The sequence below is a fragment of the Cetorhinus maximus genome, chromosome 4 (assembly GCF_964194155.1).
Source record: "Cetorhinus maximus chromosome 4, sCetMax3.hap1.1, whole genome shotgun sequence".
NCBI lineage: Eukaryota > Metazoa > Chordata > Chondrichthyes > Lamniformes > Cetorhinidae > Cetorhinus > Cetorhinus maximus.
The window spans coordinates 93,533,746-93,987,508 of record NC_135882.1 but is presented as its reverse complement, the minus strand read 5'-3'; the positions used below and the strand labels follow the sequence as shown (position 1 = coordinate 93,987,508).

At 44.4% G+C, this 453,763-nt stretch overlaps 1 protein-coding gene across 8 annotated transcripts; it reads left to right on the top strand.

The window, feature by feature from the left end:
* The first annotated feature begins 141,568 nt into the window (after nt 1-141,568).
* Nucleotides 141,569-445,927, top strand: rgs20 (regulator of G protein signaling 20). Of its 8 annotated transcripts, none has more exons than XM_078539700.1 (5): nt 141,569-141,806; nt 360,963-361,111; nt 392,760-392,834; nt 430,991-431,225; nt 443,419-444,775. In XM_078539700.1, the coding sequence occupies exons 1-5, from the start codon at nt 141,690-141,692 to the stop codon at nt 443,605-443,607; spliced, it is 765 nt and encodes a 254-aa protein (XP_078395826.1). In that variant the 5' UTR covers nt 141,569-141,689; the 3' UTR covers nt 443,608-444,775. The 8 variants fall into 8 exon arrangements, with proteins under 8 accessions (XP_078395826.1, XP_078395825.1, XP_078395827.1 ...); XM_078539699.1 differs by having other exon boundaries at nt 392,748-392,834; XM_078539706.1 differs by lacking the exon at nt 141,569-141,806 and adding an exon at nt 268,370-268,645.
* Nucleotides 445,928-453,763: the final 7,836 nt, after the last annotated feature.

Below are 453,763 nucleotides of genomic sequence, written 5' to 3'. Positions count from 1 at the left end.
AGTGCCGTGAGGGAGGGAGTCCCAAGGTTTTGATCCAGTGATAGTGAAGGAACGGCGATATATTTCCAAGTCAGGATGGTATGTAGCTTGGAGGGGAACTTCCAGGTGGTGGTGTTCCCATGTGTCTGTTGCCCTTACCCTTCTAGATGGTAGTGGTCGTGGGTTTGGAAGGTGCTGTCAAAGCAGCCTTGGTGAGTTCCTGCAGTGCATCTTGTAGATGGTACATGCTGCTGCCACAATGTGTCGATGGTGGAAGGAGTGAATGTTTGTAGAACTGGTGCTAATCAAGTGGACTGCTTTGTCCTGGATAGTGTCAAGCTTCTTGAATGTTGTTGGAGCTACACTCATCCAGGCAAGTGGAGAGTATTCTATCAGACTCCTGACTTGTGCCTTGTAGATGATGGACATGCTCTGGGGAGTCAGTAGATGAGTTACTCGTGCAGGATTCCGAGCCTCTGACGTGCTCTTGTAGGTGCAGTATTTATATGGCTAGTCCAGGTCAGTTTCTGGTCAATGGTAACCCCCAGTATGTTGATAGTGGAGGATTCGGCGATGGTAATGCCATTAAATGTCAAGGGGCAATGGTTAGATTCTCTTGTTAGAGATGGTCATTGCCTGGCACGAATGTTACTTGCCATTTGAAAACCCAAACCTAGATATTGTCCAGGTCTTGCTGCATTTGGACATGGACTGCTTCAGTATCTGAGGAGTCACAAATGTGGCTGAACATTGTGCAATCATCAGCGAACATCCCCATTTCTGACCTTATGATGTATGGAAGATCATTGATGAAGCAGCTGAAGATGGTTGGGTCAAGGACACTACCCTGAGGAGCTCCTGCAGTGATGTCCTGGACCTGAGATGATTAACTTCCAACAACCACATCCTCTGTGCTAGTTATGACTCCAACCATTGGAGAGTTTTCCCCCTGATTCCCATTGACTCCAGTTTTGCTAAGGCTCTTTGATGCCACACTCAGTCAAATGCTGCCTTGATGTCAAGGGCAGCCACTCTCACCTCACCTCTGGAGTTCAGCTCTTTTGTTCATTTTTTAACCAAGGCTGTAATGAGGCCAGGAGTTGAGTGGCCCTGGGGGTACCGAAACTGAGCATCAGTGAGCAGGTTATTGCTAAGCAAGCGCCGCTTGATAGCACTGTTGATGACCCCTTCCCTCATTATACTTATGATTGACAGTAGACTGATGGGGTGATAATTGACCTCGTTGGATTTGCCCTGCTTTTTGTGTATAAGACAATTTTCCACATAGCCAGGTAGATGCCAGTGTTGTAGTGTACTGGAACAGCTTGGCTAGGGGTGCAGAAAGTTCTGGATGTCTGGAAGTTCTGATGTCTTAAAGATTTCTACCTATGTATATCCACTCACAGAATCACAGTGCAAAAGAGGCCCTTCGGCCCAATGAGTCTGCACCGACACGTGAGAAACACCTGACCTACCAACTTAATCCCATTTACCAGCACTTGGCCCATAGCCTTGAATGTTATGACATACCAAGTGCTCATCCAGGTACTTTTTAAAGGATGTGAGGCAACCCGCCTCCACCACCCTCCCAGGCAGTGCATTCCAAACCATCACCACCCTCTGGGTAAAAAAGTGTTGCAGCACATCCCCCCTAAACCTCCTGCCCCTCACCTTGGACTTATGCCCCCTTGTGACTGACCCTTCAACTAAGGGGAACAGCTGCTCCCTATCCACCCTGCCCATGCCCCTCATAATCTTGTTCACCTCAATCAGGTCGCCCCTCAGTCTTCTCTGCTCCAATGAAAACAACCCAAGTCTATCCAATCTCTCTTCATAACTTAAATGTTTCATCCCAGGCAACATCCTGTTGAATCTCCTCTGCACCCCCTCCAGTGCAATCATATCCTTCCTGTAATGTGGCGACCAGAACTGCACACAGTACTCCAGCTGTGGCCTCACTAAGGTTCTATACAACTCCAACATGACCTGCCCACTTTTGTAATCTATGCCTCAATTGATAAAGTCAAGTGTCCCATGTGCCTTTTTCACCACCCCACTAACATGCCCCTCTGCCTTCAGAGATCTATGGACACATACACCAAGGTCTCTTTGTTCCTCAGAACTTCCTAGTGTCATGTCGTTCATTGAATACTTCCTTGTCAAATTACTCCTTCCAAAGTGTATCACCTCACACTTTTCAGGGTTAAATTCCACATGCCACTTATCTGCCCATTTGACCATCCCGTCTATATCTTCCTGTAACCCAAGACACTCAACCTCACTGTTAACCACCCGGCCAATCTTTGTGTCATCCGCAAACTTACTAATCCTACCCCCCACATAGTCATCTATGTCGTTTATATAAACGGCAAATAATAGGGGACTGAGCACAGATCCCTGTAGTACGCCACTGGACATGGGCTTCTAGTCACTAAAGCATCATTCTGTCATCACCCTCTGCCTCCTACGACTAAGCCAATTTTGAATCCACCTTATCAAATTACCCTGTATCCCATGTGCATTTGCCTTCTTTATAAGTCTCCCATGTGGGACCTTGTCAAAGGCTTTGCTGAAATCCATATAAACTACATCAACTGCACTACCCTCATCTACACACCTGGTCACCTCCTCAAAAAATTCAATCAGATTTGCTAGGCATGACCTCCCTCTGACAAAGCCATGCTGACTATCCCTGATCAAACTTTGCCTCTCCAAGTGGAGATAGATACACTCCTTCAGAACTTTCTCCAATAGTTTCCCTACCACTGACGTGAGACTCACTGGCCTGTAGTCCCTGGCTTAGCTCTACATCCCTTCTTAAATAGCAGAACCACATTAGCTGTTCCCCAGTCCTCTGGCACCTCCCCCGTGGCCAGAGAGGAATTAAAAATTTGGGTCAGAGCCCCTGCGATCTCCTCCCTTGCCTCCCTCAGCAGTCTGGGACACAACCCATCTGGACCTGGAGATTTCTCCACTTTTAAGCCTGCCAATACCTCCAATACCTTGTCACTCCCTATATCAATTTTCTTAAGAACCTCCCCGTCTCTCTCCCCGAGTTTGATACCTTCTTCGTCATTCTCTTGGGTGAAGACGGATGTGAAGTATTCATTCAACACTCTAGCGATGTCCTCTGGCTTCACCCATAGATTGCCTCTTTGGTCCCTTATGGCCCCACTCTTTCCCTGGTTATCCTCTTCCCATTGATATACTTATAGAATATCTGGGACTTTCCCTACTTTTACCAGCCAGAGCTTGCTCATATCCCCTCTTTGCTCTCCTAATTGCTTTCTTAAGCTCCACCCTGCACTTTCTGTACTCCACTAATGCCTCTGCTGATTTGCTTCCCTTGTACCTGCTAAAAGCCTCTCTTTTCCTTCTCATCGTAACCTGAATATCTTTGGTCATCCATGGTTCCCTGGGCTTGTTACTCCTTCCTATCACCCTAGAGGGAACATGTTGAACCTGTACCCTCCCCATTTCCTTTTTGAACACCCCCCACTGTTCCTCTGTAGATTTCCCCACAAGTAGCTGTTCCCAGTCCACCTTGGCCAGATCCTGCCTTATTTTACTAAAATCCACTCTCCCACAATCCAAAACATTTTTTTTGCAACTTGTCTATTTCTTTGTCCATAACAAGCTTAAACTATACCATGTTGTGGTCGCTATCACTAAAATGCTCGCCCACCACCACCTCAGCCACCTGTCCAGCTTCATTCCCCAGAATTAGGTCCAGCACTCTCATGTGCCTAAATAAATGAACACACAATGCGTTTCCCCAAACCTGTATGAGTGATTGTTGCCTTTACATAATTACAACAACATAACATGGTGCTCAGCGGTGGTCAAACAGACTGTCTGGAAGATTAAGTACAGGTACGACATGGTAAACAGCCTTAGGTCGTGCTACATGTCATGAGCCAACCCTCAACATTTTGGTCAGACTGCAATGAAGTTGCAGCATCGGAGAGTGATGGACACACAGCGTGGTGACTGCAAAGAAAACCTTTGAAGACACAATGTTCAAGTAAAGATTGGTAAGCAGACAGACCCCTATAGGTGTGATTGCAGTTCAGTGTGTGGGACAGCACGTAGAGAGGACCAGCACCAGATTAGCTCAGTCAGGACAGGCAAGTGACCAGAGTGAGGGTTGAATCAAAAGTAATAAAAATCAGGCCAGAGAAGGTTGCAATTATAATGGGCAGAGCTTCAGAAAAGTGTGCGAAAACGTCTATAGCAACACTGATCTCAGGTACAATAGGAGAAGGGAAGTCAAAGGGAAACTGTTAAAATGCCCACAAAATTCTCCAGTTTGAATTGAGATGCAGCTGACCCACCACCAAAATTCAAAATGTTTAAACAGCATACAGAGCTATGATTTCTTGATTCAGCTGTGTCTGAACCAGTGAAGCAAATCATAAAAAATTGCCTAGCAATTGGGAATGAAGGTTGAATAGGCTGAACAAATCAGGGTTAACAGTAGAAGAGCTAAAGGACCCCCAAAAGAAATGGACTACATTCAACCTCATTCTGAGTCAGGTTAAATTTCCGTATTCATCAACTACGGTTCATATCATTTCGACAACAGCCTACAGAATCCATAGACCACTTCGTCAGCAGATGCAGAGAAAAAGATACATACTGTGATTTTTCAGATGCCAGAACTAGCAGACAAAATTGTTGAGCTTGTAATTGCATCCACTCCCATGGAAGAATTCTAGCAAGATCCGCTAGACAAGCCCAAAATGTAAAGTATCGAGGAGCTACTCAAGGATGGATGGAAGTACGAAGCAATCCTCGCAGGTTGACGATGCGTACAGGTCAGTTGTACCACCCGAATTGTTAATGCACTCACTAAAACACCTAAACCTAGCAAGACATGTGGAAAATCCTTATCCAGGCCCCCAAATTGTGAGTAAGATCTGATTAGGGACCAATAACTTTTTGTTTAAAGTAGACAAAGTTTGAGATTTAAGACACTTCTTCACTGAAGAAAGCCACAATATTCCACTTTAAAAATAAACTTTAGTATGCAAGGTCAGAAAGATAAAATAATTTACAATATCTATCTTATACTATAACATTCAGGGTTAATATGAGGTACATGTGAATTAACAAGCAAACTGTGGTTGAACACACCACACTGCACAATAAGTGACAGATGCGACCAAAACAGATTCAATTTATTTCTCAACAACCTACCCAGATGTCAATAACACTGTGAGTCAACCTCACTGAAACTTTAGTTTTCTCATGAGGGTTTCCAATCTTGGCCTCTGAAGATCTCGCCTTGGAATTCCCTCCAAAAGTCACTCCAATGACAGCCTACCTTGCAGGGGTTTCAATCTCAGCTTCCAACATTCTATTCCCCTGGATTCCCAAGTACACTCAAACATCAAGTTGCAAGCACAATTTCAGCTCTTTGGCTGCTCCAAAAGAACACTAATGCTCCAAAGGGGTACCTTTGCATCAGTGGACTGCAGCACGGACTCATCAACCTTCTTGGATCTTCAGGACTTCCCTTGAGCCCTCTTCAGTTACCAGACTTGGACAGCATCAGCAATGGCCCACATCCAGGATTTCAATCTCATCTCCTGAGATGCCATTCACCTGGATTCCTGAGTATACACCCAAGCGCCAAATTACAGGTACAACTTCAGATCTTCGGCCATACCAAGCAGAACGCGGCTGCTCCAAAGGGGTACCTTTGCCCCAATGGCCCTCATCTGTTTTGCTCGGTGCTCCCCCCTGCCCTTTAACTAACTTGGAGCCAGTTTCCCTGCCCCTCTCTGGACTTAACTGGGACCTGTTTCTGTCCTCTGTCTTTATCCTTTATCTAGGACTTCCTTTTGGGACCTCTCCCTGTCCCGAGCTGGCACACTTGCTGGCCATGACACTCCGCACCTGGTCACCTAACCCAGGTTTCTCACACCCTTCTTTTCTTTCTGTATGTGCAGGCGCGTGGGGACATGTCCTGGGCCCAAGGAACATAAGGATGCAGAACTGCTCATGTGAAACCCCGCTCCCAGCCTGCACATCTGCAGGAAGCCTGAAGACTGTCGGGACTTGGAGTTCCTGACATCGGTGCTCAAGATTAAGGTAAGTTGAGATTCATAACAGTGCAACAAGGAAATGCCCAGCTTTCCAGAAATTCTATTTTTTATTATTTGTTCATGGGAAGTGGGTGTCACTAGCTAGGCCAGCATTTATTGCCTATCCTTAATTGCCCTTGAGAACTGTGTGGCTTGCTAGGCCATTTAAAGAATAAACCACAATGGTCTGGAGTCACATGTAGGCCAGACCAGATAAGGATGGCAGATTTCCTTCCGTAAAGGACATTAGTGAAACAGATGGGTTTTTATGACAATTGACAATGGACCCATGGTCATCATTAGACTTTTAATTCCAGATTTTTTGTTGAATTTGAATTCCATCATCTGCCATGTTGGGATTTGAAGCCAGGTCCCCAGAGCATTACACTGGGTCTTTGAATTACAAGTTCAGTGACAATACCACTAAGCCACCACCTCCCCAAGCCATGTGGCAGAAAGGGCCATTGGCAGCAGCAGTGCACTAGAGCAAATGCTGATGCAGCTCAAAGAGCTGTGCATTGATCCAACACAACCCTACACAATGGGCATGTTCAAGCAATAAGAATGACCATCTGTTATCCCATCAGAAACATATGCATGAGGCAATTGACAAATCAAAAAATGACGATGATTGCATGAGACAAAGAATGGTGAAATATGGTTCACACCACTAATCTCATGGAAAACGTACCTGCTGTCACACCATCCAAAGTGTTTGCCAAGATTCAAATTATCTGTCCTAAAAAAGTGGGCAACTATTTGTTATTGGCCAAGGTTGACAAAGGGGAAAATGCCAACATACTACCTCTGCGGGTTCTAAAGGACATGTATCCACAGACATGGAAGGCCATGGCGAAACCTACTATCATGCAACTTTTGGAGTACAATGATTCACCAATTCCATGCGTAGGATCCATAGTCCTGGAGTGCAAGTACAATCAATCCTCCTGGGTGTCACAGATGTACTACATCATGAAGACTAAAGGTCCAGTGATTGTAGGTCTGTCAGCATGCTGTGACCTCATACTAGTAACAACCCATGGAAACAGTCAGACCTCACACAGCAAATTAACCTAAGAAACTACTCCTATCGTTTCAGTTCACAACATAACATCAAAATATCCAGAATGTTTCGACAAAATTGGCAGCTTCAAGGGAGTGACAACATTATGCTTGCAAAAAAATGTAAATCCATCAATTGATCTGATACTTTTTGAGCAACACTAATGGCAACCACTACAAGAATAAACGGTGAAAGATTCCACACTACAGAAACTGTGAAACACCATCATTGAAGGATGGTCTGATTCAATTCAGCATGCCCACAAACACGTGAGACCATTTTGGCCTTACCAGGACAAGCTAGGCATCTCCTGGGGAGTAATTCATAAAGGCAAGCAGGTCATCATACCTGAATCTTTGCCACCTGGTATTCTTCAACAACTTCACCCCTCACACATGGGCATAGATCGGACGAGAAGACTCAGAAGAGAGGCAGTCCATTGACCAGGTATGAACAATGACATTGAAGTCATCGTCAAGAAGTATGAGGCATGTCAACAGCATATGTCAAGTCAGCACAAAGTGCTATTGATTCCACATGAAGTTCCTTCCCATCCTTGTTCCAAAATCACATCCGACCTCTTTCGTGTCCATGGCACTGACTTTATTATCATCATCGATTACTTTACAAAGTACCCCATTATGCGGCAATTGAATGATACATCAAGCACAACTGTCACTCACACTCTAAATATCGGTGAAGATTCTTCAAAGAACTGCTCCGCCAATCACAGGCTGTTTCTCTCCTGCGTGTGCATTGCTAAGGATCACTAATGAGCCAATCGGCATCAATTGTGGGAGAGAACCAGTCTCTGATTGGAGGAGCAGCTTTCTTCAGCCTCAGGCCTGAAAATATGGTGTGACTGCAGTGTTGAGTCTGCTAGGGAGGGAGGGAGGTTTACAGGGAGGGGGCATGAGTCAAAGCAGCTGCCGAGCAGGTGGAAAGTGGCTGCTGAGTGGGGACAGAGTGGTTGCCAAGCAGCGGGAAAAGTGGCTGCTGAGCAGGAACGGAGTGGCTTCTGGGCGGGGGGAGAGAACAACTACCGGGCAGGGGGAACAGACTGGCTGCTGGGGGAGGACGGGGTGGCAGAGACAAGACTGGCTTCTGGCACCGGGGGGAGTCGAGAGTGGCTGCTGGTGGGGCAAGAGAAACAGGCTGCTTGTGGGGGTAGAAGAGACTGGCTTCTGGTGCTGGGGGGAGAAAAGACTGGCTGCTGTTGTGGGGGAGAAGAGGCTGGCTGCTGGTGCAGGGTGAAGAGACTGGCTGCTGGTTTGGGGGCGAAGAGTCTAGCTGCTGTTGCGGGGGGAGAAGAGACTGGCTGCTGGTGCAGGGTGAAGAGACTGGCTGCTGGTTTGGGGGCGAAGAGTCTAGCTGCTGTTGCGGGGGGAGAAGAGACTAGCTGCTGGTGATGGGGCAGAAGAGACTTGCTGCTGATGGGAGGGAGAAGAGACTGGCTGCTGGTGGGAGGGAGAAGAGGCTGGCTGCTGGTGCAGGGGAGAAGAGTCTGGCTGCTGGTATGGGGGGAGAAGAGACTGGCTGCTGGTGGTGGTGCAGAGGAGACTTGCTGCTGGTATGGGGGGAGAAGAGACTGGCTGCTAGTGCGGGGGAGAAGAGACTGGCTTCTGGGGAGGAAAGAGAGAGAGAAAATGTCCGTGTGTGTGCACCATTGTGTGTGTCTGTGTGTGTGCACGTGAGAGTGTGTGTGAGCAAGAGTGTTTGTGAGATTGGGAAAGGTTTGTGTGTATATGAGCAAGAAAGTGTGCGGGTGTGTGTGTATGTGTGTGAGAGAGTGAATGAGGGTCTGGCTCACTCCCAGTGTCAGAGTTCACACACACCCTCACCCCCCACACACCAACACACTCACACCAACTCACGCAGTGGGTGAGGGTAAGTGAATAAGTACCCTGAGACCGAGTGTGAGCCAGAAAAACACATTTTGACCCTTTCACACTCTAATAGTCATCTTTATTAATGGCTCATCATCTTAAATTATCAATTTATTGCTTTGACATTGCTTTATTTTTGCTCAGCAAGTTGTTTCTTCATACGTCAACATTCTATTGAAATTCATGTTTAATGTTGCGTCAAACCTCAACTTTTCAATATTTGCCAATTGGCCCTTTGAGTGAGGAAAAATTTGAAATCTGGCCCCTTGCTCAAAAAGATTGGACAAACCTGCTCTAAGTGCTATTTTCAGTTTATTTGTTGTGCCTAGAGAGATCATTGTGGATAACGGTCTGTAATTTATTGGTAAGCCATTTCAGGATATGTGTGAGAATTGGAATATCGATCATACTACTTCTTCCCCTCATTACCTAGATGTAATAGCCTAGCTGACTGAATGATTCACACAGTGAAATTCCTAATTCTCAAATGCAAGCAAGCAAGATCTCCGCATTGCAATGTTACAAACGAGAGTTACACCTTTAAGTGCAACTATTTCATTATTGGGAGAGCTCATGTTTTGATTATTAATTGTTCCCACCTTCCTTGTGATTATCTTTTTACTATTTGTACATTTATAAAAAAGTTTTGGGATTATTTTGTTACCCACTAATCTATTCTCATACTTTCTCTTTATCCCTCTTATACCCTTTTTTCACATCTCTTCTGTACTTTCTGTATTAAGTTAGGTTCTCTATTGAAATATGAGCCTTACAATTATCATAAGCCTTCTTCTGTTGCACTTTATCTCCATATCTTTAGTCACCTAGGGAGCTGTAGCCTTCCTTTCCACTTCACAGAACTGTATCTCCTCGATAACCAAATTATCTTTGTGAAGGCCATCCAGGGGAGAATTTTGCCCTCGTCGGGCACATGAATGAGGTTTCACAAAAAATCCAAAGGCCGCTTGGCCTTTTCGCCTGCCCGCCAACTGTAAGGTTGGACGGGCGGTGAGAAATTTCATTTAATTAGATCTTTAATGGCCTTAATAGGCCTGTTAATTGTTGGCGGGTGCGCTGCTGACTCGCCCGCGCCAACCAACCGAAATATCGTGCGAATGCGTTATGACATTGGGAAGCTCGCCCGACGTCATCGCCCGTCATTTTACGCTTGTTCGGGTCGGACGTGCACCCGCTCGACGAGCACAACATTCTGTCCCCATTGTTTAATTATTATTTTGCCCACCAATTTTTGATTCCAATCCACCTGAGCCAGATCCCATTTTAACTCACTGAAGTTAGCCCTCCTCCAGTTAAGTATTTTTAACAACATAAGAAGTAGGAGCAAGAGTAGACAATACGGACCCTCAAGCCTGCACTGCCATTCAATATGATCTTGGCTGATCATCAGTCTAAAACGCACTATCCCATCTGCAGCCCATACCCTTTGATTCGCAGAGAGGCCAACAATCTGTCTATCTTAGCCTTAAACATATTCAATGATCCACAACCCTCTGAGGTAGAGAATTCCAAAGATGCATAACCCTTTGAATAAGGAAATTTCTCCTCATCTCAGTCCCAAATGATCAGCCCCTTACCTGAGACTGTGCTCTGTGTTCCAGATTCCCCAATCAGGGCAAACAACCTCTCAGTGTTTACTCTGTCAGGCCACTTCAGAATCTTGTATGTTTCAATTAGATCATCGATGAGACGAAGAATAAAATGAAACTGGGGACAAGGACAGCTTTGAGATAGGATGAGTCAGTGCTGCTGGAAAGAAAGGTTGAGTGTGTTCATATGGCAGCACATGGCACCGAGTGTGGATCTTAGGATGCGGCGAGAACAGCAGCCCGAGGAACGCTGTCTGTCCCAGAGTAATCCTGGGTGGATTCGAAACATCAGGGATGGAACTTCAGTTGGAGTCCATGTGGGGTAAGTCGGAGATGGAGACAATTGCTGAGGAAGGAAATATGGCTGTGAAAGTGAGTTTTGGTAAACACCTTGTCAAACACAGGAGGGAAATGGAAAGCAATGACAGTGAACAGGGCAAAAGAGACAAATGGAAATCCTGTTAGAGAGAAGAACAGTACTTCTTCAAGATAGGCATTCCTGGAAGAGAAGCAGCAGTGACTTGTCCCCAGCTTTGTCTCATCCAACGCCTTAACAATAAACTTTTCCTCTTCCTTTCAGATGCTAAGGAACACAAGCTCCAACAACTCATTGATACCATCTTCCCACTCAGTATACCAACGCCCATCCAGGACCCTCCACTGCTTCCCGTCCCTCTGAATCCATCCCATCTTCCAATCCCAGCCCTTGCTGCGTATTCACCATACCCTCTCACCTTCCCCTCTCTGATGCTGAACGTTCAGTACTCAGCTAAGGACTCAGTTTCATACCCTTATGCCCTCATCTTAATTTCGGGCTTGGCGAGATGCTGAACTCTTCTTCCGCCGCCTTCGTCTTCGTGCTCACTTCTGTGGGCAGGAGTCCTCCCCCCATTCCACGGATCCATTCACCCACCTCCAGTATTCTCCCTCCACATGGACCCCTCCCTCTGGCCTCTTTCCTGCTCTTGATCTTTTCATTGAGAACTGTCGGCACAACATTGGCCGTCTCAATTTCTCTGTTCCTCTCACCCACTCTAACCTGTCTCCTTCTGAACTTGCCGCACTCCGTTCCCTTAGGTCCAACCCTGACTTTGTTATCAAACCTGCCAACAAGGGTGGTGCTGTTGTTGTCTGGCGTACTGACCTCTACCTCGCAGAGGCTGAGCACCAACTGTCAGACACTTCATCCTGCCTCCTCCTGGATCATGACCCCACCACCAAACATCAAGCAATTATTTTCAGGACTGTCACTGACCTCATCTCCTCTCTCACTCCACAGCTTCCAACCTCATAGTCTCTCAACCCCGGACAGCCCGCTTCTATCTCCTTCCCAAAATCCACAAACAGAACTGTCCATTCCTTGACCTCTCTGTCTCCATTTCTGGTGATAGACTGTCCACCAATATTCATTACAAGCCCACCGACTCCCACAGCTACCTTGACTACAGCTCCTCACACCCCGCTTCCTGTAAGGACTCCATCCCATTCTCTCAGTTCCTTCGCCTCCGTCACATCTGTTCTGATGTTGCCACTTTCCAAAACAGTGCTTCTGACATGTCTTCCTTCTTCCTTAACCGAGGTTTCCCACCCACGGTGATTGACAACTGTGTCCGACCCATCTCCCGCGCCTCTGCCCGCACACCTTCCTCTCCCTCCCAGAAGCATGATAGGGTCCCCCTTGTCCTCACTTTTCACCCCACCAGCCTCCGCATTCAAAGAATCATCCTCCGCCATTTCCACCAACTCCAGCATGATGCCACCACCAAACACATCTTCCCATCACCCCCCCTGTCAGCATTCCATAGGGACCATTCCCTACGGGACACCGTGGTCCACTCCTCCATCACCCCCAACATCTCATCTCTCTCCCACGGCACCTTGCCATGCAATTGCAGAAGGTGCAACACCTGCCCCTTTACCTCCCCCTTCCTCACCGTCCAAGGGCCCAAACACTCCTTTCAAGTGAAGCAGCATTTCACTTGCACCTCCTTCAATTTGTTCTACTGCATCCACTGCTCCCAATGTGGTCTCCTCTGCATCGGGGAGACCAAACGCAGACTGGGTGACCGCTTTGCGGAACACCTCCAGTCTGTTCACAAGCATGACCCAGACCGTCCGGTCGCTTACCATTTCAACACACCATCCTGCTCTCATGCCCACATGTCCATCCTTGGCCTGCTGCAATGTTCCAGTGAAGCCCAACACAAACTGGAGGAACTGCATCTCATCTTCCGATTAGGCTCCTTACAGCCTTCTGGACTTAACATTAAGTTCAACAACTTCAGACCATGAACTCTCTCCTCCATCCTCAGCCCCTTATTAATCACCTTTTTTCTACATTCATTTTTATTTTTTATCCACTTATTTTTATTCATTTATCTGTGGTTTTATCCCCTTTTTATCCCATTTTCTATCCTTTTTTTCCCCCACCACCACCCCCTCCCCCACCCCATTCTCCACAGGGCCATCTGTTACTTGTTCCATGTTGTTCTTTCACACAATGCTAGCCTTGTTCTGCTATAATCACATTCTGCTTTCTTACCGTTATGTCACTATTAGCACTAACCACTACCATCAACAGTCCCTTTGTCCTTCAGTTCATGACATCTTTGTCAATCCCTCCTTTGTCCCCAACTATCGCTGTCCTTCTATCCAGCTCTACCCACTTACCCCACCTTAAACAGTATAAATTTCATCACATTTCCACTTCTCTTCATCTCTGAAGAAGGGTCATACAGGCTTGAAACATTAACTCTGTTTCTCTCTCCACAGATGCTGCTAGACCTGCTGAGTGTTTCCTGCGTTTTCTGTTTTTGTTTCAGATTTCCAGCATCTGCAGTATTTTGCTTTTATTGTAGCATTAGGATGTTTGGCACTGTAAGGGTTAATGTGGGACTGGGGAAACAGTACTGCCCATATTATAATAAAAGCAAAATACTGCGGATGCTGGAAATCTGAAAAAAAAACCAATATTGCTGGAAAAACTCAGCAGGTCTGACAGCATCTGTGGAGAGAAAGAGTTAACATTTCGAGTCCAGGTGACTTCTTCAGAACTAAAGGGAAGTAGAAATGTGGTGAAATATATACTGTATAAGGGGTGGGACAGATGAAGCTGGATAGAAGGCCACTAATAGGTGGAGGCAAAGGAGAGATTGCAAAAGGTGTCATAAACAAAAGGTCGAGGAGGTGTTGATGGTGGTGATAAAAGCAAAATTAAAAGCAAAAAACTGCGGATGCTGGAAATCCAAAACAAAAATAAAAATACCTGGGAAAACTCAGCAGGTCTGACAGCATCTGCGGAGAGGAACACAGTTAACGTTTTGAGTCCGTATGACTCTTCAGCAAAACAGTTCTGTTGAAGAGTCATACGGACTCGAAACGTTAACTGTGTTCCTCTCCGCAGATGCTGTCAGACCTGCTGAGTTTTTCCAGGTATTTTTATTTGTGTTTTTGTGTTGATGGTAGTGATACTGGCTAAAGGAGGTGCTAATGGTGACATTAAGAGTAGAAAGCAGGATGAGCCAGTGACAGATGGCACTGGAGGGGATATGGTGGGGGGAGGGGACGGTGTGAGAGCAAGGATCAAAATAGGCTAAAAGGTGGGGATAAAATAATGAATGGAAATAAATTTTTAAAATAATAATAGAAATAGGTGGGAAAAAAATGTATATATAAAAATTAAAAAATAAATATTTGAAAAAAGGGGATCATAAACCGGTGAGGATGGAGGAGAGAGTTCATGGTCTGAAGTTTTTGAACTCAATGTTAAGTCCAGAAGGCTGCAAAGTGCATAATCGGAAGATGAGGTGCTGTACCTCCAGTTTGCGTTGCCCATATTATGATGTAGAGTCACATATGAGTAGTAGAGTATAGGAGTGACTCTGATAGAAGTTGGCATGAAGAATGCACCTAGTCAGGACTATATCCTCTATATATGTATTTAGTTATGTGTTGTAATTAAGTTATTGTTCAACCATACAAGCGTCTAGACCTCTTCATGAGACAGCACACAACCTTCCAACATGGTGGCAACAGTAAAGGACCCCAAAATCCCAAAGAATTAAGAAGTAAAGAAACTGCAGTCTGACCAGAGAGAAGTGCACCTAACATGAAGACCTCAAATACACAGGTGGAGATTGCCTAAGAAGCTCTATTACAGATGTGGAGGCTGAAAGGCAGAAGAAAGATCCACTGTGCAGCATAAAAGGACTCCAGCAGAGCACATGGATGTCCGTTGCAAGACTCGATCAAAAGCAGAGTCAAAGGACCTAACCAGATCGCAAAAGGGTGAGCAAGCTCCAAAAAAATAAGGCTGAAATAAGCTTTAAATTCGATGCAATAATCAGGTAGCACTGGCAGACTGATTGTTTTAATGAGCACGGCTTGAAGAACACTGCAGCCGGATCCAGAGTCAGCAGCATAACACATGGTGACCGTAAACAAACGGAAAAAAACTTTAGAGTAAAGTGAGAGCAAAAATTTGGCTTCAGTTTGATTCTCCAAACTTAGGAAAGCAACTAGCTGGCCAAAAAAATCACTCAGAAAAATTTATGCAGAATTGCTTGGAAAATTGAATCGAAGCCAAATTTTTGCTCTAATCGCTCAAGAAATGGCTGAAGATACTGGATACTGCAATGTCTATGGGCCCTGACAACATTCCAGCAATAGTACTGAAGACTTCTGCTCCAGAACTTGCCCCACCCCTAGCCAAGCTGTTCCAGTACAGCTACAACAATGGCACTACCCACCAATGTGGAAAATTACCCAGGTATGTCCTGTCCACAAAAAGCAAGTCAAATCCAACCCGGTCAATTATTGCCCTATTAGTATACGCTCGATCTTCAGAAAAGTGATGGAAGGATCGTCAACAGTGCTACCAAGTGGCACTTACTGAGCAACAACCTCATTGACTCTCAGCATGGGTTCCACCAGGGCCACTCAGCTCCTGACCTCATTACAGCCTTGGTTCAAACATGGACAAAAGAGCTGGACTCAAGAGGTGAGGTGAGAGTGACTGCCTTTGACATCAAGGCAGCATTTGACCGACTGTGGCATCAAGGAGCCCTAAGCAAAACTGGAGTCAATGGGAATCAGAGGGAAAGCTCTCCACTGGTTGGAGTCATACTTAGCACAAAGGAAGATGGTTGTGGTTGTTGGAGGTCAATCATCTTAGTCCCAGAACATCACTGCAGGTGTTCCTCAGGATAGTGTCCTAGGTCCAGCCATCTTCAGCTGCTTCATCAAGGACCTTCTCTCCATCATAAGATCAGAAATGGAAAAGTTTGTTGATGATTGCACAATGTTCTGCACCATTCACAATGCCTCGGATACTGAAGCAGTCTGCATCCATATGCAGCAAGATCTGGACAACATTCAGGCTTGGGCTGATAAGTGGCAAGTAACATTCACGCCACATAAGTGCCAGGCAACGACCATCTCCAACATGAGAGAATCTAACTATGTCCCCTTAACAATCAATGGCATCACTATCGCTGAATCCCCCACTATCAACATCCTGGTGGTTACCCTTGACCAGAACTTGAACTGCACCTGCCATATAAATAATGTGGCTACAACAGCAGGTCAGAGGCTGGGAATTCTGCAGCAAGTAACCCACCCCCTGACTCCCTGAAGCCTGTCCACCATCTACAAGGCACAAGTTAGCAGTGTGATGGAATACTCTCCACTTGCCTGGATGAGTGTGGCTCCCACAATACTCAAGAAGCTTGACACCATTCAGGACAAAGCAGCCTGCTTGTTTGGCACCCCATCCACCACCTTCAAAATTCACTCCTTCCATCACTAATGCACAGTGACAGCAGTGTGTATCATCTACAAGATACACTACTGCAACTCACCAAGGCTCCTTCAACAGCACCTTCCTAACCCACCACCACTATCACCTAGAGGGACAGGAGCAGTAAATGCATGGGAACACCATCATTGCAGGTTTCCCTCCAAGCCACACAAATCCGGACTTGGAACTGTATTGCCATTCCTTCATGTCACTGGGTCAATATCCTGGAACTCCCTTCCTAATAGAACAGTGGATGTACCTACAGCACATGGACTTCAGTTCACCAGGCAGCTCACCAAAACCTTCTCAAGGGCAATTACGATGGGCAATAAATGCTGGCCTCATCAGAGATGTCCACCTCCCATTAAAGAATTTGAAAAAATTAGAGCCTCAGCCATCACCCCTCAGCCTAATTGGCTCCACCAGAGGTGGTAGCACAGTCGTATACAGTCAGGAGGGAGTTGCCCCGGGAGTGCTCCACATTGACTCTGGACCTCTTGAATTCTCATGGCATCAGGTCATACATCAACAGGGAAACCTCCTAATGATTAGCTACTGCTTTATATTTATGTAATCTGAAAGTCTATTCTCATCTCTTTTCCCCTCTAATTTTCTTTCTCAGTTCTCCCCTGTACTTGTGTGCAACATGGCTCTCGACTGAATTATTAACTGAACATTTAAAAGAAGAGTCTTTTTACTGTTTCATTTTAACCTCTATATCTTTAGTCAACCAGGAAGCTCTGACTTTGGATGTCCTTCCTTTCCCACTTGTGGAGATGTATCTAGAACTACCTCCTCTTTGAATGTCCGTTTGCTTATTTACTGTTTTATCTGCCAATCTTTGATTCCAAACAACCTGGGCCAGGTCCCTTTTCAACTTACTGAATTTAGCCCTGCTCCAATTGAATATTTTCCACGTTTGATACTTTTTCTTTTTCTTTTTCTTTTCCATAATTAGTCTGAATCTAATGATATTGTCATCACCGTTTCCCAAATGCTCTCCCATTAAAACATTTTCCGTTTGCCCCATTTCATCCCCCAGAACTATCTTCCTAGTTGGGCTGGAAAAACACAGATCAATAAAGTTCTCTTGTGCACATTTCTGGAATTCTTCCTCCTTTTTTTGCTATTTCCACTTCTTTCACTGTCTATATTAGGATAATTGTAGTCCCATCTTTCTGTAATTTGCTTGCAAATTTGCTGTTCCATTTCCTTACTATTATTTGGTGGTCTATTGTATACATCTCAGCAATGTAACAGATCCTGTATTATTGTATTATTTCTTAATTATAACCAAATAGATTCTGGCCTGGATTTTCCAGGCTAAGCAAGAAAGTTGGTTTACCCACCACATTTTCATGATTGTGGAGTGGAAAGATGCAGTGCCCAGGCAGCCCTGGTGTCCATTTCTGTGCAGGCATTCTACACACACTCCTGGGAGCTGAGTAGCATTTGGTCCCTATAAAAGGAAACTTGCAGCAATGCACTGCAGGATCGTTGTTTCTGGTCATTCACAGAGAAGCCATGTCACACCAAGAGAAGAAGAAGGCTTCTAGATTTAGTGCCACCACAGTTAACATTTAACACCCTCTGCCAGGAGTTTAAAGCCAAAAAGGAAGCCTATTTCTGGCGGAAGGGGTAATAAGGCGGCCAGTGTGACACTGCGGGGGAGTGGGAACATGTGGCGAGGGTAGTCAATACCCAGAATGTGGCATGAACCTGGCAGCAGTGTCAAAAAATTACTTCGCTTGGATAGTAAAGGTGAATGAATGCATCTCATCACCTGCTGTCCTTTGATTCAAGGATGATGCCTACTTAGGGTTGCAAGTTTCTGCCATGAGCCTTCATGTGACTGAACAGGCTGACTCAGGATCCACAGACCTTTGGGCACATGGGGCAGGATGTCCCGCAAGGTAATGGGATCCGGAGTGCAGGATTTGCTTCCTTTTCTTTCCTTCTTTGCCACTGCCCTGGCTCATCATTCAGATGTTGTTAAGCAAAGTGTGATGCAGCTTGATGGACAAGTTGTCACCATTTTGAAAGATTGGTAGCAAAATCCTCCCAGTAATTAATGTCAATGCTGCCATGCTTCAAGGAGAGCTTTGGAGTGTCTTTGGCCTGCCCTAGAACACTGGCCATTTGATCGTTGAGAAAGCAGCACCTAGTGGGGGAGATGCTTTTTGGCTATCCAGACACAGTGCCCAGTCCATCGAAGTTGATTTTGCAGGAGTTTTGCCTGAATGCTTGTGGAGCTGACTACAAGAAGGACACTAGTTTTTTTTGACAGTCCTCCCATTGAATCTGAAGGATGCAGCAGAGACATTACTGATGGAATTTGTCTAGCGCTCTTATGTATTGCTGATACACAGCCCAGGTACAGGATCGTGCTGACAACAACTGTTCTGTAGAATAGGACTTTTGTTGACTTCCAGAGGTCTTTGTTGTCAAACACTCACTGCTGCAGTGTGTAGAAGGCTGAGCTGGCACAGCTGGATCTCTTCGTTAATGGTAGCCTTTTGAGAGTGGTGACTGCCAAGGTATGGGAGGTACTCAACATTCTTCAGAATCTTGCCTTCAACATAAAAGGGAGGTGGAATATTTGGCTGACCAGATGCGAATTGATATATGAGTTTTGTTTTGAAAACACTCATGGACAGGCCAAGTTTCTTGTATTCAGAATTGAAGAGATTGAGAGTGGCTTCCAATCTAGTGCAGAGTGGACAATGACACTGCAGTCATCCACAAACTGTAGATCATGTGTGTCTATGGTCAGTTTAGTTTGGTATGGAGGTGACTGAGATTAAAGAGTTTTCCACCTAGGCGGTATTTAATGCTGACACCAGAGAGCAGTTGATCTTTGATGAGGTGAATAGCCACTGTCAGATAGATTGTAAATAGTATGGGGGCTATCACAAAACCTTATTTGGCCAAGGTCTGGATTTTGAAGGTGCCTGTTTCAGATCTCCCGCTCAAAATAGTTGCAGTCATATCATCATGAGGCTGTTTCAGGATTATGACGAAGTTTCTTGGACATCTGTGGAGTATAATACACAGAGCCTCATGATTTACTGAGTCAAATGCTTTGGTCAGGTTGATGAATGCAATGAGGAGTGCCTGGTGTTGTTCTCAGCATTTTTCTTAGATTTGTCTGGTAACAAAAGTCATGAGAAGGTTCATTTGGAAGGTCTAAAGCCACACTTTGAGAGGATTTCCTCAGCCTCAGGAAGTGGGAATTCTGGAGAATGTGTGCCAGGATTTTCCCTGCTATGGACAAGTGGGAAATACATCGATAGTTTCCACAGCATGATTTATCTTTCTTCTTGAAGATAGTTATAATTGTTGCATTCCTGAAACCGGGGATGGGGAAAGGTTCTTTTTCCTTCCAAATCCGTAGTATGACTGCATGGATTCTTGATGTGAGCAAAGCGTAAGAACTAGGAGCAGGAGTAGGCAATTCAGCCCCTCGAGCCTGCCCTGCCGTTCATTACGATCATGGTTGATCTCATTTTGGCCTCAACTCCAATTTCCCGCCCTCTCCCCATAACCTTTCAACCCATTACTAATTAAAAATCTGTCTACCTCCTCCTTAAATTTATTCAGCGTCCCGGCATCCACTGCACTCTGAGGTAGTGAATTCCACAGATTCACAACCCTTTGAGAAAAGTAATTCCTCCTCATCTCTGATTTAAATCTACCACCCTTTAGCCTAAAACTATGGCCTCTCGTTCTAGAATTTCCCAGAAGGGGAAACATCCGCTCCACATCTACTTTGTCTATCCCCTTTAGCATCTTCTATACCTCAATTAGATCTCCTCTCATCCTTCTAAACTCTAGCAAGTATAGGCCTAAACTGCTCAATCTCTCCTCATAAAACAAGCCCCGCACCTCTGGAATCAATCCAGTGAACATCCTTTGAACCACCTCCAGTGCAGCTACATCCTTCCTCAAGTAAGGGGACCAAAACTGTGCACAGTACAGTTCCTCACAAGCCCACCAGCTTTGAATATCTCAGCTGGAATACCATTAGGACTGCAGGCTTTGCTGTTTTTCATGCATTTGATTGCTTATTGCAGCTCTTCCATCGATGGTTAAATTTAAGTTAAGTTAATTTAATTTAGGAATTTAAGCTGAATTTCTGCCTGCAATTCATTAAATTTGTTCCAAATAAGGCCAATAATAATGTATACTATATATTTTAAATATTAAAATCAGTACAGTTGTTATGAGCAATGTTAATTTCTGAGTACAAATGGTTTACAAGCAGAATTTAAAGATTACTACAACTTTCACAAACACAGATTGAAAAGGTGATCAGCATAAACTAGACTGAGCAGGGGAGGAGAATGCCATTTTGAAATGAGGGAGGAGATGATGAAGATGAATTGGGGATGGGAGGACTTGGAGAAGGTTTGTGCCAATGTGATCTAAATGGGCGGATGTGGGGAAAAAGAATGTTTTTTTGAAGGGGAGCATATGTAGTACATTTTGAAAACCTCAATTCATTCATTATATCTAATTGTAAAAACCGTCCCTGAGTGTGGCAGGTTGTCAAGTCCATTTTTCCAACATAAGGGAATGGCAACATAAAGTATAACATTTTTTTTGTGGTAGTTCTTGGAATGTGTAGGTAATAGTGCTAGTTCTCTATTTTCCTGTCTCAAGCTTCCTGGCCATCATCCAGTTCCTCTTTATTTCTTGGCTCTGGCTGTTTCTGTTGGGTTGGAAACTGTTGCCTTGATTCAGTTACAGGTGTGGGGATTGTGTACTGTGATTATTCATTTTTACAAAATTCTGTGATCATCAGTAACAGTTTTAGACATGGTACATCCCTTGGAGAAATTGAGCAGTTGTGTCTTAGAGCCCCGAAGATAGGATAAATTATGCACAGCCTATGGCTGTGGCTGGAGTCAGTTAATGTGGTGGAGTGCCTTTTCCCCATGCTGTATGACACAAGGTTTGCAGAAACAACAAAGGTATATGCGGTTGGAACACTGGGGAAATGATGTACAAAGAAAATTAGAAACGTATTCAGTTGTTGAAGAAATAACATTTAGGAAGGAAAATGGATTTAAAGAAGAACTAGAAATCTTGGAGGACTGAAGGTAAGCATCTCCTCACCCTGAATTTGAAAGCTTATCATCCAGCTCAAAGTCATGAGTTCAAAAAGGTTTGGTCTGGAAACAGTGAGGACTTAAAAATAAGTAACCATAGGAAAACAAACTAGTACAAAGGTCAGAAACTAGGAGAAGAACACTGAGGAAAAACAACTGCAATGTACTACAAATCTTTAATCCAGTTTGTAATTTTAACCTAAAGTTTACAAAGAATCTTTCTGCAGGACACCTAAAAATGATGCTGGTATCTAATTTTCACTTCTAACTTCATAGCTGAAAATAGAGGAATGTATGTCTTATTCACCTTTGTTTACAATAAAGTACATTAAAGACATCATCTAGAACTGCCACAGCACAGTGCATGGGTGTGTCATACTATAGAATGGTATGGCATGGATTTATTACCGTAATTCTTTGTCTTATGCATTTCAGATAAGGACCATATTGTTGGGAGAGGTATGCAATGGACAGCAGGCACCTCACTAAAGGGAATTGAGTGAAAACTGGTAGACAAGTCATTCCTGTATTCTTGAACACATTTCTGCCTAAAACTTCCACTTGAGCAATAGCCTGGGAGGACATGAAGAAGCAGACAATTTGTGCCTACCCTATGTAAAGTGGCATGAACCTAGGCATGAAGAGGATAGAGAGCCACAAATTTGTCAGCTGCAACCATAGGAGTGTTACTGGGGGAGCATTGAGATAGGAGGGCAGCTGTATTTGGCACAGAATACCAAAGTGAGCAGTCTGCATTATAGGGGTAGAATCTACAACCTTCTAACTCTGAGGCAAAAGTTCTGTCATCTGTGCCACATATCTACAACCTAAAGATACTCATTCATGCAGTGCACTGCTCATGCCCTCCATAATAGTTCCAGATTACAAAAGAAAATTTAGTCTCATATGGTAGAGGTTAGATACACTGCAATAAATACACAGTAGAGTTATCTCAAGATAACTTGAGGAGGCGGTATTGTCACTGGACTGGTAATCCAGAGACACAGGATAACGCTCTGTGGACCTGGGTTCGAATCCCACCATGGCAGATGGTAGAATTTGAATTCAATAAAAATCTGGAATTAGAAGTCTAATGATGACCATGAAAACATTGTCGCTTGTCGTAAAAACCTATCTGGTTCACTAATGGTCTTTAGAGAAGGAAATCTGCTGTCCTTACCTGGTCTGGCCTATATGTGACGCCAGACCCACAGCAATGTAGTTGACTCTTAAATGCTCTCTGAACAAGGGCAATTAGGGCTGGGCAATAAATGCTGGCCTAGCCAGTGATGCTAAATTTTTTTTACAAAAAGGAAATATAAAACAGTAAGAGCTTCTATAAATTTATATAAAGTTACAGTTATAAAAAAAAAGATAAAACAGCAAGTAGAATCACTCAGGGCTGAAGGAGAGTGTCTAACTGTTGAAGACGATGGTATGGATGAGATATTAAATGAACATTTTGCATTGGTATTTACAAATGATGATGGAAGTAAGAATATTGGTGCACTAGAAAAGGATGGACAACAACTGCTGGATACAAGTAACTGAATAAGAAACTGAATTGCTTCAAAAAAGCTGAGAAAAACTCAAAAGTGGATTGTTCTCTGGCATGGACCCTACGCTCTTAAAAAGAAGCTAGAAAGGAGATAGCAGAAACTCTAGCTGTAAGTTTTTGATCCTCCTTGATTTTGCTAATAGTGCTGTGGGACTGGAAAATAACCAACTTAACACAAAATAACCAATGTAACACCTTTGTTCATGAAGGGAAAGAAGGATGAATTTTATAATAATAGGCCACTTAGTCCAACATCTCACTTTTGGCACTAAGATAAAAGCAAAATACTGTGGATGCTTGAAATCTGATATAAAGAAAGAAAATGCTGGGAAAACTCAGCAGATCTGACGGCATCTGTGGAGAGAGAAAAACAGCACTAACGTTTTGAGTCTGTATGACCCTTCTTCAGAGCCAAATGGACTTGAAACATTAACTCTGTTTCTCTCTCCACAGATGCTGCCAGATCTACTGAGATTTTCCAGCATTTTCTGTTTTTATATCACACTTTTGTCAATGTTTTAGAATCTATGGATGGAATTTTCAACTCCAGTCAGCAGCGGGAATTGTGGCAGTGAATTTGGCATGAATGAAAAAGTCAGTTTCCCGCTGGCAGAAAATTAATTTGGAATTTTGTTCTCCCGACTTTGATGGCAGGTTGAGTATCCTGCTGATCCATGTTGGGAATGATATTTGCAATAATTTGCGCCTGATGAATGCTAATTAAAAGGCCAAATCACCAGGATTACGTTCCCCCTCCAAATTAAATGCCCTGCCAAAGGATAATTAGAATGGTCTGATTTACGACTGTACGTAAGTGGTGCGCACCTGGTGAGCTTCACTTCATCCACAACTTGGAGGTCAATAGATGCTGATTTTACCTTCCTTTAACACCATAACTGCTAAATATTGGGTGCGTATAGTGCAAGCTACACCAAGGCACAACCAGCGGGGAGGGGTGAGACAGACGCGGGGCTATGGGGCGAACACAAGAAGAGAAGGTGAGGCGGAGGCAGGAATATATGGGGAAACACGAGAAGAGAAGGTGCCACGGTGACAGGTCTGGCGGGGAGGGGTGAAGACCAGAGGGGAAGGTGAGACAGAGTCAGGACTGAGTGGTTGGGGGGAACACAAGAGCAGACGGGTGAGATGGAGATAAGAATGGGGGGGTAAATATGAGAGGGGAACGTAAGATGGAGACAGGACTTGGGAGGGGGGTGGGGGGAGGTCATGGAGCAGAGTGGAAGAGTGAAAGACTGTCCAGGGGCAAGAGTTAAAAGACTGTTTGGGGAAGGATGAAAGGCTGTCTGGAGGCAAAAGTGAAAAGACTGGAAGGCTCAGAGACTGCCTGGGGCTGAGGCCATGCTGTCGGGGGTATATATCAGAGATTGTCTTCAGGCTGTATGGGCCATGTTAGAGGGCTTTACCTGACACGCATGTCATGGGCCCGGTCTTGGGTGGGGGATGGCCTCCCTGGGCAGTGATGATTGTGCACAGAATGGTGTGCAGGGCCTGGTCAGTTAACTTGTAGTAGCCATCTTTTTGGTTCAGCAGAAAGTCCATTTTAAAAATAATAAAAAAGAATAAAGTTTTAATACATACAGTTTTGATTTCTTTTCATGTCTTATTGATATAACAGCCCTTTCATCCTCTGGGAAAAAAATGAATTCTGTTTCATTTTTTTTTCATTTGGTCTTCCAAGGAAAACAAAGAAGAAAAGAGGCATACATTCACTCTCTCATTTGCACTGGTAAGTCAAACACACAGCTAGCAGGTGCAATGTCAGTTCCCTGCTGCATTTCTGAGGTTTAAACTCAGGAGAGGATGTTAGCAATGCCATTGTTCTTTCCTGCGATGTGGGTAAGGTTTAGGTGACCTGGTTACCTATCTTTATTGGGGAAAGACTCTTCAGGTATTAGAGTTCTAGATTTTGTTTTACTTTTGGTGTCAAGCTTAACTCTTCCCTGTTCACCTTTGTAACCTGTGAATTTATCTGCTCAAACCCAGGAACTTTCACCAATTTGATTGCCAAGAGATTGATGAGTTGTAATTTGATTTTTACTTCCTGTAGGGATTCCAGTTTAGCGTCTGGCTTGGGCATGAGCACAACTGTGGGGCTCCAGTTACTGATGCAAGGCTTTATTAGTTGGTACTGCAACATGTAGTTAATCTCCTCCCAAACCTGGGCCAGCTTCTCTGGACCCAGATGATAGGGATGTTGCCTTATGGGAGAGTCTCTCCCACATCAACTTTATGTAGAGTTACAGTGGTGGAGCCTGCAGTGTTGCTGCAGGTGTTTTTAAATACAGTGGACAGCCCTTTCAGGTCTCCTCGCTGTTCTGCATTTAGGTGGGTGAAAATGGCATTCACTTTCACTAGAATTTCTGTGTTTGTTAGCCAGATAGTAGGGTGTTCAACATGAGTCTCACCCACATCTCCCCATGCTTTTGGAGGAGAACTGACAATAGCCTTACGGGGGGTGTAGCATATGGGTCAATCGAGCCTAATGAAGATGCTCATGGTGAATCCACAGTCACATCTGAGGGGGATGCTGATCAACCTGTCGACCTCCAGGATGTTATCATCCAGCAAGGGGTGGCCTGAGAATGCCACTGAGGGCAGGTCAAGGGCTAGGGATTGGATTCATGTCTTGGATATGGAGAGAGACCATTCAAGCAGAACTACTATTGATTGCTCAATTGTATCTGTTCACAGCTACAAGGAGGGGTGGAAAATGCAGGCTTCAGGCAACACTGCCTTGTTGATTGTTATGATTAGAATGAGGAGAAGAAGGGCCCATCGCCGATGGACACAGCTCTGGGAAGACCATCGCCCTGAGAAACAAGAGGCAGAGGGGCTCCAGGAAGTCACAGATGTTCCCAAAGAGGGACAAAATCCACAAAGACATTTGGCGTGGCCAAGGGCCTACAGAAGATAGAGCTTATACACGGAGATGAATGAAAGACAGTGCTTGTCTAGGGATGTGATTGCTCACATTTGCCACCTTCTCCATGAGGAACACATGCCTCAAGGACTCAGAGGGCATCACATGCCAGTTGCTTTGAAGGTAACTGCCGCACTAAACCTTCTCGTCAGTGGATCCTTCCAGGTCTCCACTGAAAACCTTTGTAGAATCTCACAATCAGTGACACACAAGTTCATAATGGAGGTGACAGATGCCCTTTTCAGTAAAGTTCATCATTACATGCAGGTAATTACATGATACTCGGTATCAGCAGGGGCCCTAGTCTCCTGAAGTCTTCCAAGTGTCAGAGACCTCAGCTGTCACTGTTGCTGCCTCCGCCTGCTGTGGATCCAGGTAATCACCAGTCTGTGAACCAGAACCTACTCCAGAAGTAGGACCCATCGTGGTGTGTGTATCTGCGCTGATGGAGGGTGCAGGTGAACGAGGTGACAGTCCTTTATCAGAGGGTCGGTCAACTTCCTCCTCAGAGGATGCCTGGGGGCTGGGGCTGAGTTGTCTGGAGGAGGACATCCTCCCCCTTTTCTTGCTGGTACCTGGAATAGAAAGAAGAGAGAATTAGTGATTGACTAGGCAGGCTCATTTTATAAATCACTCACAGTCCATGTTGTCGATGAATACTGGATGAACCCTCACTCGCTTCTTGGGGAATGCAGATCTCACCTCCCAAGCAGGAACGATCTCTATCTTCACCAGCCAGCTCTGCAGCCTGTTCCTCAAACGATGACCATGTCCTCAACTCTGGTGTTCCCCATCTGTCTTGGACCTCCCTCTCTCTCTCTCTTTTGTTAAGGAAGATCTTGACCTGCATAAAGACAAATTGATTGACTGTGAGCACTATGGATGAAAGAACAGTTCAGATATATGTATGCCTGTTGTGTCTGCTCTCCAATCTCTCCCCAGTAAAGGATTAAGACACCATTTATGCAAGATCTTAGATGAGGTGATGAGCTTAAAGTGGCTGCCAGATAATCAGTGCTGATGTCCCATCTGCTTGTCATGTGTGATATTCCTGTGAGCTTTAGCCCTTAGACAGCCTGATGCCCTTATGAGAGTGTGAGTTTGCAGTGTGTAGAAGTTTCACTTACCATAGTGGAAAGGAGCAGATCATTCATCATTTTGCAGCCCTGCAGAGCGTTCCTTTTTTGTTTGCTACGGGGGCTAACCTCCTTGGTGTTCTCCTCCCAGGTAGACATGGTCAATGGAAGAGGACCTCCCATCTGGAGAAGAGTCCTCAGAGAGGCTTCCCTGAAATGTGATGCTAACGGTTTAGTTCTCCTTGGTGCCATGAATTCTATGTGCTACAGAACACCTGGCCTGCAGTGAGTGAATGCCTGTCCAAGGGCCCTTTAAATATGGTGCTAGGACCTTCAACCCCATGAGGTAATGGTGCGGGTGGGTGAACCCCTGCCTGCCCTACCGCACCATTCACTGAGATCCTCGTTGATGCATAATAATAAATGAGCTGAAAAGCAGAAGATCGCACATGTTGAGCTGTCCCGCCACCCAACAGGAATCACCCCAACTTCCTTGCCCACCACTGCACTTGGTCTACAGAATGGAAAATTCCACCCTATAAGTTGATATAAAATTAGTGAGCATTTAGGACAGCCAACACAGATTCGTTACAGACAGGTAAGGGCCACTTAAGGGGCTCATCACTCATAATGCCGTCATTGGAATTAACACAGTGTCAGGCAAGGGGATTGCCATGGGTGGAGCATGACAAGAAAACCCTGACATCTTTGCTTGCAGGCTCCCGAGAGGGGCATGGTGGGGGAGGCAGGGTTCCTCATTCAAAGACATTGATCAAGGGACCCGGCATAGGGAACTGGGATCTTCGGCCATGGTTGGGTGTCATACCGACAGCAGCCATTAAGCCTCCGGTAGTGCTGCTATAGAGTTGCCGGCCTCTGTTAGGCCGGCAGCTCTCAGCAGACAGAACTTCTGCCCCGGAGCCCTTGATCCCAGGGGAAGGCCCGCCGCTGGTCTGTTAAGTGCCTAAGTGGCACAAAATGCAGCAGGCTTTCCCGAACAGAGGTGATGTGATGCAGGGCTCTTGCCGGCTCCCTAGTCAGCGATTGAGACCCCAGCTGCCTTCACAAGATTCCACCAATGGTGGGAAATGGGGAACCCCACAAAATTCTAGGGCCATAATATATATGGATTTTCTGAAGAAGTTTTATAAAGTGTCTAATAAGAGGCACATTGCGTAAGAGGAAATACAACAGTATGGTTGATGGCTAGGCTGTACAATTAGTGTGAATGTGTGTACTTTGGATTGGAGAAGGGCTGGATGTGATGTACACCTGCACTCATGCTGGCCTTACTTTTGTTCTCAGTATACAGATGATTTGGACTTTGATTTTTTTTAATTCTTTTATGGGCTATGGGCATCACTGGCTGGGCCAGCATTTATTGCCCATCCCTAGTTGCCCTTGAGAAGGTGGTGGTGAGCTGCCTTCTTGAACCATTGCAGTCCATGTGGTGTAGGTACACCCAGAGTGCTGTTAGGAAGGGAGTTCCAGGATTTTGACCCAAATATTAAATATAAAACACTATCTTGAGATTTGCAGATGATGCAAAAATAGTGGGTTTTGCAATCTTTTGGTGGCATGTCAAAGCCTTCAGGAAAATATTGACAGGTTAGACAAAAGGACAGACAAGTGGCAGATGCAATTAAATGTGAGTAAACGTAAAGTAATAAATTTTAGGTAGAAAAAGCAAGGAATTGGTGTATATACTAAGTGGAAATATGTTAAACCATATGAATGAAAAAAAGACATATAGGTTCAAATATATAATCCGCTGAAAGTGAAATTGCATGTAGATAAAGCCATAGAAGATGACCAACAGTATTTTGGTTCTGCAAATAGTAGCCTAAAATACAAGATTGAAGAAAAAATGATAAATTTGTATAAAACATTGTTTAGGCCACAGTTGGACTATCGTTTGCAGCTTTGAGTGCCCCATTATAGAAGGGATATTTAAGCCATAGCCAGTGTGTACAGTGTAAATTCACCAGCATATCAAATATTGGAAACTACAGTCAACAAGTGACTTGTGATATTGAAGCTACTTTCACTGGAAAAGATTAGGCTAAAAAGACATTTAATAGAGATTTTAAAAATTCTTGATAGAGAGTGATTAAAGAAATATTATTTTCTCTAGTTGGAGAATTAGCAAAGAGTCATCAATATAATATTGTGATCAAAAGAGTAAGACTAGAGATTGAGAATTTTTTGCGTAGGGTGTTGTTGCAACGTGAATTCTGTTGCCAATGTGAATGATGAGACAGAAACCATAGGCTGAATTTTAAACTGATCGGGCGTGTACCCAACCTGATCGGGCGTGAAATCACATGAGATGACATCGGGCGAGCGTTCCAAAGTCATCCTGTGATATTTCGGTTGGCGGGCTTGCGCAAAAGTCGGAAGTGCACCCGCTGACAATTAAGAGGGCAATTAAGTCCATTAACAATCCAATTGTCTTTCATTTTACGTAGCCCTTCCAACCTTACAGTTGGCGGATGGGCGAGTTGGCCAAGCAGCCTTTACATTTTTCATCAAACCTCATCCAAGGGTGGGATGAGGTTTCCAGTATTAAATGAAATAAAAATAGAAATCTGTGGACAGCATTTTTATAATCTATTTGTTCAGGTGCCTGATTGTGATGCTTGGACATTTTTTTCCTGATTTTAGAAACTTTATTTCCTAGGTTCCGGGTCTTCAGCTCCCTGAGGCTGCTCTCTGTCTTCAGGGACTTTCTGTCAGCCCTCACCTGCGCCCGCGTTGATGTCATTGCCCGCTCTCCTCTCGTCCCCACCCTGGCAGTCCTGAGCTTTTCAACGCATGCTTCATGCTGGCTGGCCGTTAATTGGCCAGCCGGCATGAAGTCGTGGTCGGGGGCAGTTGGCAGTCTGTTTCCCGACTGCTCCCGGGCCCGCCAATTGCGCCTGCCCGCCAAGCTGAAAATTCAGGCCCATATCTTATAAGAGAAAATTGGATAAATATTTGAAGCAGAAGAAAGTATATGGCAATGACGAGACAGCAGGGTAGTGGGATTCATTTTAGATTACTCTAGCAAAGAAGCATCAACAATAACATCAGCAACTTGCAGTTATATAGCACCGCTAATGTTATAAAACATTCCTAGATGCTTCACAGATGCATTATCAAACAAATTTCGGGAGGTGACCAAAAGCTTGGTCGAAGGGGTAGGTTTTAAGGAGCATCTTAAAGGAAGAGAGGGAGGTGAAGAGGCTTATGGAGGGAATTCCAGTGCCCGGGCTCAGGCAGCTTAAGGCATGGGCATTAATCGAGGAGCATTAAAAATTGGTGATGCATGAGAGGTAAGAATTGGAGGATTGCAGGGATTTCAGAGGGTTGTAGGGTTGAAGAAGTTACAGAGCAAAGGAGGGGTGAGGCCATGAAGAAATATGGAAACAGGGATGAAAATTTTTAAATCAGAACGTTGTAGGGCCAGGTGTCAATGTAGCTCAGTAAACCTGGAGCTTATCGGTGAGAGGGATCTGGTATGAGTTAGAATATAGACAGCAGAGTATGTATGAGTTCAAGTTTCCAAAGGACACAAAATGGGAGGCTGGCCAGGAGAGCATTGGAATAATCGAGTCTAGAGGTAACAAAAGCATGGATAAGGGTTTCATCAGGAAATGAACTGTGTCAGGGTTGAGACAGACAAAGTTATGGAGACATTTCGTAGACATGATGGGATGAATGGCCTCCAACTGCACTGTAATCCTCAATGGATCAATGGAATGCAAACTACAATTAAAAAGATACATATGACAAAACCTAAAAACAATGAAATTTTCTTAAATTCATTTGAGTGAACAGGATATTATGAAACATTTTGAATTTCACCCAAAATAGGCATCAGGTCAGGAGAGCAGCAGCCATTGGACTGTTGGAGCCAGCATGAGGCCTGTGCTATTTTGCGGTCCAGAATTCATTAACGTGCCACCAGTGAGCTGCAGTGGCAGGCAGGCACCCTGCTGCAGCCTCCCAGTTGTGCAAGGGCAGGAAATTGGTAAGCATTGGCTATAACACCCTGGACCCCTGCTCTCCCCAGCCCAATCAAAAAAATTAGAAGTTTCCTGGCAATTTTGAGTGCATCCTCCAGCAGTCACTTAAAGAACAAATAGTTAAAGAATGCACAGTGGACTCTCCAGATATTTGTAATTGGGTTGGGATTCTGATTTACATGTTTAAGTAGCCATGCGACTGTTTGAGGTAAGCAGAATGCTTCCTCATTGATATGCAATTTGCAGGTTGGCCCCATAATTGCCTTGGGTACCATTGAGGCACAATGGTGCTCTCTCCTCCCTGATTTTCAATTGCTGGTTGTCTACTTTTCAGGGGACAAATGGGCGGTTGGCAGTTGAACACTACAAGCAATAGTATTGATTCCATTTCCAGAATCTTGATAAGTGAATTAACCTGTCTAACTGAATTTCTCCCCCCAGTGCAGAAATAGTGGGCAGAATCCAAATGATACAAAGGGAGAACAGAAATTTTCTATTACTTAGTGATGTCAGTTTCTAAATTAAATGTCACTTAATGTTTTCAAGTTTCCCTGCCTGCCTTCCCCACCCCACCACACCCCCACTTCCTGGACCACCAGTAAATTCTGCCCAGGGTATTCATTAAGAGTCATGCCCACATCAACCGCCTCCAGAGATTTTTTTGGTATCTTATTGGCCCTAATCCTTCCTTGGTTATCCTCTTACCCTTTATATATTTCTAAAACATATTTAGGTTTCCTTTGATTTTATTTACTAAATTTTTTTTCATACCCTCTCTTTGCTTTCATAATTTCCTTTTCAATTTTACCCGTGCATTTTCTATACTTCTTTAGGCTTTCTGTAGTATTGAGCTTTCAGAATCTGAAAAAAGCTTCTGTTTCATTCTTCTTTTCATATACAAGAATTGGTGAAACAAGAATGTGGGTTCTTTATCTGAAGATAAGACCATATACAGATAATATTCACTGGGAGGCTAAGTACGCCTGATCTCTACCCTGCTGCTTGCCAGTTGACTACAAGTCATGGGACTAACACATCACATCCTGTCGAGGTATGTAATGATTAGCTGTAGTTTAAGAAATGCCTTCTTAAAGATGCACTGTAATTAAAGGTCTACTTTTAAAGAATAAAACATGACAGCAAAACAAAATAACATTGGGCAGAATTTTCTGCCTGTCGGGCGGGCGGGCCTGACCCAATCTCCTGCGGGCGGGGAGCCGATCCCCGCCAGAGAAGCGGGCCCCACCGCCATTTTACGTGGGTGAGCCAATTAAGGCCCACCCAGCGTGACGTCTGGCGGGAAACACTATGCGCTCCCTGTGCGGGTGGGGGGGGATTCCCCAAAAGCAAGAGTGCGCTCTTTCGCGCATGCAGACATCTCCCTGAGGCTAAGTGTTGCCTCAGGAAGATCGCTGACACTTTTAAAAATATTAAAAATAGAAAAAAAAAAATTCCTTAACATGTCCCTCTCATGTGACCAACCAAAGGTTACACCGTGGAAGCACTACTACAAAGCAGATGCACTGCTACAAAGCAAAACAGAATCTACAGGCTTTGCATAATTTGCCCACCACTGACATGGTAACCAGTACACAGAAGCCTAGTAAGTAGTGTGGGCAGTGCAGCCTTATACCTGCACCCAGAAAATGCAAGGCATGTGACACCAGAGGACATTGCCAACATCAAGGCAGAAAGCAAATGCTAAAACAAGTGGTTCAACGTCATGAGAAGCCACAAAGAGAGGGCAGAAAGGTACAGCATTCTAACCAACCAAGAGCGTGTACCAAACTGCATAAAAGTAAGATCCACAAAATGTCTAGCCAAGCTGTACAATCAGACGATGAGGATGAGGATGACCAGACCATCAACACACAAGTGAACTGACATTCAGCATCAAAGAATGTGTTGGCACAGTGGTGTATATGCCCATAGTTGCAAGGTCAGCTTAACCTATGTGTAAACATCCTTCCACTTTGCACACTGAAATGTATGTACTCACAGATGTGGCAAGCGATGATTCAACCAATCACTGCCAAACTCACCATGTCCAATGACTCAGAGATTCCATCCCTGGGATCCATTACACTCAAGTGTGCTACAAAAACTCAACCTGGTCACTCCAGATATTTTATATTGTGGACACCACAGGTGCAGTGATCACTGGCCTACCATGAAAAGACCTGTCCTTGGTCACCATCACGGTACCGTGCAAACAATGGTAAAGAGCAGAAACCACAAAGAAGCACCATGGGAAACCCTATGCTTACACTGGAAGAAGATCACCCAACTTTGCAACACATCATCAGCCAACAAGATATATGACAGTTTGAAATGAAAATGTATACCCATTCCAAACTTGGAAATATCACACTGCAGATCCAATGCAGAATTACTATTCGGCAGACAAGTGTGGACAAACATCCACAGTCATCACTCGTCGAGACTCCCGGGAGTATGTGATGCATTATTACTTGAAAGACAGGGGAAGATGAAATGTGTCCATGTCCAGCAAGCGGGTAATGAATTACCCAACATGAACGTCAGACAGAAAGTTTGAGTACAACACCCAACTGACAGCATATTGAATCCAGCAGAATTCGTCAGCATATGCCCAGAACTAAGATAAGTACAGACAGAAAAGGGCATGACAGTGTGATGATACAGATGCCAAATCAGGACAAAACTGCAACCAGAAACACTGAGCAGTCCTATTGCGACTAGGACATTGTCTAAAATGCAACATTTAAAAACACCCTTAACCAGCATTCTGAAAGCATGCACAGCCTCCAGCAAAGATCACCATAACTAAAGCTGGACGATAAGCAAATAACCAATATGTTTCAGAGACTTGTAAATTTATTCCTCTATGTTAAAGTACATTCAGACACAATGGGCAGAATTTTGCCGTCGGCGAGCATGGAGCGGGGCTCGCTCGCCGACGCATAAAATGAGGCGGGATGATGTCAGGGGGAACTCCCAACATCATCCCGGCCCACTTAAATTTTCAGGAAATCAGCTGTGGGCCCGCTGACCTGTCAATGGCCACTTGAGGCCACTGACAGGATCAATTATACAATTAAAGGACCTGCCCATCCAACCTTAAGGTTGGCGGGTTGGCCAGGAGCCCCGGCGGGCAATAGAAAATCCATCGGCGGGATGAGGTTTCATGTAGGGTTTAAAAAAGTTTAATAAACTTATTATGTAAATTATGAACATGTCCCATCTCATGTGACATTGTTGCATTGTCCTTTTTGGAACATTTCCATTGGAGTCGATGCTATCATGAGCTCAATTATTTTGTTGGTTATCTTAGCTGCCATGAAGTAGCAATCACGCCCCTTGTCCCTGCATCTACTTATGAATTGATCAATAGTCTCTGTTGGTTGTTGCCTAAAAGACATGGGGCAGGATTTTTCAGTTGGCATGCGGAAGTGGGCCTGACACGCCGACGCATAAAATGACATGCGATGACATTGGGCTTGCGTCCCGACATCATCATGCAGTCCCTCAACATTTCGTTCAGCCGGCTGCACACCTGCCGATATGTAAAAGACCTATTAAGGCCATTAAGGGAGTCATTGATTGTTAATGCTGCCCATTCAACCTTAAGGTTCACGGGCAGGCGAAAAGGCCAAGTGACCTTTGCGTTTTTTAGGAAACCTCATCCACGAGCAGGATGAGGCTTCCTAAAGCTTTTACTAAATAAATAAATATTTTTTCCGCAAAATCAAAACATGTCCCATCTCATGTGACACAGTCACATGTGAGGGGACATGAGGGCAGCTCCGTGCCTCAGGGAGATTGAAACACTCTTTCATGCGCATGCGCGAAAGTGCGCTGGCCCCAACTCTCCCTCCTCCCCCGACCAGCACAGGTAGCGCTGAGCGCTATGGCTTACCTCTTACGCTGGGTGGGCCTTAATTGGCCAGCCCGCGTAAAGTGGCGGTACAGAGCTGATGCCAGGTGGCGATCGGCTCCGCGACCACCCCTGCCCCCTCCCGCCGAGCCTGCCTGTTGCCTGAAAAATTCAGGCAATGAATTCTAGATGGTTTACTCTGAAGCTGAGCTTCACATGTAATTGATCTTCGAATGTTGGCCATATTTTATTTGGTTTTTCAAATGGTCGGCGGATAGATCTGATGTATTCAGTCTGTGGAGGACTTCATTGCCTATAGCAATTTTAATTTTAATGGCTTGTTTATCTGGTTTGGAAATATTAAGGCCCAGAAAACACAGCTCAATGTGTTGTTGGGAGAAAGTAAACTCAGATCAGAGATCCATTGTCTTCCAATTGAGTGTTGGAAATGTTGTGGCCATCTTTTGGGTTTTTAATGCTATCTGGAACTTATAACAGTTAGGCAAGTTTTTCCCAGCTCTTTTAGAGTTAATTTAGATCTGAGCTGCAGTGCCTTTGAGTGGCCACTGCCTTAGCTAGCCAAAGGTTACCACTTGACTACAATGCTGGCATTTTTGAGCTCTTTCTGATTTTCCCCAGTTTTAGCTCTAAGCTCTGCCCATGAAGCAGGGATTTGTGCAGGAAAATTTCTGCAGACTTCAAAATTGAAAGCAAACAGTGAAAAAATCTTTCAACAAGTTTCTTCTAGCTGTTAGGAGCTGTGACTGGATAAATTCTTCTTTGCAGCCCAGACAAGAATGCAAGAATGCATTCTCCTATCTCTGGAATTCTAATTAAAGTGAGACCACTTGCAGTCTGCTGATTAATTTCTGATCCTGCTTAAATTTTACAGCAGTTAGACTTTTACTAATAAGCTCTCCCAGATTTGGATAATCTTATCGGGACCCAATACCTGCTGACTGGAGTGAGGTGCGATCCCAGAACAGAGGTACGGTGTTTCGAATCTCTAAAAAGCTGCAGAATCACACACGGTGAGTCTTGAAAATTGTTCACTTTCAAACCAACTCCTTTCTTCTGTTAGATGGGAAGGTGTTGAGGCAAGTATCCTGCTCAGTCGACCCTTCAGAAAGTCATGCTGCCACGCTGCCATCATGTTACATCCTTCTTTTCTTCGGCATAAATGTATCAATTGTACACAAGGATTGGTGAAACAATAATGTGGGTTCTTCATTTGAGGATAAGACTATTTACAGGTAATGTTTATTTATTCTTTCATGGGATTTGGGTATTGCTGGCAAGGCCAGGATTTGTTGCCCATTCCTAATTGCCCTTGAACTAAGTGGCTTGCCACACAATTTCAGAAGGCAGTTAAGAGTCAACCACATTGCTACGGGTGTGGAGTCACATGTAGGCCAGATCAGGTAAGGATGATCGATTTCCTTCCCTAAAGGACATTAGAGAATCAGATGGGTGTTTATGTCAATCAACAATAGTTTCATGGTCACCATTACTAAGACTAGCTTTTCAATTCCAAATTATTAATTGAATTTAAACTCCACCAGCTGCTGTAGTGGGATTTGAACCCTTGTCCCCGGATAAATTAGCCTGGGCCTCTGGATTACTCGCCCAGTTACATTACCACCACCCACCATCTCCATTAGTTTGCTGAGAGGCTAACTTTGGCACATCTGATTGCTACACTGCTGCTTGCCAACTGACTACAAGTCATGAGACTTTTACATCACATCCTGTCGAGGTATGTAATGAGACAGTAGTTTAAGGTATGCCACCTTAAAGGTGCATGTCATCATATCACAATGGCTTCTCTTTTTGCCTTTTCATAACCTGTATGCTCTTTTATATCCAGGACTTTCTAGATTTGGGGCCCCCAACGTTTTCTTTGTTGGAAATATTTGTTCTGAACCTCCTTGAATGTCTCCTGGGTGTCTGACAAAAGACAAGATTGGAGTATTTGCCACCAGCTTCAACCAAAAGTGCCAAGTGAATGATTCATCTCAGCCTCCTTCTGTGGCTCAGCCATCACAGCAACCAATCTTCAGCTAATTCACTTCACTCTATGTGACACCAAGAAGCAGCTGAGCTTACTGGATATAATAAAGGCTATGAGCTTTAATAATATCCCAACTATGTGATAAAGACTTGTGGTCCAAAACTAGCCTTGTCTCCAGCCAAACTGTTCCGGTACGGCTATAATACAGGCATCTACCTGACAAAGTGGAAATTTGCTGACGTAGGTTCTGCCCACAATAGGCAGCACAAATTAAATTGGGCCAAGTACTGCCCCATCAGTCTACTCTCAATCATCAACAAAGTGATGCACAATTTCATCAACAGTGCTATGAAACCAAACTGATTCACCAATAACCTGTTCACCAATTCTCAGTTTGTGTTCCATCAGATCTCATTACAGCTTTGGTCCAAACATGGATAAAAGAGCTGAATTCAAGGGGTGAGTTGAGAGTGACTGCACTTGACATCAAGGCAGCATTTGGCCAACTGAGGCATCAAGCAGCCCTAGCAAAATTGAAGCCAATGGAAGTCAGAGGGAAGCTCTCCACTGGTTGGAGTCATACTCCTGACTCCCCAAAATATTTCCACCATCCCCGAGGCACAAGTTAGTCGAGTAATGGAATATTCTCCACTTGACTGGATGAGTGCAGCTCCAACAGCAATCAAGAAGCTTGACTCCATCCAAGTTAAAGAAACCTGCTCAATTGGCATCCCATCCACCACTTCAAACATTCATTCACTCCACCATTGGCTGACCGTAACAACTGTATTTACCACTTACAAACTGTACCTCATAAGCCTGCCACATCTTTGACAACAACTTCCAAACCCACAACCAGTATTGCCTGCACATTCAAGTGCAGCAGGTGCATTGGGATCACTGTTACCTGTAAGCTTCCCTCCAAGACGCACACCATCCTGACTTGCCAATAGGAACATAGGAACAAACATAGTTTGTTGGCCATTTAGTCCCAGAAGCCTGTTCACCAGTCAATGAGATCATAGTTGATTGGTGGCTTAAATTCATATACCCCACTTGGCCCCATATCTCTTAATATATTTGGTTATCAAAAACCAATCTATCTCAGATTTAAAATTAACAGTTGCTCTCGCATCAATTACCTTTTGCAGAAGTAGAGATCCAAACCCCTATTGTGTGCAGAAGTGTTTCCTACTTTCACTCCTGAATGGTCTGGCTCTATTTTTTAGACTATACCCCCTAGTCCTAGACTCCCTAGCAAGCAGAAATAGCTTTTCTTGATCTACTCTATCTATTAGCCTTAAAATGTGAAAATCTTTGATCAAATCACCCCTTAGCCTTCTAAACTCCAGGGAATACAGCGCTGGCTTATGTAATTCCTCTTCATAATTTTATCCTTGGAGTCCAGGGCCAGAATCTTTGGGTTGGTGAGTGGGGGCGGAGGCCCGCTCATTGACATGTAAAATGACGTACAGTAATGACCTGGGCGTGCAACCCGACATCACCGCGCATCATTCAGATCTTGAGTTCGGCAGGCGCGCACAGGAGTCAGCTTTGCGCCCACTGAACTGTCAAAGGCCTATTAAGGCCATTTAAACAGCAATTAAAATAATTTACTGAGCTGCCTGTCCAACCTTAAGGTTGGCGGGCAGGCAAAGAGCCCAGATGGCCTTCGCATTTTTCATGAAACCTCATCCATGGGCGGGATGAGGTTTCATGAAGGTTTTTAAACTTTAATAAAAATTTTCAAAGAAATTCATAGACATGTCCCAGCTCATGTCACACTGTCACATGAGGGGACATGTCTTAAAAATTTTTTTTTCCCCTTTATTTACATTTTTAGATATCAAACTGATCTCCCTGATGCAGCTCTGTACCTCAGGGAGATTTCTGTGCTCCTTTGCGCGCATGCGCGAAAGAGCGCAGGCCCCGACTGAGCCTACTCCTTCCCCCATCACCCGCATAGGTAGCGCTGAGCACTTCCGGATGCGCGTCACGCTGGATATTTTTTAGCTTGAAAGTGGATGATTTCATAGTTGCCTACAAAGAAATCCATTTTTCAATGTTTGCCTATTCATTTATCTATCAATATCAGTTGGTTATTTTGCACTTCCGTTTACCCTGCTTACATTGCCGCCTCTATTTGTATCATTGGCAAATATGGATATGTGATTTTCTACCACAAGTTGTAATTAAATATGGTGAATACTTGAGGCCGTAACAGAGATGTTTTCAGGAGACCACGAGTCACATTCTTCCAATTGGAGTACATTATCCCTACATTCTATCCCCTGCTCCCAGACAATTCCCTGACCACATAGATAAAAGCAAAATACTGCAGATGCTGGAAATCTGAAACAAAAACAAAAATTGCTGGAAAAACTCAACAGGTCTGACAGCATCTGTGGAGAGAAAGACAGAGTTAACATTTTGAGTCCGTATGACTCTTCTTCAGAACTAAAGAGAAGTAAAAATGTGGTGAAATACATACTGTTTAGGGGGGGGGGGGGGGGGGGACAGATGAAGCTGGATAGAAGGCCAGTGATAGGTGGAGGCAAAGAAGAGACTGCAAAAGATGTCATAAACAAAAGGTCGAAGGGGTGTTGATGGTGGTGATACTGACTAAAGGAGGTGCTAATGGTGACATTATGAGTAGAAAGCAGGATGAAAAGTGACAGGTGGCCCTAGTGGGGGTGGGGTGGGGGGAGGGAAAAGTGTGGGAGAAAAGATCGAAATAGGCTAAAAGGTGGGGATAATACAATGAATGGAAATACATTTTTAAAATAATAATAATAGAAATAGGTGGAAAAAATATATATATGTAAAAATTTAAAAATAAATATTTGAAAAAAGGGGATGCTGTCAGACTTGCTGAATTTTTCCAGCAATTTTTGTTTTTGTTTCAATATTATTTCACATGGGATTTCCGGCATGCTGACTTCTTCCTCTATTATAAACACTGATGCAAAGCAATTATTTAAAATGTCCACCATTTCCTGATTTTCATTGACAACATCAGTGTTGTTAGCTTTCAAGGATTCTCTTTGTTCCTGATCACCCTCTTTTTCCTAATATAATTGTGGAAACTTTTAGCGTTGATTTTGATATCCTTTGAAAGGTTTTCATATTGTCTTTTTATAGCTCTTACTATCTGTTTAGCCACCCTTCACTGTTTTTGTATTGTTGGGTTGGGTTGGGTTGGGCTGGGTTGGGTTGGGTTGGGCTTTGCTGGGCTAGATGGTGGCACAGTGGTAATGTCTGTGACATTACCACAGAACCAATAATCTAGAGGCCCAGGCTAATCCTCTGGGGACATGGGTGCAAATCCCAGCACAACAGCTGGTGGAATTTAAATTCAATTAATAAATCTGGAATGTAAAGCTAGTCTCAGTAATGGTGACCACGAAGCCATTGTTGATTGATGTAAAAAACCCATCTGATTCACTAATGCCTTTTGGGGAAGGAAATCTGCCATCCTTACCTGGTCTGGCCTACATGTGACTCCAGACCCACAGCAATGCAGTTGACTTTAAAATGGCCTAGCAAGCCATTCAGTTCAAGGGCAATTAGGGATGGGCAACAAATGCTGACCTTGCCAGCAACATCTATATCCCATGAAAAGGAATTTTAAAAATGTATCACATTCTTTTTTGAACAATTCCCACTGCTGTTCCGTTGTTTGACCCATTAACAAATTTGCCCAGTTTACTATTGACAGTCTCTGTCTCATCCATTGAAGTCAGCCTTACTGGATCTAGATAGAACCTTAGTAGCTGTTTCATGTTTCTCCCTTTCAAACATTACATTGAACTCGATAATATAATAGCTTTTACATTAATGTTCATGCACCATTAGGCTATTCACAAAATTTGGCTCATTTCTCATTATTAACTCTAATATGGAAAGCTTTTTTGTTGGTTCTAGGATATATTGTTGCAGAAAACTATCCTAAGAACACTCAAGAAATTCACTACCTTTCTATCATGTGGTAGTCTGTTTATCTCAATCCAACATCCCTCCAGCACCAATAAACCTGCTCTATTGTTGCTACATTCTTGTCTAATCTCTGTATTTATGCAATCTACATATTTCTTACTACTGTTTTAAATCCATAATATTTCTTAATTCTACCCATAAAGTCTCCACTGTCTGCTTACCTCTTATCATATCACTTTTTATCATTGAAATGATTCCATCTTCAATCACTAAGGCTACACTACTCCCCTTTATCATTTTCTTTTTCTTTCCTGTAGACCTTAATGTGGTGGTGTGTCATAGTTCATTCAGGGAATTTGAGTTGCTGTGGCAACATCCACTTTTACAAAGACGTTATATACTGGAGCTATGGATAGTGATAGCAGACGCTCCAATGTTCTTTCGATCTCATGGCTCTAATGTTTTGCTTATATACTTCTTATTTCTCTCACTTGGTTTAATTACTTTACATAAGTTAGTTTTCCCTTTAGTTGTAATGCCTAAAGCACTAATTATGGCTGTTACTCAACTTTCCTCCCTTTCATTTGTTTTCAAACTATTACTTATATCATCATTTCCATGTGAGCCCTCTCCCCTAACCCACTGCCATTAACTGGTTTAAAATCCTTGGCTGGGATTTTCCGGTCCTGCCCATGACAGAGATCATTGCGGGCGGGTCAAAAAATTTGATGGACTAGCCAAAGGTCTGTTGACTACAGGCGGGAATTTCCAGTCCCACAGCAGGGGGGACCAGAAAATCCTAGCCATTGTGATGGCTCTATTTATCCTTTCCGCTGGTCCCAGCACAGTTCAGGTGGAGACCGTCCCAATGATTCGGTTCCTTTCTATTCTCCTACTGTGCCTGGTATCCCATGAAATAGAACCCCTTTCCTACACCACTCCTTCAACCATGTGTTCACCTCCCTAAAATAAAAGCAAAACACTGCAGATGTTGCAGACCTGAAATAAAAACAGAAAGTGCTAGAAAAACTCAGCAGATCTGGCAGCATCTATGGAGAGGGAAACAGGGTTAATGTTTTGAGTCCAATATGACTCTTCATCAGAGTGTCTCATTATGCTCTCTTGGCTGAGAGCCAGACATCCATTAGAGTACTGAAACATCTGAAACCCAACGAAAACATTGTTTGATTGACAGCTTTGGCTCCATGATCGATGTTGTCAATTGCACAATGTTTACACAAGATAAAGAGGTTTCAAGTGCTTGTAGCTTCTGCTATTGACACTTCTGTGATGCTGTGAACCACATCTCTTTGAAAAGCTGGCCCAAATCCACGAACATTTTGGATGACTAGCACATGCCTGTCCTCACAATGGAGTTGGCCAGGTCTGGAATCTGGGGTGAGGGTTCATGACCCAAACCAGCCGGCTCCCTTAAAAGGCCCTGCTGCAAATCAGAAATAGGATCGGGAATCCCAGAATTGGGTCCATTTTCAACCCTCCACTGAGTCTCCCCATCTCCATGAAAATGCAGCCCATAATCCTTATGGTCTTATGATCTTATCATTACAGCTACCAAGTGCATCACACCTGTTCAATAGAATTAGTTTAAGGATCCTCAGTCCCTATCTCACTTGGGTTTTCCTTAACCTGTACACTCTTGATCACATCAACCCCATTCTGAACCTACACCTTTCTGTGAGGTGTGACTGAAGTCTGGAGCCAACTGTCCAGATGCTTCTCCTTATGTCATAGGAGTGTCTCCAATTCACACTCCAGCTCAATGACTCTGAGATTTGAGACAGAGACATGACTACAGATGGGACAATCTCACTGTCCACAAATTCTGGAATACTGCAATCCAGTCACACAACCTGCTCTATCATCTCTTACTATAGATTACCTATATTATTTACATCTACTTGTAGTTCGCAAGATTTTTTTTTCTTTTCTTACGCACTAATTTGCATTGAGTTCTAAAACACAACAAAAATTTCACCAATTATTGCCTCAAGATTTCTTGAACTACTACAAGCATTGAAGGCAAAAAGCAGCAACTCCTCCCCCTTTGCATCAAATTCCCACTCTCACCAAATTTCCAATTTTTGCACTTTAATCATAATGCACTGCTTTAATGACCACTCTGCGGGCCAAATCATTCGGTCCCCAAATTGCCCCCAAATGTGGGAATTTCCCAGGAAGTTTAAGGTCCCAATTGGCAATTCCCCTGCTCCCCGGGACCCTGTGAGAATGTCTCCGACACTGACCTAGAGTTGGGGGCTTGTGACAGTTCCACAGTGCTTACCTGGTAGTTACCAAAGAAATATTAGACAGATCAAAACCTAGTCTAACACCTGGGTAACTACACAACCCACTCCCTGATCACTACCACCCCCCTGTCCTGACCACCATCCCTGATTACTGCCCCGACATCCCGACTACTCCTGATCATCTGACCAACCGACTACCCCCAAACCACCCAACTACCCCCTAGATCTGACTACCCCTAACCTGACTACCCCCATGACCCACCCAACTTGACCCCCCTGACCTGACTACCCCCCAAACCACCTGACTAGCACCCCCAGCCACCCGATAACCCTCCCAACGCGACTCAGCTCAGCTGCACCCCTGAGCACTGGACTACCCTGCCAACCTGACTTGACTCATCCCCCAACTACCCGGCTACTCCTGATCAGACCAGACTAGCCCCCTGACCTGACTGCCCCTCGACTAACCACCCAACTAACCTAAAGATCTGACTACTTCCCCAACTCAAGTACCCTCCCAACCACTCGACTACATGCCCCCCCACGACCACCCTACAACCCGCCCAACGTAACCTGTGCTAACCACCACCACCCCCCCGACCACCTGACTACCCTCCCAACCCAACCTGACCTGCCCCCACTGTCCACCTGGATACCCCCAAACAGACCTGACTACCCCTCCCCGACCTGACTAACCCCAACCCAACTATACCCTCACCCTCAACCCGATCTGACTATCCCCCAACTTACCTACACCTACCAACCAAACCTGAATACTCCTGACCCAACTACCCGCTGACCCACCACACAAACTATCTTCTCACCTGCCTACCCACCCTACCCACTCTACCCACCTTATCCACTTATCCAACCAATCACCTTACCCGCCCTACAAACTTACCCACCCTACCTATCTACCCACTCACCCACCTTCCCATCTACCCATTCAGTCAAACACCCATTCACCTATTCATCCACTCACCCATTAACTAACATTCAAAGACTGGATTTTAAACTTATCATACAACAGCTCGTGTCATAAAAAGGAGGCTTGTCCTGTCTCCTGCCAACTCTACTCTGCTCCAACCGGGTTCCCCAAGGGATGCTGTGTGTTGTATTTCTGGGAAATCCAGGATTGGAAGGCCCCAGAAGAAATGTGCAGCAGTGTCGAGTTGGAGGAATCTTCAAGTGTAACGGCAATCGGATAATTATGGTCGCTGCTCAGAAGATCTGGGCCTGTGTGTCAGTAGATACTGTTTATTTTAAATATCTTTTTAAAAGATACCCAAGTTATGAGTGCTCACGCAGATTCATGCACAGTAATTAATACCGAGTTAGGCAATCACTTACAGATGACTGAGAGGCAGGGTGGAATCTCCTGGTCCCGACATCAGTGAGAATTATGGCGGACTTAATTTGGAGGAGACAAAATATCTGTTTCCCGACGGCAGGATAAACTGTTTGAATTTTGCTCTCCCAACTTTCAAGGTGAGTTAAAAGCAGGTCAAGCACCCTGACATTGTTGCATGCATTAGTATCTCATGCATGCTCGTTAAAAGGCTTCCTCACCGGAATTAAGTTCTCCCTCCGAATTAAAATCCCCACCAGCGAGAATTTAGAATGTTCATTTTTACGACTGTATATAAGTGGCATGCACCTGGTGAGCTTCATTTCTACAACTTTGAGGTCAGTAGATGCTGCTTTCGCCTCCTTGGGGACCGTGCATAACTTCACTCAAATTGAGTAGCGAAAGCTGCGCCAAGGCTGGACATGGGAGGGAGATGGAGAAAGGGTTGGGGGGAGAGTGTCAGGAGAGGAAGGGGGAGAGAATGTCTTAGAGGGTAGGGTTGGTGGTGTTGATGGTAGGATCCTGGGAGGTGAACTCAGGGTACTGGTGATAGGAGGGAACAGTCACAGTCAGAATGGGGGGAATATGCAGTAGGGTGACAGGTCCAGGGTGAGAGTCTGGTAGGTGAAGGTCTCATGGGGGGGGAGGTCACGGAGCAGGACTAGACATGTGGGACAGATAACGGGAGGGGGCAGGGTCAGGGTGGGAATAGGTAACAGGTTTCGGCTCTGAGGGGAGGGAAGTTAGATGGAGGTGGATCGAAATAGGGTCCAGGATAATGGGAGGAGGTTCAAGGGTGACAGAGGGGAGAGGATGAGTCAAGGGTGATCAAGGGAAGTTGGGGAGTGACGAGGGTGGGTAGAAGGTGGTGTACGAAGTCTGGAAAATGACGTGCATCATTTTACAAATCTGACCTTGACCATGCAGTTAGTCAGTCAGTGAAATCCCTTGAGGTCAGAGGGGGTCTTTTCAGGTGGGTGGAGTTCAAGGTCAGCACAAGCGGCCACCTAAAGGGACACCCTAATAAGTATGAGGCAACTGAATGTCAACATGCTTAGTTGTGTTCTCCTGTCTATGGTGAAAGCCACACGGACTCATGGGTCTCATAAAATTGAGATCCCAGCAAGGCCTGGAGCTGCAGTTCATTATTTGCTGCAGTCAGAGGGAGGAATGAAGGGAGGAAGGGAGGGAAGTAGATATCTTCAAGAGCACAGCAGGTGGACGACAGCCAACTCACGATTCCAAACCCCCATCCTCCCAGGTGAATGGTCATGATTGACAAGGACTCATGTGATTAGTCTTTCTATGCTGCCACGGCAATGGTCTGTCTATGGAGTCTCGAGGGTCATGGAAGCACGCAGAATAGTGTCAGAGGGAGGCTTCCTGCACATGGCTCTCATCACCCCGGTCAAAGAGCAATGTCTCCATGCATAGTCATGTATGGACAGGAAGAAAACCCATTTCTGGTCCTCCAGGATCTCCTTCACCTGAAAGCAGTGGGGTTGGGATGCCATGTCTAGACGGAGGCCAGGTGAAGGGCTTAGCACTGGCCTACTGGCTTTTAGATGGAGGAAAAACTTTAAAGGATATGATCACTAAATTTATCACTTCAATTCGTTCACAGGTCCACTGAGGCATTGGTGATGCAGGTTATTGGCAACCCTGCCTCGGTGGTTGCTCTCATCAAGATGAGAAGGAGGAAGCATCGCAGGTTGGCACAGGGCTAGGAGGAGCAAGGATCTGAGCAGCAAGAGGTAGCAGGACCTCAAGAAGGTGTCACGAGGCTGTGCCCCTTTGAAAATATGATTTTTCAACTTTCAAATGGCTGGAAATTTTGCAATTTGAAATGAGACAGGACAAACTACTTAAAACTGTAAGGCCACCTTCCAAGGTGAAGATGAAAATCAAACAAATCACTCTCAGGAGAGTGTGAAGAGGGAGGCATTTCCTATAATTCGGAGACCCATTGAAAGTTGTCAGTATCTAATGAAGAGATATTAAATGTAAAGCGTTGGATATTGAAACAATGGCTGCCACAGACAGACTCACCCAAATCCCTGTGGAAATACACAATGGGTGAAGTATTTCAAGCCAGGTTGCAGCCACTGCAGAAGAAAGCTTTCTGCGGAGTAAACAAGCTGAGAGCTGCTGCTCTCTCCCTGTCTCTCTTTTTGAACAAGTGTATTACCTGGTTTGGAAGCCAGCTTCACTAGAAATCTACCAGCGAACGGAGATCCTATAATAATTGCGACATCTTCTACTTCCGACTTCATCTACAAAACTAATTAATCGAAATCGGTTGCAACAATTAAAAATCTACGCCTCAAGTGCAATCAAAAGACACCTAACCATAAATTCTTTTAATTGTGTCTATTGAACTCTAACTTTCTTTATTTCTGATACATGTATGTGCGATGTCGGGTTATTTAATTTTTTCCCTTGGATTTAGTGATTAATAAATTTGCTCTTTCTTTGACTCAAGGAACCCTTGTTTGATTTTCGCCTTGTTACTCACTGCTTAAATAATTAAATACATTTGGATTCGGAAAAGGCATTCTCTCGTAAAAAAGAAACTAAAACCTTCTTGAGACCAACCAAGGAGGCTGGACAGAGGGGTGTCAGTTCATCCTTTCTCACCTGGTCACAACAAAGGTTAAGATGCTGATGAACAGGGTCTACTGCAATGGCGAGGATTGGCCCGACCATGGGTGTATCACAGGTAGTGTTCTTACCTAGAACTGAGCAAAAGGCAATGCCGGAGGTGTCTTCATATGTCCCGGGATGAATTTGCTCACATCTGCCAGTTTCTCCAGTATGAGCTGCAGCCGCAAGGACTTTGGAGGAGTAATGCGGAGCTCCTGGGTTGCATTGATGAATAGCTGTCCAGGTGCCATTTAAGTTTGGCGTCAGGACCTTCGACCCCGTGAGGTAACGGTGGAACGGGCAACTTCCTGCTGCGAGATTTGCCATACTCCTCATATATGCATAACTAATGAGCTGAACAGTGGAAGATCGTGCATGTCCAATTGTCTCACCGCCCAGCAGGATTCACACTGACTTTCCAGCCTGGCACTGGACTTAGACTGCAGAGCAGAAGATTCCACATGCAGTTTTTGTTAAATAGCTTGCAGTTTCTTTGACAGTTTTTTAAAGTAATAAATTAAATTCAAATGTTAAACCAAATTTCAGTTTGAGGTAAACTCAACAATGCTTACCAGAGAATTCCAACTCTCACCAAATTCCCAATTTTTGAACTCTATTTATGATGCTTTCCTTTTTTGACCACTCTGTGCAACCATCTCTCACTCTGTTCCTTCATCATTGCTGGGTCAAAATTGTAGAATTCCCTCTGTAATACTACTGTGGGAGTGGCTACACTGCACGAGCTGCATTAGTTCAACTTCTCAAGGCCATTAAAAATCAATAATAAATGCTGGCTAACTTATATTTATATGGTCCTAAGGCACTTCACAGGAGCATTATGAAACAAAATTTGACAACAAGCCAATAAAGAGATATTAGGGCAGATGATCAAAAGCTTTAGTCAAAGAAGTAGGGTTTAAAGAGAACTTAAAGGAAGGTATAGAGGAAGAGAGGTGGATTGGTTTAGGGAGGGAGTTCCAGAGGTTAGGGCCTAGGCAGCTAAAGGTACAGCCACCATTTTTAAATTAAGGTTGTTCCAGCGGCCTGAATTAGAGGAGTGCAGAAAATTTGGAGGATTGGGGGATTCGAGGAGATAGGGAAGCTCAAGGCCTTGATGGAATTGCAAAACAGAGATGAAGATTTTAAAATCAAGGTGTTACTTAACCAGGAGCCATTGCGGATCAACAAGCACAGGGTTGATGATTGAACAGGACTTGGTGCAAGTTAAGGCATAGACATCAGAGTTTTGGATGACCTCAAGTTATTTAACGAAAGGAGGCAAAACAGAAAATTCTGCAAACACAAAACAGATTTCTGGCAGGGCAGGTTTTATGTTCCACCCTTTGAAAACAGCTCAATCCTAACCCATTTTCCAGGGTCAGATATTATTATAATGCATTGCAGGCTCCAGGTGGGATTCACACTTCCAAAATGGAAATGCCACAGCCTGATCTCAAAATCCCAGCAGTGCTGCAATGCAACCAATTCCGCAGTATTAGAAGAGCCAACTTTGTAGTCAAGAGACAGAAATACCCTCAAGATTAGCATAGCATTTGATTTGTAGTACTTGGGAGATTTGTCTATCTCGTGTCCCATTATTTTCTCCATTAGCATTTCAAAATTTAATTTAAATCTACTAAGCTACTCCTCGTGACTTATTTTTAAGTTCCCTTGTACCGCTAATATCTTGTCCTCTTCCTACACTATGAAAATGATAGGGACTACTCAATTAACCTGACTGCCAGTTCCTTATCAGCCATTATGGTCTTTCAGTGCTATCAATATTAGGTTCATATTTCCCTTTATCACTCTCATTAAATTTATTAATATAGACTTTGCTCCTCGATTTGAAATCAAGTAATGAGTAATGAACCAAAATTGTCAACAGTCTAATGGTGAGAGATTATCTTGTGAACCATGACCGTAATATGATTGAATTTAATATTATATTTGAGAGTGAGGAGGGAGAATCACAGACCAAGGTCTCAAATTTATTAAGGCAAACTTTTAAGGGATGATGAATAGCTCTCCCACACACAGCAATCCCACCCTTGTCAGCTCCTTTGCAGTGGTGGTCAGTTTAAATCACTCCAACTAGAATTTTTGTGGAGTTTGGTTACTTCTGTAAGAATACATGATTCACGGCACCTCAGAGGAGTCATGAACCATGGGGGGATCACCATTTCCAAGTAGGAACCAAAAATAATCAGTCACCCGCTCATTGAATTCTTTCATTGACAGGCTTGAAACTATAAAGAAAAATCTGTTCTTTCAGGGTCAATGGTTAGATGCTGTATTGTAAGGTAGATATGTTTCTACTGATTCATTATAGGGCTCTGTCCAACAAAGATAAGTTGATCATTACATTCACCAGCATCGTTTAAGTGTTGAGATGCATTACAGTACTTTTCCATCTAGAAAAAGTGCTATTATGTATTCAAAACTGAGGAAAACAGTGCTGGGGAACTCCAAGTATCATGATCTGAAGTGATTTAAATCCACAGCCCTTAAAAATTGTGAAAAAAAACAGTCTGCAGCTTTCACTTAAAGTAAAAAAAAGACACCTGCTGCTGGAATGTATTGATTGACAGGCCATCTGGTGTGACGTAGAAAAAAAAAACATAGCAATGATTTTGCAATTTCAATAGGCTGCATTGTTTGTAAGCTGCAATGGTTTGTTATTACAATTAAGCAATTTATATATGCTCGACTGAATTTCAAAATCTCCAGAACCATTTGTCTCTGCAAGAGGCTGTGTTCAAATTTTGATTGAGAGCATTAAGAGGTTATTGAAGGATTATCTGTCTTTGATATTCTAAGTGTAATAACTGTTTTTACAAAACATTGACTACTTGAGGGGATTTTCTTTTGAATGGGATTTATGAATGGGAGTTTTTTTTAAGAATGAAATGTGTTTTGAGGGAGAGCCATATTAGGTTGTTAGAAGTTTAATTGTTTTTCATCTCTACTTCAAACACATGGCTTCCCAACTTGACTTTCCTGCCTCCTCCACAAAAATCCAGCTATTTGTATCCTTTTGTTGCTTTTGTAGCTCTCCTAATATGCTGGAATTCAATTTTTCATTGTTTTTGCACATCTTTTCTTTTAGGTTGGTACTCCTGCTTAATTCATTTGTTGATCACAGGCACTTTATCACATGAGTGGAATCTTTGCACTTTAAGGTTATGTACCAATTTTATATCTTACAAAATATTTCTTTAAAAAATTCCCATGGTTTATCCTAGGTTTACTCATTTATAGTTCAGCCTAGTTTACTGTGGTCAATTCATCTCTCATCCCTTAAAAGTTTGTCTTAATAAATTTGAGACCCTGGTTTTTGATTTTCCCTTCTCGCTCTCAAATATAATATTAAATTCAATCAAACTACAGTCACGGTTCACAAAATAATCCCTTACCATCAGACTGTTGACAATTTTGGTTCATTACTCATTACTAACACTGGTATGGCCTATTTTCTTGTTGTTCTAAGACATTTTGTTCCAGAGAACTGTCCAGAATACATTTTAAATATCTATTGCCTTTACTACTTGAGCTGTTCTGCTTCTCCCAAGTCATGTGAAAATTGAAATCTCCCATTGCAACTGCATTTTATTTCTGCTTCCGAGATCTTCATGATTATATATCCCCCCATTACACCATTCCTGTCAGGATGTCTGTAATCCTGTCTTACATCCTTTGCTGTTCCTTAACTCTACCACACAGTTTCCATTGCCAAATCATGCTTACATCAACAAAACCCCTTACTGAAATCTAACCTTCTTACTGCGTAAATTGTGTAATTTATCAATATTGCTACTCCTCCTCCTTTTCCCATTTCCTTTCTAAAGATCTTATAGCCTGGAAATTTCACTTTCAGTCATGCCAGCCTGTTGCTAAGTCCCTGCAATTGACCTCTCAGTCATTTGCCTAGTAACACTGTTGAATTGTATACATTGAGATGCCTTGGCAAAAAGGGTATTGGTGACTTCCCTTATAGAAAAGTGCACAGCAAATTGGCTGAACTGGCAAAAATCCTCTGTGGATTACTGAAGTGAGCCTTTGGCATAAAAGTTGAGATCTATGTTCTCTCTCCCTTCCATGGGCAGAGTTGTAAGCACTGTGGCCCTGGGTTATAGATCTGGTTGCAACAATGAGTAGAGCTCATCCTGAGACAGGGCTCTTGGGAAAAATCCCAGAAAGTGAGCTTGGGTCTATACATCCTACTAGTGGGTAATACCAAGAAGTTTTGACTCTCCCCTGGTGGTGCCCGATTAATCTGACTTACCTGCTGCTCCTCTTACTTGAGCATTTATATATATCATATAACCTAGAATTCCTACCAGGAAGCCCATTATATATCCCTCAGATATTTATTCAGTAATTGACTTGAAATAGAATGCAATGCAAAATGAAGAATGTATAGGAAAGTTTCCTGAGCATGAGTGATTTTTTTTTTGTAATACCTGTATTGAGTACTAACATTTGGCCAGAAATCTCCACAAGCATTCTCAGTCAGCTGAGTTGCATTAATTAAGTACTTCCATCTTGATGAATCTCTCCTGACAAATTGCCTTCTAAATAAATGTGCACATTCTCAAGCTCAAATTAGAAGGTAGAAATAATTGTATTTACAAAGGTGGGGTCAACCTATCTTAACTCAATAATTTTCACGTGACTGTGATGGTGTGTTTCTTTACTGCAGCCTGAAATTCAATAGGATTTATACTGAGGTGTTTAGCAGCAGAATTCTGGCATCCATTGGCCCTGCCAGAAATTCCTGGCCCTTAGTCAAATTATTCCCTCACCGAATCCAGGAGACTTGGGGCCAATGTTTTGGACAAATGGAAAATGGAGCATTTAAATATGATCGAAACAAAGGGGGAGGAAGGAAAATACAGAAAAAAATCAATTTCTAATGAGGGGCTACACCATTTAAAACATTAAATTGTCCCTTCTCTCCATAGACACTGAATGAACTGCTTTGTACTCTAGCATTTTACTTCTGTTAAGATAGTTTTATTTTGCATTGTGCTTAAGAAGAGGGCCAGGATTTTATGCCCCCTCCTGTTCGGCGGGATATTATGGTCCCACCAAACTGAATGGAGGTTTAAATGGCTCGCCGCATCTGCCGTGGGCAGACACGCCATGGCAGGGCCGTAAAATCCTGGCCGAGGATTTGCTTTAGATTACAACTTGTTCAATCTATATTATGCAGCAAAATCAGGAAGAAACCACTTCCTCTGAAAACACCCCCTATTCTTTTCTTAATTACTTTTGCAATAGTTATTTTGAAATACACAGAGGTTGCACGATTCATGTTGTGCAATGATTTAGTGTTGAAGACAGACAGTCCTGTTTTTATGCACCATTTACAGAAACTAATTTTGCTTTATTATCTTCTATTGAAATGATATGAATTGATAACTTGATTAAAGGTAAAGAACTGCAAAAACTGACCAATCTATCAAGTAATGATGTGTATAACCTCCAACAACCTTTCAATGTCTGCCTTCAAGATCATGATGTACCAGCAAGAACATAGGAAATTACCTCTTAAAATGCAAGCGGAGACATTGAATCCTTTTTTCTAACTCCTGGAAAGGAAGTGAAAGATTCCAAATGACAAACTTGCTCATTATGAAAATCCAACAACTCTTTGCTGAAAGTTACAATGTAAAGAGACTGAAAATGTAACACAACGCATCTCAGGCAACAAAAATAACTTGTATTTATAAAGTGCCTTTAACATAATAAAATGCCCCAAGTCACTTCACAGGAGCAGTACAAAACAAACTATGAACCAGGGCAACATAAGTGATATTAAGTCAGATGAACGAAAGCTTAGTCAAAGAGGTAGGTTTCAAGGAGTGCCTTAAAGGAGGAAAGAGGGGTAGAGAAGCAGAGAGGTGTAGAGAGGGTATAACTAGCCTTTGATTTTTCATTCATTATATAATCAATGCAGCTGTAGATTTAATTAATCACTGCCCTTTCTTTGTCCTTGTCCCCAGCAAAAACGTAACCATCGCCCTATCCAGTCATTTCTCTGGCATGGTTGGCGTCTTCACCTCCTTAATTCTAAACAGCACAAAACTTAAGCAGACATGGTGCATAACTGGTTCAGGCATCTATTACCTGATCTAACTGGAGCACATCAAGCTCTAGCTGGCTAAGCTTTCCTCTGCCAAAACAACCCACTAAATGAGAAACATTCCAATAAGGGTAAACGCAGACTCCTCGTCTCTACTACCAGCCTCTTCTCAAAGCTCCTCTGCCTGTCCGCCTAACAATAATTGCAAAGAGATTATGGATTTTTCAACTCCAAGGTCGAAACATCCATTCAGCTGTCTGCTATTTTCATTTGCCAACTAAGCTGAATTTGTTCCCAATTCTGTTCCCAGATATGATTATTCATGTTCCCTAATGTCTCACCATTGTCCCAACCACTCAGGCATCTCAGGCAAGAGAAATGCTACTTTCACCTGTGAACCCATTCCCACTAAATTCCTGACCACATGACTTCCCTCCCAAGCCCCGGTTCAGTCAATATTATAAAAGGTTTTGTCTCTTGGCAAGCGAACTCCTAGGGCAGGGTCTTACATTCATCGGGCAGACGCACGCCCGACCCGATCGGGCGTAAAATCATGTACGATGATGATGGCAGTGCACCAGCCAACAATTAAGAGACCTTTTAAGGCCCTTAATTGGTTGGTGGGCGGGCGAATTGCCAGGCGGCCTTTTCATTTTTTATGAAGAATCATCCACAGGCAGGATGAGGTGTCCAATGATAAGTACAAAAACGTAAAAAATTTTCCACTTCATTTTAAACATGTCCCTCTTCATGTGATGAGTCAAATGTAGGGACATGTTTATATAATTTATTGAATTTTTACTTTCCTTTGTCCAAATCTTCAGCTCCCTGAGGCAGCTCTGTGCCCTCAGGGAGATGTCAGCGTGTGTTCCCTGTGCATGCGCTCACCCTCCTCCCGCCCCCACCCCAGCAACACTGAGCCTATCAGTGCACCTTTCGCGCTGGCTATTAAGTAATTGGCCAGCCAGTGTGAAATCGCGGTCGGGGCCCGGTCGCAGTTGACGGTCCATTTTGTGGCCACTCCCAGGCCTGCCCGCCGTGCCTGCCCAAAGAAGGGAAAATCCTGACCCTAATTTTCAAAAGTGCACTCAACTTTCCCCTCTTTTCGCTTACTAGGACTCTGCCTACCTCTTCCACAAACTTCTGTTTAAACCCTCCAATCAGGTTTGTACCCCACAACACCAAATTGGCCTAGGCAACTTAAGGCGAGGTCAGTAATGGTGGAGGCATAAAATTCAGGGATGTTCAAGAGGCCAGAATTAGAGGAGCGCAAATATGTTGGAGGGCTGTGGGGATGGAGGAGATTACAAAAATAGGAAAGGGATTGGCCATGGAAGGATTTGAGAACCAGGATGAGAATTTTAAAAGCAAGATTTTGCTTGACCAGGTGTAAATATAGTTTAGTGAGCACAGGAGTAATGGGAACGGGGTTTGGTGCAAGTTAAGTTGGATATTAAGACAGGAAACAATGATGAGTTGAATCATTACATGATAATTTTGTAGTACATTGCCACCGTGTTACTATGAACACATCGGAGGTGAAAATCAACTTAGACAGTAGCACGAAACAAGCAATAGATTATTGTCAGTCCATTTTACTCCTTGCCCAATATTGTGAAGCAAAATTGGGTGTAATGTAAAACCAACTGCCAATTTTATAGCCAACCCCTGGCTTCTGGTTGTTTTGCCAAGAGACAATATGTAGATAAGAAAGGAAAGGGAACCAAAGATTCCGGGTCTTTGGGGATGATGGCGCATAATTGGAAAGATCAGCCAAAGTTGGAGATGCTTTAGTCATGATTGGATAAGTAAGAAAACCAAGCAATGATAGTTCAATAGGGCTAGATAATGGAGAAAAGGCATCGGAGGAGGGTCGTTGATCAACCATGTTGCGTTCCGGATTATAATTGCTCCACCATTGGCGGTCGTGTCTTCAGTTACCTAAAGTCAAGTTCTGGAATTCCTCTCTAGCTTGCTCTCCTTCTTTAAGACACTCCTTAAAATCTATGGACGGAATTTTCCCAAATTTACACTGAGTGCGGTAGCGTCCTGCCCACCGATGGCAATGGCGGGTTTTCACGCCATACCCTCCCAAACCCACCACATTATTTATTCCCAGGAAACACGCAATTTCCATGACAGACGGGCTCTCATTCGTCCTCCCACTATCACCTTGCCGTTGCATCACGTCGGCCGCCATGTTTAAAAGGCAGCTGTCAACACACTGCTCATCACTACCAGCTCACCACTGCTGCCCGGGAGACATGGCCAGCAAAGGGAAAAAGGCCACAGGCCCTCGGTTTAATGACGGGTCCCTCGAGTGACTGCTGGATGTCATGGAGGCCTGCCGGGATGTCCTGTACCCCCACTTTGGTCGCAGGATGGGCAGCGACGTGACCAATCAGGCTTAGGAGGCAGTGGCAGCGGTGGTCAGCACCAACACCCTTCAGAAGAGGACAGCCACCCAGTGCCGCAAGAGGATGAATGATCTCCTCCGTTACACCAGGATAAGTCACTCTTCCTATCACTCTGAACTCACACATTCACAAACCCATCACACATCCACAGGGCCCTCACTTACTGCCAGTTCAAGGGACATCACCATTCACTCTTTCACACACACATTCATTGTCCTCATCCTGTCCTTGGGACCACTCACCACCCACAAAGGCCAGGCACATTTATCATCTGGCCTGGCAGGCGTCCTGATACACTCTCCCCATCTCTATCCGTGCAGGACAAGCTGGCACACAACAAGAGGGAGAGGTCGCAGACCGGTGGCAGAATGCCCAAAATCAAAGTCCTCACGGACTTCAAAAACAGAGCCATCTAACTGGCAATGATCTGGACCATTCCTGTGCTGATGGTGAGGTCGACGGTGCTTTACCAAGTGAGGATCCAGCAATGCAACATTCATCAGACAACCATGCTGTGAGTGATGTGTCCTGTTTCACGGGCCACTCTCTCCTTGCTTCCGCAGGCACATCTGCCAAACGGCCAACAGAGTCCATGACTCAGGACCTCCAATCAAGCCCCAAAGAAGGGGAATCTGAAGGCACCCTCCTCGAAGTTCCATCACAGCGCTCACCCACACCCTCCACCAGCGCAGAGACACACACCTCGGTGGGACCTAGCTTTAGAGTAGCCTTGGGATCACAATTTAGTGAGCACATCACACTGTCTGATCCACAGCAGGTGGAGGCAGGGGCTTCCCAGGTCTGTGGCACTCGGAGGACTGCTGGAGGCCAGAACTTTGCTGAGTCTGAGTCAGATGACGAGCCTCTGGACTCCGTACTGTCACAGTTGCTGGTGCTCCAAAGGCAAGCTCGGAAACATCAGGAAGGGATGTATGCTGCACGGTTGAGGAGTCCATCCGCCTTCAGGTAGAGGTGATTGCGCCGGCATGTCAATGCACTGAGGTCAACACTGATAGGATGGCAGCTGCCATGGAGACCTTGTTCGAGGACATCGCTCCTGCATTGCTGCGTGGGCTGAACTCCATCACTGATGCCATAGTTGGCCTACAACAGCGCGTATGCGAGAGGGGTGCAGGGCAGCTCGGTCTCACCCCAACTACCCCATCCCCTCATGAAGTCAGCCAAGGGCCCACCAGAAGAGGAAGAGCAGGTGACTCTGGGAGTGACCAGCCCATCCGAATCTTATCTTCCTGTGACCTCAGCAGCTCCAGCTCCACAGGCCGAGGAGGGTTCCACAGCCACACAGCAGGACCCTGAAAGCTGTCCGGGGCCCTCCAAGTCTCAGGTCTCCAGAGGACACCCACCAAAGTCATCACAGACAGGGTGTCACAGTCAGCAGACTGCCTTCACCTCTGCTGTGGACGTCCGGAGAGCACCAAGACGTAGTGGCAGGTTTAGGAAAGTTACGGAGAATTAGTTGCACAGCCTGTGCATGGGTGTTAATCACTTGTACATACTGTTCACTATTGCTAATAAACTCTCAATAATGTCCCCCTGCCTATGGCTCCTTATTCTGATGAGCAGTGTTCTTGTCTCTCAGGTGTGAAATCTTTCTGCACAAGATAAAGACAGGTGTCTCAGTCCAGGGCCCCTTCCCTGTGCTCTGTGCAGCCTTCAGACCAAAGTGATTGTCCGGCCTCACACTCCCTGGAAACATTACTGATGCCTGCACCTCGGTGGTGCTGGTAATTGCTGCCAGAATGTAGTGGGCAGGCGCCACAGAGTTCTCACATTCTCTTGATGTGCTCTCAGCACCTTTAAGGAGGGGCTGGTCCCCATCTCTTCAGCATCTGTGACCACTGATACCGTGCTCCAGCTCCTGAAGGGCTCAGGTGCTGAAAGCGGACAAAGCATCAGATGCATCTAAAGTTTCTTGCCTGCGTCTCTATGATATGACCCTGATCACAGAGCACAAGCAAGATGCCCTCGGCCAGGCAGGAGTCAGACATTCTCAGAGGCTGTGTGAAGATCTATGGAGTGTCCTCACTGCATGTCATCATCATCCTCCTGCAATCGAGCGACTGTTAGGGCCTCCACTGCATCTCCATGACAGGAGCCTCATCACAGAGGGTATTCACGCTGCCATAAGCCAGACTAGAATCAAATGTTCACAAATGTGCTGTGTGGATCTATGGGGCCTCCTCACTGCATGTAGTCATCATCTTCCACAAATCTAGCAGCTATGAGGGCCTCCCGAGCGTGCATGCCTCATCTAGACAGTGCGAGGGCCTCATCCCTGACCACTGTCACCTCAGGGGACCTCCTCACCCTCATCCCAGTCAGAATCCTCCTCATTGGAGGAGACATGCAGCTCCTCCATCTCCTCCTCAGCCAGCTCATCTTCCCATTGGAGCGCCTGGTTGTAAAGGGCTCAGCAGACGATAACGATGCGTGACACTCTCTGCCAACTGTATTGCAAGGCTCCACCAGACCGGCCTAGGCACCTGAACCACATCTTCAGCATCCCGATGGTCTGCTCCATCAAGTTGCGAGCTGCAACATGAGCCTCATTATACTGTCACTCTGCGGCAGTCTGAGGCCGCTGCACGGGTGTCATCAGCCATGGCCTCTTCAGGTAGCCCTTGTCCCCAAGGAGCCAACCCTGCAGCTTCTGTGGACCCTAAATGATTCCAGGGATGTGTGTCCAAATGAGGATCTATGCATCATGCACACTCCCTGGAAACTGTGCGCATACCTGTGGGATGTGTTTCTGGTGGTCGCACACCAGCTGTACGTTCAGTGAATGGAATCCCTCGTGGTTGATGAAGTCCACTGTGTGCAGCGAAGGAGACCTGAGCATCACATGGATGCAGTAAATTGCACCCTGCACCTGTGGGAATCCTGCGATCAGGGCGAATCTAATGGCCCTTGAATTCTGGCTGTCCCGGTCCCGGGCGAAATGCACCAAATTGTGTGCCATGGAAAAGATGGCATCCATGAACTCATGGATGCATTTGTGGGAGGCAGATTGTGAAATCCCACAGGGGTCACCTGTGGAGCCCTGAAAGGAGCCACAGGCATTGAAATTGAGCGCCACAGTCACTTTCACAGCCACTGGCACTGGGTGCCCTCCATGTCCCCTTGGTGCCAAGTCCTGAAGTAAGTGGCAGATGTGAGTGACCAGGTCCCTAGACATGCACAGTCATTGGCGACATTGGTTCTGGTCATCTGCAGGAATGGCAGGCAGCGTCTATAGACCCTGGGTGTCGCTAGGCGCCAACCAGCCACGGCTTGCTGTCGCTTATTGGTAGCATGTGCGGGAGACCCTGCTGCCCCCTCTTCCTGAGGTGTCTGCTCCTGCGTTTGCACACCAGGTGCCTCAGTCGCTCTCTCCTCCATCTTCTACGGCCTCTGTAGGCCATCAGGCATACAGCTAGATCACCAGGCTCCCTGCTCCTGATGTGGTCCTCCTGTGGCATGAAAAAGAGAGAGAGAGAGACACGGTTATCATGAGTGTACTTAGCAACTTTCCTGTCCCTGTGTGATGGCCCCTTAATGCTTCCTGGAGAGTGTGGTTACCCCTCAGATGGCCACAGAAGAGTGTGCTGTCAGCCTATGACATGGGAGAGACAGCTCGCAACCGGGATGCTGATATTGCAAGGGGCTGTGAGCGCCTCCAGCAGTGACTGCTACATGGCCAGCGTTGTTGAGGAGATTGTACAACGTGTGCAGTCCAACTGCTCTGAGGTTCAGTAAAGTGGTCGTGGTCTTGCAGTCTGTGCTGGGGTTGCGGGGGGTGGGTGGTGGCATAGGCGGCTAAGGTCTGGAGTGTTTGGTGCCTCCGCATTGCTTGCGTGGGTGGGCAGGCTAGGAGCCTGACCCCAATCATATCACTGTGGCTGTACCTGAATGGTCTCAGTGACAGAGGAATGGTCAGTTTATACTGCGTGGCCACTTCCCTCACCTACCCTGGCCCCCACCTTGATTACTTGTGTGTGGGATCCAATGCCAGAGCAGCAGCTGCACCCCCCTGCAACGCACCCCCCCCCCCCAGGACCATTGGCGGGAAACGTGGCCTGCTGTTGGCGGGCTGAGCGGGGGATCACGACCTGCCTTCCTGCCGTCATGAAACAGGTTGCGCCATATTGTCCACGCATGCCACCTATCATGTCTGCTGCCAGTGGGCATCAAAAATTGCACCCTGTGTCTTTGATATAATGCTTCTGTTAAATGCTTTGGGATGTTTCATTAAGTTAAAAGCACTATAAATATATAAGTCATTGTTGTTCAGATTGCAAATAGGTTGAGGAGGTCACAGTCAGAGAAAATGTTGTTTCTGGTTATGGCCAGTTTTGCATTGTGGGGTACAAACCTGATTGGCGGATTTAAACAGAAGGTTGTGGAAGGGGTAGGCAGAGACCTAGTCGGTGAAAAGAGGAGAATGATGAAAATTAGGAGTTCGATTGCCAGGAGACAAAACTTTTATAATATTGCCTAAAACTGAGGTGAAGAAGGGAAGCCGGGTGGTTAGGAGGTTAGTGGGAATGGGTTCACAGGTGAAAGTCTTTTGCTTGAGCTGCACCTGGGGAGAATGGGCCCATAGGGAGACACTAGAAAACATCAATAATCAGATCCAGGGTACGAAAGGAATTGGAAACAAATTTAGCTTAGTTGGCAAGGAAAAGCAGCACATACAATTGAATGGAAGAACAAGGGTCCCAACTCTAACTCCTGGGGAACTCCACTACAAACCTTTCTCCAGTCTAACAAACATCCATTAACCACTACTCTTGGTTTCCTGTCACTCAGCCAATTTTGTATCCATATTGCTACTGCACTTTTTTTCCATGAGCTCTAAATTTGCTCACAAGTCTGTTGTGTGGCACTGTGTCAAATTTTTATTCATTTACAGGATGTGGGCCTTGCTGGCTGAGCCAGCATTTAATTCCCATCCCCAATTGCCCTTGAGAAGGTGGTAGTGAGCTGCCTTCTTGAACCACTACAGTCCATGTGATGTAGGTACACCTACAGTTCTGTTAGGAAGGGAGTTCCAGGATTTTGACCCAGTGACAGTGAAGGAATGGTGATAAATTTCTAAGTCAGGATAGTGAGTGACTTGGAGGGGAACTTCCAGGTGGTGATGTTCCCATCTATCTGCTGCCCTTGGCCTTCTAGGTGGTAGTGGTTGTGGGTTTGGGAGGTGCTTCTAAGGAGCCTTGGTAAATTCCTGCAGTGCATCTTGTAGATGGTACACACTGCTGCGACTGTGCGTTGGTGGTGGAGGGAGTGAATATTTGCGGATGTGGTGCCAATCAAGTGGGTTGCTTTGCCTGGACGGTGTTAAGCTTCTTGAATGTTGTGGGAGCTGCACTCATCCAGGCAAGTGGAGAGTATTCTATCACACTCCTGACTTGTGCCTTGTAAATGGTGGACAGACTTTGGGGAGTCAGGAGGTGAGTTACTTGTCGCAGGATTCCTAGCCTCTGACCTGCTTTTGCAGCCACAGTATTTATATGGCTAATCCAGTTCAGTTTCTGGTTAATGGTAACACCCAGGATGTCAGTGATGGTAATGCCATTGAACGTCAAGGGGCGATGGTTAGATTCTCTCTTGTTGGAGATGGTTATTACCTGGCACTTATGTGGCGCGATTGTTACTTGCCATTTGTCAGCCCAAGCCTGGATATTGTCCAGGTCTTTCTGCATTTGGACATGGGCTGCTTCAGTACCTGAGGAGTTGTGAATGGTGCTGAACATTGTGCAATCATCAGCAAACATCCCCACTTCTGACCTTATGATGAAAGGAAGGTCATTGATGAAGCAGCTGATGATGGTTGGGCTGAGGACACTACCCTGAGGAACTCCTGCAATGATGTCCTGGAGCTGAGATGACTGACCTTCAACAACCACAACCATCTTCCTTTGTGCTAGGTATGACTCCAACAAGCAGAGAGTTTTCCCCCTGATTCTCATTGACACCAGTTTTGCTAGGGCTCCTTGATGCCACATTTGGTCAATTGCAACCTTGATGTCAAGGGCAGTCACTCACACCTCATCTCAGGAGTTCAGCTGTTTTGTCCATGTCTGAACCAGCAGTGAAGGAATGGTGATACATTTGGACTGTTGAAAACTGGTTGAACCCGGTTAGCGGGCAGGTGACCTCCGCCTGGATGAAAAGCAGTTGACGCTGGTTGCAGGCTCATTGGCTGCTACCAGTTGGAGGCAGTAACCCCAGGTTGGTTCCCCGTTGAGCCTTACAACCTGTAATATTAATGATAGCGAATTTTTTTTACTTTGCCACATCATTGATGTATGTATTGTATGAACATACGAATTTAGGAGCAGGGGTGGGTCACTCGGCCCCTCGAGCCTGCTCCGCCATGCAATAAGATCTGAATATAACCTCAACCCCATATTCCTGCCAACCCCCAATTATTGTGAAGATCCAGTGAAGACACTGACTGAGCTCGGCTTCAAGCTTATTGGAGAAACATTGAATTAGTTCAACATAAGTGTGTATGAACTGTGCTGGATGAGAAGTGCTGCATGGATTCCTAATCTCCCAGGAGACACACCCTGAATGAAGTAGGATTTAAGCACGCAGATGTGCTGAAATGTAACTGAATTGTTGACCAAGAAACTGAAATAGAGTGTAGCTGACTTCAAATTTTTATTGTAAAAACAGAAACTAAACAATGCAAAACTTAACTGAAAAAAAACAATGTATTTACAAAATAAAACAACTAGAAGAAACACTTTATCTACAAAATGAAAATATATTAAATACACATGGAGCGCGGCTTCTTGTCCAGATCCTGAATTTTCTCTGAAATATAATTATTCACCTTCCTCATTGCTTTTGCTACATCCTCCACACTTAGGCCCTGGGTACGGAGGTGACTTATGAAGCATGCTGGTGGGCAGAGAAGACAATGATTATAACCAAGGAAAGCCTTTATCACAGCACAAGGTACATTTAGGCAAGTGAGAGAAACAGTAGATCAGGGACATGAAATAAAGAAGATGACAACAATGAACAGTCAGATATATACTTGAGTGGTTACCTGTACTGCATTCAGCTTTATCAGTGAAAGTGCTGGCTTTGCAGTACCCCCACTGCCCATGAACTGCAGGCATACTCTGCTGCAGACTAATTGTTGTAGGATGGCCGTGTTAGTTATTGGGTTAAATGGCAGACAGTTCTTGGGTGGAAACATTAAGTTTATTTACAATATACTCAGCAGCAACTATATGTGTGCTTTGATCTCCAACTCTATCTCTACACTGACTGTGGAGGTAGCCCACTGTAGTAATCTAATGTGTAATATACCTTTAAGACAAGTGTTATAATTTAAGATCACATGATCTTAATACCCAATAGCAGAGTAGTGTGGGCTATCTCTGTGAGAGAGTCTTGAGTTAGACACAGAAGAGTGAGGACAGAGTTTTGAGTTGTGAGCACACAAGTATAGCTACTGAGTTTAGTTTGTAAATAAACATCATGTGTTTATTCTAACAATGATCTATTGATGTTCTCTGTCTCTGTACCAACTCGGCCACCCCGAGACAAGTGTGCAACCCGGATCCTTTAGCCCTCAACAAACCAGGGCACCGGATCCAACAAACTGGTGATGAGAATAAAAGCACAAAAAACCATGGAAAAAATTAGGTAAAAAGCGAGGAAGAACGAAGGAAATCAGAAGAACTGATATCGAGCTGTACCTCGAATGGTAGTTGTAAATAAAAGAAGATTTCCTTCTTGATCGTCGAAGTAATCCCCTTAGAGCATGCCATAATTTGGAAGAGTGGTGCCTTTCGATCTAACCTCGGATGACTGGTCTCATTATGTTGAATACCTCGCATTTTTCTTCCAGGCAAATGACATTGCAGGATAAGAGAAAAGGTGCGCAAACCTTCCGTCCTCATGTGGGAATAAGACATACTGACTAATTTGAAATCTGTTGGTGCCCAGTGGCCCAGACTCGAAAAGTTTTGATGACATAGTGACCCTCGTAAAGAATCATTACCAGCCCAAGCCGTTGGTGACGATACAATGGTTTAAATTTAACTCAAGAAATAGAGCTGCAGGAGAGACAGTTGCTTATTATGTGGCAAGTCTGAAGAAATTAACTGAATATTGTGAGTTTGGTACATCTATCAATGATATGCTTAGAGATCGTTTGTTGTTCGGCATAAACAAAAATACGATTCAGGAGAGATTACTGGCTGAAACGAATTTAGGTTTTCAGAAGGCATTGGAAATCGATCTGGTAACGGAAGGTACAGCGCGAGACTCAGAAGCCACATGAGGAGCGCAAAATGGTGCCATTCTCCATGTTGGACTGGGAGCCTCAACCAAAAAGAGTGCGAAAGTGCAGAGCTTTACTCAGAAGTGGGAAGCAGCCATGGCTATCAGACAAAATCAAAAGGGATAACCTAGCAGCAAAAACATGTCATAATAGTAACAGAGGTGGAAGCAGACAACCCTGTAATGAATTACAGTTTAAAAAGATCAAATGTTTCTTCTGCCATCAAAATGGACGCCTCGTGCGACATTGTAAAGATAGAATCAGGTAGACCTTCAGACAAAAGCAAAAACCCAATGAGATAAACAGCATTGAAAAGCCTGAAGTAATAGATTCTGATATCTATTTGGTATATAATTTAAAGGTAGGAAGAACAGAGCCCATCTATGTAACCATGAGAGTGAATGAGAAGCCTATCAGAATGGAGGTGGATACTGGTGCAGTCACAGCAGTGATTGGTGAGCATATATAACAATACCTGAATCATGCAGAATGTAAGCTGAATTTAGAAGAAACTGATGACAAATTAAAAACTTACACGGTAGAAGACATAAAAGTCAAGGTGTATGTGAAGTCACAGTACATTACGGAGCTCAAACAGTGAGATTACCCTTGATGGCGGTAGCAGGCAGAGGACCAAGCATACTAGGATGAAACTGGCTGAGAGAAATCAACCTTGATTTGTCACAGAGATTCCAAAAGAAAAGTGAAAACCTCTGAAAGACCTTCACACACTACTAGTTTCCCTCCTGTCTAAGTATGTACCTCTGGAAAAGTATGAAGAGAAACAGGAAGAGTTCTGCACTTCTCTAAGTAAAATGAAGGATGAGTTGGCAGAGAAGACATGATGATGCTTGATTTTCCAGGAGGCGGTAAACCAATGCAAAAAAGAGATGGACGAGCTGAAAAATCAGCTACATGCGGCCAAAGAGGCTTTGGAGGCAAAAGTCTCAGAGTTTTCTAAGAAGCAGACAGATGATGAAATTCTGGAAAACTCAACCACTGAGTTCACTCAAGTCGAGCTTACATCTGAGAGTAGTATGGCCAATATGGAAGTCGAAAGGAAGACTGAGAATAAAGTCAGTGTCAGAAAGAAGAATGCACATCAAGAGGAGACACAGAAGCACAAATAACACCATTGGCAGCGTATGAGTACACCTTCATTCATAGACCCAGAAGTCAAATTGCAAACGCAGATGCGCTCAGTCATTTACCCTCGCAAGTAAAAGATGAGGATATTCCAATTCCTCAGGAATTCATTTTGTTATTGAATTTCTTGGATTCATCACCAATATGTGCAAAACAAATTAAAGATTGGACAAATTGAGACCCAGTCTTATTCAAAGTGAGAAATCAAGTTCTTCATGGTTGGTCACAAAAACAAGAATCTGATTAAATGAAACCATATTTCCTGAGAAGATACAAGATAACCAGCCAAGAAGGTATTTATTGTGGGGAGCTTCAGTGATTGTTCTTCCAAAAGGATGAAAGCCATTGGTATCTGAACTTCACAGCGCACATCCCGGAATTTCCAAAATGAAGGCAATAGAACACAGCTATATGTGGTGGCCGGGATTGAATGGAGAAATAGAAAGCTTAGTGAGATGTTGTATGCAGCGTCAACAAGTACAAAAATTACCTGCAACAGCCCAGTTATACCCCTGCAAGTGGCCAGAAAGACCATGGGTAAGAGTACACATCGATGATGTGGGACCTCTTAATCATGTTTCTATTTATCGTAGATGCTCATTCAAAACGGATGGACATATATGAAGTGAGGTCACCCACATCTTCAGCAACAATAGACAAGCTATGACAAAGTTTCACAATTAATGGATGACCTGAAGTGCTAGTATCAGATAATGGAACAGTATTCACAAATGCTGAATTTAACCGATTTACAATTCTCAGTGGTATTGTTCATGTGAAATCATCTCCATGCCACCCTTCTTTAAATAGACTCACTGAGGGAACAGTTCAGATGTTCAAATCTGGTATGAAGAAATTGTCTGGAGATTCAATAGCGACTAAATTAGCACGTTTTCTTTTCCATTATAGAATCATCCCTTATACGGCTACAGGTGTCACACGTGCGGAATTGTTGATGAAGCGCCGTCTCCGGTCGATTATCAAATTATGCCAAACTTGGGGGAAGTTAGAAAGAAGGCAGGAAAGTCAGAAAATGGGACATGATTGTCACAGTTGGAACAGAACATTTAATGTAAAGTATTTGTGAAAAATTTTAGAGAAGGACCAGAATGGTTGCTCAGTAAAATGAGTGCAGTAACCGGACCTCTTTCCTACCACATGAAAGTCGAAGATTGAGTAATAAGGAGACATGTGGATCACATAAGAAGAGGAGAAACCAATTACCCATTAATTATTCCACCAGTTTGAAACTGAATCGACATCTCCTGTTGAAAGAACTCAACCAAGTACAAATGTGTTTGAAGGGCCACTGTACATGAAAGAGTCGAAGAAACATATTTATAGGTACCTACTGAAGAACCAGATGCTCAGACGACTCCAGTAAAGGAGGTTCCAAATCAAACATCAGAATCTGTAGAGCTGAGACGTTCTACACACATAAGGAAACCCCCAGGGGGACTGACATTGTAAATAATTGACCTGTGTAAATAACTTGATATATTGAAAAAAATTGTAAAATGTGTTTTTCAGTAAAGGGGGAGAGATGTAGTAATCTGATGTGTAATATAATTTTAAGACCAGTGTTGTACTGTAAGATCACATGATCTTAATACGCAATAGCAGAGTAGTGCAGGCTACCTCTGTGAGAGAGTTTTGAGTTAGACACAGAAGATTGAAGACAGAATTTTGAGCTGTGAGCACACAAGTATAGCTGCTGAGTTTAGTTTGTAAATAAACAGCATGTGTTTATTCTAACAACAATCAATTGAGGTTCTCTGTCTCTGTACCAACTCGGTTATCCCGAAACAAGCGTGCAACCTGGATCCTTTAGCCCCCAACAAAGCAAGGGCACTGGATCCAACACCCACACTACTCTCCTGTTGGTTACTACAGATCATGTGATCTTCCCTAATACACTAAATAAAACCATAATTATTACATTCCTCCCCCTTTAACTCGGCTATACATATATTTACAAGTACATATTTTTCAAGACAACATAATATTTACACTGGGTAAGGAATTTACAAGTTCAGTCTTTCAGGTGATTTCCTGGTACGTATGGAATGTCGCAGCTCCACAACTTCGGATTCTTTGTCAGGAACCTCCTATTCCGGAGTTGCTTAAACATCAGGTGCTTCGGTGGGCACTTGCAGTTCTGTATCCTCAACTCTTACAGGAACATCAGACATGTCTGTCCTGGGTTGAGCATCTTCAACAGGAAATGCAGACCCAGTCATGGTCACTGGTGGAACTAAGTCTTGATGATTTGTCTCTCTCTTCCTTAAATGGTCCATATGTTTACGGATGATCTGGCCTACCACTGCCACATGGTAAGATAGAGGTCCAGTCACTGCATTTATTTCACCCGGTAACCACTTTGGTCCTTCCTTGAAGTTTTTCACGTAAACCGCCTCTCCCACACTAAATTTCCTCTCACGACAATGCCAGTCACCTCTAGTTTTCTGGCTTCCCTGTCTCCTTTCCACCTTCCCCTCTAAATTTGGCATTATTAAGCTCAATCTCATCCTGAGATGGCGTTTCAACAATAACTCTGCAGGTGTGACACCTGTTGTTGTGTGAGGGGTAGTCCTGTAACGAAAAAGAAAGCATACTAGCTTGGTTGCCAAGAAATCACCAGTTAACTTTTTCATGCCTGCCTTGAACGTTTGAACCGCCCTTTCGGTCAGTCCATTGAGGGAGGGTGGTACGGTGCAGTCTTCACATGAATGATACCGTTGAGGCTGATAAACCGTTGAAACTCAGCACTTGTAAATGCCGTGCCATTATCAGAAATGACTACTTCTGGTAGTCCATGAATGACAAGACTCTGACATAGTTTCTCAATTGTAGTGCTCAATGTTGGTGACTTCACCTCATATACGTCCAACCACTTTGAAAGGGCATCGACAATGAGCAGAAACATTGTTCCCAGGAAAGGTCCAACATAGTCAACATGTAATCACATCTAGGGCCTACCTGGCCACTCCCATGGGTATAAAGGAGCTGCACTGGCAACTTTTGCAGCTGCTGACATTGCACACAGTGTTTTACCAAACTCTCTATTTCATATTCCACCCCAGGCCATCATAGATATGTGCCAAGGTCTTCATTTGCGAAATTCCTGGATGGGCACTGTGTAGCTCAACTAAATTGGCTCTCTTCCCGTTGGAGGAACTATCACTTGTGCGCCCCACAATAGGATGCCACCTTGACTGGTTATTTCATGTCTTCTGTTGAAGTATGGTTTCATTTCATCAGATACAGGCTCTTGGGACCAACCATGTATCACTTGTTCTCATACTTAAGATAGGACTGGGTCCCCACTTGTCTAGTCTCTGAGCTGTCGAGCACATGCTGGCATGGAATCTAAGAAATTTAACAGTAAGACAAGCTCCTGTGGAACTGGGAGGTGCTCATTGTTTTTTTGTAAAGGCAAATGACCAAGGGCAGCGGCATTTGCGACTTGATTGCCAGGCCTATGTACGAAAGTGTATTCGTATGCTGTCAGAATTAAGGCCCATCGTTGTATTCTTGCTGAGGCTATGGGTGGTATAGCCTTTCCCTCACTAAACAAACCTAACAGTGGTTTGTGGTCCAAAACAATTGTGAAATGGTGGCCCTGTATGCACTGGTGAAATTTCTTGACACCAAAGATGATGAACAGTCCTTCTTTTTCTAACTGCGAATATCCCTTTCCACTGTGGTAAGCATTCTTGATACATAACCTATTAGCCGTTCCATGCCGTTGTCCATCTGATGAGATAGCACTGCTCCCAGTCCATAGGGCAATGTGTCACATGTCAGTACCAATTCTTTCATTTGGTCATAATGTACTTATAGATTGGATGAGTGCAACAATTGCTTCACATTTAAGAAAGCTTCTTTCTGGAGCGGCTCTTTTTGAGTAGAGAATGCAGGGGGGCCAGCTCTGAAGACAAATTGGGTAAGAACCGCCCATAATAGTTGATCATTCCTCGAATGATTTGAGCTCTGAGACGTTATTTGGTGCAAGTGCCTCTCTTATGGCTCTCACTTTCTCCTCAACTGGGTGGAGGCCCTGCGAATCTACTCGGTGACCCAAATAGATTACCTCCCTCGCTTGGAATGCGTACTTTCCTTTTCTGAAACACACTCCAGCTTGCAAGAAACATTTTAAGACTTCTAAGTTTGCCAAATGCTCTTCCTCAATGAATCCTGTCACCAATACATCATCTAAATAGACTACAACCTGAGGCAATCCCTGCAGTAAGCTTTCCATTGTTCTCTGAAAGATGACACGTGTTGAGGAGACACTGAAAGGCAATCATGTATATTGGTACCACCTTTTGTGGGTATTAATTGTGACAAATTCCCAGGAGGCATTATCCAATTCTAGTTGTTGATAAGCGTGAATCAGGTCAAACTTTGTGTACATTGTTCCTCCTGCCAGCTCGGCATACAGGTCTTCAATTTTTGAAATGGGGTACCTGTCCAGTTTGGCTACTTTGTTAACCATTAGTCTGTCGTCCCCACAAATTCGGATGCTTTGGTTGGGTTTAAGGACAGGGATTATGGGTGCTGCCAATTCTGAGAACCAAACAGGTTGTATAATATTCAGTTTCTCTAGCCAAATCTCTAAAAGACTGATTGTTTCTACCTCTATTAAAATTATCTTCAATTTCACTGCTGTTATTTTTCTTTATTCTCTGGCTAGTGAGGGCTGTTTCCTGCTTCTCGGCAGAGTCTCGCTTTACGCATCACTTTCAGCTGAGATTTTCCACCCTATGTGGAGCATGGCACCATTTTGCGCACCCTGTATTGCTTGTGAATCTCTTACAGTGTTTTCCATGGCCAATGCTATCTCTAGCGCCTTCTTGAAATCCAGATTCACTTCGGACAATAATCTTTTCTGAATAATGTCCTCTTTTACACCATACACTAAACAATCTCTGAGCATGTCATTCAGAGTCGTACTGAACTCACAATGCTCTGTTAGCTGCTTCAAATTTGCCACATAGCATGTAATTGTCTCACCCAGGGCTCTATTTCATGAATTAAACCTAAACCTCTGCATTGTGATTGAGGGCTTGGGTTCAAAATGCTCCTTCAGGAGGTCCACCAGTTCATTGAAATTCTTCAAATCTGGGGCACTGGGTGCCATCAAACTTCAAATCAAACTGTAGGCTTCACTCCCACAAGTACGCAAGAGGATCGCTCGCCTCTTCTCTCCCCCCATAATCTCATTCACTTGAAAAAAGAATGTGAGGCATTCTATGCATTGAGACCAATCATCTGTGGCTGGTTCAAAAGGATCAATTCTCCCAAATTGTGGCATTTTGAGAGAGGATAACTTCTTCAATTCTAACGGAGCTTGCTACTTACAATCACTGGGTGAGATACGTGCCAGTATTTTTCTAGCTTGATTTCTTTTGTTCAATCCTGTTCTATCCTTCTTGCCAGTTTGTTGTAGGGTGGCCGAGTTGTGCCATTAGTTATAGGGTTGAACTGCAGACGCTTCTTGGGTGGAAGCATTAAGTTTATTTACAATATACTCAGCAGCAACTAAAAGTGTGCTTTCAACTCCAACTCTATCTCTACACTGACTGCAGAGGTAGCTCGCGCTACTCTCCTATTGGTTACTATAGATCATGTGATCTTCCCTAAAAAGTATTATTCTTAAAGGCACATTACACACCAAATAAAACCATAATCACTACATCGATTTCTCCGAGAGGTCTCAATGCCACAGAGGCCAGAGAACTTCACAAATATGTCTGCTGGCCACAGACTGAGTCTCACAGCTGTTCCAGGATCCCAACCCCACCCAGGGCAGAGAATTATTACACATCTAAAGAAACCTAGGGGAAAATCACATATTCTATTAAGGTCACATTTTAAAAAATTCATTCAAGGGATGGGGGCATCGCTATCTAGGCCAGCATTTATTACCTAGCCCTAATTGCCCTTGAGAAGGTGGTGGTGAGCTGTTCTTTTCAACCGGTGCAGTCCAGTAGCTACACCCACAGTGCTGTCAGTGCTATCTTTTCATACACACAGTTAAGCCCCAGATGGTGAGAATCAGTTAAGATTAATTACCTTGCCATCAGCTGGGTTATAGTGGTCCATGGCTGTGTCTCCTGGTTCCAGAAGCATTTGGGGGCGACTTGATCTTGCGGGTGCCACACCTCTGGGTGCTGCCGCTCAAACTGCAATGCTGGAAAATCATTCATGCCATTCTCCCATCTGATGCTGCTTTGAGAGAAATGGAAGGGATATACAGATAGACAGATTACTTGACTCGGACAGCGTATTTTGGGGAGTCAATGGCGTAGTGGCATTGCTGCTGAACTAATAATCCAGAGAACCAGGGGAATGCTCTGGGGACCCGGGTTCAAATGGTGGAATGGTGGAATTTGAATTCAATAAAACAATTGGAATTAAAAGTCCATTTATGACCATGAAACCATTGTCGATTGTTGTAAAAACCCATCTGGTTCACTAATGTCCTTTAGGGAAGGAAATTTGTCGTCCTTACCTGGTCTGGCCCACATGTGACTCCAGACCCACGGTAATGTGGTTGACTCTTAATTGCCCTTTGAAATGGCCTAGCAAGCCATTCAGTTGTAACAAACTACTACAAAGACACAAAGAAGGAATGAAACTGGACGGACCACCCTGCATCGACCTAAGCACCGGAAACAACAATAGCAATCACAGCCCTCTCGACCCTGCCAAGTCCTCCTTGTTAACATCTGGGGCTAGTGCCAAAATTGGGAGAGCTGTCTCACAGATTAGTCAAGCAATAGCCTGACATAGCCATCCTCACGGAATCATACCTTACAGATAATGTCCCAGAAACCACCATCACCATCCCTGATATGTCCTGTCCCAACGGCAGGACAGACCCAGCAGAGGTGGCGGCACAGTGGTATACAGTCAGGAGGGAGTTGCCTAGGGAGTCCTCAATATCAACTCTGGACCCCAAGAAGTCTCATGGCATCAGGTCAAACATGGGCAAGGAAACCTCCTGCTGATTACCTCCTACCGCTCTCCCTCAACTGATGAATCAGTGCTCCTCCATGTTGAACATCGCTTGGAGGAAGCACTGAGGGTGGCAAGGGCACAAAATGTGCTCTGGATGGAAGAACTTCAATGTCCATCACCAAGAGTGGCTCGGTAGCACCACTACTGACTGAGTTGGCCGAGTCCTAAATGACATAACTGCTAGACTGGGTCTGCGGCAGGCGTTGAGGGAACCAACAAGAGGGAAAAACATATTTGACCTCATCCTCATCAACCTGCCTGCTGCAGATGCATCTGTCCATGACAGTATCGGTAGGAGTGACCACTGCACAGTCATTGTGGAGACGAAGTCTCGCCTTCATGTTGAGGATATGTTAAATGGGACATATTTTGAACAGATCTAGCAATTCAAGACTGGGCATCCATGAGGTGCTGAGGGCCATCAGCAGCAGCAGAATTGTACTCAAACACAATCTGTAACCTCATGGCCCAGCATATCCCCCACTCTACCATTAGCATCAAGCCAGGGGATCAATCCTGGTTCAATGAAGAGTGCAGGAGGGCATGCCAGGAGCAACACCAGGCACACCTAAAAATGAGGTATCAACCTGGTGAAGCTATAAAACAGGACTACTTGCATGCCAAACAGCATAAGCAGCAAGTGATAGACAGAGCTAAGCGATCCCACAACCAACGGATCAGATCTAAACTCTGCAGTCCAGCCACTTCCAGTCGTAAATGGTGGTTGGCAATTAAACAACTCATGGGAGGAGGAGGCCCCACAAATATCCCCATTTCAATGATGGATGAGCCCAGCACATCAGTACAAAAGATAAGGCTGAAGCATTCGCAAAAATCTTCAGCCAAAAGTGCCGAGTGGATGATCCATCTCGGCCTCCTCCAGAGGTCCCCAGTATGACAGATGCCAGTCTTCAGCCAATTCGATTCACTCCACATGATAATCAAGAAACAGCTAAAGGCACTGGATACTGCAAAGGCTATGGGCCCTGACAATATTCTGGCAATAGTACTGAAGACTTGTGCCTTGTGCTCCAGAGCTTGCCGCACCCCTGGCCAAGCTGTTCCAGTACAGCTACAACACTGGCATCTACCCGGCTATGTGGAAAATTGCCCAGATATGTCCTGTACACAAAAAGCAGGGCAAATCCAACCTGGCCAATTACCGCCCCATCAGTCTACTCTTGATCATCAGTAAAGTAATGGAAGGGGTCATCAACAGTGCCATCAAGTGGCACTTGCTCAGCAAAAACCTGCTCACTGATGCCCAGTTGGGGTTCTGCCAGGGCCACTCAGCTCCTGACCTCATTACAGCCTTGGTTCAAACACGGGCAAAAGAGCTGAACTCCCGAGGTGAGGTGAGAGTGACTGCCCTTGACATCAAGGCAGTACTTGACCGAGTGAGGCATCAAGGAGCCCTAGCAAAACTGGAGTCAATGGGAAACAGGGGGAAAATTCTCCATTGGTTAGAGTCATACCTAACACAAAGGAAGATGGTTGTGGTTGTTGGAGGTCAGTCATCTCAGCTCCAGGACATCACTGCAGGAATTCCTCAGGATGGTGTACTAGGCCCAACCATCTTCAGCTGCTTCATCAATGACATTCCTTCCATCATAAGGTCAGAAGTGGGGATGTTCGCTGATGATTGCACAATGTTCAGCAGCATTCACGACTCCTCAGATACTGAAGCAGTCCTGGTCCAAATGCAGCAAGACCTGGACAATATCCAGGCTTGGGCTGACAAGTGGCAAGGAACATTCGTGCCACACAAGTGTCAGACGATGACCATCTCCAACAAGAGAACCTAACCATCGCCCCTTGATGTTCAATGGCATTACCATCACTGAATCCCCCAATATCAACATCCTGGGGGTTACCGTTGACCAGAAACTGAACTGGACTAGCCATATAAATACTATGGCTGCAGAGGCTAGGAATCGAATAATTCACTTCCTGACTCCTTAAAGCCTGTCCACCATCTACAAGGCACATGTTAGGAATATAATGGAATACTCCCCACTTGCCTGGTTGAGTGCATCTCCTACAACACAGAAGAAGCTTGACACCATCCAGGACAAAGCAATCCGCTTGATTGGCACCACACCCACAAACATTCACTTCCTACACCACTGACGCACAGTAGAAACAGTGTGTACCATCTACAAGATCCACTGCAGGAATTCACCAAGGCTCCTTAGACAGCACTTTTCAATATGACCAATACCACCTAGAAGGACAAGGGCAGCAGATAGATGGGAACACCACCGCCTGGAAGTTCCCCTCCAAGACACACACCATCCTGACTTGGAAATATATCACCATTCCTTCACTGTCACTGGTTCAAAATCCTGGAACTCCCTTCCTAACAGCACTGTGGTTGTACCTACACCACATCGACTGCAGTGGTTCAAGAAGGCAGCTTACCACCACCTTCTCAAGGGCAACTAGGGATGGGCAATAAATGTTGGCCCAGCCAACGAAGTCCACATCCCATGAATGAATTTTAAAAAAAATTCCAGCTTTATGCTTTGCATCTCGAGTGCCTCCACCCTGTGCTGCAGGGCTGTCCCCTCCTCCTCCAACCTCTGCTGCAGGGCTGCCCTCTCTTTCCTCAGCCATGCCACTTTCTGCTTCCACCTGTGGCAGAGTGTAATCTTCCCTTGTGTGTTTTCACAGCACAAGTGACATCATTTAGGTAGGTGAGAGCAACAATAGATCAAAGACATGAACAAGGAAGATGACAGCAATTACCATTAAGATGATCATTTGCGTGGTAACCTTTCACTGCGTTCAGCTTTATTGGTGAAAGCACCGGCTTTGCAGTACTCCACTGTTCATAGAACCGTGCGCATACTGTGCCACAGATCGATCTCTCCTGGAGCATCTCAGAGCCCCAGGTGCCTAACAGCCATGCTGGACTTCACAAATAATAAATCTGGCCAGACTGAGTCCCACTGCGACATTACAGGTGTTCTAAGAGCAGAGAAAAACAATTCCAGCAATTAAGCTAAAAAGACTTTCTATAGCACACTTAAGCAGCCTGTCTAAGAATTGCAAAACTCTCAATATAGCTCCTCTCTATACTTCTCTACAAATTTATGCAAGATAAATGAGAATGTGTTTCTTAACTGTCCAGCAACACATATCTTCAAAACTTTTGGGATTATTGGTTGCTGAATTCTCTCTCTCTCATCTTGATCCCTCTCCCAGAGCAGACACACTCCATGAGGATGGCTTCTTACAGGTTGGAGATTCAAACTGCCCGCCCCTGCTGAGTTTCATTCACAATAGCCAATCATATTTCAGCTTCGCTGAAGTCTGGCCAATCAGCACAAAGCAGGGGCAGGACCTCCAATCTCAAGATTCGGTGGCAGGGTCAGGAACGAGCGCCAAAATCTCAGTGAGCCAATGACGTCCCTCCGATCAGAAACAACTTCTGGTATGGTTTCTGCGTGCAAGGAGGAGGCCTCTGCGCTCAGTGCCAAATGGCTTCAAGGGGGCACAATTACCAAATTGAATAAAAACAAATGTTGAACTTCTAGTTGGGCACCAGTTATGGTGGATCCAGGCGGACGTGGTCTTAGCCACATCCCTCCCTATTTCTTGTGTCTTTGTGTATGCTGCAACATGTGGAAATTCTCCATATATTGTCATGTTTCCTGTGTAATTTCAATGTGCGCAAAAAGTCAGAAATGGAACAATGCACATGCTATAATGGATTTTCATTTTAGAAATGTGTATTTTCCAGCCCGTGAACTATTGCAGATTAAACACCAGTCCTATTCCCATTGACGTGAGGCTGACAATTGTTCATTGCTCAAAAGTCACATTTAAATCAGAGGTAGGGACACATCAGAATCCCAGTGTGGCCCTAATGAATCGGGGCAAGGAGTACATTCCACTTCAGCCAGTCCCCAGTTCAAATTACCTGCTCCCAGTAAATCACAACCAGACACAACCTAAAGTTGGCTGACAAAATCAGGGGTGAAATGATTTCTGGTTGGTTTTTTGGTTGGTTCCAGTTGATCCCAAATGTATACCAGTTATTCCGCTTAGAATTGTGAACTGGTTTCAACTTATTTTTCCTTCTGAAAGTCCATGTACATAAAATCAACAGTATTACCCTCATTAACCCAGGGGGATCTCCTGACGTCACTGCACCCCATTTAAATTTTCAGGAAGGCAGGGGCACAGCAAAATCAGCTGCGCGCCCGCTGATCCGTCAATGGCCAATTGAGGCCATTGGCAGGGTCAATTAAGTAATTAAAGGACCTTCCTGTCCAACCTTAAGGTTGGCGGGCAGGCCAGGAGCCCCGGCGGCAACTAGAAAAAACATGAAACCTGATCCATGGGCGGGATGAGGTTTCATGTAGGCTTTAAAAAATTTAAATAAAGGTTTTGTGAAAATTATGGACATGTTCCAACTCATGTGACATGAGGGGACATGTAAGGGAAATTTTATTTTTCTATTTTTGTCTTTTTCACATTTAGAGCTGATCTCCCTGAGGCTGCACTTAGCCTCAGGGAGATGAGTGTGCTCTTTCGTGTGCATGCGTGAAAGAGCACACTCTTGATTTTGGGATTCACCACCCCTCCCCCCGCCCCCCCCCCCCCCCCACCCACCCACCCGCACAGGGAGCACATAGCGCTTCTGTTAATTGGCCCGCCCACATAAAATGGCGGTGCGCCTCTGATCAGGGGCACCGATCGGAAGTGCGCCCGCCCATCAACCTCCCAATGACGGGGGGGGGGAATTCAGCCCCAGGAAACTACAGGCCAGATAGCTTAACATGTGTCATGGGGAAGTTGGTAGAATCTATTATTAAGGAGGTTATAGTGCAGCACTTAGAAAATCTCAATGCAGTCAGGCAGAGTCAATATGGTTTTGTGAAAGGGAAATAATGTTTGACTAATTTATTGGAGTTCTTTGAGAAAGTAACAAGCAACATGGAAAAAGGGAACCTGTGAATGTGCTGCACGTAGATTTCCAGAAGACATTGGACAAGTTGTTACATCAACGGTTACCGTACAAAATAAGATCTCATGATGCTGGGGTTAACTTATTAGTATGGATAGAGGATTAGTTAGCTAACATGAAACAGAGGGTAAGGATAAATGGGCTATTTCCCGGATTGGCAAGCTGTGACAAGTGAAGTGACACGAGGATCAGTGATGGGGCCTCAACCTTTTATAATTTAATCAATGACTTGGGTGAAGGGACCTAATGTATGGTTTCTAAATTTACTGATGATACAAAGATAAGTAGCAAAGTAAGTTGTGAAGAGATAGTTTAAATGAGTGGACAAAAATTTGGCGGATGGACCACACACACTGGCCATTCCTTCACTGTTACTGGGTCAAAATCCTGGAACTCCCTTCTTAATAGCACTCTAGGTGCCCTTACACAACATGGGCTGCGTCAATTCAGGAAGGCAGCTCATCACCACCTTCTCAAGGGCAATTAGGGATGGGCAATAAATGCTGGCCTAGCCAGTGAGGCCCACATACTATGAAATAATTAAAAATATATATCTTTGGAACTCTCTTCCCCAGAGGGTGGTGGAGGCAGAGTCATTGAATATTTTTAAGGCAGTGGGAAATAGATTTTTGACTAACAAGGGGGTCAAAGGTTATTGGGGGTAAGCAGAGTGTGGAGTTGAGGCCACAATCACAGAGAATCACAGAATCACACAGAGCAGAAGAGGCCCTTCGGTCCATCGAGTCTGCACCGACACGTGAGAAACACCTGACCTATGTAGCTAATCCCATTTACCAGCACTTGGCCCATAACCTTGAATGTTATGATGTGCCAAGTGCTCATCCAGGTACTTTTTAAAGGATGTGAGGCAACCCGCCTCCACCACCCTCCCAGGCAGTGCATTCCAGACTGTCACCACCCTCTGGGTAAAAAAGTTTTTCCTTAAACCTACTGCCCCTCACTTTGAACTTATGCCCCCTTGTGACTGACCCTTCAACGAAGGGGAACAGCTGCTCCCTATCCACCTTGCCCATGCCCCTCATAATCTTGTTCACCTCAATCAGGTCGCCCCTCAGTCTTCTCTGCTCCAATGAAAACAACCCAAGTCTATCCAACCTCTCTTCATAACTTAAATGTTTCATCCCAGGCAACATCCTGGTGAATCTCCTCTGCACCCCCTCCAGTGCAATCACATCCTTCCTATAATGTGGCGACCAGAACTGCACACAGTGCTCCAGCTGTGGCCTCACCAACGTTCTATATAACTCCAACATGACCTCCCTACTTTTGTAATCTATGCCTCGATTGATAAAGGCAAGTGTCCCATATGCCTTTTTCACCACCCCACTAACATGCCCCTCTGCCTTCAGAGATCTATGGACACACATGCCAAGGTCCCTTTGTTCCTCAGAACTTCCTAGTGTCATGCTGTTCATTGAATACTTCCTTGTCAAATTACTCCTTCCAAAGTATATCACCTCACACTTTTCAGGGTTAAATTCCATCTGCCACTTATCTGCCCATTTGACCATCCCGTCTATATCTTCCTGTAGCCCAAGACACTCAACCTCACTGTTAACCACCCGGCCAATCTTTGTGTCATCCGCAAACTTACTAATCCTACCCCCCATATAGTCATCTATGTCATTTATATAAATGACAAATAATAGGGGACCCAGCACAGATCCCTGTGGTACGTCACTGGACACTGGCTTCCAGTCACTAAAGCATCCCTCTGTCATCACCCTCTGTCTCCTATAACTAAGCCAATTTTGAATCCACCTTATCAAATTACCCTGTATCTTGTGTGCATTTGCCTTCTTTATAAGTCTCCAATGTGGGACCTTGTCAAAGGCTTTGCTGAAATCCATATAAACTACATCAACTGCACTGCCCTCATCTACACACCTGGTCACCTCCTCAAAAAATTCAATCAAATTTATTAGGCATGACCTCCCTCTGACAAAGCCATGCTGACTATCCCTGATCAAACCTTGCCTCTCCAAGTGGAGATAGATACTCTCCTTCAGAACTTTCTCCAATAGTTTCCCTACCACTGACGTGAGACTCACTGGCCTGTAGTTCCCTGGCTTCTCTCTACACCCCTTCTTCAATAGCGGAGCCACATTAGCTGTTCTCCAGTCCTCTGGCACCTCCCCTGTGGCCAGAGAGGAATTAAAAATTTGGGTCAGAGCCCCTGCGATCTCCTCCCTTGCCTCCCTCAGCAGTCTGGGACACATATCATCCGGACCTGGAGATCTGTCCACTTTTAAGCCTGCCAACACCTCCAATACCTTGTCGCTCCCTATATCAATTTGCTTAAGAACCTTAAGAATCAAATCAGTCAAGAATTTTTTGAACAGTGGAGCAGGCTCGAAGAGCCAGATGGCCTACTTCTGCTCCTAATTTGCATGTTTGTATTTTCATATGCCTAGTGGTCAGCCATTCCCTCTCTCCCTGCATATCCTTAAGCTGCAGGGTGACCAAATCTATAAATGTGCTATTCACCAAGTTCCCAACCTCACAGATGCATAACAGTGACTCCAGCTGCTGCTCAAGCAGTTAATAAAACAGACAGTATTCTAGGCTTTTTTAATAGGAACATAGAGTACAACAGCAGGAGGTTCTGTTAAACTGGTGCCTTGAGCCAGGCCAGGTACCACATTTTAGGAAAGATGTGAAGGCACTGGATGGAGTGCAGAAAAGATTCACCAGAATGGTTCCAGGGATGAGGAACTTCTGTCATGAGGATAGCTTGGAGAAGCTTTCCTTAGAGAAGAGATGGCTGAGAGGAGAAATGATTAAGGTATTCAAAATAATGAGGGGTTTGGACAGAGTAGATAGGGAGAAACTATTCCCACTGGTGGAAGGGCACAGATTCAAGGTTATTCGTAAAAGGAGCAATGGAGACATGAGGAGAAACTTTTTCATGCTATGATCTGGAATCTGCTGCCCGAGAGGGTAATGGAGGCAATTTCAATTGAGGCATTCGAGAGGAAGAATGTGCAGGCTTACAGGGAGAAGGTGGGGGAATGGCACTAGGTGAATTCTTCATTCAGAGAGCTCTCGCAGCCATGGTGGGCCAAATGGTCTCATTCTGTGCTGTAACAATTCTGTGATTTAGAGATTCTGAGAATGGATGGTTTCTACCTTGGAGATAAAAAATCCATAATCCATTTCAATTGTTGTTAGTGAGACAGGCAGGGGGGGCTTCGAGAAGAGGCTGGTAGTCAAGATGAGAAATCTGCATATACCTTTACACTAGAATGATTTTCAATTAGTGAGCTGTTTTGGTAGTGGAGAGTTACTTTAGGTAGAGCTTTCTGTGGTCCAATCGGACCTGGGCCAAGATTTTCTGTGCCCGCCGACATCGGGCATGTTTGGTGGTATGAGCAGATAATATGGCACGATTGGTTTCACGACAGCGGGAAACCAGTTTGCGATCATCCGCTCAGCCTGCTAATGGCGGGCTGTGTTACCCACCATCAGACATCGGGAACCTCATTGTAACACATCAGCATATCATTATTAGGCCAGCCCGCCGAACTCATCCGCCTGCCACTTGATCGTTTGCCTATGTCGGCAGGAAAACACACCAACGTGTTTCACAATAGCACAAACGTGACGTGCGCCTGACAGGCTGCACTTCACTCATGACTTCAAGGTTTGTTTGCCTACCTTGCTTCGGTCAGCACTCACAGTCATCAGTGCCAGGCTTCACAGACAGCACCAAATCACTTTTAGGGGGCTCAGGGGTAGGTCTCTACACACCAGATCAACCATATGTGGGTGGCTTTTCAATGACTGCAGATGTTATGACATGGCAGATGATGTGTGCCAGGCAGACCAAATCCATGAGGGAAACCTGGTCATGCTATCACAACGGTTTTGCAATTTGTATTTATTATGAGATGCGTGTACTGAATTCAGAAATAATAAGTCCACCAAGACCTTTATAGATTTTTAAAAATTAAATTAACATATTTATTAACAAAATAAAAGATATCAAGCACATAAAATTACAATTACTACCATAATAACTCCTAAAATACCTAATTAACTTGACTCCCAGTTATGCTCCCTTTAAGACAACTATCCAAAATAGATTTTAGATTTAAGACAGATCCAGTAAGTTAACACAATACCCTGGACAGTAGAATTCCAAATGGCTTTTCTCCAGCTTCAGTTTCAGTAGACAGCAGACTTATGCACAAATGCTATAGGTTTCATTAAGGCTTTTCACATACTCCTGTTAAATCTTACATGGCATTCTTCCATAGCCATTTAATCTCCCTTATATATGTTTCTCTCTTTTTAATATGTAAATTCTATTGACACATATGTCTTTGAAAATGTATCTTCCTCACAATATAAAAACTTTCTTGGTGCCAATTTTGCCAGTAACATTTGGGAAAAATAAACACATTCCTTAACCTTGCTTATCTGGCATTAGTAAACAGACTGGGATCCCTTTGAAATCCAAATATCCCTTCATTTATTTAAAAGTGAAAATTTCCTTCACACCTTACATGCTGAGCCAGCATCCATGTTTACTCAAGCACCTAGCTTCTTTTGATGATTTAAACTTGCAGTCTAATTGACATTAAATCATACATAAACAGACCCAATTTTACTTACCCCCTAAACCTGCTTAGCAATAAACCAGAAAAAAATATGAAAATTATTATACTTTCATGATACCTCCATCCTTCTGAGAAAATGAGCCATCATAATTTTAAAAGACACTTCATCTTTGTAACCCATCTTACACTACCAATTATACTTATCTATATACCCACACCATTACATTACCAGATGCATGCATTAACATAACAATTTATATACAAATCCTTGGTATCAACAGAGGTCATTTCAGTCCAGTGTCCAGGCTTTAGTTGTTAAATTTCCTTTGAGCTTCAAGCTCTCAACAATGCATCTGCAATTAGATTTTCTCTTCTAGCCACATGCATAATCTGTAAATTAAATGGTTGCAGTAGTAAACTCCATTTGAACAGCCTTGCACTTTGGTCTCAAAATCTGTCCAGAAATTTTAAAGGATTGTGGTATGTATAAACTGTTGTTTCTGACAAATTGTTTGCAACATAAACCTCGAAATGCTGCAACGCTAACACCAGACCTAGAGTTTCCTTTTCGATCGTTGAATATTTTTTCTGTTGTAAATTCATCCCCAACACCTATATCACTTGTGTCAAAAGCCAAATTAAATTTCTTGGCATAATTAGGTACTGCAAAATCTGTGTTGTATTCAATACAGTTTTTAAACCGTCAGATGCCTTCTGACACTTCTGTCTCCATTAAAACTTCTCGTTCTTTTTTAATAGCTCAGTCAATGGAGCAACCACGCTGCTAAAATTTGGTACAAATTTCCGGTAAAACCCACTCATGCCCACAGATCTCAAAACTTCTCATTTTGTTGTGGGCACAAGGAGATTCATGACAACTTTGACTTTCACATCTTTCGGAGCCACTTTACCATGTCCAATGGTATAGCCTAGATATGTAACTTGTGCTTTTGCAAATTCACTTTTAGCCAAGTTCATCACCAAATTAGCTTCTTGCAGTTAATTAAATAATTCTTCCAGGTGTTGTAAATGCTCCTCCCATATTTAATTGAAAACTATCAAGTCATCAATATAAACAGTACAATTGCTCAGTCCTGCAATCGTTTTGTTTGTCAGTCTTTGAAATGTTGCTGGTGCATTTTTCTTACCAAATGGCATTACTTTAAACCTCCATAGTCCATCTGGCATCACAGAAGCTGATATCTCCTTTGTTCTCACCAGTAAAAGCACTTGCCACTATCCTCTTAGCAAGTCAATCTTTGTGATAAACTTTGATTGTCCCACTTTGCCTCGCTTTCTCAATGCAATCTTCCAACCATGGTTTAGGATAGGAATCTGCTTCTGTCACTGCATTCACCTTTCAATAGTCCACACAAAGTCTTTCTGTTCTACCCAGTACCATCACAATAGGCAAACTGAGTTACTGCAACTAGACTCAATTATGTCATTTTGAAGCATGAATTCAATTTCTTTCTGTAGTTGTGATAACTTTGCTGGACTTAATCTATAAGGATGTTGCCTTAATGAAGATGAATCTCCTACACCCACATCATGTGTAGCTAAATTTTTCCTCCCCAACTTATTCCCACAAATAGCTTTGTGTGACTGCAATAGCTTCTCCAAATCACTGACACTTGCTTGGAAGGTAACTTAATATTTACTTTAAATTTTTAAATACTCACTCATTATCCAAATTGATTAGAGGAAATTCAATTTTATTTCAACCTCTTTTTCCTTATCTGCCACCACTAATACTTCCTTTTGGTCCTTTTCCCTGTCAAAGTACTTTTTAAGCATATTTACATGACCCACCCCCTGCTTCTTTTATCTATCTGTTGACACACCCTCTGCTTCTTTCTTCTATCTGAAGTATTCATTAAATAATTTACTTCACTCAGTTTCTTTTCAATCCTGTAAGGCCCACTAAACCTGGCCTTTTATGAGTCACCCAGTACTGGTAACAAAACTAACACCTTTTCCCCAGCAACAAAACTGCGAGCTGTGACTCTCCTATCTGCCTTCACTTTCATCACTTGCTGTGATATCTTTAAATGTTCCCTGGCTAATTTACATGCTCTGTTCAATCTTTCTCTGAAGTTTGATACATAATCCAGGAGAGTCACTTCTGAATTTTGACCCACCAATTTCTCATGAATCAATTTTATTGGTCCCCTTACCTCATGACCATAGGCTAAATCAAAAGGGCTAAATCCAGTCGATGCATTAGAAGCATCCCTAATAGCAAATAATAAGCATGGAATTCCCCATCCCAATCCTGTGGATAATCCTGATTATAAGCCCTCATCATGGTTTTTAACATTTGGTGCCATCTTTCCAAAGCCCTCTGTGATTCAGGATGGTAAGCTGTTGACTTAAACTGTTTTATCCCCAAACTGCTCATTACTTCCTTAAACAGCTGTGACATGAAATTCGAACCCTAATCTGATTGTATTTCTTATAGAAAGCCATATCTTGTAAAACATTTAGTCAACTCTTCCACAATTCTCTTTGCTGTAACATTTCCCAAAGATATCGCTTCCAGAAACTTTGTACACACACCTATTATTGTCAACAAGTACTGATTTCCACTTTTAGTCTGGGTGGGGGGGGGGGGGGGTCTACAAAATCAATCAGGACCCTAGTGAAAGGTTCCTCAAATACTTGAACTGGAATTAAAGGTGCCGACTTAATCAATGCTTGTGATTTCCCTATCACCTGACATGTATGACATGTTCTACAGAATTTGACTACATCTCTGTGCAATCCAGGGCCAATAAATATGTTTTTTGTATTTTTGCCAGTGTCCTTCTAATTCCTAAATGCCCCCTATTGGAATTTCATGAGCTATTCTCAGTATCTCATTTCTATATCCAGATGGTACAACGATCTGATGCACATCACTCATTTTTCATCTGCTGAAACTTGATACAGTCATCACTTCCTCATTAACACATTACCCTTCAAGTAATAGCAAAATACTATGGATGCTGAAAATCAGAAATAAAAACAGAAAATTCCAGAAATACTCAGCAGGTCTGACAGCATCTGTGGAGAGAGAAACTGAGTTAATGTTCCGATTCTGTATGATCCTTCTTCAGCTCTAAAGAAAAGTAGAAATGTGATGAAATTTATACTGTTTATTGCGCGGGGGGGGGCGGGGGGGGTATGAAGCAGGCGAAGCTGGATGGAAGGCCAGTGATAGGTGGGGGCTAAGCAGATTGACAAAGATGTCATGGACAAAAGGGCAAATAAAGTGTTAATGGTAGTGCTAAGGGCTAAAGGAGGTGCTGATAGTGACACAAAAGGTAAGAAAGCAGAATGTGTTAATAGCAGAACAAGAGGTAGCACTCTGTGAAAGAATAACATGGAACAAGTAACAAATGGTCCTTTTGGGAGTGGGGTGGGGGGAGGGGGTGGTGGTTGGGGAAAAAGGATGGAAAAGGTGATAAAAAGGGGATAAAACAATGAATAAATGAATAAAAATAAAAATAAATGCATAAACATTTTTTAAAACTTAAAAATAAAAATGTTATAAAAGGGGGATTAAAAACATGTGAAGATAGAGGAGAGAGTTCATGGTCTGAAATTGTTGAACTTAATGTTAAGTCCAGAAGGCTGTAAAGTGCCTAACTATAAGATGAGATGATGTCCCTCCAGTTTGCATTGGGCTTCACTGGAACAATACAGCAAGCCAAGGATGGACATGTGGGCATGAGAGCAGGATGGTGTATTGACATGGCAAGTGACAGGAAGACCTGGACCATGCTTGCGGACAGACCAAAGGTGTTCCACAAAATGGTCACCCAGTCTGCATTTGGTCTCCCCAATGTAAAGGAGACCGCATTGGGAGCAGCAAATGCAATAGACCAAATTGAAGTAGGTGCAAGTGAAATGCTGCTTCACCTGAAAGGAGTCTTTGGGCCTTGGACGGTGAAGAGGGAGGAGGTAAAGAGGCAGGTGTTGCACCTTCTACGATTGCATGGGAAGGTGCTGTGCAAAGAGGGTGAGGCGTTGGGAGTGATGGAGGATGTCCCGGAGGGAATGGACCCTATGGAATTCTTACAGAGGGGCAAGGGGAAGATGTGTTTGGTGGTGTCATCATGCTGGAGTTGGCGGAAATGGTGGAGGGTGATCCTTTGAATATGGAGGCTAGTGGAGTGAAAAGTGAAGGCAAGGGGGGCCCTATCATGGTTCTTGGAGGGAGGTGAAGGTGTGAGGGCAGAGGCATCAGAGATGGGTTGGACACAGTTGTGGGCCCGTCAGTCACTGTGGGTGGGAGACCTTGGTTAAGGAAGAAGGAAGATATGTCAAGGAAGACATGTTCACCCTTAAGGAACCTTCCGGAAAACATTCTGCCTCTGTTTCTGAGTAAGCTGACTGATATAACTGTGTTATTCATGGATCCTTTTGTTGTAGCTCTATCAACTGCCTTGATCTAAACACTTCAGCTGCATTCTCTTCCATTCTCTCTTCCTGAACAATCTTATCAAATATGGTATCAACTAATTGATCTTCAACACCTTTTCCCTGTCTTTTAACTTCCTCATCTTCCTGTTTCAACCTGTGAGCTTGTGATCTTGTTACTATGCTATCTGGAAACAATCCAAGATGTTCTTTATGCAAAATTTCTGTTGAAAACACTTTTACAGACTGATCAACTACCATAGGCATCACCCACATCTGTGACCCAGCTATATCATTACCTTAAATAAATGGAACCCCTGTAATGGGTAATTTTTCCACTACTCCAAAAATCACGTCACCTGTTTTCCACTTACACTTTAAATTTACCATCCACAATGGAATAGGCTCAGCAGCTCAATGAACCCCACTTATTATTATCTGTTCCTGAAGTACTCCCTCTGAGCAACAAATGTCACTATCCCATAACATTCAGGATTGACCAGCCCCTGTGTCTCTTAAAATTTTAATATCATTACCTGTGCTATCCTGTACACATGGATTTCCCCTTCACATACAAAATCTTTAAATATTTCTGCAACTTGCTCCTCAGAGCTCCCTTGTGAACACACTCACACTTCTTTACCTCTCACTGATTCTTCCTGCTTTACCTGTACACAAACCATTGGTTTTTCCTGTGCCTGGACCTCAGAGCCCACAATACTTTTACTTCAGAACTTTTCTGCATTCCAATTATTGCAACAGACTTTCCCTGTAACTTCCAACACATTGACTTTGTGTGCTCAATATGAGACTTGAGGTTGGAAGCTGTGGAAGGAAGATCTCCAGAGCTTTCAACCTCATACTGACCCAACCTCGGTCGGCCCGCTTCTACCTCTTACCCAAAATCCACAAACAGGACTGTCCCGGCAGACCAATCATGTCAGCCTGTTCCTGCCCCACGGAACTCATTTCTTGCTATCTTGACTCCATTCTCTCTCCCCTTGTCCAGTCCCTTCCCACCTACATCCGCGATTCCTCTGACACCCTACATCATATCAACAATTTCCAGTTCCCTGGCCCCAACCGCCTCATCTTCGCCGTGGACGTCCAATCCCTCTACACTTCCATCCCCCACCGGGATGGTCTGAGGGCTCTCCGCTTCTTCCTCGAACAGAGGCCCGAACAATCCCCACCCACCACTACTCTCCTCTGTCTGGCTGAACTTGTTCTCTCACTGAACAATTTCTCCTTAAACTCCTCTCACTTCCTCTAAATAAAAGGTGTGGCTATGGGTACCCACATGGGCCCCAGTTATGCCTGTCTCTTTATGGGGTATGTGGAACATTCCTTATTCCAGTCCTACTCCGGCCCCCTCCCACAACTCTTTCTCCGGTACATCGATGACTGGTTTGGTGCTGCTTCATGCTCTCGTCTGGACCTGGAAAAATTTATTAATTTTGCTTCCAATTTCCACCCCTCCATCATTTTCACATGGTCCATCTCTGACACTTCCCTTCCCTTCCTTGTCCTCTCTGTCTCAATTTCTGGTGATAGACTGTCCACCAATATTCATTACAAGCCTACCGACTCCCACAGCTATCTTGACTACAGCTCTTCATGCCCCGCTTCCTGTAAGGAGTCCATCCCATTTTCTCAGTTCCTTCACCTCCATCGCATCTGTTCTGATGATGCCACTTTCAAAAACAGTTCCTCTGACATGTCTTCCTTCTTCCTTAACCGAGGTTTTCCATCCACGGTGATTGACAGGGCCCTCAACCGTGTCCGGCACATCTCCCGCGCATCCACCCTCACACCTTCCTCTCCCTTCCAAAACCATGATAGGGTCCCCCTTGTCCTCACTTATCACCCCACCAGCCTCCGCATTCAAAGGATAATCCTCCGCCATTTCCACCAACTCCAGCATGATGCCACCACCAAACACATCTTCCCTTCACCCCCCCCGGCAGCATTCCACAGGGATCATTCCCTCCGGGACACCCTGGTCCACTCCTCCATCACCCCCTACACCTCAACCCCCTCCCACGGCACCTTCCCATGCAACTGCAGAAGGTGCAACACCTGCCCCTTTACTTCCCCTCTCCTCACCGTCCAAGGGCCCAAACACTCCTTTCAAGTGAAGCAGCATTTCACTTGCACTTCCCTCAATTGAGTCTACTGCATTCGCTGCTCCCAATGTGGTTTCCTCTACATCGGAGAGACAAAACACAGACTGGGTGACCGCTTTGCGGAACACCTTCGGTCTGTCTGCAAGCATGACTCAGACCTCCCTGTCGCTTGCCATTTCAACACTCCACCCTGCTCTCATGCCCACTTGTCCATCCTTGGCCTGCTGCAATGTTCCAGTGAAGCTCAACGCAAACTGGAGGAACAGCACCTCATCTTCCGACTAGGCACTTTACAGCCTTCCGGACTGAATATTGAGTTCAACAACTTTAGATCATGAACTCTCTCCTCCATCCCCACCCCGTATCTGATCCCCCCTTTTTCCAATAATTGATATAGATTTTTCTTTTCCCACCTATTTCCATTATTTTTAAATGTATTTCCATCCATTGTTTTATCTCTATCTTTTAGCCTATTTCGATCCCTTCCCCCCACCCCACCCCCACTAGGGCTATCTGTACCTTGCTCATCCTGCTTTCTACCCTTAATGTCACCTATTACATTTCTTAGCTAATATCACCACCGTCAACACCTCTTTGTCCTTTTGTCTATGACATCTTTTGGCAATCTCCACCTATCACTGGCCCTCTATCCAGCTCTACTTGTCCTACCCCCCCTTAAACCAGCTTATGTTTCACCTATTTTTCCTTAGTTCTGTTGAAGAGTCATACGGACTCGAAACGTTAACTGTATTCCTCTCCACAGATGCTGCCTCAGGGAGATCGGCTCAAAATGTGAAAAAGACAAAAAATAGAAAAATAAAATTTCCCTTGCATGTCCCCTTATGTCATATGAGTTGGGACATATCCATAATTTTCACAAGACCTTTATTTCAATTTTTTAAAGCCTACATGAAACTTCATCCCGCCCATGGATGAGGTTTCATGTTTTTCCTAGTTCCTGCTGGGGCTCCTGGCCTGCCTGCCAACCTTAACGTTGGACGGGCAGGGCCTTTAATTACTTAATTGATCCTGTCAATGGCCTCAATTGGCCATTGACAGATTGGCAGGCGCACAGCTGATTTTGCTGCACTCCTGCCTTCCTGAAAATTTAAATGGGGCGCGGTGACGTCGGGAATTCCCCCCGACGTCACCATGTGTCATTTTACGTGTTGGCGAGCAGGCCCCACCCCCGCTCGCCAACTTGTAAAATTCTGCCCCAAGTGTCATTAAATACTGAGGTTCTAACTGTCTCCAGTGTTGCAAAGGATGGATTATGGACAGTAGGAGCTTTTTTAAATATATAAAAAGGAAGAGAGAGGCCAAAGTGAACATAGGCCCCTTAGAGACTGAGGCTGGGGAAATAATTATGGGGAGCCAGGGAATGGCAGAGGAGTTGAATAAATACTTTGCATCAGTCTTCACGGTAGAAGACACTAATAGCATACCAAAAATACTAAATATTCAAGAAGCAAAAGCGGGGGAGGAGATAAATACAATAACTATCAAGAGAAAAAGTACTAGGGAAGCTAGTGGGGCTAAAGGCCGATAAGTCCTCTGGCCTTATGTGTTGCATCCTAGGATATTAAAGGATGTTTTTACAGAGGTAGTGGATGCACTGGTAGTAATCTTGCAAGAATCCTTAAATTCTGGATAAGTCCCAGAGGATTGGAAAACTGCCAATGTAACACACTTATTCAAAAAGGGAGGGAGACAAAAAAAACAGGTAACTATAGGCCAGTTAGCTTAACATCTATCACTGGGAAAATGTTAGTCTATTGTAAACGATATAATAGCAGAGCATTTAGAAATACATGATATAATCAAGCAGGGTCAGCATGGCTTCATGAAGCAGAAATCATGTTTGACAAATTTATTAGAATTCTTTGAGGAGGTAACAAGTAGGATAGGTAAAGGACAATCAGTAGATGTAATATATTTGGATTTCCAAAAGTCATTCGATAAGGTACGGCACATAAGGCTACTTAATCAGATAAGAGCCAATGGTGTTAGGGATAGAATACTTGCATTGATTGAGGATTGGCTAACTAATAGAAGACAGAGAGTTAGGATAAGGGGGAGATTTTCAGAATGGCAACCAGTAACTAATGGAGTGCCACAGGGATCAGTGCTGGGGCCATAATTATTTACAATATATATTAATGACTTGGATGAGGGGAGTGATTGTACTTTCACCAAGTTTGCGGATGACACAAAAATAGGTGGGAAGGCAAGTGGTGAGGATGACACAAAGAGTCTACAGAGGGATATACACAGGTTAAGTGAGTGGGCAAAAACTTGGCAGGTGGAATATAATTTAGGAAAATGTGAGGTTTTCCTTTGGCACTTTGGCAGGAAGAGTAGAGCAGCTGAATATTATTTCATAGGAGAAAGACTGCAGAAAGCTGCAGCACAGAGGTATTTGGGGGTCCTCGTGCATGACTCGCAAGGGGTTACCATGCAAGTTCAGCGGGTAATAGGGAAGGCAAGTGGAATGTTGACCTTTATTTCAAAGGAATGGAGTATAAAAATAAGGAAGTCTTGCTAAAACTATATAAGGCACTAGTTAGACCACACCTAGAATACTGTGAACAGTTTTGGTCCCCTTCTCTAAGGAAAGATGTCTTGGCATTGGAGGCAGTCCAGAGAAGGTTCACCATGTTGATCCCAGGTATGGAGGGATTTTTGTATGAGGAGAGATTGAGTAGGTTAGGCCTGTACTCATTGGAGTTTAGAAGAATAAGAGGCGATCATATTGAAACATATAAGCTTCTTAAAGGGCTTGACAGGGTAGATGCTGAGAGGTTGCTTCCCCTTGTTGGAGAGTCCAGGACCGGAGGACATAATCTCAGAGTAAGGGGTTACCCATTTAAGACAGAGATGAAGAGGAATTTCTTCTCCCAGAGGGTAGTGAATCTGTGGAATTCTTTACTGCATAGGGCTGAGGAGGCTGGGTCGTTAAGTATATTCAAGGCTGAGATAGACAGATTTTTAATCAGTAAGGGAATTAAGGGTTATGGGGAAAAGGCAGGAAAGTGGAGTTGAGGATCATCAGATGAGCCATGATCTCATTGCATGGCGGAGAGGACTCGATGGGCCAAATGGCCTACTTCTGCTCCTACTTCTTATGGTCTCATGGATCTGGCCACATTGTTGTAGAACACTCCAAACAATTGGACCATGCCCTTACACCTGTCTTTTGTGGAAATTTTTTTGCAGAAATACATCTTTGATCACAAGCCCATCAGGCAGTGGTTTGCATGTAATGTTCTAGGGGCCCTGTGGGAAAAATAGATGGTACATTCTGTTGGATGGCTCCTTGAGCAGACTGTCAAAGTCATTTGGCAGAATGCCTCATTGCCAGAACTGCTAAAAAAGCAGCAAGATGTAACATGTCTGGTGGCGAGAAAGGCCCTCCCGGTTAGGTCCTTCCTACATGCCTGGAGTCTCACCCCCTCCACATGTTGCCTCAAGGTGGCTGTTGTGCAGAAGGGACCATTGTTCACCTCCTTCTGGAATGTGCCTTTCCAAAGCTGGCTACAAAGCAGGAAAAAGATGCAGCGGTTTTTGTCGAGGTTCAGCCCTCATCCCGAGCAGCTCTGTGACACAGCACTTCTGTGCTCTTTTCCCAGGGTCATCCACCAAGATAAATATCAACTGTAGCTGGAAGATCATCAACTCAGTGAAAGATGCTTTTTGGTCTGCCCGAAACTTGTTGGTCTTCAAGTACAAAGAGTTGTCCTTGACCGAATATTGCAGACTGGCACATTCCAAGGTCCAGGACTAGGTGCTGAGGGAGGCACTAAAGCTTGGGGCAGCCAAGGCAGCAGCAAAATAGGGAAGGGTTGTTGCCTAAGGCCTTTCAGTCTTTCAGCCATAGTACACAGAAGGGCTGGAAAATTTATAAAGCCCCCTCAGGTTGTATACCTAACATTGAATACGAATACAAAAGTGTTGAAACTGTGTTGAGGCACCTCAGAGAGGGACATGGGGCAGAATTTTACATCCAGCAGGTGGGCGTACGCCCAACCCAATTGGGTGTAAAATCGCGCAAGAAGATGCTGGGCGAGCATCCCGACGTCTTTCTGCACTCGCGCGATATTTTGCTTGTGCAAAAGTCGGAAGCACGCCTGCTAACAATTAAGAGGGCAATTAAGCTCAGCAACGGCGCAATTGTCTCTGATTTTTCATGGCTTGTCCAACCTTACATTTGGTGGACAGGCCAGGCGGCCTTTACGTTTTTCATCACACCTCATCCAAAGGCGGGACGAAATTTCCGTTATGAAATAAAATAAAAATAAAAATATGTGGACAGCTCTTTTATCGGCTATATTTTCAGGTGCTTTATTGTGATACATGGACATTTTTTGCAGCTTTTTAAACCTTTATTTGATCATTTTCAGGTCTGCAGCTCCCTGAGGCAGATGACTGCCTTCAGGGAGTTTTCTCGCAGTACTCACCTGTGCCTGCAGAAAGGTCACCGCTTGCCCTCTTCCCACCCTCACACCAGCAGCGCTGAGCTTCTCAGCGCGCATTTCATGCTGGCTGGCATGTAATTGGTCAGCCAGCGTGAAATTGCGGTCAGGGGCTGATTACAGATGGGGGCTTTTTTCCCAACCACTCCCGAGCCCGCCGTTCACACATGCCCGCCAAAGGTAACATTCAGGCCATGATGTATGAAGGAAAGTTGAATTCTATTGCATAATTTGTAACTTTTCAATTTGAATGCTTTGGCCCCAGGCTGTGCGCCTGACTTGGGATGTATATTGAAAATATCAAAAGAAATACAATTGTATGGAGGCACCTATGAGTGGAACACACTGTATGGAGCCAGGTCAAGCTTTACGCCACTTTCTGTAATTTTCATGTTGAAGCGTTTTGTAAAGTGCTTCCACAAATTTTATGAATAAAGTAATTTTTTGGAAAAAAAATGAAGGTGGCGGCCATGCCAGAAGGATGGCTGGATAGGGAGATGATTAAGGTTTTGTTGGGCGTAAGAACAAAGAAAGGACAGTGTTTAATTAAATCAACGCCTGCAGTGGTAGTATGATGAATGAAAAATCAATGGCTTGTTATTATGGAGTTTGAGTATGCAGTTATAAGTAACTTGGGGAGAGTTTGTTTCCTTCTGCATCTTCTTCTGAGGCAATGTTGAAAGAGGGTAAGGGGAAAGGGCACTGAGATACACAAGCAAGTTGTCATAAATAGTGTTGTCAGTGACTGAGAGTGGAGAGGTCACAGGAGATGGTAAGAAGGGATATCTGTGAAAATGGATATGAGAGATATATGGAGGGAGAAGTTTAGAGAAGACAGGAGGGCAGTGAACCCAAAGGAGGGTGGAAATTGAAATCACCAAGGATGAGGAGTCACTTGATACAGAGACTGAGGGAAGGAAGAACCACAGAACCTTAGAGAAGTTATGGAACAGAAAAAGGCCATTCAGCCCATCGTGTCTCCGTCGGCCAAAAAATGAAAAATAAAATACTAGCTGCCTATTCTAATCCCACCTTCCAGCACCTGCACTTTACAGCACTTCAGGTGCTGATCCACGTATCTTTGAAATGAGTTGAGGGTTTCTGTCTCCAGCATCAAACCAGGCAGTGAATTCCAGACACCCGCCACCCTCTGGGTGAAGTAGTTTTTCCTCTTGTCCCCTCTAATCCTTCTACAATCACCTTTGATCTGTGCGCCCTGATGACCTCTCCGCTATGGGAAACAGGTCTTTCCTGTTTACCCTATCTAGGCCCCTCAATCTTGTACACCTCAATTGGATCACCCCTTAGCCTCCTCTGTTCCAAGGAAAACAATCCCCGCCTATCCAATCTATCCTCATAGCTGCAATTCTCAAGCCCTGGCAACATTCTTGTAAATGTCCTCTGCACTCTCTCCAGAGCAATTATGCCCTTCCTGTAATGTGGTAATCAGAACTGTACGTAAAACTCCGGCTATGGCCTAACCAGCGTTTTATACAGTTCATCATTACATCCCTGCTTTTGTATTCTATGCATCATCCAATAAAGGAAAGCATTCCATATGCTTTCTTTACCACCTTATAAGAAGGGAGGGTATCTCAGGGAGAATCTCATGGGCCAGAATCTTCAGGTCGGAGAGCGGGTGCGGAGCCTGCTCACCGACATGTAAAATGACGCGCGGTGATGCTGGGCGTGCATCCCGACATCACCGCGTTTCATTCAGATCTTGAGTTTGGTGGGCACGCACCGGAGTCGGCTGCGCACCCGCCAAACTGTCAAAGGCCTATTAAAGCCATTTAAACACCAAAGAAACTAATTAACTGAGCTGCCCATCCAACCTTAAGGTTGGCGGGCAGGCGAAGAGCCCAGGTGGCCTTCGCATTTATCATGAAACCTCATCCACGGGCGGGATAAGATTTCATGAAGGTTTATAAAGTTTAATAAAAATTTTTAATAAATTTCATTGACATGTCCCAGCTCATGTGACACTGACACATGAGGGGACATGTCTTAAAATTTTTTTTTTTCTTTATTAAAATTTTCAAAAATCAAACTAATTGCCTCAGGAAGATTTCTGCGCTCTTTTGCATGCATGCACAAAAGAGTGCAGGCCCCGACTCAGCCTACTCCCCCCACCCGCACAGGGAGCACACAGCGCTTCCGGGTGTGCGTCACATTGAGCGGGCCTTAATTGGCGATAGGCTGCACACCCATCTGCGCCCTCTCCAGCCCAGCCTGCCTGATGGGGAGAAAATTCTCCCCACTGGTTATGGTTAATCAGCTACGTTGGGCAGGCCATATGGCCCAAATGCCTTATACAAGATCCCCAAAATAAACTTTTTACTCCGAGCTTCATCATGGAAAGTGGCTACCAAGAGGGCAGAGGGAGCGTTCCTGGGATGTCCTCAAAGCCTCCCTGAAAAATGCAACATCTCCACCGATTTGTGGGAATCACTTGCTTGAGACTGCCCAAACTGGAGAAGAAGCATCTGCGAAGGTGCTGACTATTTTGAACATCTCCAACAAGGCCAGGTATAGGCCAAGTGCAAACAGAAGGAGAGCACCAAATCCAAGCATTCCACCCACTCGCCTCATCAAACAGGGACTGCGCAGTGTGCTCAGAAAAACATGAAGTGCACATTTTTTAAAAGGTTTTTTTAGAGCCAGGAAGAGACCACCTGTGGCAGAGTGTGCAGGTCTAGCATTGGACTTTTTAGTCACCTCAGGACCCACAACCCTGGAGTGGAAGAAAGTCATCCTCAGTCTTGAGTGACTGCCTAAGATAAAAAGGAAGAAGAAATCAACCATGAAGGAAAATTACATACAAAATCTTAGTGCTCTCTATAACACTAAAATTATTAGCTCACAGATTAAAAGCTGAATTGACACATTTATAGACTGTAATCATTATGGAGCTGATTGTAACTTTAGGTGTACATTAGATGAAAGCCAGGAGATGCAACTGTACTGTACACATCCTTACTGAGAAGCCTTAGCTTTTAACATGTTTGGGCCTTGTTTTATATGCACAATGAGCTGCGAGCACTAAATCAAAGCTCACAGCCAGCTCACTATTCAGCAGGAAGGCAGAAAGTTTGGGCCTATTACCTGGAAAATACAGGAGGGAATTGAAATTGTCAATGCAGAGTTACAAGAAAAGATTAACAGGCAACATCAAATTGAACTCTAAAACATTTTACAAACATGTGAAGTGGCAAAATTGGACACCTGTAGCATTCATAGTCTCCATGCCAAGAGTGCCATTTTACTTTCAAAATGACATCCATGTCCTGTGCATACACTTCTGGTGTGCCCGGTGCCAAGCATTATTTTGGTGAGGGTAGTAGAGTGGGTGTCATAAATATAACACTGACTTGATGCCAATGCTGTCATTTTTGACCTTGCCATTCCAGCTAATGCCCTTCCTAAAATACACAGCTGAAAATTCATTCAGCAGCTGGAAGGACCCCTCCACCAGTGCTATTTTAAGAAGTGTTATGATCCTGGACCCAACCCCCAAGCTTTTTGTAAGATTCAGTTAGGGACCAATAATTTTTTGTTTCAATTAGACAAAGTTTGAGATTCAAGACCCTTGCTAAGAGAATAAAGCCCCAAGATTCCACGGGTTTTGAATGAATAAAAATAAACTTTACTTACAAGGTCAGAAAGGTAAAACAATTTACAATATCTATCCTATACTCTAGGGTTACTATGAGGTACATATGAACTAACAGGCAAACTTTGGCCACGTTGCACAATAAATGCCAAATGCGACCAAAGCAGATTCCATGGATTTCTCAGCAACCTACCCAAATGTTAGTAATGGTCTGAATTAACCAATCTCACTGAAATTCCATCTCCCTCATGAGGGTTTCCAATCTTCACCGTTGAAGATCCCACCTTGGAATTCTCTCCAAAAGTTGCTCTAACTCGGACGGCTTCAATGACAGCCCGCCCCGCAGGGTTTCAATCTCGCCTTCCAAGACTCCATTCCTTGGATTCCCAAGTACTCTCTAGCACCAACTCACAAGCACAATTTCAGCTCTTCAGCCATGATGAGCAGAACACAACTGCTCCAAAGGCTGATCGTCACGTCAACAGTCCATAGCACGGAGTTACAAACCTTCCGCTGCCTCCTTTGATTGCCAGGGCTTCTCCTGAGCCCTCTCCACTTAAGGCCTGCCAACTGCAGCCCTTTTTTCTGCTTGATGCCTCTTTGCCTGCTCCTCCGCCTTCTTAATTTAAACCTCTCCCTGTCCCCTGCCTGGGACTCTTCTCTAATATGACATTCCACTCATGGTCACATGACTGGGGTTTTGTGCTGTTTTCCTTTTGCACAGGCACATTGGGTCTGTGTCCTTACCCTGAAGGGCTTCAAATGCTGTACTGTGCATGTGCAGCCCGCTCTCGGTCCATACATGTATGGAAACTCCCGAGGCATGCTGGGAATTGTAATTCTCAGCCTCTCGGTGACAAGGTAAGTCTGGATCTCCTAACAAAAGGATAACCAACCATTTTCAGGCTAGTTGCTGATTAATTTCTATTGGCTGTGTTTGAATGTGTAGATGTGCTTGGTGGTTTTCAGAATTGCTCGACATTAGTGAGGTCAACAGGAAATGGTGCTGTAAGTGAAAAGGCCTTGGTTCTCACTTCAAGGGTCCTGATCAGATCACTTGCTCCTGGTTGCTGTAGTTGCCACTCCCTTGGCCTGAGACTTGGGATGGAGAAGAACAGGGACAGCACAGCAGGGGACAAGCTGCTCACAGGGGAAGAGGAAGGAGGAAGAGGAGAGAAGCTCTCAATGGGAAAGTCTTCTCCCATTGGCCACTGTCCATTTATGTCTTCTCATTCGTCATCTAACAGCTGAAAAGACCACTTGCCTCGCAGCAACCAAGCATTGGCAAGACAGGAAAGTGGAGCAAATGAATAATATTGATGTGCTTCAAATACACAACAGAAACTTAGTAATATAATGATGACATATCCCTGTGCAACTAAAATATTTAATCTTTCTTTTCCTGCCACCGCTCAGCAGTGCAACCCCTGTGGCATCAGTAGAGGTGGAGGCAGTCTGCTCAGGCCCCTGCTCGGACTATTGAGATGTCCAAAGTCCTTTGGGTCTTGGAGTCCATAAGAGTCTTGTCAAAGACTGCTCCATGTGCAGGGGCAGATTGGAACACAAAGCAGTGTGTGGAGTTCTGATTGGGAGGGCAACAGACTAGCACTTTGCAGGACAACACTTTGCTGCAGATCATGGGTGCTGAACGGCCAAGGTTAAATTATCATTCAACCTATTTAATGTCAAGGTCTGAAACTATTTAAGGTGACATCCAGAGTTTACAAGCTACTACTGATAGTCTGCAAGCACTTGTTTGATTACTTGCTGGTTGCTATGTGTTATATTGCTGCAGCAATTTTGCAGAACCATAGTGATGAACAAGTTGTGCTGTGTGCACTTGCCACAGAATTGTGGCGAACATCAAGTCCTAAACAGATGACAGGCAAAACTTCAGAAGATTTGCTAGCAAATAACAAAAAAGCGAGTTTTCAAACTCAAGTAATGGTCACCACAATTTTCCCAAGTCAATTTCAGCACAACGACAAAAATTAAAAATTAATTCTCAATGCAAAACGTAAGAACAGAGCAGAGTATGGTAATTGATGCAATCTTGTGAACATATCATTCAGCATTGCGCAAAAAAGCTGGCATACCTAGGTATCACTGCCGTGTTTGTAATATTGCTTCCCCGGTCTGCATTTTTTTTTATTTATGATGCATTATTAGATAAATCAAAGTCCTCAACCACAGTTTCACTGTATGTTTTGTACAGTTGTTTAATACTGCATTGCCTGCGTTATTAGCTTTTGAAGTTCTTCTGAATATGAGTTCACTGTTGTCATTTTGCATTGTTTAATTTTGATTTTATGGCTTTTTTCTTGTATCTGGTTAATGTGAACCAGGTTAATTTCTTTGATCTCTGTGCCAAGTCATTTACCGGTTGAACTTTTTCATTTAATTCTTCTTGCCAGAAGCTTTTATCCATATTTACAAGTACATTATTTTCCATTTTTGATATAGAATTTTAATTAGCTATTTCTTTTTTTGAGGGAGAAGACCTTCATTTTGATAAAATCTCCTGATTCAATTGCCAATTAGTTGTACTGTTTCAATTGGCTCTGTAGTTGTCATGGCTATGATTCCAGAGATTGATTGGTTACATTAAAGTGTGTGGCAGATTGGTGGCAACATGGTTGCTAAGGAAACATTTATTATTTAGAACAACATTTCACCAGTAATCAGAGTTTAATCTATGAGCATGATCTGTCACAAATGGAATAAATAACTTGTGTGTGTGTTTGGTGTAATAAAATTATAAAGTTAATGAAGAACAGGTTTACAATGTTGTTATATATATTACACAGAGGGAATCTTTTCCCATAGAGAATAAAAGGATTCCAGTGAAAATTAGTCATGATGGGTATCATTTCATGGACCTGAATAGTGTAATCCACAAATTAAATCATGTAGATTTATATATCGTTATAGCATATTTATTTATTGTTCTATATATTTCTCCAGGCAACATAAGATGGAGATATTTGAGAAAGTAAGTAACTGTGTAGCCTTTATTTAAATGGTTGCAAAATCTAGCCCTGAACTTCACCCTCAATTGGTTTCTAATAATTACTGCTAATACAAATTAAGGGCACCTTAAAGTGACTTGTCCACTGTAACATCTCCAGGGATCCTTTTGCATGTGCTTCAGGAACAAAATCATGACACTAAAGCTTAATGCTTAATGAATATTTATAATTTCTATCTGCTTTCCATCTGCTAGAATCTGTTCTTTATATTCTCTTTTTAATGTACTAATTGCATTATTGTTTCCCAGCTTGTTCAAATTCTGTGTGCAATAATATCAACCCATCCATAAACAATCAGTTGCGAACAAAGACAAATTAACAAGAATCCCAAACTCATTGCCATTTTAGGAGAAACAGAGAAATGCCTTAAAGTTTGCATGCTTAAGTATGCTTAAAAGGAGGCTTCTCAAGTTGACCTTGATTAAAAAGTAACCATTTGGGATCTTTGAGAATATCATCTCAATGATGCACAAGTTTGACAGCTTCAGATTGAAGATGAAATACACCTACTATGAACTACTATGAAACATAGTCTGCTGCCTGGTATGACAGAAGATACAGAAATTTATCATTCAGCACCAAAATCCTCTATTATTCCATGTAATAAAGACTGTTTTATCTACAAACTAATTCTGGTGAATGGTAACCTCCTCATTTCAGGATTGCTGACCATTTTCTTCACCCTGAACAGAGTTTTGGGCTTGAATTATATTTGAGTTGTGTTTTAAAACAAAATAAAAAGACTTGCATTTATGTAGCACCTTTCACAACCTCCTGGCCTCCCAAAGCACTTCACAGCTAATTAAGTATTTTTTTTAATGAGCAGCATTTAATCATGTTTCAGAAATGCCTCAATGCGCTTCACTGGGGAAGTTTTATTCAGAAGGTTATTCACCTCACATCCAAGGAATGAAATGAGTAGGAAACAAGGGAGCGTGGTGTGGGTGGCAGTTAGTAAGCATATGAAATGGAACAAAAGTGACATTGATTTTAGGTATAGAGGGAGCTTAGGTATAGAGAGAGGTCAGAGAATAGAATCAAAGCAAAAATGCACTTTGCACCAGATAGAAGAAGTGGACCAGGCTTGCTGAAAGATCAAAATATGAGGCTTGCTTAGAACTCTGCAAAATTTTGAAGGTGAACTAAGAACAAGGGCAATTGCAAAATTGTGAACAACATTCAAAACCATGAGAATAACCGGTACAAGCCTGTGTATCAGATTGATTCCTGAGATTAGAAAGTCATCCTATGAGGAGCGATCAAGTAGAATGACCTAAACTCTATGGTGTTTAAAAGAATGAGAAGTGATCTAATTGAAACATACAAGATTCTGAGAGGGCTTGACACTGTAGATGCTGAGAGAATTATTCCTCTTGTGGGGAAGTCTAGAACAAGGGATCCAGTGCCAGGGTAAGGGGTAGGCCATTTAGGACTGGGATGGGGGGTGGTGGTGGGGGGGGGGGGGGGTGGAAGTGGGGTGGGGGGTGGGGTGGGTGGGGTAGGTGGGGTGGTTGGGAGAGAGTGGGGGGGTTGGATTGGGCAGGTATGGGGGGACGGTGGAGAGGGTGGGGTGGGGGACCGAGTTTTGGAAGCTTGGTGGGGAGGAATAAAGAGGGGGACATCTTTGAAGCTGTACCGCCAATGTGCACAGGGCATCCCCAAATTGATGAGCACCCATTTCTTCCTGCTTTTCAAAGAAGCCTTTCAAAAATGGCCTTTGCACTCTTGCCCACCTGCCACTGCCCAGCGATTTATGCCAGTAGAAGTGGATTAAGGCTCCTAATTGGCCTGTTAAGGGCCTCAATTGGCCTACGGCAGATGGCCTAGTGAACACCTTACCCACTCCCCATATTATGGGGAACTGGTCAGGCATGGGCAGGAAGGAAGTGGGCTGGGCAGCTGACATATTTTACATGCAGTGCCTCCTGAAAACATGCCCAGCAGGGGCCATAAAATCCAGCCCCATATTTCAAAGCAATGTTCAGAAGCAGCATAACTACTGCTGAAATCTGGACAGCAGAACCAGCTCTCAAGAAAAGGAACAGGATTGAAATGTCAAATATGGACCAGAAGTTCTTGAACCAACAAATCTAATAATTGAGAGCAAAATTCTGAAGCCTTTAACAGTTGGCACTAGAAACAGTGAACTGCATGAGAAACGTTTTTTCCTCACAGGGATACATTATTTTATAAGGTTAGGAGTATTATACCATACAATAGCCTAACCAGTTCCCCAAGATCTTCAACTGCTTTATGATTACTGAGTGTCCCACCATCAGCATACTGGGGGTCACTGTTCACCAGAAACTCAACTGACCAGGCACATTAACATTGGGCTGAATTTTATGTTCCTAAATCGGGCAGGCATCCCCCCACCGCTCTGACGAAAAGTTTGTCGTGATGACATCGGGTTGGCTACCCAATATCATCATGCTAGTCTCCACTAATTTTGAAGGTGCATGGGCACTAAAATTGGCAGCCCAGCTGTCATTTTGAAATTGTTAACTAACAGGCTATTAAGCTCGTTAACAACCCAAACATCTGCATTTTTCGTTGCCTGCTACATTTTTTGGGAATCGGACATGTAAATGTTTGGCAGTCTTTTACACCAGCTAAAATGAGATGGTACAAGCGCGGTAGCAAAGGCCTGCCATCTGGACCATGGTTGAATGTACCAGCAGATTCTGCTGGAGAAAATGGCAGTGTCTGTATTTTAATGACACTTTAAAAAAATGTTTTAGCACTTTCAATGAATAATAAAGACTGATTCTGAAAGTGGGAGGCCTTTACAATTCTGGCCGTGACCATGGCATTAACCCTCTGCTGACGTTCTGGCCTACACAGCTGATTCTCAGAACACACAAGGTAGGTATTCACACCAAGATGTGATTCATATTCCACTGTGAATGTAGCCTCAACAAAAAAAATCATCACTATATTATTTTCTATATTAACTCAAAATCACAAGTGCTGACTATATTGTGACATCTAAAAACAGGCATGAGAAACTGAAACAAAAACAGAATTACCTGGAAAAACTCAGCAGGTCTGGCAGCATCGGTGGAGAAGAAATCAGTCAACTGACCCTGGTTATAACTGCAAGGTTGAAAGGGAACAAGGGGATGGGTTTAGTGGTCAGGAAGCAAACTTCCTATGCACCTATAATTAGCCTCCTTCCTGTCAGGTAACCTCTTATTGGCCACAACACACTTTATTCTGCATGATGCAATAAGGTTATGGCGGGGGGAGGGAGTGAGTGAGTGAGTGGTCCATGCACTTCCAAGTCCCTCTCCCTCACCATGCTGTGTATTGTAAAATCTAGCCCATTGTGTCTAAAAGAGTGGAGCAGAGCACTGTGTAATAAATGCTGACCCCTCAAAGCCAATCCATCATCTATGAAAACAACTTGAGTTTTTATAGCATTTTAAAGTAGTGAAACATCCCACGAGTCTTCACAGGAACATTATCAATCAAAATTTGACTCCACTCAGCATAATGGAATACACATCACTTACATTAATGGGTGTAACCACATTAACATTCAAGGGTATTACACCATCCAGCAGAGAGCAGTCCACCTGGCCTTGACATTTGATTCAATATTCACTTCCTTCACTGTGGCTGCAATTTGTACTATTACATGTACTGCAGTACTCCCCAGCCCTGTGACCTCTACCGCTAAGAAGGACAAGAGCAAGTTTCCCTCCAAATCATTCACAATCCTGATTTGGATTTATAGCCTTTGCTTCATAATTGCTAAGTTAATACTGTATCCTGGATTTCATTGTGAGGGCACCATTAGCACAGAGACTGCAGCAGTTCAAGGAGAAGGCTATCCCCTCCTTTTCAGGGCAGTCAAGGATAGACAATAAACACAGCCTTGCCAACACTCCAAAAACAAATTTTAAAAAGTAGTTATTATTGGTTGCTCTACCCTAATGTTGCTCACAGACAAAATAAGGCTCCCTTAACTGTCTTTCTGGTCTTTACCACTCTAATTCCTTTCATATGACTTTTGCTTTCTTGGTCGGGCTAATGAAAAGAAACTGAAAAGCAGCTCATAATGGGCCACAGACAAGAACATGGGGATTGGGTCAATAAAACTTCAACAGAAGCTGTGGAAACAAAATGAAGGAGGGATGTGCTTATTTTGATATGGACTGCTGGCAGTTATTTGAAATAAATATCGACAGAAAACATTAAGAAAACGTCACTCAAAAGTTCCAGAAAAGTGCTCCATAGGTTCCAACACAACAGTAGGCTGTTAAATCATAATCACTGGTATTGATGCGGAATAACTAACTGCCTTTATTCCCAGACTCTCTGGAACATTCCCATCAAAAAACAACAAAGGAATACAAAAACGTAATTGCTGCAATATGCGTCTTCCCATCATAGGACCATCTAGTGTTCAGTTAGCAATATGCACATGCCATAATTACCAAAGGCCTAGGGAGGACTTTCTGGTCATTTGCAATACTGTGTAGGCAACCTTTTGCTTATATGTATTTTATACTGAATTGTTTAACATTTTAAGATTACTTACATATATGAGTACATTTACAACTTACTGAAAAATCAGTATCTTGTCTCAAGCAAAGTTTACAAAAATTCCTTTTGAGCAATCTGACTATGCAGGTTTTTATTGCTTATTCAGTCTTCATTGTACTTACTGACTGAATCAAAATGCTTAGGGCCAATTTGGTTTCAAAGGCAGTCAGCAGAGCAACCCCTGCACCCAATGACATTGCCAGGAGATCTGATTAATGATGATCAGGCTTCACCTACTTGTAAATGACAAGCAAATGCACCAATTGCACTTTGGTAGGATAGGAAATTTACTGGGATGTTGTTTATTGTGAGTCTGCAGCAGGAGGCATCAAAAGAAAAATGGAGCAGCAGCACACACCAGCATGGAAATTAAATTGTGTCGTCTTTAAGGCTGAAACGCTTCAGAGAATGAAGTAATAATGGATACCTTATCTGCTTCCAGCTTTCCTCAAAGGCAAGGAAGGACCCTTTTGAATACAACAACAACTTGTATTTATATAGCACCTTTAACCTGGTTGGAGTCATACTTATCAAAAACGAAGATGGCCGTGGTTGTGGAACGTCAATCAACTGAATCCATTTTCAGTTGCTTCATTAATGACCTTCCCTCCATCATCAAGTCAGAAGTGGGGATGTTCGTTGATGATTGAACAACATTCAATACTATTCACAACTCCTGAGATATTGAAACAGCCCATGTCCATAACAAGCAAGACTTGGACAACATTCAGGCTTGGGCTGAAAAGTGACAAGTAGCATTTGTGCCACACAAGTGCCAGGGAATGACCATCTCCAACAAGAGAGAGTCTAACCACCTCCCCTATACATTCAACAGCATTAGCATCAATGAATCCCCCACTATCAACCTGGGGGTTATCATTGACCAGAAACTGAACTGGACTAGCCATATGAATACTGTGGCTACAAGAGCAGGTCAGAGGCTAGGAATCCTGTGGCAAGTAACTCACCTCCTGACTCCTCAAAGCCTGCCTACCATATACAAGTTACAAATCAGGAGTGTGATTGAATACTCTTCACTTGTCAACAACATTCAAGAAGCTCATCACCATCCAGGACAAAACAGCCCGCTTGAGTTGCACACCATCCACCACCTTAAACTCCCTCCACCACTGGCACACAGTGGCAGCGTGTGTACTATATACAAAATGCTCGCAGCAAATTGCCAAACCTCTTTCAACAGCACATTCCAAACCTGCAAACTCTCTCACCAAGAAGAACAATGATATCAGATGGATGGGAACAACACCGCCCGCAAGCTCCCCTCCAAGCCATACTGACTTGGAATAAGATTGTCACCCCTTCGTTGTCACTGGGTTGAAATCCTGGAACTCCCTTCATAACAGCACTGTGGGTATGCCTACACTAGATGGACTGCAGCGGTTCAAGAAGGCAACTCACCACCACCTTTTCAAGGGCAATTAGGGATGAGCAAGAGATGTTGGCCTTGCCAGTGACACTCACTTCACATTAAAGAATTAAAAAAACACAGGGCGGAATTTTCCATTCTGTAGACTGTGCAGTGGTGGGCGGGAAAGTCAGCATGACTCCTGCAGTGCCATTGGTCGGATAACCACATGTGACTTTCTGCCTTTTGGCTCATTAATTATTAATCAGTGAGGAGCTCGGTGATTCTTGTGGCGGGGCGGGGTGGGCAGGGATTCATCCGCCCCGCCATTACCTCATGGGGTCGAAGGTCCTAGCACCACATTTAAATGGCATTGGACACACATTAACTCACTCAAGCTCAGGTGTTCTGTGGCACATGGAATCCATAGCGCTGAGAGGACCTGAGCCATCAGCACCATGTTTCAGCGAAACCCCCCTGGGGATTTTCATCCAGGTCTTCCAGGGAAGGCAGGAGGTCCTCTTTCCTCAGGATGAGAGCAGGCCGGCCTGGGAGGAGATTGCCAGGGAGGTCAGCACCCATGGTAAACAAAAATGGGCCACCCTGCAGTGCCGCAAAAGGATTAATGATCTGCTCCACCTCAACCAGGGTAAGTGAAACTTCTACTAACTCCAAACTCACTGTCATAAGGGCATCAGGCAGTCTGATGGTCAAACCTCACAGGGATGTCATACATCACCAGCAGATGGGATGTCAGCACTACATGTCTGCCTGCCACTTCAAGCTCATCGCCTCATGTAGATCTTACACAGCTGTTGTCTTAATCCTTTACTGGGGGAGGGCTCAGCACAGACAACAGGAATGCATGCTACTGATCTTCTCTTTCACCCATAGTGCTCACAGTCAACCCATCTGTCTTTATGCAGCATGAGATTTCCCATAACAAAAGGGAGAGAGCCAAGACTGGAGGGGGACCCCGGAGTTGAGGACACGCACAGTGCTGTTAGGAAGGGAGTTTCAGGATTTTGACCCAGCGACAGTGGAGGAACAGCGATATATTTCCAAGTCAGGATGGGGAGTGACTTGGCGGAGAACTTGCAGGTGGTGGTGTTCCCATGTATCTGCTGCCCTTGTCCTTCTAGACGGTAGAGGTTGTGGGTTTGGAAGGTGCTGTCTAAGGAGCCTTGGTGGATTCCTGCAATGTATCTTGTAGATGGTACACACTGCTGCTACTGTGCATCAGTTGTTAAGGGAGTGAATGTTTGTGGATGTCAGGCCAATCAAGCAGGCTACTTTGTCCTGGATGGTGTCAAGCTTCTTAAGTGTGGTTGGCGATGCACTTATCCAGGCAAGTGGAGAATATTCGATCACACTTCTGACTTGTGCCTTGTAGATGGTGGACAGGCTTTGGGGAGTCAGTAGGTGAGTTACTCGCTGCAGGATTCCAAGCCTCTGATCTGCTCTTGTAGCCATAGTATTTATATGGCTAGTCCAGTTCAGTTTGTGGTCAATGGTAACCCCCAGGATGTTGATAGTGGGGGATTCAGTGATGGTAATGCCATTGAATGTCAAGGTGCGAAGGTTAGATTCTTTCTTTTTGGAGATGGTCATTATCTGGCACTTGCAAATGTTACTTTCCACTTTTCAGCCCAAGCTGGATATTGTCCAGATCTTGCTGCATTTGGACATGGACTGCTGCAGTATCTGTGGAGTCATGAATGGTGCTGGGCATTGTGCAATCATCATTGAACATGGCCACTTCTGACCTTCTGATGGAAGGAAGGTCATTGATGAACCTTGCCTTCAACAGTTCACCTGACACTGGCAACAATATTAACACTTTCCCCGGCTACAAAACAACAAGCCTTTGCCCTTTTGCCTGCCTTTGCCTTCATCACTTGTTGAGATATCTTTGAATGTTTTCTAGCTAGATCACACACCTTAATTAACCTATCTCTGAATTTTGTCACATAATCCAGGAGAGTTGTTTCATCTTCTGACTAGGCACTTTACAGCCTTCTGGACTTAATATTGAGTTCAACAATTTCAGATCATGAACTGTCTCCTCCATCCCCACGCACTTTCCAATCCCCCTTTTTCCAATAATTTATAATTTTTAAGAAAATATATTTTTCTTCTCCCACCCATTTTTAAATTTATTTCGATCTATTGTTTTATCTCCACCTTTCAGCCCATTTCGATCCCTTCCCCCCACCCCACCCCCACTAGGGTCATCTGCCACTAGCTTGTCCTGCTTGCTACCCTTAATGTTCCCATTAGCACATTTCTTAGATAATACCACCACCGTCAACACCCCTTTGTCCTTTTGTCTGTGACATCTTTGGCAATCTCTTCTTTGCCTCTACCTATCACTGGCCCTCTATCCAGCTCTACCTGTCCCACCCCCCTCTACCAGCTTATATTTCACCTCATTCCTCTATTTCCTTAGTTCTGATGAAGAGTCATACGGACTTGAAATGTCAACTGTATTCCTCTTCGCAGATGCTGTCAGACCTGCTTAGTTTCTCCAGGTATTTTTGTTTTTGTTTCAGAACTTTGACTCACTAATTTCTCCTGAATCAGTTTGAGCGGTTCCCTTACTTCATGACCATAAATTAACTTGAAAGGACTGAACCCTGTTGCTCATTAGGGGCGTCCCTAATAGCAAGCAACAAGAATGGAATCCCTCGATCTCAATCATGTGAATAGTCTTGACTATGTGCTCTAATTATAGTCTTTAAAGTCTGATGCCACCTTTGTAAGGCACCTTGTGATTCAGGGTGATAGACTGAGGACCTAAATTGCTTTATTCCTAGGCTGTTCATTACTTCTTTAAACAGCTGTGACATAAAATTCGATCCACGATCTGACTGTATTTGTTTTGGTAATCCAGAATTTGTAAAGGATTTGATTAACTCCTCTACAACCACCTTTGCTGTAATTTTCCTTAAAAGTATTGCTTCTGGAACCTTGTGGATACATCCATGATTGTCAGTAAGTACTGATTTCCACTTTTAGGGTGGAATCATTCATGTCCGCTATCATCAGGTGTGTTCAGTGGTGTTAATGGACAATATGGTGAGAAGGCTAAAAATCGGTTTCACGACTTCATGGGCCAGGATTTCCCGGTCGGTGAGCAGGGGGTCAGGGCCCGCTTGCCGACGTGTAAAATGACGTGGGATGACGTCAGGTGGAACTCCCGATGTCACCCCGCCCTATTTAAATTTTCAGGTCGGTGGGGGCTCAGCAGAATCAGCTGTGCACCGGCCGACCTGTCAATGGCCAATTGAGGCCATTGACAGAGTCATTAAACTAATTAATAGGCCTTCCTGTCCAACCTTAGGGTTGGCGGGCAGGCCGGGGGCCCTGGCGGGCTTCAGAAAAAGCATAAAACCTCATCCACGGGTGGGATGAGGTTTCATGTAGGTTTTAAAAAATGTAATTAAAGTGTATGTAAAAGTTATGGACATGTCCCAAGTTATGGACAGTGTCACATGAGGGGACATGTCAAGGAAAATTTTTTTTTCTATTTCTCAGCTTTTTTATTGCAGAGCCGATCTCCCTGAGGCAGCACTTTGTCTCAGGGGGATGAATGTGCTCTTTCATGCGCATGCACAAAAGAGCGCACTCTCGGCTGAGGGAATCCCGCTCCCCTCTGCCTGCACAGGGAGTGCATAGTGCTTCCTGGCGGACGTCACGCTGGGTGGGCCTTAATTGGCCCGCCCACGTAAAATGGCAGCACAACCCCGATTGGGGGTGCCGATCGGAGGCACGCCCCCCACGTGCCTGCTCTTAAACTTCCCTCCCGGCAGGGGAAAAATTCTGCCCATGAAACCAGTTTGCAATCATCCACTCAGCCCGTTGATGGCAGGCCATGTTCCTCGCCATTGGACAAACATACAAATGAGGAGCAGGAGTAGGCCACTTAGCCTCTCAAGCCTGCTCTGCCATTCAATAAGATCATGGCTGATCTGAATGTAACCTCAACTCCACATCCTGCCTACCCCCAATAACCTTTCACCCCCTTGTTAATCAAGAATCTATCTAGTTCTGCCTTAAAAATATTCAAAAACTCTGCTTCCACCACCTTTTGAGGAAGAGAGTTCCAAAGACTCAATGCTCAGAAAAAAATTCTCCTCATCTCTGTCTTAAATGAGCGACCCCTTATTTTTAAACTGCAACCCCTAGTTCTAGATCTTCCCACAAGAGGAAATATCCTCTCCACATCCACTCTGTCAAGGCCCCTTAGGATCTTAAATGTTTCAATTAAGCCGACTTTTTACTCTTCTAAATTCCAGTGGATACAAGCCTAACCTGTCCAGCCCATTCCTGGTATTAGTCTAGTAAACCTCCCCTGGACTGCTTCTAATGCATTTACATCTTTCTTTAAATAAGGAGACCAGGACTGTACACAATACTCCAGAGGTGGTTTTATCAATGCCCTGTACTACTTAAGTATAACCTTCCTACTTTTGTAGTCAATTCCTCTCACAATAAATGATAACATTCTATTAGCTTTCCTAATTACCTGCTGTACCTAAAGACTCTATCCTAAGTGTTGTGACTGCCTCCTGGTATAAAGCATCCAGGTGACTTTCCCCCTCCCTGATGTGTCGCAGAGTCTGCGGCTCAGCTTCCAGCTCAATGACTCCGAGCCAAAGTTCCTTAAGTTGCAAACACTTACTGCAGAGGTGTTTGCCCTGGATCACAATGTTACCCAGGAGCTCCCACATGCTGCAGCCTTGATGCATCATCTGTCCTGCCATCCTTAATGTGTTTTGATTAATAACTTAATTATATTAATCACTTAAGTTGCTTTCTTATATATTTTATTAACTTTACCACTAATTTGTGTACTATTTCAAACCTTAGGGATAGAATTGAACTTACTCACTTACCAGATACTCACCAATAGCAAGCTCCTTTCCCTGCAGTAGAATACCCACCTGAGGATCCTGCACCACACCATTCCTTTCTCAACGCAACTGTGAGTTCTCTTTCTCCTGCTTTGACTTGGCTGCTATGCACTAATTATCCCTACTTCAGTTCATGGGGAGCTCTGCCAAGTGACCAACACCCTCACCCAACCAATCCCTCAGCTCCATCCATGGGGTGAGAAAGAGGAAATGAACAACTCCATATCCCCCAACTGCCCCTCTCACCAAACTCCAATACTTCACTCAGTTAGTGAGCTGCATTCCGTTTGCCAAGGCTGCACTAAAAAAAACCTTGAATTTATAGTAAACTGAACTGGGGCTACAGTAACCAGATTCAACTAGTTAGCTAATTACCTACTCAGCTCCTACAGCTGAGAGTGAGTTTACCCTGTCTAAACTGCAAGAAAAAAGGAACTTAGCCTGCTTATACAGTACTTTCCAGTTACTGCTAATTATTGACTAGATTCGATTTTAAGAGGAAAATTTAAGAACAAAATTAACACTTTAAACTCCCCTCTCACCAAACTCCAAGTCTTCACTTAGTTAGTCGGCTGCACTCCATTTGCCCGTCGGGAACCTCATTGTATTACATCAGCATATCATTATTATAAGGCCAGCTGCTGGACTCATCACCCCCCTCTGCTGGATCATCTGCCCACGTCGGCAGGAAAACACACCAGTGCAGAACAAGTCTTGACAACTGTGATGTGCAGAAGTTGGGACTTACCGCCAGGGCCTTGCTCACATCTCAGAAAAGCAAGAGGCAGGAGATGCTGGAGCCCGACAGCAATGGCACACTAGAGGAATGTCCATGACATGGGGGGGTGGATTCTCATGGACATGGCTCTGCTGTGAAGCAGCTCACGGAAGTTAGAAAGTCACCATTGTTGCTCAGCAGATGATGATAGAGGGGGTGGGAGAGGAAGTTCGAGGATCAACTGTGAGAGGAAGAGGTGTCGGGGGGGGGAATTGAGGTGGAGAGAATGGAGGTTTTGGGGGGTGAGGTTGGGGGTGGTGAGGAAGTACAGGTAGAGGAAAGGGTAACGGGGGAGAAGATGGCAACTGGGGAGGAAGGTGTAAGGGGGTGGAAGGTGTAAGGGAAGGAGTTTGGAGGGGGGAAGGAGTGCGGACAGGGGAGGGAGTCCAGAAGGAGGAAGAAGTGTGGAAAGGGGAGGGAGTAAGTGTGGAGGAAGTAGTAAGGGTGGAGGAAGGACATGGGGAGGGGAAAGCTGGAGGAAGAAGTGAGAGTGTCTGAGGGAGTCAGGAAAGGACTAAGAGTGGAGGATGGGGGGAGTCCGGAGGGGTGGGAGGACTAAGGGGTTCCAAGGCGGAGGGGGCTCGGGTTGGAAGGGGTCCAGAGGGAGGGAGGAGGTTCGGTGGGGAAAGAGTCCGGAGGCAGGAAGAGGTTTCCGGGTCCGGTGGTGGTGGTGGTGGGGGGGCAGGGGTGAGGAGTTGATGAGATTCTGGGGAGAAAGGGGTCCAAATGGGGGGGGGGATATCCAGGTGAACATGCAAGGGAGGGGACCAATGGGTCCATGACTTTCTCCTAGGGAGCGAACTGAGGGTGGGCATGGTTTGAGGGAATGATGAGAATGACTGAGTGCAGGGTGAGGCAGTAGGGTGGTAGGGTGAGTATTCAACAGTAGCGGTAGAAGGGTTGGCGAGGGTGGTTTGTGGGAACTCAGTCGCAGACACGGACCATATGGGTGGGAAGGGGGCGGCCGGGGAGGTGAATGTGGATGGGGGGGTGGTGAGATTTTCAGGAAGGAAGAGAATGTGCACGTTCACCTGGACATCCCCAAAAAGAAAAGGGTTGTGGTTGCTAGGTCATGGGGGGAGGTGGAAGGTGATGTCAGGGGGGTTCAAAGGTGGTGGGGCAAAGGAAATGGGCGACTGGGGGAGGGGAATAGACAAGTGAGCTTACGAAAAGCGAACTCAGATCATGCTGTCTAAATCGAAAGTGAAACGAGAGTCGTGGTGGGTGAGATCAGGTGCTGCATGGGAGTGTGGGCGGAGATGCAGGTCAGCTCAGATGGACAACTGAAAACAAACCCCAGCAGGGAGCATTGAAAATACTCAGGAGATGGAGGTGAGTGTGATGCGTGAAGGATCCACGTGTGTGGGAGAGTGTTTGCAAAGGCTCCAAAAGGCCCTGCGCACACACGCGTCTCCCTCCAGAATCACTCATTGGCCAGCTGCTCTGTCTGCAGTGACAGAGGACGAAGTTGAGGGACTCACAGGCAAATGGGACTCGGAGGGGGAGGACAGCATCGAGGTTACTGAGTGGATGACCCTGGGGTGTCTAGCTGCTGTTCCTCCTCCTCTCAGTTGCCCGGGAACCCCTGACTGAACCCTTGAGGGGAAGGAGCACCTGGAGGGACATCAAGGTGCCCTATTTCCCTCTTGTGTTGCCACTGCAGGAGCTCACCCTTGGCTCCTGTGACGGAGTGCAGGTCTGCACACACCTCCGCCTTCTGCTGGACCAGGATCTACATGGTATCTGCCATCCACCCCAAGGAGACCTCCATACACGCACATGTGGGCACCACTTCAGAAAGCAGGCGGACACACTCTTCTGTCTCACGTGCCACTTTGTTGAGGGCTTCCAACAGCTCTGTGTGATGTTCCCCGGCCTTCTGCTGACTCTCCAGGCTGAGTTGGAAGGCCAAATCCAAAGGCCCATCATCTGATTCGGGGGCCTCACAGATGCCTCTTCCCCATTAGTCCTCGGAGTATCAGGGAGCTCGGCTGAATCTGCCTCTTGCTGCTGTTGGAAGACAGACTGTGAACCTGAGCTTGCTCTAGATCTAGGTCCCACCGAGGTGTGTGTCTCTGCGCTGGTGGAGAATGCAGGTAAGTGCTGTGATGAGTCTTTGAGGCTTCTTATTTCCAGCTCTTCACTGGAGGAGGCAGTGTCCTCTTGGCTGGAGGTGAGGACCTGGATGGAGCTGAGGAATGGCTGGCTGAGGACGTCCATCACTTGGCAGAGCTCCCTGTGAACCAAAGTAGAAATAATTAGTACATGGCAACCAAGTCAAAACTAGGAGAGAGAGCATTCACAGTTGTGTTGCAGGAGGGATGATGTGGTGAAAGGTCCTCAAGTGAGTGTTTGCCTCCGACCTCACTGTCACCCAGGCAAGTTCATGTCCTCACCAGTCTGCACTTTGGCACGCTCCTCAAAGTGAGTGAGGGGTCTAATGTGGGCCATTCTACCCTCAGTCTGGGACCTCTTCCTGCTAATATGAGCCAGCTTCTCCTGCATGAGAACAGAGGAGAGTGTGAACAGGATGCATGGCATTGCGCGGAACGTGTGGTGAGCAGAGCTATGGACAGGATGAGGACGTGTGCTCAAGGGGATAGGGGCTTGATGGAGATGTGAGGGAGTGTTCGAGAGTTAGTGGTGTTGTCCCTTGAGGTGTGAGATCCCCCTAGATGTGTGATGGGTTTGTGAGCGTGAATTGAAAGTGATGAGAAGAGTGAGTTACCTTGGCAGAACGCATGAGACCATTCATCCTGTAGTGGCACTGGGTGGCTGTCCGCTTTTGCAGGGCATTGGTGCTGACCACCACTGCCACTACCTCCTATGCTGGATTGGTGATGCCACTGGCCCTCCTGCCACCAGAGAGGAGGTAGCAGACATCACGGCAGGACTCCACAGCATCCAAAAGGCGCTCGAAGCTCGCGGCACTAAACCTGAGGACTGCAGTCTTTTTGCCTTTCGGGGCCATCCTGCCTTCCATGCAGCAGTCGTGGGCTGGAAGCATTGAGAGGTGTGCATGCGGCTGGGCTTTATATATACTGCCCAGTGTGATGAAGTGGCAAGGTGATGGTGTGGCGGGCGAATGAGAGCCCGCCTGCCATGGAAACGTCGTTTCACCTGCCAGCTACCGTGCTTAGTGCAAATCTGGGGCGATTCCGCCCTTAGTCTTAGTGAGGAGCCCTACACAATCAATTAGGACCCTGTGAAAACGTTCCTCAAATGCTGGAATTGGAATTAAGGACGCAGGCTTAATTACCGCTTGAATTTTTCCTGTTACCTGACACGTATGACATGTTTAACAGAATTTTACTACACCTTTATGTAGTCCAGTCCAATAGAAATGTTTTTGTATTTTAGCTTGAGTTTCCTAATTCCCAAATGTCCAGCCATTGGAATTTCATGAGCCACTCTCAAAATTTCATTCCAGCTCCCAGATTGCATCACTACTTGGTGTACTGTCGCCCACTTTTCATCTGCTAGAACATGAGGTGGTCTCCATTTCCTCATTAACACATTGTTCTGAATGTAACAACACTCTGGGATCTATTCAGCTTCTGTTTCAGAATAAGCTATCTGATACAACTGCTTCAAACCTGAATCCTTCTGCTGCCACTGCTCCCATTAATTTCATTGAACTTCACCTCATCCCCTTTAATCTTCTCCCCCTGAGTAATCTTCTCAAAGATTGATCCAGCCAACTGAATTTTAGCATCCTCCCTCTGTCTTTTAGGTTCTTCCTCTTCCTGTTTAAACTTGTGCGTCTATGACCTTGTCACCACACAATCTGGAAACAATCCCGGATGCTCTTTCTGTAACACCTCTGTTGATTGTGCCTCAACAGGTTGCTCTACTACAGTAGGCACAGTCAATATTTGTGATCCAGCTATATAATTTGCTAGAATAAATTGAACCCCTGCAATGGGCAATTTCTCTACTACCCCAACAATAACCTCTCCTATTTTCATGTCACTTTTTAAATGTACATTACACATTGAAATATGTTTGACTTGGCTATGAATCCCTTTAATTAATATTTTGTCCTGCAATAACCCTTCTGGACAACAGATAGTACTATCCCATAACATTAAGGGAGGCAATGGTGTGGTGGTATTGTCGCTCGGCTAGTAATCCAGAGTAATGCTCTGAGGACTCAGGTTTGAATCCTGCCACGGCAGATGGTGGAATTTGAATTCAATAAAAAAAAAACCTGGAATTTAAAAAGTCTAATGATGATGATCATGAAATCATTGTTGATTGTTATAAAAACCCATCTGGTTCACTAATGTCCTTTAGGGAAGGAAATCTGCTGTCCTTAACTGGTTTGGCCTACATGTGACTCCAAACCCACAGCAATGTGGTTGACTCTTAAATGCCCTCTGAGTAAGGGCAATTTGGGAAGGGTAATAAATGCTGGCCTAGCCAGTGGTGCCCACATCCCACGAATGAATGGAAAAAAAAAGGACTGGCTAGCCAGTAAAATTAAAACTTTAACATCCTTTCCTGCTCTTCCCTGGCAACATGGATATATTTTCCCTTTGCATTTAAAACCTTTAAACATCTCTGCAACCTGCCCTTCAGAGCTCCCTTGGGCAAGCTGTGAACACATCCCCACCTTTCTAACTACCACTGATTCTTCCTGCTCCATCTGCACACAAACCACTGGTTTTTCTTGCCTCTGGATCTCGGAGTCTTACTTACAGAACTTTTCTGAGTTCCAATTACCATAACTGGTTTCTTGTTTAACCTCCAACAACTTGATCTTGTGTGTCTAGCCTAATTACAATGGTAACATGTCAGTTTCCTCCCTTTAACTCTACTTTCCACTTTTCTATCTTTAATAGACTGGCGTCCTTCAGCTTGACCCTTATTACTAACATTTTTACCATTGCCAGGATTTCTAAATCTCCAGCTTCCCTGCTAATTTCCAAATGACCCTTTTCCTACACAACTTTGTGTGAAATATCATACATATCGGCTAAAACCACAGCTTCCCTGATATTTTTGCTTTGTCTTTCATCTAAATATCTTAATGTTTGCTGGAAAGCTATTTCTAAATTCCTCCATAATCATAACCTCTTTTACATTTTCAAAAGTTTTATCTAACTTTAATGCCTTGAACCATTGATCCCAGGTTATTTCTTTTTCTCTTGCATACTCCACAAATGTCTGATTGAGTATTTTCCTGAAAGTTCTAAACTTCCACTGATAAGCTTCAGGAACAAGCTAATAAGCATTTAATATTGCCTTCTTTACTGTTTCATTATCTGCAGACTGCTCCTCTGATAAGCTTGCATACATATCCATTGTTGTACCTGAAAAAACACTCTGTACCATGATAACCTAAGCATGTCTTGGCCAATTCAATTTCATAGCTATCTTTTCAAATGAGGTAAAATATCTTTTAATTCCATCCTCTGTAAATTTAGGCACTAACCACAGATTTTTAGTTAAATCAAAGTCCTCAAAGGAATCAATGTCACCATCTGAATCACTATCTCTCCTTTCTGCCTTCATTCTAAGTTTCACTTTAGACAATTCATACTGTCTGGCTTCTTTCTCCCTCTGAAACTCTATACCTCTTTCCCTCTCTCTTTCCTCAATTGCTAACTTTTCTCTCTGAAGTTCAAGTTCAGACTTTTGCGTTTCTAGCTCTTGTAATCTTTTCTTTTCCTGCTCCTCTCTTTTGCATTGGAGCTTTTTCATTTATATTTCTTTCAATCTGTCTTTTCTTTTTCAAGTTTTATCATCTCTCTTTCCTTCTAACAAGATTTTTCATTTCTCTTTCTTCCAATTCAAGCTCTTGTCTTTCTCTATCTCTTTCTATATCAAGCTGCTTCATTTGCAACTGAAATCTTACTACCTCCAGCTGTGACATTAGTTTTGGGTACCCCTTCCTTAGACTTGAAATGCTAGGTAAGCACTTTAACCATATCAGCCTTACAAAATTCTGCTTTTAGCTCTATCTGCACTTTATCTGATAATTCTGTCAACTAAGTTTTAGTCAAAGGTTTAAAATACTCCACAGTTACATTTTCCACTCCCAGGAAAGTCGTAGCAATTGGCAAAATCATTTTGCAGTCTAACCACTTTAAAACCACTCAACACAAAATTCCTGAGTTCAGCATTCTTCTCATACTTGTATCCCTTGGATTCACAAACTCCAACCCAATCAAGGAATTTTAATAATATCGAACGAGCCCCCAAATTTTTTTTATGACCACAGCCGGTGTTAATTGCTGAACAAACCAAATCTTAGAGGGAAACCTGGCCTTTGGGCTACACCCCTTCTTATTTGTATTCTGAAAATAAAAGGAAAACATACAGATCTTAGCTGCAAGAGGTCCAGTAACACTTCTGGGATTTTAAAAATTAAAAGTTTTATTAACAAGAAATAAAGAAAACTTAACTGTGTAACTGTAATCTTGTGTGCTTAAGGTTAGTCTTACAAAACATTCCCCCTAAAACTGTCTACTTCATCAAACCCACAAGTAAACACCTCCAGGCAACCTTGCCTTATAATAGATGTTAACTAAAGAAAAATCCATTAATATTACAAACTGTTATCGCTTCAATAAAGGCATACCACATGACCTCTACCCTCATCCACTCTGTGTGGAATCCACTTCAGAATAAAACAGTTTGTTGCAGCCCAAGATTTTTCTGGCTTGACTGGGTGGCTGATTCAAACGGCAACCTCTCCCAGCCCAGGTCACCAGTTTTGGCTGAACAGCTCAAACAGCTCCAGCTATCTCTATAGCTCCAGCTCAGCAGCTCTTTGAAACTCAAATCCTTCCAAATATAAAATCTTTTACATATCCCTATCTTATCTTTGCTTTCATGTCAATAAAATATAACATCCCTACTACTATTTACCTATGGAACTCCTGCAAACATGTTTCTTGTTGTATCAGAATCCCCTTTGATATTCAAACAAACTCTTAACTTAGCAAAAAATGCAAATGGTAGATTGTGATGCTTGTGTTTAACATTTATGCTTTTTTGTAAAAGGGCCTTTTAGATAAAAAGAAGCTCAACATATAAAAAAGAACCTGCCAGTAGGGTGTGCCAAATCCTGGGTTTATTGCCCTCTGGTATGGAAAAAGAATAAAGGAGCTTCCCTGTTTTACACAGGAAATGGGGGTTCAGAAGCAGATAGGTGTGTGCGTGCTTTTATCTTAAATTATTAAGAAGTGACAAAACACTTCAAAAGATGATGAGAATGGGATCATCATTATTAGGGGCTTGAGAGGCTTTTGATCCAGCTACTATGGACTTTGTAGTTTATGTCGAGCAAATGGAAGTTTTTCATTGTGAATGAGAATGAAGAGGAAAAGCAGACCTCAGTGTTTCTTACAGTCATCAGAATGAAAAATTTCACTTTACTGAGAAATCTCATTGCTCCTGACAAGCCAGCAGATAAAAGCTTTAAAGAGCTTGTGGATGTTTTAAAAAAGCACTTCGATCCCAGACCAGCAATTATTGCCGAGAGATTCAAGTTTCACCGAAGAGAACAGCATGGGAGTGAGTCAGTTTCCCAGTTCCTGGCTGAGTTGAGAAAATTAACAGAACATTGTGCCTTTAAGGTTACCTGGAAGAAGCTTTGTATGATCACTTAGTTTGTGGACTAAGAAATGAAAGAATTCAGCATAGATTGTGAGCAGAGCTAGAGTTTGCACTGAAGAAAGCGTTCGAGATTGTGCAAAGCAGCGAAACAAGCTGGAGATTTGAAAGTGCATTCGAACAATGTTGAAGTTAAAATAGTAAAGTCAGGGAATACTGGCTTCCAAACATATTACCACTGTAATGGAACAGGGCATATTGCAAAAGTCTGTAAGTGTAAAACTGCTGATTGTCGCTACTGTGGGGAAAAAAGGACACATACAGCGTGCATATATATCAAAGGCTGATCACAGTAAAGCAGTACAGCCAAGGGAGGGCATCATGAGGAGCACACAGACAAGTTGCGCTGGAAAATGAACAGGCAGTTTAAAAAGACCCATTACTTAGAAACAAAATACAAAAGTAATGCGAGTCCAGACAAGACAGAAAATGAAACTAACAGTGACAATGCAGAAGAGCAATTGTATTGCATTCAGACTGATCTGAAACTAGATGAAGAGCTCAAAGTTGGCATTGCCTTAAATGGTAAAATGGTTGAAATGGAAGTTAACACTGGAGCATCTGTTTCTATTGCTTCAGAGAAGACATGGGAGAAAATGTTCAAGAAATGCCCATTGGAGAAAACCCTCCTCCAGCTTAGCACCCACACTGGTGAGTCTGTGAATGTACTTGGAAAAATGTCTGTTAAGCTAAATATGGAGATCAAATAGCAAGGTGCCACTGATCATTTTGAAAGGGGATTGTCCATCGCTTATGGGCAGGAACTGGCTTAAAAGGAATTTGGCTGGACTGGAATAAAATAAATAAAGTGCATTGCAACTCCATGGGCTGAATTTTTCCCCCGTCGGGGGGAGGGGATGTTGATGGGCGGGTATATCCGATTGGAGGCGCGGCACCATTTTACATGGGCGGGCCAATTAAGGCCCGCCCAGCGTGATGTCCGCAGGGAAGCGTTATTTACTTCCTGTGCGGGCGGAGGGTGGGGTGGGGGGGAGGAAATGCCTAAAATTGAGAGTGTGCTCTTTCACCCATTCGCACGAAAGAACGCACTCATCTCCCTGAGGCTAAGTGCTGCCTCAGGGAGATCGCCTCTACTTTCAAAAATATTAAAAATAGAGAAAAAAAAAATTCCCTTACATGTCCCTCATGTGACACTGTCACATGAGTTGGGACATGTTCATAATTTCCAAAAAAACTTTATTAAAATTTTTAAAACCCTACATGAAACCTCATCCCGTCCGTGGATGAGGTTTCATGTTTTTTCCACTTCCCGCCGGGGCTCCTGGCCTGCCCGCCAACCTTAAGGTTGGACAGACAAGTCCACTAATTACTTTAATTGATCTGTCAATGGCCACAATTGGCCATTAACAGATCGGCGGGCGTGCAGCTGATTTTGCTGCGCCCCTGCCTTCCTGAAAATTCAAATGGAGTGCGGTGACATCGGGAGTTCCGCCCGAAGTCACCGCCCGTCACTTTACACGTCAGCGAGCGGGTCCCCGCCCCTGCTTGCCGATGGTAAAATACAGCCCCATGTTGCAATCCTTGTTAGACAAATATACTGATCTCTTCAAAGAAGGCCTTGGAGTTATTGAAGACCTTGAAGCCAAACTTGTTGTGAGGCTGAAGCTTCTCCAAGGTTCTTCAAACCATGTTCAGTTCCTTACTCAATGCGACAGAAAATCGAGCAGGAGCTAGAATGACTTGAAAACTTTCAGAAAATTGAGGAAATTGATTATGCAGAGTGGGCAGCTCCCATAGTCCCAGTAGTGAAGGGTCTATCAGAATTTGTGGTGACTATAAAATCATCATTGACCCTTTCCTGCAAGTGCATCAGTACCCACTACCGAAAATTGAGGGCCTGTTCGCTGCTCTGAGTGGAGGTGAATCATTCACAAAGCTTGACCTATCACAGACATTTTTGCAAATGCAGCTAAGCGAAGATTCCAGGAAGTATACAACCGTCAGCGCACACAGAGGTCTATATCAATACAAACGACTACCATTTAGAATCGTGTCATCACCAGCCTTATTGCAGCAGACCATGGATAAAGTATTGCAGGGCCTCCCTGGTGTAATCTGCTTCCAAGACGATATGCTCATCACCAGGAAAAATCTCCTAACTCATTTAGAGAACCTAGGCAGCGTCCTGCATAGACTGGAAAAATATGGCATCCGCTGTAAGAAATCCAAATGCTCATTCCTGAAGCCCTCAGTGGAGTACCTGGCACATCTGTTTGACGAAACTGGCCTCTCAACCTCACCCAGAAAGGTGGAGGCAGTGGTGAATGCACCACAGCCCGAAAATGTAAAGGAGCTCCATTCATTTTTGGGACTTGTGAATTACTAAGGCAAGTTAATTTCCAGTTTGGCTACCAAGGCAGCACCACTGAATAATCTGAAGAATGCAAAATGGGATTAGCCACAAAGTCAGGAAAGTTTCAAGGAACTGAAGCAAGATCTCACTTCTGCTAAAGTTCTGGCACATTTCAATGAAAAGTTACCTGTCAGCCTGGCTTGTGGTGCATCTGGATATGTTGTTGGAGCTGTCATCTCCCACACATTATCTGATGGCAGTGAAAGACCCGTTGCTTACTCCTCATGTACATTGTCCAAGGCAGAACAAAATTATGCCCAAATTGAGAAGGAAGCTCTTGGACTAATCAATGGAGTCAAGAAGTTCCACCAATATTTGTATGGGCGTAAATTCACATTAATTACAGACCACAAGCCTTTGACCTAGTTGTTTAGCCCGAAGTCTCAAACCTCAATACTTGTCGCTGCACGCCTACAAAGGTGGGCACTGATCTTATCTGCTTACCAGTATAAAATTACATTTCACCCTACCGAGAATCATAGAAATGCAGACACACTTTCCAGACTTCCATTACATCACAGCCCTACAACCTGAAGTGAAATCACTGCTTTCAATGTGAACCAGATAGACATGTTACCTGTTAAGGCGGATCAAATTTGACTTGAAACACAGAGGGATGCTGTGCTCTCCAAAGTTTACCTGTACACACAGAAAAGTTGGTGTGCACCCCAAGAAGTGAATACTGAGCTTAGGCCTTACTACATGCGTAGATTTGAGCTGACTCTGCAAGACAGTTGTTTGACGGGAATCAGAGTTGTTATTCCTCCAAAATTCCAAACATGAATATTAGAAGAACCCCACCTCAGTGACATGGGAATCATCAAAATGAAAACATTAGCTCGTCTACATGCATGGTGGCCACGCCTGGGTAAAGATATCGAAGGCATAGTCAGTGATTGCCTTCCATGCCAAGAAATAAAGTCCTCTCCTGCACCTGCCCCATTATATCCATGGGCTTGGCCTGACCACCCATGGCAGAGCCTTCATGTGGACTTTGCCGGACCACTTCTCAGACATACGTTCCTGATTGTGGTGGATGCCCACACAAAGTGGCCTCATGTTATTCCTATGAAGTCGACCACTTCAACCAAGACCACTGACCTGTGATATTGAATCTTCCTGTGGAATCTGGAAGAGACATACTGACCAGATTAGAGAAGCCAAATCCAAGGAACCAAATTTCCAGGGATCTCCAGTCACAGAGGAAGATTTCTCAGAAGCATCTGCTCCAGTTGGTGAAAGCCGACTTGATTTAACTGACAAACATGTTGCACCTGTAGCTGCAACTGTTGAACCTGAAAAGAAACAAGTGGGACAGCAGAACCTTCCACTTCTAAGCAAACAAACTGAGATATCTAAGCCAACACTCCTCTCTAGACCAAAGTGAATCTGCAAACTGTCTGACCAATTTGCTTCTGGCTAAAGGGAGAGGAGATGTGATGTTTGTGTTTAACATTTATGCTTTTTTGTAATAGGTCTTTTTAGTTAAAAAGAAGTGTTATATATTAAAAAAAACACAGCCAGTAAGGTGTGCCAAGTCCCGGAGTATTGTCCTCTGGTGTAGAAAAAAAATAAAGGAACCTTCCTGTTTTACACAGGAAGCGGGCGTTTAGAAGCAGATAGTCGTGTGTGTGTGTGTGTATGTGTGTGTTTTTATTCAAAATTGTTAACAAGTAACAAAACACTTCATAGATCTAACCTATTTATTGTACCTCAAACTTAACACATCAACCCTTTTCATGTTTTAAACCCCCCCTCAGACAACCTGACTCCTGTCAATCTCCTGCCCAGTTTAATTAAATCACATACACGTGCACGCACACATGCACACACTGAGCCCTCTTTACAGAATAACACAATATCCTAAAATATTTTTTTAAAATCCATTCTCAATATATATATTTCTGTGTTGAGAAGGGTAAAAATGTTTTCAGTTTCAGTTAAGCTTTGTTTATGAACCTTGGTGCCTGGGAGTCTGGATAGACTTGTAGCTAAAAGGTTTGAGGTCTTTTGGGTCTATCTGTATATATACATTTTAATAAGACTTTACATCCCCTGAAGTTAAAGGGATGCATGAAAAGGGGTTAAAAGTTCAGTAATTCTAGAAGAAAAACAAAGTAGAAAAGCTTTACTGTTGCCTAGCAACAGTGATCCAGCGACACGGACACAGAAAAAGACAAGAGTTGAGACAGGGAGTGTTCAGTGTATGTCAGAGGGAAAAGAAAGGGATTTTGAACTCTTGGGGAGAAAAACCACAAGGCTATTGGGGCAGCAGTTAACTGAATAATCAGTTATAGGACTCAGTAAAGTGGACAGTTTTGCAGAGTTGCTACCGGAGTTTAAAGGAACTCATTTGTTTGCTCCACAGTTGAAGAAGCAGTAAGCTTAGAGTGTGGTTTTTGGGTGTCTCAGGGAGAGATACAAGTTGGGTGAGAAGCATCAAGTGAATGCTGAGAATTTCACTGGAAGAAAATCATTTGCAACTGTACCAGTCCTAAGTGAGAAGCCTTTGTGTCAAGCTAGTGATAACTGTTTATTGGTTTGTGCATCTGTAAAGATATTGCAGGCATAAAAGGAATTTGAAGCCTCTTATGTTTGTATTAAGATCTTTCCAATCCTTTTGTCTGATATAATATAGCTCATGTTTCTTGTTTTAATAAATATTTTATTATTTGTATTCATCAGCAGACTCCTGTGAGTTTGTTCAGTAACTTTTCTCCATGGTCTAGGAAAACAAAGTTAGGATCTATCAAGCCAGGTTTCACTCTGGGATCTAACTTATCCAGTATTAACATCAACTGGGATCATAATGGATGGCACAAGTATTTGTTGTGATGAACATTATAATCATTTCTCCGAAGTGTACTTTGCAATGGTGTTTATTTTATTAGTGTGTGTTTTTGGAAAAAGTAGTATCAAACATCGAGCACCACAGGCTTTCGTGCCTCCATGCAGCTCGTTATCATCTCTGCATTTAAGGCTGAACATTTTTCCAAACTTAGTTTGCATTCTCTCCATTCATGACGCTGAACTAGTGAAGTAAGGATCAAACAGGAACATTACAAATGCCTGCAAGAGGAGTATGAGTGTGTGATGTCAGAGATGTGTGCTCATCTTGATGAAGCCATCTAGCTACCTGTAAAGATCTTACTTTGCTCCTGAATGAAAGCTGAGCAGTGCTTTACATGAACCTTATGTAAAGGCACAGCACACAACTCGATATGAAATTCATTGCATGATCATGCACTCATTGACTTAGGATTGGCCTTTGTGAGTTGAACAATGTCGAGGACTGTCATGCACTGAAAGTGACGCTTTTCCACGTCTCCCAAGTCCTCAACAGGGTCTGTGAAAGGAAGAAGTTGTCATGGACTGCTGTGTCAATACTGACTGGGCCATATTTCTTCCTAATGTGAAATTCATCCAGGACAGAAGCTTGGCAGATTTTTGACGAATGCAGGGTCCTGAGTGTTTGTAACTAATCAAACCATGATCCTGGTGAGGCACTGTGTGGGGACAATGCAAGCAAACTTCATAGTTTTGGGAGCATGATGTCCTGATGTCCGAAGGCCTTTTGGGGCTCAGGTGAATAATGCAGAGGCATCATCTTGCTACTATGATGGCTGACAATCGGAGAGATGGTGTTCTCTGGATGATGGTCATGAGCAAACCATTGACAAATGTTTTTTGTGTGTTTATGCTGCCTTAATAAGCTGGTGTCATACTGACATGAATGCATCCATGTGTGCACTGGCATTTCAGCCACTTGAAATCTGCCATGCCCACTGACTTGGTGATCCCATGGTTGAAAAGACTATACTATGTGGAGTTGCTTAAGGGAAGTGTGCTAATGAAGTACTAATCATATTCCACAGTGGCCACATGTTGCCAAGGCTACAATGCCTTCCAAAGATGACCTATCTTTAGAGCATAAGGTGACTTATGCTGCTTCTGTGATCATTGTGAGATTTCTGACCTGTCCTGAGATGTTCACGCTGAGAATGAAGGTTTCATTGTGACCCCTGCATCGAAGACTGGAGAGAACTTTGATTGTGAAAATTTGTCTTCCCCACATCGTGTAGTCTGGAATCTAGTAGCTATGAGGTTGTCATGGGCATGTCATCCTCATGTGCCTCATCTGAATCCTTGTCCTCTTCAGATTCATCTCCTTCCACATCCTCCTCATCCGAGGAGATGTCCAGCTCCTCAATGTCACCCTCTGGCAACACATCACCCCCTTTGCAGCGCAAAGTTGTGCAGGGTGCAGCAAACAATGATGATGCAGGGCATTCTCTGTAGTGAGCATTGGAGAGTCCCACCTGACCAGTCAAAACATCAGAAACACATCTTTAGAAGTCAATAGTTTGCTCTATTAAGGACCTTTTGGCAGAACATGCAGCATTGTATCTCTCCTCAGATGTACTCTGTGGACAACGAATGGGTGTCATTATCTTCTGGGGGTACACCTTGTCACCGAGAAGCCAGCACTTGAGATCCCTCAAAGATCGGTGGCACCTGTGAGTGACTCAAAATGTAAGAGTTGAGAGCTCCCTGGGTACCTAGCATAAACGAGCTAGATCTGCTCGCTGTGGTCACAAATTAGCTGAACATTCAGAGGGTAAAATCCTTTTCTATTAATGAATTGCACAAGCTGCTGCCAGGGAGCTCTCAAGGCCACATGTGTGTAGTAGATGGTGCCCTGCACTTGTGGGAAACCTGAGATTGCAATGAATCCAACAGCTCTGGCTTGCAACATCCATGCGGAACTGCAAGTAGTGGTGAGCTTTACCAAAAAGGGAAGATGTCACCTCCATTATGTGTCTCTCTGTCACTGATTGTGAGATTCCGCAAAGGTTCCCAGTGGAGCCCTGGTAGGATCTGCTGACAAAAAAGTTTAATGTGATGGTTACCATCAAATCAATTGATGTGGGATGCCCTCCAAGTCCTTGCGGTATGAGTTCCCCATGGAGAAGGTGGAAAGTGTGAGCTATCACATCCCTAGACAAGTGAAGGCTCCTGCAGCACTGTCTTCCATTCATCTCCATGCATAAGCTGTGTCTTCTGTAGGCTTGGACAATATCCAGGCTTGGGGTGACAGGTGGCAAGTAACATTCGTGCGACACAAGTGCCAGGCAATGACCATCTCCAACAAGAGAGAATCTAACCATTTCCCCTTGATATTCAATGGCATTGTCATCACTGAATCCCCCACTATCAACATCCTGGGTGTTACCATTCAACAGAAACTGAACTGGACTAGCCATATTAATACTGTGGCTAAAAGAGAAGATCAGTGGCTAGGAGAATGCAGGCTGCAGGCAATGCAGCCTTATTGACGGTTATGATTTGAATGAGGAAAAGCAGCCCACCACCTTCTCAAGGGCAATTAGTGATGGGCAATAAATGCTGGCCTAGCCAGCAACGCCAACATCCCGTGAATGAATTTTTAAAAATCTCCATGTATGAGCCGCATCTTCTGTAGAATCTTGGTTGTGCCAAACATCTTTGTGGATTTTGCCTCTCCTCGGGAGGATCTGGGACTTCCTGGGGCCCTGCTGGCTCTTGCTCTTCAGGGCAATAGTCTTCCCAGAGCTCTGTCAATCAACGATGGGCCTTTTTTCTCATTCTAATCATAACTATCAACAAGACAGTGTTGTCTGCAGCCTGCGTTCTCCACTCCTCCTTGTATCTGTGAACAATACAATTGAGCAATCAATAGTAGTTCCCCTTGATTGGTTTCCCTCCATATCCAAGGCAGGAATCCAGTCTCTGGACCTTGATCTTCCCGTGGTCTATACATGACATTTCCAGGCTCCCCCTTGCAGGATGATAACATCCTGCAGAATAACAGGTGGCTAAGCATTCCCTCAGATGTGATTGTGCATTCACAATGAAGGTCTTAACCCTGCGTCAGGCTGTTTTCAGTTCACCTCCAGTAGTCCAGATAATAGCTATCAATACACAATGCTTGCACCTATATCATGACTGTAAACTTGGTGCCTTGAATGCCATGACCACTACACTGGCAACATTAAGGCTTGTAGGGTCTGTTTTGCTGCTGTGCAGCAGCCATGGCCCCCAAGTGCTTGACCCTCCTTCCCTTTTCACATGGCTAAGCAAGGAGCAGATGCCAATTAAGACCAAGTGCGCGCAGCACCAAAACTCAATGGATTCTCACCTGAAAGTGCACCATTATGAAAGGAGCAAAGCTCACTCATTATGCATTAGACCCTCCATTCCAGAACTCAGCTGAGCTCTGTTTAAGCAGGAAATTTATAGGATGCCCCTTCAATTGGCCTAGAATTGTTGTGCTCAATTCCTTCCACATGCCCCGAGATCCCTTTCATTGATTGATTTTTTCAAGCTTGTTTTTCCAACTGTGCCATTAATCTGTGATTGCAAAAATGGTGCTCTTAACTTTTGTAAGTGAAACCAGCTTCCAACCTCTACCTGTCATTCACCAAGTTCCTCCCATCCTCCTCCATAGTTACCGCCTCCTAGTTCCCATTCCTACTGTCACTATCCAGCCTTCCCCTGTTACCTTTGACCCCATCATTGTTCCTGTGGATATTCCTGTTCTCCCCTATGAACCCTTCACTGTTGATGTCCCCATGCCATTTGTCGACCTGACCCTTCCACTTCAAAGCCACATGGCACTTTTTGGGACCCACCTCTACCATGATGCCATCCAATGTGCCCTCATGACTTTTCAGCTTCAGACACACAGGATCCAGGCGCCTCCCCTGAACATTACTGTGCTCTCTGTCTCACAATACCATGACTCAAACCCCCAAAATCAAATGCCTTGGGTGACTGACCATGCCCTACACACCGTAATATGCACAACTGTCACTGGCCAGAGTAACCTTCCCCAGCTCAAGACCGGGACCATGACATGCGTACCATGCAGAGCCCTCTAACATCGCCCGTACAGCCCCAGGAATGTCTTTTCAATATGCCCCCAACGGTGTGGCCTCAGCCCCAGCACAGTCAATCTGATTCTTCCATAGACAGTCTTTTAAATCTTGTACCCAGACAATCTTTCACTCTTCCACTCTTTTCCTTGACCAACCCCTAGTTCACCACTCCCCTTTCGTGTTCTCCCCCACAGTCCTGCTTCCATTTCAACCCTCCTCCCTCATGTTCCCCCCCACCTGCTTAATCCTGCCTCCATCTCAACCCTCCCTCTCATGGTCCCTCCCCCATTCCTGTTTCCATCTCATCCCCCCCCTCTCATGTTCCCTCCTCCATTCCTGTTTCCATCTCACCCCTCCCCTCTCATGTTCCCTCCAGTTCTCCCTCCGTCTCACCCCTCCTCTATTCTGCTCCCCCCGCCTTTAGTCCTGCCTCCATCTCACCTTCGCCTCTCGTGTTCCACCCCTCCCCCAGCCCTACCTCTGTCTAACCCTCCCCACTGGTCTTGCCTCCCCTACCCAGCCTTGGCATAGCTTGTGCTACAGATACCCAATATTTAGCAATTACAGTCTTAAAGGAAGGTGAAAGCAGCATATACTGACCTCAAAGTCATGGATGAAGTGAAACTCACCAGGCGAGCACCATTTATATAGAGTCTGGAAAGAGACTATTCTAATTATCCGCTGGTGGGGCACTTAATTTGGAAGAGGAATGTAAGTCCAGTGAGTTGGCTTTTTAATCAGCATTCATGAGATGCAAATGAATGCAAATGTGGTGTCCAACATAGCTCAGCAGGAAACTAAACCCACCTTTAACTTGCCATCAAAGTCACGAGAACAAAATTCCAAACTAGTTTTCTGCCGGCAGAAAACTGACTTTTTTATTCATGCCAAATTTAGTGCCCGCCACGATTCCTGCCCGCTGGCCAGAGTGGAAAGTTCCCAAGGTCCTTCAAAGGTGCATTTTAAAGTGAAATTTGACAGTGAGCCACATAAAAAGATATTAGGGCTAGTGGTGGTATGTTCTTGTGGCACCGTGAAGGAAGAAAAAGAGAGGTAGACAGGTTTAGGGAGGAAATTCAGAATTGAAGCCTTGTAACAGAAGGGACAACCACCAATGGAATAATCAAGAGGCCAGAATTAGAGAAGCACAGATATCTTGGAGGCTGGAGGAGATTGCAGAGATAGGGAGGGAAACGGCCATGGGAGAGATTTGAAAACGAGGATGAAAATTTTAAAATAAAGGGGTTGCTTAATCAGAAGCCAATGTAGGTCAGTGTGCACAGGGGTGATGGGTGAATGGAAATTGATGCTTGTAAGGACAAGGACAGTGGAGTTTTGAATGACCTCATGGATACAGAGTAGAACGTGGGAAGTCTGTCAGGCCTGGGTTGAAATAGTTAAGTCTAGAGGTAACAAGAGGTTTTCAGCAGCAGACGAACTGATTGAGGCAAAGGCAGAGTCATGTGATATTACAGAGGTCCTAGTGATGGCATGGATATGTGCTTGGAAGTTCACCTTGGAGATCAAGTGTTACTCAAATGTTGCAAACAGTCTGGTTTGCCACAGACAGTTGCCAAAGAGAGACATGGAGTTGATATCTAGGAAACAGAGTAGTTGGGTTGGGAGTCGGGGTTTGCCGGGAGACTGAAAAGAATGGCTATGATCTTCTCAATATCTAATTGGTGGAAATTTCTGCTCATCCAGTACGAGGTGTTGGATAAGCAGTCTGACAATTTAGAAACAGTGAAAGGGTACTGTTTTGTTGAAGGGTCATGAGGACTCGAAACTTCAGCTCTTTTCTTCTCCGCCGATGCTGCCAGACCTGCTGAGTTTTTCCAGGTAATTCTGTTTTTGTAAGGGGTCATGAGAGTTGGTGGTGAGGTAGTACTGGGTATCAGTGTACCTGTGGAAACTGTTCTTCATTGGTATGGCCAGCTCTTATGACATTTCTCACAGAAATTATTTGTGGGTACATTGAGGAAGTCATGATGCCACCATTTAATGGGCCAAAGATATCTTTGGGTACCCTGACAACAGAAAATGTTGGTGCAAATCTGTTGCCATTGAATCACAGAATTGTTATAGCTCAGAAGGTGACCATTTGGACTGTTGAGTTTGCATGGTCTCTCTGAATGAGCAATTCACCTAATGCCATTTCAGCACCTTCCTCCCATAGCCCTGCACATTCTTCCTTTTCAAATTATAATCCAATTCCTTTTGAATGCTTCGATTGAACCTGCCTCCACTGCGCTCTCAGGCAGTGCATTCCAGGTCCTAAACACTCGCTGCATGAAGAGGTTTCTCCTCATGTCTCCATTTCTTTTTTTGCCAATTACCTTAAATCTATACTCTCCTGTTCTCAATCCTTCCACTAATGGGAACAGTTTTTCCCTATTTACTCTGTCCAGACCCATCATGATAGTTCTTCAAACTATCTTCATCCCTGCAACCATTCTCATGAATCCTTTCTGCATTCTCTCTACTGACTTCACATCTTTCCTAAAGTGTGGCACCCAGAACTGGACACAACACTCAGTTGAGGCCGAAACAGTGTTTTATACAAGTTTAACATAATCTCCTGGCTTTTGTACTCTATGCCCCTATTAATAAAGCCTAGGATGCTGAATGTTTGATTAAATGTTTTCTCAACCTGTCCTGCCACCTTCAGTGAATTCCCTCTGCCCCTGCACCCACTTCAGAATTGTGCCCTTTATTTTATATTGTGTGAAATTGTCCCAGATTTGCACTAAGTGCAGTAGCGGGCAGGAGAAATTACATTTAACCCATTGGCCGTAATGGTGGCTTTTCACGCCGTATTGTCCCAAACCTGCTGCACTTGGTAAGTTCTAATAGTTGTTTAGAAACAAGACTGAAACCAAGACAGACTCCTTCAGACAGATAAAGGCAAAATACTGGAAATCTGAAACAAAAACAAAAAATGCTAGAAAACTCAGCGGGTCTGACAGCATCTGTGGAGAAACAAAGAGAGGTAATGTTTCGAGTCCGTATGTTAACTCTCTTTCTCTCCACAGATGCTGTCAGACCTGCTGAGTTTTTCCAGCATTTTTTGTTTCCTTCAGACAGGGTTTTATTGCTTGTCATAAAACTCTCCACAGGCCCCACTAGTCTCAGCTGTTATCCCTTTTATACAACCAGATAGGTACTTAGTTAAACAACCTAATAATTAACTATTGAACTTCTGTAACTATTTCCTTCCCTTACAGATTCCCCACTTCTTAAAAAGAAAGTAACGCTTAAGTTCATATAATCACAAAAAAGGTAATAACAAACATCAATATATATTTTTTCATTCAATAAATTGACCTTGTTCCTCTCCTTAAAAAAAAACATATATAGGTATGTCCACACAAAAGTAGTATTTTTTCTTAAAGATAAAGAGATCCCTCTTTGAGGATCTCTTGTAACTTCTTGTAGCTCACTCCTCTTTTGGTGAAGCAGTCAGATAATTAGTAGCTGCTATCAATCCATTTGATCTTGGCAATCTCCTTATTCTCGAGCATCTGTTTTAAGCTTGCAATGTCAATTCGCAATCTCTTCTCGTTAACACACTTCATAGAGTGAGCATTTTCCCAAAGTGACTTGTTATCTATAAGATATTCAATAGGTACCGTTCCTGAATACCCTTTTCCACTTAAGACTTCTGCCAGTATCTTTGCTATAAAAAATGCCATATCTACTGCCATAAGAAGGGCGAGAGTCTCCGCTGCTAATGTATGTTTTACAACTCTTCATATGTTTTTAGATTCCCATGCCAAAGGGCAGCATTTGCCTCCCCCTCCCCATGCCATGAGAAATATTATAAATCCTCCCACACTCGAAAATCCATAACATAGATTTGCACAAGACGCAATCACTGAACATAGTTTCATTTTTCTAACATCACCCAAAAATGGGAATTTCAAAACACAATGCTCCATTTTTAATTTTGTCAATGTTTTGTTTGCTCAAATAATTTCTTCAATCTTGGGATCATTCATTTTAGTGCTCAATTCCAAAACGTTAAAACTGACATCTGGCCTTGTTTGTTTGCCTAGCCAACTGAGTTGCCCGATTAGACTTCTGAGTTCCTCTTTCTGTTTCAGAGGCTGTTGTATCTTTCTGGGAGGCCCTACCATGACTAATTGCAATGGGATTGATGTTCTCTAAACAGGATTGCTGATGTAAAAGGACGTGTGATCCATTCCCAATCCAATGTACTTAAATGCACCAGAAGCCCAACTTCTAATTTTAAATTTTGTTCTGAGCCCATTAATGACAACTGTTTCAAATTTGCTACTACCACCCCACAAAAAAAATCATCTACATGCATCATAAAGATGTCTACAAATTTCCCTCCATGGTGCCAATAAACATTGCCAGGTCTGCTTCCAACTGAAGACAGCCCAACTTTAACAAAACTGACCTCACAGAAATACCAAACTCTGGAGGCATCATTTAAACTGTATATTCATTTATTTAGCTTCCAGGGAGTCCCTTCTACGTTTGACGCCACTTTTGGTGGACAGGGAAAAATTTCCCTTTGAAGTTGGTGTCTCTGCAAAAAAGCAGCTTTAATATCAATGGACTTACATTCCCAAGCATTTTTAGCTAATAGAACTAAAAAGATCTTCAACATAACTTTCCCTGCCGTAGGTGAATTTACTCTTATATCCCAGTCACCCAATTTTTCTTCAAACCCTTGTGCCATTAGCCTGGCTTTAGCTTTATATATCCCATCAGGAAGCACCTTTTCTGTGAATATCCATCTATGAGATAGAACTTGTTGTCCCCTATCTGGTGCCTCTGTGTATACCCCAGATTCTTGCTGTTTGGCATCCTTTATTAACTTATCGTCTAATTTGTTTGAAGCTACTAAGACTTCTCGATCACATGAGCTTCTGCTCCATGTAACATTACCAGTCTGTGCCATATTCCTTAACCTTGTTAAGCTATGCCCTCTATCCTGCGTTCTATCATACTCCAGACTGGTACTGTTTGATCTCCCTCTCCCATTTATAGATGTTCTTTCAACAGTTTGTGATCTCTTCCTAGAGGCAAGTTCACTCCCAGACCCAGTGTCTGAACTGATACTGCGTTTCTGTGACTTCCATTTTTATACTTCATGTTTCCAATCCATAGGCCTAACCTCCTGTCCATTATCTTGTACATTTAACCAGTTTTTATATTTACTAGTGGCCTCCCGTGTTCTACCTACAATCGTCAGATCCTGCCATTGACCGGCCCCTTCTGGCAAGTATGCAACTTTAGTGCCAGCTTTCGGCAGTTGTTCTTTGGGATAAATTTCCTCACCTTCTTTGTCTGAATTACTGTCTCCATCTTCAGACTACCTGGTCCTCACAATCATGCAACATATGGATATGAGAAGCACATGGTTCCTCATCGCTTCCTACAACATTTTCCAAACCTGCAAATTTGTAGTCCGCAACAACTCATCTTGACAAGTGTACCCGAATTGTCTGGTTCCTATGTTGTAAAATGACTGTTTTACCATCTTTACCAAGAATCTTTCCTAGGCCTTTCCATTCACCAAGTCCTTCTCTTTTATAGTATACTATGTCTCCCTGATTGAAAATAGTTTCCGATGGACGTACATTATATTTTAGAGCTCGCTGAATTCTTTCTGAAACTTTGGCTTTAAGGAATGCTCTTCTACCCGCGCGTAGCACATTTAAATGTTCAGAAAAGGTAGAGTTAATCGTAGTTCCCTGGGGGGGTGATCATTCAGGACAGAAGGAATTTTTGGGTTTCTACCAAAAAATAACTGATGTGGACTATAACCCCCAACCATCTGCAGTAAATTCTTGGCATGGACAGCCCATGCTAGAGCTGATGTTAATTACAGCTTGGTCTATCCGCCAATATTTTATGAAGCATCTCATCCATAACTCCGTTATTCCTTTCACACACTCCAGTACTGAAGGGGTTTTCAGCTGCGGTATTCATTACTATTATATTCATATTTTTGCACATATCCTGGAACTTGTCATTAGCAAATTCCCCCCCATTATCAGGGAGGAATTTCACTAGTGGTCCCAATCCGGTCCCTATCCACTTCTCCATTACCTGATCCACAATTATTTTCTTTTCTTTACTGTACATGATTGTCGACTGGCTAAACCTTGTTGCCAAATCTACGAAATGTAAAATAAAAATGTTCTTTTCTCTATCCCACACCTTAAATCCATCGCCACAACTTCATTGAAATCTCTCGCTAAAGGTAGATTCACTATCAACCGTGACTGTGTCCTGCATTTCTTACAAATATCTATCGCTTATCTTCTCTATAAGTTTAGCGTACTCTCCATCCCGTATTCCTGTATCCCTTAGCAAAATTTTTAATCTTTGCAAAGAAGGGTGGGCAAATTGTCGATGCAATTTTAACACAATTTGTTTTTTGTCTTCCAAATTCCTATTCCCTGATGCTTATAACACTTCTTTAATCTCCTTAGTAGAAAAGTTAAGTTTCATTAAAGGAATATAGTAGTGTCCAGAATGTGTAAATTGTAAATCCACAGGTTTTCCAAATACAATGAAGTTCCCATTGTCCAATAACGGGAAACGAGGCCTGCCATTGGCGGGCTGAGTGGACGATCGCAAACCGGTTTCATGCTGTCGTGAAACCGATCATGCCATATTGTCCTCTCACACCACCGAACAGGCCCAAAGCCAGTGGGCACAGAAAATCCCGGCCATTGTCTCTGTGTTCTTCCTACCAATGCTTCCATGTTCACAATGCTTCCAAGTTTCGTATCATCCACATGTTTTGAAACATTGCCCTGTGCACCAAGCTCTAGGTCATTAATACATATTGGGAGTGCAGGCTTCTTAAAACAAGATCCACAAGACAAAGGAAATGGCCAGGCTTCCACCAATAAGGAAGAGAGTTTAGTTTGGGCACCAAAGCTGAGCACTGGGCAAGCACACCAATAAACAGTCCAAATAGCAATGTGTTTAATTAAGCATGCCATAAAATGATTCTGCTGAGGAATAATTCTAACTGTATTTACATCCTGTAACTTTCTGAGCTTCTATGCATACTCACTAGCCATAGCCACAGAGGATACCCCTGGTCTTCCAACCACCATCTTCCCAATCTATCTAAGCAAGTCATTATGGGGACATGATGAATACTTCCCAGAATGGGGGGAATTGATTTGCATTATGACATTTCTGTGGGGATAATTTTAACCCACAAAATTGGGTGAGTTTGGGCCGAGTGAAAAGTTAAAATATTAAACATTTGAAACCAAAACCCAACCCAGCTCAAACTAGTTTTGATGGAAGCAGGGCAGTTCTCTTGTTAATGTTTTACTATGTTGAGTATGCTATATAAATGTAAGTTGTTTTTTAAACCCTGGCTGACTGGGTTTGCTGGGCTTCAAGACTAAAGATGCCCTAACTAAATAGAGGTGGATACTGCATCATAGACGAAGTAACTGCCTTTATAGCACAGCTTATGGACCAAGAGAAGGAGTGCTAACTCTCAACACACAAAGCTTAGCTTCTTCTCTACCCACTATTAGGCCCACCCTAACCCCACCCTGCAATCACCACACAACCCCTGTGCAATCAGAATGGCCTTCCAGGAGTGCTAACTCTTATCTGTGATTGGACCCACTTCCAGGATTGGATTCTTCACCCCAACTCCAGGATTGGCAATCACACTCTCCCTCCAATGCTATCGCTAATCCACCCAACAAAGAGTCAAGTCTGTCAATTGGGCTGGCTTCTGGGTGGGGAGTGTGCTGGAAAAAAGATGCACACTGTGGGCAGAGCATTGCTCGTCCAACCCGAACGAGCGTAAAATGACACACGATGACGTTGAGCAAGCGTCCTGACATCATCGCTCACTCACGTGATATATCTTGGTTGGTGGGCGCACATGGGACTCCTGACTGGGCAGCGTGCCCGCCAATAATTAACAGGCCTACAAAGGCCATTAAAGTTTTAATTGAATGAAGCCAAGGCCAAGCAGCCTGTGAATTTTTTGAGAAACCTCATCCACAAGGATGCTGCCTTCCTTTAAATCGCCTTTTACCCTGCTATGAGTTCTGGCACGCAGTCAAAACTCCAAAATGAGTTCACACATAGATCCGGCGTTTCTGGCAGAGTCTCACAATTACAAGACTAATAGGGCTAATTTTACAAATTTGATGGAAAGTAGTGAAGAAGCATCCCCATGATTTCACAATAAATGCTTCTGGCAGTCAGAGCTCCATTCTGGCAATTTGCATTTGTAAAATTGGACCTGTATATAATTTATAAATGTGAGATCCACTATTTTATGAATAGTGATGTTTACTCTATGATACATGGAGCTGCAGCTGAAAAATTTAATTTGATAACTAGTTTGAGGTGAGTTATTTTCTTGGCTCACTGAGTTGAAAAATATATGTACTCTCCAGCTTGCCAGTAGCAAGAATTAGATTAACCATGTTTCCAATATTTCATTGATTCTCTGCTTTCTTGTTACATTTGTGGGCTATTGCATTTCTTCTGTAATCTCATCAATGGTACAAAAAATAGATTTAATGTTCTCTGTTTAAATTTCAACAGTGAAAGTTAGTTTTGTTACGGTCAGATGGGGGAAACAGGGAAATCCTGGAGCAGAATCTTATAGAGACAACGGGGGTCTTGCCTGTTGGCTGGAGAGCCGGCGAGAGACCTACGTTTCCTCCTTTGGGGTAGGCCCACCGAACCACAAGCTAATCAGGCTTGTGGTTCGGCCCATGACCCCGGGGGCAGAGGTGCTGCCTGCAAAGAGCTGCTGGCCAATCAGAGGCCGATAGCTCTTTTGCTCGGCAGTGCCACAAGGGAGGCAATAACTGCTGCAGGAAAGACACCCACTTGAGGCCCAGGATCACAGCCACAGGTGAGTAATATGGAGGAGGGGTTTCATGGGATGGGGGTTGCAGGGTAGGGAGGATGCAGAGCTGTGTAGGAGGGGTGGGCATCAAGGACAGGAAGTGGCTCTCTGCAGAACTGGGCCCCTGCCACAGCCATTGAATTCAGTGCGAGGTACTGTTCCTCAAGGTTGTGCTGAGCTTCATTGGAATACTGCCGCAGGCCAAGGACAGAAATGTCAGAATGGGAGCAAGGTGGAGTATTAAAATGACTGGCAACTAGAAATTCAGGGTCATGCAATTGAACTTAATGGAAATGTCCTGCAAAGCAGTCACCCAGTCTGCTTTTGGTCACTCCAATATAGAAGAGACCACATTGTGAGCAGCGAATACAGTATATTAAATTGAACGAAGTACAAATAAATCACTGTTTCACCTGGAATGAATATTTTGGGGCTTTGGACAGTATGAAGGGAGGAAATAAAGAGCAGGAACAAAAAAAAAAATGCTGGAAAAACTCAGCAGGCCTGACAGCATCTGTGGAGAGAAAGACAGAGTTAATGTTTCAACTCTGAAGAAGAGTCATATGGACTTGAAATGTTAACTGTTTTTTTCTCTCCACAGATGCTGTCAGGCCTGCTGAGTTTTTCCAGCATTTTTGTTTTTGTTTCAGATTTCCAGCATCCGCAGTATTTTGCCTTTAAATAAAGAACAGTTATTGCATCTCCTGTGCTTGCATGGAAAGATGCCTTTGGAAAGGGAGGGGGTGTTAATGATGACTGAGGAGTGGACCAAGGAATCACTGAGAGAAGGTCAGAATAGTAAAAGGGTGTGGGAATTTTGTATGGTGGTGGCATTACATTGGAGGTGGTGGAAATGGTGGAGGATGATTTGGTGAATACAGAGACTGGTGGGGTGGAAGGTGAAGACAGGGAAACCACCTTGTGGATCATGGAAGGAAGGGAAGCAGAAGTGCACAAAATAGAATGGACACAATGGAAAGCTCTGTCAACCACTCTGTGGTGGTGGGAGGGGAGGGGGTGGGGGGCAGTCCTTGGTTAAAGAAGTAAAAAGGCACATCGGAAGCATGAATTTGAAAGGCTGCATCATCCAAACAGATGTAATGGAGACAGAGACACTGAGAAAATGGAATGGAGTCCATACAGGAAGCTGGCTGTGAGGAAATGTAGTCAAAGTAGCTTTGGGAGCCCTTGGGCTATTGTAAATATTTGTTGATATCTGTAGTGATTGAAGTTATAGCTTATCCTACTGCCTTTAGGAGTCACATTGTTCTTGATGAATGAACCCTAAGCATGGGTAATACGGGCGGTGGAGCTTTCCAGTTCAAGCATGTAGCTTCTATAAGAGCTCTGTAATAAAGTTATCTGTTTCAAGTAGAAACCTGCCGGGTACGTCAAGTCATTACATTTGGCGATGAGGGAAAAATAGCTCGGACGCTGCACCTCACCTTGTGACTGTGGGTACATCAGTTCTTAAGAAGAAAAGAAAAGTATACTCACCAGTCCTGCCACTCTTCGGCAGAATCGACCCTTATGATGCGTCCGTGGAAGACTGGAGCCAGTACATAGAGCGCCTGGGTTTTTATTTTGTGGCAACTGAAATAACCATGGAGCAGAAGCAGAAAGCAATTCTTTTGAATGTCTGTTGTATCAAGACACATAACCTCATCCCCAGTCTGACAGCCCCGAATGCACCCAATAACGAATTGGTAGACCTTGTGAAGTCGCATTTCAGCTGAAGCCATCAGTAATAATGCAGAGATTTAAGTTGAACTCCAGAGTATGGACCCCGGGAGAGTCCACCGCAACTTATGCCGCGAAGGTGAAGCAGTTGACTGAGCACTGTGACTTCGGAGGTACACTCAATGATTTGTTGTGGGACCGGTTAGTTAGTGGCATTCATGACGACACCATTCAGTGCTGTTTACTCGCAGAAGTTAACATTGATTTGAAGCGCGCCATGGAGATAGCACTAGCAATGGAGAGTGCTGAGAGGAACTCACAGGCTTTACAGAGGGTGCAACATGGCGCTGTTCTTCAGTTGGGGTGGAACCTACCACCGGACATGGCTCGAAAACCAGAGAGGCAGCAGTGAAGCGGGAGACAGTCCCTGCTGCTCATAAAATGAAAAGGCTTGGCGGAAACATTTCAGCAGTGACGCCAAGGTTAATCTGTTTTAGACGTGGGCATGACCACATACCGGACACCTGCAAATTTAAGAGGGCAGAATGTCATTACTGCCATAAGAAAGGGCACGTAATGAAGCAATGCAGGGTGCAATCAAGACAGCCAATCAGACAGCAGACCAAGGTGATCAAAGTGAATAATATAACAGAACCAGAAGCTGCCGATACTGATATCTATTTCGTATACAATGTCAAAGCAATAAAAATGGAATCAATAACTGTCACCCTTCAAGTGAATGGGAAGCTTCTAGTCATGGTGGTAGATACGAGACCCTCAGCCATAGTGGTGGGAGAGCACACATTTGAATGCCTAAATGAAGGTTCCCAGACACTGAATCTGGAGCAAACCACGGCTCAACTGAAGACATACACTGGAGAGTCCATACAGGTAAAGGGCATTGCCACAGTAACTGTGTTCTATAGGCGACAGATAGCCAAACTTCCAGTGATCATAGTGACACGTGAAGGACTTAGTCTTCTGGGCCGAGATTGGTTACAAAAAATTAAGCTCAACTGGTCTGAAATATTTCAAGTGAGAACAGAAGGGGTTCCTGAGCTGTTGAGGAAGTACGACAGTGTATTTCCCCAACCCATCAGGTTTTGTGCAATCTAAATTTCTATTAATAACCCCACAGCAAACTCGAGATAGAATGAACTCAAAGAGTTAGTTTATTTGCACACACTCAAAATGCAGGAGGAGGGTTCACAACATCACCTCCACACTCAGACAGTAAAGAGAGGGATAGAGAAAAGAAGGATTTACAGTACAGAGACCACATAGAAAATAAATATTGGTTCATGTGGTTCGAGAGTCCAGAAATAAAGCCCGAGGAGATATTCCTTCATGGAGGTTGGCAGGCTGAAAACCGACGCTGTATAGTTAACTTAGCTAGTAGCGTTGACTTCATAAAGTGAGATAGGCATGCAGAAACTAATCAGTCTTGTAGACAACGGTACAGAACTTCCAACAGAAGCAGTGTGGATAAGGCCAGGTGTTCAACCTGGGCAGAGCTCATTTCTGCGTTGCTGCTAGTCAGATGTTAAAGAGCAGACTGAGCTCTTCAGCTCAGAAAGGCAATATTACTTGTTCAACAAGCCAGAGGCCTATGTCAAATGAGCCCCAACTCTCCACCCGGTCTTCAACAAAGGACGTGGGTCTCAAAGACTGCTAAATGTCCAGCTATTATGAGTTGAAAGGAGAGTTGGAAGGGCAGACCCTTAGTCTCCTGCTGGTAAGTCTAATTTATCAAATGCAAATGGTCTGTCTATAGCTCTCTTTGAAGTTGGGCTGTGCAGTCCCCTGGTGATTGTTTGTGGCTTCTCAGAGATAATGAGGTGCGAGTTTTCCCAAAACTGCAGAGTCTTCTTTTGGGGTCACAGACATAGATTCAGCCATTTTGAGGATCTTGTTCAGCCAAAGTCCAGTTTTAATTTTGGAGATAGCAATGAGTATATATATAAAGGTCTTAGTCCAACACAGTATGGTCCCTTCAACTCTTCACAGCCAGCCCCCAGCAACACCTCAGAGGAGGTATCAGCGAGCCAGAGTTCAGCCTTAGAACATGTTGACTCCACTCTTTAGCTTGCTCTTTTGTTCTTTCTAACTCCAGTGCCTCCAAATTGCATCTTTGGATTGTCCCTTTAAATACTGAGGTTGAGATTGCGTCATGTGGGTCCTCATCACGCTGTGGATTGGATGACAAACCTGTAAGTAAAATGTTAATGAGTAGCTTAGTAATGAAGCTACTAACTGATGCATTAAACATATCCCTATGTTCCCCATGCGATATCGAACCCAACCACCAACCCCCCTCCCCCCCGCAACTCCCCACAACACCCCTAGCTCCCAGTGCATCTACCCTGTTAATATTGGGGCTATTAATGCAGTAATTCCATCCTACTAAGTATACGCTACACATTCCAACCCTAATTAAATAGATGCACATTATAACATTAAGAGGTCATAGATTTCAATGCATTCGGTGGAAGCTTTGATCTATGAATATATTTTAGAAATGTGTACCTTTCTAAAATCAAGAGAAGTACCGTTCTTCTTTACCTGTCTGAAAAAGATTATTGTCTCATTGTTATCGCAAACTGAATATTAATAGAAGGTAATTTTAGCTGGCATGTTAAATTTAGAAGAAATATACCATGTGCAGACACATCTCACACTATTTTAGTTAAGCTGCATATCTTCAATACTACTCAAAGGATTATCACTTAGACAAGACCATCTGCTCTTTGGAATGTAATAACTCTTAATACTAACACAAGGCATTACAGTGCAGAAGTGGAGTACAGCTATTGATAAGGAGATTAGAGCTTCATCATTTACTGTTTAAACAGTGTTAGACATGACTAGGTATGAAGATAGCCTACAAAAACTCAAGTATATAGATTCAGATGGAGGAATATGGTTTATTCTTTTATTTGTTGTGACATTAGCCAGCTGTACAAAATTGTGGATAATCTGTAAGCCTGAATGCTGTTCTAATGCGCATTGGATAAGGCACATTTTCATTGACAGTAGATAATCCTGTTTTGCCACTTCAACTGTAAACAGGTTATGTAGGCTCAGCTTTAACATTTATGAACTTTTCCTGAGAATAGAGAAAATAGAAATGGCTATCTACAAATGAAAATTAAGCCTAAGTGTAGCATAAATAAGTGTCCTCTTGTCATTCAAAAGAAGATTATCTGGTGTCCAGGAATACGTCCAACTTTCCTCAATGTGGAGAAGATTGTTCACTCAGGTCAGAGCTCGGCATTATGCTGAAGGTTGCCAAGCAACGGAAATCATCCAAATTGAAAATGAGCAAAAAAATGAAGGGCTACAGCTACTTAAGGTAAATGTTGTGTAAGACCACCTTAATAATTCAGCAATGAGGTGCTATCTGTCAGTAACATCTAAATGGTTAGTATATTATGAAGTATTATTTTTGACATGGTTGTGTATTTTATTTGAAGCCAATAAAATTGAAAATTTGCACAATATTTTACAATTAGATTCTCAGACCTCTTTGTGATGAATGAATTGAAATGTGTCTGTACATGTACCAGGAAAAGTAGGCCATACAAACTGGACTTTAATAAACTGTGGCTTAGCAGGGGAGATTATATTGGTCTGATTGCTACTTAATGTCATATTTTTCTCTCTTCAATAATGTTATCAATAATCCAACTAAGAATTAATGTACTGCTGATAGAAAGTGCAACGTGAATGTTTGTCTGGGTTTAGTGCTGCTCTCAGGATTCCCCCTGATCCTGAGCGACTTCATGAATTTTAGCAAACAAAATTTTTCTCTTATTCATGACTTGTTATGCCTGATCATGAAACCCTTGTGCAGTCGTGGAAGGTAACCTCTTTAACCTCAGTTCAGACTTGACATTAATGAACTTAATGGTCTGAGTTTTCAGCTTGGAGGGCCTGGGATCGGCTGAGAAACAGGCCGCCAACCACAATCAGCCCCAACCGGGATTTCACCCTGGCTGGCCAATTAACAGCCAGCTGGCCAATTAACAGCCAGCTAGCACGAAACACACGCTGAAAAGCTCAGCGCTGCCAGGGTGGGGGTAGGAAAAGAGCGGGCAACGACGTCAATGCGGGTGCAGGCCAGCGCTGACAGAAAGCTCCCTGAAGGCAGAGAGCTGCCTCATGGAGCTGAAGACCTGAAACAGCAAAAATAAAGTATTCAGAAGCTGAAAAAAGTGCCTATGCATCATAATCAGTCACCTGAAAATTTAGTAATGAAAATTCTGCCCACAGAAATGTATTTATATTTCATTTCTTCACGGAAATCTCATCCCACTCGTGGATGGGGTTTGATGAAAAATGCAAAGGCCACCTGGCCGATTCACCCATCCGCCAATCATAAGTTTGGATGGGCAACGTAAAATGACAGACAATTGCACTGTTAATGAAAGTGAAGATTGTGAACTGTCACCAGAACAGTGAAAGAGTTGCAACGTATAGATGAGGCCTTTTTGCTCCACACCAAGAGGGCAGTTATTATATTGCAGGAACAGAACTCTGCTTGCTCTGTAGAGCCAACTGAGGAAATATTATGGAGCTGATAATGTACTCCCAGCAGTGCAAATTGTCTACTGGCAATGTCTGCATCCAAATCAGTTGACTCTGCATGATAGTGCAGATAGTGCAATATGTTATTGATAATGCAATGGAAATTGAGGGTCAGAGAAGGGCTGCCAATGGCCTTTACAGCTCCAATATTTTTGTTATGTTGAAGGCTGTAGAGCAGAGGTGGGGAACCTATGGCTGTGGGCCAGATCTGTTCATTGCTCAATTTCACCTGGCCCGCAGCAAGATTTCTAAAAATTAAAATTAGCTCTGATGTTTTGTGCTGAGTCTGAATACAGTACTAGATCTTTCTATTGCTTAAATGAATGACTTAGTTTTTTTTGTTGTCTCAGATGCTATTTTTAGTGAGATCTGTATAAATTCATCATGACTGCACGGCTGTTTGTTTGTCTCTGTAACTAACCACGATGGTGCATGAAAACAGTTAATTTCCGGATGAACTTTAGGACAGCATCAGACTTTTGGGTTGGGAAACCTGCTATCTAATTTAAACAAAGGAATGGCACCAGGAATGCTGAGAAAAATTGGGCAGAATCTTCCATGCCTGCTGGTGTCAAGCGTGCTCACTAACGTGAGCGGACAATATGGCGAGAAGGCCAAAAATCGGTTTCACAACGTCATGAAACCAGTTTGCGATCATCCGCTCATCCTGTCGATTGCGGGCCGCGTTTCCCACCATCGGACATCAGGAACCTCATTGTAATACATCTGTGTATCATTATAAGGCTAACCTGCCAGACTCATCCCCCCACTCTCGATCACCTGGCCACATCGGCGTGATTGCTTGCCGAAATGTTTCACAACTGCACATAAGTGACATGCACCTGGTGGGCTGCACTTTGCTCGGGACTTCGAGGTTTGTTTGGCTACCTTGCTTTGGACAGCACACTCAGTCATCAGTGCCAGGCTTCGCAGACAGCACCACATAACTTTTGGGGGGTGCTCACAGGCAGGCCTCTACCTACCAGACCAGCCATAAGGTGTGGATGGCTTTGTACGGCTGCAGGGCTAGGACTTGCTTGGGGGAGGTGGAGAAGTGGCCTCAGGCAAGGGAAGGGGATGCAGGGTCAGGGCTGTACTGAGGAAGGGGGGTATCCCAGGTTTCATGTGCGGGCACAAGTTGATCTGTGCAAGTGGCCTCAAGGTGGTGAAGGCTGAGGAGGCAGTCTCCAGAGCAGATGAGGCCAGATGAGGCCAGATGGAGATGTGAGGGTGTGTATGAAAGAGTGAGTGGTGATGTCCCTCGAGCTGGCAGTGAGTGAGATGCCAGTGAATGTGTGATGGGCTTGTGAGTGTGAGTTTAGAGTGATGAGATGGTTGCCTTACCCTGTCGGCACAGATGAGATCATTCATCCTCTATCTGCGTTAGGTGGCCAGCCTCTTCTGTGCAGCACTGGCACTGATCACCACTGCCATCACCTACCTAGCCAGAGTGATAATGTTGCTGCCCCTCCTGTAACCAGAGCAGGGATAGGGGCATCACAGTGGGTCTCCACAGTGCCCAGAAGATGCTCGAGGGACACATCATTAAACCTGAGGCCTGCAGCCTTCTTGCCTTTCGGGGCATGTCTTCTTTACAGCAGCCCTGGGCTGGAAGCACTGAGAGGTGTGCGCGTACCTATACTTCAAAGGTGGCACCCAGAGTGATGAAGCGGTGAGGTGACAGTGTGGTGGGCAAATCGGAGCCCGTCCGCCGTGGAAGTGACATGTTTCCCGGGAATGCATAATTAATGCGGTGGCTTTGTGACAATACAGCGTGAGAAGCCGCCATTGCGGCCAGCAGGTAAAACGTCATTTTATCCACCCGCTACAGAACTTAGTGCAAATCTGGGATGATCCCGCCCATTATCTTTGACTATGGTTGCTGTTCTGTTGGAAGAGCTCAAATCAGCAGTTTACAAGCTGACGGTGCAGTTTTGTATACTAAAGCTCCACCCGCGCTGTTGATTTTTATGGGGAGGATTTTCCCTCATCAGGTGGGCTAAGCAGGGACAGGCAGGAGTGGCCAGGAAGCTGACCGCTGTCCGCAATCGGGGCCGGAATGCAATTTCATGCTGGCAAGCCAATTAAGGCCTGCCCAGCGCACCCGCCCGCTCAGCAAAAAATCCTGCCCTAAGTGTTTGTGGCCCGCAACTGTTTTTGATAATGTATGAATGACCCGTGATAAGAAAAAGGCTCACTAGGCCTGCTGTAGACTCTAAAGTTTCTTTTCAGGATTTGGCAACTGAAGGCCCCAAAAAATTGTGCAGTAAGGCAAGATGGTCTTGCAAGGAATTGAGGGAGGTCTATTAAATCCTTTGCTTTCTATCCATCATTCAATTTCTGCATCTCTCCATTTGTGAACTGAACAGCACATAATTTATGTTGCCATTTACTGGGTTCACCAGGAATTCATCAGCAATTTCAGTGCGTCCCTGAGCGCAGGCCAATACTTACTATTGGCCCATATGGTAAATTGAGCTTATAAATTTTTCAGAGCGTCCTGCTAAATACATTTATTTTTATTGCTTACATGCAGTAAAAGTTTTCTGCTGATAGGATTTACTTTTAGTTTTGTGTTGTGTTGTGCAAACATGTACTAGTTTTGTTTTCAGTCTATGAACATTGTGGGTTAAGACAAGATGATTTGGCCCATGGGAATTCCTTCCTCCAGTACATTCTCTTTGCTACTGTTTTATTGCACCGTCTGCTGTATTTGTGATTACTATCTTAATTGCTACATTATTAATAACATTCCTCTAAAAATATTCTTGCATATATATTTAATGTTAGCTTTCCTTCATGTGTCATGTGACAATACTATACAGTAAATAATGCTGTCTTACCTTTCTGCTCTTTTTTAAATCATAAAACTACAATTCTTGTTATCTCTAAATTATATTTGAGGGCTGTCCTCGTGCAATTTACCTCACTGGGGTAAATTTTGTTAGGAAATAGAGACAGTTTAAGTAAGTTATATTTGTAATTGTGGGTGTTAGAAATTAGTTTTAGCCTTAAAGTTTAAGTTTGATTTGTATTTGTGTGTTAAGAAAAGGTCGAGTTGAGTTTTAGTTTCACTTTAAAAGGTGAAACCTGGGATCTAGTTTCATTTTTGAGGGAGACAGCAGGTCTAAAGTTGTTTGTATACCTGCATTTCTAATAAGTTTTACGATTCTTGGGGAGAAGTTAAAGCAAACGCAACAGTAGAAAAAATTGTGCTGTTGCCTAGCAACAGGTGCCCAGAGAGGGAGGCCCAGACACACAAACAGAAAAACTAAAGAGAAAGTAGTTTGAGTTCTCTTGAAAGTAGCTGCCAGAGCAAAGGGACAGATAGCAAGTGCCAAGCTAAAAAAGGAAGTCCCCGAATCCAGGTGAGTGGAACATGAAAGATCCCAAGAAGGTCTTCTAGTCAAAGGAAGGACAGGAACCTGGAAAAGGTCCTGTTAAGTGAAGCTAGGAGTGAGGAGCAGAGAAAGGCTCCAAGCTTTAAGCTTAAAGAAAGAAAAGATGCAGGAAGTAGATTTAAAGCGAGAGACCAGAAAGTCCAAAGAGGCAGCCGATGATCTGTAACCCTTTGCTATGGGCATGTGAAGCAGTGGTGTCCTATTGACAGCTGAGTGGGTGAGAGAGAGTGCGTGAAAGAAAGCTTGAATGCATGTGGTGACCCAGGGGAGAGGAACAACGGAAGGAGAGTTCGAAACCCTGGAGTTGAACCCTTGTGGAAGGCATCTGAGAGAAAGCGTTGGTTTGGGAGAAAATTCCAAAGCAAGTTCTTGGAGAGTGGATATTGGAAACCCTCATGTGAAATACGGAGCTCAGTGAGACTGGTTGGCTCACAGTGTGACAAGTGTCTGGAGGGAGGTGAGGAGAGATCCATAGCATTGGTTTGGGGTGGCATCTGTCACTTGGTTTCAGAGTGTGGTGTGTCTGACTACAGGTCACCTATTGGTTTGCAAGGACTGTGTACTGTGAACATTAGGGTATAGGATAGTTTTTGTAACTTGTGTTATTCTTACAAATCTGTATATATCTGGAAAGGTAGTTGTGGATGAATGAATATTGTAATATAGTTCATCCTTTCTTGTTTAATAGATGTTTTATTCTTCAGTTCATCAGCTGACTTCTGTGACTGTTCAGTAGCTACTCTCCACGTATCTAAACAAAAAATAAAAGCTAGGATCTATCAAGTCGGGTTCCACCCTGGGATCAGGCCTGCCAGTAGTAGCATCAGCTTGGACCGTAACAATTTTCGTCTTCACCTTCGCAGCACTCTAGTGGGGATGGGAATGCGGGGAGTGGGTGTGGGGGGGGACGGCGGTGGCGGGGGGGGGGGGGAGGGGGACGGGGGACGGGGTGGGGGGTGCCAAGCACCTGTCTATTTTGTGTCCTACCTGACTTTCATTCGTTTATTTCAATTTTTCTACTTTGAATCCATTCCACCAGATTACTGCTCAGTGAATAAAATTTAGCCCAATTGTATTTCTCTATCACTCAAGCACTTGATGAACTAGGTCCCTAAAATTGACTTTTGGATGTGGATGTTCAGCCATTCTTGAAATAATTGCATCATTCCACAGCTGCATTAGTAAGCTTTTCAAAATTAATGCTGGTTAAGTGACACCTTAGGTGATCGAAATCATTAAGCAATCAATCTTGCAGCAGTCATTATTCTCTGCCAGTATCTACTAGCACCAACAAAATTCTAAACTCAAAAATTGATCTGTTCATTATGTGAACTATGATGAATAATATGCACTTAGCCAATTTTACCTCAAGAGAAAAAGCCATGGCCCAAAATATCTCAGGAAAATTGATAATATTTACAAACTGTTTGCTCATCTCCAGTCAAAAGATCAACAGGTTACGTTGAGTACATTTTAGAATCCAGCATAGAAATGGATTCCTAATAATTCCTAATAGGTATTTTGCTAAAAATAGAGACATGTTGTTAAAGCTTTTCATCTTGTGCTCATCAGGACAAACGCAAGAATGCAAAATTTCAAATGGTCACAATAATTTATACTACAGATGAAAAGGGTCCTAATTGCTTGACAAGTTGAATCTGATTGGCCAAGGTGTTGCCACGGAGAAAACAATGGGGAACTCCCCAAGCTCCCAAGTAATTCAAAAAAGGCACAAGGCTTGAACATATTCCTCCTGTTGCAGAGAAAGGGTCCCTGTGTATGAATGTATGTCACTTCTAGCAAGCACAAATGAGCCATGTTATGAGCTCGACTTATTATTTTAAATAGGTTGTTAATGTAGCTATTAGCACACTCAGGATTGTTTAGAAAGTGCTGCCCAATCACAGAACCACATCTAACAGTAGATGCTTTGTTTTGGGTTTTACAAGCATGGGCTAGTTGAATATGGTCTGGACTCTGCCTATTATGAACAACCAAAGGAACATGCTGTTTGATTTGATCAGCCAATTGTTCGGATGTGCAGCCTAGGTACCTGGCATTGCACTGGCACTGAAATTTATGCACAGCATTGCTCAATTGTGTGGTAGGCAGAACTTCTTTTTGGACTGACGGCAGCATCCTGAAAGTGGAAAATAACATTCATGTAGCCGCTTCATAGCAAATGGCTTGCTTAATCTGTACATAGGCCATACGCCCCAAAGTTTGGAACATAGGGGAACACAAGGACATAGGAGGAGGAGTAGCCCGTCGAGCCTGCCCCGCCATTCAAACAGATCATACTGATCATCTATCTCAAGATCGTTTTTCCCCACCATATCCCTTGATCTCATTAGTACCCAGAAATCTATTGATTTCTGTCTTGAACATGCTCAGTAACTGAGCTTCCCAGCTCTCTGTGGTAGAGAATTTCAAAGATTCACCACCCTCTGAGTGAAGAAATTTCCCCTCATCTCAGTCTTAAATGGCCTGCCCCTTGTTCTGACACTGTGACCCCTTGTTCTAGGCTCACCAGCCAGGGGGAAAATCCTATCTATGTCTACCTGTCACGCCCTGTAACGATTTTGTAAGTTTCAATGAGATCACCTCTCATTCTTCAAAATGCTAGAGAATACAGGCTCTGTTTCCTCAATATCTCCTCATAAGACAATCACGCCATCCCAGAAATTACTCTGGTGAACCTCCGTTCTACTCCCTATATGGCGTGTATATCCTTCCTTAGATAAGGAGACCAAAGCTTTACTCCAGGTGCAGACTCACCGAGGCTTTCTATAATTGCAGCAAGACATCTTTACTCTTGTACTCAAATCTTTGTGCAGTGAAGGCCAACATACTATTTGCCTTCCTAATTGCTTGCTGCACCTGCAGGCTAGCTTTTAGTGACTCATGAATAAGGACTTGCAGGTCACTTCCCAACCTCTCACCATTTAATAAATACTCTGCCTTTCTGTTTTTTCTATCAAAGTGGATAACTTCATACTTATTCACATTATATTTCATCTGCCATGTTCTTGTCCACTCACCTAGCCTGCCCAAAATCCCTTTTAATCCTCCTCACAACTTTCATCCCCACCTAGTTTTGTATCATCAGCAAATTTGACAATATTACAATTGGTCCCCACATCCAAATCATTGATATAGATTGTGAATAGCTTTGGCCCCAGCACGGATCCTTGCAGAACTCCACTAGTACAGCCTTCCATCCCGAGAATGATCCTCTCTTTTCTGTCTCTTATCCAGTTCTCAATCCAAACCATATATTTTCATGTTTGGCTGATCAAATCAAACAGCATGTTCCTGTGGTTGTTCATAATAGGCAGAGTATAGACTGTACTCAACCAGCCCATGCTTGCAAAACCCAAAACAAAATGTCTACTGTTAGATATGATTCCACAATTGGGAAGCACATGCTGAACAATCCTGATTGCACTAATAGATATACTAATAACCCAAATTAAGACAATTAGTCAAGCTCGCAATGTGACTCATTGATGTTTGCTAGAAGCAACATACTTTCATATGCAGGGATCCATTCTCTGCAAACAAAATGAATATGTTCAAGTCTTGCAGCTTTTTTGAATCACCTGGGAGCTGAGGGAGCCTACAGCTTTCCATCGCCTTTACACCTCAGCCAATCAGAGTTGATACCAACCAATCAGCACCCTTTTCTCTTGCAGTATAAATTGTTGGGATCATTTGAAATTTGGCATTCTTGTGTTTGTCCTGATGAGTGCTAGCCGAAAAGCTTCAGCAACATGTCTCTCTTTACAGCAATATTCAAGTTCTGTACTGCCAAGCGACTAATAGGTATCCTACATTACTGTGCTCACAGAGGGGGTTAAGCGTGATTTCTGGCTATGCATCTGGTCACAGTTAAATCTGGTCTGTGATTGAATGCTGGAACTGTAAGTGGACACACAAGCCCCAAACTAATGATAATATTGATACAAATCAGAAATTAATCTAATAATCATTGTTGATTACCTTGAAGAACAAGCAGTGCAGCATCATGCTGGATGAACTATGTTGGTGAGAAGGTAATTGGTCATGGGGAGATATTTTAAATTACAACATCACACCCGGCATTTGAAAAATAAATTCACAGAAGAGAATTTGCATGTTGTAACAAAAAGAAGTTGTAATTTTCAGAGACACTGGGGGAGGAACTCCTGGCTATCCATTATGCACCTAAAAACTGCCAGAAGTTGAGAATGCAGAAGGGGCCACTGCCCCATTGCCACTCAAGGTCCCCCCGATGCTGAATTTAGGCGTGCCATAAATGGACGAGTTGTAGGGTCCAGTGCAAATTTTGGTTACAAATGGGCAGTACTTGAACTACACAAAGGGAAAAATTTTCCTCCGGTCGGGGGAGAAGTTCAGGAGCAGGCACATGCAGGCGTGCCTTCAATCAGCGCCCCCGATTGGGGGCATGCTGCCATTTTACGTGGGCAGGCCAATTAAGGCCCGCCCATCATGACGTCCTGACGTCCGCCAGGAAGTGCTATGTGCTCCCTGTGCAGGCAAGGGGTGGGGGGGTATTCCCTAAGCTGAGAAGGCGCTCCTTTGTGCATGCGCGCAAAAGAACACACTCATCTCCCTGAGGCTAAGTGCTGCCTCAGGGAAATCGGTGCCAAATTCAAAAATGTGAAATATAAAAAAATAAAATCTCCCTGACATATCCCCTCATGTGACACTGTCACATGAGTTGGGACATGTCCATCACTTTTAATTAAACTTTTATTAAATTTTTAAAAACCTACATGAAACCTCATCCCACCCGTGGATGAGGTTACATGCTTTTTCTGAAGCCCGCCAGGGCTCCCGGCCTGTCCGCCAACCTTAAGGGTGGACAGGCAGGTCCTTTAACTGCTTCAATTAGTTTTTAAATGGCCTCAATTTGCCATTGATAGGTCAGCGGGTGCACAGCTGATTCGGCTACCCCCCCGCCAACCTGAAAATTTAAATGGGGCGGGGCGACATCGGGAGTTCCACCCGACGTCATCCCACCTCATTTTACGCGTCAGTGAGCGCCCCCCCCCCCCACCCTCCCCCCCCCCACCCCCCCCACCCGTTCGCTGAACTCAATATCCTGCCCACACTCTGCTTAGTTGTGCCAGGTCTTCAATGGCTTAACCAGCAGTCCTTAAAGCTGTTCAAAAGTAGCAGCAATACTTTTTCAAAATTATATTCCTGTGGCAGCACAAGGAGCACGATTCCACTTCCTGTCTCCAGAAATCCCAGGCTGTTGCCGGCCTGGGATTGACCTGCACCACCGCTCCCCACCTCACCTTGGCATTGCCTTGTTCCCCCAACCTCAGAAACTAGCTGTGGGCCACACCAGCTTCAATTCATTAGGTCTCGTGGTCTAACCAGCAGTCCTTTCTTACATGAGTTCATCTGCTTTTCCCAATCCATATGGAAGTTAAAACCCCATGTAGAAAAGGACTCTGCCTTTACTACATAGTTGCCTAATCTCTGCATTTATGCACTCTTCCCACTATTACGAGACCTATGCACAATGTTCCCTACAGTCCTAAATCCTTTTCCATTTTTTAATTCCATCTATCAAGTCTGTATTGCCTGCTTACCTCTTGTTATATCCTCTCTAACTACTGAAATAATTTCATCCTTACTTAATTATTAAGGCCATTCTTCACCTTCCATCAGTTTTCCTATCCTTCCTGTAGATGCTATAACCCGGTGTATACAGTATCCAGTCTTAATCGTCTTGTAACCATGTCTCATAATTGCTACAATGTTGTGCCCTCTAAGTTGAATTTTCACCTGTAATTCATTCAATCTATTCCTTATACTCCAAATGTTTGTAAAAGGTACTCTTATTTGGCCCACACACCCTAACCTGTCCTCCTGCTCTGATAGCTTACTCACACATTCCTTATTTCTCATCTTTCATTTAATTACTTCACATCTTTTAGTTTTCCCTTTACCTTCAGAGCCTAGCACACACTCTCTTGCTTTTTGTTTGTTTTAGAATTATTATTCATGCTAACATTTCTGCCTGAGCATCTCGCGCACTATTTATTAGTTTAGAGTGCTGCCTTTTTCCTTCTAGCTCTGCATTTTTTTTTCCTTTTCAAGTACACCTCCAATGCCAATTTGAAAGTTACTATTGAATCGGCAGTGCACTCAGCCAAAGTCGACAGAAAAATATAGACCTGTTCTTACCATTCTACAAGTTACATTTCATCACCGTGCATTTCTAACTATAGGTATTTTGCTGGCTCAGGAGATTGCATGTAAGGAAATGCTGCCCTATAATCTCACCAGCTGGAGTTCTAAGATAATTGTTCAAAGTGCTGTATCTCTTGAAGGTTTTTGCAATCTAACTCTTTAGCCAAGTTTGGTTTTTCTTCAGTGGTATATCATACTGACAGTATACATTTTCTCTACAAGCACTATTATCAACTTTATTCTTACAAGTTATTTCAGGCAAGTAAATAGTTTCTGACAATCTCAGGCAGTTCATCAAAGTTGAACATTTACTTATCTTATAGCTATCACTGTTCATGTATTTCCATGCCTCCTGATTTCAGATAAATGCGGCTCTGCATCATCAGAATGAAAAGATGAGGCTGGTAAAGAGGGACATTGTGTCTTTTACTGGACTCAATTGTACTGCAGTAGCACCAGCACAGTTCATATGTATTTCTTACTAAACACTGTAATATGTAACTGTGGCAGTAGATGTGGTTTACAGCAGCGAGATTTTGTTTGGGAATCTTAACTTATTTACTGCCAGCTGATTTCCATTAAATGCTGCTTTTCTATTTGAAGATAACAATAGCCTGTTATTGGCCACACTATTTTCAATTGCATTTTTATTCTATAGGTGAGGGTCCCAAACCATATGCAGATCAATGTAAAGAGCTCTATTGTTGACTGATTACATTTTAATGTTAAGCAAAAGCAGATGACAATGTACACTTTTGCCTGAGATTTTAAAAGATTTAAGTAATATAGTTACTCTGTAGTAGGAACAGAAAGTACTGGAAAAACTCAGCAGGTCTGGTAGCATCTGCAGAAAAAGAAAAAAGTTAACATTTCAAGTCCAATATAAGACTTCTTCAGAACTGAAGTGAGCTAGGGAAGTGATGGGTTTTCTGCTGTTGAAAGGTGGGGAGGAGCAGTGGAGCAAAAGAGAAGGGTCTGAATTTTCCGTGCCTGCTGGCGTCGGGTGTGCTTGGCAGTGTGAGCAGACAATATGGCGAGAAGGCCAGGAATGGGTTGCAATCGTGCACTCAGCCCATCAATGGCAGGCCGCATTCCCCGCCTTAGGACATCAGGAGCTTCATTGTAATACATCTGCACATCATTAGAAGGCCAGTCTGCCACAATCATCTGTACCCCCGTTGGATCATCCATCCATGTTGGCATGATTGCACGCCAATGTGTTTCACAATAGCATACATAAGGCATGTATTTGGCAGGCTGCACTTTGAGGGGAATTTGGAGGTGAGTGCACAGCAACATTGCACAGCGCTCACCTGGATCACCTGTTGGACTTCAAGGTTGAGGCACGTTTTGGGGTGGGAGGCAAGGACTGCACTGCGGTTGAAGGTAGTGCACACACACGTGTGTGATGAGGGGGAGAGAAATGAAGCAAGGGAAACCTTGTATTAAGTGACCGTTCCTCTGGAGCTGAGACAGTTCAGGCGTAGCCAAATTGACATGCGTAGAGTTGGGCCTCTAGCTTATCTGCTCACTCAAGCAACACAGAGGCATTAAATTGCCACCAGGTGCTTCAGAGCTTTTCACCTCTCGGGCACAGACTGCAAACTAAGGAGTGATTAGTGGACTGCAGAACAGTTGGATGACTGGGCACAATGTACAAACTCCTTGCTAAAGCTGGCCATTGAGCAGTCACTGGCGGAGGCGCTCACAGCCCCTTGCAATGTCATCATCTCAGTTTGGACCAGTCTCCTCCATCGTTCAAGCTAACAGTGCAGCCTTGCAGTGCAGGTTAGGAGAATGCCTGTGCCTGAGCTGAGATCACAGCATGCCGTCTAATGGGTAAGGCTGCCACCAATCGGTTGGGTGGAGTGGGGCGGAGATTGGTAGGGTTTCAGGCAGCCATGTAGTACACTAAACTCCGGCCATCCAAGTGGTGGCCAGCACTCTCCCAGGATGCGTTAAGGAGCCTTCAGACTTAACCAAGAGAGGTACTTAGCACACCCAAGCTAACCCACACATCTATCTCTTTCATCCTGCAGGAGGAGTACATCAGGAGCATGGAGCCTGGTGAACTAGCTGTATGTCTTGTGACGTACAGAGGGTGGAGATGACAGAGAAGAAGTGACGAGGTGCCTGGCTGGGCAGAGGGAGGAGCATTACCCTTAGGAAGAAGGGGCGACTGGGGCTCTTGCGCGCACTGCTGAAGAGCCACATAAAGGCATCGTTGGTTGGTGCCTAGCTAGACCCAGTCTATAGATGCCGCCTTTCATTCCTGCAGACGACCGAGAACCAGTGAAGACTACGCATGCCTAGGGAACTGGTCGGTCACATCTGCCACCTGCTGCAGGATTTGATGCCATGGGGACATGGAGGGCACCCACTGCCAGGGGCTGTAAAAGTGACCACTGCACTCAATTTTTATTCCAGTAGCTTCTTTCAGGGCTCCACAGGTGACCCCTATAGGATATCACAAGCCTCCACCCACAAATACATCCATGAGGTCATGGATGTCATCTTCGCGAGGGCACACAGCTTTGTGCATTTCGCCTGGGACCAAGAGAGCCAGGATGCCAGAGGAATTGGATTTGCCCGGATCTCTGGTTTCCCACAGGCGCAGGGTGTGATTGACTGTACTCACACTGCTCAGATCACCATTGCAAAAAGGGGTCACCAATGTCAAGGGCTTCCATTCGCTGAATGTGCAGCTGGTGTGCGACCACCACAAACGCATCTTGCAGATCTGTGCACGGTTTCCAGGGAATGTCTACGACTCCTACATTCTCAGTCAGTCACAGATCCCTTCCAGGGTCCACAGAGGCTGCAGGGATGGCTCCTTGGGGACAAGGGCTAACCGCAGAGGACATGGTTGATGACACCCATGTGGTGGCCTCAGACTGCAGCAGGGAAACAATATAACGAGGCTCATACAGCAGCTCGCAACTTGGAGCAGACCATCAGGATGCTGAAAATGAGGTTCCGGTGTCTGGACCAGTCCGGTGGAGCCCTGCAATACAGCCCGCAAAGGGTGTTGGGCATTGTTGTCACCTGCTGCGCCCTTTACAACCTGGCACTACAATGGGGAGAAGAGCTGGCTGAGGAGAAAATGCAGGAGCTGGCGCCAGGAACATCGACGGTGATGAGGGTAAGAAGGGCCTCGAAGGCAATGATGACAGTAATGTGGCCCTCGCACTGACCAGACAAGGCAAGCGCGCTTGGGAGGCTCCCATAGCTGCTAGATTTGTGGAGGATGATGACGACATGCAGTGAGGAGATTCTATGGATCCTCATATTGCATCTATGAATGTTTGACTCCAGCCTGGCTTATGGCAGCGCACATACCCTCTGTGATAATGCTCCTGTCATTGAGACACAGTGGAGGCCCTAATAGTCACTCACTTGCAGGAGGGTGATGACGACATGCAGAGGGGACACTTCCTAGATCTTCACTTTGCCTCTGAGAATGTCTGACTCCTGTCTGGCTGAGGGCAGCTCACTTGCATCCTGTGATCAGGGTCATATCATGAAGACGCAGCCCTGAAACATTAAAATACCTGATCCTTTGTCCGCATTCAGAACCCAACCCCTTCAGGAGCACAGCGTCACTGGTCACAGATGCTGAAGAGACGGGGCCAGCCCCACCTTAAAGGTGCTGAGAGCACACAGAGAGAATGAAGGAACTCTGTGATACCTGCCCACAACATTCTGGCGGCAATGACAAGCACCATCAAGGTGCAGGCATCAGTAATATGGCCAGGGATTGTGAGGCCCAACCATCACTTTGGTCTGAAGGCTGCACAAAGCACAGGGAAGAGGCCCTGGGCTGGGACACCTGCCTTTATCTTGTGCAGAAAGATTTCACATCTGAGTGACATGAACACTGAAGGGACAGAAAATCTCATCCAGGGTGTTTGAACGTGTTTTTTGGGGCTGAACCTGGCTACACCAGCTCTTTGTTCTATTTGAGCTACAATGGAGGTTCCTCAGCTACAGAAGGTGAACATCAGGAAAAGAGGCAGGACTGGAAGGATGATGTCACCCATTGGAATTCTCACAAATCCTGCCTCTGTTTCTCCCAACATTGTATGTGTGTACATGAAGCAGGTGTACATTACTTTCCAGGACCACACCCCACTGGATGTAGTTTTTTAAATGTTGAAAAGCTCGTTTACTTTTGACAGCCTGTCAAAAATCAATTGGTAGCCATAAGAATTCCTATTCTTGCTGAAAAGAGCCTGTTTGCTTCATCTGCCTATATTAGCTCTGCCCTACCATAGCTGGCATCCACAATGAATCTCTCCTCTAGTAAGGCAGGAGACATAAGTTCCACTCTGCCATGATTATGACAGCAGAGTAGTTGGTGTATAGCTCCTGAAATTCCCCATTTTGGGACAAAAATAGTTTAGTTCCAGCACGGAGCTGGAATTTGAGGTGTAAGCACCTAAAACATATGTTCTATTACAGCTTGCTCCGTTTTCATCTCCTCCCCATGCTTACCTGAGACTTTGCAAGTTGGATTTATACAGCACGAGTTCCTTTGTATATTTTTATATGCTGAACCCACAATTTATTGCAGGGCCAATATAATTGAACAAACATGACTTTGAGTAATTATCAGATTTTGCTTTCTGCAAAAAACAGTCCAATAGATTTATTGCTTCCATTTGGTGAGAGTTTCTGATGCAAAATTTTAGTTTTCCATGGTTCCAATGGCTCCAGACTAAAGTGAGAGAACTTGACACAAAATAGTGTACAGCAGCATCCAAATGCTGCCAGAAATATTATTAACAAGGCTGGCTACAATTTAATGGCCACATTTTACCTTATATAACCAGCTTTAATTTCTTTCAGAAGATAATTATGCCTAATTTGAATTTGTACTACAACATTTATTGTGCTTTCTGTGAAATTTCCTGTAGTTGGCATTTACAAATAAATTGTTTAAGGTAGTCTCAATTAATGACATTTTAAACATTTTAATGAACTGCTGGCAGTTAAAAGGATAATTAAAATTGGGATAAGTTTTATATCAAAACATAGGCCAGAATTTTCCAGTTGTTGGGCGGGCTCGGTGGGGGTGAGCGGGAGCAGCCATGAAACAGACTGCCGCTCATGATCGGGCCCCGGCCGCAATTTCACGCTGGCTGGCCAATTAACGGGCAGCCAGCGTGAATCGCGCGCTGCAGTGCTCAGTGCTGCCAGGGTGGGGGTGGGAGGAGGGTGAGCATGGAAGTTTGCACATGCACATGGGTGCATGCAGTAAAAGCTCCCCGAGGCACAGAGCTGGTCGAAATCTCTAAACACTGGTCGAAACCTCATCCTGCCCGTGGATGAGGTTTCGCCAAAAATGCAAAGGCCGCTTTGACTTTTCGCCCACCCGCCAACTGAACAGTTGGACGGGCAGTGAAAAATTTCAATCAATTGGTTCATTAAGGGCCTTAATAGGCCACTTAATTGTCGGCAGGAGCGCTGCCGACTCCCGTGCACACCAGCCAACCAAAATATTGCGCGAGTGCGCAATGACTTCGGGACGCTCGCCCAACATCATCACGCATCATTTTATGCTCATTTGGGTCAGGCGCACACCCACCCAATGAGCCAAAAATTCTGTCCATAAGGGTATTTTAACAAACGTGCTGGAACTGTCAAGGCTCAATCTTTTGTCAGAAATAGCTTTGCAATCTGGAATAGCTTTGGAAATTAGTCTGTTTGTGATGCTATGTTATGTATCTTTACTTGGTAATTGCCAGCAGCTGCTGAGAATATTATGCTACAGTAAGAATTGACCTGAGCAATAATTTCTTTGTGACTCTATTTTTTGTCCTGAACCATTTATTGAATTAAAAGAAAGATGCTAGAAGTTACACTTTGGCCTGAATGTTCATGTACACAGAAAGGCTCTCCATTTACCTGAAAATGCCAGCAGAGGCCCAAATCCTGAAGTCCTGCTCCCGAACCCAGCCTCTGCCATTCTTGCAGGGTAGGGGCAGGTTGTAAATCACATATCTGTGGTTCATGGAGGCAGCTGCCCATATAAATCAGCAGCTGCCTCTATTGTGATTTTGGTGAGGTAGGTGTCTGAAATCCAAAGTGTGCAGATTAGACCTGATAGGAGCAGGTCTGAAATGTATGGATTCATTTGGATATCCAGGATTCCCTTTTGGAGAGGTAAGTTACCCCTTTGGACATGGTCCCAGGACACCTTTGGGGGAGGTAAGACACCCTTTGGAAGAGGAAAGGCACCCTCACAGGTAGATTATTGCTCTTTGTTAAAAGTAGAGATGTCTGTATGTAAGAAGTAAATAAACTCATTGGAATTGTCAAGCTGTTAAAGAACTGTCAGGCTGCCAAAGAACTGTCAAAGCTGTCAAAGGCTGGCAAAACACATTGGAACTATCAAATCTTATTGGAACTGTCAAAGCTGTCAAGGGATTTAACTCTGCTGGGCTGCAAGGTTAATAATATGAGTAGAGCTTAAAAAAATTCAATGCCTGCTATTTCACTCTGTCGGTTGACATACCCTGAGGGCTATCATTATAGGATATGTGCTGCATGATTGATTTTACAACCTAACGTTATCACACTGGGGTGCAGTTTCATTGACAGCTCCAAGTGGTTATAGAATATAAATGTTTGTTCTTGTAAAAGATTAAGTACTTAAGTGAGATATTTGTTTTCATAAGAGATTAGTTGAAGGATTTCAATGCATTGAATAGTTTCTTATCAATGAGAGTTTTTTTAAATAGTGGTCATCAACAGACATAAAACTTTATTTTATGGCAGCATGGTTCCTGAGGTTTGCCCATGGTGGATACTATGTGAGTTTGCATGGACGGGATAAGGCAAATGGTGGTGGATGTAGGGGCATGGGTTTGCATGAGTTGGCACTAAGTTGGCATAGGGGCTATAAAGGACCATGGGGATGAGTGGAGGCATGGTTGGCATAGCAGTTATGAGTGGCCATGGGGGTGGGTGGAGGAAAATGGGGTGGCATAGGGGCATAAGGGCTATGGGGGTGGTAGAGGGGCATGAGTTGACACTGGGGTTATGAGGGCTATGGGGTGGTTAGAAGGGCACAGGCTGGCATTGGGGATATTAGGGGGCCATGAAGGGTAGGTAGAGAGGTATGGAGGGGCATGGAGGGTATGAGTGGCCATGGGGGTCAGTGGGGAGCATGGGGTGGTATAGGTTGGCATGGATGGGACATGGGGAGAGTGTGGGGAGTCAGGGGGTGAGGACTGGAGGGATTTTCCTTTCCTTTAATCCTTTTTTTTAACACCTTCAACAAAGTGCCGGAGCACAGAGGCAAGCCTTCCATCCAGTTCCCCTCTGTACCTGGCAGCCTCCGCATTCGTTTCACTTTGCACTCGGTGGACCTGACTTCTAATCCAGCCTTCCACCCTGGAAAGAATCTGACCTTTTGGGCTTCTTTTTCCTGGGCCAGGTTGGCGAAGCCAGGAAATGTCTCATTTCTGCAGTCCCATCTGGGGAGTGAAAATCCGGGCCTTTGTCTAAATGCACGCGGATCAGTTGTCATTCGAATGTTAAATTAACCTGCTACTTACAAAATCATTAAAATTACTGTAACTTCAGGGAATCTTAGCAACTGAAAATATTACTACTGCTATATTGTATGATAAATCTATACTTTCAGTCGTAAAAGGCAGTGGGTGGCAAACAAGTCACACTCTGTCCTGTCACCTCTGAGACTCTCTGAGTCCAGATTAAGGAGATGAAGGTTTTGTCTAGTTAGTTATATGGATGCTAAGTAAAATCATTAACTAAGCCTGAATTCTGAGAGCGCATCCCTGACACAGATATACTCATATAATAAAGGCAAAATAGTGCGGATGTTGGAAATTTGAAACGAAAACAAAAAATGCCGGAAAAATTCAGCAGGCCTGACAGCATCTGTGGAGAGAAAGACAGAGGTAACATTTCAAGTCTGTATGAATCTTCTACAGATCTGTAGAAGAGTCATACGGACTTGAAATGTTATCTCTGTCTCTCTCTCCACAGATATACTCATAATTTGACATTAAATTTGCAATCTCATTCAAAATTGATCCCAAGATGGTAGACATGGCCAATGGAGACACTGACACAACTGCAGAACAACCAGGGGGAAAATGCAGGTCGGGGGACCATAAATTTAAATTTCCCAGCCAATTACCGCCGGCTGTCATTTTGACTGTCATGGCAAACGTGACAGGTCACAATCCAATGCGCACTCAAAATGATGTCGGGCTCAGCCTTTTAAATGCTGCCTCAATTTTGAATTTCCCTGAGTTTGAGGTTTTCAATGAGGCAGGTGGGACCCTAAAGCCTGTGGGAAACATGTCCGGTCAGTCATTTTGCAAACCTTGGAGGAAGCCTGTTGTACAGTCGGGAACCTTTTGCCAGGTAATTTTAAAAGGTGGGCCTAACAGTCATGAATAGAACTGAGCCGTTGTCCCAGTGAAGGGGGCCTTCTACCCTGCCAGCCTCGGAATTTGCCCGATTCTGTTCCCAACTCAGCCTGCTTCCAGTAACGGTGCCCCCGGCTCCAGCCTGACCCTGGCTCCCTGGGGGAGGGCAGGGTAGGGGGGAGGTAGGGGTCCGGCGGGGGAGTAACAAGTGTACGTGGGTTCATTCAGAACTCAGGAACGAGATGCCAGGAAGTGGCCTGACTCATGATTCTGAAGTCTACCATGAAAATCAGACTATTCTCTCTGTATCCACTCTATCTAAACCTACAGAATTTTAAAGACTTCTATTAGGTCACCCCTTAGCCTTTATTCTTCAAGAGAGAAGAGACCCATCCTGTCAATCCTTTCCTGATACATCTCTCCCCATGCATTTCTGGTATCATCCTTATAAATCTCCAGTGACTCTATATCCTTTTCATAAAATGGTGACCAGACCTGCGCCCAGTACTCTAAGTATAGTTTAACCAAGATTCGATACAGTTTTAGCATAACTTCCCTGCTTTTCAATTCTAATCCTCTTGAAATAAAACTGGTGCTTGATTTGTTTTTCTTTATGGCCTTACTAACCTGTGGTGTAGCTTTTGTAATTGATGTATTTATACTCTGAAATCTCTTTGTTCCTAGAACTACCTAGACTTGCACCTTGAAAATAATAAATGATCTCCCTATTCTTCCTGCCAAAACATACTACCTCACATTAATCTGTGTTGAACTTCATTTGCAAATTATTTGCCCTTTCTGCAAGCTGATTAATGTCATCCTGGAATTTGTTGCTGCCCTCCTCCATATTGGCTATCCCCCCAATTTGTCATCCACAAATTTAGAAACTGTGGAGGGGATCTTATGGAGCCTGCAAGAGTGGGAAATGTGGCATGCAGAGTGACCTGATCTCCTGATGGAAGATTGTAATTCAGAGATAAAGTCAGTGGCTGTTTGCAGCATGTTGAGCATTAAGCTAACCTGTGGTGGGTTCATACTTGCAATATATCTGCATGCTGTGAATACTCATTATCATGAAAAAGCTTTTAACATAGTCCTACCCTCGGATTAAAGTCAGTGGTACATGAGAATCTTGTAATACCCAGTTCATGATCATTTAAAGGTGGCTTACACCAGTTAGCTTTGTGCAGTTGTGTGTGCGATTTTCCTTGTTTAATTATACGGCACAGAAGAATGGTGGGGAGGCTCAGGACCAGCAAGGATGAGTCAGTGGTGAAAGGGGAGTTGGAGTGGCATTGGGGCATGGAGGAATGGAAGAGGGATCCAACCGAGGTTAGAGGGTTGAGTCAGGGGCATGGAGAAGTAAAGTTGAAAGGGCCTGACATACTGGGTGTGGTGGGAACAGTCAGTCAAGGTAAGAAAGTAAGGGACATGAAGGGCGGGGTCAGCACTGTCCACATGTGGGTCCATCTCAGGGTGTTGCCTGGCAATGGGAACGTTCACAGTTAGTTGGGGCAGATCAATTTGGTAGGGAGGCCAGTCTAGTCTGAGGTTAGGATAACCAACGGTCTCGTAGGACGGGTCACAGGATCCAACAAAAACTGCGAGGATGATGCGAGGAGGGTCTAAGGTCAAAGGGGGAATGTCAACGGGGATGGGTGTAGGCTCAGGAAGAGAGATGGCATGTACAATTGGAGGGTGACAGGGTCCAGGGTAATGGGGGGAGGTTGAAGAGTTATAGAGGAAAGGTACAAAGTGATGTTGGGAGGGTCAAGGGTGATGGGGAAATGTTTAAAGATGACAGGGGGAGAGTGGAGTATGACAGCTTCGAGCACAACCTTACAATGACCATGTTTGCAATGTCTCTAGAAGCACGTGCAGTGTCAGGATTGGAGATCGAAGTGGGAGGAGCCCAGTGTGTGGTGGGTGAAGTTTTGGTTGTAGACAATGAAAGGATTGAAATTTTCACTGCTCATCAGTTCTACGGGTGAAATTCATGGACACGCTTGTTCTCATATCACTGTCTGCCTTCTTCAGCAGTTCAATTGCTGGAGTACCAATGGGTCTCATATAACTAATATTCCGGTAAAGGAAAGGAGATGATGTGACAAAGGAAGGCTCTTGTCGGTGAACAACAGCAGCTGCAACACCAGCAACAGGCAGCACCGGGTGGGGTGGGGGGGTGGGGCGGGTGGCGAGGGCAGCTGGCCAGGATGCATCTGTCCTGGGAAGACGGGCCTGGCATTTGGCAAAAAAGTTGTGGCCATGATGCAGAGCCTCCCCCTTTATCCAGGAGGCTCTTTTCTAGCCTACAAGCAACTGTCGCATCGATAGCTGATGACAGGTTTCACCAGTGAAAAGGTTCCCTGCCACTGACTCACATGTGTTTGGCCTGTTTGCATGTATGCTTTGAATTTTAATTATAATTGCATGGGACATGGCAGAGAGCGAGAAAGCAGAAGTGGTGCACAGTTCAAGTTACAACATCAGGATGGTACACTGTTGGCAAAATCAGAGCCTGTGTTTTTGATTCCAAAGTCCAAATCATTAATGTGTATTGTAAACAGCAGCAATCCCAAAACTCATCCTTGTGGAACATTACTTTCCATCTTCTGCCATTCTGAATACCTTTATTCCCGCTCTCTGTTTTCTGTCCTGAAGCCAGTTGGCAATCCATTCTACCACTTGTCCCCTGACTCCACATTCTCTGATCTTATTCATTAATCTATTGTGGGACACCTTATTGAAAGCTGTTTGAAAATCCAGATAAATTACATCTATTACATTACCATTGGCTATTATCTCTGTTACTTCCTCAAAAGTCCAACAAGGTTGGTTAAGCAAAGTTTTCCTATTTGAAATCCATGCTGACTATTTATTATTATATTTCTCATATCTAGATTTCTTCTATTCTCTCCTTTGGTAAGGATTCCATTATTTTTCTTTCCACTGATGTTAATCTGGCTGGTCTATAATTCCCTGGACATCTCACCTTTCTTAAATATAGGAATTCCATCAGCTATCTGTCAGTCCTCTGGCACTACACTTCTTTCTAATGAATCATTAACATGAGTAGTAATATCTCTGCTATCTCTTCCCTAGATTGTTTGAAAATCCATGGATGCAACCATCTGGACCAGGGGTTTTATCCTCTTGGAATTTGTTTATTTTACTAAATAAATCCCTTTTTTATTTTAAATACACTTACCAATGTCATGTCTAACCGTTCTACCATGTAAACTGAAGTGAAATAATTATTTAATATTTCTGCCATCTCTCTATCCTTACCTGTGGTATTATCTCTTAATGGTCCTTTTCCATCACAGATCAGAGTCTTCCTTTTTTATTGATGCGCCTGGAAAATATTGTTCTATTCTGTTTTACATTCTTGATCATTTCCTTTCATAGTTCTTCTTTGCCTTCCCAATTTATTTGACATCTCTCCGAATCTTTTCGTATTCTCTTTAATTATGCATTCCTCTCTGCCTATAAACTTAATGTATGTCTTTATTCATCAATGGAGTCTCACAAGCACTTAGTTTGTTCTTTCCTTTTGGCAGAATATATTTTTACTGCACTCTGTTGAACGCCTTTTTAAATGTTACCCATTGTTTTTCTACTTTGTTGTTTCCCAATATTGTTGCTCATTTTATTTTTCTAAGTTATATTCTCAGCCCCTCAAAATCAGCTTTTCTCTAATCCCTTAACTTGGTTTTTGCCATAGATATGTTCTTCTCTATCATCATCTCAAAGCGTAATATATTATGGTCACTAATGCTTACACGTTCCCCTGCTTTCACTTTTCTTAGCTGCTCTGATCCATTCTCCATTATTAGATCCAATAGTGAATCTTTTCTTTCTGGGCTTTGTACATATTGGTTTATAAAGGAGTCCTAGACACATTGTAGGAACTTCATTCCGTTATCCCCTTTGCCTACCTTTTCTGTTCAATTACTATCAGGGTAGTTGAAACGCCCATGATGATTATTCTATGTATTTTACTCAATTCCCTAATTTGTCTGCATATTTCTTCCTCCACCTCCCTTCCATTATTAGGTGGTCTGTAGAACTACATCTATTAGTGTGATTGATCCTTCATTCTCTTTATTTCTATCAAAATTTTTCTATTTTTGTTTTGCTGATAGTTGCATCCTTTTTCTACTGTAACTATGTTATCCCAAATAATTACAGCTATTCCATTTCCCCCTCTTCCCTCTCTATCTTTTCTAAATATGTTATATCCTGCAATGTTTAATTCCCAATCCTGATTTTCCTGTATGCCTCAGTAATCCCTACTATGTCTCTGGTTCTTCCCTAAACATGATTGCCTCCAACTCCCAGTTTTATTATGGACAATGTGTGCATTGTACAGAATTTCAACTAATTTTAAAGAGGATTTCTTCTTACTTTATTTTAATTATTTTTTTAGGCTCCTGTTCCATAGATCTATTTATCCCCTTGTCATCAATGTCCCCCTTTACTTTATTCTTTCCTATTCTTTCCCTTCCTGATCTATTTACATTTAGGCTGCTTATGTTTCTTGTTGATTCTCCCCCCCACCCCCCATCTTATCAGCTTAAAGTCACTTGCCACCTCCCTATTTACCCTTCCTGGCTATGACATGGAGCCTATCCCATTGGTACAGCTCCATCCTGTCTCAGACCTGATGCTGGCGTCCCATGTGTCATGGCCACAGATTACTGGCCTGAGTTACTTACAGACATATTGAACTTTTAAGTAAGACATGTATATTTTAAAAATAAGGACCTACAAGCAAAAGCTGGCTGGGACTGTAAAGTAACCATTTGCTGAAAAATTCCTATGTGGGTTACACTTGACCAAATAGCCCAGAAATAACAGAATGTTGCACCTAAAATGGTGTCAAGACTGACTTCAGACAAAGACACTTCAAAATGCAAAAACTGATCTGTAATCTCCTGTGGTTGTGGAGGTAATGGAGGCTGATTACCATCTCAGCAGAAACCATCTCCTGTTGAGTTATATCCCAGACTATGGACATGATCCAAGTTGAAAGAAAGCAGTTTCTAGGCAAAAGACATATTTGTTTTCTTTCCCTTCCAGGAATACAGAAGAAAAAGGGTTAAAAAGCCAAATGCAACCCTAGTCTCTGTGTGCTAGTCTGGTGTTCTGTTCTGGTGCTAGTGTTTGCTGTGAAGATCACAGTTGAAGAACGTCAACTATGTATCCCTGCACTTGCAGGTAAAAAAGTATCTTTCTCTGATTGCTGCAAACAAGTCACAAGTCAGCAAACTCACAGTCAAAAAGAAAAAAGGACAACTCCTTTCAGCTAAACTGCAGAACCAAGAATCTCCAAACCAACTGCTCAACTGCCAGCTCTACCAAAATCATCCAACTTAACAGCTGTAATGTTTCACCATCTGCTCCTCACAGACAAGCCAAAGACTGATTTGTATATCTTTTTAACTTTTTGTTTTTGGACTCACTCCTCATTTCTAATCTGTGTGTATGTGTGTTGCATTTTTATTATTTTTTCTCACGTTTTAGTAGCTAATAAACTAACTCTTTCTCTGACTCAAGAAAGCCTAGTTAAATTGGCTCCTTTTAATAAGTACAGTTGGACTGGGAAAAGATATCCATGAGGGGTGGGATCATTTTTAAATTAATGCTGTTTCGATCAACCAAGGGGGTTGAATAAAGAAGGGGAGCCAGTTCATCCCTCCTCACCTGGGAGCATAACAGTTTGGGGGAATCTCACCCAGGGATCGGTCATGTCAAATGAAAAGGAATCCCTCTTTTCCAAGCAGCTCTTTAGTCACTTGTTAATTCTCCCGATCTGTATACTCCTATACCAATTTGCACATGGTACGAGCAATAATCCAGAGACTATTACCCTTTTATTAACTCCTGATACTCTTTCAGCAGGACCACCTCCCTATTCCAACTTATTTAGGTAGTTGCTGTAAATGTTCACACGCATCCGATAAGATTGCTGGGAGGTGGGAATATGATGGGGCTCTAACCCAATGCCTTTAATTTCAATCTTGCTCCTGACCCTGGCTTCAAACCTATCTCAGTGGGACCAGATAGATTCCACCCAATAAATGAGCCATACTGACCACCTTGTAACCTTACTCCTTTGTCTTTTTATTGACCCATGTTTTTCCACAAAGACAAAGCAAAACAAAAAAACAGAGATTGTGTGGAACTTAATGGTTGCAGCAGCGGTGGGACGGTGTGGTGGGAGTGGTCCACCAGCTGGGAAACTGGTAACAATCCTACCATGCCCATTTTCATCGGGCTTCCTGGCTCAAGTGAAGGAAAATTCCCCCCTGAAATCCTATGTATATCCTGCCCCTGAGAGCTGCCAGTCAGTCAGAGACTGATAGCTCTCCACTACCGGCAGCACCAATGGGAGTGATGGCCACTGCCGGTACTGCAGTGCAGCCTAGGTAGAGGATTGATGATGGAGTCCGAGGAATAAGATGAATGAGGTGGGTTTTCCAGAGCTAGAAAGGGAGGCCCTGGAGAGGGGAGGAAGGGGGGGTCAATTTGAAAGTCACTCCATTCCCATTAGTGGGTTCCTCCATTGGGCACAGAGTGCCTTACAAGGAGGAACACCTCTGCCAGTCCCTAGGTTACCTGCTGGGGCATTCCTGGCTGTAGGCCTGCATGGCATGGCCCCCACCGGAAGATGATTAAATAATAGCACAGGCGGCATGAATCCCTTAAGAGGCCCTTACGTATCCTCAATTGCCTCTGGATGAGAAAGCTGTCCTCAAGCCTTCCCATCCTGGACTAACTCGGAGGGAGGTGGGAAGGCACCGAGATCTCCACCCCGCATCCTCCCACCCAATCACACAGACCCCGCACCTCTGAACCACCTCGGGGGTGGGGGAAGGTGGGGGGGCATTAAATTCTGCCCATTGTTTTCACCTTCAGTGATACCACTATTTGTTTATATAATTTAAGCCATAATTATAACCTGAGTTTTGCAGCATGCCCCAATTTTGTAGTCAATTCTAATGTTTACATTGTCTACTTCCCCTTGTGGGCTGAGAATACCGATGCTGATTTTCACTGTTTTCCACGGCAACAAATGAATCAGCAGCCACACTGGAAGAATAACGTGTTGGGGATGGGGATGGATGTGGCAACAGAATAACAGCATTTTACTTGCAAACTGAGGCAAATCAGTCAGGAAGTAATGTTACTCTATGGTTTTGACAGTTGCTTGATTAATACCACTTATTTATGTTGTTCAAAAATACTGCGTCTCAGTGCTGTAAATTTTTTTTTGATCTAGTCTAAGCTTACATTTGTAAGTTTGAGTGACTGAAATATCCCGTGGAACTGAAGTGTTTAGTTAGAAATGGGATTGGGATCGAACTGGACACAATCCTTGATGCATCAATGTGCATAAGCCTAATGAGGCTGGTGGCAGAGCCAATGCACCTCAGTCATTCCACAGGTGCTGCCAGGTCGGCTGCACATTTTCTGTTTTTAATCCAATGCAACTGAGGACTAGTGAAGGAAATTCTCATGATTATCATGTGAAGATGGATGTTATTTCTTTTTATATTTTGGGGAATATGATGGTATTCTGTAAAGAAGGCTCTGAGATTGAGAGAGAGATAGAGTGTGTGTGTGTCTGTGTGTGTGTCTGTGTAATTAAACTAAGCGAAGGTTAGCAAAGACAGTTTGCCTGTGGGAACAGGGAGATGGAAGGTAAAGGAGTTAAATGCATGCATTTGTAATGAGGGACTATGGTGAGGTTCATATATGAATAAATATGTTGGGCTTTAAAATTTGCATTAGGTGCAAGGTGTAAGGACTTGACTTTTCAGTTGTTAAATTTCAAAGAGAGTTTAGAAATGACAAGGGACTTTTACAACTTACAAAGGTTTCAAAAGTAAACAAGGGAAGGTTATTAAATTTTATTTTACCTGAAATTGGGGGCAATAGGAAAACATGAAAGATTTTTATATTTTGGGAAAATTGAGTTTGAAGAGGTGCTTAGAACAATGGAGTCAATGGATCAAAGGGGAAAATAATATTTAAGGAAAGATGTTTAGTTGAGTTGTGTTGGCTGTGTGGGGGAGATATCCTGAGACCAATTCTGTGCTGAGAAAAGTTGTTAATTTGGAGCAGCCACCCAGTTTCAAGCCAGAAAAGGGTTTGTTTTCAGAAAGAAGTCTGTTTCTGAACATCCTTCAGTTCCAAAGCAGAGTGGAAGGGAACGTTGTGTGGTATACTTTATCAAAGTAGCAGCAGTTTTTGCCTTGGGTAATATTCCTGGATTTTTATGGTTAAAAATCTGTAAGGGAGCTGTTGGCAAGGAGTTTACTTGTGTGTTTTGATCAAATCGGTTTTTTGGGGGAATGTTTTGTAAGACTGTTTAACTTTGTAATTTTAATCTTATGTACTTAAGTATTTTTTTCTTCTTGTTAATAAATCTTCTAATTTTAAAATCCTATGAGTATTACTGGAATTCTATACTTCTGGAATTAATAATTTTCCCCTCATTTTCAAAATACAAAAAAAGAGTTGTGATCAGTAAGACAAGTTTCCCTCAGGGATTTGGCTTGCTCAGCGAATAACATCAGCTGCAGTCGTAACAATAGTCAGATGTTTATTCACTTATCCCTACATTTCCTTTGCAGCTTTCAAAAGTATAAATCAGAAGCATTTAACAAAGTGCCTTGTTGTGAATTGGAAATTATGAAGTATCATAAAATAGAATAGTATAGAATCTTTCAATAAATAATTTCTTCAAAAATTCTATTCCCCTTCACTTTATTGTAAAGAATATTAATGTCATCTACTTATAAAGATTCAATGAATAGACCAACAAGATAAGGAAACATATTTAGTTTTCTCTTTAATAATTTTTATAGGTCACTGAACCTTCAAAGGACACATTTTATAGCTGTTAAAACAATTTCTTTAGAGTATATAATAATGCCTAAAATGCCAGCTTCACACTGTCGTCAAAATATTTTGGCATTCCAGCTTTGACTGCCAGTCATGCCAGTAAAGTTGGAAGTCAGTTTAAGTGTCATTGACTGACAGTTCCAATTTGACTTGATCTACTCTTGTTAACTTTTCAAGAATGTAATGTAAAACATCAAGAGACAAAAAGACTGTGGACTGTGCAGTCTTGATTCAGCAAAAAATAAGGTTATTTTTCTTTAATGCTGCAGAGACCAAAAGGAAAACAATCTGTTCAGTTTACCACACACAGCTGCAAACCTCCCATTATTTTTTGAAGCATCAGGGTAGAAACGATTGTTGGCAATGTTATTGCACAAACAATTGATGCATATAAATTCCTATCTTGGCTATTTTCAATAGAGGCATTACTTTATTTTAAATGGATTAAAGGATCCCTTAAAATATCTGAGATGAACTTGATATGAGTATGATAAGTATGAATAATACTGACAACAGAAATTTGTAGTCTTTATGGATTGAGTTTCATCGATCTCTCTAAAAGTTACCCCATTGGAACAAACATCACTTACAATATGACTGCTGCATGAATCATGTCATTTTTGTCACATTTTTAAATTTTTAACTCATCAATGCATATTCAAATGAAGGTATAACATTGTGAAAGCTGCAAGAAGGCAGCTGGAGCTACACTTTTTGGACAAGAGTGGCTATCAAATCTTCAAGTCACATCTTGCTTATTGAAATGAGAAACGTGGATGATGTGGGGAACCAAAATAGAAGGGTAAAGCAAATAAAAATGCAAGGGAAACAAATCTTTTAAATCAACATAAGCAGTTGGCTGTATTTTGATTTTCTCTATGGGAAATGTGGCACTATTCCTGGATAGGACATTCAGATATGAATAAATGCTGCAAAGAAGTAGATATTGGGAATATTGACTTGAGTAAATTCAGAGCTTACCTACATTTTCCATTTTCTTCACAGCAGTGGGCACTTGTGGTGCAAGGAGAGACTTTTCAACAGTTTCCATGTCAGTTATCCAGTAGTTTTCTTGCTGTGGTTGCTGCATCTGTTGATTTCCTCCTCTCCCCTTACCTCGCTATTTTTCCCTATTTTTGTCCTTCCTTACTAAAATGTCCATAGACAGCATTTTCCGGTTGGCGAACGGGGCGGGGCCCGCTTGCCGACACGTAAAATGACGCGGGGTGATGTCGGGCGTGCGTCCTGACGTCACCCCGTGTCATTTAGATTTTCAGTTCGGTGGACGTGCAGTGGACTCGGCTGCGCACCTGCCGGCCTGTCAACGCGCACTTAAGGCCATTAGTGAGGCACTTAAAACACATAATAGACCTGCTCTTCCAACCTTTAGGTTAGCGGGCAGGCAAAGAGCCCAGGTGGCCTTCAGAAAAACATGAAACCTCATCCACGGGTGAGATGAGGTTTCATGAGGGTTTTAAAATCTTAACATACTCTTCAGCTAAAAGTTATGGACATGTGCCAGCTCATGTGACAGTGTCACATGAGGGGACATGTCAGTAAAAATGTTTCTATTCTTTAATCTGTTATTAACATTTGAACCAATCTCCCTGAGGCAGCTCTTTGCCTCAGAGAGATCTGTGCGCTCTTTCGCGCGCATGCATGAAAGAGTGCACCCCTGGCTCAGGGAAACCCCCCCACCCCACCCACACAGGGAGCGCACAGCGCTTCTGGGCAGACATCACGCTGGGCGGGCCTTAATTGGTTCACCCACATAAAATGACGCCGATCGGGAACCCGCCCGCTCGCGCCCGCTCCCGCACAACCCCCAGACAGGGGGAAAATGCTGCACCATCTATCTTTCAGTATTAGGTTCTGATGAAGATATGTCCTAACTTTTCCTTTCCCCTTACAGAAATTGGTTGTCTTCTTGTATATTTCCTGTGTTTCTATTTATTTTTAAGATTTTGAGCATTTGCAGTTTTTTCAGTTTTAATTCTCCAGATAATGGCAACTGCTTTTCTGTTTATATCCTTTACAACTGTATTGAATTCTTCCCAGGAAAACCTTTCTAATGTTACTCATTTTGCTTTCCCCTCACAATATTTCACCACAAAATGCTTCCTGCCATCTTTACAAGCAGATTTTTGCAGTATGAATTCAAGTTCTTTTTTTAATCTGTATTTTTTTCTCTAAAAGTTGGCCTTAGATGACAAGTTTTCAGTTAAATTTTGTCCATTTAATTAGAAATGTAGAAGGACACAGATATAGAATGGTAGGGATTAACCATACTGTTTCCACCATTGAACCATATGTACCATATCCTGGCCTAAGTATTTCCCTGGGCAGAGAGGGTCTCTGGCTTAGCCAAAATGGTGTCAGAGCCTCGGTTCCAGAGGACCCTCCCCCAAACCTGACACAAAACATTTTTGAGGGCGGTGGGGGGGGGGAGCGGGGGGGGGTGGGGGGGAGGTGCGGTGGGAGAACAGAGGCAGGTTCTTTGCACATCCGGGGTTCATGGAGGCAGCTGCACATGTAAAACTGCAGCTGTCTTCAGTCAAATGTAATTTTCATCATCCAGATTTCTAAAATCTGACTCATGGTCTTTGCACTTTTGAGGAAAGGGTCTAAACTTACCAGAATCCTTTGGAAAGGCCGGGTACCCTTTTGGAGAGGTAAGGTACCCTTTTAGATAGGTCCAGGGACTCCATTGGGAGAAGCTAGGTGCCCTTTGGGAGAGGTCAAGTGCCTTTTGTGAAAGATCAAGTGCCCTTTGGAATTCTTAGAAGTAGACATGAATGTGCATAAAAAGTGTATAACCTCATTAGAACCGTCAAGCTGTAAAGCATTTAAATCCCATTGGAATTGCCAAGCTATCAAGGCATTTAAACATCATGTCCATTAATGTTTTAAACAAACAACCTGCAGTTAAAATAAATCAGTGCTTGCCATTTAATTCTGTTTGTTGACATAAGCCTTAGGACTATCATTATAGGATTTATGCTGCATGACTGTTTTATCTATCATTATCACAGTAGGGTGCCTGTCAATTACAGTTTTATTGACAGCTCCAAATGGTTACAAAGTTTTTGATGTGGGGTTATGAATACAAACGCTTGTTTTTTAAGGGATTAAGTAGTTGATGGAATTTAAGTGTAGTGAATGGGATTTTTATCAATGAGGGTTTTTTTTAAATAGTGAAGTCATCAGTAGGCACTTAGAACTTTATTTTATTTCATCTCAATGTGGCTCCTGAGGTCTGTCCATGCTGGATACTGAGTGAGTCAGCATGGAGGTGGTGTGTGTGGGGCATGGGTCAGCACTAAGTTGGCATAGGGGCTATAAAGGGCCATGCAGGTGAGTGGAAGGACAAGGTAGGAGCCATGGGGATTGGTGCAGGGCCATAGTTGGCATAGGGGGCATGAGGGGCCATTGAGGGTGGGTGGGAGCATGAGGAAATATGGATGGAGCATGGGGAGTGTATGGGGGGGTGGTGAGGGGTGTGAAGGGTGAGGGCTAGGTGGCTGTTTTTTGTTTTATTCTTTTTCTTACAAGTCCCAGAGCAAGTGTTCCGCCCTGCATCATCTGGCATTCCAGTTGATGTGAAATTAACAGCCAGCATAACCTTAGTGGCCACAACTGCCAAAACATAGTCTACAATGTCTGCTGTCCTGATTCACCTATCACCAAAAACCATGGAAAAGTGTATTTCCAAATATCTGTTCCCTACATCTGCTGCAAAAACAACACAACTACCACCGAACAGAGGCTGTCACCTCCAATGGTGGCAATGGGAAGCTGTGGCTTGAAATCTGAAACCCTGACCTAATGCTGTGGAAGGGTACCACCATCCCTGCAAACACCTCAGGAGCACTGACTCAACTGCAGCAGACATCAAATTGGTTGCTAGGTTTGGTTGCTGCAACACTTGCCCACAGACTCAGGCCTGCAACCAGAGTTTCCTCACCCTTTACTTTTGTCTGCCTCTATTTAGTTCCCAGCCCTTCAATCTTAAAAAAGGCTGACAATGGGGTCAGATGCCTTCTGAGATTCTACAAAATCTTTCCAAATTTCTGCCTTCTACTGTGACATGTCCCTTTAATTGTCCTCATTCCTTTACATTTCACTCAATTTTCTTCTGCCACCTCCATTTTACTCAATACATTTGTTTTAATTTAGACCTAAAGTTAAGGTAATGAGCTAACTTTGGAAATATGGACATAATAGCATGGAAGAAATTTTGCCTTACACCCCTCCCCCAAGGCAGGAGAGGGGTAGGGGGATGCTAAATTCTTAAAAAGCAGGAACACAACACCATCCCACTCTTAATGTGCCTACTCCCATTTAACCAGGTCTGATAATTGATAAGTGACCTGCTCTCAAGAGGTGGGACAGTAACTGTAATATTTAAATGACATTGCATACCTCAGAGCAGCTATGTTGATTTACTGACTGCGGGCCAGGTTTTGCAGGACTTGGGAAGCCACAGAACCAAAGGGAAGCAAAAACTATCGGATCAATGAAGACTGCAGGAGGGCATGCCTGGAACAGCACCATTCAGATCTAAAAATGAGGTGTCAACCTGGTGAAGCTAAAACACAGGACTACTCGTACTCCAAACAGCAGAAGCAACATGCGGTAGACAGAGCTAAGCGATCCTACAGCCAACAGATCAGATCTAAGTCCTGTAGTCCTGCCACATCCTCATGAATGGTGGTGGACAATTAAACAACAAGCTGGAGGAGGAGACTCCACAAATATCCCCATCCTCAATGATGGAGAGCCCAGCACATCAGTGCAAAAGAAAAGGCTGAAGCATTTGCAAGCATCTGCAGCCAGAAGTGATGAGCGGATGATCCATTTCAATTTCCTTCTGAGGTCCCCAGCATCACAGATGCCAGTCTTCAGCAAATTTGAATCACTCTGCGTGATATCAAGAAATAGCTGAAGGCACTGGATACTGCAAAGGCTATGGGCCTAGACAACATTCCGGCAAAAGTGCTGAAGACTTGTGTTCCAGAACTTGCCGCACCCCTAGCCAAGCTGTTCCAGTACAGCTACAACACTGGCGTCTACTCGGCAATGCCAGGCAGTTCCCCAATTGTGTCCTGTCCACAAAAAGCAGAACAAATCCAACACGGCCAATTACCGGCCCATCAGCCAACTCTCGATCATCAGCAAAGTGATGGAAGGTGTCGTTGACAGTGCTATCAAATGGCACTTACTCAGCAATAACCTGCTCACTGACACTCAGTTTGGGTTCCGCCAGGGCCACTCAGCTCCTGGCCTCATTACAGCCTTGGTCCAAAAGAGCTGAATTCAAGGAGTGAGGTGAGAGTGACTGCCCTTGACATCAAGGCAGCATTTAATCGATTCTGGCATCAAGGAGCCCTGGCAAAACTGAAGTCAATGTGAATCAGGTGGAAAACTCTCCACTGGTTGGACTCATACCTATCACAAAGGAAGATGGTTGTAGCTGTTGGAGGTCAATTATTCTAGTCCCAAGGCACTGCAGGAGTTTCTCAGAGTAGTGACCTAGGCCCAACCATCTTCAGCTGCTTCATCAATGACCTTCCTACCATCATAAGGTCAGAAGTGGGAACGTTCACTGACAATTGCACAATGTTCAGCATCATTCATGATTCCTCAGATATTGAAGCAGATTGTGCTCAAATGCAACAAGATTGGGACAATATTCAGGCCGGGGCTGATAAGGGGCAAGTATTATTTGTACCACAAATTTGCCAGGTAATGACCATTTGCGACAATTTAAACATCTCCCCTTGACATTCAATGGCATTACCATCACTGAGTCCCCCACTGGCAACATCCTGGGGATTACCATTCACCAGAAACTGAACTGTACCAGTCATACTGTGGCTGCAAGGCAGGTCAGATGCCGGGAATACTGTGATGAGTAACTCACCTCCTGACTCCCCAGAGCTTGTCCACCATCTTCAAGGCACAAGTCAGGAGTGTGATGGAATACTTCTCACTTGCCTGGATGAGTGCAGCTCCAACAACACTCAAGAAGCTTGACACCATCCAGGACAAAGCAGCCCACTTGATTGGCACCCCATCCTCCTCTTTAAACATTCACTCACACTACCACCGATGCACAGTAACAGCTGTATGTGCCATCTGCAAGATACACTGCAGCAACTCACCAAGGCTCCATCAACAGCACCTTCCAAACTCATGACCTCTACCACCCAGAAGGCCACGGGCAACAGCTACATGGGAACACTACCACCTGGAAGTTCCCTTCCAAGCCGCACACCATCCTGCCTTGGAGCTATATCACCGTTACTTCATTGTTGCTGGGTCAAAATCATGGAGCTCCATTCCCAATCACATTGTGGGTGTGCCTACATCACATGGACTGCAGTAGCTAAAGAAGGCAGCTCATCACCACCTTCTCAAGCGCAATTACAGATGGGCAATAAATGCTGGCCTAGCCAACGATGGCCAAATCCCATGAAAGAATTAAAAAATATCCAATGGTAAGTCCTTTTCTAGAACTGATTGTGAGTCAGGAAGGCCAAAAGGACTATCCCCCTTCCTCAAGCTAACTTGTTGTGACCAGCCTCACTCATCGCGATCAGCTTACCTCCTCGTGCCCCACGATCCAATGCCTCACCCAATGATTGGCCAATCCCCTACAATTCAATATTTCTCCCCTGTGATCTCCTTCCCGCAAACTCTCCCTGCTCCTTCTGGGATTCCTCCCTCCCTTTTCTCTGGTCCCCACCTACATCTTTGTTCACGGGCTTTCCCACCTAGCAACAAGCCAGCTTCTTAATCTGATCTTGTAATTTGTTTTGCACAGTATCAAATAATTCCAGTGAATGATCAGGCTCAGTTGATGCCCTTCTGTTATGTGAGGTTTGAATCATTTTTCTTTTATTCTTTCATTGGATGGGAACATTGCTAATTGCCCTTGAAAGCTGGTGGCAGCTGCCTTCTTAAAACGCTGTAGTCCATGTAGTGTAGGTACACCCTTAGCAATGGGCGCTGCAACTAAAGATCGATAGAAGCTAGCCCACAATCAACATTTTCCTGCTCCTGTACTGCCACCACCATCATTTTCTCTTTACATATGGTCTGTAATTCATCCAGTTACATAGGAACCTATAGCTGTTCTCTCAACCCAGGAGTGATATATCTTGTTACAGCTTAATTGAATAATGAAGGGTAGTGTAAGATGCTACCTTCTTCCAATTCCCTGAGAACTACAGGAGCTCCTTGAAGAATGACTATAGAAATCAATATATGTTAAACTCTTGGCTGCAAGCTAACTGTGCTTCCATATCAATAAACTGTGTCTCATGGTATTGTGCTTGAGAGTATAAGAGAATGAATAATTAGAGAAGAAGGAAAACTTTGACACTAGCCTTCAGCTTCATTTCCCCCCCTACTTCCTCTGTGCCCTCAATTTCAATTATATTCAAAGTGATCTCTTCAATGACTGAGAGCTGATATTTGAAGACATTTCTCCAGTTTGCTTTTGCTCCCTCATGTAATAAACCAATTTGCATTGCAAAGAGAGAAGTACTGTTAAGATGTTGAAGTCTCAAATATCCCAAAACTCAAGAGCTCACCTTGCATTCCGACATGTGTATGAGCAAATAAATGTGCTTCATATTTTGCCTGAAGAATTGTCCAAGGTTCACCTTTAAAGGTGTCCAATGTGACAAGCTGATTTCCAGTTGTAATTTGCAGGTGGAAAGTTTACCTACTGTAGCATGGATATACATGTCAAGCAACAAAAGAGTGCAACTGTTGTCTATGTGCCTCACCTGAGAAGGCAAAGGCCAGGATTTTACATCTGCCCCAGAAGCGAGCTTGGAAACCAACACTGCAGGCAATTAACTGCCTGCTCAGCATGAAATCCAGATGTAGCTTCCAGGGCCAGCGGAGGCAGGGCTATCCTTGACTTCCTGACTGTTGGGCGGGCTATAAAATCCTAGCCAAAGCCTCCATTTAATGGGCGGAATTTTCCGTGCCCGCTGGCGTGGGTGTCATGGCAGGTGTGAACATACAATATGGCAGGAAGGCCAAAAATCAGTTTTACGATGTTGTGAAATCAGTTTTGCAATCATCCGCTCTGCCCGTCAATGGTGAACCGCATTTCCTGTCGCTGCAAGTCGGGAACCTCATTGTAATACATATGCGTATCATTATAAGGCCAGCTCGCTGGAATCATCCCTCCCATGTCAGATTTACCGCCCAAAGGAAAACACGCCGGTGCAGAACACGTCTTGACAACTGTGACGTGCAGAAGTCAGGACTTACCGCCAGAGCCTTGCTCACATTGTGGACATCTGAGGAGCAGAAGATGCTGGAGTCCGACGGCAATGGGGCCCTGGAGGAACGTGCATCACATGCTGGGTGGATTCTCAGGGACATGGCTTCGTTGCGAAGCAGCTCACGGAAGGTGGAAGGTCACCATTGAGGGTCTGCTTTTGGACCTCAGTGTCTTGGACAATGGATGATTGTTCAGGGGATGGAGCGGAAGGTCTAGATTTGATTGGAAGAGGAAGGTGTGTCAGGGGGTGGTGATGTTGGAAGGAGGGGAACAAAGGTGTTGGGGGGATGAGGTTCGGAGGGGGGAGCGAAGGTGTTGGGGGGTGAGTTGGGGGGGAACGATGGTGTTGGGGGGTGAGGTTGGGGCAGGAGGGAGCATGGGAGAGAGAAGGGTGTAATGGGGGAAAATACAGCAACTGGGGAGGCAGGTGTAAGGGGGAGGAAGGGGCAAGAGATGGAGTTCTGAGGTGGGAATGAGTTCAGCGGGTGCAGGAAGGAGTTCCGAGGGGGGGCAGGACTTTGGTGTGAGAAAGGAGTCCCAAGGGGGGAAGGAATCCAGGGGAAGGAAGGAATCCGGGGGTGAGGGGAAGGAATCCATGGGGAGAAAGGAGGGGGGAAGGATAAGGCGGAGGAAAGAGTAAGTGGGGGGAGGGAATAAGAAAGGGAGAAGGACTAAGGGTGGAAGAAGGGGTGAGGGAGTAAGGGCGGGGGAAGGAGTCAGGAGGGAGAAAGGACTAAGGGTGGAGGAAGGAGTAAGGAGGGGGGAAGGAGTAAGTGTGGAGGAAGGAGTAAGGAAGTGGTAAGGACTAAGGGGGGGAAGAAGGAGGAAGGAGTCTGAAAGGAGCAAGGAGTCGAGAGGGGGGAAGGAGTCCGGAGGGGGCAAGGAGTGCAGGGGAGAGGAAGGAGTCCAGGGGTGGGGGAATGAGTCCGGGCGAAGTGTGTCCAGGTGAACCAGCAAGAGAGGGGTCTGTGGAGTTGATGACTGCCTCCTGGGGAGCAAAATGATGGTGGGCGTTGTAGGAGGGAATGGTAAGAATGAGAAAAGGCAGAGTGGTGGGGTGGAGGGTGAACATGTGAAGGTATTGGTAGAAGTGACATCGAGAGTGGTTGGTGGGGTCACTAAGGCAGACATGGACCCTGGAGGTAGGAAGGAGGAGGTCAGGGAGGTCAATATGGATGGGGTGGGATTTTTGGGAAGGTTCACCTGAACGTTCATTAGGGTTGTGGTTGGTAGGTGATGGTGGGGAGGTGGAAGGTGATGCCAGGGGGTGTCTACAGTGATGGTGGAAAGGACATGGGTGACTGGGGGAGGGGAAAGGATGGGGGAGCTAAAGACAAATATTATACGCACCATGCTTCTAAAACCTAAAGTGAAAGGAGTCTCGTGTTGGGTGGAACCGGTGCTGCATGAGACTGGAATCAGTGGAGATGCAGGTCAGCTCAGATGGACAACTGAAAGAGAACCCCAGCAGGGAGCATTGAAAATGCTCAGGACAGTGAGATGAGTCTGATCAAGGAAGGATCTGCATTCAAGGGAGAGTACTTGCATGAGGCTGCAAAAGCCCCTGCCACCCACACTTCTCACTCGTGAGCCAGCTGCATGCAACTGAACTGCTAGTGGGGGCGATGCAGTGGGAGGATTCGTGAAGCCTGTCAATAAAGCTGAAAAGCACCATTACACATTATTCAGTGAAAGAGAATATATTTTCAGATTATAAAGTGACAAAATGTGTTCACCCGTACATCCAATTGTGATCAGAATTTCTTAACTTTTCTAGGCCTAACACTCTTAGCTTCTTCCTTGAACAGAGGCCCGAACAATCCCCATCCACCACTACTCCCCTCCACCTGGCTGAACTTGTTCTCACACTGAACAATTTCTCCTTTAACTCCTCTCACTTCCTCCAAATAAAACGTGTGGCTATGGGTACCCGCATGGGCTCCAGCTATGCCTGTCTCTTTATGGGGTATGTGGAACATTCCTTGTTCCAGTCCTACTCTGGCCCCCTCCCACAACTCTTTCTCCGGTGCATCGATGATTACTTTGGTGCTGCTTCACGCTCTCGTCGAGACCTGGAAAAATTTATTAATTTTGCTTCCAATCTCCACCCCTCCATCATTTTCACATGGTCCATCTCTGACACTTCTCTTCCCTTCCTTGACCTCTCTGTCTCAATTTCTGATGATAGACTGTCCACCAATATCCATTACAAGCCTACCGACTCCCACAGCTACCTCAACTACAGCTCCTCACACCCCACTTCCTGTAAGGACTCCATCCCATTCTCCAAGTTCCTTCACCTCCGTCGCATCTGTTCTGATGACGCTACCTTCAAAAACAGCTCCTCTGACATGTCCTCCTTCTTCCTTAACCGAGGTTTTCCACCCACGGTCGTTGACAGGGCCCTCAACCATGTCCGGCCCATATCCCGGGCATCCGCCCTCACGCCTTCTCCTCCTTCCCAGAAACATGATAGGGTCCCCCTTGTCCTCACTTATCACCCCACCAGCCTCCGCATTCAAAGGATCATCCTCTGCCATTTCCGCCAACTCCAGCATGATGCCACCACCAAACACATCTTCACTTCACCCCCCCTAGCGGCATTCCGTAGGGATCGTTCCCTCCGGGACACCCTGGTCCACTCCTCCATCACCACCTACTCCTCAACTCCCACCTATGGCACCTCCCCATGCCCACGCAGAAGATGTAACACCTGCCCCTTCACTTCCTCTCTCCTCACCGTCCAAGGGCCCAAACACTCCTTTCAAGTGAAGCAGCATTTCACTTGCATTTCCCCTAACTTAGTCTACTGCATTCGTTGCTCCCAATGTGGTCTCCTCTACATTGGAGAGACCAAACGCAAACTGGGCGACCGCTTTGCAGAACACCTGCGGTCTGTCCGCAAGAAAGACCCAAACCTCCCTGTCGCTTGCCATTTTAACACTCCACCCTGTTCTCTTGCCCACATGTCTGTCCTTGGCTTGCTGCATTGTTCCAGTGAAGCCCAACGCAAACTGGAGGAACAGCACCTCATCTTCCGACTAGACACTTTACAGCCTTCCGGGCTGAATATTGAATTCAACAACTTTAGATCTTAAACTCCCCCTCCCCCCATCCCCACCCCGTTTTTTCCCCCTCCCTCTTTTTTTTTCAATAATTTATATAGATTCTTCTTTTCCCACCTTTTTCCATTATTTTTAAATCTACAACTAATACTTTGCTAGAGTGTCCACCCCACCCCCACTAGAACTGTACCTTGAGTGTCCTGCCATCCATTCTTAATTAGCACTTTTCTTAGATAATATCACCACCTTCAACACCTCTTTGATCCTTTTGTCTGTGACATCTTTTGATTATCTGCTCCTATCACTGCTTGCTTGTCCCTACAACGACCCCACCCTCAACTTTTCTCTCCCCCCGCCCCCCACCTTAGACCAGCTTATATTTCACCTCTCTCCTAACTATACTTCAGTTCTGCCGAAGGGTCGTGAGGACTCGAAACGTCAACTGTTTTCTTCTCCACCGATGCTGCCAGACCTGCTGAGTTTTTCCAGGTAATTCTGTTTTTGTTTTACTTCTAGATGCTGCCCTGACATCCACAGCAGGGGTGAAGACGGCTTATGCAATGGTTGGCCCTGTTGCCTCTAATGACATCGGTGTAGGTCTTCTGGAAAGCCAAGACCTTGAGGACCCTGGCTTGGTTTGGCTGTCCTCCTGTGGGCAAACTGCTCACTCTGCAGTGATAAAGGGCAAGGTTGAGAGGGTCACAGGCAAAGGAGTCTCAGAGGGAGAGGACAGCCTCTGAAATTCCTAACTGGATGACCCAGGGGTGTCCAGCTGCTGCTCCTCCTCCCTTCGGGTGTCAGAGAGCACCAGCCTGACTCCTTGAGGGGAAGGAACACCTGGAGGGACTTCGAGGTTCCCTGTTTCCCTTTCACATTGCCACTGCAGGAAGTCACCCATGGCTACCGCGATGGAGTACTAGTCTGGGTGCATTTCCACATTCTGCTGGACCAGGGTCTCCATAGCGTCTGCCATCCTTCCCATGAAGACCTCCATGTGCGCCCATGTGGGCACCACTCCATTAGAGAGCAGGCAGATGCACTCTTCCAACTCGTGTGCCACTCTGTGTGATGTTACTTCTTCTGACTCTCCATAATGCATTGGAAGGCCAAATCCAGGGCTCGTCATCTGACTCAGACCTCACAGATGCCTCTTCCCCAGCAGTCCTCTGAGCGCCAGGGAGCTCGGCTGGACTTGCCTCCTCCTGCTGCGGACATGTGTCCATGCAGTGACCACCAGATTGTGAACTTGAGCCTGCTCTAGATTTAGGTCACAATGAAGTGTGTGACTCTGCGCTGGTGGAGGGTGTGGGTAAGCGCTGTGATGAGTCTTCCAGGCTGCTTATTTCCAGCTCTTCCATGGAGGAGGTGTCCTCTTGGCTGGAGGTGAGGACCTGGATGGAGCTGAGGGACTGTCTGGCTGAGGGTGTCAGTCCCTTGGCAGAGCTCCCTGTGAACCAAAGTAGAGATAATTAGTGCATGGCAGCAGAGTCAAAAGCAGGAGAGAGAGCACTCACAGTTGTGTTGAGAGAGAGATTATGTAGTGTAGGATCCTCACATGGGTGTTCGCCGCTGACTTCACCGTCACCGCAGGGATGATCCACATCCTCACCACTCAGCATGATGGCACACTCCACACTCCTCAAGGTGAGTGAGGGGCCTAATGTAAGCCACTGCACCCCCAGTCTGGGACCTCTCCCTGCTGTTGTCAGCCAGCTTCTCATGCATGAAAACAGATGGAGAGAGTGTGAGGATATGAGTCTGATGGAGATGTGAGGGTGTATGTGAGAGCTACTGGTGTTGTCCTTGAAGTGTGAGATCCCTGTGGACATATGATGGGTTTGTAAGTGTGTGAGTTGAGAGTGATGAGAAGAGTGACTTACGCTGGTGGAACGAATTACACCATTCATCGTCTTTCGGCACTGGGTGGCTGTCCACTTTTGCAGGGCGTTGGCACTGACCACCGCTGCCACCGCCTCCTAAGCTTGGTTGGTGATGTTGCTGCCCCTCCTGCAGCTAGAGTGGGGGCAGGGGACATCATGGTGGGCTTCCACTGCATCCAAAAGGTTTTCTGGGGTGCGTCACTGAATCGCAAGGGGCTGCAGTCTTCTTGCTTTTTGGGTCATGTCTCCTGTGCAACAGTCCTGGGCTGGAAGCATTGAAAGTTGTGTGCATGGATGCACTTTAAATATGGCGCCCAGCATGAGGAAGCGGTGAGGTGACGGCGTGGCGGGCGAGTTGGCTGCCGTCCGCCAGCGAAACAGCATGTTTCCCGAGAATGCATGATTAATCAGGCAGGATTGGGACGATAAGGCGTGAAAAGCCGCCATTGCAGCTTGTGGGAAAAACGTTTTTTTTCCCGCCCGCTACCGCACTTAGTGCTAATCTGGGGCGATCCCGCCCAACGTTTCATCCGAACAGTGCAGCGTTCCATCAGTACTACACTGAATTACGCTAAGACTTGTTAAATGTGTGCATTGTTTGGCAAGTGCAAAGAAACTGTTCAGTTTCTCTCACAATATCAATAGCTGGAAATAGAAACAGGAAATGCAAAGATAAAATGCAGATGTATTCTATATTTAAAAAATGTTAGTGTTCCAAAAAAGATGGTGGAATAGTTATTTAATATAGTGCTAACTATTTTTACAGTGTACTTAAGTTTCTGGAGTGGGTTTTGAAAGCTCTAACTCAGCAACAATGGCACTATCACTGAGCCAACACTCATTAAAACATTACGAACATTATGCCTTATGTTTTGCAATCTCTTGTAAAAAAAATTGCCTTTTACAAATGGGCATATAATCAGCCTGATTCATCCATGGCCAGTTTTATGGCAACAGCAGCTTGCATTTATACAGTGCCTTCTAACTTGGAAAAAACATCACAAGGAGCTTCTCAGGCATGTGAGAGAATGGGTGGCAATCTAAAGGAGGAAATATGGTGGGCGGGGTGACTAAAAACTTTGTAAAAAGATGGATTTAAAGGAGTTTTTTAAAGGAGGCAGGGTTTTATAGAGGAAATTACAGAATGTGGGACCTTGGTGCCTAAAGACACAGCCATGAATGGTGGGGCAAAGGGAGAGGTAGGTGGAGGGGATGGGGTAGGGATAAAATTGAGGGGATTTGTAATTCCATGGGAGCTGTTTGCAATTTTCTTCTTGATCTGTACTGTAGAGTTCTTCTGAGCTCTGAAGGAGAGTCATACGGACTGGAAACATTAATTCTGTCATTCTCTCCACAGATGCTGTCAGACCTGCTGAGTTTCTCCAGCACTTCTTGTTTTTGTTACTGTAACTTCCTTATGTGCCACAGAATGTAAATTATTAGTTATGTTTTTCTGCCTATTTGCAGTAGTATATTTCATTGATTTAATGACCTGATTAATATGTAGCAGCTGCATTTATATTTCTGGCAACTGTTCTCATATAATATATACTTATATGGGCAAGGAAACCAGCATCTGTCAGTGTCATTTTTAATTATTTCCAATACAGTTAAATCCTATAGACAGATGCTAAATGATAGGACCCTGGAATATGCTTGTTTTAAAATTTTTGCACGAGGAAGGATTATGCACAGCATGTTCTGGACTAGAATCATAATTTTTCACCTATGTTGTTTGATTGAATTGTGAATTTCAATAATAACATTCACTCACATCTACAAAATAGGCTCAGTTTTTTTAACCAATGCTGTCTTTACTTCCATTATTAGTTTCATTTTTAAAAATTTGCTCATAGAATGTGGGCGTCACTGGCATTTATTGCCCATCCCTGATTATTCAGAGGGCATTTAAGAGTTAACCACATGGCTGTGGGCTTAGAGTCAACATGTAGGCCAGACCAGCACATTTCCTTTCTTAAGGGACATTAGTGAGCTGGATGGGCCATCACTAGATTTTTAATCAAACTTAAATTCCATCATCTGCCATGGTGTGATTTAGAACCCAGGTCCTCAGAGCGTCACCCTGTGTCCCTGGGCCCAGTGGCAATACCACTATGCCACCACATCCTTTCTTATATGATTTCTTTACAAGTGTTTTAGTTACAGAGAAATCATTTTGTTTTATGTAATTTGCCCATTTATAATGGTGATAAACTGTTATATCCGATTTATGTTTACAAAATATTTACTGCCGATGCAGTTTGATCTGTGGAATAAACATGACAAATTAACCAACAGCAGTCAGATTGGTTTCATGTCCTGTGGAAGGCACTTGGCGCATCACTGTCTAATTCTATTCTTTCTTAGCTATTTCCCACTCAAGGTGCAAAATCTTCATTATGTCATCAACAAAACAAAATTCATGCTTGTGAGGTCAAATGCCCAATTTTCTGAGCTGCACTTCCTGCAGAGCCTCAAAGAATCATAGCTAGATGAGCTGAGATGAACTTCGCCAATGTAAATGTCTATGCAATATATATTTCTAACTTGGCTGTGAATTCACTGGCTTGTTAATATGTTAAAACATGTGTCAAGTATAATGAATACTAATGAACAACTGAAGATAGGTCTATGAGGAATCATTCACCAGCATGTAATATGGATGTATCACAATTCATTAAGAGAATATATTTCTTCAAAAAAAAATTGGAGGAAAGAGCATAATCAATTACAAGGAAATGAATAGACAAATCACGCATCTTTAAAAAGCTTAATTTATATCTTTATCAGCTCCCAGCTTGATTCCTCCTACAAAAGCTTCATCTCATTCGGGACTCTCACTCGTATTCTATTCCACACTAAGTGCTGCTCTCCTATCACCATGCCCATAATGATCTTCATTGGTTTCCTGTTTTCCTGTTCCCCAGCACATTGATTTTTAAAATACCCATCCTTATTTTCAAATTTCTCAACGTCCTTGCCTATGCAATCGTCTACAGCCCTACATCTTAGCTCATATTCTATTTCATTATTATTTCATCATTAAGAGGCATTAATTTCTCATGATTGGGATTCTGTCCCTAAATCCTGTCTTGCTGTCTTTTCCTGATCTTTAAAACCTTCCTCAAATTCAGCTTCATTGTCTTTGCTTTTTGCCATTTCCAGTGATTTTCACCCTCTTCTCCCTTGGGGCCCTAATCCCATTGTAAAGTGCCTCAGGAGGTTTAATTTCATGAAAGGCTGTATGAAAGAGCAAATAGTTGTTGATATTTTACCCATTAGAGATTGTAAAAACACTTATTTTCCTTGATACCAGAGATGTTGATCGTAACATAATATAATAAAATATTCAATTTGATAATTTATACAGCTAGCATCTCCTGCTCACTGCATGAACACAGGTAACTACAAGTACTTCTTGAAACCTAAATATTCTTTAAAGCTATTGTCAGTTGCACTGAAGGTGGGCAGAGGTAATGTTTTTGTCCCTGTTTGTTAGTCTGTTAATCTGTTTATCTATAGGCAATATATCTCAAATACTAATGGATTGATTTCAATGAAACCTGGTACACAGATAGGGTATGGCCCAAGGAAGAACTGATTAGTTTTTGGCAAAGATACGGATCCAGATACAGATGTGAATCCTAGAATTTTTAAAGGAGCTGTTAACATCAGGAAACAGAACCAGTTGACTTTTTTTAGAATGTTGTGGGTTGTTTGATTTAGAATGTAGTTGATTGTTTTATAATGTCATGGATCGTCTAAGCTGTGTGGTGGAATTTTTCACAGCTGTCAAAATGTGCGCAGAGTTTTTAGAGCAGGTTGTTTGATGTGGATTGGCCTGAAGCCTTCTCAGTGAGATGGAAGCTCTTAATAAAAAGGTTAATTTTTTTCAGATTTGTAGTTTCAGGACATCAACCAAGGAGGGCAAAGCCTCAAGGAAAAGCTGCATAATTATAATATTGTTGAGCTAACATAGTGTGTTGGAGGTATGTGCTCTACAGATTGGCCTCTTCACTTGTTCATAATGCTTCCATTGGTTCCCAATGTAGGAAGTACTTACATTACAGTCCCAAACCAAATAGGTTTACATGGAAAAATAACCAGTAACTTGCAACTTCAACAATATTCTACAGCTGGTTAAGAATCTGAGAAGTGACCTTTCAGCATGATTTTAATAGAGTTAAATTTCCTTTTGTACATGCTTCATGTACAGATACCAATTAGCGGCCAGTATTGACAATTTTGGTTGCACTTGCATAAAGAATTGAGTCAGCATGAACATATAGGCAACCCTTCACGAGATCACAGCGAAAGAGAACAGAATGATGTCAGATATATAACTAAAAAGGTCAACTTTAAGTAAGACCAGGCTTTAACAGTATGAGATTCCCCACTAAAATTATCGCACAAAAAGCTGATGGCAACATATTAAATTCTCACAAATCAAGAAACCCAATAGAATGAATGGAGATTAAAAACTCTCCTGATGCTTTGAAATTTAGCTGATAGTACTTTTGATCCCATTATTTATGTTAATATTTAAAGATAGAAATGCATTATTCTGAGAAGGCTTGATGACCACTCAGGGATGGAGGCATAAGTACAGTACACAAACATTCACCTGTAATCATCCATGTAATCCTCAGGAGAGTTCAGACCCCCACACGTAGCACAGAAAAATGTTAATGCAAACATTTATTAGAATCAAGAGAAAATGGAAAGTTTCATCATACGCTTAGTCCTCAGAAAAATTCAGGACATCTCCTCCACTACAACCTGCCCACACACATACGTGCAAAGTTTACAGCCCCACTGGATGCAAGGTCAAAGGCTTCTTCTGGATGCACTTCTGAATGAACACTCACCAATGAGACAGGAAAATGAAGCAAGATGGTGATGTTAAATCCTCCCACTTCATTTTCATAGTATTTCTGGCAGCAGTCATGAATGCATACTCCACCCTGCCCCAAGGGGGTCCCAAGGAAATCCCCAATAATACAAAAGGATCTTTGGTTAAGGCATCGGTTGATGCCCTGAAGAAGAGTCCTATGGACTCAAAATGTTAACTCTGTTTCTCTCTCCACAGATGCTGCCAGACCTGATGAGTTATTCCAACAATTTCTGTTTTTATTTCAAAGGGATCTCCGCCTCATTGTCCTTTGCTTTGCATCCAGGAAATTAGCGTTCTATGGGTGCTGGCTTCTACGCTTCCCAGGATCATTTACAAACTGTGCTTAAATACATAAAAAGAGAAATTGGATAGGTATAGCATAAAAACAATATTGACATTTATTTTGAACAAATTGACCCAATTTTACTAATAATCATTATGTAGAATGACTTTAACTTGAGGCATTCTTGGACAAACTATAGTAAATCCTCTCAGCTTACAACAAAAGGAAGGTTTATATATAGTGTTAGAAAAGTGCTAATTCATCGAGTTTGTGATCGTGTCTTCCCTCTCATAAGTTATCTCAGGCAAAGAAAGTGTGTTGGTCAACATTACTTCATGATTTCTAGATTGTTTCACTGGCCTTGAATAGTAATTGAAGTCCTTTCTGGGGCAAAGATCAGAACTAAAATTTTTATTCTTTCACGACATGTGGGCGTCACTGGCAAGGCCAGCGTTTGTTGCCCATCCCTAATTGTCCTCAAACTGAGTGGCTTGCTAGGCCATTTCAGAGGGCAGTTAAGAGCCCTTTATATTGTTGAGAATCTGGAGTCACATGTGGGCTAGATCAGGTAAGGTTGGCAGATTTCCTTCCCTAAAGGGCATTAGTGAATTAGTTGGGCTTTTATGACAATCAATGATAGTTGTCATGGTCACCATCACTGAGACTAGTTTATATTCCAGCTGCCATGGTGGGATATGAACCCAAGTTCCCCAAGGCATAAATCTGGGCCTCTGGATTACTGATACATTGGCATTACCACTGTGCCACTGTCTCCACAATTGCCCTTGAAAGGGTGGTGGCGAGCCACCTACCACTGGTGTCCATGTGGTGTAGGTATTCCCACAGTGCTGTCAGGAAGGGAGTCCCAGGATTTTGACCCAACAACAGTGAAGGAATGGTGATATATTTCCAAGTCAGGATGTTGTGTGGCTTCAAGGGGCGCTTGCAGGTGGTGGTGTTTCCATGCATCTGCTGCCCTTGTCCTGCTAGTTAGTAGTGGTCACGGGTTTGAAAGGTGCTCTTGAAGGAGCCTTGGTGAGTTGCTGCATCTTGTAGACGTTACACACTGCTGCCACTGTGCATCAGTGGCGGAAGTAGTGAATGTTGAAGGTGGTGGATGGTGTGCCAATCAAGTGAGCTGCTTTGTCCTGGATGGTGTTGAGTTTCTTGATTGTTGTTGGAGCTGCACTTATCCAGGCAGGTGGAGGGTATTCCATTGTCTCCTGACTTGTGCCTTGCAGATGATGGAGAGGCTTTGGGGAGTCACACGGTGAGTTGCTCAGAGCAGAATTCCCAGCCTCTGATCTGCTCTTGTAGCCACAGATTTTAGATGGCTGGTCAAGTTCAGTTTCTGGTCAATTTTAATCCCTAGGATGTTGATAGTGGGGATTCAGTGGTGGTAATGCCATTGAATGTCAAGAGGAGATGGTTAGATTCTCTTTTGTTGGAGATGGCCATTGCCTGGCACTTCTGTGGCATGAATGTTACTTTGCACTTAACAGCCCAAGCCTGAGTGTGTAGTTTTTGCTGCATATGAACACAGACTGCTTCAGTATCTGAGGAGTTGTGAATGTGACAGAACATTGTGCAATCATCAGTAAACATCCCTACTTCTGAACTTACAATGGTGGGATGCAGCTGCTGGTGGCTGGGCCTAGGACACTACCTTGAGGTACCCCTGCAGTGATATCCCAGGACTGAGATTATTGACCTTCAACATCTACAACCATCTTCCTTGCTGCTAAGTATGACTCTAACTCTAAGGCCAGAAATTTCCCCCCGTTGGGAGTGTTGTGTGTGGGTGGTTGGGGGTGGGCGTGAACCCGATTGGTGCCTCCGATCGGGGACGCACCACCATTTTACATGACGCTCACCCGGAAGCACTGAACACTACCTGAATGCGGGCGGCGGGGGGGGATTCTCTGAGAGGTCTCCTGCGTTCTTTCGTGCATGTGCATGAAAGAACGCAGAGATCTCCCCGAGCTGCGGAGGTGCCTCAGGGAGATTTGTTTTAGTGCTAAAGTTTTAAATAAAGGTTTTTAGCACTTTTAAAACATGTCCCCTCATGTGACACTATCACATGAGCTGGGGCATGTCAAAGATTGAAAGTATAAATTTTTATTAGATTTTAAAACACTTCATGAAACCTCATCCCGCCCGAGGATGAGGTTTCATGAAAAATGCGAAGGCCGCCTGGGCACTTTGCCTGCCCGCCAACCTTAAGGTTGGATGGGCAGCTCATTGAATTGAATTAATTAGGTTTTAAATGGCGTTAATAGGCCTTTGACAGTTCGCCGGGCGCATAGCCGACTCTGCTGAACGCCCATCGAGCTGAAAATCTAAAATGACGCACGGTGACGTTAGGACGCATACCCGACGTCACCATGTGTCATTTTACACATCGGTGAGCAGGCCCCGCCCCCACTCGCTGACGGAAAAATTCTTCCCTAAGTGGAGAGTTTTCCCCCTGATTCGCACTGATGCCAAATTTGCTAGGGCTCCTTGATGCAGCTCCATCAAATTCTGTCTTGATATCACTTTCACCTCACCTCTTGAGTTCAGCTCTTTTGTCCATGTTTGGACCAAAGCTGCGATGAGGTCAGGAGCTGAGTGGCCCTGGCAGAATCTAAACTGAGCTATTGAGCGGGTTCTGTGTAAATACGTCTTGATAGCACTGTCAACAATATCTTCCATCACTTTGCTGATGATTGAGAGTTGACTGATGGGACGGTTATTAGCTGGGTTGGATTAGTCCTGCTTTTTGGGGGCGGGACATACCTGGGCAATGTTCCACATAGCCGGGTAAATGTCAGTTTTCTGGCTATACTGGAACAGCTTCGCTAGGGGCACGTCTCGTTCTGGAGCACAAGTCTTCAGTGCTATTGCTGGACTGTTGTCAGGGCCCATAGCCTTACACTATCCAATATCTTCAGCTATCTCTTGATATCATGTGTAATGAATCAAATTGGCTAAAGGCTGGCATCTGTGGTGCTGGGGACCTCAGGAGGAAGTCGAGATGGATCATCCACTTGGCACTTTTGGCTAAAGATAGTTGCAAATGCTTCCACTTTGTCTTTTGCGTGCTGGGCTCTCTCATCATTGAGGATGGGGATACTGGTGGAACCTCCTACTTCTATTAGTTGTTATTCATATATTCTGCGCTGCTCCAGAACTGCGGTAAGCCCAGAACAAAAAGTCAATTCACATACTGAAGTGTACAGAGAAGATGCCAGAATTCGTTGGGCAGAATTTTGCCCTCGGTTGGCGGGCGGGCAGCCAAACTCCGCCGCCAAAACAGGGCCCGCCACCATTTTGAGTGGGCAGGCCAATTAAGGCCCGTCCAGCGGCCTGCCCAACAGGGAGTTCTATGCGCTTCCTGTTCGGGGGGGGAGGGAATCCCCATCTGTCAAAGTGCGCTCTTTCGCGCATGCGTACGAAAGAGCACATTGCTCCCTGAGACTAAGTGCTGTCTCAGGGAGATTACTGACAGTGTCAAAAACATTAAAAATTATTAACATGTCCTCCTCATGTGACAATGTCACACGAGATGGGAAATGTTAATAAAAAGGACATAAACTTTATTAAAGTTTTTAAAAACGGAAATGAAACCTCATCCCGCCAGTCGATGAGGTTTCATATATTATCAGAAGCCCACTGGGGCTCCTGGCCTGTCCGCCAGCCTTAAGGTTGGACGGGCAGGGTCTTTAATTATCTTAATGATCCTGTCAATGGCCTCAATTGGCCATTGACAGGTCGGCAGGTGGACAGCTGATTTCACTGTCCGCCTGCCTTCCTAAAAATTTAAAGGGACCGGGATGACGTCGGGGGTTCTTCCCGACGTCACCCCGTGTCATTTTCCCGTCGGCAAGTGGGCCCCGCCCCCAAACGCCGATGGGAAAATTCTGGCCATTATGCAGGAATTTGATGAAACTGGGAACAGCCGAGGGGTTTCAACTGTTTCTGGAAATGACTAATTTGGCTGGATTTAATTTCCAGTGTTGCTGTTTCCACAAGGAAGTTCCAAAAAGGCATAGACAAACTAAGGGAGGGGGCAAAACTATGGCAGATGTAATTCAATGTGGGGAAGTATGAGGTAATCTGCTTTGGATCTGAGAGAAATCAGTATATTTTCTTAATGCTGGGATGAGGAGCAGCAAAAGGATTCAGTTGCCTATCTGCAAACATCAATAAGCCAGTGCATAGGTACAAAAAATAATCATAAAAGCTAACAAAATGCTTTTATCTCAAGGAGGCTGGGATACAATGGTGAAGAAAGTTGTATATAACCTTGATCAGAACCCATCTGAAGTATTGCATTTAGATTTGGACACCAGGCATCTGGAAACATATACTAACCTTAGGAGTGATACAGAGCAGATTCACCAGAATGATGCTAGTAACACTCCTGGTGTCCCCCAAGAATTTATCCTTGGCCCCTCCTATTTCTCATTTACATGCTGCCTCCCTCCCCGATGACATCATCCCAAGGCTCAGCATTAGTTTTCACATACGCTGACACCCAGCCACCAACTCGCTCAACTCCTCCACTGCTGCTATTATCAGACTGCTTATCCAAGATCCAGCACTGGATGAGCAGAAATTTCCTCCCATTAAATATTAGGAAGACTAAAGCCATTGTTTTTGGTCCCGCTCCAAACTCCCTTCCCTAACAACCGACTCAATCCCTCTCCCTGGCAACAGTCTGAGATTAATCTAACCTGTTCACAACTTTGATGTCACATTTGATCCCAAGATGAGTTTACAGCCTCACAATTGTGCATTTACTAAGACCACCTATTTCCAGCTCTGTAACATCACCAGACTTTGGCCCTGTCTCAGCTCATATGCTGCTGAAACCCTCATCCAGGCTTTCATTACCCCTAGACTTGACTGTTCCAAAACACTCCTTGTTGGTCTCCCACAATTTACCCCCTAGAAACTTTAGGTTATCGAACATTCTGCTGCTGCCCGTGTCTTAACTCACAGCAAGTCCCATTTTATTCCTGTGCTCACTGACCTACATCGGCCCCCATTCAAGCAAAGTCTCAATTTTAATATTCTTACCCTTGTTTCCAAACCCCTCCATGGCCTTGCCCTTCCATGTCTTTGTAATCTCCTCCAGCCCCACAACCCTCCGAGGTATCTAAATTTTATTTAATTCCTCTAATTCTGGCCTCTTGTGCATTCCCAATCATAATTGCTCCACCATTTGTGGCCGTGCCTTCAGTTGCCTAGGCCCCAGGCTCTGGAATTCCCCTGCCTAAACCTCTCCATCTCTCTACCTCGCTTAAGACACTCCGTAAAATATACCTTTTTGACCAAACCTTTGGTCATCTGGCCTAATATCTCATTGTGTGGCTTGATAACATACTTTATTGTTCCTATAAAACACATGAAATGTTTCATTATGTTAAATGCACTATATAAATATAAGCTGTTGTTATTGTGCTTAAAGGGTTAAATTATGAAGGCAGTTTGCAGAAACCTGCCCTGTATACCCTTGAGTTTAGAAGATTGAAAGATGACCTAATTGTAGCATTTAAATGATAAAGGGATTTGATAGGGTTGATATAGATAAACTGTTTCCTGTGTTGGTAATAGTCAAGAACAATAGGCCATAATTTTAAAATTAGACCTAGGCCATTTAGCAATTCTCCTTTTGCTTCATTAGATGTATATAGGGCTAGCCAACCCTACATAAATAGACTACCTGTTGACTGATTACAGAACAGTAACAGAGTACTTCACATCCTGGCTCTCCACTGCTGCCACAGCTAAAGGAGGGAGCGTGGTGCCTGATGTAAAAACAATAATTGCTGAAAATACTCAGTGTGTCAGGCAGCATCTGTAGAGGGAGAAACAGAGTTAACAGCTGGGATTTTGTCAACAGCTTGTCTTTCCCGATATCATAATCGGAACTGTGTACCGATTATGATCTCTTTTTTTCCTGTTCTCCACATGATTACAATTAAAATTCAAAGTGTCAGCAACATGCATGGAAAACATTTGCGATTTAGCGTGGGAAGCTTTTCAGTGGTGAAACCCACCATCAGCTGACAATGCAGCAGGTATGGATGGGCTATAAAAGATCCTCCTGGTCAAACAGACAGGCTCTTCATTATGGTCACAACTTTCCTACCAAACAACATTGGCATCTTAGAATTTGAGAGCACAAAGGTGGCACGGGTGTTTTTCAAAATTAAATATCACTTGTAAGTATTTCACATTACATTGGTTTCACTTTATTCATGGGTGCATCATCGTTATTTGTTGAGACTAGCTTAGACAGAGAGCTAAATGTGCTGCTGTGCCTCATGGTTGACACACATTAATGGTTACAAGGGAGTGAGGGACAATTCCTTTATTGTGGAAGAAACCATGTTGTGTTTTTTTGCATTCTTTATTGAATGTTCATGTTCGTGTCCAGTGTCGTACTCACCACTCTGTGGGACATGATTGAATTTGCAGGGCCAATTGGCCACCCTTCTATGCATTGTAAAGGGCATTGTTTGAGATCACTCTCAATGGGGATAATTGAAATGTTGTAGGTGAACTCAAAGCCCTTTAAGACTCTGTCAGCCAACACGCTAACATGCACACACATTTGGACAGTACTAACACTGGCCCTAATTTTCTTACTTTGACTGAGTGTCCCCACCACCAACACCCTCCCACCACATCCACGAGGCCAGGCCCTTCCCACTTCACTCATCCATGTCCTTGACTTCATCCTTACCCTCCTCTGGATCCCTCTTCTAGTCCTCTGTGTCCCTGACCTCACCCCACAACCCCCCTCACCACTGAATCGCCCTTGCCGCTCCTGAACCTCCATGCAACTTGCCATTCTCAAGCTCCCCTCCCTGTGCCACAGAGTTAAACAAGGAAAATTGCTGACGTTACACACAAAAGCACAAAGCCGACTGGTATATGCCACCTTTAGACAATTGGGAATTGAGTGCCATAAGATTCTCAAGTGCCACTGACTTTATCCCAAGGATAGGACTTCATTAAAAACTGCTTCACGCTAATGAAAATTCATGGCATGCAAATGTATTGCAAGTACAAGCCTGCCACAGGCCAGCATAATGCCCAACATGCCATAAACATGCTGCAGATTTTGGGTGGAATCTTCCGGTCCCACCAGCAGTGGGAAGCATGGTGGGCAGTCAGACATAATTTGGTGTGAGGCCAAAAATCAGTTTCCTGACATTGGGATGAACTGTCAGAATTCTGTTCTTGGGACTTTAAAGACAGGTCAACCTCCCTGATGAACAATGTTGGGAAGCCCTTTTGTATGCATTAGCATCTCATGCTCATTAAAAGTCCACCTTGCCGGAATTCTTCACCCTCCAAGTTCAGTTCCCGCCAGTGAACATTTAGAACATACAGTTTTACAACTGTATATGAGTGGCGTGCACTTGGTGAGCTTCACTTCTTCCACGACTTTGAGGTCTGGAGATACTGCTTTCGCCTTCTTGGAGACCGTTCATAACTTCATTCACATCAGCAGTCGGTAGCACAAGCTAAGTGAAGGTTGGACCTGGGAGGCAGGCCAAGGGCAGATGGGAGGTAGGCTATCTGTGTATCCTTTAAATATGGCATCATGACTTTCAAGCCCATGAGGTAATGGTGGGCAGGGTGACCTCCTGCCCTCCCTCGCCACGAGATTCACCATGCTCTGCACGGGTACATAAGTAATGAGCTGAATAGTGCATGATCATGCGTGCTCAGCAGTCTCGCCGCCCCAGCAGGAATCACTCGCACCTCCATGCCCACCATCAAACTTAGACTTCAGAGCGGAAGATTCTGCCCCCTATTTCCAGTATGAAGGGGCCACAATTCTGGGAGTCCTCCTCCTCTGGCAGAGATTTCATGGGTTGTTTCCATAAATAAGAATGACTGCTCCCACAGTGACATCAGACTTGGCATGTTAATAACCATTGATCTCATTTTTTTTTACATTTTTCAATAATTTATCAAAATATTTTTCACTTGATTTTCGCTTTAGGTTCTTATTATCACTATCAGGCACAGTTAGACACCATGGCTGGAATTTTCCAGCCCCTCACACCAATGGGATCTTCTGGTCCTGCCGATGTGAATGGAGATTTCAATGGCTCGCCAGCCCCACCCCAGGGGAACCCGCCATAGGGAGGCTGGAAAATTCTGGGCAGGATTTTCATCAGAATGAGAACATGACAAAAAACTGCAAAACATGAAAAGAATTGAACTTTTTGTGTAGTTGCTTCTTTGGTATATAAAGTATCTCCAACTGCATTTTCCATTGTAGATATGCGAAGTCTTGGTTTGAGTTCATGGCAGTTCTCATTCTGTCAGTTGGAGGTTCAGTCAGGTATCAGGCTGCAACTCCTAGGATGTGTCTATGTTACAGTGAGCATACTGTGGACTCTGCTCTGAGAAAATGCCAATGCCATTCTCTACCCAGCAATCTGTGCACTGCAGCTCCAGAATGCAGTGAAGACTTAAGGTAAATTAACAACATCATATTCAAACTGAGGAGTGGGGTTTGGGATTTATTTTATTTCGTGATTATCAAGGTGAAGGGTGTTAGTGCCGGAAAACAGAACTCTGCCCGCTTCAGAAAGCCAACATCTGCTTCAGACGCTCCCAGGTCAGGTTTATCACAGCCAACTGCAGAGTAATGCTCCCAGTGCTCTGTTACATGAATATGTTTCAGCTGTAACTTCAGTAGAATGCCTGTGCAATATTTTTTAAAATTCACACTAGCGCTCTCTGAGTGAGACTGCTGATTAAGGGGCAAGTTTGTGCCCCCACTCGAAAATCAATTGCGGCTTGCCATACATATTTTTTACAGAAGCATGACAGCAAGTAAAAAGGGAAAACTTTTATCCTGTTAATCCGGGTTGAATTTGAACCCAGATCCCAAAATTTAAAGGCCAGAGTTGAATCCACTTCACTATCCAATTTTCCAAGGACATCTTTGTACAATTAACAGCAAACTAGCCATTCGCAGATTCTCAATTTCCACAGATCCCCAATTTCTCTCCTCTCTTTTCTCCAGTGACGGAAAAGGATTAACAGCACTCAAACAAGTGAAAAAGATTGACAGCGCTGAGCCAGGGAGGGCTATAAAAGTCAACTTGAATTTTATTTTTGGATCAAACCAAATTTTATATTTGACAGTTTTGACAAGAAAATTGATGTAACTATTTTCAAGCTGTTGTTTATTTATGTGCAGATTTATTCATTTATGTAGATAACTGCAGCATGTGAAAGGAATAAGTTGATTTCTTTATCTATATACCTGCACTATTTCTATATTCAATTCAAAAAATATATCCATGATTAATGCCTTGTGATCTACACTACAGGTACATACATAATCACAAAATGCATTTCAGTTAAGTAAAGATCTGCCGTCAATTCAAATATTTCTCATGAGCTAAATATTATTTGCGCAGAAAGACAGAAGACATTGGTTATGCAATAGTTTTAAGACATAGGGACCGGAATTTTTCGCTCATCGGACAGGCGCATGCCCAACCCAAACGAGCGTAAAACAATGCGCGATGATGTCGGGCAAGCATCCCGGCATCATCGCACACTCGCATGATATTTCGGTCGGCAGGCAAGCGTGGGACTCGGCCGCCCGCCCGCCAACAATTTACAGGCCTGTCAGGGCCATTAAAGTACCAATTAAATGAAATTTTTCACTGCCCGTCCAACCTTAGGGTTGGTGGGCAAACAAAAAGGCCAAGTGGCCTTTGGATTTCTTAGGAAACTTCATACACGGGTGGGATGAGGTTTCCAACAGCAATTAAAAATTAAATTAAAATTTTTAAATTTCATGAATAACATGTCCCTGCTCATGTGACAGAGTCATATGAGGGACATGTTTTTTTTAACATTTTAAAAGTCTTTCTTTATGATTTTTAAATCTTCAGCACCCTGAGGCAGCACTGTGCCTCAGGGAGCTTTCATTGCACGTACTCACATGTATGCATGAACTTGCACGCTCGCCTTCCTCCCCCACACAAGCAGTGCTGCAGCTTACGTTTCATGCTGGGTGGGCCTCAATTGACCCACCAGCATGAAATCGCGGCCACAGCCTGATTGTGGGCAGCGGTCGACTTCCCAACAAGCCCGCCCGATGAGGGCAAAATCCTGGCCATAGTTATTTCCATGATGAGTCATGTATTCATTATTCACTAATAGATCTGTTTATTCAGATTGTTGCTACTAATTCTTTAACTTATAGTTACAATTGCTCCCCTCCCCATTGCCATGGACCATCGTAAAGGGTTACAGGCTGAGGCCTCCTGATGCTGGTTTTCCCACCTGACAGCCCGTAGGGTAATCAATGTGGCCAGCTGCTGTTGGGCAGGAAATGGTAAATACAATGTTAACAAGCTCCTGCTGTTAAATTTGGCAGGACCTCCAGGTACTCACTCCCACCGGCTCTGTGTCTGCAGGTTACAAGACCTGGACAACATTCAGGTTTGGGCTGATAAGTGGCAAGTAACATTCCTGCCACACAAGTGCCTGGCAATGACCATCTTCAACAATAGAGAATCTTACCATCTCTTTTGACATTCAATGACATTACCATCACTGAATACTCCACTATCAATACCCTGGGATTACCATTGACCAGAAACTTAACTGGACTACAGAATGACATAATTGTTACAGCACAGAAAGAGGCCATTTGGCCCATTCATGTCTGCGTGGCAAGTTCTGGAGCACAAGTCTTCAGCACTATTGCTGGAACATTGCCAGGGCCCATAGCCTTTGGAGTATCCAGTGCCTTCAGCCGTTTCTTGATATCATGTGGAGTGAATCGAATTGGCTGAAGACTGGCAACTGTGATGCTGGGGACCTCCGGAGGAGGCCGAGATGGATCCTCTACTTGGCACATCTGGTTGAAGATTATAGCAAATGCATCAGCCTTATCTTTTGCACTGATGTCCATCATTGAGATGGAGGTATTTATGGAGCCTCCTCCTCCAGTGAGTTGTTTAATTGTCCACCACCATTCATGACTGGACATGGCAGGACTGCAGAGCTTAGATCTGATCCATTGGTTGTGGGATTGCTTAGCTCTGTCTGTCACTTGCTGCTTATGCTGTGTGGCACGCAAGTAGTCCTGTGTTATAGCTCCACCAGATTGACACCTCATTTTTAGGTATGCCTGGTGCTGCTCCTGGCATGCCCTCCTGCACTCTTCGTTGAACCAGGGTTAATCCCCTGGCTTGATGGTAATGGTAGAGTGGGGGATATGCTGCGCCATGAGGTTACAGATTGTGTTCGAGTACAATTCTGCTGCTGCTGATGGCTCACAGCACCTCATGGGTGTCCGGTCTTGAGTTGTTAGGCCTGTTCAAAATCGATTGAATTTAGCACGGTGATAGTGCCACACAACACAATGGAGAGTATGCCCAACGTGAAGGCAGGACTTTGTCTCCACAACGACTGTGCAGTGGTCACTCTTACCAATACTGTCATGGACGGATGCATCTGCCACAGATAGGTTGGTGAGCATGAGGTCAAGTATGTTTTTCCCTCTTGTTGGTTCCCTCACCATCTGCCGCAGACCCAGTCTAGCAGCTATGTCCTTTAGGACTCGGCCAGCTCGGTCAGTAGTGGTGCTACTGAGTCACTCCTGGTGATGGACATTGAAGCCCCCACCCGGAGTACATTCTTCACCCTTGCCACCCTCAGTGCTCTCTCCAAGTGGTCTTCAACATAGAGGAGCACTGATTCATCAGCTGAGGAAGGGCGGTATGTGGTAATCAGCAGGAGGTTTCCTTGCCCATGTTTGACCTGATGCCATGAGATTTCATGGGGTCCAGAGTCAATGTTGAAGACTCCCAGGGCAACTCCCTCCCAACTGTATACCACTGTGCTGCCACCTCTGCTGGGTCTGTCGTTCCAGTGGGACAGGACATACCCAGGGATGGCGACCGTGTCTGGGACTTTATCTGTAAGGTATGATTCCGTGAGGATGTTTATGTCAGGCTGTTGCTTGACTAGTCTATGAGACAGCTCTGCCAATTTTGGCACTAGCCCTCAGAGTGATGTGCCACAGGGGTCAGTGCTGGGGCCTCAACTGTTTACAATTTGTTTAAACGGCTTGGATGAAGGGACCGAAGATATGGTTGCTAAATTTGCTGATGATACAAAAAATGTTGGAAAGTAAGTGGTGAAAAGGACATAAGGAAGCTACAATGGGATATAGATAGGTTAAGTGAGTGGGCAAAGATCTGGGAAATGGAGTATAGTGTGGGGAAAATGTGAAATTGTTAATTTTGGCAGGAAGAATAAAAAAGAAGCATATTATCTAAATGGTAAGAGATTGCAGAGCTCTGAGATTCAGAGGGATCTGAGTGTCCTAGTGCATGAATTGCAAAAGGTACCAATGCAGGTGCAGAAAGTAATTAGGAAAGCTAATAGAATGATATTGTTTATTGCAAGGGGAATTGAATGCAAGAGTAGGGAGGTTATGCTTCAGATATACAGAGCATTGGTGAGACCACATCTGGAGTATTGTGTACAGTATTGGCCTCCTTATTTGAGGAAGGATATAAATGCATTGGTAGCAGTTCAGAGAAGGTTTACTAGACTAACTCCTGGAATGGACGGGTTGTCTTATGATGAAAAGCAGGACAGGTTCAACTTGTATCCACTGGACTTTAGAAGGTAAGAGGCGACTTGATTGAAACGTATAAGATTCTGAGGGGAATTGACAGGATGAACATGGATAGGGTGTTTCCATTTGAGGGAGAATCTAGAAGTAGGGGTCACTGTTTAAAAATAAGGGGTCTCCCATTTAGGACAGAGGTGAGGAGAATTTTTTTTCTCTCACAGGGTCGTGAGTCTTTGGAACTCTCTTCTTCGAAAGGCAGTGGGAGGAAGAATCTTTGAATATTTTTAAGACAAAGCTAGATATATTCTTGATAAGCAAGTAGATGAAAGGTTATTGGGGAAGGCAGGAATTTGGAATTGAGGTTAAAATCAGATCAGCCATGATCTTATTGAATGGCAGAGCAGGCTTGCGGGGATGAGTGGCCTATTCCTGCTCCTAATTCATATGTTAAAAGTGAGAGACCTGGGGAGCAGCTTTCGCTGGTCTCGTCTCCATTCCTGTGGTTGTTGGAGCCTCAAAAATCCAAGCGCTGATGAGGCTCTTGTAACCCAAGCCATGATCTCTTTAATTAAAAATCCAGAAAGGACATATGATCCCTCCCTGTTTGGTTGGGGCGTCTGGAAACATGATGCTAATGCCTCTTGTCTGGGAAAGATTCTTGCCAAATCCCACCCATTAGGAAATCAGGTTCCCAATCCAAAAGTGGTCCTGCCACACTGGCAGGGATGAGGTCCACAAGATACCATCTAATATCAATGTAAAGCACTGTGTTGTATTGCCACCTTCTGGTAAACTGGGTGACTGCATCCCTGACAAATTGATTCAGCTACGTCTTCTATTTTTACTGAAGAGATTATCATAACAATCTCCAATTATGTTAATAATAAATGTGATCATATACACTTGCAAAGTGCAATTGGAAGTGCATGCACTGTATGATAAGATGCAGATATTAACTAACCTTCAGTTTTTGCAATTGCAAGTTTCAATTTGTTCTGTGAATGTGTATTTTCTGTGTGTATATTCATGTTATCAGCTAACACATGAGCACAACATCTTTTATTAAAATATATGATTGTTTCAGCAGTTAATTAATTAACTGTAGTCTTCCAAAAAAATAAAAGTTCATAGGTGAGGAGGTGTCATAAAGGCTGTGACGTCCAATGTGTTCACATTATCTGCAAAATGCCTGAATAGGTACAATCTTTTGAAATAAGTGACTACTGATTGCTAACAAATTAATCTCTTAATACAAAGCTTAATGTTCACAGAAGACAAATATACACTTTACTGTATTATTGCTACGATGTATTGCTGCAATGATGGTTTGGTTAAGACAGTGGGTCAGCCTGCTTGTTCCTTCCAGAAAACCTGTTTCAATTTCATTTAATGGCCAAACTCATAACACAGTAATACCTCAGTAAATCATTAGTAATATATATGTAGTTCATTATAGTTTGATGGATCAATATCTTGAATAAAATATTTTGCTAAAAATTAATTTGGTAAACGGCCCACATTTTATTGTAACAGAAAGAGAAGTGAGCTCCCCGAAAGATTCGGATGACTAGGTCTTTGTTTTCACTGCCAGGGCAGCAATTGTATGGAGCAGATCACTCACCCGTTGAAATCAATAGAATGAAAACAGATAGGTTCTTTAATGGGTGGTGATTACTGCCCAGGTAGGTATGATATAGGATGGAACCTTGTCCCCTTCCTCCTGGTGACTCTGGTGGTGGGAAGCATTTAATCAGGTGGAACAGTGGTGGATGGGGAGCCTGCCACATTCCCATCTCCACCCCAATTAAGTATGTGATGGGAAAGCGCTTGGATGGCCTTCCCACCCTGCCAGTAATTGAAACCCTTAAGTGGGCACTAAATGCTCACCTAATGGCTTTATCCCACCACAACTGGTGTTCAACCAGTGGGGACGGAGGTGATGGGGCGCTGGCAGGGGGGCCTGCCATTCAGGGAGCATGACAAGCAAACCCTGGCATGCTTGCTTGCGGGCTCCAATGAGGGTCCCTCATTCAAAGACACTCAATGGCTGATTGAAAGACCCAGCATGGGGAAGGGCAGTGCCCAATGAAATCCATCTCACTGCGCTTATTGCTGAACACCTCATACCCGCTTCTCAGTGACTCCAACCCCACAATCCCCATCTGCTGCCATCACTCCTCTGGGACTGGGTCCCTCCTCAGCCTTGGGTGTGTGTAGTACATGTTGTGATATTGCTTTCAAATGCACATAGTTTAACATGCTGTTTAATATAATAATGAATATGTAAATAGTTTGATATACATCGTCACAGGAAGTAATGCAAGTTAATGTGCAATACAGTGGTTGAACAGGACCAGCCATATAAATACTGTATATACAAGAGCTGGTCAGGTGCTGGGAATTCTGTGAAGAGTAACTCACTTCCTGACTCACCGAAGCATGTCCACCATCTACAAGGCACATGTCAGGGGTGTGATGGAATACTCTCCACTTGCCTGGATGAGTGCAGCTCCCACAACACTCAAGAAGCTCCACACCATCCAGGACAAAGCAGCCCGCTTGATTGGCACCTCATCCAAAACCTTCAACATCCACCCTCTCCACTACTGAGCACAGTGGGGGCAGCAGTGTGCAAAATCTACAAGATGCACTGCAGCAACTCACCAAGGCTCCTTTGACAAACCTGTGACCTCTACCTCCTAGAATAACAAGGGCAGCAGGTGCATGGGAACACCGCCACCTCCACGTTCCCCTCAAAGCCAATCACCATCTTGACTTGGAAATATATCGCTGTTCCTTCACTGTCGCTGGGTCAAAACCCTGGAACTCCCTCCCTAACAGCACTGTGGGTGTACGTACACCACATTGGCTGCAGCGGTTCAAGAAGGCAGTTCACCACCACCTTCTCAAGGGCAATTAGGAAAGGGCAACAAATGCTGGCCTAAGCAGTGATGCCCACATCCTCTGAAAGAATAATTTTAAAAAATGACTAGAAATGCTGAGACACTGCCCTGGGGAAGCTCAGCGACTCCAACCAGCTTGAACTTGCAATCTTTTCTCAGGGTGACAGCATTCATCCTTGTACTACTGGCACTTTGCCAGTGACCTTGCTGTTGCCTGTCAGCCAGCCAGCCCAGGCAGCTGCTGTCCATATCAAGATGGCGCAGTTTTCAGTCAGGTTTTATTGGCCCACAGCTCCTTGAGGTTGTCCTCCAAGGCCATCTGGCATCTCCTCCACTAAATGTTAGCAGCCTTTCACCAAACATGCTACAGCCGCTGGGATAGTACTGCATCAGAGTATTAGGACAGGTAAAGGTACATGGAAGACAAGCACTAAGAGAATACATAATGGTGATTAATTGATGTTGCATACAATATGGTGTGCTATGATTTGTAAAATTGGCTTGGAATGTTTATTTTGTGTTGGATTTTGCAATGTGACCAAACAAATGTTGCGATTATCAGTAACAAAGGGAAAGTAAAGTACGGTGAGACTGTTGATGAATGTGGAATTGAGGTTGCATTTACTAGTATCCAGTTGGAGGAGTTGTTCACAGACAGACAACCTGACCAGAAAGGGGCTGTCTTGCATGCCTCCTGCCTACCTCTTCCTCCTTCTCCTCAGTTGCTCATCATACAGCTGGTGATTAGGGCTGTGCCCTAACAGTGGTACAGAAATCTTGGCACCCATTTTGTCAAGTACTGGAGGTCTCCACCAGAACAGTCCAAGCAACAAAAATACTTTCTCAGCATGCAAATAACCTGTTTTATCACACTTCATGTCACAACATGACTTTCAATATATGCGTGCTGTCCCCCTGTGCATGGGCTCTGCACCAGAGTCATAAGTCAAGTCACCAAAGGATAGCCCTTTGGTTTGCCACAGTGTTTCAAATGCAGATGGCATAATGGACAGTCACAGAATGAAGGGATCATAAGTGCTGTCCAATATTCAGCATTGGCCTGCATGGTTCACTGTGTAAGGTTGCACACTAGCTGGGTGTTGTTGGGAGTGGAATCCCTTTCATCTGTGGTAGACCACAAGGTTGGGAAAGCAACATGCACTCAGTCAAAAGTATGCTGCACTATATGGAAGAATGCAATAATTGCAAAGTGTCATGTTTGCTCCACATACTGCTCTGTGGCAAGTCAGAATCAAATATAGCTAGCTTTCTATGACTAAAGAGTGGCAGGCTCTCCCTTGCACAACAGTGGATGGCAAACTACAGGATGTTACAGATATCTCCAGCTCGAACCTAGAAGGAGCCTGAAACATAAATGTTCATTGCCATGATTGCCTTCACAGTCATTGGTAAGGCAGTCCTCACCCTGCTGTGATGTTGTGGCTGCAGCAGGTGGCAGGTCATAATGAGGATGCCCCTACTGAAGCTGAGACATTTCACATATTGTTCCTTACTGAGGTTCAGGTAGTTGAATTGCTCCCTGAATACCAGGGTGGATATGGGCTCCTGCTGAGAGCACTTTTCCTCTCCTCCTCCTCCCTCTTCTAGCAGCTTGTCCTGCTCCGCATCTCTTCTGCTCATCCCCTCAGTCATGCTGTATTGCAAAGGGAATATCTACCACTATAACACATGTCTGGGACCAAATGGTTTGTGCAGCAGTCTTGAAGTCAGAACTGAATCCTACAGCACATACCACAACACTCCCTGTAGACTTTAAACATTTTAAAGAACTCTCGGAGGCACCAAACACTTGTACAATTGTAGCAACAGCCAGTAGTAATCAATCCGCAATTAACCTGTAGTAGTTGGTGATCCTCTAAATAACAAAGGTGGAGGGTCCTTCCTGCTGTTGAACGCATGTTCAGCCATGCCTGATTGAGAGACTGTTTTAGCTGGGGCACTGAGCTTAAAAATGACACTGCTAGAATTAAATCACCATTACAGTGGCAACATCATCTCCCTACCAGACAGACATTCACTGCATGTGCACTAAACCCCATACCAATATAGCTTCCAGCACAACTCACACCAGAAGTGTGCATGTATGCCATGGATTCCACTTTGGACCTCTGAGGACACTTGAAACACCCAAGAAATAAGCATTACACATCCAAATTTTGTGTCACTTAAGGATGATCTCTGTACTCTTTGCTGAAATAATGAAAAAATGATTTGAAAGCAAAAACAACATTGAAGAACAACACAAATCCATTCCTTCCAGAAGGTGCTGGGCTTATACAATGAAGTGTCACTGTTCATGTATCTGCTAAATGCAACATGACATTTGGCTTTCCTTTTGTCTAATTGTCTCTGCATCTCTGGCTGCATCTCTGTTTCAGTTACTGCCTCTATCTCTGATTAGCTCTCTGTCCCTGTCTATGTCTCTGTGATTCTCTATGCCTCTATCTATACAAATAACAATAGTTTAAAAACATTATATTTTATGAATGTCACCTGTAGCAGTAATATTAAAAACTGCTTTGGGGCTGATCCAATATGTCACCTTCAGAAGTACTGGCAGTTTTTATTTTACAGAACATCTTGCTCACCACTCACATTACTTTATCTTGTCTCATGCCTCATGTGCGCTCAGTTTCAAGCAACACTTTTTGGCTGGGCAGCTGGATAAATAAGCTCTGAACAGCTGTGTGACTTCCAGCGCTCGTGATACTGTTTACTGAACTGAAGGAAACAAAATGCTATCAGACCAGACAATTGGAATTTCAAACTTCCTCTTCAGGGGAAGGAGGAAGGGAGTTGCCCTGAGGGTCCTCAACTTCGACTCTGGACCCGATGAAGTCTCATGGCACCAGGTAAAACATGGGCAAGGAAACCTCCTGCTGATTACCACATACCACCCTCCCTCAACTGATGAATCAGTGCTCCTCCATGTTGAACACCACTTGGAGGAAGCACTGAGGGTGGCAAGGGTGCAGAATGCACTCTGGGTGGGGGACTTCAATGTCCATCACCAAGAGTGACTCGGTAGCACCACTACTGACCGAGCTGGCTGAGTCCTAAAGGACATAGCTGCTAGACTGGGTCTGCAGCAGGTGGTGAGGGAACCAACAAGAGGGAAAAACACACTTGACCTCATCCTCGCTAACCTGCTTGCTGCAGATGCATCTGTCCATGATAGCATCGGTAGGAGTGACCACCGCAGTCGTTGTGGAAACGAAGTCCCGGCTTCACATTGAGGATACCCTCCATCGTGTTGTGTGGCACTAGCACTGTGAAAGCTGGGTTAGACTTCAAACAGATCTAGCAACTCAAGACTAGGCATCCACCCAGGAGGCGCTGTGGGACATCAGTAGGAGCAGAATTGTACTCGAACACAAGCTGTAACCTCATGGCCTAGCATATTGCCCACTCTACCATTACCATCAAGCCAGGGGATCAACCCTGGTTCAATGAAGAGTGCAGGAGGGCATACCAGGAGCAGCACCAGGCATACCTAAAAAGGAGGTGTCAACCTGGTGAAGCTATAACACAGGACTACTTGCATGCCAAACAGCATAAGCAGCATGTGATAGACAGAGCTAAGCAATCCCACAACCAATGGATCAGATCTAAGCTCATGAATGGCGGTGGACAATTAAACAACTCACTGGAGGAGGAGTCTCCACTAATATCCCCATCTTCAATGATGGAGGAGGCCAGTACATCAGTGCAAAAGATAAGGCTGAAACATTTGCTCCAATCTTCAGCAAGATATGCTGAGTGGAGGATCCAACTCGGCTCCTCCGGAGGTCCCCAGCATCACAGATGCCAGTCTTCAGCCAATTCAATTCACTCCACGTGATATCAAGAAATGACTGAAGGCACTGGATACTCCAAAGGCTATGGGCCCTGACAATATTCTGGCAATAGTACTGAAGACTTGTGTTCCAGAACTTGCCACGCCCCTAGCCAATCTGTTCCAGTACAGCTACAACACTGGCATCTACCCGGCTATGTGGAAAATTGCCCAGGTATGTCATGTACACAAAAAGCAAGACAAATCCACCCAGCCAATAACTATCCCATCAGCCTACTCTCGATCATCAGTAAAGTAATGGAAGGGGTCATCAACAGTGCTATCAAGCAGCACTTACTTAGCAATAACCTGCTCACTGATGCCCAGTTTGGGCTCTGCCAGGGCCACTCAGCTCCTGACCTCATTACAGCCTTAGTTGAAACTTGGACAAAAGAGCTGGACTCCCGAAGTGAGGTGAGAGTGACTGCCCTTGACAACAAGGCAGCATTTGATCGAGTGCGGCATCAAGGAGCCCTAGCAAAACTGGAGTCAGTGGGTATCAGGGGGGAAACTCTCCGTTGGTTGGAGTCATACCTAGCACAAAGGAAGATGGTTGTGGTTGTTGGAGGTCAATCATCTCAGCTCCAGGACAACACTACAGGAGTTCCTCAGGGTAGTGTCCTATGCCCAACCATCTTCAGCTGATTCAGCAATGACATTCCTTCCATCATAAGGCCAGAAGTGGGAATGTTCACTTATAATTGCACAATGTTCAGCACCATTCACGACTCCTCAGATACTGAAGCAGTCCTGGTCCAAATGCAGCAAGATCTACACAATATCCAGGCTGGGGTTGACAAGTGGCAAGTAATTTTCACACCACACAAGTGTCAGACAATGACCATCTCCAACAAGAGAGAATCCAACCATCTCCCCATGATGTTCATTGGCATTACCATCACTGAATTCCCCAACATCAACATCCTGGGGGTTACCATTAACCAGAAACTGAACTGGACTACTGTGGCTGCAAGAACAGGTCAGAGGCTAGGAATCATGTGACAAGTAATCCACCTCCTGACTCTCCAAAGCCTGTTCACCATCTCCAAGGCACAAGTCTGGAGTATGATGGAATATTCCCCACTTGCCTGAATGAGTGCAGCTCCCACAACACTCAAGAAGCTTGACACCATCCAGGACAAAGTAGCTCGCTTGATTGGCACCACATCCACAAAAATTCTCTCCCTCCACCACCAACACAAAGTAGCTGCAGTGTGAACCATCTACAAGATGCACTGCAGGAATTCACTAAGGCTCCTTCGACAGCACCTTCCAAACCCAGGACCACTACCATCAGGGCATCAGATAGATAGGACAACCATCACCTAGAAGTTTCCCTCCAAGTCACTCACCATCCTGACTTGGAAATATATTGCTGTATCTTCACTGTGGCTGTGTCAAAACCCTGGAACTCCCTTCCTAACAGCATTTTGGGTGTACCTACACCACATGGACTGCAACGGTTCAAGAAGGCAGCTCACCACCACCTTCTCAAGGGCAACTAGGGATGGGGAATAAATGCTGGCCCAGCCGTGAATGAATAAAAATAAAGTTACACATCAGTCTGATATTCCACTGACAGACTCAGTTTATAAACTAATGTTTGTTGCTGGAAAGCTCAAGTTTCAGCAGCACCCTGTGGATTGGAATACAATCACCTGGCAATACTCAGTGTTGCCACAGGCCAAAGAAATGCATTCAACATGCTGTGTGAGAAGGACATTATGGAATTAAAAATGCTTGCCATTCCCCCAGTAATTCAGAGAGAAAATACTCCAACTAACATTGGATCTAGTCATACAGGCCAGAAAGGATCCTGACCAGGAATTAAGGAAGCTTTGAAAGATAGGGAGAATTTAAGCAAGGCTGGAGGATTTGAGCAGAGAATTTGAGAATGCATTAAAAGAAAGAAATTATATTTCATCACATTATTAGCAGTGAATGATTACAATGCGAGAAAATTAACTACAGAACAGGTAAAAATAGTAAATTGTTGCACTCAAAAAAATCAGAATCATGGTGTCAATGAGTTAAATAATGACAATCCTGAATTAATTGGAATGATGGAGCATCTTATGATTCCAGTATCACCTAAAAAAAAAGCAAATTTCACATTAATATATGTATAGTGTTGTCCCAACTGAGTCCACAGCGAGTTAAATTTGAGAGCAACTTGACCTTATTGATTCCTTAAACCTTATTGATCCCTTAAAATTCCAAAGAAGATAGAAGAATTGATGTTGTTGTTGGGCAGGCAGTTGGCATTTATAAGAGAAGGTGGTGAGTAGATTGAAACCAGATGAAGGGAATGGAGGGAAAGCAATTGAGCAGATTCAGCAGAACATTGGGCCGCAAATGATATCAGAAATCAGGAGGGTGGCTAAAGAAGGCGATTTGAGGTAAAAAAAAAGTTTGGGTTGCCTCAAACTTCAGATGATCCTGAAGTAATCTGAGAAATTGACCATCAAGAGGGAATTGGAGATGATATCTGAATTTCTTGGTAACAACGCCATATATGCTCAAGTTATCAGGTTTCCTGGTGAAAGAGCACAGATCAAGCTTCGCTAAATTGTTCCTCCCCAGGTGGCAAACAACAAACTCACTGTCTGACCTCAGGCAGGAAGCAAAATACGAGGAAAATATTACATACACAGCAAGTCAGTCAGTACCCGTAAACAGAAAATAAAGATTAGGATATTTTCAGTCTTTATCCTTCATTAGAATGAAAGACTGCAAAGTAGGCAGGCATTTTAACATGGCTGGGAAACATGAAGAGAAAAACAGGGGGTGAAGTGGCAATAAGAAAAGTAACAGACACAGCGATCAGCGAGTGGGTGTGGGTTAAATACTGAAAGCTACTTAATTATAAAACACCATGGCTGGGAAATTCCTCAGAGCTGCCCCCACTTCACCGCCATTACTTTGGCAGATGTTTACACATGTGAATAGGGTTTCTGACACACCACTGGCGAAGTTACACCAGAGGCTGAATTTTACTGGGCCCCGGGTGGCAGGAGCGATGGTGGTCAGGGTGGGTGCTGGTAAAATAGGGAAGACCACACCAAGGCAGATCCCAATACAGGGGATGTTTCCCATCAGTGGGCAAGAGGTAGGCCCAATTACAGGTTGGCTGCCTGCTCCACGAAGGTGGCACCCTATTTGTTAAATTAAGCACCTTGCTAGGGGCTATTTAGTGGGGCCGGTGACATTTTGCTGATGACGAGGCAGTTCCCTGCCGCATGGGGGAATGGCCAGCCTCATGGAGGTAGCCTCCCTGCAGCAGCCTCATTGGAGCTGGATGCCCCATGGGCCACGAAATGGGCCGCGTGCAGGAACCCAGCCCCTGTGGCCCCAACAATCCCTCCTGCAGGGCTTTCAGCTCCAATCCACTTAGTATTCCACCCTCAGGCCTCGCTCATCTTTTTACTTCACATACCCGTCTGAGGTTCAAGTCCTCCTATATGCCTCAACAGCACTGTCCTCTCTCAGTGGTACTGCTGAGATTTCAATCACAGGGCCGGTAGAATCGAGAGCCTGACCCCCCACCATTCTTGATCAGATGGCATGCCCGAAAGCAGCCAATTAGGAGGCAACCTCTGGAAAAATCGCTGAGCAGGTCTTGCTGCAGGCAGGTGTAGGCTCGGGACCCACTATTCACCCCAACGGTAGGGTCCCACGGTAAAATTCAGTCCCAGAGGAGTGAGTGCAGCTCTGAGGAATTTCCAAGCTGAGCAGTCAGATGATGCCGAGACATGAAAGAGACTAAAACATGTGCAAGTATTTAGGGACGGGAAATGAAATGATACAGGAGTGGTAGGTGAAAATTAAAGCATGAGAAAATAAGGAAAAGTAAGAAGGGAAATAATCTGCATCAGAAAACAAATTATGACAGATATAAGTAATACACGGTGGATTGAATCTGTTGCAAGAGAAAAAGAGAGGCACTTCACGGCTCAAGCCCTGTTTACAGACGCTGACTGCAGGAAATGTATTTCCAATATCTTTGCTCTTGTGAAGAATGGACAGCTGTTTAACCTTGGGCCTTTTGATGCCCCTGAAGCCTTACCCTAGAATGACGTATCACCTTCATAAGAGGAGGAGCACTGCTGTCCGCTGTTATTCGTAGGCCAAGAATATGACTGAAGGTGCTGCTTTAATATGCTGTATTTTGGGTGGGCAGGTTATAGGCCTATGCCTGAGCTTTGCCATGCAGCAAGTCATCATTTAGGACAGCCCTCTTATACAACACCACTGCCTACTTTTCATGTGGATGAAGTGGAAATCAGAGGATAATTAACCCTGAAATTAGACTGGATGCAGTTCGAAAATGGTGCTATACTGAGAGCAAGACACTTGCCCACATTATCAGCTGAGAGATTATGCAAACCTGAGATAAAGTGAAGGGAAGAAGGTACAAAAATGGTATACATAAGAAGGCCAGCAGGCCTTCGACCCTGTCCCATACAGTCATGCTGCAATCCAACAACAACTTACATTTGTACAGCACCTTTAATGTAATAAAATGCTCCAACGCCCTTCACAGGAACATTATAAAACAAAATATGACACTGAGCCACATAAGCGGGTATAAGATCAGGTGACCAAAATCTTGGTCAAAGTGGTAGATTTTATGGAGTGTATTAAAGAGATAGAGGGGTGGAAAGGTGTAGGAAGGTATCCTTTAGGGTCTAGGCAACTGAAGGCATGGCCACTAATGGTGGAGCAATTAAAATCAGGGATGCTCAAGACACAGATATCTTGGAGGGCTGAGAGGCTAGAGGAGATTACAGAGGTAGAGAGGGGTGAGGCCATGGAGGGATTTGAAAACAAGGATGACAATTTTAAAATCAATACGTTGCTTGACCGGGAGCCAATGTAGGTCAGCAAGCACGGGAATGAGAGGGGAATGGGGCTTGTTGCAAGTTAAGACACGGGCATCAGAATTTTGGATGACCTCAAGTTTATGTAGAATGTAGAGTGCTTCGGAATAGTTAAGCCTATGGATAATGAAGGCGTGAATGGGGCTTTAAGCAGCAGAAGGGCTGACAAGAGGCAGTGGGGTGATGTAACAGAGGTGGAAATAGGCAGTCATAGTGATGACGTGAATATAAGATCGGAAGCTCATCTTGGGGTCAAATGTTAAAGTTGCGAACAGACTGGCTTAATCTCTGACTGTTGCCAGGGAGAGGAATGGAGACGATAGCTAGGGAAAGAAGTTTGCAGTGGGGATTGAAAATAATGGCATCAGTCTTCCCAATATTTAATTGGAGGAAATTTCTGCTCATCCAGTACTGGGTATCGGATAAGCAGTCTGATAATTTAGCAGCAGTGGGGGAGGTAAAAGAGATGGCAGTGAGGTAGAGCTGGGCGTGGTCAGCGTACAAGTGAAAACTAAAGCTGTGCTTTTAGGTGATGTCATCGAGTGGTGTTGCCAAGGGGCAGCGTGTGGATGAGACGTAGGAGGGTCTAAGGATAGATCCTTGGGGGACACCAGACATAACAATTTGGGAACAGGAAGGGAAAGCATTGCAAATGATTCTCTGGTTGCAATTAGGTAAATAAGAATGAAACCAAGCGAGTGCAGTCCCTTCCAGTTTGATGAAATGGAGAAGCGTTGGAGGAGGATGCTGTGGTCAATCATGTCAAAAACTGCAGACAGGTGGAGAAAGAGGAGGAGGGAATGTTTACCTTTGTCACAGTCACATCGGATGTTATTTGTAACTTTGATAAGACTGTGGCAAAAGATAAAGCTGAAGCATTTGCAAAAATCTTCAGCCAGAAGTGCCGAGATGATCCATCTCGGGCTCCTCCGGAGATCCCCAGCATCACAGTTGCCAGTCTTCAGCCAAGTTGATTCACTGCACGTGATAACAAGAAATGGCTGAAGGCACTGGATACTGCAAAGGCTATGGGTCCTGACAATATTCCAGCAATAGTACTGGAGGCTTGTGCTCCAGAACTTGCCATGCCCCTAGCCAAGCTGTTCCAGTACAGCTACAGCACTGGCATCTACCCGGCTATATGGAAAATTGCCCAGGCGTATCCTGTACAAAAAAAGCAGGACAAATCCAACACGGCCAATTACCACCCCATCAGTCTACTCTCGATCATCAGTAAAGTGCTGGAAGGGGTCATCAACAGTGCTATCAAATGGCACTTGCTTAGCAATAACCTGCTCACTGACACCCAGTTTGGGTTCTGCCAGGGCCACTCAACTTCTGATCTCATTACAGCCTTGGTTCAAACATGGACTAAAGCACTGAGCTCAATGGGTGAGGTGAGAGTGACATCAAGGCAGCATTTGACAGAGTGTGGCATCAGGCAGTCCTAGCAAAACAGGATTCAATGGGAATTGGGGGAAAATTTCTCCACTGGTTAGAGTCATACCTAGCACAAAAGAAGATGGTTGTGGTTGTTGGAGGTCAATTATCCCAGTTCCAAGACATCACTGCAGGAGTTCCTCAGGGTAGTGTCCTCGGCCCAACCATCTTCAGCTGCTTCATCAATGACCTTCCTTCCATCATAAGATCAGAAGTGGGGATGTTCACTGATGACTGCATCAACACCATTCCTGTGCATGTGCAGGTAGGTACTTGTTTGACCGGCACAGACTCGATGGGCCAAAGGACTTTTTTCTGTGCTGTAGACCTCTGTGACTCTATGACTCTATGACATTTACAACTCATCAGGTACTGAAGCAGTCCATGCCCAAATGCAGCAAGACCTGGAAAATGTCCAGGCTTGGGATGACAAGTGGCAAGTAACATTCGCCACAAGTGCCAGGCAATGACCATCTCCAACGAGAGAGAATCTAGCCATCTCCCCTTGACATTCATTGGCATTACCATCGCTGAATCCTCCACCATCAACATCCTGGGGGTTACCATTGACCAGAAGCTGAACTGGACCAGCCATATAAATACTGTGGCTACAAGAGCAGGTCAGAGGCTAGGAATCTTGTGGCAAATAACCCACATCCTGACTCCTCAAAGCCTGTCCACCATCTACCAAGGCACAAGCCAGGAGCGTGACGGAATACTCTCCACTTGCCTGGATGAGTACAGCTCCAAAAACACATAAGAAGCTTGACACCATCCAGGGCAAAGCAGCCCGCTTGATTGGCACCCCATCCACAAACATTCACTCCCTCCCTCACCGACGCACAATGGCAGGAGTATGTACCATCTACAAGGTGTACTGCAGCAACTCACCAAGGCTCCTTAGACAGCACCTTCCAAACCCACAACCGCTACCATCTAGAAGGACAAGGGCAGCAGACACATGGGAACACCACCACTTGGAAGTTCCCCTTCAAGCCACTAACCATCCTGACTTAGAAATATATTGCCGTTCCTTTACTGTCGCTGGACAATCAGACAAAGACCCATTTATGCATACTCTCTGTTTTCTGCCAACCAGCCAATCTTCTATCCAGGCTGACATGTTACCCCCTACAGCATGAACTTTTATTTTCTGCAATAAACTTTGATGAGGCACCTTATCAAATGCCTCCTGGAAATCCAACTATAGTACGTCTACAGGCTCCACTTGATCCATAGCATATATTACTCCTTCAAAGAACTCTATTAAATTGGTTAAACATGATTTCCCGTTCACAAAACCATGCTGACTCTTCCTGATTACCTTCTGTTTTTCTAAGTGCCCAGCTATAACCTCTTTAATGATTGACACTAACACGTTCCCCACGACAGATGTCAAGGTTACTGGCCTATAATTTCCTATTTTCTGCCTCCCTCCCATCTTGAATAGAGGGGTTATATTTGCTACTTTCCAGTTTGATGAAACTTTTCCAGAATCTAGTGAATTTTGGAAAATTAACACTAACGCATCTACTGCCTCATTCGCCACCTCTCTTAAGACCCTAGGATGAAGTCATCAGGTCCCAGAGACTTGTCAGCCCGCAGCTCCATCAGTTTGCTCAGTACTGCTTCCCGAGTGATTGTAATTTTGCCAAGTTCCTCTCTCCCCTCCACCCCCTGATTTACAGCTAGAACTCAAATGTTTTGTATGTTCTATAGTGAAGATAGAAGCAAAATATTTGTTCATTTCATCCCCCATTTTCTTCTTATCTACTATTAACTCCCTATTCTCACTCTCCAGAAGACCGACACTCACTCCACCTACTCTTTTCCTGTTTAAATACCTTTAGAAACTCTGGCTATCCATTTTACATTTCTAGCTGGCTTCCTCTCATACTCTAATTTCTTTTTCCTGATTAACTTTTTAGTCATTCTCTGCCATTCAGTATATTCTGACCAATCATCTGACCTGCCATTCACCTTTGCACATTTATATGCTTTTTCCTTAAGTTCACTGCTTTCCCTAACTTATTTAGTTAACCACGGATGGTGGGTCATCACTTTAGAATTTTTCTTTATAGTAGGAATATACTTATTCTGAGTGTCCTGAAATAGCCCCTTAAATGCCTGGCACTGCTTTTCTATTGAGCTAACCACTAGCCTAGTATCCCAGGTAATTTCAGCTAGATCAGCTTTTGTGCCCACATAGTTGCCCTTATTTAAGTTTAAGCTATTAATCCTAGACCCACTCATCTCCCTTTCAAACTGACTGTAGAATTCAGTCATATTGTGGTCACTTCTACCTTGGGGTGCCTTCATTCTGAGGTCATTAATTAATCCTGTCACATTTCACAATATCAAGTCTAATATAACCTGCTCCTCTGGTTGGTTCCAGGATGTGCTGCTCTAAAAAAGACTATATCAAAAGCATACTATGAACTCATCATCCAGACTATTACTGCCAATCTGATTTTTCCAGTTTACATGTAGATTAAAGTCACCCATGATTATTGCCGCCCCTTTATCACAAGCACCCAGTATTTCTTCTTGTATACTTTGTCCTGCATTGTGGTTAGGGTTCCTGTAGACCACTCCCACTAGTGACTTCTTTCCCCTACTATTCTTCATCTCCACCCAAACTGATTCTACATCCTGATCTCCTGAACCAAGGTCATCTCTAACTATTGCACAAATGCCATCTTTGATTAACAGTGCTACCCCTCCACCTTTATCTAGCTTCCTTTTGTTTTTGAATGTCGTAAGCCCCTCAATATTCAGGACTCAATCCTTGTCATCCTGCAGCCATGTCTCCGTAAAGGCTATCAGATCATATTTATTTACTTCAATGTATGCTATCATTTCATTTACTTTGGTATGAATGCTACATACATCCAGAGACATAACCTTTAATTTTGTCTTTTTTGCTATCTTTGTAACGTCCAGTCTTGATTCTTGGTGCATTCGTAGATTTTTTTTCTCTCTGTCCCTTCCAGCCATTCTCCGATCCTTATTTCCCATATTACCTTTTTCCTCTCTTACCTTTTCTCAGCTCTTTGATTTACATCTTTACACATTTGATCCCTTGCCCCACTATTTAGCTTAAAATTCTCTCTACTCCCCTAGCTATGCAGTTCGCAAGGATACTGGTCCCAGCACAGTTCAGATGTAGATGGTCCCAATGGTACAGCCTCACTTTCCCCAGTACAGTACCAGTGCCCCACAAAATGGAGCCATGTGTTCATCTCTCAAATTTTATGTACCTTATGCCAATTTTCACACGGCTCAGGTAATAACCCAGAGATTATAACCTTTGAAGTTCTGCTTTTCAATTTAGCACCTAGCTCCTCATACTCTTTATGCAGAAGTTCTTTTCTAGTTCTACCTATGTCTTTGGTACCTACATGGGCCACGGCAACTGGATCCTCCCCCTCCCACTGAAAGTTCCTCTCCAGCCCTGAGCAGATGTCCTGAACCCTGGCACTGAGCAGGCAACACAGCCATCTGGACTCTCGCTCTGTAACAGAGAACAGTGTCAATCCCCCTCACTATACTGTCCCCTACAACCACTACATTCCTTTTTGCTCCCACTACTTGAATGGCTTCCTGTACCATGGTGCCAGTCAGTTTCTCACCCACCCTGCAGCCCCCACTCTCATCCAAACAAGCTGAGAAAACCTCAAACCTATTGGACAATTACAGAAGCTCACACCTCTGCACTCCCGCCCTCTGGGTCCCCTTACCTGCCTCACTCATAGTCACACCCTCCGGTCCCTGACTACTGACCAAATCAGAAGACCCTAGCCTAAATGGCGTGACTGCCTCCTGCTGCCTGGCATTGATGCCCACTCATGACTCAGATTAAATTGATTGAGTGATAATGATGTCATCAGAGTTCGACCTGTATATTTAAAGGAAGCCCCAGCCGATTTGAGGCAAGTTTATTTGCTGCCCTAAATCAGTCTCCACTCAATTTTAACTGCCCTCCACACCACCGCCCCCCCTCCCCCTTGCCAAACCCCCAACCCAGGGCTGCTTTCCATCTGACTGGAGGGAGTTAACAAAGGTCCCTGAGAATCAGAGGGCATGATTTTAACTCAGGGCAGGATCAGTGTGTGAGGATCCAAAATGAGTGACATGCCTGGAAGTCTGAAAGCTTCTGAGGCACAAATAATTTTTCTGGCAGTGCCTCATTTTTATACTTGAATTTGGTCTTCTGCCCAAAACCAAGGAGAATGATGTCAAAGCTGGCAGCCAGGATTGGGAATTGGGCTGGGAGGTTCAAAAGGATGCTGGTGTAGAAAGGGTGAGGCATTGGAGGCCCAAGAGCTCATGCTCCTCCCAGCCCACAAGGAATTAGCCTGAAGAATGAAAAATAAACCTACCTTGGCCCCTTCTAGCCTCTCTCCTGCATCCATCCAGATTCTGTGCTTGATATCATCCAGGCACTGGTGACACAATTAGGCTGTGACTTTTAGGTTTAAATTAAGCTACTCGTCTGCTTGCAGTGGGGGCCTTGGGTGACAATAAAACGGATGAAGATAAAATGCCATCAGGTGCGAACAGTGCAAACTCAGGCTGGTGAGTGAACCCAGCCAATTTTAATCTCTCTCACACACCATTCTATCTAGCAGAGTAGTGGGAAGGGAGGAACAGTGGTAATTAAGGCAGGGGTAAGGGGTTTAAAGTCAACTTTAGTGTGTGAAGTTTTTAAAAAATAGAGGGTAACTGAGAACAGCTTAATTGTCAGTTTATGGCTAAATTATTTTTGTTTAGAAATAATGCTGCCAGATAAAATAGTTATATATCAACTAGTTATATGTGTTAAAGTACTAAGTAATGATTATTAATTGCAGAACTTGATGGCCCAGAATCTACTTTTAACAGTGTGGGAAGACATTATCAAATCTTTGATAGCAATTTGTAATCCATGCCCTCAAAAGAGGAATATTGACAGTAATGAATTTACCTTATCAGTTAACCTGTAAATATAACTACATCTAAGTGTAATACACTTTCAGTGCCTTTTGATGGTTCTTTATTCTGTTTGGTAGTATAATCAATTCTTTCTTTTTACTTATAATGCAAATAAAAAATATCATGTATGGTATGAGAGATAGTCTTGAGTCACCATTTGAAAACTGAGGTAAAAACATCTGGCAATATCTGATAATGAAAAAGAATACAGGACTCTTTCTATCTCACTGGGTGGTATTGTTTTGTTTCCTGACTGCTGGTTGAGTTTCAATCCCCTCATTGTACAAAAACCACTGATCACTCTTAGCAACTGACTTCGCTTTCCATCAAATTGATACCATATAGGTGCATTCTTGAACGAAGATCACAATACACTGTTACGAATCTGACAGTGGGCAGAATTTTCTGTCTGTCGGGCTAGCCGTGCGGGAGCGGGCACAAGCAGGCGTGGACCCGATTGCCACCCATGATCGGGTCCGTGCCGCCATTTTACGCGGGCAGGCCAATTAAGGCCCACTCACAGTGAAACGCAGCTTCCGAGGAAAGCGGGAGTGGGTGGGCAGCGGCGGGAATGCTATGACCACCGGGTCCAATGGCGACCCGGCGGCCTGTTTAAAATTGCTCCTGCAGCCTTCCAAAGGCTGTCAAACATGGCCAGCAGAAGGGCTTCCCAGAGCGCTGCAAGTGTGCAGGCCAGGCAGGAGGGTAGGGCAGGGGGTCACTGTGCCCCTCGTTTCTCAGACGATTACCTTGCTGCCCTCCTCGAGTGGGTGGCAGCATGGTGGGAGGTCCTCATTCCCAGGGACGGGAGGAGGAGGCCCCCCACATGACCAAACGTGCCTGGGAGGAGGTGGCGGGGATAGTGAGCTCCCACGACGTGGTGCGGCGCACCTGGATCCGGTGCCACAAGCATTTCAATGACCTTTTGTGCTCGGGAAGGGTGAGTACCTTGTTGGCAATGGTCACTTAACCCAGCAGGTAGGCTTTCCCCCCGGCCCCCCAGCCACTGCCCCCACCCCCCCACCCCATCCCCACCAACCTCCCCCCCCAACTCTGAGTGCAGTTACTGCATTGAATCATTGAAGGCCTGTGTCTTTCACTGTGGCCAGCAGGTATTGGCCATGCCAAGATCACCCTGAGAGGATGGTGATGAGATGGGTTCTTCACCCACAGCATGTGGTACAGTGACACCCACATTACTGTTTTGGGGGCAACCTGGAGGGTCTGCACCTAGGCGCAGTGCTGGAACTGCAAAACATGTCAAAGTCAGGCTGCTGACATGCTGGGAGGGGAGCTTCCAGGTGGCGGGGCACCAATCCATCTGCTGCACTCTGCGTTCCAAGTGCTTGCGCCTCCTTGCTTTGCGAGGTTAGACCATGTGGTGCCAAATGTGATGTAGGCAGCATTTGGCCAAGTATGGGGGACAGGCCTGGCATCTTTGCGTGAGTGTGTAGCAGCCATGGGGTGAGGAGGTACTGGAGCCCTGCAATGTCCCACTCTGGTTGGGGTGGGACAGCAGTGAAGAGATTCCAGGTACAAGTTGCACTAATCAATGCTCTTCTCTCCTTTTCAGGAGTAGAATGCTCATAATGCCGCTGAGCGGGAGGGCTGGCCCTGTCGGCCATCATTAGCAGGTTCGAGCAGGAGGCCCTCAATCTGGAGAGGCGCCATGTGCCCAGGTCCACCGGTGTCGGTGAGGCTGGGGTGCCATGGGCTGGTATGTTTGCCCAGCACTGAGGTCACCATTAGTGTCCCAGCAGCCATGGCAGTGCTGAATGTTCAGTGATTGAAGTTTGCAACATGGCTTGGCCATTGCTTATGGAAGGATGAGCGCATAATGATCCGGGGGACAGGGATGCACATTGACATTGTCTCCACGTTAACTAATCAAATGTCCTTGTTCTTCCTTTCAGCATCAGTGGAGCAGGGCCGGGAGGAGGAGGCACAGGGGTAAGGGCACTGGAGGAGCTGGCGGAGACAGAGAGTGCCCATGGTGTCAGCAGTCGGAGGACTGCAGGGGACCAGGCACATACTCAGTCGGTGGCTGATGATGTGCCTCTGGAGCCGTCTGTGAGGAGGCAAATGCTGGAAGTCCAGCAGGGTGTGCAGGAGGATCTGGGGGAGATACACGAGGCTATGCTTGGCTTGGTGTCCGTGGTGGAAGAGTCCACGCGAACCATCGCTGATGCAATGAGCCTCATTGCTGAGCGCCATGCATCCTCCATGGAGAGAGTGGCGAGGCTCCTCCAGGAGACCAACCACGGCTTCCTGGGGATGCGCTCAGACCAGCAAGCCCTCACATCGGCATTGACCTCAGCCGGTCAGTGCCAGTGTGGGAGATGGTCTGGGCACCAAGTTTCTCAGCTCAGTGCCCATCCATCCACGGTGAGCAGGGAGGTCCAAAGCGACCTCATGTCAGCGCAGCAGCTGCCTGTCATCTCTGCGGGCTCCTCTCAGGGCGCTCCGGATGAGGGCGGCAGCTCCTCTGCCCCTCTGCCAGTGACTATTGCATCCGATGAGGCTGCGACGACTGGGGAGATGCCAGCTGTGGAACTGGCAGCTCCCTCCCAGGCGGGGCCAGCACAGGCTCCACGGGCCAGAGGACGGCCGCCAAAGTCATCGAGGCCAACAGGACAGCACAATGAGTAGGCTGTCTCCGATGCCAGTGCAAGGGGACAGCACTTAGACGTGGCACCCGAAAGGGTAAATTTAAGGCACCTTACGCACACCACGGGTTTCTCACTGGTGCTTTTCTGTTGCCCCGCAATGAAGTCATGATTAGTTGGTGTGCTGTTTAACACCTTTGTCATTTTGTTTCCTTAAGTTCATTTTGTTATATCATTAAATTTAGACATGTGACCATGGCTGAGGGTGACTCTTTTCCTCTGCAGGTGGATGGTTACCCATGATGTTATGAGTGAGTTGTGTCACATTGAGCTTTATTGACAAGGCCCTTAGTTAATGTTCCTACCCAGGCAGATTTAGCACTGAGGTATCGACCTTGAGACTGCAGCACAGGCTTGTGTTGGAGGTCCACCTGTGGTGTTCTAGCTGAAGGTTCGTTGGATGAAAGCCTCCCGGGTGTCCCTGCCTCCCTGGAGTATGCCTGGGTCTGCGTCTACCCCCTCAGCATTTCCCTGTGTGTGCTCATCCTCGAACTCACTGCTGGACTCATCGTGTGCAGCCGCAGCCACTGCGTCTATGTCTTCTTCGTCCACAACGTCCCCCCACTTTCCAGCGCCAGATTATGGAAAGCGCAGCATGTAACCACTATCAGTGACGCATGATCTGGGGGGTACTGGAGTGCGCCCCCTGAACGGTCCAGGCATCGGAAACGCATCTTGAGAAGACTGATGGTTCTCTCCACCACAGCCCTTGTGGAGATGCGGCTCCTATTGTACCGCTGCTCAGCTTCTGTTCTTGGATGGCGGAGAGGCATCATGAGCCACCTTCTGAGTGGATAGCCCTTGTCACCCAGTAGCCATCCATCCAGCCGGGCTGGACATTGAAGAGCCCCGGCACCTGGGAGTGTCTGAGGATGTAGGTGTCGTGGGAGCTGCCTGGGTACCTTGCCCAGACTTGTAGAATCTGCATCCTGTGATCACACACTATCTGCACGTTCATGGAGTGGAAGCCCTTCCTGTTGACGAAGGCACTGGGCTCACCTGCTGGTGCCTTGATGGCCACATGTGTGCAGTCTATAGCACCATGGAAGCGGGGGAAGCCAGCAATGGCCGCGAAGCCTCTGGCTTGCTGTGTCTGGCTGGCCTGGTCCCAGCGGTAGTGGATGAAAGTCAATGCACACCTGAACAGAGCATCTGTGAACTGCTTGGCACAAGTTTGAACAGCTGATTAGGAGACACCTCAAAGATCACCCACCGACCCCTGGAAAGAGCCAGAGGCATAGACGTTGAGGGCAGCTGTGACCTTTAGAGTCACTGGTAGGGGGTGCCCACCCACACAGTTAGCGGAGATCTCAGGGCCTATCATCTGACAGATAGAGGTGACTGTCTCTCTTGAAAGATGGAACCTCCTTCGGCACTGCACCTCAGACATTTTGAGGTGGCTGCTTCACCACGTGTATATCCTGGCAGCAGGATCGTGGCATCTTCTGCGGCCCCTTCCACCTTGGACTTCCTGTTGGCCCTGCGCCCCTTGTGCTCCTCTCCTCCCAAAGGTGGCTCCCCTGGAGGCTGATTGGGCACTCCTGGCCTCCTCCCCCTTCTGGCCCTCCCTTCCTCCTCAGAGGAGGTGCCTCCAGTGGAGAGCACAACTCCTATTCCCAGGCTAAGGGAAGGCATCCTGAAACCTGCAGGCCCCAAAAAGGATCTTCACTGTAGAGTGCTGACCTGAAGGTTGTGAGTCCAGTCCAAGCAGCTGATATGAGTTTTGAAGTATTTCAGCTCACACAGGCAAGTATCAGTAACTTTCCAAATTAAATATCTGGCTGAGCACATTTGTGACCCCACTGACCCCTCTTATCCCGCCCGTAGATGGTATTTATACAAATGTGTCCTACCCGCCTGCCCATTGTGCCCAAGCGATGACCTGAAGATCGCACGGACCCAGAAAAATCGCTGTCAATTGGTGCTTCAAGGGCCTTAAGTGGCCCGTTAATTAATGGCGGGCACGCATCAGAGATCATCGCGCGCCACCCACCGAAATATCACGATGGCGCGCCATGACGTTGGGACGCTGGCCCGAGGTCGCCGTGCATCATTTTACACATCGGCGTGCAGGTCTCGCCCCAGCACCAATGGGAAAATTCTGCCCAGTGAAATGTTGCTCCCTACTTGGACTATTGCTGTCATTCAGAATATATCATCACCAGTGAGATTTTTACAAAGAAGTAAAAGAACTTGTAGCACATTTCACAATTTCAGGAAGTCCCAAAGTGCTTTGCAGCCAATGAAGTACATTAGAAATGTTGACATGTAGGAATGCACAATGAATGATGTACCATAAACTTATTTTGTAAATACAGTTAAATCCGTATTTACCATCAACTTTATATAGTGGTCACCTGTCTAAAGTAGCTACACTTTATAGTTCTAACCAGGAGCTAATACATGTCAAATTGAGTTATCCCCTATGTACTTTACATTGCAGGCACTGAATTACATCTACAGCCAATGATCAAATCAAGAATGGATGGAAGTCAGAGAATAGGGAGGTGAACTAGGAGCAAGTGGGAGTCAGAGGCAAACAGCTAAGCCAAAAGGCAAAGGCCAGAGGGGTTTTTAGGGGTGGTTGAAGTCAGAAGTTGAAGAGTGAGATTGCAGAGGCTTGATAGGCAGCCTAGGATCATTCAGCCTGAAAGAATGCTCTCTTCCGCTTCTCATGGTGAGGATAGAGCTGCCATCTGAAATTAGTGGGCTCCAACATCCCAGGCAAAGCAGCCAGCCATGAATTACAAAGAATTTGGTAAATCTTGTGGGTGGCTGCAACAGACAAATCCAATCATGTAGACACTTAAAAATAAGTTACTTTGTCTTAGCCCAGAATTAGTAAGACCTGGTAGGTTTAGCCTCTAGCCTTACATTGATCATGTCACTAAAGAGAAAAGTTTTGGGATTTTCGTAACTATATGTATTCCTAATTATCCAAAGGACTCATACTTGTGTTGGTTGTGTTATTGTATACTTGCGGATCTCACTTGACACCATTCATGCTTTTTTAAGGATGAAAAAGCTGTATTGTGCACAATGTGCTATTCTACTGTGTCCTTTTAACCCCACAGGCCTAATTGCTGTAAATACATCCTGAAATCAATTGTTCCTTTGTACAGCTAGGTACAAATAGTTTTTGGATCATCCCCAAGGTCAGAAAACCTAGACCAAGAAATTCTTCAGAGCTGCTCCCACTCCACTAGTGTTCACCAGATTCATTTCATCTATAACAAAGTATGATGGACACTGACACCTTATAGAAGCTCAGATTGATAGACAATTAGATCGATATAGATGTAAGGGGCAATGTGAAATGAGAACTAGCAAACTGACTTCAATGGAAATAAAATTGGGCAGTGTAAGCAAGCTGCCAATTCGCGATTACCAGGTTTATGCTATTACCCCAAAACCAATTTCCCTCCCATGTAGTCATTTTTTTACTATAGCATGGAGCCTCACTCACTGGGAACACATATCAGAAATTTGAACATGCATTCTTCACAATTTTCCACCCTTTTGTCTAAAGAAGTCAAGGTAAAAATGATTTGTAATTAACACAGAGGGATCAGAAGAAATGTTTTGCTCCATCATTGTGTAGGAACCAAGCAAAGTCGTAAGTTGGATAGAAAATATGACAAAACAGTCAATGATAAATGTATTTAATGAATTGTTTGTGTTCATCATAAATGATGATCATGGGAGAATTGGAGATTCAGTTACCTCATGAATCCATAGAGATTAGTAAAAGGAATTTACAAAGAGATATCCTTACAATCTTCAAGAAAATAAGCAAAGTAAGTAAGTACAGTTCTAGTTATTATCTTTGGGACAAAGCATGAGGTTTAGAAAGCATGAGATGTTAAAGTGATGTCTGTTACCAGCTCAGATGGACACAGAAGATCGCATGGCTCTATCGGAGAAAGAGCACGTGTCTTATCCCAGGTGTGTGGGCCAATATTATCCCTTACCAACATTATATTATCACATTGTCTGCTCATTATCGTCACTACCATTTGTGGACTTTGCTATGTGGAAATTGGCAGTCGTAATTTCCTAAATTACAACAATGACTATGGGCTGGATTTTACAGGGTGCCGCGGTCCCCACACACCCCTGCTAAAAAGTTGAGGGGCACCCCCCCATGATCCAATGGCTGGCCCATGGCAATTTAATGGCGGAGCAATGTTTATTGCTTTAAGGCGAGACTTACTGCCTTAGAGAGCTGCCAGCCAATTGGATGCCTGGCAGCTCTATAGTCCCAGCAGCACCAGCCAAGAGTGGTTGCCACTGCTGCAGTTACAAGCAGTTCCACTACGCCAAAGAGCCCATTTAAGTCCAGGGCGAAGGTGTCTCAGAGAGGGATAAGAGGGTTGGGTGGGGCTGGGTTCAAGATTCAAGGAAGAGAGTTAAAAGGTGGGAAAATCTTGGGGGGGGAGGGGTTGCTGACTCCAATGGGCCCAGGGGACCCACAGAGGAGGTCTCCTCCCTTGCCCAACAGCTACCCACATGGTGTGGGCCTACCACTGCTGGCAGGGGTGGGATAAAGTACTTAGGTGGCCATTATTTTCAAAAGGTCGAGGGTCGGGTGGGTAGGTGGTGGAAAGGCCTCCCACTGGATTTTACACGCACCCCACCTTCAAACCCCTTGGCAGGGATGCATGAAATCCAGCCCTATGCTCCTAAAGTGCTTCATTCATTATATAAGTAATATATCACAGCCTGGTGTTACAGATTCAAACTCAATCTGTCCTAGCAATGCTCATTACTTGAACTAGTCTCAGCAGAAACTCGTTCTGTCAGTGACCTCCCTCAACCTCTGACAGCTCACAAAATCTTTCACTGTAAAGTGTAACTCTAACTCCTAGGCCCAACCAGCTTCAGCTGCTTCATCAATGACCTTCCTTCCGTCATAAGATCAGAAGTGGGGATGTTCACTGATGGTTGCACAATTTTTAGTGCCATTCCCAGCTCCTCAGGTACTGAAGCAGACCATGTCCAAATGCAGCAAGACTTGGACAATATCAAGGCTTGGGCTGACAAGTGGCAAGTAACATTCACACCACACAAATGCCAGGCAATGACCATCTCCAACAAGAGAGTATGTAACCATTTCCCCATGACATTCAATGGCATTACCATTGCTGAAACCCCCACTATCAACATCATGGGGGATACCATTGACCAGAAACTGAACTGGACTAGCCATATAACTACTGTGGCTACAAGAGGAGATCAGAGGCTAGGAATCCTGCAGCGAGTAACTCACCTCCTGACTCCCTAAAGCCACCTACATGGCACAAATCAGGGACGTGATGGAATACTCCCCACTTGCCTGGATCAGTGCAGGTCCAAAAACACTCGAGACGTTTGACACCATGCAGGACAAAGCAGCCTGATTGATTGGTACCCCATCCACAAACCTTCACTCCTTCCATCACCAACACACAATGGCAGGAGTGTGTACCATCTACAAGGGGCACTATAGCAACTCATCAAGGCTCCTTAGACAGCACCTTCCAAACCTACGACTGCTAACATCCAGAAGAATTAGGGCAGCAGGCATATAAGAATACCGCCACCTAGAGGTTCCCCTCCAAGCCACTCACCATCCTGACTTGGAAATGTATCATCATTCCTTCACTGTAGCTGGGTCAAAGTTCTGGAACTCCCTCCCTAATAGCAGAGTGGGTGCATCTATGTCACATGGACTGTAGCGGTTCAAGAAGGTAGCTCACCACCACCTTCTCAAGGGCAGTTAGTGATGGACAATAAATGCTGGCCTAGCCAGCGACGCCCACATCCCGTAAATGAATTTAAAAAAACAGAGGTCACTGAGATGCTGAAGATCTTTTACAACCACAATGGTGCCAGAATCAGAGCTAATTTGCTGATGTATAACTGTAATGTTACTGGTGAATTCTGTTAAGGATAGAAATAAATCACTTGTTTAAATACATTGGGAAGAATTTTCCCCCCGTTGGGGGAAAACGCAGGAGCGGGCATGTGCAGGTGCACCTCCGATAGGCGCCCCTGATTGGGGGCGCGCCGCTATTTACATGGGTGGGCCAATTAAGGCCCATCCAGCGTGACATCCGCCAGGAAGCACTTGCGCTCCTGTGTGGGCTGGGGGGATTCCCTCAGCCGAGAGTGCGCTCTATCGTGCATGCGCACGAAAGAGCGCACTCATCTCTCTGAGGCTAAGTGCTGCCTCAGGGAGATTGGCGCCAAATTTTAAAATGGTAAATGTACAAAAATAAAATTTCCCCGACATGTCCCCTCATGTGACCCTGTCACATGAGTTGGGACATGTCCATCACTTTTAATCAAACTTTTATTAAATTTTTAAAAACCTACATGAAACCTCATCCCGCCCGTGGATGAGGTTTCATGCTTTTTCTGAAGCCGGCCAGGGCTCTCTGCCTGCCCGCTAACCTTTAGGTTGAACGGGCAGGTCCGTTAATTACTTGAATTAGTTTTTAAATGGCCTCAATAGGCCGTTGACAGGTCGGCGGACGCACAGCTGATTCAGCTGCGCCCCCGCCAACCTGAAAATTTAAATGAGGTGGGGTGACGTCAGGAGTTCCGCCTGACATCATCCTGCGTCATTTTACGTGTCGGCGAGCGGGTCCCACCCCCCGCTTGCCGACCTAAATATCCTGACCATTGTTTATTTAAATATCTCTCTCTCTCTACCAAGGTATAATATATGATATAATAGGGCTGATTTTTGCCTACCATGGTCTAGTATCTATTCTATATAATATCTACTGCTATCTATGCAGAGTAGGCAACTACTAGCATCAAATCAAATCAAAATGGTTAAACACTGATACTAATTCCATCAAAACAGTGTTACGATCAGGTTAGGGAATAGTAACTTTTTTGTTTAAAGTAGGTACAATTTGAAATCACAGGTGTTTACTAAGAGAATAAAGCCATCAGATTCCACAGTTTTAAATGAACAGAAGAAATTTTACTATATAAGAGTCAACAAAGCAAACAGTGAATACTATCTATCTTATGCACTAACACCCAGAATTAACAAGAGGAAAACATGAATTAACAGACAAACCATGGTCAAACACACCACAAACTACACATAAAATGGCAGACACAACCAAGACAGATCCCATAAATTTCCCAGCAAACCACCCAGACATCTATGATCACTGTGAGTCACAAAAAATCCTTTAAGCTCCTTCAACTATATAGTCTCTAAATTCCCTCAAGAGCAGCTCCAACTCAGCCCTCCTGCTTCTTCTACCTGCAATGAGTTGCCAGCCAACCAGGCTCCAGCTCAGGCTGCCCCAATAACTGCTCACCCCCTAGCCACTCAATCACTTCATCTGTGACTGCGTCCCACAGTATTTACCAGGCTGCACTACAGCATCTATAAAGCTGCACTGCTGCCAACGACTGCTACCAAACTTTTTCACGTGCGTTTTTCTTTGTCTCAACTCAGAGCTTCACTGAGCATTCAAATGCTCCCACAGGCACTGAGCAGACACCTCTCCAGCTTCACTGAGTTGACATTGCTCCTGGGCTTTTCCTGAGATTCAGCTTAATCTCAACTTCACGGAACTATCAAGTGCTCCAAGGCCTTTCTGAGCCCCAGTTGCGCGGGGCAACCATTGCCCTCGGGCTTCTCTGAGCCCCAACCACCAGCGGCACCAAGCAACTACTATCCTTCAGCCTTGTGGTCCCACTGCTCCCACAGCTGCTCTGAGAACCGTGATTCTGTGCTCCTGTTGCTTCTTCAGCCCAGACTAACATGGACTTGTTTTTGTGCCAAAACCTCAGTCACCTGGTCATCCTTTTTGTGCCATCTCCCCAGGTCCCAACAAAGGAAACCTGGAACCAAGCATACATAGCCCATACCCCTGCCATGCTCTGCGCCCTGTGCTGGAACCCCAGGCAAATATGGTATTGTAGTCCTCAGCCTCCACCCTGAATATACTCAGATAAAGTCCAAAAAGATAGTTGCCCTCACAACAATAAAGTGTTAATAGCCCTCATACTTATAGATAAGTCCTTAGGAAAACTAACAGAATATTGGATTTGCTGTCAAGAGGTATTGAATGTAAGGGGTGAGATGTACTGGTGTAATGCTGTAATGATACAATCTACATAAAACGTTAATAAGACCACAACTGGAGTACCATGTGCCAATTTAGGCTTCACATAATAGGAAGAATGTTAGGGATATAAAAAGGGTACAGCACAGATTCATTAGGATGCTGCTTGGGATGAGGAAATAGAAATGTTAAGAAAGACTTAAAAAATTGATTATTGCTTAAAAAAACACATTGTCGAAGCTTTTCATCTTGCACTTCTTATGATCCCCAAGCTGAGGTTACCACTGGACAAGCCTGATCCCAGGGTGGAGCCCAGCTTGATAGATCCTAACTTTTGTTTGTTTGTTTTGATAAGTGGAGAGGGGCTACTGAACAGAGTCACCGGAGTCAGCTAATGAACTTTTAACAAAAGAATAAAACATTTATTAAACAAGAAAAGATGAACTACATTGCAATACTCCTTCACCCACAACTATGCTTTTACAGATATATACAGATTTGTAAGGTCAACACAAGTTACAAAAGCTATCTTATACTCTAACATTCACAATAAATACACAGTCCATGTACCAATAGGCATCCTGTGGTCAAACACACCACACTCTGAAACCAAGTGACAGTTGCCACCTTAACCAGATGCCATGGATCTCTCCTCAACTCCTCCCAGACGTTTGTCACACCATGAGCCAACCAGTCTCACTAAACTCCATCTTTCACATGAGAGTTTCCAATCTCCACTCTCCAAGAGCTCGCCTTGGAATCTTCTCCCAAGCTGATGCTTTCTCTCAGTTGCCTTCTGCAAGGGTTCACCTCCAGGGTTTCAAAATCTCCTTCTGATGTTCCTCTCCCCGTGTCACCACATGCATTCAAGCTGTCTTCCACACATTCTCTCTCTCACTGCCTCAGCCGTCAACAGTACACCACTGTTTCACATGCCCATAGCAAAGTGTTACAGACCTTCAGTTATCTATTTAGACCTACTTGCTTCTTGCAAGCTGTTCTCACTTTAAATCTGCTTTCTGCATCTTTTGTCTCTTTATATCTGAAGCTCTGAGCCTTTCTCTGCCCTTCACTCTTAACTTCATTTAACAAGACCTTTTCTAGATTCCTGACCTTCCTTTGGCTAGAAGGTCTGCTTTGGACTTTCCCCTGTTCCATTCCCCTGGATTTTTGGGGTTTTTCTGTAGCTTAGGACTGACTATCTATCCCTCTTTCTCCAGTCTCTCCTAGCAGCTTCTTTCAAAACCAGCTGAACTCAAACAGCTTCTAAAACAAAGCTGCTGTTTTCCTTCTTCTGTGTGTCTGCCTCTCTGGCCCTCTGCTAGCAACAGTCCAATTCTCCTATCCTTATTTTCTTATCTTAGCTGCCACAGTCATAAAAGCCTCATTAGAAATGCAAGCACCTTTTAAAAGTGAAACTAAAACTCAATTTGATCTTTCTTAACACAGGTTCAGAAATACAAATCAAACTTAAACATTAAAATTAAAACACATTCCTAACACCTACAAATACCAATAATACTTAAACTATCTCTATTTCCTAACACACTCATCAGGACAATTTACAAGAATACCAAATGTAAAGTGAACAAAATGTTATACTTCATGAGTCGAACTATGTTGTTAATATCCCTTTGATAACACGTGTCTTTTTTCAGCAATACTCAAGTTAGAAGCAGACCTTGTTGCATCTTTCATTGCCAGGTCAAAATGAGCACATGTTGCTTCATAGTTGCATCAAACAGCCAACACTGCTCGAAATGAACTTGCTACCCATCTGGTGCTGAAGATGCGGCCTTCCAAATTGGAGTTTTGTTGTTCTATTTCAGCAGTGCATTCTGCCAATTGTCTCTGATTGAGAGGTGCTCTGTTGTCCATAAATGAATGGGGATGGTTCACTCCACCAACATCTGTCACTGGAAATCGCCCACTGCCAGTTCTAATCTATGGTTCAGGCAATGCCAAATAATAATATCTCCTTATTACTCCATAAGTCTGTTAGCTACACCTGATTTGGTGCTCAGCATAACACTCGCTCTATCACTAGCAAAAACTACAAGATGCTGCTTCAGGTAGGATTCATCAAAAGCATGGTTCTCAAGGCATTCAAGAAGAAAATTAACTATTGTATCAGCCTTTTGATCTGGAAGTGCAATTAGATCTAAAAACATGAAGTGTGGATCATCTTTCTCATACCTCATTACAACCTTGATTCAAACACAGACAAAAGAGCTGAACTCCCAGGGTGAGGTGAGAGTGACTGCCTTTGACATCAAGGCCACATTTGACCGAGTGTGGCATCAAGGAGCCCTAGCAAAACTGCAGTCAATGGGAATCAGGGGGAAAACTCTCCACTGGTTGGAGTCATACCTAGCACAAAGGAAGATGGTTGTGGTTGTTGGAGGTCAGTCATATCAGAGTTCCTCAGGGTAGTATCCTCAGCCCCACCATCTCCAGCTGCTTCATCAATGACCTTCCTTTCATCATAAGGTCAGAAATGGGGATGTTTGCTGATGATTGCACAATGTTCAGTACCATTCGTGACTCCTCAGGTACTGAAGCAGTCCTGGTCCAAATGCAGCAAGATATGGACAATATCCAGGATTGGGCTGACAAGTGGCAAGTAACATTTGCGCCACACAAGTGTCAGGCAATGACCATCTCCAACAAGAGAGAATCCAACCATCGCCCCTTGATGTTCAATGGCATTACCATCACTAGATCCCCCACTATCAGCATCCTGGGGGTTACCATTGACCAGAAACTGAACTGGACTAGCTATGTAAATACTGTAGCTACAAGAGCAGGTCAGAGGCTAGGAATTGTGTGATGAGTATCTCACCTCCTGACTCCCCAAAGCCTGTCCACCATCTACAAGGCACAAGTCAGGAGTATGATGGAATACTCCCCACTTGCCTGGATGAGTGCAGCTCCCACAACACTCAAGAAGCCTGAAACCATCCAGGATAAAGCAGCCCACTTGATTGGCACCACATCCACAAACATTCACTCCTTCCACTACCAACGCACAGTAGCAGCAGTGTGTACCATCTACAAGATGCACTGCAGAAATTCAGCAAGACTCCTTAGAGAGCACCTTCCAATCCTACAACCACTACCATCTAGAAGAACATAGGAACACCACTACATAGAAGTTCCCCTCCAAGTCACTCACCATCCTGACTTGAAAATATATCACCATTCCTTCACTGTTGCTGGGTCAAAATCCTGGAACTCCCTTCTTAACAGCACTGTGGGTGTACCTACACCACATGGACTGCAGCGGTTCAAGAAGGCAGCTCACCACCTCATTCTCAAGGGCAAGTAGAGATGGGCAATAAATGCTGGCCCAGCCAATGAAGCCCACATCCCATGAATGAATAAACAAAAAAAAAAAAATTCACATTTCAGGTAAACTACTAGAGCAAAAGCAAAATGCTGCAGATGCTGGAAATCTAAAATAAAAACAGAAAATGCTGGAAAAACACAGCAGGTCTGACAGCATCTGTGGAGAGAGAAACAGAGTTAGCGTTTCAAGCCCATATGACCGCACTGAAGAAGGGTCATACAGACTCAAAACGTTAACCCTGTTTCTCTCTCCACAGATGCTGTCAGACCTGCTGAGTTTTTCCAGCATTTTCTGTTTTTATTTTAAACTACTAGAGTAGTTCTGCAACTTAGAGTTAGATTCATCAACAAGATTTGAATTTTACCCTCAATTACTTTGATATGCAAGCAAATTTTCTCCCTCACCTCAATAGGTACATGGTCAATAATTGCTGCAGCACTGTAGCAGGAATGCAACCCCATTCCCAGGTCAACACCATTTTCACTTTGAATTTCCAGCACACCAACGTGGCCAGAGTAAGGTCTGTTGTTTTGTGCCAAGTAGAATGCAGAAGGGAAAACTGCACTCGTTGCCTTTAGATGAGATACGTTCAGGTTGTCACAAATTTTTCCAAAGGTGTCTTCAATTGTTTTTTTAGTGACATGTTGCACAGTGATGTGAGCTTTCGACAGTTTGCGTCCTACAATTTTTTTGAGAGATTTTAACCATGCACCCCGGCTGGATCCATTTGGCGCAAACATCACTCATTCGAAAGTCTGAATCCCTTGGACGTGAAAAGTGATAAGCTACCAATATTTGCACACACTTTACACCCAAGTTTTTCATCCTTATAGTGTAACCAAGGATGTGTCTCTATTTTCCTCTTTCACATTTCCTCTGTCCACATATCCGCACAGGGGTACAGACCTGCCACTGTATCAAGCTCAGTTTCAGATTTACACTGTGTGGTCCATTTTGAATCTGACTGCGAGGCAGCTGCAGCACTGAAGCTTTCCTCCCCAATATCATTCAGCGTGACAGTACTTGAAGGTTCTTTACTTACTCACTTCCTCTACAAAAGAACGTGCTTATGCTTTTTTGTTTCACAGTCATTGTGTTGCTATCAGAGGGTTTTGAAAGTTTGATTGTTAGGGCTTGGAGATTTTAGAAATTGTCCTGTTTGCTGTGGGCAAATTCTGATTGAGGCATTTCTCCAGGCTGGCAGTGAGTACTGAATAGGCCAGTGGATTTTAGGCCATTTTGTTTTATAAGCTGTTAACCTGCCACTTTGAGGCATCGAGAGCCAGGCATCATGGAAGAAAGACAAAATATGTGGACACTAAACAGGTGATGACTGGCGCAATATAGTGGTGCCGGAAATGAAAAATAGTTTTGCTGCGTTCCAGGGTTTCAATCTCACCTTTTGCGTTTCCTCTGGCTCTCCATGTACACTCAAACATCACCTTCCAAGCACACTTTCAGATATTTGGCCATGTTAAGCAGAACACCACTGCTCCAAAGGTTATCAATAAGGAGTCACCAGCTTTCAGCTGCCTCCTTGGATCTTCATGGCTTCTTTCAATCCCACTTTGCTTCAAGTCTGCTCCCTTCAACTCTTTCTTTAACTTGGAGCAATTTTCTCTGCTGCTGTTGTTTATCTTGGACTTATTGGGATCTATTTCTGATCCCTATCTTTGTCTCTTACCTGGGAATTCATTTCTGGGACCTTCCCTGTTCCCCTCGCTCTGTCCTGCTCCATGGGTCACCTTCTCTGCAATGTCACTCCTGCTCAGGCCATCTGACCAGTAGTTTCACACTGTTTAAGTTCTTTAAGCTCATTTCTTCTGCCCGGGCATGGAGAGCCACTCCCCGGCCCAAGAAACGACAAAACGCAAACTGCACACGTGCGGCCAGTTCCCAGCCGGCACATGTGTCGAAGTCCCGAGAGCTGCCGCAGCCTGCCGGGAAATGTAGTTCCCGGCCTGGCCTCCAAAGTCCCGATCTGATTGGTGACCTCTGATTTCTGGTAATGGAGCAAGTTCCCAGCAACACTGGTACGTTCCTCAGGCTCAGGGTTCGGAAATCATCAGTTGCTCGCCAGAAGAGGAGGTGCCAGGAATAACTTTAAATCAACAATCCTATTTAGTTACTCTTGGTTAATCATGCTAGATCATTACAGAAAGATGAGGTTACATCCAAAGAAGAGACAGAGCAACTGCAAAGCTTGATTGGTCAGTTAAACTGGGTGTCTTGGACTTAAGAATTGAAACACCCAAAAGCACAGAATGGTTTGAGGGGAGATAAAACTTTAAGATGTTAAATCTGGATAAATGCGTACTTAAGTTGCTATCCTTAGTTGACCAAAGAACATGAAGCTAGTCATTTTTTTAGCGATGCTTCACATGCTAATCTTCCTGATGGGAATTCTACGGCAATTGGTTTCATAATATTTCTAATGGGTGAGAGTAGGAAATGCTGTTCTTTGGCTTGGGAAGCTAAGAGAATAAAAAAGGTTGCAAAAACTTTGGCTATCAAAGCGCTGGCTCTTGGAAGTGGGATATTATTTACCAAATAGAGTAAGTGTGACTCTGTACAAGGAGTGTACTGAAAATAGTATTTTGAATGTTATGTAGATAATCGTTCCTTGTGGAATAATGTACATGCGGACATGCAAACATACAAATTAGGAGCAGAATTAGCCACTTGGCCCCTTGAGTCTTCTCCGCCATTCAATAAGATCATGGCTGATCTGATTGTAACCTCAATTCCACATTCCCGCCTACCCCTGATAACCTTTCACCCCTCTGCTTATCAAGAATCTATCACTTCTGTCTTAAAAATATTTAAAGACTCTGCTTCCTTTTGAGGAAAAGTTCCAAAGGCTCGCAACCCTCAGAGAGAAAAAAATTCTCATCATCTCTGTCTTAAATGGGTGACCCCTTATTTTTAAATAGTGACCCATAGTTGTAGATTCTCCCACAAGGGGAAATATCCATACACTTTTAAGTGTGAGTGAGAAACATTATGGATTTACTTTAGTGGCTTGAAAGAAATATTGGAAAGGAAATCTTTAAAATTAAGTAGACAGATGTGAGTCAGCAACAGTTTTGTTTTACAAAAAGGAATGCATGTATGAAGAAATTGTTAGGAGCCCTGGAGGACAGCTGTCTATCAATGTAATACTTTGTACAGAATATGAAGGTATTTTACCTCATTTAGTTTTAAATTTTGATTGTATATATGAAGTCTAATTTTAATTTAAAGAAAAGGAAATCTGCTAATTGTATATTAATTGTGTTCAATTGAACAGAGATGGTGGGCATTGACTAGGGATTCACTTGTATTCCTATAAATAGGAACGGTCTGAAACTGTGGCTGTTTGGTTAGGAGGTGCATGATTGTAATATTTATTTTCATACATATCGCCTAAAATAAATACTTATAAAATTGTGTAAGGATTGGCTCCAGTTTAATCCTCCATGATGTGACTTTCTGAAACAGAACATATGTGATTCATTTCCCTGTCCTGGCGGCAGCCCACTCATGCCTGGTTACTCACCACTTACAATTCCACCACTCTGCTACTCTCGAAGGTGATGACTACGAGTGTCAACTCAAGAGAAAGTGATTGTTCCTCCTTCCATGTGTTCTGGGCCTTCAGCCTCCCACGCCACTGGCTGGCCAGGCAGCAGTTTGGGTATCTGAAAGCATAAAATGCACAAGGGTAGTGTTGGGATGCCGGAGAGAGGGAAAAGTAAGGCGTGAATGGTTACAGCATCTACAACTTCTACATCAGAACAGATTGTAGGGTGCAGGTGAAATGGGATTGGGAGGGTGCATTAAACAGGAACATATGGTCATCTTTGATTGCCTCAGTGATGCTGCTGGTCAAAGCTTCAGTGGCCCATTCCCAGCATGGTTTCCTCCACAGGGCTGAGAACGTACATTTGTGTCTGCTCCCAGCCGGTTAACTGCAGCTGCCGTCTATTATGGACCAACTTGTCCTGAAAATAAAGGGAAGAGTGTCAGTGAGAGTTGCACCATGTGGTGATGTGCCTGCCATAGTTGAATGGCTGGCAGTGTGTGCTGGCTGTGAGATTTAAGAGCAGCTTGCAGCAGTGACAAGTGTCTGATGGTGAGGTGAATCATATGGTTGTGAGGTTTGAGTTGTGATTGGCATTGATTGTTGGTAGATGAGTGATGAGAGGGTGGTGAATGGAGCAGTGAATGAGGCTAGTGATACAATTAGTAGGATACGTGTGAGGTCATTAAACTTTCTGCAACACTGCATCCACGTTCTCAGCACTAAACTATTGGCATCCACCTCCTGTTCCCTCATTCTTATTCCCACTAAAATGCTGATCACCAAAGTTTCCCTCCCAATGTTAGCCAATGTTGCAAACGGTTCTTTCTCTCTTTGGGTGTCTTCTCTCTCTTTAAATCTACCATCATCATTCCTCTCTTCAAAAAACCAACTCCCAACCCCTCCATCGTTGCAAACTACCACCCCATCTCCAAAATTCCTTTTCTTTCCAAAGTCTTTGAACACGTTGTCATCTCCCAAATCTGTTCCCATCTCGCCTGGAATTCCATGTTTGAATCACTCCAATTTGATTTCTGCCCTTCCACAATATCAAAACAACTCTTAGCAAAGTCAAAAATAACATCCTATATGACTGTGACAAAGGCAAACTATCCTTCCTCCTCCTTCTCAACCTGTCTGCAACTTTTGACACAGTTCACCACCCTATCTCCTCCAATGCCTCTCATTATCATTCAGTTGGGTGGAACTGCTCTCACCTGGTTTTATTCTTCTCTATCTAATCATATCCAGAGAATTACTTGCAATGGTTTTTCTTCATGCTCCCTCACCTTTACCTGTGGTGTCCCGCATGGATCCATCCTTGGTCCCCTACTATGTATCCTATACATGCTGCCTAGTGATGACATCATCCAAAAGCATAGTGTTGATTTTCACATGTATGCTGACTCCACCCAGCTCTACCTCACCAGGACTTCTCTCGATTTCTCCACTGTTGTTAAATTTCAGTATACTTATCCAACCTTCAGTACTAGATGAGCAGAAATTTCCTCCAATTAAATACTGGGAAGACTGAACCCATTGTTTTCAATCTGTCTCATTCTCTGTCCCCTAGCTATGAACTCCATCCCTCTCCTTGTTAACAGTCTGAAATTAAGCCAGGCTGTTCACAACCTTAATATCACAGTTGACCTTGAGATGAGCTTCCGACTTCACATCATGCCATCATTAAGCTCACTTATTTCCACATCCTTAACATCACCTAACATCACCATCTCTCAACTTATCTGCTGTTGAAACCACTTTCTCTTACCTTTGTTACCTCTAGGCTAACTACTCCAATACACTCCTGGCTGGTGTCTCACACTCTACCCTCTGTAAACTTAAGGTCATCCAAAACTCTGCTGCTCGTGTCTTAACTTGCACCAAGTCCCATTTATCTATTACCCCATGCTCACTGACCTACATTGGTTACCAGTCAAGCAACATCTTGATTTTAAAAATTCTCATCCTTGTTTTCAAATCCCTCCATGGCCTCAGCCCCCTGTCTCTTTAATCTCCCCCAGTCCCACTAGCTTTAAAGATATCTGCGCTCCTCTCATTCTGGCTTTTTGATAAAGTCCCACAAAAGAGATTAGTGTGTAAAATTAAAGCACATAGGATTGGGTGTAAGATATTGGCATGGATTAAGAATTGGTTAGCAGACAGGAAGCAGAGAGTAGGAATAAACAGGTCTTTTTTGGAGAGGCAGGCGGAGACTAGTGGGGTACTGCAGGGATTAGTGCTTGGGCCCCAGATATTCACAATATATCAATGATTTGGATGAGGGAACCAAATGTAGTATTTCTAAGTTTGCTGGTGACACGAAACTTGGTGGGAATGTGAGTGGTGAGGAGGGTGTTAAGAGACGTCAAGGCAATTTAGACAGGTTGAGGGCATGGGCAAATACATGGAAGGTGTAGTATATCGTGAATAAGTATGAAAGTACCCACTTCGGTCGGAAAAACAGAATGGCAGAGTGTTATTCAACTGGTGATAGATTGGGAAATGTTGATGTACAAAGGGACCTGGGTGCCCTTGTACACCAATCACTGAAAGCAAGCATGCAGGTGCAGCAAGCAGTTAAGAAGGCAAATGGTATGTTGGCCTTCATTGCAAGAGGACTTGAGTACAGGAGCAAGGATGTCTTACTGCAGCTGTACAGGGCCTTGGTGAGACTGCACCTGGAGTATTGTGTGCAGTTTTGGTCTCCTTACCTAAGAAAGGTGTAATGAACTTGATGTACTGGACAGGTTTCTTACTTGAAATAGGTAACTTTATTACAGATCTCTTTTAGAAGCTACACACTTGAATCAGATCCACAACTACAAAGCTCTGCCCCCAGGATTGCCCGTGCTTAGGGATCATTTGTCAGAACAATCATGTGACCCCTAAAGGCAGTAGGAAAGGTTATACCTTCAATCACTACATTTCCTCCCCCTTTAGTTTTTTTTTTACATTTCTTATTTACCAAGAATATTTTAATCCACAACATATACATATATACAGAGGTCATGCGATTAAAGATTAAGCCTCTGAGGTGGTTTTCTAATTCAGTTAGAGTGGCGTTGCTCTACCACTTGAGATTCTCCCACTGGATCAGCATGTTCAGGAACTGCAGCATCAGGTACATCCTTAGATAGTGGCAGTTCAGGATTAGGCAATTCAACAGAGACATCAGGTATGTCTATTCTAGGTCGATCTGTCACCTCAGGGATCAAGGGTTCGACATCAATTACAGGCAGAATAACAGATTGTTGGAATGTCTCTCTACTCCTTAGATGATGCACATGTTTTCGAACAATCCAGTTTTCCACTTCCACTTGGAATGACAGGGGTCCAGTTTCAGAGACAATTACATCAGGAACACAATTAGGCCCAATTCCAAAATTCTGCATGAAAACTGTATCTCCCACAGTAAATCTTCGAGCTTTGCTATGAATATTGTGATTCAATTTCTGACTTCTCTGATTCTTCTCTACATTCCCCTCAAAGTTTGGAAACACCAGAATTAGCCTTGTATGAAGGCGGCATTTCATCAGTAATTCAGATGGTGTTGAACCCGTAGTTGCATGAGGATTTGTCTGATAATTGAGAAGAAAACGTGAAAGTCGAGTTTCTAAAGTACCTCCGGATAACTTCTTCATTCCTGATGTGAAAGTTTGCACTGCTCTTTCAACTAACCCATTTGATGAGGGATGATATGGGGCTGTTTTAATATGTTCAATTCAATTTAAATTCATGAATCTCTGAAATTCTGTACTAGTGAAGACAGTACCGTAGGCTATGTGTACTAAAACATTGGCGCAGCTTTTCAATAGCTACACATGATGTCAGTGATCTAACTTCATACATATCCATCCACTTAGCATCAATAATCAATAAAAACATGGTACCTAAAAATGGACCCACATAGTCTATATGTAGTCTAATCCAGGGTCGACCAGGCCACTCCCACAGATGCAGTGGAACTGAAACAGACAACTTCAGTTGTTGCTGACGCTGGAGACAGTGCTTGGCTATGTTTTCAATGTCACTGTCTATGCCTGGCCACCAGACATAGCTTCACGCAAGCATTTTCATCTTCAATATGTCTGGATGCGCACTGTGAAGCTCTGTCAAAAGTGGTTCTCTTCCTTGCGAAGAGATGGCGATTCTTGATCCCCACAACAAGATTCCATCTTGACAACTTAACTCTGTTTCCTGGGCATGGAATTGTCTCATCTCTTCAGACACTGGTGAATTCAACCATCCTTGCAATACCTGGTCTCGGACTTTTGACAAACTTGGATCCTGGTTTGTCCAAATTCTTATTTGCTTCACGCACACCATTACAGGGTCCAAGAAATTCAGCACAAGCACAACTTCTTGTGGCACTGGAGCATGCACAATGCTATCTGGTAACAGAAGATGACTAAGTGTGTTCACATTTGCAATGTGCACACCAGGACGTTGCATAAAGGTGTATTCATATGCCAATAATATCAAAGCCCAATGTTGAATTCTTGATGATGCTATTGGCAGGATGGCTTTATCCTCACTAAACAACCCCATTGGTTGTTTGTGGTCTGACACTGGTGAAATGTCGTCCATGCAGATACTGGTGGAATTTCATCACTCCGAATATCACCGATAAACCTTCCTTTTCTAGTTGTGAATAACCCTTCTCGGTTGCAGAGAGGGCTCTGGAGACATGGCCAATTGGCCTTTCGGAACCATCATCCATCCTGTGGGACAACACAGCTCCCACACCGTAAGGAGATGCATCAGAGGTGAATATTAATTCTTTTGATGGGCCATAATGTACTGGTAGACATGATGAGTGTAATAGCTTCTTGACTATTACAAAGGCTTCTTCTTGCACATTCCATGTCCAACAATGGTTCTTTTTCAATAATAAGTGTAAAGGTAACTAACACTGTTGACCAGTTTGGCAAAAAGCAACTATAATAATTTAGCATGTCCAAAAGAGACTTGAGTTTAGTGACACTGGTAGGAGAGGGGACCTCTTTTATTGCCCTGACTTTCTCCTCTACTGGATGCAACCCCTTGGCATCCACTCAACGACCTAAGTAAGTGACTCCTGGCATTTGAGAAATATACATTTCTCTTTCTTCAATCGTACACCAGCTTCCAAAAATCTTAAAACCTATTTTAGGTTGGCCAAATGTTCGGCTTCCATTGATCCTGTGATTAGGACATCATCTAAATATACTATTACTCAGGGAAATCCCTGCTTTCCATGGCCCTTTGGAAGATTGCACATGCAGATGCTACTCCAAAGGGTAGACGAGTATATTGGCACAGGACTTTGTGTGTGTTGATGGTTACATACCCTCTAGACATGCCGTCCAGCTCTAGCTGTTGGTATGCGTGGCTCATGTCCAGTTTGGTGTAGGATTTGCCTCCAGCTAGCTTAGCGTACAGATCTTCTATCCTCGGGATAGGATATTTAACTAGTTTAGCTGCCTTGTTCACAGTTAATTTGTAACCCCCGCAAATGCAAATAGTTTGATCAAGTTTCATCACAGGGACTATGGGCATTGCCCATTCTGAAAGCCGGACTGGCTGGATGATGCCCAGCTTCTCTAAGCGGCACAATTCTACATCCACCTTCTCCTTTAGGACATGAGGCACAGATCTGGCCTTAAAGAATCGGGGTGTCACCTCCAAATCTACATATTTTGCTTGTAAGCCTTTTATCTTTCCCAATTCATCACAAAATATGCTGTTGCACTTCCTTAACAGCTCAGGAACCCCTCCTGTTCTCACTTGAAATATTGCTGACCAGTTGAGCTTAATTTTTTTGTAACCAGTCTCAACTCAGAAGACTAGGTCCTTCATGTGTCACCATGATCACTGGAAGCTGGGCTGTCTGCTGCCTATAGGACACTGGTACTGTGGCGATGCCCTTTACCTGTCTTGACTTTCCAGTGTATGTCTTCAGTTGAGCCGTGGTTTGCTCTAGATTCAGTGTCTGGGAACCTTCATTTAGGTACTTAAATGTGTGCTCTCCCACCACTGTGGTCGAGGCTCCCGCGTCTACCTCCATGACTAGAGGCTTCCCATTCACTTGAAGTGTGACAGTTATTGGTTCCGTTTTTACTGCTTTGACATTGTATAGGGAATAGATATCAGTATCGGCAGCTACTGGTTCTGTTATATTATTCACTTCAATCATCTTGGTCTGCTGTCTGATGGGCTGTCTCGATTTCACCCTGCATTGCTTTATTACATTCCCTTTTTTGTGGCAGTAGTGGCGTTCTGCCTCTTTGAATCTGCAGGTTTCCGATACATGGTTACCCCGACATCGTTAACAGATTAATTTCTGAATTGCTGCTGAAACGTTTCCTTTAGGCCTCTTAATTTTTCGAGCAGCAGAGACTGTCTCCCACTTCACTGCTGCCTCTCTGGTTTTCGAGCCATGCCTGGCGGTAGGTTCCCACCCCAGCTGAAGAACAGCGCCATGTTGCACACTCTGCAAAGCCTGCGAGTCCCTCTCAGCACTTTCCATTGTCAGCTCTATTTCCATGGCGCACTTCAAATCAATATTAACTTCTACAAGTAAACGGTGCTGAATGGTCTCGTCGTGAACGCCACAAATCAACCAGTCCCACAACATGTCATTGAGTGTGTCTCCAAAGTTGCAGTGCTCAGTCAACTGCTTCTACTTTGTGAAATAATTTGTGATGGACTCTCCTGGGGCTCTTACTCTGGAGTTAAACTTAAACCCTTGCATTACTACCAGTGGCTTCGGCTGAAAATGATCTTCACGAGGTCTACCAATTCATTGAAAGATTTAGAATTGGACGGGTTTGGGGCTGTCAGACTGCAGATGAGGTTTTATGTCTTGCTACCACAGACACTTAAAAGAATTTCCTTCTGCTTCTCCTCCACTCTTATTTCATTCACCACAAAATAAAAACCCAGGCGCTCTATGTACTGGTTCAAGTCTTTCATAGACACGTCATAAGGGTCAATTCTGCTGAAGAGTGGCAGGATTGGTGAGAATGCTTTTCTTTCTTTCCTTTAGAATTGATGTACCCACATTCACAAGGCGAGGTGCAGTGTCGAAGCTATTTTACCCTCATCGCTAAATGTAATGAACTTGATGTACCAAACAGGTTCCTTAGTTGAAACAGATAACTTTATTGCAGAGCTCTTTTAGAAGCTCGTGGTCCAGGTCCACGATTAGAAAGTTCCACCCCTAAGGGCCCATTTGTCAAAACAATCCCATAACCCCTGAAGGCAGTAGGAAAGATTATACCTTCAATCACTACAAAAGGACATAGTTCCCATAGAGGGAGTGCAGTGAAGGTTCACCAGCCTGATTCCTGGGGTGGCAGGATTGACATATGAGGAGAGATTGGGTCAACGAGGCCTCTATTCACTGGAGTTTAGATGAAGGAGAGGGGATCTCATTGAGACATATAAAATTATGACAGGGCTGGACAGGCTGGATATAGGGATGACGTTTCCTCTGGCTGGGTGGTCTAGAACAAGGGGGTCACAGCCTCAGGATACGGGTTAGGCCATTTAGGACTGAGATGGGGAGAAACTTCTTCACTCAGAGGGTGGTGAACCTGTGGAATTCTCTGCCACAGAGGGCTGTGGAGGCCAAGTCACTGAATATATTTAAGAAGGAACTAGATAGATTTCTGGGTGCTAAAGGCATCAAGAGGTATAGGGAGAGAGTGGGACTATGGCATTGAGATAGTGGATCAGCCATGATCATATTGAATGGAAGAGCAGCCTTGAAGGGCTGAATGACCTTCACCTGCTCCTATTTTCTATGTTTCAATGGCCTAAAGTTTTAGCTCGGTGGGTGGGTGTGATTGGCGGGCCCGGAACCGGCCGGAAAACGGACCGCTGACCGCAATCAGCCCCCGACCGTGATTTCACGCTGGCTGGCCAATTAACGGCCAGGCAGCATGAAACGCGCGCTGAAAAGCTCAGCACAGCCAGTGTGGGGACAGGACGAGGGTGGGCAATGACGTCAATGCAGGGGCAGGTGAGCACTGAGAGAAAGCTCCCTGAAGGCAGAGAGCTGCCTCAGGGAGTTGCAGACCCGAAAACCATCAAATAAATTTTCAAAAAGCTGGAAAAAAATGTCCAAGCACCCGAATCAAGCACCTGAAAATAAAGATGTTAAAAATGCTTTCCACAGATTTTTATTTTTATATTATTTCATAACGGAAACCTCATCCCGCCCTTGGATGAGGTTTTATGAAATATGTAAAGGCCGCCTGGCTGATTCACCCGTCCACCAGCTGTAAGGTTGGACAGACCATGAAAAATCGGAGTCAATTGCTCCATTAATAGGCTTAATTTCCCTCTTAATTATCGATGGGTGTACTTTCAACTTCTGCGTGTGCCTGCCGACCGAAATATCACACGAGTACAGGATGATGTCAGGACCCTCGCCAGACGTCATCTCGCACAATTTCATGTCCAATCAGGTTGGGCACGCGCCCGCCTGATCAGTGCAAAATTCTGCGCTATGTTTCTATGGCCTCTTGTGCATCCAAATTTTAATTGCTCCACCATTGGTGGCCATGCCTTCAATTGCCTAGACCCCTAGCTCTGAAATACCCTCCCTTTAGCTCTCCACCTCTCTACTTGCATTCTTCCTTTTCAACACTCCTTAAAACCTACCTCTTTGACCAATTTCTTTATGTGGCTCAGTGTCATATTTTACAATGCTCCTGTGAAGCGTTGTGGGATGTTTTATTATGTTAAAGGTGCTGTATAAATATAAGTTGTTGTTGTTGGCTGTCATGGCCACCTATCCCACTGTTTTCTCAGCACCTATCCAGAGGGCCTCCTGGCCCCCAGAGGGAAGAGAACCTCTCTTGTCTCCTATCGACCCACTGTTCCAAAGGATTCCAGCATGTCATCCGAGAACCTTAGGACATGATCTTTTACCTGTTGCACCATTTCTGACCCTTCTTTCAAGTCTCCTTATGTTCTCCAACGTTCTTCCCTTCTGCACCTAGAATGCGCCTCACTTTAAAGAGGTGGAGGCTAGTTTGAAGTGGTGCCAGCCTTGCATGAACCTGGGTCCCCTGCTGATGCATGCAGCCACTCAGCAGCACTTTTAGCACTGGGCTACACAATGCAGTCATTAAGGTTAGCAGCATGAAGTTTGCATTCTGCCTGCATCATTTTGAACAGGCATGGGGTAATCATGCATCACAATCCTAACACCCAATTTTGCTCCTATTGTAGGTAGGAACAGGCGATTTGCAATGATGAAGAATTGTAGAACAAAAGTGATTAGAAAGAAGATTAAATGTAAGATATCTAGGGTGGGGAGTAAGAGAAAGCTGTTTACAGTGGATTGTGAGGCTATGGAATGCATCACCAGAGTTAGTAATTAAAGTAGGCACAGCATCAACATTTAAGGGCAGGTTAGGAAAGTGATTAAAGGACAAGGCAATAAATGAACATGGGAGCTGAGTGAGCATTTGGGATTAGTACTACTGCTCAAGTAGAGGATAAACACCAACATGGACTCTTTAGGCCAAAAGGCTGTTTCCATATAAATGCTTCTGGCATTGAATAGTCATTCATAGAATGGATGACATGGCATTCACTGCTTGAGTTATGTCCCTTCATACCGCCTAAAACATCTATTACTGGAGATCCTGTCTAGAATAATAAAGAGGCTTTCTCTTCTTGCTATTACCTGTGCCAACATGACCTCTACTACAGCTTTAGTAAATCCTGTGGTTTTGGCATTTGCAGCTCCTTTTGTTGTTGCTTTTCTTTCTATATTGGAATTGGTACTGGAGCTGTAGCCCTGGCCTTTGAACTGTTGCAGCTAGACCCAACTTTCAACAGCAGAAAATCTGAATGGGCATCCCACTCTAACTCCACCCTGGATATTAACTTAGCCTCCTGTCCAGATTCTGTCGCAGGACCACATGGCAAATAGAAATCTCAGCTCACAATTTCTTTAGCAGAGAAATACAAACTTTTCCATTTGTGATTGCATTTAGAATTTACATATAGATACATCAGCCTAGACTTTTCTAAGCCCAGGGGATTATTGATCTCAATTTGAAAGGTGTAGCATATACAGTATATGCATGCTTGATATTTTGTTAAAAATAATTTGATGGATGACAAGTGTGATACCCTAGAATAGAAATATTTGTAAGGGTCGAACCTCTGAAATGTTTGATTACAGATGAGATATATATAGGTTTAGGTAGTCACTGCCAAAAGCTATAGCCTCCAGGTGACACTAGTACTTGATATTGTATTGTTATCGGGAAGTCAAATTCCATTGTCTTGGGTTCCCATACTAACTCTGTATGCTCATCAACTCCATCCTGGCAAAGTATGCCCATTCAGGAAGTAAATGAAAGAATGTCTGTCTTTCTTCATAATTGTTGAGACAAGAAATAACTATGGGAAGAGGTGGCTTTAAAACTTGTGATTTCTGAGAATACATCTTTTTTAAGTGGGCAAGTTATTATGAAGAAAAAGATTTTTTTTTCATTAAATAGCAACTTCAGATTAATGAAATAATAAACAATTATCTTCTAGTGCAATGTCAGGAACTAGAATGACTCACCATGCCACCACTAGTGTCCATTGTGGACTGGTTCTTTATGGAGTGATTAAGAACCAAGCTAAAGTTCAGTTTAACATAATGCTATGGGATACACATTTCCACAGTGAAATACGTGTTCAGTGATCTTGTTGTGGCTGTAGGACAGATTACACATTTCTGTTCTCCCATATCAGAACTTTGAACGCCAGGGCCTGAATTTTACGCATGTTGTGCGCACGTGATCAGCAGATGTGTTATCGACTCCCGCCTGCAACCAGGACGCGATTTCACACTGGCTGGCCAATTAAGGGCCGGCCAGCATGAAATGTGCCTGGACATTAGCTCAGCACTGATGGCGGGGCGGGACCATGGCGGGTACCAGGTCAGGTGAACCGGAAGGGGCATTTAAAAGAGCACAACTAGGCCCTGAAAGCTGCCAGGAGTTGGGGACAAACTTCAGGGAGCTGTTAACGAAAGAGTGCAAGATCGTATGCTTGGCAGGAATGATGGCCTCAGCACCCACTGGGCATGCCAGGCAGGAGGTCAATGCCAGTGGGCACTCTGCCCCCCAGTTCTCTGATGAGTGCCTGAGCACTCTAGTGGAGGCAATGAGTGTGAGATATTCATGCGCATGATGGCAAGAGGAGGGCACCTCACCAGATAAAGAAGGCCTGGATGGAGGTACTGCCCAGGTGAACAGGCATGATGCAGTTCACTGTACATGGATCCAGTGCTGGAAACAGCTCAATGATCTTCTGCACTCTGCAAGGACGAGTACCAACTTGGCATGGGACAGCATAATCTGACGGGCATCTCAATCTGCATCTCCTTGGGGTAGAGGGGTGAGGCTGGGATGGTGTGGCAGGTAGAAGGTGCACTAATGAATGCCAGGAAAGAGAAGCCATAATGCGCTGGAGCACACATGAATGGGTGGTGGGGTCCCCATCATACTGACTTTCCAAGTTCAAGATGGAGGACATGAAATGCGAGTGTGGAGCAAGGTCCACAGGCCACGGAGAGGCAGGGGTCTCGGATGAAGGCGGACAGGTGAGAGACTGGGGGAGTGTGTAAGAGATGTGGGATCATGGTATTGCCAATAAGAAGTTCTAATCACAGTGCCTCAGTGGGGCAGTTGTCTATTCAGACAAGCAACTGTGGTTCGTGCACAGTCACTTTGTTACAATGTTATCAACTGACATTTTCTGTTCTTCCCTCAGAATCGCCATCATCATGATGCCCGATAGACCCTGGGGACCCTCCCTTGACACCCGAGGAGGAGCCACGGACATATACACCCGCGTCACATCATGTCTCTGAATCAAACACCTGCGCAGATACAGGCACATAGGTGGGCAATAGCAAGTCAAATCAGTTGGTAGTGCACAGTGGTGAGGGCACATCACATTCACTTGAGGAGCTGGCGGAAGCAGAGAGTGTCCAGGGTGCCAGCTGGAGACCAGGACGATGCTGAGTCCAAGGCAGGTGATGAGCCTCTGGAGTCATTCATCAGGCGGCAGATTCTAGATGTCCAGCTGGATGCACAGGGAGACATGGCAGAGATCCCTGAGGGTCTGCATGCCATAGTCTCTGTCATGGAGGAATCTATGTGAAGTGTGGGCACTGTGTTGACCCGGAGCTCCAAATGCACAGCCTCCTCTATTGAGAGAGTGCCGACTCTCATGGAGAGGCAGCTCCATGAACAGAATCAGGAGTTTCTGGGGTTGCGCTCAGACCTGCCAGCCCTCACACTGGCACTGACTTCAGGAGGTCACTTACAGTGTGAGACGAATTAAGCACCTAGTCAGTCTCTGAGGTGCTCGTCCATCAATGGCAAGCAGGGGGCTTCAAACCAACATCACACTGGCGGACCAGCTGTATGTCCCATCGGTGAGCTCCTCTCAGGGCGCTCCAGGCGAAGGCAGCAGCTCCTCCGCCCCTCTGCCAGGGCCCATGGCATCTGATGAGGCCATGTCGACTGAGGGGTGCCCAGCCATGGCACTGGACGCTTCCTCCCAGGCAGCGCCTGCACGAGCTCTACCGGCAAGAGGACCACCAAGGTCACCAGGGCTGACAGGACATCACAGGCAGCAGACTGCCTCTAATGCTGCGGCCAGTGAGGGGGTCGAGATAAGAACTCGCAAATGAAAGTTTACGGCACTATAAACACAAGAAGGGTTGCCACGGGTGATAGTACTTCAGTTGAAATGTGTTCTATGTTCAAATTGTATGAACATGACCACCAGTTAAAGATGTTATATTTCATGGTATGAACATGTTTTATGTTTCTCACAGGTGTTGGGCATGGGGGTGGCTTGTGACAGACGGGAAGAGCCGCAAACTTTATTTCAGAGGTAGTTAGCTGATATAGGGATCACAGGATGGCCTCATCAGGAACGTTCAGTAAGGAGGCGTCACCCTTGCCCTCATTTTCAAGCCATGCTTTGGATGTCTAGCTGATTGAACAGAGAATCAAGGCCTCCCCGGTCTCCCTGCCTCCCACAAGGTTCATCACTCCTGCAGCCACATCCTCGCTCTGGGCTTCCTCCGGCTACTCATCAGACCCACCAGTTGAATCATCCTCTGCGGCTTGGAGAGCTGCCTCGCTGTCTTCATCTTCCAAAAGGACTCCCCTTGACAGAGACAAATTGTGCAGAGCGCAGCAAACAACAACAATAAGTGAGACGCGCTCTGGAGGGTATTGAAGTGCTCCCCCTGATTGGTCCAGGTAGCGGAGCCTCATCTTGAGCAGCCAGCAACTGTCTCAATTACAGCCCTTGTACAGTCATGACTTCTATTTACCTCTCCTCCACTTCTGTCCTTCTATCAGGGGATCATCTTTGTCCCCCAGGAGCCTACCATCCAACCCAGCTGAGGTGATGAAGAGCCTTGGCAATTGAAAGTGCAGCAGGATGTACGCATCATGGGAGCTGCCTGGGTACCTGGCGCACACCTTCAAAACCTGTGTCCTGTGGTCACAAACACTCAGGACTTTGATGGAGTGTAACCCCTTTCTGTTGACAAAGGTACCCGGCTCACCCATTGGCGCCTTTGTGGCCACATGCATGCAATCTCTAGCACCCTGGATGCAGAGGAACTCAACAATTGCAGCAAAGCTTCTGGCTCGCTTAGTCTAGCTGGCATCATTGGTCTGGAAGTGAATGAAGTTTATCACCCATCTGAACGGAGCGTCAATAACCAACTTGACGCAGCTATGGGCAGCAGATTGAGAAACACCACATAGATCTCCCACTGACCCTTGGAAGGAACCAGAGGCGAGAAAGTTCAGGGCCACTATCACCTTAATAGCCACTGGCATTGGGTGGCCACTGACACAGTTTGAGGTGATCACTGGGCCAATCATGTAGCAAATAGAGGTTACAGTCTCCCTAAAGAGATGGAGCCTCATTCAGCACTGGGCCTCCGACATGTCCAGGTAGCTGGAGCGCTGGCTACAGGATCTTGGCATCTTCTGTGGACCTTTCCACCTTGCACTTCCTGCTGGCCCTGCACCCCATGTGGCTGCACTTCTCTTTCCATGGGTCATTCTCTGGTACGCTGCCTGCTCTCCTTTTCCTTCTGGCCCTCTCCTCAGAGGAGAAGGAGGTCCCTCCAGCAGAGTAGTCAATCCTTATTTGTTGGATTAAAGATGGCACAGGATAGTGCCCTGCAGGGTGCACTCAGCAGAAAGCCTCTAAGAAAGCTTGTAAACCAAAGAGTCCTCCAGAAAATAGAAAATGCAAATAACTGTCAGAAAAACACTGACAACCAAACTCCTACGTACTCATATAGTCACAGCTCTGGTCAATTTTTATCCTGCCCTGGATTGAGTTCCACTTAAAAATGGGATGGCCACCTGGCAGTGAGGCCTGTGTGTCAACCGCAAAATTACACGGGCCATGTAAAATTTCAACCAATTGCCTTTATAATGGCCTTAATTGCCTGTTTAATTGTCGGCAGGCATGCTTCTAACTCCCGTAATATGGTGTGATGAAGCAATGACATCGGGGTGCACTCCCAACGTTTTCTCACCCGATTTCACACGAGGTCAGGTCAGCTGTGCACCCAATCCTGCAACGTAAAATTCTGGACCAGGAGTGAAAAATGGGAATTTAGTGATAGAGCTGAAAAGACCCTGCGGAATTCTACTTTCATTTAAATAGATGAATGGAAAATCCTATGGGGCACTATGAGCTCAGGTCCATGGATACACCCAGCATAAGGTGGCATTGCAGGATTAGCACCTGCCTGACTGGATAAATTCTGATCCCTGAAGAGCTTTTGCAGGCTACTTCATTTCAATAAAGAGTGCAAGTTCCTGATCCATATTGGGAGAACTTGGGCATAGGTCCTCATTGGAAACTCTGAAAGGATTCTTAGGTCTTTTCTACTCTACTCTTGTATTTTTTCATCCTGGTATTGAGATCAGTATTGTGAGCCCAATCTCCCTGTGACTTTCTTCACTAGCCTTAACATCAAGGTCATCTTTTTGTAACACACCCAGGATGTTAATAGTACTATTGTTAATAAAAACTTTTATAATGCCTTTAACATAAAAACAGGCGAAATAGTGTTCCACATTACTCATCAACTGAAGTGTTTCCCTTGATCTTGTTTGACCTGAAGGCATGAGATTTCATAGGATATGGTGTCAATGTTGAGAACAACTAGGGCCACATTCATCTCTGCCAGGTCTATCCTAGCAGTGGGACGGGCAGAGTTAGTGGTAATCCCCAAAGCCTTTCCACCACCCACAAGACCCACAAGACACAAGTCGGGAGTGTCATGAAATACTCTCCACTTGCCTGGATGAGTGCGGCTCCAACAAACAGTCAAGAAGCTCGACACCACCCGGGACAAAGCAGCCCACTTGATTGGCACCCATCCACCACTTTAAAAATTCACTCCCTCCACTAACAATGCACAGTACAGCAGCATATATCATATATAAAATGCACTGCAGCAACTCACCAAGGTTCCTTCGACAGCACCTTCCAAACTGACAACCTCTATCACCTGGAAGGTCAAGGGCAGCAGACACATGGGAACACCAACACGTGCAAGTTCCCCTCCAAGCCACACACCATCCTTACTTGGAACTATATCACAATTCCTTCACTGTCACTGGGTCAAAATCTGGGAACTCCCTTCCCAGCAGGACTGTGGGTGTACCTATACCACATGGACTGCAGCAGTTCAAGAAAGTAGCTCAACGCCACCTTCCCAAGAGCAATTAAGAATGGGCAACAAATGCTGCCTAACCAGCGACACTCACATCTTGCGAAAGAATATAACAAAATGTTAATAATGCGTCATGACCCTAGTCCCTATTCATGGGCTATCCAATTTAGCTCCACATGTACACTATATGCATTTAATTTCCCCCTTATCATATAGATTCATAAAATTATAGAAAGGTTACAGCACAGTGGAGGCCATTCAGCCCATTGAACCTGTGTCAATTTAGCTAGCCCCATTCCCCGACTCCTGCAAATCTTTTCCCTTCTGGCGCTTATCTAATTCTCTTTTGAAAGGCACAATTGAATCTGCTTCCACCACCCTTTTAGGCAGTGCATTCCAGATTGCAACCACTTACTAAAATGTTTTTCCTCCTGTTACTTACGGTTCATTTGCCAATCACTTTATATTCTGACAAAAGAGACATGCTGTCAAATCTATTCATCTTGCAGTCATCAAGAGGGGAGTTCCTTGCTACAGAATTCCCAGGCCCTTGGCCTGCTGTTATAGCCACAATATTTCACTGGTGAGTCCAGTTCACTTTCTGGTCACTGGTAACCCCTGGGATGTTGATAGCAGTGGATTCAGTTATGGTAATGCCATTGAATGTCAAAGGGCGATGGCTAGATTCTCTCTTGCTGGAGATAGTCATTGCCTGGCACTTGTGTGACGCGAATGTTACTCATGCCAGTTAATTGTAAAGTAGGTAGCATGCCAACTTTGTGCTGCCCACTCACTTCCATGATCTCTGTGTCTAGCCAGTACTAACAGTGCTGTTACTGTCTGGATACATCAGTAGGGAGCCAATATTATTAGTGGCTAGCACCACTTAAAGCTAGCCTGCACTGTATAAAGTTAGCTTGGATCTCTCAAAGGGAAGTGCATTGTGGCTGAAGTAGGTATTGGGAGTTGTGGTTGAAGAGAATTTGACCGGGTAAAGAATGAGGAATGGCACAACAGAGGAAAGAGCAGCCTCCAAGGTTTTCAGAAGCTACACTTGAGGTCCTGGTGAAGGATGTGGAAAGGAAAAGAGATGTCCTGCATCCACAGAGGGATTGGAGACCCAACAGATACTTGATCAAAAGGCAATGGGAGCAGATAGCCATGGAGGTCAATGCTAGGAGTCAAGCCCCTGAGGGTGCCCTGAGTGCAGTGCTGCAAGAAGTTCAATAGTCTCACACAAGTAGAAAGGTCAGTGGATATATTTTCAAATGGCATAATCTACCTAATGCAGCACTAGCCTCAGCCATTGCTGAAATCTTCACACCCCATTGCTCACCTACTGATAATCTTTATCAATCAGACATCATAACTCACCATTATACTAAGCATTTCTACAAGCCTTACACCCACACCTCACATCTTGCGCACACTGCCAGCTTTCAATCATGACGGCCACATCAGCTAAACAGATTGTACCACACTAACTGACACACTTCCCTCTCTCTTACTGGATAAGGTAGTGCACAACAGGAGCTAACTAGAGGGGGACATGTGTTCCCATATATCCTAACACCCATGATGGAAATGGTGCTGTCCTTTTTTAAGAGTGCCATTGCTGAGGCCGTGGCAGTGGCAGAGCTGAAGCCTTCGAAAATGGTCATACTGCTGAAAAAAGAGACATGCTGTCAAAGCTTTTCGTCTTTCACTCATCAGGACAGATATGCAAGAATACCAATTGTAAAGGGAACAAAAATTTATACTGCATGATAAGAGAGTGCTGATTGGTTGGCAATCAGACTCTGATTGGTTGAGGTGTTGCCATGGAGAGTGCACCAGCAACAGTTAAATTGCCAAGCATTTGTTTAAATTCAAACCAGGCAGGTTGACTCTGATTGGTCAAGACATTGCCATGAGGAATGAACCAGGGAATGGCTGCCCCCAAGCTTTTGTTTAGTTGTGAAAGACATAATGTAAGGACATGCTCATTCTGTCTGCAAAGGACAGAGCCCTGTGTGTGAATAAATGTAGCTTCTAGCACGTATAAGTAAGCCACACTGCAAGCCCAACTGATAATCTTAAATTGGTTGTCAGTGTAAATCTTAGCAAGGGGGGAGTCAGGGTTGTGGGGGGGGGGGGGCAGGGGGGCCAGTGTGAGTGATTAGGGAGTAAGTTCTGTAGTTACCCAGGAGTTAGACTGAGATTTTTCTGTTCAGGTAAGTAAATTAGAACTGTCCGAAGACTCCTACTCTAACTCAGAGTTGGAGACTTTTTTGGAGGGTCTCAGGAAGCAGGGGAATTTCACACTGGAAGTTCAAATTGTACGGCCAATTCCCACAGAAGTCAGTGCATTGGGACTTCTGAGGGGTCCCACCGAACATCTTCCATGACATGTCTGATCTCCGGCTGTCCGGAGACCAGAAGATCTGGGTCCTATGGATTTCTATTCACTATCACTTAACTGTTAGCTCACATCATCATACTGGCTCTTCTAGCCTTAACATGAAATATCTGCACTAAGAAGAACTAAAATGCTCCAAATTTATTAAGATGATTTTTGCATAATGACATGCTTCCACTGCCTACCATTGTGGTTCTCTTGTGACCATATGAGATATACTTCTCATTTCAAACCATCTACTCCAGCTAACTGCTCATTGAGTAGAATGAGTAAGGGTGGTGTCATGTTTGTGTTGGTCAATGTAGGCCTAAAAAAATGGAGGTTATGTTGCATCTCTGGGCCGACCTAACTCTGCTTTGGCTGAAGTCAAACTAGGAAAGTTATTGTTGCCAATCCCTGCCCACTAAAAAGCTTTTCTTTATTCCTCTGTGAGGGAAGACTGAGTTGAAAAGAAGTCATCATAAAGGAAGCTACTTCATCTGTCCTTTCTCCTGCTTTGCCTAAGTACTATAATCCTGTTTATTGGAATATATTTTTACAGTTCTGTATGTGGATAAATGTACATTTTATCAGACCAAGGCTCAGGCTATAAACCTACAGACAAAATGGCTTAATAGTAAAACAGAAAAATGGACAGCAGTCAGTGTACTTACAGTGATAGCAATTTTTACTATTCTGGTTGAAATGTCAAAGCAGCTATACCTGTACTGCACTACCTTTCATTACAAAGTTCACCTTTGAAACACAATTGTTCAGTTCTTACATGGTGAAATATCTTTGTCTAGCTCAGTATTTCCCCTAGCTTCAGATCAACTGCTTATTCAAAAAACATCAGGCATTAATACATAATTCAAAATTCTTTGAAAATAAGCTGAAACATAGGAACAGTGGAGCAGGAGTAGGCCATTCAGCCCATCGAGCCTGTTCCACCATTCAATATGATCCTGGCTGATCATCCACTTCAATGCCTTTTTCCCACACTATCCCCATATCCCTTTACGTCATTGGTATTTAGAAATCTGTCAATCTCTGCTTTAAACATACTCAATGGCTGAGCTTCCACAGCCCTCCGGGGCAGAGAGTTCCAAAGATTCACAACCCTCTGAGTAAAAAGATTTTTCCTCATCTCGGTCCTAAGTGGCTTCCCCCTTATTTTGAAATGGTGTCCCCTGATTCTAGACTCCCCAGCCAGGGGAAATATCTTACCTGCATCTACCCTGTATGTATTTTGTAGGCTTCAATGAGATCACCTCTCATTCTTCGAAACTCTAGAGAATACAGGCCCAGTTCCTCTGCACATCCGTTCCTCCTACCAAAGTGGATAGCCTCACATTTTTCTACATTATATTCTATCTGCCATATTTTTGCCCATTCACTATGTCTGTGCAAATCCCCTTGAAGCTGCTTTGCATCTTCCTCACAACATACATTCTCTCTTAGTTTTGTGTCACCCATGAACTTTGAAATATTACTTTTACTTCCCACATTCAAATCATTGATATTTATTGTGAAACGAAGGATGCTGATTTTTTTTCCATCTACATTAGATGGATGATAATTACATAAAATGTTTCAATTGACTAGAGTGGTTTGTTTCGTTGACTTGTGCCAAATACTTTGAATGACCTGTTAGACAGTTCCCTCCTTATCTAAGCACAGCGATAGTAAACAAACTTAATAAGTACCTCCCTTGCAAAAAATAGTCTAACAGTTTGTGTATTCTATGCCAGTGGTTCTCAAACTTTTTTGCCCGCATATCAGTTAGGTAGCGCAAACAGACCACCTACCCTACCCGCTTTCATCGCCAGTAAAAAAATACTCATCAGAATTAACAGGAAGAATGGCACTGCTTTCAATGAGACACCAATGAAACGACAACTGGTTCAGTCTCAAATCGGGGTCCACATTCAGCTAGTTCTTCTCTGTTTCCAACCCCACGTATTGAAAATTCGACCTCATAATTGTATGTTGAAACAGTAGCATAAATTTTCCTTATAAAACAACATTGTTGTTATTTGCATTTAAGACTCCTTGTGCCACATTCACGGGAGTTGGTCTGATTGGGTAACACCACACGAGTGTTAGGGATGAGGGCTCTGATCTGCTCTCTTGTAGGAGCTGGACTGACTGTAGCGTTGCGTATCACAGACTTGCATTTTGGACCAGCCTTTGGACAACACCTTGAGAATCACTCGTCCAACCTAAGTTCTGTAATTTCCACCTTCCCATCCACCCTTAGGAATGTGTGCCACTCTTTAAAAGATGCAGTTTTCCAGGACTGTTCATCAAGGCGGAAGAATTTAATTAAAAGGACACTCCTCAACTAAGATTGCTTGTGGAAACTTGACACATCTTGGGGCATGCATCAGGTATTGAAAAGACAAAATTCACTCTTGTTCTCAAGAAGCAATTTTTCTATATTCTGCATTATTCTTAGAAAGTATTATAATTTAAGTTAACTACTTAGCTACTTCCTAAAGGTGATCACAGTTTCCATTATACTATATGTTAGGGGAAGTGTAGCAACAGGAAGTTGGAAATAGATCCACATTAATCAGGCAGCATCAGACTAGAGCCAGACCATCTCAGTCCTAACTGTACATCAAGCAGAATGAACCCAGCTGAACTTGCCAGCACCATTCCCATGAGCTCTCTTTCTCATCCATATCACTTAGGTGGTGTTTCAATGCTATGGCTCAGTAACACTTCTGAGTCAGAGGTCATGGGTTCAAGCCCCAGTTCACTGATTTGAGCACAAAATCTGAGCTGAGTGCAGTACTGAGTAAGTGCTGCATTGTTGCAGGTGGCATATTTCAGATTAAACTGAGACCCCATCTACCTTCTCAGGTGCATGTAAAAGACTCCAAGGCACTGTTTTAAAGAGGAGAAGGGAGTTCTTGTTGTTTTCCTGGCCATTATTTATCACTCACATTGCTGTTTGTAGGAACTTGTCATGCGCAAATTGGCTGCTAGGTTACCAACATTACAACAGTGGCTACAAATGCACAGTGTAACCTGACTGCTGCAGTCCCAGATCCTGCAGTCTGTCATTCAGGATTTGTGGAATGAATGGTAGTAATCATATGTGTAAGGAAGCCAGGGCCTAAGTTGTGACACTTTAATGTCCAAGCACGAATTACAGGATGTGACACACTTGACATAACTGCTGCCAGATGATTTCATTTCTGAGATAATGAACATGGTGGCATGTGATATCCTAAAGGGCACTCAGCTCATTGCTACAGCCTTCAGGTCCTGCATAGAATCATAGAATGGTTACAGCACAGGAGGGGGCTATTCGGCCTGTCTCTTACTCTGTCTCACTCTGGCCATTCCTACTGATATGACCCTTATCTCCTTTCATTTAAGTCCAAGTGACACAGCCTTGAGAGGATGTGGTGAACAACTGGTTTAGCTACCCATTGTCAGATCTGGCTGGGCCACACCAAGCACTATCAAGTACTCTCGTCTGCTAAAACCCCTCACTATTCCTGGAATGCTAAAGGTAACATTTGGCTTCTTTTCTCTACTGTAAACTGTTCTCTTAAAACACTCTCCCTCACTTCCAACAATAAGTACAAACAGCTCACAGACTTCTTTGTTATGAACATTGAGTCCACCATGATCGGCCTCTGCAATGTCCATCCCTTTCACTATCCCTCTGGGCTAAACTTCCTTTAACATGTTCCACTGACCTAGCGAATTTACATCTTTCTCTAGTTTCTCTCCTGTCTCCCCTCATTTTTTCCCTTTGTGCTCATCTTATCCATGAAACGCACCTCCTGCTCTATCGATTCTATTCCTGCTATACTGCTGATCACCCGACTTCTCTTCCTGGTCCCCATGTTAGCAATAACCTCCGGTGCTGTCCCTCTCTTCTTTAAGTTTGCCGTCAGAGGCCCTCTCTTCAAAAAACCAACCCTTGACCCCACCATTCATGTAAACTATTGCTATGACTCCAGCCTCTCTTTCCTCTCCAAAGTCCTTGAATGTGTTGTCACCTCCCAAGTCCATGTCCATGAATCCATCCAATCAGGATTCTGCCCCTTGCACAGTAGGAACATAGCTCTTATCAAAGTCATAAATGACAACCTATGTGACTGTAATCAAGGGAAATGTTTCCTCCTCATCGTTTTAGATCTGGCTGCAGCCTTTGACAGGGTTGATGACACCATACTCCTCCAATACCTCTCAGCTGTTATCCAACTGGGTAGGACTGCTCTCATCTGGTTCCATGCTTACGTATCTAATTATACCCAGAGTATCGCTTGTAATGTCTTCCCTACCCGATCCCATTATGTTACCTCAGCTGTCCTCCAGGGATCTATCATTAGCCCCTTCCTATTTCTCATCTACATACTGCCCCTCATTGACATCATCCAAAAGTATAGTGTTAGTTTTCACATGTAGGTGACGACACCCAACCCTACCTCACCACCAATTCTCCTGAGTCCTCCACTGTTGCTAAATTATCAGACTGCCTATCAAGCATCCAGTACTGGATGAGCAGAAATTACTTCCAATTAAATACTGGGGAGATTGGAGCCATTTTGTTTCAGTCCCTGCTCCAAACTCTATTTCTTAGCTACTGACTCCATCGCCTCTCCCTGGCAACACTCAGGGATTAAGCTAGTCTGTTCGCAACCTTGGTGTTATATTCGGCTCTGAAATGGGCTTTGAATTACATATTTGTGCCATTACTAGGATCAGCTATTTCCACCTCCAAGATGTTGCGGACATGAGGGGGTTTAATTAAAACAGCTCTGGTTTCTCCTCTCACCACCCATCCGTAAACAGTAAGATGTTTTTGATTTCCCCCTTTATAAGTAATGGCATACTTTCCCCAACCCTTCAGTTTTGGGAGTGATCCAATCCTCTATTAATAACCCTACAGCAAACTTGAGATAGGGTAAAATCAGAGGGTTAGTGTATATTTTAAACACATTCAAAACGCGAGGAGGGGGTGTCGCTGCGTAATCCCGGTACATTCACACAATAAAAGAGGGATAAGGGAATGAAAGAGGTACAAGGCAAAGCCACAGACAAAATAAGAATTATTGTTTCACGTGAGTCCAAAGTCCAGAATCCAAAGCCCAATGGTATATTCCTTCAGGGAAGTTAACCGGCTGAAACTGATGTGGGGTGATCCTCCTTTCCAGTAATGCTGACTTCCACAAAGGGAGAAGCACAAAGAGATTAATCAGTGTTGCCATAGGCACTGGTACCGAAGTTCAGATGTTCCAGTGTAGAAAACAGTGTAGATGAGGGCCAGGCCATTCAAACCTGAACAGAGCTCTGTTTCTACTGCTGCCTTGTTGATGCAAGATGGCAGACTGCCTGGATTCAACTCCACAAGGCAATATTACAGGTTGTAGCAGCTTGGGGGGTCATGTGACATAACTCCCACTTCTTCCACTTGGTTTAGACAATGGATGTATATTCCTAGTCTGGATTCTTGAGTTAGTTAATGCTGCATCCATTAATAAGTTTCAGCGGTTTCAGGGCCCCTTTGCCCTCACAGATGTATCGTCTCCATTGACCAGAGCTCCACCTTAGAAATGTAAAGGGTCTTTGTGCAATTCCTTGGAATTTGATTTCTGCAGTCACAGGGGGCATTGGCACCTCTTTAGAGATAATGAGGTCCTTGCTGTTTTCTGAAGGCTAGAAATTCCTTTTGTGTGAGCCATAGCTAGTTAGGCTTTAATCAGTGTAAAGCCTTTGTCCATTTAAAAAGGGTGATTTTATAAAGTAGCCAGGATGATATAGTCCTTCATGTCTTCTGGGCATGTCAATGACTCAACTTCACACTTTCTCAGCTCATCTGCCACTGAAACCCTCATTCATACCTTTGTTACCTCTAGACTTAACTATTCTAGTGCACTCCTGGCTGTTCTCCCATGTTCTATCCTCCGTAAACTTAAGGCAATCCAAAACTCTGTTGCCCTTGTCTTAACTTGCACCAAGTCACATTCTCCCATCACCACCGTGCTCGCTGACCTACACTGGCACATGATTAAGCAAAGTCTTGAATTTAAAGTTCTCATCCTTGTTTTCAAATCCCTCTATGGTCTCGACCCTTCCTACCTCTGTAATTTCCTCCAGCCCACAAGCCTCCAAGATATTTGTGCCCTTGAATATCTCTAACTTCAGTTGCTCCACCATCAGTGGCCATGCCTTCAGCTGCGGTCATCTGACCTAATATATATTTTCCATTGGATTTCATAGGATATATGGCACAGAAACAGACCATTCAGGCCAACCAGTTAATGCCACTGTTTGTGCTTCATCCAAGCCTCCTCCCATCTTTCCTCATCTATATCTATTTTAGCAACCCTCTATTCCTTTCCCCCTCAAAAGCTTGACTAGCTTCCCCTTAAATGCATGCTGATTATTCATTATTATTATATTTTTCATTTCTAGATGTTCTTCTATTCTCTCTTTAGTAGGTATTCCATTACTTTTCCTTTCACCAATGTTAAGCTGACTGGTCTATAATTCCCTGGACATTTTCTGTTCCCTTTCTAATATATAGCAATTACATTAGCTATCAGCCAGTCCCCTGGCATTACACTTTTTTCTAATGAATCATTAATATGAGTAGTAATACCTCTGTGATCTCTTCCCTTGATTATTATAAAATCCATGGATGCAATCCATCTGGACCAGGGGTTTTATTTTCTTTGAGTTACTTTAATTTATTCAATACATTTTTTTATTTTAAATGCACTTTTCTCATTATCATTATTCAATGCCATTTATAACTGTTCTATCTTCCATGTAAGTACTTAAGTGAAATAATATTTAATATTTCTGCTATCTCTTAATCCTTACCTGTGGTATTATCCTGTCTATCTCCTAATAGTCCCATTGTCATCACAGCTTTCCTTTTTTATTGATATGCCTGTAAAATATTTCTCTATTTTGTTTTATGCTCCTTGGTAATTTAATTTCATTCCTCTCTCTGCCATCCCAATTTATTTCACTTCTCTCCGAATCTTTTCATATTCTCTCTTATCATGCATTCCTCTCTGTTTAGGTACTTAATGTATGCCTTTTTTCTGACTTCAGTTGTTCCCTTATGTCCTCATTCATTAATGGCGTCTCACATGTGTTTATTTTTGTTCTTTCCTTTGGGTGGAATATGGTTTCCCTGCATTCTGTTGAAAACCTTTTTAAATGTTTCCCAATGTTGTTCTACATCATTGTTTGGCAATGTTATAGCCCATTTTATTTTCCCAATTTTGATTCTCAGTCCCTCAAAATCAGCTTTTCTCCAATATATTAATATGGCTTTCTTCATTCTATTTCCTTCTCTATCATCATGTTAAAGCATGTAATATTATGGTCACTATTGCCTAGAGGTTCCCCTCTTTTCACTTCTCTTATCTGTTCAGGTTCATTCTTCATTATTAGATCAGATAATGAATCTTTTCTTGTTGGGAATTTAACATGAGAGAGGTGTCCTGTACACATTGTAGGAACTTAATTCCCTTATCCCCTTTACCCACCCCTTCTGTCCAATTAATATCAGAGTAGTTGAAATACCCCATGATTCTTAGTCTATGTTTTTTACTCAATTTCTGAATTCGTCTACATGTTTCTTCTTGCACCTCCCTTCCACTATTAGATGGTCTGTAGGCTACACCTATTAGTGTGATTAATCCTTCATTATCTTCTATCTGTCTCCATATGGGTTCTATTTTTGTCCTGATGGTTGTGACCCTTTACCTACTGCAATTATGTTATCCTGAATAAGTACAGCTATTTGAGCTCACATTTTCCCTCTCCATCCTTTCTAAATATGTTATACCCTGCAATTTTAAATTCCCAATCCTGATTTTTCTGTAACCACGTCTCAGTAATTCTGACTATGTCTGGTTCCTCCCGATGCATGATTTCCACCAGCTTCCCTGATTTATTATGGACACTGTGTGCATTGCTGTACAGACATTTTAACTCATTTAATAGGATTTCCTCCCACTTTATGTTTAACCACCCATTTAGGCTCCAGTTCTATAACTCTTTATTCCCTTGTCATCAATGTCCTCCTTTACTTTATTATTTCCTGTGCTCTCCTTTCCTGCTTTGTTACATTTAGGCTGCTTACATTTCTTGTAGATCCCACCCCCACTATCCCCCGCCCCTGCCCCGCTGCCACACACACCTCCATCTAACTTATTTAATGCCTTTGCCACATCCCTATTTACCTTTTCCTTACATGGCTCAATGTTATATTTTATAATGCTCCTGTGAAGGGCCTTGGAATTTTTTATTACATTAAAGATGCTATATAAATATATAATGATATTGGTACTGTCATGTTCATGCCAGCTCTCTGCAAGAACAACTCAGTTAGTCCCAATCCCCTGCCTTTTATATGTAGCAATTTTTTTCTCTTCAGATAATTGTCCAATTTCCTTTTGAAAGTCACGAATGAATCAGCCTCCACCACAATCTCAGGCAGTGCATTCCAGATCCTAACCATTCACTGCATAAAAAAGCTTGTCCTCAAATCACCTATGGTTCTTTTACCATTCACTTTAAATCTGTGCCTTTTGGTTCTCAACCCTTCCAATTTCTCCCTATCAATCCTGTATAGAATCCTCATGATTTTGAACATCTCTATGAAATCTCCTTGCAACATTCTCTTCTCCAAGGAGAACAACCATAACTTCTCTGTGGAACTTAAGTTTCTCATTCCTGGAACCATTCTCGTAACTCTTTTCTGCACCCTCTCTATTGCCTTCATATCCTCCCTAAAATGTCGTATCCAGAATTGGACACAATACTCCAGCTGAGGCCAAATGAATGTTTTACAAAGATTCACCATAACTTCCTTGCTTTTATATTCCATGCCCATATTTATGTAGCTCAGGATCCCCTAGGGTCTGAAGGATATATTTGACTTGAAACATTAGCTCTGTTTCTCACTCCACAGATGCTGCCAGATCTCCTGAGTATTTCTAGCACTTTGTGTTTTTATTCTAGGATCCCCTATGTCTCGCTGACCACTTTCCAAACCTTTTGTGCAGCTCTCCTGTCCTCTGGCACCACCCAGCACTGTCGGAGGACTGAAAGATTATGGCAATTGCCTCTGCAATTTCCACCATTACTTCCCTCAGTGTCCTTGGATGTATCTGATCCAGTCTTTGTGATTTTTCACTTTAAGTATAGGCAGCCTTTCTAATACCTCCTTTTTATCAATTGTTCTCTCATCATTGTCTCAAGTACCTCCATTTTCGCGATGACAGTCACAGTCTGTCAGGGTTTGACAAATGGATGACTGAATGTGATGGTGATCTGGTCCTCTGCTCATTTCTCCATGCATCACAGCTCTGCACTTTTCTCTTCAGTCACTTGTAAGAGCTTCCAATGTTCAACTTCCCTGAGCAATGATTAAAATGACCAGGCAAAAGAATATATGACATGGTTTCCATTGCTTTCCTCATGTGTGCTTAAAGGAAACAGTAGTCCTCTTCCAGAAGTAAAAACAGAAAATGCTGGAAACACTCAACAGGTCTGGCAGCATCTGTGGAGGGAGGAACAGAGTTAACATTTCGAGTCCTTATGACTCTTCTTCAGAGCTAATGAGAGGTAGAAATGTGATGGATTTTATACCGTTTAAGAGGAGGTTGTGCAAAGTAGAAGGTCAGGGATAGGTGGGAGCTCAGGAGAGATTTGACAAAGATGTCATGGACACAAGACAGCAGGAATGTTAATGGTAGTGGTAAAGATTGAAGAAGGTGCTGATAGTGGCATAACAATAACACAATTTGTTAATAGCAGAACAAGGGTCAGCACTCTGTGAAAGAACAACATAAGAACGTGATAGATAGCTCTGTGTGTGGTGGGGAGTGGGGGTGGGAGGCGCTGGTGGCAGTTGGGGAAAAAACAAATTTTAAAAAAGGATTAAAAAGGGGTCAAGATGGAGGAGGGAGTTAATGGTCTGAAGTTGTTGAACTCAATGCTAAATCCGGAAGGCTGTAAAGTGTCTAATTGGAAATGAGGTGCTGTTCCTCCAGTTTGCGTTGGGTTTTACTGGAACTTTGCAGCAGGCCAAGGATGGACATATGGACGTGAGAGCAAGATGGTGAGTTGAAATGACAAGCGACAGGAAGCTCTGGGTAATGCTTGTGGACCGAGCAAAGATGGTCTGCAAAGCGGTTACCCAGTCTGCGTTTAGTCTCCCCCTCTTCCAAAAGGTTCAGTTGCCTGTTAGCAGCTATTGTCCTTCAAGGTTCTAGCTCTTCCATCATAACTACCGAAAATTCATTAGTTCCACCATTTGCCATGGTTCGTAACCCTGTGCATAGGACCCTTATTGGGCCTGGGTCAACACACAAAATGACCACCTCCTGAGGTTTCAAATGAACCTGATACCCTAAACATGGCTGTGTATGGCATCAAAAAGCCATTAATGAGGTCAAAGGAAAAATTCCCCAGTGGCTGGAGCAATAGCTGATAATAAGGAAGGCGATGTGATTGTCAGGGGCCTATCGCCACATCAGAAAATCAATGCAAGAGTTCCTTGGGGAAGTGCACCCACTGTGATCATTTTCATTTGCTTCATCATTGACCTTTCCTTTGCCGTAAGGAGTGGAGTAGAGCTGTTTGCTGATGGTTCCACAGTGGTCAGCTCCATTCAAAACTCCTCCAATAATGATGCAGCCCACATCAACTCACATCAGGACCTGCATAATACCAAAGGCTTAGGCTGACAAGTGGCAGGTAACATTTGAACCATATAGTTGCCCAGCAATTTTAATGTTCAACAAAAAGGCCTAACTACCTCCCTTTAACCTTGAATAGCAACTTAATTGCAGAGTCCCATACTATCTACATCTTGGACATCACTACTAACCACAAGCTTAACTGGACCAATCATAGTTACAAGATGGGTACAAGAGCAGTGTAGAGGCTGAATACGCTGCAATAAGGGCCTTGCCTTGTGACCTCTCAATGCTTCTGCATTATTTACAAGGCGATTGTCTGAAGTGTCTTGGAAAACTCATCCCTTGCCTTGATAAATGTAACTGCAAGAAGGCTTAAGAAGCTTAATGCCATCCGGTACAGTGCAATCCATTTGATTGGTAGTGCAGTTACTGGACTCAATATCCATTCCCTCCAGTAGTACTGCAGTTCCAGAATGCAGCTGCCAGCTGCACTATAGCAACTTTCCATGTTTACTTCTCCAGTGCCACCCAATCTATGACCTTTATGATCAAGAAAGACAAGAGCAGCAAGATCATGGGAACACCTGCAAGTTCCCCCACAATGTCACATGCCACCCTCTCTTGGACCAATATTATCATTTCTTCATTATGACAGAATCAAAATCCATGAATTCCCACCAAAAACTCATGTGAATTATAATCTGTACAAGAGCTGCAGCAGTTCAAGGAGAGTTCCCTTCACCTCTTTTTCAGCTAAACTTGGAATGGCAATAAAATTGCCAGTGTTACCCACACCCCAAGGGCAAGTTTAAATAAAAGGCAATGGAAAATCTATAACTTGTTCATTGGTGCCTGAAACTATTTCTCAAAAACCTTTTTTGCCATGATTGCCATGACCACCAGGAATCAAATCTATCTGTTCACACACGAGCTATTTAACCCTATTGTCATACAAACTGATTTAAAATAAAATGATTTGACATCAAATATGGTTCAGGATTATTTATATGTTAATTCAGTTCTTGCACCATGTTGCATTCGATTGCTCTATTTATATTGGTCTGAGACAAGGAACTGCAATAGACGTTCCAGCCAGAACCAGTACGATTGCCTGCATGAAGCTCTAATCTTTATGCCCCGGGGAACTCTACACGCATGCGTTTTGCAGAAATGCACAGGGCTTTTCTCCTAACAACTAATATTTACATGTTTTCTGAGCGCTGTGCCCGCATTGTCTAACTATTTGAAGTAACTAGGTAGAATTAACTAATTAACTGGGTTTAGGATTTCCAAGATCCCCCCCCCCCCCCGCTTTGGGTTAACATATCCTGGAGTTACAATCTCCATAATGTCCAATTCAAGCAGCAAGAGACCATCCCTCCTTTGGTGTCTCACTCTTGCTTTTTCCAGGCTCGGAGCAGGATTTATATTGCGCCGTTAGTGTGGATGTGAACTGCTTGTTAGTGATGCTACAACTGTCATATGAATATATCCAGTAACACCCCACCGTAATCCTTTAGTTAATTAGATTCATGGGGGCGAATTTACTCCTCCTAGTGTAAACCGAGTGGTGTGCGTTTGGTACCCACCCAACTTGGAGACCTGAACCACCCATACTACAGTTCAGATCATTCAGAACACCTGATGATAGGTCATAGACTTGAAGCCTTAACCCTGTTCCTCTCTTCAGAGATGCTGCCTGACTTACTGTGTATTTCCAGCATTTTCTGTTTTCTTTCAGATTTCCAGCATCGGCAGTATTTTGCTTTTGTATTGGCGTCATTTCATAATCTTGGCCCTTTACCGTGTAAGTGCACAACACGAAACATGGCGAGTTAAACAGAGTCAATGAGAAATTCGAGATAAATTAGAGAAAACCACAAAACAGGAAGAAGGAGTAAAAAAAAACATATTAATCTTAATTACACAGTAAAACCCTGTCACTGTCTCGGCCATTAGAGACTGGGTAAACGCTGTTCATTGGATTCGCACATTCAGAGGAAGGGATCCAGCAGAATACACTGAGCCCCTAACTCGATCATTGTGATTTGGTAAATGTTGATTTATGCCAGATTTGCGCAAGAGGTTTACCTGGAGATAATTAAAGAGGAAAAGGGAGAGGCGCATTTAAACCTGACGGACTTTATCGCACATTTGTGTGCATTTCCGTATTTGATGCAGGGAAAATAAGTCCTGTGTACAGCGCATGTACAAACCAAAGCAAACAAATTCTAAGAGTTTGCGGTGAATAGTTTGATGATTTGAATGGTTGAGGTGTTTTTTGGCTGAGGACGCCTTGTGTTGTCAGTGAGGAAACTATTTTTCTGCCCTGCTGTAAAAACACTGCAGGTTCCACTCGGCACTAATAACGACCAAGGATCAAAAGGCGCTGCCAGGCAACCGCATGGCAGCACCTCGTCCCCTTATTTCTGGATGTGAGATTTCAAGTCCAAACAAATAGCGATTGTCCTTCTGGAGGCGCTGGCCATTCGATTCCGGAGCGCCTCAATCCAGACAGCCCCAGCCCCAAGTTGTCAACGCCTCGGAAATGTACCCTCCATGGTCACCTGTCTGATACATGTTTCGTTTTCACACTGTTTGTGTTGATGTGATTTTACAAGAAAATGTGTTTAGAAATATCATGTTGATAAATTATTATTGACTGATCGCCCAGCTGTGGCAATATTGACATATACCTTGAGCTCTAGCTGGTAATGTGCTCACTGGGCAGATACGGAAAGACTCCTTGGGCATGTACTGAAGATTTTAATGTGCTGCCGATCGCCCTGCTGCTAAAAAAAGGAGGGGAGGTGGGACGAGCAGCTACATCCCCTTTCTCTGGATATGGCTAACTCCCAGGTGCTAACCGTCTCTCTCGCCCGATTCCTCCAACGATACATTATTGCCGGATGATCTGACTTCTCGCTTGTGCGATCTCCGCTCTCTATATATAAAAGAACGGGGGTGGGGGTGGGGGGAGATACCTTCCGGGCGAGGTGCACCGTCTTCATTAACAACAACGAATGAACGCAGAGAAAAATCCGTAAACTTAAAGAGGGCTCATGTGCTGAGCGCTTTCGCCCAGCGATATAAATTAAACCAAAGGTGAGTATAAGGTTAGACATCTATCCATTTTATGACTGTTCTCGCCTTCATTTTTCGTTTTAACTGCTGTTGCTGTTGATATTTAAAGTGTTGCTCAGATAATATAAAATCAGTCGGTGATGTTACACATCATTGGTTTATAATTGCATTTGACACTATTTGATTTGGCAACTGATTGGTTCTTTTTTGGGGCTTTGTATCTATCAAGGTCTGATCTTTGCGCTGCTAATGATTGTGTATATTCTTTTTTTCTTTTCTTTTTGATATATATTGAAATGATCAGCACATACAGGCTGACACAATACACAGCAGCTTAGTGAACAGGCTGTTTGGGTCGCAGGCTGGGCTCTTTGCGTTATCTCTGTAACCAGGGAGCCCCGATTCGATCGGGCCAACTCAAGGAAGTGACGTGAGTTTTATTTATGTATCAGGTCAATTTTTTTGCCTAAGGAAATATTCTATCATTCTTATATACATTACTATTTGCCACAGCAATATCCAGGAACAATCGCTGCTGAGTCCCACACCGTCCATTTTATGGTTGCATCTGCCCACCTTCTCTGTGTTCGCGTGGACCACTTGGCTATATATTCAATTACATTTTGATTCCAGGGGATTTTTGCTGTTGCTGTTGTGATTTTTCAGTTTCGATTTGACGATTTAATGAAAATATGTAATCACATTAACAATCCTGCAGTAAACGGCAGAAACCAGCCGCCTGCCCTGTTTTGTGTTATGCTGCGGAGCTATTTGTAGAAAATGGCAGGGGAGGCTGCAATGGATCAGTGCTCCTCAGTTATTGTATTTGAGAGGGGGTGATATAGAAACCAAACGTGGCATTAGAGTGGGACCTCGGTCACATCAGATAGCCAGGCAATCCGTTCGATAGATTTTGGCTGTTGCTGGATTTTAGTATAAATAATCATAATTAATTCGATCCTGTCCATATTTAAGTAGCGCCCCTTTGGACAGCTGTTCAAATATGGCCAGATCGCTTAATAATAAACAAGTCTCTTCATTTCCAAATATAGGTTGGTGTTTGGGATTCGATTTATGTTTATTTTCGTTTGTGGAAGAGCTTATTCCGCCTCGCATTAGGTCGGGGTGCTGCTCAGTGGATGTTGCTGTTTCAGGTCTCCGTACACCCCCAACACACAAATATCTGCACTGACATCTCACAATCTTAAAGCAACCTAATGAGAATTTCGCATAATTTGAGAGAGAGAGAGAAAAGGCATGTGTGGATGGTAATTGAGGGGATTGTAGTCCCCAGGGGTGTGGGCTGGAGAGGATGATGCTGCGTGGTTGCACGAGTGCAGTTGGAGCACTTTTGATCGGTCTCTATGGCATTCACGGTTCACTTGCCATTTTATTGCCGAACTAGGTGGTCGGTTTTAAAGAGACACGGTTAAAATGCTTCATTTAGCAAGATGTGCTCTGCGTTTCTACAGTCAGGCAAGGGTTTAAGGTGTAAAGCAACGGGGACAGCAGGAACATATGCCAGTTTTATTTTGAAAGCCAGAAGGAAGGAAGATTGGATTTTTGGAACGAAAGAGATTTTTCTTCCACCTCCCCCCCCCCCCCAACAACATCTTATTTGTGAAGGAGCCGCGCGCATGCGCCAGCCGCTGCGAGCTCAGGGCCCTGAGCGAGGATCCCGCTGGATGTGACCGAGGAGGAGAATCGGCTGCAGCTCCTCACTCGGGAAGGTGGTCACACCGTGAGTACCGCTCAGCCCTTCACATTCAAGCAGGAATGCTTCAAAAAAAAGCGCCGCGTGCGATGGCTGGTGGTGGCAAGGACCGCGCGGAATCCCGCCTCTGGTGTCCAGCCCGGGGGGAGGGGGGGGGAAGGGGGGGTTGCCGCCTTCAAACTGTAGCCAGAACGGGATGGAAATGATTGTTGTGACCCGCGCTTTCGCTGTTATTGTTTTTTTTGCACTGTCTCTTTCTGCTGCATGTGCTGCTCCTGGTTTAGCATCCAGAGCTCAGCTGTCAGTGGTGTGAGGATTGCAGCATGCACCTACACACGTGCATATGGAGCATGTGGACCAGGGGCTTGGAGCTCAATTCAATGGGATTCCCGTTTTGTAATTTTGCCTTTTTAACCCTGCTAATGGTGGCTGTTGAGTGGGATCTCAGCCAGAATGGTGCAGCCAATCAATAGGGTTTTGCAGTGGGGTTAAGCCCGCGGTCAGCGCTGCTCCCACTCGCTGGGATGGACGGGCTATTCAACCTGGTGTGGCCACCAGTCTCTCTTCCCCCCCACCCCACAAAACAAATCCGGAGGTGCAGTTTCGTCCAATCTGCTGATTCATGTGGTTACATCATCCCGGACATTGCAGGTGGGTAATCCCGACGCCCCCACCCCAAACACCTTCCTGCTGCAATATTGCAAATATTTAATGCCGGCCAGTTACTGTTTGAATTTCCCCCATCCTTTGCTTATTTACCACGTCGCTGCCGTGGGAAGCAAACCGCGTGCTGAAGGCGGACAAATCCTCTCCTAGGCTCATTTCTGTCCAAGACATGGCAGATTGGTGCAAAATCCATATTTCTGAACCGAAAGGAGAACTTTACCTGAATTGTTGTTGCCCGTCTATTAGCAAGGAAAATCTGCACCCCTGAAAGTGTATTTCAATCGTGTAAATGATCCGAAGCGTTTTATGGGGGAAGGCAGAGTATTAGTATTGGAAATTGCGTGGTTTCCACTGCTTGTACTTGCTGGTGTAAAGTCGAAGGTCCCTTCTAAACATCCTACCTTCACATCGTTTATATGTAGTGTGTGCATCTCAGAGGGAGCTGCGATGTAACGCGGAATAAATGTGGTGGTGCCTTCAGTTTAAGTCCCCGGACGGGGAGCAGATTGGGGGTTTGTGGACTGCACCGTGCAAAAGTCGAATTCCACAGTTCCGGGGGAGATGGCTGGGACACAGCTTTCCGTGGATTGGGAGGCTGTTGTCAGCTATAATTGTAACTGACACACGTCTGCCGGAGAGGGAGGGTGGGCTGTGTCCTAGGGATGAGAATCTGCGAATGCCTCTCGGCTACCGGACATTGGAAAAACTAGGGAATGATCCTATTAATCATTTCTATGTAACATGATTAACTAATGGTCATTTGACAGAGCAGACGCTTCACGGTACGAAAGCTAAGTAATGCATCAGAGAACAAACCCCAAAACAAATAGTCACCGATCCCCTTCCACTGAGTGTTTATATATAAATATATATTTTTCTCCAAAATCGAGACTTTCGTTCTTACTTGGTCGGTGCTGGTACGTCAATCATATTTTTAAAATATGGTACATTGTCACTATATTAAATAGCTCGGTTGAAAAGTCTTCATGTGCTATATGGCGATTCTGTTTTGGCCATCCAGGAATGTCGCTGGACATCGGAGCTGAGATAATTGCAGATTTCAGTAAGATGGTGTAGCGCACATCCCATTATTAAACTGAGGAAAAAAAACTTAATTTTTAATTAACTTCAGCCAAGAGTAAAATAGCATTCATATGGACTGTCGTTTTCAAATTACGATTAGATAACTGCTTCAACGGTGAATTCCCATTGAGATCGTTTGGCTTGGTACTTCATTGCAACAGCTATCAAGCATAGTTAATATATCCAAGGAATGGGGGTAATGTAGTTCATACATTGTGCAGTTTGCCACAAACTCCTGCCCGGAAGACTATAAGAGCATTTATAGAAATGGAAACTAATAAATAATGAAGTATAGGTAACTAGTTCTAGGTTTAAATTTATGGACAAATTATACATTTGGACTTAATAATTTTCATTTTAAAGATCTGACTCACTAAGATGAGCAGCCATCTTGACATCCGTAGGTAATTCACCATCCTGTATTGCTTATTGATCTCATTTGAAAAAAAATTCTGTTGTCCATTGGCCCCTATTAGCAAAAAACAAATTCCAAAGGTGTGGATCTTCAGCAAACCAATTCCCCAGTTTGATTTGTAGACATATAGAAAAAACTGGATAGATATGCAGGTAGACAGTTTACGGATTGAGGCAGCTGGAAAGGCATATAGACTGAGAGATAAAGAAATAGATACACCAATAAGTAAATCAGTGGCTACACCATCATTCATATTATGTTTCCATCTGCTGTGAACTAATATAAAGATTGCACTTAATGTAAATTTGTTGATCACATATTAATATCAAGTTTAAATTTTCTGATGGCGCCATCTCTTTACACATACTGAAACAGGGAAATTACAATATGTTAGGGAAAGTCCAAGAGATAAATAATTGGTATTCAGTAATCTTGATCATAACTTAATTTTATGGTTGGTACATTTCAGAGATATTCAGCTGTAGGCATCCCTCAAGAGGCAATTGAGTGATTGCTTTCAGCACTGGTGAGGGTGTGAGGTCTGACCTGTTGCTACTGGAAGCAGAGTTAAGGGAATAGGTAGGTGCTTTACAGGGACATGCTAGTGGAAAGCTTTTGTCGAATAAGGATGTGCATGCAGGATAGCATACAGGATAGCAAGAACGCATCAGGTGGGACACTGAAGCAAAAATGTGAAGCGGATGATAAAAGTTGGAATTAGGGTCATTTTTTTTTCATTTTCATGAAAGTGAGATGAGATGTTTGAGATACAGTATAGAGAGAGGAAGAATTCAGGCAAGGAGTGGGTGGAGGATCAGTCATAGACATGAAAACTGAGAGTTTCAAACCCTCTGCAGTCACCAGCAGAATTATGGTGGGGCAGGACTTCCACCCACCTGACAGATCAAGTGTCCAGGGTCAGTTCTATAACTGTTTTTGGCAGGCTGCCAGCAGTATAGCTGTCTGCACTTGGGAGATTGCCTTTATGGAGAGAGATGGGAACTAGCTGCAGGATTCAGATCCCTGCACAGCAGTTTAAAGAACCTAGCAGCCTCCAGGAAAGTGTTATGTTTGTTGACTTCAAATCAGATCTAATAATTAACTTATGTGGTTCTGCACATCAGTAGCCCTACTACTGAGTTGATGACTTGATTTGTCATCTTGAAATATTTTGTGGCATTTTCCCTTGCTCAGCAAATCTTAATACCCATTGGATACAGATCTTTATAACATCCAATGTCACCGAGGCAGTAACATTTGGATCACTCAGTTGCTACCAGCTAATTAAAATACTCCGCCCATATTTGAACTGGTGTTGTCTACAGTCTCCATCAGTTCTAATGGAAAATAGAATCAGTCCTTAGAAATACAGGAGATTTTGAAAAGGTGGATGGAGTAGAGAAAACCTAGAAAGGATGAAGCTGAAATTCTCCACGATGAAACAGACTTAGAGATTTAAGAATTCAAAAACAGGTGCAATTCAGAGATATTTGGTGTAATCTTGTGGAGGTGACAGGGGGTGCCTGGAGTGCTAGCGACAGCTTTGTGTCACCTCCTTTTCAGGAAGGTCTGCTGTATAATGAGCCACTCAAACCCTTGAGAGGCCAGTGACAAGATCCCAGGAACAAAGCTTCCACCTGCTGAGAGGTGCTGGCCAATCAGAAGCTGACAGCTCTTCGTACTCAGTAGCACCACCAGAGAGGCAGTGGCTGCTGCCTGTACGACACCCACCCAAGGCCTTGGATTGAGGGGGGACCCAGACACAGGTGAGTGATGGCAGGGTGGGCTCCATGGGAGAAGGAGGGGTTTCGACTGCAAGGGCAGGGTGGGGAGGTTTTCAGCATCACCCCCAGCCCACCGCCCCTTCCCGATGCTGGGTCCCTTGATCAAGCACTGAATGCCTTCGAACAAGAGACTCTGCTGGGAGCCCACAAGCAAACATGCTGCATTAATACCAGTGGCAGCGGGATGAGGCCCTTAAGTGGGCATTAATTGCCCACTTAAGGGCTTCAGTTGGCAGTGGGGGGGGAAGGCTGTCCACGGGCCTTCCTGCCTCAGATGTAATTGGGGTGGAGCCGGCTAGACGGCGGGGTCCCTACCCACCACCTTCCCACCCAATCAGATGTTCCCCCACCACCAGACTCATCACAGGAGAGGGCACAAGAATCTACTCGTTGAGAGGATGGTCATGGGAAATGAGAAGAGAATGGAGGGAATTTAACACAAATGAAGTGCATAGAAGTTTGGGAACATAGGATGCTGATTCCAGCATATATCAAGAGAAGAAGATCCAGAACTTGAAGGCAGGGAACAGGAGGATTGTAAAAATCTGGTTCTGACAGTAGGAAGATCTTGAGGCACGCAAAAGAAAAAGAAGAGATTTTGAAGACATGGAGCAGGTTAGACAAAGATCTTTGAGATGTGGGGAATGCAAGCAAGGTGATTTTCAAGGCTGGATGAGACTGGAAGAGGGCCTTTGATAATTGGAAAAGATAGAAAGAAAGGTTCCAAAACACTTTGACCCAAAATCAATTACAATGAGCAGTTTCTGTTCATATTGGATAGATGGGATTGAGAAACCTTATTCTGTCCATTAATATTTAGAAATGATTAAATTTATCCAGAAGACAACTGGTAATTTCCACATCTTTAATAAACCAAACATTACCTATGAAATAGTAGTATTGCATAACAGAGATTACTACACAATCCTGAGTAGAATTTTACTTTCTCCCTTGAATACCTGAAATAAAATAGAGAGTAAGTGCTTGTATGAAAGTGAGGGGAAAATGAAAATGGAAACAGAGAGCCATTTCATTCTGACTTAATTAGGATCGTTTTTCCTATTCTAGCCATGTGACTATTCAAATGTGTTTAATCGTCAGGAAAATGGAAAAACTCCTGGGTAGATAGTTATTCAATTTGCTTTCTTCTAATGTATTATTCATGTTGAATGAACCTGAAGCTGATTATGCTTGCATTTTCCTGCTAATAAACTTAGACATGCATTGCTTTTTCCTTCCAAAGTTATTAAAACTAGTTGCATGCTGTAGAACTGGATTGAGCCACTACTCACTTTATGGAATAGGCCTTCCTCATGGATCCAGTACCACCCTATTGAATCTAATTCTTTCATGAAACTGTATTCAATCAAGACAATGGATTTCAGAGAAACAAAGACTTTTGGGATGAAGAAAGGGTATTTGATTTTTCAAGTCTTTTCCTCTTACAAACTGGACAATCTTTTCTAACCAACAAATTTCAGCTCCCAAGAAGATGTTTACAAATACAAAAGCAAAAGACTGCAGATACTGGAAATCTGTAATAAAAACAGAAAATGCTAGAAACACTCAGCAGGTCAGGCAGCATCTGTGGCGGGAAACAAGCTCTGATGAACAGTCATCAACTTCAAACGTTAATTCTGTTTCTCTCCACAGAACCTGCCTTCCTGCAGAGTACTTCCAGCGTTTTCCGTTTTTATTTAGGAGTTTTACACAAAGCTTCTAACCCAAATGTGGATCAATATCTAAACATATATAATATATCATACAGCATATACCCTTGACGAGTCTCTTCCTTAGTGTAAACATATATGGTTGCAGTAAGCCATAAAAGCATTATGTTCCATGCAGCAATTTTAAAACCTAGAGCATGCCTCACTCAACAATGCTGCAGTAGTTTGGCTGCACGTATTGCTTTCTTAGACCATTTCAACTAATATTAAAAGAAAACATACAGCTGCAGCTCCTTCCTCGATTACTTCATTTCATCATTCCCCAAATCAGTTGGGTCTTCTTTCCTGATCCAGTATATTCTTACTGTTTGGCCCAGCGTAATCTCACTTTTCTGTAGTTTAGAACAGCTTAGGACTCCCACAAAAAATGTTCAGCGCATGGACATAGCCAAATTACATTGTACCAACCTCTTTAGGTGACTAACCTGGTGGATCCTACATCTTACAGGGCGACCATGATATAGTAACTATGCTAAATAATTATGTCTTGGAGATTTAGAATTTAGAGATGAATAACCTGTAATGTCAAACACGCTTTAGTAAAACAAATGTTGTAAATAAAGGTACTGACAGAAGGGAAATAATTGTGAAGCATTGACCACCACTTGAGGAAAGTTCTGACAGACTGGAAATAGACAGATAGTCTCCCTATTAAAGTAGGGCAACAGAAACATCCCAGAAACAGATTCATCAGACGGACCACAATGATTGAAAAACTAATGGAATCAATAATTGGAAACAAAATGGAAGAGAAATATATGAAAACATAATAACCGACAACTCATTTGTCTTCAGAAGATGTAGGTTTTGTTTGGCTTATAAAACATATATTTTTGAAGAAATAGCAAACTGATCAGCAGAAGGCATATGATTCAGTATACGTAAACACTCCAAATGGTCTTTCATAAGGCCATAAGATGTAGGAGCAGAAGTAGGCAATTTGGCCCATCGAGCCTGCTCCGCCATTCAATGAGATCATTGATCTGATAATCATCAACTCCACTTTCCTGCCTTTTCCCCATAACCCTTGACTCCCTTACTGATTAAAAATTTGTTTATCTCAGCCTTGAATATACTTAACAACCCAGCCTCTACAGCTCTCTGCGGTAAAGAATTCCACATATTTACCAGTCTCTGAGAGAAGAAATTCCTCCTCACCTCTGTCTTAAATGGGTGACCCCTTACTCTGAGATTATGCCCTCTGGTCCTAGACTGTCCCAGAAGGGGAAACAACCTCTCAGCATCCACCCTGTCAAGGCCCCTAAGAATCTTATATGTTTCAATAAGGTCGCCTCTCATTCTCCTAACTCCAATAAGTACAGGCCCAACCTACTCAACCTCACCTCATAAGAAAATCCCTCCATACCCAGGATCAACCTAGTGAACCTTCTCTGGACTGCCTCCAATACCAGTATATCTTTCCTTAGATAAGGGGCCCAAAACTGTTCACAGTATTGTAGGGGCAGGGTCTTTAGGTCAGCAAGCGGGGGGCGGAACTCCTAACGTCACCCCACGTCATTTCAATTTTCAGGTCGGCGGGGACGCAGCCGAATCAGCTGTGCGCCCACCAACCTGTCAACGGCCAATTGAGGCCATTGACAAAGTCATTAACCTCATTAATGGACCTGCCCATCCAACCTTAGGGTTGGCGAGCAGGCCGGGAGCCCTGGTGGGCTTCAGAAAAAGCATAAAACCTCATCCACGGGTGGGGTGAGGTTTCATGAGGGTTTTTAAAAATTTAATAAATGTTTGATTTAAAGTGATGGGCATGTCCCAACTCATGTGACACTGTCACATGAGGGGACATCAGAATCACAGAATCATAGTGTAGAAGAGGCCCTTCGGCCCATCGAGTCTGCACCGACACATGAGAAACACCTGACATGTCAGGGACATTTTGTTTTTGTACCTTTACCATTTTTACATTTGGAGCCGATCACCCTGAGGCAGCACTTAGCCTCAGGGAGATGCGTGCATGTGCGAAAGAGCGTGCTCTCGGCTGAGGGAATCTGCCCCCCTGCCTGCACAGGGAGCGCATAGCACTTCCTGGTGGACGTCACGCTGGGCGGGCCTTAATTGGCCTGCCCACGTAAAATGGCGGCGCACCATCGATTGGGGGCGCCGATCGGAGGCACGCCTGCACCCGCCCGCTCCTGCACTTCCCTCACTACGGGGGGGGGGAAAATTCTTCCCTAGGTGTGTTCTAACAAGTGCATTGTATAGTTTTAGCAAGGCATCCCTATTTTTATACTCCATTCCCTTTGAAATAAAGGCCAACATTCTATTTGCCTTCCCTATTACCTGCTGAACTTGTATGCTAGCTTAGCAAATGAACAACTAAGGTCAGTGGCTATCCAAGGTAACATGAAGACGTGAATTAGTAACTAGTAAAAGGAAAGGAGATAGAAATGAGTTATGGGAGAGCCGGAATGCACTGTGAGGAACTATTGAGTGCAGTATTCCAACTACCCATGGTGAGAGTAATTTTGTCTCTCATACACATGAATGTTGTTCCTAATACACATGAATGCCCCAGATTAGCAAGATAGTTATATCTGTGACAACACCTTGCTCGGCTGAACCATGGATTCAGAGGATGCAACCAAGCGCTATACTTAGACTGATCGCCAGTAAGTTTAATTTTTCATGATTCATCCTTCTAACACCAGAACAGTGCTGATGTTGGAAGTAAAAATAGGAAGCACATATATTTTATGGTTCCTGGGAAAACCAAGGAATTATAGACCAGTTAGCCTAACATCTGTTGTTGGGGAATCAGTAGCGTATATATCTAAAGATAGATGACTGAACATCTTGAAAAATATCAGCTGCTCAGGGAGAGCCAGTATGGATCTTCAAACAGTTGGTCATGCCTGACGAATCCGATTGAATTTTTTGAAGAGCTGACTAAAGCAGCGGACGGCTAGCTAAAGTTGAAGCACATAGAATTAAGAGCAAATTATTACTGTTAGGAAATTGGTTGAGCAGCCAATTGGAGACAGAGAGTAGGGTCAATAGGTCGTTTCTCTAATTGGCAGAATCTATATAGTGGCACCCTGTAAGGACCTGTGTTGGGGACTCAACTATTCACCATAATTATTAATGATTTAGATGATAGAATAGAAAGCCACATATCCATTTTGAAATAACACAAAGATAGTTGGCATTGTAAGCAGTGCAGATGGAAGGATAAAGTTACAAAGAGATATTGATACATTAAGTGAAGGGTCAAATCTGTGGCAAATGGAATTAAATGTAAGCAAGTGTGAGGTCATCCATTTTGGATCTAAATAGGATATAATGGAGTGCTTTCTAAATAATAAAAAACCAGAAGCAGAAACTTGAGAGTCCATGCAATACATCATTAAAATGTCATGGAAAATACAGTTAGAAAACATTCCTACATGCAAAGGCTGGCAGTTTAGAATTTTTTTTCTGCAAACGGCAGTTGATGTTAATTTGTTATTAATTTTAAGTCTGAGACTGGTGAACAAAAACCTATCAAAGGTATTCAGGAATGTGGGGCAAAGATGTGTATATGTAGTTAGGTCACAGATCAGACATGGCCTCAATGAATGGTGGAAGAATCACAAGGGACTGAATGGCGATCCCTGTTCCTATGATTGGACATTGCTAAGTAGAAAATGGAAAGGCAGTTAATAAGTGGACTAACTTGGCTAAAAAGTGTTAAACAGCAATAAATAAAGCAAACATGACGGTGGATTATATTGCCAAATTATAAAATCACCCTAGGTTATAGTGCATTTGTACAGAGCTCTGCTCAGAGTCCAACTAGACCATGATGTATAATTCTGGTAATAGCAGCATGGGAGAGGGAAGCAACCAGGTCTCCCTTTTGGTGCAGTAGAGAGCATTAATAAGACTGAGTCCTGGTGTTGGAAGGATGAATAGTGAAGAACAACTTTATCAGATTGCTCTTCAATTTCAAAAGTAAATACTGCAACATGAATTCTAGGTGTATGTACTATACTGTTTTCAGGCTTATACAAAGCTATTATGTTCAAACTGCCTCTGGTATGAATAATTTCCATCTACTTTAAAATTGAGGCACATAATACTAAATAATTTGATTGTGTACTGTGCCTAACTATATGTTACACATGTACTATACTGCTTTCAGGCTAATACAGGGCTATTATGTTCAAACTGCCATTGGTCTGAATAATTTCCATCTACTTTAAAATTGAGGCACATAATACTAAATAATTGTGTACTGTGCCTAACTATATGTTACATTTGTTGGATACAGACAATATTGCTTAAGCACAACAAGTGTCTATAATATAAATCATCATTCCCTAGATGCAACCAAGGATGCACTTTTGATGGTTATGGTTATCCTAAAACTACATATCAAAGAGACGGCAACAAAGTTTTCAATTAATACTTAGCAATTGAATACGTACATTTAGAATGTGATTTTAATGCATACTGTCAGCAAAGTTATATAAAACATAAATTAAAAACAAAAATAATTCTGGAAATACTCAGCAGGTCAGCAGCATCTGTGGTGAGAAACAGAGTTAATGTTTCAGGCCGAGATGATCATTCATCAGAACTGAAGAAAGATAGAAATATAATCTCATATTTATATCTTTCTTTATTTCAGATTTTCAGTATCCGCAGTATTTTGCTTTTATAAAAAGCATATTTAGACAATTAAGCCTAACTGGAGAACTACTTCCTTTGTGAATTTCATTATAAGGAACATAAGAACTAGGAGCAGGAGTAGGCAATTCAGCCCCTCAAGCCTGTCCTGCCATTCAATGCGATCATGGCTGATCTCATTATGATTCATTATATGAGAAAAATAAATTATGAATAAGACAAGAACAGTTGGCCTATCCGGCATGTGAATAAGTTTCATTGTTATGGACTCTCCTCATCTGACTTAATATTTTGAGCAAGGTAAACTACCACAGCAAAACTTCTGAGAGCAAATTCTCTGACATTTTTCCCTGAAGTCCAATATAATTACACAAAACCTATTGGATTTATGTCAAAACCTAGATTACTAAAAGTTGATCAGGTGCCTTTCATTGATATCAGTGTATGGCTCATTGATTATCTGATCGTCCATGACTATGCTCAGCCTTATGCTTATCAATCCTGCTCACAACCAGATATTTATCCATTTTAAAGAGTTCAATGAAATTATATATATTGCATTTGATGGAAGTCTCTTCTAATTTCAATTCTTACTTGAGACTTTTTTTTAACTCATGTCAATCATTTTTATAAGATTTATGCCTTTTAATAGATCATGCCATCTGTCAATATTCTTCTCTTATGTGTAAAAGTTCACTGTGTCAGGCTAAACTCATGATTGGGATTACCCCTTACAGCCCCAGCTGTGGGCTGCTGCTGTTGGCTTTCCTACCTAGCAGTCAGCCAATCTGCCAATCTGGCTGACTTCTGGGTGGGAAATGTAACAAAAGGATAATAATGAGTTCCTGCCCTGAAATTCAGTACAACAGCCGCATTGCCAGGATTTCTGGGACTCCCCCATACTATTGGACTCCCCTGCACCCCTCCACCTGGGGGGGTCGTACTTTTGGAATAATGAACTGTGTCATTAGGAAATACAGTAAATGTTTACGAGTGTCTTTTTACTGAAATACATTATATATTATTATCTTAGTAATGATTTAGTTTCATTATAGTAATGCTAATCAGTATTATCATACTGTCATATATTAACAATTATTAGATCAATTGTAAATCGCAGAATGCAAGCAATTTTCATTCAGCTTCTGGAACAGTCATTTTTCTGTGAAGGCCGATGCTATGAAGCCAAGAAGATTAAAAGAAAATACAAATTTAGGGAAGAAACAAGCAATAAATTATATAGTAGCATAATGTTGTAAGTCAAAACAGTGTGTATCACACTCTTAGCACACTAGAGACTCTTTATACTCATCAATACATCATTACTTAACAGTTGTGATTGTGCCAAACTTTATGGAAAATGTACAGCTTTTCACTCTGTATTACATATGGGAATGCTACAGTCACTATTACTTTGTGTTGGTACAATAAATCAATAATGATAATATACCTGAGTAAAATAACATTTAGCAGGATATACAGCTGTTAATGTGAAGCTATTCTTGGGAGCCAAAGAAAAGGGATATTGTAATGAGGGAATCATGCTATATGAAATGCATTTTAAAAAACAGTGCAGTACATTGTTTCTATATATCAAAATCAACTGTGTTCTTCAGAAATGACCTTACTGATTAATTTATTGAAACATAAAAATTCCATAGATCAATAGCAGGATTCCATAAAGGAGCAGACTTAAGATTTCACAGATTTCTTTTTCAGAATGTTTTTTTACAATGCAGAAGGAGGCCATTTGGCCCATCATGTCTGCACCAGCTCTCCAAATGAACTCACCTAGTACCATTCCCCCACTTTCTCCCTGTAACCTTGCACATTCTTTCTTTTCAGATAATAGTCTAATTCCCTTTTGAATGCTCAATTGAATGCTGCCTCCATCATACTCTCAGGCAGTGCATTCCAAACCCTAGCCACTCGCTGCGTAGAAAAGTTTCTCCTCATTTCACGAGTGGGAACAGTTTCAGATGCAAAATATTCAGTTTAATCGAGCAAAGTTAAATCATTATTAATTATTCGTTAACTTAAATTGATCAATTGCAGACAGAAAAAGGTATTTCAATTACAAAAGGTTCTGTTTAATTTGTTAAAATGCTTAACTGAATAATCATAGAATTGTTACAGGGCAGAAGGAGGCCATTCAGCCCATCGTGTCTGCATTGGCTCTCTGAATGAGCATTTTACCTAGTGCCATTTTCCTGCCTTCTCCCCGTAACCCTGAAGATTGTTTCTTTTCAAATAATCATCCAATTCCCTCTTGCATGCCTTGAGTCAACATGTCTCTGCCACACTGCTGGGCAGTGCATTTCAGACCCTAGCCACTTGCTGTGTAAAAAAAGTTTTTCTCATATCGCTTTTTCTTCTACCAATTGCTTTAAATTTGCCCCCTCTCGTTCTCAATCTTTTCATGAGTGGGAACAATTCCTCTCTTTCTACTCTGTCCAGAGCCCTCATGATTTTGAAGTCTCCTCCCAGCCTTCTTTTCTCCAAGGAAAAGAGTCCCAGCTTCACCAATCTTACTTCATAACTGAAGTTCCTCATCCCTGGAACCATTCTCGGAAACCTCTTCTGCACTCTCTCCAATGCCTTCCCATCCTTCCTAAAATGTGGCACCCAGAACTGTATGCAATACTCCAGATGAGGTCTAACTAGTGTCTTATACAAATTCAGCATAACCTTGATCCTGTACTCCATGCCCCTAGTAATAAAGCCAAGGATACTGTATGCTTTATTAACCACACTCTCAACCTTCTGGTAGGTTGAGATGACTTTTGAAGCTCTCCAGGGTTTACAAAATGTTTGTTCACTGAATGTGGTATATAATTTTAATCTGACCAGAAATGACACAATTTTGAGAGATGAGACTCTATTTTACTCAGGGTCCCCACCCCCGCCTGACACAAATGTCAGGAGTGATCCCATGCCTCTTCCTTGGCTTGCTACTTAGCCATTCAATGGCCGTCGAGTTGTTAATTAACTTGAGGCGGGTCTTCTGTCCTCAGCAGGGCCGAAGTCGCACTTCTGAAAGCTGCCAGCCTATAAAATGATCGGCAGATCCCTGGCCTCAGCAAAGTCACTGGGTGCAGTGGTCATTGCTAGGACTGCAGCAGACCCAGAGGGAAGTTTGTTGCGATGAAGCTGGACGTTAAGGTAAGTCATGGCTAATGGTTATTTTTCACACTGGAGGATTTTTTTTTACTCATTCACGGGATGTGGGCTTCGCTGGCTGGGCCAGCATTTATTGCCCAACCGTAGTTGCCCTTGAGAAGGTGATGGTGAGCTGCCTTCTTGAACCACTGCATGTGGTTTAGGTACAAAAGCAAAGCGCTCATCACCACCAGCTCACCACCACTGCCTGGGAGACATGGTCCACAAAGGTAAAAAGACTGCAGCCCCCCAGCTTCAATGACGGATCCCTCGAGCGACTGCCGGATGCCGTGGAGGCCCGGCGGGATTTGCTCTACCCCTGCTCTGGCCGCAGGATGGGTAGCAATGTCACCAACCCGGCTTGGGAGGCGGTGGCAGCGGTGGTCAGCACGAACACCCTGCAGAGGAGGATGTCCACCCAGTGCCGCAAAAGGATGAATGATCTCCTGTGTTCCACCAGGGTAAGTCACTCTTTTCATCACTCCCAACTCACACACTCACATATCCACAGGGCCCTCACTCACTGCCAGTGCAAGGAACATCACCATTCACTCCTTCACATACACCATCATTGCCCTCATCCTATCCATGGGACTACTCACCGCCCACACAGGCCAGGCATACTTATCATCTGGCCTGGCATGAGTCCTGATACACTCTCCCATCTCTATCCTTGTAGGACAAACTGGTTCCCAACAGGAGAGAAAGGTCACAGACAGGTGGAGGGATGCTGGAGATCAAAGTTCTGACAGAATTCAAAAACAGAGCCATCCAGCTGGCCAGCGATGACCGGGACTGGTCCTGTGCTGACAGGTCGGCGCTGCTCTACCAAGTGAGGATACAGCAGAGCAACATCCATCAGACAATCATGCAATGAGAGATGTGTCCTCTTTCACAGGCCATTGTCATACACTAAAAACCTCCCCTTGATTTCGTAGGCACATCTGCAAAACAGCTGACAGAGTCCATGACCCAGGGCCTGCAATCAAGCTCTGAAGAAATCTTTGAAGAGGAATCTGAAGGCACCCTCCGTGAAGTCCCATCTCAGCGCTCACCCACACCCTCCACCAGCGCAGAGACACACACCTAGGTGGGACCTAGCTTTAGAGTAGCCAGGGGATCACAATCTGGTGAGCACATCGCACTTTCTGATCCACAGCAGGTGGAGTAGGGACCTCCCCAGCGCTTGGAGGACTGCTGGAGGCCAGAACGTTGCTGAGTCCGAGTCAGATGACGAGTCCATGGACTCGGTCACGTCAGAGTTGCTGGAGCTGGAAAGGTAAGCTAGGGAACATCAGGGAGGGATGTCCGCTGCATTCCTCAGATTGCAAGGCTAGATGGAAGAGTCCATCTGTCTTCAGGCTGAGGTGATAGCGCCAGCATTGCAATGCACGGAGGTCAACACTGGCAGGATGGCGGCTGCCATGAAGACCTTGGTCCAGGACATCACTCCTGCACTGCTGTGCGGGCTTAACTCCATCCCTGATGCCATAGTTGGCCTCCAACAGTGTGTACGCAAGAGGGGTGCTGGGCAGCTCGACCTCACTCCAGCTACGCCTTCCGCTCATGGAGTCAGCCAGGGGCCCTCGGGCACCCATATGGAGGAGGATCAGCAGGTGCACACTCCGGGGCCATCCACCCAGGTGACCCTGGGAGTGACCGGCCCTTCCGAATCCTATCTTCCTGTGACTTCAGCAGCTCCAGCTCCACAGGCCGAGGAGGGTGCCACTGGCACACAGTTGGACCCCGAAAGCAGGCTGGGCCCACCAAGTCTCAGCCCTCCAGAGGCCGCCCGGCAAAGTCATCATAGACAGGACGTCACAGTCAGCAGGCTGCCTCTACCTCTGCTGTGGACGTCCGGGGAGCACCAAGACGTAGCGGCTGGGTTAGGAAAGTTAGGTAAAAGTCGTTGCACAGCCTGGTCATGGGTGTTGATCACTTGTACATGCTGTTTACTATTGTCATTAAACTCCTAAGAATGTCTCCCTGCCTGTGGCTCCTTGTTCTGATGAGCAGTGTTCTTATCACTCAGATGTGAAACCTTTCTGAGATAAAAGGCAGGTGTCTCAGTCCAGGGCCTCTTCCCTGTGCTCTGTGCGGCCTTCAGACCTCAGTGATGGTCCAGCCTCACACTCCCTGGAAACATTACTGATGCCTGCACCTCGGCAGTGCTGGTCATTGCTGCCAGAATGTAGTGGACAGGCGCCACAGAGTTCTCGCATACACTCTGTGTGCTCTCAGCAACTGGGGCTGGCCCCATCCCTTCAGCATCTGTAACCAGTGATGCTGTGCACCAGCTCCTGAAGGGCTGAGGTGCTGAAGGTGACACAGCATCAGATGCATCTAAAGTTTCATGGCTGCGTCTCTGAGATGGCCCTGATCATGGAGCTGCAAGTGAGCTGCTCTCGGCCAGACAGGAGTCAGACATTCTCAGAGGCTATGTGAAGATCTATGGAGTGTCCTCACTGCATGTTGGCATCATTCGCCCGCGATCGAGCGACTATTAGGGCCTCCACTGCATTCACATGACAGGAGCATCCTCTCAGAGGGTATTGGCACTGAGATAAGCCAGACTGCAGTCAAACGTTCACAACTTCTCTGTGAGGATCTACGGGGACATCTCACTGCATGTCGTCATCATCCTCCACAAACCTGGTAGCCATGAGGGCCTCCCGAGTGCTTCTAGCCAGTGCGAGAGTCTCATCCCCGTCGTCGTCACCACCAAGGACCCCCTCACCCTCATCCCTGTCAGCGTCCTCCTCGTCGGAGGAGATGCGCAGCTCCTCCATTTCCTCCTCAGCCAGCTCCTCTCCCCGTTGCAGCACCAGGTTGTAAAGGGCGCAGCAGACAACGATGATGCGTGACTCCCTCTGTGGACTGTATTGCAGGGCTCCACCAGACCGGTCCAGGCACCAGAACTTCATCTTCAGCATCCTGATGGTCTGCTCCACCAAGTTGCGAGTTGCAGCATGAGTCTCATTATAGCGTCGCTCTGCTGCAGTCTGAGGCCACCGCACGGGTGTCATCAGCCACGGCCTCTGTGGGTAGCCCTTGTCCCCAAGGAGCCAACCCTGCAGCCTCTGTGGACCCTGGAAGACTGCATGGATCTGCGAGCGACTCAGGATGTAGGTGTCGTGCACAGTCCCTGGAAACCATGCGCACACCTGCAGGATGCATTTCTGGTGTTCGCACACCAGCTGCACATTCAGTGAGTGGAAGCCCTTGCGGTTGATGAAGTCCACTGAATGTAGCGATGGAGACCTGAGTGCCACATGAGTGCAGTCAATCTCACTCTGCATCTAAGGGAATCCCAAGATCAGGGCAAATCCAATGACCTTGCATCTTGGCTGTCCCGATCCCGGGCGAAATGCACAAAGTTGTGTGCCATGGAGAAGATGGCATCCGTGACCTCATGGATGCATTTGTGGGTGGCAGATTGTGAGATCCCACAGAGGTTACCTGTGGAGCCCTGAAAGGAGCCACTGGCATAGAAATTGAGCACCACGGTCACTTTCACAGCTACTGGCAGTGGATGCCCTCCATGTTCCCTTGGCGCCAAGTCCTGCAGTAAGTGGCAGATGTGAGCCACCAGGTCCCTAGACATGCGCAGTCTTCGGCGACACTGTTTCTCAATCATCTGTAGAAATGGCAGGCAGCGTCTATAGACCCTGGGTGGCGTTAGGCGCCAACCAGCCACGGCTCACTGTCGCTCCTGGGCAGCGTGTGCAGGAACCCCTGCTGCCCCTTCTCCATGAGGTTGCTGCTCCTGCCTTTGCATGGCCAGGTGTCCCAGCCGCTCTCTCCTCTGTCTTCTACAGTCTCTGTAGGTCATCAGGCATACAGCTAGGTCACCAAGATCCATGATCCTGATGTGGTCCTCCTGCAGCATGAAAGATAGAGAGACGTGGTTATCATGGCTGTACTTAGCACATTTCCTGGCCCTGTGTGACCGCCCCTTAATGCTTCCCGGAGAGTGCTGGTCACCCGTCGGATGGCCAGAGATGACTGCGCTGCATGGCTGCCCTGTCAACCTGCGACATGGGGGACACTGGTCCAAACCAGGATGCTGAGATTGCAAGGGGCTGTGAGCGCCTCCAGCAGTGACTGCTACATGGCCAGTGTCGGCGAGGAGATCGTACAACGTGTGCAGCCCAACTGCTCCATGGCCCAATAAAGTGGTGGCGGACTCGAAGTCTGTACCGGGGTGGGGTGGGGGTAAAGTATAGAGCGCTTGGTGGCCCTTTGGTGCCTTTGCGTTGTTTGCATGGGCGGGCAGGCTAGGAGCCCGATCACAATCACATCACTGCAGCTGCGTCTGATCTGTCTTAGTTGCAGAGGCATGTTCAGTTTATACAGGTGTCCCAAATGCATGTCCATTCCCATCCCTGCCCTGCCCCCCCACCTCGATTGCCTGTGCACGGGATGCAGCGCCTGGGCAGCACTTGACCCCCACCCAAGCAGTCCCCTCCGAGGCTAGCCAGCACTTGCCCCTGGACACCCGTCCCCCCTCAGCATCTACCCCCTCATCAGCAGTCGCCTTCAGGGCCATTTCCCCCACCCCCCACCCTCGGCATCCCCAAGGCCTGTAAACAATGGGTGAGCTGTGGAGAACGCTGCCACTCACTCACCTCAGTTCCCCCAAAGTGCCCATCGCCTGCGTGCTGTTGTGAAACACGTTGGCGTGCTTTCCCGCCAATGTGGATAGACGATATGGCGGGGTCCCAAGAGCCTTTCGGGATGCCCTTTTAATTATATGCTAATGCATTACAATTAGCTCCCCGCCCAGGGAGCTAATTGTAATGCTTTAGCATATAATTAAAAGGCCATCAGCGAGCTGAGCAGACAATCGCGACCTGCCTTCATGCCGTCGTGAAGCAGGCCACGCCATATTTTCCGCGTATGCCACCTATCACACCCGTCGCCAGCGGGCTTGGAAAATTCCACCCATTGTCTCTATTAGTCAAAGAGAAAAGACCCTCTGGTTATAATTCAACAAGAAAAGTTGTTTGGGATTTTTAAAAATCTTCCATGAGTGTACAATGCACTGCGATTAATCACATTGTAATTCATGCCCTTTTAACTAGCAACGGATAACATTGTAATAAAATATTGTACAGCTATTATGGCACTTCATTCTTGCCGAGCTAGAAAGGTATTTATTCAATCATGTTCATGGAGATAGAGCTGCTTTAAGAGGTTGGATAAAGTGAATCATGAATTTATTCATAAAAAAACAGGACAAATCCAATCTGCCCAATTACTGGCCCATCAGTCTATTTTCAACCATCAGCGAAGTGATGGAAGGTGTTGTCGACAGTGCTATCAAGCACCACTTACTCAGCAATAATCTGCTATGTTCTGCTCAGTTTGGTTTCCACCAGGGCCACTCGGCTCCTGACCTCAATGCAGCCTTGGTCCAAACTGAATTCCAGAGGTGAAGTGAAAGTGACTGCCATTGACACCAAGGCAGCCTTCGACCAATATGGCATTAAGAACCCTAGCAAAATTAAAGTCAAGGAAATCAAGGGAAATCTCTCCACTGGTTGGATTCATACCTAGCACAAAGGACGATAGTTACAGAGGCCAATCACCCCAGTTCCAGGACATCTCAGCAGGAGTTCCTCAGGATAGTGTCCTCGGCTCAATCATCTTCAGCTGCTTCATCAATGACTTTCCTGCCAACTTAAGGTCAGCTGTTTGGGGATGTTCACTGATGATTGCATAGTGTCCAATACAATTCACAACTCCTCAGATACTGAAGCAGTCCATGCCCACATGCAGCTTGGTTGGACAACATTCTGGCTTGGAGTGATCGATGGCAAGTAACATCTGTGTTACACAAGTGCCAGGGAAGGATAATCTCCAACAAGAGAGAATCGAACCATCTCCCCTGGACAATCAGCAGCATTACCATTACTGCACACTCCACCATCAACATCCTAGGCATTATCATTGACCAGAGGCTTAACTGGGCCAGTCATATAAAAACTGTGGCTACAAGAGCAGGTCTAAGGCTGGGAATTTTGCAGTACATAACTCACCTCCTGACTCCCCAACGCCTGCCCGCCATCTTCAAGACACAAGTCAGGAGTGTGATAGAATGCTGTCCACTTGTCTGGATGAGTGCAGCTCCAATAAGCACTCAAGAAGCTCAACACCATCCAAGACAAAGCAGCCCGCTTGGTCGGCACTGCATTTACCACCTTAAGCATCACTCCCTCTACCACCATCGCACAGTGGCAGCAGTGTGTACCATCTGCAAGATGCACTGCAGCAACTTGCCAAAGCTCCTTTGACTCCATCTTCCAAATTTGTGACCTTTACCACCGAGAAGAACAAGGGCGGCAGACCCATGGGAACACCACCACCTGCAAGTTCCCTCCGAGTCACACACCATCCTAACTTGGAAATATATCACCATTCCTTCACTGTCACTGGGTCAAAATCCTCGAACTCCGCCCTAACAGGACTTCAGGTCTATCTACACTACAAGGCCTGCAGCAATTGAAAAAGACAGTTTATCAACACCTTCTCAACAACAGTTAGTGATGGGCAATAAATGCTGGCTTCGCCAGCGATACTTACATCCCATGAATGAAAACATTAAAAAAAAGCAAAAGATTTAGATGAAGTGCTTAGTTGACCTTCAAGGTATTAACAGTGGGTAGCAGTGGAGCAAAAAAGATAATTGTCAATTAGAGACAAGCAAAAAGAATTACAGATAGGCAAAAGGAATGAAAAGGAAAACTCGAAGGAAACTAAAATCCCTCTTGAAAACTCATGCAAAATTTGCATTTCAAAGCAAAGCATGCTCTGAGAAAGAAGTTACAACAGCGAATTTGCTGACTGCTGGCTAAAAGATATCTCCTACTGTCACTGCATGCCAGGAATTTACAAAATGAGAAAAGGAGCGATCAAAAATAATCCTATGGAAAATAATTGCTATCCCACTGGAATAGCAATGAAAATTGAATGGCTGTAAATTTATAATTAAGGGTAACAAGTTTAATAAATTATTTGAGAAGTTAGAAACACATAGGGCTGGATTTAATAGAGGTGCTAGGAGTCTTGCCTATTGTGTCGGGCATTTAACTGGACAGCGACAGGCCTTCCCCAGGATCAAGGAACCTAGGTAGAAGTCCCGCCACCGAGAGCTGCCGGCCAGTCAGAGGCTGGCAGCTCCCTTGAATGGCAGCACCACAAGTGACGGCTGCCAGTACCACATGCATCCGAGGCCAGGTTTTGTCACCGGATCCCAGGTCACAGGTGAGTGATAGCTTAATCAGGATGGAGATGGGAAGACGACGGGGTCCCTACAAACCTGCAATTGGGAAGGCAAATGGTTTGTTGGCCTTCATCGCAAGGGGATTTGAGTGCAGGAGTAGAGATGTCTTGCTGCAATTGTATAGAGTCTTGGTGAGACCTCACCTGGAGCATTGTGTACAGTTTTGGTACACTTATCTAAAAAGGGATATACTTGCCATAGAGGGAGTTCAACAGAGGTTCACCAATTTAATCCCTGGAATGGCAGCATTGTTTTATGAGGAGAGATTGAGGAGACAGGGTCTGTATTTCCTAGAGATTTGAAGAACGAGGGGTGACCTCATTGAAACCTAAAAAATTCTTACAAGGTGTGACAGGCCGGATGTTGATAAGATGTTTCCCCGGCTGGTGAATCTAAAACCAGGGGACAAAATCTCAGGATAAGGGGTAGGCCATTTAAGACTGAAATGAGGAGGAATTTCTTCACTCAGAGGGTGGTGACTCTTTGGAATTCTCTACCCCAGAGGGCTTTGGAAGCTGAATCATTGAGCATGTTCGAGAAAGAAATTGATAGATTTCTGGAGACTAATGACATCGGGATTTTGCGGGAAAGTGGCGTGGAGGTAGATGCTCAGCCATGATCTAATTGAATGGCACACCAGGCTCGATGGGCTGAATGACCCACTCCTGTTCCTATGTTCCTAATATGTGGGAACTACTGGTTTCCATTTTGCTAAATTGTGATGATAATAGGGAACTGGCTTAATGGGGAAAGGATGACATTTCTGAAAATGAGGTCTAAAATATGGTTGCCTGTTTTTGTATCTTCTATCAAGTCCATCTTTTAACATTGACCAAATCTTAATTTATATGGAGATAAGAGTTAATCTTTTTGGCCATCAAAAGGAAGGAGATGAATGTGATGGAGGAAGGCTCCGTGTGCATGGGAGAGTGCTTGCTCAAGATCCGAAAGGCCCTGCCACACACACACACACACCTCTCTCTCCAGAATCACTCGTGGTCCAGCTGCATGCAGCTCAACTGCTAGTGAGGGGGGGATGCAGTGAGAGGACTTGCGAATCCTGTCAATGAAGCTGAAAGACTACATTACACATTATTCAGTGAAAGTGAATATATTTTCAGATTATAAAGTGACAAAATGTGTTCACCCGTGCAACCACCTGTGATCAGAATTTCTTAACATTTTTTTATTCATTCATGGGATGTGGGCATTGCTGGATGGGCCAGCATTTATTGCCCATCCCTAGTTGCCCTTGAGAAGGTAGTGGTGAGCTGCCTTCTTGAACCACTGCAGTCCATGTGGTGTAGGTACATCCACAGTGCTGTTAGGAAGGGAGTTCCAGGATTTTGACCCAGTGACAGTGAAGGAACGGCTATATATTTCCAAGTCAGGATGGTGAGTGACTTGGAGGGGAAACTTCCAGGTGGTGGTGTTTCCATGTATCTGCTGCCCTTGTTCTTCTAGATCGTAGTGGCCTTGGGTTTGGAAGGTGCTGTTCAAGGAGCCTTGGTGAATTCCTGCAATGCATCTTGTAGATGGTACACACTGCTGCTACGTGTGCATCGGTGGTGGAGGGAGTGAATGATTGTGGATGTGGTGCTATTTTGTCCTGGACACTGTCAAGCTTCTTGAGGGTGGTGGGAGCTGCACTCATCCAGGCAAGTGGTGAGTGTTCCATCAGAGTCCTGACTTGTGCCTTGTAGATGGTGGATAGGCTTTGGGGAGTCAGGAGGTGAGTTACTCATCGCAGGATTCCTAGCCTCTAACCTGCTCTTGTAGGCACAGCATTTATATGGCTAGTCCAGTTCAGTTACTGGTCCATGGTAACCCCCCCCAGGATGTTGCTAGTGGGGGATTCAGTGACGGTAATGCCATTGAACGTCAAGGGGCGATGGTTAGATTCTCTCTTGCTGGAGATGGCCATTGCCTGGCACTTGTATGGCACAAATGTTACTTGCCCCTTGTTAGCCCAAGCCTCGATATTGTCCAGGTCTTGCTGCACTTTGACATGGCCTGCTTCAGTATCTGAGGAGTTGCGAATGGTGCTGAACATTGTGCAATCATCAACTAACACCACCACTCCTGACCTTATGATGGAAGGAAGGTCATTGATGAAGCAGCTGAAGGCAGTTGGGCTGAGGACACTACCCTGAGGAACTCCTACAGTGATGTCCTGAAGCTGAGATGACTGACCTCCAACAACCACAACCATCTCCCTTTGTGCTAGGTATGTCTCCAACCAGTAGAGAGCTTTCCACCTGATTTCCATTGACTCCAGTTTTGCTAGGGTTCCTTAGTGCCACACCCTGTCAAATGCTGCCTCGATGTCAAGGGCAGTCTCTCTCACCTCACCTCAGGAGTTCAACCAAGGCTGTAATGAGGTAAGGAGCTGAGTGGCCCTGGCGGAACCCAAACTGGGCATTAGTGAGCAGGTTATTGCTAAGAAAGTGCCGCTCGATAGTATTGTTGATGTCCCCTTTCATTACTTTACTGATGATCGAGAGTAGACCGATGGGGCGGTAATTGGCCGGGTTGGATTTGTCCTGCTTTTTTTGTACAGGACATGCCTGGGCAATTTTCCACTAGGCCGAGTGGTTGCTAGTGTTGTAGCTGTACTGGAACAGCTTGGCTAGATGCATAGCAAGTTCTGGAGCACAGGAATATTGTCAGGGCCCATGGCCTTTGCAGTATCCAGTACCATCAGCCGTTTCTTGATATCACATGGAGTGAATCGAATTGGCTGAAGACTGGCATCTGTGATGCTGGGGACTTTGGGAGGAGGCCGAGATGTATCATCCATTCAGCACTTCTGGCTGAAGAATGTAGCTTCAGCCTTCTCATTTACACTGATGTGCTGGGCTCCTCCATCATTGAGGATGGGGATATTTGTGGAGCTTCCTCCTCCGGTGAGTTGTTAATTGTCCACCACCATTCATGACTGGATGTGGCAGGACTGCAGAGCTTAGATCTGACTCATTGATTGTTGGGTCGCTTAGCCTTGTCTATCACTTGCTGCTTATGCTGTTTGACACGCACGTAGTCCTGTGTTATAGCTTCACCAGGTTGCCACCTCATTTTTAGGTATGCTTGGTGCTGCTCCTGGCATGCCCTCCTGCACTCTTCATTGAACCAGGGTCGATCCCTGGCTTGATGGTAATGGTAGAGTGGGGCACATGCTGGGCCATGAGGTTACAGAGTGTTTTCAAGTACAATTCTGCTCCTGCTGAAAGCCCTTAGCACCTCATGGATGCCCAATCTTGAGTCGCTAGATCTGTTCGAAATTAATCCCATTTAGCATGGTGCTAGTGCCAAACAGCACAATGGAGGGTATCCTCAAGGTGAAGGCGAGACTTTGTCTCCACAATGGTGGTCACCCCTGCCGATACTTCCATGGAATGATGCATCTGCGGCAGGCAGGTTGGTGAGGGTGAGGTCAAGTATGTTTTTCCCTCACCACCTGCCACAGACCCTCTAGCAGCTATGTCCTTTAGGACTCAGCCAGCTCGGTCAGTAATGGTGCTACCGAGCCGTTCTTGGTGATGGACATTGAACTCCTCCACCCAGAATACATTCTGCATCCTTGCCACCCTCAGTGCTTCTTCCAAGTGGCATTCAACATGGAGGAGCACTGATTCATCAGTTGAGGTGGTAATCAGCAGGAGGTTTCCTTGCCCATGTTTGACCAGATGCCATGAGACTTCATGGGGTCCGGAGTCAATGTTCAGGACTCCCAGGACAACTCCCTCCCAACTGTATACCACTGTGCCGCCACTTCTGCTTGGTCTATCCTGCCGGTAGTGGTGATGTCTGGGACATTATCTGTAAGGTATGATTGCATGAGGATGACTATGTCAGGCTGTTGCTTGACTAGTCTGTGAGACAGCTCTCCCAATTTTGGCACTAGCCCCCAGATGTTAGTAAGGAGTACTTTACAGTGTCGACAGGGCTGAGATTGTCGTTGCCGTTTCAGGTGCCTAGGTCAACGCCAGGTGGCCTGTCTGGTTTCATTCATTTTTTTGAGGCTTTGTAGCAGTTTGATACAGCTTGCTAGTGAGGCCATTTCAGAGTCAACCACATTGCTGTGGGTCAGGAGTCACATGTAGGCCAGACCGGGTAAAGATTTCCAGATGGGTTTTTACAACAATCAACAACGGTTTCGTAATCATCATTAGACTTTTAATTCCAGATCTTTTTTGAATTCAAATTCCATGATGAGATTCAAACCCAGGCCTCCAGAGCATTATCCTGGGTCTCTGGATTAGTAGTCCAGCGACAATACCACTATGCCATCGCTATCCCAAGACCTACAGCTCCTTGTCGGTGCTGCCCTGACATCCGTAGCAGAGGTGGAGACAACCTGTGCAATGGTTAGCCCTGTTGCCTCTGATGATTTTGGCGTGTGTTCTCTGGATAGCCAAGGCTTTGAGGGCTCCAACTTGATTTGGCTGTGCTACTGTGGGCCAGCTGTTCCCTCTGCGATGACAGAGGATGAGTTTGAGGGGGGGTTCACAGGCAAAGGAGACTTGGAGGAAGAGGACAGCCTCTGAGATCCCTGAGTGGATGACCCAGGGGTGTCCAGCTGCAAGTCCTCCTCCCTTTGGGTTCCCAAGGGCTCCGGCCTGACTCGTTGAGGTGAGCAAGCACCTGGATGGACATCGAGGTGCCCTGTTTCCCTCTTGCATTGCTACTGCAGAATCTTACTCATGGCTACCGTGATGGAGTGCAAGTCTGTGCACATCTCTGCATTCTGCTGGACCGGGTTCTCTGCCATCTTTTCCCATGGAGACCTCCATAGACGCACATGTGGGCACTGCTTCATCAGAGAGCAGATGGACCCACTCCTCCGACTCATGAGCCACTCTGTTGAGGGCTTCCAACAGCTCTGCGTGATGTTCCCCCGCCTTCTGCTGACTCTCGCAATGAGTTGGAAGGCCGAATCCAGAGGCTTATCATCTGACTTGAGCCTCACAGATGCCTCTTTCCCAGCAGTCCTCCGAGTGCCAGGGAGCTCGGCTGGACCTGCCTCCTCCTGCTGTGGACACGAGTCCGTGCAGTGACCGTCAGATTGTGAACCCGAACCTGCTCTAGATCTAGGTCCCACCAAGGTGTGTGTCTCTGCGCTGGTGGTGGGCATGGGTAAGCGCAGTGACAGATCTTCCAGGCTGCTTATTTCCAGTTCTTCAATGGAGGAGCTGTCTTGAGAACATTGAGGATGACATTGCCTTCCTTCCTTGTGGCCCTTATCAACTCCCTCCTCACCCTCATCCTACTATCTAGCTGAATGAACAAGATTCAGATATGTCACCGTAGACCTTTTGTTTTCCACCCCACACCCCTTCTCTCACTCCAACTTTCCCCTTCTGATTTCTTCCTTCTGATGCCCAATAACTGCCCCTTGCCCAGCCACAGGGGCACCAGGAGGGGGAGAAAGAGCAATAGCACAGAAATGATGAAGAAGCACCGCTATTTGTTATGATCAGCTCAGATACTAACACTACACGTACCTTGGAGGCGAGTATGAATTTGCAATTCGCACATGGTAAATCACCAGGTACAAGTGGGCTGCAGTCAAGGAAGGGTAAAAGACGATTCATGTGCCAGATATTGGAGAGCCAGGTTGCAGAGGAGCTCTGCTACAGGGGACTGAGATGAGGACCTCAACTGGGCAGCAAACAGGACAACACTGAATGGGCGTGCACACTGAGATGAGGACTGCCAGACAGCCTCCTATCACTGGCAAGGACCATGGAGGAGCCTGGCTCCAAGCTGGAAGAGGGCCTCAAGCAGCCTCCATACCTGATTCAGCCTTTGTGTCACCAAGTCAGCAAATACTCTTCCCCATGTCTGAGGATGCAGCAGCAACCCCTACCAAATGCAGTAACTCACCACAACACCTCCAAAAACTTAGTACTTTCAGACACTGTGAACTAGCAGAAGTTCTTCAAAATTAGCTTATCTGCAAATGGGCGCCTTGTTCTTTAAGTAAGCTGGTGCAGGGCCCATCTTGCTGCAGGACGCTTGACCTTTGTGGGGTGATGTGCAAATTTGTCCAATGGACCTGTGTGGGCCAAATTGGGTAGATGGGCATCAAATCAGCCCATACGGCTGCGTGACATCAGAATAACGTCAAATTGGTTGCCGAAAGTGCACGTGCAGTACCTGCGCCAGCGCCAGTACCCTTCTCAAGATGGCATACCACATGGGCCCCGGAGAAGCAGCTGGCAGAACAGCATGCACCAGCAAAAGAATGCTCAGCCTCTGTAGCATTGCTAAATTAAACTACATTAAATTCATGCCCATTATCTTCGTTTAGTTAGTCTCAATCAATGTGGTAGCAGAGGTACTACAATGGGTGTCAGCATCCGCCGATTAGACAGGGAAGAATTGGACAGGATTCTTCCTGTTGTTCATTATGTCTGCTAGAAATCCAAGTGTAGATATTGAGTGAGGACAGGCTGGACTCAATTGTAATGTTCCTCTCACCCAAATGATCTCTTGGAACTTCGCTGTCAAGCCTATCATGTGAATAGTCAAAACTTGAGTGAGGAGTTACTTCGCTGTCAAGCCTATCATGTGAATAGTCAAAACTTGAGTGAGGAGTTGACACTTTCTGGTATGTAGAGAAAAAAATTGGCAGAACAGTTATTTCAAATTTTGTTTATTAGTTCTATGACCCTGATATTAACACAGAGGTGGGTTGGGAACAAGGGGTTTCCAATCTTGTGTGGGGAAACCCAGAAGGAAACTCAGCACATCTGTCTGTGGCATTTTAATGCAGCCACTTCACTTTCATTTTGTTTCTGGATTTGGTGTTGATTGCGTGACAATGGATGTGGTGCGGATCTCAACTCCAGTCTTTAAAGAATCAATCCAAAGATGGAATCTGGAGGAGTTGGGGGGTTGGATATAGAGACAACAATTCCATAATGAAATCAGGGACTCAATGCTGGGTCCTGCTCCCTTTATCTACTGCTGGGTCCTGTCAGGAGTCAGAGAGAGATACTCTTCCCCAGAAATGGAAAAAAGAAACCAGTAGCCAGCACAAAGAAGATATTGTTGGGTGTGGCCCAGGTGGCCAGCAGCATAATGACCTAACCAGGTCAGGAAACATGAGTATAGTTGCAAAGTGACCTATATTCTTCTGTGACATCACGTCACCAGTCCCTCACTTTGCCTTGTCAAGGTTACTCCATTGCATCACTCCTCACATCCATTTACATTGCTTTATCCAGGGACTTCCTTACATCCCTATCCATCCACCAGTGCCACTCACCATCATCCTTATGCAATGTCATTTCTCTCCCTGATAGTCACCTTCACTGCATCCTTTGGGTGAACACATGCCATTACACTCACTCAAAGTTCCGATCTTTCCCTCCTTGCAGGAGGAGAGCACAGAATACCAGGAAAAGGGAGAGAACGCAGGTGGGCCACCATACATCTCACAGCTGTCAAGTGTATTGTAGCAAGTGCTGGAGATCAATAGAGTTTTGGCATCCCTGGCATCAAAAATAGGGAGACAGAGAGCTCCCAGAGCCCTGATGAGATAATTAAATATCAGTCACTTATATGTCATATGGTAAATAGTCATGTTGACTTGATTTCAACAGCAAGTGAAATATGATCATGCCCATAATGATAACCTTGTTCATATCATTCATAGTTCCGCATGCAGCAGTTGTCAGTGGACCTCACGGAAGAGATGCTCATCCCTCCTGAGGACTCAAGCTTACCACACACCAACTCCAGTGGGACCAGTTAGACAGATAATCGGGTTTTCACTTAATGACTCACAGTTCATAAGTGAGCAAGAGTCGACAGTGGTTACAGGGACATGAGCAGAGAGTTTGGGTCAACCCTCTCCAAGCTCTGCTTAATTGGTCACAGATGGCACCCCACGGACCATCAGTGAAAAAGATAATCATTAAGGAGCAGCAGACAATGCATTGGTGGGCTTTTCAGGCACGTTGTCCATGTTTGCAGAGAGGCTGTAGGAATCTGACTCAAGCATGAGCAGGTTGGAGCCACAGGGCATTGTGACGAAGTCTTCTTGCATGGAGAGAGTGACCAGTTCTGTGGACCATTAAATGTCCATTAACGCCTTGACCATGGCCATGCACACTCTGTATGTCAAAATGTCTGTAGCCTTAAAAAGCATGACAGATACCCTAACCTTGGTCTGACAGTACATCACTGATCTGCCCTAAAATGCTTTCCAGCAGCCTGATAGTGAAGTCTGCCTGGCCCATGACAGGGATGATGGTGAAAGAGGACATGGCAGTGGGAACTTCCACTTCTCACCTATTCTGTTCCACCTCTCCATCAGTAGCCGCCATGATGCCTTGTGTCCTACTGGCTAAGTTGGCCCCTGAATAGCTGCAGGTGGAGCAGTCTTTGGCATGATCCTCACAGCTTCAAAACTCAGAGGCCATCGTTCAAAAACATCTCAGCAGTCAGAGCAGGATCTGAGTAGCTGTCTCTACCTCTGCTGAAGACACAGGGGTTGCACACACAGGAGTAGTGGGAAAAGGAACAATAAAGTTTTGTGGTTGCACAAGGATATGTACATTGGCGTTTGCAAAAATATTATGTTGATAAGTTTCTGTTCTTTTGCAGAATCACGTAAATTTTATTCATTTGTACCAATTTTCCATCTGGCCCATTCTTAATTACTGGATGGCAAGTAGCCTTTTAATTTGTTTGACGAGCAGTTGGTGCTGCATTGCTCTCAACACCTTCCTACTTGTCTTCCTCCTTATTGGATTTGGCCAGAGATGATATGTGCTCTGTATCGTGTTCTGCAGAGATCCAAACCTTCCTTCTGTGTGATGATGTGCACAGAACAGCACATCATAACCATTCTGGGCACCCTGGCTGGTGTATATTGAAGGGCTCCTCTAAATCTGTCCAGGAACCCAAAGTGCAACTTTTGGATACTGATGTCTTGCAGGATCATGCATCTCATGGTAGTGTGGTATTCATTGCAGTGCTGTAGGGAACAAGTTTCTCAAGGGTGTCATCCGCCAAGTTTAAAGTGTGTTATCTTTGCCTCTAGCAGCCACCTTGTAAATCTATTTACAGGTCAAAAGACACCAGGGAACTTGGACTGCTGCAGGATAATCACTTCCTGAGAATCTTGAGCACCTCTACAGAAATATCTTTTTGTACTTTCACACCAGCTACACATTGATGGAGTGCAAGTGCTTGCATTTCATGAATAGACCTGGTTCATCTAAGGGGCCCAGGTTGCCATACGTGTGCAGTCGATGGTGTCCTGCACCTGTGGGAAGCCAGCCAGAGACACTGACCTAAGCTCCCACTCATTGTGACTGGCTTCATCACAGGTGAAATTCACATAATTGCTGACCCTGACAAACAAGCCGACAGTCACCTGCCTTATGCATTTTAAGCCATCGACTGTGAGATTTCACAAATGCCTCTGGCACAACCCTGGAATATCCAAAGGCAAAAAGGTTCAAGACAGTGGTAATTTTGACAGCCTCTTCTAAAGTGTGACCATCAGGTTGAACATGAAGCAGGCCTCCTCAGTGGCTGCAGATATCTGCCATCACCTGGTGTGATAATCAGAGTCTCCTGAAACACTGCTATTCCAGCATGTCAAGGAAACTCATTCTCTACCTGTACACCCTGGGCACTGGATACTGCCTCCTACCAGCTGCATCGATCTGCTGCTCTTTGCTGGTCCTACTCTGCTGTCCAGTTACAGGTCTCTGAACAACAGGCTGCTGCTGGTGCTGGTCATATTGCTCCTTGTCAAAGGCAGCCAAGGTGCCACCCATCCTAATGAGATTGAAACAAGCACCATATATTTGAAATATTACTTTCATACTGGACCAAAGTTGCGAAGGATTTGATGAAAGTTATTGACATTGCAGTGATCTGCAGTAGTAGTGAGACAGCTGTTGGATTACACAATGTAGAGATATACCGGCTCAGAATTCTTCTCTTCAGAGTAACACCAACAATGACCATAAAATAAAATTATTGATGGACTCAGATCATGCTTTGGTTTCTAGTTTGCAACTGGTAATAAATCAGTTGTAAAATAAAATAGATGCTTGTATCAATGGTGGCTTGCAAATAACTCCAGAAAAATTGTGGTTAGGCATATTTAGTTTTTGGGCAGCAGTGATTTTAGAACATCGATCAAATAAACTTTTGTACTGTCAATGTTTCAGTTTTATGTTGTTCCAAGGCAGCATTATTGCCACTTTTAAAAAAAGATTTGCTTGCCTCATTTGATAACTCACAAAATCATAAAACTAGATTCTGCAGTCATCAACAATGGCCAGATCTCTAAACCAGTAGACCTCCCATATCTCACCCAAGTCACTATTCTTGTTATGTGAGTCTAGATGGTGAGACTGAGCAGATTAATCAACGGCTTAGAGCATCACAGTACAACTCAATCCTTTCATCAGCTAATGTCCAGGTGCAAAGTCTGTGCAGGAGTACTTTCACGCAGTAGTCACATAAGAATAATCAGAGGATATCAGTAATAATAATAATCTGAGGCTATCAGTTCATATAATTGCCAGAGTCCAGAAAGTCCAAATCCAGAGGCTGGGTTCCCTCATGGAGAAGTTCCAGTTCAGCCGGGTTCCTGGCTGAAGGCAGAAGTGCTGAAGTTCCTTTGAAGATGATGACAGTGCAGTGAGATGAGGTTAATATTCAGAGACTTAGGCCAGAAATTGCCCCCCGTCAGCGGGGTTGTGCGGTCTGCACCGCCATTTTATGTGGATGGGCCAATTAAGGCCTGTCCATCGTGATGCTCGCCCGGAAGCGCTGTGTGGGCGGGGGGGGGGCGATTCCCTGAGTGGTTCCCTGCGCTCTTTTGCACATGCGCGCGAAAGAGCGCAGAGATCTCCATGCCTCAGGGAGACTTGTTTCAGTGTTAAACTATTAAATAAAGGATTTTTAAACTTTTGAAACATGTCCCTCACATGAGCTGGGACATGTTAATGAAATTTTGGAAAAAATTTTACTGATTTTATTAAACACTTCATGAAACCTCACCCCGCCCGTGGATGAGGTTCCATGAAAAACGCGAAGGCCGCCTGGGCTCTTTGCCTGCCCGCCAACCTTAAGGTTGGACGGGCAGCTCATTTAATTGTTTTAATTAGTTTTTAACAGGCCTTAATAGACCTTTGACAGATCGGCGGACGCCTGCCGAACTGACAATCTAAATGACGCGCAGTGACTTCGGGATGCACGCCTGATGTCATCGCATGTCATTTTATGTGTCGGCAAGCGGGCCCTGCTCCCCCCCCGCTTGCCAACAGGAAAATGCTGCCCTTAGTCTCCTTGGCAGGCGGTGGTCAGTAGCTTCCAGATCAGCAGGCTTCGAGGAGGGCTTGTTGTGGGCTGCTTGGTCAGCCTGCAGTCCTGCTGTCAGATGTTAGCAGGTTGGAGAGGAATCAGCAGACTGCCCTGATCCTGGGTTCTCCACTGTATTTAGATATTTCAAAATAATCACTTGAGTTGTGATGTCCTTCCTCCACAATGATTTCATAAAGGGATGTTTACCTGGTGTCTGGACCTGGCTTTTGTTTGGTAGCTCATAATGTCCCAGTCATTGGCCTCTGAAAGAGTCATTATTCATTTTGCTGAGCCTGTTCCGGCTAGCTATTGTCTTGATATACCCTCGGATTCCACTAGAGGGGGTAAGCTAATAAAGATGCAAATGACGTCCATATCATTTCAATAGCCCTTTTTTGAAATGGACCTTGATAGTCCCAAGTATGAGATTCCATGAGCAACATGTTAGGGCATGTCTCCAGTGCAATCTATATAATGCCTTAGTGGTCAGCTTACAATTTCAGGCACCAGGTGACTTGTGGTGGTCATCTTTTGGTTCACCAACATTCATTTTTAAATAAGCGAAAAAGAATAAAGTTTGATTTATATAGCTTATGATTTATTTCATGTCTTATGGGCATGTCAGTATGTACAACCACTAATATCGGATTCTATATTATAGGATGTCAGCAATGTTGTTTGAAATTGTGGCAGTGTTTTCACTGTAGTGAAGGAAATAATATTTCCTACATTGCAGCACTTGCTGTGTTTAAGACACCTTCAAAAACATCATAAGCTCTGTTATGTTCTACAGTTGGGTCACTTTGCTCGCGTTCACAGTTGCACTCCTGTTTAATTACTGGTGAGTTGGCAACAGTATACTGCAGACGCAGAGACCAATATTAGATGAAGCTCATGCTGTTTATTTACACAGATAACAGAGTACAAACATGATGGGCAGAATTTTCTGCCTACCGGGCGGGCGGGCCCGACCCAATCTCTGGTGGGCGGGGAGTCGATACCCGCCGGAGAAGCAGGCCCCGCCGCCATTTTAAGTGGGCGGGCCAATTAAAGCCCGCCCAGCGTGACGCCCGGCGGGAAGCGCTATGCGCTTCTTGTGCGGGCAGGGGTGGGGGGGGTCCCCAAATGCGAGAGTGCGCTCTTTGGCGCATGCGCATGAAAGAGCGCACATCTCCCTGAGGCTAAGTGCTGCCTCAGGGAGATCGCTGACAGTCGTACAAACATTAAAAATAGAAAAAAAAAAATCCTTAACATGTCCCCCTCATGTGACAATGTCACACAAGATGGGACATGTTCATAAATTTCACTAAAACTTTATTACACTTTTTTAAACCCTACATGAAACCTCATCCTGCCGGTGGATGAGGTTTCATGTTTTTTCTATTCCCCACCGGGGCTCCTGGCCTGCCTCAATTGGCCATTGACAAGTCGGCGGGCGGACAGCTGATTTGGCTGTGCCCCCGCCTTCCTGAAAATTTAAATGGGGCGGGATGACGTCGGGGGTTCCGCCCGATGTCATCCCGCGTTATTTTGCGCGTCAGCGAGTGGGCCCCGCCCCCTGCTCACCGACGGCAAAATTCAGCCCGATGAGTGCTTCTCCAACCAGACCCTACTCTAAACTACTCTTAACATTGTAGTCAGTGCTACACAGCAATTGCGTCTTACAGTCACGTGGTCAATCTGCTCACATTCTCTTAAAGGTGTATTGCACCTCAGATTATCGCATCCCTCCCCCTTTACTTGAAAGTACAATTTACAATCTTTACAATATTTTAACTATTTTACATAAATAAACTACTTACAAATTCAGTCTCTTAGGAGGCTTCTTTAAATGTGTCGACCATTGTAGTTCTCCGACTTCAGATGGTTTATCTGAGGCCTCCTTCTCAGGAATTACCTGCCCACTAGGCTCTCCAGTCACCTGTAAGTTTGTCTCTTCCACTCTCTCAGGCTCAAAGGATCGTACAGGTTCTTCCAAGGCAAGGGGTGTTCCATCTACCTGTGGTGTAGTCTCCAACGGGAATGTTTGGCCAATTTTCTTTGTAGATCTGTTTCCCTTTTCTTGAGGTGATCTACATGTCTCCTAATTATCCGACCTTGGACTGATATGTGGTAGGACAGGGGTCCTGTCACTGCACTGACTTCATCTGATAGCCATTTGGGCCCATCTCCAAAGCTCTTTGCAAAAACCACTTCTGCTACAGTGAAGTTTCTTTCACGACTGTGGCAATTGTGTCCATTTTTCAGGGCCTCCTGACTTCCCTCTACCCTCCCCACTAAATTCAGCCTTATGAGACTCAAACATGTACTGAGACGTCTCTTCATTAATAACTCTGCGGGGGCAATACCGGTGGTTGTGTGTGGCATAGTCCTATAGCTGAGCAGGAAATGTGATAACCTAGTTGAAATAGTCTCCATCCAGTCTTTTCATTCCGGACTTGAAGGTCTCGGCCAAACTATTAGATGCAGGGTGGTACGGCAAGGTCTAAATATGTGTAATGCCATTGAGACTTGGAAATTTCTGAAATTCCCCGCTGGTGAATGCCATTCCATTATCAGACACTATTATCTCTGGTAAATCGTGCATTGCAAAACTCTGACACAATCTGTCTATGGTGGCGGCAGATGTGGGTGATCTCACCTTATAAACATTCATCCACTTGGAGTGAGTGTCTACAAGTAGGAGGAAAATTATGCCCAAAAAAGGCCCCACGTAGTCAACGTGCAGGTGAACCCACGGCCATTCCCAAAAGGAGGCAATTTCTGCACCTGTTGGCAGTGCATGCAGCTCTTGACCATGTTTTCAATTTCAGTGTTCCTTCCTGGCCACCATAAGTATCTGCGCACCAACATTTTTGTTCTAGAGATGCCATGGTGAGTGCTATGCAATTCGGTTAATAATGGCTTTCTTCCTCTCGGAGGCACAATGACCCTCGCTCCCCACAGCAAGATGCCAACCTGGCAGGTGAGCTCATATCTCCTGTTAAAATAGGGCTTCATTTCATCATACTTTGACTCGTCTTGAGACTACCCCTGCAAGACTTGCTCCCTGACATGAGTCAAAATAGGATCGCAGTTTGTCCATTCTCTGATCTGTTTGGCATTAACTGGTAATGAATCCAGAAAGTTTAATAACAAGACAAGTTCTTGAGGGATGGGGACATTCACATTGCTGTCCTTTAGAGGTAATCAGCTCAGCATGTTGGCATTGGCAATCTGGCTTCCCGGCCAGTGGATAAAAGTATATTTGTAAGCAGCTAGGATCAGTGTCCACTTCTGGATGCATGCAGAGATAATTGGGGTTATTGCCTTGTCATCCCCAAACAAGCCTAGTAGTGGCTTGTGATGGGAAACAATGGTGAAGTGGTGACCATGGATGTATTGGTGGAATTTCTTAACGCCACATACAATGGATAAAGCTTCTTTCTCTATTTATGAGTATCTTCGTTCTGCCACACTGAGTGTTTTTGAGACGTAGCTAATGGGCCATTCGGAGCCATCCACCATCCAGTGGGAGAGTACTGCCCCTACTCCATAAGGGGATGCATCGCAGGTTAAAATCAATTCTTTCTTGGGATTGAATGTACCAATGGGGCTGATGAATGTAGCAACTGCTTTACTGACGTAAAAGTCTGATGAGAATTTTGTCAAGTTCACCTGTGGTTTTTCTTGAATAACCCATATAATGGAGCAAGCACTGTTGACAAATTTGGGAGGAAACGACCGTAGACCATTCCCAAGAAGGACATGAGTTCTGTGGCGTTTTTTGGCATGGCGCCTCATGAATAGCTCTCACCTTATCTTCTACTGCATGAAGGCCTTGCGAGTTGACCCTATGACCCGGGTATGACTTCTTTTGCTTGGAAGATACATTTTTCCCTTTTCAAACGTACTCCGGCTTGTGAGAAATGCTTCAACGCCTCTTCCAAGTTAGCCAGGTGTTCTTCATCAGTTAGTCCTGTTATTAGGACATCAGCGAGATAAACCATCACATAGGGCAGATTTTGAATTAAGTTTTCCGTAGTCTGTTGGAAAATAGCACAAGCCAATGAGACTCTGAAGGGTAACCTGGTATACTGATATAACCCCCTATGTTTTTGATAGTCACAAAATCCCAAGAGGCCTTTTCTAGCTTGACTTGCTGGTAAGCGTGGCTCATGTCGAATTTCATATATGTAGATCCCCCCTGCCAGCCTTGAGTACAATTCACCAATTTTTGGTGTAGGATGCCTGTCCAGTCTGGCCACTTTGTTAATGGTCAACTTGTAGTCCCCACATATTCAGGTCAGGCTTTAGTACTGGAAATATGGGCGCTGCCCATTCGGAAAATTGTACAGGTTGTAAGACTCCCAACCTTTTCAGCCTGACTAATTCAATATCCACCTTTTCTCGTAATGCATAGGGGACTGGCCTCGCCTTCAAGTATTCGGTGTTGCCTCAGGATCTACGTGGATTTTAGTTTGCAGCCCCTGAAACTTCCCGAGCTCTTTCCTGAACACAGATGCGTGTTTCTGTATTAATTCTTGCAGATCTTTCATTCTGAGTTGAAAAATCTCTGTCCACTCCAACTTTATTTCCTTAAGCCAGTTCCAACCAAGTCGATAAAAGCAAAATACTGCGAATGCTGGAAATCTAGAACAAAAACAAAAATTCCTGGAAAAACTCAGCAGGTCTGACAGCATCTGTGGAGAGGGATACACTTGACGTTTCGAGTCCGTATGACTGAATGAAGGTCATACAGACTTGAAACATCAACTGTATCCCTCTCTGCAGATGCTGTCAGACCTGCTGAGTTTTTTCAGGTATTTTTGTTTCTGTCCAACCAAGTAGAGTTGGACCCTCCCCTGCTACCACTATCAGGGTAGATTAGCAGAGTGGCTTCCATACTGTACTGGAACCTTGCATATACCTCTTATTCGTGTAAGACAGTATACGTCTTTAATTTAGCATCTGAATTTTCCAGTTTTAGTGAGTGGCCTCCTCCAATCAGATATTTAAACTTATGTTTCCCCCGTAACCATTGTGGATGCCCCTGTATCTACCTCCATTCGGATGGGTTTTCCGTTGACTTCCACTGTCATGTAGATTGGCTCTGTTTTACCTATTTTTGAGTTGTGCAGCGAGTAAATATCTGACTTTATTTCTTCTGGTTCCTCTATTATATGGATTTCACGATTTCTGCCTTTTTGTTTGAAATTTTGTCTCAATCTGTCTTCACAATATCACATAATGTGTCCATTGTGATGGCAGTAGAAACATTCGGTTTTTTAAAATTGTCGTTCGTTTGCAAGTTGGTTCTAATTCTGCCATTATTAATGTGGGTTTTATCTGTTAAACCATTGCTTTTTGCTAGTCTGCTAATCGTGGCTGTTTCACGCCTTTCCGCTGAGCTCTGTCCTTTCACGCCATTTCTAACCGGTGCTTCCCTCCCGATGGATGGCGCCTTGATTTTTTCTGAGTCCCTGACTGCGCTCTCCATTGCGAGCGCCTTGCTGAAGTCTAAATTTGTTTCTGACAACAGCGTTTTTTGAATGGCGTCTTCGTTAATCCCACATACTAATCGGTCTCTTAACATGTCATTAATCGACATCCCGAACTCACAGTGCTCTGTCAGTTGTTTTAAGGCTGCTACATAAGCAAGCGACTGTCTGTCCAGGGACACGACACCTGGAATTGAATTTAAAACACTGCGTTGTTACCGAGGGTTTCGGCTGAAAGTGGCTTTTCACAAGATTCACCAACTCATCAAAGCTCTTGGAATCTGGGGCGGTGGGTTGTGTTAGACTATGAATTAGGCCGCATGTTTTACTGCCACATGTCGATAAGAGTATCGTCCACCTCTTCTCCTCCCCTGATATGTCATTGGCCAAAACGAAAAATGCGAGGCGTTCAATATAATGTGACCAGTTATCGATGGTCTGATCAAACGGTTCGATGCGGCCAAATTGTGGCGTACTGGAGAGAGATAACTTTGACGACTACGGTGAGGGCTGCACTTACAATTGGCCTGCAAGACACGGCTGATTCACTTAGTTGAGTTTTCGCGGCTTTCCTTGGTGCTGTCGACTGGTCCTGTTTTGCCTCGTCGCCAGTTGTTATGTTCTACAGTTGGGTTGCTTTGCTCGTGAATGCAGTTGCATGCCTATTTAACAACTGGTGAGTTGGCAACAATATACTGCAGATGCAGAGACCTATATAAGATGAAGCGCGTGCTATTTATTTACACAGATAACATGGCACTAACATGATGTGTGCTTCTCCAACCAGGCCCTACTCTAAACTACTCTTAACATTGTAGCCCGCGCTACACAGCAATTGGGTCATACAGTCGCGTGGTCAGTCTGCTCACATTCTCTTAAAGGTGTATTGTACTTCAGATTGCCACAGACTCCATTTTATTTTGTTTCTGATTTTTATTTGAACTTATTTCAATCATAAAAATGATTTTTTTATGGCCTTTGCACTTCTGAAATAAAAATCTGAATTGTACTCCGTGTTTATTATCTCCTATATCTCACCAATCTGTAAGAAGCTTTCAATAGCTGACTGCAGTTCCGCAGAGTCATCTGTCTGTCACATTTTTGAGTAAACACTAAGTCACAACAACTGTGAAGTGTTAGAAAGTCTTACAAGGTTTATTTGGAAATGAGTGAAAAATTAAGTGAAAGTTGGTTTGAAATGAACCACATATTGTATTTGTTTATATAATTATTAATTTTATCAATATCTGAAGTAGGAGTACTACCCAAAGTATCATAAAATATTAGATCATTGGAGATTCATATTGGTATATTTTGTATTGATTATTGTATTGACCTACTTACTGATTGTACATAGCTGCTGCATAAATACTAATTTATATCTACATTTACTCAAACTGACACTGCTGTAGGATTTGTATGACACACATAAATCTGTTTCCTTGTAATTTGAAAACTTTCATTGTCGAATTAAACTCATGACTTGCTCATTTTCTTTTAAAAATATGGCAGGCAGAAGTTTCAGGGAGTCTATTCTTTTCATGAATGACGGAGCCTCCAGAATTGATGATTTGTGAAATATAGAGCGTATCAGGAATGGAATTGTTTATTTGTACTCTTCCATATTGATAGCTGTGTTTTTCAATAATTCCTCAAATGAAAATTTTCGTAAGGCATAAATATACAATGCTTCATCGGGTACATTTTATGAATCTTCATTCCCCACTGCAGAGCTTCACCTGGCAACAACACTAATCAGTAATTTGGGTGTGTAGTCAGCAGACCCCAAAGTATTTTCTTTACATTCATTTTGGTTACCAGTATGTGCTCCTGGTAGGCAAAGCTATGCACTCAGGTTGCAATTTTGTGGAGTGCACTTCCAATTCCTAGTGGGAAACCTTGCCTATTGAAAATTTGCGTTTCGGAAATTTGGACTGAAGCTACACAGAAATTTCCCTCAGCTCACTGCTGGAAGCCAAGTCAGTACTTAACAACAACAGTGACAACATCAATGACAACGTGCATTTATATTGTACCTTATTGTCATAAAACGGCGCAAACTGCTTTACTGGAGCAATAGCAAACATAATTTAACACCAAGCCACGTGAGGAGGTCAGAGGGTGTATAACCAAAATGCCTGGTCAAAGACGTGAGATTTAAGGAGAGTTTTAAAGAAGGAAAGAAAGGTTGGGAAGTGGAGAGGTTTAGGAGGAATTCCAAATCTTTTGGCCAGTGCTGACATGATTAATTTGGAACAAAAACAAAAACAAAATTGCCTGGAAAAACTCAGCAGGTCTGGCAGCATCGGCGGAGAAGAAAAGAGCTGACGTTTCGAGTCCTCACGACCCTTCAACAGAACTGAATATAGTTAGGAGAGGGGTGAAATATAAGCTGGTTTAAGGTGGGCGGGGGGGAGAGAAGTTGAGGGGGGTGGGTGGTTGTAGGGACAAGCAAGCAGTGATAGGAGCAGATAATCAAAAGATGTCACAGACAAAAGGATCAAAGAGGTGTTGAAGGTGGTGATATTATCTAAGAAATTTCTTAGATAATATCACCACCTTCAACACCTCTTTGATCCTTTTGTCTGTGACATCTTTTGATTATCTGCTCCTATCACTGCTTGCTTGTCCTTACAACCACCCACCCCCCTCAACTTCTCCACCCCCCCCCCCCCCCCCTCCTTAAACCAGCTTATCTTTCACTCCTCTCCTAACTATACTCAGTTCTGTTGAAGGGTCGTGAGGACTCGAAACGTCAACTCTTTTCTTCTCCGCCGATGCTGCCAGACCTGCTGAGTTTTTCCAGGTAATTTTGTTTTTGTTTTTGTTTTGGATTTCCAGCATCCGCAGTAGTTTTTGTTTTTATCTCTATGATTAATTTGGAGATGCTCAAGAAGCCTGAATTAGTTGAGCACAAATATTTCAGAGAATTGTAGGGCTCAAGTAGATTAAAGAAAAAGGAAGTGGGTGAGGTTATGGAGGGCTTTGAAAACAAGGATGAAAGTTTTAAAATCACGGAGCTGCTTAACTGGGAGTCAGTGTAGGTCAGGAAGCACTGGAAGGGTGATGGATGACCAGGACTTGGTGCAAGTTAAGACCTGGACAACAGAGCTTTGGATGACCTCACATTTACAGGGGGTAGAATGTTGGCATGCTACCCTGAAGTGCATTGAAACCACAACAGCACCAAGGATCCCTCCAACCCAGAACGAAATACATTGATTGGTACAGTGAGTCATGCGCTACAGGTGACACTGGATCGTCATCACGCTATTTTGAGCATCCAAAACAAGAGCCTCAGCATCAGACCATGGAATGTGAGATCCCTGTTACAACCTGGAAAATTGATGAACATCAAGCATGAAATGAGGCATTTAAAAGTCAACAATTTTGGTTTGAGTGAAATATGCTGGAAAGATAAACCTGGAAAAGCCCTGGCATCATGACCAGAAGTTAAATTGACTGTATGACAATAAGCAGCAGACTCCGAAATGCTAAGAGCTACCCGGCGCTGACTGCAGAAGAGGCCATGCCCGTGTAGTTTGCACCAAGATAAAGCTGAGGAAGTTGAAAAAAACAGTGACATTAAAGGGACTAGATTATGAGCTATTCAATACAGAAAGCTCAATTAAAGAAAAATTTACAAGTGGAAGTTGAAAACCGTTTCAAACAGCTTGAAGACCAAGGAAACCGTTCAACATGGGAAATGTTCAAAGAATCAATGCTAGAGCCATCAAACAGCACCATTTCAATTATGGAAAAGAGAAAGAAACAAAAATGGATGACAATGAAATATTGGACTTGATGGAGCACAGAAAGAAGGTAAACAAATAGATCGACAGAAATATCAGGAATTACAAAAAAGGATCAAACAAAAATGTGTTGAAGAGAAGGAAAAATAGTTGAAAAAATGTGAAGGAATAGAAAAACGTAACAACAGAGACTCAAGAACATTAGGTAAATCACAGGAAAAGTTGGGTGTACATCTGGCGGATGCATCAAAAGGAAGCATTAAGAAAGTTATCATCGAAAGGGGCCAAGCGCTTGCAAGATGGACTGAATACATATTTGAGGACAACAGACATGAAGAAAAGTCAACAATTAAGAAGAACATGGATGGTCCACTGATCATGAACGGCAAAGTAAGAACAGCAATAATTAAAATGAAAAGCAATAAGATCAAAGGCCCAGAAGAAATAGTCACTGAGCAATTAAAAGTTTAGATGACTTTGGAATAGACAAACTGATTCTCATCTTTAATGGAGTTTACGACATGGGAGAAATTCCAGAAGTCTTAAGTAAATCAATATTTATTGTGCTCCCTAAAAACCCTGGAACAGTTGAACATGAACTCTATCGCACTGTCAGCCTGATAAGTCACATTACTAAGATCTTTCTTCAAGTACTGATGAACAGTGCCAGGTGCAAGATAAAGCCAGAAATTTGAGCTCTTCAATTGAGCTGTTTTGTAGAAGATAGAGGAATGAGAAATGCTATTTTAATGGTACGCATGCTATCAGAAAGAGCCATAGAGATGAAAAAAGATGTATTCATGTGTTTTGTTGGCTATAGTAAGGCATTTGATAAGGGGAAACATGAAAAACTGATGAGCGTGTTAGAGTTTTTTGACCTTGATGACAAGGATCTTACAGTGATAAGAAATCTTTATTGGGAACAAACTACAGCTGTAAAAGTTGAGAATGATCTAAGCAATTTTGTGAAGATTAAAGAGGTGTCAGACAAGGGTGTGTTTTCTCTGCAGATTTATTGAATTTATGTAATGAAAATATTCATAAAGCAATTGAAGACTTTCCTGGATTATTAGTTGGAGGCTACAATTTTAATCATATAAAATACGCCAATGAAACCGTTCTTATTGCCAACTCTGAAGAGAAACTGCAAAAGGTTTTGGATAGAGTAGTGAGTGAAAGTGAGAATAAAGGGCTGAGCATAAATTCTCAAAAAGCAAAATGTCTAGTAGTGTCCAAAAAGAAAATCATACCAGGATGTTTGATCACAGTGAAGAATGAGAGGGTCGCAGAGGTGTACAATTTATGTTCCCTCGGAAGTATGTTAACTTTGGACGGAAAGTGCGACCAAGAAATAAGATGAAGGATTGCAATGGCTTAAGATACATTTCAAAAAATGAAAAAGGTTATGACTACCTCAGAATTAGCCATGAAAACAAAGCTCTGAATCCTGTAACGTTACATCACACCAATTTTGACAGAAGCGAGTGTTGGGTGATCACTGAAGCACTGCAGAGAAGAATTGAGCCTGCAGTGTTGTGGCTTTTCAGGCTAATAATGAAGATATCTTGGACAAGTCACACTGTCAATGAGAAAGTGCTAGTAAAATCTGAGACCAAAAGTAATCTGCTGACCAAGATCACAAAGAGACAGTTGGAATTTCTGGGGCATGTAATAAGAACTCATGATCTAGAAAGTCTGATGCAAATGGGAAAGATCGATGATAAAAGCGATCGAGGTAGACAAACAATGATCTTTCTAAAGAGCCTGACAAACTGAATGAATGTACCAGCAACGACAATGGTCTGCACATACAAGGCAAGATTAACATGGAGGTCCATGATTGCCAATGCCCTCTTAGGGCATGGTTCCTGAAGGGAGAGAGAGAATAGAACATAATCTATTTTTAGTTTTTTTTCCTTGTGTTAAAGAATATTCATTGATGTATTTAGAAGTGGTAACCAGATATAAGCTGAAAGTGGGTTTATCACAAAAAACAAGCATTTTAATGAGTGTCTAGTCATCGACCTATGAGTAACCTGATTCTAATTCACTGAAAATGACTTTAAAAAACTATCTCCCACTATCTACATCCTGGCGGTTACCATTGACCATATAAATACTGTGGCTATAAGAGCAGGTCAGAGGCTAGGAATCCTTTGGCGAGTAACTCATCTCCTGACTCCCCAAAGCCTGTCCACCATTTAGAAGGCACAATTCAGGAGTGTGATGAATTAATCCCCACTTGCCTGGATGAGTACAGCTCCAAAGACACTCAAAAAGCTCAACACCAGCCAGGACACAGCAGCCCACTTGATTGGCATCCAATCCACAAACATTCACTCCCTCCAGCATGAACGTGCAGTGGCAGCAGTATGTACCATCTACAAGGTGCACTGCAGAAACTCACCAAGCTCCTTGAGTCAGTGCCTTCTAAACCCACAACCACTACCATTTGAAAGGACAAGGGCAGCAGATGCATGGGAATGCCACCATCTTGAAGTTCCCCTCCAAGCCACTCACCACCCTGACTTGGAAATATATCACTGTTCCTTCACTGTCACTGAGTCAAAATCCTGGAACTCCCTCCCTACAGCACTGTTGGTTTACTTACACCACATGGACTGCAGCATTTCAAGAAGGCAGCTCACCTTCTCAAGGGCAATTAGGAATGGGCAATAAATGCTGGCTTAGTCAGCGATGCCCACTTCCCATGAATGAATAAAAAAAACAAAAGTGCCAGACAACGACCATCTTGAACAAGAGAGAATCCAACCATCTCCCCTTGACATTCCACGGTATTACCATTGCTGAATCCCCTACTACCAACATCCTGGGGGTTACCATTGACCAGAAACTGAACTGGACCAGCCATATGAATACTGTGGCTACAGGAGAAGGTCAGAGGCTGGGAATTCTGCAGTGAGTAACTCATCTCTTGACTCTAAAACCTGTCCACCACTTACAAGGCACAAGTCAGGAGTGTGATGGAATACTCTTCACTTGTCTGGATGAGTGCAGCTCCAACAACACTCAAGAAGCTTGACACCATCCAAGACAAAGCAGCCCACTTGGTTGGCACCCAATCCACCACCATCAGCATCCACTCCCTCCACCACCGATGCACAGTGGCAGCAGTATGTACCATCTACAAGATGCACTGCAGCAACTCATCAAGGCCCCTTTGACAACAGCTTCCAAACCCGTGAACTCTACTGCCTAGAAGGATAAGGGCAGCAGATGAATGGGAACACCACTGACTGCAAGTTCCCCTCCAAGCCACACACCATCCTGATTTGGAGCTATATCATCGTTCCTTCAGTGTCGCTCGATCAAAACCTTGGAACTCCCTCCATAACAGCACTGAGGCCAGGATTTTACGACCCCCCTCCTGCCGGGCAGGCATCACAGTCCCGCTGAACTGAATGGAGATTTAAATGGCTCGCCGCTTCCGCCGGTGGGAGACACGCCACAACGGGGCCGTCAAATCCTGTCCTGTGCCTATACCCGCACCACATGGACTGCAGCGGTTCAATTAGGTGAGTTACCACCACCATCTCACGGACAGCATTGGGATGGGCAATAAAAAATGCTGGCCGAGCCAGTGAAAAGGAATAAAAAAATAAAAATGGTTTACTAGTGCTCATGTACCAAAGAAAACAGCTTAATATGAAGGCAGTGTTCAAATGGTCGCAGGTGTTGAAAATTTGTCATCATTAGTTCAACCTGCGGCATGGTCAGTTTGATGTGCAAGGCAAGTTCAGGCACAATGGTTTTAAAACTAGAATGAAAGAGCACAGAAATGCAAGTTATACAGCGCAGAAGGAGTTCATTTGGCCCATCGAGTCCGTGCTAGCTCTCTGCAAGAGCAACTCACCCAGTGCCACCTGCCTAACTTTTCCCCTAACCCTCAATTTTTTTCCCTTCAGATAACATCCAATTCTCTTGAAAGCCATGATTGAATCTGCCTCCACCACACTCTCAGGCAGCACATTACAGATCCTTGCCATTTGCTGTGTAACAGTGTTTTTCCTTATATCGCTGTTGCTTCTTTTGCCAATCATCTTGAATCAGTGTCCTTTAGTTCTGGATCCTTCCACCAAAAGGAACAGTTTCTCTCTATCTGTCCAGAACCCTCATGATTTGACCATGGGTGCAATTTTCCGTGCCTGCTGGCATTGGGCACGTTTGACGACGTGAGTGGACAACATGGTGAGAAGGCCAAAAATTGGTTTCACAACATCGTGAAACCAGCTTGCAATCGTCCGCTGTGCCCGTCAATGGTCGTCCGCATTTCCCGCCATTGGACGTTGGAAGTTTCATTGTAATACATCTGCATATCATGATAAGCGCAGATCGCCATGCTGCATTGCCCGAGCACCACACCGACATGTTTCACAACTGAAAATAAGCAACATGCACCTGGCGAGCTGCACTTCACTCGGGACTTCAAGGCTTGTTTGCCTACCTTGCTTCAGCAGTACTCGCAGTCATCAGTGCCAGGCCTCGCAGACAGCACCACATCACTTTTAGGGAGGCTCATGGGCAGGTCTCTACCTACCAGACCAGCCATAAGGCGGGTGTGGCTTTTCAATGGCTGCAGGGCTAGGGCTTAGAAACATAGAAACATAGAAATTAGGAGCAGGAGTAGGCCATTCAGCCCTTCGAGACTGCTCCGTCATTCATTATGATCATGGCTGATCATCCAATTCAATAGCCTGCTCCTGCTTTCTCCCCATACTCTTTGATCCCTTTCACCCCAAGAGCTATATCTAACTCCTTCTTGAAAACATACAACGTTTTGGTCTCAACTACTTTCTGTGGTAATGAATTCCACAGGCTCACCACTCTCTGGGTGAAGAAATTTCTCTTCATCTCAGTCCTAAATGGTCTACCCCATATCCTCAGACTGTGACCCCTGGTTCTGGACTCCCCTACCCTGTCTAGTCCGGTTAGGATTTTATAGGTTTCTATGAGAACCCCCCTCATTCTTCTGAACTCCAGCAAATATAATCCTAATCGACTCAATCTCTCCTCATATGTCAGTCCCGCCATCCCAGGAATCAGTCGGGTAAACCTTCGCTGCACTCCCTCTATAGCAAGTACATCCTTCCTCAGATAAGGAGACCAAAACTGCACACAATATTCCAGGTCTCACCAAGGCCCTGTACAATTGCAGCAAGACATCCCTGTTCCTGTACTCGAATCCTGTGGCTATGAAGGCCAACATACCATTTGCCTTCTTTACCGCCTGCTGCACCAGCATGCTTACCTTCAGCGACTGGTGTACAAGGACATCCAGGTCTCATTGTACATTCCCCTCTCTCAATTTATAGCCATTCAGATAATAATCTGCCTTCCTGTTTTTGCTACCAAAATGGATAACCTCACATTTATCCACATTATACTGCATCTGCCATGCATTTGCCCACTCACTCAGCTTGTCCAAATCACACTGAAGCATCTCTGCATCCTCCTCACAGATCACCCTCCCACCCAGCTTTGTGTCATCTGCAAATTTGGAGATATTACATTTAATTCCCTCATCTAAATTATTAATATATATTGTGAATAACTGGGGTCCCAGCACCGATCCCTGCGGTACCCCACTAGTCACTGCCTGCCATTCGGAAAAAGACCCGTTTATTCCTACTCTTTGTTTCCTGTCTGCCAACCAGTTTTCTATCCATCTCAATACACTACCCCCAATCCCATGTGCTTTAATTTTACACGCCAATCTCTTATGTGGGACTTTGTCGAAAGCCTTCTGAAAGTCCAAATGAACCACATCCACTGGCACCCCCTCATCAACTCAACTAGTTACATCCTCGAAGAATTCCAGTAGATTTGTCAAGCATGATTTCCCTTTCATAAATCCATGCTGACTCTGTCCGATTCTGCCACTGTTTTCCATGCGCTCAGCTATTAAATCTTTTATAATGAACTCTAGAATTTTCCCCACTACCGCCGTCAGGCTGACTGGTCTATAATTCCCTGTTTTCTCTCTGCCTCCCTTTTTAAATAGTGGGGTTACATTAGCTACCCTCAAATCTTTAGGAACTGTTCCAGAGTCTATAGAATCTCGGAAGATGAACACCAATGCATCCACTATTTCTAGGGCCACTTGCTTAAGTACTCTGGGATGTAGATTATCAGGCTCTGGGGATTTATCGACCTTCAATCCCATCAATTTCCCCAACACCATTTCCCTACTAGTACTGATTTCTTTCAGTTCCTCCCTCTCACTAAACCCTGTGTTCCCCAACATTTCTGGTATGTTATTAGTGTCCTCCTTTGTGAAGACAGGACCAAAGTATGTATTTAGTTGGTCAGCCATTTCTTTGTTCCCCATTATAAATTCCCCTGTTTCTGACTGTAAGGGACCTACATTTGTCTACACCAATCTTTTTCTCTTCACATACCTATAGAAACTTTTACAGTCAGTTTTTGTGTTCCCTGCAAGCTTACTCTCATACTCTATTTTCCCCTTCTTAATCAATCCCTTGGTCCTCCTTTGCTGAATTCTAAACTGCTCCCAATCTTCAGGTCTGTTGTTTGTTCTGGCCAATTTGTATGCCTCTTCCTTGGATCTAATACTATCTCTAATTTCCCATGTAAGCCATGGTATGGAAACCTTTCCTGTTTTACTTTTGCGCCAGACAGGAATAAACAAATATTGCAGTTCACCCATGCGCTCTTTGAATGTTTGCCATTGCCTATCCACTGCCATCCCTTTAACGTTTCCCAATCTATCATAGCCAACTTGCGCCTCATGCCATCGTAGTTTCCTTCATTAAGATTCAGGACCCAAGTCTCAGAATCAACTACGTCACTCTCTTGATGAAGAATTCTATCATATTATGGCCGCTCATCCCCAAGGGGCCTCGCACAACTAGATTGCCAATTATTCCTTTCTCATTCCACAATACCCAGTCGAGGATGGCCTGTTCTCTCGTTGGTTCCTCAACATATTGGTCCAGAAAAACATCCCGTATACACTCCAGGAATTCCTCCTCTATGCTATTGTTACTAATTTGATTTGCCCAATCTATATGTATATTAAAGTCACCCATAATTACAGATGTCCCTTTATTACATGTGTCTCTAATTTCCTGCTTAATGCCATTCCCAACATCACCACTACAGTTTGGGGGTCTATACACAACCCCTGCTAACATTTTTTGACCCTTAGTGTTTCTCAGCTTTACCCATACAGATTCCACATCATCAGAGCTAATATCTTTCCTCACTATTGCATTAATTTCCTCTTTAACCAGCAATGCAACTCCACCGCCTTTTCCTTTTTGTCTGCCCTTCCTAAATACTGAATACCCCTGGATGTTCAGTTCCCATCCCTGGTCATCCTGCAGCCATGTCTCCGTAATCCCGACTGTATCATACCTGTTTACATCTATTTGCGGGGTTAATTCATCCACTTTATTGCGAATGTTCCTCGCGTTAAGGCACAAAGCCTTAAGGCTTTTCTTTTTAACATTACTTGTCCAGTTCCCACTATTTTTCACTGAAGCCCTGTTTGAATCTTGCCCTTGATTTCTCTGACTATCACTTTTCTTATTCTGCTTTCTGGCTTTTGTTCTTGTGTTTGATTCCCCTTTCTCTGACTCCTTGCATAGGTTCCCATCCCCCTGCCATTTTAGTTTAAACCCTCCCCAACCATTCTAGCAAATGTTCCCCCTAGGACATCAGTCCCAGTCCTGCCCAGGTGTAACCCGTCCAGTTTGTACTGGTCCCACCTCCCCCAGAACCGGTCCCAATGCCCCAGGAATCTGAAACCCTCCCCTTCACGCCATCTCTTCAGCCACGTATTAAGACCATAAGACATAGGAGCAGAAATTAGGCCATTCGGCCCATCGAGTCTGCTCCACCATTCAATCATGGCTGATAAGTTTCTCAACCCCATTCTCCCGCCTTCTCCCCGTAACCTTTGATCCCCTTACCAATCAAGAACCTATCTATCTCGGTCTTAAATACACTCAATGACCTGGCCTCCACAGCCTTCTGTGGCAATGAATTCCATAGATTCACCACTCTCTGGCTAAAGAAGTTTCTCCTCATCTCTGTTCTAAAAGGTCTTCCCTTTACTCTGAGGCTGTGCCCTCAGGTCCTAGTCTCTCCAACTAATGGAAACATCTTCCCCACGTCCACTCTATCCAGGCCTTTCAGTATCCTGTAAGTTTCAATCAGATCCCCCCTCATCCTTCTAAACTCCATCGAGTATAGACCCAGAGTCCTCAAACGTTCCTCATATGTTAAGCCTTTCATTCCTGGGATCGTTCTTGTGAACCTCCTCTGGACCCTCTCCAGGGCCAGCACATCCTTCCTGAGATACGGGGCCCAAAATTGCTCACAATATTCTAAATGTGGTCTGACCAGAGCCTTATAAAGCCTCAGCAGCATATCCTTGCTTTTATATTCTAGTCCTCTTGAAATAAATGCCAACATTGCATTTGCCTTCCTAACTACTGATTCAACCTGCAAGTTAACCTTAAGAGAATCCTGGACTAGGACTCCCAAGTCCCTTTTCACTCCAGATTTCTAAATTCTCTCCCCATTTAGAAAATAGTCTATGCCTCTATTCTTCCTACCAAAGTGCATGACCTCACACTTCCCCACGTTGTATTCCATCTGCCACTTCTTTGCCCATTCTCCTAACCTGTCCAAATCCTTCTGCAGCCTCCCCGCCTCCTCAATACTACCTGTCCCTCCACCTATCTTTGTATCATCTGCAAACTTAGCCAGGATGCCCTCAGTTCCTTCATCTAGATCATTAATGTATAAAGTGAAAAGTTGTGGTCCCAACACTGACCCCTGCGGAACTCCACTAGTTACCGGCCGCCATCCTGAGAAGGACCCCCTTATCCCCACTCTCTGCCTCCTGCCAGACAGCCAATCTTCTATCCATGCTAATACCTTGCCTCTAACACCATGGGCTCTTATCTTACTGAGCAGCCTCCTGTGTGGCACCTTGTCAAAGGCCTTCTGAAAGTCCAAGTAGATAACATCCATTGGCTCTCCTTTGTCTAACCTACTTGTTACCTCCTCAAAGAATTCTAACAGATTTGTCAGGCATGACCTCCCCTTGATGAAACCATGCTGACTGCCCTATTTTATCATGCACTTCCAAGTATTCTGAAATCTCATCCTTAATAATGGACTCTAAAATCTTACCAACGACCGAGGTCAGGCTAATCGGCCTGTAATTTCCCGTCTTTTGCCTCACTCCCTTCTTAAACAGGTGGGTTACATTAGCGATTTTCCAGTCCTCTGGGACCCTCCCTGACTCCAGTGATTCCTGAAAGATCACCACTAACGCCTCCACTGTCTCTTCAGCTATCTCCTTTAGAACTCTGGGGTGTAATCCATCTGGCCCAGGTGATTTATCCACCTTCAGACCTTTCAGTTTTCTTAGCACCTTCTCCTTGGTAATGGCCACCATACTCACCTCTATATCATCCGATATATCCTGCTATTTCTACTCTGACTGGCACATGGCACTGGTAGTAATCCTGAGATCACTACCTTTGAGGTCCTACTTTTCAATTTACTTCCTAACTCCCAATATTCTGCTTTTAGGACCACATCCCTTTTTTTACCTATGTCGTTTGTACCAATGTGTACCGCAACCACTGGCTGTTTACCCTCCCCCTTCAGAATGTCCTCCAGCCGCTCTGAGACATCCTTGACCCTAGCACCAAGGAGGCAACATACCATCCTGGAGTCTCATTTGCGGCCACAGAAACGCCTATCCCCGGCTTGCTTGGGGAAGGGGGAGAAATAGCCTCAGGCAAGGGAAGAGGTTGCAGAACAAGGGCTGTACTGGGGAAGGAGGGTAACCTAGGGTGTGTGTTGGGGCACATGTTGATCTGTGCAAGTGGCCTCAAGATGGTGAGGGCTGAGGAGGCAGTCTCCAGAGGAGATGAGGCCAGATAGAGATGTGAGGGTGTGTGTGAGAGAGTGAGTGGTGATGTCCCTTGAGCTGGCAGTGAATGAGATGCCAGTGAATGTATGATGGGCTTGAGTGTTTGAGTTTAGAGTGATGAGATGGTTGTCTTACCCTGGCGGCACGGATGAGATTATTCATGCTCTTTCTGCATTGGATGGCCAATCTCTTCTGTGCAGCATTGACACCAATCACCACTGCCATTGCCTCCAAGCTGGAGTGATGAGATTGCTGCCCCTCCTGTGGCCAGAGCATGGGTAGAGGACATCATGGTGGGCCTCCACTGCATCCAGAAGGCGTTCCAGGGACGCGTCACTGAATCAGGAGCGCCGCAGTCTTCTTGCTTTTCGGGGCCATGTCTGCTGTGTAGCAGTCCTGGGCTGGAAGTACTGAGAGGTGTGCGCACAGCTGCAGTTTGTATATTGCACTAGGTGTGAGGAAGCGACAAGGTGATAGTGTGGCGGGTGAATGAGAGCCCACCCACCATCAAAACAGCATGCTTCCCGGGAATGCATAATTAATGAGGCGGGATAGGGACGGTTCGGCGTGAAAAGCCGCAATTGCGGCCGGCAGGTAAAACATCCTTTATCGTGCCTGCTCTTACTGCAAACCTGGGATGATTCTGCCCCATCTCTATCAAATCTTTTAATTTTTTTTCTTCTCCAAGGAGAACAGCTCCAGTTTCTCCAATCAATCCACATAACTGAAATTCTTCATCCCTAAACCTAAAACCATTCTTGTTAATCTGTTCTGCACCCTCTCTAATGCCTTCACATCCTTTCTAAAGTGTGGTGCCAAGAACTGGATACAATACTCCAGTGGAGCCTGAACCAGTGTTTTATACAGGTTTATCATGACCAACTTGCTTTTGTATTCTAGACGCCTATTTATAAGGTCAGGATTCCATGTGCTTTATTAGCTGCTCTCTCAACCTGCCTTGCCACCTTCAATGATTTGTGCACATATATGCCCAGAACCCCCTGCTCTTGCACCCCATTTAAAATGTACCCTTCATTTTATATTACTTGTCCTCATTCTTTCTGCCAAATTGAATCGCTTCACACTTCTCTGCATTAATTTTATCTGCCACTTGACTGCCCATGCCACAGACTCTGTTCTTTTGAAGCTTGAACTAGCTGTCTTGCAGTTCACAATACTTCCCAAGCTTTGTGTCTTTGGCAGATTTTGAAATTGTACACCTAAATCTCTAGGGCCCGAATTTTCACGGGGACAAAAGATCTCTGCGCCTTAGCCAAAATGGTACTGGAGCCCCAGATCCAGAAGTCCCGCCCCCAAAACTAGCACCCACCATTTTCACTGGGGTGTGGGGGCATAAATGAGGGCAGGACATAATTTGCACAGCCATGGGTCACATTTAAGCTGTCTTCAAACAAAAGCAATTTTTGTCACCCACACTTCTCTAACATGAACCGTGGGCTTGAGACATTTGAGGAGAAGGTCTAAACCTAGCAGAGTCCTTTGGAGAGGTCAGGTAACCTTTTGGAGAGGTTAGGCACCCTTTTGGATAGTGTTAAAAAGATTCACCAAGTGCCACAGAACTTCAGCAAATTATATTACAGGCGTGTGGCTGACACCCAGAAGAGTTGGAAGGTGGGGCTGTGGCCTCAGAAGGGTTGGATAGTATCGCCTTTCGTGACTCAGGAACCCAGGTGGCAGGCAGGAGAGTGTGTGAGCGAAGGGAAGACTGCGCATCATGGCAAAGAAGCTGTAAAATGGGGATTGCATCTTTGTATATTCGCATCATAGAGGAATGTGAGTGTGACCAAAGTGAGACCAAAGGGTGGGGTCCAGGCCAGGAGTTATAGGCAGCGCATTGTGCACCAGGGAGGAGGAAGAGGACAACCAGATTTTACCCTGAGTTAAGGGTCTATAGGTTACCAAGGCCATATCTCGATATGATTGAAAATCAATGCATAAGGCAACTCACGTTAATCTGAGAAATGGTCACCTACACATGTGCCATGGTTGAAGAAGATCTCGAACTGCAGTCTGCTGATCCTTATGCCTTGCCAGTGACTCTCAAGGTCACCAAGACTGTGAATTTTTATGCAGCTGCCTCTTTCCAGGGCTCAGCAGGAGATTCTGTGGAACCTTGCAGTCAGCCACACACAGGCCTCTTTGCTTTGGTGGGGGAGCATATTAACTTCCTGATGGATATAGCATTGCAGATGCAAAGGACCAGAGGGTTTGCAGAGTTAACAAGCTTCCCTCAAGTGCAGGGGTTTAGCAAATGCAGCCACGTCGCCATCAAGGCACCACCTCATCAACGTGACACCTTGGTGAATGGGAAATCACTCTACTCCCTGAATGTGCAGGTGACATGTAGCCACACCAAGGTGTTCCTGCACTGCTGCATGGTATACTCCTCACCCTTTTCCCTGTAGCCCTGTAAAATCTTTTCTCTTCAAATATTAATCCAGTTCCCTTTTGAAAATTGTAATTGAATCTGTCTCCAGCACACTCTCAGGCAGTGCATTCCAGATCCAATCCATAAAGAAGTTTTCCTCAAGTCGCCTCTGATTCTTTTGTTAATCACATTAAGGTTCTCGACCTTCTGTCGATGGGAACTGTTCTTCCCCATTTAAGCTATTCAGACCTCTCATGCTTTTGAAAACATCTAACAAATCTCTTTTCAACCTTCTCTTCTCCAAGGAGAATAGCCCCAGCTTCGCCAATCTACCTACATAACTGAAGTCTCTCATTCTCAGAATCATTCTTGTAAATCTTTTCTGCACCCTTTTCTAAAACCTTCACATCCTTCCCATTGAGGAGGAACCAATGTTTTATGAAGGTTCATAATTTACTTGCTTTTGTACTCTGTGGGGCAGAGCTCTTTATAAAATCCAGGGTTCAGTATAATTTATTAACTGCTTTCTCAACCTGCCCTGCCACCTTCAATGATTTATGCACATATATACCCAGGACCCTCTGCTCCTGCATTTCGTTTGGAATTGTACCCTTTATTTTATGTCACCTCTCCTCGTTCTTCTAAAATGTATCATTTCACACTTCTCTACATTAAATTTAATCTGCCTGTCCATTCCACCAGCCTGTCTATCACTATCCTCCTCACAGTTTGCAATGCTTCCAAGTCTTGCATCATCTTCAAGTGTTGAAATGGTGCCCTATACACCCAGATCTAGGTTATAAATATAAATTGAGAAAAGCAGATTTCCCTCTGTGTACCATCCCCCAGTCAGAAGTAAGTAAAGGTTTCTGTAATTCATGTTTTTGATAGGTTGGAATTAAATAATTAAACTGTTGCATAATGAAATTCTAGCTATGCTAAAGACTAATGATTCAAAATGCCACATGGTTCAAACTAAAATGCGTATCGGCACTAATATTTTTCACTTAAAAAGCACCGTTTTACTGACTTTTGGGGACTCAAATGGCTAATACATAGGAAAACAACATAATAGTAGATTTTTAAATGATATGTCAAACACATTTTCTTAGAACTCCAGCACCTCAAAATTTGGCACTACACCACTGCTTGAGAGGACACTGTTTCCAGCACTGCCTCTGCTTCAGCCAACAATGTACATATATATATACCTTCAGTTTCATGCCTGCATATTGAGTTCCTTTCTCTCAGTGTTTTGCCTGTTGCTTCCTAGCCCTCTCCCACTTCAGACCTGAGAGTGTGATAATGGATTTTTATGGTTTTTAAGGCTTGCAGAGACCTTAAGAAGTTTTCTCCCCTTATTCTGCCATTTGTTTTCATTATGCATGTCCACTAAATTTCAGCTTGAAAGGATGGTGGAAGCAGGTTCAATAGTGACTTTCAAAAGGGAATTGGATAAATACTTGAAAAAGAAGGAAGCTTCATGACTATGGGCAAAGAACAGTGAACGGGCATTAATTGGAAAGCTCATCAAGCTAACTCTTAAGAGCTCTTCCATCACAGGTACTGCTGATGAAATGGCCTCTTTATGTGCTGAATCTTTCTAGGATTCTATGATTTGTGTTAAATTTGCTTAACACATACTTTAAAGACTTGCATCATTAATTTATTAACCACTAAAATAATTTTAATCACTTGAGTCTTTCCTCATAACCTGGCCCCATAAGATCTGGAATAATCTTGCTCATTTTGCTCCGAATCCATTCTCGTTCTTGCATACCTTTTTGAGGTAGGGTTCCCTGCTTTATACCCATTTAAATTCATCTGCCATATCTCAGCTAAACTGTATATTTACTTTAATTCTCTTTGAAGATTAATTTTATTTCTACTCATTACTTGAGCAGGTAGTTTTGCATCATCAGATTTTTTTAATAATACTACCACAACACCTGTTCTACATTACCCACAAACATTGGGCAGAATTTTCCATGCCCACCGTCAGGCGTCAGGCATGTTTGCAGCATGAGCGGACAATATGGTGAAAAGGCCAAAAATCGGTTTCACGACGATGTGCTACTGATGAGCTGCACTTCACTGGGGAATTTGAGGCTTGTTTGCCCACCTTACTTCAGGCAGCACTCACGGTCATGAGAGCTAGGCTTCACTGGCAGCACCACTTTTAGGGGGCTCACGGGCAGGTCTCTACTTCACCCTTGGCTGTTTCAATGGCTGCAGGGCTAGGGCTTGCTCGGGGAAGGGGGCAAAGTGACCTTAGGCAAGGGAAGAAGCTGCAGGGCTAGGGCATTACTGGGAAAGGAGGATATCTCAGGGTGTATGTGGGGACACATGATCTGTGCACGTGGCCTTAAGGTGGTGAGGGCTGAGGAGACAGCCTCTAGAGGAGATGAGGACAGATGGAGATGTGAGAGTGTGCATGAGAGAGTGAGTGGTGATATCCCTTGAGCTGGCAGTGAGTGTGATGCCAGTGGATGTGTGCTGGGTTGGTGAGTGTGTGAGTTTAGAGTGATGGGATGGTTGGCTTACCCTTGTGGCTCAGATAAGATAATTCATCCTTTTTCTGCGCTGGATGGCGAACCTCTGACCACCACTGCCACCACCTCCCAAGCTGAAGTGGTGACACTAATGGGCCTCCTGCGGCCAGAGCCGGGGTAGAGGACATCACGGCGGACTCCAACAGTGTCCAGAAGGCATCCCAGGGATGCATCACTGAATCGGGTTCTGCACTCTCGTTGGCTTTTGGGGCCATGTCTTCACCAGTGCCCTCCTGGGCTGGAAGCACTAAGAGGTATGCACACTTTAAATATGGCGCCTGACATGAGGAAATGGCAAGATGATGGCGTGGCAGTCGAATCGGAGGTCTCCCGCCAGCGAAACGGCGTGTTTCCCAAGAATGCATGATTAATAAAGCGGGATTGGGACGATACGGCACGGAAACCTGTCATTGCGGCTGGTGGGTAAAACATCCTTTTCCCCCACCCACTACCACACTTAGTGCAAATCTGGAATGATTCCGCTCATTGTCAACAGTAGGAACCAGAACAAATGTATTCAGAACATCACTAGTTTTTCTCAGACAGAAATTTTTCTATTTATCATCCTTCTCTATGTTCTACTGCTAATCCAATTCTCAATCCAAGATCAATGATATACTTCCATAGTTTTCAGTGTAGTCAATTAGAAGCATAAGTCTAGTACTTTGTTTTGGTATAAAGCATTCTGTCGTTGACACATCAGCAATATTGGCCAATAGTTTGTGGTGCCCATTGTTTTGTCTGAATTTTGTGTGGCAGGAAGTTATTACATTATTGTACTTTTGGTGCACATCAATGTAGATTAGCCTTTGATTTTGCTTATCAGCTTCAGGGTTGTTGCTTGTTAAGAGAAAAGGTCACAAAATTCAAATGTGCATGCAATGTATGAGTTCCGCTATTATGAAATATGGTGAGGTAGGTTCTCGCATGTTGGGATTTGAGGGGAACTGCTGGAATCTCACAGTCTTCCCCTACCATAATGGGCACTGATGATAGAAGCAGAGAAGAGCTAGTACACCAAGTGTACTGTTTGCACACAATGGTATGTTACTCATCGCATATACAGGCCCAGCAAGGGATTGAAAAGCATTGTCTCCAGAGGCTTAGGTTTAACAGAAAGATCGCTACAGAGTTGTGCCATTTGCTACAGAAAGGTATGCATAAAACTTTAAAAGTAAGTACATTATTGCAAACGTCTTTCAAGTTGTTAAGATGGCTATGAATTTGTATGCTTTCTTCCAGACAAGCACAGGGAACATCAGTTATATCAGCCAATTTGTTATCCATTTATGTGTTAAAAAGGTATTTGTTGCTTTGGTCAGAAGATGTTTTCCAATGACCAGCAACAATCCACTGGACTGCTGGATTTCCAAAGCAAGGCAAATGATTGATTACACCCATTTTGCCATCTGGGCTTTTAGCTGTAATGTAATGGGCCACATGAATAGAAAGGATGTCTACTTCATTCATTTGCAGCTATTCATTGATCAGCAGCAGCATATATACAAGGCAGTTCACTATTCCCAGGCAGCACAACAATGCTTTAATTTTGTTTCAATTATCTTCGTAAAGCTAATTTTTTTTTGGAAAAATAAACTTTATTCATAAAATATCTGAAAGAACATTACAAAACATTTCTAAATGGCCATCACAAAAAGTGCAATCATATTCAACTTTTACACATGGATCAGGTGGTGCTTCAATACAATCAATGAATATTACAGTCACTTCAATATGGTCATTACTGACAGTCAGACAGTGCAATGGGATTGGAGTTATCAACATATGTCATGTTGCACTCTGAGGTGCTTCAGTACAATTATGATACATTTAGTATTCACTACATACAATCTATGTGAGTCGTACAGCCCGAGGGGTCTATACAATTCCCAGCCCCTCGGTGTACTATGGCAGAAAGGCCTTAGACAGCAACCCTTCCCCATTGCACTTTTGTGGCGGCTGCCTCAAGCTTTAGTGCATCCCTCAGCACGTGGTCCTGGAGGTTGGAATGTGCCAGTCTGCAACACTCGGTCGGGAACAACTCTTTGCACTGGAAGACCAACAAGTTTCGGGCAGACCAAAGAGCGTCTTTCACCAAGTTGATGATCTTCCAGCTGCAGTTGATGTTTGTCTTGGTGTGTGTCCCTGGGAGCAGCCCGTAGAGCACAGAGTCCTGTGTCACAGAACTGCTCGGGATGAACCCCGACAAAAACCACTGCATCTCTCTCCAGACCTTCTTTGCAAAGGCACAATCCACAAGGAGGTGAACAACGGTCTCTTTCCCTCCTCGAGGGCAGCGTGCAGAGGGGGTGAGACTCCTAGCATGTAGGATGGATCTGACGGGGAGGGCCTTTCTCACCACCAGCCAAGCTATACCTTGGTGCTTGTTGGAAAGTTCTGGTGATGAGGCATTCTGCCAAATGACTTTGACAGTCTGCTCGGGGAACCATCCCACAGGATCCCCCATCTCTTTTTCCCACAGGGCCTCTAGGATGTTACTTAGATTGATCTTTGTAAGCTAATTTGAAAGTGAAGGAAGAGTATAAAACGGCTTCTTGAAGATTAGAGCAACCAACTTCATCCTTGGCTGTTGAACGTTTACTTTTAGCAGCTACTGACAGAAGTAGAACACAAAAAAATGAAGCTCATTTTACCACCAGGATCAGTATTGAACACATCATTGGTATATAGCAGTAGTGCTTCAGGTGTCTGAAAAGATCAAGGCATTTTATGATACAGCCCCAGGGTCTCCACAATCACCATTGTGTGCTATATTCTTTGCTATGCAAACAATTCTCACCATGGAGATGGAGGAGGTCAACCCAAATTCAAGATCAAGGAAGGATGAGGACATTGAACAAGAACATGTAACATTTGAACACCTATGTAGCCAGAAGCAGTAATGGCCAGGTGCTTATTTAAGTCATATGCAACAAACGCCAGGGCAGAATTTTATTCTCCTCCTGAGGTGGGCTGGGAGGCCAGGGGGAGCCCATTTAATTGGGCAGGAAGGTGTGGAGTGGAGACCTTGATGCCTTACCGACTGTCCACAATTAAGTTGAGGGTGGGAAGGCTGGGGGATGGTTTTCTGCCCGGAAGGCAATTGAGGCCCTTAAGTGGCTTTGGCAAGTATGCTGCAGCCTAGTGGGGCTTGGCGAGGGGTGGGGGGGGCGCAGGCTAATTCCTTCTGCTTAGGTAGCCCATGCCCAGTGGAGAGATCCACTGGAGGCATGGGCTACCCATAGGTGAAGACCTCCATTGCCCTAAATACAAACCTCCCTCCACCTGTCACCGGGGCCTCTCTGTCTGGCCCCAGCAAACCTGCCCCATTTACCTTACTCCTGGGGCTCCATTACTGATTCTCTGCCTGGGCCTCCTATAGTACCAGCAGTGGTCACCATGCCCGGTGGTGTATTTGGTACTGGAGAGTTGGTGCCTCTGATTGCTGGCAGCTCTCTGTGGGTGGGGGAGGAGGGGAAATTCGCCTCACACTTGATGGTACTCGCTGCCAATTAGACACTTTATTCCATTGGGGCTCCTGAAGATCGGGTTAGCTGGAGTGCCACCAGATTTCATTTCCGAGATCGGGACCACTGCTGCCTGCATTAACTTCCGCTCCTAATTGGTCTCATGTAAACAATAATGTGACCCAAAAGACCTGCAGTAATATTTCAGCACCTTTCAAACCAACATTAACACTCATCCTTTACTGTGGTGCTATTATTCTCTACAGTCAGGATTAAAAAAAACTCTTTGGACAAAGTTTGAACACTGTGCAACAAATTTATTGCTTATTACTATAAAGATATTACCATCTTTTCTCAAATTCTGCTCAATATCATTAGTGAACTTTCTATGCCGCTTGCAATTTTTACCAACACTTCCCTTGTAGCAAGAACAAGTATGATAGCTGGCTGCAGGGTTTCAGTAGCTGAAAATTAGGATCAGACAGCCCTGTAACATCATGAAATAAAAACAGGAAATGATGGGGCAGGGCTTTGACCTGAAACATTAACTCTTTCTCTCTGCACAGGTGTTGTATCACTTGCTGAATATTTCCATCATTTTCTGTTTTCATTTAAGATTTCCAGCATCTACAGTATTCAATTTTTTGACCTTTACCTTCATGCGCTGGCTCATGAAATTGCCCTGCAACTGATTCAGCCACATTCACTGCCACCATTCCTTGCTTATCCTGCCCACTTTGTGACAAATCAGCTGATACTTGCAAGGAGTTGGTGGATGGATGGATGTGGAGGCTTGGAAATAAAATTAGTCCCACTTACCCGAGGCTGGATTTCCAACCTGGGGTCAGGAACCCGACATGCTGAACATTTCTGGGTCCTGATCTTGTTTCATGTCAGCATCAATAATGCAACACTATTTTAAAATGCAAAGGGTCTATCTGGCCTGGGAGTGACTGGACGCCCAATTTGTAGCACTGGGAGCAGCCAGTAACTGAGGGCCCTTTGACAAGGCGAGCGACAGCTATGACAGCTTGCCTTTTGCTGAGGAGTTGGTGCAGCAGGATGCTAGGACAAGCATTGGCATGGGCAAGTGTCCACAGACAGCCCCAAGGTTCTCTGATACCTCTCTTGAGGCCTTAACTGAGGAAGTTTCTGAGATGCAAGAGATATTGTTTCTGACGTACAGCAGAGGAAATACACCCAGAGATACCAAGAGGGCCTGGATGGAGCTGGCGACGGAGGTCAACAATAAAGGAGTGATCAGCAGGACATGAATCCAGTGCTGTAAAATATTCACTGACCTGATAAGATCTGGGAAACAGAGTGGCAAGCGACACACAGGTGACAAGTCTCTACCTACAAACATACAAATTAGGAGCAGGAGTAAGCCACTTGGCCCCTCGAACCTGCTCCACCATTCAATAAGATCATGGCTGATCTCATCTTAACCTCAACTACACATGGGGTAGGTGATGGCATAGCGGTATTGTCACTGGGCTGGTATTCCAGAGACCCAGGGTAATGGTCTGGGGGCCCAGGTTCAAATCCCACCATGACAGATTTGAATTAAATAAAAATCTGGAATTAAAAGTCTGATGATAACCATGAAACCATTGTTGATTGTGTGAAGGCCCATCTGGTTCATTAATATCCTTTAGGGAAGGAAACATGTTGTTCTTACCTGGTCTGGTCTACATGTGACTCCAGACCCACAACTATGTGGTTGACTCTTAACTGACCTCTGAACAAGGGCAATTAGGGATGGGCAATAAATGCTGGCCTAGCCAGTAACACCCACATCCAATGAATTTTTAAAAATTCCTGATTACTCCAGATAACCTTTTACCCCCTTATCAAGAATCTATCTACCTCTGCCTTAAAGGTATTCAAAGACTCTGCCTTTTGAGGGAGAGAATTTCAAATACTCACAACCCTCTGGGAGAAAAATATTTTCCTCATCTCTGTCTTAAATGGGCAATCCCTTATTTTTAAACAATGACTCCTGGTTCTAGATTCTTCCATCTTTTCCATTTCCACCCTTTCAAGTCCCCTCAGAATCGTGTATGTTTCAATTACGTCGCTTCTTATTCTTCTAAACTCCAGCAGATACAATCCTAGCCTGTCCTGCCTTTCCTCATAAGGCAACCCACCCACTCCAGCTATTAATCTAGTAAACCTTTGCTGAACTGCTTCTAATGCATTTATATCTTTCTTTAAACACAGAGACCAATACTGTACACAGTACTCCAAATGAAGCATAACCTCCCTACTCTTGTATTCAATTCCCCTTGCAGTAAACAATAACATTCTATTAGCTTTCGTAATTACTTGCTGCAGCTGGATACAAACCTTTTGTGATTCATGTACCAGGACAGCCAGATCCTTCAGAGGAGTCTGAAGGACTCGCATCTCCTGTCTCATTAACAATGCGTCTGTGGCAATCACCTGAGGTATTCAACTGTGGGAGACTGGCCATTAAGACTAATCGCTTGGACAATGGATCCCTGGCTAAGATAGCTTCCAAACATGAGCTAATCAAGTCACCTTTGGGATACATGGACAGTGCATTTATTGAATTCCCCTGGCAGTTGGAGGAGGAAGGCCACATGACAAGCCAACCCCTTGTATGTTTTAAGCACATGTTTTCTCAGCAGATCTGAGGACAAGCAGCTTAGGGAGAAGATTGAGTCGGGTCCCCCCTCCTCCTTTTTTCTCCAACCCACCTGGTAAGCTTCAAGTCCTGTTTGCTGACTGCGATCATCCAGGGACGCCCTGCTACAGACAGATTTCTTAAAAGAATCCAACCCAACACTACCATCTCCCGAAGAACACCCAACTCAGTCATCTATACCTAGAAATCGGAAACATCGATACTATTGAATTCAGCCTGAAGCCAGTGGAGATTTTTTATTGTTTTTTTCCTTAATTCTTTCATAGGATGTGGGTGTCGCTGGCAAGGCCAGCATTCATTGCCCATCCCTAATTGCCCTTGTACTGAGTGGCTTGCTAGGCCATTTCAGAAGGCAGTTAAGAGTCAACCACATTGCTGTGGATCTGGAATCCTATGTAAGTTAGACCAGGTAAGGATGGCAGATTTCCTTCCCTAAAGGACATCAGTAAACCAGATGGGTTTTTATGACAATTGAAGATAGTTTCATGGTCAATATTAGAGACTAGCTTTCAATTCCAGATTTTAGTAATTGAATTTAAATTCCACCAGCTGCCTTTGTGGGATTTGAACCCATGTCCCCAGAGTGAGTGTGTGCCTGTGTGTATGTGCGAAAATCAGTGGTAATTTATTATTTTACTTAGATCGGTTTACGTAGAATAAAGCTGACCTCTTTCTTTGTTAAACTCAAGATTTATGATCACAGCATGTAAACAGTTAAGTATTCACTGAATTGTCTAGTATATTCCTTTCACACAAAAAAACAGTTGTTGTCAAATGATGGGAGGGCAAAGAGGGAGCTATTTAACCCCTCTACACCTGGTCGTAACATAGTAAAATACCAGAGTAAATTGCATAACTAAGCTTACAGAATTTTGTATGACCAATGAGTCATAAGTTGCTGCTTGTATTTATCCCACGCTGCATTATGGTTAGTACAGAAAGCATTCAGTTTATCTCATGGAAGAACAGCACATGCTAAGCTTCTACTACTGTTTTGGGGAGTGTTGCGAAAAAATGATTTTTGGCTTATGTGGGTATACTTTGATATACAAGCACCTGGTATTAAACGGTTCAAATCAAATCTCTGCAGTCCTGTGCATCCAGCCACGAATAGTGGTGGGCAATTAAATAGCTAATGGAAAGAGGAGTGCTCTAGTTCTCCATAAACATCTCCATCCTCAATGAAGGTGGAGCCCAGCACATCAGTGCAAAAGACAAGGCTGAAGCATTTGCAACCATCTTCAATCAGAAGTGCTGAGTCCATGGTCCATCTCAGCCTCCACCATTATGGATGCCTGACTTCAGCCAGTTAGATTCACTTCATGTGGTATCAAGAAAAGGCTGAAGGCACTAGTCAAAGCAAAGTCTATGGGCCCCGACAAAAATCCCAGCTGTAGAATGAAGACTTGTGCTCCAGAACTGGCAGTGCCCCTAGCCAAACTGTTGCAGTACAGATAAAACGCTGGCATCTATACGACAATGTGGAAAATTGTCCAGCTATGTCCTGTCCACAAAAAGCAGGAGAAATCCAAACCAGACAATTACCTATCAGTCTACTCTCAATGATCAGCAGCAATGGAAGGTGTCATCTGTAGTACTATCAGGTCACACTTGCTCAGCCAATCATCTTAGGATGATACAGGGTAGTGTCCTCGGTCCAACCATCTCCTGCTGTGTCATCAATGACCTACCCTCCATTATAAGGTCCGTTGTGGGGATATTCACTGATTATTGCACAGTGTTCAGCACCATTCACGACTCCCCAGAAAGGCCTACTTCTGCTCCTATTTTGTGTGTTCATATGTGGGTGTACCTACACCAGATTGACTACAGCAGTTCAAGAAAACATCTCACCACTACCATCTGAAGGCTAATTAGGGATGGGCAATAAATGCTAGTCTTGCCAGAGACGCCCACATACCAGGAAATAACTTTTTAAAAGCTGCACTTTAGCCAAATTTAGTGATTTTTGCCGTGCCAGTTATTGTACTGGCCTGTATTCTCTAGCTTCTGCAGTCAGCATTCATTTTATCAGCAATCTTCCCCCAAGATTGTTGAATGAGCTTTTTTTTTGAGGAGCATGTCCATCTGACTCTTTCTGGATGGCCTTCCTTTCCCACATCATTAATCAGTGCATCCTGTGCTTGTTTTCTGAAGGATGTTATCATCCTCCTTTTAGTTTCCATTCTGTAGCAAAATTGAAGGGAAACACTGGGCTACTTTCCCCTGTGCAGATGGAGACACGTAAATGCCTATTCATGCATTTTAACCTTTACTCTACATGTTAGGCAATTCTGGTGCTTTCTTGAGCAGCCCAATTCTCTGGTGAAAGATCACAAGATTTATACACATAACTAAAAACCATTGACCAGAAATTACTGTAGCAGACAAACAAACAGCATGCGCCATCCACCCATTTAGTTTCTATGAATTTTTGCTGTAAATTAGAGATGACGTGGCACCCTCTACAAGGCATCTGGGAGTTGTGTGAACTGGGAATGTAACTGAGAGTGTCTCCATAATCAATCAGATTTAAGTATGGTTAATGACCAGTGCAGAATCTAAAGCAGGAACTATAAGTTAGAATACTGAATCCAATGTCAAATCAGGTACAGGAAGCAAAATAAATGAGGGAAAGAAAGACTGGATTAAGAGAAAAGAGACAGAAAGCTAAAGTGTTAAAGTTAATTTACACTCTGTAAAAAGTTCCAACAAAGTGTCATGTTCCAGTATAATATGAACTTTCAATCAATAATTTATATTTTTAAAAACCACAAATGGCTACCAGAAAGATGGCTGTCCAAGGATCACCTGATTTCTCTTATGAACTGAAACAAGGCCCTGTCTCAAGAGGGAACAAAATAAACTTCCGGACTGATGTTAACTCAATGTCTTTTCCTGAAACTAATTCAATCATTCAGATACAAAGACACTAGGGGCAGGATTTTACTTCCCACCGACGAGTGCGCGCCCGACCTGATCGGGCATAAAATAGCTTTGTTTTATTAATTCACGGGATGTGGGCCTGACTGGCTGGGGCAGCATTTATTGCCCATCCCTAGTTGCCCTTGAGAAGGTGGTGGTGAGCTGCCTTCTTGAGCCGCTGCAGTCCATGTGGTGTAGGTACACCCACAGTGCTGGTTGGGAGGGAGTTCCAGGACTTTGACCCAGTGACAGTGAAGGATCGGTGATATATTTCCGAGTGAGGATGGTGAGTGACCAAGAGAGGAATTTCCAGGTGGTAGTGTTCCCCTCTCTCTGCTGCCCTTGTCCTTCTAGATGGTAGTGGTCATGGGTTTGGAAGGTGCTATCTCAGGAGCCTTGGTGAATTCCTGCAGTGCATCTTGTAGATGGTTCACACTGCAGCTACTGTGCATCAGTGGTGGAGGGAGTGAATGTTTGTGGATGTGATGTCAATCAAGCGGGCTGCTTTGTCCTGGACAGTGTCAAGCTTCTTGGGTGTTGTGGGAGCTGCACTCATCCAGGCAAGTGGGGAGTATTCCATCACACTCCTGACTTGTGCCTTGTAGATGCTGGACAGGCGAGCCTCCCGATGTCATTGCGCACTCGCGCAATATTTTGGTTGGCGGGCACGCGCGAGAGTTGGTGCTGAGGCTCTCAGCTCACCTTTCATGCTTGCTGGCTGTTAATTTGCGGTCGGGGGCTGATTGCAGCGGTGGACTGTTTCCCGCCCGATGACCTCAAAATTCTGCCCTAGCTTTCTCAAACTTTCAAGGTGTGAAAGTCATCACACAGGAATAATAATTGTGCTGGCTACTGGCCTTATCTGGAAAAGGACTTTGGACTTGTAACAGGTCACATGGTGAGACAGCCATGTTTGTAGCCTGCTTTTAAAGCAGTAAGAAGCTGTTCTGCAGAGAAACCCATCAGACAGCCATTGAAGCAGCTGCACGTCAACTCAGCAGCCAAAGTAATAAACAACCGTATATTGAAGGTGGGAGAAGGACTCTCCCCAGCCTGTTTCAACTACAAGTTCACCTGAGAACCAACCTCCTGAAAAGTCAACTATAAGAGGCTTTGCAGCTTACTGAAAATCCTCTGCTTTACAAGACCTTAACTTCAATCAATGCATCAGTTCATCTAAGAAACTACAGGCCTGCTAGAAGAGAGAATGAGACAATCATAATTTGTAATTGTATTGTTTTTTTTTCTCCTCATCTGTATCTAATCTATGTGTGAGTGATGGTGTGGATGAGTCAAGTGAGTAAGACGCCACGTTTTTAAAACTCCACGGCAAAGTGTTTGATGATAAATAACCTTTACTTCACTCACTCACTTTTCCAGAACCACTTTCTCCAATTCAGGGTTGCAGGGTGTCGGAGCCTATCCCAACAGGGAGTGGGCGCTAGGCGGGGTACATCCAGGACAGGACGCCAGTCTATCACAGGGCAGACACTCACACGCACACACACATAGACACACACACTAAGGGCAAATTTTAACTGTAGCCAAGCCACCTAACCAGCACGTCTTTGGATGGTGGGAGGAAACCGGAGCACCCATTGGAAACCCACACGGACACAGGGAGAACATGCAAACGCCACACAATAAATAACCTTCCTTATATTTAAATTCACATAAAGCTTGCTGCTGCAATTATGTAAATTTGAACAATCAGTTTGAGGGTAAGAAAACACACACCCCTCACGTACAAAGCACACTGATCATGGTCAGTAAGAAAACACATGAATTCTGTCCATGACAAATTGCGTGCTGCATTCCTGGGTAAATCCATTATAAATGAGCTAAATCTGACTTTAAAAAAATTGGAAGTGAAAAAGAAAAGCAGCATAAAGTCAAAATTGTCGAAAGAGGAAACATAAGGGATCATAGCGATAAGCTTTGTGAATACTAACAGTAGAAAATAAGACGGCTACTTTCGATGTGAAAGCATTTCTGCAAGAAGAGGACTTAACTTGGCAAACATTAGCACCCCTAAACATAGAACAACTAAAAGCCATAGCTAAGCAGGTAGAATTTAATATTCACTGTAAAGCACAGAGACTCGAGGTACTAAAGATGATGTTCGAGCATCTCGGCCTCACTCCAGATTTGGATAAGGTAAAAGATACAGAACCTGAAACAGACCAGGTTACCTTGTCCAAAATTTGCCTGGAAGAGCGAAGGCTAGGGATAGAGTTTCAGGAAGGGAATCCCAGGAAAAAGCGAAAGAGAGAGAATTCCAGCAAAAAGAGAAAGAAAGAGAATTTTGAGAGAGAGAACATGTTTTCCAGCTCAAAAAGCTTGAGAGAGAGAGCTACTGGCATGGAAATGTGGGGAACTGAGACAGATTGCAGCAGCTAGGGAGAACCTGACCTTATCTAGTGGTAATTTAAGTACCGTTAGTCCAGAGACAAATTTGGATTTCCTAAAGTATTCCCAACTTGCCCCAAGTTTGAAAAGGAGATGTGGAAACTTTCTTTACAGCCTTTGAAAAATGGCAGCTCAGTTAAAATGGCCAGCAGAGTCTTGGACACTCCTGATACCAGGTCAGCTAGTAAGAGAGGCAAGTGAGGTTTATTCCATGCGGCCTGCTGACAGCTGTGCCAGTTATGATCAAAGGCTGCTATTCTCAGTGCCAATGAACTCACACCAGAGGCATATTGCCAACAATTCCAGAACTTTTTGTAAAGAGCCCACACAGACCTTGCTGGAATTAGAGAGAAGTAAACAGTTAACATTTGACCAGTGGGTCTGAGTGCTAAAAATTGACCACACCTACAAAGGGTTAAGAGAAATAGTACTGCTAGAGGGCTTTAAAAATTGCCTCCTGTACAGCCTCAAAACTCACATTGAGGATCAAAGGGTTTCCAAAGTCAGAGACCCAGCTATCATGACTGATAACTACAATTTAACCCATAAATCTCTAAACCATAATAAATCTTTGTGTGGGTGAGTCAAGTGAGTGAGATGTCGCATTTTTAAACTTCCAGGGCAAGTGTGTGATAATAAATAACTTTCCTTATTTTTACATTCACAAAAAGCTTGCTGCAGGAATTATTTAAATTGGGACAATCACTCTGAGGGTAAGAAAACATACAAAACACATACAAAACGCATTGATCATGGGCAGTAGGAAAGTACATAAATTTGGCCTGTGACAAAAGTTTGAAGGAATTAGGCTCCACATTTGTAAAAGTGCCAGAGAGTTTATTCGATAATAATTAAGATGTATTATGCCATTAAAAAGAGTTCTTAGACTGAACTGGGGAAGCCCTAACCTTTTGTAAGGTGTTTCATCCATATCTACAGAGTAAGAACTGGAACTTCATGCTCCTCAATGCAATTGAATAGGGAGCCATACAGCACAGCTTATGGAGGAGAGATGCATCTTGGACGGCAACTAGTGTATTTTATGTTTAACTGCGCATTTGCGCTCGCCTGAAGTCGATGTCTAACCAGCACGTAAAGAAGAGTAAAGATCGTTAGCCTCACCATTATCTTTTAAGTAAATTCAGCCTCTGTATCAGTGTTTAACAGGCAATCAGGAATTCTCCCAGATAAACATCTGTATTCCACAACAAAAACAGAATTACCTGGAAAAACTCAGCAGGTCTGGCAGCATCGGCGGAGAAGAAAAGAGTTGACGTTTCGAGACCTCATGACCCTTCCACAGAACTGAGTAATATTAGGAGAGGGGTGCATCTGCAGTAGTTTTTTGTTTTTATGTCTGTATTCCACAGTTCACTTTTGAACAGTGAAATTCCAAAAAGGGAAATTGATCTGTATTTGGCCCAGATTGAGCTATGCACCCAGAGCTCATTATCTGACGTGAATTATCTAATCTAAAAATTCCGTTCCTAAAATGCTTAGTACTGTAGATCAAAAAAGACATGGCATAAGCATATGAGAATATAGAAAAAGAAAAAATCAGTTATTCCGTTAATCCTGTACCTCCCTACCGACCATGTACAGTTTGCATCATTATTGACTCTGCCAAATGCACTTAACCTCTTAACCAAATAGGAGGTGACTAATCACTGGTAAAATGTCCAACAAGATAATTCCTATGAAATACCTCCCAAAATTCCACAAGTAAACAGTTAACAATGCAGAACACAAATCTAAGATTGCAATCTATTATTCCATTCTGACCAATTGCACTGCACAGATGGCAATTCCTTAGTTTCAGCAGCAGGAACCATTCTGTTCAGTGGATTATTTTATTATCTTTATGTCTAAACCAAAAGTCCTAACCTTCAATGTTCCTCTAGTCAGATTCTTAAATAGTTCTATTTTGAGTAATATTTTAATAATCTAGTTTACTACAGAAAACTGTATTCTGTAATGTAATGCATCTGAAAAAGTGAATCACTTTGACCAAACTTGTTTTAATATATTGGCACCACAGAAATAGGATACCTTATTTAGGAGACATAGGGCGGAATCATACCAGATATGCACAAAGTGCGGTAGCAGGCGGGGAAAAAGTCATTTTGCCCGCTGGCCACAATGGCGGGTTTTCACGCCATATCGTCCCCTTCCCAGCGCGTCCTGCCTCGTTAATAATGCATTCACAGGAAATACGTCAGATCGCTGGCAGGGCGGCCGCTGATTCACCCACCCCGCCATCACCTCAGGCTTTCAGTAACCTGGGCACCATATTTAAAGAGCACCCTGCACAGAGCTAGCACCCTCTAAGGGATCAAAAGCTTCCCTCGAGCACATACTGGACACAGTGGAGGCCCGCTGTGAAGTCCTCTACCCCCACTCTGGGCGAAGACCAGCAAGCAAGCTGGAAAATCCAACATGGGAGGCAGTGGCACCAGTGGTCAGCACCAATGTCCTGCAAAAGAGGACAGCCATTCAGTGCCACAAGAGGTTGAATGATCTCCGTTCTGCCAGGGTAAGTTACTCTTCTCATCACTCCCAACTCACACTCACAAACCCATCACACATCCACAGGGATCTCACTCACTGCCAGCTCAAGGGACAGCACCATTCACTGTCTTACACACCACCATCATTTGTCCTATTGTTCATGTTCTCACCCTGTCCCTGGCAAGACTCACCACCCACACATGCCAGGCATTCTTATCACCTGGCCTGGCAGGTGATCTGCTTAAATTCTCTCCATCTATATTTATGCAGGACAAGCGCAACAAAAGGGAGAGGTCGCAGAATGGTGGAGGAATGTCTGATATCAAAGTCCTCACAGACTTTGAAAACATCCAGCTGGCCAGCAACGATCTGGACTGTTCCTGTGCTGATGGAGGTGCTCAACCAAGTGAGAATCCAGCAGTGCAACATCCATCAGGCAACCATACTGTGAGCCCGTTCCCCTGTTCCGCAGTCCCCTGCCATGCACTATTATATCTCTCCTTGCTTTCAAAGACACATATGGGAAGCAGCTGAGGGGGTCCATGATCCAGATCCTTGACTCAATCCCCGAAGACAACTCGGAAGAAGAATCTGATGACACTATAATTGAAGACCCACCATAGCACTCACCCACACCCTCCACCAGCGCAGAGAAACACACCTCGGAGGGACCTAGTTTTAGAGTAGCCTCAGGTTCACAATCTGGCGAACACATCACACTGACTAATCCACAGCAGGCGGGGGCAGGGACTTCCAGGTTTCCAGCATTCAGAGGACTGCTGGAGGCCAGAAATCTGCTGAGTCCGAGTTAGATGAGGAGTCTCTGGACTGGGTCATATTTCAGTTACAGAAGCTGCAAAGGCAAGCTCGGGAACATCAGGCAGGGATGTCCACTGCACTCCTCAGATTGTATGGCACAATGGAGGAGTCAGTTCGCCATCAGACTGAGATGATAGCACCGGTGTGCCAATGCATCAAGGTCAACACTCATAAGGTGGCGGCCGCCATGGAGACCTTGGTCTAGGACTGTTGTACTGCTGGGTGGGCTGAAATCCATCACTGACGGCATAGCTGGCCTCCAACAATGTGTATGCGAGATGTGTGTGGGGTAGCTCTATCTCACTCCAGTTTCCCCTTCTCGAGGAGTCAGCTAGGGGTCAATGAGCACCCACAGGGAGGAGGACCAGCAGCTTGACACCCCGGGGCCATCAACCCAGGTGACTCCGGGAATGCCCGGCCAATCCAAATCCCCTCTTCCTGTGATCCCAGCAGCTCCAGCTCAACAGGCCGAGGAGGGTGCAGCTGGTGCACAGCAGGACACCCAAAGCAGGCCAGGGCCCTCCAGGTCTCAGCCCTCCAGAGGATGCCTGCCAAGGTCATCACAGACAAGGCGTAGCAGTCAGCAGGCTGCCTCCACCTCTGCTGTGGGTATCAGGGGAGCACCAAGACGTAGTGGCAGGGTTAGGAAGGTTAAGATGATGTAGTTGCATAGCCTGGACATGAGTGCTAATCACTTGTGTATAATGTTCACCATTATAAATAAACTCCCAAGAATATCTCCTTGCCTATGGCTCCTTGTTATGATGAGCAGTGTTCATGTCACTCAGATGTGAAATCTTGGTTCCTGCACAAGATAAAGGCAGGTGTCTCAGTCCAGGGCCTCGTCCCTGTGCAGCGTGTAACCTTCAGACTAAAGTGATGGTCCGGCCTCACACTCATTGGACACATTAGTGATGCCTGCACCTCGATGGTGCTTGTTATTGCTGCCAGAATGTCGTGGGCAGAGTCACAGAGTTCCGTCATTCTCTCTGTGTGCTCTCAGCACCTTAGAGGTGGAGCTGGCGCCTCCCCCCATCTCTTCAGCATCTATGTCCGGTGACGGTGTGCTCCTGAAGGGGTCAGGTGCTGAAGGCTGAGAAAGGACCAGGTGCATTTAAAGATTCATGGCTCCGTCTCCATGATATGGCCCTGATCACAGAGCGCAAGCAAGCTGCCCTCGGCCAGACAGGAATCAGACATTCACAGAGGCTATGTGAAGATCTGTGGAGAGTCCTCACTGCATGTCGTCATCATCCTCCTGGAATCGAGCGACTATTAGGGCCATCGCGGTGTCTCCATGACATGAGCCTGAGCACTGAGGGTATGTGCACTGCCATCAGCCGCACAGGAGTCAAACGTTCACAAATGCAAGGTGAGGATGTCAGGACTGTCCTCACTGCATCTTGTCATCATCCTCCACGAATCTTGCGGCTATGAGAGTCTCCCAAGTGGGCCTACCTCACCTGGCCAGTGTTATGGCCTCATCATCAGTATCCTCGCCTTCGAGGACCTCATCACTGTCATCCCCTTTGACGGTAGAGACATGCAGCCCTTCCATCTCCTTCTCAGCCAGGTCTGCCCTCCATTGCAGTGCCAGGTTGTGTTGTGCACAGCCACCTACGGTGATGCGTGACACCCTCTGGGGACTGTATTGCTGTGCTCCACCAGACCTGTCGAGGCCCTGGAACCTCATTTTCAAGATGCCTATTTGCTCCACCAAAGTCCGGGTTGCAGCGTGAGCCTCGTTATACCCATCGCTCTACTGCAGTCTGAGGCCGCCACACGGGTGTCAGCAGCCACATCCTCTATGGGTAGCCCTTGTTCTTGAGGAGCCAACCCTGCAGCCTCTCTGGACCTTGGAAGTTGTCAGGGATCTGGGGCCTGCTAAGGATGTAGGAGCCATGGACACTACCTGGGAATCATGCGCAGACCTGCAGGATGTGTTTGTGGTGGTCACACAAACTGAACATTCAAACCCTTGTGGTTGACATAGTTTACTGCTTGTTGCCATGGAGATGTAAGCACCATGTGAGTGCAGTTGATGGCACCCTGCACCTGTGGAAAACTAGAGATCTGCGCAATTCCCAGCGCTCCTTCTTCCTGGCTTTCATGATCCCTAGCGAAATGCACAAAGTTGTGTGCCTTCCTGAAGATGGCTCCCATGACCTTCTGAATACAATTGTGCATGGAGGCTTGTGAGACACTGCACAGGTCACCTGTGGGGCCCTGGAAGGAGCCACTGGCATAAAAATTGAGTGCCCCGGTCACTTTCACGGCCATTAGCAGTGGATGCCTTCCATGTCCCTGCGGCACCAAATCCTGCAGCAGGTAGCATATGTGACCGACCAGTTCCCTAGACATGTGCAGTCTTCGGTGACACTGATTCTTAGTCATCTGCAGGAACGACAAGCGCCATCGAGGCGCCTACAAGCAACAGCTGTCTGTGGATCTTCAGCTCCATGCACAGCAAGCCCGGCTGCCCCTTTATCTTGATGGAGGTGCTCCTCCCTTTGCCGAGCCAAGCGCCTCTGCCACACTCCTCCTTCTTCTCTGCTTCCTGTAAACCATGAGGCATACCGCTAAATTGCCAGGCTCCAGGATCAAAGAGAGAAATGCATATTTGTCCTAAGAACCTCTTTTCTTTAAGTCTGAATGCCCCTTCACGCATGCAGGAGGGTGCTGGCCACCACTTGGATGGCCAGAGTGTAGTGTACTTCATGGCTGTCCTAAACCCACCCACCTCTGCCCCATTCCACTTGACCCACTGGTGGCAGCTTTGCCCATTGGACTACATTCTGTGCTCTCAGCTCAGGCGTAGGTGTTCTCCTAACCCGCGCTGCAAGGCTGCGCTGTTAGTTTAAACTATGAGGGATACTGGTCCAAATCTTAATGAAGACATTGCAAAGGGCTCTGATCACCTCCGCCAGTGACTGCGCCATGGCCACATTTCACAAAGGGATTCTACAACTTTCCCAGTCATCCTTGTTCTGCTGCCGCCTAAAACACACAGTAATTTGCAGCCTGCACCCAAGGGTTGTAAAATTCTGGAGCATTTGGTGGCACTTTCATGCTTTTGTGTGCTTGAATGGGCAGAAAATCTTCAGAGGCCCGAGACCAAGCATGTCAATGTAGCTGCAGCTGAATGGTCTTAGCCGCAGAAGAATGTTCACTTTTGACAAGCTTTTCCAAGTGCATGGCCGCTTCCCTCACCAACCCTGGCCTGTGTCTGTGTACTTCCTCCAGTCTGTGCTGCCTTGCTCTCCAGTCTGCCCCTGGCATGATCCGCATTGGAGCCCTTGCCCCAGCACCACACTGAAAGCCAGCCAGGAAATAGTGCACCCCGGCTCCCACAGATTGCGCACACCTCTTCCTTGATGTCCTGCAGGCGATGCTCACGAGCGCTGCACAAGGTTGTGTGCACTCACCTCCGAGTTCCCCTCCAAGTTCAGCTCGCCAGGTGCACGTTGCTTATGTACAGTTGTGAAACATGTTGGCATGAGTGCCTGGATGGTCCAGCTTGGGGGAGATGATTCCGGTGAGCAGGGCTTGAGATGCTAAAGTATTAAAATTAGGTTTCCGATGTGTGGCGGCAGGAAACGTGGCCTGGCATTGACGGGTGGAGCGGACAATCGCAAACTACTTTACAACGGCATGAAACCCACTTTTTGGCCTTCTTGCCATATTTCCCCTCGCCCCATCCCACCACCCGCCATGATGCCCACTGCCAACGGGACCGGACGGTTCTGCCCATAGTTTGTAGTTAGTATTTATAGAAAGCACTTGATCGAAAACATCAGTGAACTAACCTTTGGATCTTGTCTCAGAGCCATTTACGTTTCATAATTGGAGTAATGAACAATAAATTATACCTTGTGAGGAGAGACCCCTGGAGAGTGGACTAGGTCTATCTCTTCTACCCCTACATTAGGGAAAATAAATAGAAACATGAATTTTAATTAATTGCCATTCTATCCCAGCTCTTGCCATGCATAAACCCAACAGTATTTGAATCTTTGTTGTTTTATATTTGAAGCACACATTGATGAAGTTTGACCTTAAAACCGTTCCCCTAAAAGCTGTTGAATATGAAAATCTCCTAAGAAACAAATATAAGATCTGTGTGTTTGATGATATTTTACCCTTAATTTACCCATTTGTCATGCCATAAAATAGTATCTCCTGTAATATTACTGCAGTAATATATTCTGTATATTTATGAGTATCCAGGCCAGCTGCCACATTTAGCACAGAGAACACAGATCATCCAGGCTCCGGATTTTCAGAAATCCCAATGCACTGACCTCCATGGGAATTGCCCAGAAAGTTTGAATTTCTGCTGGGCAATTTCCCCAGCTCCCTGGGACACCCTGCAAAAAGAACCAGAGAGTTCGGACAGTTCTGATTCACTTACTTGAATAGTTACCCAAGAATATTAGACAGAAAGATCCTAGTCTAACTGCTGGTTAACTATACAAGTGACCCTCCTCAATCACTCACTCTGACCCCCCCCCAAATGCCTCCTCGACCATTCACCCCACTCTGACTATCCCCTTGAAACCCCAAAGGAGGTGATGGCATGGAGGTATTGTTGCTGGATTAGTAATCCACAGACCCAGAGTAATGCTCTAGGGACCTGGGTTCAAATCCCACCATGACAAATGGTGACGTTTGAATTCAATAAAAATCTGGAATTAAAAGTCTAATGATGACCATGAAACCATTGTCAAGTGTTGTAAAAACCCATCTGGTTCACTAAGGGAAAGAAACCTGGCCTACTGACATGTGACTCCAGACCCACAGCAATGTAGTTGACTCTTAACTGCCCTCTGAAATAGCCTAGCAAGCCACTCAATTGTATCAAACCTCTCAAAAAAGGAATGAAACCAGTCAGACAACCTGGCATTGACCTTGGAAATGGCAAACCAAGCCCTGTCAACCCTGCAAAGCCCTCCTTACTAACATCTGGGGGCTAGTGCTGAAATTGGGAGAGCTGTCTCACAGACTAGTCAAGCATGACATAGTCATCCTCATGGAATAGTATTTTGCAGAAAATGTCCTAGACATCACCATCCCTGGGTATGTCCTGTCCTACCAGTAGGATAGAGGCGGCGGCACAGTGGTATAGAGTCAGGAGGGAGTCACCCTGGGAGTCCTCAACACCGACACCAGATCCCATGATATTTCATGGCGTCAGGTCATACATGGGCAAGGGAACCTGCTGATTACCATGTAACGCCCTCCCTCAGCTGATGAATCAGTACTTCTTCATGTTGAGCACCACTTGGAGGAAGCACTGAGGGTGACAAGAGCGCAGAATGTACTCTGGGTGGTGGACTTCAATGTCCATAACAAAGAGTGACTTGGTAGCACCACTATAGACTGAGTTGACTGAGTCCTAAAGGACATAGCTGCTAGACTGGGTCTGTGGCAGATGGTGAGGGAATCAACAAAAGGGAAAAACATACTTGGCCTCATCCTCACCAACCTGCCTGCTGCAGATGCATCTGTCCATGACAGTATCGGTAGGAGTGATCATCGCAGTCGTTGTGGAGACAAAGTGCCACCTTCACATTGAGGATACCCTCCATCGTGTTGTGTGGCACTGCCACTGTGCTAAATGGGATAGATTTCGAACAGATCTAGCAACTCTAGGCTGGGCATCCATGAGGTGCTGTGGGCCATCAGCAGCAGCAGAATTGTACTCAAACACAATCTGTAACCTTATGGCCTGGCATATTCCCCACTCTACCATTAACATCAAGCCAAGGGATCAACCCTGGTTCAATGAAGAGTGCAGGAGGGAATGCAAGTAGTGCAGCACCAGGCATACCTAAAAATGAGGTGTCAACCTGGTGAAGCCATAACACTGGACTACTTACGTGCCAAACATCATAAGCAGCAAGTGATAGACAGAGCTATGTGGTCCCAGAATCAACAGATCATATCTAAGCTCTGCAGTCCTGTCCCATCCAGCCATGAATGGTGGTGGACAATTAAACAACTCACTGGAGGAGGAGGGGAGGCTCCACAAATATCCCCATCCTTAATGATGGGGAAACCCAGCACATCATTGCAAAAGATAAAGCTGAAGCACTTACTGCAGTCTTCAGCCAGAAGTGCCGAGTGGTTGATCCATCTCGGCCTGCTCCGGAGGTCCCCGGCATCACAGATGTCAGTCTTCAGCCAATTCAATTCATTCCTTGTGATTTAAGGAAATGGCTGAAGTTACTGGATACTACTATGGGCCCTGACAATATTCCGGCAATAGTACTGATGACTTATGCTCCAGAACTTGCCATGCCCCTAGCCAAGCTGTTTCAGTACAGCAATGACACTGGCATCTACCCGGCTATGTGGAAAATTGCCCAGGTATGTCCCGTATACGAAAAAGCAGGATAAATCCAACCCGGCCAATTACCGCCCCATCAGTCTATTCTCCATCATCAGTAAAGTAATGGAAGGGGTCATCAGCAGTGCTATCAAGCGGCACTTGCTTAGCAATAACCTGCTCACTGACACCCAGTTTGGGTTCTGCCAGGGCCACTCAGCTCCTGACCTTATTACAGCCTTGGTTCAAACATGGATAAAAGAGCAGACCTCCCGAGGTGAGATGAGAGTGACTACCCTTGACATCAAGGCTGCATTTGACCGAGTGTGGAATCAGGGAGCCCCAGCAAAACTGGAGTCAATGGGAACCAGGGGAAAACTCTCCACTGGTTGGAGTCATACCTAGCACAAAGGAAGTTAATTGTGGTTGTTGGAGGTCAGTCATCTCAGCTCTAGAACATCACTGCAGGAGTTCCTCAGGATAGTGTCCTCAGTCCAACCATTTTCAGCTGCTTCATCAATGACCTTCCTTCCATCATAAGGTCAGAAGTGGGGATGTTTGCTAATGATTACACAATGTTCAGCACCACACACGACTCCTCAGATACTGAAGCAGTCCATGTTCTAATGCAGCAAGACCTGGACAATATCCAGGTCTCGGCTGACAAGTGGCAAGTAACATTCATGCCACACAAGTGCCAGGCAATGACCATCTCCAACAAGAGGTAATCTAACCATCGCCCCTTGATATTCAATGGCATTACCATCACTAAATCCCCTAGTGTCAACATCTTGGGGGTTACCATTGACCAGAAACTGAACTGAACTAGCCATATAAATACTGTGGCTACAAGAGCAGGTCAGAAGCTAGGAATCATGTGACGAGTAACCCACCTCCTGACTCCCCAAAGCCTGTCCACCATCTACAAGGCACAGGTCAGGAGTGTGATGGAATACTCCCCACTTGCCTAGATAAATGCACCTCCCACAACACTCAAGAAGCTTGACACCATCCAGGACAAAGCAGTCCGCTTGACTGGCATCACATCCACAAACATTCACTTCCTCCACCACCAACGCACAGTAGCAGCAGTGTGTACCATCTACAAGATGCACTGCAGGAATTCACCAAGGCTTCTTAGACAGGACCTTCCAAACCCACGACCGCTACCATCTAGAAGGACAAGGGCAGCAGATAGATGGGAACACCACCACCTGGAAGTTCCCCTCCAAGTCACTCACCATCCTGACTTGGAAATATATCGCCGTTCCTTCACTGCCGCTGGGTAAAAATCCTGGAACACCTTCTCTAACAGCACTGTGGGTGTACCTACACCACATGGACTGCAGCAGTTCAAGAAGGCAGTTCACCATCACCTTCTTAAGGGCAACTAGGAATAGGCAATAAATGCTGGCCCAGCCAGCGAAACCCACATCCCATGAATGAATAAAAAAACCTGACTCCGCCCTACCACACCACACCCTGAGCACCTGACTACCCCCCGCCACCCCCTACACCGAGGCCCTGACTAGTCCCCAATCCCCTGACCAACACCCCGACCTGAGCAGACTACCTTACCGACCACACTACCCCGAACAACCGACTAACTCCCCCCACCCCCAACCAGGCCTGAGTATCTGCCACCACCTGACTACCCATCTGACACGGCCTGACTAGCACCTGATCTGACAACCCCTCCCAACCCGACCAGACAACACCCAGGCCCACCTTCCCACTTCACCCACCCTGGCTCAGCTACCCGCTCACCCACCTACCCACTTCACCCACCTACCACCCTATCCAGCTACCATCTCGTCCACCTAATACCCTCCCCACCTACCAACTCATCCACCTATCCACTTACCAACTTGCATCACCCACCCTACCCATCCACTCATTCGTCCAATCACCCATTCACTAACATTGACACTGGACCTTTAAACTTACCTTAAGACAGCTAGTTCCACAAAATGGGGGTGTGACTTGTCTTCCCCCCCCTGTCCCCACCAATGCTCCGGCGCTGTGATGAAGCTCTTCATGGGACTCTACGCCTCGCTTTTCTGAAGGAGCCGGTCATAGAATACCCAGCCAGAAATGCGGAGCAGAGCCAGGGTGCAGAAACATACAGGCGTAGCGGCAATTCACCAATGATTGCCACCAGGCGAAAAATCCGACCGATATATGTGTTTTTTCATATGTGTTTTTAAAGAAGGTTATTATGTGGAAAGAAATTCACTTTTTGAAGTTTTTGATGAATGTTTTTTTCATTGCAATTTAAAGTGTTAGAATCATACCTCTCAAGGCTGAAGTTTTTTACAAAATGGAAAGATCTGGCATGATCTGGACATGTGGATGCTAACCTGGGATTTTTTTTAAAAGAAAGTCATAAGTTCACCTTGGAACTGTAAACAAGCAGGCCTCTTCCAAGAAATCACCTGACCTATATGGCACTTAAGAAGGAGTTGTTTTGTTGACCTACAAAGCACTTTAATTAATGAAAAGCTGGGAAACAAAAAGGCGGGAAACAAAAAGGCAATCACATGGCAGAGTTGTAAACCTCCTTGTTTTGAAGGGAGTCTTATTGGAGAATAACCTGAGGAAAGAAGGCTACCTGATTGGCTCCCTCTCTCTCTCTACCTTGCCTAAAATTGTGTGTGGCTATCATCATGTAGCCAGAGAACCCTCACCTGAGTATAACCAATCTGCGTTTGGACCTACAAAGCTGAGACAAGTGGTAAGAGCATCCAGGCATCCACCAAGACCAGCAGCCCATCTTCACATGAGAGAACTCCAGGTCCCTGCAGACTTTATCCTTTATTGTATAATGCCCATCCTCCAAAGCCCATCTCTGCAGAGAGACTCTAACTGTTCGTCCTTTGTTCGTGTGTCTGTGTGTGTGCTAGAGGAATTCTTTAGGAAGAGAAGATAGTTACCCTCCCGGTTACAATTGTGTGTTAACCTATACTTGCAGCTTGTTAAGAGAAGTTCTGTTTTCATTCTGAGTTTTTGAAAGATGCCTGCTCAGAGTCTCTTTTCTTCTGGGCACTAGAGGTATAGATAAACAATTGATCATTTTGGTGAGAAAGTTAAACATTTCAATTAATGGTACAGCCTGAGGAGTAATGAGGTTTGATAATTCATGCACTCCTCTCATCTGATCGTAACAAAAGAGAAAATGGATATTTAGTTGTGAATGAGAGAGAATTGAGTGGTATCAGCCCAAATCTTCCAAAGCCCTATTTCTGAGGCGGATCAGACAAAAAACACCCGCATACCTTCCTCCGATTTTTCTAGGCAATCTTCCAACAGAGGATCCTTTCAAATTCAGTCAGTGCAGGAAACCTCAGAGACCTCAGTGAGGGGAATCCTTTTCTTATTCTGCCATATTCTGGTAAATAAAGAGTTTTATGTCACAAAGCTTTTTGAAATCTGCAGAGAATAGGTAATGGTGCACAGTTGGTGAGGTAAGCAGGTTAGGGAATTGGATAGATGAAGGGGTAAGGGGGTAGGGTGGGTGAGGTGAACTGGTAAAGCGGTAGGGTGGGTAAGGGGGTAGGGTGATTGAAGGGGTAGGGTGGCAGCTGGTTAGAGTGGTGAGGACAGGTCATGTTGGGTCGGCGGGGAGCCAGGGATTGGGGAGGGAGTCAGGAGTTCAGAGGGTGGATGGGGGAGTCAGGTGGTAATGTCATGTCAGGTCAAGGAGTCAGGCAGAGAGTTGGTCAGGGGTTGGGGGGGTGGTACACGGATCAGAGGGAGCCAGATTGTCAGGTCAGGTCAGTTCTGGGGAATCAAGAGGTCAGGGGGTCCTCTTGAGTCAGGTGGTGAGGTCGGGTCAGGTTGCGTGGAGGGGATTCGGGGGTTCAGCGGGGATGAGTCAGGGTGCAGTCGGGTGGAGGGGGGAGGGGTTCAGTTGTATAGCTACCCAGGATTTAGACTAGGATTTTTTGCTTAACATTTCCAAGTAAGTAAGTTGGAACTGTCCAAAGTCTCCAATTCTAACTCAGAGTTGCAGACTTTTTCGGCGGGTTCCTTGGAGCAGAGGAATTGACCATTGGAAGTTCAAACTTTCCCCAAGTCCCCTTTACCCACTTACATCACCTACTATGCCCCTTATCTGCCCTATCTTCCTACCTCCATACCTCGCCCACCCTACCCCCTTACCCAATTACCTTGCCACCCTACCCTTTTATTCATCCCTACCCCCTTACCCACTTACCTCACCACCCTAACCCCTTACCCACTTTTCTTCACTCTGTAAATTTTTAAAGAAGCTTTGGGAGATTTAAACTCTACTTACCAAAATACAGCAGCTAGTGCCATGAAAAGGGGGCATGGTTTGCCTTCTCCCGATGATCCAGAACAACAAAGAAGCAATTCCATTTCAAGAGAGGCTGGAATTGGTGGTCTTGGCCAGAAATGCGGAATGCCAGCATAGCGCAGAAAGGTAAAAGCTGACTGGCAATCCGACAATGATTGTCCCTCTTTGGAAGATTGATGCCTATGTCTTTTTCCAATCTTATTATTGCTGGTTTCCTGTGGCAGATTGCTGGAAATTATTTTCTTTAAAATGCCATTTGGCTTTATTTGATCAATTTTTCACACAGAGTGACCAGCCCCCTCAGGTTAGGTCTTTTTTGAAGTTCATTTAGCATCATTTTGACTCATGGCGATATTTGCCTTATCCAAATCAGCTGCAGAGCATTAAGAAAGCAAACCAAACCAAATGTCAGATTTTCAGTGAGAGAAATAATCTCAGTGCATGACAACTTGTTTCACTGGCCTAACTTGATCGTTGATGGAAGGACAAACTTGGTTCATTTTGTTCATCAGAGCCCAGGAAGATTGCACACCCCAACAGATAGAAAAAAACTGTTTCTGAGGTAGTATCCGAACTGTTAATAATGCAAATAATATTTATTTTACCTTTTTAGATATATTATTTTAAGAAAAGCAAGATGATCAACCTGTAAAAGGCAGGGTGGATCTGTCCATTATGGTGGAATGCTCAGAAAGGTGGAAAGAATGCACCATACTCTTTTAACAAATGTTTGTGTCTTCTCAGAATAGGTTTAACTAGATATTTAAAACAAACACAGTGCATTGGCAAACTATCCTCCAAGTCCTTTCATATTCAAGTGTCTACAAAAGATGATATATCGCAACAGTGACTGTCTTTCAAAGGTAATCCACTGTTAAGTTCTTTGGGACATTGTGAAGGTGTGAAACAATAGCATGGGTCAGATAATGCTCTCAATGGAGAATAAATAGCATCAACTGTTCATTACACTGGCATTTGCCAACAGGCTTTCTATGGGATTTTGCATTGGAATTTACTGTGATTGGAGAGCCATTTCAGCACAGCACCCTGTACAGGGGATCCAGGACCTGTGTGAACTCGGCGAGCCATTGTGCATCTCTGTAACCAATCAGATTGAAGCATTGTTAATGAACAGCACAGACTCTGAATCAAGAAATGTCAGAATATTTAATGAATTGTCATATTATGCACAAAAAGCAAAGAGAGAGAATAGATGCAATTAAGAGAGAGCAATGAAAGAAACAGAGAAAAGTTTAAAATATATATTTTAAATGTCTGACAATAATTAAAGTCTGAAAGAATGAGACATCGTACTTGTAAAAGTTGATTTTCCGTGCCAGAGATATTATTTAGCAGTCAACTGTTAAAATGTTACTTCCAAACTAAACTTTTCTGTAGTGGGTATCTACGATATAAGTGAGGAAAGCCACATGATCCCACAGATTCTGAACAAATGAAAATAAAAATATACAAGATCAGAAAAATAAAATAACCAACAATATCTATCTTATACTCCTAACATTCCTGGAAAATATGAAGTACATGTAAACTAACAAGCAAACTGTGATTGAACACACACTACACCATAAATGGCAGATGCCATTGCCCTGGGGAATTAATCTGATTCCCCCACTTCTACCAATCAGAGACACTTAAGCAAGGCCAAAAGCTTCAACAAAAAATGTATTTTTTCAGCAAAACACAAAATACATTAATGGTGTGAAGTTGTGCTGTTTATATCGTAGATACCTACTAAACACTACAGAAAAAGTTAGATGAAAATTCTGCCATACATTTTTATTTTTAAAATTTTATAATGGAAACCTCATCCCGCTCTTGGATGAGGTTTCATTAAAAATGCAAAGTCCGCCTGGCAGATTCGCCCATCCTCAAACCGTAAGGTTGGATGGACCACGAAAAATCGGGGACAGTTGGAACCTTAACAACTTTAATTGTCTTCTTAATTATCAGCGGCCACGCTTCCGACACTCGCCCACACCCACCAACCGAAATACCGCGCGAGCCCGGGATGACATTGGAGCACTCGCCGGCTGTCATCATGCGCAACTTCGCATCCGATTGAGTTGGGCGCGCATCCGCACACCGATCTAAAAATCCTGCCCTCTGTGTTTCTTGCTATACCTGGCTGCTGAGTGATAGTGCTACCATGAGATGCATGCAGAAAATTATGTTCGTTCTCAAGTGCTTTCATCCTTCAGTTAAAGCCTTTTAATGCAAACAGTGAGATGACCTTCAGCTCATCTCTGCTTGGGCTGTACTTAAGCCCAGTACTCAAAGGTAGGAAAAGGCAGTGTCATTAACAAAAATATACCACCCATTAATCCTTCTATTATCTTTCCTCTTTGGCACTGCTATTTGATGGGAATCATAATACAGAAATGCTTTGTATCAAAACAGTAGATACTGGACGGAATTGTCCGTGCCTGCTGGCATCAGGCGTGCTTGGCGACGTAGTGCAAAACATGTCTTGACAAGTGTGACGTGCAGAAGTTGGGACTTACCGCCAGGGCCTTGCTCACATCGCAGACATCCGAGGAGCAGAAGATGCTGGAGCCCGACACCAACAGCGCACTGGAGGAACGCCCATGCCATGCTGGGTGGATTCTCATGGGCATGGCTCTGCTGCAAAGCAGCCCACAGAAGTTGGAAAGTCACCGTTGAGGTTCTGCTCAGAACGGATGATGGTCAAGGGGACGGAGAGCAAGGTCCAGCTGTGTTTGGGAGGGGAAGATGTACCGGAACGGGGTGGGAGAGGAAGGTCTAGGATTGACTGGGAGAGGAAGAGTTGTCAGAATAGGGTGATGTTGGGAGAGGGGAATGAAGATGTCAGGATGGGGTGAGGTTGGGAGGGGGCGAATGAAGGTGTCAGGATGGGCTGAGGCTGGGAGGGGAGGAATGAAGGCATAAGGATGGGGTGAGGTTGGGAGGGGGGGAATGTAGATGTTGGGAGGAGGTTAGAGGGGGAGGGAGTATGGGGGAGGAGGGGGTAACGGGATAAGATGGCAACTGGGGAGGTAGGTGGAAGGGGTTGGAATGTGTAAAGGAAGGAGTTCGGAGTGGGGGGAAAGAGTGCAGAGAGGGGAGGGAGCACGTGGGGAGGAAGGAGTGCAGAGGGAGGAGGGAGTAAGCCTGGAGGAAGAAGTAAGGGTGGAGTAAGGAGTCAGGAAGGGGGAAGGGCTAAGGGTGGAGGAGCGAACTGAGGGCGTGCATGGAAAGAGGGAATAGTGAGAATGAGTGAGGGCAGAGTGAGGCAGTAGGGTGGGAGGGTGAGGGTTCGGTGGTAGAAGGGATGGCGAGGGTGGCTGGTGGGGACTCGGAGGCAGACACGGACCCTGGGGGTGGGAAGGAGGAGGTCAGGATGTGGATGGGAGTGGGATTTTTCGGAAGGAAAGGAACGTGCACATTCACCTGGACATTCCCAAAGGAAAACGGTAGTGGCTGGTAGGTCACAGAGGGGAGGCAGAAGGTGATGCAGGCCAGCTCAGATGGACAACTCAAAGCGAACCCCAGCAGACAGCATTCAAAATGGTCAGGGCATTGAGATGAGTGTGATATGGGAAGGATCCGCTTGCATGGTAGAGTGCTTGCACGAGGCTCAGGAAGCCATACCACACACACACTTCTCCCTCCAAAATCACTTGTTGACCAGCAGCTCCCTCTGAGGTGACAGAGGACTAGGTTGAGGGGGTCAGAGGCAAAGGGGACTTGGAGAGAGAGGACAGCCTCTGCGATTTCTGAGTGGATGACCCGAGGTGTCCAGCTGCCGCTCCTCCTCTCTTCAGGTGCCTGGGGGCCCCAGCCTGGCTCCTTGAGGGGAAGGAGCACTTCGAGGTGCCCCTTTTCCCGCTCACGTTGCCACTGCAGGAACTCACCCATGGCTCTCACGATGGAGTCCAGGTCTGCACAAATCTCCATGTTCTGCTGGACCAAGGTCTACATGGCGTTCCCATCCTTCCCATGGAGACCTCCATATGTGCACATGTGGGCACCACTTCATCAGAGCGCAGGCAGACACACTCCTCCAACTCATGTGCCACTCTGTTGAGGGCTTCCAACAGCTCTGCATGATGTTCCCACACCTTCTGCTGACTCTCCATGACGAGTTGGAAGGCCAAATCCAGAGGCTCATCATCTGACTCGGACCTTACAGATACCTGATTCCCAGCAGACCTCTGAGTGCCAGGAAGCTTGCACGAACCTGCGTCCTGTTGCTAAGGACATGTGTCCATGGGATAACCACCAGATTGCGAACCCAAGCCTGGTCTTGGCCTAGGTCCCACTGAGGCGTGTGTCCCTGCATTGGTGGAGGGTGTGGTGTGACGGATCTTGGCTGGAGGTGAGGACCTGGATGGAGCTGAGGGACTGGCTGGCTGAGGGTGTCGGCCACTTGGCAGAGCTCCCTGTGAACCAAAGTAGAGAAAAGTACATGGCAACAGAGTCAGAAGCAGCAGAGAGAGCACTCACAGTTGGGTTGAGAGAGGAATGATGTGGTACAGGATCCTCACGAGGGTGTTCAGTGCTGAGCCCACTGCCACCGCAGGCAAGATCCATGTCCTCACCAGTTAGTGCGATGGTACACTCCTCAAAGCGAGTGAGGGGTCTAATGTGGGCCACTCCACCCCTGGTATGGGGTGGAGTTGCTCTCGCTACTGTTGTGAGCCAGCTTCTCCTGTTTGAAAACAGATGGAGAGCGTGTGAGCAGGACACATGGCACACACGTGGAATGTTTATGTGGTGAGCGGAGTCATGGATGGGATGAGGACGCGGGCCCCAGAGGATATGAGCCTGATGGAGATGTGAGGGTGTGTGTGAGAGTTAGTGGTGTTGTCCCTTGAGGTGTGAGTTCCCGGTGGATGTGAGTGGGTTTGTGAGTGTGTGAGTTGAGAGTGATGAGAAGAGTGACTTTCCTTGGCGGAACGGATGAGATCATTCATCTTATAGCGGTACTGGGTGGCTGTCCTCTTTTGTAGGGCATTGGCGCTGACCACCGCTGCCACTGCCTCCCATGCTGGATTGGTGATGCAGCGGCCAGAGCGGGGGTAGAGGACATCACCGCGAGCCTCCCCACATTCAAAAGACGCTCAAGAGATACGTCACTGAAGCAGGGGGCTGCAGTTCTTTTGTCTTTCGAGCCCATCCTGTTTTCTCTGTGGCAGTTCTGGGCTGGAAGTACTGAGAGGTGCACACGACTGCACTTTAGATGTGGCACCAGGTGCGATGAAGCGGTGAAGTGGTGGCATGGTAGGCGAATGAGAGCCCGCCTGGCATTGGATACAGCGTGTTTCCCAGGAATGCATAATTAATGCTGTGCATTTGGGACGATACAGTATGAAAAGCTGCCATTGCGGCCGGTGAGTAAAACATCGTGTGTAAACCTGGGACAATTTCGCTCACTGTATGAAAACATATTTGCATTTGCACAGTGTAGGAGCCATGGTTCAATTTTAGTAAATTAAATTCGAACAGAAGAATTGCTCTTCTGTCATTGTTACAGTACTCAAAGGAATGGTGGATCTGTCTTAATCTGTGTGAAAGCTTTGTAACTCACCTATGACCTCTTCCTTGCGATCAGAATAAGATCATTATTTCGTTCATCCTTATGCATCCATACAATAACAATGTAAATCTAAGGGGGAGAAAACAGCAAGTGGGGGAAATTGGAAACCAAACAGGAAATGCTGGAAACACTCTAGGTCAGTAAGATAATGTAGAGAGAACAGGAAAATTAAACATTTAAGATATAACCCTCTCTATCTAGAACTGGGGATTATACACGGGAACAGTATTTAAGGGAGCAGAACCAAAGCAAGGTGAGGGAGGAAAAACACGTGCCTGTGAGAGAGGAAATGACTTTGTAAAGTGCTTAAAAGGAAGAAGCATAATAATTTTAAAAACCTGTAGAGACAGGGCAAGTATGAATAACTAAAGTGGTAAGGGAGGGGTAAGCTGGTCTGAAATGGAAACAAGAAAACGTGGCAAAATAGAACCGAATCCAGCGGCTTGAAAAGAAAAAGCAGGCCAACACCAAGAATGCACACTGCTCAGCAGCACAATGTTCCAATGGAGTGTCCCCACCCCAAGACCCATCTCTCTCCCACCCTTGCAAACATTACACTCATCCCAAGTTGGTAGTGTCTGCTACTATGAAGAAAGTGGAAGCTAAGGTTAAGAAGACCCTCCCTAGGAACACTAAGACAATCCCAGATTAGTGGGTCATTTTAGCAGAATGCAGAGCGGGTCATTTTTAATATGGTGAAGCCATACCCAATGATTAATAGGTAAGCTCATCGTGGTAGGTAAGTTCATACTTATGTTCCATGTAGTTGAGGCAGTGAAGATGGGGGTGCACCTAGGATGGGAGATAGTAAAAGTTTTCCTGATAATAGAGGCATCAGAGGTAGAGATGAGGGCCTGATTAAGCAAATCAACAATTGCAGAGGCATCAGCACGAATGGAGGGCCAGAGGCTAGGAAATATCGATCCTTGAGAGTGTAATTGGATTAGCTGTAAGGATAGTCCTCTGATTAGCTGAAGTCATATGTCTTAATTCTAGAATGTGTTTTAGTGGAAGAGTCTATTTCACAGCATAACTGTAGTGTAAGTCAGGAATTGGGACCCAATCTGACTTTGAAGAGAAGTGGTGTGAGATGCCTGGGGGAAGTCTCTCACACTGCTTCAGTTAAATATCCTGAACACCTTTTAAAACTTTGAACTTAATTTAAATGTTTACAGAGTGGTACTTTGCTGCCCAAACTTCCTTAACATATACATTTAAACTGTTATGAGAAGAGTATTTAAGTACCTATATGCAAGATTCTCTTCTGGTTAGAAAAATTGAAGTTCCAAACCAGACAATGTAAATGACCTACTTGTAGGCTAGACCCCATCTGTAGGTCTGAGAAGATAAGTAGCTGCAGCATAAAAGCATCGTTAGTCTTCACTGAAGAGCCAATTCAAAGTAACCAATATAATTGTTTTTATTATGAAGTGTTTTGGGGTAAGTGTTCAAACTATGAAGTTTGCAGAGAATTCAGATATAAAACAACAGTTTGAAAAAAAAGTAATGCACTTTTGAATTACGCCACGCAAATGATAAAATTCCTGCAAATTAAGTTTACAATAGCGGTAAAATACAACCTATTTACAAGTACTGCTAGATTATTTACGAGTTCTAATATCCAACCAAATATTTTGAACTAAAACAGAAAATGCTAGAAATAATTAGAGGTCAGGCAGAATCTATGGAGAGAAATAGTAAAGTTAACATTTCAGGTCAATGACCTATTTTTAGAACTGAAGCGAAGGACAGATTTGAACCATGTGTGATACCAGCCTGCTAGCCCAAATAGATAATCCAGCACTATGGATGGACAAAAGGGCTGAACTCCAGAGGTGAGACGAGAGTGACTGGCCTTGACATCAAGGCAGCATTTGACAAAGTGTGGCATCAGGGAGCCCTAGCAAAACTGGATTCAATGGGAATCAGGGGAGTCATACCTTGTGCAAAGAAAGATGGTTGTGGTTGTTGGACGTCAATCACCTCAGCTCCAGGACATCATTGCAGGGGTCCCTCAGGGTAGTGTCCTAGGCCCAACCATTTTCAACTGCTTCATCAATGACCTTCCTTCCATCCTAAGGTCAGAAGCGGGGATTTTCTTTGATGATTGTGCAATGTTGAGCACCATTCATGATTCCTCAGATACTGAAGCAGTCCATTTCCAAATGCAGCAAGACCTGGACAATATCCAGGCTTGGGCTGACAAGTGGCACGTAACATTCACACCATTCAAGTGCCGCGCAATGACCATCTCCAACAAGAGAGAATTTAACCAACGCCCCTTTACATTCAATGGCATTACCATTGCTGATACCCCCACTATCAACATCATGGGGGTTAGCATTGACCAGAAACTGAACTGGATTAGCCACATAAATACTGTGGCTACAAGAGCAGGTCAGAGGCTAGGAATCCTGTGGTGAGTAACTCACCTTCTGACTCCCCAAAACCTGTCCACCATCCATGAGGCACAAGTCAGGAGTGTGATGGAATACTCATCACTTGCCTGGATGAGTGCCGCTCCAACAGCACTCAAGAATCTTGTCACCATCCAGGACAAAGCAGCCCGCTTGATTGGCACCACATCCACAATCATTCACTCCCTCCACCACCAAGGCATAGTAGCAGCAGCACATACCATCTACAAGATGCATTGCAGGAATTCACCAAGGCTCTTTCGACAGCACCTTCCAAACCTATGACCACTACCACCTAAAAGGACAAGGACAGCAGATAGATAGGAACACCACCACCTGGAATTTCCTCTCCAAGCCACTTACCATACTGACATGGAAATATATCATTGCTCCTTCACTGTCGCCTGGTCAAAATCCTGGAACTCCCTCCATAATTGTACTGTGGGTGTTCCTCATCACCACCTTCTCAAGGGCAATTGGGATGGGCAATAAATGCTGGCCTAGCCAGCGACGCCCACATCCCAAGAATGAATTTGAAAAATACACCTCGGTCTTTAGCTGTGGTTTTCACACAGTCATTTGCACAGTATCACTTTCAGGTTCAGCTGTGTTGCTTTCTGAAAACATGGAATCCAAATGTTCACTCAGCTTAACAGGGTTATCAATAACACGGAAACATTAGGAAGAGATTTATAGTTATGAAGTGTCAAATACTTCAAACTAATTTAAACAAATAGAGGATATGTTTATACGAATGATTTGCAACACGGTGCATTGCAGCTTTAAATTTAAAATAGTGTCACCCCTAATGATTAACAGCTAGAGATTACGAAAGGAGAACAGATTGTTTTACATCACAAGCCTCAATTTCCACTTGTTTCTATTTTGTTGTGAGTTATTGGTTATTCAAGAATATGAAGGTTTTATTGGCCTTCAGCTGCACTGTTTTCTCTCTTTAATGCATTTTCTTGCTTTCTCTGCAGCCCATGGGATCGGAGCGGATGGAGATGCGTAAGCGGCAGACATCGGTGCAGCAGGAGATGCCGGGCTCTGCACAGCCACAGCAGGGTGCTGGGAACCGTGGCTCGAATGCCTGCTGTTTTTGCTGGTGCTGCTGCTGCAGCTGCTCATGGTACGTCTTTCTGTCTATATTCTCCCAGCTCTGGAGAGTGGCTGGAAGGTAAATACCAGCACACAGACTGTAGGCATCAGCTGTCAGACTCCTCTAGAAGCTCGTGCTTAAACAAGATAGGCATAATGATTCTTTTAATCAAAAACCATCTTGTGTTTCATTAATCTGGGGGGAAATAGAATAGATTACAACAGTCCTCTGGGAACTCCCGCTTGTCAAACTGCAGTAGAGTCGGTTAAGAAACAAAGTGCAGATAGTTTTTATATTCATTTGTTTCTAGCAATTCACTGCAGAAAAACACAATGTTTGTCTATAACTTGTTTTAAATTTTCTCCATCCTCCAAAAAACCAGACTAGGATGCGTCTATCTCTTCTCTGTGCCTTCTGAGTGATATAAGTGGGTAAACCCAACAATCAATGGAGTACACACAGGAGGAGGAGAATATGAAATATCCCTATATGCTGACGACACACTGTTGTATGTAACTGAACCAATCCCCTCACCCCTAGCATCTTTCAACTTACCAAAAACTTGGGGAACTCTCCAGCTGCAAACACAAACATTTTAACCAAAAAGGTATGTCCCTTGCATAAAACATCTTCACACAAATTCAGGAGTCATACTGCCTTGCAGGGCAGGGTCTGATTTTAAATATTTTGGTCTGCATGTTACACTAAAACTTGCCACCCTGAACAAGAACTTTCTCACCCTCCCTAATCATCGCATAGACCTATCTAATTAGATGAATTATCTGCCCATTTCAGTCTTGGGTGTGGTGACCACAGCAAAGATAAATATCCTTCTAACTTCATTTACTTAAAAATGATGCTGTTTTTAAACATGCCAACCCAGCAAGTCCTTGAATGGACAGGAGCATCACCAAATTCCTGTGGGCCAGAGAGAGCGAATATGTCTCAAATGTCTTCAGTTTTAAAATAGGAGAGCAACCCAGTCTCCCAAGGATAGTGACCAGCTCAGATCCTAGTAATTGTGATCTCTGGCCTCTCAGTAAAACTAATGGCTGGGAATGAGTCCAGGTTTGCCCTACCAGCCGCAACCCTGCTTAGCTAATCATTCATACATTCTTAGAAAAGAATAACAGAGAGCCAGAAGCACCCCATAGTAACTGCAATCCTCTCAGCCTAGAACAAGATATGTACTTTCCTGAAGCTTCAAACATGTTTGTGTCCTCTCTCCAATCTGACACATTGGAGAATTCCTAGGGGAACTTGCAACAGGTGAATTGCTTTATGCAAGAACTTTCTCTAAAAAGACAGCTCCACCTAAAATGCGCAATGCCTTACCTCCAGGACCATAGTTGGCCAGGCAGCTTGAGAGTAAGCTGGGAATGAGATTGACACTGTCCATTGTGCAAGGAGGAATGATAGTTAACCAAGCCACTTTGTAGCAAGGTACATGAAGACCAACTCAAAATCATACATTGGACATAATGCATACTACATGAACGAGACCAAAAGGACAATAATCAGTTACGCAGAGAAGCCAGTGAAGTCTTTGCAATATCTGCCCACTGAAGACAGGCTAGCAGAACTCTCAGTACTGGCTTCAGAAGATGCATCCCTGACTCTGTGGAGCAATCCAACCTTCCCCACAACAAACGAGCTAGAATACATCTTGAACATATTCCATTCAGGATGAGTGAGGATTGGCCTTTGAAAAAACACCAAGGAGTTGGACCATTCTTGGAAGCTCATTTCAATACAATCCTCCCTCACCTCAGCCCAGCAACCTTCCAACTGACCGTGAAGGACAAAATGCCAATTGACCTGATCACTTGTGTGTAGGACTCCCCCTCCCAGACCAAAAAAAAACACAGGAACAAAAGAAAAGAAACAAATTCATTCAACCCTGTGATACCTTTAAAAGTACTATCATGCCGTGTCCCCCAGATGGATGCAGGTGCAAAGAAGCAGGGATATAAAAATAGTGATGCAAAGGTTTGGACTTAATGCCCTAAGGACGTGAGTTCAAATTCCCCCATGGCAGCTGGGGGAATTTACATTTGATGAATTAATAAATCTGGAAGAAAATGCTAATCTCAATAATGATGATTATGAAACTACTGAATTGTAAAAACCCATCTGGTTCACTAATATCCTTCAGGGAAGGAAATCTGCCATCCTTTCCCGGTTTGGCCTATACATGACTCCAGACCCATAGCAATGTGCTAGACTCTTAACACCCCTCTCTAGTAAGCCACCCAGTTGTACGAATTATATCAAAGTGCTGCAGGAAAGTTGTAAAGAAAGAAAAACAAATGGACCATCCCAGCATTGATCTAGGCATAGGAAATGACAAAGGCCCATCTTTAAAAAATTCTTTCATGGAATGTGGACATTGCTGGCTGGGCCAGCATTTATTGCCCATCCCTAATTGCCCTTGAGAAGGTGGTGGTGAGCCGCCTTCTTGAACTGCTGCAGTTCATGTGGTGTAGCACTCACAGTGCTTTTAGGAAGGGAGTTCCTGGATTTTGACCCAGCAACAGTGAAGAAACAGCAATATAGTTCCAAGTCAGGATGGTGTGTGGTTTGGAAAAGAACTTGCAGATGAGAGTGTTCCCATGCATCTGCTGCCCTTGCCCTTTGAGGTGGTAGAGGTCCCGGGTATGGAAGGTGCTGTCAAAGGAGCCTTGGTGAGTTGCTGCAGTGCATCTGTTAGATGGCATTCTCTGCTCCCACTGTGCATCGGTGATGGAGAGAGTGGATGTTGATGGTGGTGGCTGGGGTGCCAATCAAGCAGGCTGCTTTGTCTTGAAGGGTTTTGAGCTTCTTGAGTGTTGTTGGAGGTGTACTCATCTCGACAAGTAGAGAGTATTCCAGCAGAGTCCTTGACGTGTGCCTTGTAGATGCTGGACAGGCTTTGGGGAGTCAGGAGGTGAGTTATTCACCACAAAACTTCCAGCCTCTGACCTGCTCTTGTAACCACAGCATTTATATGGCTGGTCCAGTTAGGTTTCTGATCAATGATAACATGTAGGATGTTGATGGTGGAGGATTTAGCGATGATAATGCCATTGAATGTCATGGGGAGACGGCTAGATTCTCTCTTGTTGGAGCTGGTCATTGCCTGGCACTTCTGTGGCGCAAATGTTATTTGCCACTTATCAGCCCAAGCCTGAATGTTGTTCAGCTCTTGTTGCACATGGGCACAGTCTGCTTCAGTATCTAAGGAGTTGCAAATGGTGCTGAAGAAAGGTCACTGATGAAGCAGCTGAAGATGGTTGGGCCAAGGACACTACCCTGAGGAACTCCTACAGTGATGTCCTGGGACTGAAGTAATTTACCTCCAACAGCCACAATCTTGTCCAGTTGATCCGCCAAAGACCTCCTCACTAAAATCTACAAACTTGTCAAAATTGTGAAAGTTGCCCAACAAACTAGTCAAGAGCCAGGCATACGCCAGAATTTTCCATCCCCATTGGCATCGGGCATCATGGCAGGCGTGAGCAGACAATATGGAGAGAAGACCAAAAATTGGTTTTACGCCATCGTTTGCGATTGTCCACTCCACCCATCAACGGTGGGTTGCCTTTCACGCCATCCAACTTTGGGAACCTGATTTAAATGCATTTGCTACTCACCACCTTGCCTGCTCGGTGGAATCAAACCCCCTACGTCAAATTTTCCACGTTGGTGGGAAAACATGCCAGCCCAGAACACGCCTTGACAGGTGTGATGTGCAGAAGTCGGGACTTACCGTTAGGGCCTTGCTCATATCACAGACATCCGAGGAGCAAAAGATGCTGGAGTCCTACAGCTACCGCACCCTAGAGGAACATTTACATCACATGCTGGGTGGATTCACATGAAAATGGCTGTGCCGCGAAGTAGCTCAAAGAAGGTTGGAGGTCTCCATTGATGCCTGGGGCCTACTTGGGGTCATCAGGGTCTTGGCCATGGGCTGCTTTGGAGTATCGTTGACGGCGGGGGGAAGAGGAAGGTCCAGCTGTGAGTGTGAGAGGAAGGTCTTGGTTTGACTGAGAGAGGAAGGTGTACCAGGAGTGTGCGGTTGGGAGGGGAGGAATGAAGGTGTCAGGGGGAGAGAGGTTGGGAGGGGGCAACAAAAGGGTCGGAGGTTGAGGTTGGGGGATGGGAGTATGGGGGAGGAGGGTGAAAAGGGGGAGTATGTGGCAACTGGGAAGGTAGGTGTAAGTGGGGAGGAAGATGCAAGGGAAGGAGTTCGGAGGGGGGAAGGAGTTCAGAGGGGGAAGTAATTGGACAGGGGAAGGAGTCCAGGGAAGAAGGACTTCGGAGAGGGGGGGGTGCTTAAGGAGGAGGAAGAACTTCAGAGGGGGAATGGAGTCCAGGGAAGGAAGGACTTTGGAGGGGGGTAGGAGTCCAGGGGGAGGGATGAGTCCGGTTGGTGGGGGGTGGTGGGGGGGGGTGGTGGTGGGGGGGAGGTGGAAGGACTTAGGAGGGGGGAAAGAGTTCATGGTGGGGGAAGGAGTCCAAGGGGAGGAAGGAGTAAGGGTGGAGGAGGTAACAAGGGCAGAGGAGGGAGTAAGGGTGGAGGAGGGAGTAAGGGGAGAGGATGTCCAAGTGAACGTGCAAAGGAGGGATCTGTGGAGTCAATGACTGCCTCCTGGGGAGCAAACTGAGGGTGGGTGTGGTAGTAGGGAATGGTGATAATGAGAGGGGGTAGGGTGATCTGGAAGAGTGGGAGGGTGAGGGTGTGAGTGTAGCGGTAAAAGGGATGTCAAGATGTGGTTGAGGGACTCGGAAACAGACACGGACCCTGATTGTGGGAAGGCGGAGGTTGGGGAGGTCACTGTGGTTGGGGGTGGGATTCTCAAGAAGGTGGGGAATGTGCATGTTCACTTGGACATCCTGGAAAGAAAAGGGTTTCTGGTTGGTAGGTTATAGTGGGGATATGGAAGGTGATGCCATGGGTCAACTGTAATGGGGGAAAGGGCATGGATGACTATGAAAGGGGGAAAGTATGCGGGAGCTGAGAAGAAACTTAATGACTATCATTGTTGTTGAAATGGAAAGTGAGCGGAGCCTTGTGTTAGACAGGCACAGCTGCTGCATGGGAGTGCGGTCAGTGGGTGGACGGAGATGCAGGTCAGTTCAGATTTACTCATTCATGAGATGTGGGCGTCGCTGGCTAGGACAGCATTTATTGCCCATCCCTAATTTCCCTTGAGAAGGTGGTGGTGAGCTGCTTTCTTGAACCACTGCAGTCCATTGAAAGAGAACCCCAGCAGAAAGCATTGAAAATGCTCGGGACATAGAGATGAGTGTGTGGGAGGAAGGCTCCGTGTCCGTGGGAGAGTACTTGCACGAGGCTCCGAAAGGCCCTGCCACACACACACATTTCTCCCTCCAGAATCACTCATGGACTGGCTGAGTGTAGCTGAATTACTAGCAGGGTGGGATGCAGGGGGAGGACTAGCGAAGCCTGCAAATGAAGCAGAAAGACATTACACATTATTCAGTGAAAGTGAATATCTTTTCAGATAATAAAGTGACAAAATGTGTTCACCCGAGCAACCACTTGTGATCAGAGTTTTTTAACTTTTCTAGGCCTATCACCACTTCTAGTTGCTGCCCTGAATTCTGCAAAAGGGGTGGAGCCAGCCTGTGCAATGGTTGGCCCTATTGCCTCTGGTAACTTAGGGATGCGTCCTTTGGAGAGACGAGGCTTTGAGGGCCCCGGCTTGCTTTGGCTGTCCTCCTGTGGGCCAGCTGGAGAGGTTGAGGGGGTCACAGGCAAAGGGAACACAGAGGAAGAGGACAGCCTCTGCGATTTCTGAGTGGGTGACCCAGGGGTGTCCAGCTGCCGCTCCTCCTCCCTTTGGGTGCCCCAGGGCCCCAGCCTGACTCCTTGAGGGGAAGGAGCACCTGGAGGAACTTCAAGGTGCCCTGTTTCCCTCTCACGTTGCCACAGCAGGAACCCACCCATGACTACCACAGCGCAGTGCAGGTCTGTGCGCATCTCCATCTTCTGTTGGACCAGGGTCTCCATGGCGTCCGCCATCCTTCCCATGGAGACTTCCATATGCACACATGTGGGCACCACTTCATCAGAGAGCAGGCATACACACTCCTCCAACTTGCATGCCACTCTGTTGAGGTCTTCCAACAGCTCTGCATGATGTTCCCATGCCTTCTGCTGACTCTCCACGATGAGTTGGGAGGCCAAATCTAGAGGCTCAGCATTGACTCGGATCTTGCAGGTGCCCCTTCCCCTGAAGTCCTCTGAGTGCCAGAGAGCTTGGCTGAGCCTGCCTACTCCTGCTGTGGACACGAATCCGTGCGGTGACCACCAGGTTATGAACCTGAGCCTGCTCTAGATCTAGGTCCCACCGCGGTGTGTGTCTCTGCGCTGGTGGAGGGTGTGGGTAAGCGCTGTGATGGGTCTTCCAGGCTGCTTATTTCCAGCTCTTCCATGGGGGAGGTGCCCTCTTGGCTGGAGGTGAGGACACGGATGGAGCTGAGGGATTGGCTGGCTGGGGGTGTCGGTCGTTTGTCAGAGCTCCCTGTGAGCCAAAGTAGAGATATTTAATGTATGGTAGCAGAGTCAGAAGCAGGAGAGAGAGCACTCACAGTTGCATTGAGAGAGGGATGATGTGGTGCAGAATCCTCAGGTGGGTATTCGCCAACAAGCTCACCGTCGCCAGAGGCACAGTCCACATCCTCACCAGTCAGCACATTGGCACGATCCTCAAAGCGAGTGAGGGGCCTAATGTGGGCCACTCCATCCCTGGTCTGGCACCTTTCCCTGCTTTTGTGAGCCAGCTTGCCCTGCATGAAAACAGATGGAGAGACTGTGAGCGGGACCCCTGCCAGACTAGATGATAAGGATGCCTGGCATGTGTGGGTGGTGAGTGGTGCCATGGACGGGATGAGGACACGATCCACAGGGCAGATGAAGATGTGTGTGAAAGAATGGTGATGTCCCTTCAACTGGTAGTGAGTGTGATACCTGTGGATGTGTGATGGGCTTCTGAATGTGTGAGTTGAGAGTGATGAGAAGAATAACTTACCCTGGCGGAACAGAGGAGATCATTCATCCTCTTTCAGCGCTGGGCGGCTGCCCTCTTTTGCAGGGTGTGGCGCTGATCACCTCTGCCACTGCCTCCCATGCTGGATTTGTCACTTTGGTTGCTGGTTGCTGGTCTTTGTCCAGAGTGGGGGTAGAGGACTTCATGGCAGGCCTCCACAGTGTCTAGTAGACACTCGAGGGAGGCATCGCTAAATTTGAGGGCAGCATATTTCCTAGCTTTGGCAGCCATCACTTGCCAGCAGCTTCCTATCCCTTGGAGAGTGGTATCTCTGTGCAGGAGCAGCCTTTAAATATGGCAACCAGATTAATGAAGGCCTGAGGTGACGGCAAGGCAGGCAAATTTGAGGTTGCCCCACCAGCAACCAGCTGTGTTTCCCGGGAATGCATAATTAATGAGCGGGACATGCCAGGAATGGGACGATACGGCATGAAAAGCTGCCTTTGCAGCCGGCAGGTAAAATGTCCTTCTTCCCACCCGCTACCGCACTTTCTACAAATCTGGGATGATTCTGTCCATAGTCATACACACAGAATCATTCATTACAGCCAATGACCTAGACTCCTCCACCACCATCCCTGTATATGTCCCACAGGAGGACAGATCCACCAAAGGCAATGGCACAGTGGTCTACAGTTGGAAGAGAGTGGGCCTGGGAGTCCTCAACATTGACTCCAGACTCCAAGATATCTCATGGCATCAGATCAAACATGGGCAAGGAAATCTCCTAATGATTGCCACGTACTACCCCTCCTCAGCTGATGATCCATGTTGAACACCAGTTGGAAGAAGCACTGAGGCTAGCAGGGGTTCAAAATGTACCCTGGATGGGGGAACTTCAGCGTCCATTTCAAGAATGACTTGGAAGCATGGCTGCTGACTGAGCTGGCTGAGTCCTGAAGGACATATCTGTCAGACTGGGCTTGGGGAAGGCAATGAGAGAACCAAAAAGAGGAAAGCACCTACTCAACCTTGTCCTCACAAATCTACCTGTCACAGATTATGACAGTATTGGTAGGAGTGACCATCTCACAGTCCTTGTGGAGGCAAAAATCTATTTTCACACTGAGGACACACTCCATGATGTTGTGTGGCACTATCACCATGTGAAATGGAATAGATACAGAACAGATCTGGCAGCTCAAAACTGGGCATCCATGAGGCACTGTGCAGCAGCAGAATTGTATTCACCACAGTCTGTAAACTTATGGCCTGGCATACCCCTCACTCTGCCATTACGCTCAAGTTGGGAGACCAACCCTGGTTCAATGTGGAGTGTAGGAGAGCAGGCCAGGAGCAGCACCAGACAAATCTAAAAGTAAGGTGCCAACCTGATGAAGCTACAAAGTAAGTCTACATGCATGACAAACAGTAGAAACAGTGTGTGTGGACACACCAAGCAATCCCACAACCAATAGGTCACTTCAAAGATTTAATGCCCTGCCACATCCAATCATGAATAGTGGTGGACAATTAAACATCTTACCAAAGGAGGAGGTTGCATAAACATCTCCATACTCATTGATGGTGGAACCCAGCATGTCAGTGCAAAAGATTAGACTCAAGCACTTGCAACCATCTTCAGCCAGAAGTACCAAGTGGATGACCCACCAGTGGGTGGCCAGTGACCAGGCCAGGGGAGGGGAGAGCAGTTCCCTATAGGGATGGAGAATTGGCCTCAGTCTGCCACTGGGAGACCACCTCCATTCCTTGGCTGTGTTTTGGCCTCAGGGTCTGAAAGTCGACGAGAAAATTCCAGTCAGCTTCTGCTAAGTGGCCTAAACAGACCATTTAATTGACCTAATAGGCTACCTGCTACTTGCAGGTGCTTAGCTATCACCTCTCCTCCCACCCCTACCCCTCCCCATTCCCTCTTCTCCCAGGATGCAAATGGCCCAGATGCTGGACACGGCGGGAAAGTGGCATGCCTACTGGTGTCAGGAGATTGCGGACTCGTACGTCTCCAATCCTACCTCTGAGGCCTTTTAAAAATTCAGCCCGCTGTCTCCTACTTTACTGCCATCTGCATGCTTGGATATATAACTCTCTATTTCTTCATCCAAGTCATTAAAATATTTGATGAAATACTGAGGCCCCAATACAGATCCTGAGGAACACCACTCATCACTATGTGCCAAGCGGAGTATGTTACGTTTCTTTTTATTCACTATCTCTTAGCACCCAATCAATTACTGAGCAATGTCACAAGGTCACTTTTAATTTCATGTGCTCTCATTTTCTTTCATAATCTCCTGAATGAAGCCTTAACAAATGCCTTCTCGAGGTCCATGTAGACAACATTCATAGTCAACTATTCACCATGCTTGTGACATGGTCAAAAATTCATTGAGATTAGTCAGACATGCCAAACTCTTCAAAAATCCATGCTGACTCACTTTGATCTGCTCATACTTGTCCAAGGGTTCGATAGCTCCATCTTTGATAATAGATTCCAGTAACTTACCTACAATTTATATTAAACTGTGAGGTATGGTTCTCCGTTCCACCTTTCTTAAGCAATGGAGTGACATTTGCAACTTTTTAATTGAACAGAAAAGCTCCTGGATCTAGAGAGTTTTGGAAAATTAGAAAAGTTAACACACCTGTATTTCCTCAGCTATTTATTTTTATATGATGGGATGGAAACCATGTAAAATTGCTTATTTGAAGTCAGTTAAATATTATGAAATGAATACTCACATTGGTCTGGATTTTAATGTGCTAGAGCATGTGAGTTTGGGGCTGGGAAAGGGGTTAAAAGCAGCCAAATTGACAACGGCTCATGAAGCCAGCTGTAACCCACGACTTTTGGGTTTCATTGCATGTGAGAAATCCCCTTGAGAGAAATGGATTCCCACTTTACATATGTTAATCGTTCAACAAGGCAACTACACAATGGCAATTCAAGACAATAAAACAATTTCAGGAAAACATGCCAATACTCAGTAGTCATTGCTGCTTTCTTACCTGCTTTTAGAAAAAGGTTTGTTCACAGTAGGATAAAAGCAAAATACTGTAGATGCTGGAAATCTGAAATAAGAACAGAAAATGCTGGAAAAACTCAGAAGGTCTGACAGCATCTGTGGAGAGAGAAACTAGAGTTAACGTTTCGAGTCCATACGACCCTTCTTCAGAGCTAAAGAGAAGTAGAAGTAGATTTCTACTCTCTTTAGCCCTGAAGAAGGGTCATATGGATTCAAAACGTTAACCCTGTTTCTCTCTCCCAGAGGCTGTCAGACCTGCTGAGTTTTTCCAGCCCTCTGTTTTTATTTGTTCACAGTACTTGTGCTGAGAGGTTACATCACACATTTTGAAGCCATCATCTACACTTTGGAGGATGGAAATCTGAACTGCACTTTGGAGGTCTGATCGATCAGACCAGGATGGGTGCTGTCTTAGATTGGATCTCAGATTAACAGCAACAGCAGCAACAACACAAGCAGCAGCAGCCTGCTATTTGTAGACCTGTAGCTCCACAGGAGAGAGAGGAGCAGCAGACTGCAGCTCGCAGAAGGTCATACGTGGTGCACAGGGTCTACAGACAAAGGATAAGTTGAAAACCCAGGTGAAAACCTAGCTATCACTGTAACTAGTCCCACCAAAGTGTGAATACCTGAGCTGATGCATGGTCTGCATGAGTTCGATGTCAGTGCATCATCAGCGCAATTGTGTTCCTCTGAGGTGTCGTCATCAGTGATCCTAACCAACTCCTGTTGGATGCTTGAAGGCCCTGTGGGAGATAAAAGACATGAATGAGTACTTTCAAAGTAAGAATGTTGGAACTTATCATTGTGAACATGATCATCTTTCACTCACTGTTACCAAGTCAGCATGTCTGCGTGTTGTATGTCACATGGCCTTCTGATGTTTAAATCTGTCACCAAGTGTCTGGGAGGCCCCCATCTCTGACAGCCAGGTATGCCAAGATCCTGCTATCTCTAGTGCCTTCTCTTCTGCAGCTGTTACTGGCGAGATGGCTGGCAGGCCACTTCCAGTTCTCTGACTCTCCCTGGAGCTCTCGGCTCTCTCCCCCTGCAAGGAGGGAAATGAAAGACCTATGGGTGAGAGGAATGAAATGTCTTCATGCATTGAATGGAGAGCATTTGTTGAGGATGATGATGAAGGAGAGGTGTGACATTGCATAACGATGAGGGCGAGTGTCAGTGGTGGATGGATAGGTGGGAATGTGAGGAAGTGCATAAACGGGGAGGGATGGGTACACCTGCAGGTAAATTGGTGTGAGGAGTGAAGTGCTGAAGTAGACTTGAGAAGCAGTGAGGGTGATCCACACATCAGGATGCAGGTGAATGTGCTAATGTACTCACCCTTCTTGCCGGTTAGGTGGTTAAACCACTTCCCATACTGCATTAAGGAGCATGCTTAGGAGCTTATGCTAAGGAGCATACTCCTGCTGCTGATCTCTTCCTCCACCTCTAACCTCACCTTCTTGGTTTATCCAGCAGGCATCTTCCTCCTGTTGATAGGGAAGAGTATTTCCCCTGAGACCCACAGACCCCGACAGCACACCCATAGAGGCATCCGTGCAGTGAGTGCAACCTTTGAATGTTTCTGAACTTTCTCATCTCTTTTTCTTGATTCCAACTCCTTCAACTAACACACTAGGATTATTCCTTTCAATACTAGAGTTGGGAGCATGTCATGCAGGTTGTTATCATGCCCGCTAATGCTGATTTGACAGGAAACCGGGAAGTAAATTAATTGGCTGCATAAAAACGTCACTGACAGACGTGGTTAACATATTTCTGGATTTCCTACGTGCTATCAAATGTAACTGGACCAGCCATATAAATACTGTGGCTACAAGAGCAGGTCAGAGGCTAGGGATCCTGTGGCAAGTAACTCATCTCCTGGTTCCCCAAAGCCTGTCCACCATCTACAAGGCACAAGTCAGGAGTGTGATGGAGTATCCCCCACTTGCCTGGATGAGTGCAGTTCCAACAACACTGAAGAAGTTTGACACCATCCAGGACAAAGCAGCCCACTTGATCAGCACCTCCTTAAGCATTCATGCCCTCCACCACCAGCACACAGTGACAACAGTGTGTACCATCTACAGGATGCACTGCAGTAGCTCACCAAGGCTCCCTCAACAGCACCTACCAAACCCATGATCTCTACCACCTAGAAGGACGAGGGCAGCAGATGCATGGCAACACCACCATCTGTAAGTTCCGCTCCAAGTCACACACCATCCTAACTTGCAACTATATCACCGTTCCTTCACTGTTGCTGGGTCAAAATCCTGGAACTCCCTCCCTAACTGCACTGCGGGTGTACCTACACCAAATGGATTACAGCTGTTCAAGATGATAGTTTACCACCATCTTCTGAAGTGTAATTAGGATGAGCAATAGATGCTGGCCTTGCCATCGACACCCACATCCCACAAACAAGTGAAAAAAGAAAATGGGAACAGGGCAGAAACATGGAATTAAGACTACAGCTCATATGGAGGATAGACACCGCATGGATTAATTGTGCCATTTCCATGTTGTAATTTCTATGTTATTAAGGGATGCAAAATTACACTTCCCTCCTGTCATTTTCATTTGGCCTAATTAATCTTTCTTTTAAATCGGGACAACACTCCAATGTTATATAACACCACCCTGATCATTTGCTGGTTTCTACTTGCCACTGCAGTTTTAAACTATTAAGCCGAGAGTGGCGAGTTTGCCATAGTCTTGTCACATCATGTGGTTCAGGTTTGTGAACTTCCTATGTTAAATTAATGCTAAATCTGTGCAGATTCTATTTCTGGAGATCTCCCTGCTTTCTTCATACAGTCTTCTGTCACCTTTCCAGAACTCCACCTCACCAGACATGAAACAGGGTTAGGTTCTGTGCCACCTGCCGACAAGCTCATTTTTTTTCTTTCTATCTTAGAGTTTGCCTTTCATTGCTTATGATCTGCCACTTCCCTCTCCCAAACAGGTTTTGGATAGAATGATAAATATTATAAAACCTAAGGTTTGAATAACTTTTGCAGTTATTTCAAAGCAGTTTTCTCCACGGTATTTAACGGCCTTGAATGCCAACCCAATCCTTGCATTAATTGTGTCACTTGCACCTGGGTCAATGTGTGTCAGAAGAGTATTCAGATTTGGGAAGCATTATTTATATCCCTGTCTTTTCCAGTGTAAAATCCCAGAAGTGGCAGAGGACAACATGGAACTGTAGAACAGCTCCCAAAAGACCTTCTGCACCATTTTGCAAGTCTTACTATAACTCTAATGAAAACTTCTGCACCCTGTTTTACAAACTTGTGATATTAGGAAAAATGGGAACTCAAAGTTGCTTATTTTGTTGCATGAGATGTGTTCTTTCATGCTTGTAGAATGGCAGCAAAGTTGCACAGTAGGCACATTTATAAGAAATTGAATATTGCACATAAACCATGCATAAATGCAGCTCATGCTGCTAGTAGGTAATAGGTGAAAAATATTTCTTTGTTTATTTTCCATGGTGTAGTAAATAAATATATATTATTCATTTTCAAAGGAGAAATAAACATTATGTATCTCCCCAATTGGGTTTTGCGAGCATCGAGGCTAACAGCTCTACAATATACGTAATACTAAAGGATAAATATGGTATACAAATGTAATTTGATCACAGTAGCCATAACTTCATATATCTTGTGTTCTAATGCTGCCCAACAGTATTTAGCTGTATTTTGTTGGACACTCCCTTGTTATTTCAGAGGCACTGGCAATAATCTTTCCATGTTCCCTGGATTTGGGGGAGGTGCCGGAGGACTAGAGACCTCTAGAAGCAATTATTCGGGATAGAATTAATAGTCACATGGAAAAATGTGGATTGATTCGGAAGAGTCAGCATGGATTTGTTAAAGGAAAATTGTGGGAAGAATTTTCCCCCTGTCAGGGGGGGAAGTGCAGGAGCGGGCGCGGGCAGGCGTGCCTCCAATCGGCGCCCCCAGTTGGGGGCGCACTGCCATTTTATGTGGGTGGGCCAATTAAGGCCCACCCAGCGTGATGCCCGCCAGGAAGCGCTGTGTGCTCCCTGTGCGGACAGGGGGATACCCTCAGCCAAGAGTGCGCTCTTTCGTGCATGCACGCGAAACATAAGAACTAGGAGCAGGAGTAGGCAATTCAGCCCCTCGAGCCTGCCCCGCCATTCATTACAATCATGGCTGATCTCATTTCGGCCTCAACTCCAATTTCCCGCCCTATCCCCATAACCTTTCAACCCATTACTAATTAAAAATATGTCTATCTCCTTAGGGAGATCGGCGTCAAATGTAAAAATGGTAAAGGTGCACAAACAATATTTCCTTGACATGTCCTCTCATGTGACAGTGTCACATGAGTTGGGACATGTCCATCACTTTAAATCAAACATTTATTAAATTTTTTAAGACCCTCAGGAAACCTCATCCCGCTCATGGATGAGGATTCATGCTTTTTCTGAAGCCCACCTAGGCTCCCGCCCTGCCCGCCAATCTTAAGGTTATGTCAATTACTTATTAAATGGCCTCAATTGGCCATTAACAGGTCGGCGGGGGCACAGCTGATTCGGCTGTGCCCCCGCCGACCTGAAAATTGAAATGACGCGGAGTGATGTCAGGAGTTCTGCCCAACGTCATCCCGCATCATTTTACGCGTCGATGAGCGGGCCCCGCGCCCCCCTACTCGCCGACCTAAAGATCCTGGCCCATGTCTCACTGACTTGCTGGAGTTTTTTGAAGAGGTAACGACGATGGTTGATGAGGGCAAGGCCGTTGATGTGGTGTAAATGGACTTCCAAATGGTGTTTGTTACAGTGCCACAAAACAGAATTGTGAGGAAAGTTATAAGTCATGGAATAAAAGGGACAGCAGCAACATGGATACAAAATTGGCTGAGGGATAGGAAACAGAGAGTAATGATTAATGGGTATTTTTTGGGCTGGAAGAGTGTTTGTAGTGGAGTTCCCCAGACGTCGGTATTGAGACCCTTGCTTTTCCTGATATGTATAAGTGATCTGGATCTTGGTATGCAGGGGACAATTTCAAAGTTTGCAGATGATACAAAACTTAGGAGAATTGTAAACTGTGAGGACAGTGTAGAACTTCAAAAGGACATTGACACATTGGTGGTGTGGGCAGATAGGTGGCAGATGAAGTTCAATGTGGAGAAGTGTGAGGTGATACATTTTGGTACAAAGAACATGCAGAGACAGTATAAAATAAAGGATACTATTCTAAAGGGTGTGCAGGAGCAGAAAGACCTGAGTATATGTACATAAGTCATTATAGATGGCAGAACAGATAGAGAGAGCTGTTTCTAAAGCATACAGTATTCTAGGCTTCATTAATAGGGGCATAGAGTACGAGAGCAGGGAGGTCATGATGAACTTATATAAGGTACTGGTTAGACCTCAGCTGGAGTATTGGGTACAGTTCTTGGCGCCACACTATAGGAAGGATGTAAACGCACTGAAAAGTGTGCAGAAGAGATTTATAAGAATGGTTCCTGGGTTGAGACACTTCAGTTGCGAGGAAAGATTGGAGAAGTTGGGACTGTTTTCCTTGGAGAGGAGAAGGCTAAGAAGAGACTTGATAGAAGTTTTCAAAATCATGAGGGGTCTGGACAGAGTAGATAGGGAGAAACTGTTCCTGCTCGTAAATGGATCGAGAACCAGACGGCACAGTTATAAAGTGTTTTGCAAAAGAAGCAAATGCGAGGTGAGAAAAACTTTTTCACACAGCGAGTAGTTAGGGTTTGGAATGCACTGCTGGAAGTGTGGTGGAGGCAGGTTCAATTGAGGCATCCAAGAGGGCATTGGATGATTATTTAAATAGGAACATTGTGCAGGGTTATGGGGTAAAGGCAGGAGATCGGCACTAAGTTAAAATACTCAGAGAGTCGGTGCAGACGTGATGGCCCAAATGGCCTCCTTCTACACCATAACAATTCTGTGATCCTGTGAAAAATATCTAATTATATTCTATTACTTACAATTGACAACTGACTTCAAGAGGAATTGCTGAAAACAAAACAAATAACACACAGTTATTCGATCTGAAATAAATCGTTTTTGGTTTCTGATTTAAAAGGTGCAAAATTGAGAGTAATAGGAATCATCAGTATAGGTACTGCAAAAAATTGTAACTGAAGGAGTGTTATAAAACTGCAACCTTGTAATTGCTTTAAAAGAAATTGGTAGGGTTGTTATTTCAGTCCCATGTGGGTATCAGATCACAGGAATTATTAATATTTGTGGCTTGAATTTTTGAAAGGATCACTAATAACCTCTAAACAAAGATAGAAAAACAATTGCTGACAACTTCAATGCATTGCACTGTACTCCAATGACTGGATGTTATTTACAATTTTATTTTCCTAATACCACAGCTTAGCAACACTTCAAGTAAGCAGATATATAATGATAAATTCAGAAAGAATTTTCTGCTTTTCTCTCCAGTTTTTTCTGTTTAGCCTGATCACTATATATTGAAATGAAAGCACCATAGTATGCCTTAGGTTAGCATTACATTGGAGAAATGCATCCGAAATAGTATCTGGAAATTTCAATACTGAATGATACAAAAAAGAAAGTATCCATAATAAAACTTTAATATACTTTTTGCCTTGTTACCTTTAAAGTAATAATACATACATAAAATGTGGATTTAACAATATGAGTGATATTTCTTCTATTCAGTGGTTTTATTTTTCTAAATATATATACACCAATGTAAAGTAACTCTAGTATATATTGTGGTGGGGGCTTGTAGATAGCATTAAAAAGTCAACAAATTATAAATGTTCCATTTATGTAAACAGGAGAAAATGGCAGATAATTGAAAAAAAACCTTAACATTAAATTTCATGTATATAATCTAATTAACTGACACAGCTGAAGATAATAATGAGGCCAACTGCCTTCCCTCCTCTGCTTGCCTCAGTGTAAGACAGGCACTGTGCTTTTTGCATACCCCCTACTGACTTCCATTGAATCATGCTGCTTTTTTCTGGGTTCAGCTAACCTAAATACCTGAATGAGCTCATTTAAGACTACTACTTTCAATTTGGTACATGCTGTAAATAGGGTACAGGAAGATATGCATTGCTGCAGGGTTTGATGCCTTGGAGCAGCATTAAAAGGCAATTTTGTGTCAAAATCAGCAGAATAATTTCCCACCCACAGGGTGGAATCTTGTAAAGGTGACGGCTGTTGAGTGCCAGCAAGAATGCCACTGTTTGGGTTTTGAAACGTAACAATACCATATGTTCTATCTGGCTTGCTGAAATCATGTGACCTCTGCCAAGCGGGAGCTCTCTGTAAGCTGCCATTTTACATCAGTTCAATAAAGGCTCACTGAGAAAGCACTGCTGTCTTTGAACTTGAAACATGGTGTCAGAAGAGAATTTAAAATAGCGTTTTTAGATGCTGGAAATTCTGCAGAGAAATTACAGCTCAGAAAAGCACACAGAAATGTTCAAATCTGCTAAAAGCTGCTGAAAAAGGACAAGGAAAAGCAAACATACAAACCGAAGGCTGCAAGTAAAATGAGTGAGTGAACATGGCTGTAAACTTTCCCTTCCTTTCTCCGGTAGAAATGAATGGCGATACATGGCAGACCTGGCAGTTTATTGACTTGCAATGGCAAAACTACGAGCTGGCAACAGAGCTAATTAACAAGCCAGAGCTGATAAAAGTAGCCACACTTCTAACACTGCTGGGGAGGGACTGCTACAAATTGTATTCCACCCTAAATCTATCCAATGAGCAAAGGAAACAGACAACAGAGATTTTTAAAGCCTTGAATGCACGTTTTGAACCCTGGGTGAACATTACTTATGAACACTATGTATTCAACGCTACAGCTTAAGGTGCAAATGAGCCCATTGGACAATATGTGACTGTGATAGCACAGCTTGCAGAAGGTTGTGAATTTAGGCAGCTAAAGGATGGTCTGATTAAAGATCAAATAGTCTTAGGCCTATGGGGCCCCTCAGTGAGACCAAGTCTACTGGAAGAGGAGAAGCTTATGCTCAAGAAGGTGGTAGATGTATGTCAAAGTGCAGAAGTTGTAAAATTTCAGCTAGAGCATATGTATGGCTAAACAGACCAGGAGATAAATTAAGCTGAGAGATTTTCCAGGCCAAAAGAGCAGAACAATCATGGACAAAGGGCAGGATGCAAATACTTCAGACAGCACCATACCAAGGAAAAGAAGGATTGCCCAGCGTGGGAAAAGCAGAGTTTTAAGTGCAAGAGGCCAAACCATTTCACGCACAAGTGTTTGGCTAGAAAGAAGCAAAATAAGCCTATACAGATGGCCACTGGAGCGATATTAGCAGAAGAGTCTGATGAAGCACTGTACACAATACAACAGTTTGGTTGCATCAAATCTATAGGTGATAGGTAATTGTGACTGTTACAATGATGATCGCAGAAGGAAAGTATCAAGCGAAAAGAAGTGTCAGACTGACACTGGTGCATCATGCAATAACATGACCTTCACAGACCTGTGCGAAGTAGCTCATCATGACGATCCAAAAATAAAGCCCGCAAAAGAAAGGTTGAGGCTATGTGAGGCACAATACTCATACCGGGTGGACAAATTACCTGAGAGCCCACTGTAATGGCAAGAATGATGATCTAGAGTTCCTATTCATAGATGGAATGCAATGGCCACTCATCTCAGCTGAAGCAAGTCTAAAGGTTGGACTGGTAACCCTGAATGTGCCAACAGAGATTTACAACATGTCGCAGCACACAAAACCATCGACCGCTGAACAGATCCTAGAGGAGTACAAAGATGTTTACAGGGTTTGGGTGTCTACCTGGAGAATATCCAGTTACCCTCAAGTCAAGCCTAAAGAACAAGATAAAAGAGCTAGAAAAGAAGGGCGTAATCAAGAAAGTGATAACTCCCACAGGCTGGATTAGCAGTATGGTAGCTGTGAAGCAACCTGGAAAGCTGCAAATATGCTTAGACCCAAAGGATTAAATAAAGTGCTGAAGGGATTGCACTACCCCATGCCAACCATCGAAGGAATTTTGCCTTAACTTGCCAAGGCAAAGATCTTTACTACCCTAGATGCGAAAGATGGTTACTGGCAAGTGAAAGTGGATGAAAGCAGCAGATTTCTAACTACATTCCGGATGCCGTTCAGGAGATACAGATGGTTGTGCATGCCATTTGGCATTTCCACGGCTCCAGAAGAGTATCAACGTGGACAAAATGAGGTTGTCACTGATCTTCCCAGAGTGAAAGCCATTGTGGATGATCTACTAGTCTATGGATATGGAGGCACAATGGAGGAAGCCATAGCTGACTATGATCAGAATTTAAAACGACTGCTAGAGGGAGCTGACCAGATGAACCTGAAGCTGAACAAGAAAAAACTGAAGATGCCTGAAGTCAAGTATATAGGTCATGTATTGACAGAAAAAGGTCTTCGCCCAGATCCTGACAAGGTAAGAACTGTAGCAGCAATGCAGCAACCAATAAATGTGAAAGCAGTGCAACGATTTGTTGGATTTATGAACTATTTAGCAAAAGTTTTGCCTAATTTGTCATTGGAGTGTGAGCCATTACGCAAGCTCACTGCCAAGGATGTGCAGTGGTATTGGGGAACGGAGCAAAAACCAACGTTCACTAAAATCAAACAAGTAGTGATGACAACACCAGTGCTAAGTACTATGACATCAATGATGAAGTCAGCTTGTAGTGAAGCCAGCGAGACAGATCTTGGAGCAACCCTAATGCAGCAAGGACAACCAGTTGCATTTGCATCCAGGGCACAAACACAACTGGAATGAGCCTAGGCTCAGATTGAGAAAGAATGCCTGGCTATTATTTTTGCTTGTGAGCATTTTCCTCAATACCTGCTTGGGAGAGACAAGGTAATAGTGGAGTCTGACCAAAAGTTACTTCAAAGCTTTTTTCTCAAACCGCTACTATCTGCTCCAAAATGTGTGCAAAGAATGTTACTTCATTTACAGAGATATCATCTGGACGTGTCATACAAGCAAAGAAAACAGATGTACATTGCAAACATGCTGTTGAGAGCAGCGCTCCCCATGAAGAAAGTTGAGGATGCTACAACAGAATGTGAAATCTTCCAGATTCAATGTGAAGCAGCAGCTCGATATGATTTGGAAGTCATCAGCCTAGCAGAGACACTGAATCTGACAGACAAGTGCCCTGCACAAATCAAGCAAACTACCCAAGATGATGCAGCTCTCCAAGTGCTACAAGATATCGTGATTAAAGGATGGCCTGAGAACACCAAGGACATACCTGTGGTCACAAGAGCATATTGGGCATACCAAGATGAATTAACAGCTTAAGATTGAACCTTGTACAAAGGAAATAGAGTCATCATCCCTAAGGAGATGAGAGGAGAGATGCTGAAGTGCACCCATGCAAGCCAGGGTGTAAGTGGTCAATGGTCTCAACAATACCTTGGAATCGAGTCTGAGAAAGAGAAGAGAAGTGCTGTACTGGCCAAACATGAGCAATGAAATTAAAGACCAGATAGGCCAGTGTGGCTTGTAACAAGTACCAAGCTAAACAAGCTAGAGAGCCATTGATGATGTATGACATCTCAGACAGACAATGGATGAAGCTGGGAGTAGACCTCTTCACTGTAGACTACTATTCTGACTACTGGGTGTTAAGCCAGCTTCAACGACAACAGGAGAAATAGTAGAATGACTGAAAGCACACTTCAGTCATTATGGCATTCCAGGCATTGTGATGAGTGACAATGACCCTCAGTTCAGGAGTGAAATATTCAGCCACTTCACAAAGGATTAGGAAATTCAACACTATACATCATCTTCAAACTACCCCCAGTCGAATGGAAAGGCTGAGGTAGCAGTGAAAATCACCAAAGGACTCATCAATAAATCAATCAAATGTAACACAGATGTATACAAGGCAATCCTCGAGTGGAGAAACAAACTGACTGAAGACTGGAAAGTAGTCCAGTCCAAAGACTAAAGTCATGCTGCACACAAACTACTCCCCCAATAGCAAAACAGCTACTGAAACCAGGGCCAGGATTTTACAGCCCCTCCCACTCAGCAGGATGCTACAGTTCCGCCAAACTGGATGGAGATTTAAAGGCTCACCACGTCTGCCAGGGGGAAATGCCACGGTGGGGCCATAAAACCCTGGCCCAAAAGTAATAGAGTCATAGAGCTTTACAGCACGGAAAGAGGCTCTTCGGCCCATCGTGTCCATGCCAGTCATCAAGCCCCTATTTACTCTAATCCCATTTTCCAGCACTTGGCCTGTAGCCTTGTATGCTATGGCATTTCAAGTGTTCATCTAAATGCTTCTTAAATGTTGTGAGGGTTCCGGCCTCTACCACCCTTTCAGGCAGCGTGTTCCAGATTCCCACCACCCTCTGGGTGAAAAAAATTTTCTGCAAATCCCCTCTAAACCTCTTGTCCCTTACCTTAAATCCATGCCCCCTGGTTATTGACCCCTCCGCTAAGGAGAAACGTTTCTTCCAATCTACCCTATCCATGCCCCTCATAATTTTGTACACCTCAATCAGGTCACCCCTCAGCCTTCTCTGCTCTAAGGAAAACAACCCTAGCCTATCTAGTCTCTCTTCATAGCTGAAACGCTCCAGCCCAGGCAACATCCTGTTGAACCTCCCCTGCGCCCTCTCCAGTACAATCACATCCTTCCTATAGTGTGGCGACCAGAACTGCACACAGTGCTCCAACTGTGGCCTAACTAATGCTTTATACAGCTCCATCATAACCTCCCTGCTCTTGTATTCAATGCCTCGACTAATAAAGGCAAGTATCCCATGTGCCTTCTTATTTATCTTATCTACCTGTTCTGCCTTAAAGGATCTATGGACATGCACACCAAGGTCCCTCTGATCCTCTGTACTTCCTAGGGTCCTACCATTCAACGTGTACTCCCTTGTCTTGTTAATCTCCCAAAATGTATCACCTCACACTTTTCAGGATTAAATTCCATTTACTGCTGTTCTGCCCATCTGACCAGCCCGTCTATATCGCCCTATAGTCTAAGTCTGGTAGGACCCTAGGACACCTAATGGTAGGACCCTAGGAAGTACAGAGGATCAGAGGGACCTCACTATTTACGACACCACCAATTTTCGTGGCATCTGTGAATTTGCTGATCATACCTCCTACACTCATGTCTAGATCATTAATGTACACTACAAACAGCAAGGGACCCAGCACCAAAACCTACGGTACGCCATTGGACACAGGCTTCCAGTCACAAAAACAACCTTCAACCATCACCATCTGCCTCCTGCCAATAAACCAATTTTGGATCCAGTTTGCCAAAGTGCCCTGGATCCCATGGGCTCTTACCTCTTGACCAGTGTCCCATGCGAGACCTTGAAAAAAGCCTCACTGAAGTCCACAATCACTGCACTACCCTCATCTATACACCTAGTCACCTCCTTGAAAAATTCGATCAAATTTGTTAGACATGATCTCCCCCTGATACCTCCTCCCACTCAGCACTAATTTGTTCAAGTATATCACAGTCCCCCTGTATTCACAACCTGGTGCAGCAGAAAGGAGCTGAACTGGTGAAGGGTGACAATAATAAGCGCACCACCTGCTCTGAGGAGGAGAATGAGGTGGAAGTGCATTTAGACCCGGCATACAGTGCCCGTGCACTGAGGGGGGATAATAACCATGGCCATTGACATGCGTGCAAGAGAATCACGTGGCTCCCTCATCTGCACATGATTCGACTGAGAATCCGTGTTACCCAACTGGACATGAGACAGGCATCTCCCTGCGAATTAAAAACAGAAAATGTTGGAAAAACTCAGCCAGGTCTAACAGCATCTGTGGAGAGAAAGACAGAGTTAACGTTTCAAGTCCATATGACTCTTCTTCAGAGCTCAAGGCCATTGAAGCACTCCTGATGCTGAACCCATGTTCACATGAACACCCTGCAGCTACCTACTTCCTTGGACCCCTCCAGCCAGACCTTCTTCGTGAGGCTGTCTGGCCTCCTCCCCCGGTCCACCGGGTACAGAGCCTCTCTCCGTTCCCCCACTTCCTACAGGTGCTTCTTCAGCGAAGCATCACTGAAACATGGAACAACCCTTCCTCTGAGTGCAGCCATTTCTCCACAATCTCCTTTCTGCTGCACCCCTTCCTCTGCCTTCTCTGTGTTCAGCCTGTATGAAGGCTCCATACTGACTTTTAAAATGGTGCCGTTAACCTCCCTGCCAGGACTAGGTCTCGCACATCACCCATTATTGACCATTTCCCTGCCACCCAGATGCTAATTGGTCGCATAGTGGAAGATGGTCAGAGAATTCCTGCCCATGTGGTTGCAAAACCCACAAATGAACCCAGCATCGGGACTTCAAGACATTTGGTAAACCCAGTAAATACGTATTTATCAAATCAAATTAAAATTGTGGCTTTTTGTGCCACAGATTGCATTTGGAAGACATTTGTGCCCATTGCTGTATTAGAGATCTCAGCATTCTCTTGCAATTGAGAACATCAAAGTTATAACAAAAGCCATCATTTAAATTTAGGTGTATTTAAATACAAGAGGAAGTGCCTGCAAATTGGGATACAAACATGCTAGAGGGAAAATTGGATAAGGCCCAAAAACTGGCATGGGGATTGCAATGAACCTGCACCTGTTCATTATGATGCAACCAGAATACAAACTCTGTACTATCTGCTAATTTAAATGATACCTGTAGTAGCGTACAGCCCAACACTAAACGCATCGCTTGGTGACTGCACATCTCAGCAAGGGGCCCAAGCCATTACGTGGCTAGCATACCTAAAGCTGCCCTGCATTACTTAAAACCAGCTCTGGCTGCAGCAGGTTCTGGAACTGTTCATCAAAGAGAGTTTGAGCAAGAAGTGTGAAAATGGTACAACTGGGCAAAGAGCGAGTTCCAAGATTCTTTGATGCGACACTGGAGGACTTGTTTCAGGAGGTGGACAGGAGAAGCGAGGTCATCCTGGACTAGGAAGCCTGCAGGCAGACACTGAGAAGGCAGTGGGAGCAGAAAAACATTGTGGTCAATGGCTGGGATTGAGTCCCTAGGACCGGATGCAGTGCCACAAGAAGCTCAGTGACCTCCAATAAGTGGTCAAAGTAGTGACTGTATCTTCAAATGCCATATCATTATAAAGAACCACTAACCTCACGTACCTGCTCTATTCATCCCTGCTTCACTCACCTACCAATATTCTTGATCACCATCACTCATACTTCACATTCGTATCTTCTCCTCAACCTCACAAACATACCACTGCTGCAAACTTCACACTTATATCTCGAAGTCTGCACCCACTTCCAATTATTGAAATATGACAGCTACATCACCTAAATACATTGCACCGCACTCACTAACACACACGTCTCTTTTGAAAGAATAAAGTGGTGCAAAATCATAGGCAGCTGCAGCTAACCGGCAAGAGACAGGCTTGGGTGCATGTCCTCATTTCACGGTGCATCTGCCTGCAGAGCAGGGACTTCTGAGTTTTGACCCCAAAGAATTAAAAAAGAAAACTTTCTGCTCTTGAGAAATTCCTTCCTATAGGTTTAAAGGATTTTAGAATTGAATCCTAACTGCCAGACATCTGATCTCTAATATAAAAGCAAAATTTTGCGGATGCTGGAAATCTGAAACAAAAACAGAAAATGGTGGAAAAACTCAGCAGGTCTAACAGCATCTGTGGAGAGAAAAAAACAGTTAACATTTGGAGTCCTTATTTGAAGAAGAGTCATACAGACTCAAAACGTTAACTTTTTTTTTCTCTCCACAGATGCTGTTACATCTGCTGAGTTTTTCCAGCATTTTCTGTTTTTGTATCTGACCTCTAATATTGATTAATAGCAGCCTCATTGCTGCATGCAGATTATGTTTTATTTGTTCACTAGAAAACAGTTGAAGTTAAAACTTTGGCGTGAATCTTACGCTTTTTGGCGGGGGAAGGAGTCCAACCCTGAAGTGCGCGGTTCACTGACTCCCATCCCCATCTTTTAAAGAGCCCGAATAAAGCGTCTACCAGCCAATTAGTGGTTGCCCGGTGGGATCCAGTCAACAACCCACAAGACAGATAGGAAGAGCACTCAATTGGGTCTCCAGGGCAGGATGTGGAGGGACAAAGGGGTTAGGGCATGAACTGGAAGTCAGTAATGGTCACCCATTTAAAGGCAGCCTGGCATGGCTTGGTAGCAGCTATACAAGAATTCGTGGTCTAATTCTTGTTTGGACCAAGAAGATTTGTAAATTCTTTGAACAATTGGAGCAACAGCAGGTAAGAGCTTGTTTTTAAAATTTGGTGATTATTGTGCCAGCAGTGTATTGTTTAGGACACTTGCCAGGGAGGAAAGAATATTTGAACGCACATGTCCCATTGCCCTTATGAATAATAAGTGTATAAGAAAAGACCCAAATCCTACCCATTACCTCTCTTTGTCTCTCCACAGAGGCTGTAAGGCCATCATATGGTGCAGAGAATGGAGGGACCAGCCGTTGAGGGCCCAGTCTAAGGATCGCCCCACAGTTTGATGATGATTCCCTGTAAGTCCTCCTCCAGGCTGTGAGTAATCGGCAGGAGGTCCTCATGCCTTCTGAGAGGAAGAGGAGACCACCCGGCCAGACTAAAACAGACTGGACACAGGTCGCAGAGGTTGTGAGCAGCCTTGGGGTCATCCACAGGACAGGGCTGCAGTGTTGTGGATTTGAATGAACTGCAACACCTGTTGGTTAGCAAGGATTTTGCTTTGATCATTGGGAATTGTTGGCTACTGATGAGGACATGTTGGGCACACAATTGAAAGCATGATTTTTGATGGGTTTGGACTTTTGAGGCTTGCAGACTTAGGAAGGAATGTGTGTCCCAGTGTTGGAGGGGCTGAGGTTTAAACCCTGGTGACCATCTCCCAATGGTGCCAGTGAATGTTTTTTAGGAAGCGTGTCTCTGTGAAGTCACATCAAACCATGATGCTGCCCTTCATTTTCCTTGTTTGTTTCCCTCACAGGTGAAATATCAGCAGCTGCAGCCTCTAGCCCCAAGGGACCAGCAAAACCTCTGAAGTGGAGGAAGCCCCAGAGGGTGCAGCATCACATCCTCCCTCCACACCAGGCACCAAGCGCAGATACACGAACCCCGGTGGGTATGCATGAGGCAGCTCTAAGGGACCCACACGTTGGATCAAGCAAATCACAGTCACCAGAGCAGTTGTCGGAGACTGAGATCGTTCAGGCCTCTGGCACTCAGAGTGTTGGAGACGGCCTCGCTACTGAACCTCAGGCTGATGATGAGCCTCTGGTATCATCTGTCAGGCGGCAGATGGTGGACATACAGCATGAGGTACGTGGAGATGTAGCAGAGATTCCAGAGGGGTTGTGTACATTGGCATGGGCTGTGGAGGGGTCCATCCAAACAATGAGCACTATGATTATCCACTCTTCAGAACGCATGGTTCCTCCGACTGTCATGGAGGGCTAAACCCAGCAGCTGACTGATGGGATTCTGGGTATGCATTCTGACCTGCACTCCATCATCTTGTATCTGAGCTCTGGTGCCCGGAGCCAAGGCAAGAGGGGACTGAGGTGCCAAGAGTCACAGCCAGGTCCTGGTTCCTCTCAGGAAACCAGGGAGGGCCAAATGGACCAAATGGTGGCAGATGAGCAGGTACTTTTGCTATCAAGGGGCACCTCTCAGGGTGCTTCTGATGGGGGCAACCTCTCCTCTGGCCCTCTACCATTGACACAAATGGGCCAGAGTGCCATAGTGACAAATGAGCGTCCTGCCACTGTGCGGGAAATTCCCACCACGCTGGGGCCCTCACAGCCTCAGGCAGCCAGATGACACCTTCCTAGGTCATCCCAGGCAAAAGGACATAAGGGTCAGCAGCCTGCCTCCAGCACAGCTGATGGTGAGGGGAAAACACCAGAAAAGATTTAAGAAAACGCCTCATTAGTCACACATGGATTCACAAGGGTGATTGCTTAGTTTTGTTAGGTCTGAAATTTTAAAATTTATTTTGTTAATAAATAATTGCTCTTTGCATCTGCGGTTCCGACTGCATTAATGTTTCATGTGTATGATGTGCTGGCTTTTATTTGGATTGGCCACATGCGCTTAAGGGAGTTTGTACTCATGTGGGCTCCACTGATCAGCCTCATTTGGTGCATCTACATTGGCACATGCACAGATGACCCTGGTATTGATGAGTGGGAGATACCAAGAGAAGGTGAGGGCAGGCAACAGAGTCTCGTAGATTAAATTACAGATTGCTAGTTAAACATTCGCATTATTTGCGATTCTCGCATCTCCCTGGCATCCAAATTATCCTGCTTGTGTAGCTGGCTGGTGTGGCTCATCCTCCTCATCATCAGACTCATCCTCAGACTTCTTGTCAGAGGATGGAGCTCATTCCATTAGACCCCCCCTCTGGCAGGGCTTCCCCTCTCTCTAGAGCCAGGTTGTGCAAGCAGCAGCAGACCACTACCATGTGAGACTTGAGCAGGCGAGTATTGAAGAGCACCACCTGACCAGTCCAAACATATGAAATTTGGAGCTATGACATCCTTTGCCTTTAGACTGTTGTTAGGACAGTGCTTCTGCCTGCCTGCTGCTGTTGTCTCCCTTCCACAGGCCTTTGTTCAGCAGCAGGTTCTGCAACTTCCTGGACCACAGGAAGCACCTGTCCTTGGCCAGCTGCCCTCCTCTTCCTCTCACCATCACTGGAGGGGGACCCTCCTCCAGAATGTTCAATGCCCATTGAGACACTGATCTCAGGGTCCAGTACTGGGGTGCAGGAAATTCACTTTACACCTTTCTCTAGGTGCCCTTCCCTGACAGTGTCTCCCAGTGAAAGCCCAAAATGATTATTAAAGTAACTTGCGACACAAGCAAACTCTCCCACCTTCTCCAGTAGGCTCTTCTGCTAAAGTCAGCCATAGTCCCGCTTGCAGCATTTTTATCCGTTTGCATTTGCAGCGCCTCCTCATACCTGGCGTAACTCCCTCCAACCTTTTCTCATGCACCCACGGAAAAATGGTGCGAGCAACATATGAACTCAGTCTATTGGCCTGTTAACAAAGTTAGTAGTTCATTAATTAGTGTTTTAAAAAAGGCAGGCAGGCTGCCAATTTCAGCGCTCACCTGACTTCTGTATTATCGAAGAACAGCATGATGATGTTGGGCTGGTGAACTGACGTCATGATGCCAGACTGTAAGTAAACGCAGAGGGATGGGCAACGGTCCCAATTTCCAAATGTAAAATTCACCCTTTTAAATCAATAATATTTTCAAGTCAGCATTCATTTATAATTAGGAATCATGACATCCATCAATTTGATTCCACATTGTAACATTTTGTTAAACATTCAGAGAAAAAAGCCTGTGGTAGACACAGAGTAGTGGAACACATGAGGGAGGATTTTCCCCTCGTTGGGCGGGTGCAGCAGGTGGGCCCGGGAGCAGCCGCGCAACAGTCCGGCCACCCACGATCGGATCCCGACCACGATTTCACACTGGCTGGCCAATTACCGGCCAGCCAGCATGAGCCAATGAAATGCTCAGCGCTGCCTGTGGGGGGTGGGGGGGGAGAGGGCCAGCGCAGAAGTCAGCACATGCGCGTGGGTGCACTCAGTGAAAGTTCCCTGAAGGTAAACATGTCTCCTCATGTGACTCTGTTAAAAATGAGATTTAAAAATTAATTAACACCGGAAACCTCATCCCGCCCATGGACGATGTTACCTCAAAAACCCAAAAGCCACTTGGCCTTTTCGCCCACCCGCCAACCATAAGGTTGGACGGGCAGGGAAAAATTCACTTTAATTAATTTACTAATGGGCTTATCAGTCCTCTTAATTGTCAGCGGCTGCACTGCCGACTCCCGTGCATGCCCGCTGACCAAAATATCACGCAAGTGCGTGATGATGTCAGGATGCTCGCCCAACATCATCGCGTGCTATTTCACGCTCATGCGTGTCGGGCATGCGCCTGCACGCCGAGCTGAAAATCCAACCCATGTTTTTGTTTGATTTGAAGGAAGAGGAGGAGAATGACTTGATTTTAAGAATTTTGTCCTCCCTTTCATATACTTCCATGGCTTTACCTCATCCCATGTCTGCTCCTCCGGTATTGGTTTAATCATTGTTCCCACTGTCTTTGCTTTAGCAGCTGCCCTTGTTGAAGCCATTACAGCTCTACAACTGGAATGCTTTCCCATAGCAAGTATGCCTTGTCACCGCTGTCTACTTTCCAAAACCTCTTTGAGCTTTCTCTTTGATCCTGTTTTTGCCCTTTCTTCTTTTCTCCGTCCTGTTCAGTGCTCATTTTTGTTCATCAGCCTGTAAAGCATTCTGTTATGTCTTTCTGTACATGAGCAGCTCTATGAATATGCTATTTATCCCTACACAATGAAGTAACTAGCTTAACCTGTAAACGGTAAGGCACTAAACAAGATAAAAATAGTCACAGGGCAAGTTACATGAATTACTTGCTTTTCAATCACTAATAACAATGATTTTTGCATAGACTGGAAGCAGGCAGGCTTTTCTCCTTCATGGCATTTATTTTGAGTTTGGAAGATATGAAGAAGAGAGAAAATAACAAAAAAAGTAATTAACTTAGGAGCTAAATTCAGGATGCACCAGAACGTGGCCAGTTCACCGAAATGAAACAAAACAAGCTATCTAGGAAACAAATGACAAATTGTGTTAAACTGATACAAAAGCATACATGAAGTATGTATGTGCATTTTGGACCATTTGTGTCGTCCAGTTTGATTCGACAAAATGAATGCACTGCTGTGGAATGGAATTAGAAATTTCAATACATATTTTTTGAAGTTCTCAGAATAAAGAAGTCAATACAAGTTAAAAATGAAAAAGAAATCAAAATTGAATCCTTCTCTAGTATTAACTTCCATCCAACCAATACCTTAACTATTTATCATGTATTGTTTCATCAAATCAAGCCTTTATTTGTGCATACTGATTGAATTGGGCACCAATGAAGCACTAATGAGTCAGGCTGACACCCCACAATAGCAAAAAAACCCTCACCGAACAAGTCACCCAGTCATTTCCTTACACTCCTCATTCAGTTTCCCATGAAGATTAAAAGGTTCATTACTCCAGCATTATCATTGCTCCATATTAATTGTGGGATCAGGTCGTTACCAGCAAAACAGGTACAGTACCTCAAATCCAGCACCCCTGGGACTGAGGCCATGCCAGATTTCGGATATTGCCAGATTTGGAGTTGGGCAGTGCAGGCCGTGGGCAGCTTGGGTCAAGCCAAGTAGGATGCAGTCAAGGGTCATTTGGAGCGTGGGATAGAGCAGCGCATGAAACGACGAAACCAGTAACTAGTCTGGAGCCACACTGCACAATACAGTACCTAGCCAAATTATCCAAGTAAGTTTTTTTTTATTTTACTCAATTAAAATTGATGCATGGAGAATTATAAAAATGTACAGATTTTTGACACTGCCAGTTTTCGGATTTGAGGTACTCTACCTGTAATAGGTTGTGTTAGGTTGTAGTTAGACTTTTATGTTCAGTTTTAGACATATTCATTCTTCTGCTCCTTCTGGCTCCATAAGAATGATTTTTTTGTATTTCTTTTTAAAAACATCTACCTTTTGGTGGCAATTTCCCAATGACTGCTTAAGAATCCTGAACAGATCAGGTTCCGCTTCTGGTCAGATAAATAAAGGATAACTATTTCCACCTGTTGATGAGTTGATAACTACAGGAGATGGTTTAAGATCATCACCAAAAGAACATAAGGGGAACCTCTTTTCACAAAGGGTTGTTAGAATGTGGAATGCTGCCATCAGAAACATTGGGAGGAGCAAAATCTATGCTAGATTTTATAAGTGAAGTGAATAACGATTTGATAAAGAAAAGCTTCGAAGGCCAGGGGGATGGAGCTGAGTGGATAGCTCTGTCAGAGTGCTAGCACAAAATCTATGAATAATCTTCTGTATTGTTAACTTCTAAAGTTCTATGATGTTAAATACATGGAGACAGAGAAAGAGAGACAGAAAAAATAACAGGAATTCATAGAGTGGGAGGCAGACAGAAGAGAGAGAAGACAAAGGGAAAAAACAACCTTACATAAAGAGAGGGCCAGAAAGAGGAAGACAGATACAGGTACGACAATAGAAAATGAGTGAGTCACAATGAATTTAGAGAGTGGGAGACATGAAGAGGATCATTATTTGATGAAAAAGCAGGAGATAGGCAGAAATCTATTTCTTTATGTCTCTGAGCAATGCCATGGGAAATCAATCAGTGCATATTTCAAGTAACAAAAATGCTTCAGATTGGCTAGCTTTCTATTCACAACAGGTAATGAGTGATTACAACTTGCAATTTATTTTTTCTTGTACTAACAGCAAGGCCAGATAATATTGCCAGTGACTTTTATTGATTTTGAAAACTACTGCACTAGCCTGGAGAAAGCACTTTGGAGATTCCTTTCTAACTTCATTTTCAGTAATCAAGAAGATTACTGTTGATCAGCCTGAATTTCTTTTGTGAGTAACACACCATTGGCATCTGCTCCTGTACCTAGATAAAATGATTTTATTTACTACCTTGCAGTCTTACTGTTAGGAATGAAGATGATGAACGAGCAAGAAGAATGTCTCAGGAAGCTAGAGGAGGAAGCCTGCCAAACTGTGAAGAAAGGTACATTATTCTTTAACCAATTTCTTCTCGCACTGAAACCAGTCTTTGTTCTGTGCTCAGTACCATTGAAACATTATGAAGCAAAAATAGGCATATTTTTACACCATGCAGCAATTATTTTATGATTGTGACTCTGATACAGAATATCTATGTTGTATCCCTGAAGTTTAACTAAATATGGTGGGTATAGTTTAACTTTCGGTGCTGACAGAAAATGGGTGATAGCAGATCAACTGCCTGTTATATGGCCACCAGATATTCTTTTCCATTGGTTCCAAGAAAAATAAAAAAATCTACCTGGTGCTGCTGTAATGAGAACAGAAAATATTGAAATATACAGCACCTGAAAGAAAAAAGTAGGTTTTGAGTAGGATCTTTCATCAGAATTTGATTTTTAGCTTTGTGTTTCTTTGCATGTCATTGTGGCTTCTCTATTATGCCGCAATCCTCCTCACTTAACAGCACCAAAGTTACTTAAATATTTTACTGCCATTCTTTCATCAGATAACAATTCAAAGAAACAAGCATGTGTTCCTCAATTTATTTTCCATTTGCTTTCATACCAGCAGTTTACCAATGATCACACAATTTATTATTTTGTTAACTACTCTCAACCAGCTCAAATTGGTAGCAGTCAAGCTTTTGGGTCCAGACAGGAGATTTTAATGGGTGTGTCAAACTGAATAACTCTCTACTGAAAGAATCTGTAGGGAGAACAACATTATGGGTAGATTTTAACTTTCGGTGGTGCAGAATTGGGCTGCTTCCCATACCCCACTCCTGATTTTCCTTTGCCATCTATTTATGTTAACGTTAATAATGAGAATTGATCCCGTTGACTTTAATGAAAAGAAACATGGGGCATATTTATAATGGGCAGCTGATCCACAACTGTCCATTTTCTGATCCCACTAAAAATTAAATTCGGCCCCTATAGCCCCCAAATGTGGCTAAACTGTAATTGGTGGTATAATGAGTGACCAAATACTGAGTATTTTATGTCACATTTTATATGCATGTATTTCATTAGCGAGGTAAAGGTTTAAATTTTCCTGAGTATATACCTTGCCTTGTTTTCCTTTCCAATGTGAAAAATCAGCTGGTAGATCATAATGAATGGCAGATCCATGACCATTCATTTCCTGCTGCTAATGGAAGGTAAAATCAACTCATATTTGTGCTTATTTGGTTTGAAAAATGGTTAATACTAATGGGCAAAAGTTCCCAATAACACAGGATATAAAATATTATTTTAAATTATGAGTAAAATATTATTGTGGTGAAATCTCGTGTAAAGTACCTGTTGGTAGAACTTTTAAACTCAGTCAATGATTTATTTACTATAGACTAACCAATTTACTCTGAGAAAATATATTTACTTTTTACTAACTTCCTCAATAAAACTTGTATTCAGATACACAAGTTTAGTTAATTGATGTCCTAGGGGAAACTGTTGTTTCCAAGATATCACTGAATAACCAATATAAATAAGGCATTAGATTAATGGGCTACCGTATTCAGGATACTGAAGTTTTGAAAAAGAATGAGTGAAGTATAGTAATCTACATTCTTGTATATTATTGATTTAGATCCAAGAGAGGTAAAGAGAATGATTCAATTATCCTTTGCATTGCAAGTATCTTCAAGCCCCATATACAATAGGATTCTACCCCTAATAGTATAATTAGTTTTACTTTAACTGAAGTTAATTAACTTCCTCCTTAACCATGTCTGATGAATAGGCTTGTGGGAAAGTCAACATGCAGTAGTGTATAATGGTAAATGTAGAGATGGTTTTCTTTTTCTTTCACTTTCCACTTCTGAAAGTATTCTGTGGGATTAGCAAGAAATCTGTGGAAATCTATGTCCTGACTTGGATTGTTCTAAATCAGCTATCCAGACTCATGCTTTTTGCAAATTCATAAATTCACACATTGATTTTGCTTGGTTTGTATTTAATCACACAGCAGTTTCTGGAAGTATGAAAAATTGGATATTGTTCATTACAAATTTTAGTGTTTCCACTTTATTAAACATAAAACAGCAGGTTAGTTTCTTCAAAAATCTAGAATTTTGAAGTTATGCAGTGTGTAATTGTGACTTTCAATAGCCCAGTTTGCAAAAGGTCACTTTTCGAGTCTTAAGAAAATATTTAATTTCTGTCACAGTGATTCATAATTGATTTAAATAACTCGTTGTTAATAGGAAGCATTTTGATGTTGATGAATAGAGATTTAGAAGGATAGGTTGAAAAAAAGGAACATGTCACAAGTGATAAAAATTAAGTGGGTTAGAAGGATCACTACTTTGGGTAATGTAAACTCAAAATTTTATTATCAGCCACCATGTACTGAAAACAAATATATAATTTTTACTCAATTTAATTTGGCCTGTATTAGGCAGAGAGTTCAATTTCATATTATGCAAGTCAGTTTCACTCTATTTAGGATGTTTGGCCATCCTAAGGAAGGATTTAAGGAAAAGAGAGAGGTTGGGACTATTGCAACTGAAAAAGCTGGTACCTATTACACCTAAAAGTGAATTATTGTGTTTTTGGAAATAAAAGGCTCCTGGACATACCAGATCAGTTAATCTTCTGCATATGTCCCCTTTCTTTAAGAAATTTTTCATCTGTTTTACCTCTCTTAAGCAAAGGAGGCATTTTAATGTTGAGATTTTCTAGGTGGAATTTCACCTTTGACAGTAACAAAATGCATCACCAAGTAATTGCACAAAGAAACTTTAAAATATATATATCTTTTGACACCTCAAACACAAAGCCTTTGATAAAGGGAAAAAAAATAAGGTGTTAATCCAACTAGCTTCAGAAACACAAGATCACACAGAATGTTAGATCTGTTTCAAAGCTACTGGCAGAGTGAATTGTGGGATCACAGTGCATGATTTCCCATCCCAAAATTGATGGATTAATAAATTACAGGCCCCGGATAGGATTTCCAACAATGCACTCACTATGAGCACAGTCCACCCTTTGGAGCATGGGACGCTACGTTCAGCCTTATTTTTCAGATCCTGATCATGGAAAGTATGGTATAGGCATACTTTCTTTGCAGAATTAATGAATAAAGATGAATAAAGATAAATTATTTATCGTAGTGGTTTTCTTCATTCTTTAAATATAGTTCACCCATTGCAAATACATTAGAACAGGTTCACCACACTCTTGAGAGAAACAGTGGAATCATCATTCCATGCCAATTTTTAAATCTTAAGGAACAAAAACAAAAATACTTGGAAAAACTCAGCAGGTCTGGCTGAGTTTTTCCAGGTATTTTTGTTTTTGTTTCGGATTTCCAGCATCCGCAGTTTTTTGCTTTTATTTAAATCTTAAAGGGTGACTGTCAAACTTTGTGCTCCCAAAATGGTGCTTCACCCAGGGGAACACATATCCTTTGCATCTCCTGCACTTGCATGGAAAGGTGCTATGGGAAGGAGAGGGGGTGTTGAGGGTGATTGAGGAGTGGACCAGGGTGGGATTGAGGGAATGGTCCCTTGAAACTTCTGAAAGGGGATATCAGGGGAAGATGTGTTCGGTGATGGTGTCACCGCTGCAGGTGGCAGAGATGGCAGAGGATGAACCATTGAATTCAAAGCCTGGTGGAAGGTGGGGACAAGGATTCTATCATGGTTCTGGGACAGAGTGGAAGAGCAAGAGTAGAAGTCTGGTAAATGTAACAGACAAGGTCAAACATGGTGGAGGGAATCCACGATTAAGGAAAAAGGAAGGTATGTCAGAAGTATTGGTATGGAAGATTGCATCATGAGAATAGACACAACGGAGATGGAGAAACTGGGAGAGTGGAATGAAGTCTTTACAGGAAGCAACTTTAGTTAAGGTAGGTATGGGAGACTTTGAGCTTATAACAAATATTTGTTGATTGCATATCCCCAGAAATGGAGACAGAAGAATTGAAGGAAGGGAAGAGTCAGAGCTGGGCCATGTGAAGGAGAGAGGAATGTGGAAATTGGAAGCAAAGTTGATTAAATTTTCTAATTCAGGGCAAGATCAGGAAACGGCACCGATATAGTAATCAACGTACTGGAAAAAGAATTGATAGAGGACCTGAGTAAGACTGGCTTAAGCAATGTTTCACATATATCACAAAAAGGATATATGACAGTTCCCTACACAGGCCGAGTATCCTTTATTCAAAACCTTTGGGGCCAATTGTGTTTCAGTTTTAGGATATTTTCAGTTTTCAGGTATATGGATAAAGGATATTCGACCTGTAATACCTTACACAGGGCAATAAGGATAGATGACAATGTCCTAAAATACTCTGACAGCTAGGACCCATGTGGTTACCAAGAGCAAAAAACACCTTTGATTTGGACAGAATTAAAGGAGAAGGTGAGGACAAGTTAAGTCAGGCTAAGGAGGGTGGCGGCAGATGGGTACTAATTGGGGCTCATTTCAGTGAAGAAGCAGAGTGTCCTCAGACTGTTCTGGTAAGGGATGGAGGTGTACAAGGATTGGATGTTCATGGTGAAGATGAACATAAACACAAAAGAAATAGGAACAGGAGTAGGCCATTTGGCCCCTCGAGCCTGCTCCGCCATTCAATAAGATCAGTGCTGATCTTCTTGTGTTTCGATTTCCTGATAACCTTTGATTCCCTTGCCCAACAAGAATATACCTACCTCTGCCTTAAAAATATTCAATGACCCCGCCACCAAAATCTTCTGAGGCAGAAGGCAGGATTTTTAGCTCATTGGGTGGGCACGCGCCCGACCTGACCGAGCGTGAAATGACACGCGATGATGTCGGCCAAGTGTTCTGACGTCAACACGGAGTCATGTGATAGTTCGGTCAGCGGGCGCATGCCAGAGCCAGCAGCACACCCACTGACAATTAAAAGGCCTATTAAGGCCATTAAGTTATCAATTGTGCTGAATTTTTCACTGCCCATTCAACCTAACAGTTGACAAGTAGCCTTTGCATTTTTTTGGAAACCTGATCCACGGGCGGGATGAGGTTTCCAAAATAAAATACAAATGAAATAAAAACTTTAATTTTTAATTAAAAACATGTCCCTGCTCATGTAACAGAATCACATGGGAGGACATGTTTCATTATTTTTTTGTGCTGTTGAATAATTTTTTCAATATATTCTTCATCTCCCTGAGGCAGCTTTTCGTACGCATGCGCGAATTGCTCGCTAGGCCTGCTCGCCCTCCTCCCCCTGCCCACACAGACAGTGTTCAGCACTGCCACTCAGGTATCACACTGGGCAGGCCTAAATTGGCCTGCCCGCATAAAATCATGGAGCGCTGCTGATCACGGGTGGTGGGAGGCTTCCCCACTGCCCCCACCAATCCTGCAGGCCAAGGGCAAAATTCTGCACAGAGAGTTCCAAAGTCGCACAACCCTCTGAGAGAAAAAATTTCTCTGCATCTCTGTCCTAAAAGGGCGACACCTAATTTTAAAACAGTGCCGCCTGGTTCTGGACTCACCCACAAGAGGAAACATCCTTTCGACATCCACCTTGTCAAGGCCTTTCAGGATCTTGTATACTTTAATCAAATCACCCTTCACTCTTCTAAACTCCAGTGGAAACAAGCTCAGTCTGTTCAACTTTTTCCTCTTAGGACAACCCACTCATTCCAGGTATCATTATAATAAACCTCCTTTGAACCGCCTCCAATGCATTTACATTCTTCCTTAAATAAGGAGCCCAAAGCTGCACACAGTATTCGAGGTGTGATCTCACCAATGTCCTGTATAACTGAAGCATGACATTCTTACTTTTATGTTCAATCCCTCTTTCAATAAAGGATAGCATTCCAATAGCCTTCTTAATTTCTTGCTGTAGCCGCATACTAATTTTTTGTGACTCATGTACTGGAAAACCTAGGTCCCTTTGCACCTCAGAATTATGCAGCCGTTCTCCATTTAAGTAATACTCTGCTTTTTTGTTATTTCTGCCAAAGTGAACAACTTCACATTTTCCTACATTAAACTCCATTTTCCAGATCTTTGTCAACTCACTATATCTATATCCGTCTGCAACCACCTCATGTCCTCTTCAAAACATACTTTCCTACCTATCTTTGTGTCATCTGCAAATTTAGCTACCATGTCTTCACTCCCCTCATCTAAGTCATTGATGTAAATCGTAAAAACCTGAGGCCCCAGTATAGACCCCTGAGGAACGCTACTCATCACATCCTGCCAATCAGAAAAAGACTCATTTATGCATACTCTCTGCTTTCTGCCAGCCAGCCAATCTTCTATTCTTGCTAACCTTCTTGCTATGTTACCCACTACACCATGCGCTTTTATTTTCTGTAATAATCTTTAATGTGGCACCTTATCAAATGCCTTCTGGAAGTCCAAGTATAGTATGTCTACAGGCTCCCCTTTACCCACTGTGCATGTTACTCCTTCAAAAAACTCCAATAAATTGGTTAAACATGATTTTCCTTTCACAAACCGTGCTTACTCTTCCCAATTGCCTTGAGCTCTTCTAAGTGCTTAGCTATAACTCCCTTAATGATTGGTTCTAATAACTTCCCCACAACAGAAGTCAAGCTAACTGGCCTATAGTTTCCTGTTTTCTGCCTCCCTCCTTTCTTGAATAGAGGGGTTATATTCGCTACTTTCCAATCTGATGGAACCTTTCCAGAATCTAGCGAATTTTGGAAAATTAACACCAGCACATCGACTACCTCATTAGCCACTTCTTTTAAGACCCTCGGATGTAGTCCATCGGGGCCCGGAGACTTGCCAGCCCGCAGCTCCATTAATTTGCTCAGTACCGTTTCCCTAGTGATTTCAACTTCACCATGTTCCTTTCTCCTGTTCACCTCCTGATTTGCAGCCAGTACTGGAATGTTTTTTGTATCCTCTATAGTGAACACAGAAGTGAAATAGTTGTTCATTTCTTCTGTCATTTCCTTATTGTCTGCTATTAACTCCCACTGTCAGTCTCTAGAGGACCAACACTCACTTTACTTACTTTTTTCCTTTTTACATGAGACAATTAGGGCCAGGAAATTGGAAGCTGTTAAAGTGATGGAGGGCATAGGAAGAGTCACGGATGTAGGTGAGAAGAGACTGGACAAGGGAAGATAAAGCAAAGTCAAGATAGGAATAAATCAGTTCATTGGGGCAGGAACAGACTGAAACAATAGGTCTGCAAGGGCAGTCCTGCTTTTGGATCTTAGGAAGGAGGTAGAAGCAGGTTGTTTGGGGTTGAAGGGCTATGAGGTTGGAGGCTGTGGAGGGAAGGTCTCCAGAGGAGATTAGGTCATTGTCAGACCTGGAGACGATTGTTTGATGTTCAGTGGTGGGGCGATAGTCCAGGGGGTGGTGGGAGGAAATCTTGGAAAGTTGGCAGTCTGCAAGGCAGAGGTCAGTTCACCAGACAACATCAGCAGCATCCTTGACAAGAAATTTGATGACAATGTTAGGGTTGGGCCTGAGAGAATGGAGTACAGCCAGTTCAGAATGTGGCAGGTCAGAGTGATTGAGAGGAGCAGAGAAATTGAGGCGGTCAATGTTTTGCAGCAGTTCTCAAAAGATCGAGCGAAAGTAAGAGGCCAGAGGGAGGAGTCCAGGTGGAGGGAGAATAGAGACAGGTGAAATGGTCCACTGTCTGGGGTGAAGACTCCTAGCTAAAGGAGTAGGTGTGAAGGTGGAGGCAGTAGAGGAAGAGCTCAGTGTTGTTGCCAAACTCAGAAGTCATTGAGGTGGGATGTAAGGGGATGAAGGTGAGGCCGCTGTTAAGAACAGATCGTTCAGGATCAGGGAGGAACAGATCGGAGGGGATCGTGAATGCACGACAAGAGATGAGATTAGAGAAGGGATGGGGTCAGAGAGAAGTGAAGGGGAAGAAGGATCCAGAAGAGTGTTGAATTCCATGAGTTGTTGATAATTGCAATCCTTCAAATCTGAGAGGAAGAAAAAACCGTTTTTGTTAAAGTGCCAGATGAAGTGAAGGCCAGGCAACCTGATTGCAGGTATGTTACATTTTTGGAACTTTTTACATTGCAAAGTTTCAGGAAGTACTCTGCAGTGTTTTTACAGGTGTGGTGAGTTTGCCAGGGAGCATGGTCACATCTTTTTTTAAAAATTCGTTAATGGAATGTGAGTGTTGCTGGCAAGGCCAACATTTGATGCCCGTATCTAATTGCCCTTGAGGAGGTGGTGTTGAGCTGCTTCCTTGAACTGCTGCAGTCCATATGGTGTAGGTACATCCACAGAGCTGTTAGAGAGGGAGTTCCAGGAATTTGGCCCAGCAGCAGTGAAGGAACAGCGATATAATTCGAACTCAGATGGCATGTGGCTTGGAGAGTGTCAAATCTGAGTGGTAGAGGTCACGGGGTGGTAGTGGTGGGGATATATTCAGAGGAGCCGTATGCACCCAAAGGCTGCAACAGGTATGTGATAGTGCATCTAGGCCTGTAGCACAATAGGGAGCTAGAGCAGAAGATGGGAGGGCAAGCTCTGTGCCATGCCTTCTGCCCACTTAGAGCCGGACTCCTCCATGCTCCTCCACAGTGGCAGGAAGCTGTCTGGCAGACCAGCCAATGCACCCAGCATCTCAATGTGCATGCACATACAGTGTTCTCCTGTATGCCAAACCATGAAGGTCCTCATCTGAGTCCTCTGTGGCTGGACTTATCTGCAACCTCTGTAAAGTCTGGCATACGAATCAGCCTTTACCCCTAGCCTGGCTGTAGGCCACTCATACCCAGATGATTCAATATGTGCTGATCCCAACTCTATGCGAACCTTCAAGCCATGTGCAGTGCCAGTATTGAAGATTGTGTCAGATCAAGTGACAGGGCCTCTTCATTAGTGCTGTTGCTCTCTTACAGCTCCTGTGGCTGGGCATGTGACAGTTCTTGGATGTCTGAAAGCAGGAAATCAGAAAGGGAAGATTGTGGTGAGGGAAGTGGGGGGACGAAGGAAACAAGAGGTCCATGGTCTCACCATCAGCAGCTTGCTCATCATGTCAGAGGGCAGGATGAGGTGAGCTGGGAGTAGAGAAGGGGCATATGGCAGGAGGACCATATCTCAATGTTCTCAGTGATGTCGGATGCCTTAATTCCATCACAGCCGGCCCCATGATGCTGAGAGCCATCTCCTTCATATGGCTCAAGAGATGCAGGCCTCCTTGTTCCATCCAGCTTTGTCTGCTCCTTTCCATTATGTGTCATCCTGCAATTCAAGAGCGAGAGGGCAGAATGTCAGTGATTGTGTAGTATTGGGTTTGGCTGATGGACTTGTCCTAGCTGAAGGCAATGTGGGATGGGTACGAGATGGCAGCATTGGGAGGTGTGTGAGAGGGAGGTGGACTATTTGCATGTTAAGCATGCATCCTTAGTGACAGGAGTGCGGCTGGGTGAGTGATGGGAGTGTGGTACATTGGGCAGCATGAGAGGCTGGTGTTGTGGTGCTATGAGAAGTCATTTGAAAACTTACAACGTTAACCACCTGCATGAGGTCATTAGACTTCTTGCAGCCAGGTCCTGAGGTACAAACTCTGGAACCTTCTGGCCACTTGCACCCACTCCCTTCTGAGGGTGGTTCTAGAGGGTCTCCTAGCCCCTCCTCAAATCCTTGACATCTTGTCCTGCCCACGTGCACCACTAATGCCTCCATTACTATGGATCCCTCTATCTGTCCTGTGTTCATTTTGAAAGAGGTATTGGGGTGTTTCTTTATTGACAGCCATTGGCGATGCATGCCCACCTGCTCGACTGGAAAGGAGGTATTATTCTAGGAGGTTGCTGATGTCAGCAATGATGTGCCATGAAGGCCTGAGCCTCCTGAGACGCTGCTGCTCGTGGATATCATTAGAGTTGATCCTCTGCCCATAGACCCTATATGGGGGCAGCCTGACCTTCCTCCAGCTGGATCTCTGAGATGAATTTTACACTGGGGGCATATCCCCACTTCTCAAGCATAAATGTCAGGGTGAATACGGCTCCACTTAGCCAGCCTGCGCCATTTAATGGCTTAATTGGCTTGGGGCAGGACTTAAGCTCCCATCGGGGAGGAAGTTCTGCTTCTGGGAGCTGCTGGCTTTTTAAAAGGCCAGCAGCTCTCTTGCCCCAGCAGTGCCTCCAGGAGCAGTGGCCATTGTTGAGACTGCAGGCAAGTTGTAATGGAGCCCAAATGAAGCTACATCTAGGTCTCACTGCAATCAGGGTGGACATTTGCAGGGAGGAGGGGAAATGTAGGTGGGGCAGGAATACATTAGTGGGGGAACCCTAATGGGCCCAATTGGCCCAAGAAAGAAGAACCATGCACCCCCCCCTCCATCTCCTCGGACCTTTGGTTCCAACTTCCCCCCACCATCCCAGGTGAAATCTTGGCAGTGGCACAGGAGGTCCATAAGTGGCCATTAATTGACTACTTAAGGGCCTCAAAAGGTCCATGGGCCAAATTGCAGAGGGGACAGGTAAGTGCCAGGAATGGCACCACTAGCATGGCACCCAATTTTACAGCCCCACCCCCGCAACTCCTGCCATTTCACATCTTGCCATAGTGGGATTTGGAACTCAGCCTTTAGGTTGCCAGTTCTACATGCACAGTAAGATATGTTATCAGAAGGTAAGATGAATTTCCCTTACATTGCCTGTCCTGCAATGGGAGAGTATGCATGGTTGTGGACCTCATACTTGGCAGAAGTTTTCGTCCCACAGGCGGGCGCACGGGAGTGAAATAGTGCGCAATGACGTTGGGCGAGGGTCCCGATGGCATCGCACACTCTTACGATCTTTCAGTTGGCGAGCGGGCACAAGGGGCAGCAGCCCACCCACCGACAATTAAGAGTCCTATTAAGGCCCTTAAACAATTAATTAATTTGTATTTTTCGCTGCCCACTCAACCGTTCAGTTGGCGGACAGGCGAATAGATCAGGCGGCCTTTGCAATTTTTACAAAACCTGATCCACAGGCGGGATGAGGTTTCCAACAGTTACTGAAAAAAAACAATAAAAAATTTTTAACATTATTTTTTACATGTCCCTCTTTATGTGACTGAGTCACATGTGGGGACATGTTCATATCATTTGTGAAATGTTTATTTTTGTATTTAAAATCCTTCAGCTCCCTGAGGCAGCTCTGTGCCTTCAGGGAGCTTTCAGTGCGTGCTCCCCCGCGCATGTGCAGACTGCAGCGCTCGCGCTCCTCCTGCCCCCACCCCGGCAAGTTAATTGGCCAGCCAGCATGAAATTGTGGCCGGAGCCCAATTGCAGGTGGCGGTCCGTCTCGCGGCCGGGCCTGGGCCCGCCCAGCACGCCCGACCTACAAGGGGAAAATCCTGCCAACTGTGTTCATTAGTCACTGACTTCCATTGGTCTCTCCTTACCTTCATTCTTGCCCTCTGTCCCTTCATTACACAAAGGCCTTTGACTTGTGCCTGGCTTCCTCTGGGAGTACTTGCACATATCCACCAGCAAATTGAGGGCTTTTGTGTCTGAGTCAAATACTTAAGATATTGTGTGAAACACAATAGCAAACGTCATTTGCAAAAGTTCCTTTGAACTTGCTAACACCTTTAAGTAGCTGTGAAGATGCATACTATACACTACCTCCAACAGGTGAGCTTTTAGTCTGAGGCATTTTCAATGTCTGAAACTCACTCATATTATTCAGATATGCTTTGGCTCACAACTTACAACAAGATCAGCACTCATCACATCAGTGGAAAAAAATTCCTCTTTTCCCCATTTCTGGTGGGGATAGTGCCTTCAATAAATATTCAAGCTGATGTTTGTCCAATTTGGAAGCTACAGCTAAAAGTGTGGCATTGCCATTTACAATCTTACAATTTTGCTGATTTGCTAGTGGAAAGCTGGAACTTCAGTTTATTTATACCTTTCTCAAAACGAATTTAAAACCACTTTGAAAAATAGATCCTCATTACCTTCTTCTTATTCCTAGAAATACAAGTAAAGAAAAACTGACTCATTGGAATTTAAGAAATAGAAGCAGGAGTAGGTCACAACCCTCCTCAAGCCCGCTTGGCCGTTTAATAAGACCATGGCTGATCCTCGACCTCAATTCCACTTTCCTGCCATATCCCAACGTCCCTCCGCTCTTTGAGGCCAGGATTTTCTGGTCCTGTCATGGCAGGACCCACCGCGGGAGATTCGGTTGCCCAGCCAAAAGCCCATTGACTTTTGGCGGGACCGGACGATCCCGACCATGGGTGGGGCAGGAAAATCCCACCCTCAGAGCCCAAAAATCGGTCTATCTCAACCTTGAATCTATTCAATGACTGAGCATCCACAGGCCTCTGCTGTAGAGTTCCAAAGATTCACAACCCTTTTGAGTGAAGTAATTTCTCCTCATCTCAGTCCAAAATAGCCATCCCCTTATCCTGAGTCCATGCCCTCTAATTCTTGAGTCTTCAGCCAAGGAAAACAACCTTTCAGGATCTACCCTGTCAAGCCCTCTCAGAATCTCATAGGTTTCAATGAGATCACCTCTCATTCTTCTAAGCTCCAGAGAGTATATAGGCCATTCTATTCAATTTCTCCTATTGGACAACTCTCTCATTCCAGGAATTAATCTAGTGAAACTTCAACACACCCTCTCTAAGGCAAGTATACCCTTCCTTAGGTACTGAGCCCAAAGCTGTACACAGTACTCCAAGTGTCGCCTCACCAAAGCCAATTTCCGATGCAGTGCCAGATTTTACTTTAAATCATCATTACTTTAAGCTTCATCAACAGCCTTTTGTGCAGTACTTTATTAAAAGGCATTTTGAAAATCTAGGTAGGACATGTTGTACTGGAGCTATCAATCCATCAAAAGAAAAATCAAAGAGATTAGATCTTCACCCTTCTTAAGTTCATCGTGGCTGTTATTTACCAGGTTTTTAACATACAGGAAATACTTAAATTTACTTTCATAATCAATTCTGTTATTTTCCTGGATACTGATATGAGGCTGGTTGGTTGTTTGATTTTTGGGTATTTTTTATTTATCCTTTTTGAAAATGTTTTGTATTTTATGCTGTTTCCAGTACTTTGTGGCATTCACAACATTCATAATTATCATTATGACCTGGTAACTGGGATCTTCTGCTTCTGTAGTTAACACCCAGGATCTTCCAACCTTACATTTTAATGCAGGCTAGCAAGCACAGAAATTGAAATCTCAGTTTATGGAACTCATCTTTTTTGACTCATAGTTGCCTAGGATAAATACTGGGAATTTATTTTTGTAAATCCTTGTTAGCCTATCTAGGACCTCCATTTCATTGACATTGAAGGGATTAATTCTCTTTGGATTATCAATAATTGTGGAGGACATGTTGCTCTTGTATTCCCTACTGAATACTTGGAGAAGGTAAGCACTTAAGGAATCATTTGTCATATATTAATTTTAATTAGAAAATCTCCCCTCTCGTACTCAAAGGACCAAAGTATCGCAATTTAGATTCAATTGACTGATCTGTTATCTCCAAAAACGTGTAGCTATATAATGCCCTATTGGAATTTTTTTTTATTCATTCATGGGATGTGGGCATCAGTGGCTAGACCAGCATTTATTACCCATCCCTAATTGCCCTTGTTCAGAGGGCATTTAAGAGTCAACCACATGGCTGTGGTTCTGGAGTTACATTTAGACCAGAGCAGGTAAGGACCGCAGATTTCCTTCCCTAAAGGACATTAGTTTTTGAGGTTTTTGCAACAATTAGCAATGGTTTTGTGGTCATCATCAGACTTTTAATTCCAGATTTTTATTGAATTCAAATTTCACCATCTGCCATGGTGGGATTCAAACCTAGGTCCCCAGAGCATTAACCTGGGTCTCTGGAATAATAGTCCAGTGACAATACCACTATACCATCACCTCCCCAGTGGAGTATTGTGTTCAGTTTTAGCACTGCTATTTAGGAAGAACATATTGACCTTGAAAGGAGTGGAGTGTAGGTTTTCGAGAATTAAATAACAAGAATTACATAACAAGGAGTGATTACGCAAACTAAGATTATATTCCTTGCAATATAGAGAGTTAGAGGATGATTTGATTGAAGTTTTCATGATATTAAGGGGAACAACTGCTAGGGTAGATAGAGAAAATTATTTTCACTGGTTGGAGAATATAGGGCCAGGGATTTAGTCTAAAGGCAGTGGAAGTAGAGTGTCTGAATATCTTTAAGGTAGAGGTAGATTTTTCATGCACAAGGGGTTGAAAGGTTATCGGGGGTAAGCGGGAACGTGGAGTTGAGATTACAATCAGATCAACCAAAGACTCACAACCCTCTGAGAGAAAAAAATTCTCCTCATCTCTGTCCTAAATGGGGAACCCTTTATTTTTAAATTAAGTGGCCCGTAGTACTAGATTCTCCCACAAGATGAAACGTCCTTTCCACATCCAGCCTGTCCCTGTGTTCCAGTGATGCCCTCGGTTGTAGTAACCTTCCTGTTATTAGACATTAGTCTTATCACAGCATGAGTGTCAGGAATGATTCATTGGTATCTCCTGTTCCTCTGCTGCAGAAGGCTGGGGGCCCATGTCTCACTCCAGAGACTTCGGTATAAGTTTTCCAACCCTTTCACTTTGGGCAGAAGTTTATTGGAATGGGTGATCGGTCTCCTGAATCAGAAGAATCAGTCCCTTTATGTGCAGTTCATGTATGTGCAGTACCCCAGTTGTAACGGCTTGTAAATAAACCATGTTGTCTTGAGTGTAATTAGTCCCCCACTATTCGGAGCACTCCACATCATCGGCAGTTGTGAGGAATGAAGCCATTGGAGGCAACAAAAATCGGCGGGAAATTTCATGAGCCCTTAAGAAACACCTGGGCAGAGGGACAGAATGAAAAGCACAAACTAGGAGAGGAAGAGACAGAGAAAAACAACACAGCAGGGATGGGGAGAGAAAAACGCAAAGTGGGGGTGGGAGAGAGATGGAGAGAAAAAAAGGCAAAATGGGGAGAGAGAGAGGGAGTGGGAAACATTGGGGGAAGGAGGGAGAGAGAAACGACACAAACTGCAGGAGGGAGGGAGAGAGAAACAGGCTGGGGAGGGATGAAGAGAAACAAAAACCACGACGCGGGAGGTTACATCGGCCTGTGAGGTGTGCACTATTGCATAATATAGTTTTTACAGGAAGCTTCAGTACTTCTCCCCAGGTTTCACCCTCATTTCTCTGAGGGCTGAGCCTCGCCTTCCCCGAGGGCTGAGTCTCATTTCCCCGAGGGCTGAACCTCACTTTCCTCGAGGGCTGAGTCCCATTTCCTGAGGACTGACTCTCATTTTCCCAGAGACTGAGCCTCATTTCCCCGAGGACTGAGCCTCACCTTCCCCGAGGACTGAGCCTCATTTCCCCGAGGACTGAGCCTCATTTCCCCGAGGACTGAGCCTCATTTCCCCGAGGACTGAGCCTCACCTTCCCCGAGGGCTGAGCCTCATTTCCCCGAGGACTGAGCCTCACTTTCCTGAAGCTGGTCTTCAGCTGTGGAGTACATGTCAGTGTGTTCAATTAGGTTTCCTTTTGACTTTATTTATTATTTGTATAGTTTGCTCTGCATTTTATAAAGCCATAAAACCGTACTGAAGTTATTTATATTGATATTTGTGTCGATCAGTGGTATTTGGTATTTCTCATTGCTGCCAGATCTGTAGAATCAGTACAGAAATAGGTTTTATATAAACATTATTATCCTTAAATCTTTCTATTACATTGTAATTTTCTTCACTTTGTAGTTTTTGTTATTCATCTCATTTCTCACTAAAAACAAAAAGTCAAACAATTTATTCAGGGGGCTTGGTGACAATAAAACACTCAACTAAGGTAAAGGGAATAACATTTGCAAACAGCAATCAAATTTGAATAAACATCACAAGTGGTTTCATCTGATCAAATACTATACAATCAAATGGCGCATGATCAAATCTCCAAGAATATCTCTATCCAGACTTGGCAACCCTATTTAGGCTCAGGTTGAGATGGCAATGCATTATCAAGAGAATGCTGTGGTGGCAAAATGCTGTCTTTTCAATGAGATATTCAACTGAGGTCCTGCCTGCTTGTTCAAAAGAATGTAAAAATCCCATAGTAGAACTTGAAGAGCAGTGAAGCTATCCTGCTGACGTTTATCCCTCAACCATTGGCTTTAACAGAGTATCTGCTCCTTTACCTTGTTTCTGTTTTTGAGACTTTGTTGCATTTAATTTACTGCCATGTTTACCTATATTACAGCAGAGTCAGGTGAGCTTCATGCTTGAAGAAGTGCAGGCGTGAGAGAGAAAAAAGCCTTTATTCATATACTAAAGTTGCCTTCTTAATTTCATTAGGTAGTCTGTAACAAACGCTAGTATTAGACTTTTCCTATTTTGTGTTAAAGTTGTCCTGTCAGAATAATTAATAGTATAACTTCCTACCTTCCATTGTATCAACTTCTTTAATTTCCCAAGTATTCCTGAGAAATTGAGCCTAAACCTCCTTCTTTCCTGTTTACGAGGCAAATTCCCTTTAATCAGAATCAAAGAGAGGATCAGGGCTATAGATTCAGATTGTTTTAGCTGGTAGCACTCTGAGTTTGAAGATTATAGCCACAAAATTCAATAAGTCCTGAAAACAGGTGTGGGAATGTGGTGTGATAGTAACGTGTGGCATTTGCTTACTTTGCAGACAGCGCACAACCTTCATGTTGCCTGTTCATTTAAATGATTGTAGCATGCAGCTACTGCTAAGCATTGTTAGCAGGTCCATCCCTCACACATCTTTAAAAAGAGACATTGTCACTATAAGAGTTTGGTAATGTTTCTCTCTCCATCCATTGAGTTGAGTGGCTGGATGTCTGAGCAAGAGGCACAAAATTGAGAGAGGCAAGCATGCTTTAAGCTAGCCTGCACCCCTAAAGGGAGATGCATTTCAGCTGGAGTAGATGCTGGAAATCATTGTAAAAGTGAGTTTCATCCGGGAAAAGCACAGGAATGGCACTACATGGCAAGAAGTGGACTCCAGCATTTTCTGACGCTGCAAAGGAGGATATAGTCAAGGAGGTGCAGAGGAGGAAAATGGTATATATCACCAGGAGACCAGGAGAGCCTCCTGACAAATTCTGACAAGGCAACAGGAATAGATCAATGGCAGCAATGTAGCCCCAAGAGCCTGGGTGCAATGCTGGTAGTCAATGACCTCACCAAGTGGTCAAGGTCATTAAATGCATCTTCAAATGCCACATCGCACCATCTGCACCACAAGCCTCACACACTGCTCAGTACACCATACCCTCATCACTTGCCTACCAACAATCTCTAACAATCATGACTCACACCTAATTTACATAACTTCACCTCACCCTGACACATTTAGCACTGCTGCTATCCTCACACCCACATCACAAAGCTTGCGTAGAACATCAGCTATTCAACCATCACCAGCCACATCCACTTGAACACTTTGCATCACGCTCACTGACCCACTTCCCTCTCTCTTGCAGGACAAGAAGGTGCATGACCGGAAGCAGCAACAAGGAACTGGTCATTGACAAGTCCGACTGTACGCTCATATCCTCATGGGGGAGACGGTGCTTGCCATACCCAACAACGGGACTGAGACCATCCAAGATGTTGCTTTCCACATAGTTAATCCTTCTTCTTATATCTCACCTACTCCTCATCTTATAAATCTGTCTGTATACAAGCTGCAGATGTTGTAAGCATGCAAGTCTTGTTGATCCCCTTTCCCTCATTGCAACCCAACCCTTGTGCCTTTCTCTGTTTCAGATACCCAAGCACTGCCACCACCTGACCAGGCAATGGATTTGGAAGAGCAGCAAGAAGTAATGAAGAAGAGGCATCATCGCTCACTCTCACATTCAAAGCCACTAGCTCAGATACTGACACTGCATATACTTTAGAAGATAGCTTAGAGGCACAGGGTGAAACACTGGAAATGAGTGGGCTGCAGCCAGAGCAGAGACAAGGGTACCCCAGCTCACTGGAGGGTTAGGTTACGCATGAGTTCCACTGCAGAAGACCCAAATGAAAACTTTGATTTTGCAACCTGCAGAAGAAGCCTGATGGATATGCACACTCATCATCCCTCCATCATAAGGTGGAGAGATTTACTGATGTGGCACAATGTTCAGTAGCATTCGCGACCCCTCAGACATTGAAGCAGTCTGTGTCCATATGCAGCAAGATCTGGACAGCATTCAGGCTTGGGCTGATAAGTGGGAAGTAACATTCGCACCAGACAAGTGCCAGGCAATGACCATCTCCAACAATAGAGAATCTAACCATCTCCCTTTGACATTCAATGGCATTACCATTGCTGAATCCCCCACTATCAACATCCTGGGGGTTACCATTGTCCAGATGCTGAACTGGACAAGCGATATAAATACTGTGGCTACAAGAGCAGGTCAAAGGCTAGGAATTCTGCAGTGAGTAACTCTCCTCCTGACTCCCCAAAGCCTGGATGAGTGCAGCTCCAACAACACTGAAGAAGCTCAACACCATTCAAGAGAAAGCAACCCCCCCTTGATCACCCCACCATTCACCGCCTTAAACATTCACTCCCTCCACCACCAATGCACGATGGTAGCAGCATGTACCATCTATAAGATGCACTGCATCAACTCACCAAGGCTCCTTTGACAACACCTTTCAAACCTACGACCTCTACCACCTAGAAGGACAAGAGCAGCAGAAACATCAGAACACCATAACCTGCAAGTTTCCCTCCAAGCCACTCACCATCCTGACTTGGAAATATATCACCGTTCCTTCACTGTCACTGGGCCAAAATCCTGGAACCCTCTTCCTAACAGCACTGTGAGTGTACCTACACCACATAGCATGCAGCAGTTCAAGAAGGCAGCTCAACACCACCTTGTCAAGGGCAATTAGGGATGGGCAATAAATGCTGGCCTAATCAACGATGTCTACTTCCTGTGAAAGAATGACACTGAAATGATTGCTGCATTGGCAAAAATCATGTGGTCAATGTCAAGCAGCTTGGAAAAGTCCAGCACCAGCTTGACACAGGACTTTGTGGGATGTTTGGAGCCCATCCTTTAGGATGTGGCAGCCAACAAGAACATTTGTGGATTCAATCATGACGCAGCTTCCAATACAACACAAACAGAAGCCATCCAACATCTGACTGCTGCAATGGAAGCTTAGACTGATTTCATGCAAGCTCAGCTTGCTGCTATGAAGGCACAGATTATTGCCATTAAAGCTGCAGATACCAATATTCAAAGGGGCTTTGCAGGATTTCACAGATGTCCAGCAATCTGTACTCCAACACTTCACTAAAATTAATGAGGTACCATTCCAGGGGAGTAGCAGTTGCTCAGTGGAACACAAACCCAATGTCCTTTGTCAGAAGATGGCATTTTTCCTCCCACTGCTGCCACCCCGTCAGTGGACTGGCTGTTTCCTGTCAGCCAGTCAGGGCAAACTGCTGCCACCCTTACTGAAATGGTGCAATCCAAAGCCGGGCATTCCAGGGTCAGACCTGCGTGAGCCATCCTGCAAGGCTATCTATAATTCCCCCACTGAAAATCAACAGCCCCCCAACAGCCAATCTTTGGCCACTTGGGTAGCACTGCATAGCAGCTCTGGGACAGGCAAAGGCACAAAGAAGACAGGCAATAAGGGAATGGACCAGGGTGATTAGTTGACTTATGTATGCAATATGGCAATGTTTGATTTATAAACTTGGCTTGGAATTTTTGTTATGTGGTGGCTTTTGTCATAGCATTGTAGCCTAGAGGATGCTGTGATGGTCAATAACAGAGGGAACGTATGAACATACGAATTAGAAGCAGGAGTAGGCCATTTAACCCCTCCAGCCTGCTCCACAATTCAATAAGATCATGGCTGATCTGATTGGGCCTCAACTCCACTTTCCTTCTTACCCCCTATACCCTTTGAGTCCCTTGTCAATCAAAGATCTATCTAACCTTAAAAATTTTCAACAACCCTGCCCCCACCGCTCTGTGGGGGAGAGAGTTCCACAGACTCACAACCCTCTGAGGAAAAAAAATTCTCCTCATCGCCATCTTAAACGGAAGACGCGGGATGATGTCGGGCGGAACTCCCGACGTTGCCCCGCCTCATTTCAATTTTTAGGTTGACGGGGGCTCAGTCGAATCAGCTATGCGCCCACCGATCTGTCAATGGCCAATTGAGGCCATTAACAAATTAATTAAAGTAATTAGTGGACCTGCCAGTCCAGCCTTAAGCTTGGCGGGCAGGCCGGGAGCCTTGGCGGGCATTGGAAAAAGCATGAAACCTCATCTACGGGCGGGATGAGGTTTCATGTAGGTTTTTAAAAATTTAATAAAAGTGTATTTAAAAGTGATGGACATGTCCCAACTCATGTGACAGTGTCACATGAGGGGACATGTCAGGGAAATTTCTTTTTTGTTTTATTGTGGAGCCAATCTCCCTGAGGCAGCACTTAGCCTCAGGGAGATGAGTGCGCGAAAGAGCGCGCTCTCGGCTCAGGGAATCCCACCCCACCGCCTGCACAGGGAGTGCATAGTGCTCCTGAGGGGACATCACGCTGGTTGGCCCGCCCATGTAAAAATGGCAGCGCCTCCCCAATTGGAAGCACCAACCGGAGGCGCGCCTGCTCCTGAACTTCCCTCCTGAAGGGGGGAAAGTTCTGCCCTTTATTTTTAAACTGTGTCCCATAGTTCTAGTCTCTTTCACAAAGGAAATATCCTCTCTGCATCCATCTGTTAATCCCCCTCAGGATCTTATATGCTTCAATCAGATTGCCTCTCACTATTCTAAACTCCAATGGATACATGCCTAACGTGTCCAGCCTTTCCTCATAGGATAACGCCCTCATCCCAGGAGTTAATCAAGTGAACCTTCTCTGAACTGCTTCTAACGCAATTATGTCCTTCCTTAAATAAGGAGACCTAAACTATACACAGTACTCCAGATGTATTCTCATCAATACCCTATATAATTGTAGCTAACATCCCTACTTTTATATTACATTCCCCTTGCAATAAACAACATCATTCCATTTGCCTCCCTAATCACTTGCTGTACCTGCATGATAACTTTTTGTGATTCATGTACCAGGACACCCAGATCCCTCTGTACCTCAGAGTTCTGGAATCTCTCTCCATTTATTCTTCCTGCCAAATTGGACAAGTTCACATTTTTCCACATTATACTCCATCTGCCAATTTGTTGCCCACTCACTTAACCTATCCATATCCCTTTGCAGAATCCTTATGTCCTCTTCACAATTTACCTTCTTACCTATCTTTGTGTCATCAGCAAATTTAGCAACCATACATTCGGTCCCATCATCTAAGTCATTAATACAGAGCTCCACTCGTTACATCTTGCCAACCTGAAAATTACCCATTTATGCCTGCTCTCTGTTTCCTGTTAGCTAACCAATCCTCTATCCATGTTAATATGTTACCCCCCACTGCATGAGCTTTTATTTTGTGTAGTAACCTTTGATGTGGCACCTTGTCAAATCCTTTTGGAAATCTAAGTACACCACATCCACAGGTTCCCCTTTATCCATGTTTCTTGTTACTTCCTCAAAAAACTTATTAGTTAATCAAACATAATTTCCCTTTCACGAAATCATGTTGACTCTGCCTGATTGCATTGAAATTTTCTAAGTGCCCTGCTATTGACTCCTTATTAATAGACTCCGGCACTTTCCCTGTGACAGATGTTAAGCTAACTGACCTGTGGTTTCTTGCTTTCTGTCGCCCTCCTATCTTGAATAGAGGAGTTAAATTCGCTATTTTCCAATCTGATGGGACCTTTCCAGAATCTAGGAGATTTCGGAAAACTAAAACCAATGCATCTACTATGTCAGCAGCCACTTCTTTTAAGACCCTAGGATGAAGTCCATCAGGACCTGGGGACTTGTCAGCTTTTAGTTCTAATAATTTTCTTAGTACTTTTTCCTTGGTGATTGTGATTGTTGTCAGTTCCTCCCTCCCTTTCACCTCTTGACAGACACTTATCTCTGGGATGTTATTAGTATTCTCTACAGTGAAGACAGGTGCAAAATGTCTGTTCAATTCATCCGCCATTTTCTTATTTTCCATGATTAATTCCCCAGACTCTGTAGAGGACCAACGTTCACTTTGTTTACTCTTTTTTAAATACCTGTAGGAACTCTTACTATCTGTTTTTTATATTTCCAGCTATTTTTCTCTCATACTCTAATTTCTCCCTCCTTATTAATCTTTTAGTCATTCTTTGCTGTTCTTTATATTCTTTCCTATTTTCTAACCTGCCTCTAATCTTTGCAGAATTGTACCCTTTTTCTTTCAATTTGATACTATCTTTAACTGCCTTAGTTAGCCATGAATGCCTTAGTTAGCCAGCCTTCCCCAGAGTCTTTCTTTCTCACTGGTATGTATCTTTGCTGAGTGTTATGAAATATCTTCTTAAATGTCTGCCACTGCATCTCTACTGACCTATCCCTTAACCTAATTTCCCAGTTAACTTTAGCCAGCTCTGTCTTCATACTCTCATAATTGCCCTTATTTAAGTTCAAAACTCTCTTTCCATCAAACTGAATGCGAAATTCAATCATGTTATGATCACTACCTAGGGGCGCCTTCACTATGAAGTCACTAATTAATCCTGTCTCATTGCACATTACCTGATCGAGTATAGCCTGCTCTCTGGTTGGCTGTACCACATGCTGCATTAAGAAATTGTATTTAAAACACTTTGTGAACTCATCTTCCAGGCTATCTTTGCCAATCTGATTCACTCAATATATATGTAGATTTAATCACCCATGATTATTGCTGTACCTTTCTCACAAGCCCCATTGTTACATCATGTATATTCCGTCCTATAGTGTAGTTACTATTAGGGGCCCTATAAACTACTCACAAGTGACTTCTTACCTTTATATTTCTTGTCTCTACCCAAACTGATTCTACAGATTGATCTTTAGAACAAATGTCATCGGTGTCTATTGGAGCAATGTTATCCTTAATTAACAGAGCTACCCTTCCACCTTTTCCTAGCTTCCTTTCCTTCCAAAATGTCATGTACCCTTGAATATCCAGTTCCCAGCCTTTGAATTCTTATTGCCATGTCTCTGTAATGGCTATCAGATCATACATATTTATTTCTATTTGAGCATTCAATTCATCTGTTTAGATACAAATGTTATGTGCATTGAGATACAGAACCTTTAACTCTGCCTTTTTCCCATTTTTGCAATCTCTGGCCTTATCTGCTGCCTCACTGTTAAGTTCACTCTTTCCCTTCCTGCCACACTCTAATTATCACTTATTTTATTGCTACCTAGGTCTCTTGCCTTCTCTTCTCTATTTAATTGATTACACTTTACCACACTTGATCACTTGCCCCCACTATTTAGTTTAAAGCCCTTTCTATTGCCCTAGTTACACGACTCATCAGAACACAGGTCCCAGTGTGGTTCAGGTGAAGACCATACCAATGGTAGAGCTCCCACTTTCCCCAGTTCTGGTGCCAGTGCCCCCTGAATCGAAACCCATTTCTCCCACACCAAACTTTGAGCCATGCATTCAACTTCATAATCTTATTTACCCCATGCCAATTTGTTCATGGTTCAGGTAATAATCCAGGGATGCCATGGTCAGTTAGCTCATCCACCCTGCAGGCCCCACTTTTATATATACAGGTTGCAAGCACCTCAAACCTGTTGGGCAATTACAAAGTATGAGGCTCCTCTACATCTACCTTACCTCACATGCAGTCACACTCCTATCCCTAACCATTGACCAAATCTGAAGACCCTATCCTAAGGGGTGTGACTGTCTCCTCGAACAAAGTGTCCAGATAACTTTCCCCCTCGCAGATGTGTCTGCAGCTTGGCCTTCAGCTCAATGACTTGGAGCCAAAGCTCCTCAAGCCGCAGACACTTACTGCATATGTGTTTGCTCTGGATCACACAGGCATCCAGGAGCTCCCCTATTCTGCAGCTGCAACACATCAACTCCCCTGCCATCTTTATTATGTGTTAATTTATTTATTTTTCTTAATTAATTTATAATTAATAACACTGCTACTTCCAATAACTTTTACTACTGCTAGTAAACCTTACTACTTACAACTAATAAAACATTACAATTGCTAATAAATTACATGAGTTTTGAAGATAAACAAACAATGTACTTACCAACCAATCATTTAGCTGTATTCCTGTGATGTCACACTTTGATTCCTCTCAGAACGTGGCCGCTCCGCTCTGGAGCCACAGAATGGACTAGATTGCATAGCTCTTCTAGGTGCTGCTGACTACGTCTGGGTCCTCTTTTTTCCCACTCCTCTAGGCGCTGCTAAGATGTGGGACTGTTGGTGAATAGAGAATTAAGGTTGCATTCATTGGCACTGATGTCAGATGTCTGTCAGGTTGCAGGGAGGCTAGCCAGAAAGGAGATGTTTTGGTTACATCCTGCTATCCTCCTCTTCTTCCTCCATTGCTTCCTGCTCCTCTTCCTCCTCCTCCTCCTTCTTCTCAACTGGTTGCAGTATAGCTGGTGGCAAGAGCCATGCCCTCCTGATGGCGCGGTTCTGCAGCATGCAGCAGACCACAACATATCTTGACACGTACTCTACTGAGTACTGCAGGGCTCCTGCAGAGTGGTGCAGGCAGCGGAAGTGTTGTCTAAGCACCCCAATGCTCTACACAATCACATTTCTTACGGCAGCATTGGTTTAGTTATATGCATGCTGCCCACTAGTGCATGGTGTCAGGACCCATGTGCTAGTGAATAGCACTTATCGCCCAGTTGCACATTCTGGTCATGGTTCCTGAAATGCAGATGGTACTGTGGAATGCGGCAGATTGTAGGCATCGTGAATGCTGCCAGGATGCCAGTATTGATCTGCATGATACACTGCCTATGGTTGTACACCAGCTGGGTGTTAAGGGAGTGGAATCCTTTCTAGTTTCAGTGCATCTCAAAGTTGGCATACATGCAGTCAATGGCAGCCTGCCCCACAGGGAAGCCTGAAATCCTTGTGAAGGCACATGCTCATTCCACCTGCTTCTCACTGGCATGAGAAAATGAAATTCCTTCAGCTCACTTTGAATACAGAACCTCAGTAACCTCCCTTATGCAACAATGAATGGCAAACTTGAAATGTTGCAAGTATCACCTGCTGCAACCTCGAAGGAGCCAAATGCATAAAAGTTCATGGCCATTGTCACCTTCACAGCCACTGACAATGCCGTTCTTACCCTGCTGTGAGGCTGCATTTGTGGCTGTAGCAGGTGGCAGATTTCAGTGATGACCTCCTTGGTGTCAACTGGAATCTTGGGCCCACTTTTTAAATCTGTACAGGTGGATGGGTTTTTAGTGAGTTCAACTATCCCCCATGTTCCTTGCTGAGGTTAGGATGGGAGAATTGCTTCCTGAAAACTCTTAGTAAATATGACCTTCTGTTGAGAGCCCTTCTTCCCTTCTTTCTCTCTTACAGCAGCTTATCTTGCTGTGCATCACCACTGCCTATTCTTCCTGTCATGCTGTAGGCAAAGGGGGATGTAAACTTCTGCATCCATATCTAAGAGCAAGTGGTCTGTGTAGCATCCTTGAAGTCAGGCCAAAGTCCTTCAGCGTGTGCCATACCACTCCCTGCACACTTCAGCAACTTTAAATCGCTTTGGAAACCACCAAAGACTTTCACAATCGCAGCAAGAGTCAGTAGAAATCAATCAGCAACTAACTTGAAAATAGTTGATGCTCCCTTTAAATGCCTTTCTTGCTGCTGAAAGTGTGCTCAGCTGTGCAATGTTAAGAGTGGGCATTAACTGGAGCATTGACCTCCAAAATGGCAGCACTGGCATCAAATTAACATTAATCTGACTAGTCTGCATATACCTGGCAGATGCTCCCTGCATACACCCATAGCTTCACCCAAAAGGTGTGTAATACAGGCTGCAGCAAATATGTGCTTGCATGTCACAAGTGCAGATTTGGAGGCATAACTGCAGCACCGCAGGAACCACAGGAAACATAGGCTAGATAAGAAAGAAGTAAGTTTAGCAAGGCTAAATGGAACATATTTTAATGCAAGGGGCCTGAGGAATAAGACAGATGAGCTGAGGACACAGGTACGTGGGTGTATGATATCATAGCTATGACCTAGACTTGACTAAAAGAAGGGCAGGATTGGTTATAGGGTATTCAGACGAGATAGAGAAGGGGATAAAAGAGGAGGGAGGGGTTGCAATAATGATCAAGGAATCTATTATAGCAATGAGGAGGGATGAAATCTTGGAAGGATCATCAAATGAGGCCATATGGGTAGAAGTAAAAAACACAAAATGGGCAAACACGCTGTTGGGTGTGTACTATAGGCCCCCAAACAGTCAGGGAGAGATAGAGGATCAAATATGTAATCAAATTTCAGGGAAGTGTAAGAATAATAGGCAGTAGTAGCAGGGGATTTTAACTACCCAAATATTAACTGGAATAGTTTTAGTGTGCAAGGTAGGGAGGGAGTAAAATTCTTAAGTTGCATCCAGGAGAACTTTTAGCCAGTATGTAGAAAGCCCAACAAGGGAGGGGACAGTTATGGATCTAATATTCGAAAATTAGCCTGGGCAGGTGGAAGACATATCAGTCGGGGAGCATTTTGGAGATAGTGACCATAACTCAGTTAGATTTAGGGTAGTTATGCAAAAGGATAAGGTTGGGCCGGGAATAAAAGTTCTAAACTGGGGAAAGGCTAATTTTGCTAATATGAGATGCGATTTGGCCCAAGTGGACTGGTAGCAGCTACCTGCAGACAAAACTGTGTCAGAGCAGTGGGAGACATTGAAGGAGGAAATAGCGAGAGTACAGGGCAAATATGTTCCCGTGAAGACAAAGTGGGGTGGGGGGGGGGGCAAGTCCGGAGAACCCTGGATGTCAAGGGTCATGAAGATTAGGATTAAGATAAAAAAAGAGAAGTTTAAGGCAGATACTGAGGGCTCAATACATCAGAATCCTTAGAGGAGTATAAAAAGTGCAGAGGGGAACTTAAAAAGGAAATTATGAAAACTATACGAGTGCATGAGAAAGCATTGGTGGGTAGAATAAAGGAAAACCCAAAGGGGTTTTTTAAATATATAAAGAGCAAGAGAATAACTAGGGAACGAGAAAGGCAAATTAGGGACCATTGAGGTAATCTGTGTGTGGACCTGGAATACGTGGGTGCAGTCCTCAATGAATACTTTACATCAGTCTTCACAATGGAAAGGGATGATGCAGACTGTGAAATATTACTGGAAATTAACATAGAGAGAGAGGAGGTACTAGCTGGTTTAGCAGCCTTAAAAGTGGATAAATCCGCAGGCCGGGATGAGATGTATCTCAGGCTGTTCAGGGAGGCAAGGGAAGAGATATCAGGGGCCCTGGCAGTAATTTTCAAATCCTCTCTGGCCACAGGTGAGGCGCCAGAGGACTGGAAGACTGCTAACATTGTCCCATTATTAAAAAAGGGAGGAAGGGATAGACCAGGAAATTGCAGGCCAGTCAGTCTAACCTCAGTGGTGGGGAGGTTACTGGAAAGAATTCTGAGGGACAGAATATATCTGAACTTGGAGAGACACAGATTAATCAGGGATAGTCAGCATGGATTTGTTAAGGGAAGGTCATGTTTGACAAATTTGATCGAATTTTTTGAGGAGGTAACCTGGAGTGTTAATGAGAGTAATGCTTTTGATGTGGTCTTCATAGACTTTAGCAAGGCTTTTGAAAAGGTGACTCATAGCAGACTGGTCAAGAAAGTAAGAGCCCATTGGATCCAAGGCAAAGTGGCATGTTGGATCCAAAATCAGCTGAGAGGCAGGAAGTAGAGGGTAATGGTAGAAGGATGTTTCTGTGACATAAAGTCTGTTTCCAGTGGGGTTCCGCAGGGTGCAGTGCTGGAGCCCTTGCTGTTTGTGGTGTACATGAATGATTTGGACTTAAATGTAGGGGGTATGATCAAGAGGTTGGCGGATGACACGAAAATTGGTAGGGTGGTAAATAGCGAGGAGCATAACTGTAAACTGCAGGAGGATATCAATGGACTGGTCAGGTGGGCAGAGCAGTGGCAAATGGAATTCAACCTGGAAAAGTGAGATGTAATGCACTTGGAAAGGGCTAACAAGGCCAGGGATTACACTATGAATAGTAGGACCCTGGAAAGTACTGAAGGCCAGATGGACCTTGGCGTGCATATCCATAGATCCCTGAAGGTAGCGGGGCAGGTAGATAAGGTGGTTAAGAAGGCATTTGGGATACTTGCCTTTATTAGCTGAGGCATAGAATACAAGAGCAAGGAGGTTATACTGGAGCTGTATCAAATGTTGGTTAGGCCACAACTGGAGTACTGCGTGCAGTTCTGGTCACCACATTATAGGAAGGATGTGATTGCATGGGCTGGAGGGTCTGAGCTATGAGGAAAGGTTGGATGGGCTGAGGTTGGTTTCCTTGCAGCAGCGAAGGCAGAGAGGGGACCTGATAGAGGTGTATAAAATTATGAGGGGCATAGATAGGGTGGATAGGAAGACACTTTTTCCATTAGTAGAGGGGTCAATAACCAGGGGGCAAAGATTTAAGGTAACAGGTAGAAGGCTAAGAGGGAGTTAAGGAGAAATATTTTATCACCCAGAAGGTGGTGGGAGTCTGGAACTCACTGCCTGAAAGGATGGATGAGTCAGAAACTCTCATAACATTTAAGAAGTATTTAAATATTCACTTGTGTTGCCTCCAGGGCTATGGGCCAAGCGCTGGAAAATGGGATTAGTGTAGTCAGATCTTTGTTGACTTGCGTGGACATGATGGGCCGAATGGCCTCCTGTGCTGTAGACATCTATGTGTCACCACATAAATGGGCGCTATACATCAGAATTTTGCAGCATATGAGTTCAAATGCTATTCCAGAATGTTAGCATGCAAGCTAACAGAATTTGAGAAGATGATCTAAAGTGATACTGTAGTATGGCAATGAAAGAGTGCTTCACAATCAGTGGTGCTGTCCTTTGTATAAAACATTAAACTAAGGCTGTTCAGATGCCTGTTAAAGATCCATTGGAAGTATCTAAAAAAGAGCCTCAAAAAATAAACTAGATCAATTCATCTCATTGTTGTCTGTAAAAATTTGCTATGCACAACTTGGTTGCCATGTTTGACACTATATTTCAACATGAATTTGTGTGAAGCATTTGAGAAATGTGAAAAAGCATACAAATTTAGTTCTTTTCTCACAGTCTTATAACCCTATCTCCTATGAGATATATAAGAAACATATAAGATCCTGACGGAGCTCAATAAAGTTGATACCAGGAGGATGTTTCTTCTTGTGGGGAGACTAAAATTAGGGGTCACAATTTAAGAACAAGGGCCTTTAGAACATAAGAAATAGGAACAGGAGTAGACCGTTTGGCCCCTCGAGCCTGCTCCACCATTCAATAAGGTCATGGCTAATCTTCTTGTGTTTCGATTTCCACATTCCCATCTAACGCCAATAACCTTTGATTCCCTTGCCTAACAAGAATCTAACTACCACTGCCTTAAAAATATTCAATGACCCCGCCTCCACCACCTTCTGAGGCAAAGAATTCCAAAGTTGCTCAACTCTCTGATAGAAAAAATTTCTCCTCATCTCTGTCCTAAAAGGGCGAGACCCAATTTTAAAACAGTGCCGCCTGGTTCTGGACTCACCCACAAGAGGAAAATCCTTTCAATGTCCACCTTGTCAACACCGTTCAGGATCTTGTATACTTCAATCAAATCACCCCTTCTAAACTCCAGTGGAAACAAGCCCAGTCTATCCAAACTTTTCCTCATAAGACAACCCACTTATTCCAGGTATCAATCTAGTAAACCTCCTTTGAACCACCTCTAATGCATTTACATCCTTCCTTAAATAAGGAGACCAAAACTGCACATAGTATTCGAGGTGCAGTCTCACCAATGCCCTGTATAACTGCAGCGTAACATCCTTACCTTTATGTTCAATCCCTCTCATAATAAAGGATAGCATTCCATTAGCCTTCTTAATTACTTGCTGTACCTGCATACTAACTTTTTGTGACTCTCGTACTAGAACACTTAGATCCCTCTGCACTTCAGAATTATGCAGCCATTCTCTATTTAAGTAGTACTCTGCTTTTTTGTTCTTCATGCCAAAGTGAACAACTTCACATTTTCCCACATTAAACTCGATTTGCCAGATCTTTGTCCACTCACTCAAGTTATCCATATCTGCAACCTCCTCATGTCTCCTTCACAACATACTTTCCTACTTATCTTGGTGTCATCTGCAAATTTAGCTACCATGTCTTCACTCCCCTCATCTAAGTCATTGATGTAAATCATAAAAAGTTAAGGCCCCAGTGCAGACTCCTGTGGGACTGCATTGGTCATATCCTGCCAATCAGAAAAAGTCCCATTTATGCACACTCTCTGCTTTCTGCCAGCCAGCCAATCGTCTATTCATGCATGCTAATATGTTACCCAATACACAATGTGCTTTTATTTTCCGTAATAATCTTTGATATGGCACCTTATCAAATGCCTTCTGGAAATCAAGTACAGTACGTCTACAGGTTCCACTTTATCCATTGTGCATGTTACTCCTTCAAAAAACTCCAATAAATTGGTTAAACATGATTTTCCTTTCACAAAACCATGCTGACTCTTCCCAATTGTCTTGAGCTTTTCTAAGTGCTTAGCTTTAACCTCCTTAATGATCGTTTCTAATAACTTCCCCATGGCAGATATGAAGCTAACTGTCCTATAGTTTCCTGTTTTCTGCCTCCCTCCCTTCTTGACTAGAGGGGTTATATTTGCTACTTTCCAATCTGATGGAACCTTTCCAGAATCTAGTGAGTTTTGGAAAATTAATACCAGTGCATCGACTACCTCATTAGCCACTTCTTTTAAGACCCTAGGATGTAGTCCATCGGGACCCAGAGACTTGCCAGCCTGCAGCTCCACCAATTTGCTCAGTACAATATCCCTAGTGATTTCAATTTCACCAAGTTCCTTTCTCCCGCACACCTGATTTGCAGCTATTACCTAATGTTTTTTGTATCCTCTATAGTGAACACAGAAGCAAAATATTTGTTCATTTCTTCCGCCATTTCCTTATTATCTACTATTAACTCCCCACTGTCACTTTCTAGAGGACCAATACTCACTTTACTTACTGTTTTCCTTTTTAAATACCTATAGAAACTCTTGCTATCTGTTTTTACATTTCTACCTAGCTTCCTCTCATACTCTAATTTCTTTCTCCTGATAAACCCCCCTTTTACTCATTCTCTGCCGTTCTTTATATTCTGTCCAATCATCTGTCCTGCCACTCATCTTTGTGGAGTTGTATGCCTTTTCCTTTAGTTTGATGCTTTCCTTAACATCTTTAGTTAACCACAGATGGTGGGTCCTCCCCTTAAAATTTTTCTTTATAGTAGGAATATACTTATTCTGAATACTCTGAAATATCCCCATAAATGTCTGCCACTGCTTCTCTGTTGATTTATCCTCTAGCCTAATTTCCCAGTTCACTTCAGCTACCTCAGCTTTCATCCCCACATAGTTGCCCTTATTTAAGTTTAAAATACTAGTCTTAGATCCACTCTTCTCCCTTTCAAAATGGATGTAAAATTCAATCATATTGTGGTGGCTGCTACCTAGGGATGCATTTACTCTGAGGTAATTAATTAATCCTGTCATGTTACACAATACCGAGTTTAATATAACCTGCTCTCTGGTTGGTTCCAGAACATGTTGCTCTAAGAAACTATCTCAAAAGCATCCTAAGAACTCCTCATCCAGGCTACTACTGCCAATCTGATCTTTCCAGTTTATGTGTAGATTAAAATCACCCATGATTATTGCCATCCCTTTATCACAAGTACACAATATTTTCTCTTGAATACTTTGTCCTATACTGTGGCTATTGTTAGGGGGCCTGAAGACCACTCCCACTAATGACTTCTTTCCCCTACTATTCCTCATCTCCACCCAAACTGATTCTACACCCTGATCTCCTGAACCAAGGTCATCTCTAACTATTGCACCAATGCCCTCTTTGATTAACAGTGCTACCCCTCCACCTTTAACTAGCTTCCTATTTTTCTTGAATGTAATGTACCCTTTAATATTAAGGACCTAATCTTTGTCATCCTGCAGCCACGTCTCCGTAATTGCTATCAGATCATATTTGTTTACTTCAATGTGGGCCACCGATTCATTTACTTTTTTATGAATGCTACATCTATTCAGATTGAGAGCCTTCAGTTTTGGTTTTTTGTTACCTTTGTAACATCTAGTCTTGACTGTTGATGTATTCTTAGGCTTTTTCTCCCTGTCCCTTCCTGCCATTCTCTGATTCTCATATTACTATTTTGCTCTCCTGTCTTGACTCTACACCTTGAATTGCTACCTCTGCCCAAGCTTGATCCCTCACCCCTCTTGTTTAGTTTAAAGCCCTCTCTACTTCCTTAGTTTTGTGATTTGTGAGGATACCCATCCCAGCATAGTTCAGTTGTAAGCCGTCCAAATGGTACAGCCCCCACTTTCCCTACTACTGATGCCAGTGCCCCACAAACCGGAACCCATTTCTCCCACACCAGTCTTTGAGCCACACATTCGTCTCTCTAATCTTATTTGCCCAATGCCAATTTGTACATGGCTCAGGTAATAATCCGGAGATTATTACATTTGAGGTTCTGCTTCTTAATTTGGTACGCAGCTCCTCATACTGACATTGCAGAACCTTTTTCCTAATTCTGCCTATATCATTGGTGACTACATGAACCACGACAACTGGATCCTTGCCCTCCCACGGCAAGTTCCTCTCCATCCCTGAGTCCTGAACCCTGGCATCGGGCAGGCAACACAGCCATCTGGACTCTCGCTCTGCTGCAGAGAACAGTGTCAATCCCCCTCACTATACTATCCCCTACTACCATTACATTCCTTTTCGTTCCCCCCAGTTGAATGGCTTCCTGTACCACAGTGTCATGGCCAGCCAGCTCATCCACCTTGCAGACTTCACTTTCATCCACACAGGTTGTGAGCACCTCAAACCTGTTTGACAGTTGCAAAGTCTGAGGCTCCTCCACTACTCTCTGCTTGGTCCCATTACCTGCCTCACTGACAGTCACATCCTCCTGTCCCTCACTGCTGACCAAAACAGGTGACACTATTCTAAGAGGTGTGACTGTCTTCTGGAACAAAGTATCCAGCTATTTCTCTCCCTCCCTTATGTTGTGCAGTTAACATTTCGTCTTCTAGATCAATAATCCTGAGACGGAGATTGGAGAAATCTTTTCTCTCAGAAGGTAGTCCTTATGTGGAATTCTCTTCCCCAGAAAGCAGTGGAGGCTGTGTCATTGAATTTATTCAAGGCTGAGTTAGATTTTTGATAGACAAGAGAGTTGAGGGTTATGGGGGAGAAGATGGAAACATGGAGGTGAGACCACAATCAGATCAGCCATGATCATATCGCATGGCAGAGCAGGCTCGAAGGGCCAAATGGCTTACTCCTGCTCCTAAGTTCTATGTTCCTATTCACACTCCCATTAAATATAACTCACCGACCCTTTTAAGCACAGCTTTCCAATGGGAGCACATTATTGGTGAACTTGCTCCTTTATTCCCTGAACACTCTATCGAATAAGTTCCCTGATCCAACGCAATCAGCCAGAAGGCAAACTCGAAGGAAGCATGGGTTCAGGAATCAAGGCAACAGTGTTCGTGTGCCAGTATGAGTCTCAGTAGCTGCACAGAATCAGTAACTTTACCCTTTTTGTTCCTGTAAGTTTAATTCACAAGGTGACATTATTATGATTAAGTGCAAGGTACTGAAGACAACCAGCTCAAGCCTATTGGTACTATCAAAATTCTACAGTGAATTCAGAGTTTCAAGTCCAACATCAACATGCAGAATGATTTAATGAATTCAGTTTAAACATAGTATATTATGTTGAGATGGTTAGATGACCTAGTTTTGCCAAATGGAATATTAAATTTAAACAATAAAAACTTATTGCCTCATAAGTTTAATCATCATATACGGATTTGTAGTGGCATAAATCCAGTGGATGGGGTGAGAAAACAAATGGAAAACTGCTACTCTACTGCTCATGGCCCTGTCACCAGCAGTCTCCATCTACTCTCCAGCACTTGTGCTTTCTGTCAGAATAGACAACAATGTAGAATGTGGCTGCCCTATTGCGGGCATTTCTTGTCATTTATACCATAGCAACATCTAACATCTAGGATTACTACAGTGGTGGTGGGAGCCAGGTGTCTAAAAGAAATAAAATGGCTGCTATAGCTTTTTTTTTCAAAGGGTGATCAATACATTGGTGGTATTGAGCAATGAATAAATAAATCATGGGGCAGGATTTTCCCAGCTGGGGGGGGGGGGGCGGGGCCTGCTCGCCAACGCGTAAAATGACGCGCGGTGACGTTGGGCAGAACTCCCGACGTCACCGCGCCCCATTTAAGTTTTCAGGCAGGTGGGGGCGCAGCAAAATCAACTGTGTGCCCGCCGACCTGTCAATGGCCAATTGAGGCCATTGACAGAGTCATTGAACTAATTAGTGCGCCTGCCCGTCCAACCTTAAGGTTGGCGGGCAGGCCGGGAGCCCCGGCAGGAATTAGAAAAAGCATGAAACCTCATCCACAGCCGGGATGAGGTTTCATGTAGGTTTTAAAACATTTTTATTAAAGTTTTTTTTAAAAATTATGGACATGTCCCAACTCATGTGACAGTGTCACATGAGGGGACATGTCAGGAATTTTTTTTTCTATTTTTAATATTTGTGACAGAACAGCCGATCTCCCTGAGGCAGCGCTTAGCCTCAGGGAGATGAGTGCGCTCTTTCGTGTGTATGTGCGAAAGAGCGCACTCTCAGGTTTCGGGATTCCCCCTCCCCCACCCACACAGGGAGTGCACAGCGCTTCTGTGCAGATGTCACACTGGGCGGGCCTTAATTAGCCCACTCATGTAAAATGGCGCTGCGGGGGCGCCGATCAGAAGCGTGCCTATGCGTGCCCGCAATTCAACTTCGCCCCCGACGGAGGGAAAATCCTGCCATGGAGTAAGCCAGAAATGCTGTCAGCCACATTATGCTATCATGAGTGTCCAAGGCCTACTGCAGCCTTCCTTCTCCCAAGGCATCCTCTTCAATACATTATTTAAAGTATCTTGACCCCAAAAATATAACGAGTTAAGGGACAGCCAAAACTATCCCCCACCCCCCTTGATCACCCCGCCCCAGTGAAGTAGAAGCATAGAAAATGCCACCTCAGGTATATAAAGCGTACATATGCTTTCATGCAGAAGACGCTTCATAAAAATAATAGTAAGTCTGTATCTTTCCAATCGTCACAGCAGTGACTGAGCCGTATTATGTTGATATGCCCAGTTTTGTAACTGCGAATTTACTGTTTTATCACATTACATTACATAACGATATATTGCACAGTGGTAGCACATTTTACAGCCACAAGACTTATAAAGATACCAAAGCACTATATAAATTATGGGGATGCTAACACAACATTTTGTATATTGAAGTAAGCAAATTTTGTATATTGAGCAAATGTGCAAAAATAAGAAATTTTATGAGGTCCATCCACTGACGTTTCAGGAAAAACACAATGGGGAGAGTTTTCTCCCCGTTGGGCAGGCGGTTCAGGAGCAGTCGCAGGCGGGCACGTAGCCGATCACCGCCTGCGATCGGCTGTGCGCCGCCATTTTGTGGACGCGAACCTGGAAGCACTTAGCGCTCCCTGTGTGGGCGGGGGGGAGGAGGGAGAGTCAGGGCCTGCGCGAAAGAGCGCAGAAATCTCCCTGAGGCACAGAGCTGCCTGTGGATGAGGTTCCACGAAAAATGCAAAGGCCACCTGGGCTCTTCGCCTGCCCGCCAACCTTAAGGTTGGACAGGCAGCCCTGTTAATCATTTCAATTGGTATTTAAATGGCCTTAGTTGGCCTTTGACAGTTTGGCGGGTGCACAGCCGACTCCGGTGTGCACCCGCCGAACTGAAGATTGGAATGAGGCGCGGTGATACCGGGATGCACGCCCGACATCACCGCACGTCATTTTATGCGTCAGCAAGCGGGGCCCGCCCCCACACACCAACCAGAAGATTCAGGCCAATGGGTGGGATTTTCCACACCTGCCCGCCGCCAGGATCATCCAGTCCCGTCACAAGTCATTGGACTTTTGGCTAGGGCGCCGCCTCACCCACGGCGGGTCCCACCCACAACAGGGCTGGAAAATCCCGGCCAGTGTGTTATATATGAGGATTATTGCAAGGAGCAAACACACATAAATGATAGAATGTCAAATTTGCTTATAATGAGTCTCTACTAAGTCCCAATTTTCTCTTGACTTAATCATCACACATTGGGACTTAGTAGAGACTCATTATAACCACACTTGGAGTACTGTGAACAGTGGGTCTCCATCTTATAAAAAGGATATAGTGACACTGGAGTAGGCACAGAATAAATTATATGAATAATACCAGAATTGAGAGTAAAGATTGAACAGGCTGGGGCTCCTTTTGATAGAAAACAGAAGTTTGAGGGGTGACCTAATAAGGATCTTTAAGATAATGAAAGGATTTGATCGAGATGTTTCCATTTGCAGAAGAGACCAGAACTAGGGGCATAAGTATAAGCTAGCCACTAATATGTCAAAAGGGAACTCAGGGGAAACTTCTTTATCCAGAGAGTGGTTAGAATGTGGAACTTAGTACCACAAGCAGTAGTTGAGGCATTTAGTGTAGATGTATTTAAGGGGAGGCTGGATAAACACAGTGGGCAGAAATTTTTGCTCGGCGGGCGGGTACGCGCGATGTTTCGGTCAGCGGGCGTGCACCAGAGTCAGCAGCGCACCCGCCAACAATTAAAAGGTCTGTTAAGGCCATTAAATAATCAATTAAGGTAAAGCTTTACCTAATGGTTGCCGGGCAGGCAAAAAGGCCAAGCGGCCTTTGCATTATTTATGAAACCCCATCCACGGGCAGGATGAGCTTTCTAAAAGCAAATAAAAATAAAATAAAAGTTTTGCAATTGAATTAATAACATCTCCCTGCTCATGTGACAGAGTCACATGAAGGGACATGTTTTATTGCATTTTTATTTTCTTTATTTTTTTTTGTTTTATCTCTTCACCTCCCTGAGGCAGCTGCGTGCCTCAGGGAGATTATGCAGCGCTCACTCACGCGCATACACGAAGTTCAGGCTCGGTCTGCTCGCCCTCCTCCCTCCCCACACACAGACAGCGCTCAGCACTGCCCCTCACGTTTCATGCTGGTCAGGTCTTAATTGGCCCACCAGCACGAGATCGCGGTGCGGTGCCGGTCGAGGGCAGCGGTTGGCTTCCCGACCACCCCCACCAAGCCCACCCACCAAGGGAAAAATTCTGCCCATGAGGAAGAAAGGAATGGAAGGATATGCTGATGACGGTTAGATGGAGAAAGGTGGGAGGAAGCTTGTGTGGAGCATAAACACCAGCATGGGCCAATGGAGCTGACCACCCTGTTTCTGTGCAGTTATCACGTTATAATACTTTGTATGTAGTGTATCCAAATCCATTATGCAAAAATAACAGCCATTAAACTTTTACATAATATGACTGAGAATGTTAATTTTCCTTCTTTCCCAATAAAGGTATTTCCTCGACATACATTTTCTTTTTCAGTGTATTTTCTATTGATTAACAACAACAACTTGTATTTATACAGCACCTTTAAAATAGTAAAACATCCCAAGGCACTTCACAGGATCATTACCAAACAAAATTTGACACTGAAGTGCATAAAGGAGGTACTAGGGCAAATGACCGAAGGCATGGCCAATGAAGTAGGTTTTAAGGAGCGTCTTTAAGGAGGAAGGAGAAGTAGAGAGACAGAGAAGTTTAGGGAGAGAATCCCAGAGCTTGGGGCCTGGGCAGCTGAAGGCATAGAGTCACCAATGGTGAAGCAATTAAAATCAGGGATGCACAAAAGGCCCGAATTAGAAGAACGCAGATACAACAGGGGGTTGTAGCGCTGGAGGAGGTTTATGAAATTAACTATGTCATTCTGATTAGTGTGTTTGTTTTTATTTAAAGCATTGTCTTTGATTTTCATCCTGTTTTCCGGCGCAGCCTTATGGTAACGAATGCCTTCCTTCACTTGTGATTTTGCTTATGCAGCCCAAAGCCAACGCTTGAAGAAGTACAGTCCTGGGGTCAGTCTTTCGACAAGTTAATGAAAAGTCCTGCTGGAAGAAATGCATTCAGAGAATTTTTACGAACAGAATACAGTGAGGAGAATATGCTGTTCTGGCTAGCCTGTGAGGACTTAAAGAAAGAAGTCAACAAAAATCTTGTTGAGGAGAAAGCAAGATTAATATACGAGGATTATATATCCATCCTTTCACCTAAAGAGGTGAGTTTATATTGCAATAGATATTTTTGGGGTCATTGAACAAAGTATAGCAACAATAGAGCCCAGCCCTATTCAGAACACCTTGTTCCATCATTAAACCATATATATTCCCATTATTATGCCAAAATGTGACTTGATGAATAGGCAATTTAGTGACAACACTCTAGTAACACAAAGGGAGAATAATTTTCAAATTTCCCCCAGAAAAGTGCATCACAGCTGAAAAGGACATAATAAGAGTGGGAACAGATCACAGCTAGCTTTGGGGAATGGCGGCAGTATAGATCATCAATGAGCTTTAACCAGAGAAGGAACTGTAACTGGTCCAAAATCAAAATAATGTGAATGATCATAAACTGAAAAAAAAACCTAACAGAGACGACTACAGGTAAGTGGTGCATCTATTTATAATGTAGGTAATGAAAACTACTGTTCTTGGCTTTGGCAGTGAGGTGCTAATTGACTGAAATGCAGTGTCAACCAGCCTGTACATGGTGACTCAGTCTTTGCTCAACTGCTCAATATGATCAACAATCAGCCTCATGCTCAGAAGAGCTGGAGTGCGAGGTTGTAGCACCGTGTCTGGTTTTGCAATTTGATTATTGCTGGTCCCTTTTATTTTCTGAAATTTGTGATTTTTGCAAGTTCTATATGTCTGATTTCTGGGGCAAGAGCTGAGGATCAGAAGGCTAGAGCAGATTCTGGAAAGTACTGATCACTTATGTCTGTATACAATCTTAGAACCTATAATCCAGTTCACCAATTAATATTCATCGTGGTTTTTTTTAAATGAGGGTGTGAGGAAGGAAGGAAGGAGTTTTTTGTAATCTCCAGACAGCTAATCCCTTAAAACTCTACTGATGTAGAATCTTTCTACAGAAGATCAACAGGGTAATGGTCTAACAATAATTTAAACCACTCTGTTCCAGAAACCAAGCTTATCCAAAAAATTCCTTCTGAGGCCTCTTTAATTCAAATACCCAAATTTAGAAACAAAAGATATCCAATTCCTACTGAATCATTCTTAATTCAAAAAATACCATTGTTGTGAACATTAAAGTCAGACCATTAAAGGACCAAGAAGCCTTCATGGGGAATTGTTAGTGAGTGAATAAATTGTTAATATTTTTAATGCTCTATCAAATCATTTGTTAATTGGTTTTTAAAAGAAAATGGAATTACTTTTCTGCCCTTTCAACCTGGGTAGAATTAGTTGGCTAATTAGAATAAATTGTCTGCTGCTGTACATTTGTTTCCCACCCAGTTTCTCAGCTAGACGACGGATGTAGTATTGATATGACAGAAATCATTGATGTATCCATTGCTGTAAGGGGGCTGCAAGGGGATGATAGGTTATCGGGGTAGGCGGGATGCAGTTTTGAGGTTATTATCAGATCAGCCATGATCTTATTGAATGGCAGAGCAGGGTCGAGGGGCCGAATGGCCTACTCCTGCTCCTTGTTCGTATGTTCGTATGACCCAGTGACAAAAAGGAGAGAGGCTCACTGGTTGTGTTGCCAGCATACTAACGCAATTGTTTAAAAAGTTGAAGATAACAAAATGTCATTTTTAAAATGAAGGTATACAAAAATATTTTAAACTGTAAAATAAAAACTGCTGTTTCTAACTACACAACACTTGTGACTGGTCATTTGATAAAACTGGAAATTGCAGATAACATTACTCACAGCTTTACCTATTTAAGTAAGAAACATTATTCTTATTTCTTTATGTGAGCAATTTGGAAACATGATAGTAAAAACAGAATTCCCTGGATCACACTTACACATAAATCATGCCAAAATTTAAACCACTCTATGCCGAAATGTCAAATTAGTACTATGTCTTCTCACATTCTATTTTCCCATATCTGCCACATTCTTAAAATTAAATACATTTTCTTTATGTTTTGCTCTATTTCTAAGCTGTCCTTTGTTATAAATATTGCTCTGTAATTGGAATAATGGAGATGCTTCCGCAGGGTGAATTTGGATCAGTCTTCTGTTCCTTTTGAGGGCTGAAACAAGGAGCACTCGACGGACAGGTAGAGCTGGGGTTCAGCTAGACAGAGGGTGGTGATGGTATATGGGGACTGGTTGTCCCACTCTTCAAGTGGAAGCAAAAGACCCATAGGCCTGAGCTACCTATCTTATTGGAAGATATGTTGAACCTCTGATTCAGCCGTACTCATGCCTCTTCCTTGATCTCTTGATGACTGTGTTGGTGCTGCTCCCTGCTCTTGTTCTGATTCAGAGAATTTCATTCACTATGCTTCAAATTTCTACCCATCCCTTCCCTTTATGTGGCCCACCTCTGACTCTTCCCTTCCAGGACTTTTATCTTCCTATAACTAGCATTGAACTTTTCACAGACATCTATCCTACACCTACCCACAATTACTTGGATTAGATTCCTGGATTGGTTACTTCCTGCCCCAATTCCTGTATGGACTCTGTTCCTTCTCACAGATTCACTTACTCTTTATCTGCTCTGATGACTCTGCTATCCACCAGTGGTTCTGAAACTACCTTTTTCATTAATTGAAGATTCACCTTCACTGTCATAGACAAGGGCACTCAACCATTTTTGTCACATTTCCCATGTATCTGCTCTCAGCCCTTCTCTTCCCCACTCAACTGTCCTCAGGGTTCTCACCTGCCACCTCACATCACCAGATCATTTACTGTCATTTCCATCACCTCCAACATTACCCTAGCGTCAAACACATCTCCTCCCTCCTCTCTTTATTTTCCAAAAGGAATAACCCTTCCATGAAACCTGCTTCATGCTTCTTCCAACTGCTCTCCTTTCCCTGGTTCCTTTCTGTGCAAGTATAAGAGATGAAGAAGCTATCTATTCTTTTCTTCCCTCACCGCTGTCCAGGACCCTAAACACTCATTAAAAGTCAGATAGCATTTTACACGCATTTCCTCCAACCTAGTGTAGAGTATTTGCTGTTCATGATGCGGTCTTCTCTAAAGCTAAAGGAGACCAAATGTAAGTTATGTGACTGCTTTGCTAAATACTTCCACTCTGTTTGCAGGTAAAACGCTGAGCATCCTGTCATTTGTCATTTGAATACCCTGTCCCAATCTCACTCTGATCCTCTGTCATTGACTTACACAAATCTACTGAAGCTCAATAAAAATTTAAGGAATGGTATTTTATCTTTCTGTTGGGCACTTTGCAGCCCTCTGGACTAAACAATGACTTTAACCATTTCAGCCCCTAACGTGCCGACGGATGGGTGTATCAGCTGGCTGAATTTTGCTGTCGGCAAGCAGGGGGCGGGGCCCACTCGCTGAAGGCAAAATGATGCGGGATGACGTCGGGGGGGAACCATTTAAATTTTCAGGAAGACGGACCCGCAGCAAAATCAGCTGTGCACCCGCCGACCTGTCAATAGCCAATTGAGGCCATTGACAGGATCATTAAAACAATTAAAGGACCTGCCCGTCCAACCTTAAGGTTGGTGAGCAGGCCAGGAGCCCCGGCGGCAACTAAAAAAAACATGAAACCTCATCCACGGGCAGGATAAGGTTTCATGTAGGGATTTAAAAAGTTGAATAAAGTTTTAATGAAATTTATTAACATGTCCCATCTCGTGTGACATTGTCACATGAGGGGGACATGTTAAGGATTTTTTTTTTTTCCTCTATTTTAAATGCTTATACAGCTGTCAGTGATCTCCCTGAGGCAGCACTTTGCCTCAGGGAGATGTGCGCTCTTTCGTGCGCATGCGTAAAAGAGCGCACTCTCGCATTTGGGGAATCCCCCCGGCCCACACAGGAAGCACATAGCGCTTCCCGGCGGGCGTCACGCTGGGTGGGCCTTAATTGGCCCACCCACTTAAAATGGCAGTGGGGCCCGCTTCTCCGGTGGGGATCAGCTCCCTGCCCACCAGAGATAGGATCGAGCCCGCCCACCCGGCAGGCAGAAAATTCTGCCCAGTATTTCTGAGGGGTAATGGATTGGCGATTAGGATGGAGACCCTCCATTGGAACATAGTACTGGCGAGGCAGCCCATAACCTCGGCGTCAACCTGCTTTTCCCTTCGGTTAAGATTTCTAAATACTATTCCATTTTGACAGCTTCCCTTTTTCCATTTCAGATCTGCTTTATCCTTCAGCTATTCACACATCATCTATGTCTATTAATTGCTTTTAATTTTGCTCATTTACTCCTTCTTAACATTTCATATCAATATAATTTCAGCTATTTAATCATCTTCTGTTGCTTTTAAAGCACATCACAGGTCTTTCTACACTTCTTTACGATCTCGTGGATGCCATTGTGGGTGTCTTTTTCCCTCAATCTGCCTTTTCTTCTGTTGCTTTTTATATGCTGTTCATCTTCATTGTTTTCCAATCTCGATAAGAGAGGTGAAATATTAACTTACCTATTTCCACCAGAGAAATTGGTTGATCTGCTTCCAGCTTTTTCTGTTATTGTTTCAGATTTCCAGCTTTTTTACTTTTTGTTCTTTTGCCAATATGCAAATAATCTGTCCGTTTATAAGCCAATGTTAAAAACAACAGGCTAAAAGGAACAACCTCAGCATAGGTTTTCAGTTTAAAAATCAAGGGCTGGATTTTTATGCAGCTGTGGAGACTTCATGAAGCTGACAAAATGGTGGCCAGGACCCGATTCCAGGATTCCCGACCCTATTCCCAGCATCCCAAATTTCCACCAGTGGGTTAAGGGTGTGGATTGGTCCGTGTTGAGAGCCCGCACCCTGCACTCCTGACCTAGGAGGGCCTTTTAAACAACCTGCCTCAGCACTCAGCACTCCCTATAGCTGCCTCTGAACTCTTTCCGGGGACAATGGCCCCAACTCCAGTCAGCACCTGCTCCCCCACCCCAAACCCCCAGAACAAAAATACTGAGCAGGATTTTGCCATCAGATGGCGGGCGGGCCCCACCGGCTCAGCGGCGGCCGGCCGGCCAACCCCCGCCACTGAAACGGGGCCCGCCGCCATTTTGAGTGGGCGGGCCAATTAAGGCCCGTCCAGCGGCATCCCCGACGGGAAGAGCTATGTGCTTCCTATTCGGGGCGGGGGGGGGTGGGGGGGGGGGTGGTGGGATTCCCCATCTGTCAAAGTGCGCTCTTTCGCGCATGCAATTGGCCATTGACAGGTCGGCGGGCGGATAGCTGATTTCGCTGTCCACCCACCTTCCTAAAAATTTAAATGGACTGGGATGACGTCGGGGGTTCCTCCCGAAGTCATGCCGCGTCATTTTCCCCCAGGCAACCGGGTTCCGCCCCCAAATCGCCGAGGGGAATATCCTGGCCACTGTCTTTGCTGCACTTTCTCCACAGGCGGGTGTGCCAAGCTAGGAAATTACCCACCTCCCAGATGAAAATCCAGTCCCGAGTTGTTACAAAGAACTTGCAGTGCATGCCAATGTAAACACATTTTTTCTAATAGTTGACTTTTCTTTAAAAAATTAGTAAAGCTGTCATGTGGGTGTTACTGAATACAACTATTAGAGCTGAATTAACTTCAGCATCTGTAGAGACAGTCATTAACATGGCGCTTCAGTGACCATGGGAAAAATTTTCGGGTTGGCGCGCAAGGGCGGGGCCTGCTCGCCAACGCATAAAATAACGCGCGGTGATGTGGGACATGCATCCCAACGTCACCGTGCGTCATTTAGATTGTAGAATCGGCTGTGCGCCGAACTGTCCAAGGCCTATTAAGGCCATTAAGAAAGTGATTAAAATTGTTAAGAATGCTGCCCGTCCAACCTTAAGGTTGGCAGGCAGGCGAAGAGCCCAGGCGGCCTTCACATTGTTCATGAAACTTCATCCAAGGGCGGGATGAGGCTTCATGAAGGGTTTATTAATTAAATAAAAAATTTTGAAAAAAATTAATGGTCATGTTCCAGCTCATGTGACAGCTTCACATGAGGGGACATGTCCTTAAAATTTTTTTTACCTTTCTTCAATGTTTCATAAGTGAAAGTAATCTCCCTGAGGCACCTCTGTCCCTCAGGGAGATTTCTGTGCTCTTTCGCACGCATGTGCGAAACAGCCCAGGCCCCAGCTCAGGCAACCCTCGCCCATCTGCACAGGGAGCGCTCAGCGCTTCCGGGTGCGCATCACGCTGGGCGGGCCTTAATTAGCCTGCCCACATAAAATGGCGGTGCAGCACCGATCAGGGGCGCCGATCGGGTTCACGTGCGCCCCCGCCCACCCCCGCACAACCCCTCCAACAGGGGGAAATTTCTGCCCCGTGTCATTGGACTGTTTGTGTTAATTCAACTTTTTCATACTGCTGTGTGCAGCAAACCATTAAAACCAGTACTCTATTTGTCATTAGGAAGCACCAGTAAAACAAACATATTCAAAAAGATGATAGGAATACACCAAAACAACACATTAGCCTGAATTTTGCTGTTAGAATAACAGTGAGGCCATCAATGCTCACCATTATTAAATTGTAACTCAGACAGCAACTTTGGCATCTACTAATGCAAAGTTAACCATGGAAATCCAGAGGTTGCTGTCTGAGTTATCTTGCTCCTCCATAAGCTTCACTGCACCAGTATCTCACCAACAGATTTGGCATTCAAATACGTGAAGAGCATAAATTTGTGGTACTTATTCACTAGTTACCCACTAAACATGCCAGAAAAAGTTATTGTCCATTCAAATATAGGTGAATTGTCAATGGCTTTCTATGTCTTAATTACTACAAAACAGCTTCTCTGGTGCTGAAAATTTACTTTTATAGGTATGGAATCTCATTCTTTAAGATTTTAATTATTGTTTGATATTTAAAAAAATAAAATTTTATTTTTAATTTTCCTTTCTGTCTCCTCTCCCTCAATCTCAACTTTGTTTTCCTCTCTATATTCCTTTCCACCTATGATTTCACATTGAATTAATGGGGCAAATTTTCTCCCTGTCGGGAGCAGGCGCAGAGCTGATCGCCGCCCACGATTGGCTGCGTGGCGCCATTTTATGTGGACGGGCCAATTAAGGCCCATCCAGCGTGACACACGCCCGGTAGTGCTCAGCGCTACTTGTGCGGGCGGGGGAGGAGGGAGAGTCGGGGCCTGCGATCTTTTGCGTATGCGCGTGAAAGAGTGCAGCAATCTCCCTGAGGCAAGGAGCTGCCTCAGGGAGATTAATTTCATTATGAATTATTGAAAAAAAGAAAAAAAAAATTATTCAGATGTGCCCCCTCATGTGACAGTGTCACATGAGCTGGGACATGTTTATGAATTTTGAAAAAAAACTTTATTTCAACAATAAATCTTTCATGAAATCTCATCCCGCCCATAGATGAGGTTTCATGATAAATGTGAAGGCCGCCTGGGCTCTTCGCCTGCCTGCCAACCTTAAGGTTGGACGGGCAGCTCTGACAAGTGCTTTAATTAGTTCATTAATAGCCTTAACAGGCCAATGGCAGTTCGGCAGATGCGCAGCCAACTCTGGTGCGCACCCATCGAACTAAAGATCGGAATGACGCACGGTGACTTTGGGACACGCCCGATTCTGCCCAATTATTCTAAGATGCATTTCCTGGTTTAGATTCAGCATGCCTCAGTAAGGTTTCTTCAATCTGCTTGGTGAAGAGACATGAGGGAACAGGCTTGTTCGCCTAGCACTACTTAAAGCAACAAAATGCCGATTCCCTAAGGGTGGACAACACCGCAGACCATTACCTACATGGCCCATGTGGCATTCTTCAGTGATATCAATGAGGAAACTTGCTAGGTCCGCACACTTATTCACCTACAGCACAATCTACTCCACAGGGAATTCACATAGAGTGCATTGTGCCGCATGAAGTGGCGCTATGTAAACTTATTTTTCCCCCATGCTGTTAGCTTATTATTTCCACACTGGTTCCAGATCACTTGTAGAGGGCGCTGCACTGTATTAGTCCCCCAATGACCATAAATTGCTGATCAAAAACCCAGCTATAAGTGTTTGTTCATTGCTGACTGTAAAATCCAGGCCATATCATATACTGGTATTATTTATTGGGTTCTACATTGTTGAATTTACCTTTGTTCAATTCTAAAGCACCTCCCAGAATAATCACAAGCTTGAAACAAAACAAACTACAATCTAATGAGCTATTAAACAACTTAGGTTGTTTATATTTAGAGATTTGTCATCTGGGTGTGAATGCAACCACAAGATCAGTCATGCCCATGGTATTACCTGAAGACTACACAGTCTTTCTGTATAAAAGCGAAAATTAGAGAATTTCATAGTAAAATTGATAGATATCGGGAACGAGAAGTAGCTGCAGGTAGAGAAATTGCTGGAATTTGAGAATTGGATAGATATAGAAAAAGGGAATTAGACGAATTGTTAGAAATAGAGAAATTGATATATATATAGAGAGAGAACTAACTAGAGACAGAGAAATGCAAAAGAGGGATGACTAGTTTTTTTTCAGAGTAATTACAGAAAGGTGCTCTCAAGGTTTTACTGGATCAGGAGCTGAATTTAAAGAATGCCTGATTGTAAGTAATGCACTATTTTCATATATTCCCAAAACTCAGTGCAATTAAAGTATATATCATATGTACCATGACTGGATCACTCATCCAGTTGGACAAAAAGGACATCATAGGGATAGCCTCCCACCTAAGAGCATTGAAGAGGAGCTATGTGACCTTTCTAATGAAGCTGTATAAGGTCATCAAGAGCTGCAACAAGAAAATCAGTACCTCTAAAATTGAAGAAAGGATTTTTATATATAGATATACTCAAAAATGCTGACCTGATCAAGAGCATACTAAATAAGATATATATCCAAGCCACTCAAGGGAGAATGATAAAATGCCAATTTAAAGAGAAGACAAGAATTATGATATGTTCCAGATGAGAAATTTACCTTTCTTCTCTATCTCTTATATTTCATGTCACATGGTTAAAGGCAGTAATGTCTCAGCAGGCAGGAAGAATTATTTTTGAAGTGCAAAGGTCTGGTGCCAGTATAGTTCTAGAAGCTTCGCATCCTACAAATGGGAAATAGAGGGCAACATTCCAGGCTGCCTGTAGTAATTAAGGCTAGGCTGGTAAGGTGTTCTCTTCATGACCTTTTCTGGGCCAGGTATGGCCTTCATAGCTTGTCTATTCTTCCTTAACTTTACCCAACTTGATGCCATAAAAGAACAAATTCATTCAATCTGGAGATTTGTGCAGTTTATAGTTAAGTTCAGGAATATGATGTCACTGTGGCTGCATCAATTTTCTTTATTGTTAGAGTTAGTCTACATTTGTGGGCAGACTGTAGCATTCTTTGTATGGGTCTCAATTTTCTTACTTATATATACTCTGCACCTGACATCCAGTGATACCAATTTTCAAGGTAGATTGCAACCTAAACCTTTTATCCTTCAGGCACATTTCTTAGCTTATTGAATCTAGGAATGTTGATTCTTTCTCAGATTTGCGTGTCTTTCTGGTCATTACTCAATGAAAAAGAAATATCTAAATATATTTCCAAAGTTTAAGTACAACTGCTCTAGTCATACAAATTATCAAGGGAAGCTCAGAGAGAAACTGACCCTGCTTGCAGATGGCATCAGAAAAACTGAAAAGATTTGTATTGGTAAGTGCAAAGGTTTGAAATATCATCTTTTCCCAGAAGAATATTTGTATTGCATCCATCAAATAAAATAAAGCATTTAGTTTCTGGTCTAGTGCTTATAGTGCTGTTTCCTTGTTTATTTTGTGGGGGAGGAGTTCCCAAATGAACACCCAAGAGCAAGTACTTTAATTGGAATGGATAAGGGGTTTTATTCCATGTGGAGAGAAAAAATTGTAACTGTCTCAACGCTTCTAATACAGGTACAAATAACTCAGAATTCTTCAATGACGATACCTGGATAATTCGCCTTATAAATGTAAGGTTTTCAAGTACTCATAGCATGTTGACTTTCAGAGTTATTTTATGGCTATATTTCATGGTTTATGGCTGTACACTTCCATGTTGTTAGTCCAAGAATGAGAAATGGAATCATAGAACGGCATAGATATCACCAAACCACGTCTGGGTTTTATAGAGGCAGTAAAGATCTTGAAACACCAAGAAAGGACATGGTTTTTCAGAATACAACAGAAAGCAGTCCTAGACTAAGCGTTTAATTATTGTCCAGACACTACTGCAAAACATAATCATAAATGAGGTGAGAGTGGAAGGACTGATCCTCAACTGATTAAGATATCTTATTTTCCCTTAGTTTTGACTGTAATCAAAAGGCTTATTATATCTGCATTTTTTCCTCAGTGGCCTACATTTGATCCCAGTCCTCAGTATACTGTATTTAAGTCTCTCCATGCTAGTCTCCACAATTTCCTCCAGTCCTGTAAGCCCTCCCAAACTCACCATTATCCTGACAGAACCTTCTGCGCACCCACTTCGCCCCCAACCTTTGACCCATTGGTGTTGCAAAGTTTTCATCCACCTCAGTCTTATTTTTTAGAAATTAATCTATAAATCTCTTCACCCCAGATCTTTGTCTTCATCTCTGTCACCCATCGAATCTTCTTCCTGGTTGGGCAACTAATTGGAGCGCTAGGTTTTTTTTTATATTACTAGTAAATAAATGCCAATTGTTGAGGTCATGTATGCAAGTCTTTTATTACTTGAAGGAGGGTCCCCAAGGTTTAATAGATTTAACTTATTGAACAAATATTTTTGCTCTAATAAAGAGCAACAGCCAGCCATTTGAGCTATTTGTTTCACCTTTTTTAATCAGGGTGTGCAGGAGTTGCCAGAAGTTGAGAGTGTTACAACCAGTCCCCAGACAAGGTTCCCCTGATTTGTTATGATTCCAGATGAGGTGCCCCAAATTGTTATGCTCCCAGGTGAGGAGGGAATTGGCTCCTCTTCTTTATTCAACCCCCTTGGTTTGTCACAACAAGGTTAATGTAAAATGGATCCCTCCCCTCACGGATACCTTTTCCCAGTCCAAACGTTTTTATGTTTTAAAAGGAGCCAATTTAACCAGCTTTCTTGATTCAAAGAAAGAGCGATTTTATTAGTTAGTAAAATGCAAAAAAAAAATAATTAAAATGCAACACACATGCACAGAGATTAGAAATGAGAAGTGAGTCCAGAAATAAAGATTTTAAAAAGGTATACGAATCAGTCTTTTGGCTCGTCTGTGAGGAGTAGATGGCAAAATGTTGCAGCTGTTAAATTGGGTGATTCCATTAGCGCTGACTTTGGTAGTTGAGCAGTGAGTTTGGAGATTCTTGGTTCTGCAGGTTAGCTGAAAGGAGTTGTCCTGTTTCCTTTTCGAATGTGGCTTTGCTGACTTGTGACTTGCCTCCAGCAATCAGAGAGAGAGGACTTTTTCTACCTGCAAGCGCAGGGATACCTAGTTGATGTTTTTCAGCTGTGACCTTCATAGCACACCCTTGCACACCAGGCCTGGAACACCAAAACTAGCAACACAGAACTGGGGTTGCAGTTGGCTGTTTAACCCCTTTTCTTGTGTATTCCTGGAAGTGGGGAAAAAATATGTCTTTCACCCAGATCTGCTTTTTCAACTCACATCATGTCAACAGTCTGGGATATATCTCACAGGAGATGGTATCTGCTAAAATGATAATCAGCCTCCATTATCTCTGCAACCCCAGGAGATTACAGTTCAGTTTTTGCATTGCATCTTTTCCTTTGAAGTGACTCTGTCTGAAGTAGGCCTTGACGCCCTTTTAGGTGTGACATTCCGTTCTCTGGACCAGTTGGTCAAGTGTAAACCACTTAGGAATTTTCCAGCAAGTGGTTATTTTACAGCCTCAGCCAGTTTTTGCTTGTATGTCCTTTTTTTAAAAGAAACACATCTTACTTAAAAGTTCAATATGTCCGTAAGTCCGCTGTCATGACAAGAGGTAGGAACCTAAAGCAACAGCAAATTTTCTACAGTCTTTACAAAACTGAGCAAATGGATCTGCCCTGAAACAAGCTTTTAATCAGGCCTATCAATGATTTCTACCACATAGTTGATACTTATTATACAGATCAAAACAAATGCAGAGTCATACAATTTCTGTTATGTTATATGTTTAGCCACACTACTAGGAAATTTTCAGGAAAATGTTTTTGCAGCAATGAAATGGAAGCATATTCTGTAATCTAATATTTCAACATTTAATATGAATACCACATTATATGCTGAAATAGCTGATTCTTATTTTGTATTATTCTAAATCTAGGTTAGCCTTGATTCCAGAGTGCGTGAGGTCATCAACAGAAACATGCTTGAACCTACTCCTCACACATTTGATGATGCACAGCTTCAGATTTATACATTAATGCACAGAGACTCTTACCCGAGATTCATGAACTCTGCAGTCTACAAAACCCTGCTTCAATCCTTAACTGATACATCATCAGAACCTTAAGACTTTCCAGCTATGTTTCTGAAAATGAAAATTGGAAATGTCTGTGGGCTGTAACTGTTCATAGGGACATTGGAGCTACACGATCTTCACCAGAAAGTAATACTCAGGCATATTTTACTAAGGATTTTAATGTCTGTCTGCAGAGGGTTCTGAACACAGGCCAAAACACAGCTTCAGATCAACACAGCAAGGTTTCTCCAAAGGATGACTGATGAAATGTTAGTCATTTTAAAGCCTGTAGTTGTATTTTTTACATAAAATAGTAATAAGATGTACTCGAAGACAAGAGTTTGATAGCGGAAGTGCCTTGATATTCCTCTAGTGACATCCTCACCTGAGCTACATATGCTATGATACAGTTTAAAATTCTTCTACCATTCCGTACTATGATAACAATGCCATCACCACAATCAGCATTATTTTGGGCGGTACTTCCACTTGTCTTGGAGTATATGTACTTGATATATGTAAACACAGTGCTGATGGAAACAAAATGGATCAACTTCAAGTATCTAAGCCAATGGTTTGGAAAAATACTGCCTATAAGACATATTCTGTTGTAAGACTTCTATTATTTTAATATCAGAGTTTTGCTTAAAATGCAATTTTTTAGTTACAATTTGTGAATGTTTATAAAACTTAATTTTAAAGAATTTATCACCAGTTTTATTTTGCAAATGGAAAACGGACAAAGTGTGGGCATTTCAATTCTTTTAAAAAAATAAAGCACAATCATTTTAATTGATAGTTGTAAATGATTTGTCTTTTGTACACAATGTAATTAATATCCTTTAAGAATTTATACTGTACATGGTACAGATATTCTACACCTTAACCTGGGAGAAAAATTGGTATTGGTCTCCTTGTTCTGCTAGAAGTCAAAAGGCTACTCTCAATGCGGTATTGATAAAAATCTTAAGGACATGCATCACCTTCCCTTCCTGTTTTAGTAAGCTATGTGGAGCCAAATGTGAGGATGCAATGGGGGAAAATGCATATAATGTGTTTGTGGTACACTATTATATTCAAATCAATTGTTTTTACCCTTTGAACAATAAGTGACTTGTGATTTGCAATTTTGAATATGGTTTCTTAAAATCACATGTATGTATTTAACATACTGTCACACTCACAGATTAAAGGCCAAAAATAAAATATATTACTCTTACAGGTCAAATAATTGACAAGATTCATTCTGCATCATACGCAGTTTTGTATACTGACAACAGAGAGAAAACCCAATTTAAAAGATAAATTCATAGCTAAAAGATTGATAAAAAGTGTATTTAAGTAATATTTAGTGAAAAGAACCTCCACTAAAGGGGTTACAAGGCCAAAGGATAGTCTATACAAGGCATAAAATAAATTGTTCAGCATAAAAAATGTTATGCATAATGTGATACTGTTTATATTTAGCTGTTGCTTGCCTTAAATGTTAAAATCGCAATCATAGCAACTGTTGCCTAATTAATGTGCTTGACCTCTAAAAACATCACCATGTATTTATCCATGAGCTTTCCTGCAGCAGTAATCTGGCAAATGCCAGTATATTTTTCTTCACTTTATGTCCTTGTTAACACATTGCAGCTGCAAAATTCATCTCTTATAGTGCCTATTTTTCAGCACTATAGGTGCTGTTTGGTGTGCAGAATGGCCACATGTGCAGACTTCTGGTGCAGCTCATGCTGGATGCCATTTTAGTGAGGGAATTAGTGTGGTCATTAGGAGCATGCACCAGAAGTATGCAGAGTAGATGGTCTTATAACATTGATTTGACTGTAGCAAGGCACTTTTTTGTCAGGTGTACAGCCACTGAACAGTGGGCTCATGCCATCATGCAAATAACCATTTGAGTTAATCTAATTTTGCAACTATTGGTGCTCGTAACTGATTTCAATGTAATAGTCTTAAATCTGTATTTTAATTTGTTGTGCATTGAATTATAAAGTGAGATGCTAAAAAAAAATAGGATTGAGAAAATGTTTAAATTATGGGCTAATGGGTTTGATTAGCAAAGAGCATGGAAGGAGCTGGCAAGGATTAACCACACATTGCGATTTCCATGCCCATCTTTAGGCTTTATCCAATTTTTCCCTCTGCAAATCGTATTGCTAAACATAAAAACAAACTCAACGTTAACCATTGAAATAGTTTTCATGTTAAATGTTTTTTGCAGCTTCCACAATAAGAATGAGCTTTCATTAACATCTGGAAAAGTTATTGTCTGTAAACCTATAAAGCTGACTAGGTAAAAGGAACAATTTGAATCACAGCGTTTATTAATTCACAGTATTCTCTGAATAAAATATTTTCGAATGCCATCTGGCTACATTTTTGACTCCCAAATATGAGTGCTGCTGGAGTGGCTAGAAGATTAACTCAATATGTGATCATCTTACCCCTTGGATCAAGATAAATCCTGATTTCATTGCATTTTTTAAATGTTATGGCTAACAGAGCAGGATCTGGATATCCAAATGTCACCACATTACTGTCCATTCATTTGGGTTGGTATTTGCAATCACAAAGCAGAATCACAGAATAAAATGCAAGTTTATGACTGCATATTTAAAGAAGTTTGTTGCACTGACGACATGACACAAGCTTCAAAATTTACTTGCTCTTCACTGATCAAAGCAATCAGGCTATAATGCAAATGTTTTCTCAATCGTATTTCTGCTTTAGCATCTTACTTTATAATTTCAATCCAGAACAAATTAAATACAGATTTGGTCTTTAAATTTGAAGTCAGTTATAAGCAACAATAGTTAATGAATTATATTAACTCAAATGTTTTTCTTTCACTTCAAATACTAATTTTTCACAGCCCAATGAATAATTCCAATTATCCAATGGGGATATCACAAGGATAGTCTCCCCATTTAAGAGGTTAGATTTCAGGGAATCCCCATCCATGCCATTTATAAATTGCATCTTTTGCAACTGCTCAGTTAATTTCAAATGAGGAGGTGGGAAAGGTAGGATTTAAGTTAACAGCTCAGTAAGTAACTACCTCTACATCTTTATCCTCCTTTGCACTTCTGAAGAATAAACATTTAAAGTAAGCAAAAAGCTCTATTAAAAATAAGGAATGGTAATTATTCTCCGTATATTAATGCATACTAACACAGCAACACTGCTCTTCAGTTGGATCAAGGTTTGTATCCATTACCTCTGTATCAAACTGAATCATTCTCCAATAGCTAAATGTAAACAATTGTGTTCAGCTGCAAAAGTAATTCAAGAACTTTACAAAATATATATATATAATATATATATGTGTGTGTGTGTGTGTGTGTGTATGTAGTGCAAGATTGATCTCAATATTAGCCCATGAGATTGCTACAAATCCTTAATCCTCACAGGATACCTGTTACATGATGTCAACGAAGAGATGAATCTCATAATCTAATCATCAGGCTAACGGGCATGGGCGTTGTGATGTGTCATTAACCCAAGCCTGTTAGATGTAATGTAGGCATCATGCCATCTTCATGCTGCCTGCTCGGTTACATGATTTCTATGAGCAGCTAGCGTGAAAAACACTGTTGATTAGTTTCATATATCTGTAGGTAGTGTCACAAAACTATAATATTCTTCATAATATTATTGTAGGCTTATGGTGTGAGTGTGGATGGTTACTGATTTAATTGAATTAGAGTCATATAGACTGCAAGGTTGAAATTATCAAAATAGTTAGGTATAAAGTAGACTTTTGAAATGGAGATGGACAAGTGAGGACAAGGGTTCCACAGATAAGGTGTGAATGAAATTTGCATTTTTAGATAAGGGAAGGGGTTGTTTGATTTTCAAAGGGATGGAAGGATGTCTACAACTAAGAAACAAGATAAATAGGGCAAGGTTATTATGTTTATTTTTCCCAAAAGGAAAGAGGCGATATTGACAACATGAAAGATTTTTATATTATGGGAAAAGTAAATTTCCGAAGACATGTGGAACAATGGGATTTTACACATTAAAGAGAAACATATATAAAGAAAGGTGGAAGGCTATGTGGTGTGTGGTCATGTAACATCTTGAAAGGTGCACAATGTAAAACAGCCTTCGGGAAAAGCCTTTAGCCACTTTTGCAGAAGTCTGCTGTGTCCAATAACAAAAGTTGCATTAAAAAGCCTTTGGAATTCCATTGTCAAGTAGGTGGGTGCATGTGGTATCCTTACTAGATTGCCTATTTAAATTTAAAATCTATTTTGGACTGTTGCCTTAAAGGGGGTGCATTGTTGGGAGTCAGGTAGGTTAATTAGGAATTTTGGGATTTGTTATAATATTAAGTAACTAATCTTATGTATGTATTTGAATTCTTTTCTTTTGTTAATAAATGTTTTAATTTAATTTTTTAACATCTCTAAAGCTGTTGGTGGACTCACTACTTCTGAATTCAGTGAACAAATCTTCTCGTAATAAATACAAATTGCAAGACCATTGTGATAACGTGGCCAAGATTCCCTAGTGGATTTGGTCCACCTGGCACATATCACCTGCCACATCATAACAATGGCTCAAAGCCAACACTTGTTAGCACGACTTAAAGAGGAGATGCATTCTGTGGTGGAGCAGATGCTGGGCGACTTGTGGGAGCTGAATCTGACCTAGGAATAACATGAGATCGACATGAGATTGGGAGAGCACAGGCACCCAGATTTTCTGATGCCGCACTGAATATCTTGGCAAAGGAGAGGGAAAGGAAATGTCCTGTATCTTCAGGGAGGTAGGAGGCCTCCAGACAGATGTTGTAAAGGCAGTAGGAGCAGATTACTGAAGCTTTCAATGTCAGGAGTTTAGTCCCAGGACCTGGGTGCAGTGCTGCAAGCAGTTCAGTGACTTATATGAGTTGTCAAGATCAATGAATGTATCTGCAAATGCCATATCCTACAACAGCATCACCACCACCTGGAAGTTCCCCACCAAGCCACTCACCATCCTGACTTGGAAACATATCGCCGTTCCTTCACTGTCGCTGGGTCAAAATCCTGGAACTCCCTTTCTAATAGCACTGTAGGTGTGCCTACACCACAGGGACTGCAGCAGTTCAAGAAGGCAGCTCACTACCTCTTTCTCAAGGGCAATTAGGGTTGGGCAATAAATGTTGGTCTAGCCAGTGATGCCCACATCCTATGAATGAGTTAAAAAAAAAATACTCAATTCACTACACCACCTATCATTCACCTACCAATGATTTATATCACTTAGGACTCATAACAGACAAGCACATTCTTCATCTAACCTTCACACACTTTGCAGTCAACCTTGTAATCACATCTCACAGCTTGCACTTCCAGTTATGCAATCATAACAGTCACATCATCTGAATATATATAGTGACACACTACCTTCTCTCTGGCAGGACAATCTGGCACGAAACCAGAGGCAGCAAGAGTGGGAGAGGAAAGCCTGCATGCAACAAGCCCCATGATGGCTTTTATCAAAACAGCCATTGCTGAGGCCATGATCTGCAGTGGAACTGAAATCATTGAAGATGATGGGACTCGTTCCTAATCCCCCTTCTCACACCCTACTTTCCCAATCCCACAACCGCTTGTGATTTACAAGCTACAGATGATGTAAGCGTGCATCTCTTATTTCCACTTCCATCCATACAGCATTGCCCTTCCTGCCTTTTTCTTTTCAGATACCAAATAAGTGCAACCTGGTCAGGCATTGGAGGAACACCAAGAAGAGAATGATGATGGAGATAAACCATCATTTGATTTTACACTTGTAGCCACCAGCTCAGATATTGACACTGCATGTCTCTTAGAAGACAGATTAAAGGTGGGATATATACATGTCTTTTTCATTTATTCTTTCACAGAAGGTGGGCATCATTGGCAAAACCAGCACTTCTTGCACATCCTTAATTGCCTTTGAGAAGGTGGTGGTGAGTTGCCGCAGGTGAGATACTGGAAACAAGTGCACTGAAATCAGGTAGAGGGCAAATGTGGCCCAGGTGCCAGCTCACTGCAGGTCGCACACGAGTTCTGCTTTCAGGGTTTCACGGTAGACCAATAATCTCTCCTCCAGTAGAGTCTACTGTTGACGCAGCATCCTTGCAGGAGTGGCATTGGCTCCAAGGAACACATGCCTGCTGCCCTTTCTCAGGAAGACAGCATTCATCCTCCCATCTCTGCCAATCTGACAGTACCTCACTCTTGCTTGTCGTCAGATTACTGTTGCCCATGCTAAATTGGTGCAGTCTGCAGCCAGTACTTCTAGATCTCCAAGGCCACCTGTAGTCTCCTCCAATGAAAGTCAGCAGCCTTCCACAGGCCATGCTATTGGCACTGAGGTAAAACTCTGTAGGAGCATTAGGCCAGGCAAGGCACACAGAAGACATGTACCAAGAGAAGTCACAGGATGATTAGTTGGCTTTTGTATGCAATACAGCATAATTTACTTAATAAATTTGGTCTGGAATGTTCACTTATGGTGGAGTGTGGAACTTTTGGTGAATAGCAAATCGGGGTGGCAAGTTACTGGTATCACACACAATTGTGTTCTTCACACACAGTCCGGGTAGAAAGAGGCTGTCTAGATCACTGCCTCCCTTCCTCTTATTCCTCTTCTGCCTTCTTTTCCTTATCTGTATGCTATTGCTCCTCAGCTTCTTGCTTGTTAGCTGCTGGCAAGGGCCATCTTCTCGTGATGGCGAGGTTGTGTAGGTGACCATGAATCTTGAGTACTGCTCATCTGAGCACTGCAGAGCTCTTCCAGACCTATTGAGGCAACAGGATCATGATGCTGAATTATATGCTGAGGGAAGTCTCCCCCATCCCAGCACAAATGTGGGGGGTGACCCCAGCTGGCCAACCAGTCCTGCTTTAATTTTTTTGATATCAGTCTTTTACTGTTAAGAAGCAAGACTGCTGTCCCTTCAGGAGGACATCCTGCCTCAGAGAGCTGCTGGCCAATTGGAGGATGGCAACTTTAGAGAATTGGCCGCCAACCAGAAGCAATGGCCACTGCTGGTACTGCAGCTCAACCAAGGAGGAGGCATTCAGCATTGGACCTGGACCTCCCGGCAGACACTGGTGAGGTGGGTGAGGGTGTGGGGGACAGGGCTGGGGGATGCTGGATGCAGGGAGGATAAATTGTCAAAATGGGGCCTTAAATTAGCATCAGGGACCCAGAGAGGAGGCACCACACCCCATCCCCCCCACCCCTTTCATTGGCCAGCCGCCCATAGTGACAAACCTGCCAGGCTACACACTAGGTACAGGTCTCTTTTGCCACCCATTAGATCCGAGTGGTGGCGAGGTGGGCCCGTTAAGTGGGCATTAATTGTCCACTTAAGGGACTGAATTGGGCCATGGGCGGGCGGCCCACCTGACACTTCCCTGCCACCCATAAAATCATGGTGGGGGTTGGTGGGCCAGCAGCAAGCACACCATTGATGGCACAATGCCCAATTTTACGGGTCCACCTGCCTGATTTCTCACCCAGGGGTAACGTAAAATCCAACCCACCAGCCCACTGTCTCAGCATGCCAATGGGCTAATGGATCACATTTATTGAGGTAACATGGCTCATGGTATGCACACCGCATTTGCCTGTGGTTTGAGAACCAGAATCAAGCCGTGTCATCAACAGATGGCCCTTGTTACCCAATAGCCACCCTTTGTTGCTGAAGTACAGCTGGCATAGCAGACTGCTTCCAGGATATCAGGCATTGACCTGCATGATACGCTGCCTATAGTCACACACCAATTAGCTATTGAGGCAGTGGAATCCACTTCAATTGCAGTACATGGTAAAATTGGCATGTGGCATGAGCAAGGCACCGTGTGTGCAGTAAATGGCACCCAACACTATGGATAAGCCTGTAATTCCAGCAAACGCTTGTGCACACTCCACCTGCTTGTCTCTGGCAATGGAGAATGGACTCTAAATGGAGAGCCTCAATGACCTCACTTATGCAACAGTGGATGACAAACTATGAAATGTTGCTAAAATTAAGATTCAAGCAGGGAATTAAAGGATGAATGAAAGCTTCTTTCATAAAGCTTGTGATAGTTTCTTAATGGACATTTATAAAACTGAAACAGCCACCACACACATGCATATAAAATTAAATGTCAGGTTTTCATGGAGTAGGTACTTCAATGTTCCAAATTAATGCTACAAATAGTGGGATGATCTTCTTAACCTATGTATCACAGCATTACAAAGCAAATCCTACTTTTTAGGCAAATTGTAAGGTTGATAGGATCTTCCTGTAGAAATATTGTGATGGACAGGAGAGAGATGGTAGGATGACTCTCACTTTTCCCACCTTTTGACTAACCGCAACAAGATATGATTTAAAGAAGGAATGTTTTAACCCCTTGGATGCTGTGAGTCTCAAGAGAAGATACAAGACACGTAAGTTTAAAAAAGAAATAATAAATGCTTATTTCTCAATACTAGATGTAATTGCAACAACACACATTCACACATTCACACGAGACACACACATACAAGAATAGGTGATTATAAATGAGGTAGTATGCTTAGATGTTTGGAGAGTCCATAAAAGTCACTATTACCTTTCTTTTTCAAGGTGGAAGCTGGAAACATTGCAGGCCTAATGATTTCCTTTTGGTTCACTGAGGAAATTGGAGGTTGAAAGTTTCTGGCGATGAATTCACAGTGGCTTACTCCTTGCAACAGGAGCTTTCTGGCTTTGCTCTAGTTGGGATGAAGTTGAGCCCCTGTAGTGAAGATATGGCTTGGTTCTGCAAATCAATAGGTAAAAGGATAGCTGTGCTTCTCTACCTATTAGCAAATTTCTAGGCAGTTTTTCCTTGTCTACGTAGGGTCTCTTCCCTCTGTGGTCTCTTTGTCTCTCAGACTGACTGACTTCTGAGGCTGCTTTAAGGGTGCATGTTAATAAATGTTTTTTATCGCAAGCTAGTTTCTCTCATGTGACCACAGTATCGGTGTTCCCATTGTCCACCCACATGGTCTCTGATGACGTTAGCATTGACACACAATGAGGTTTGAATCTCAACCATTTGCGTTTCCTTGTGATAAAATGTTTTTCTTCATAACTAATCTGTGGAGTTTAATTCTGCAGCCACTAAGTCTATGTGGTCATGCTGCATCAGTCTCTGTAAGCATTTAACAATAGTGGTTGTTAACTCCACAGGAGAATGCAGGCTACTTCCAGCCTTGGATAGCTTCAAACAAGGAGGGAGGTCGCCTGACCCTCTTGACTCCATCTTGTATAGTGTACATAGTGTGTTTCGCAACTGTAAGACAACCCAAAACATTTTACAACCAATGAAGTACTTTTGAAGTGTAGTCACTCTTGTAATATAGGAAAACATGGCAACCACATTTGCTCACAGCGGGATCCCCAAAACAGCAATAACATAATAACTAGATAATTTGTATTTTAGTAATGTTAGATGTCCAGAAAAACTCCCTTGCTCTTCTTTAAACAGTGGCATGGGATCTCTTACCTCCACCTGAAAGGGCAGAAGGAGCCTCAAATCAATGTCTCATTCGAAAGGCTGCACCTCCAACAGTCCAGCGGCCCTCAGTACTACACTGAAGTGTCATCCTGGATTATGTACTTAGGTCTCTGGAGTGGGCCTTAAACCTATGGCCTTATGACTCAGAAGTAAGGGTGTTCCTATTGGGCCAAGGATAACAAATTTGGAAAGAAAAGTTGAATAAATTGTTACAGTAGGTTCAAGAATCATAATGTTCATGCCTAGGAAGGAATACCGAAGGGAGCTGTCCTCCAGTCATCTTTTCTTTATGGAATCCTAGTATGAAGAGATATGGACATGTGAGATTCCCTTTCTAGGATGCGCAGAAAATCTCCATGACAATGCTCAATAGTTAGAGGCCTAAGCTGAATTTCCATAGCCTCTTGTTACACAAAGGTGAGGATTTTCCCCTTGTCAGGTGGGCGCGGTGGGTGGGCCCGGGAGCAGCCAGGCAATGGTCCACTGCCCACGATCAGGCCCCAACCGCGATTTCACACCGCTTGGCCAATTAATGGTCAGCCAACTGAATCACAGACTGAAACACTCAGCGCTGCCTGGGTGGGGTGGGGAGGAGGGCGAGCACAGAAGTTAGTGCATGCGCACGGGTGCAATTAGCGAAATCTCCCTGAAGGCACAGAGCTGCTTCAGGAAGCTGAAGATTT

Coding starts and splice junctions, on each gene's coding strand:
- rgs20 (XM_078539699.1), top strand. CDS start 141,690: ATGTGGAGAAGATTGTTCACTCAGGTCAGAGCTCGGCATTATGCTGAA. Junction 141,807..360,962: donor AAGGGCTACAGCTACTTAAG/GTAAATGTTGTG, acceptor CTTTCTCTGCAG/CCCATGGGATCGGAGCGGAT. Junction 361,112..392,747: donor TGCTGCTGCAGCTGCTCATG/GTACGTCTTTCT, acceptor ACTACCTTGCAG/TCTTACTGTTAGGAATGAAG.